Genomic DNA, 410,533 nt, shown 5'->3' with positions numbered 1-410,533 from the left:
GCAGTCTGTCCCACTGGTATCTCCTGTTCCCATCTCTTTACCCTTGTGGGTTTATACATTTGATTATGATCTCACAATTATTTTAGTGGAGCCTTGAGAAGGAGGAAAGGTAAAAACGGTCAATCTGGCATCTTTAACCAAAAAGTTGCTTATCTTTTAGCTTCGCCAAAATTTTTTTGATGTAAGTTGAATTTGTCAATTTAATGTAAAATATTTCTCCCAGAAGATTCACCAATTATCCCAACAGTATTTACTGGTAGCCTTATCATTTCCCTGTATATTTTAAGTATTGATTGTATCCTGTACTAAAGTCCTGTATGTATACTGATCTCCTCTTCAACTTTCTATTATATTATTTTTCTGTATTAACACCATAGTAATTAGTCTGTCTTCCTAATATGTTTTTTTTTTAAGATTTTATTTATTTATTTATTTAAGAGAGAGAATGAGAGAGAGAGAGCACATGAGAGGGGGGAGGGTCAGAGGGAGAAGCAGACTCCCCGCTGAGCAGGGAGCCCGATGCGGGGACTCGATCCCGGGACTCCAGGATCATGACCTGAACCGAAGGCGGTTGCTTAACCAACTGAGCCACCCAGGCGCCCCCTAATATGTTTTGATATCTGGTAAGGCATATCTCCTCTTTGTTCTTCTTGTACAGAATTAGCTTTACTATTCTTTTTTTTAAAAGATTTATTGATTTATTTGGGGGGGGCACATGCACAGGGAGGGGCAAAGGAAGAGGGAGAGAAAGTCTTTTTTTTTTTAAAGATTTTATTTATTTATTTGACAGCGACACAGCGAGAGAGGGAACACAAGCAGGGGGAGTGGGAGAGGGAGAAGCAGGCTTCCCGCTGAGCAGGGAGCCCAATGCGGGGCTCAATCCCAGGACCCTGGGATCATGACCTAAGCCAAAGGCAGACGCCTAACGACTGAGCCACCCAGGCACCCCGGGAGAGAAGTCCTTTTTTTTTAAGATTTTTATTTATTTATTTGAGAGAGAGAGAATGAGAGATAGAGAGCACAAGAGGGAAGAGGGTCAGAGGGAAAAGCAGACTCCCTGCCGAGCAGGGAGCCCGACGTGGGACTCGATCCCGGGACTCCAGGACCATAACCCGAGCTGAAGGCAGGTGCTCAACCAACTGAGCCTCCCAGGCGCCCCCCCGGGAGAGAAAGTCTTAAGCAGACTCTGTGCCGAGCGCAGAACCCAATGCGGGACTTGACCTTATGACCCTGAGATCGTGACCTGAGCCGAAACCAAGAGCTCAACTCACTGTGCCATCCAGGCGCCCCATCTTTACTCTTCTTGAAGGCTCTTCTTAAATATTAATTTCAGAATTTAAAGCTTGCCACATTGCAAGCTTGCAACACAAAAATTGTGTTGGCCTTTTGATTGTGATTAACTTGTATATTACATCATGGAGAATTTTTCACCCATGAATGTTTTCATTCACCAACCCAGTATATCTGTCCCTTCATTCAGATCTTCTTTTATGTCTCTCAGTAATATGTTACAATTTTCTTCATAGGCTTCATGTATTTGTAATGGTTTCGTCAAGTGGAGCCATCTAGCCACCCATTCCAATTTTCTAACAGCTATTTTGACTCTGAAGGTAGTCTGTGTGATATAACCGCTTGCCATTATTTTAGACCATGTCTTATATTGTTGACTAGTGGGGTGTATATTCTAGATGGGGAAACTCTAGGCTTGAGATCCTAGTTGATGAAGCTTTGCCCTTGTATAGTGCTAGCTGCCAAAGCCTCTGGAATAAGGAACACAAATTCTAAATCCAAAGAGGTATCAACTTCCTTCACTACACAGCAGGCCCCTCTCGCCCTGTGGACAAGGCTCTGATATAGTCCATCTGCCAGCAGTGGGTGGTTTGTACACATTTGAGCTTGTGCCTGGTGATATTCACTTGTTCCCACTCTGCAGCAATATTTTGGTTTTCAGAGAGACAATGAGACCTACCCGAGCAAGCAGCCTACCATGCCCTGATACTCTGTGAGCCCACTTGGTGTTCTGCAGGTTAATAAAACTCTCATCTCTATGTACCATTCAAATTTGACCTCGATGGACCCAATTTTTCAGCATCTGTTGAGCCCAAACATGGACTGTCTTACACGACCCAACTCTCCACTGTCCACTTGGCCTTAGTGGAGTTTTGGCAGTTGTTCAGGAACTGGTATGAATATGTACCAGGTGGCCAGCAATGATGCCAGCCAAACTTTGGCCTAACAGACAGACTGATTATTCTCTGTTCTTGCCACTCACATACTTCGAATGTTGGCCATAGTCTGGCAGTTTACCACCAGTAGGCATCAACTAATACTGTTGGTGAACCAAACTGTGGCTTATAATTATTTGGAAAGGATCTCAAAAGTAGAGCCCATTGAGCCACAGATGGAGACTGTTCGTCCAAAGATACTAAGGACTCATTAGTCTTTGTGCTCTGCTGGCCTTGTTCAAGAACCCGGCTCTCCACCTGGATCTTTCCAGTTGGCATATTCCTGACTACTGCCTTCCATTCGATGGAGACACTCTGCAGCTCCTTTTTATGAGATGATTGCTCTGACATACCTGAGACATAGTTGCACACTCCCTGAGGAGAGTAATAAAATTGCCCATTGATAGTTAGGGTGAGCTCCAGTGAAGCTCTGTAGTAACCACAATAAATGATGAAGATGATAATAAAAATGTTGAGGGCTTACTCTCTGCCAGGTACTATTCTACGTGTTATACATGTGTTAACTCATGTAACCCTCACAACTATCCTATGAGGTTGGTTTGATCATTAGTCCCACTTTACAGATCATAAAACTGAGGCACAGGGAGGTTTAGAAATTTGCCAAAGGTAATGCAGCAAATAAGTACCAAAGACAGCACTTAAGCTCAGGCCCGCTACTCCTGGGGCTCTGAGACCAAACACTTTACTGCCTCCAGGTGTGTGCCTTCGGATTGTGAATATCAGATATCAGTTCCAGGAAAACACTGAGTCCAGAAGGCAGTGTTAGAAAGCCACCGTCAGCCTTGCGTAGCTGCAGCCGAGACACCAGAGTCCAACGGACCTCACACGTGCAGCTCATGTCATTGCCTTTTAGTAATAACTCAGCGGAGCGTGTGCTTGGTTCCCTACACCGTCGGTCCGTCTTCTTCCGGGTTACCCGAGATGTAGGACCCAATAGGATCCACAAGTGTGGGGTAGGATTTTGCCCAAATCCTAATAGTTCTGCCAAGGGTTAGACTTCTCCCTTGGATTTGAGGACTGTCGGGGCTAGTCACTTATTCTTCAGGTTTCGGTATGGTTCCATGACTGCGTGTCCCTCTCATGCTGTTCCCACGGGTAGGACTGACAACCGTTCGGCTCAGAGGGCACAGTGTCTGGGGCCCATGGTACTTGAGGGCCTCCAAAAATGTCTTCAATTCTTTAAAAATCAGAAGAGAATTTGTAATGTTTACAGAGGAAGACACCTACAAAGGCCAAAGTGGGGCCCACAGAAGCCAGAATGCAGCCCTGTCTGTGTGTCTTAGTTATTTTTTCTGTATCACACCATCCAATTTAGCAGCTTCAAATAGCAAACCTTTATTATTATCTCGTGCAGTTTCTGAGGGCCAGGGGTCAGGGAGCAGCTTAGCTGGGTTGTTCGGGCTGCAGGTTCCTCTTGAGGTTGCCATCATTTGAAGGCTTTGCGGCAGAAGGTCTGTCTCTGGGCTCAGACCTGTGTCTGGTGACAGCTCGCTCTTCCACATTGGCTGTGGGCCAAATACTTCTGTTCCTCACCGCTGTGCCTCTTCATAAGTTTCCGGATGTGTCTTCACAAAGTGGCAGGTGGCTTCCCTCAGAATGAGTGATCAGAGGGAGGGAGAGAGAGAGAGAGAGAGAGAGAGAGAGAGGCACCATGACAAAAGCCACAATCTGTTTGTATTTTTGTTTTTTTTGTTATTGTTTTTGCTTAACCCAGCAAAGCATATTTCGCACATATGCTCCCCATCTACCGTGGGTGGGCAAGGAGGTCTGCTCATCCCAGTTACCCAGAGACCCGGGCTGATGAAAGTTCCATGTGGACACAACGTTTCCAGAATTGCAGAGCCAAGGGATAGAAAATAGAAAATATGTCAAACCGCATGCCGACTTTTAAACAATTATTGTTTTTTATGAATTGAAATAATTACAGACTCACAGGAAGTTGCAAAAACAGTACTGAATTTTTAATTGTCCACTTAGAAAACAAGCATTTCCTCCAAAGAAAAGAAGTGCTTCTGAGACCCTGAACTCGGAACTCTGTTTGGAAATCCTCTGTTAGCTTCACCACCCCATCTAGTTCCAAGGACTCTGCTCTTCTTTCTGAACCTAGAGGTTCTAATCTGAAAAGAGCAGGATGATTGCCTCACAAACATTAAAACAGAAACTCTACTTAAAAGTGATCATGTAACACATATGTAGATGCACTAAAAAAGATGGGGCAGACACCGTTGACTCGAGATCCCCCCTGGGAGTTGATGTGCGTGGGTGGGAGGGGGGAGGGGACAGGAATTAAGAGGAACTTTAAGATTTGACTTTCTGTAGGTCTATATAGTTTGTTTTGTGAGGATGTATTCATGTATATATAATGATAATCGTCAGGAAGTCTTTTATTTTTTTCTTTGTAATCTACTTCCCTCTTTTTTTAATCAGCCACGCAGGTAGAGTTACATCCAGTAAACATTTCTCAGGTTCATTCTCGCTCCTTCCCCCTCTCACCCCCACAAAAGTCAGCTATGACCCAATTTCTGCCTGCAGGTCTCCAATCACGAGTCCGCTGGGGGTGTAAGGGGCTTTCAGTGCCTCACCTCAACCTTTCCTACTTTACTACTATTGGGGCTCCAGGTGTCAGAGATTGGTCCATGACCCAAACTTTAGGCGCCCCCACTTCAGGGATTCTCTGTTCCCCAGCCCACCTTGGCTGTGTGGTTCTGAGAAACCAGGCAACCATGTCTGAGGGCACCCTGCCCTCCCCTCAGGTTTAAGTAACTGCTGGGCAAAGCCAATTGGTAGTCATGGGAAAACTGGGTAAATTCTACAAACACACTCCTTCAGGGGCACAAAGCCTATCCTGTCTGCCCCACCAGAGTGCCTGGGATATTCTTCATCATGTTCTCCCTCCAGCTTCCCGAGCCTCAGCAAAGGCCATTTCCTTGCATTTGTCCTTTCTGTGTCCCGTGTGTATGGATGCCATGTCTCTCTTTTCGCCATCAGCAGTCTTGTCAGATGCCTATGTAAGTTGTCTTTTCCAAGAATCAGCTTGGTTTTTCTATGTTGCCATCATTGTTCATTTTCTTCATTGTTATTTCTATCGTTATTATTTTCTTCTTTTTTCTTTGAGTTCAGTGTACCCTTTTTCTTTTTTGAACTTTCAGCTGAATGCTTAGCTCATTCATGTGCAATATGTCTTACATTCTAGTGCATTTTAATTTAAGGCTATACATTTCCCCCCAGTTTTTATCTGTATCCTCATGTTGTGATTGGAAGCACTTTGAATATTTCTTGGTACTATTTCGTATTGTATTTTAGTTCCTTTGAACCCACAAGTTACTCAGAAGTAAATTTGATTTCTGTCTGTTTTGAGTTTCTTTTTCTTTCTGTTTTTGATTTCTAATTTATTTCGCACTGAGATTAAAGAACATGACAGGTGTGATTTTAACTCTGCAAATATCTAATATGGTCTTATTGCCTGCTCATAGTACATTTTTTAATGTGTTTTAGGATTTATGAATCCCATAAATTGTACATGTGTGTGTTCTATATCCTTCCTAATATTTGGTAAACTGCATAAAAAATTTGCCAGGAGATAGATATGTTTAAAGTCTCTCACATTAGTGTTAGTGTTATGGATTTGTCAATTTCTCCTTGTAATTCTTTAAATTTTTTTTATATTTGAGATTATTTTGGCAGGTATGCAAAAACACACAATTATTATACATTCTTAAGGGATTATTCTATTTATTATTATATAATTTCTCTTAATCCCTAAAGTGCTTGTTATGGACTGAACTCTGAGCACCCCCCCTGCCCCAAAATTCATATATTAAAATCCTAACCCCATCCTAGTACCTCAAAATGTAGCTGTATTTGGAGATAGGCCCTATAAAGAGGTAATTAAAGTAAAATGAGGTCACGTGGGTGGGCCCTAATCTGACATGGCAGGTGTCCTTATGGAAAGAAGAGATTAGGGCACAGACATTTACATATACAAAGGAAAGACACGTGAAGACTTAGTGGTAAGATAGCCATCTGCAAACCAAAGAGAGAGGACTCAGAAAAAAGCCAATTTGCCAAAAACTTGATTTTGGACTTGTAATCTCCAGAACTATGAGAAAATAAATATCTGTTGAGTCACCCAGTCCGTGGTATTTGGTTATGGAAGCCCTAGCTGACTAATACAGTGCTTTTTATCTTTTATTAATAATGCTATGCCAGTTTCCTTTGTTATTATTTGTCAGGTACATCATAAAGATTGGTAAAAAGGAACAAATGTATGGTTATTTATAGACGCCATGATTTTCCTGATAGAAAATCCTATGGAATCTTACAAAAATTCCTAGGATAAGTGAATTTAGCAAGATCTCAGGAAACAGAGTCAATATATAAAATTCAATTGTAGTTGTATATACTAGCAACAAACAATTGGAAAATGAAATTTGAAAAAAAAAATCCAACTGGAGATGAAAAAACAGACCACTGAATATTTAAATCAGGAGTCATGGGACGAGACTGATTAGAGAAAGAGTTGAAATAGAGAGGGAAGTGGTCCCAGGATCTAGCTCTGGGCATTGCAACATTTACACGTGAAACTGAAGAGGGGATCAGCAAAGGAGACTGAGCAGGAGTTGCCAGTCGGATAGAGGAACCAGAAGACATGGTGTCTCAGAAACTGAGAGACGTTACGTGGCCGGCTGAATCCATTGCTGTTGAGCGGTCATGAGTGATAAAGACAAGAGAAATGACCGTCATTATTGGCAACACGGATGTCTTTGTTAATGCCGACTGAAGCCCAATTAATTTGGTTTCTGAGAGAACAGGACATAAGGAAATAAAGATAGCTACCGTAGGCAACTCTTTCAGAATGTTTTGTTGTCAACTGGAGGACAGATTCGGATTAGTAGCTGAAAGGAGATTGTGAAATCAGGGGAGGTTTTTTTCTTTTTTTTCTCTTCTCTTTGTCTCTCCTCCTCACTTTTTATTTCTTTCTTTCAAGTTTTGAGGCTTTTCATAGGCCATAGGGAATAATCCAATGGAGAGGGAGAAACTGATGACAGGAAGTGAGGGGATGATAGTTGCGGAAGTGAAGTCTTTGGGAAGAAGAGAGGAGATGAAAGCCAGGACCCAAACAGGGGGGCTGATCTTTCATAGAAAAAGAGTCATGTCACCCATTCTGCGAGAAGGAAAGCAAAAAGTCTAGGCTCAGATACAGTTAGCTTGGTCTATCTGGTGACAGGAAGTTGAGGGAGCCTAGGTTTCTGTTTTTGCCATAATTAGCTGGCAGTGATGGGGAGAGGGGTAGAGTGAATGAGACTAGAGGAGAAAGAGAAGTTGTAAAATGTGAAATAGTATTTGGGAAGGGAGAGAAGTAAACACACCAGGAAGATACGGTCAAATTGTTGAGGAATATTGAGGATCTGTTTGAAATGTATGATCATGGAGTTAAAGTGAGAGCAGTCAACGGTCAGCTGCTTCGCTGCGGGCATAAAGTGGTTGGATCATTTGGGCTTAACTAGAGATGGCATTCTGATGGGCAAGTTGGACACAAGGAGAGAAAATCCAGGGAGTTAACAGTAAGGACGTGCCTATCATGACAGGGAACCCAAGCTGTGTAAGGAGGCAAGTATAGTTAGAAAAAGAGGGATGGTGACTGTCTGTTGAGCATCAATGGATTGGACCTTTTAATGAGGTCAAAGTGATGCCAAAATAGGAGTATTAGAGCGGGGAAACCTTAGGTATGGGAGTAGTCATCAGAGAGTGAGATGCTGGAGGTTATTATTTCAGAGGTGACACAGATACTGGTGGTGACAAGCTCAACTGCATGATCATGGGAAAGACCGACGAAGGTCAGGGCGCCTGGGTGGCTCAGTCGGTTGAGCGTCTGCCTTCGGCTCGGGTCGTGGTCCCGGGTCCTGGGATCGAGTCCCGCATTGGGCTCCCTCCTTGGTGGGGAGCCTACTTCTCCCTCTGCCTCTTTCTCTCTGTCTCTCATGAATAAATAAATAAAATCTTTAAAAAAAAAAAAAAAAGACTGACGAAGGTGAGGTGGGAGAAAATGTCACAAGAGATGTACCCACTGTTAAGCCCTTGTCTCTTTGCTCCAAACTCACCTTGTATACTTCCCCTTCTGATACTAGGGCTGGAACTTTGCAGCTCACTCGTGCTTTGCCAGTTGGCTCCCTGTTACACTTTGCCGGTGATGGAGTGCAGAGCGAGACGGCAGGGCTGGAGGAGAAAGAAGGGGCTTGCTCCTTCCTGTTTCCCATTTCTATCACTGTTACCCAGCAGGGTTTCTTCACCCAGGCAGCAGTTCCTTCCTATAGCAGCCAAGGAGTCCAGTTTGTGTTTTCCCACCACTTGCAGACCCGGCTTTATGGAGCCCATCTCAGAGACCCCAGCACCAGCCGAGCACGCTACCCTTCAGAGGTGTATGTTTCAGCTCTGAGGGCTCTCTTCTTAGTGTCTGATTTTTGATAATCCTGGCCTCCTCCCTGCCCTCCACCCAGCCCTAGGGATAGTAGCTGCCTACTGCAGCAGTACCTTAGTGCTCTCTACTTAACCCTTTCAGTGACCTTGTTAAGAATTTTATACCTAGCTAACAAGTCTTCACATTCAATTCTCTCTGTGCAAATAGCTGACATGGTTCTTGTTTCCAGACTGGACTCTGACTGACACAGAATGTGAGGAAGTCAAGAAGCAGGACACCTAGATGTCAAAGTCAACAAGAATGATGCTAGGAGTAAGGGTGAAAAGCAAGACAGTGATTCAAAGGGGAAAGTTACCATGAATGTGACAAATGGAGCACTGTGAGAAGGGGGATATTAGGTGCTAAAGTCTGATGGATTTTGTGTATTTAAATATTTAACTTGTCATCTTCCCATCCACAATTTAGGCTTGAAAGTGACCACACTTAAAATCCACCAGGTTCTTTTCATAGGCATACTTAATTTCATCTTGTCCTTCCCCCTGGTAGGAATTGCAAGTTAATATCAACTCTCCAGGTTGGCATTTCTCAAAATACAGTCTGAAGATTATCCACACACAAATGTACTAGAATGCTTGTTAAATGGGCAGATTCCAGCAGATAGACCCAGAACTGAGGGGTTTCCCAAGTAGCATGATTTTCGTAAAACCAGGACAGTTCCGGGCAAATTGGGATAGTTGGTCATCCTAATGCTGGACCTACTGAATCCACATCTTAAAGGGTAGCACAGATATCTGCAATTTGAACAAGCATCTCAGGTAGTTCTTGGGCATACTAACATGAGAACCACTACTCTAGGTATCCCTGGGCTTGACGTATGCCTGGACCTCTTTCTGTCTAGGCTTCATGCTGCTTCCAAATTGGGAAGCATTCCTTGATTGAGGTAGTTTCATTGACTTGTCCTGGAACATTGTGGAAATCCTAGCAATTTCTCCTGCTGCTGATAATGAGATCTTAGCGTAAAAAGTGAATCACACTTCCTTTTCTTTCTTCCCTTGGTCCTTAGGACAAGATGCACAACCAGTGCTTTCTCATGGTAGTGTGGGCTGGCCAAGCATAGCTGGGGGCTTCTGTGCCAGGGTATCACTGGCACAAATCCAAAGTATCAGGTAGCTCGGCTTGCCACAACAAAATACCGTAGACTGGGTGGCTTAAGCAACAGAAATTTATTTTCTCAGAATTTTAGAGGTTGGGAAGTATAAGATCAAAGCGCCAGCTGATTCAGGGTCTGGTGAGAGCTCTCCTTCTGGTTTATAGACAGTTGCCTTTTTCCCCCCGTGTGCGCACACATAGCAGGGAGAAGGAGAGGAAAAGATGTCTTCTTCTTTTTATAAAGCCCGTAGTCCTATGGGATTAGGGCCCCACTTTTATGACCTCATTCAACCTTAATTACCTGCTAAAGACCTTATCTTCAGATATAGTCACCTTGGAGGTTAGGGCTTCAACATATAAATATGGGGAGGGGGAGACAAGTCCAACACATCCAACAAAAAAATGTATCATTTTGCAGCTGCCCCACATGATGCTGCCATGGTGAAAAAATATAAAGTGCTTTATCATTAATCCCCACGAGAAATGCTGAACTTTTCCTCTTTTTTTTTTTTTAACAACCACATCTGTTGACTACTATCTGACATTTTGAATAATGTGCATGGGCCAAATGTTCTAGTCATGAAGAAGAGGGAGAGGGTACAAAGAAAGGGCTGCAGAGGAATTTTGCTATTTGCCAGAACCTATAGCTAAAGCAACAAAAACTTAGAAAATCCAAACATTTATAATGATTCTTTTACTTGTATTCAATATCGTACTGGGAGATCTAGCCACTGCAGTAAGGCAAGAAAAAGAAATAGAAGGCATATCATTTAGAAAGAAGGCAAGAAAAGTGTCCCTATTTGCAGGTGACATGATTGTCTTTATAGAAAATCTCTGAGAATTTCCCCATACCTCCTAGGAGTAATAAGCAAGTTCAGCAGGGTCACAGGATAAATGAACAATGTACAAAAATCGACTACATTTCTGTATAGTAACAGTGAACATATAGAAGCTGAAATTAAAAACCATTTGCAACAGCATTGTAAAAATACTATTTACAGTTGCTCCATAGAAAATGAATACTTAGGCATGCACTTAAAAACATGTATAGCATCTATATGCTGAAAATTACAAAATGCTGATGGAAGAAATCAAAAGAGACATAAATAATGGAGACATATAACTTGATCATGGATCGGAAGAATCAGTATAGTAAAGACATCAGTTCTCCCCCAATTAATCTAAAGGCTTAATGTATTTCCTATTAAGATTCTAGCAATCTTTATGTAGCTCTAGGCAAGCTTATTCTTAAATTTACATGGAAAAGCACAGACCTGAGAGTAGCTAAAATAATCTTTACAAAGATGAATAAAGTGGGAAGAATTAACCCATCTGATACTTAACTATCCAGTTACAGTAATGAAGATGGTGTGATATTGGCTGAGAGCTATCAATGGAACAGAATAGAGAACCCAATCATAGACCCACACAAACATGCTCAAGTGACTTTGAACAAAGGTGAACAAGTTATTGAATGCAGAAGGGATAGCCTTTTCATCAAATGGTGCTGAAAGCAACTGGATATAGGGGGAAAATATGAACCTTGACCTAAATCTCATACCTTCTAAAAAAAGGAACACAAAATGGATCATAGACTTAAAATATAAAATGTAGGGGCGCCTGGGTGGCTCAGTCGTTAAGCGTCTGCCTTGGGCTCAGGTCATGATCCCAGGGTCCTGGGATCGAGCCCCACATTGGGCTCCCTGCTCCGCGGGAAGCCTGCCCCTCACTCTCCCACCTCCCCTGCTTATGTTCCCTCTCTCGCTGTGTCTCTTTCTGTCGAATAAATAAATAAAATCTTTAAAAAAAAATAAAAATCTTTAAAAAAATAAAATAAAATATAAAATGTAAAACTATGACTGTTTCTGGGGAAAAAAGTGGCAAAATGAATTGCATCAAAACTAAAAACTTTTGCTCTGTGAGACCCCCTCCCCGTGAAGAGGATGAAAGGACAAACTACACACTGGCAGGAAATATTTGCAAACCACATATCTGACAGAGGACTCCTATGGAGAACATAAAAAAGAATTCTCAAAATTCAACAGTAAAGAAACAGCCCAATTAGAAAATGGGCAAAAAGAAAAAAGACAGACATTTTATCAAAGAGGATATACGCATGGTAAATAAGCACATGAAAAGACGTTCTACATTATTAGCCATCAGGGAAATGCAAATTAAAAGCACACTGAGCTATCACTACACACCGCTCAGAATGGTTAAAATAAAAAGTAGTAACACTGAATACAGGAGAGATGCATCTGGAGCAGGATCCTGGATCCAGGAGAGGAGATTGGATCACTCACAATTTGCTGGTGGGAATGTGAAATGGTACAGTCTGGGAAAAGTCGGCAGTTTCATCTGGAACTAACTTACAACTACCGTATAACCCAGCAGGTGCACTCTTGGGCATTTATTCCAGAGACATGAACACTGTCTTCACACAAACGTTCATAGCAGCCTTATCTGTAACACTCCCAAACTGGAATCAACCCGTGTCCTCCCATAGGTGATGGTTAAAACCTGTGGTACAGACATATCATGGGCTACTGCGCAGCAATAAACAGGAGCAATACAACTATTTGATAGATACAACTATTTGGATGACTGTCCAGAGAATGATGCTGACTTTAAAAAGCCAATTCCAAAAAGTCACATAGTGTTCTCTAAGAGGTTATAATAACATTTTTTAAGAAGTAGACTCCACACCCAACACGGGGTTCACACAACCCCAAGATCAAGAGTTGCACGCTCCACTGACTGAGCCAGCCAGGCACCCCTCACATTTTTGAAGTTATAAAATGTTATAAATGGAGAACACACCTCTGGTTACCAGGGGTTAATTTAAGGAGGGGAGTGGGTCATTAGGAGGGAAGTGGGCATTGTTATAAAAGAGCAACAGGAAGGATCCTTGTGAGGTTGGAATGTTCAGTATCTTGACTGCTGAGGTGTAAGCACAAAGTTACATATGTGATAAATTTGGAACTAGATACACACATGCACACACACATGCAGGTCAAATGGGGGATATCTAAATTGGATGGTAAATTGTATCAGTGTCAATATCCTGGATGAGACTGTACTGTAGTTTCCCAAAATGTCACTATTAGGGAAAACCGGGCAAAATACAGAATTTTGTCCTATTTCTTATAACTGCCTGTGAATCTACCATGATCTCAAAAAAAGTTGCAACTAAAAATGACACTTTTAGAGGTGTATTTCATCTCTTTGTGGGTCCTTGGGGAGAAAGAAACAATCTACTTTTTAAAAAATGAAGAAACAGTCTGCTTAAAGATGGGCTGTTGGCCACAAGACCACAATTAGCCACAAGGCCACAATTATGTCTTTATTTGCAGCTCTCAGGGATGCAGGGGAACTTCTAAAGCGTAGAGGTCTACAATGAGGATCAAATACCAGCTGAAATGTGAAACAGTGAGGTTGCACAGCAGTTCTATTGCTGGAGGGAATTGAGATCAAGATGCTGAAGCAGAAGCTGTCAGCCCAACCAACCACTTTTGCTCATCTCCAAGGTTTTGGGTAAACGATTTTGTGAGGATTAAAGATACTTAAACACTTTTAAGCAGTTACAGTTTTGCCCAGAAGTTAAAAAACTTCAGAAACCGCTGATTTTAGTATGTGACTTTTGCCTAATCTATTTCAATAGTTTAGTTTGCCTTTTTTTTTTTTAAAGGAAGAGCGGAAGGCAAATGTTACATTTATGAGGTCAAATAAATGGTTTGCTTGCCTTGCTTTTTCTTTCAACCTTGTGGGTGAATTCCCTTTTGGTTGTAATATAGGCACTGCTTTACCTTCTCTCAGAGCATATTTTTTAGGCTATGACTATTATCCCAGGCACTAATCATCAATAGAACATGAGCAGTTTCTGAAAAAGTACACCTCCATATATTACTATTATTATTGTCTTGGTTTCTGTTTGATTGTTTTGCTTACTTTCCTATTTTGAGAAGCATGTTTCAATTTTCAAGTATAATAGATTCTGTCTGGGCCATCACATACCCCGGCTTTTCTAAACAATTTGCAGAAACTTCTTGCATAAGAAATCCTTTCAGCTTTTCCTGAGCCCTGTAGAGAACTGCAAGCTCTGGGATATAAAATGCTTTGACAGTTTCAGAGTGTTTGGAAAGAAAGTGGCAAGGAAAAATGGAGTGGGAGCAATTCTAGGAAGGAGGCAGGGGAGCTGGTATTAAAGAACAAAAAGACTGAAACAACATTTCAGTTTACTTGGTCAGTGTCTGAAACAGTCCACCTGTTTGTAAGCGGAGGGTGGTAGGGCTGTGTGTGCAAAATGACATTCTGTAACAAGCCATGTTTAATATGCTTTCTGAGTGTGGGACTTCGAGTCCATATTTCATATACAGATATGATTTGCTTTGGAAATAACAGTCAGAAATGCCCAAGTCCTGTTGTATTTCATTTCCTGAGCCTACCTTGGAATTTACGGTTATCGGTTCCATTACATAGTCTTAAAATGAGACCTCGAATTTTATGCTACCAGAAATTTCCTGGTACTGGGCTACAGTTAGCAAGGTCAGGAGCTCATCTGGACTCAAAAGCTGTAAACAAATCCAGACATGATAAGCAGGTCAGAGCCAAAAGCTGTAGAAGGCATGGTGATCAGATTATCAGCTGAGAGTTTGTCTTATCTGGGACAGTTGAGCCACATGAGAGTCCAGAATGTGTAGATTTTGGAAAAGAGAGACGGTATGTGTGGTCGGGGGAAGACTTGAAAAGAATGCAGAGACACCTGCTAAAGGTGCTCTGTAGATGGAGAAATCATTACTTTCAGAAACAAGGAAGGAGAAGATACCCGAATTCTAAGTACAGTGTAGGTTGGAATGATAGTACATAAAGAACCTCATTCTCGTTTTTTAAATTAAAGGTTAAATTTCTGCCCCCACCCTCAAGCTACCTGAATCAAGGCAAAAATCGAGAGTACCCCTTTGTGGTAGGATCGATCTGGATTCTCTCTTGGCTCTGCTGGGTCACCATGAGCAAGTTTCTTAAACCCTCAGAACATCAGTTTCCTCATCTGAGAAATGAGGATTCTGTTATGTACATCCCATGTCAGTGGTGGTGACTGAATGTAATAATGCATTTGCGGTTCCTGGAATGTGGTCAATGTTCAATAAATGGAAAGGTTATTACTGTTAATACCACTTTACAAGTGTCCACACTCTAGCCTTCTCAAAATACAATCACATCTGATATGACATGTTCATCTTTGTAGAATACTGTTGGCAGGGATTCTGCAGGTATGCGGTCTCTCCATTTTTCAGATGAGAAAAATGAAGCTCAGTGATTAGTCCCAAGGTCACCCAGCTGGTGAACAGTAGACCTCGGAGGACAACGACAGTGGTTCTTAAATTTAAGCAAAAATCAGAATCGCCTGGATGGTGATTAAAAAAACCCAGATTGCTAAGCTCCCCTTCCACAGTTTCTAATTCAGTAGGTTTCCGGTGGGACCCAAGAATCTGAACTTTTTTTTTTATCAGCTGATGCTGATATTGCTGGGCTGAGGATCCTACTTTGCAAAGCGCTGAGCTAGACTAGGGCAATGGTTTTCAAACACCCGTGCTCATAAAATCACCTGGAGGCTTAAGGGAATAAATGAACAATAAATGAACCCATAATCGCCCAAGTCTGTGGATTTTCTATCACAAATATGATTTCCTCTTATTACTAGTATAAATACTTGATTATTCCAAGTAAAAAAAGAATAAATCTGTAATAACTTCAGAAATTCTACAAAGTCTGGAAAGTTGTTATATGTAGAATTAATACAAAATATTCGTAGCGCCAACTATTTAGAGAAATTTTACATTTTTTTTATCTTTAAAGATTTTATTTATTTATTTGACAGACAGAGACACAGCGAGAGAGGGAGAAGCAGACTTCCCGCCGAGCAGGGAGCTTGATGTGGGGCTCAATCCCAGGACCCTGGGATCATGACCTGAGCCGAAGGCAGATGCTTAACAACTGAGCCACCCAGGTGCCCCTATAGGTTACTTTAAAATAATGCTGCATAGGGGCACCTGGGTGGTTTAGTAGGTTCAATAGCCAACTCGGGTTTTGGCTCAGGTCCTGATCTCACAGTGGTGAGATTGAGCCCTGCATCAGGCTCTGTGCTCAGCACGGAATCTGCTTCAGATTCTGTCTCCCTCCCTCCCTGGCTCTCTGTCTGTCTGTCTGTCTCAAATAAATAAATAAAATCTTTAATAAAAAAGGCTTCATATATAATTCATTGTGAAAAAACTTAGTTTTTTAAAAACCTCATACCACAGTACCTTTGTCGAAATAGATCATTATTACCCTTTCCTTTTATAATACATTAGGTTCTTAGAAAGGTAAGAGCTTTGAATAATGTTTTCATTTTCATCCCTTTATTGTCAGTGCCTAGTTATAATTACATTTTATGTTCACAGACTAAATTATTAAGACTATTATTTTCTAAAAACCCTACAAAATATGGATTGCATTAATCATGTTTCGAGTTTATTAAGAAATCTCAAATGCTTTGAAAATACTCTTTCATTTATTTTCCCAGCACTATTTTTGAGTAGCAGATGGGTCACTGTCAGAGTTGAGAGATGAGATGAGAGAATGCTTGCAAAGATGAACTCAGCACAGGGTTTGGTGCCCAGCCAGTGCTCATTTAGCTAGCTGCTGTTACTGATACCACTACCACTCTTGGCTTTTTGGTGGAACCATGCATTGGCATTACAGTTTCATCGTGATGTGTACTCTTCTGCACCCAATATATGAAGGCATCAGTTATTGGTCGTTCACGTCTTGTTCTCCATAGCCGTTCAAGTGGTTATTATCAGAACGTATTTAAATTGGCTGTGACAGCAGTATCTTGGCAAGCCAAGTCAGGAAGATAGAATACCAGCTTGTAATTAAAGAAAACTTCCCAGATAGGCACCCAGTCACTGTTAGATGATGACTTTGCTCTAAGAGACTTGATTTTAGATCTTTTATTCTGCAACAACTTGGAAATGTTATCTCTGAGGTCTCAAATGTAGTGATGTCTCCCCTTCTAGGTGGGGTGTTATCTAAACTCAACGAGATGGGAGTTTGAAGATACCGAGATAGAGAACAAGTAGGGATGTTATCTTGTGTGACTGTCACTTCGCTTATTCACGATCAAATATAATGCTAAGCGGTATTCAGATATTACCCACATTGCTTCCAGTCCTCTGCCAAAGGTGGATTCTTTGCTGGGTGTCCAGAATACCAAACTGGCATGCTTCTCTGTTATAAAGGGTGCACTGAGGATTTGCCCACAGCTGAGCTCCGTGGGGAGAGCAGAGCTACTACTTCAGAGCAGAGGAGAAATGTTTGGACTCCTTTTACGGAGGAAAAAGTTGTGGGCCAGGGCTGATAAACAATCGCAATTCTTTCATGTCATTTGAGGCATGTGTGGTGGCATTTAATCCCAAATTTCTTATCTTGTTGAAGGTACTATGGACCAAGTTTTTAATCGCATAGACACATTAAAAAAACAGGCATAGATTTCTAGACGGATTCTTAAAGAAATTTTGCAAACACGACATCTCATTTTCCTCTGTTGCAGTATGTATGCTATTGCTTCTGGGAAGGGACACTCATTCTTACAGTGCCATGCTGAAACCCAACGCTCACAAGGCATGAATCCCAGACCCTCGAACAGCATGGGTTTGAACTGCAGGTCTACTTACACGTGGATTTTTCTAGATAAATACAACACAGCACTGTAAGTATATTTTCTCTTCGTATGATTTTCTTAACATTTTCTTTTCTATAGCTTACTTTATTCTAAGAATACAGCATATAATACCTGTAGCAAATATGTGTTAACAGGCTATTAGTGTATAAGTGTTGGGGGAGTCAAAAGTTCTGCATGGGTTTTTGACTGTGCTGGGGTTTGGCCATCCTCACCCCCAGGTTGTTCAAGGGTCAAATGTAGACAGAAGGGAACCAAAATCTGACAACAAAACACACCACTATAGAATCAATTACTAAGTACTATTCAAGTGCATGGGCTTTGCCTGACAAAGGAGGAAAGTTTCCACGTTGGCGTTTGAAAACTTAATACTAAATTTCTAAAGCAAGATGGCTCAGCTACATTCAGGTTTCCAAATAAGGACTAGGTTACTGCAAGGGCTTTGCAAAGTCTGACCTATTTCAAATTTATACTCCCTTTTGCAAAAGGGATTTGATGCATCCTACAATGAAAGGAAATAAGTGAAAACAAAACCACTGGTTCATGGGAAAGCAAGTACACCAAAAAAGAAAAAAGTTCCAATGGAACAAATTTCACTCTTGAGTTTCCTAGCAGCCAAAAGGAAAAGGTAAAGAAGAATGGAGACAATGTTGAATTTGGAGGCATAAGGAATGTTTTCCACTTTGGCAGTCTGCAATTGTCATTTACTAGCAGGGGGACGGGGATCTTTTTCTCTTAATGCATCTTCTTAGATTCTGTCTCCACATTTAAAAAATGTGGATAATAAGAATCTGGAAGAATGTGGGGAAGATTCAAGAAGATACTCTATATGAAGGAAAACTCTAAAGCATAATAAAAATGAAAGTGGCTCGAATGAATAGTTTGTTACCCAATAAAGAGAAAACATTTAAAAAAAATCATACTATGTTTTATTGGTCTTTCTTCCTCCCCCCAGTCTGGAACATGGAGAGCACATAACACATGTCTGCTGAACCAGTGAAAGTAGGAAGGAGGACAGTTTGCAGATGTTCTCTCCTCAAGTTTGAGCAAATGTTTGGCCAATTTCATTCACTGCTTCAACAAAAAAAAGATGAGTGTCAGATCCCAAGCAGCCAAGAAGGGCTGCAGAAGGTCTCATGCACTCAGTGATCCACTCTGAACGCATGACCACAATGCTAAAAGGCTTTCCATACTGCCCTGCAAACTTGCTCTGATTTCAGGACAACTTCATCTACCACCCTTCCCCAATACCCACTTCAAGCCTTCCACAGTCTCCACCCACTGGATTCTTCACTCTTCCTACCTGAACTTTTAAGAAGTTGTCCCTGACCTGTGCCAAAAGTCTCCCTATTTTAAACCACCATAGTACCATTTACCTTTTCCCTCGTGGCATCTATCATGGCTCCAAATTTACATTTATTTGCATCATTATAATTGAACTTATCACATTAATGGTATTTGAATCGTTAAATTATGAATCAAATTATTGTTACATTATTATTACACTTACTTGCATCATTATTACATTTATATCATCTTGCTGGTGGCTGGCTCCCTGACCATAAGCTCCAACAGAGCAGGGACCTGTTTTATTGTTGTTCAATCTCGTGTTCCCAGGTCTAACACACAGTGAGTGTCTGACGCATAGAAGCTACTCAGCTAGTATTTGTTAATTAGCGTTTCTAACCTCTAGAACTCTCTGTCTAGTGGGGCTGTAGGCCTACGTGTATAATGGTAGAGCAAAGACTGCCGCAAGTTCGAGGGGATTTTTCAGCTCCCCAGCCTCAGGGCCTCGGTAAAGAAACCCGGGTTGCTAGTTTTGCAAAGTGAACCCTGTAGCAAACGTTCTGGGAGGCGGCAGAACCCCGCCCCTTTACAACAACTGAACAAAACGAGCCCCGAAGTTTCAAGCTCTAAAATGCTCTCCTGGAGCAGAGACGGATTGCCGCGGAGGCATGTGCTTCAGGGCAGGACCTGGAATAAGCCCTGCAAATATCCGGCGCGCGTAGCCGGGCGTGCCAGCTGGAGGCTGCGCCGGGACTGCCCCCTCATTTCTCCCGCGCGAAACCCGGCCGGACGGCTCCACTCCCTCCCTCCGCTGCAGGGGGGAGCCCGGCGCCCCCGCATCGGCAACCGCCGCCGGCCGCGCCCCATCTGCAACCCCCTCTCGCGCCGCGGGCGAAGCGAAGTTCCCCAGTCGCGAAGTTTGGTCCGAGATCCGAGGCTCGCAGCCGGGCGCGGGGGCGCCGAGTGGGCGGCGCGGCGCGCTCCCCCTGTCCCGGGCGCCGAGTGCGCCCCTCCCCCGGCCCGCCGGAGCTCCGGGCGCAGCGCGCGGGCTGCGCGGCCGCGGGTGTTCTGCGTGCGCCGGCCCGTGGCGAGCCAGGTTCTCGTGGCCGCGTGCTAGGAGGAGGCCGGAGCCCGGGTGGGAAGAATGGAGTTGGCGTCTCGCTCCCAGGTGAGGGTCCCGCCGCAGCCCGGCCGGCATGCCTTTGCGCCCGGCCCTCCTCCCCGCCTTGGGCTGGAAACGTGGCCCTTGGCCACCGCGTTGTGGACCTGGCCAGCCTCGCCCCGGGAACGCCGGAGCGGCGCGCCCTGCAGGTGTGCGCGGTGGCTCACCGCTGCGCCGGCCCGGACTGGAGAGGTTGGGCGTCCCCCCGCGCGGCGGTCGCCTCGGTCCCGGGGGGGTAGCCCGGGGGTCGCAGGCCGGGCCGCGAGCCCCAGGAGTGGACGTGTTTCGAGGGAAGTGCGGGCGGGAGGCAGCAGGGGCGTAGCGCCTGCGTTTGCAGCGCTGGTGGATCCGGCCCGGGGGGGGCGGGGGGCCGTGTGCGGGGAGCTTTTCTGGTGCGCGCCCCCCACTTTCTCCGGGAATTGACACAGAGATGAGGAAGTTTCAGAAAAGTATAATTTTTCTAAAAAAATTGCCGGGAGTCCGGTTCAGCTTGGATGAGGGAGTGTAATTTGCAAGGAATTGCTCTTGTATTTGTTCTAGAACTTTTGTGTTTTTAAGGAATTTCAAACCACTTGGAGGGGGAAATGGCAACGTCATGAGGCCAAGTTAAAAAACAAAAAGCCCCGAGATCACAAACCGTAAACACAGCAGGACCCCAAACTGGGTTTTAAAAATCTCATTTACAAACATTTGAGAGTAGCCCCCCCCAATGTTTCAGTGGGTGGTGGGAATGTGAACGTGACCTCAGTTTCTATTTTATTTCTTAAAAGAGCTTTTCCTTACTTTCTAGTAACGAATATACCTAGTATTTTCAGAGGTAAGCAGTACCCACTTTTTTCAAATGAACTAAAAATAAAACTATTAGAAAGGGAAGGAAGCAGCATGTGGGAGCCCCGAGAGAGGCTTTGTGACGGTTGGATTTTTTTCTTGCTTTTTTGAGTGCCTTTGACTCGCCGCTTCCACTTTACCTTGGACTGGTAATGTTTTACTACTTCTCCACCTGGGTGCTGGGCCTTGGAGAGAGAGGAGGGGCTCCGGGCGTATCCTTGGAAGACCGAAGCGACCCAGCAAGTTCAGTGGTGCCTGAGCCCAGGCCGCTGTCACCTGCCTCGGTTCTGGTGCCAATTAAAGGCAGAGCCACTAATGATTGGTCGCTTTGGCCATTTAGTGATGCCCGAAGGGCTTCCTGAAACTAGACATTTGAGAAAGAATTGTTGTGGATGTTGATGAGAAGTACTGTTTTTAACTTTACCCAATGAGGGGGAGGTATTAAAAGCAAGGAAAAGAAACAAGAGTAAGGACTGAGACAGGGTTAGTTTGTTTTTATTTTCCACTGATCTTTACCATATAGTCAGTATCCTCTGCTTCTAGGAGGCTTGGATTTCTCTAGGACTTAACCCTTTCTGCAAGGAGCCTCGAGCCACGTGTGAATTTCATCAGTGTATCTTGATAACATAGGACTCTAGAAACCTGTTGTTTGCTCAAACTGTACTTCCACCACTTAAATACACAGTTCATGTTTAGATTTAAAATGTCCCCAGAATGTGTGGTCGGGAGTGAACCTTTTACCATCAAATAACAAGGCTAATTTTTGGTACCTCTAAAACGTTAAACAATTTACCATGTGGGGGTAATCCACAAATTATATCTGACCCATTATGCACCAATTAGGGCAAATTACTATATGTAAGATAACCAGTTTTTTCCCCCCTTTTCCAGAGACTTAATTGGCAGCATAAATTAAGATGCATGACGATTTTTTCCAGTGGAAATGTTCCTGTTCATCATAATTTAAATGTGAGCAGATTATAGACTCTTTAAATTAGTGGAGAGGTTCAGTGGGGTGGGCAGGTGACTGCAGATAAGAGCCCTTAATGAACATTTCAGGCACAGCAAGATCTTAAATCCGTGCGGTTCTACCCTGTACCCCCAGCCTTATGAATAAAGCAGTGTGATGAACCGCCTGAGGCGGCATTAGTGCACAGTGGTTTTTACTCTCACACGTACAGTAAATAGAATTTCCATCCCTTGGAGGGGGCAGAGCGGGAAGGGCTTCCAGCGAAGCAGCTTAGGCCCGATGTTATGAGAAGACCGTGATTTGAACCAGCGTCCTTTCTAGCTTCTGCTTTTTTGCAACCTCACCTGTGTGTCAGATTTGATGCCCGCTGACTGGGACCACAGCTCCCAAGGGTGTAGTCCTTGTTGGGCTGACCACCGTGTCTTTGTGTCTTTACGTCGAACGACAGGAGTAATACTCAAGGCAAGGGTCTGGTCCCTTTCTGAGAGCTCTCAGCAGTGCAGCTCAGAATTTCTGGAGGATGAGACTACCTCCGCCTCCTAGCAGAGGACCCAGCAGGTCCTGGATGTCACTGTTGCCCTGTTACTCTCTTCTTGCTCTAGGGTGCAGGTTGGACTCGCACAGGAAGAAATGCAGCTAACTGGTCTCAGGAGTAGTATGGAGCATGCTGTTGGAGTGGTAAAGAGGCATTTCTCTGGTGCTGACTTCATAGCTACAAAGTGTTGTCTTCTCATTCTCTGACTTAATGTGTATGCCCAGAGCCTCAGAAGCTGTTCACAGAGGGGGATGGTTTGTGACTTCTCGGAAGGACAAGCACAGTGATTTGCCCTGAAGAACTAAATTCTCAGTAATGAGGAGGAATTTCGGAGATCACAGCAATTCTGATCTGGTCGGGCACACGGGACAGTAATCCATGAGATAATTATGTGACTTAAAACCGTTTATGAATATTACAATAAATTAAAAATATCAATAAAGCCGTTCAAATAGAATAGGCATGTTCATTTTAAACTGTTCTTGAGAGTTCTGCTTTACCCATCAGCACTTTCTCTGAGCTACAGTTTACAGTTTTTACCTCCAAGATATGATTTTGTTTCATAAAAGACATAGCTTCATTCACCAAAGTGGGATTGATAGAGGCTCATGGAGAAGCCTTACCTAATAGAGTTAAGACAATATTAGTAGGACTGTTTTATTTTCTTTTTGGAAAGCAGTGGTTTCTGAATGTTTTATTTTTATTTCTAAGTTTTTAATTTTAATTCCAGTATAGTTATTAAACAGTGTTGTATTAATTTCAGGTGTACAATAGAGGGAACCAGCAATTGTGTACGTTACTCAGGGCTCATCATGAGAAGTGCACTCTGAATCCCCGTTACCTCTTTCACCCATTCCTCATCCAGCTCCCCTCTGGTAACCATCAGGTTGTTCTCTCTCTGAATCTCTTTAAATAGGACCAGGCAGAGGCATATTTGGTAAATACAGCTGAAGATAACATGCGGGAGACTTTGTTTTCCACAGTGGTAAATGCTACCATCTGTATGCAGTGCAAAAATACGCTGTAGTCTCAAAGTTAAAGGGGCCAGAGTTTGAGTTCAGATAGCGGATGGCTTCCTGCCTGTTCTTAATCATCAACTGATGACAGAGGGCTCCCTGACTGGGTTAGTCCATTTGTCAGATATTCTTTGAGCACTGACGTGCTGGGTACTAAGGTCACTCTGGAACTCCTTGCCTCTTCTGCCTTTGCCGGAACTCAGCTGGCTCCTGCCGTGCTTTGGGGGGGATCTACAAGGCCTTGGGTTTTGGGAATGGGAAAAGACCTGAAGAACCATCCCGCCCCCCCCCGAAAATGTCATTTCCTTTTATCAGATTTAATCCTCACTGTAGTACCGAAATGGCTTGTATTATCTCTATTTTAAAGATAAGGGGAAGTAGAGCCATTTGCTCTGGGCAGCCCAGCTAGGAAGGGGCTGAGCCAGGATTCTGTCCTCAGAGCCAGTGCCTGACTGGCCAATAGACTCACGGGATCTCGGCAAGTCACACAACTTTCATGGAAATAACATTGGGAGGATAGACATCTTTGTCCAACTTACAGTGCCATTGAGTTGATCAAGGACATGCTAAGTATAATGTAGAATTTAAATACAAGGGGTTGTCAGCGCTTTGGGGTTTTCTCCTAATACCTTTACTCTTCCCTTTAACTAGAAGGGCTGGGGCATTAACAACAGCTGGTCTGGTTCTTTTTTAGAAACTGGCCAGTTGAGGCTTTGGACAGAGTTCCTTGGATACTGACTGTAAAAGTCAGCATGGGAGTATGAATCAGATCCAGAAGGCTTTTACACAGTAATGGTATTTAGATGAGTTTTGTATTGTACAAGTAATACTGTACAAGTGTTCATAGCAGCTGAAATAAAAACAAAGTTGGAACTACTCTACCTCCCCTGCTCCCTGGGTGTCATTTTCTAGATCTTTCCCATCCAGTGTTTGCCCGTGTTTAGTCACCATTTCTGCAGTATGATTGCAGTTTGAATTCTGTCTTTAGCACCGTCAGTGCTATTTCTTAGTAGCTCGGAGGTCTTCACGGTTTTCATTTTTAATTACTGCAGCCTTTCCCTGAGGTGTGTATTTTATGTACTTTTCTGTTTAAAATTTTTTTCTTTATTAGAAGGAACTTTGCAATAAATGTCTTGGGGTGGTACATGCCTTGTGCCTTGTGTTGGGAGTCCACGTTTCTTTATCATGTACTTTCTCCCAAAAAGAATGTGCCTGCTTTGCAGTGGATCACAGTCTCTGACACAATGTTTTTTCCCCTTTATTGTGCTGTGTTAGCCAAGAGAAAGCAGTGTTTACTCAGGTTAGAACCAGGGCTCTTGGTAACTGGACTGAAACAGTGTTTTCTTCCTGAACCTAGAACACCTAGCAGTGTGTTTCTAGTTTGGGGGGAAGATGGGGAGTCGTCTTAGAGGTATGTTCTTTACCACCTAGGAAACCAAGAAGATCCAAGCACGTGCTCATGGACGCATAGTGGCAGTGCCTGTGGATTGGGCTGTCCTGGCATTTTGCAAGTTGGTCACGTGGATGCGGGAGGGCGGGGATCCCCTGCTCTGAGCTCCTCTCCCGTGTGGCACTGAATCACTTTGTTTTGCCTTCTTTTGTATTGCTTATTTCAATTGTAAATCATCTCCTAGATGTCTGAAAATAGGTGTTCATTGAAGGTTGGCTGTCTAAAGGTAAAACTGTAGGTTCCTAATAAGCGGTTTCTAAGAGCTGAGAAGACTGTATTTCTGGATCTGGGTGCTGGTTATCATGAGTTGGTGCAGTTTGTAAAACTTGACCAGACTGTGCGCGTAAGCTATATGCACTTCCCGTTGCACTTAAAATGTTTAAAAAAATAGCATTTAGAATCCCTACGAATCAGGCCCAAAGCCTGTGCTTTCAGACCGCCCAGCCTGCCCAGGGGTGTGGGTGATGACTGCCCAGGCGTCTTGTGCCCTTCCGGTTGTAGGGATACCCCCTGCACTGGGCATGGTCCAGGGATCCCTTCCCACAGACCCCCTCTGATGTTCCCCCCAAGCCCTGCAGAGTGGCGGCACGGCTGTTGGGGCAGCCCACCATCGCTAAACCTCTGCTGCGGGAGGGTCCTACGTACCTGGAGAGTCCCTTGCGTTTGTGTTTGCGCTCTGGCATCTGGGTCTTCTGGCACAGAGCCTGGTCTGGCCCCCCCCTCGGCTGCCTGCTGGTAGACCTCATCCTCTGTTAGAAGGGCCCTAGGATTTACCCCAAGGTGGTGACCCTCAATCATGTGGCAGGCCAAAATGATAATTATCCTGAGTGTGCAGGGCCTGCCATATAGCAGGTGCTAAATATTTGTTGAATTGAAAAAAAAAAAAAGGTTTCTTGCTGTCATCGTGTAGTGAGAGGAAGTATGAGTTATGACAGGCTGCAGCATCCTTCGGGGGAGCTTCTCAGATTCTTCTGTCAGACTGATAGCGGAGGCCAGTCCGAGCCTGCCCCAGAGCCCGGAGGTGCAGCAGCCCCACCCTGTCTGTGCAGGGGATTTTTTTCATCTATCTCCAGTTTTATCTTTTAAAGTTAGGCCTATTTTGCATTCTATTCCGTAATATATGTTTGTTTATTTTAACACAAAAAGGGTTTTTAAAATTACTCTCCTGGGAGAAAAAGTCCCCTCCCCTGTCCCACCTGTGGTCTTGAAAGCCTTGCGGCTGTCACTGAGCTCCTCAGTTTGAGAAGCGTGGGACTGCGGGCTGAGTGTACCATGCCGAGAGCATCCCTGTAATAAATCCTAAAACAGAAAAGGTAACCTCCCTGTTTACTCCCCCACCCCATGATATCTTCCTATTGCAAGCTCCACGACTCTGAAGGTAAATGGAAAAACAAAAAACAAACCAAAAGACTTTCGTTGATACTGAAATAAATCCCTAAGCATATTTTTTTTTAAATGCAAGATGTCTAGTGCCTTTATTTTGTTCTCCATAACGCTGGTTTAAAATGGGAAGTTAAGAAAAATAAAAGTGCATTTAAAATTACTGGTTATTCTTAATTCTTCCCCCCCCCCCCACTTGGTCCCAGGCATTTTTTATTGGAGGAGGTTTTTCATTAAAATAACTGAAGGCATTCCCGCGCTCACACGGGCCTCCTACATAAGGCTGCCCCGGCCCGACCTCACCGCACAAAGCCTCCCTCGTTCTGTTTGACCACACTGCCGGCTTCAGCATCCCCGTGAGAGCGCCTCCTCATCAGGAACCTCCTTCGCAACAAGTGTATCGTCCTCCCTGGCTGTGACTGAGGACCTGAGAAAGGCCGCCCTCGGGGAGGGTGCACCTTCACTGCGACACAGTGCCAGGAGCTAGGTGCTATCAGCAGCCTGCACGGCCGCGGTTCAGGGATTGTTCGGCCGTGTCTCCGCCCCCGCCCGTGTTTGTCTCACACGGGGTGGCCGTGTGTCCAGAGGATCCCAGGATCAAGGCTCTCAGGGCAAGGCGGCGGGATGAAGATCCCTCCCCCACACTCCTGTCCCTGTGAGGGTCTGTTCGGTGCTTGCTGGGAGCGAGCACAGGGACCCTTGCCTCCCCCTGCCTGCCTGTTCTCCACCTTTTTTTTTTTTAAGAATTTATTTGGCAGAGAAGGAGAGAGCGCATGCGCACACAAGCTGGGGGCTGCGGGTAGAGGGAGAAGCAGACTCCCCGCTGAGCAGGGAGCCACCCGCCCCCCCCCCCCCATGCAGGGCTCGATCCCAGGACCCTGGGATCCTGACCTGAGCCAAGGACTTAACCGACTGAGCCCCCCAGGCGCCCCCGTTCTCCACGTTCTTGCTTCCACCTGTCCGTCTGCTTCAAGTCCTCCTTGAGGCTGACTCCGCCCTGCGGCTGGGAGTCAGCCAACCTGGAGGCTGCCAGCCGACTTTGTGAGCGGTACCCCTCACTGCTGGGTCAGTTGCCCTGCTACACTTGCTGCCGTGATGATCCTATGCCTCACACCGCATTGAAATTGTGTAAAAATTGCTTCCCCCGCCCGTGGCTCATCCCTCATGGGGCTCCTTAGCCTGGCGCCAGTGGTAGTACCCTCTCCAGGCCTACACTAAGCCGTAACATGCTCTTCAGTTACTTTCAGTGATGGACGTGGGCCTAGCATCCTCACAGAATGCTTTTAAGTCATAGCTGGGAAGCGGTCAGGGCTCTGTACAAATGATCTCTGGTTCTTTTCCTTCTGGGTAAATGGGAGGAATGCATTTTCCTGGCCCTTGTAATAGGCAAGACCATTTGATCTGCTTTGGCCAATAAAATGTAAGAAGTGTTGTGTGTCACTTCTAGGTGGAATTTTTATTTTATAAGAAAGACTTTTTTTTTTTTTTTTTTAAAGAGAAGGAGAGAGAGACGGGTGGGGGGAGAGGGAGAATCTTAAAGCAAGCTCCATGCCCAGTGGAGAGCCCAACACAGGGCTGGATCTCGTGACCCTGAGATCACAACCTGAGCCAAAATAAAGAGTCGAATGCTTAACTGACTGAGCCACCCAGGTGTCCCCCAGGTGGAATTTTTAAATGCCAGTACATCATTTGCCATGTCTCCTTCCCTCTTTGTCAGCCCAGGTCCTGTGTGAGGACAGTGTGGAAGAGTGTGGAATGTTCCACCTGGCTGGCCCGGAGGAACAGGTCATGAACAAGAGAAACCTTGTTTTGTTTCAGCCCTTTAAGACTTAGAATTGTTTGTTACTGCTTTATAACTTGACACATCCTGACACACACAGGCTATCATATTTCAGTTGTTGGATTCACTCTGTGATGTTCATCTGAGTGAGCTGGGGTTGTGGTGGTAATAGAAATCTGTAGGCTACTTCTCGATTGTTAGTGTAATGGGGTGAGGAGAGTGCTCCTATATTAAAGGGTTTGGAGTTCAGGGATAGTAAGTGCCCTGTGGTGAGCAGGAGAGTCCCACTGGAAGCAATAGTCATTCTTGTCCAGAATGCCGATAGCCCCTTGTTGAAAAACACGGAGAGCAGACTTGTCCAGTTTGATAATCAGTCTGTTAGGGTCCAGTGAAATCTTGACATTGGCTTCATATTTCCTGTCTGCTCACCTTTTTGGAAAAGGAAATCACCCAGCGTTTCCCAAGTGGTTTGGCTCACTTCCCTCCTAGGACCTCTGCCAAAACTCTAGTTCCTCTGTTGTTACTCACCTGGATAGCTCTTCGAAGCCCTCTGCACATACGTGTCTGTAAGTTTACATGATCTCTTTTTGAAATAACATTGGTCATTTGTTTTGCCTTTTCTTTTATTATAGTAAAATACGCATAGCATAAAATTTACTGGCATGAAGTATAGTCACATTGTTGTGCAACCATCCGCTCTGTCCATCTCCAGAACTTCTTCATGATCCTCAACCGGAGCTCTGTACCCACTAAACACTAACTCCCCATTCCCCACCCTCCCCCTCATTCCACCACCAATGGTCACCACCATTCTCCTTTTCTGTTTCTATGAAGTTGACTAGGCTAGGTAAGACATGGAAGTGGAATCATAGAATATTTATCCTGTTGGGTCTTATTTAGTTTGCTCAGCATGTTTTCAAGGTTCATCCATGTTTCTATATATCAGAATTTCATTCCTTCTTAAGGCTGAATAATAATGCATTGCATGTATATACCACATTTCGTTTATCCATTTGTCCATCCATGCCAGTTGGGCTGTTCCCACCGTTTGGATATTATGAATAATGCTTCTGTGAATGTTGGTATAAAATAACTGAATCTCTGATTTCAATATTTTTGTTATATACCTAAACTGGAATTAATGAATTACGTGGTAATTCTGTCTGTGAGTTTTTGAGGAGCTACCATATTTTTGTCGTAGCAGCTGCCTTGTTTCACCTTCCTTCCAACACTGCACGAAAGTTCCAGTTTCTCCACATATTCACCACCACTTAATTTGTTTTTTTGGTTGTTTTTTTTTTTAATTTTATTATGTTAATCACCATACATTACATCATTAGTTTTTGCTTGTTTTTTTAAATTTTTTTTTAATAGTAGCCACCCAGTGGATGTGAAGTGGTATCTCATTGTGGTTTTGATTTGCATTTCCCTAGTGATTAGTGTTGTTGAGCATCTTTTCACATGCTTAACTGGCCATCTTTTTATTTTTGGAGAAATGTCTATTTAAGTCTCTTGCTCTTCTAAGTTGGGTTTTGCTGTTGGTGTTGAGCTCTAGGAGTTCTCTATATTCTGGATGTTAAACCCTTAGCAGATGTATGATATGCAAATACTTTCTCCCATTCTGTAGGTTGCCCTTTTCAATCTCTTGATAGTGTCCTTTGATATCTAACAGTTTTTGATTTTGCCAAGTCCAATTTATCTATTCTTTTCTATTGTTGCCTGTGCCTTTGATGCCATATACAAGAAATCATTGCCAAGTCCAGTGTCAGGAACTTTTTCCTTTATGTTTTCTTCTGAGAGTTATGTAGTTTTAGGTCTTGGATACATTTTGGGTTTTTTGTAGGTTGTTGTGTTAAGGTAAGGATCCAGCTTCATTCTTTTCAGTGTGGATATCCAGTTTTCCCAGCATCATTTCTTGAAAAGACCATCCTTTCCCCATTGAATAGTCTTGGCACTTGGTCAAAAATCAGTTGACCTGCATGTACGTGAAGGTTGATTTCTGAGCTCATTGTTGTATTGCACTGGTCTTTCTGTTTTTTTTTCTAAGATTTTATTTATTTAAGAGAGAGGGAGAGGGACAGCACAGGGGAGAGGGAGAAGCAGATTCCCCACTGAGCAGGGAGCCCGATGCGGGACTTGATCCCAGGACCCTGAGATCATATGACCTGAGCCAAAGGCAGATGGCTTAACTGACTGAGCCACCCAAGCGCCCCTGTATGGCTTTCTTTATGCTAGGACTACTCTGTTTGGATTACTGTAGCTTTGTAATAAACATTGAAATTAGTAAGTGTGAGCCCTCCGTCATGGTTCTTCTTTTTATTATTTGTTTGTTTATTTATTTTTTCAAAGATTTTATGTTTAAATAATCTCTGCACCCAATGTGGGGCTTGAACTCACAACCCCTGAGATCGAGTCACATGCTCCACTGACTGAGCCAGCTGGGGGGCCACAAGTTCTTCTTTTTACAGATTTTTTTTTTTTTTTTTTTTTGGTTATTCTGAGTCCCTTTAGATTCCACATGAGTTTTGGGAACGGCCTTTCTGCAAAAAAAATGTTGCCAGGATTTTGATAGAATTGCATTGGATCCATAGATAACTTTGGGTAGTATTGTCATGTTCATAGTGTTCAGTGTTCTGATCCATGAATGTGTGATGCTTTTTCATCTGTTTCTGTCTTTACTTTCTTTCAGTGATGTTTTGTAGTTTTCAGTGTGGTTTTACTGCTTGTTGCTTCAGTTAATTCCTAAGTGTTTTATTCTTTTTGATGCTATGGCAAATGGAATTGTTTCCTTAATTTCCTTAGCCAATGGCTCATTGTTAGCCTGTAGAAATGCAACTGATTTTTTATGTGTTGATTTTGTACCTTTTAACATTATTGACTTAGCTAATTAGTGCTCACAGGTTCTGTGGAATCTTTAGGCTTTTCTATATAAATGATCATGTCACCTGCAAACATAATTTTACTGCTTCCTTTCCAATTTGGATGCCTTTTATTTCTTGTATAATAGTTCTGGCTAGATCTTCAAATACTGTGTTGAATGTAAGTAGTGAAAGTGGAATCCTTGTCTTGTTGCTGATTTTAAGGGAAAGCATTCAGTCTTTCACCGTGGAGTATGGGGTTACCTGTTTTTTTTTTTTTTTAAGATTTTATTTATTTTTTGACAGAGAGAGAGACAGAGAGGGAACACAAGCAGGGGGAGTGGGAGAGGAAGAAGCAGGCTTCCCGCTGAGCAGGGAGCCAGATGTGGGGCTCGATCCCAGGACCCTGGGATCATGACCTGAGCTGAAGGCAGATGCTTAACTACTGAGCCACCCAGGCGCCCTGGGGTTACCTGTTTTCCATATGTGACCTTTATTATGTTGAAGTTTCCTTCCATTCTTTGTTGATTGTTTTTTGGATTGGTTTGGTTTGGTTTTATCATGAAAGGGTGTTGGATTTTGTCGCATGCTTTTTCTGCATCTGTGGAGACGATCGTGTGTTTTGTTTTCTATGTTATTGTGTGTGCTGCCGAAACGAGCACATTTGTTTTCTATGTTGAACCATCTTGCATACCAGAAATGTATCTCGCTTGGACATCTTGTGTAATCCTTTTACTATGCAACTGAATTTGGCTTGCTAGCATTTTGTTGAGGAATTTTTCGTTGCTATTCACAAGGGATATTGCTCTGTACTTTTCTTGTCTTTGTTTGGCTCCAGTATCAGGGGAATACTGGCCACATGGGATGAGTTAAACTCTTCATTTTTTGGAAGAGTTTGAGAAGGCTTGATGTTAATTCTTCTTTAAAAGTTAAATCGAATTCACTAGTGAAGCCATCTGGGTCATGGGATATACTTTGGGGGGAGGGCTTTTGATTACTGATTCAAATCCTTAGTAGTTAGAAGTCTATCAGGTTTTCTATTCATGAGTCAGTCTTGGAAGGTTATGTGTTTCTAGGAGTCTATCCATTTCATCTAGCTAACCCAATTTGTTGGCATTCAGTTGTTCATAGTACTCTTTGATTATCCTTTTTATTTCTGTCAGATTGGTAGTGATGACTTCACTTTATTTCAGTAATTTGTACCTTTTTTCATAGTCTAGCAAAAAGTTGGTCAATTTTGATATTTTCAGAGAATCAGCTTTTGGTTTTGTTGATATTTCTCTGTTGTTTTTCTGTTCTCTATTTATATCTGCTGTAATCTTTATTATTTCCTGCCTTCTGTTATCTTTGTGTTTAATTTGCTGTACTTTCTCTAGTTTCTTTTATGGAGTAAAATTTGATGGTTTGAGATCTTTTTTTAATATAAGTGTTTACAGCTTTAAATTTCCCTTTTAGCATTGCTTTCTCTGCATAGCGTAAGTCTTGGTGCAATTTTTTAATTTCTGTTGTGATTATTTCTTCTTTGGAGTAACCCCTTGGTTATTTGACAGTGTGGTGTTTCATTTTCAGCGTATTTGTGAATTTGTTAGTCTTCCTTCTGTTACTGATTTCTAGTTCCATTCTGATCAGAAAAGATAATTTGTATGATTTTAACTTTTAAATTTATTTTGACTTATTTTGTGGCCTACATATGGTCTGTTCTGGGGAGTTTTCCATGCGACCTTGAGGAAAATGTATCCTACTGTGTTGGTTGGAGTGTTCTATATATGTCTGTTAGTTCGAATTGGTTTATGGTATTGCTCACTTCCTCTGTTTCCTTATTGATCTTTTGTTGTAGTCTGTCCATTATTGAAAGTGGGGTATTGAAGTCTCCAACTATTATTGTAGAACTATTTCCCTTTCATTTCTGTCAGCATTTGTTTTATATGTTTTGGAGCTCTGAAGTTTCCTGCAAATGCATATTTTTAATTGTTATAGCTTCTTGGTGAATTGACCCTTTTATCCATATGCAGTGTCCTTGTAATATTTTTTGACTTAATATCTACTCTGTCTGACGTTAGTACAGTCATTACATTTCTCTTTGGATTACTATTTTCATTTGCATATCTTTTCCGTCCTTTCACTTTTCAGCCTTAGTGTCTTTTTTAGGTATGAAGTGAATCTTCTGTAGGCAGTGTATAGTTGGGTCCCATTTTTTTTTTTTTTAATTCTTTCTGCCGATCTGTGTCTTTTGATTGCAGAGTCTAATCTATTTGCATTTAAAGTGGTTACTGTTAGGAAAGGACTTTTGCCATTTTGTTTTGTTTTCTGTATTCTTAAAAGCTTTTTTGACCCTCATTTCCTCCATTACTGCCTACCTTTGTGTTTTGTTGATAAATGGCATGTTTTGATACTCTCATTTCCTTTTCTATGTATTCTATAGATTTTTTTCTCTGTGGTTAGCATGGGGGTTACATAAAACATTCTACGATTGAAGTAATCTATTTGAATAATACCAGTTTGTCAGTGGCATATAAAAACTCTATTGCTATACAGCTCTTCCCCTCCTTTTGTTATCAGTGCCACCAATTCTATCTTTATGTGTCGTGCACCACAAAATATAGAATCATAGGTGCATTTTTATATTGGAGAAAACAAAGTGAAATTATAGACTGAATTTACATTAATACCAGTATTTATATTTTACTTAAAAACTTTGTATTTCATATGTCTTTGAGTTACTCTCTAGTGCCCTTTCATTTCCTCTTGAAGAACTCCCTTTAGGATTTCTTGTTAAGCAGGTCTGGTGCTAATGAACTCTCTCAGCTTTTGTTTATCTGGTAATGTCTTAATTTCTCCCTCATTTTTGAAGGACAGTTTGCCAGATAGAGAGTTCTTGGTTGACGGTTTTTTTCTTTCAGTGCTTTAAATGTCATTCCACTGCTTTCTGACCTCCAAGGTTTTTTTCTGAGCAATCAGCTGATAATCCTTTTGAGGATTTCTTGTGTGTGATGAGTAGCTTTTTTTCTGGCTGCTTTCAGTATTCTCTTTTTCTTTGTCTTTCACTGGCTTGATTAAAATGTGTCTCAGTGTGGGTCTCTTGGGTTTATCCTACTTGGGGTTTATTGAGCTTCAAGTCTTCCATCAAACTTGGGAAGTTTTCGGTCGTTATTTTGTCAAATAGTCTCTCTGATTCTTTGTTCTGCCTCTTCAATTTGATTTTGAACTTCTCTAATAAAATTGCAATTTGGGTATTGTATTTTTTCACCTCCAGAATTCCTGTTCCTTTTTATAATTTCTCCTTGTAGATATCATTTTGCTTATACAGTTGACCCTGAATAACACAAATTGGAACTGTGTGGGTCTACTTATACATGGATTTTGTTTTTTATAGTCCAGTACTGTAAATGTATTGTCCTTATGATTTTCTTAATATTTTGTTTTTTCTAGCTTAGTTTATTGTAAGAATATAACATATAAGACATATATCAAACCTGTTAATGGACTGTTTGTGTTACTGGTAAGGCTTCCAGTCAACAGTAGGCTATTAAGTTTTTGGGGAGTCAAAAGTTGCGTGTGGATTTTCAACTGTATGGGGGCAGTCAGTGCCCCAACCCATGGTGTTTAAGGATTAACTGTGTATCATTTTCCCAATTTATCTTAGTTTGTGTTTTCCTTTTGTTCTTTGCGCATACTTAAGGCAGTTGTCTTTTGTCTAGTAAGTCCACTTAGGTCTGTGCTACCTCAGGGACAGTCTCTATCACTTTGTTTTGTTCCTTTGAATGGACGAGTTTTTTCTATTTCTTTGTGTTTGATCTGTTGAAAAGTGGGTGTTTGAGGAAACAGCCACCTCTTCTAGTCTTTGCAGATTGGCTCTGTGCCAGGGAAATCATTCATTGATTAGTTGGGCATGTTCTGACCCTGTAAGCTTAAATTCTTGTCAGATCTTTGCTGAGCATGTGTCTGGCCTGGCCCGGCCCTGTGTGAGGCTTTTCCAATTCCCCGATGTACACAGCTGCTTTGCAATGCCTTGGTTTCCCAAGGAGTCTTACCCAAGCTTTCCCCTGGGGCTTTGGGTGGTCTGTTGTATTTCTTCTGCATAAACTCTTCATCTCAGTCGTTTGTAGGTCTGTAGTCCCCTGCAATTTTCATGAGCAATGGCTGGTGCTCTTCCTTGTAGGAGACTGAGTTAGGTGAGAGAGGGACCAGTCCCTTCAGGCAGTCCCCCTTTTGGTCAGAATGTCGCAGTCATTGTCCTAAGGAGCTGCATTCTGCATACGATTTGCAGTGTTGAGTAAACCACTTGCCTACTTTTACATAATTATAGGTAAATTTGAATAGTAAGATGATAAGTCTTTCAATTCTTATAAGTTTAGGTTTTTAAAAAAAATTAGGTGAAATTCATATAACATCAAATTAACCATTTTAAAGTGAACAATTTATGGGACCTTTTGGGTTTGGCTTCTCATTACTTAGTATAACATTTTGCAGGTTGACCTACGTCGTAGCATGGATCGGTACTTCATCCTTTTTATAGCTGAATAATAGCCCACTGTATATTGTGTATACTACAGTTTCTTATCCATTCATTTGTGATGGACCTTTTGGCTACTGTAAGTAGTCCTGCTATTAACATGCATGTATATGTATCTGAAACAGCTGTTTGCAGTTCTTTTAATTATATATCTAAGAATGAAAGTGCTGGGTCAGATAGGAATTCTGTGTTTGACTTTTTGAAGAATCCTCAAACTGTTTTCCATAATGGCTGAACCATTACATTCCCACTAGCTATGTATAAGTGTTCTGGCTTCACTATATCTTCTCCAACACTTTTTCCTTATGATTTCTGGACTCTAGAGGATGTGAAGTGGTATCTTGTATTTTTGATTCGCATTTCCCTAATGACTAATGATGTTGAACATCTTTTCATTTGTATATATATATATTTTTGGGGGGGAGAAGTATATGTCAAGTCCTTTATGCATTTTTTGATTGGATGGTGTTTGTTGTTGCATTGTAGGAGATCTTCATATATTTTGAATGCTGGGTCCTTACCACTTACATGTTTCGCCGCTCTTTCTTCCACTCCATGGGTTGCCTTTCACTTTCTTTTTTTTTTTTTTTTAAGATTTTATTTATTTATTTGAGAGAGAGAATGAGATAGAGCATGAGACGGGGGAGGGCCAGAGGGAGAAGCAGATTCCCTGCCTGAGAAGGGAGCCCGATGCGGGACTCGATCCCAAGACTCCAGGATCATGACCTGAGCCGAAGGCAGTCACTTAACCAACTGAGCCACCCAGGCGCCTGCCTTTCACTTTCTTGATAATGTCCTTTGATGAAAAGATGTTTTCAGTTTTGATGAGGTCCAGTTGAATCAGTTTTTTTCTTTTGTTGCTCATGCTTTTGGCCTCCTATCAAGTTCAGGCTTTTTGATTGAATTAAACACTAAATACTAATTAGTAGGTAGTTATTTTATTGAAAAATAGCATTTGCCTGGAATGTCATTTGTAGGGGTATGACAAGCGGTGTGCCCTTGAGTAAGTAGTAGGCTAAGGTTTGCTCCTTTCTGAGAGGAGGCGCTCCAGCTGATGGATGAGATCTTGTCACACTCTGCTCATCCTTGACTTAGGATCCTCTTAGGTATAAATAAATACTTCATATGCTCCATCACTGAGTTGAACCATATTTTCTGGAGGTTTTCAAATCTCACCGCATATACTTGTAAAAAACTAACTACCCTGCTTTAGATGTACATGACCACGTTGGTGTTTTGAAACCTCAGGCCCTCTTGTCCTACCACCAGTTGTGTACCAGGGTGCTTGTCTCGTCACATCCACCCCGTCCTTGAGCGTGCCCTTAAGGGAAAGAGAGCATGGCTAAGTTGCTAGTTGAGAGGGGAACTTGTCCTAATTTCTCTTGCTTTCATTACTTAGGGTGGTTGAAGGCTTTATGTTCCCTTTATAGTGAATTTTCTTTCGTTTACTTATTTTATCTGTGTGACTCTTGGAACATTTCATTTTGTAAGCGCTTTTCATTAACAGTAATTTATCTATTTATGGCAGATGTTTTCTCCCAAGTTTGTTTTTTTTTTTTTCCCCTGGATTTGTTTTCTTTTAAGGCGACTAGAACTCTTAAGTGGTCCATGATACTACTCCTTTCCATTTTGATCTCCTTTATGTGGGGGCTTAAAGTCTTCCTCATTCACGGGCCAGCTGCATATTCACATAAATTCTCCTCTGTGGTTTGTTTACCTAATTTTAACTCTCTGATCTTCTGATTCGTAGGTAGTATTGGAGAGAAGCAAAGTGGACTGTTGAATTCACCTCAAATAAGCAGTTTTGCCAGCATCCTTTATTGACTTACTGACATCTCTTTCCCATTAATTTGTGGTGGTTTTCCTATCAAATTTTAATGATATATGCTAGGATCCATTTCTAGGCAATCTGTATGCCCCACTGTTTCTACATCATTTTCTTTCTTTCTTTTTGACTAAGGCTTAATTTATATACAGTAATTTCATCCTTTTTAGTTTTCAGTCCTATGAGCTTTTTGTGTAATCACTATCACCATTGATTTTATCACCGCTCAAAAATTCCCTCTGACCTCTCTTGTCAGGCAACCGTTGATGTGTGTTCTGTTTCTCTAGTTTTGCCTTTTCTAGCATGTCTGTTAAGTGGAATCAGACAGTATGTAGCCTTTTTCACTAGGCCTAATGCATTTGAGATTTATCCGTGTAATTGTGTCTATCAGTAACTTACTCTTTTTTATTGCTAGCTTTAGTCCATGGCATGGATGTCCCCCGTTCTGTTAATCCATTCCCTTGCTGATTTGGATTGTTTCTGGGTTTGGAAATAAAATTGCTGATGAGAAGTTTGTTGTGAACCTAATTTTTCGTTTCATTTGGGTAAACACCTCGGAGCAGAATTGCTGGATCATGTGGTAAGAATATGTTTAACTTGATGAGAAGCTGCCAAATTGTTTTCCAAAGTGGTCCTACCATTTTGCGTTTCCACCAGTCGTTTAGGAGAGTGCCAGTTACTCCAAATCCTTGTCAGTCAGCACTTGGTATTGTCGTATTTTTTTAAGCCATTCTAGTAGGAAGATGATCGAGTCTCATTGTGGTTTTAATTTGCATTTCCCTAATGGCTGTGGATGTAAGACATTTTTCATGTGCTTATCTGCCATCCTGTATCTTTGGCAAAGTGCTCACATCTTTTGCCCATGTTTAAATTGGGTTCTTTTCTTTTTGAGTTTTGAGGGTTCTTTATATATTTTGGGTACAGGTCCTTTATCAGGCGTATGGTTTGTAGGTATTTTCTCCCAGTTAGTTGGTTTTTCTTGTCATTCTATTTAAAGTGTTTTTTGAAGGGCGGAAGCTTTTAATTTCGATTGTCTAGTTTATAAATTTTTAAAATCTGTATTCTGCTTCTGGCGTCATATCAAATAATTCTAACCTAAGGTCACAAAGATTTTCTCCTGTTCTAGAAGTTTCAGAGTTTTAGGTTTTATATTCAGGTCTTCTCTATTTTGAGTTAGTTTTTGTAAATGGTGTAAGGTATTGTATATATCTTAGGGATCGACCAATTTAATCGTAAGAGATTTAAAGAAATGACAGTGTTTGTGATAGAAAATGTTGCAAAACAACCCTATTTGTGGAGGATTGAAGGAATGCTTTCCTCTGTGTAAAAGGTTCTTTCGCAGATGCAGGGTAGTACACCCTGCAAATTCTGCTTTCCTTGCTATCAAAATTGCTTTGAAAACACTTAATAAGGAAAATGCAGTAGTGTGCGCAGATTTCTTCTGTGCTCTTCCTTAGGGCTACAAATGGAATTTGTTTCCAGGTGAAATATATGCAGTGTTCCTGGAATAAGAAACATTTCCTGAAGCTTTATCAAAATCAGCTCTGGAATCAATTGGCCTTTAAGAAGAATCTATTTCTTTCCTTCAAAAACTAGTAGATGATAAGTATGTGCCTTCCAGCTAGGAGGTGGTATTTCTTAATCTAGGAAGAATACATTCATATATCATTGAGATCTAGAAAAGCCTTAATTAAAAAATTATACTTAATTTTAAAAGTACAAAATTTTAGATTAATGATAGACTCATTTCTTTTCAAGGGTGAATCCTTGATTGAAAAGCAGCTGGTGGTTTGAGGCATCTTTTTATGGCTTACTAGTTTTCTCTTTTTAATTGAATTTTAATTGAGGGTTAGGCTGAGGTGGTTAAAGAGATACGGAGAGCCCCCAAGCATTGCTTTGTGTTCCTCAAGAAATGCTGGAAGGGCACCTGCTAAATAGGAAGCAAGCAGCAATTTGGCAGGATTGATTTTTATTAGTATAGCTTAGTTGGGAGAGAACAAAGCCAGATTTTAAACCAAGTGCAGTTCTGCAGACGGCTCGATCTCCCAGACTTGCTGTTAACTTCAGGGTTTCGGAGCCCAGGTACTTGGGTTCAGGGTGTGGTGCTGCCAGGCATGCAAGCTGAAGCCTGGACTCAGGAGCTGATGTTTCTGAACCTGCCTTAGGGTGAAGCACTGGGTTCTTAAACCACATGCCCCTCAAGTGCTGGTAGCACGAGAAGTGGAAGGAGGTCTAGACTTGCTCTGGGAGTTTGGGAACAGATTGCATTCATTTAAGGAGGGAAGATTTTCTTTGTTAGTGTATACAAATGCAGCAGACTTTTGTGCGTTGACTTTATATCCTGCAACTTTGCTGAATTCCTACATGAGTTCTAGCAGTTTTTTGGTGGAATCTTTTGGGTTTTCCACACAGAGTATCATGTCATCTGCGAAGAGTGAAAGTTTGACTTCGTTTTTGCCTATTTGGATGCCTTTCATTTCTTTTTGTTGTCTGACTGCTGAGGCTAGGACTTTCAGTACTATGTTGAACAGCAGTGGTGAGAGTGGACATCCCTGCCGTGTTCCTGATCTTAGGGGAAAAGCTGTCAGTTTTTCCCCATTGAGAATGATATTTGCTGTGAGCTTTTCGTATGTAACCTTTATGATACTGAGATATGTACCCTCTATCCCTACACTGTGAAGAATTTTAATTAGGAAAGGATGCTGTACTTGGTCAGATGCTTTTTCTGCATCTTTTGAGAGGATCATACGGTTCTTGTCCTTTTATTAATGTAGTGTATCACATTGATTTGCGGATATTGAACCACCTGTATCCCAGGAATAAATCCCATTTGTTTATAGCAGCAATGTCCACAACAGCCAAAATATGGAAAGAGCCCAGAAGTCCATCAACAGATGAATGGATAAAAATGTGTTATATACATACAATGGAATATTACTCAAGTATCGAAAAGAATGAAGTCTTATCATTTGCAACGACATGGATGAACTAGAGGGTATTATGCTAAGCGAAATAAGGCCATCAGAGAAAGACAAATACTGTATGATTTCACTCATACGTGGAATTTAAGAAACAAAACCGATGAACATAGGGGAAGGGAAGGAAAAATAAGACAAAAACAGGGAGGGAGGCAAACCGTAAGAGACACTTCACTCTAGAGAACAAACTGAGGGCTGCTGGAGAGGAGGTGGGTGGGGGGATGGGGTAACTGTTAGGGTGATGGACATTAAGGAAGGCCCTTGATGATTGTAATGAGCACTGGGTATCATATACAATTGATGAATCACTGAATTCTACCCCTGAAGCTAATAATACACTGTGTTAACTAACTTGAATTTAAATAAAAAATTTTTAAAAAGGATGATTTTCTCTGCAGTTTTAAATTTTTTAAGATTTTATTTATTTATTTGACAGAAAGAGACAGTGAGAGAGGGAACACAAGCAGGGGGAGTGGGAGAGGGAGAAGCAGGCTTCCCGCTGAGCGGGGAGCCCTATGCGGGGCTCGATCCCAGGACCCTGGGATCACGACCTGAGCCGAAGGCAGATGCTTAACCAACTGAACCACCCAGGTGCCCCAAATTATCTTCTAAAGTTGGTCTTTTATTGCGGAATTTTAAAAAATTGTGGTTAAGGTACACATAAAATTTATCCTTTTAATAATTTTTAAGTAGCATTAAACACATTTAAATTGTTGTCAACCAGAAAATATTGGGCAAGCAATCTCCAGAAGGTTTTCATTTTGTAAAACTGAAACTCTCTACCCATTAAACAACCACTCCCCTCCCCCACCCCCGGCAGCCTCCCTTCTACTTCCTGTGTCTGTCACTTCGAGTGCTCACATGAGGTATCTCATATGAGTAGAATCATAGTATTTGTCTTTTTGTGACTGGCTTATTTCACCTAGCATAACGTCCTCAAGATTCATTCATGTTATGGCATGTGACAATTTCCTACCTTTTCTTTTTGAATTAGTTGATGCTGCTCATCAGTTAATCAGATGTTAGTTAATTAAATACCTCTAAGTACACAAGACTCTGTTCTTGGTGCTGGAGGGGGGCAGTCTGGTGAGAAAGATGGCAGGGAACTCAAGAGTCCACTATGAGAGTTGACTGTCTGTTTGGGAGGTTAGGATAGGCATGTGGATAGCTGGCATGGCGTGGAAAAGGCCACAGCCCACGAGACAGGAACAGAAAATGGGCCCACACCTTTGTGCTCTGAGTGAGCGAGTATTCTCTGTGTCACCAGGGAACTTGCTACAACTGTGCAGTCTCAGGCTCTGCCCCCACCACCCGACAGACTGTTAATTTTGTGGAGGTATAATTGACCTGTAACATACTAGCATCAGGATTTGATAGTTTTAGAATTTCCTTCCTAAGGCTGAATAATACTTCATCATACGTGGCTCTGAATTTTGTCTGTTCTTCCACTGATGGATCACACTTGGGCGGCTTCCCCTTTGTGGCTGTTGGAAATTGTGCTGTTGTGAACAAGGGAAGGGCAGTTTTTTAATTAGTTAATTGATTTTTCTGCTCCAGTCGGTGAAAGGGAGACTTGATTGAGGTGCCAGGGCCTTGAGGCAAAGTCAGAGCCAGTGGCGGGGCCTCGTGTGACCTTGGGGCACAGTTGTTGGCGTGGAGCACTTCCTGCAGGGGTGCAGGCGAGCAGAGCACTCGGCGGCGGATCATCTTGGGGCAGTTGGTTTCTGGGCCAGCTGGCTGAGGGGAGGCTCAGTGATGCCGAGCGCGGCTCAGTGATGCCGAGTGCAGGGTGCACTCTTTCTGGATCCTGTGGGCTGAGAGAGTGCGGGCATCCTCCAGCTGTTCAGCTGCCGAAATCGGACGCTGCTGATCATGCGGATGCCCTCCTTGTCTTGGATCTTGGCTCTGACGTTCTCAGCGGTGTCCCTGGGCTCGACCTCGAGGGTGCTGGTCTCGCCCGTCAGGGTCTTCACAGGGATCTGCCTCGCTGTGTCCACAAGGCCGCCACCACCACCCCACCGCTCAGCCGCCTTGTAGAGGAAGAGGGTGGCCACACTCTTTTTAATGTGAAGTTTTTCTTTTTACTTCGTTTTTTTAGCACTCCAGTGTCCACTGCTATTTGTACCAGACGCTGGTAGATAGACTGTTGGTAATATTTGAAAGTTTGCATTTAAAATGCCCTTGGTGTTCTACGAAGCACCATGAGCGCTGCTGAGCTCTTTCCCTGAACGAGTGTGAGGTCCAGCCGGTGGACGTTTGCTTCTTACCTTAGAGGCTGATGTTACACGCCTGGGAGATTTCTCAGCAAGACCAGGATTCCTGGCTTCCCTGGGGGGGGGGGGGGCGGGGCGGGAAGGGGGTTGAAGGTGGAGCACACGGGACCCCCGTTTCTGCATGGCAGAAATGAGCTGCTGCCTTACCACCCTCCTGTTCAGCCCCCAGAACTGCTGAGCCTGCATCTTTGTTTGCGATGAGCTCTGAGGTCATGTTTAGGGCTTGCACGTGATCTGCAGTCCTTTCCGAAGGAGGAGCTGTGAATGGGACTACTTTGTACGTAGATGGTCTGGGTGAAAATCTTCAATTCCTCTTTTATAGGAATGGCATAGAGTGCACCTTTTCACCCTGTGCCCCTTCCCTAGGAAACGGACGACAAGGGCAGATGTGTGTCGATACCGTCAGTGTGGATTATTGATAACCTGCTTTAGGCCAGGCCCTGTGTGAGGTGCTGGGGACTCCGTCCTCGTCGCTGTACCCTTGTAGGGGGTTTGGCTCGCAGCCGCCACCTGACTCTTGGTGATACATTGTTATCCCAGCAAGGACCGAGGGCATGGATGTGGCGAGTATATAGGATGTGGCGAGTGTATAGGAAAGGAATAGAACAAATGTATGTACTTCAAAAAATTATGAATCATTAAACAATCTTTTCACTTTCAGAAGGGAATTTTCTTGATTTCTTTTTGGTTAGCTGGATTGCAGTTATCTTAATGTGCAAGTTTGACTACGTAAATGTATCGGTTGGCAGTTTTTAATATTTTCTTTTCAGTTACTTTATTATTAGTAGTATTTTGTGAGTGTTATGATTGGGGTTGCAATCAAATGGAGCATAGGCTTCAGAGAAAAAAGTCTGTTGCACTCTCTGTCTACACGATGCGGTGACCCAGTGGATCCCTGGTGATCTGCACAGGGAAATGACAACACCTTGGGCCTAACGTATTATGATATTGCTGAACTGCTCACACATTAGAAGGGTGTTCCCGTGAATCTTTTAACAGGTGCCTTGCATAGAAATCCTGATTTCTTTGTCAACTCTGTTAAACAGTGTCTTGCAATGAAGACACTTGAATATCTTACGGAGATTTTTGCTAAATCTTGGAGCTTGTGACCGAAACTCTTCTCTTAACACCTTGTGAAGTTAGGCAGCCAGAAACCCAGCCCTGCGTGCCCCAAGAATGCGTACTGGTTTTTGCTTTTTTCAGAGTGTGTCCTTTCCTTTTGTTCCTAATTGGTAATTCCAGCCCCCCTCGTGGCACCTGTGGAGCAGACTCTGGAGCAGACGCAGAAGTCCTAGATGAGTAGGGAGGATTGGGGGGTGTGGGGGGACGACACAGGCTTCGCTGCAGCCGTACCCAGGCTGATGCAGATGCCGCGGGAAGCAGTTCCTTCACATTACCAGCCTTCCAGGTGCTTCCATTAAGTCATGACAGGGCATGCTGCTCCTCCTTTAACCTTTTTAGGGTAAACAAGCTTCTGGGCCAGTGGAGCTTTCTGGTTCGTAGAATGGGGTAAGTCAAAAAGGCGACGACGGAAGCCAGTCCCGGCCGGTGTGTCTCACTGCCCCAGTAGGGACGGACCTCGGGGCTGTTACGTAAAGTGTAACACACTTACACTGTGATAAGTATCATTTATGTTTCTCCTGTTACCAGTGTTATCTTGGCGTGTTGGTTTCATGACGAAACAAAAAAGTATCTTTGAAAAGATAAGAGGTGCCAAATACTGTTTAAATTTACCTCCTTATGAAAAGTTTAATTTTTCTCCCAAGAACCGTTTCAGGGTTTGTTAGGAGCTTCTCAGCATAAATGGGGCGGGTTTTTTTTTGTTGTTGTTGTTGTTACTGTTACTGGAACTCTACTTCTGTGTCTGCCCCATCGTCCCAAGCGGTGATTTCGTTAGATGGTGGGAAAGTGTGTTAACCCGCTGACACCATTAAACTTGGCATATTCAATTTCTGGATTTGTGTTCTCTATAAACCAAATGTTAGACTTCCTTTGATTGAACCATTGACTTTCTAATCATTTTTTAAACAAGCATTAAAATCATGATAAAAATATTAGAGATTAGTGATCTCTTAAATGAACCTAACTGTAAAATTAATTCAATGCACAGAAAAAAATTCAAAGAATTAAAGTAACTTAAATGTTACTGTGTGTGCTAGTGCCCCACGATGTGGTCTAGGGAACCCCGAGGGTTGTACAAGGACAGAGTTATTGTGAGGGGTAATAATTCTAAATGCTTGTTTCACATAAAAATGTCTTGTTGTAGTCGAGGCGCCTGGGTGGCTTAGTCAGTTCACCATTCATCTCTTCATTTCGGCTCAGGTCATGATCTCAGGGTCGTGAGATCAAGCCTGCTTAAGATTCTCTCTCTCCCTCTACCCCTCCCCTTCCTCTCTCTAAAAAAGAAAAAAAAAGTATAGCAGTAAAAATTATTATATTAAAATTTCAACCCTTGAGGGCATCTCTTTATTATTCACATGATGAAATGTGAAGTATTAAGTACCTTTGCATCCCCACGAACAGTGATTGTCAGGTTATCTCAGGGCAAAGATCTAGGAAATAACGGGACTATATCCCAAGGATAGAAAGAACTACAAAGAAATCTTATACTTGATTGTTGTTGACGGTTATTGTTGGTAGTGGTGGTGGTGGTATAAGTTTGAAACTGTTTTGTACGTATTGTAGATGAAGCAAATGGGTAAGCGTATGAGAAATACTGAGAGTTGGAGCTCTCATTGTGGGGGAAGGGAAATAATGTGGGATTGAGGGAGGTGAGGAAGAAACCTGCCGTTTTGGATTTGAATTCAAGGTGTCACCGTGAATGTGTGATTTAAGACATTTAAAAGATCCTTACTCTGTCCAAAGAGCCGAGAAGTAATGATACTTAACTAGCAAGGAGCATACCGAGTCCTCACATCTGATTTCGGAATGCCTGTGCACCTTGGGGAAGTGGCTGATCCCAGGGCTGGGGCAGGTCAAGTATAAGGCTAGCTTGGTATCCTTGTGCCGGAAAGCAGAGGTGCTCAAAGACCATTAGGGTTGTGTCAAAAGGACACAGAAACTGGCTTGAAGGAGCTCCCAGTGGCCAAATTTAGGACCATTCGAGCATCAGAAAGAAAGGTGACAATGGATCATAGCACGTGGAATAAAAAAAATTCCGTGAATCTACATGGGAGCGAGAGATGCAGAGAAAGGGAGAGACAGCAAGAGAGAGAGAATATTGTGTTATAGAAGAATGCCAGCAAATATATGTAGAATGGATAGAATTTGAAAATGACCATTTTGCAACCTCTAACGTGTAATCATTGGTTCAGGTAAGAGCTCTCAGTGGATGCCAAAACCAGAGTGAAGTGTTATCAGTCGGGGGGAAGGATAGTCATAGAATATCACATATCACCGTGCATACTTCTCACTAAGTACAAAGGGGAAAAGGGATTTTTGCTAAGGAGAAATATGGTACATCCCACCTTAATGTAATCAAAGAGCATTACCACTAAAAACGAGAGACAGCAAGACATTTGCTTTCTAAGAATGTAGTACTACCTGTGAAGTAGTCATCGTTTTGTCAAAGGAAAAAGAGGACCTGTGAAAAAAGACTTTAGAGACCTGTTGACCAACATATGGACCTTATTCAAATCATGATACGAGTAGACTGTGTATGTGCTGATGATACAGGGTGAAATGATACTGTATCTTCATTTGCTTCAAAATAATGTGGAAGGGGGGCAGTTGGGTCGGGATACGGACAGAACAAGATTAGCCATGGCACAGAAGTGCTCCGACGTCCGTGTGTGTGTTCATTATACTGTCCTGTGTAGGATTGTTTGAAAAATTACATAATTATGTTAAAAAACACTAATAGGGGATAATCTGATATTTTGTGCCTCTTTATGCATTGCATTGAGAAGTGCATGTCATCTGTATAGAATTGTTGCCGAAAATATTTCGCTTAAATGTATTAGGAACCAATCAGATAAGTTCAGAACGTATGACATTTGATAAGGCGGTTGTCTTGGGCTATTTAAATGATGTCAGTGTTATGAAAAGCAACAAAAAATAGTGTCATTAAAAAACAATGCATGGTCTTTGCTTGAATGGATCCCCTTTGTCCCCCAAAAGTTATTAAAGACATTTTGGGGACAGTTGCAGACATTTAAATATGAACTTGTAGTAAATGATACTATTGAATTATTTTAGGTATGATTGTAGTTTTATGGCTCTAGGAGAGTGTTTTTATTTTCAGGAGGTATGTGCTAAGGTATTTTAGGGTGAATTAGTATGATGTCTGCCGTTTCCTTTAAATATACACAGGTTGGGGCGTCTGGGTGGCTCAGTTGGTTAAGTGTCTGCCTTCGGCTCAGGTTCATGATCTCAGGGTCCTTGGATCGAGCCCCGGACGGGGCTCCCTGCTCAAGGGGGAGTCTGCTTTTCCCTCTCCCCTTTGCCCCTCCCCCTGCTTGTGCTCTCTCCCTCTCTCAAATAAATAAAATCTTTAAAAAAAATAAATACACGTGGATTAAGTTGACTCATACCAAGTGACTGTCTAGGTCAGAAACTGAAATACTAACAAATGCCTATGGTTCCACTTGATGTTTGTTGAAAGAGACAGAAAGCAAACGTGGTGACACATGGGGGCTCCCCCTTGAAGAATATCTAGATGTTTGTACCATTCCTTCACCTTACTCTGGGTTTGAACTTTTTCAAAAGAAAGAGTTAGGAACAAATAGTCAACATATGAAAGTGAACTGAACAGATACATACTTGTTAGATGAAGTGTGCTGACAACATTCTCAGAATACCTGCCTATAATGTATGTGTTTAAATTCTCTTGGAATTCTGAAACTACTCGATTGAGAATATAGATAAGGAACAAAAAAGCTACTTATTTCATTTTATGAATTTCCATGTCTGAATCAGCAGATGACAACAGAAAAATTAAAGAGCTGTAGGTGGAAAGGAAGAAAAGAGGAGCTTAGTAATACTGTATTTTGACATAGTTGACAATTTAAAGACAAATCCACTTGTAGGAGAAAAATAGATCATTGGTTTCTCAGAAACCGAAGACTGTTTATTTTTTGTGAAGAGATCACACATGGCTTCTGTCTAGGTATGGCCTTGACATTGTTTGTAAGATAGGATAGATCTCTAGAGTTTGAGAACAGTCTTGTCCTGCCCTCCCCCACCTTCAAGCTGAAGCACATTTTGCTCGGGGGGGTTGCTGGGCTCTCCGGGCGACCACAGCAGATCGATAGAGCTAGGAGATGCTAATTCCTCCTGCTCTCTAGAAAATATCCCTAAGTGATGATAACAGCCCCTGGTTTGATCCTTCTTCTTTTCTGAATCCAAAACAGATCCCTAAAGAAGTGGCTGACATCTTTAACGCCCCCAGTGATGATGAAGAGTTTGTCGGTTTCCGAGATGATGTTCCCATGGAAACCCTCTCATCAGAGGAGAGCTGTGATAGTTTCGACTCACTGGAGTCAGGGAAACAGGTACGGATGCTTCCTTTCATGGAAGGCACGGTCTTCTGGAAGCCTGGGTCTTGGTTCGGATATTCTTTTATTTGAATTTGGTCTGAGATTGGTGATAGTGCTTAACTGTCGAGTATTTATTTTATAAGCGTTTTGCCTTCATGTTTCAAGAACCAGTGAGAGTACCTAGATCACTTTGTTTAAGCCCTTTCTGTGTACGATAATTTTTTTTTTTTTTTTAATGGGGCCTCCCATGATCAGATCCATTTTCTTTGCAACCTCAGGGCTGCAGACTGCCGAGGCTGCATTCATAGTGTTCCTGCTCAGCCGGCAGGGAAGGGCTGGGCCCACACAGCAGTGGGCCACCCCACAGTGCTGTGCAGGACCGTGTGGTTGCCATGAGCCAGTCGTGCCCCCGTGCTCCTGGAGCATGATTCTCTGGGCATCTCACTCTTGGAATTGCCAGGGAGGGCGTTATTCTTTCTTGAATTACTTGGATCTCTGGCAAACACAAGTTATATTTCTCTGAGAGCTGGTTTCCTGGAGGTTTTTGTTGTGCCTTAGCGGGGAGCATGGCCAGTCAAAATTGCTAGCCTTCGGTGGCATTTTCTTCTGCGTTCATCGTGGCTCTTAAAATTCTTCATTTTCCCTGGACTGTAGCCTCTCTTAAAAGACTGTAAATTAAACCCTACCTTGCTTCGACTGGGCAGGTGCAGGAGAGGCAATAAATTATATAGGGAAGTACCTGCTTGATCGCGTGGCTGCCTGCGCGTGTTCTGGCCTCTGTGCGGGCGGGTCTTGCCCCCCGGGTTCAGGGGCCTCCCTGGTCTCTGTGGTCCACACTCTACATGCTGTCTCATTTGACCCGCCAGCCACCTGCTTCCACTCCCCCTGGTCTCTTCCTCTCTCTGGAAACAAAGCAGCTTCCATATCTTGGCTGTTGTAAATGTAATGCTGCAGTAAACATACGGGGGTCAAATTACGGGTTTTTTTTTTGGGGGGGGGTAATACCCAGTAGTGACATTACTGCATCATAGGGTAGTTCTATTTTTATTTTTTTGAGGAACCTCCCTGCTGTTTTCCACAGTGGCCGCACCAACTGTATTCCCACCAGTAGCGCGTGAGCACCTTTTTCTCCCACTTTTTTCTCCACATCTTCACCAACACTTGATTTTAGCCATTCTGACAGGTGTAAGGTGATACCTCATTGTGGTTTTGATTTGCATTTCCTGATGATTAGAGAGGGGAGCAACCTAAGTGTCCATCAGTAGAAGAATGGATAAGGAATCGCTGAGGATGTGTACATTGGAATATTATGCAGCCATAAAAAGGATGAGGTTTTTGCCACTTGCGGCAACGCGGATGGACCTAGAGGATAGTATGCTCAGTGAAATAAGTCAGACTGAGAACGACAAATACCACAGGATTTCACTCACGTGGAATCTAAAAAATACAATAAATGAGCAAAAAGCAGATTCAGACTTATACAGAGAACAAGCTGATGGTTGCCAGCAGGGAGGGGGGAGGGAGATGGGCAAGATGGGGGAGGAGAGTGGGGGGTAGGCTTCCAGTGACTGAGCAAACAAGGCACAGCACAGGGGATATAGGCGACGATCCTGTAGCCGAGTTGGATGGCAGCGGACGGCAGCTACACTAGTGAGCGCAGCATGAGGCCTAGAGAAGGTGAAACGCTGTGTTGTGCCCCTGAAACTAACGTAGCACTGTGTGTTGACTGTACTCAGATACCAAAATCTAAAAAAAAAGCCAAAGCAGCTGCTTTTGCTGCTCTGAGCACTGCTCATTCCGCGCAGTCAGGCCTGCCCTGCTCCCCCTGCCGAGGTGGGGATGCCAGTGTGCCCGAGATGGCCCGTGACCGTGTGCTTTTTATACAGCTCCCCCGGACCTCACGCACCTCCCAGGGACAGTTTCACAGGGGATGGAACTGACGCTCAGGGCAGCAAGGCGACTCGTCCAAGCCCCCACGTCTGAGAAGTGTCCAGGCCGGAATGTTTGAAATCTGGGAGCATGACTTGGCAGCCTCGTCCCTCTCACTGCTCCCCTGTGCTGCAGGGGACCGGAAGCCGCACGGACACCCTCCTTGTACACCGTTCCGCTTGCTGTAGGCACTGGTCCATGCTGTGCGTTCTGCTTGTGTGTCCTCTCCTCATTTTTCTAGTCTGCCCCGGTTCAGATCCAGTTCAGATGCTGGTGCTGCCTGAATTTTTACCGGATTTCCTTCCTTCCTCCCTCCCTCCCTCCGTCTCCCTTATGACACTGATCCTCACCTCTGTCGCACTGCCCCACTTAAACCCTTACCTCCTCAGTGGGAGGAGGCGTCTCGTACGTGAATGATGCTTTCCAGCTTTCCTGGGTTGGACTGCTTACTCGTGTTTGCCTTTCATGTTCCATGCGTTCAGCACCCATTAGTGAATGAGTCCCCGCAGGGTGGAATTGAGATGGGAATGCCGGTCTAACTGGTTCAGCTCACCATCATTTTCTAGTCGGTTTCTTCATGTCCCATGAGCTTCAAAATAAAAAGTGTAACCACTCTGTTAGCTCCACTTCTCATCTATTATTTGCTTACGTTCTCGATCATGGGAGGTAGATACAGGGAACCCCGGGCCAGAGCATACTGCCTGCTACTGACTTTAAAGGGTCACAAATTCTGGAGAGCAAACTGCTACGTGAGAATTGTAACCAAGACTGCAGTGAGACCATGGAGTGGATATTTTGTTTTATACAGACTCACATTAAGAACAATTTTTTGTTTTTGTTTTTTAAGTCAGCTCCATGCACAGTGTGGAGCCCCAAGTGGGCTTGAACTCACGATCCTGAGATTAAGACCTGAGATCGAGAGTCGGACATTTAACTGACTCTGCCACCCAAGTGCCCCCAAAAGAGTTTTTATATCTTGTGGAATGAGGAGAAGAAAAGCAGGGGTTTAGGACTGTGGCTAAGTTGTTTTTGGGTTCAATCTGGTCACCAAAGATCCTGATTTCTCCCAGGCTGACCACTTCCTTGTGAGGCCAGCTCAACGGGTAAAGCGAGCCAAAGGACTGGAAGGTTGGAACTTGCTGCTTTAAGATGTGACTTGTTCTTTCTGGGTCCTAGGCAGGGACAACAGGTGTATGATGAAATGTACACATAGACCCACATGTGCCCTAGAGCCACCTGCAGGGGCCAGCTCAGGGCTCCATGAGCCAGATGTTTCCTGCCCTTGGAGGTGGCAGGTTTGTGGTGGGTTTTCGTGGCAACCAGCTATGCACCAGTTTTCCTTAAAAATCAGCCCGGGCCTATTGCTTCTTCACCCTGAGCCCACACATTCATGAGCCGTGTTAACTGGCCAAGAGAAGCTGCATGAACTTGCACATAGTATGCAGCAGTGTTGACTTTGGTCTTCCTTAGATGCCATTTGAATTTCACTTTAAAGAAATTTCCCTCTTGTGGTTTTTTTTTTTCCCCCCAAGCAGCTGCACCACAGCTATCAACAAAGGAACAAAGTAATTTAGCTCCAAGCACACTCACTCCAATTACCCATAATAATTCATAGGAGACATTTAAGCTTAAAAAAAATGCTGGATATAGACATTTCTTTCTCTATCCCCCTGTAAATTTTCCTACTCATCTATTACATCTATTTTTCTCCAGAAATGATCTGAGCTTGAAGAAGTATATAATTAAAGTCAGGGAGAGGCAGTGGGGGAGATAAAGATTCTCTAACCACATGTGCTGTGATGAGGGTCATTGCTCTATCGGGTGCGGGGGGAAGAGACATCAGAGGCAACTGGGGACACAGACTCCAGCCCTGGCTGCCAGCTTGGAGGAGGCCAGTCTGCGGGTCTCCTTTCTGTACTGCAGGTCTGTCTGTTCCCTCCTTTCTTTCAAGAGAACCATTTAGAGAGCCTGGTTTCTTGCCTTTTATTGGTTCAAAAGACAGAAAACGTCATTTGAAAATGTCTTTCCTTTTTAGGTGTCCTAGAGCATCTTTCCTTCTGCTCACTTGCCACCTGTCGGTGGTTGCTGGCCTCCCACCTCCTGCAGGAGAGGCTCTCCTGGAGGCTGGGGGAGGAGGGGGTTGGTGCTCCTGTCCACCCCTGCCATGGGAGGCACCCTCCTCAGCAGTGGGCAGGAAGGGGTGGGAAGGACTCTGGCCCTTTCCTGCACAGAAACTTGCTGTGTCTGGGAGGGAGGCGGGAGGTATGCTCACGGACTTGGAGGAGACGGCTTTGGGTAGCTGCTAGGAAGGAGGGCCAGCCTGTGGCAGGGAGCCAGGCTTTCTCCTCCTGGCTCCTTCCCGTGTGTGTTCGCTTGTGTGTGAGAGCAGACCTTCCTGATGGCCAGCCCTGGCAGGAGGAACTGAATTCCATCGGTGTGCACCAATCACAAAAGCAGCTGAGCCTGTGGCTCTGCTGACTTCTAGAAATGGTGCAGTTGTTTGATGCTTTCAAATTGTTCAGTTCTGTTTCTGTGATATATAGAAAGATGCATTTATGTGTGTGTTTTTGGTTATTGTGGTAAAATATACGTAGCAGAAAACTTATCATTTTACTGTCTTTTAAGTGTAGAAACTCCCCATTAAACAACTCTTAGTCCCCTTAGCCCCCGGTCACCTCTGTTGTTCTTTCTTTATGATATTTTGTGTTTTTAATTTAGCAAGATGTACGTTTCCATTCCAAATACTTCACGGAAGAGCTAAGAAGAATTTTTATAGAGGACACTGACTCAGAGACCGAAGAATTTGAAGGATTTACACAGAATGACCTGAATGGAAATAGTAACTCAGAAGTCATGGTAATAATTATCAAGACGGTAGAGTGTGGGTTGTCATATTTTCAGTCCTGTTTCTGAATTGTATTTTCTCATAAGAAGTCACTTCACAAATGAATGACTTTTTCTTACGTGTTTATCTTCTAAGCCAGTTAACACAATATAGAAATGGCTGTTCTAAAGCTAATCGCTCCAGTTGTCTTTCCTTGGTACCTTAGGGGTTTGGGAGGACATGTTTCAGGTGTCCCTTACTGTCCTTCTGAAAGAATTTATTTCAGACTTTCTGGAACATCTTTTATCTGGAAAGAGGACCGTCTGCCTAGGAATAGCAAGTTCCTTAAAGTCATTTCTTGTTGTGTGTAAAGTCATGTTCTTAAGTTTGGAGTTAATTTGGCCAAAATTTAGCTGTGGTACAAACCTCAAGAGTTTTCCCTGTGTATTCTTGATTTGGATGCTGAAATGCTGTTTCAATGATAAAGATGACCTGGACTTGTCTGACTCCTGAGGGAAGTCTGCTCTTAGCACTTGACCTTTAGGAGACTTGATGATTTCTTCCTTCGCTCCCCTATATTGAGGCCAGTGAACTGCCAATTAGTATTTGAATCTCAGGGTACCTCTAAAGAACAGCCTTCGGGTTTTTTCCAGGCATGAAGGTGTTTTCTGCTAACTGAAAAATAGCATACGTTTATCCCCCCCAAATCGGTCCACCGTTTCTCCTTCTTTGGTATCAAGATAAAGGATAGAGGTTAAACCTTTTCACATTCAGAAGCTCCTAAGGAACCACGGCTGGCGTGGAACTTGTGTAGAAATTTAAATAAGCTGTAACTAGTAGGTTTGCTTTGTTCCTCACCTTTTCCTGGGGGCATCTTAAGGCCTGAAAGCCCTAATGGTAGGCTGCCTCGTTTGATGTTGATCCCCCACCCTGCCCTTCCCAGCGAGTAGCAGCACGGAGCCCCTGCCAGCCTGCAGTCACCAGCCCTCCTTTGGCTTTCTTTACAGAAGCTGCTTGTGAGGCAGTTGATTTGTTCTGGCCAGCAAGCCTCCAGTTCTCTGCCAGCAAGACACTAAAATTCTTCCCAAACCCTAATGGCTATCATCTCCTCTCAGTAACTTCTAATTTTTAGCTAAGTGATGACAGGTTATTCAGAGAATCTGTGTTTCTAGCACTGGGAAGACTACTCCAAAACTTTGTTGGTTCCCCCCCCCTTCCCCGTTCCTAGTCTATACATTTGGGGTATGAATTCTGACGTGTTGACTGATGTAACTCATAGCTTAGGGCAGGTCCAGCTGCAAATTTTATTTTACAATTCAGTGAGCCAACAAGCATTCTGGCCTCCCTCCCCAACCTCCTGCCCACCTAGTGGGGACTGGTGAGACCCTGTTTTCCGATAGTAGGATGTTACTGCCTCTTGGTGCCTCGTGGTCTTCTAGCCATACGTGAAGAGGCCCTGTGTGCTTTGCCTCTGGCCTCCACTGGTGGTTACAGTTTGCTCTTGTCTACTTTAGTCCTTCGCAGAGTCCTTAGCAAAGAGATATGGTTTAGAGGATGATGAAGATAAATAAAGCCAATCTGAGAGATAGTTCCTCTGAAGTTCCCCAACACTGTCTTCCTAAAATTGGATCCTCCATTCCCACCAATTTGGATTCCAGATTTTTTCCCCTCCCTTTTCCTTTTTTATTTTATTTTATTATTAAGTAGGCTCCAGCCCAGTGTGGAGCCTGACACAGGGCTTGAACTTACAACACAGAGATCAAGACCTGAGCTGAGATCAAGAGTCACTTAACCGACTGAGGCACCCAAGCGCCCCAATACATTTAAAAATTTTTTTAAGTAGGCTCCATGCCCAGTGTGGGGCTTGAGCGCACCCTAAGAGTCACGTGCTCTACCGGCTGAGCCAGCCAGGTGCCGTCCTCTGCCTTATCTTTGAGTCCAGCTAGAATTTGGGGGGGATGGTCACCGAGGAGGAAGCAGGGTCATTTACCTCAGTCCTGGGCCCATTGGGATGCTGGCTACCTGCTCTCCTCACAGCAGCCCCGTTGTCCAGAGTCCCTGACAGAGGGTCTCAGCGTGTGGCAAAGGAAGGAGGTGGCCTTGATCTCCATAGTCAAGCCTAGCTCTGCCATTGCTAAGAGTCCCCTGGCATCTGAGATGTCACCCCCTGCCGCCTGGGTAATGTCACCCTGCCATTGCCTTCTGTTCTGTGTTCTCATGTGTAAGACTGAGTTCCACTTTAATGCCAGAAACCTGTATGCCAAGCGGAATCAGAAAATTGGGGGCAAGAGTTTCTTGAGCTGACAGAATGGGTGCTTCGCAACACCCCAAGGGCTCTCTGCCTTGATTTCACCCTGTGGCTCTACAGGTTGCAGAAAAGGGAGGGGACGTTCCTGGGAGTGAAGACCCATCCTGTGCTGGGGATAAGGCTCCCCTGCTGACCCCGCTGGCTGGTCATCTGCTTGCAGCTCTCCTGTCCCTTCTACCCGAGTGCTGTTCCCTCTCTTCACAGAATAGTATTCTTCTTCCCCTTAGCACTCCGTTGTTACCTGAAGACGACCCTTAACGCCATGCCCACCCTTTTCTTTGGCCAGTCCTCATAATACTTGGCTGTTCCACAGTGGGGGAGCCCTCCTTTGTCAGTGTCCCGCTTGCAGCCCATGCAGTGAAGGCAGAAGTCTGCCGGGGCCGGGCCAGAGGGCAGCAGTAGAATGCCTGCTCTTCCACCAGATGCCTCAACAGAGCACTTAACTGAAGAGTTCAGCGGGAGCTCGCAGTAGGAAGGGGAAGCTTTCTTCTCATTTTTCTCTCTGCAATAATGTCAGAGTGCTTTTAGATAATGTGTTTGGGGAGGTCTGTTGGGAAACGTGGTCTCTTTTCTCTCCTTTTGTTTAGCTTGTGGAGTCAGATTTGAGTGATGCTGGTGAGGCGTCTTCAGTGAGTGAGGAAGAGGAGGATGAAGGAGGAAAGGCCACACCTAGAAGAAGCAGGCCTAGGAGGAGCAGTATTGGTCTTCGAGTAGCCTTTCAGTTCCCCACCAAGAAACTGGCAAAAAAATCAGATGACAGTTCTTCGGAGCCACTGTTTTCTAGCACACGCTTACAGGACAGTAAAAAAGCAATTCTTGGAAGAAAGAGAAGCTGCAGACAGGGGAAGGAAAGGGAAGATTCGGTCTCGGAGTCTGAGGATGACTCCAGGGATGAGGGCCAGGAGGGCTCGGATGCGCTGCTGAAGAGGACCATGAACATCAAGGAGAACAAAGCCATGGTAAGGCCCTGCGGCAGGCGGGCCGGGAGCTGGCACCGGGCGCCGAGGCTCCAGGGACTGCCCTTAGAACTGCTGCTCTGGCTTCTGTCAGGATACGTGATCTGGGTGTTGGGCGTCCTTCCTCTGTTCCCGAACCCCAGCCAGTTATTACCTGATCAGCTCTGGTTTGGGAACAGAAAGCGACTCCCCTGGACCGTTTTAGCTCTACTTCCTGGTACGATGACCTCCTGCTGCTTACTGTCCATTACAGAGTTCTAAATAGGAAGTGGTATTGGAGAGGGGAGGGCTGAACAGCTAGCTGGTTGCCAGCAGAAAGGAGCAGAGTGTGGAGAGTGTCGAGGAGCCCACGTAAGGTTTGCAGTGTGCAGGATAGTCAGGCAGCTTGCAACGAGAAACCCTTCTTTGATGACCCACTGGGGCTTGAAGACCTCAGGTGAGGGAATGCAGGTAGGCCTAGGTATTCAACTGAACAGTTTTGAATCGCGTGAACACATCTTCGCTGGAATGAATGATGGCACACGGGGAAGTTTTTATGTGTATTTGGTTTTTCTGTATTCGGTCAGTAGCTTGTTTGCTTCATAATTTTGTATATACAGAATTAAAAGAATTCTACCATTCAACCACTTTTAGCATTTTGGTGTATTTTTAATATTTTCTTTTTAAAAAGCATAATGTACTGTATATGCAGTCTTAGATGTCTAGTAAGAAAATAAAAAGCCTACTTTTGAGTGAAACTTATCCTAAGACATATTTATGCTCATTAGCTAAGGGAAATTTTTAGCACTCTATCTGCATCTCATTAAAATAACTATGTTCATGATTTTTTAGTGACACCTACACATTTGTATAAATCTAAAATTAAAAATCTGAATGACTGGAATATTAATGCCTGTCATTTGGTATTCTTAGGTGTTTATTTGGGAATATTTTCATAAATTATTAATGAGAAATCAACTTAGAGTTTTTTTGGAGCTCTAAATAACTGTCCGAACAATCTAGTTGAGCCTTTCGTTTTGAACCTGATGAAACCTGACTTAGGTGTGCATGATGATCTGTTCCAGGGTCACACTTCTCATCAGTGGCCCCGTCATTCCAGGGACCCGTCCATCGTATATGATATGATGGTCTTTATATATAGAGAATGGGCATAGACTTTATTCCTATGAATGACGATCCCAGCATCTCACCTCTGGAGATAAAAATCTTTACCTTTGAGGCTAAAAATATAGCAGTTCTTGAGAATCGTACCTGAGCTACTTGAGTCAGTTTCTCATGTTGGCAAAACTGAGGACTTGGGGATAAGGTGTTAGATGAACGAGGCGTGGCAGTACTGATGTGAGGTCCTTTCTTCTGTTCTGAACCCCAGCTCGCTCAGTTACTGGCAGAACTGAACTCTATGCCCGATTTCTTCCCAGTACGAACCCCGAACTCCGCTTCTGTAAGTAGGACTCCTTTATAATTACTGATTCCAGTACCGATGGATAGAGTCTGTTGCCACAGGGCCTTTGTCCAAGGAAGCACCTGGTCGCATGCGTCTGTGCTCTTGTTTTCAGAAGAAGAGAACAGCAAGGCGGGCTTTCTCAGAGGGACAGATCACCCGGCGCACGAACCCGACCCGGAGCGCACGGCCTCCCGAGAAGTTTGCCCTGGAGAACTTCACCGTCTCAGCTGCCAAATTTGCCGAAGAGTTTTACGGTTTCAGGAGAAGGAAGACAATTAGTGGGGTATTTTCTGACCACAATAACCAGATGATTCTTGGTCTGAGCCAGTGCTGAGGCTCTGACCCAGTAGGTGTGCAGCAGCTGAGCATTGGCATTTCTGCCAAGTTCCCCGGGTGGTGCTGGTGTTCCCGGGACCACACTCAGAGAAGAAGCCCCCCCACCTAAGCTGAAGGCTGGAGTGAGCCCTTTACCTCAGCCGAGCAGAAGAGCTGCTCAGGGTTAGGAGCCTCAGCCTAATCTGCAGGGGAGGTGGTAAAGGCCCGTCAGTGTCGCCAGGCTGCCTTGTGGTTTTGCTTGTGGGAAAGGGCAGTGATTTCTCCATGCCTTTCAGTTTTAGGAATGGGGCATTTTAAGTGCTTTCCAAGTCTGGAGTGAGAAACTGGGTCCTTTCCATTTGCAGGTGTGGCTGTTCATTGTGGTTCACTTCCCTGTCCTCACAGAGTTTACAGCTGCTTACTACGTACTGGTCGGGGAGAACCTGGGCTGCTCATTTACTGTTGTATCACCTTGCCACGGAGGCCGCCGACGCCGTGTCTGGCAGGAGCTCCATAAATGATGGGTTCCAGGGAGATTGAAGAGAGGGACATAGTTAACATTACTGGTGTTAGAGCTCTGAGAGAAATGATTTTTTTTTTAAGATTGTATTTGAGAGAGCATGAGCAGGGAGAGGGAGAAGCAGACTCCCCATGGCGCAGGGAGCCCGATGCGGGGCTCGATCCCAGGATCGTGACCTGAGCCGAAGGCAGACGCTTAACTGCCTGAGCCACCCAGGCGTCCCTGAGAGTGTGAAATTTTTATGTGTGTGTTTTAACCATTCAAAACAGCTTATACCAGGTTTCGCTTTGGCTCATTTTGCAGGGGAAATGCCAGGGGTATAGACGGCGTCACCGAATATCTTCTTTTCGGCCAGTGGAGGATATCACTGAAGAGGACTTAGAAAATGTTGCCATAACTGTTCGAGATAAAATCTATGATAAAGTTCTGGTAAATTATGTATAATAATTTGCATGATTGTGATTCTCATGGGGAGCCCAAGGCACTGGTAGTAGAAATCTTGCGCTGTTTCTAAACTGTAGCTGGGCTTGTCCCCTTAGGTCTTCTCCCGTCTGACGGGGTCACCTGTGACTGGGAAGGGGAAGTCGGCCAGTGCGGGAATTCTCCTCGGGAAAGGTCTTTCCAGGGGATGCATACGCTCTGTGGGAAGGCAGGTGTATAGTTTGGAAAAGCATATTTATAATAGTCTTTTTTTTTTTAGGGTGTCTGAAAAAACATACTGTGGGGTTTTTGTGTGTGTGCTTTTTGGTGCATATAACCATAGGAACTTAGTATTTTTTAGTAAACAGTGATTTGGAGGGAAGCTGTGTGGTGTTATGCATCATTTTTTAGATGAGGCAGTGTCCTATTACTTAAATTTTAACACCAGGAAATTGTATCCTGAAAAGACCCAGATCCCCGGAAGCTAGGCCAGAGCCCAGTGCTGCTGCCTGGGGCTCAGGGCCCGTCACCCTCTGCGGGCTCTTCCTCCCCTGCCTCAAGGCTTTCTGCTGGTCTCTCTGGTCACGTCCTTCCTTCCAGACTCCTCACTTGTCTTACCTGCCCTAATAGGTTTCTCTGGCCCCAGAAGGAAAAGTGCTTACAGGCTTCCCGAGGGTGCTGTGGTTTGTACCAGAGAGGCAGTGCTGCTTCCCTCTGGAAGACAGGCCGTGCTGCTTCGTGCGGGACCAGCGTACGCCGCAGCACGTGGCCTTGCGGCTGTCACCCTCTAAATCCCCGCCTTCCTGCCTCAGGGCAACACCTGCCACCAGTGCAGGCAGAAGACCATCGACACCAAGACCGTGTGTCGGAACCAGAGCTGCGGGGGGGTGCGAGGACAGTTTTGTGGGCCGTGCCTGCGGAATCGCTACGGGGAGGATGTGAGATCTGCGCTGCTGGACCCGGTAGGAACAGTGTTCACCTTTGTCATGAATTGTACGGGCAGAGGGAAGCAGGTTGAAGGTGGGGCTCCCTGGGCCCTTTATCGGGTCCTGTAGCTGCAGAGCTCAGTCTACCCCTCAGCACTCTAGAGGAAATGAAAACTCTGGCTTCCTTCTGGAGAGAGAGCAAGCTAACCAGTAGGACAGAAGAGATGAGGGTGTTTTCCAGGGTCCAAGCCACGGTGGTTTGTAAGGTGGACCGGTGTGCCTGGCCCTGGTCTAAAGTTTTTTCTCTGTTAATGCAGTTGACTGTTTCAGGTGTTCCTAATTCGTTTAACCTAGTAAAGTAGGTATATACCCTCCCCGTTCCCTCTATAAAATGCGATAATAGTATGGTTAGTACACATGCCAGGGATTGAACCTGGGCGTTCTGGCTCCAGAGCCTGTGCCCTTAGTTAGCCCCTGCCCTATGTACGGCCTCTTTCACCGTACGGGGTAAATACATACTGTCCGCAGTTGGCAGACGAATCTGTACTACTACTCAGGTGAAGTAGACGAGCTAGAATTCACACCTAGGTCTCACTGCTCTTTGGTACTCCTAAAATTCACAATTTTTGATTGTCTTAAGTTTTTGGGTTTCTGCACATGTGGGACGCTGGGGTGGTCAACCAGTCTGGGCCTTTGAAACCTGCGAAGGAAGGAGACATGTTGAGGAGCCTGGGCCTCAGGGTGGGAGGGGAGGCCGCGTGAGCCGGGCCGGAGCGTGTGACGGGTGGGGGCTGCTGCTCTTCCAGGGTTGGATGTGTCCCCCCTGCCGCGGGATCTGCAACTGCAGTTACTGCCGGAAGCGTGACGGCCGCTGCGCCACGGGAATCCTCATTCACCTGGCCAAGTTCTACGGTTACGATAACGTTAAGGAATACCTGGAGAGGTAGGTCTCCCAAAGCAGAACAGAGGCTGTGATCCCCAGAAACCCTCGTGCGAGGGCCATCCATTCCATGTCTGCTCGCGTGGGAGAAGCTCAGGACTCCCAGTCCCCCCTCATTGTGTAGAACAGATGGGAAGCGGCAGAGAGGTGTGGGCAGTGTGCTCTTGGGATGCTGTGATCACCTGTGGGGCCAAGGAAATAGCGTTGACCTCCAGAGCTCAGTTTTGGAGTGAGGCACGGGGGCTCCTGCGCCCTGGTTGCAGGGTGTACTCATGGAAGCAGGACGAGGTAGGGACCAACCTTGCAGCAGAAGCTCCGGCGCCGGGCTCCGTACTCTCAGTGGGGGGGTTGAGCCTAGAACGCAGCTCCCGGTTTGCCTCCGTGCCTCGCGCACTAACGCCTCCGTGCCCTCTTGCTCTCAGCTTACAGAAGCAGCTGGTAGAAGACAACTGAGGAGAACTGGCCGGCGCGCCGTGGAGCACGCCAGCCGGACCTGCCCTGCCACTTGTGCCTGAGAGTTCTTACAGTTGTGTGTTTATGCAGAAATTCTTTGTAGATCTAAATACTATTTTTTTTTAAGATTGTTTATATGCTTAAAAAGATTTCTCAGGAACCCGGCACAGCAGAGGAATCTCTATGCATGTATCCATAGGCCCCTACGTGTATTGAATTGTTTTAAAGCATCTGCATACGATGAAAAAAAAAAGCAGTTTAAACGGGGTGGAGTTAAAAGTCCAGCTAAGTAAGTTCCAGAGAAAACCTAGTATAAGCAGCTCTTGCCTTTGACACTGTTTATTCGGGTGGCCTTGATCTTTACCTCCGGTCCAGGACCACATAGTTAATCCTTCTCGGGGGCATTGGAATTTGCTAAAATTACAAAGTGCAATTAATCGTAGATCTTGAGAGTACTAGAGTTTTATTTTTATGAAAACTTGAATGAACAGGAAGTAGACTGGCACGTTACTGCTTGGAGGCCGTGGAGCACTGCTGGCTGGCGGGAGCGGCTGCCCCTTCCTTCAGGGTTCACTGGCTGCCTGCAGTGTAAGCGTGTCAGGGCTAATTCTTAATTTAAAAAGATTTTGTTTAAAGTCTGCAAGAGCTAAAATCCCCCTTCACGGATGGGGAGACTTTATTAAGGAGAGTGTTTGTTTAAACAAAATCAAGGCACCTGTAAGTTACTTGGAAGTGGGAGGAGGGTGTGTAGCTCTCAGTAGAATGACTTAATGTGCACGGACGCCAGTGGCTCGACCCCCTCCCCCTCACGCTTCGAGCAGCAGAGCCACGCCTGCCAGGACCCACTTGGTGGTCTTGTCTGGGCTCCTCAGCCGGAAGGTCCACACATAGTTGGAGCCCCTCATTTTGGTTCTATACACCGGGCATTCATATGTGTGTTTGGTTTCTTGTCTGTCCGTGGGGATGGCTTTGGCGAAGATGACTGGCATCACCGATGTGACCTCTTTGAGGCAGGCTTCTGCAATGGTTCCTGACTGTGTGTCCCATCTGGCACCTACCGCAAAAGCACAAGGGTTGTAATAGTGTGGCATGTTGGTACCGCTCCTCTCCCTGTTGGAGGCAATAAATGTTTGGTTTTTGGCACGTTACCGCTTGTCAGGGGCTTTCTTACCGCGGGGGGAGAGTGGGCTAGCTGCTCCCCAGCTGCCCCACACACCCTGGAGGCAGAAGGCACGGCTCCACACCTCCGCTTTCCTTTGAAAAATCAACTAGTTTAAATTCAAAAGGTCTAAAACTTGCATAAAAACAGATTCTATAGGAATCCAGGCCCAATAAAGCCAATGAGTTCATCCTCCCTTAAAAAAAAAAAAAAGGAATGGGGAGGTTTTTCAGACAGAAGTCTCTAGTTCAGTACATTCCTTTATCACCCACCCACACCCCTTAGAGATTCACACATGTGCACTGGCATCTTCACGGCTTAAAGTCTTGTAGTAAAGGAGCAATTAAGTTGTTTTTAAATTAAGATTTTGAATTAAAAGATTTTGAATTAAATCTGCATCTGTATCTAGTGTTACCACCATAGGGTAATTTCAGGCCTACACTGAATTGACAGCCATCACCCTAAATGCCTTAAAATTTGGCTCACCTTGAACACAGAACCTGGTATAAAATTTTGTGAAAGTGGGAAACAAGGTAAATCAGCACTAGATACAAGTGACTGTGAGCAGAGAGGTGTGGGCAGTGGGGTAAACAGGGCAAATCAGGGCAAATACCAATCCGAACTTAGGTCCTTCATGTAGTAACCATACAGGTGCTCCTCCCAGTGTAGCTTACCTTCCATGATGAGCCCGTGGAGATAGGCACCTTCCCGTGGAGGATGGCCGTAATCTTCCTTCGTTTTTTTGGTGACATCAACAGTCAAGCACGTTTTATCCAGTGGCCACCCGTTTCTTCGAGCCATGGTCTGCATGACTGCTGTGGGAGGAGAAGGAACAGGCAGGTTCGCAGGAGCCGGCAGCAAGCTGCCCATGGACCCGCGGCATGCTTCCGGCCCATGGGGGGCGGCGGGGGGCAGCGGGCTGCACTAGACCAAGGGCCAGCCAAGGCCTGCAGGACATCCTCCCTGCTCTGGCGGAACAGCCATGCCCAGTGGGTTACGTGTCATCGGGGTTTTGCACTGTCGTGGCAGAGTGGAGCCGTTGGGAAAGGGACCACGTGGCCCTTGACAGAAAATGGTTCCTAGAGTGAACCACATCCCACCTCACAGGGCTGTTCCGCTGGGACTCTTCCTTCCTCCCCCTTCTGTACTGGCCCCTCGTGAGCACTGGGGAGCAGGGCAAGAGGGGCCAGCAGCCCTTACCAGTTAAGAAGGACTGAGGGTTGAAGAAGCCAGAAAGCCACACCACAGCCGGGAGGGCAAGATCGTGGGTCCAGGTCTCGAGTTCCTGGCATCGCAAAAGGAGGTCACTAAACCTGGTAAATGCAAGGGAGCAAGAAACAAACTCGCTCTTTAGTAATAGATTTTTCCAATAAGATGAGGTAGATTTGGGGAAAGATGGGATAGGTACACCACTGATACCCAAGAAAATCCTTGCCTAATGAATGATTTGCAGAACACCAGCCCTTTAAAAAGCTAATTTTTTTTATTCTAGGGACAAGAAACATGAGAATGTGGAAAATTCATCTCCACTTACTGAATGATTTTAGGGATGGGTGGTGATCACACAGGCGACAGGCTCCAGTGCAGAGAGTGGACAGGGTGCGCGGGAACGCAGGGGCGCGTGAGGACGGGTGGGGGAAGGCTGCCGGGACAGGCGGGGGGGGGGGGGGGAGACAGGTAATGAAGAGGGACAGCACCTGCCCGCCTCTGCATGCCGGTGGTTTGAGCAAGTGCGGGTTTTACCCAGGTTCTGAACTCATCAGCGCAATTATGCAAGGGCGGAAGCCGACTCCCAGAGGCTATGGGAAAGTGAACCTCTTTGATAAAATCAGACATGTCAAGCCTTGCGGTGTAGAATTGAGGGCTGCCAGAAAGGGTGAGAAGCTAGAGCAGGGTTAGGAGATGGAGGACGGCCCCGAGAGCGAAGCTGGCAGGCACTTCTCCAGGGGGAGGGCCGCACAGGCTAGCTCTGAGGTTCTCCGGGACCTGGTTCGGTTGAGGATTACAAAAGTAGCAGGGCTAACGTTCACAGAGAAACTTGGGTCACCACCAGGAAAATTCCTGCCGTCTCAGAACATGGCCCTTGTCCTGCCCCATTTAAATTCTTTCAAATAGCTGGTTTAGGGAGAACCTACTTGAAGATAGTGAAGGTGAAGAACAGGAGAAGCAAGGATAGGCAAAGATGGTAAAGAAAAGACTTTTATCTAAAAATGTCGCCACAAGAGGACAGGCTTGTAACCGATTTCCAACAGATTTTTAAACGATTGCCTGTGCAAGTAGGACTACGGTTTGGAGGTGATGAGGTAAGAAGACGACATTAAGTAGACAGATCTCAGAGTAAGAAAAAATGAAATGGGATAAAAGTTGAATACAATTCTAGGAAATTTGAGTTTTCCTCAATTACAGATTTGACTCTAAAATCAGGGACATGCCGGGCACCTGGGTGGCTCAGTCGTTAAGCGTCTGCCTTCGGCTCAGGTCATGATCCCAGGGTCCTGGGATCGAGTCCCGCATCAGGCTCCCCGCTCCTTGGGAGCCTGCTTCTCCCTCTGCCTCTCTCTCTGTCTCTCATGAATAAATAAATAAAAAGTTTAAAAAAATAAAATAAAATCAGGGACATGCCATGTGTCAAGAAGATTTGGCCGCAAATAATCAATACTAAGATAAATCTTACTATACACCGAGGACAAAATCCTAGGAAAAAACAGTCTTTTTTTTCCCTTCTTTCTTTCTATAAATTAGCTGCAAACACCACCTCCCCAGTAGCATTTGATCAGAGAATGCCAGACTGCCTACAAAGCCCCCCAACTGGGTTAAATTTATTTTATAACCCACCAGCCTGTCGTTTGAGTATAAAGACAGTTGGTTATATGGCATAAAAAACTGGCACCAAATCCAACGAACAAAAAGGTTGATAACCCAGCAAATAAAAATAAGAGGAATCTGAAAAAAGGTCTCTTAATGTGTTTAAATTCCTAAAAACTAGAGTAATAGTCATAAAAACAGGAATTTATGAAACCAAGTCTGGTACCTCCCCTGCCCCCAATATAAAGAACGTGGAATTGAAAATTGATTTTGGACAAGGAAATTTTAAAAGCCAAGGGGAGACACAGTAAACTGGAAACAAGTTTCCCCCCAGGACCAACGAAATCAACCAGAATACAGCAGAGCAAGACACAGATTGAAAATATAAGATTTCAGACAGGTAAATAAGATGAAGACAACGGGGAAGGCAGCATTCAGAGAAATAAGGGCTAAGAACTTTTCGGAGTGGAAACAATAGGTAAACTTACACATTTATCACTACACAACGGTACCAACGGGGATACATTTAAAAAAGTCCACACCTAAATAAAGTAGTGAAATTGCAAAACATCAAGGGTGAAGAGAAGAATCTTAAGAATGTCCCAGAGAAAACAAGTATATTTAAGAACAGTCTCATCAGCTATAATAAATGCCAGAAACCAATGGAGGTACCAAACCACAGGGCTGAGAAAATCATCGGATCCTAGAATTGTACATGTAGGTAAACTATTGAGCGAGAGTGCAGTGAGGGAAACTCAGATACACAAAGAACCCTATTTACTTCCCACCACATACCCTGAAAGCCCTTTAGTAAAAAGGTAAAGAGGGCCCAGAACAAAGGAGCCCAGAATGAGATATAAAAAGCAACAATGAGCGAAGAAATCAATATATGTTGTTAAAGCAAAAATAATTGACTATAAAAACAAAAATACAATGGTTTAAAATAAGGTTGAATTACAGTTGCAGACCGGAGGAGGCTGGCGTTCAGAGGGAGGTTGAAAATGTTGACTTTACATTGTGTTAGAAAAATCAAGTGTGTAGGTTACAGTAAAGTGTCTCTGCTAAAATAACAGGAACTGTACAGGGATAAACATGGAATAAAGAAAACTATGAGGGGTGCCTGGGTGACTCGGTTGGGCGTCCGACACTTGATACCCACTCCGGTCTTGATCTCAGGGTCATGAGTTCCAGCCCCATGTCGGGCTCCACACTGGGCATGGAGCCTACTTTAAAAAAAGGAAAAGCGGGGGGGGGGGGAACCCAAACTATTAAATGGACAGAAGCCAGAAAAAATTGGAAGAAGAAAAATATAGAAATTAGAAGGCACAAAATAAGATGGTGGAAGTGACTCCAAAGTTACCATTATCATAAAATTTAAGTGTAATATATATATATTTTTTCAAAGATTTTATTTATTTATTTGAGAGTGCGAGAATGAGAGACGGAGAGAGAGCATGAGAGAGGAGAGGGTCAGAGGGAGAAGCAGACTCTCCGCTGAGCAGGGAGCCCGATGCGGGACTCAATCCCAGGACTCCAGGATCATGACCTGAGCTGAAGGCAGTCGCTTAACCAACTGAGCCACCCAGGTGCCCTGTAATATATTTTTGATTGGAAATAGAAAATCTGATTTTGGACATCCACAGCGTTCACAGAAAGCCAGTGAGTAGCTCTGCTCTGCTCTTTCCCGCCATGGTCCTTTGCTGCCATCTGTGTCCCTTCCACATCATACCTTCCCTTTTTATGTTTGCACATGGCCCCACACAGCCAACATCTGGCTGCCTGGTGGTCAGTTCCAAGGTGCAGTCATTTGAAAATGTTTTAGATTTTATTTTTTTAAGTAATCTCTACAGCCAACATGGGGCTCGAGCTCACAATCCAAGAGTCGCAGGCTCTACCAACTGAGCCAGCCAGGTGCCCCTCATCTGGAATTCTGATGGAGCTTTCCAGTTTAAGGCTCAGAGTAGCATTCTGGTTCATGGAAAGAAGACAGGAAAGCAAGGATAAAAAAATTTCGGTACGGAGAAGACAGGAATAGAGAGAATCTTTGAAACTTCCTGTGTTGACTATGAAGGCCAAGGAGCAGTTGGGAGAGAGCACTAGCCGTCAGGGAGCTGTGAATTTCGGCCCCAGCTTTGGAACACCTCTTTGCACTCACACCCACACACTCAAGCAGTCAGATTTACTGTATACTGTAAATTTTTTTTTTTTTTTTTAAGATTTCATTCATTTGCCAGAGAGAGAGCACACAAGCGGGGGCAGTGGCAGAGGGAGAAGCAGGCTCCCCGCGGAGCAAGGAACCCGATGCAGGGCTCGATCCCAGGGCCCTGCGATCATGACCCGAGCCGAAGGCAGACGCTCAACCGACTGAGCCACCCAGGTGCCCTTCTACTATCGTCTTTTAAAAAGTTATCTATGAGATGGCATTGGTAATCACTAACTTTGAAAAAAGCATATGAAGTGACAACGAAAGCAAACTCAAGTTGCCTCCCGTGGCTATTTAAATACTGGTGGAATTTTATTACCTACGTTTTTCAGATGATAAACTGAGAAGTTAGGAAGATCAGGTATTTTGTCCAGGACCAAACAGCTTAATAAGTAAGGCGCAGAATTTGATTCTTGCTTTGACCCTAACTTTTCACTGATTTTTGTCTTTAAAGCAACACACGGAAGAAACTCAAGTGAAACTGGTGGTCCTCTGTTTGCACAATCACAGGCCAGGTATACTCACAAAGTACACTCTTCATAGTTGTTCCAACACAACAGTAACTGAGAACACTGAACCAGCACCCAGGTAGATAATGGCAGGGGGAGCAGCGAGGGGGCCGCTTACCACTGGGCCAGGCTGTACGTAGATGGATAAGCCAGTCTGCTCCAGGTGTCTGGGACCCTGTCAGAACTCAGCTGGGACTGCTGGGCTTCCACCTCAGGAGATAAGGTCAGCTCCCCCTTGCATGGAGAAGAAGGGCCACAGAGTCAGTGTCCCCCCACGTGGTGAAGCCGGTTCTAGTACCACTGTTAAACTTACTTTGTAACCGAGGTCTAATTGTTGGAGTGACACACGGATTTCCCGCAGGAGAACATTCATCCTTTCACACTCTTGGAAGCAAACAAGAACGTAGGGGCTTCTGTTTGAGCTTTTTTGCATTATCTCCACCATGTTGAACTCTTCTGGAAGTTTCTCCAAAAGGTCATCCAAAACATTCTTCACCTTAAATGATCAACACACACAAGCTTGAGCTCGTCTGGGTTTCATTTTTAGTTACAGGGACTATGCCCTTGATTTTTCAAAGTCCCAGAATATATTCTACAACTCCCGAAGATGCTTGCTAATGTTTTAAAAGATACCCACTGCCTCCTGGAGGTGGGCAGACAGGCACTGCCGACTACCTCAACTACCTTTGCATCAGTGCAGCCCTCCCTGCTCTGTAGATCCCAGCAGGAAGGAGCTACTATTTGTCTGCAGTTTATTCACTGTTAGCATTTAGGGAGTAGACCTGTCATCAACGACATTTCACTTGTACGTAAAGATACAATCAGAGGAAGTAGAACCCCAACGTTTAGGTATTACATTTTGTAATCTAATGCTAATTAAAAAAGGAAAAAAAAAAAACATTTGAAAAGTCACATGAACCAAAAATGCCCTTTAGGGTTGAGCTAATTCTGGTTAGTCTATGATGTTGCCCTCCTGACTGACATAGCCTAAAATTTTAAGAGCAGTTTGGATCCACATTTTCAACAGCAAGGGAGCCCCTGTCTTCTTCAGTTATTGCCTTGAAGAAATAAAAGATTTATACATTAAAGATTTGGGTGCTTACTATATGCTAGGCACTAAAGGAAGTGCTACATAAATTTTCACAAGAGTCACCGCTACTATCTGTTTGCCATACTGAAGCATCTAAAGATCATTTGCTTTGCAGTTTCTGGTTTAATGGTCAGCTTCTTTGTTGGAAAGATCAAAGCCCCAAAACTAAATGAAGACTTCATCCATCTCTCTGCTTCTATTAATACTATAGCTTTTCCCAAATGGATGAATGTTTCCTTTTGTATCTTAAAAAAAAAAAAAAAGGTCTAACATTCATACAAGGAAAATGTTAGTATATAGGATAAAACACTCCACAACAAATCCTAAAGCCTCTAAATGACAACCAAGGGTCTCAACAAATGGCCCTATTTCAAGAAATAATACGGAAAATTCCTCAGACTTCACTATAATTAAATCTGATGGTTAGTGTGTTCCAACAACCTGAATCCTTGTCAATCAAATTCTGATTAAATGGGGGAGGGAAATAAGGGCTAATTTATCTAGGGGGGGAATAAACTAAATGTAAAAAATAGCATTTGATGTCTATTTCTCATTCCTGTCATTCTAGGACAATATATACCTTCAAAAGAATAATGTCAGTCTCCCAAGATAATGTAAGAAAGACACCATAACAAAATGACAGAGCCAAAAAACACAGAGTGAAAGGCAAGTCACAGATTTGGAGATGTTTGCAATAGGGCTATCTGAAAAAAGGATGTATGTTTAGAGTCCTTAACAAATCTGTAAGAGAGACATTGACAACTCAATTAAAGAATGGGCAAGCAACTGGAACAGGCACTTCATATAAGATTACATCCAGATGGCCAAGATCATATGAAAAGATGCTCAGCATCACTCCTTGACTAAGGAATGCAAAGTTAAAAACCACAAAGAATTATTACCATTAACACAACCTCAAGGACACAGAACAGGTGAAACTTGCACACTGCTGGTGGAAGTGGAAGTGGTCCAAACACTTCACAACTGCTTGGGAATATCTAATGAAGTTACACATTACACCCCACAATCCAGCAATTCCACTTCTGAGGAAAGGGGTGAGAAGTATGGGGGGACACCTCTGAAAGTTGCCTGTGCCGGTTGACAAAGGACTACAAGAATGTTCATGGCTGTGCTAAGTCAAAATAGTGAAAAACTAGAAATAACCCAAACATCCATCTACTGTAGAATGAATAAAGCATGAACTGTATATTCATGCAACAGAATCTAAACAAAAATGAGTTACTGGTCCATGCAACATGGATGAATCTCATAAATGTAAAAAAGGAGCTGGACATACATCAGTACGTATTGTATGAATGCATCCATTTGACACTGAAACACAGGCAAAGCTACTCTATGGTGATAGAGGTAAGAGTGGTAGTTAACGTTTGGACAGCATGGGGAGGGATATACTGACCCTGAGTGTTGGAAATGCTAAGTATTTTTTATCTGGGTGGTGATTATATGGGCATATGGAAAGGGAGAGAAAGCCACCAAGTTGTACACTTAGATCAGTGCACTTCACTGTTAGAGCTCAACAGAAAAGAAAGACCTTCTACCTTCTCTTCTGTGGACTGCCCCAGCTCCTCACTGATGAGTGCATTCCTGGGCTGCAGCTCCAGCAACGTTCTGAAGAGAGTGTTGGACATCACGGTCAGGAATTCTATTTCAGCATTTGGGTGGAGGCCATACAGTGCTGGGCTTTCTGGAGGAAGCTTCTCCTCTATGTACTGATGGTAGCCTGAATAATCTAGATTAGGTGGGGCTGCAAATCCTGGTGCCAGCATAAATTCATCTTCAATCTTCAACCACAAAGGGAAAAAGTCTGTTATTACAAGTCTAAATGGAAATCAATCTTTGCATCCTAAGACACTTTGAGAACACTCTTGATAAGAATGTCCAGTGCAATGCTGGATGGGTAGCAGGCTCTCTAAAATGTTTCATGATGCTTTTGTAATCGATCATTTTGACCCCGTGTATGGCACCAGGCTGACCTCTGGGGAAGAGTCCAAGAAACACTCGCGAATCCTTGCCCCAAGGAGACAGGAGTCTGCAGTTTGCTTGGGGCAACGTGATACATGCACACAAAGGAATGACTGGGTGCTGAACCATCTACTGCGTACTGGTCACCCTGTCACATGCTCCAAGTCACCGATTCTCCCAAACCTCTGCAAACATTCTGCAGAGAGAAATCGAGACAGAGTAACTTCCCCAGGCAAGAGGTCTGATTTAAATCTTAATTCTGAACTCACTTTAGTATGACTCTATAGGCTTTGCTTTCCTAATGTACATTTTTTCCACAACGCTGCTTCAAATTATTTTATATGATACATACGCATGTTATAAACACAGAGTTATATGTACATATACTGAAAAATAGGACTGTGCATATGTAACATTTTACAGGGCAGTATATACAAAGAGCCGTATCAGTGCTACCTCCTTACCTTTGAGCTACTCAGGGCAGAGTCAGTGTTGCTCACCTCAAGATCCATAGACCCTGGGACAGTTGCTGGCACATACTGGTGCTCAGTGAATGAGGCACAAGTGCCTAATGGACAAATGACTGGAATGATAAGGCATTTATCATGCCCGTCTACTTCATTAAGGCTTGGGTAGAGGGTAGACATTCCATGTAGAGAAAGGTTCTTAACAAAGGCAATGTGAGTAGCAAGACCAAACCTAAATATGTGCATGTAGTTCTTCTAACAAAAGAATTTACGGACCTGGTTCTCTCACCAACCATAAACACAGTCGAGTGCTTATAATTTTCTAGTTCACTCAGCATCATCTCAGATTTTTTCCTAATAGTTTTTAGTTCCCAGGGGCCATAACCACCTGTTTTCATTTTCCCAATCTCTCTTGCTATAAATTCTGTCTAGATATGCTTACATGTACAGAGGGATACTTGAAAAAACACCTAATGTAGCTATTTTATGCCTAGATTTTCTCAATCATTCTCTGAAATTGGGGTTTTCCTCTATAATTGTGTATGTTATGTGTACGTATGTCCCCTCACTCTCACTCAGAGCCAAAGTATTCACAGATTCTTATTCAATACTATGTACTCACCACCTAGTATACCCCAACAGGCCTTGGAAGTGTACAAGGTCCATCTACCCTAGTTCTTAAGAAACTCCCAGTCTGGTGGGGAAAAGGAAGTGATTTTCTACACAACCAAGTCATCCGTGAGTACTGAGAGTTCATTCCTTCTCAGACACGCAGTCACTGGTTTCCAGAGAGCCTGTGTCCTTACGGACGATGCTCAGTGGCTGGCTGTGAATTCCAAAAGGCGTTTTAAATCTTTGAGTTGGCATTTCTTTTTGGCGCTAGGAAGATTTCCAAGTTAATCTAATCTTTCATTTTGGGAGAAACAGAAATCTGGACCAACTAATGGGAGAAGGAGCAACTTGGACCATCCCCCCACTGGTATCTATTAGCGTGGTTTATTGCACTTGTTTATCCACATTTTCTATCATTTCATTCTTATAAATCAAAATAATCCATTTCCTTTTTTTTTTAAAAGATGTCATTTATTTGAGTGGGAGAGAGAGCGTGCGCACACACAAGTGGGGGGAAAGGCAGAGGGAGAAGGAGAGAGTCCAACGTGGGGCTTGATCCCAGGACCCTGGGATCATGACCTGAGCCAAAGACAGACACTTAACTGAATCACCCAGGTGCCCCCAGAATAATCCATTGCAATCTCACCTGTTCAGGGTGACCGAAACAAAACTGAGGGGGAGATTTCAACTCATGTTATTAGTCTATGACATAATTTAGTCAAAATACAGATATGGGCACAAAGTACAAATAATGAAACGAAAAGTTAGAATGCATATATACAAACCACACTTTATTCCCTGCAAACAAGGACTTGGTGTTCCCTGTAAGTGCTCACTAGACTGTTAAGAGGAACGTTAAGAACCAGTTAAATTGTCCTTCAGTTAAAGACAAAGTTAAAAAACAGAGTTTCAAGCAAAGAAACAAACTAAAAAGTGGAACCACTTAAAAATGTTAAAATGCGGGGTGCCTGGGTGGCTCAGTCATTAAGTGCCTGCCTTCGGCTCAGGTCATGATCCCAGGGTCCTGGGATCGAGCCCCGCATCGGGCTCCCTGCTCAGCGGGAAGCCTGCTTCTCCCTCTCCCACTCCCCCTGCTTGTGTTCCTGCTCTCGCTATCTCTGTCTCTGTCAAATAAATAAATAAAATCTTAAAAAAAAACAAAGTTAAAATGCCATGGGGACTGGAAGTGTGTTTGAGTGCCTACTCTTGCAGTGCTGGTGGGAACGCAAATGGTCCATACTTTCTGGAGAGACAGGCAGTCTTTTTACAAACACGTGAAGAGTGCCTTTTATATGTTCGCTAATGAGCAAGACAAAAGAAAATCACAAAGGAAAGGCAAGGGCTTGAGGTTTACAGTCAGCCAGACGTGGTTCAGTTCCCATCCCTGAATACGGGTTGGTGGCTGGTGGCCTTAAGAAATGGCAGTTTATCTGAGTTTCAATCTCGTCAGTGAAATGTCGCTACTAGCGACCTAGTAGTGATTGTGGCTGTGGGAATTTAATGACCACGTATGCAAAGAGCTAGGCATGTAAGTAGGCTTTTATGTTAGTTTGCGCTTTTTCTGTGTCCCAGGAACAGACATGATTATTTCAAGTACATTTTGATTTTCTGGAAGGAAACAGACAACCTGAGGAATGTTCTACTGTACATTCCTACTGTGATGTCAAACAGGCAAAGTCTGAAGTGAGTCTTTGTTTATATAGGTTCTTATGTGTTCTCTTTCTCCTTTAAGAAAACTAAAGATTTCAGTGTACTCAAGGAACTCTGTCAGTCTTAGGTGTGAATCCCTTCCCAGCTGAGGCTTTCATGAAAAGCTGCTGCTTGTTGATGGGGCCTGAAGAGTAGAGCTCTCTGCATACGCACCACCTGTCTGGGCTTTGGAGGAGGATATTTGAGGTTATTGTTACTCCTCCAAGAATCAAGAATCAATAATTCTATAGACATTTCTCCAAAGAAGATAAATGAATTGCCAATAAGCACATGAGAAGATGCTCAACATTGTTAGTGCTCAGGGAAATGCCAATCAAAACCACAAAGTGATACCACTTCACACCTACCAGGATAGCTTAAGGAAAAAGAAAAAAAAAGGTAACAAGAAGTGTTGGCAAAGATGTGGAGAGTGGAGAACCTGATACCCTGCTGGTAGGAATATAAAATGGTGCGTCCATTTTGGAAAAATAATATGGCAGTTCCTCAAAATGTTAAACAGAGTTACCATATGATCCAACAATTTCACTCCTAGGTATATATACCCCAGGGGAATGGAAATGTATGTCCACACAAATACTTGTTCATAAATGTTCATTAGCAGCATTACTGATAATAGCCAAAAAGTAGAAACTGCCCAAATGTCCATCAACTGATGAATGGATAAGGAAAATGTGTCCATACAATGGAATATGATTTGGCCATAAAAAGGAAGCACTGACATAACACTACAGCACGGATGAACCTTGAAAACCTGACGTTAAGTGAAAGGTAGCAAATACGTAAGGCTGCATATCGTATCATTCTATTTACATAAAACGTTCAGAATAGGCAAACCCAGAGACAAAAAGGAGATTAGTAGTTGCCTGGGGCTGGGGAGTGGGAGAGAGGATGGTGAGCGACTTCTAATGGGTACAGGGTTTCTTTGGGGAGTGGTGAGGGGTCTAAAACGGACTGTGGTGATGGCTAAACGGCTGTGAATATGCCTAAAACCTGTGGATCGTCCATGTGGAATTGGGAAACTTCTGTCTGAATTTGTCTCAATAAAGCTATTTGAAAAAATTAATGGCGTTGTGCTCAAAGAGAACGAGACTCCACATCATGAAGAAAAAACCCATCAAGGATCTAAAGTCATTTTTGCAGAAATCAGTGTCAGGCACAATTACTGGGCACGGGGGAAGCTGGCACCCTACCGCTCTGCCGACTGTAGGATTGTGGTCCTTCCTACATTTTGCTTTCTGGTATTTAATAAAAGGCCCACCTCCTCTGCCACCTTTCCAAGTAGTCTTCCCTATGACAAGCTCCCAAGTCAGTGCGAGTCTAAACAAGTCCATGTGCCCTTGGCCTTTTGAGGCAAAAAGGCCATGGCCCCGAAGTGCTGTAAGGGATTTTCAGCAATTACTCAAGGTTAAATTATATCATCATGGTGTCTTCAGAGCTGACAGGTACCGGAGTGATTTTTCTAGATGGTGCCTTCATTTTGCAGATCACTAAACTGATGCACAAGGAGGTCCTGCACAAAGCTGGACAGCAAGGTAGTGGCAGGACCAGAACCCGGAGCTCTGGGCTCCTGGACTGCCCGGTTTTGTTCACGGCAGCACCCGGGCTGCCCACCACGCACAGCACAGACACGAGTCAGTGGTTCGGGGACTCACGCTCCACATACTACAAACGGATCAGCATTCCAACTGCTGCAGACAAAGCCCACGGTCTGTGGAGGCTGACTGCGAGTTCGAATCCTGGTTTAGCTACTTAGCAACTGTTTCACCCCCAGGAATCTGGGTTTCTTTTCTGATTATAGGGAATATTAATACCTACTTGGCAGAATAGTGCACAGAAGAAATAACACACATGAGATGTGTAGTACTGACCCCTGGCACAGAGCAAGTGTTTAATAAATGGTTTCCATTGTTATCATCACAGATTAAATCTAGTCAAGTATGCAAGAGATGTCATGAAAATTTATACTTAACAATAAAAGACCTTCCATTTATTAAGCATGTTGTTCTAACACTGTACCAATGTTTAAACCTAACAACAAACCCACGAAATGGGCCATTCTTGTTCGGTAGATGATGAAACTGAGGCTCAGGGGAGGTGTCTAAAATCAAAGCAAATACAGGGAGAAATGAGTGTGAACCCTAGTATTGTTTTTTATTTCAAAGCCTAGCCTCCTAATGGTTACTCTTTATTACCAGAAGCTTTTTTAATACATGACAACTTTCAGGAGACTTGATACCTTATTTTCCCGAAAGTAATTTTCTGTTACTCGTTTAGCATTGCCAAGTACATGCCTTAGGTCAGAGAATAATAATAATAATAATTCCCTAACTCCGGCCAGAGACCTCGAAGACACACTGCCGTCAGGGAACCCTCTGCCAGTGCAGCCCTCACTTATCCAGCCAAGAAACTCATCCATCCTCCTAACAGGACAACGCCACTGAAGGCATTCCGAGCAGAGCTCTGAATTCCACACCACTGATGAGTTGCTTTTCTGATCATGTTTCAGTGCAACCAGAGATGGCTAATTCCTAAATCAGTTAACCAGCGTGAGAAGTGGTGAAAAGACGTCCTGCAGATGCACAAGGGTTAGATCAAGCTCCTGATATAAACAGCAAGAGTAGGACACATTTGCTAGAGGACAGAATAACTGACTGGGATGGCGGCGGCGTCTGACACCGAGCGAGCAAGTGTTTTAACTTCCGCTGTCGAGTTGCGAAGGTGGCGCTGTCCGGTGAGGATGCAAGATGGCAGAGGAAGCGTTTTGAGCCTGAAAAACGTCAGCGGATCTGCAGGGGAGGGTGGATACCTTCGTTTCTCAAGGGCTCACGCACACTGCAAGGCTGCCCCTCTGCTTTCATCATCTGTATTCAGTGTACCACTATTTGAATGGGAGTTCAGACTTGTGAAGGTTAATGGACTGTCTAGTTTGGCAACAGCCATTCGCTCCTTATCCTCAGGCCAGAGCCAGAGAGGGAACATCAGCATGAGCTGCTCACTCTACCCCGTGACCTCCACTGTCGTTTGGAGAAATCAACCTCTGTAAAGGTCGTGCGCCTGGCACTGTTTATCTTGCCCATCTCCATGGTAACCTGCTCCCAGACCTCTTCTGAGGAGTGACTTCCAATTGTAGAAAATTGAAAGTGTCTTTCTGACCTGTGAAATCCTGCTCATTAGAACTAAGGAAAGACCAGGAGACTCACGGCAAAGGAAACAAATAACGGTCACATGGCAGGTTTTTTTTTTTTTTTTGGCACTGTCCCCAAATTGTTTAACATTATTAAAAGTAAAACAAAATCAAAATTAAAAATCAAAAGTAAAACAAAAACAAAAACAAAATCTGTCCTCAGTTTTCTACATTAGACAACAAATAATACCCCACATTTTCTAATACATGATTATTTACTTCTCAAAATGGACTCAAGGAAGGTGATCAAAACTATGTAATACTTTTTTTTTTTTAATTTTGGGTTTTTTATTTTTTTATTATTTTTTTAAAGATTTTATTTATTTATTTGACAGAGAGAGACACAGCAAGAGAGGGAACACAAGCAGAGGGAGTGGGAGAGGGAGAAGCAGGCTTCCCGCTGAGCAGGGAGCCCGATGTGGGACTCGATCCCAGGACCCTGAGATCATGACCCGAGCCGAAGGCAGACGCTTAACGACTGAGCCACCCAGGCGCCCCAAAACTATGTAATACTTTTATAAGATGAAGTTCTCAGAGAAATTATCAACAGGAGGTTGCTCAAATTATTAAAAAATATGCACTACTTTGTTATTTTTTGCAGTCCTTTGCGTTATTTTTTAACGTTTTTATTTAAATACCAGTTAGTTAACATATCATGTAATACTAGTTTCCAGCGTACAAGACAGTGATTCAGCACCGGCATACATCACCACCCAGGGCATCCTCCTGCATCCTCATCATCCAGTGCCCTCCTCCCCCCAGCCACCTTAATCATTAGTTTGTTCTCTGTAGTGAAGAGGCTCTTTCTTGGTTTGCTTCTTTTTCCCCTTTGCTCATGTGTTTTGTTAAGTTCCACATGAGTGAAATCGTAACAGTGTTTGTCTTTCTCTGACTTACTTCTCTTAGCATTATACTCTCTAGTTCCATCCATGTCCTTGCACGTGGCAAGATCGCATTCTTTTTTATGGCTAATAGTCCATTGTTATATATACGCCACTGCTTCTTTATCCACTCGATGGATACGTGGGCTCTTTCCACAATGTGGCTACTGTAGATAATGCTGCTATGAACATCGGGATACATATATTCCTCTGAATTAGCATTTTTGTATTTTCTGGGTAAATTCCTAGTAATGCAATTGCTTGATCATGGAGTAGTTCCTTTTTTTTTTTTTTTTTTTTAACATTTATTTACGAGAGGGAGAGAGTGAGTGCACGAGCAGGGGGAGGACAGAGGGAGCAGGAGAGGGACAAGCAGACTCCCTGCTGAGCTGGGAGCCTGGTACGGGGCTCAATCCCAAGACCTTGAGATCACAACTAGAGCTGAAGCCGGACGCCTCACAGACTGAGCCACCCAGGCGCCCCTCATGGGGTTGTTCTATTTTTAACTTTTTGAGAAAACTTCCTATTATTTTCCAGAGTGGCTGTGCCAGCTTGCATTCCCACCAACCATCAGGAGGGTTCCCCTTGCTCCCCATCCTCACCAACACCTGTTGTTTCTTGTGTTGCTGATCTTAGCCATTCTGACAGGTGTGAGGTGGTAGCTCATTGTAGTTTTGATTTGTGTTTCCCTGATGAGGAGTAATATTGAGCATCTTTTCCTGGGTCTGTTGGCCATCGGTATGTCTTCTTTGGAAAAATGTCGATTCATGTCTTCTGCCCATTTTTCAATTGGATTGTTTTTTTGAGTGTTGAGTTTTATAAATTCTTTATATATTCTGGCTACTACTAACCCTTAATCAGATGTCATTTGCAGATATCTTCTCCCATTCGATAGGTTGCCTTTTAGTTTTATTGAATGTTTCCTTCCTGTGCAGGAATTTTTTATTTTGATAAAGTCCCAATAGTTTATTTTTGCTTTTGTTTCTCTTGCCTCAGGACACCTACTAGAAAGAAGTTGCTCTGGCCAATGTCAAAGAAGTGACACGGCACACCTTTAAACATAGTTGGTATCTTGTTCAAGTGGGAAAAGAGACTGCATGGTACAGGGTGCCCTGTGTTTCCATGAAAGAGGCAATGGCCATGAAACATGGAGGCCTTTAGAAAGACAGCATGAGGAGAGCGTGGCCACCACTTTTGGCTATTTCAGTAGGGAAAACAGGGACTGAGCACTTTTGCCAGACACACAGCCCTGGTGACAAATGGAGCAGCTGTTTGGTCTTCGCAGACACAGAGTGGTTAAGATGAGAACAGGGAAAAGGAGCTTGGTCTCTCTCAACTGCAGTACAGGGGGTGCTCTGCCCCCTCCTCACAGACGGAAGAACTGAGTTCTCGCATCCCATTTTTCTTGAGCATATATTTAGGAGTTAGTGACCAAAACTGAGGCTACTCCATGGCTTCTGTGGCAGGGAAAAACCTAAGGGTTTCACTTATTTTAGAACCCTCAAATTGAAATCAATACATCTATCTTCTGGCTGGAGCTCTTCTTGCCCAAGGTAACTGATGGAGCAGGGGCACGCCATTCCTCAGTCTGTATAAAATAGGTTAACAGCCTCAGTTCTGCAGACCTCCCAGGGTTATTCCTAGGATCCGGTCAGTTTATGGGAGGGTCCTTTGCCTGGGCGTAGAACATGAGACACACACAAAAATCACCTAGGAGGTCTTACTGAAACAGATTTGGATTTCATAGATAGAAGATGGGGCCCAAGACTCTGTATTTCTGGGGCGCCTGGGTGGCTCAGTGGGTTAAGCATCCAACTCTTGGTTTCAGCTCAGGTCATGATCTCAGGGTCAAGAGATGGTGCTCTATACTGGGATCTGTGTTCAGCAGGGAGTCTGCTTGAAGATTCTCTCTCTGCCCCTCCCCCGACTCGCATGCCGGTGTGTGTGCACACTCGCGCTCTCTCAGATAAATAATAAATCTTAAAAAAAAAAAAGACTCAGCATTTCTAACAAACTTCCAAAGTCTGTGACAGTGGGCAAGAATATATTCACAAAAGTCTAAGATTCGTCAATAATATTTAAGAAGTATTTATATAGTAAAATTAGTTAAAAAAATTCTTACTCGAGGGGCGCCTGGCTGGCTCAGCCGAAGGGGCATGTGACTCTTGATCTTGGGGTTGTGAGTTCAAGCCCCATGTTGGGCGTAGAGATTAAATAAAACCTAAGAAAATTAAAAAAAATTCTTACTAGAATTTTCTCCTCTGTAAAATGAATTATAGTGTCTTACCAGAGACGGATTCAGGAATTCTTCCAAATACGCCCGACAAAGTTTGCGATCCCAGTCATCTGTGATGTGGCCCCCATACATGATCTCACCAAAGAGGTAACGGAGGTCTTCCCATGGGACCTGGGAGGGATATCATGCAAATGTTCATTTCTAGGCCTGGTGCGTCTGCCTCACAGAGGCCAATTAGCAGTACACGCCTCTCTCCAAGCCCCTCTAACACCATGTTCCCCCAAATCCCCATCAACAGGAACATTTAAAAGAGGTTCAGAAATTGTCTGGGCTTCTCCCATAGAGTTTCTTGACAGAATTATATTCAGGGTGTTTTAATACATTCGGTGAAAATTCACTAACACTGAACTTCTCATGCAGATTTTAAAGCAATTATTCCTAGAACATCATGCCACGCAGGAAACTTTATAAATTCAAAATCTCATCCAAAAATCCAGAAAAGGTATTAGTTCACAGGGCCTTTGAGGTATGTCATGTTTTTATGATCTGACTGGCAGCAGGTTTTATGATCTCATTTAGGCAAATAAAGGAAAACTTATATGATCTGAATTTGGGGTATATTTAAGATATCATCCCCCTGCAAAAATCCAGGCAAACCAATCTCCTTGCTGCAGACTGATTTGAGGGCTTGGTTTATGGCACGACTGGCCTATTCCATGACTGTTCTAAGGGTTCTAACTAATGACTGTACCATGTGGTATTCAAGAAATAACGGTATCTCTTCTCTATTTGGCTTAGCAGGATTTGAAGCCTCTCTCTGCTACCCTTTAGCTTCCTCTGGGTTTGCAAAACATGCCAGTCTGTGATGAAGCCTTTCTAGACAGGAACCTTTAAACCCTCAGGGGCAGTAGATTGCCTCCCAGCAGTTCAAGTAAAAACTTAATTATAGCCTTCATTGGTTGCATGATGTGACAGAACAAGTAAAATTGCTTCAACTATTCCAATGTACTGGTTACAAGTTTATTTGAATTTGAATAAATGAACCTCACAGAGGTCTTTCTTTTAAGCCCATCTGAGGTGAGTGAGGAATACGAGAGAAGTGAGTGGACTGAAGGAGGCTCCCTGAACCACCACGTGGTTCAGGCCCCTTCCATGTCGCCCTCATGAAATGGATGGGCAACAGAGACCTCTCCATTTCATTTCTCTGAGTGCGTTCTATTAGTACCTGCTGTACATTCTACCATCGGATATGCATCGCCCTCAAGATTTTCATCAGCTAGGGTTCTATTCTTTTCAATAACTGACTCTTCTTCACCAAAATCCTGATCCTTGTTTTTAACATATACCTTCTTGAAAATTTCAGGGCATTTTGTACCACCAAACTCCGTGAACATAACCTAACCCCCAAATCCTGGTCACTGGCTTCGCCATACTGGTTTCTCCACGTGTGGTGAATGACTTGGGTGTAGACATCTGAGAGAGGAGAGAGCATTCAAAGCCAAGAGCTCTATTGCTCCTGGAGTGCCGGTGTGGGGGTGGGGTAAGCAGCACAACACCATTCACTTGGGCCAGCCGGTTGCCACATCTCGGGATGCGAGGGGCAGGGACCAACAGAAGTCCGCTCCTCTCTTTCTCCCCGTCATTTCTAACTCCACTCTGTACAGGATTCAGCTGAACTGGGATAATATTCCTTGCCTCAGCCTCAGCGGACAGTTACAAAGGACTGGGATCGAGTCCCGCATCGGGCTCCCTGCTCCTTGGGAGCCTGCTTCTCCCTCTGCCTCTCTCTCTCTGTCTCTCATGAATAAATAAATAAAATCTTTAAAAAAAAATAAAAAATTTGATTTAAAAAACAAACAAAAAAAAAAACAAAGGACTTGTATAAAAGGTTAAGCGGTCCATTTCACTTTCTACCTAGAACTATTGTAATAGTTTCACCTGCAACATTTTACATAAAATGTGTTAAGATCAACTCAAAATATTATGTATTACGAAGATCAAAATATGCTCAATTTTTGTATATTTAAAAAATGATAGATATGCGGGCGCCTGGGTGGCTCAGTCGGTCAAGCGTCTGCCTTCGGCTCAGTCATGATCCTGGAGTCCCAGGATCGAGTCCTGCATTGGGCTCCCTGCTCGGTAGGAAGCCTGCCTCTCCCTTTGCCCCTCCCCATGCTCGTGCTCTCTCTCTCTCTCAAATAAATAAAAATTAAGAAAACAAATTTTAAAAAATTGATGGATATGTAATGTTGATCATCACATGCCATATTAAATCCACTTATTTTGGATACAACTTGCTCAAAATAGGTTCCTTAGGAGAACACACCCATGTTATACACTAAGTGTACATACTCTGATAGCAGTCACATCACCTTTGAAGCTTGAGAAGACTTACGTGGCAACAAAAATTGTAACAATTTGGTTACCAAAAGAACATAAAGCAACTCTCTATACACAGAAACACAGATGAGTCATTTTAAAGGCCCTTTACAGAAAGTGTGGCCCAGAGCATAATACCTGGTTTGGATAAATATTATCTCAATTTTAACAGCTTTAACTGAATGGGAAAAGTTTCCTTTATGAGGACTAAGCCAGAAAATTCTTACAAATGGTTCTTCCTTTTTGAAATCCAATCACTGGGTTTCTAAGAGTTTACACAAATGTTCTTGATGAAGCATTCCCATTCCCATCTGTAAAATACATTTTAGCTATGAAATAAAATCATTCATCTACCTTTAACTTCCAATCAAGGGGAACATTACTGAGAAAGTCACAACAAGGTGGCATCCTTAATACATAATAATGACATATGCAGGAAATGCACCATTATTTATACATGTGACGTGCTGTAAATTGCTTCCATCATAAGAACTAATTGTAGTGATTATTAATGCAGTGTTATGAACTGTCAGAATTGCTGTATGTAATTACATTTGTGCAAATGCTTCATTACCTGCCTAATGAATCTGGCATACATGCACATGTAAACCACTGTTTTTGTTAACATAATGAAGGACATTTTTTTTTTTTTTTTTTTTGCACTAAGCTGCTATGTAGAACTGGTTTGACCTATCTTATGAAGTTCGAGCCTCCACTGCTAGAAAACCTTTGATCTGGTGTATTTTCACACTTGGCAGAAGATGCATATACAGTGTCAGCTATTTCAATAATAGCTTCAAAAGAGAAATTATGGTCCATTTGATAGTGGCCAAAGACTGACAGATTCAGTACACTCTTTGGAAGAGGTTATCTGGCCACTGGCACTTACGTGAGGGTTTGCCTCTAAGTAGTTGTAGAGGACATTGGCGCAAATGGTGAGGTCTCCAGGACTGAAGGGGTAGTTGCGGCTCCAGCCCCGGGGGCCAAACCTCAGTCTCCCGGCCACACAAGCATGGAAGTAGCACAGAGCAAAGAGGATGCTTTTAAACTCCTGCTCCTTGGAGCATGCCTCAAGTGTATCCTGGGAGAAAAGGAAAATATTTGATTATCTTTCTGCACCCTTTCCAAGGGCAAGGGTCTGCATATTCAATGACCTTGTGTATAACCTCGAGGGAGATCTAGACAGGGGTACCATGCAGTTTGAAGCACCACTGCTTACCCTATCAACGCATAATAGAAGACTGACCTTTTGGTGCCTGCCAGTCTGTTAATTTAAGAGGAATGCTTTCACTTTGCTTCAGTTATTTTACTGAATGCATCTAAGTTCGCTAGAAAATGACAAAATTCATTCTGAGCAGTGCTGATACTGTTTGACATCATTTCCCCCTGCAAAATTCTTCTTGAAAAATCTAGCTGATCAAAGGACACCATCTTCGTTTCATCAGTGTAGCAGAATACTACTTAACCCCCAGCCCTTCATTTCTTCTAGTTTCAGAGTCATACAGATTACCTGGGCACATGGCCACCCATCAAAAAACCATTTCCCATCTCCTGCTGAAGCCAGATGTGCCATATGACCAAGTCCCTGCCAAAAGAATTTGAGCAGAAGTGATGTGTACAATTTTCATGTCGTTTACTTGAAAGGAAGTTGCTTGCCCTGGGTGTCACTCTTTTCCCTTCTCTGTGGGCTAGACCGGAGGATGACCAGACAGCCATGGAAGCCATGAGTGAGTTCCAGGGGAGACACCTACCAGCTTGGGTGTGCGGCTGAGCTCATGAAAGCTGCCAGTTATACGTGAGAGACGTCATCTTGTTTGGATCACTCTAATTATGTAGTCTACCAGAGCTAATACAATCATCCTGACAAATGGTCTCCTTCCAATGAACTTAAAGTAGAATTCATTGCTGGGTGGAGAGAATGGCATATGGAAGGCGGGAAAACACACCCTGTAGACTAGATCTCCAACATTTTTTTGAAATTGCAGAGGGAAAATTAAATCCTGGCATGCTGGTATGGTTATGGCTCCCCCTGCCATAAATTTAAAAGGTGAACAACAGCCATCCAATCTCTGTCTTAAGTAAGTAGTACTTTATTCTCAGCTTTGGCAGTTCTGTGAGGCAAACAAGGACTACTTCGACTGATGCTGGGCAGTAGAGGAAGATAAGGCCAAAGCTGTACCTTCTTGCCTTGTCCTTTAAAATGGCCCAATTACAGCCAGTCTACATTTAAAATGAATCTGACAATTTGGGCCATCTATAAAGTGTATTTAGCACCTTTCAGATGGGAGTTCAGATCTGGTCTCCCAGGCAACTTCTAGTAAAAGTCTAAACCAAACCAAGACTAGACTTGTTCTCTTGTTCTAAGACTAGAAGAAGCTTTTCAGTTTCTTTCTGTCTCACTTTCATGAGAATCCAAGATTACTACTAAATACAGTTCTAGAACTGGCCAGGCCATCCACAGTGCAGACTCAACTAAATCACTAGGTCATTCTTTTTTTTTTTTTTTTTTAAGATTTTATTTATTTATTTGACAGAGAGAGAGAGAGAGAGAGACAGCGAGAGAGGAGACACAGGCAGGGGGAGTGGGAGAGGGAGAAGCAGGCTCCCCGCTGAGCAGGGAGCCCGATGCAGGGCTCGATCCCAGGACCCTGGGATCATGACCTGAGCTACCCAGGTTCCCTTCCCCTCACTAGGTCATTCTAAAGCACTAGGCCATTTCTAGGTAATTTAGATAGGCTTGAAGATACACAGTCATTAAACATAACATTTCCACAAACATGAAATAAAAGACAAGTTCGTGAAAGAATAGAAACCATATCATTGGAATTAATCTTGAAGAATATAAAAAATGTATTAGTTTTAAATGTAAGAAATTTCTAGGAGATGAAACAGAAATATCAAACTTTTACTTAGGAATTATGATCTAACAAGTGACCTACCAGCTCCCTGAATAACATATAGTCCACAGAAAACCAAGGTACTGTAATAACCAAGTACATTAATTCCATAAATAATTCATATAATGGATTTAGTTTTATCCTCAATGCTAAAAAAAAAAAAAAAACAAAAAACCAAAACTTAAAATTTGGGTACCCGGGTGGCTCAGTTGGTTAAGCGTCCGACTCTTGATTTCAGCCCAGGTCATAATCTCAGGGTAGTGAGATCAAGCCCCACTGTTGGGCTCTGTGCTGGGCGTGAGGGCCTGCTTAAGCTGGGAACCTGCTTAAGATTCTCTCTCTCTCCCTCCCTCCCTCCCTTTCCCTCTGTCCGGCCCCTACCCCACCCCCCTCTCTCAAAAAAATTACAACTTAATGCCCATTTCTTTATGCTCTGATAATATAAATGCCACTGGAAAAAATATGAATCAAGTTTTTCTAATTAGGAAAAAGTATGAGTCTACCTAACATTCTACACTTCAGGTCAGTTGTATTTTTACAAACCAAAAGATGAGCAAATTACTATCAGAAAATACACAACAGCACTGTGAACAGAGAACAGGCATCCACACTCACGCAGATGACAGTTTTACACGTGCAACTACCAGTTATTTGTTTCTGCTGCAAATCTTACAGAAAAAGAAACCTAGGGGCGCCTGGGGGGCTCAGTCGGTTAAGCGTCCAACTTTTGATTTTGGGTGGGGTCATGATCTCAGGGTCTTGGAATTGGGCCCTCTGCACTGAGCACGGGGCCAGCTTGGGATCCTCTCTCTCCCTCTGCCCTTTCCCTGCCTCCCCTAGCATGTGCTGTCTCAAAAAAAGAAAAAGAAAAAAGAAAAAAAAAAGAAATCTATATCTTATTTCAAAAATGTGGTTATTATCTGGGTATGAAAGGAGCCTAAACAGCCTAAACAGTACTCCCTTATGACATCTTCCTTCTTTCTTTCTTTGGTTTTTATTTTTTTTTAATTTTTAAAATTCAAATTCAATTAATTAATATATAATGTATTGGCTTCAGAGGTACAGGTCTGTGACTCATCAGTTTTTGTTTTTTTTTTAAGATTTTATTTATTTGACAGAGAGAGAGAGACAGCGAGAGAGCGACCACAAACAGGGGGAGTGGGAGAGGGAGAAGCAGGCTTCCTGATGAGCAGGGAGCCCAATGCGGGGCTCGATCCCAGGACCCTGGGATCATGACCTGAGCCAAAGGCAGACGCTTAACGGCTGAGCCACCCAGGCGCCCCTTTTTAAATTAACATATAATGCATTATTTGTTTCAGGGGTGCAGGTCTGTGACTCATCAATCTTTTTTTTTTATTAGCATATAATGTATTATTTGTTTCAGGGGTGAAGGTCTGTGACTCATCAGTCTTACACAACACACATCTTCAAGAGGCAGGTGCTACTGTGCTGAAACACACAGGGAGACAGGACCCTCTAAGAAATGCTTCTTTACATCTTCATCACTTAATGATTGCATTTACATAAATAAAGGACTAATATTAAACTTGTTCATTATGAACATACATATCAAAGTTCAAAGGTAAATTCTCACTTGGGGGTAAGATTAAAAATACAAATTTAATTGATTTGAACAGTAAAACATGCAAAACAAAAACACCGCATGAGAACAGTTCATTTGTCCAGATCCCTTGAGTGCTTTTCTCATCTGAGGAGGGCGCCCAGACAATAGAAGTGATGATTTGGACTTGTTTCCCTAACCCAAAGGAGTACGCAAGGTAGACGGCATTCATTACCCTTTGTCCATGTCGCAAGCCTCAGCTACATAAGACTGTGGCAGCCACACAGAGCACCCAGGATGATACAAGCAGCCGTGGCAAAGTGGGAAGCCTGTGATACAGATCACTAACTGCCTGTCCGAAAATATCCTGTTGCTGACTTTTAGCTGGGCATACGGCTGCCCAAGATAAACTGGCTTTTCCTAGCCTCTTGTGCAGGTAGGTAACACAATGTGACTGCGTATAACCAGCAAGAGGCAAGGAGAAGCACTATGTATTCACTTGCAGAAAGCATCTTTAAAAAAAAAAAAAAAGCAACCATGTGCCCATGGTCGTCATCTTTGTTTCTTCTTTCATCCTACTGTCAGGAACATGGATATGGGGGCTGCCACCTGGAACCCTGGCAAGCCCATTCCAGAAACAGCGAACTGTAAAAGAACTAGATTGATGACAACTTCATGTGACACAATGAGCTCTGAATGACCTACCTCCAGAATTCTCAGGTGGCAGATATACTTCTTTAACTTCTTTTTAAGCTACAGTTGTTTCCTACTTCTTTCACAGGTAGCCAAGCATAATTCTAACTGGGAACATACTCACAGATGGCCAGGGAGTACACGTTAATACCCTTGAATCACATCATCTGGATAAAACCCACATTTTATTTTCTAACATAATGACAAGTCAACATTCATAAAACTATCCTAAAATTTTTAGATTTTCTTTAGAATTTTTGTTGGGTAGGTTTGGGCTGTAAGAGGTTTGATAGGAAGTTTATTAAATAACTCTGATTATCTTTGCTTTTGCTACTTCTGATCAAATTTAGTCTTAATATTTCAGAGGATCCTTTCTACTAGATAAATATTTCCCCTTTAGGTACTTAAGAGTCTTTCCAATAGTTGTCATCTTCAGTTAATCTAAGTGGCTTTCCAGGTAATACTCAAAAGAACAGATACTTTCATAAATAAACTAGAACAGGGGAAGGGATTCATGTATAGGCTTTGGGGGGATCTGTTCATCCCTATCATGATATGCAAATTTTTCAATGTGCATTTCCCTGGGGAGAGTATCCATGGTTTTATCAGATTATCAGAGAAGTCCTTACCCGCCCCCCCCAAAAAAAAACCCAAAACAAAAAGCTGACGGGCAATGGGGCTGAGGCATATTTGATCATGATATGCTCACTTTTCACAAATACAGATAATTGTCTTATGGGTTGGATAAATCCCATTTAAATGTATTAAATTCCTGTTTTGTATTTACTTTGGGAAAGAGGTTGAGAATGTCCTAAGTGGTCAGAAATTATCAACCAAGGAATTAAAAAAAAAAAAAAAATACATGCCTGCCATGGCTCACAAAAAAAAAAACATACTGCAACTATGTAATACAGTCAACAAGATTTCTTGAGTGCCTTCTGTATACAGTTGACCATGTTTATATAGGCTATAAATTAATTACTTAATTAGGTAATTAACTGTATTCTTCAAAACTGTAATCTTAGGTGGCCAATTATTATAATTCCTTCATAATGTTGGCTTGTATTGGCCCAGAAGATACTAGTGAAGAATGATAATATTTCTAACAGGAGTCTTAATATACCAAACCATGTGCATTTCCTCTTTAGGGTTCAGTCTACTTCTCCTAATAAGAATACTATTTCCCGGCATGCCTGGGTGACTCAATTGGTGAAACGTACTACTGTCGAATTTGGCTGGGTCATGATCTCAGGGATGTGAGGTGGAGCCCTGCATGGGGCTCTGTGCCGGGCATGGAGCCTGCTTAAGATTCTCTTCCCTCTCCCCCTCCCCTCAACCCCTCGCTTCCACTCTCTCTAAAACGGACAAACAAAATACTGTTTCCCAAGGGTGTCTAAGAAATCAGAGGGAATGGCAACTGAGAAAAACAACAAAGGAAATTTGAAACACTTGATTATGATACAGATGTGATGATACACACAAGGAGAGTAGTGATAATAGGAGTGTTTGTTTGTATTAATTTATTTATTTTGGGAGGAAATCAAAGTATGAATAAGATGGCAACATGGATATACGGGGAAAAGACAATTTACATTTACTAACATCAAAAGCAGATCTAAAACACTGAATATTATACTGGAACTCTCCCCAGGTCATTACTGTTGTTGCCGTCCTCAGTACCAGCAACCAGAATAATGGTGGCTTCTTCTGTTCCCATGCTAAGGGATACTGGTCTGCCATGTTTATCTTCAACAGCAGGTTCTTCAGAAAGGAATGTAATTTATTCTCCTTAAACATGTGGCTGCAGTATTTTTTTTAAAGATTTTACTTATTTGAGAGAGAGAGCACATGTGCAAGTCTGAGTGAGGGGGAGGGAAGGGGAGAGAGAGAATCTTAAGCTGACTCCATGCCCAGCGCAGAACCTGACTTGGGGCTCCATCTCACAACCCTAAGATCATGACCTGACCCTAAACCAGAGTCAGATGCTTAACCGGCTGAGCACGTGGCTGTAGTTTTAAGGCAAAACATAGATTTTCTAGTCCCTGGAATAGGGAATGGCAGGGGGATCCTTTCAAGAGATTAAATCAGACACTCAGATTTCACTTCATCCCTCTGCACGAGATGCATGAGTAGCTAATGGCCCCGTGGTTTTGTGAGAAGACCCTGACTTTGCCCTCAGACCAGGCTTCTGCTTTCTTACCTGATCAAAGTTGTAGAGGGCGGCATGCAAATTGGCCAGCATTCCTGTGGGGGGTTCATTAGTAATTTTAATGGAATTTTCCAGGAGTCCTTGAGGGATGATGTGTTCATGTGGTGTAGCTGCAGATTCAGCACTCATGAAAACCCGGTAATCTCTGTGGCCTCCTTGGCTGAATCTTTCGAGGAGTTTCTCCAAGGTTCCTAGCCACTTGGCTACCAAATGGACATTCTGAAAAAACAGTATGGCTTATAATTCCAGTGAAACTGAAGTAGCTTACTTCAATTATGGGATCACAACATTTTCCTATATGTCAATGCGTAGAAAACTCAGAGAACCAGGATTTAATTTTTCCTGTATCCTCATGTTAGGGAACAAAACAAAGCACCAAAACACGACTGTACAGTGAACACGTGTAGGGTTCCAAATCACCACAGCTTACCTTTGCAAACCCAAATCTCCTTCCAACACACTTAGCCACTTCCAGCACCCATCAATCACCTCTGACATGGAGTTTCTGACACCCTTCTTTGTTACAGTTCAAACTCAATTATGGAGACTTATCTGGTTAATCAAGTATAAAAACTAAAAGCCAGAAATGTACCTCATCACCCATTTCGTTGTTTCTGATACCAACCACCTCTACTCAACGCCTACTCATTAGTATATGAACTCCAAAGGATGTGAGCGGTAAACGGCTCACCAAAAAAGAAATCACTCTTTGTTAAGCTGCTCTGCGGATCCCTGGCAGATTAATTTCCTTAAACCTAGAACTTTCAAAAATTATGAAAGAAACAAATGTCACCACCATCACTTCTTGATTTTCAGTTTTATGATTCACAATCCTCCAGCCCTCCAATTCTAAACACCCACGGAGTACATGGTAGTTGGTGCGGTGAGAACAGCATGAAGGCCCTACCCTCACATGCTCTCTGGCCCTGGAGACGTCCTTATTGTAGTGATTGCAACATCACACCTAGGAATATGTAGTTACTTCCAGCAATATTATAAAAGCTACAAAAAACCTGAAGAATAAAGGCAAATTGGGAATGGAATAGTAATGTAGGTATCTTTCTTTGAAACAGTTCTGTTGTAAGAAGATCTATGCCAATTGAGTTGTTCACATAATGAGGCTTTTTCTTCCTTTGGCAAATACTGAACACTGCTAAGTGTCATAGCTGAACTGTATCCCCCCAAGTTCAAATGTTGGAAGTCCTAACCCTCAGTACCTCAGAAAGTGACTGTATTTGGAATAGGTCTTTAAAAAGGTAATTAAGAGTAAATGCAACAATTAGAGTGGGTCTTAATCCAATATGGCTTACATCTTTATAAGAAGAGCCGATCAGGGGACAGACAGACACACACACACACACACACTCACACACACAGAGGGGAGACCATGTGAAGACACAGGGAGGAGACAACAATCTACACACCAAGGAGAGAGGCTTCAGAAGAAACCAAGCCTACTGACAACTTGATCTCAGACTTTTGGCCTCCAGAACTGTAAGAAATTAAATTTCTGTTGATTAAGCTAATCAATCTGTGATACTTTGGATTGGCAACCCGAGCAACCTTATAGAGTAAGTAAGGGCTGTGAGCTTCCCGCCCTCCATGCTTGCTACTAGATTATAGCCAAAGTACTTCTCACACCTAACTGTGCCACTCGCACAAGCAAGCAAAACAACAACAATAAAACCTACTTTGCAAGCTCAGATATGACCTCTCTATCTTATGGCCTACAAGACCTTACTCCAGAAGTTTACTTGAAACGAACATAAGGATACTCTAGGCAGTGACTTTGGAGTCAAGGAACAGAAAAATCTCCAAGTGAGCCATCCCTGAACACAGGCACATTCTGGAGTCCAGCCTGAGGTTCTTGGTCCTTGAGGATCTTCTTGAGGATCTTGGCTTTGACACTGGCTAGATTCTTGTGCCCGTTTGTCCAAGGGCAGCTATGCCCGTGCAACATTTTTAGACAATCCATCTATCTTGGAAACCACCCATTTTACCCGTGAAAATAGATTTTTAATAAATCCATCATGTCAATTCACAAGCCATCTGGTGTATATCTGAGACAAAGATAGATGCCATCCTGCTATCTATGCGCCAGTTTTCTCTGGCCTATGGGCTTCTGATAGAATGCTAGCTAAACATCCCTTGAAGCGCTCTATCTGATCGCAGTAACTGACCGTGGTAGAGTCTGGTTAAGAGCTCATTAGCATGAGCACACATATCACATGCCTACGCTGATATAATTTAAAGTACATTACAAACAACATAACAAGTTCCCATTATGCTAGTCTCCCCTCTATTCAAAGTCCTGCTTCTCTTTTGAATGGCAAAGAGATACTAGAAACCTCCAGAAACTGGGACAGCCACAGGCCTGGGGCTGAGCCCCGCATCAGGCTCCCTCTCCCTCTGCCTGCTGCTTCCCCTGCTTGTGCTCTCTCTGTCAAATAAATAAATGAAATCTTAAAAAAAAAAAAAAATAAAGCAACTTGCAAATGTGAGGTATTATGACAATGGCGTTGGCAATCTATACAAGCCTGTTTGTCTTCAAGCACTCTTAGAATGTTCCAGCTATCTGTAAGTCAGGAGAATAAGAGGGTGCCCTCTAGTATTTTTAATTTTAAAGCACAATGGCTAGAAAACCCCTCAAAAGATGATGGCTGTCCTTGTCAGCTGAGTCTCCTAACACTTGTGGAGGGGTCACCAGTACTGGGAGAACCCCGAGGACTCTGCCAGTCACCATCTGTCAGGAGGAAGGATCATTCCTATTGGCCTGGACGACTCTGCACCGTCCATCCCTTGGGGTCATTGCCAGTTTTTTCCAAGAAGATGAAATACTCACTTGGAGGATGACCCAGTGTCCTCCTTTGGAAGCTTTCTCCAGGGCCTTTTCTGCCACCATCTCCTGACCTTGTCCTAAAGACACATTGTGGAATTTTCCCGAGTCCATCGTAAACCCCAGTCTTTTGCCTGTGGGATCATACAAGATGGTAAGAGGCGGGGTGAATCAAGGAGAGGTGAGCAGAGTCTGGAATCCTGCGTCTCATGTCCATCTGTGGTTACTGCTGCCACCTGCTAGGTCACTTTCCTGAAGAATCCAAACTAAACTTCCAAACTCAACTTCTGTTGTTTCAACAGGCAGCATTTTGAGCTCTCAGCAATGGCCTCCTCCGGAGCATTAGCAGAGCCTGTGCAAATAAGTTCCTCTGGTTTTATGGTAATGAAGCTTTTGACATTTTGATAGATGGCAAGTATTGTTATTGAGCTTTCTTAACTCTTGCAGGAGTAGCAAAGCATTTCCCTCATAAAAACGAGCAACATGTGGTAGCTATCACATCATTTTTTGAACAAATTGGCTCACTGGGTAAGTGCAGGAGCCTCTCACCTTGTGGCCATGCTTGAATCGAGCACAGGCAGGTCAGAGCTCTGTTAACCTGGCATTCTCGGTGCAGGCTGCGCAGTATAGTAACCCAGAGCATAATGCGACAGTGCCCTGCACAATCGAATAGGCCTGCTCTAATGACCACTACTTAGTCACAGGGGGCACAAGATTACACGAGAATGCAGAAAATTGCCCTCTGGCCCTTATATAGTCAGAAGGCGGAAAACAGTACAAAAGAAACTTGCATTATGCCAACCAGAGGAATGTTCCGCTTGAACATTTCTTCAGACCACAGTGTTATTAGCCTTACATTTTCCATATACTCCATCTCCCACAAATGAAAAAGAAAGGGGAGAGAGGGAGGGAGAGGGGGAGAGGGGGAGAGGGGGAGAGAGAGAGAGAGAGAGAGAGAGAGAGAATGAAAGTAACTAGCTGTGAACTGAGAGCAAGGTTGGGTGGGCATCGGGCGAGAGGGAGGGTGGGAAGGCAAGCCTCTGGGCCCCTCACCAAGGATCTCTAGGTCTTTAAGGGCGTCCACCCCTGGAGACAGGATGAAGAAGATGGGCGTGGCCGGGCTGCTTTCTTCAAATGCTTTAACTAAATCCACTCTGGTCCTCCCCACATACTTGGCACCCAGTTTTTCCTCCACGAAATTCCTATAAAAGAGGATAATGTCAAAGACATGATCAGTGCTCATGACCTTGAAAAGTGCCACAACTTGGATCAGCTTAAATCACAGGCTCAGGAAGGAAGCAAACTACGTTCATTACGTGGGATGTTTTCACAGAACAATACGAATCCAGCTAGATTTATGCATCGGTGTCAGTGAAATCTCTTCCTGGTTTAGAAGCTCTGAAAATCAGAGGCCTACTTTCCATTTTGGGGGCTATTGAGACCCCCCCCCCCGTGTACCACCAGCTGCCTGCGTATGGCTTTGTATCCCCCAAATCTCCTGCCAGATCCCCCATTACTTATTAACAGTTCATTAGATTTGCCACAGTGCAATTTTCCGGCCTGCTGGGTTTCTCATGAATATACAAATGCTTTTTGGGGTGTTTCTAATATAGGGAAGCTCAATTAAGCAGGGATTATTTTCCCGCGGTATCAGATTTAGCAGAAAGTAAGTACTACTAAACAGAATTAACTTGTAAAGTAGGGCACGCAGAGGCATCTGCAAAGGGGAAATTAGTTGGACAGAGTGGAGGAAAAGACCTGAGGTGTGTCACTGCTGTTGAACAAGGAGCAGAAAAGGAAGGAACCCGAGAACTCTTTGGTCGGTGAATTCAAATGAGAACACGACTTGGCGTGAATTAAGCCGCAAGTTACCATTTAGAAGCCAAAAGAGCAAAGAAAAAGGACACAAGGACCAAGACACAGACAGGGGTTCCTGCTTTAAATTGCATTGGTTGTAAAGTTATAGGACTATTAGTGTCTCCATGAAAGGAATTCATTTTTGTTTGATGTGCAAAATCGTCGGAGCCCAAATGCTATGGCTAAATAAAGACAGTGGAAATTGCACTGGGATAATGCATGCTCCTAGCCTCTGAACTCTGCTGACACCCATCTCTCGGGCTAGAATATTTCCAGCAGTTCCCCATCTCCCCTCCTGATGTCAGAAGCAAGGTTTTCAGGAAGGATGGGCTCAGCCTGACGACAGACCTGCACACTGCTTAGCGCTCAGCGAGTTTCAACAAAAGTAACGATGACACTATCCAAGTTTCAAGCAGCATCGTGGCTCATCAACAGGGACCGCACATGCCTCCACCAGATGCTCCTTGCCCCCTAAGACTAAGTCTCCTCTAGGTCAACATGTATTTCCAAAAATGCTGACTGCCCCACCTGAGAGCATATGTCATTCTGTCAGGGCGCACTGCTCTCAAAATAATCAGCTTCTGTATCAAACTTTTCTTCTTCCATTCTTGCGGCAGCTTCTCCTTCTCCGGGCACGCGGATTCCGCCCATTTCCTCCACTGCTTGGCTGATCCTACCACATCTCGGTCTATGCCTCGAAACTCTTCCAGGACGGTGAGTGCCTGTCATACAACGGGGCACAGACAGGACGGGGGCAAACAGCTTAGAGTCTGAGAAAGAGACTAGCGCAAGTATCGAATCCTCTGTGAACACGCTGGCCCAGAGAGTCTTGGTTTCCTCGCTGGAGGTACTCTCACCCTTTCCTGTCCTGCTAAGAGGGTGACCAGTGAGGCTTACTGGAACCCAGCTCCCTGGTTCTCTGGCCTAGTTGGGGATGGCCAAGAGGAGGCACTGGCCAGAGACTGGAGGGCTGGAGGAGAGAGATGCAAGGGTATCCCTCCCTCAGTGCCGTCCCTGTAGTGACGTAGGTTGGCAGTGGCTTTGTTCGTCTACGGGAGGTCACAGCTCCTATAGGTTGGCTCTCTCCCTCAACTTCACTTCTCTACAGCTGCAGTAACTACTCCTTTTCTTCCTTTTCCCATCCCCATTCCTGGCTGACTCCCTTAGTCTTCTTCCCATAAGATGAAAATACACTCTTTCTTAAGCTTTTTTTATCACCCCTTTGAATGGGCCATCTGTTTTCTGCTGAGACCCTGAGTGATCAAGAAGCGGACTTGAATTTATAATTCTACATAACCTAATAAAAAATTCTATTACAAATAAACCTAAATATACTCTAAAAATAAGGGATAATGGTTATTTTCAATGGACAGAAATTTTCCTTCTTAGACAAAGAATGCAGCAAATACCATATGTATATTAGCATACAACAAACATCTTTAAGGAATTCCAAAGTCTAGGGGAATAAACTTTTTTTTTTTATAATGTCAAATTTGCTCTTTTTTTAAAAGATTTTATTTATTTATTTGACAGAGACAGACACAGCAAGAGAGGGAACACAAGCAGGGGGAGTGGGAGAGGGAGCAGCAGGCTCCCCGCTGAGCAGGGAGCCCGATGTGGGGCTCGATCCCAGGACCCTGGGATCACGACCTGAGCCGAAGGCAGCTGCTTAACCAACTGAGCCACCCAGGCGCCTCGGGAATAAACTCTTTTAACAGTAGGATCTTCTGACCAAAAAATGAGGTAAGTATCGGTACCTGGGGTTGACGAATAACTTTTTTCTCTACAACATTCTGTTCTGCTTAAACAAGTTATAATGAGAATAAACTACTGTGTTGTTGTATGATTAACAAAAGTATTTGGAAAAAGTGGACAAATATTATAAAAAAAAAAAAGAAAACAAACCTGATTTAGGTAAATTGACAGCAATGCTCATTTCTGTTCCTTGACTTTTAGCAAAGGTCCTGCAGAATATATCTACTGAAGTAAGTTTTAGAAAGTGAAATACTGTCTTCTTCACCTACCTTGAGAGTACTCCATGACTGAGTAGTGAGGAAGTCAACAGGACTCAAGTAAATGTGTTCAACTGTGAATCGAAGCAGGAAATCCAATTCCAGAGGGTCTATCTCTTTCTTTCTCAATAAAATCTTGAGGATACATAAATTAAAAAGGGTCATTTAGTTTACATCAAAATCAGGACCCAGGAAGCAGTCACGATTTAACAGGATTGAATAGGCAGGACCAAGTCTACTGATAATTCCTATAGATACCTCTCTGTTCTAAAGCTGAAGTAATAAATCTCAGATTATGCTCATGATCTCAAAACCTTGACTGAAAAATCTAGTAACAAATAATTATGAAGACTGCTTTTTTCCCCCAATTTTAACACATGCCTATTAGCAAATTATTTGAAATATACATTCATACTTAGTCTTTTGCTGTTAGGCCAAACTTGTCTTAAAACTTGCTACACAAATTGAGAAAGCCTCAGGTGGTCATGGACCAAATTACTAAACAAAAGGTAGAACTAGTATTGTAATTTAGTCCTGATACAGAAATTACATCTAATAAACTATGAGATATATGAAAGATTTTTTTTAAGAGAGGTGGGGGAGGGGCAGAAAGAGAGGGAGAGAGAGAGAATCTTAAGCAGGCTCCACGTGGAGCCTGATGAGGGGCTCGGGCTTGATATCACAACCCTGAGATCATGACCTGAGCTCAAATCAAGAGTTGGATGCTTAAATGACTGAGCCACCCAGGTGCCCTGAAAGAATTTTCTTAAATGTGAGATTATATTAAGAAAAATAGGAAATTATTGTTTTATAGATACAACTAAACAAACAGTATAAATGGAAATAAACTTTAGATATCTGCATTAAAAAACGGGTAAGTCCACAGAACATTTTGGGGGGTAAGGAGAGGGGGATGAAATATTCCTAACTTTCACATAAAAATTATAATTCCACATAAACAGGTAAAATGTTTGAGTTTTATGCTATTTTAAAACTCTAGGTATTTTCAAAATGTATTATGGGTAGTAACACATTAAAAGGATATTTTATTCTATTGATTTTTTTTCTAAATTCAATTTATTTCAACAAATAATTGCCATATATATATATGTATATGTATATATATATATGATGCTTTGATTTACAAAAATTGTCAGGATTTGAGATGAGCTATAATTTATCTCTGGCTTTCAAGGAAAAAATTTTTTTTTTTTAGAAAGAGAGTGAATGGTGGGGGAGTGGTTGGGGGAGGGAGGAGCAGAGGGAGGGGAAGAGAGAGAGAGACTCTCAAGCAGACTCCCTGCTGAGCACAGAGTCCGACTTGGGGCTCAATCTCACAGCAGGGAGATGATGACCTGAGCCGAAATCTAGAGCTGGATGCCTAACAGGCTGCATCACCCAGGTGCCCCAAGGAGACTGTTTTAAATAGATGATGTGCATACATGTGTGTGCATGTCACATATCCTCAATCCTGGCTTTTTACTGTTAATGAATACTATGTATAAAAACCATTTCATTTTGTAGCACCTTGCTCCGATTTATGACGTACATCGTGAAGCACCTACACCCATGTATTCCTAAATCACCCGAAGGAATCTACAAACACTGAAAGTACTGAGAGTCATAGCCTGTCATTGTTAACAGCAGGTATTTATAAAATGCCTTCTTTGGGTGAGGCACTTTGGAGGGTACAACACACACCAGGCATTGATCTTCCATGTAGATTTGGGTTGACAGAAAAAGTTATACAGCAAACAAACTAATGAAAGGACAACATGCTTATCTCATCTAGGCATTCAGTCCTCAATGTTTTCTTCTTATCACGGGCATCTTTATTTAAAAACAATCTTTTGCTGAGCCACAACCTGGGTGGCTCAGTCGGTTGAACGTCTGACTCTTTGATTTTGATTCAGGGGATGATCAGGGCCGTGAGACTGAGCCCTGCGTCGGGCTTCCTGCTCAGTGGGGGGAGTCGGCTTGGGATTCTCTCTCCCTCTCCTTCTTCCCCTCCCCCAGCTCTCGCTCTGTCTCAAATAAATAAAATCTTAAAATCTTTTGCTGCAGTCCCTATTAAAAGAAGAAAAAAGAATGAAAGGATAGATCTCACTAAAGGTGGCAGCGTGAAACCTGGAGCTCTTTTACGCAGTCACTGGTTTTTAAAGGGAAAGAGAGACTCCTAGGAACATCTAGATCTGGAGTCATAATTCTGGTCTCAAAGAATCTCCCCGGTAGCACCCGGGAGGCCCTGCACAGGACCTGAGTAGTGAGTAGGAGGTCTCACTGATCTGCTTTTCAGGGTGACAGCTAGTGGGGTCAGCTAAAGTGCATACCCACCCAAACCAACACCGCAGGACCTACTCAATGGCGGTCATACGTCCAAGTTTCCCCTGGGAAATTCAAACTTACCTTAGGCTACCAAGGGCTTCGAAGAAAGGTGTCATGTCTCCCTTGGGTGGAAGTAAAGCTTATAATAAACACAGGTATGGGGTTCTGGGGATGCTTTCAAGTGACGGATTTCCTTACCTGAAAAGCCATCTGGGACAGGAAGGTGAGCTTGTCCCTCTCAAACAGCGCCCGGCTGGTATAGAGGAAGACAGCGTAGGTGATGCTCTCCATGAGGACTGAGACACGCCCCTGCGTGGCCTCTACCTTGTCAGCCTGCTCAATTGCTCTGAGGAACAGCATGTTGAAAGCCTGGGGAATTTAAAGTGACTGGTAAAGGCTGGAAACCAAGGCCTGATGTCTAGCTAGTCCCAGACACAAAGTAAACATGTGGAATCCCTTTGTACGCGTTTACGTTTAACTTTATACAAAACTGCCGAACTGTTTTCCAAAATGGTTTCACTGCCTTGTGCTCTCATCAGCAACGTAAAGAGTTGCGGGACGGTGCCTGTGCGGTACTTCTTACCGCTGGTCTTGGACAAGCGTGGCTATTCTTTTTGGTCTATAATAATACTTCATTCTGCTTTTACTTTGCATTTTTCTGATGAACACTGAGCATTTAAAAATGTGCTCATGGGCAGTACACATAACTTAGCATAGGACATGTCTGTTCAAATCTTTCATTGTTTGAGTTGTCTGAGTTGTACAAGTTTTTTATATATTCTGGTATAAGTGCATTATTAGATACATGTATTGGAAGGAAATTTTAATAGTACATGGCTTGTCTTTTCATTTTCTTAATGTCTTCTGAAGACCATAGATTTTTAATTTGATAAGATTCAATTTATCATTTTCTATTGTATCCTAAGAAATCTTTGCCTAACCTGAAGCCCAAAGATTCTCTCCCATTTTTTTTTCCTAGAAATGTTATAGCTTTGCTTACTTATTTTGAGTTAATTTTGCATAAAGTGTGATGTAACGGTTAAGGTTCATTTTTTATTCTTTGTGGATATCCTGTTTTCTCAGCACCATTTGTTGTAAAAACTATCCCTTCTTCATTGTCTTGGTATCACTGCCAAAAATCAATTGATCATACATCTGTGGGACTACCCCTGGACTCTTGTTATCTACGTATTTTTCTTTAGGCCAATTAGCATAGGTTTCTAATAAGTGCTGAAATCACGTGCTGTAAGTTTTCTAAATTACTTATTCTTCTTCAAAATTATTGTTATTTTAAATCCTTTGAATTTCTACACAAATTTTAGAATCACCTTGCCGATTTCTACTAAAACAGCCTTCAGGGATTTGATTGAGATGGAATTGAATCTATAGATCAATTTGGAAAGAATTGGCATCTCAGTAATATTGAGTGTTCTAATCCATAAACACAGTATACCTGTCCATGGTCTATCTCAACAATGTTTTGTAGCTTTTAGCACATGGATCTTGTTTTGTTAAAATTATCCCTAAGAGTTTCGTGATTTTTGGAAGCTACTGTAAATAGATCAAGTTATTAGTTTTATTTTCCAATTGTTTGTACCTCATATATAAAAACAACTGATTTTGTATATTGACTTTATATCCTGCCATCTTGCTGAAAACTCACTTCTTAGTCCTAGTAGGTTTTTGGTAGATTTCTTAAGATTTTCTACATACATTATTAGGTCATTTGTGGAAAAAAAAAAGACACTTTTTCTTCTTCTTTTTAAATGTCTGTGCCTTTTGGGGCGCCTGGGTGGCTCAGTTGGTTAAGCGACTGCCTTCGGCTCAGGTCATGATCCTGGAGTCCCGGGATCGAGTCCCACATCGGGCTCCCTACTCAGCGGGGAGTCTGCTTCTCCCTCTGACCCTCTTCCCTCTCGTGCTCTCTATCTCTCATTCTCTCTCTCTCAAATAAATAAATAAAATCTTTAAAAAAAAATAAATGTCTGTGCCTTTTATTTTATTATTGTACTGGCAATAACCTGCGGGGCAGTTCTGAATAGAAGTGTTGTGAGAAGACATTGTTCTGATCTTAGAGGAAAGCATTCAATTTTTCAACATTAAGTATAATATTAGCTGTAGATTTCTGTAGATGACCTTTTTTACTTTTAGAAGTTACCATCTATTCTTAGTTTGCTCAGTTTTTTTTTTCTTTTTTTGACCAGGTGTTGAAATTTGTCAGATTCTTTGTCTGCATCCAATGAAGTGATCATATGGTTTTTCTCTTTTGTTCTATTCATATGAAGACTTGTGTTATTTTTATTATTTTTTTAATTTTTTATTGTTATGTTAATCACCATATATTACATAATTTGTTTTAAGACTTGTGTTATTTTTAAATGTTTAACCAGCTTGCATTCCTGGCATAAATTCCACTTGGACATAATATATTGTTCTTTTTATATGTGGCTGGATTCAATCTGCCAATCTTTCCTTGAGAAGTTTGGCAACAGTGTTCATGAAGAGGTCTGCTCTGTGGTTTTCTTCTCTTGTAATAGTCTGGTTTTCCTATTTGGGTAATGTTGGGTTGATATTACTGATTTAATTTTATTACTCTTTACACAATGTGGTTGTTCCGAAATCCAACCACTCTGTGCTTCTCAGAATTTCTGCACCTAGCTCCATATTACTAGAAACCTGCTAGTTATTCTTGACTCTTTTCATTATTGTCCATATCTAATCCATTTCCAAGGGCTGATTATTCTAGCTTCAAACCATAGGGCAAGTCTATTCACTTTTGAGTCTTCTGTCATCAGTCATCTGCTTCAAACTGTTCAGTGGCTCCTTTTTGCAGACAAACTATAATCCAATATCCCCCACCAGGCAATGAGGTCTCCCATGATCTACATTTTCCCACCTCTCTAGACTCTTGTCTTGTCATCTTCTCCCTCACTAATTACCCTCCAGCCACATAGATTCATTTACCACCTGGAATCCCAAACTCTTTCATGTCCCACACATCCTTGTTTTCTCCAAACACTCCCTAGGTGACTAAACTCTATAGGAATCAACTATAATGTCACTTCCCCTGAGAGGCCTTCTCTGAGCTAAGAGTGAAACAGTCCCTCCCATCCTTATTATTCTCTCTCATTATACTCATCACTTTTACACACACACACACACACACACACACACACACACACACACCCCTGTGTATCTCCATTCATATCTTTTTTTTTTTCGAAATTGTACACTCAGCACAACGTCTGGCATGATGATTGATCTCAACAGCTATTTGTTTAAAAACTGCCTGACAGAATGAATGAATACTGCCCAGAGGCACAATGATGCAAAGTAAAGAGCATGGCTTTTCGGATCACAACAACCATGAGTTCCAATCCTACCTTTTACCATTATAATGTGAATTCTTCGGCAATTTATTTAAAATCTGAAAATGTTAGCTTTTCTTTTTTTTTAAATAGGGACACAATAATATATTGAGATGTTCCATGCATAAGAATGAACCAAAGTATGAAAATGTCCGGTATGTAATAGAGTGACTTAATGAATAGTTGTTCTCAATCTTTCTCCTGCCCTACCAAAATGATATGAGAAATCTTTATATAAGACACCTACATTTTCACAAAGTAAAGGAATCACAAGGAGACTTCTCTTATATATAATAAACTCAAGACTCGGTTTAAGAACAAAAACAAATGTATTATGATGCCACATAATTTAATTATCTTAGAGCCTTAATGAAAATCATAAATAAAAGTTCCTGAGAAAATGAGGTTTTTTTTTTTTTTTTTTCCCCTCACTAGATCCTCAGGATTCCTTACTGGATATACCGATTGCTTAAAAATAAATTCTAAACTTCCAGAAACAGGTAGAACTCATGAAATTAAAAATTTTTCTTAGTTTATTCAGCATTACCTTCAAAGAGAACTGATAGATGGGGTTAATTTTTCTGAGATCATTAATAACAAAATAAAGAAGAGATGCTCTTGCTGCCACTGGTCTGTAACCTTCTCGGGCCTCATTGATTTTTCTTTCATTTTCTTTAGCTTCAATCACCTATGGTGAGATCAAACAAGGTAAGTAACTCATAACTTACTCTTCATATTCTTTATACTTACCCAATTGATGGAAGGTATGTATCTGAAATGAAAAATTATTTGCATTAAATAGAGAACATATATGGCATCTATGTGCTTCAATTATTCTAAAATGATTAGATTCATATTTTAAACCGTTTTTTTCCATAAATTGAGTTTTCAGCAAGAATGGACATAATCCTAGCTGTTTTACAGTTACAGATTAAACAAACCTGATTGGTTTCGGTTTTTCAGAATTTGTTCTGAGTAATGTCACCTTCCCCTGCCTCCTCTCTCTTTTTCAGGTTTAATAACCCAGCTATATCACCTCCCAGGGATAGCTCTTAAAAGTCTGCTGGGTCAATTCAATGCCGATAACTTTATTAGTCAACAAGGTATACAAAAGCAGTCAAGGGCAATAATATATCCCACAGCCAGGCTTACTAAAAAGTCTTTATATGAAGACTCTCATGACTGTCTGACTTTGTACCAGATGATCCATATGCTCACGTTTTTCCATTTAGTTTCTGTATTAGCCCCTGGTTACATTCAGCGAGATAATTAAAACTACAATAATACCACCACCACCCATCAACCAACATATTCATTTTTACTCAAGGTTCAAATATTTTTTTTTTAAATTTAGGATTATTGCTGGTCCTACAGCTTTTTAAGAAGTTTTTTTTAAAAGAAAGTTGATTCTTCATACTTGTGTATAAAAGGAAATAAAACAGAGCAGAGAGGGGAATCCCTACATAGCAATATACTAAGAAGATAGGAAGAGACATTTTAAGAGACAATTAGAAGCTAACTTCAAAGCTAAGACCTAATTTACTTAATTGCCTCAATCTTTACCATCTTAGGAGCTACCTAGAAGTCACTTAAAAGGATAGAGTAATTTGGGATTCCATTTCTTAGCTTAAATTAAGACAAACATATAGGATGTATGGTGACACAGCCTCAATCGGGGAATTAAGAGATTACTTAGTAATGAGGATATTCCAGAAAGGAAATAAGGTTCCTCTCATTCCGAAACAATGGAATTTTAAAGTTCATGGCCATTTGTGTGAGTCCAAAGTGCACGTCATGCGTAAGGCATACTGGGACATAGGCTGGACATTCAGCAGGAAATCTACTCAATAAAAATTTTTACTGGCATTCAGGAAATGTCATTGTTTCCCAGGGTGAATAATGTATCTGAGCACAGCAAGAGACTGTCCCTTGCTCAGCCTCTGACCACTGAAGGCCTGTAAACAAAACGTCAGCTCTGAATATTTCCCTGAAAGGCACAACAGACTGGGAAGCCTGTGGTGGCACTGTGGGGTGTCAGTCTGCCAGAGCTGGACGCTAAGCCTTTTTAGATTTTAGACCATATAAGCCAGCAGGCTCCAATTTTCTTCCGATTTGGCCACTCAGAAAAAATAACAGCCTGACAGATTCTCATGTGAATGACTGGATCTCTGCTGAATTAGGATAAGCACAAGTTCAACCACCTCCGTCTCCATGCACAGCCCTGCACATTTTAAGGGTAGTTTATTAAAGGACCTGAAATCCGCAACAAGGCAGTGCTCTTAGAGACGCTGTCAAGTTGGATCACATTTTTACACCAACCACTTGATTCAAAAGGAGCACTGTGACCCTCCGGGTGTCCTGGGCGCCTTGTTACCTTGCGTTCTATCTCAGCCACGGTTGCTTTTGTCATCTCTAGTCTCTCCACCAGCTCGGTGTCATCTAGAAAGCTCCCCTCTGCCGCAGAAAGGCGCAGAAGGAGGTCATCCTCCAGATACTTCAGCTCGATCTTAAAGTCATTTTGGTGCTTTGTCAAAACCAACTAACACAAACCAGGAAAAGTGTGAGAAATGGTGATACAATTCATGTTTGAAAGCAGTTTCTTTAATCATCGATTTCATGGAATCATATCACACTTAAAAGTAAAAACATACTAATCATCATCTTTAAAAATTTATTTTAAAACAAGTCAGAAAATAGGTTAAGAACTGGTTGCACTCCAGGGTCCAGAGAGTGAGTGAGTATTTGTCATAATCATTTAACATTGGGAACCTACAGGAAGAATCTACTCTATAGAAAGAAACTTCTGGTTTCTGCTTCATATCTAAAGAGTTGGAAGTCATCATTTCCATCCTCACAACAGGAAAAAAGTGAATCCTCAAACTCCTCTTATATCCATCAAAGAACTGAGGTCATAGGGCAACTGCTACCCTCAAAATCAGAGAGGTAGGTGAATACAGACCATCACAGCTACTGGCAAATTCACAACAGTCACTGGCTAATTGCTGGAGGCAGAGCTTGAGGGTTAAAAACCTCTGGGGGTCCAGTCTTAGGAAGCCCTTCATACTTTTGTGAATTTACCTCCAGGAGACTTACCAGGTTCTCATGGTAAAGATCAGGAAAACAAAACAAAACAAATCTACTCCTGTTTTGTCAGTGGAAGGGGGAAAAGCAACCATTCTGAAATATGGCCAGAGGAAAGCAACCATTTAAAATATGCAAGAGCTTTCCGTTCTCTTAACAAATGCCTGCCCTCAAGGGAAATTACATTATCGCGGAGTCTTACCTGACCTTAGGTGGGAGGATGACTGGACCCCTCAGCCCCCCGAGGTGGCCTTTCTCGCACAAGGAAGACAAAAATAAATGATAAACTCTTCTGAAGTTCAAACCCCAGTGGGCCTATCAGAAAACCCTGAGATTTGATGATAGGATTACAGAAAACTTCCCATCCAAAATACCTTACCATCATACCACATCAGCAGACTCCAGTATAACACTGGATTACAACAGACAGTGCAAGGTACTGACTCTATTTAAAAAGGAGCTTCCAGGGAAGTGCAAGGACACAGATGGAAAAAAACAGGGGTCTGAGAAGGAAAGTGAAGCCGATAGCACTAAAAGCTCCAGCAAACATGACATGTAGCCTAACTCCTAGTCACATAAACAAAACCTAACACTAAAGCTCTACTTACCTCACTTCAAATTATCTGATACATCATATCTGGCTTTCAACAAAAAAGTACAGGACACAATGAAAGACAACACAGTCTGAGGAGATAAAGCAAACCTAAGAACAAGACTCAGGAATGGCAGAGATTTTGAAATTATCAGACTGGGAATTAAAAATAACTATGCTTGGGGCGCCTCGGTGGCTCCGTCATTAAGCGTCTGCCTTCGGCTCAGGTCATGATCGCGGGGTCCTGGGATCGAGCCCCGCGTCGGGCTCCCTGCTCCGCGGGAAGCCTGCTTCTCCCTCCCCCACTCCCCCTGCTTGTGTTCCCTCTCTCGCTGTGTCTCTGTCAAACAAATAAAATCTTTAAAAAAAACAAAAAACAAAAAACTATGCTTAATGTGCTAAGGGGCTCTAATGGATAAAGTGGAAAACATGCAAGACTATATGGACAATGTAAGTAGAGAGACAGAAATTCTAAGAAAGGAAATGCTAGAAATAAACACTATGACAGAAATGAAGGATGTCTTTGATGGACTCCTCAGTAGGCTGGACACAATCAAGGGAATCATCAGCCACCTTGAAGATAACTCAAAAGAAACTTTTCAAAGTGAAAAGGAAAGAGAAAAGGAATGAAAAAAAAAAGGAAAAGAATATCCAATAAATGTATGACAAAAAGTTTAACATACACATCATGGGAAAACCTGAAGGAGAAAAAGGAGAAGAAATATTGGAGGTAATACTGGCTAAGACGTTTCCAAAATTAATGACATTCACCAAACCACAGATCCAGGAAGCGCACAGCATACTAAGCAGAGTAAGAAACCAACAAACGAATCAAATTCAAACTGCAGAAAATCAAATACAAGGAAAAAATCTTAGAAAAAGCTACAAGAAAAAGAGAACAACAACCCACCTAACCCATAGAAGATGACAAGAATTACACAGAACTGTTGAGAAACAATGCAAGCAAAGAAAGAGTAAATATTTTAAAAATTGAAGAAACAAACTATCAGTCTAGAATTCTATATCTTGCCAAATCACTCGTCAAAAATGAAGGAAAAATAAAGACTTTTTCAGACACACAAAACCTAAAGGATTCTGTCACCAGGAGACATGTCTTAAAAGAAATGTTAAAATTTTTTGTCACAGAGAAAAAAATGATATAGGTCAGAAACTCAGATCTCCATAAAGAAAGGAAGAATGTCAGAGAAAGAATAAATGGAGGTAAAAATTTTTTTCTTACTCTTGACAGAACTGTTCAAAATAGTACAGACAACAATGTATTCAGTGATTATAACTTACAGTAAATGAAATGAACGACAACAATGTTATAAGAGACTGGAGGAAATGAAACGGCTTGTAAAAGATAACCTGCATGTCCCAGGAGGCAGTATAATAATGTGATTTGAAAGTGGACTTAGGTTACTTGTTTTTTTAAGATTTTATTTATTTATTTGACAGACAGAGACACAGCGAGAGAGGGAGAAGCAGACTTCCCGCTGAGCAGGGAGCCCGATGTGGGGCTTGATCCCAGGACCCCAGGACCATGACCTGAGCTGAAGGCAGATGCTTAACGCCTGAGCCACCCAGGCGTCCCTGGACTTAGGTTTCCTGTAAATGTATAGAGTAAATGCTAAAGAAACCACTATACGTTTTTAAAAAGAAGTATAACTTATATGCTGGGATAGGACAGGCAATAGAATCCTTTAAAATGCTCAGTTAAAATCAGAGGAGACAGAAAGAAAGAAAAGAAAAAAAAAGGGTAAGGAAGAGTGCAGTAAACAAACAAAAAAAGACAAATATGGTAGATTTTAATCCAACTGCGTCAACAAAAATCTCTTTGTGAATTTTCTAAATACATCAATTAAAAGACAGACACTGACACAGTGGATACAAAAACAGAAACAAAAAACAACAAAAACCAAGACCCAACTGTCTGCTGTGTACAGGAAATCTACTTTGCTCAACGGCAAAGGGATGGAGAAAGATACAGCATGTAACACTAAACAAAAGAAAGCTGAAACAACTATATTAATTTCAGACAAAAAAGACACGAAAACAAGGAAAATTATCAAAAGCAAAAAGGGGACTTACATAATCATAAAGGGGTCAATTCTCTAAGAAAATGTAAGAGTCCATAATGAGCATGTCTCTGACAGCAGAGCGTCAAAATACATGAGGCAGAGACCGATAAAACTGCAAGAAGCAGACAAAGCCACAGTGCTGGAAAATGGAAAACTCCTAGATATTTATAGTTAATACACCTAGTGGGCAGAGATTCAGGAACGACATGGTCGAACCAAACAGGACCATCACTGGATGTAACCGACATTTATAGCATACCTTCTCAACTAACAGCAGAGTATGCCTTTTTTTCAGGCTTAGATAGGATATTCAAAGATAAACCAAACTGTGGGCCAGAAAACACATATAAAAAAGTTTAAAAACCCCCAGAAATACAAAGTATGCTCTCAAACCACAATGAAATTAAAGAAGGAATCACTAATGGAAAGACAGCTGGAAAAATCCCAAAATATTTGGAGGTTTAACAACACACTTCTAAGTAACATATAGGTGAAAGAAGAAATCTCAAGAGAAATGAAAAATACACTGAAATAAATAAAAATGAAGGTACAACTTAACGAAATGTGTGAGAGGTAGCAAAAGCAGTGGTTGGAGGAAAATTTATAGCCCTGAACACATATTAGAAAAGGAGGAAGATTCTAAAATTAATTATCTAAGCTTTTACCCTAAGAAACTAGTGAAAGAAGAGCAACATAAACAAAAAGCAAGGAAATGAAAATAAACAATAAAAATTAGAGCAGAAATCAATAAAATATAAAACAGGAAACCAATGGGAAAAAAAATCATCAACCAAACATTGTTTCTATACAAAAATCAATAAAATTTATAACCCTGTAGCCAGGCCAATCAAAAAAAAAAAAAGTGGGGGAGAAAGCAAAAATTACAATGTTAGTAATTAAAGAAGGCCCATCACTATTGATTCTACGGGTTAAAGGACAATAAAAGATTATGATAAACAATGGTATGCCCATAAATTTGATAATTTAGATGCAGTAGACCAATTCCTTGAAAGACACATCTACCAAAAACTCATACAAGGAAAACTATATAATCTGAATAGGCCTTCGTCTAATTAAAAAATTGAATTGACAATAATCTTCTAAAAAAGAAAGCACCTGGCCCAGATGATTTTTCTGATGAGTTTACCGAAGATTTAAAGAAGAAATGCTATCAATTCTTTACAGTTTCCTTCAGAAAATAGAAGCAAAGGGATTACTTCCTAACCAATTTTATGAGGCCAGCATTAGCCTAATATCAAAACCAGATAAAGCCATTACAGAAAAACCCCAAAACTATATACCTCTATTCTTCATGAGCATAGATATAAAATCCTCAACAAAATATGAGCAAATCAAATCAAACACATGTGTGAAAAGAACTATATACCATACTACGTCGGATTTATTCAATATGCAACATTGAGAAGTAATGTAATTCATCTCATCAAAAGGCTGAAGAAAAAGCATATGATATACCAATAGACGAAGAAAAAACATTTGAAAAATCCAACATTCATTTATGATAAAAACTCTCAGCAAACTAGAAATATAGGACTTCAACTTGATAAAAAACATCTAAAAATGAAACCTCTAGCTAATATCCCACTTAATGGTCAGAAACTATATGCTTTCCCCCCAAAACTGGAAACATGACCACTATTTCCTTTCACCACTTCTATTCAACATTGTACTGAAAGTCTTAATGAACGCTGCAAGACAAGAAAAATAATAAAAGGTATACAGAATGGGAAGGCAGAAATGAAAACAGTCTTTGTTCAATTATGGCATGGTCGTCTTTGTAGAAATTCCTCAAGCATCAACAAAAGGACTCCTAATAAGAGATTATAACAAAGCTGCAAGATACAAGGTTAATATACAACAGTCAATTGCTTTTCTATACACTAGCAATGAACAAATGGAATCTGAAATTTATAATGCAACCCATTTGCATTAACACCAAAAAACTGAAATGCTTACGTATAAATCTAAGAAATTATATTGAAGATATACATGAAGAATTCTACCATATTCTGATAAAAGAAATCAAAGATCTTAAAATGGAGAGAGAATCCATATTCATGATAGGAAAACTCAACATTGTTAAGGTATCATGTCTTCCCTTCTGTGATTCAACATAATATCAATCAAAATTCCAGCACATTATTTTGCAAATATTGACAACCTGATACATGGGAAAGGCTTAAGATCCAGAAGAGCCAATAGTCAGTGTACAGAGGAAGAAGTTGAAAGGTTGACAATACCCAACTTAAAGGCTTGCTATAAAGGTACCACTAATAAGGAAGGTATGGTTTTCACAAAGTAGACAACAGATCCACAGAAATATCAATTGATCTTTGACAAGTAGCAAAGGCAATGGAGAAAGGACAGTCTTTTCAACAAATGGTGCTGGACAACTGGGTATCCACATGCAAAAGAATGAAGCTGGATCCCTACTTTATACTATATAAAAAAATTAACTCAAAATGGATCATAGACCTAAATGTAAGAACTAAAACTATAAAACTCCTAGAAGAAAACATAGGAGTAAGTCTTCATCAATCTGTGTGAGGCAATGGTCTCTTAGATATGACATCAAAAGCACAAGCAAAAAGGAAAAAAAGACTGGATTTCATCATAATTAAAAACTTTTGTACATCAGAACACACCATCAAGAAAGTGAAGACAAACCACAGAATGGGAGAAAATATGTGTATATTATATGTCCAGTAAGAGCATAATACTCAAAATATATAAAGAACTATGACACAACAATAAAAATAACCCAATTTTTAAAATGGGCAAAGGATTTGAAGAGATGTTTCTCCAAAGACGACATATAAAAGGCCAATAAATATATGGAAAGATGTTAACCTCATTAGTTCGTAGGGAAAAGAAAGTCAAAACCAGTGAGATACTGCTTCATATCCACTACTATGGCTATTATCAAGAAGAGAGACAAATATTGGTGAAGATGTGAAGAAATCGGGTCCTTTCTACATAGTTGGTAGAAATGTAAAATGGTGCAGTTGCCTTGAAAACAGTCTGGCAGTTCCTCAAATATTAAACATAGAATTACTATATGACCCAGCAATTCTGCTCCTAGGTACATACCGAAGAGAAGTGAAAAATATATGTCCACACAACTTACAGTGAACATTCACAGAAGCACTGAACATCACTGCCCAACAGTGGGAACAACCTGAATGTCCTTCAAATGATGAGGGCATAAATAAAATATGGTATATAATATCTACAAAAGAATATTATTCAGCCATAAAAAAATGAAGAATTGATAGATATTATAATATGGATGCACCTGAAAAACATTATGCTAAGTGAGAGAAGCCAGGTACAAAGGCCAGATTATTTTAAGATTCGATTTATATGATATGTCCAGAACAGGCAAATCTATAGGGATAGAAAGTAGATTAATGACTGCTAGGAGCTAGGTGGGCGGGGACGCTGGGGTAAGTAACAGCCAAGAAGCATGGATTTTCTTTTTGAGGTGCTGAAAATGTTGTAAAATTGATACTCTGTGAATGACCTAAAAAACCACTGAATTATACAATTAAAAAGGGTACGTGAATGATATCCCAAACTTATAAAACACAGGGAGAAATATTACTATGTCTTAATGAACAGCAATGAATGGATAGGTTTTACTGAAGCTGAACAGTATTTTAAATAAATTTTATTTTTATATTGCAAAAGGAAAGGATAACATTAGGAGAAAGTGAAGTTGGGCTAGTGATGTAGAGGAACTCTGTAGTATCTTGCAACTTTTCTGTAAATAAATCTAAAATTATTCCAGAGTAAGTTAACATTTATTTTAAAATCTTGCTTCTGATTAAAAAAAAAAAATAGGGGAGAGAGGCAAAATGTTGCTAATTACTGAAGCTAAATGATGACCACATGGAAACTTAGAACTGTTTTTTTTTGTTGTTCCTATGTTTGAAATATTTCACTATCAAAAATAAAAGCAAATAAAGAAATTAACCAGACTGTCAAAGCTTTTGGAAAAAAGAAAAACATGTATACATAAATTACCACGACAAGACGATTTTCTTATATGGTCATATGGTGTTTCGAATGCAGACATGTTCCCTGTCCAATTTGGCAGTGATGCACCAAGCAGCCTGTGGTCCTTGAAACCCTGGCCTTGAATCACTCATCGCTAGCAGGTTGCGATTTCACTACATGGGAGCATGCCCGCGAGGAGACCGGAGGGAACTATGCCCACTCACTCAGCCTCCATCCCAGGGCTGTCTCTGCCCTGTTTGTGGACTGGTGCAGAAGTAAATCCAACTGAAATTCGCTTCCAATGGACTCTTGAACATGCGTGAGAGTCCCTTGTAGGGCCTGGTAACACAGACTGCTGATCCTGCCCCCACAAGGTCACTTTTAGTGGGATCTGGTCTGTGGCCCGAGATTTTGCATTTAAGGTTCCCAGCTGATACTGATGTTCTAGGAACCACCATTTGAGAACCACTAATTTATATCAGGAATGGCGAACACATTCCATAAAAGGTGAGAAGGTATTTTTGGTTTTGGAGGCCATATAATCTTTGCTGCAATGACTCACCTCTGCCATTGACTTCCTTCTACATTTTCAGGCTTCCTCTGTTGTTTTGGGGGGTGTGTGTGTGTGTGTGTGTGTGTGTGTGTGTGTGTGTGTGTGTGTGTGTGTGTGTGTGTGTGTGTGTGTGTGTGTGTGTTTTAAATCAATCCTCATTTTTTTTATTAATTTTTCTTAATCACTGTACTTAAAGCCATATATTTTCCTTTAAACGCTAGTCATCATCAGCTATGAGCCCCTGAATTTGTCCAACCTTATTCCATTATGCCTCTTTTTTGTTCTTTTGCCCTGGCTGACTTAGACTATTATCACTGAACCTACCAGGACATGTTCCTGCTTCTCTCCTTTCGTTGTCCATGACTCCTATGTCTCCTTGCTTGTCCTTGTCACCTGCATCAAAACACACCTAGAGCGAGCCCATCTCCTACTGGGGGCACAATGCTAACTACCTGCTTTAACGGGAGTTCCCTTGAATTGTTAACTGTTCAAATACATCCTCATTTTTCTCAATGAGACTGTAAATCCCTGGTGGGCAAGAATCCTATCTTAGACTCCTAGGTCTAAGCACCCTAACTTGGGCAAAGCAGATACTGAGTAAGTGTTGATGATTTTGTAATTTTTACCTTAAGTTTCTCCAGATCTGGTCTTTCAAGACTGACCACCTCTGCCAGGAGCTGGGCTTCTAGACCATCTTCTGTGACTGTGAAATTGAGGAGGGTTGTTTGAGCTTGCAATTCTGGCTTATAGTGAGGATTTGCCAGTTTTGTGTGAAGGATAAGGCGAAAGTTCTTGTTAAATTCACATTCTTTGTCTCCAATCCTGATGTATCTAAAAGGGCACAAGACAAACATTCAGGAGAGTACCACGAACCATAACTGATATTTAGGTGGTATTCCATTTCCTCTATTCTGATAATGTATCTAGGCTGTAAGACCAGGTAATTCAGGACTTTTCAGCTACTCTGTCTCCCTCAAGTACAGAAGAAAAAGGAATTATCCACCGAACTTCTACAAGATTGTTTACATGCAAAATTGTGATAACAGTACTCATCTCGTAACGTCACCATAACAAGAAAATGTAGTACTTCATATGAAGGTCGTATAACAACAAACATTAGCTTCTATTATACTTCTGTGATTAACCTTCTATTAAACATTGTTCTTTTTTCTTTTTAATTTTATTTATTTTTTTGTGAGAGAGACAGAGAGCATGCACAAGCAGTGGGGAGCGGCCGGCAGAGGGAGAAGCAGACCTTTCACTGAGCAAGGAGCCTGATGTGGAACTCAATCCCAGCACCTGGGATCATGACCTGAGCCAAAGGCAGACACTTAACCAATTGAGCCACCCTAGAAGTCCCTAAATATTGCTATTCTGAAAGGATGAGTATGTATTTGCATATATCTGCGTGTATTAAGTGCATAAATATTTAAAATTTATATACATGTTAAAAGTACACATACACTTTAAATTACTATTTCAGTATTTTTAGTACTGGCTCACGAGCAAAATTTAAGCAGCCTCCTGTGTGGAATGCATGGGGATGGGATCTCAACAACCACGCTTCTGTCCCATATCCCGATTCCCTCGGTCACGGGGACCAGAAGCGGGCACTTCAAAAGTACTCCAATCAGAGTGAGCTTTCCTGGGGCTTGGGATTGGAACAAAGAGAAGGGAGCGGTGGAACCTTTAAGCTCATGTTGACGTCACTCTTTCTTCCTGGTAAACCACACAGCAGAGAAAGACATTCCTGGTTTCCCCAGGGATGATTCAACCAATATTCAAGTTGAAGAGTCATACAAAGGGAGCAGGTTCTGGATTCTATGGGCTTCCAGGTTCCATGTTCCTTGAAGCCTGGCTGCCTTTTTACCACAGTTACCATGAGGCCTGCAGCCTTGTGACACGGTCTTTGTTTGGCTTCAGCTAGATGGAGGTGGTTTCTGTAACTGCAAGAAGCTCTGAATGAACGCAGCCTCGCCCTGGGGGGAGGGCCTGATTTCTGTTCTACGTCAGATACTGGGGTCTACCTCGTAAGGACCTCATCCCTCAGGCTCTGTTGCCCTCTGGGTTCTGGAAGGGCTTTGGCCAACGGAAGCAGGAGCAAGACGGCAGTACAGGCGAGGGGGTTCAAGGCAGATTTTCCCTGCCTCAGTGCCGTGGTCTGGTGGGGGCTCCGTCCTCCCATGACCATATTCCAGGTTTGGGATGTTCCCCTTCCCACAGCTCCACTCACAGAACCAAGTCGTACCTTCGGGCCTAGCAGGGGTAATGGCTTCCTGATGTTGTAAACCCCGGGTTGCCTGCACTCTTCTCCTGCGTTCCTTTATGCTGCCCTTAGAACGTTCTTTCTGTCAACAGTCACTCTGTTAATTCTATTAAAAGAATCTCCAGCCTATTTCGTGGTCTTGTTTTTCTGCCAGGCACCTGCTATGGGGATTCCGTAGAGGGGTTTTTAAATTCACACAACAGACAAGTGACAAACACTGAAATTTTTCAAACTCTTCCATCAAAGAGTTCTGAACTGCACAAGAGGAAAAATAGATGTAAAAAGCCTAAGAGTGAGCCTGAAAAGAGTATCTTCTCAGTCTCCTATTTTATATTAAATATAAAACTTCTGCATTCTTCCATAGTCCATGTATAAAGTATTTTAGTTATAGACAGAATGTTATCCAAAGGCCATATTATTTTTACTGTAAATACAGTATTTTGAAAAAGACTACTTATCTCACTGACTTACAGGCAAAATGTTATTTCACTAAATTTATCAATTTGAATAACAAGTTCAGCACTCAGGCAATATTCCTCTTTATTAAAATGTCACAATACTTGCAACAACCTTTTTTAAACTTGAGGAGAGATGCCCCAAATTTGTGATGTGGCAATATTTTAGGTTGCTGCTGGTGGATGTTTCCTAATTTTATCTTGCTCTGAGGTTATTCTCTTGCACCACATGGTGAGGAAAGGGCTTCTGAACCACTGGCCATTTTATCTGAGTAGGAAGAATTTTGTAAAACAGTTGTAGTGTGTAATGATTGTTTAAAAAGTCAGTTTTCTTAAATCACTAAAGCTCATCACAGAATCCCTCTTAATCACTAAAGATTTAGTCTTTACAGCTAAGAATCTCAAAAGACAGGTAAGACTCATTACCTCTTCATCCAACTCTCAAATTTTGTTTGCATTGTAATAATCTTATATTTTCAACAAAAACTTTCACAGGTTTTGATTAAGGGTCTAAGCTTGAAAAAGATCTGTGACACAAACCACTGTTGGAGACATTCTTTATTAAGTTGAATGGTCAATCCATTCATGTTATCTAGCTTTGGGCTGTTTTTACTGTGTCAAGACTTCCTACTCTTTAAAATTTTTTTCCTAGAAGGACAAAGAGCAATTTAGTTAGCAACTTTCTTCTAAGCCAGTATGTATTTGTATAATATGCTTCCCTTTAAAAAAATAAAAAATAGGGGCACCTGAGTGGCTCAGTTGGTTAAGCATCTGCGTTCAGCTCAGGTCATGACCTCAGGGTCCTGGGATGGAGCCCCCTTGTTGGGCTCCCTGCTCAGCAGGGAGTCTGCTTCTCCCTCTCCCTCTGCCCCTCCCTCCGCTCATGCTCTCTCTCTCTCGAATAAAAAAAAAAATCTTAAAAAAAATTAAAAAGAGTATTCACATCACTGTTAAAGAGAAACATTGAGAAAAAAAAAAAAGACAGAGATGAATGAACCACAGGCCATATGTTATAAATGAACCCGAGAGCAGCTGGTGGTGAATCCAATGAGCAAAGGGGCCCTGAGCCCTTGTTTCACAAGTCATGGAAATGACCCCATCTGTTCACATGTTTGCAAATAGTTTCCAGCTGATATCATGCTCATTAAAATCATCATGTACCTTATTGATAATTTCTTCAATTCTTTGTTTTTATAGAAAAACATGTTACAACCAAACATTCATTCACCCAAAAAGCAGTGACTGAACAACTACACCATGCCAGGCTGTTAGAGAGTCTTGTAGGCACTGGGCATATAACAGGCACAGTCTCTGCTCTCACCAACATTATTACCCAACTCTCTCATCATAGGCATTATGACTATAAGATCTTACAACACTGATGCAGCCACTCTTCTGTTTAGTCCGTTCAATAAATGAAAACACCTTAACTACCTACAACATGACAGCCATATCAAGATCAAAGATCTGCCTCTATTAAAAGATAGGCAAAGAATATGAATAGACATCTCTCCAAAGAATATATACAAATGGCCAATAAGCATCTGAAAAGATGTTCGACAACATTACTCATCAGGGAAATGCAAATAAAAGCCCCAGCAAGGTGCCACTTCACCCACTAGATGGCTAGAATGAAACAAACAAAACCCCACAGACTATAGTAACAAGTGTTGACAAGGAGAGAGAGAAATCAGAACCCCCCCATACACTGCTGGTGGGAATGTACAATGGTACCACTACTTTAGAAAGCAATTGGAGTTTCTCACAGTCTTATATACACAGCTATCATTTAACCTAAATATTCTACTCCTAGCTATATACCCCAAAGAAAGATACCCTTGTTGTATAAGACCATCCTATGTCATGGTTAACCCAATTCTTTTTGATGAAGACATATTCAACCACACCTCCATTTGGAGCATGATAAAAAATTTCTCCCACTACTTGAGCTTCTCTTTCCAAGGGTTTCCAAAATTAATTTCAAAGGTAGCTTTGAGAAAGATCTTTCTTTGCTAGCACTATTCACTGACTGGCCTTTAAAGGAACTTTCAAGAGTGAAGGTTTCATTACCGTGCCTGGGGTTCCCACACATAAGCGATACCAAAGCTGATACTCATTTCTATCACCACAGTGATAAAACCCAAACTTAAAATAAACCTCTGGTATGTTTTATGATTTTGTGATACTGCTCCATCTTGGTTTGAATTCTTTCCCTCTCAGAGCAGTATCTCAGAAATGCTAAGTCTGTCACCACCTTTCATGACTTCAGATTTAATTTTCCCTAATTTGCTTATGAATTTTTACTGGATTTGAGTTCATACCTCATAAACTTCCTGTTTTAATCACCAAACTATATCCCCAGATGAAAAGAAAATGTAAATATTTTTACCACTTAGAAATGTGCATTTTAATGAAGAACACTGAATGAACTAACTTCACAATTTTCTTCATTGTTGTCCACTGGGGCAGCTCAGTGTGGCTGGCTGAGGAAGAGGTAAGAAGTTTAATTTCGAGGTCTGCATGTGTGTGTGTGTGTGCACGTGAGAATCAGAACAAGCCCCACAAGACGACTAACTTACTTCTGGAAGTCCTAGCTGTCCAGGCCTCAGGGAGAAATCTCTCTAGAGTGGGGGTTGGAGAACTATTTCTATAAAGGGTCAGAGAATCAATACTTCAGGTTCTGTGGCCGCATAGGTCTTTCCCAAATATTCTTCTTTGTTGACAACCTTTTAAAAACCATTCTTAGCTCACGGTTTGCATTGAGACAGGTTGTTCGCATATCACCACTCTAGAAGATCACGCGGTGAGTGGTATGAATGTAATCTTGCAAGAAAACAGCAGCTAATCACACTCAATCTCCTAGTACCACTAAGCTATAATTTTTCCAAGCAGCTACTACACATAACATTGCTCCCCTCCCTCGGCTTTCAAGGAAAAAAAAGTATGAGACCAACCAACATGAAGCATGAGGTTTGAACAACTTTGCTTCTGGGTGTAGGTGACAAACGCTTTCAATGGGTTAAATAATTAACAAATACCCAAGTTAAGGCAATGCTCCATAAAAGGCCTCAGAAACGACTCTGCAGCTCCCAATTTCCCTTGCACACCTCCCTTTTATACCTACATGTACCCTGAAGTGTTCACATACCCTAGTTTGAGAGTTGGAAATCTATCTGCTTGAGGGACAGGTCTGATTTTCTCGGGAAGAGACAGTTAATCAGAGGAAAAGAGAAGGATGTCTGCCTATAAAACTGGGTTTTACATTTTGCTTGGAAACATTATTTCATAGGTTCAACTCTCCCAGGGATAGTATATTATCCTCAATTGGGGTATTTATGATCTATGAAAGGCAAAAACTGCATAAAGACCCAGTGGATTTTATCATTGCTGCTAGGTTAATTTTTGGTTTATCTCCTATCTGGGAAAATTAAACAGACTCCTAGTGCTCTCTCATGATTTGATGGATCCAAAAAACAACGGAGTTAACCAGAGGGGTGGGAAAATCAATCACTTTGTTGTCTCTGTGAAAGACATGGGTCCAGAGGTTATGACTTCTAGAATACAGCAGGCAGCTACAAGCTCTTGAACTCGAACTCCAATGAGAAGCAATAGCAGGTGTGAAGAACAACATCAAACTTCCAAGTGTGGCTATTATCTTAAAGCCATAGGTCTTAACCCATTTTCCGGCCCTATTCACCCCATGAGCAGGACTGGCCCCTTTCACTGTATCCCAGTGAGAATCAAGTGGCGCAGGAATCTCTGAAGCTAGGGTGGAGTTGCTCCCAGAGGGTTTTTTTCATCTCTCCAAGGGAGTGACCAACTCCTGCCCCTTTTACTCAACGCCTGGTGTGGAGGTTAGAGATGGATTATATGACCTCAGATCAGAAATAAAATTATTTTCCCCAGTACAAACACTGTGGTTTTACTGGATAGGACATAGGATGAATCAAAAACATTGTTTCACCTGGCAGTCCTGCAGCTTTAGAGAGCAAGAAGGGCCCCTAGAGATCATTCAACTGATTCCCTTTCTTGGACCCGAAGAGTTTATGACTTGTCCAAGGTTACAGAGCTCAGTGGCAGAGCTGGGACTAGAACTGGGTCTCTGGACTCCTAGTATAAAGTTCATTTCACCGCATCACGCTGTAGGTTAATTTGCTCTGTTTGATGGTGACAGCTTGAAACCCCAGCCTCCGTCGACCTGACCGTCGATCACAAGAGGGTCCTGAGAGAATATGACTGACTCAGTACAATCCATGGCCACTTGAGAAAATAATAGAGCCCAGAGAACATGCCCTGCTGATCTTCGCTTCGAAATTCTGTCCTTGTTTATGAAGGAGAATAGCACTGATTATCGAGGTGCCCAGGTCTAACCAAAGAGTTGAATTTCTGGTAGATATTTTCATTAAATTAATTAATTTATAAAATCTTAAAAAAAAACAGTCAACGTACAGAAAAATTTTCTGTCTTCTGGCTTTAAGGGGAAAAAAAGTCTTTTAAATATGCCAAAATGCTCACTCGTTAGTTGAATAAATTACTGTATAAAAGAACATCATCTACAAATTAACTATTAATTCAGTTTTCCATAGGTCAGGTTTACATAAAAATCAGGTACATTGGGAATTTCAAAATTCTTTCAGAGTTTATTCAAAATCTAGCTGAAATGTGTTTTGGGATGAAAAGATTCCTAACTTCGTCCAGTCATAGAAGGTCATTACCACTCTATGGACTGATATAAATACATGTGAAATGAATTCGTGGCTAATATTCACAGCACTTCTGGGACAGAACGGGGAAACATTTCTCCCAGCTATCAAATTTACCTGAAAACCAGAATCTCTGTGAGTCGAGGCACCATTATCTCAACATAATCAAGATGAGAATCTCAAGTTGGGGATTATAACCTGGATAGCTTGTATCTAAGATACCTATGTAGAAACTGAGGAAGTATCTTTTACTTTTGTTGGAACTGTTCTCAAGATTAAGTGTAGCTCCTGCTGAAAATGCCATCAGTCCTGGATCATAAAAACCCAAACGACTTTCTGTAGTGATTAGATATTCTGAGTACATGAACCAACACTATCATTAATTTTTATTGCCATCTAAAACAAAGCTTGGAAAAGCAGCATATTCAGTTTAGAACAAGGACCCGCTGCAGGAGGACTGTTTTAAAAAAGATTTGCAAAACCTTTCTCACAATGCCGTGGAGAGAGCAATTTCCTAGGACACCGTGTTGGCACACTGGAGGCCCTTACTCTAAGATGGGCAATTCAGAGAGCTCCCAAGTTCCCTGGACTGGAGGAATTCTCCAGGCCTCTCACCAGGGCCTGCTTGTCAAGGTAAAGAAATGGCAGGTGGGTTTTGAGATAATAATATAGTCACACTCATTGGGGGAAAAAACACACGCAGGAAAAGAAAAGGAAAAAAACAAACTTTTCAATGGACATCTAAAAGCCTTACTGCATGTCCTGCTGCTTAAAATTAAATGCTTCTCCGTGAGGCTTGGGAGCTCCCATGGCTCTGGCTGGGAACATGGTGGCAGGCCCCAGGCCCGCGTGGCGGTGGCCATGTTACTTAGCAACTTAGCAACCCCATCAGGGGGGCCCCCCTGCAGAGTTGGTCACCCCCCCCTTTCCTGGGGAAAGGTCTGGGCTGAAAGCCGCACAGCCGGCAAGATGGGCCCAGGTAAAAGGAGGAAAGAAGTCCTGAATAGAAATGAGTTAACTGTCTTGCTGCTTCATACAGTTAATATAACCAACACGTCCTTCTCAGATAAAAGCAAACTTCAATTAAAAAAAAAAAAAAAAAAGACTGGTGTTGCAGGGATTCCAGGTACCCTTGCACAGAAAGAAAAAAGGAAGCTAAACAAGAAAATCCTAGATTATTTCCCTTCTGACAAACAGAATATGTACACATTTTACATATATTATGTTCAATATGATGACATACATATGTTTCTCGATATCTATTTCATTTTTCAATATATCCATATTAAAATATTATAATGTAGCATGAAAAAGAAATTCTGGTTCTCTTTGCATTTGCTTTTCTAAAGAAAGTAATGTAAAGATTCTTTATCTGTGGTCTGTTTGGAATCACATGAAGACAACTACTACCTAAGAGAAATATGAGTTGTGTATCTACACTATCTACGCACTATCTACAGACCCGCGATGTTATTCTTAAAAAAGAAAAAAAAAAACTTGACTGAATTTAGGAACAGAAATGTCTTTTCCGTAATTAAACTTTATGTTGAATTTAGAAATTAGGAGAGACTAGAATGCTGAATTTTACTACATGAGGACATGAATTAACTTGAAAATAAAGCAATTCCTATTGGCAAGGGTGATAATGAGAGAACTACATACCTCCTGAGTTTATTTAAAAACCAGAAGCTCCCAGCTCAAGAGAACACATTTTATTACAGTGTGGGATTGAATTTGTCATGGTTCTCTATCTTACGTCTGACCAAAGACCTCATATATTTAAACAGATCTAACATCAACTGTAATACAATCATGTAGCATCAACTCCAAGGGTAACAACATAAACATACCGAATAAACTGAAAACTGGCTAACTGTAAGCAATTCCCCCAGTTAATCTTAGTAGCACTTTTAGGAAACACAGTCATGGTATATGTCTGTAAAATATCTTTCATTGTATTATTTCTGTAAAATTTATAATCATACAGTTAATATTTCAGTTTTAAGTTTCTTTATATGACATGCTACTTAAGGACTATAATTAAAAGGACACTTACATGAAAAATATAGGAAAAGTATAAAATGTCTTTTAGAAAATATTTATATGCTTAGAAACAATCTGAAATACATCTTACAGTAAGGTTACTCTAAGATTAAAGTTAAAAAATTACTTCAATAATATCCGGGGGGATTTGAAAGATTAAAGAGATAAAATTTTATGAAGATGCTTCACAGATCAGCAACTTCTCTAATATGTAAGCCAGTAAATTTGCTTTGGAAAAAGTACATGTTGATAAATCTTCCCAGATATGTTTTCTGTCGATTGATATGATAAGATGTATTTTAGTTAAAATTAGGATTGTCTGGAGTTTGGTGGATTTAATTATTTGTAATTACCCAGCTGTTGTCAGCCTGTGGCCATTTTATGACAGTGGTATCTACTATGTGGGTCAGGTTCAACTGTATATCTTCTCAAACACAGACTTAATGTGCTATTGATGAAACCATTACTAGAACCAAATTAAAGTCTGGGCTGATGTATTGGTCCACAGGGACCTGTCAGACATGAAAGGAGTAATTAGTATTCATTACTTCATACTCCACAACATTCCAATTATTAATGAACTTCAACTTTTGGACTATGCTGTATCTATCACAAGCGTCTTCCCAGACATTCGTTATCAGGAAGAATAAACTAATATTGGTTAAAAAAAAAAAAAGGCCTCTAAAACAAACAGAACTAAAATGAACAAAAACGCTATTGACGCTGGAAAATTTTGCAAGGGATGTGACTTTCAAGAGGATGCAAATGTTATCCCACCTGCGTGGGAGGGATGGGATGCGGTGAGGACGCGCTGGGTGAATACTCTGGCATTGCAACCCTTGTGGGTTGTGTCCCCCTCTTTTCCTTGTTTCCAATGCTACTGTGACTTTACAAGAGGAAGGGAATCATTTGCAGGCACAAAGGTAATGGCACGGACAGAACACAGAAGTGTAGAGACAGAAGGGAATAGGAAAAAAGTGAAATGTTCATCGGTGGACATGAGAATAGGATGTCCATTACACAATTTACGACCATGTAGGTCAGTCTGGGATGTGATCAAGGTAAAGTCAAAATTCTTCTGTTCCTGTTCTGATATTGCAAATGGGTATCTCTATTTTTAAAGCCCAATTGACCTTCTTCCATCAGTTTTCTTTCCCATTGTTTTCTTTTTATTTACTTCATCAGAAGAAAAATACTTCTTACATCAACCAATTTATTTTAATTTTGCATATCCCCTTCTGGTTTGCATATGTGTATATTTTTCAAAGTTTTCTTTTTTTTAGAGTTACATGAAGTCACAAGGAAGCATTTGCTTTGTTTAAACAGAAATCTTGTCAGGTGGAAATAATACTCTCACTAAAATATCAAACATTATTCCAAAGTACTTTTAAAGCTCTTGTAAACAAAACTAGTATCAAAATGTAGAGTGTCCTCAACTTTTTCCACTCAAAAATAAGAGGTGGCAAAAAAAAAAAAAAAGGATGTAGAATAGTTCCTCCTAGAAGCAGCAGCTAATAGGACTGAATATATAACTTGTCTGTATTCAAGAAAACACCAGAAGGGCACGAGTCCTGCCTTGGCTCTCCGAAAGCCTCCATAGTTCTTACACACTAGTGGTGAGCATGTGAGTTTGTACTAACACTTTGGAGAACAATTTGGCATTATGTTTTAAAGCTATTTGTGCACACACTCTACAACCTAACTCTTCTACCCCAGAATATAAACTCTGAGCACCTCCTGCTGTGTACACCTGTAGATGCATATATGGATGTTCAGTGTATTAATATGCATAGCAGCATGGCTTGTAATAACCAAAATGTCCTTCAATAACAATATTAAGTAAACTGAGGAACAGTTACACCACTGAATATTATGATGATGAAACAATTAAAGCTAAAAACAAGAATTCGGGTAAGTCTTAGATACGTAACAGTACAAAATTTGAGTCCCTTTATATACACAATGATGACACTTTTGTAAAGGCCCAACTCAAACAAAAATAAAGTATTGTAAATAAGTTTTGAAATGAGAACAAAATTTAGGATACTAGCTTTGGGAGAGAAGGCCCAATGGGGAATGAGAGGGGCACAAATGTGGCTTAAAGAATATCGTTAACCTTTTGATTCATAGTTTGAATGGAATTTATATATCTAATTTATTATTATGCTTTCTAACTTTTATATATTATGTATTTTATATGTACCAGCACTAACTAACACAATTTAAGTGACTAAAAGTCCCTCTTGTTCTTAGGAGTCAACTTAAAACACCAAAAGCTATGACCGATTCCTTGTTCACACATCCTACATCCAAAAAAACAATGTCTTACGTCAGGATCTCTGGCTTAGCATCTGATTCAAGCTCCCAATCACCCACATACTGTACTTATCACTGGTTCAAGATTCAAAGGAAATAATATACTTTGACTCCCTATTTGTGCTATGTTGTATTCTTTTCCTCATCACCAGGTAAGAAAACGTAAAGGCAGAAAAATGGCCTGAACGACTTACCCCAAATCACCAAACTAGAGGGTAGCGGACCAAGATCCGAACCAAATTTCATCTTCCTTCTTCTACCGCAATGCTAATTTCTAACAACCTCATGCTAGCACGTAAGCCCCAACTCAGAGCCTTAAAGTCTCTCTTGAAAATGCGCACACAGCTAGTTCAAGACCATGGATTGATCATGGTATTTACTTTCCCTCCTATGCCAAGTCCTATGGAAAAGATGGAAAAATATATGTTGAAAGAAAGAATAAATTCAAAATCATGTTGGAAAGAGAACGATGAGTGGAAGCAAAAAAAAAATGAATGAAAGAAATTGATGAACATCTCATGGAAAACATTAGCAAAAGTTAACAATAAACAATCCTTGGAAGGTTAATAAACATATCCTCATTAACAATCAAGGAAATATGAAACAAAGCAGCAATGAGATAAGGATTCTGTTATATGATGTAACTATTGGCTCTCGTTCATGATGCCTTATTTCCTATGTTCTGTGATTTTTGCCCGTGAACTCATATACCCTAGAATTATATCCTGTATGTCCTCTGAAGTCTGGGTACATAATTACAGACAGGATTTTTGTTTGTGTCTGCCAAGTACTTCAGGGTGTGACCAATCCAGCACCACTTAAAGTAAGTTATAGGTTTGAGTTTTTTAGGTCATCTAAGTAAAAATTTGTCTTAAACATTTATAAGAGAGACAGTTTCTGAACTCTCAGGGCACATTTTCCCACCTCTTCTCAGTGCCAAGGTACAGAAAAGGAAAGCACTCTTTTCTGCAGGGCTGGGTTTTGTTTAATTTTTGACAAATATACCCTTAAAATGAAGGCATGGCCCCTTGAGTCTCTAGGTTTATACAGCAATCTCTAGGCAGACTTCACACCCTCAACTGGATTGGTCCAGGCTCTAGGCATCCATCAAAACAGAAACCCATGGTCATCAGGTTTTAGCAGGTGCCCTTGAGAAGAAAACCAGCTTTGGTGTTCCTTGTCTAATCCAATTCCCGCTTTTTGGTTGCACTTTGTCAACCAAGTGCCAGAAGGTATGAATATTTTAACATATTTAGTTGTTTTTCAGCATTCACACATCTAATCTGCCCCATAATGCCAGAAATAAAAGTCTATGTTTTGATTATTTTTACTATTTTACTTTGGTTAACCATCTTTTTAAAGACAGATGTTTCTTATCCATCTAAGAGAACCTGCCATCTAATACAGATACAGGACTGAAAAAAAATGAACATATCATAAGAGGGACAGATAAAGGCAGAATGTCACAGTGGCCCAGTAGAGAATGGACTGTGGTTGGAAGGCAAAGAAAGTGGAAACTTAAAATTCCTATTTAATTAGTTAAATGGCAGTTGAATTCTGAATTAAGTGAATATTGGATTTGTAGAAAGACAAGGTAGGCAATATAGCACATCATAGGAGGGGGCAAGTAATCTGTGTGAATGAAGGGAATAAGAAGCATCAAACAGGTAAAGCATTTCATAGGCCTCAGAGCAGAGCTTCATTTCAATTTAATGTAACAGGCAACAGAGAATTCTTAATGGGTTCTTCAACAGGCCAGCAATAGAAGCAGTATTAGGGAAAGATTATTTTAACCACTCTCTGGGTTGGAAAGGAGTGAGCAGAGAGAGAATGTAAAGACATTACTCCATCCAGCAATAAGAAATGAAAGGTCTGAACTCATCGGAAGATATAGATTAAAAAAAAAATGAAACACGGATTCCAAAACATTGATGAGAAAATAAACAAGGTTTAGGGGAAATAAAGAGTAGGGAGAGTTATGATGGCCAAGTAGCATTCATAGGAATTCTACTGAAAGGGGGTAGTGCCTATTTATTTGGAAAGTCTTAAGAAATTATGATTCCACATATGTATGAAACTTCATATGGTCAAAGGGCTTTCAAGAGGACATTTAGTTGCTCGTTTAGTCCCCATTTTTCTCATCTGTGAAGTGATTGTGAAGTGATTGTGACCTCTGATCACATTGTAGAACATGTCCCTAAATAATCACATCTACGGGGGCACCTGGGTGGCTCAGCTGGTTAAGCGTCCAACTCTTGGTTTCAGCTCAGGTCATGATCTCATGGTCTTGGGATCGAGCCCACATAACACCAGGCTCCCCTGGCTCCCAGGCTCAAGGGAGAGTCTGCTTGAAGATTCTCTCCCTTTCCCCCTCCCCCTGTTCACGCAAAGGTGTGTGCGCTCTCTCAAAAATAAATAAATCTTAAAAAAAAAAAAAATCACATCTACCATGCTGGTTTAACTACCTCTTCATGTAGATATTCCCCGATCTACACAGTCAGCCAAGATCTCCTTGTGAAGCTCCATACTCACATGTCCACTGGCTTCTTAGACTTCCTGAGAATCTTAAAGTAGCACCTTCATCTTGGAAAGTCTAATAAGTGAAATCATTACCTCTTTCCTTACACGTACTCCGGTTGCTGTACCACAACTCTCCATAAATCACACCATCATTTAACCTGGCAGAAGAGTGGAAATAACCCTCGAAACTTCCTTTTTTCCCCTACCTACAAAATTCCATTAATGACCATGAACTGATGAAATTAACTCCTTGAGGGGTGCCTGGGTGGCTCAGTCTGTTGAGTGTCTGCCTTCAGCTCAGGTCATGATCCCTGAGTCCTGGGATGGAGTCCCACATTGGGCTCCTTTCTTGGCAGGGAGTCTCCTTCTCCCTCTGCCTGCCGCACCCCCTGCTTGTGCTCTCTCTCACTCTCTCTGGCAAATAAATAAATAAAATCTTAAAAAAAAAAAAAAGAAGTTAACTCCTTGAGAATTCTTTCGTTTGTCCTCTCCTGTCTTTCTAGTATCACTGCCTTAGTTTAGGGTCATAGCATGTCTCAACTGGATGACTCCAACTGTTTGCTAATTAGATCCTGGCCCCATAGCATGTCTCAACTGGATGACTCCAACTGTTTGCTAATTAGATCCTGGCCCCATAGACCATGGTCCATGTCCCTTCAATCAATACTTTACAATGCCAACAGCATGTCCCTTCAGAAACAAATCTGATTACATTACTCCTAGCAGGCTTAAGTGTCTTCACTAGCTTCCCCATTGACATGCTCATGATTCTCAAGTGAAAATACGGAGACTCCAGATTTGTTACTCCAGGAAGGCAAGGTCTTTTGGTGAAGTACCACTGCTGCTATTGTCAACTAATGTTACTGACAGGAACAGGCCCCTTTAGTGTGTTTACTGTGTTTCGTAGTGAAAGGAAAGAGAATTACCAACCTATAGGAAAAAGCCAACTTAGAAGTCATCTATGGGTACCCAGGACATCCACACTTTGGGGTTCCTGCCCATCTCTCAGGTCTCGCCTCACCCAAGCCTTACTGTCCTTTATGCCTTCCAACACAGGACTCTCCATTGATGTGGATCCTATTCACAGTCCTGCCCAAAGCTGTCAGGCTGTTTTCTGTTTTGCTATTTGTTATTAGTTTTCTCATTCCAAAATTCTCTTCTCCCACTTGTCTGTCTGACAAAGGCCCACTCATCTTTCCAGACTCCTATTAAATGTCAATATAACCGTATGTAATTTTTTTCACAATGTCTTTCCAAGTCTCCACTCTGGCAATGATGAATCCCTGCCACGTATACTTCTATCGTCACACCAACGGCACGGTATTTCTTCTGTTTACAGGTGTGCCTTTCCCCTAAGGAAATGGAGCTTCCTTAAAGGCAGGCTCTCTACCTTATCATACTTTGGATCTGCAGCCCCCAGTACAGTGCCTGGTAAACACAGAGCTCAGAGAAGTTTTATTAGTGACTGATACAGTATGTAAGGAGTCCACCAGCACTCAGATTCTCTGGAAAAAGATACTAAAAATATGTGCAAGGGAGAGGGAAGTGGGAAAAACTGGAGATACAGATATGATTTTACACTCATGTAAGTCATTGTTCCCACATGTATGAGTTTAGGAACTAGGATTGGTAACGTAATAACTGCATGTGATAAACACCACTTGTTATGTTCTTACATATCATTTTAAATTCTCTTGGTCGTTAAAAAAAATGCTGGAATGATAAGATCAGTACTATAAAGTCTAATAGAGAGTACCTATTCAGGAAATAATATAATTTGGAATAAGTTGTTTTAGACTGTTTGTGATAAAGCCTTGATGCTCTACATAAAATAATTTGTTTCTGAAGTATAAGACTTCTGGGACTCACAATAATATGTAACTATAGCCATCCTGAAGAAAAATCATGACTCAAATTTATTAGTCTCTGGAAATTTTAAATTTATATATATATATATATGCACATGTATACTTATAATTATTTTATTTATATTCATTATATATTATTCATATTATATATTTAAACATGTAATATAAAATTATGTATTTATTTTATATTTATATTATGTATTACTTATATATTTAAATACATATATAATATATAAAATATAACTATATATAAAATCATTTATAATCATATTTATAATTATATTTATTACATATTTATATATTTTTTGTTTTATTATATATTAGTTATATATCTAAATACATGTATACAAAATATAAAAATAAATAAAATGTTATATGTTTATAATATTTTTAAATGATATAAATAGAGAGAGAAAGAGTGATAGAGAAAGAGAGAGAGAGAGAGAGAATCACCAAATTTCTTACACCTAAATTGTGTTAGTAAAGGTCCAAGTTAAAGCTAGAGAATGTGTATTTCACGGACAAAAAATTTTAGGTCTTTCTAATAGAGTCAAAACCTTAATAACAAAGATTTCACTTCAGTGACATTCACGATTTTACACTATATTTTTAACGCATCAGACACAGCTACAATTATATTCATGTCAGAGTTGCAGTTTGTAAGTAGCTTATTAAATTTTTCTAAATGCATGGCTGGGTAAATTTTGGCTTATTAAACAATTATAAGTTGTCAGTCACTGTAAATGGATTTCCTTGTATAATAAATATTATACTAAGCTGTTAGGGACTCTTTAAAAACCAGAAGTTAGGTATCCTTTTGTAGACCTATTTCCATTAAAAATTGACAAGAATGAACTGGTGGTGAGAAAAGAGACCGTTAGCTCTGAGGCAGAGACTGGGTGTCAAATAAGGGTGCTGGAGAAATTTTGAAATCGTATCTCTTTGAAGGAAAAAACCCACACAAGAGGAGAAGGAAACCCAGTGAATTAAGTCTAGCAAGTGTTGGTTTCGTGAGTGAAGGGGCACAGAGAGTGTACGGCATATGCCACAACCCCTGTGAGCCCGCAGAGGCTTGGTCAGAGACATACTTGCTGCTTGTAACCTTTCACACATTTATAGAAAGGGCTAGGAGGACTCCTTGGAAATGGCTTCTGGGCCTCTGGGAGAATGCCCTGGAGAGTCTGGTGTCCAGGGGAATGGCAGCTATCTGGAACATCACACAGAGCTCACGGGGCCCGTTCTTTCTTGTTGGTGGTACCGCTGCTGGTATGGGAATGATTTTAGGGGTCCGCTAATGAAGTTCTAAAAAATATACTATCTACATATTGCAAGTGTATTAGAAAAAAGAGAACCAGCACAGTAAACCCCTCATTTTGTGTATGCCATTACTCTGGATGAAGCTGAGTTAAACCAAAAACATTAGTGGGCTTAGAAGTGTTCTAAAGAAAAATATGAAGTAAATAAGGATACAAAAGATACACAGTATAGGTAAACACACTAAAGCCATTTTGCGAAGTCTTAAACTTCGTTGGTATGAACTGATAAAGGAGCAGCTACTCGTGCATTTGTGACAATGCATTTTCTGGTTTATAAATCAGGGACTGGATAACATGAGTCTAAATCTACCAAAGAAATAGTCTGTAAGTCTGCATCATGTTGAGGTTGCTTCTCTCTTGGAATGGAGGTGCCACGGAATGGAAACTCAGAAACCTCATCAAGAAGATTCCAATGGACTGCGCTGATTTCAAGGCTAACAGGAGCTGCTGATCACATTCATATGCAGCACAAAATATAGGTGAAAAAATCAAGAATACTTACTTTCCTTTTTTAATTGTGTTTCTGCCAAGCAGTGGATCAAGGACTGGATCTATTGTTTCCCCCAGATTTTCGACTAAGATGACATCTCCAAAGGCCAAAGCAGTTTCAATGGCATTCAAAAACCTTAAAATTCAATCAGAATTAAGATAAATAAGCCCAGCAAAAATGTTCAAAATTATTTATATTAAATTATATTTGATTTAATACATTTTTTTAACGAGACAGACTAACTTAGAGAAAACTGTTTCATAAACTATTCACCTAGATTACACAGAAATTCATGATAAGATTTTGAGATGAATTACACAGTGATATTTTCCAAGTGAAATTCAAGAGTATGAGTAAGTCCATGTGTAAATTAGTTCTTTTGACAATAACCGTGGTTGAGACAAATGTAACTTACCCAAACATCATAAATTTAAATTCATTTAACAGGTCCTTTTTTTGATTAAAAAAAAATTCAAAATACATTAAAAGTCTTGTGGTTTTGTCAAACATTCCTTTTTTTTAAACCTTTAAGTTCAGTCATGACAAGTGGCATATTATCACTATATTTCATTCGCCCTCTCCAAAAATAGGCTCTCCCCCTCAAAAATAATTTTCCCCAAGTATTCAGATAAGCAAGGAGTACATTTATCTGTGCAGTGGCAGAAATTCTTTATTTCGTTTTATATGTGAGAAGATAATGAAAGGATCAAATCAAATACCAGTAAGTCTAAAATTATTCAATATTAACTGAAGACCAGCTACGTCCAAGACAACTTTATTTATCAGACAGTATTGTCATGAGGACCCAATGACACAAAGTCTCAGAAGAGACTGAGTTCTCAAAGGTGATATATAAAACTCAACTAAGAGATTATCTTCAGGCATTCAGCGCTGGGGCTTGCAGCTGTGCTAAAATCCTACAATAGGCCAGGTACATATTCAGGAATAGGATTCTGGTCTGCTGACCATTCTTGGGTTGCCGTATGCCAAATGCCCTAAAGGATTACAGTCCCTCCTATTCCATTTTTGGCCTTAGGAAACCCACCTATTTTTCCACTCAGGGGCAGTGTTTGTTCTCATCTTCAACCTCATTTCATCTTCAGGTCAGTGGATGCCACCTAACAGAAACGCCCTTTCAAAAAATATTTTATGTGAAACCTGAGCAAGCAGATAGACAAGGAGTGCCAGAGCGTCGCATGTAACAGAGAACGCTAGCAAACGCCGGGACCTTGTAAAAATCGGACCCAGTTCACAGCAGCTCAATAGAAAGTCAATCCTTCCGATTTCACATACCCTTTCTGGCCCAAATGTGTGACTTTCAGCTCTGTTCCGTACTTATTCTTGATCCACTTAATTCCCTGCTGTTGGGGATCTATCATCAGGGGCCAGCGCTCACAGTGTGTCAGGATAGTGGCATTTTCGGTGGACATTCTGTCACTGGGCAGCCCCTCGTTATTCCAGGTGGCAATGGTAGCATCATCCGTCAACATGGCAATCGAGTCCAGGCCTTCGGTTATTGGGATGGAAACCTTGAAAATCAGAGTTGAATGCAGTCAGCTGTCAGTGTGGCAAAGCAAAAGACTCCGCATGACAGACCAGAAAACAAGAGACCAAAGCCAAGACAACACATGCCGACTCTCTCCGCGCTCTCAGAAGCCAAAATGAAACTCTCATCGTGAGGTACAATTTGACCCTATAAGCGGGGTATTTACCTCTCCAAATTCTGTCAAATGCAGTATTCAACATCTGGTTTATTATTTTTTTTAAATTTTTTAGATTTTATTTGGGAGAGACAAAGATAGTGAGATAGAGCAAAAGTGGGGAGGAGAGGGAGAAGCAGGCTCCCCGCAGAGCAAGGAGCCCGACGCAGGACTCAATCCCAGGATCCCGGGATCTTGACCTGAGCCAAAGGCAGACGCTTAACTGACTGAGCCACCCAGGAGCCCACATCTGGTTTATTATTGCGTCTCACTTCAAGTGAAAGAGACAGGGCCCTGTGCAGACATCGACGGCTGCTCCCCCAATGGGGGGCGGGGAGGACTTAGACACCAGGAGGGACCACAGGACAACAGAAAGGTACTTGCTGCAGGGGGTCATCACCCCACACGAGCAATGCTCAAGCGCAATACCTTGCTCAGGCGATTCATCCTGTAGCACAGGCCAACACTATGAAGAGAGGACTTTTCTTCTGTGGATAAGTTAATGGAATGTATTCAGCCGGCGGCAACTCCATCAGCTCGCTGGCTGTGCCCAGGAACAGACTGCAGCCTCGTGTGCCCGAGCATGAGCGGGAGTGGGGGTGGGGTGGGGAGGGAGGGGCAGAGAGCAGAGGGAGAGGGAGAGAAGCAAACTCCCCGCTCAGTGCAGAGCCCTATGCGGGGGGCTTGATCTCACAACCCTGAAATCGTGACCTGAGCTGAAATCAGAAGTCAGATGCTCAGAACTGACTGAGCCACCCAGGTGCCCCCAAAACCCGTTTTAAAGAGTAAGGAGCATTCTTTACAAAAGTGGACTTTACAAAAAATACACGAGATTATAGCAAGGAATTTATTAAGGAATTTATTCATTTGGTCATCCATCACCCAATATTTATGGAGCACCTCCTATGTAATAAACACCGTCTGGCAGCTGGGTGGGGGCTGACATGGAAACATGCCTCTATAAGACAGTAAGAGCCCTACTTAGCGTGGGCCAGGGGGATGTAGCAGCAGCTGGAGTCAAGACTTAGGGGTTGGCCAGGGATCTTCAGCAAAGAAAATGCTGGAAGAATTCTTACAGGAGGGCTGCGATGCAATTTGATATCAATAAATCTAGGGAAAATAGCATAACAGTCCCATTGTCTCTGACCACAACGTTATCTTAGAAATACACTCTATCACCTACTGATATGAGCAGCGAGCCTTGGTATTAACACACAATTTTCTTAAAGACACAAGAAAATTGGTATCTTTTAGAATATGCATCCTCCTATTAGCAAGGGATCTGTGGCTTTAACTTCTTACCTTCTACTTAATGCAAACAGCTTGGAACAACCGGAGGCTTGAAATAACTTTAATTTCTGATGCAAAAAGGAGTAAGAGACAGTATACATGTAGATCTTGTGTCCGAATTAGACAGTTTGAATTGTTTGAGCCGCTACCGGGGACACCTCTGACCACCTTTGTCTCCTTCCCTCCCACCTAAGTTCAAAGAGCCTTACTTCTCCTATCTGATGGTCATTCTTCTACCTCTATTCTGGAGCCCATGCCCTTCCCATTTCTGGTGGCTCATCCCTCTTCACCCTTTTATCCTCCACAATTCCTTTTCCTTTTCTTCTCCTCTTGAAGCAAAGAAACATGCTCCTGGTCTCATTCACACTGAAAAACCAACACTGCACGTAGCTCCATGTCTAACTAGGCACACGGCTTACCTCCTTCCCATCACAGGCAAATTCCTCCAAGAATAATCTGCCTTTTCCTTCTACTTCCTCACCTCCCACTTACTGTGTAACTCCGTGCAATCTGGCCTCTGGCTTGTCACAGCTTCGTGGTCACAGAAGACCTTCACATTTCCCTATGTGAGGACACTATCAGTTCTCAGCTCCTCTCTCCAAGTCTCTGGGGCTCTGACCATTCTCATGTTTATACTCTGGTCTCCCATGTCACCACGTTTGCCAGAGGTGGTCTCCAATCTTCGCTCCTTCTTCATCTTTCTCTACTTCCCAGCGCTGAGTCATTTCCCTTTACTCTAAAGTTCCTCTGATGTGATCTCATCCAAGGGCAGTTCTAACAACTCCCTACACATCAGTGACTCCCAAATCTGACTCTCCACCCAGTAACGCTCTTATCCAGCTCCCTACTGGTCACGGACACTTGAATGCTTCCGAGACACTGGGCAGTCATCTTTCTGTTATCTTCATCTTTTCTCCAAAACCAATTTTCATCTCCAGGAATGGCACCTGCACCTACTTACTATCTCCCCATCACTCCCATGTGCAAGCCAAAACTTTGTTTTACCAGTGCTTCCTCCTGGCCTCCTCTGGTATCACTCCCCGGCTGGCCGGGTCCGCTGCCATCACTTTGTTCAGCTCACCGTCTTCCAAACAGCCATCATAACACGTGGCCTCAGTAACAGTGGTCTCTTCCCCGTCAAGTCACTGTTTCTTCTGTGCCCACTGTCAGCTTTCGAATGTGTAATTCTGACCACAGACCTACCTAAAATCCTTCAATGACTCCCGATGCTTATGATAAAATTCAAACTCTGTTTCTCAGTTTATAATATGGGGGCTATAATGCGGCTCCTTGCTAATTCTGTCATGTTCATCTGTATTTTCCAGTCTATAATGATATACCAGAGTATTTACATTTTTTAAAGCTTACTTAACATTCTAATACTTAAATCACTTGGAACTCTTTTTATTTGCTATGAAGCTGAGAAGGAGAGGGCTAACCTGTTGTTTTGTCCAAAAGGTTGGTTAGCAGTTCAATCACCTTTCATTGAAAAATCCATTACTTCCCCCAGTGATGTGCAATGTATATTTAAGCATATATTCCTTTATTTTAGAATATATAGTGATAGTCTGGTAGTTCTTCAAAGGATTAAACATAGAGTTACCATGCAGCCTAAAAAAATAAAACTCACTCCTGTGTATATACCAAAGGGAAATCAAATATGTCCACGCAAAAACCTCTATACAAAAAATTCTAATGTTCACAGCAGTCTTTTTCATAATAACCAAAAAGGAGAAACAACCCAAATGCCCATCAACTGATGAATGTGTAAATAAAATGTGGCACATTCATGTAATAGAATATAATTAAGGCTTAACAAGTAATGAAATCCTGATACAGGTTACGCGTCATGGATGAACCTGGAAAACATGTCAAGTAAAAAGTCAGGCATCAAACGCCGCACATTGTGTGAGTTCATTTGTAGGAAGTGTTCACAACAGGCAAATCTCTAGAGACATAAATTAGACGGTGATTGTCTAAGCCTGAAGAGGATGGGGTGATTGGAGCTAATGGACATGGGGTGATGAAAATGTTCTACAATGGACTGTGATGATGGTTGTACAACTCTCGGAATACACTAAACACTACTGAAATGGATACTTTAAGTGGGTGAATTGCATGGTATGTAACTGACACCTCAATGAAAAGATATACTGAGCATCTACAATGTTCCAGGTGCCATTCCAGGACAGAGTAGTTAACAAAACATACAAAATCCTTGCTCCATGGATCTTACACCATAGCTGAGGGACGGGAAAGCTATTAACCACAGCAAATGAATAAATGAAATAACATATTAGAAAGTGATAAACGTTATGGTGAAAAAAATGGAGTGGGATGAAGCATGCTGAGGGATGGAACTTACAATTCTATCTAGAGATACGAAGGTGTTATTTGAACAAAGACCTGATCGACGGGAATGAGGTACTTTTATGTCCTGAGAGAAGACTTTAAGACAGAGATAACAGCTTGTGCAGAGGGCCTGCGGTCAGAACGTACCTGGTATATTCAAGAAAGGTGGCCCATGTGACTGCAGCAGAGCAGTGAGGAAAGAGTAATAGGAAGTGAGATAAAAAGAGTAAGGGGCAAAATCACAGAGGGTTTTGTAAGACTTTGTAGGATTTCTAGCTTTTGCTTGGAGTGCAGTGGGGAGTCATCAGAGGGATTTTCAAAGAAAATTCACTTTACCTGACCTGCACTTGAGATCAGATTTTGGAGAGAAGCAACAAATGCAGCAACAGGGAAACTGGTTAGGATATTTCTGCAGTTATTTAAGAGAGGGATGATAGCTTGGTCCAGGATGGGAGCAGTGAAGGTGGTGAAAACTGGTCAGATTCTGAATAGATTTTGAAGGTGTAGCCTACAGAATTTCCTAGATGGAGTGGATATGAGTGTCAGAGGGAAGAGTCACATCAAGGTGACTCCAAGGTTTTTGGCCCAACAGAAGGATCGAGCTGCCATTCAACAAGTTGGGAATACCTGGGTAGAAGGAGCTTTGCGGGGAAGGTCAGGATTTCGGTTTGGATGTGCTGTATGTGAGACATCTTTCAGACACAGGAGTGAAGATGCCAGGTCTGAGCCACTGATATACTTTTGCAAATTACTGATGTGCAGGTGACATTTAAAGCCACGAACCTGATGAAAAGCAGCTCAAAGATTAAAGGCCGGGCATTTCACCATTAAGGTTGGGGAGAAGAGGAAAAATGTAACGAAGTCCAAGAAGGATTGGTCAGTGAGGTGGAAGGAAGATGGGGAAAGGGGAGGTCTTAGAATCAAGTAAAGAAGGTACTGATGCAAAGATGGAGTGATCGATTGCATCAGATGCAGCCAAGAGTCAAGCATGATGAGAATGGAAAACAAACCGCTAGACTTAGCAACATGGAAGCAAAATTGCCCCAGAGGGGTCTTGGTGCAGTGGTGGGGACAAAAGCCTGTCCAGAGTGACTCAGAAAATGGAGGGAGGATGTGGTGACAGGGACTACAGATGACTCTTCTGAAGTGTTTGCTGTAGATGAGCAGTGAAATGGAAGAGTAGCTCGAAGGCTGGGAAGGTTCAAGAGAAATTTGTTGGGTGTATTTGGTTTAATGGGAGAAATAACTACATATGTGAATGCTGGTAGCAATGATCTAGTAATGAATCAGTAGGGAGGGAAAAATTGGTGAGAGGGGAGAACTGCTCTGGAATTATCCCCGAGGAAGGGAAAGGGGATGGGAACGAGTATAAACCCAGAAGATCACCCTCAGATACAAGCATCAGCTGTTCCTCTTACAGCATCAGGAGGGAAGACACAGTATGAGCACAGATATTGTAGGGGACGTACGTTTGTGGGAGTTTATACGCTATTACATATTAAATAGATCGAATCTCTCTCGACACCCTCGATGGCTTCTGAACTTGATTCTAGTTTTCTCTTTCCCCTGCAGAACCACCTTGTTGTAATTATTATAGTTTTAGAACACATTTTACTATCTTGAAGGGCAAGTGCTTTCTTAGTGTTCTATTCCAAAATTATCTTGGTGTTCTCAAAAACATACTCTTCCGACAAACTTCAGAATCACTCGGTCAAGTAAAAATATAACTTCTCACTGGAGTTTTGACTTGAACTGAGCTAAATTTATTTACTAAATTGGGGAGAATCAATCATTTAGAATATGAAGTCTTCATTTCTAGGAAGTAGTAAGGATGGCTGACTTGCTTTATAAAAATGTTCCGTCCAAGGTCACCCTACCTATGTCAACAGGTCATTAATAAATGACATGCTTGGTTTGCAGGTTTTAAAAATCACAACAACCATAGTCACTTGCTGACTGGTTAACTCACAAACCATCTGAATCCCCAGGATACCTGAGCCAAACCAACAAGCCAGAGACACTTAGGGCACTTATAGGCAAGTGGAGCTCTAGAAAACACCGTAATATAATGGGGAGAAATAACAACAGAGGCTTCTTGAGAGGACAGGACAAAGAAACATCTCTGGAGGAAAATTAATTTAAAAATTAACACTATTAAGTGATTTTAGCTCCTCTTGGCCCCTGGCACAGGTTTCACACAGATGTGATCATCTTCCCACTTCGCTGTGACTGGATCTAGAAGTAGGCAAGGTTAACTAGCTCAGAAACTGGAACCCTCTTTCCATAAGGACAGGCCTCTGTTAGGTCTTATGGGGTACGTCCTGCCTGGTGTCTTAGAGACCGAGAAGACTCTTCCAAAGGAACGTCATTCATATAACTTGGGACCCTGTTCTTCCTTTAGCATAGGTATGCCCAGACAGAAGCCGAAGAGTAAGCTGCTCCCATCTTAGGGCCTGCTTCTCAGTTTGCACAGTGCCTGTGCGCTCAAGAGGGCGGGAGAGAGACGGGGATTACGGGAAACAGGCATGAGGCTCCCTGAGGACAGCTGCAGGGCCACAGGCATGCCAGGCCCACGGTTAAAATGACTATGTGTTCAGCATATAGCATCAGAGAGGTGCTATTTTGCTCTGGGGATAAGTTTAGCATGTTCAGACGTTTTGGATAAGTCAATCAATTCTATTGTTTTATTTGTACGACTTCTTCAAAACAAGATTTTATTTAATGTTTGGGCTTTTAAGTTAGTGGGAAAATACACATGGGTTGACAGGAAACCTCCTAGAAACACACACACTAAATAATGCTCTATCAGCGATTCAAGACCGATTTTAAAATTAAATTTGAGAAGGCACGATTTAAACTTAAACACTGTAAAATGACTAGTACCTGAAGTTCCCACTGTCAGGACTATGACATGCCCGAAAGTGAAGAGGAACTGTAGCAATGAGAAGACAAGGTGAAGTTCAATAGTTTGGACAGATCAAGAAGAAGGTGAATTTCCCTATAATTTTGGAAACAATGAGAAAGCTTTGTGGATGATGGAGAATGCAGAGGGGACCATGCAAGAGGACAAATGTCAATCTAAAGTAGGCACGGGGTGACCCGGGCAAAGACACCCATACAGAGGACTGAAGTCTGGTGAAGGCAAAACTGAGAAAAAGGGCCTGAGCAGAGTCAGGTAGCTGATACCCTGAAGCTCACGACACAGTCAGAGTTGGATGGTATCAGCAGAATGCTTTATCTTCTTACGTAAAAGCTACATTAGGGCAGAAATACTTAAAGAGAAGCCTTGCACTTTCGGGGAGTAAGAGAGATAACCACCTTTTAAAAATCCTCGATATTACAAATGTTTGATACCAAAGGTATGTTAAATCATTACAAAAGGATTGTTCTTTTAAAATTATCAATTATGGAATGCCTTTAATAGTGAATTTTCCCTCCATCATTTCATTTCATCTGCACGAGCGCACAGACATGTATTTATGTCATGAAAACAACTATTGTGAAAACTGAGGCATTATTACCAACGTAGAACGTTAATATACCCAGAGATGTAACGATATCTTAAGGGCTTCTGTCAACTGAGCTGACACAGTGTCGCAGAGCAAACAGGGGCGTGGAAATCAGGAAGTCAGACTTCCTCTTCTATAGGACCTTAGTCACTTAGACTTCCATGACTCAGTTTTCTCTTTTATACAAGGACGATCATGAACTAGATGATTTTATATCTTCCAAATCTGTGATTTCACTTTGCTCGTGGGTTTGGATTTTTAGATTTAGGAGGAGTTATTTTTATACTTGCATACAAAATGCTCACTTTTTATCTGAAAGTAGGTGTGAAAAAAAAAGTCTTTAACAAATAACCCATGTCAGGAAGAAAACAAAACTTCATGTTATACCATAACAATATAACAATAACTATAACAACCCCAATTTGATTTCAGTTATCAGTTTTGTTAAAAGCAGTTTTGCAATTGTATCACTACAGTGTATACAGTACACTCGTACGGTATACACTGTATATACAGTATACAGTATATACAGTATATATTTACACTACGATTCCTTATACAGTATATAAATATATACACTGAATATACAGTATACTGTATAAGGAATCGTAGTATAAAAAATAATTTATTACTTTTCATCTCTCTGGTGAAACCATCATTTAAACAAGAAACACTGTGACACACAAGAAATGTCTTTGTCCTATGAGAATTTCCAGTCAGAGAGTCATGGTAGAGGTACCAAAGAGCCTGGTATACAGACTGTTTTTTCTACTGAAATGCCAAGATGATGTTTCCAAATGCTGCCAAGGTAAGGAAGTGAGCTTACCTTGTGCTGGAGAAAGGGAACCCACTTGCAGTCTACCAGTTCCTGGCGATACGGTCTTGTAAAGGATCCAACGTAAGACACAAAGGCTGCCGTAAGGAGAACATCTCCACAGAGGGTCTTCTCTTGAGCTTCAAACGATTTAATAGACTGACCCCAGCGAATCTTCTCTGACTGAAAGGCAAAATTACTCAGATGTAATTGCAGGGTGAACACCAGCTAAAGAAATGCTTAATAAATATGACCACCTTACAGCTCCGTCTTAGTGTACATCCTTCTGCAAAGCCTTTAGAAGGAACAGAACTGGACTGCATGGCTATCATCATCTTTCTTACGTTTGAAACCCATCATTAGGAAGTGCAGTTTACTGCAGTATGGCATTAGATCTTTCATGTCTCCTTGTTGGATGCCCTCTTTCTTCAAAAGCTGACAGTCACTTTCCCATCCCTCTGAGAGTGGAGGACCAAGAGCTTCGGCCAAGCCTGAGTGATATTAGAATTTTTAATGGCAGCTTGGCGGCTCTGCCTTCCTCCCACTTTGCAGCAATGGTAACTGTACTGCCCTAGACAAATGTCATTTTAAACATACTGGCTATCAGCTGATTATAGACAAAGGAAAAATGACCACCACCACTCACATCAACTAATTAAAATGCAAAGCTTTAAGAGCTACCTATCCTGGATTCTATTAAAGAATAATGCTGGTAGTTACTAAACTCACTCTATCAGTGGAAGAACTTATAGCCTACGTAAAAAAAAAAAAAAAAAAAAAGATATCAGGAGGGTTTCACTAGGCTTGAAGACAATACACTCAAAGAATGCTGTTGAAGTCCTTCTATCTAGTTGGATGGCCATTTAAAATCTGATTTCCGGGACACCTGGGTGGCTCAGATGGTTGAACGTCTGCCTTCGGCTCAGGTCATGATCCCAGGGTCCTGAGATCGAGCCCCGCATTGGGCTCCTGGCTCAGCGGGGAGTCTGCTTCTCCCTCTCCCTCTGCCTCTCCCCCTGCTCATGCCCTCTGTGTATCTGTGTCTCATATGAATAAGTAAAATCTTTAAAAAAAAAAAAAAAATCTGATTTCCAGGTTAAGTATGTGGAGGCCTTAATATTGGATTTAAATAAAACTGCAATAAATGTCTATGGATTGTCTGAAGGACAACTCACTAACTCACCGTTTGATGCATGCTAAAATTAGTTATCACATTCTAAGAACATGCAAATTAATAGGTACTGAAAAAAATCAGCAATCTGATAGTCCAAGCAAAGAAGAACCCTGTGGAATTTAGCTCTGCTTGTGAAAGAAGAGAGACAGCACAGAAAGCAAAAATAATGTATGTCATAAGAGACTGGAATGCCAGTTCCCTGCAAGCCACCATAATAACCATAATAACCACCAACACGGAGGTTGTGAAATTAGCAAGTGAGAATGGTTATCAAAGCTATTTTAAGATTGTCTCTTTGCTTTGCTTGATAAAGATCACCTCAAGTTAGCCATACAAACACTAAGGAACTTCACAACTCTTTAGCCCTCGTTAGAGAATTCATTACTCTCCCTCCTCAGCTACCAACCATATATCCATTAATTTTGAAGAGAAATTTCTCATTTGCCTTTCCTCCATCTTTGTTGTCTTTGGATAGTAAATGATAAACAATAAAGTGCACCCACCTCATTCTCCAAAACAGCTTTGAAATTTGAAGATTTACTAAACACAGACTTATCAGCTATTGAAATCGTCAATAATTTCACTATACCACCCACGCAACATAAATCATTACTGACATTGGCTAACAAGGGTTTAAGAGTTGGAACATGTCCTGTAATAAATTTCTAGACAGTTAAAAATCACTATAATTTTATTCTAATGCATTATAGATTGCCTGTAATGTCATCCTGGCTGGGGTGACCCATTTCTAATTTTGAACAGCTGTTCAGCTCAGGAGTTAGTTAATGATTAAATATAAATTGCCTGATTTATTAGTCTGAATGGTTGAGACTATAGCTTCCAGGTCAATGCTATATAGACAAAATCATCAGTCTTGATGCTTTTCAGAAGTTAACTGTCTCCTGTTCTAGTCAGAAAGAATTTATTCTCAAAGGAAAAGGTCTGACGTTTTTAATTAATCCTTAAAAACGTGTGTATGTGTATACAAATATATATGTAATTTGTTTTTTGGCTAGTTAACATGCTTTCACCTTCTTTCCTCATCTAAATCATGAGTAAGCAAAGCCTTTGGAAGACATTGCCATGTGACAGACACAGGGTAGAGCCTGCTCTTTACACTTCATGGAAGTTTTGGATATCCCAAACCTACTACAAGGAAACAGTCCATTAAATGGCACTTTTTTTATTTTCGTAGGTACCTCGCAAGTGGTGAACACTTCAAACTACTTAAATCAAATCCCTTTTGATGGGAATGGGTATAAACTCCACTAATGGCTGTGGAATTTCTCAAGTGAGCTAAGAAGAAAGAGTCAGTCTTCAGAGGGCTACAGAAATTTTTTGTTTTTGAACCCAGGAGGCTCCCCAAACTCAACCACTTACTCATTCAACAAGTATCTATGGGTGCCTGTGATGGGCCAAGGATTATCCTCTCTACTTGGGGATCAAGCGGTGCAGACAACAGATGCAGCTCCTGTTCCTGAGGAGCTTATATTCTAGTTAGGGGAGAAGACCTCCCCCAGAGTATACGCATTCACGTACGTACATATGTAAGTATGTCATGTGGTGGTAGATGCTGTGAAGAAAACAAAGCCAACTCAGGGCAAAGAGAGCTACGGCGTGGGGGGGTGTATGGGCAGAGTGAAACCATGTGATAAGGAGAACTTTCAGCAGCCGCCTGAAGAAAGTGAGGGAGCTAGTGATATCATGATTTGGAAATGTGTAAGCCATGTGAAGGAAAGAGGCAGGGGCCACAGGTGTAAGAGTGACTGACAGTACGAGGAAGAGCGTGGAGGCCAGCGAAAGCGGAGCCAGAGGGAAGGTGACAGACGTGGGGACAGAGGCATCTGGGAGCCAGATCATGCAGGCCAGTGAAAGCCTTTGGACTGTATCTTGATTTAGACAATTAATTATTGGAGACTTCTGGGAGAGGGAAGACATGAATGAATGTAATTTTTTAAATTACTCAGGTGCAACAAGGGGGGCAATACTCCAGAGCTGAGGAGTGGGTGGCCTGGACCAGTGTGGGGGAGAAGCCTGGGGTGAGGAATGGACTTCAAAGACAGAGCCAAAACAATATGCTGATGGACCAGGTATGGGTCAAGAAATAGAGCACAAACACTCAAGAGTGAGTCCACAGCTTCTGGCTGTAACCGTTGGAAGAACAGACTTGTACTAACTGAGATGGAATGCAATGAGTGGATTTTGCAGGACGGACCTTGAGTTTATGTACAATGAACCATGAGTGTCAGAGAGGAATTGAGTTCAAATTTGTAGTAAATTTTAACTAGATTTTTTTTTTTTGAAGTCGACTTTCAAAGTGAGGCTGCCGCCCAGCCCAACCCGTCCTACACACATCCTCCCCTCCTCTGTTGCTAAGACAAACCGGATTTTCAAGAGGGGTGATGTGTGCAGCCCCACGAGATGAACTGTTATTGGCTAAGCCAAGGATGATAACCCCATCTGCCATCTTCCTGGCCTTCTCTGAAGCTAGATGGGGTCAATCGAGTTCTGGCTAAAGAAGCGTTAAGTGGCTGTCTGCTAGACAGGTTTCCAGGAAAACTTCAGTTTTTCACATAAAAGGAGAAGAAACCAGGCGCTACAGATTATTTTCTCTCCCCCGGAATCTGGAGGTCTAGCAGCCGTCTGGGAGGAGGCTGCAGAATGCATGAGGGTGAAGGACCACGGGCTAAGTATGGAGAAGCAGAAGGGTACAAAGAGATTCAGTGTCTGACCACCAAGTCCCCGAATCAACAATGATAACTGCCCAAAAAAAAAAAAAATAGCCCAGGTAGACGGTTATTTGAAAAATAAATTCCCATTTCTCCAAGCCACTGTAAATCAACTTTCCTATCACCTTTGGTTAAATGTATTTCGAATAGTTCAGTTATATACTTCTGGTAGCACTTAAAAAAAAATAACAGCTTTACTGAGACTTAATTCACATATAGTGATATTCACCCTGTAAAGTACGTCACTGAGTGTTTTTTAGCATATTCACAGACGTGTATGATCCTTCCCACTAATTTGAGCATGTTTCTATCACACAATGGACAAATTCTATACCTATTAGCAGTTACTCCAGACTCTGCCCCTTTGTCCAGACCCTGGCAACTGCTAATCTGCTGTCTCTGTAGCCTTGCCCATTCTGGACGTTTCGTATACATGGAATCATGCAACATGTGGCATTTTGTGTCTTTTTTCACTGATTTCCATTTATTTTATATTTTCAAGGTTCCTCCATGTTGTAATATGTACCAAGACTTCAATCCTTTTTATGGTCAAATAATAATCTATTGTATGAATATATTATACATTGGAGAGCAAATAAAACCTGGGACTTCCTGAGGACAAAGGCTGTATATTCTTCTAATGCTCGTGTTCAAACAGGAGAAATTTATTAAGAATTGTTTTGAAAGCATTTATTTAATAGGGGCACCTGGGTGGCTCAGTTGGTTGAGTGTCTCTTGATTTTGGCTCAGGTCATGATCTCAGAGTTGTGAGATTGAGCCCCATGTCCTGCATGTACTGGGCACGGAGCCTGCTGGTCTTTCTCCTTCTCCCTCTGCCCCTCCCACCCTGCACCTTCTAAAATAATAAAAATCTTTAAACAAATCTTTATTTAATAGAATAACCATTAACATTAGTATGTCAGTCACTTGTCAAAAGATGTCACAGGAAGAACAAACCAGCCAACCAAGCAGGCTTAGCTTTAAAAAATGTTCTGATGATACAACTCAGTGGCAAATGTATATTAAAAGGATCAGACAACAGTTCAACCCCACAGTTATCCAACACCTGCCCTCGGTTTCTAAGATAGCCTAGAAAGCCCCTGAGTTTGTGGCTCTATACTAAAAAATGCAAAGAATCCATCACTTCTTCCTTTCAGCCAGCTGCAACTACAGTGTGAAGGCTGATTATTTCCTTTCACTATTGATTCCATGTCTATTCAGTTATTATTGACAGCAAATAAAGATAAAATCCAAAAAAAGGGTGATCTGAATATTTTAGTTAGAATTTTGGAAGAAAAGGTCAACTTGCCTCAAGTTCCTTGACAAGCCTGTTGGCTAGTTCAATAGTTTTGTTGGTTTGGTTCACCTCTTCTTGACATTGGACTTTCTTGGCTATTGCTTTTTCAAATGAAGCTGTGAGTCTGCTCAGATGTCGATCCAAAGCCTAGGTAAGAGTGAAAATTAGCTTGTGAGCCACTGTTAGGTAAAATGGAAATACTATAATCATCTTAAATCATCTATTATCTTCAGGTCAATCAAACCAACCTCCCTGCCTCCTTCACCTTTGCCCCTGGTAAGCATACATATTTCACCTGCCTTCTGCACTAAGCAGAGTGTACACAGCCACTGGGTGGGGTGGGGGGGCAGTGGACGAGCCCTCCAGACTCACACACACCCTGGGTACACTGTCCCCTCTCCCTTGTACCTAAGCCTCATCCTCTGGTACCATCTTTATTCATAATAATGGTCATCTTTTGGTTCTCCACCTCCTGACTCTTTTCTTATTTCTCAATGATCAGTAACTCAGGCAATGAAGAGTGGTATTGATGACAGCCCCTCCAGACCTCAGCAACCTGACCCAGCCTGGGCCAGATTGTAGCTTCTGGAAACGGGCAACTGAAACTCAGAGGTATGTCATTGCTTTTAGCATCAAAAGACTGGGAAAGAGGTGTACATTTTGGAGGGCTTCATATGGAGAGGGACCATGTTCAGGGGCACAGGAAAGCAGGGAAAAACCATGCTGGAGAAAGAGAAAGAAAGGGCAGCAATAGGAGACGTCACAAGGCTCTGGAGAGACACTAACAGACATTCACAGCAGCATCCTCTTTTCTGGATCTCTTTCCTCCTGAGACCAATCACACTTCTTTCCCTCAGAGCTCTGTCACTCATCCTCATCTCCTTTTTGGCTTAAGGTTTTCTAAGTAGGTTTCTGTTACTGATAGCCAAAAAAACAAAAAACAAACAAAAACCCCCAACTAAGATAACAGTACTAGGGAGACTCCTCACTACAGCATCTTGCTATCTGTCAAATTCTAACAATCCTAAAGATTTATAACACTGCTTTTGTGAGTGAGTCCCAACTTCTAAGAGACTTTAATAAGCAAACCTGTAAGAACATACACTATTCATCATTTAGAGATTGCTTATATTTCAATGACCCAATTACCACATCACAGTCATTAATGCAGCACCTCTAAAGAAAAAGGTGTACGGGTCCTACTTAAGATTAAGATGCAAAATAAGATCAAATATATGAGAATGGGAGAAGACCATCACACATCATCAGTTCGAAATCAGATTAAAATAAATAATATTTAAGTATTTGTGTTAGGTCATTCAAAGTACTTGTGGTTCCCTAAAATAGAGGAGCATACGTGAACTGTGGCATCCAACACCCACGTTCATACTGAGACTCCGCTACCAGCGAAGGGGCATCAAGGTGGACTGCTTACTTGACCTCTCTGTGCCTCAGTTTCATCATCTGCAAAATGGAAATAACATTACCCAATTCATAGGGCTGAACTAAATATACACAGAACTAAGGCATAAAATGGTTTATATTCATTCCCTGCATAAAGTTGGGAAGGGGAGCTGGATGTTGGGACACCACAGTCTCTTGCACTGGTTTCTGGGTCTCTAGTGAAGAAGCACGGAGAGCTTTTGTTCTGGATGCTCTTTCCTAAGATATCTACATAGCAAATCAGGAAGACAGAGACAGTGTTCTTCTCTGGGCAGAAGACAGAATGGCCTCCTGGCAAGAAGAATAACGACAGGTTTCTTTCCGGGGGAAAGGCTGAACAAGTCTAGTTGCTGTGCTCTCTACACTGGGCTCGTGCGCCTGGCATGTCTCAGCTGAGACACTCACAGGAGAGGACAGCATCAACTCTTCCCCAGTGCATCAGTCCCGTGGGGGCTGGGGGCCCAGAGAAGCAATGCACGACATCCGTGCTGCTGGCTGCCCTATGCATCACGGGGTCCCCTGGCCTCTCTCCCCCAAGGGTCAGGTCTTCCACCCGCCTCCATAAAACTAAGGCAGGCTAATGGTTGAAAGACCTAAACGTGAGACAGGAGTCCATCAAAATCCTAAGGGAGAACACAGGTTGCAACCTCTTCGACCTCAGCTGCAGCAACGTCTTCCTAGAAACATCACCAAAGGCAAGGGAAGCAAGGGCAAAAATGAACTATTGGGATTTCATCAAGATAAAAAGCTTTTGCACAGCAAAAGAAACAGTCCACAAAACCAAAAGACAACCCACAGAATGGGAGAAAATATTTGCAAATGACGTATCAGATAAAGGGCTAGTATCCAAAATCTATAAAGAGCTTATCAAACTCAACACCCAAAGAACAAATAATCCAATCAAGAAATAGGCAGAAGACATGAACAGACATTTTTCCAAAGAAGACATCCAAATGGCCGACAGACACACGAAAAAGTGCTCAACATCGCTCGACATCAGGGAAATCCAAATCAAAACCTCAATGAGATACCACCTCACACCAGTCAGAATGGCTAGAATTAACAAGTCAGGAAACGACAGATGTTGGCGGGGATGTGGAGAAAGGGGAACCCTCCTACACTGTTGGTGGGAATGCAAGCTGGTGCAACCACTCTGGAAAACAGTATGGAGCTTCCTCAAACAGTTGAAAATAGAGCTACCATACGATCCAGCAATTGCACTACTGGGTATTTACCCCAAAGATACAAATGTAGGGATCCGAAGGGGTACGTGCACCCCGATGTTTATAGCAGCAATGTCCACAATAGCCAAACTGTGGAAAGAGCCAAGATGTCCATCGACAGATGAATGGATAAAGAAGAGGTGGTATATATACAAAATGGAATATTATGCAGCCATCAAAAGGAATGAGATCTTGCCATTTGCAATGACATGGATGGAACTGGAGGGTGTTATGTTGAGTGAAATAAGTCAATCAGAGAAAGACATGTATCATATGACCTCGCTGATACGAGGAATTTTTAACCTCAGGAAACAAACTGAGGGTTGCTGGAGTGGTGGGGGGTGGGAGGGATGGGGTGGCTGGGTGACAGACATTGGGGAGGGTATGTGCTATGGTGAGCGCTGTGAATTGTGCAAGACTGTTGAATCACAGATCTGTACTTCTGAAACAAATAATGCAATATATGTTAAGAAAAAAAAAAGAAGACAGCAGGAGGGGAAGAATGAAGGGGAGTAAATCAGAGGAGGAGACGAACCATGAGAGACGATGGACTCTGAAAAACAAACTGAGGGTTCTAGAGGGGAGGGGGGTGGGGGGATGGGTTAGCCTGGTGATGGGTATTAAAGAGGGCACGTTCTGCGTGGAGCATTGGGTGTATGCACAAACAATGAATCATGGAACACTACATCAAAAACTAATGATGTAATGTATGGTGATTAACATAACAATAAAAAATAAAAAAAAATAAAAACTAAGGCAGGCTAACTTGTTAGCTTGCAAGTAGCGTCAAATCTTGGTTCCTTCACAGTTCTTGACAGGCCCTGGCCTCTCAGGTTCCAGAAGTAAATGGAATGAAAAAGGAAGGGACCCAGCCCAAGGGACCCAGCCCATCAACTACCCTAAAACCAGGGCTTCGCACACTTGAGTGTGTATCAGAACCACCTGGGGGGCTTGATAAAACCCAGATCCAGGGGTATGCCACCACAATGTCTCATTCTGTCGGTCTGGGGTGGGGTCTGAGAATCTGTACTTCTAATGAGTCCCCCGGGGGCCCTGCTGCTGCTGCTGGTCTAGGGAACACACCTGGAGAACCAGGGCCCCCAAGAGAATGACTTCAGGTTTTCTTTATGCCCACCCTTAGCTCCTGTAGATTTGAGAGACACGCAACCTTTCTTCCACTCCAACTCAGCCAGTTCTTTTCCGTTCTACCGTCACTAAAAGGCCACTTTTTAGTCTTAAACTAGAGATCAAGAGTGAAAGGAACAAAAACATACAGACTGGCGCTGGCATGAATGAAGTGCCATCACGGCGCCAATGCCGGTATCAGACACACCCGTCCTGCACGAGGCAGGAAAGCAACAGGAGATGTAAAATCAGGAGGAAAACCCAGGAGGGAGGAAAACTCAGAGGTGGCAGGAAACGAAGGCAAAGCTAGCAAAAACTGTAATTTCACTTGGGCTCCAACATTCATCTAACCTGTGCCAACACACAGCAACAACTCAGAGGTACTTTGTCCTCGCCGCCACCAGCATGGTGTCTTCACAGCGAACAGAACCCTGGTGGGACGGCAGCGACATTAGTAACTACTCTTCGGAAATCTATTTGTGGTAGGGGTATAGAGGGAACCCATTCTTCATCAAGACATTTCAATTATTACTCTGTCTTCTTTTCTGTGTCTGCAAACTTAGCTCTGAGGCTTACTGATAACGTGAACCTCTGCTTACATTGTGAGTCTCTGAAAACAACCGGCATGAACAATTCTATTCAGCTAGTTGCAGGCTGTGTCCAAAGGATTACTAATTCTACAACCACAGAAATTCTTATGTTTAGGGTCACATGTGGCTGGCACCCTCATCCCTCTTTCTATAAACATTAAATTGCTTACAATGGAGATGAAGCCATTCACAGTAGATGGCAACTTTTTTAAAAGGCTCTGGTCAAGGTGACAGAGTTTTGACCAATGAAGGTAATTTTTCTAAAATGAGTATGCTTGCTCTACGTTTATCTAAATCAACAGTTTGCCTGTTTTTCTTGTGATAGTCACCAGGTATTTATTGAAGAGCATGTATGGTGCTATAATAGGAAATGTGTGTGAATGCTGAAATGTTCCACATCTTAAGAAAACTTTTGGGGTTATTAACCACCTTATCAAAATAGCTATCAGAAAGAAGGCATCTCTTCATGATTGAAGAGTAAAACGGACCCTGTCTCTAGAATGCAGGAACTCTTGTCAGTCGTCTTTATTTTTGTGCTCATGGTTCAAATTCTAGAGGATGAGGCCCAAAGTGGCAAAGCATGGATCGTATACCCAGCCCTCAGCTGGAGAAGGCCAGGGCATCTCTGGGAAAAGCCCTACCTGAGTGTATCCAATGAGGAGGGATCATTTCCCCAAGATACATCAGGCTGTTATCACCCCGAGAAGGTAGACTGGATCCTTGGGAGCCACAAATCACAAACGCCCACCTTGAAAGGCAGCTGGTACAATCACTGTGTTACAGAAGCAGAACCAAAGCTCACTTAGGCATTCCCTAAGTTGCCAGTGACGGACAGCCTCAGCACTCTGACTGCGCTCCTCCAGGCCAGGCACAGTGGGCTCAATATCCTTCTTCTGGTTCGCGCCCCCTCCCCACCTGCCATCAGCCAGCCTGGCCCCCACTTCGCTCTCTCCATCAGAGCTGCTCCTTAGTGGAGGCCCTACAGGGACCCACCACAAGGCCTCGGACGTGTCTGCCTGCATCGGGACACTTTCCTCCCTCCTGCCTCTACTCAAGTTGTTTAAAAGTTAGTTTAATCACTCCATCAGCCTATTAAAATCTTTCAAAATTTCTAATTACACTCGTCAGATAAAATTTAAATTCTGTAGCATAAAAGTCAAGGAAGGCCTTTGCTCACCTTTGCCAGTTCATTCCTCGTCACTCTGTACTACTCCCGACCCTCCCCCGAATGCTCATCTTCCTTAGGGCTCTGGCCCGTTGAGTTTCCTCAAGTGCACCAATTGCTTCTTCCTTCTTTGTCTTTAGTCTTTGCTAGGAATACCTTTTCCAACCTACTTATCCTCGGGATTCCTAGGAAACTTGGGAAGCCCATGTCAAGTACAGCTTCCTTATGAAATGTTCTCTAATTTCTCCAGGAAGAATCCTGTTTTGTTGCCCCCTCACAGATACACATAGTCACAAATGTACTTATAACCCTGGGCTGGAACGACTGGATAGATACATAGTTGTAAAAATAGTAACAATGACAGTATTTGTAGCTGATATTCTCTAAGCACTTACCATGTGCCCGGTTCCATGCTAAATTCTTTTTTTTTTAAGATTTTATTTATTTATTTGACAGATTGAGAGAGACAGAGAGAGCACAAGCAGAGGGAGCAGCAGAGGGAGAGGGAGAAGCAGGCTCCCGGCTGAGCAGGGAGCCCGATGAGGGGCTTGATCCCAGGACCCTGAGACCATCACCTCAGCTGAAAGCAGATGCTTAACCGACTGAGCCACCCAAGCACCCCTCCCTGCTAAATTCTTAATATTAATTACTCTCATTTAATCCTTATAACCCTATCTAAGAAGTGCACGCTATTATAATGCCTATTACACAGATGAGCAAACAGAGGCTCAGAGAGGGGAACTAACTCATGCAGGGTGAGATAGTACACGATGCAGCCAGGATATCAACCCAGGCAGTCTGGCTCCAGAATCCTTGCCTTTAACCACCATGTGCTATGCTCCTCTTTCTACTACCAGACCAGGAAAGACTTTTAAGTGCAGAAACCATCAACATTTCTACTTTTTCAGGTCAGGGTCTAGCATACAGCAGACAAAAGACATCTACTGAATGAGTACGTAAATGAGTGTATCGATGAAAGCTCAAGCTCCTTTGTGCTTGCTTGGACTCAGACGTGACCCTGTCTAAGGGGGGAGGTACCATTTTTAGTGTTACATTTTGCACTCACCTCAAGCTTCTTCCTGATAGCCTCGAGTTTTTCAGTAGCTGCAGCCAATTCGAAGTTGGCTTGGGCTAACGCTTGCCGTTTGGGCTCCACGTCACAGTACACCTGAAAATCCATATGGAGTTTAACTCATGGGGTAATGAGAGGCAAAGAGGACACATAATCATTCAATCCTACATTTGAGGGAAGCTTTGTCATTAAGATTTCTATCTCGGGACGCCTGGGTGGCTCAGATGGTTAAGCGTCTGCCTTCGGCTCAGGTCATGATCCCAGAGTCCTGGGATCGAGTCCCGCATCGGGCTCCTGGCTCAGTGAGGAGCCTGCTTCTCCCTCTCCCTCTGCCTCTCTCCCTGCTCATGCTCTCTCTCTCTCTGTCAGATGAAATAAAATCTTTAAAAAAAAAAAAAAAGATTTCTATCTCACCCAGCAACTTGGGTTTTATTTCTTAGCAATGGCACTACCCAATGGCAGAGCCAAAATCTACACAGCCTTCCAAGTTCTGTTTGGTTGTTCACGATTGAGTCATTGATTCCGGACAGGAGAGTTATAAATCCTTGCTTAAAGTGCTATAAACATCAAACAACATTAAGATGCTACAGTAAGTCTGTCCTAAAACTTGGAGATAATCTTCCTGTCATTAGAAACTGCAGTGGGCAGGAACTATACAGCTCAAGTCGGGACCAAGTCTTGACTTTAAAGCAAAACTAAGTGTGGAGAAATTCTCTGAACCCAGAAAGGACCGTAAGAGATAGCCTCACAGTATTAACCGTGTTTGCACTTTCCAAACTCCTGCCAGCTTTCAGGGTATGTTATCTGAACGGGTGGTTTGAGAATGTGGGGCACCCACTTTCTTCCCTGTTGGCGAGAGAGGAAGGAAATGACGTTTTCTCTTTTACAGCAAAACCACACAGAACATAGCCACCATCTAGCTCCATGCTTATCTACCTATGGTGCAAAGAGCGCACAGGGGTCAGACATGTTCTTAGGGAGAGAGGCCATACATCAACTACCACCTGTCCAAACGCTTGCTCTATACAGGCTTCCACTGAAGAGATAGATCCATAGGGTCCCACTCCCGTGGGGGCCCCAATATAAAGTCTACAACCTGGTTTTACAAAAATCACTTTGGGACTGCCAGTGATTATACTTGGTATTTCCTCAGTAATTCTGTTTTTGAATATAACATAACCTTCCAAGAAAAAAAAAATGAGATGGTTCTTCCAAGTTAAGGGCCATCCATTGTTCCCTTTTTACATCCAGCCATCTGCAAAGTGCTGGCAAGACAGGTGTCAGGCAGTGAGTACCTGATAAATAAATGACTAAACGAAATAATCATCTCTCCCTATGCTGCTTGAAAATACAAACTTTAGATTAGACCGTAATACGGTCAGAACGGTATTTGTTGTTAAAATACTAAAGCAAAAAAAAAGGGGGGGGGTGGGACTATTTCCTCATCTCATTAAGTCTACAATACATGGTGTCAATTTCTGCATTGACAGCAGGGATTGAGTTGAAACATGAATTGAGACCTGCAGTTGCTTTGAGCCAATGCAAAATTAATATTTACTAAAATTTTAAAAAGATTTTATTTATTTGAGAGAGAGAGAGTGTGAGAGCGCACAGAGGGAGAGAGGGAGAAGCAGACTCCCCGCTGAGCAGGGAGCCCGATGAGGGGCTCGATCCCAGGACCTGGAGATCATGACCCGAGCCTAAGGCACACGCTTGACTGAGCCACCCAGGCGCCCCACAAAATTAGTATTTTAACGTAAAAGAAATATAATTAATCTACCAGCAAGTTTTTTATCTAATCAAATCAAATTAACTGCTATTTGATCTATAGTAGCTGGTCACTCTACCCTAAAAGATAGTTTCAAACATTTCAAATATCCTCCTGTGTAGAACTCTGTTTAGTCTGACACTTTCGGATCTCATTCTTAGAACTTCATCTTATTCAGGTAATTAAACTTCAAAGTATTTTATTTTATTTTTTGCCACTACAGAAATTAGTATCTTGATGGTCCTTGCGAGTAACAGCTATACCCAGTGGATTAAGACTGATACCTCATAGAACTTCATGATGTTGATGACCCAGGCACACAGACCAGCTGCTGCAAAGGATTTGGTCCGAATCAGGCTTGGATTGAACTCTGGGTCTTTCAAATACTGCTCATTTACTACTTTTAGACAGTTCTCTGGAATGTGCTCTTTGTCATAGTTAATTAACGCTTGCAAAAAATCATCAACCTGTAAAGCAAAAAGGCTGATTGCAATGAACCCATTTTGGCTGCAGAGAAAATTCCAAGATCAAAAGTTAAAAACCAGCTTTTAGGACTCACATTACAAAGGCAAAATTGGCAAGCCACATTTATCCTACTGTTTGACTTGTTCAGTCTTTACCGTATGAAGTAAGAATTAGCAATGGACACTTTTAAAACCTCTTCTATCCCAGGGTAAAATATTCAGTCCCCACACAGGAAGCATTCACATTTTGAAGAAAAGACAGAAAAGAAAAACACCTACCAAAAAGCCCCTCTGCCTCACCTTCTTGTGCATTAGTAACATTTTTCCAGCATAAGAAATCTATGTAATTTTCTGCCTCCTACACTTAAACGCTTTCATAATTTTGCAAATAATTAGCAACCTTCTGAGTGCTGCTAGTGTTGACTTAGGTATGCTATAACACCAAGCTAACCTCCAACTTGGCAAACAAAAATTCTGTCTAGAGCACACGTGGCAGATTATACTCGATGGATGCAAAGATGATTTCCTTTGGTTTGAACACCTTTTGCTGTCGAGTAGGGCCACGGTACGAGGAAGAGCAACTGTGGGGATTTTCATCCTGCCAGGCTGTCTGATACCTTTCCCATGAAGACTCTAGCTGCTTTCCAACTCCGGTCTTTGGGCACTCTGCCCCGGGGAGCCAGGAGGACCATCACGGCCGCAGTAACATTGGTAACGGCATTCGGTGGGTTGGGAAAGGCTTTCAGCTCAGTGAGATTGACCTGAAGGAAAGCACAGCCACACTGAAGGGCAGGGTAGGTCTGGAGAAGAGCTGTGAAGTTGGCAAGCTGGTCGTCAGGGGCCTCCTCCCTCTCCCTGTCCCCCCAGTCTCGGTTTGGCAGTTTTTCCTCCCCCGCCAGTGACTCCATCTTGGGACCCCAGGAGGTTCAGTTCTCACCGGACACTTTCCTGATACTCTGGAAGCAGCACTGGTCTTTTTCGCTTCCCCAAAATTCTCCATCTGATATACCAGTCCTGTGGAGCCTGGCTCACCGAGCCCAGGGAATTTTATATACCAAGTCTTTAACGTGTTCATGGGTTCTACCCTATCTTTGTAGTGGATCTGCATTTTAACCAGGCCCTCCCAGAAACATCATCCCTTGGTGGAGAGTCTCTTGGTTTTTTCTGCACAAGAAACCTCTTCGATTACTCTACGATGACTCTCAACTGGGAACATGCTCGTATAGGCTGAACCTATTCTCTGCACAACTCCCTAATCTCCTCTGGTCAAAATCTTGATTTACCCCACAGATGGTATTAATGTTTGTATGACCTACAAGTATTAAGGCAAATACTTTGAGGCAGGAATTACTGTCTATGAGCAGTATATGTAAGTTCATGATATAGGATTTACAAAACTAAGGACTTCCTGTGACTATTTCATGACAATTCATATAAAACCCTATCACATGTTCAACCTGGGCGCTTCTCCCCCTGTCCCTCACCCTCTGCTCATGCTCTGTTTCTCGCTTTCTCTGTCTCTCAAATAAAATCTTTAAAAAATAAGAAAAAGAAAAAGAAAAAGGACGTGAATTATTTCTTCGAAGGGCAGTTGAAGTCTGGATCAACCTTCGAGGTTGAATCTTAAGAACCTCAGGCCTGGTTATTTCCCGGGATTCTCCCCAGAGGCCTAGTGGAACCCGAGTACAAAACTAGCTGCAGACTCCTCAAATACAGTGCCCACAATTCCTTTTTTCCTTACAACACCCTTCTGACTATCACACATTATTTTCTCTTAGGGGAATCTGAATGGTCAATGAGGTTTTGCTAATAAGCTGAAGCTAGGGAAAATGATGTGGGCCAAACCTAGGTACCCGTGTTCCTAGCACATTGTTCTTTTCATGAGGATCTCTCATTAATGCCTTTTTATATCCAGAGGAAATAAAGAGTCCGCATTTAGTTCCTAAAGCAACACATAATACGAACAACTGGATTTGGGCCAAATCCAGCAGCTAACGACAGAGCTGCCTCTCAAGAAAGTATAAATCCCACGGTATTGGAAGTATTCAAAAGGAGACTGCTTGTTGGGGTGTGGAAGGACAGACTCCCAGATGGGAAAGGAAGTCACATGATTAATGATGACCTCAAATGCTTGTTCCCACTTTAGTATTTCCTGTCTCTATGGTTGCATGGAATCCACTCTGAGTTCACTTACTCAAACTCTGAGAACCTTTAAATACTATGTGGAGGAATCCCACGAGCCAGGTAATCGTCTTTACCCTGTTGAGCGTGTTGAGCGCAGCTGTTGCGGCCACGAGCGCAGGCTCAGCCTTGAGTACGTCAACCTCACACTCTCTCTGTTTCTGGGACACTTCAGTCTGAATGGCTGTCACCTAATGAGAGAGGAAAGCGCACAAACCCGCAAATGCACACCGTCACCTTGGATATCGCTACTGAACGATACGGGCTGACTCAGATGCACTGCTCAATCATTCCTTCATCTCTACTTTCAAAAGGTGAGGAGTCTGTCCTGAGGATGAATTTCTCTCAGGCACCGTGTACACACAAAGCTTCGTATATGCACAAAATACACTCACAAATCCCAACTCAAACGGACTCAAATATTGAAGTGCCCCAAGAAGGGCTTTGACTAATTCAATTATGAGGTGCTAATAATAAATTCAAGACTGAGCGATTCCTGTGTTCTTCCATTTTCTTTTTTTTTTTTTTTTGTTAGTCATTTTTGGCTTTATTTTTGTGTTTTTAAAGTTTCTTTTTTTTTTTTCATTAGTCACCATACAGTACTTCATTAGTTTTTGATGTAGTGTTCCATGGTTCACTGTTTGCGTATAACACCCAGTGCTCCATGCAGTACGTGCCCTAATACCCGTCACCAGGCTAACCCGTCCCCCCACCCCCGTCCCCTCGGAAACCTTCAGTACAATGGAGTATTACTCAGCCATCAGAAAGGATGAATACCCATTTGCATCAACATGGAAGGAATTGGAGGGGATTATGCTAAGTGAAATAAGTTCCGTTTTCTTTTTGAGAGTGTCCAGGCTGGCTCAGTAACATAGACAGAAAATATTCTTGTTAGAAATCCCTATCTAATTTTTGTTTACATTTGCCCAAAAGCCACGTTGGCTATTCTTTAAGAATCAATGGGAAACTTTTTTTATTCAACAGAATAGAAGATACTGCGGTTTCTGTGTATGCTTAACCACCAATCTAATTTTTATAAAGACTAATAACAGGTTTCTCTAAGGACCTGGTAAGAAACTAGCTAGGATAGCCCAGTTCTGTCTTCGGCAAAGCACCAATCACATGGATGTGCACCCTACTGTCAAGGCCCAGTGGCTCCCTTCACATGCCAGACGGTGCGCTGCATCCGCCTCCTGACGTGAGCACGGATGTTATGCCTATAGTAAAGCCAGGCTGGTAAACCCGAACCAAGACCAAATGAGAAGCTTTGGAGTTTTTACCCTCCTGTTCCTCGTAAGACACATATAAAATTCAAACGGCCAGGAAGAGTCGATTTTGATCCTCAGCAGAAAGTGGAGGTCCAAAGCTGTGGCACTGGGCACCAGGACCCAGTCACCAGGGGGCATGGCTTTCAGGGATGGTGACTGGGGCATGTAACGTGTGAACAAAAGTGCATTTCTTCAGATGTGTCTGGAATGAACAGGTTTAACTCTACCATAAATTTAACGGTGCTTACAACAAATTATGTTGTCTAGTGCCGCTTTATTAGTGGTAACTACCATTCTTCTGATTAACCATTATTTTGCTGTATACTGTAGCTTTTACGAACATAATTGGTTCAGGGTAGAGATGTGATCTCCTGCCAATCCGTACACAGCCACCGTTAATGGAAATAACCCTGCATGCTTACTGAGAACTGCTCCAACCCCCTCGGAACTGCCAAGAATGGACCATGAAAATTCTAAGACTAGGGCACTGTCGGTGTGCTAGACAGCACCCCTGCAGATGAAAGGGAGCGGAGAGGTAAGGGAGTGAGTTCGTACCTCAGGGGTATGTACCTTCCATAAGGATACACTCAATCTAAAAATGCTGTTTGCTACCATTTATAACAGCATCATTTTAAATTGGTTTCAAGATCACAGAGTTTTAGTACTAGAACAGTATTTCTTTTGAATGCTGTTTCGATGAGACTGGGTGTTGCTATTCTTCTCCATCTGACTCCCTTACCATTCACGGAGTATTATTCTTTTGGGTAATCTTTATAACCAGAGCAATCCTGAACATTAACAAAAACCGACAAATGAAAATGAAAAAAATACCCTAGGTTGGTCAACTTACTTCTCATTCCCAATTCCCTCTGCGCACTTTTGTTCACAGGTCCTATGCCGCAATCACCGTGGGGACTGCGCCCAGCGCCACAGGCAGGACGCTCGGAAGTTCTGCGGAGGACGAAAACTCACCTCTTCCCGCCCTCTTCAAATTCTAAGCTACAATACTCTACATATTTCAGGCGCAATGATACTTGAGTGGGGAAAACGCTTTGTATCTTAGTGACCTGATAAACCTCAGTGTGCAATTTCCTCTGCCCCATGGCTCCTGGGTAGTAGTCAGCAAGGTTCAACTTGGGGAAGGAGGGAAGAGGTACACACATCACTTGGAATGTGTGCTTTTTCTTGACAGCTGTCTGTTAAAGCAGAGTTTTGGAGATACTCCCATTCTTGGATGCACAGAACTTTTCTGCTCTCTATTTGGTCAAAAGCTCCTTGCAAATGCTTCATGAAATTTAGTGACGCTCACACAGAGAGAATTAAGTAGCAATAATGGCTTATTATGAGCTGAAGTTATGTCCACCTAAAAATATATATGGTAAAGCCCTAACCTTAGTACATCAGAATATGACTGTATTTGGACACAGCCCTTTAAAGAGGTGATTAAGTTAAAATGAGCCTGTTAGAATGGGCCCTAATCCAGTCTAACGGATGTCCTTTTAAGAGGAGAAAGTCTGGACAGGCACAAGGGACACCAGGGAGGTGTGCACAGAGAAAAGACCATGTGAAGACAGAGTGAGAAGGTGACCATCTGCAAGTCAGGAGAGAGGCCTGTCTTGAGAGGTTCCTCCAAGGGGAGAGCGAGAAACCAAACCTGCCGGCATCCTGATCGTGGACTTGCAGCCTCCAGAACTGTGAGAAAAGAAGTTTCTGCTGTTGAAGCCATGCAGTCTGTGGTATTTTGTTCTGGAAGCCCAAGCAAGCTAATACACTGCTCTTGTCTGCCTTCAGCCCATAGGAAATCCCAGACGATCCTTCAAAATCCAGCCATTCCGACATTTAGAAAAGAAACACACAAAAAACTGAAGACCACTCCAAATCAAGGAGGATGTCCAACTTCTGAAGAGATTATATTAGCCCCGCAATGTGGAAGGTACGTTAACTCATGAGGATTATACTCAACAAAGAAAGCAGTGTGAAAGGGATCAGAGGATCCTTAGAATTTGGAACTGGTAAGTCAAACGAAGATGCAAGAACTAATTTTCATAGGCTTCATGGTGCCTGTGTGGCTTGGTCCCTGCTGGTCATGTCAGTGGCTTGAAAGGCTCTTGACTATTTCAGGAATCTGAAGGAACAATTCCAACCTGCTGTGCCACAAGGGTTGTCAAGATGCATGGGAAGGCAGTCAACATCTGCTTAGTCATATTAAATATGGCAATGTACTTTTTAATAACTTCTCGCGTAGTAAGCCTTGAGATCCCAACTTCATAGGATCACAGCGCCCACATATACCCATTTAATAACTGCATACAATCTAGTATATTGCTGAACCTATGATAAATGTGAACCCATAGCACATACTCGATATTGATTAGTTCCTTGACTCGATATACTCGATATACTCCTTCCATGACCAATTTAAAATAATTCATTCCACCATCACCTCGATTTGATTTTTAACTTAGCCCTAATCACTAACTCACAGTATCTTGTCCCTTGTCTCCTGCCAGTCTTTTCCCTTATAATGTAAGCTATGTGAGGGTGCCATGTATGTCATATATGCTCAAGAGCCTAGAATAGTGCCAGGCCAAAAAGAAAAAAAAAATTGCTTAGTATCTGTTACTGATAATTAAATTAAGCATCATGGGTAAAGTGAAAATATCTTTATTTCTTCGTACAGGTTAGATATAAAAACAGTATGTGTCAGGGCGCCTGGATGGCTCGGTCGGTTAAGTGTCCGCCTTTGGCTCAGATCATGATCCCAGGGTCCTGGGATCAAGCCCCTCATCGGGCTCCCTGCTCAGTGGGGAGCCTGCTTCTCCCTCTCCCTCTGCCTGTCGCTCCCCTTGCTTGTACTCTCCCTCTCTGTCAAATAAATAAACAAAATAATTAAAAAAATAGTATGTGTCTTTTTCACGTTTGAAGAACTTTATAAAACAAGTCAGATGAGTTCTCATTTGCTAGAACATTTTTTTTCTTCTTTGCAAGGATGACTTTGCCTTAGGAATTCACGTGCAAAATGTGAAAATACTTCTGGCATATTTTAAGATCTCTAAAAGGTATTTGTAGAGTTAGGTTATAATAGAACAATTACCAGAACATCACTTATTTATGTAATGCTTGAAAAATATCCCTTGAGTGGAAATGGTTCATGATAGTCACATCATATGTGATACCTAATCGCTTAACATAATACACTTTTAAGGACATCCTCTGCTTATCTGAAACTCAATAGAAACAGTTATTGCCAGAATTAGGAATTATATGCCCATCAGCCATGCCAAATGTAGCTTAACTTCAACTTTAGAAACAAGTTTTTTTTTTTTTTTTTAAACTATTCAGCATTTTGATTTTCAACATACATTTCAATCCTTTAGTTGTGCAAGCAACACATAAACATGCTCAATACCTATTAGAAAAAAGGGAAAAACAACTCAATTGTCTATGGATGAATGGCAACCCCAGTGGAAAGCTCAAGTCTTTCTGGCATCATAAAAACAGAAGAATAATGGCATAAAAGCTACTGATTCAATGGCTATAAGTGTGGTCATAATTTATAATTTTTCATCAACTAAGCCCTGATTATAATCTTTTGTCTAAAATGAAAGAATTTGTCTCAAAAAACATATTCAATTTTTAAACAAATAAGATGCCTAAAAATGGAATACCTTCAATTTGTGGCCAAAGTTCTGGTAAAAGAAGAGGACAAAGAAGTTATATTTATTTCAGAATTGCCAGTAACCCAGGTACAAAGAAAGCAGAACCTATATAATCTTAAAAGTAATTGTTTCTAACAGTAAAACAAAATACAAAATGCCAGGGCCCTCAATCGAATCAAAAAGAACAAATTTGGCTTAGGATTTAATAATCAACTCAAGTTGTATTATTAAAATGAAAAATCTGAAAAACCATCTTGCATAGTGATGGAATGGGCTTTGTTAACAATTGAGTTGTTCAATTTGCCTAAAAACTGAAAACCTTTAGAAACCTCAGAGGTGACTTCGTGACCTTTACTGTATTACAAATCGGCCTGATGTTCAAGATCCACATCCATTATATGCTTGAATGAGCTCAGTATTTATTGTTCTTGCGTATCATTAAAAGAGCTAAAAGGGTGGGAAAATGCATAATGTAAAGAAAGGTCAAGTGGTAATCATGGTGTGAAATGCTGTTCCATGTGTAACTATAATAATTCTTTAGCTTTTATGCTCCCTGGAGAGAAAGTTGTTCAAAATTGTTCACCTACAAAGGTTTATTTTGTGCTCAATATAGCTCAGCGCTCTAACTGGTGGAATGAGCCTGACCTTTCGCTCCTCAGCGTCGGCAATGGCCTTTTCCCGGCTCGCTTTCTCCGTCTGGAGTCCAATCTTTGTGATCAGAGCTTCGGCATCATCATTTCTCAGTCGCAGCTCGGCTTCTTGAGAGGCCAGTCTGGCTTTTAGATCTGCAACCTGAAGGCAAAGTCGGTATGTGGAAGCAGCCTCCGTCCATAAACAACAAACAGCAGGCATGGCTTAGTGTTTGTTAAATGAGCTCACAGATGCCTACCAGTCTGCATCTTTTCCTTCTTTCTACCCTGTCCCGACTTCAGGCCCGTGTGCAAAAATACAGCCCCATTCCCCCCACCCCCCTGCAGAGAGGAACACACAGAGTCCTGGTTTCCAGCGGTTTTCTGAAAACGGTCATTTATGCCAGCACCAACTAGACATGTATCTTCTCCACCCAGTCTGTGTAGTCAGGGCCGTGCCAACAGCCACCCCAGCCAGAGCACATGTCCCCTGAGCACGTGCCACTCACAGCCCTGGGTTTTCTGGTCCTGCGAAGCCCAGGCTCAAGACAGCAGGGGCCAGAGGGAGACTTGCTTAGAAAGACAGGCTGGAGAAACTAAGGCCTGCACTCTCCCCCAGAACCTCACTAAAGGCTCAGACAAGCTGAAGGCATCGGGATGCCCTGGCTGTTAACTCTCAGTTTATTTAATCCATTACTTACTTTGATGGAAATGCCCACAGACAGGGCTCATCTCTTCACACAAAATAAGAAATGGTCCTCTTAGCTTCTTCCACCACATACAACACTCAGCTTAGTACCTACTACAGAAAGACACACCACAAGCGCCCCGTGGGCATCGGTTGGGGTGTGCAAAGCCTGGTGAGTATCCTAGGTGGGCACTCCTCCTCTCGGCTCCCCAACTCAATAGCCTTACTCAGCTCTTGAGGAGCTCAACTCTTTCTGAGGCATCAACAAATTAATCTGCTCTAAAGAATGATCCTGCCCTTTTAGGATTCAGAAGGTATCACTAGGTTCCCAAGTGTGAGGATTGTGTAAAGAAAAGCAGAAGTGCTGGAAAACAAGATCTCACTACTGCGGCCGAGGACTCCTGTAACCCCCACCTCAACACAGTCAACTTGCCCTTTGCCCAAATGACACAAGTACTATTACTGCTACCTGCACGATTTATTACAGTTCAAGCTAAGATGGATTTTTTTTTTTAGCCTCTCTGTGAACTCAGGGTAATAATGCACAGTGACATTTGCTTGTCTGTTCCCTTTAGTCATGTGAAACTTGCCCTATATTAGACTATAACCGAAAGAATCATCCAAGAGACCACGAGGAAACGGTTATTTCAAGCCCTGACTTCAGTTTCTAAGGAAGCCGTTAGGTCTGAAGTATCTAGTGACTCAATCCCTGGAAGCGAAGCCTTATCTATGAAGAAAAGGTCACGAGGACATCTATGATGACCCAAGCTGACATCTAGAGAGGAGATATGTGGCTTTAACAGGAATTTATGGCTTTAATGCAGTGAATAAACACGGCTGAGGTTTAGACACATATTTCAAATGGCATGGGTATTCTCCTCTGAGCAATTACTTAAGGCAGGTCCGTAGAGGACGCATGCTCCAATATGAAGGCATTCTGTTCCACACACAACCTGATCTTTTTTTTTTTTTTTGGATCTTTTTTTTTAATTTTAAATTTTTTTATTGTTATGTTAATCACCATATATTACATCATTAGTTTTTGGTGCAGTGTTCCATGATTCATTGTTTGTTCATAACACCCAGTGCTCCATGCAGAACGTGCCCTCTTTAATACCCATCACCAGGCTAACCCATCCCCCTACCCCCCTCCCCTCTAGAACCCTCCGTTTGTTTTTCAGAGTCCATCATCTCTCCTGGTTCGTCTCCCCCTCTGACATACTCCCCTTTTCTTCCTCTCCTGTTATCTTCTTCTTTTTCTTTTTTCTTAAAATATGTTGCATTATTTGTTTCAGAAGTACAGATCTGTGATTCAACAGTCTTGCACAATTCACAGCGCTCACCATAGCACATACCCTCCCCAATGTCTATCACCCAGCCACCCCATCCCACCCACCCCCAACCACTCCAGTAACACTCAGTTTGTTTCCTGAGATTAAGAATTCCTCATATCAGTGAGGTCATGTGATACATGTCTTTCTCTGATTGACTTATTTCACTCAGCATAACACCCTCCAGTTCCATCCACGTCGTTGCAAATGGCAAGATCTCATTCCTTTTGATGGCTGCATAATATTCCATTGTGTATATATACCACTTCTTCTTTATCCATTCATCTGTCGATGGGCATCTTGGCTCTTTCCACAGTTTGGCTATCACACACAACCTGATCTTATAAGGCTTTCCAACTGCCCACACAGGAAACTATGCTTCCTTTCCATAATCAATAGAAATTTTTAAAACTCTTAGGGACATATTAAATATTCCAATCACTCTTCTGATATTAAGAGCATTCCATGCGCTAATACCTAACGAAAAGAAATCACCAGTAGTCCTTCAATTAAGACTTCACGTATCTTCTTCTTAGACTTTCTGCCTGTTGTTTCTAGCCAAGGGGAAATAAGGAGACCCAAGCAGCTCTGAACTTGGCAGACACCCTGAATAGCCAGTCCCTCTCTTTCTTCCTCTCCATCACCTCTTCTTTTTCCCTATGGTTGAGAGGCTGCCACCAAGGGTGCTACTCTGTTTTTATACTCTGAGCTCTGTTATTTGGGAAGGGAACATTAAGTGTGGCACAGGCCATTTTTTTCCTTGCCAAGGGCTGCCCCACCAGTACGACAGTTCAGTTTAGTCAATGCTATCATTTCCTGGGGCAAAGTCAATGGGTCCAGTTTGGGACATTATTCAAAGGGACATTAATGCTCTGGGACATAGATCTCTTGCACTCAATGTCTTCTAGCTCAACAGGACTCCTAGGCAAGTCTTCACTAGGAAAAAGAGTCATGATTTAAGTGAGATGGAAGTGGAGAGATTGGTAGAGAGAAGAAAAAGGAAAGAGAAAGAAGGCAGAGAGTCAAAGAGTAAGGTAACACGTACGCAAAAAGTAAAAATAAAAATTTTTTTTTTTTTTTTTAAAGAAAAGGGAAAGATGCACAAATATGGATATACTCTTTGGGTGCGTCCCAACAACTATTCTTTGCATCATTAGATTCTGGAAATTGTCCTGGAAACCTCCTCACTCTGGTTCCTCTTTCCCAATCGTGGTCCATCTACCCACTATTCAGCACACGTGAGTGGTTCACCAAGAGACAGTCCTGGTTTTCGAAATGAAGGGCACAGGGGGCAGGAGGTGCTTTGGCTGACAGAATGCGTGGAGGACGTGGCCAGAGAGGCCTTCAGGGTCAAAGGCACCCCCGTGTGCTCCCCTTACCAGGTTGTAGCTTATATCCAACCTGGGCACAGATAGGCCATGTGACATGCTTGGGGAGAAAACTGGCCCAATCTCTTGAAAAGCAAAGGACTATGACCTAATGACAATCCTCTGAAGAAGCCCGCTGCAATTCCTGGCCTTGAAGGGACCACCAGGGAGAATTGTTCCCTTTCCAACCCTAGAGCCCAGATGGCTCAGAGCAAGCTGAGCGAGTCTCCAAGGTCTCCCTATCTTCTTATTCTCATTTTTTTCTCCCCTGGTCACAGAGGCAGCATGGGACTATGGACAATAGCTTTTAGAATCATACAACTCTGGGTTCAAACTCCAACCTCACAGGTTCTGTGGCCTTTAATGCTCTAAGTTTCATCTATAAAATTATAGTAGCAACATTTGACTTCATAAAAATGGTTAGTTTTTACCAATGAAATGAGATGACAGATGTAGAGACCCACACATGGTTAACATCGGGAGTGTGCGAATTCTCTCCCGACTTACTCCTGGAGGTTAACAGTACTGTCCTTCAAGGCAGCAGGGGCCTTATGACTGAGGATGAAGACTACCCTGGACACTCTGTTCAAAGAGAGATTATGGCTAAAAGGAGATGAGACGCCAAGGTGGGAGGAAACAGCTACACTTTGGGACCTCACACAGAGCAAACCGTGTCATGTCATCAGACTAGAAATAATGCTCTCACTTGGGGGTTGAGAATTTGAGACCAAAAGGGATCCTACTCCCATTACTGTGTGACAAAATTCCTAACAATAAATGCAGGGCACCAAAGCAGGTGGACAGAAGATGGGAGTGAGCTGTGCACTGAGTCAGGCCAACAAGTGAAGGGCTCTCTCCAAACCAGCATGAGAGAGTACTTGGCCAATCCCTTTCTGGACTTACAAAAGCATAAATAGTGTTGTTTTGGTGTCATTAAACTGTACATTTTAGGATGGAGCATCTTATATGAATGGGTTGAAACGCTGCTTTCTAAATAACTACATATTTTTTTAATTTTAAGAGCATACGTTTTACTCAGTAATAACACATCCTGATCATACCTGAGAGGCAGTGGTCTTTAGCTTTTGGATGCCATTCACCAAGTGCTCTTTCTTCTCAGATACCTCTTTTTGTTTCTTCTTCAACAGATTCTTAAACAGTGATATTTGTTCTAGAAAACTCTTCGGGGTGGTATAGTTGTATCTTCTCTCATTCTGGTAATACCTGGTACTCATTTCATTCACGCTAGTGTGAACGTGGGCCATGAAGAGGCTAATAGAATCTTTGTCCAGTGGCTGAAAATATAAACACTGTAATTCATATGCAATTCTCTCAAGTTAAAACAAAAATGTAATTTAAAAAACGAACAATCAGCAAAATTATGCAGTATTCTTTTGTCTAAAAGCCAGAACAAATTACAGGAGGATCTGGGAAGACTTATTAGTCTTTAAGAGATAGCCACAGGATTAGAGAGATAACAATAAAGCATTCAGCTTTGCCAAGTAGAGCAAAGGATTTTTATGCGCTCCACATACCAAACCCACAAGCCAACATATAACACAAACACAGCTTTTCACAACCTGATTTTAATCTATCAAGTGTGTGAAAGAAAAAAATGGAGAAACTGAGACACAGTACTCTGACAAGTATTTCTGGTGTTGCTTTCAAACTAAACTGCAGCAGTCTCTCTCTCTCACTGACTCTCTCTCTCTCTCTCACACACACACACAGCTGAAACTGAGAAATACAGTTTTGTAAGAACCCAGGTGGAAACAAACAGGATGGTAAGGTATAAAAGTCACTGCTTCTGGGAGAAAAATACCATTTCTAATCCTCATTTGGAAAAAAAACAACAGGAAACAAAACAAAACAAAAATTGAGTAACTTCCCTTAGAAGATTTACTAGAGAACCCCCCACTATACCATTCTTTCTGTTTTGTCCTCTATGACTTCTGAAGTAGTTAACTTTTTAATTTGTGGAGTCACATCTCCCTCATTTTAATGATTATTTATTGCATTCTGTACAAGATGAACCAGGTTCAATTAATCAAGGGAAGCCTAAAAATCAATTAATATGAATTAAATGAGCTACACCAACTCTTAGGAAAGTCACACATAATTTACCAAAGTGTTGTCAATAATGCTCAGACATCTTTGGGAAAATTGCACACAAGTGGCTGGTGAGGCAGTTGAACGTTTCAAACCTGCACCATTAATATTACAACCAGGGTGCGAAAAGAGACAGGCCAATTCTTGTTGATGAAAAACAACTGCTCCCAAGCAACTAGGTCTAAACACTTAGCTTTCCAACCTCATGAAAAATCTGTGAGTGGGTTTCCAATATGCATATATAGGATCGTCCTGCATATCAAAAACCCACCTCACTAGTAACTGAAATAATGTTTTTAAAGCCAGAGTTAAATATAGAATGATGCAAAACCTGAAAAGTCTTTATTCTCTAGATCTGAGACATATGAGTATGTTACCCAATAGTGGACTCAGAGTCTACACTTCCAAGGAAGTTCTAGAACTCCATATAAATGAGATCCCCTGAGGGATTTTTAAGAGCTTCACTGCAACATAAACAGGGATAGAAATTCATTCCTGTCCTATCTTGTTTTAATGAACCAAAAGCGAGCACATGTCTTTCTACAACATAAATACTTGCCCGGCCAAGAACGACCTCCTTGCGTGGGGCGGAGGTCGGTGGGGGGAGGACCTGGCCTCTGCCCAACCATGATCCTTATGAGGAGGTTCCTAGGCTGCCCTGAAAAGCTCTCTCCAACAACGGTTTCATTTGTAAATCTGGGATGGAAGAAGTGGCTTCCGGGAGAGCTGGAAGTGGCCCGAGACAACTTGTCTCAATGGGGCAAAATCACTATTGTTATCGGGCTTAACAAAATGGCACAGCATGGGAGACTTGCAGGGCCAGGGAGCAGCTGGTTGTAATTCACACTGTTTTTCAGAAAACTCTAATCGTTCCAGAACAGACCTCTTTGATGACTGGTCTTCCCTGCATTCTCAATTTGTCACTTTCTCCTATGATAAGGTCAGTAGTGACAGCACTTCTTGACATTAACAGCTGTGGCTTTTAAAAGGGTCATTGTAGAACCACTAATTGCAGTAATTTCATTAGCATAAATTATTTATTCTGCCATTCATTTACCTCCAGTTTTCTTTTTTTGGGGGGGTGTGTGGGGAGGATATGGCTGCTGCCGCTGCTGCTGTAGAGAAGGAAAGGCAAGGCTGTATTTTTCGTTTTTAGAGATGCAAGTGGAGAACGCCGTTCCCGCTACATTCGGCCCTGTAATGACTACCAGGGGATCCGATTCTGTCGTCATTTAGCAGCCAATCGTGGTGAAAGCAAAAATATAAACAAGCAAAGTGCTAGTATCACACAGTTATAAATCCAAGATTTCTCCATTACGATGCCCTGGAAAACACTGCTGTAGCCAAGCCAGCAACAGATATACACGGGAACGGCTTTTTGTCCTCCCAGTTAGAAAGAGGTTTCGTTTTCACTCTCTCGCTGGGCTCACTGTAAATGCAAAGACAAGTCGGCTATTTGGGGTGGCGGTTCTCAAGCGGTGGCAGTCGCTGCCACACCAAGTCCCCCGGCCACCTGACTGTTTAAGCAAGTGCCCAGTATGGCCCGGTTGTTGAAAAGGACGGACAGCACAATTCAAATGAAAACCAATACCGGAGGCCAACACCAAATATCCTGGGTTATACAGGATTTTACACCTGCCCTCGGCCAGCTGGTGTCAGGATTATACTGGTCTGTACTTTTACATTCGGAATCTCAAGAGCACTGTCTTCAAGGAGAGGGAGAAGGAGGGACAACAAAAGAGAATGGAGATGAAAGGAAAACTATTTCTTAAGTTTAACTTGGGATCATGTTGTAACGTGTGATGTCCTACACCTAACAGTTGGCCTTGAAAGTTGGTCTCAGAAATTATTTCTATGTTTATTTTTTTACAGTTTTTGAAGCACTGGTGATATAGAAAAAAACTGCCCGTATTTATTATCTGTTCTTTTATAGTAATCCCAAACTGCTGGGTTTCAAAATCTATTATTTGTACTTTTTAGCTCCTTTGGGGGTGCTCAATAATAGAGACTAATTAGATACTGTGGTTGTAAAATTGGCTTATTAAATAGAGAAAATGTAACGATACACGAAATGAGCACGCTGCACTTGAGCACTTCTCCTACGTTCCTCAGAGTGCAGACTCCCTCTGAGGAAACGTGATCCTGGAGGGCGCCAGGGAGGCTGGGTTTGAATCTGGAGACGTGGGGTAGACTCCCGGTTCTGTATTGTCGGGCAAATGATTGCACTGCTTCCTGCCCACAGAATCCAAGGTTAGACTTTTGGCACTCCTTTTAGTCTGTCTCTTCTTCTTTTCCTTGTCTTCCTTTTTCAGAACAAACTCCTCTGCACGGGTCCCGAGCAGGATTTAAGACTGTGGATTCTGGCGTCAAAGGGCTGAGGGGGCCCTTACCTGCTAAGTGATCTTGTGCCTGGCCCCCACCCCTCACCTGGAAGCCCAGGGATCCCTCCTTAGAAGGTCTGTGAGCAGAGGCTGTGGGCACCGCTGCCATCAGCAATGGGAACAGCACACCAGTGTTGGTCCTAGGGAGAGGACTTCTGCCACACACAGCAGCATGGGAGTTGGAATGCAGCGCCCAACAGGTTCCTGTATCACATACTGGTGTCTTGTTCTTGCCTTTTCTGTTTGTGTGTTTTTACTTGGTCTGGTGAATGCATTTTGTTAGTTTGCTTGAGTTTTTAAAGTTTTGTCTCTAATTTTAGAGGCTACTTTCCAAGGCCAAAAGTAAGATCCAATCCAGCATAAGCCAGCCGTCTTCAAGAAGAGTTTCCAGTCGCTGAAAAGGTAGCCTCACTGGTTCTCTGATACAACGTTCGAACAAAGAAGTAACGGAGGATGGTGGGGGCGAGGAGGTGAAACGCAAACCAGCTACACCTCCCAGAGCCAGCAGGACAAGGCAGGTGTTGTAGCTGGTGCTGGTGAGGCCAGGAAAGTCACAAAGCTAGGATTTGGAGGGACCGATGCCTTCATTTGATTGACTTCGACTTTGGGCTTAACAGCGAGTCCAGGTTTACGGGCAGCTATACTAAGTGGACCCTACTTTCAAGGTAGAGGGGATTCCTAAAGTTTATCTAACTGCAAAAACCCTGGAAAGCGGCATTTTACAGCTTTTTTGCAATTCTGCTCTTAATTTGATTACTATGCACAGAGAAAGAAATGCATGATGAACAGTGTATTGGTGTGCATGCACAGGAGAGGCGGGCTGAAGAAGAGGGAAGGATGTTAACAACCACATGGGCCTTCCCTCATCTCTTTGAATACAGGCTTAAGCCAGTTAGAGATGTAGGCAGATTCAGGATAAATTTGATTGCATTTGCTTCTGCTTTGATCTCTTAAAATGACTTCAGTACTCCTCAGGACGAGGAGATTTTCCTCAAATTCACAGAATTTCTAATGCACAAGGCTTTCTACTTATAAATTCATACTGAACAATCCTCATTTGTATTTCAAAGAAAAAAACTGCACTAAAAGTAAGAAAAACACTGCTAACATACTTATCACTGACAAAGCATTGTTTACTGTTCTTCATGCTGTCCCTACCATTTTAAAAAGGAACCACTGAAGAGATCGGTCTTTACGTACAGCAGTAAAGTAACTTTCCTCTTTGAGGGGACGCTTTCCGTGATTGGACCGGCAAATGCTTGTAAAATATGCCATTCATTTGTTACCAGACCTTGCAACAAGTTCTGGATTGGAGAGGTGGAGGTATGTGGAAATTAATGAATTTCACTGAAAAAGCTGATGATATTGAACTTACGGAATTATTCAGTTGTATCGCAACCAAAGGAGGGAGAACTTTAACTTGTCAGGTGGCCAATATGCTCGGAAAGGACGGGTCCTCCACCTTGCTCAGATCTTAATGAGAACAGAGACTCCTCCCAATGCAAATGTCACTCCTCAGTCAGAGTGCTTACCTTTTCATTTCCAGTCAGTAATTTCTGCTTTCCTCAAGTCCAGCTCTCCAGTATGTCTATTACTCACTTTGAGTCAAAAACTAACAACACTACTTATCTTTTAACACCTGTTTCTCCTGCCTTTTTTCCCTGTGTGTTCCTGTCTGGGACCCACACACCTCTTGGGAAGGGCTCCTCCCAGTTACCTCCTCACAGCGTGTGCAACCCCGCTCCCGGGGATGCCCAGGGCGCCTTTCCTTCTCTCCCTCCCCACACCACATGCCCCCATCTGCACTTCCAAACCCGAGGAGTGAGGAGTGTATGTTGACACAAAGCCTTCATATTAATACCTGGTGACACTTAAGGGTCAAACTATTTCGGTCATCTGCCAGCTCTCATTTAGTTCAATACCAGGTAGCAGAAAAGTAGCATAAACCTTTCCTTAGACACAGGCGGCCCACACCCCTGGGTGCTAAGTGCGTCCTGCTAAAAGAGTCTATGTCAACACACACAAAACCGCTTGCCTTGCGCGAATCCTTTCTCGGTGGCTAATGGGGGTCACCTTGGATAACTACCTTACACTCAGCAAATAAGGTCAATAACTAAGAAGTGCCTAAATTATGCAGATACCATTCAGTCTTAATGATGAAAATTCAAACTAAGAAAATGATCGAATTAGTGCCCATTCAAAAAATTTAAAAGCTATTTTTGACCTCTGCAGAAAAGGCACCATGCATTTTTAGAAGATAGACACTTTGCCCTCTGAATGATAATTACTGCTCCTAAGCAACAAATTGGGAAGGCGGGAAAGTTAAATAAGCACACTGCACTGAAATGAAATCATCTGGCTGAGCTCTTTGCAGGCATCATTCAGCTCAGCAGAAATAGTTCAGCCCGCTTTTAAAATTCCTATTTGACAATAAGCATCCTATAGGAGGCGTCACGACACCACAAGATAGAGCTTAGCACCTGCCAGGAGGTCTCTGGACTGAAAATGATGCAAGTCCTGCCTCATCCAGCAGATGTCAATGGTCACTGGCGTATCAAAGCTCCTGCACTTTTTGAAGTGGCACCTAACTTTGCAGGACCAAGTCGGCATCAAAGAAGTAAAGGCAAGAAACTTAAAAAAGCACCGAGCCAAGCACTAAGTCAAAGCATGCTACTAGCTTTGGGTTCCTCTCATTTGAGAAATTAATATTAATATATGAAGTGCACTGGTCTTTAGCAAACCTGTGTGATCACATGAATGGTATAAAACAGAATTATGAAAGATACATACTGATTCTCTAATCAACTGGTATTTTGAACCCTTTTTATAATGATCAGGAGACAAAACAAGGCCCTATATATAATTCCAATAATGCAGTGATCCTAGCAAGAGTTTGAGAAGTGTGTGGGCTTAATAACTGTCACTATTATTTGTCATATTTCATGTGTTTTCAGATTTTATTTATTTATTTATTTGACAGAGAGAGAGACACACAGCAAGAGAGGGAACACAAACAGGGGGAGTGGGAGAGGGAGAAGCAGGCTTCCTGCTGAGCAGGGAGCCCGATGTGGGGCTCGATCCCAGGACCCTGGGATCATGACCTGAGCCGAAGGCAGACGCTCAATGACTGAGCCACTCAGGTGTCCCTGTTTTCAGATTTTAAAGTATAAAATATTTCTGGCAGACTTTACCTAATGCTAGTGTTAGTCTCCATTAAAATGCGGCTCCTTGGGCTCTTCAGAAAAACACAGTGAATGGTGAAAGCCGGGGCTCAGAAAGAAATTAACCACTTCTGGGACTATCTCTTATTCCACTTACCTATCATGAGAACAAATTTACATAGATTTCCCCAAAGGTGAAGTGCTATGCAGTGCCTCCTGACCAGTGGAAAAAAGTGAAAATCAATTATAAAAAAAATCCAGCTATACATTCCTATTATTCACTCTTCAGCCAGAAAGTCCTTTGCCACTGTCCCCAAGGTCCAGGTAAGAGCATCCGACGTGGAGTACAGAGAAAGGCAAAAGAAGAGCTTTCCGGATGTAGAAAAAACAGCCAGAAACAGAAGGAATCATTGTTTTTTCACTTCTTTAAAAGATTTTATTTATTTACTTGACAGAGAGAGAGAAAGAGAGCATAAGCAGGGGGAGCAGCAGAAGGAGAGGGACTCGATCTCAGGACCCTCAACTGACTGAGCCACCCAGGTGTCTTTTTTTTTTTTTTTTTTCATTTCTTTACAGAAATGTTTTTAAGTGTGTGAGAAAAGGAGAGAGGAAAGTAAGCATCCAAGTAGATTAACGGACATTCCAAAAGGCAATAAACCATATTATAATAAAGCTACCCATAAAAATAAGCAATAAGCAATAAAGCTAGTTGCATACAAATCATACAAATAATTAGGTAAATATGCAAATATGCCCAGATTACTAACCACCTGGCCACCAAGAGATACAATAGTCAACAACATGTGAAAGGATTCTCGGGAGAAGTGACAGGCTCTTGGGATGAAGGGAGGCCAGAGGGGGCTGTCTCTGCATGCAGACACTTTCAAGTGGAAGCAGACATCATTCCTTACACAGCCCTGACTCTATTTTTGGCTCCGAGAATCACTTTCAATGTCTAGCCTTATCGCTCAGTGGACTCAGAAGACAAACCTCCCTGGGCAATGTTCACAACTACCACATTTCCAAGCTATTTAGTCATGAAGGTGCAAGATACCAATAAAGCTTCATTTCCAGGAAGCCTAAATGATGCTTTCGTATTTACATTCCTTTTTCCCCTCTAAGTGGGGAAGTGTACTGGAAGTGCTTTTCTAAACTCTATGCAAACATTTTAAAATGTAATTGGATCTGCAAATTTCATTACAGTCAAACGACAAACCTAATTTATAAAACATAAACCCATACAACAAAGAAGCAGATACATTATTTGACTTAGCGGCTGAATTCATGGGGCTGATTTTTCACCCCTCCATACTAAAAGGAGAAAAATCACAATTAATTGCTTTACTTTGTTAAGATCAAGAATTGCATGACTATGAATGGCTACTTTTTTGTTTGTGGATTTGAAGGATTCATATTCAGCAAATCCTATCATGACTCAAGGAAGTAATGATCCTGGCTTTCTGGTGAGTCAGGCTACGTAACACGCTTGTATGCTGTGTGTGCTCATGTGTGCACAGACATTCAACCTGGTACAAAGAGGTCAACTACCATATTCCATAGAATGTAAACACAGATGATCTTATCTCTAATAAAAGGGATAACTTTTCTATAGGAGATGTATTTTGGAAGTTACTTCTTTACTGAGGACTTTTGGTCAGAGTGATTGAGTATGCGTGTATGTGTTTGTGTGTGAGAGAGAGACAGAGAGACAGAGAGATTCAGAGGCTGACACAGCATACCTCAATTCCCTTGGTTTCTTCAATGAACCTCCTGCTGACTGAGACCAGAGCCTCCTGTGGCCACGCATGAAACCAGTCAATAGCTGTGCAGTTAACTATGGCAGGGAACTTCCGAGCTCTCCCTCTCAACGTTTGACCAACGGGAGAGAAACACAGAATGATCTGTGGAGACATGGGGGCAGGGCAGAAAGGGGAGGGTGATGAGTGAGCCAAGAATTACACTGCAATCCTAGACAATGAAAGCAAGGAGCGCAGCCAAGCAAGACATGAAACTATCCTAAAGCACGACGGAGGAGAAAGCAACATTAACCTCCGTGCTAACCAAAGGATAAACCTCCCCCAGGTGGCTGCCCCATGGAACATTCAGAAACACTGCTGTGTACCTTCCTTCAAATTGGTCCCTCTCCTTTTAAACATTTTTGATGATTATCATTAATAATGAGAAATGTATTCTTTTCTATTACACAAGTAACAGTATAGCAATAGAAAATAAATATCCGAACCCAATCACCATGATAAAATAACACCAGTACTTTCACCTTCTGTCTCCTTCCATTCTGTAATTCTTCAGGTCCAGTAAAACTTTGTAAATCGCTTAAAAACAATTTGTATCATATCGAATGTTTACTTTGTTTTCATTTAAAATAAACCCGCTTGCATTCTTCACCTTTTTAAAGGAATAAAAAATTCAGTTTATACATGCTCCTGGTGAGAAAATGTTAAGTTTCTGGTTTAAATCCGAAGATCTGTGTATTTGATGATTTAAGAGTTAATTTATATCTGATTATGTTTCCATGCTCTCTGTAGTGACACAGGGATTTGATCTGGAAGGAGCACCTGAGCTTGGCTGTGGTGGGGTCCACAAGCTGAGTGAGGGGAGACAAAGGAGGTTGGCTCTGAGTGTCCCTTCTGGGCATCTCTGAGTGTCACATGGCTCTCAGATGAGACGCCCTATGTGAAGTGCCAGCACAAAGGAGGTGTTCAGGAAGCACTCCTTTCATGCTCTCCCTTCTCTCCTAGGTTCCTGTGGACTTGAGGGCACTGGGGATAATAGTGACGCCCACTGGGGTAAGGTCTGGGAATTTACCCATCCCGGTTTCCTCTTCTCTAGGAATGGCATGGACTTGAGAGAAAACAAAGCCTGGAACTCTCTCACCTCAGTCTCTAACCCTTTGAGATCAGGCAACCAATGAAATCACTTTTCAAAAGGTATGATATTTTTTCTTAGAACATTTAAAAAAATTCACATCCTAAAAATCTCCAGCGTATAGGAAGCCATATAATATCTTATTTAACATGTGGGTTCACTATGTTTAAATAGTATGGCTCTTGAAAAACTTGATAAATCCTAATATTTAAAATGTTTAACAGTACATAAGCTGACTGATCATGTATTCCTTATATGTGAGAGTCTAGTTACAAATTGAATAACTGCTCTAAGAGTGCATGTACTGGGTTAACGAACTTCAGTTAGAACGCAGAATTTTCACTTTCCCTCATAGTTCTTAGGTTTCTCCCACCAGCCTTCCTTTCTCCCCCTACCTGAATATTTCTTTCTGTCCTAGAAGTTCGGTTTCCACACCCAGTTTCTCTCTCATTCCTGGCAAATTTAGAAGCTTCATTTATAAATAATTGTAGCCAAGGCAAAGGAGGGAAAAAAGGATCCTTTTGAGATCTTAAATATTCCCATCACTTCTACACTTACTGCATTTCCCTTTTTGGTACTGGCACATTACTAGGTCTATGGAAAATATTAGAAAACAAAGTACCGGAACCATGTGTGTTTAAGCCTAAAGGAAAAATACTTTGAGTTAATATAATGATATAATGATATAAATTCATTATTTATTGAAATACAGATTTCTCATGGAAAGAATTATTTTTCTTTTCTACAATTTTACAGCTGAATTTTACACAGTTCTCTATGTTATTTATTACGGCTTAAATAAGGATCCTCATAATGCCAGCTTCATTTTACATGGAGGGCGGTTGGCAGGCCATCAGTGATTCTCAAAGGATTATTAGGCGCTGGTTAGAAAAGCAAATTCTTGGACCCAATCTAGACCTAAGGAATCAGAAACTCTGGATGGGGCTTGGCAATCAGTTTTCAACAAGCCCTCCAGGTGACTCCGACACCCGCTGCTATAACCTTCCAGTTTAAAATTTTCTATGGGAATACTTAAAACAAACACAACATTTTCAATGCTTCTGCAGTTGGTGAAATACTCATAGAATGTAAGTCTCCTTCTATATAGAAAGTGAAAATGAAAAATTTAGAGGATTCTAAATAAATTAGATAATCATGAATAACCTAAATTCTATCATCTAAAACTGACCTTGGGAACGAATTTACAGAAAGATGCTTGGTTATTAGTACCTCCTAAGAAAGAAAAGGCCAGTATCACACCAAACTTGAGTTGTGCAATTATTGACCCAATGTGTTACTCAGTAATTTTTAGTTTTGCTAGAAGTCTAGCACAGAATTTCTCCTCCCATCCAGCTTTCCTTGATAGTAGTCCTATGTGAGATTTTTCTGAGAGCCCATGCTAATGTCTGGAAATAGGTGGTTGTTCTTTTCTAACATGGTCTCCACATTTTTTGATTATGAGCATGGAATGGAATGTCAGCTCTGCCACCGGTTCCTAGATGATGTGAGAACAGCCACGTTTCTTAATTGTCCTGTACTGTCCTCGTCTCCAAAAAGGAGAGATCACAGTCACATCCCAGGGTCACCAGGAACAGATACAATGTATGTGGTAAGACCTCCTCACAGTTGCTGAAGCATGAATGGTGCTCCGTCAACTCCATGCTCTGTTACTTAAAAAAAGAAAAAAAGTTTCAACAACTTTACAGGTAAAGTTGTTGTTGCCTCAAAGCACATTACTATGGGGAAAAATCATCCTGGATAATTTCCCTATTGTATTTCCCTTAATTTTAGGAGATTAAAATAGCAGAGGATTTTTAAGTAATAAAAACACAAAGATTTTAAAAAGGGTGTTAGGTTATCTAACATTTACTTTTTTAGGTTTAAAAAAGTAAACCTAAAACCGTGTGAGGTGAAAAATAGCATCTTTCACAGAGCTAGAACAAACAATCCTAAAATTTGTATGAAACCACAAAAGACCCTGAATAGCCAAAGCAATCTAGAAAAAGAAAAGCAAAGCTGGAGGCATCACAATTCTGGACTTCAAGTTATATTACAAAGCTGTAATGATCACAACCACATGTTACTGGTATAAAAATAGACTCACAGATCAATGGAACAGAACAGAAAATCCAGACATGACTCCACAATGATACGGTCAACTAATCCTCAACAAAACAGGAATGAATATCCAATAGGAAAAGGACATTCTCTTCAACAAATGGTGTTGGGAAAACTGGACAGCCACAAGCAGAAGAATGAAACTGGACCACTTTCTCACACCATACACAAAAGTAAGTTCAAAACGGATTAAAAACCTAAATGGGAGACCTGAAACCATAAAAATCCTACAAGAAAACACAGGCAGTAAATTCTCTGACACTGGCTGTAGCAACTTCCTTCTAGATATGTCTCCTGAGGCAAGGGGAAGAAAAGCAAAAATAAACTACTGGGATTTCATCAAAATAAAAAGCTTCTGCACAGCAAAGGAAACAATCAACACAACTAAAAAAAAAAAAAAGATAAGCTACAAAATGGGAGAAGGTATCTTCAAATGATATATCCAATAAAGGGTTAGTATCCAAAATATATAAAGAACTGATCAACACAGCACCGCAAAAAACAAATAATCCAATTAAAAAATGGGCAGAAGACATGAATGGACATTTTTCCAAGGACATCCAAATGGCCAACAGACACATGAAAACTCATCATCAGGGATATACACATCAATACTAAAATGAGATACCACCTCACACCTGTCAGATGGCTAAAATCAACAACACAAGGAACAGGTGTTGGCGAGGATGTGGAGAAAGGGGAACCCTCTTACACAGTTGGTGGGAATACAAACTGGTACAGCCACTCTGGAAAACAGTATGGAGGCTCCCCAAAAAGTTAAAAATAGAACTACCCTATGACCCAGCAATCGCACTACTGGGTATTTACCCAAAGGATACCAGTATACTAATTCAAAGGGATATCTACACCCTGATGTTTATAGCAGAATTATCTACAATAGCCAAATTATGGAAACAGCTCAAGTGTCCATTAACTGATGAACGGGTAAAGAAAATGTCACACACACACACACAGGAATATTATTCAGCCATAAAAAAGAATGAAATCCTTGCATTTGCAATGACATGGATGGAGCTAGACTGTATAATGCTAAGTGAAATTAAGTCCATCAGAGAAAGACAAATACCATATGATTTCACTCATAAGTGGAATTTAAGAAACAAAACAAATGAACGAAGGAGAAGATAAAAAAGAGAGGCAAAGCAAGAAACAGACTCTTTACTATAGAGACGTGATGGTTACCCAAGGGGAGGTGGGTGGGGGGATGGGTTAAATAGGTGATGGGGATTAAGGAGTGCACTTGTTATGAACACCAGGTGTTGTATGGAAGTGTTGGATTACTATATTGTACACCTGAAACTCATATTACACTGATGTTAACTGGAATTTAAATAAAAACTTTAAAAACAGAAAACAACAAAAGGTGTGAGGTGTTATCTCATTGTGGTTTGGATTTGCATCTCCTGATTATGAGTAATGTTGAATACCTTTTCATGTACATGTTGGCCATTTGTGTTCCTTCTTTGAAAAAAGGAGCGTTCAGGTCCTTTGCCCATTTTTCAATTGGGTTCTGAGTTTGTTGAGTTTGTTGTCTGAGGTATAGTCTCAGTTTGGTGAGTTTTCATTATATATGAATGTTCTATTTTTTCAAATGCTTTTTTTACATCTATTGAGATCATCATGATTTTTATCCTTCATTTTGTTAATATGGTGTGTCATGTGGATTGACTTGTGGATGTTGAACCATCCCCGCATCCCTGGAATAAATCCCACTTCATCAAGGGGTAGGGTTGCTTTAATGTACTATTAAATTCAGTTTGCTCCTAGTTTGTTGAGGATTTTCGTACCTTTCTATCAGGGATACTGGCCTCTAAGTTCTTTTCTGGTGACATCCTTGTCTGCTTTGGTATTAGGGTGATGCTGGCCTTGTAAAATAAGTGTTTCCACCTCTTCAATTGTTTGGAGGAATTTGAGGAGGATTAGTATACATTCTGATATTAAGTATTTGATAGAATTCACCAGTGAGAGCTATCTGGTCCTGTATAACCTACCTCTGAAGTAACTTCACTCTCATATGATCTGCATGGAAATACTCATTTTCTATCTTAGGGGCCATTGGCTCGTATCTGAAGTACTTCAAGAGAAACTGCAGAGGCCAGGGATGCTTAACCAGCATTTCCCATTTCTAACAGAAACTCACAATGCAAAATCGGCTACCTGTGCTCTTTGCTAACTTCTTTCATCAACATAAATGGTTGATTAGTTAGCATCATGCACACCGGATCTGATTTTTTTACTGATGAAAGGAAGAGTGTCCAAGGTATCTGAGGAAAACGGAAATATTAGACTTCTACCTCCACCACTGAAGGAACCAAAGAGGAAAGTCTAGATATCGAAGTATCCCAACAAATATACCCTTTGGCTTTTTAGACTTTGATTTTGACCAGTCCTGTGGTAAACAGCTTACAGAAAAATTGTTTTTATGCGATTCCAGTGAAAACACCAGCTGAATCGTACCATGAGAATAACTACTACAACTGCCCCAGAAGGTCCTTCTGGTAAGAGCTCTTCCATTTCCCAAAAGAACAGAGCTGAGACCGCAGTAAGCTTACAGAGCTGGTTTTGGAAACTTTAAGACCCACAAACTCTATGCGTACCCGAGTTCAGTTTGAGACTTCCTCTACTTGAAACACACCCGAACTGGGATACTGGGGGACAAGAGCTCCCCCATCCCGGAACAGGTGCCATCTACCTGTAAGGACTAAATGTCACTGAAATATACACCTCCTCCCAAACAGTCCCTGACAACTGCAAATGACCAAATTGGCTTCAGTTAGTTCCCAGCAGTGGACTGAAAGAAAAGTCTGCTAAGGGAATAAAGTTAAAAATGCCTCAGATAGCTGTGTTCTTTTCTAAAAGCAAATTCTCACAAGTAAGAAGCAAACCCTGAAATCACCATCTATGTACTTCCTACAGCTCTAACATTTGGACGTCAGAATCTTGCTTTTGGAAACCATACCATAGAATTTTCTATTCCTTTTTTCCCCCTGCCATAGGTGTTAGGACTCATTCGCAATAACCCATTTTTCATTGTGCTTTGTAATACGTTTCAATTTCTTTTGGGTAAGATTCCATCATAAGTACACATTTATTTGTATATCACTAACAGGACTCAGTCCATTTCCTCTTGTAATGGAAATGTGAATTGCTGCCGTCACTCTGTATTTTTTTCTAGTCAATATATTCTCAGATAGAAGTAACCCTCCCACATATTTACTTCAGAAGCTTCTATCTGTAACTTAGGTTTGCATTTATTCTCAAAAGTCTAAGTATTTTTCAAGAGTGATAAGATCTGAATCTTACTGAGAGAATCCTCTTAGGAAGTTTAGCAGATGAACTCTTCCCTTGTTTGACTGTTTTAATATCATTTAATCATTCTTATATTTTCCCTTATCAACCACCATCCAATAACCTTTTAATTTCAATTATTTTCATGAACTCCAATAGCATCTTCAACATATACACATGCAATACATTTTTATATTTCATTCTTTTTAGGTAACATATAATGAAATAATTCACACAACCTTTTATTTATGAATATTGGTCAGTGCCAATTTTTAGAAGAGGTAATATTTTACACTGGGGAGTTTTTGTTTGTTTGTTTTTTTTTGGGTGGGGGGAGAGGCAGAGGCAGATGGAGGGAGAGAATCTTAAGCAGGCTCCATGCCCCATGTGGACCCAATCTCACAACCCTGAGACTGTGACAGGAGCCGAAATCAAGAATTGGATGCTTAACCAACTGAGCACCCAGGCGCCCCTACATTGGGGAGTTTTCTTTCTTTTTTAAAAAAACAAAACTCAATTCATCAAGAAATTGTATGTGGAATCCCAAAAGAGAGCAAGAAGCAAATCCATTCCTGGGGAGTAAAGACATTAGGAGTTATACTCCCCACTCTGTTCTCCCTGCTCTATATTCCTATCTACAGGAGGAATGTGTTCCCTCATCTCAGCTGCCCTGCTTGATGCCAGGGACTCACGTGCCCACATACTACTTTCGAGGCCAGTCTGCAGCTCCGTACATTGTATAACAGTGTTTTGTTTTTATTTTTTCAAATAGACGATAGGTGCCTAATGATCTACAGAATAGGCCCATATTAAACCACGTCATGCCAAGTTTTTGGCTTGTGATCTGTGCTGCTCTGCTCGTGGTCGGCATTTCTGCCAACACCACGTGCTAACTCCACACACACGGGCATTTGCAAGCACAAGCCCCATACTGTGCTGCAAACCCTGTATCCAAATGTAAGCAGAATGTGAAAAACATGAACCATGCTTTCCAAAATGCAAAGTTTATTCAATTTGTTTCCTTCCTCCCTCCCTCCCTTCCTTCCTTCAGATTTTATTTATTTGCCAGAGAGAGAGAGAGAGAGAGAGAGAGAGAGAGAGAGAGAGAGCGCGCACAAGCAGAGGGAGTAGGAGAGGGAGAAGCAGGCTCCCCGCTGAGCAAGGAGCCCGATGCGGGGCTCGATCCCAGGATCCTGGGATCCTGACCTGAGCTGAAGGCAGACGCTTAACACTGAGCCACCCAGGCGCCCCAAGTTTATTCAATTTAAATGGATAAATCCTTTAGTCTTTGATTAAGCCCTTCACTTCTGGTATTAAAAATTTCTTTTATAATATAAAATACGGGAGATGATATCTACTAGAATAGACACCTTGGAGATACTTCCCAGTCCTTTCCGCCCCCCTCAGTGAAACCTTCCTTGTTCCGTCTTTTGTTATCCTATATACCCCTTACCTCTCATACACAGAGGTGTAATTGTATACTCAGTTTGTGTGATTTGGAGGTTCAGGTTTGTCTTTCCAACAATGAGGTGGGCAGGGGCTGGCTCTTGCTCACTACCCTAGATTCAGGGACCAGCACATCACAGGCACTCAGCAAATACTTGCTGAGGCCCGGTGGAAAAATCAAAGAGTCAACAGATGGCGATGTGAAATATTCTTTAGAGCAAGATGAAATTTTGTTATTTGCATCCTAATTTGTTTTGAACCAGCCCTTGGACCTCTTGTCTTTGCACAGGTCGTAACTTCCTCATCTAACCCCATGGGTGGCTTTAAACTCCATCTCTAGCCCCACCCGCCTCTCCAGACTCCAATGGCTACGTTCAACTGTATCCTGTTCGTCTCTCTTTGAATGTTTCATGGGCATCTTAACTTTAGGTAGAACTTTTTATTTACCCTCATCCACCAAACAAATACAAGGCATACCTCTTCCCATGTTCCCTATTTCAATAAATGGTATGTCCTTTATCCCGTTTAGTCAGGCCAAAGTCCCTGAAATCATCCTTGACTCTCTTCTTCGACCCTACCTCCAAAAAACAAAAATGTTTGGCTGTTTTATGAAATTTCAAGAACAGTGAACCTCAGATACAAAATACAAGGTCACACCTTTCATCTCTCTCTGATGTTCTTCCCATTCCTCTTATGTAAATAATACCCAAAAATGCAAGGCAGGAGTTAGCATACTATATTCAGAGAGGTGTGGTCCTGGTCAGCAAAGCACTACTGGCAGGGCAGAGCCTGACAGGGCCTGGGATTGGCCCTGGACAAGCTGTCCATGAGAGTGGGTGCTGTCTTCCACCAACTCGAGGATCAGGATGAGGGGCAGGAGGGATAGAAGACAGCACTCCTCACTGATAAAGCAAGCCGTCCTGGGTGGGCATACACACGAACGAAAGGAAGCTGGGTGCTCTGCCTGTTAACCCATGAAGATCTGAGGCGATAAGACTTGACCATCATGCCAGGGTAAGGTTTTGCAACATCTGATTTTCAATGATTTTCTACTGGACAGGTTAAGTATTTGAGCGTTTTATACAAGGTCACAGACATACCATGAAAATTACTTGTGTGGGTGCTAAGTCTTGTGGTTTCTGCTATGTGCTTCTGTGTTAAACTGTTGCTTCAATGGCAGTGTTGCTCAACGTCTCCGCTCAGACTCTCAGGCTCCCTAGATGAGCTGCAGTGGGAGCCAGGAGCCCGTCACCCACCCTGGCTGTTGTCAAACCCCACACAGGAATTGCTCTCTATTCTGTCCAAGAAGGAAGAAGGGGGAGAAGGAAGAGGGAGAAAGAACAACAAAACCCAGAAGAATAAGGAAAGCTCAGCTGGGGCCTGAGGAAAAATATTATGAAAACAAGAAATATTTGAAAAACATCCAGCAGATTTTCAGGGAAGGTAATTCCACTGAGGTATCTAAGAACCTAAAAAAGAAAACTTGCTTCATACTCTCAAAAGGCTAGAAGGAATGTTGTAAAAACCACATGATAATAAAACAGTCCAAGATTAAAAAAAAAAAAAAGGATAAAACAAGAGGATTTATGAAAGGACATATATGATAAAATACCTCTTCCTAAAAATATTAAAAATATCTTAAGCCTATATTTAATCAATATAATGATAGAAAGCTTAATGATGGAAAGCTAAAGGCATTCCCATTAAAATAAAAAATAAGACAAAGATGCTACTATGATCACTTAAAAGTTTTAAATGGTACGCAAAAATTATGGTTATTATAATACACAGAAAAGAGGTAATTATTAAAAAGGAAGAGTAAAAATTCAAAGGTTATGTAACTACCTACTCAGCAAACTCAAGTATAAAATGCAAAACTTACTGGAGTGTTCAATGGACTGGCTGGTCAAACAAACAAACAAACAAACAAATAGGCATCTGTCCATCCAACCCTCCCTCCAGTCAATGGCGCTCTTATACGCCCATCATGACCTGTGGGAAAATTTGGCAAGAGCAAAAAATAATATAAAATATTGAGAAAGAACTTAAGAAATGTGTAAAACATATGAAGATAGCTAGATGCTTTACTGAAGGTCAGTGAAGACATTTTGACCAAATGGCAAGATGTGCCACATTCCTGGAGAAGATCATCTCTTATAAAGGTATTTATTCCTCTTACGTTCATTAATAAATTTTAGGCAAGTCTCGTAAATTCCCAAAAAGATGAGCGGAGCCTGACAAAGTGATTCTAAAGCTCATATGGAATAAAAAAGGCTAAGGACATCAAAGGACATTTGTAAAAAGAGAATATTCACAATTCACACTGTCGAGGAACAAAACTTAAGTTATAAGTTATCAATAAAGCAGTATGGAAACATTTGATACTGTAGATGTATCCATCACCCTCAATTTAGTCTCTACATTCTCATAGGATTTTTAAAAAATTTTTTTATTGTGAGAGAGAGTGGGAGACAGCCTGTGTGCGAGCATGAGCAGAGGGGTCAGGCAGACAGAGAGGGAGGATCTCAAGCACACTCCACACTCAGCTTGGGGCTCGATCTCATGACCTGAGCCAAAATCAAGATGCTTAACCTACTGAGCCACCCCAGGTGCCCCTCACAGGATTTATTTTAAATGTTAAGCTGATTCCATAGTTCATCTAGTAAAGGTACAAATAGCTCAGTAAATGTAGAAAAGGAAGAAGGTATTATTCTACTGGATTCCAGAATATACTATAAAGCTAATAAGCAAAGCAGTGTGGTATTGATGCAGGCTGAGATGAACAGAGTTATAGAACATAAGAGTAAAAACTAGAATACCATGTATTTAGACATTTAGTTTATGATTATGAGACAGGGAGCATTTCAAATCAGTGGTAAAATATTATATAATAAATGGTGTTTGGAGAATCTAGGGGTGGGGAGAGTAGAAAAGCCACCTTGTAGTAGACACATCCAGAGCTAACCGTTCAGAGTATTTTACATTAATTTAAATAGAATTAAGAATAATATTTTCATAACCATGAAGTATGGAAATGCTTCCTAAAAAAAGCTTTAACACATAAAATCCATGTAAGAAAAATTAGGTATGTTTTGATAATATAAAAGAGAAGTCATTGTAAACAAAGTTAGGATTGTGATGAACTTTGACAAACAATGGCAACATGTAAAATGGACAAGAACATTACAGACACAGGAATATTATCCAGATGTAAAAAAGAGTTCCTATAAATCAAAGAAAACAGTAACAAACCAGTAGGAAATTTGGTAAAGGGTATATATGAATAAAGGTGTTCTACAAGTAGAGAACTAGAATAAAGTACATGTGAGTGAAATATTTCACTCCATACACCAAATTCTTGGAATCATTTCATTTTTTTTTCCTGTGAGAGGCTTCTAGTAAAAAAGGCAAAGAGGAGTATGAAGAAAATTGTGACAGATGTGGAAAAACATTTCAGTTTGGAATATGCACTTTGCATGCATTTATATACATATAGAAAACTAGAAGGAGATATACCAATGTTTTCAGTAGTTACCTCCAGGCAATATAATTAAAGCCCAATTTCTTTTCCTTCATATGGTTCTGTATTTTTTAATTCTCTACAATGAACACATATATCTTATATCATCAGAAAGGATGCTTTCATTCTCTAAAAATACAGAATCACATGAGTATGTATGTGTATACACATGCGCACACACACACACACACCCTCTATAGACAGATACATAACAAGACAGATGAGTATCTAAAGTCTTGGGAAACAATCAAGGGCTGTTATATTCATTAAGCATTCCTTTCCCTATGGCATCAGACGGCCAAGAAGGAAGGCAAGAAAGAAAAGTTCTTGGGTTAACTAAAATCAACAGAAGAGAAGATGAAAGTACTACGTTCTAGTTGCAAAGTGAGTATTACGTAGGAAAAGATGCACGTGTGCAAACGTGAAGGAGAGAAGGCATTTGGAATTTATTCACTGGTTTATTTCAGGCAATCCAAGGGCTCACATCTGATCATCATTAATGGGAACTGCCCTGTGGGATTCGGAGGTCACATTTTGCATGCCAACAGGTTCTTACTGCCCTGGCATTCCAAATGGGAACTGGCTTTGGGTGGTGAGCATGGGTAATGGGGTGGTAACTTCACATCATTGAGTTCGACCTGCCAGGTGTGCTCACCAACCCTGTAACACATTTAGCTTCCCATGTTGCCCAGCTAGGAACATATGCAAGGGAAGGATCTGCTCATCGGGAATTCGGAGTCGTTAGTATACGATGGTGAATATCACAGCATATGAAACTAACACAGAGCAAGCCAGAATTCTTTAAAAATCCAAAGATGCCAGGGTAGTATTTATGTATTGAAGAGAAAGATGTTACCATTTCCTAGCTAAAGGGTGACCCACTTTCAAGCCATGTTATTTCTCTTTCACGGTAAGGTGCTGATCACTACTCCTTCTCATGATGCAGCAACCTGAGTGACAAGGCCAAGAAGGTTTGGGAGCGTTTGAGGGAAATATCCTATTCCCCCTTAGCAGGAAATAAACCAAAACAGTACAAAGCCCCCCAAAACCCTGCTATTCATTTTAGTAGAAAAGAGACTATCCAATCAGAAACCCTGTGACAAGGTGGGGAAAATGATCCATACTGAACTCCAAAATAAATTCTAGCTTGTAATGAGGTAAATGCTGAAAAGGGGCCTCGGAAAAGAGAGGGACATAAAACTGGTCCCAGCTTTGGGAAGGCTTCCTGAAGTGGAGTCAAAGGAAACAGGTGATGGGAAAGACTGATGGGTTTATTTTTTACTGTTTAAAGATCTGAGAGAGAGAGAGAGAGAGAGAGAGAGAAAGAGAAAGAACGCAAGTGGGGGGAGGGGCAGAGGGAATGTCAAACAGACTCCCCGCTCTGTGCAGAGCTCCATCCCAGAACACTGAGAGCCAAAACCAAGAGTCGGATGCTTAACCGACTGAGCCACCCAGGCGCCCCAAGACTGGTGGATTTAAAACAGTATAAAATGTAAAACTTCTGTACATCCATCTGTACTGCATGAATATTAGTAAGTTCAAGGAGCAAAACCATATAATTATCTCAACAGATGCTGAAAAGGAATTTAATAGAAACTTCCTTGACAAGATAGAGCCAACGTAAGACCTAGAGGAAAGCCGATAAATAGAATATTAAAAAAGACAAAATATTACCTGCATGCTATGTGATAGCAACCCACTAATAGAAACTATCAGAGAGGCTGGTTATAAACACAATGGGTTATAAAATTAAAAATCAATAGCTCTCTATATACAAACAATACACCATCAGAAAACCTTATGAAAGAAATATTCCTTCCATAAAAAACTTTATATAAGATTAAATTCTCCCAAATATAAAATAAGCCATCAGTACAATTTCAATCAAAATTAAAACAGAATGTATTTAGAATTTGAAAAAATGATTCTGATATTTTTCTAGATCTGTAGGCATGTGAGAACAAAGAAAAACTAGACAAGAACACTGAGATATTTGATATAAAAATGTGTAACAAAACCTTAATAATTTATACAGTACAAGGCTGGGATCAGTAGTACCGAGACTTACCAAGAAAAGAAAATAGAGGATCTAGAAACAGACCCAATATGACATATAATAGATGTATTACTCTAAATCAGTAAGGAAGGAATACACGGTTTTAAGATAAAAGGATACCGTTTTGGAAAAAAAATAACTTGAAACCTCTCAGCTCACTCTCTACCATGTATGGTAATATATTCCAGATGTAGTCAAGTTTTAAATACAAAACATAAAGATACTGGAATGATGGATTCTGTTGCTATTCCAAAATCCCATTTCTAATTTTATTCATAAAGGCCATGTGACAAGATAAAAAATTCACTTCCTTCGACTCCCTGGTAGGTGGAGGTGGCAGGTGATACACACGGCCTCAAAGACGTCAGCTTAGGGTCTTGGGGGAAGCCTTGGTTTCCTACCCAGAGTGCCCTGAGGTTGCCTGCCCCCTCCTTCCTGCGAATGCACACCCCACTGCCCTCGCATGGTGCTCACGAGGCAGGAGGCACCAGGAAGGGCGCTGGCAGGAGGGAAAGACAAGAAAGCATGGGTCTTTCAATTTTTCGATATTTTCTACTTTACTGCCCAGTTGAGTTCTAAATGCTTCTAGCCACTAAGTTTTATCATCTTGGAGAGAAAAACTATGCTATGAAGTCAAAAGCATCTCCAAATCTAAAAAGAAAACACTTCAAGTTATAAACAAGTACGTACTGTATGAACATTTAAAAGACAAATGCTATTAGGAAAAATAGACGCAACACATATGCAAGACGAACTGCTCAGTATACAGAGAACTCCGATAAACAAAATCACATGCAAGTCAGTGGAAAAGCAGGCCCTTTGGAGCTGAGCCTCCCAAGTTCCTCAGAGTCCTGTCTGGGGTCCTACGCTTGCAAGCCCACCCTGATTCAACAAGGGAGGACTGAGACCCTACCTGTGAGTAAGAAGCACGGCAAAGAACTGGCAGGCGTATTTTAAGCTGCAACTATTGAACCCAGCAATACCCCTTCCAGGAATTTATCCCACGGAAGCAAGCGAAGGTGTGTATAAAAGACATATGTAAAGGGCACTTACTTCAGCCTTCCCCCCACCCGCCCCCCCAAGAGAGAGAGTGTGTGAGAAGGAGCAGGTGGGAAGGGGCAGAGGGAGAGAGAGAGAGAATCTCAAGCAGGCTCCACACCCAGCACGGGGCCCACATGGGGCTTAACCTCACAACTCTGAGGTCATGACCCGAGCTGGAATCAAGAGTCGATGCTTAACTGATTAAGCCACCCAGGCAGCCTTGCATTATTTTAAACAATGGTTCTCAAAATTTCAGCGTGCCTCAGCATTACCTGGAGAACTTATTACAACTTACATTGTGCATCCCGTGCAGAGTTTCTGATTCCAGAGGTCTGGGCTGGGACCAGGGGAGAACCCACATTTTTAAAACGTTTCTAGGTGATGTTGATTCTGTTGCTCTGAGGAACAGACCTCGATAGTCAGTGATTTATAACATTACCATCTCATATCCTATTATTGTACTTGTTTTTCCATTTCATAAAGAAAATGTGATCCAAATGTACCGCCATGGAACAGGGAGAAATCTCTGGCCTTGTTACATATGACCTAGCAAAAATATTCTTAGTAACATTTTGATAGGGACAAAAACTCTTTGGGCCACTGAACCGTAAATCCTGATCTAACAGCAGCCCAGAATTGCTCAGTAAGATTCATGTGGAATTTAACAGAGTAGGGCGGACGAGAAGCTTACAAACACTCCACACCTCCAAGGAGAGGTATATTCCCGGCTAATGCAATGCCCCTATCCCCTTTCCCTGGGGGCTCCAGGCTCTTTTGCCGCCTGGACCCTGTTACTAGCTTGACAAACCAGGAATACTAGAAGCAGCAGCCAAGTGGAAACTTGTCTAGGTTACTAACCATTTCTACACCAGGAAGCCAGATTTTGCCTTAAATTGGGCTTCCTGCCATGAGTTCAGAGGCATTTCTTACAGTACTTGATCTTCACTGCTGCTAGTATTTGGTTACATTATATCTCTAGGAGCCACACTGAAGCAGAGTCATCTGTGGTGGGGGGGAACCTCCCGGGGGAGCCTCAGGGCATCTGGTTAATACACCTAAATGGCTTGCCTCGAAGTTCTGACATAATTCAGTTCTGTAATTCAAACCTCGCCCACCTCTCCCTTCATGATTTTCAGCCCCCTACCTCGTCCTAACTTACTTCCCAGCCTGATCCACCTCCTTCTCCCAAAAGGAAGCCTGTGTTCCAGTCGTTCAGAGCCATCTTGGGTTTCTCTGAAGGGGTCCTGTCCAGTCCAACCTTCCTCTTACATAAATGCTATTTCCTCTCCCTGAAGGCTCCTCCCCACTCATTGCTTCTCCATGGATTCCAACCCATGCCCGACCCACGGCACAGCGCTTCCTCTAGCGAGCCCAGTGCAGTGAAGGATGCTGCTCTCATCTGTAACCCGTGGCACTACCCACATCAGTCCTGTACTATCATTACTTGTGAGGGTCCTTCTCTCCTGGAGCAGTGTCAGCCCCTCCGGGACAGAGACCACGTCCAGTTCAATCGAGCACCGCACTGTCTGCTCAGCGCCATGTTTTGTAGATGCTCAGCATCACGGGCAACTTCAGGAAGGTTTACTCCAGACATGGGCACATGTAAAAATGCAAATGTCCTTTCAAAACGAATGGCTGCAATTCAAAGTCATGGTATGAATCCTGACAGAACTGTGTCATAGTTCCAAGAGCAGGTTTTAAATATTATGCAAGTAAACAAGGGTTCCTTACTTTGAGCTGTAGCTGCACCCTGGCCAGAAAGAATTTCCAACAATTTTCTCTGGAGTCCGCCATGCCTAGACCACGAACTTCACTACGAATTCCAGAAATTATGTTGTCTACATCTTCATCACTGAACAGATCCAGGATTTCTCCTGCCCGCAAAGGAATGAGAAGAATTACTAAAAGACAGTCACAATTTAAATTTTAGATAGCAATGCTCTATCATACAAAGTTCAGTTTAAAGGATGAAGAGTTTGAAATCAGAAATGTCTTTTTTTTTTTTTTTTTTTTGCATTTACAGGACACGCCACACACTGAGGACAAGCTCTGACAGACACACCCACTAAGCAAGTATGTGTAGGAATAACATTTACTTCACTGAAGGCTTCTCCAAGGCACCTCACTCACATCCATAAACAGGCTAAGAAAGTGATACCCCTCAAATTAGTTAGGTTTATAGGTTTCTCCCCAAAGACTGCCCCAGCAAACATCTCAAAGACAAATTATCTCTCTTTAAAGTTCACTGCAACTACAGATAATTTGTCATTGGGGAAGATCTTTCAAGGAATGTGTTGGTTTAATCACCTGATGCCAGCAAGTCATTAATCAGCACGAGAAAGCTCTCATCTAGAACCTGGGCATCTGTCAGGAGGAACACAGTGGGCATGTTCTTGGCTCCAGTTCTGATGTACAAATTGGCAAGATCTACCTGTAAGGAAAGGAGGCCATCATTCATGCACTGTTAAAATGCTGATGTGACGTGGGGAGTATGTGTGTGAGGGCTGGGAAGAACTCAGGAACTATAATTTGAGAGCTTTCCCCATTCACACCTTCTTCCCTCTCAGTGATCCCGCCTGGGGGCAAAGAGCATGACATCACCTCCTTTTCTGGCATTTAATGATGAGCGCCATGTTCCTGGCTTAATGGACCATAGGGATGACAACCGGCGGCTGGTGGACAACTCCCTCCGAATAGACTGAAAATGAATTTGGTGACGCCTTTGCCAAGCAACGCATTAAAAGGAAGAGTCTGCTCATTTCAACAACTATTTCACTGAAAATAGTTTTTGTTTGGTTATTTACTTAGCTTTGTTTAATAATAATATTGAATGCATGGGATTTGTTTTCTTTTTTGGGTTGAAAATGGCCGCATTTCACCCACATTTCACTTGCCACAAACTCTGAATATTATTTTTAAGTACTGTTGTGATGAAAAAGCCAACTTTTAAAAGCACACGGGGGTTTCCTGAATGTATTCTCTCACCACATTTTATTTTCACGATTCATCCAAAGTGGACTTGTAAAGGCAGTATCTTTTTCTCCCCCTCCAACGTACAGGAGTATTAACTGTGTCGAACAGCAGGTGTGGTCAATACAAAGGAAAAGCCACTTTGTTGTAATCAAGTATGTAAACTATTTTTCAAAAGATTTATTTGAGAGAGCGAGCGTGCGCACAGGGAGGTGGGGCAGAGGGAGGAGGAGAGAGAAACCCAAGCAGATCCCAGGCTGAGCACAGAGCCCAGTGTGGGGCTCGATCCCACAACCCTGAGATCATAGCCTGAGCTGAAACCAAGAGTCAGATGCCCAACTGACTGCACCACCTAGGTGCCCCCTGTTATAAGTATTTAATAAAATATTTTCTGAGTTGGGTCTATAGGCTTATAGGTTTATATACCTATAAACACTTACAAATTTTATGATTACTAAACTTACCATGAAGGAGAAACAGACAAATATAACTAAATCCCCACAAAGACTTCCCCCTCTTGGTTGGGGAAGCCTTGGTCAAATCTAGGAGTCAGAGCGGATGTGGGCACGCTACCGGCTCAGGCTTTATTCGCCGGGCAGGACGGGAGACGGGCTGCCTCCCACTCTTACTCACCCGAAGTTCTTGGATTCCGAAGCCTTCGGTCAGAGTGATCTGGAAGACCTCAAGGCTGCAAATGTACGCTGCCAGCCGGGACAGGCTCTGCTTGCCACTGCCGCCCACGCCAATCAAGAGCGCGTGACCCTGGGGGGTCTGAAGGATTCGGCTGATGCGACACCTGCTGAGACAGCACACCCATGGAGGAAGACTGCAGGGCCTAGGGACTCTGTCTGTTTCATTTTTGGGAAAAGTTTCTAGACACGCAATCTGAATTTTTATTTTACACCTTTAGCCTTTGTTCATCTGCTTCCCCATCAAAAAAAGAGGCCCCTCACACTGGATGCCAACTAAGTGTCCCTGTGGAGATCACATCCGGGGCTCTAACTTCTTCCTTACTGTCCATATACAAGGCCTTTCTGCAAGGCTTCAAGTTTTTTTGACTAGCAAGAAAGACCCCAATTTTACACCAGCAGCCATGTGCAGCAAACATCAAAGGGAGAATGTCTTCATGCCAGAAACTTATGCTATAGAATTATTTTGGAAAGACTGGATTTGTTTAGGCCAACAAACATCTCACATGTGATTTACTTCATGCAGATTCAACACTTGCCTCTAGGATTCTTACTTCCTTTGCAACAAAGCTTTGTCTGTCCTCGAGCACTCTAGAAAATTTATATGAAATTTTCAGGAGATTTGCTGAAACCTTCAGAATCCAGCAAGGCCAACTAATCCCTTGTTCTATATTGTGGAAGAGATTCTGAATGATTGAGCTACTGATATTATTGCTACATTTTACAGTTCGGAATAAGTTGGCCTTATCATCTTAGAGGATGAAATAGGTCATAATTATGTTATAAATACTGAGAAAAGAAAGAAACTGAAATATAAGGATACAGATACCCAAATGCAACAAATGAGACACCATCATGTTAGTTCTAGGTTGCTTTTCTCAAATGAATGTAAGCTTCTGGCCTTGACTGATGCACCTAGATGACTTTTTTACCAAAGCACTTCGTGGAAAAGCAAGGTTGGGGTCACTTGTACCAGGACAAGCACATCTCAGCTGCAAACCATCAACAACTGAAGAGACGGGTCATCGTGAGAGGCTCAGGCAGGTCCATGAGGTTGACTTCACAGGACCACACAACAAAACCACCTTGGGAAAGCTGTGAAATTACTCTGAGGCAAATGAAACCCCAAGTTATAAAGCAGAGTTTTCCTTTTATTTTAATGTATGCTTTGAGGTTTGGACCTTACCAGATTCTCGAAGCAATAAAGTTCCTTCCTAGGAGCTCTTGAGGACACATTTTCAGATCATCTCTAACCCTGAGTAAATCAGCTGTGAGCTCACAATCCTGGATCAAAGCAACAGCCTTCCTCTTGAAGGCCACCGAGAAGCCCCCGATGAAGGATCAGGGGAGAAGTCTCTCGCCCTTGGTGGCAATGGGCCGTCGCTCTCACCTGCCCCGTGACTCCCATTCACAGTCAGTGTCCTAAGCCAAGCAGGAACAGCGACACTAATACTTCAATTAGCAGTGCAGTCATAGACTCTACCTACCACCAGTGTGTATCATCAGAGGACTGAAGCTGTGAAGGGATCGATGAATCAATCAATACTTCCCATGCTTATAATAACTCATGATGGGAAGGTCTCCCAAGTTTTTCCTTGCCACTCGTGAAAACTGAACTCTCTGCCTTTTTGGGATGTCTCTTTGAATTTCCTTCTTCCCATACTTCCTTCTTTCCTGACTCATTTTTTAACCATGATTTCCTTATTTTAATCTTTGCCCAAATATCCCTTGTTGGAAAGGCCAGTGTTACTTACTGAATGGCATCCCCCCCCAATTCACATATGAAAGTCCTAACCCCGAGTACCTCTGAATAAAAGCTTATCTGGAAATAGGGTCGCTGAGGAAGTAATTGGTTAAGACAAGACAGTATCATTCTGGAGTAAGGTGGGCCCCTTATCCACTATAACCAGTGTCCTTCTAAAAAGGAGAAATTTGGACGCAGGCACACACAGCAGGGGAAAGCCATGTGAGGGCTGGAGGTAAGCCGCCACAAGCCAAGGAACGACCAGAAGCTCGCAGAGAATTCTGGAACAGATCCTTCCCAGCATCTGCAGAGGGAGCATGGCTCTCTGTCACCTCTCTTTCAGATTTCTTGCCTCTACTGTGCAACCATAGTACCTGTTTTTCTAAACCACCCATATGCGGTATTTCAGTACAATGCTAGCAAACTAACAGAGCCAGTGACAAATCGTGGTGATGAGGGGAGCAGTGCCGGATGTGACGGTATACCCAACTGCCCACACAGAGGCAGCAAGGGCCAGCTGCTTGGACTCTTCCACAAATGACGTCATTCCCATGCTAAAATGTGTTGAAAAACTTCTCACTGCACTTAGAGTAAAATGGAAACTCCTTTCTCTGGTTACAGGGAAATACCCTGTGTCAGTAAGACCCGTTCTGGCGTCTCCATGCTTGTCGAATATTGCTCTCTCCACTTTTTCTCCATTCCGCAGCCATAATGACCCCTTTTCTGTTTTTGAACATTCAGCCTTGGGGCTGCATGAAATATGCCCCTGCCTAGAATGGTCTTCCTCTAGATCTTTCCAGGCTTCACTCCTGCTTACCATTTGATCTTACCTTAAATGTCACCTCCTCATAGAGATACCCAGGCTTTTTATGGGAATGCACATATTTATTTCTCAGAATCGATCTATTTCTCAGCATGACACATCACTTCCTGCCATCTTGCTTATGTCTTTATAAAAGTTCATCAGCATCACTAAAATGTAAGCTCAACTAGAGTAAGGACTAGAGTATCTTGTTTGCTGCTGTATCCTCAGTACCTAGAACAATGTCTGACAGCAAGGGAGCAATGGATGGTTGCATGATCTGTGCACTGCACAAGGCACCCAGTCTAGGAGGTGAGCCAGAGCCTTGTCAGCCAAGCTCTACATCAGGACAGCGGCATCTGTCATTATCTGCCAAGAAAACATGCTCCCTTCCTTTCCTAACTTGTACCAGAGTAGTAAATCGGCTGCCAACTGTTCCTGTTTAGCACTCAGTAGGCACTCAATAAACATGCTTCATCAATGACCAGCAGTTTCCATTCATCTTGTTTCTGTCAGTTAAGAACCTTACGGCTTTGAATGAGTCCCATGCCTTTCTCTTTCTCAACCTTCTTACCTATTAGGGCTACAGTGAAATAAAATGAAATTATGGCTGTGACAATGCTTCAGAAAGTAGTGTACTGACCTCAGACATGATTAAGATTAGGATGTAACTTAGAGAGACACTTGCAGTTTTATACTGTATGGCAAACAAGAGACAGGAGCTGCTAGCTCGGAGTACCGAGTATGATGCACAGAAGTACGATGACTGTGGAGACCTCGCCATTTCTACTCTGAGAGAAAGCATCATGACTTGTCAACTCACACATGCTGCATGGCGTCTTCAAATAAGACCAGGTGCATGGCAGCATTCAGTTCATTATAGTTGGCTAAGGCTTCCGTGAGGACGGTCTTCAGCACTTCCCAGTCCCTCACTGGCAGGTAGCATGGATCTTGGCCACCGTGAGCAAAGTGGCAATAGATGAGGGGCTGCTGAAACAGCACGTGACTGTCTACACCCTGCAGGAGGAGGGAGAGAAGATCTGCTCACGTCAGCCATCCAGAATGAGCCATCTGGAAGCAGAGTGGCCCACCAAAGGCAGAACCTGCAGGTCAGTCTGTGAGTCGCTGGGCAGAATGTTCCCCAGGACAGACCCAAGTATATTCTGGAATCATGGCTGTTCCAGCAAGGTAACCATGTGCCCAATTCGTTCACATCCTTAGCTGATTCTGCCCCAACACTGATTAGTGCCAGAGCAAAGGGTGACCTCGGACACCCCACACACTTACTTCAAAATATTTACAGGCAGTTTCCAGCATTTTTTTCTGAAACAAATCACAATCCTTTGGGTCTACCAGTTTGTCTCCATAAACACGAGAAGACTCATGAAGCCACAGGCGGATTAAATCATTTGGACATTTTAAACATTCAGGAGAAGTAAATAAAATGCCCTACAAGGCAAGAACGGGAACAATTAAAAATTTGGAAACTGGTGACATTCCACAACAGTATTTTCCTTTAACATTTTAACTGTATACTAAATTCAGTTTATTAAGTTAGAAGAATTACTATAAGTAGAATTATTATAATAGTAGTTTTACTCTCTGAGAAGTAACATCTTAAAAACTGACGATCATTATACCCAGTTTCAGAATATAGGTAAGACTGTATTTCACAAGCCAGCCCAGGAAATAAATAGCTCATCTGAGGACTTGTGTTTATCAAGTCTCCCAACAGATGAAGTTTCCCAAAGTACAAAGAGCTAACATGAATGTCACAGGATCAACATTTCTTTTAATCCTAAAATCCTTTGATATATCTGTTAATCTAGCCCTTCCATTTAGCAGATGAGGAATATGAGACCAAAAGTAAATTGTCTGAAATCACACTTTGTGGGTAGATCCGGAACTAGCCCCAAAACATTTTGACTACCACCCCCCCCGCCTGCCTTCAATACTACCCTTCAGTATCTTGGATTCATAGACCCACTCCTTTGGGAAAGAGTCAGCTGTCTCTGGACTTCGAAGAGACACAGACAGTTGGCGGCAAGTAGTTACAAAGCCTCAACAACTGTTTGGTGGTGTGAGGGGTAGCTGACAGACTGGACATAGCGGTGAGCAAGCCCCTCATCCCGTGTCACCTACGGCTTCCCTTCCCGTTTTTCCCTAAGATTAAAAATCAGCTTTGATGCAACTGGGTGGCTCAGTTGGTTAAGCATCTGACTCTTGATTTCGGCTCAGGTCACGATCTCAGGGCCATGAGATCAAGTCCCATGTCGGCCTCTGTGCTCAACATGCCATCTACTTAAGATTTTCTCTCACCCTCTCCCTCTGCCCCTCCCCCGCCTTCTCTCTCATGCTCTCTAATAAATAAATAATTTTTTTAAAAATCAGCTTTTAAACAACACCGTAGTGAGCACAGTCGTTCTAGCAGGTGCTAGAAATACAGCAATGAGAACGAGTGGAAGCTCGGTCTCAGGAATCTGTTGTCTGACACAGTGTTATGGTTGTAAGGTATTTGCAGAGTGATTGAGAAAAGAGGATTATAAAAATATAAAGAAACAAAAATCACCAAATATAAAGAAGTCTCCTGAAATTCTCCACTAGCCCTCTCACAAAAGAACTTCATGCCATAAATAACCCTCTAACTGCTTTTCCTGTGGAGGGTAGATCACACCAGTTGATTTTTTTTTTGTTTTGTTTTTAATTCTGGTTTCAATACCCTCTGTAGAATTTCCTTTCTAAACCAAATACAGAAACACTGCCCTTTTACCAGGTAAGCCAATAAGTGTCAAGGTCAAGTAAAAATAATCCAATGGTGTAAGAAATTGTGATGTTTCTCTTGGTGTATGTTTAAAAATCATACCGTATAAATATGAATAAATAACAAATGATCCTCCTCACTTGGCCCAAAAGGAGGCACTCGGATATTTATATAGAACACACAGAACAGGGAGTGAGACTTCTAGCCTTGTTTCTGCAGCTAAGTCTCTGCGCTTGAGGGAATCCATGAGTCCCATCGGTAAAATGAGAATAAACCTGCCATCCAGACTTTACAGAGAAGTTTATGGTGTAACATCCAAGAATACATACAACAGTACACAGCTTCACCTTGAACTAAGTTCCATAACTGAATGCCATTAATCTTACCAAAATCATTCCTCCACCCAAGATGGATAACCCAGAGCCACCAAGGTACCTGGAAGATGTTTGATAAGTCTCTCAGATTAAAGAGGTAGTGGAATTTAACAGCTGTGGGTAAAAAGTTATGTGTCATCATCTGATGGAACGTGATTGTTGCCTGTATCAAAGAGGGGCCACTCCTGAGAAGTGATGGACAAAAGGCTTGCTGCTGAAAATGGAAGTTAAGAATTTGGCTATAGATGGTTTGCAGCGTATCCAAGGATGGAAAGTTGAACGCAAACACAGTGAAATGTCTCTGAAAAACAAAAGAAATATAAGAATTACATATAATAGGAATTATAATGGAACCATTAGATTGCAAAAAAAGGCTTTTTTTTTTTTTTAACCCTTCCTGTATTCCGTGCCCCCTGCCATGTCACTGTGGTACTTTTCTCTCTGACTCTGTGCCTGGCTATAGGACTCGACTGAGCTAACAGAGTGAGGCAGAAATGACACTGTGCCAGTCACTGTCAGAAGCCTGTGTGTTTCCACTTGCTCTCTTAAGGCCCTACCTTTGCCATGAACTGTACAAGCCTATTAACGGATGAAAGATACATGAAACTGAGCCACCCTGTTCCTATCACTTTAGTCAAAGCCACCATAGATTCGCTGATAGAGTCACCCAGCCGACCCCCAGTTGATTCCAGATAAGGGAGTAACCAACACTTACTGTTGTATACTGTTGTTTTTTGTGTGTTACAGTTGGTGGGGGTTATTGTTATTAAAAGCTTATATGTACACACAAAACATGCACATTAATATTTTTATCAGCTTTATTCATAATTCCAAGATGTGGAAATTACCAAGGCATCCTTCAATAGGTGAATGGATAAACAAACTGGTACATCAATACAATGAATATTACATAGTGGTAAAAAAAAAAAAAAGAGCTATCAAGCCATGAAAAGACATGGCAAAACCTTAAATGTGTATTTAAGCTAAGTCCAAGAAGCCAATCTGAAAAGGCCACATACTGTGGGATTTCAACTGTGTGACATTCTGGAAAAGGTGAAACTATGGAGACAATAAAAGGATCAACTGGTTGACAGGGATTCAGGAGTTGGGGGATGGATGATTAGGTGGAGCACAAGAGATTTTTAGTACAGTGAAACTATTCTGTATGGTATTTTCACGGTGGATACCTGGCATTATGTATTTGCCAAAATCCACAGAATACACAACACAAAGAATGAGCTCTAATGTAAACTTTGGACTTTGGTTAATAATAATGAATTGATACTGGTTCATCAACTGTAATAAATGCAGGACACTAAGGCAATAATGCTCCTAATAGGGTAAAATGAAGTGGGCGGAGGGTGAGAGGGTATTAAGGGAACACTTTGCAGTCCTTTCAACTAAAACTGCTGAAAGAGTTTGTAAACCTGTACCTGCTCTCAAAAAATTAATTAAAAAAAAAAAAGCTTCCAACAAAAGTCCAGTAGGAGCCCTAGGTTGTATGAAAAGCATCAAGAATCACAATCTACAATGTTTGAGGTTTTACTCAGGGCCTATTTGGGCGAAAGCAGGACTCTACATCCTACCTGCAGTCGAGGATTGATCGTGGAACTGCCCACTACTGGATTCATGCAGGTGATATACTGACAGCTGTGGATTTCTTTAAGCATCACCTTCTGTCTATCATACCTGAAAAACAGAAACTGAAGTCCAAAACCTGAAGGTGACAACACAACAAAATCCCTCAGTTTATGAAGGACTTCGTCACAAACTGTCTCCTTTGGGGTTTATAATCTCTCTGTGATGTTGGGCGTGTTAGCCTCAACTCAGAGACACAAAAACTAAAGCTTAGAAAAACGGAAGGCTACATAGCTCTTCTGATGCCTGAATCAACATAAGGAACTGAATCAATACCTGCTGTTCCTGCTTACTGATTCCCACGTGACTCTATTTCCGGTGAGCAACAACCACAGTGAGGCTGGGGCTCTCCCTCTAGTTAACGGCAGGGATGGACACACTGCAAGGCCCAGAAATGACCCAACAGCTACATCCCACAGAATAAGGTTAGGTGTCTAAGTAATTTAGTGTGAGTTAACGTATCTGAGAGTTTAATGCTTCAACTAGACAGTAACATATCTAAGACACTTTTCAATCCAATTCTTACAAAGATACAAAGGGAACCTACAGCATTTACGATGATGAAAGGGGGATGTAAAACGAAACCTAAAAGTTATCCCAGAAAATGCTCCTCCTCAGAAGAAGAAATTGGGGTAATTTCATTCGTCGGCATTCATCCATAATAACAATAATTAGATTTCAGTAGACAATAAGACACAGAGAATCGCTTACCAGTGTCCGTAATCGATGTGCTGCCGAATCAGAGTGTGGGGCTGCACTGTGCCATAGGGGTCCACTTCGGGCATATTCAGGTCGTCGATGAAATAAACTAATTTTTTATTTCCTCCTGGACCATAGATACGACCAGCCTTTTTCTCTAGAGGTTTCTCAAGAATTCCTGAAACAAATGCATCATTTTGCCCACCAATCAGATAAAATGTCACTTTCTGTCCTTCGTCTTTTTTTTCCTGGTTTTTCCTCATCTTCTGTCCGTTTCATCCCCTCCTAAGTCTTCAAGTATTAACTCTGTGCAGTTCAGTATCAGCGATGACCCTCTGGTCACCTCCTCTGTGTCATGCTTTCCTGCCAACCTCCCTCCTATTGGCAGCTCACCTCGCCTCTCCTTTCCTGGAGAGTCAACATCTGACACACGACATCACACTGGCCAGCAATCTGAGGCAACGCCGCTGCTGGTCTGAACAGTTTGCCGCCCGAACACACTCTAACCCACGGCCCGCTCCCTCTGTCCTTCCCCATCACCCCTGCAGGAGAGGTATCTACGCACAACAGAGAGAGTCCCCATACCTCTCTTCTTCTTGGGTCATCCAAGGGCACAAGTGTAAGGGAAGGCTGTACATAGACTCTATCCTGTGCACACATGAACCTACATTTCTTCATGTGCCTCAGTGACTGTGTTGGGGGTAGGAAATCCTGAATTGAGTGTGTAAGACATAGTGTCTAATAGTTGCTGACTCTCCAAATAGACTATGAGTAGCCTGAGGACAACGAACTGCATTGTGTTCATGACTGTATTCCTGATGACAACCACAATAAGCCATTTGTTAAATGAATGAAAGAACAAAGAAGTATATCAGGAATAAATTAACAAAGCCCTCCTCCAAGCAGTGGCTTGGCACTTCCAAATGCGTGCGTCCTACCAGCCACTGGTGCCTGGATGTTTGGCCCACACCAAACAAGCCTCTTGCCCACTCCCAACCCAGCTCTTCCTTTATCCCTTCTGTGCTCCTCTTTGTGTGATGAACACTCTCTTAGGCAGGTGCCAAGATTTAGTATCATCTTTCTCTCCTGGTCCCAGATCTGCCGGACTACAGCCTATAAATGCTACCTCATATCTCTTCCCTTTCACCATTCTTTCTACCATTTTAGTCAGAGCAACGTTACATTCAGCTGGTACACTACCCAGGGGAACTGGTCTCCCCTCTCAGACATCTCCTCCCAAAGGACAGCCTGCATCCTTGCTCCCCATCAATGGCTCACCATTTCCTACCAAATGAAATACATTCTCTTCAGCTTGCATCTTAGCTTTTTCTACAGTTATAGTGACCATTCCACATTGCCTGGGACTATCCTGGTTTGTCTGTTTGTTTTCTGAGAGAGAGAGAGAGAGTGCGCACACATGTGAGTTGGAATGGTGGTGGGGTGGCAGTGGGAAGGCAGAGGGGAGAGGAGAGAGAGAATCTCCAACAGGCTCCACACCCAGTGCAGAGCCCAACTAGGGCCTCAGTCTCATGACAACAAGATCATGACCTGAGCCAAAACCAAGAGTCAGATGCTTAGCCACTGAGCCACCCAGACCCCCTGAACTATCCTGATTTTAACAATAAAAATCTCATGTCCCAGAAATCCCCTCACTCCATGGCAAACCTAAGAGTTGGGCCTTCTATCTACAATCTAGCTCCAACGTACCACTGTAGCCTTTTCCCTATGTTCTACCCCATCTCTGTGCTTCAGCCAACTTAGAGATTCAATTAATTGCATGTCTTCTGTAATTTTCTCTTTCCTCTGTTTGCTTACACTCATTTTTCTATCTCAAATCCTATATTTGCCTGCATACCACCCCAACCTGAAGGTCTGAAACCCAAATCTTCTTTCAAGTACACTGGTCTATTTGTTGTGCTAACAGGCAATGTCTAAATCTTACACCATGCCTGTACCCTTTCAGGAATTAGCAAGATGAACTCATAGTACAGTCAAGTACTTTGTTCGATTATTGAATTGTAGCCCTAATCTTCCATTTACAAGTGATAAAGTGATCCCTCCTTCTTTGTCTGTGCATGAAAAACATGCACTGGACACAATGCCTTGGGAAAAATAGATAAGTAATATAAATTTGCTAAAGAATTAAATAAAACATCGTCAAGTTGGATTTTTTTAACTGTTCCATTCACGAGATCAAGAAAGACAAACCTCATTAAGAGATTACAAAAAATCACTCTTGGCTGAGTTAATGATGTCAGTCAGTAAGAAAATTTATTATTAACCTCTACTGATAAAGCTAGGAAAACAGTAACAACATATACTGATGTGCATGAGCGCGCGCGTGCGCACACACACACACACACACACACACACACACACACACACAGAAACCACAATCAGGGCAACTCAATAGGTTTAATCAACTACTAGATAATAGGGAGTTTCACTGCCCCCACCACCAACATAACCCTGACACTTTCCTGGATAATGACAGATCTACCAATAGCAGCTCTTCCTACACTATCTCCTTCACTTCCCATGTCTACTTAGCTTGCCCTTCCTAAGTCAGAATGCCCCAAATCTGGTTCTTTTGTTTACACCGATATATTTATTCAAAGGCTAAAATTATTCTTACAATTTTCCTAAGATTTAATTAACAGCTCATGGCCTGGCATTTCATCAATACAGTTTTAATGAAGTTCTCCTAAATCAATCCGTTACTTGAAAAGGTAACCAGGACACTCTTCCTTGTGGACACCCTTATGTTGCTAGGGCTCCATAAAATTGACTAAAGGTGACCAAACTGTGTTGAGGCAAAGCAATGAACACTGCTGATGTCGATTCTTGCTGTTCTGAACAGTAATAAGCGAAATAAAGCCACTAGTGATATAAAAAGCCAAAATCACAATACTGAAACAAAATATATTTTACCCAGATTGGTGGTAAGTAAAAATTCATCTGAAGCCAAAGCGAAATGGTCTAAAGCCTAGAGAAAGTAGTTGTCCCCTCCAGCTACATGCCCCAGCCTTGACAGTTTTTGATGCCTTGTTTCTAAAATATAAGCAGGAGGAATACTTACTTTGCAGAACTGCAGATGTTGTATAGTAGTTGAAAGGCACACAGGACACAAAGTAATCCTCAGAGAGACTTGCCAGTGTATCGCCTACAAAGGCTGTCTTTCCCACCCCAGCATTTCCTACCAGCATTAGGGGTTGTCCTTTCTCAAGCAGCAACTCTATGAAATATCTGAGACGAGTTGTCTCTGATGTATGAACCACAACTCTCTGTGGGGGGGGGGGGGTTGGGGAGGGGGGGAAGGATAGAATGAGAGAAAAGTCAGAAAGAGAGGCATTCCAAAATTTTCTATCTTAAGCAACACAGTCACTTGAGAATTGAGATCCAAAAAATTCTTAACTCAAGTTCACACTCGGTAGGAGAGATCTTACCTGATTTTCGGTTTTGAATTGTCAGAGTTCAGACATCATAACTTGAGAAGAGCAACTGGGTAGTACCATCAAAATGCAGTAGCATAAGCAACGGATTTATCTTTTCCAACTTAAGTACCAGCCAAAGCCCCCTATCACAGAGTACCTACACTCTGTCCAGCCTCATGTTAGGCATACCAGGGAATCCAATAAAAGTTTAAGAAACCGTCCACCACTCTCTAGGAGCTGACAAAACATGTGAAAATCAAGCCAAACATAAATCAAAGCTGGGAGCAGTGCCTTGGCTGGGTAAGATTAAGTGGTCAAATGATTAGGGCAGAATTTAGACTAAAGGAGTTCTGCATGGGGAGAGACCCAATGGCAGGAAACGGTGATTTTAAGTGAAATATTCCTAAGTCCAAAGTACTGTCAAACATATCATGCATTGTTTTGTTAAAAAAAAATCTTTATAGCAATGCTTCTGCTTTGAAAATTAGCGACTTATTTATATACTTTATTGTTTCACAACAAATTTGAGGTGGCTTAGGGGAATAAAATAAAATGAACAGAGGAGGAGGGGAAAAGATGGCAGAGGAGTAGGGGACCCTATTCTGACCGGTCCCCGGAATTGAGCTGGATATCTACCAGACCACTCTGAACACCCATAAAACCAGCCTGAGATGTAAGAAAGCAGATCTGGATCTCTACAAACAGAATCTCGCAGGTGGTTGGTTTTGAGGTATGAAGCGGAGAGCCCTGATTCTGCGGGCAGATATCGGGGGATAAACGGCTGCGGGAGGGAGCCTAGCCATGAGGATCCTACACCACCAGTGAGCGATACCCTCCCACGCTGGGGACAGGGCACAGACTCGCAGACCGGTAGGTAGCGGTGGGGAAAGGACGTTAGATGGAGACCGGAGCGGTGCGGCCATGTGTGTGAACTGGCGGCGGCTGGAGGTTTTAGAAGCACAAAGGGCAGAGACGTGCCCCGACCTGGAGGCACGATTGGGAGCACTGCGGAAGGGGGCACAACTCAGGACACTGCAATTTAATTATTTTTTTTATTTTAAAGATTATATTTATTTATTTGACAGAGAGAGACACAGCGACAGAGGGAACACAAGCAGGGGGCGTGGGAGAGGGAGAAGCAGGTTTCTTGCAGAGCAGAGAGCCCGATGTGGGGCTCGATCCCAGGATCTTGGGATCATGATCTGAGTTTAAGGCAGACGCTTAACGACTGAGCCACCCAGGCGCCCCGAGGACACTGCAGTTTATAGCAACACAGATACAAAAAGATATAGTGTGGCCTGGAGAGCTCACTGAAGAAGAGGCTGCGATCTCTCCACTCTGAGGCAGAGAGGTGGAAATGGTCTCTTCTGCTCTGACTCTCAGAAGAGATGCGGAAAGCCGCCAGAGAACAAAAGCCGCAAAAAACCGGTTTTCACTGAGCCCATCCCCTACCACAGGGGGGCAGGGCAACAGGGTTGCCTGAGTAAGAGCACGGCAGACCCCTCCCCCAGGAGACAGGCTGGGAGAACAAGAGGCCAGCAACCCTAAGGTCCCTATAAAACAGGTGCATCTTGCTTGGGATGTGGTCAATAATTTGGACTCTGTACATTCCCTCAACCACCCCTCAACAGAATGACTAGGAGGAGGAAACCCCAAAAGAGAAAAGACTCAGAGACAGTGACTACTTCTGCCACAGATTTACAAATGGATACAGATATAACCAAGATGTCCGAGATGGAATTCAGAGTAGCAATTTTGAAGACAATAGCTAGAACGGAGAAATCGATTAATGGCAACATAGAGTCCCTAAGGGCCAGAACTGAAAGTTGAACGGGCAGGACTTAAAAATGCTATCAGTGAGATCCAATCTAATCTAGATAATCTAACAGCTAGGGTAAGTGAGGGAGAAGAATGAATAAGCGACCTGGAAGACAATATAATAGATAAAAAGGGAAAAGAGGAGGCCAGGCAAGAACAACTCAAAATCCATGAAAATAGAATCAGAGAAATAGGTGACACCATGAAACGTTCCAGTGTCAGAATTATTGGGATCCCTGAGAGGGTGGAGAGCGAGAGAGGACTAGAAGATATATTCGAGCAAATCGTAGCTGAGAACTTCCCTAATCTGGGGAATGAAACAAACATTCGTGTCCTAGAGGCAGAGAGGACCCCTCCCAAGATCAAGGAAAATAGGCCAACGCCCCAGCATGTAATAGTAAAACTCAGGAATCTCAGAACCACGGAAACCATCTTAAGGGCAGTTAGGGGGAAGAGATTCCTTATGTACAGAGGGAGGAACATCAGAATAACGTCAGACCTATCCACAGAGACCTGGCAAGCCACAAAGGCCTGGCAAGACATATTCAGGGTACTAAACGAGAAGAACATGCAGCCAAGAATACTTTATCTGGCAAGGCTGTCATTTAGAATGAATTGAGAGATGCAGAGCTTCCAAGACCTGCAGAAACTGAAAGAATATGTGACCACTAAGCGGGCCCTGCAAGAAATATTAAGGGGGGGGTTCTATAAAAGGAGAAAGACCCCAAGAGTGATATACAACAGAAATTTACAGGGACAATCTATAAAAACAAGGTCCTCACAGGCAACATGATGACAATAAATTCGTATCTTTCAATAACCACTCTCAACATGAATGGCCTAAATACTCCCATAAACTGGCACAGGGTTGCAGATTGGACAAAAAGACAGGACCCATCCATATGCTATCTACAAGAGACTCATTTTGAACCTAAAGATACATCCAGACTGAAGATGAAGGGATGGAGTTCCATCTTCCATGCCAGCGGACCGCAAAAGAAAGCTGGGGTAGCAATTCTTATAACAGAGAAATTAGATTTTAAGCTAAAGATGGTAGTTAGAGACAGAGAAGGACACTATATCATTCTTAAAGGGTCTAGCCAACAAGAAGATCTAACAATGGTAAATATCTACACCCCCATAATGGGAACAGCCATCTACATAAGCCAACTGTTAACCAAAATAAAGAGTCATACTGATAACAATATGTTAATTGCAGAAGACCTCAATACTCCACTCTTAGCAACAGACAGATCATCTAAGCAGAAAATCAACAAAGAAACAAGAGCTTTGAATGACACACTGGACCAGATGGACCTCATAGATATATACAGAACATTGCACCCTAAAACAACAGAATACTCGTTCTTCTCGAGGGCACATGGAAATTTCTCCAGAATAGACCACATACTGGGTCACAAATCAGGTCTCAACCGATACCAAAAGATTGAGATTATTCCCTGCATATTCTCAGTCCATAATACTTTTTAAAACTGGAACTCAATCACAAGAAAAAATTTGGAAGAAATTCAAACACTTGGAAACTAAAGACCACTCTGCTCAAGAATGTTTGGGTCAGCCAGGAAATCAAAGAAGAACTTAAACAATTCATGGAAATCAAGGAGAATGAAAACACATCAGTCCAAAACCTTTGGGATACTGCAAAGGCGGTCCTAAGGGGGAAATACATAGTCATCCAAGCCTCACTCAAAAAAATAGAAAAATCCCAAATTCAGCAACTAACTTTACACCTTAAAGAACTAGAGAAAAAGCAACAAATGATGCCTCAGGCACTCATTAGAAGAGAAATAATTAAGATTAGAGCAGACATCACTGAATGAAAAAGCAGAAACACAGTAGATCAGATCAACAAAACTAGTAGCTGGTTCTTTGAAAGAATTAATAAGATCGATAAACCACTGGCCAGACTTATCCAAAAGAAAAGAGAAAGGACCCAAATTAATAAAATTATGAATGAAAGGGGAGAGATCACGACTAACACCGAGGAAATAGAAACAATTACTAGAAATTATTATCAACAACTATATGCCAATAAATTGAGCAACCTGGAAGAAATGGATGCCTTTCTGGAAATCTATAAGCTCCCAAGACTGAAATAGGAAGAAATTGACAACGTGAATAGATTTCGACAATAACCAGTAACGAGATTGAAGCAGTGATCAAAAACCTCCCAAAAAACAAGAGTCTGGGGCCTGATGGATTCCCTGGGGAATTCTACCAAACACTCAAAGAAGAAATAATACCTATCCTCCTAGACTTATTCTATGAGGCCAGCATTACCTTAATCCCCAAACCAGGCAAAGACCCCATCAAAAAGGAGAATTTCAGACTGATATCCCTGATGAATATGGATTCCAAAATCCTCAACAAAATCCTAGGTAATAGGATCCAACAATACATTAAAAGGATCATCCACCACGAACAAGTGGGATTTATCCCAGGGATGCAAGGGTGGTTCAACATTTGCAAATCAATCAATGTGATACATTAGTAAGAGGAGAGAGAAGAAGCATATGGTCCTCTCAATTGATGCAGAAAAAGCATTTTACAAAATACAGCATCCTTTCCTGGTTAAAACTCTTCAGAATACAGGGATAGAGCGAACATTCCTCAAGTTCATAAACTCCATCTATGAAAAACCCACAGTGAATATCATCCTCAATGGGGAAAAGCTGAGAGCCTTTCCCTCAAGATCAGGAACATGACAAGGATGCCCACTCTCGCCACTATTGTTCAACATAGTACTAGAAGTCCTAGCAACAGCAATCAAACAAAAAGAAATAAAAGGTATTCAAATTGGCAAAGAAGAAGTCAAACTCTCTCTCTTTGCAGATGACATGATACTTTATGTGGAAAATCCAAAAGACTCCACCCCCAAATTACTAGAACTCATACAGCAATTCAGTAATGTGGCAGGATACAAAATCAATGCACAGAAATCAGTTGCTTTCTTATACACTAACAATGCAACTGTAGAAAGAGAAATTAGAGAAATGATTCCATTTACAATAGCCCCCAAAACCATAAGACACCTTGGAATAAACTAACCAAAGAGGTAAAGGATCTATACTCTAGGAACCACAGAACACTCGTGAAAGAAATTGAAGAAGACACAAGATGGAAAAACATTCCATGCTCATGGATTGGAAGAATAAACATTGTTAAAATGTCTATGCTACCCAGAGCAATCTATACCTTCAACGCCATCCCGATCAAAATTCCAATGACATTTTTCAAAGTGCTGGAACAAACAATCCTAAAATCTGTATGGAATCAGAAGAGACCCCAAATCGCCAAGGAAATGCTGAAAAAGAAAAACAAAGCTGGGGGCATCATGTTGCCTGATTTCAAACTATATTACAAAGCAGTGATCACCAAGACAGCATGGTACTGGCACAAAAACAGACATATAGACCAATGGAACAGAATAGAGAACCCAGATATGGATCCTCAACTCTATAGTCAAACAATCTTCAACAAAGCAGGAAAAAATATGCAATGGAAAAAAGGCAGTCTCTTCAACAAATGGTGCTGGGAAAATTAGACAGCTATATACAGAAGAATGAAACTCGACCATTCTCTAACACCATACACAAAGATAAACTCAAAATGGATGAAAGTTCTCAATGTGAGACAGGAACCCATCAAAAACCTAAAGGAGAACATAGGCAGTAACCTCTTTGACATCGGCCACAGCAACTTCTTTCAAGATACATCTCCAAAGACTAGTGAAAGAAAAGCAAAAATGAACTTTTGGGACTTCGTCAAGATAAAAAGCTTCTGCACAGCAAAGGAAACAGTCAACAAAACAAAGAAGCAACCCACAGAATGGGAGAAGATATTTGCAAATTGATACTACAGATAAAGGGCTGGTATCCAAGATCTATAAGGAACTTCTCAAAGTCAACACCCAAAAAACAAATAATCAAGTCAAAAAGTGGGCAGAAGATATGAAAAGACACTTCTCTGAAGAAGACATACAAATGGCTAACAGACATATGAAAAAATGTTCATCATTAGCCATCAGGGAAATTCAAATCAAAACCACACTGAGATACCACCTTACACCAGTTAGAATGGCAAAAATGGACAGGGCAAGAAACAACAAATGTTGGAGAGGTTGTGGAGAAAGGGGAACCCTCTTACACTGTTGGTGGGAATGCAAGTTGGTATAGCCACTTTGGAAAACAGTGTGGAGGTGCCTCAAAAATTTAAAAATAGAGCTACCCTATGACCCAGCAATTGCACTACTGGGTATTTACCCCAAAGACACAGATGTAGTGAAAAGAAGGGCCATATGCACCCCAATGTTCATAGCAGCAATGTCCACAATAGCCAAACTGTGGAAAGAGCTGAGATGCCCTTCAACAGATGAATGGATAGATATGGTCCATATAGACAATGCAATATTACTCAGCCATCAGAAAGGATGAACACCCGACTTTTACATCGACATGGATGGGACTGGAGAGGTTATGCTAAGTGAAACAAGTCAAGCAGAGAAAGTCAAGTGTCATATGGTTTCACTTATTTGTGGAACATAAGGAATAGCAGGGAGGACATTAGGAGAAGGAAGGGAAAAATGAAGGGGGCGGGGAATCAGGGAGAGATGAACCATGAGAGACTACAGCCTCTCAGAAACAAGCTGAGGGTTCTGGAGGGGAGGGGGGTGGGGGGATGGGTTAGCCCTGTGATGGGTATTAAAGAGGGCACGTACTGCGTGGAGCACTGGGTGTTATATGAAAACAATGAATCATGGATCACTATATCAAAAACTAATGATGTATGGTGACTAACATAACATGATAAAATAAAAAAAAAAATGAAGAACAGAAATAAACCCCAGATTCAGGGAACACGGACTAATATATAAAGTCAGGGAAAGAGGTAGCAGGTGCAGACATGCAAGAAATAGAATCCTGCACAGTGATTAAAACAGAGTTGACATTTCTTGCATTTTTAGTGGCCAAATTAAAAAGGGGATTAAAAAAAAACCACCTGCAAGATTCAAACTGGTTCTTAAAAAAAAAATTAACACCTAAATTCTGCAATATATTCTCCCGTTTGGTTAGCTTATACTGAATACAACTGAGTATTTTATAGATCATTCAGGATCATTTTCATGATTATGAATATTTACACTAGAATTCTGTTTTAATTTGGTGAGACTCTCAGGGCCTACTGAAAGGCAGACTGTTCTATGCTACATCAAACAGTCCCAGATGACTGTTTTTCATCAGAGTTACATTTTACAGTATTTTTTTCTCCTCTTTGTCTGCTCATTGTCATCATGTGCTTTTTAATTGGGCTATTAGCTCTGTTTTCTACACAGTAATTCACACTTCCTGAGAGTTCAGTATGTGACAGGTACGATGTTAAGCACCTTCATACACTAGGTCATCTGATACTCATAATTTATGAGGGGAGCTGTGTGATGATTTTCATTGCAGAGACGATGAATCTAAAGCTTAGAGAACAATGGTAACTTGACCAAGGTCACAGCAAAGTAGTAAGTGGTGGTACTTGGATTAAAACTCAAGCCCGTCCAGAGCCCAAGCCCTGTCTGCCCTACCACACAGAAGGCGTGTCAGGACATGGACCGGACACACGTTATGTCATCTCTTGGCTCTCCCGTTTTCCATATGTAAAAGGTTATTAATAGGCTATGCCTTAGAAAGTTGTTTTAAGGATTAATCTATGTAAAGCAATTAGAAAAGAGTCTGAGATAGACTTATGTAATATTAGCATTGACTAGGATTGCTGACTCTGTATGGTTCCCTTCCAGTATGTTAAGACGCTGTTAGTGGAATAACCACCCTTGGTACAACTGTGTGTAGAGTAAGACTATAAAGTCCTAATAGGTTCCCTGTTGAATAAAAGATATCATTGGTCAGATCCATCAACCTTGCTGTACCAGTTTTGGTCTTTGGTTAATTATGAATTCTCACCTTTCAGCCAGTTAGGTAATACTCCCAGGTAGGTGAAGTCCGGGTAGGTTGAGCAAAAGCAGATTTCAAAATATATCAAGCAGATGGAACAAACATGGTTGGTTGCCTCCCAGCACCCATGTCTTCACTTCCCTTCCTGTCAGAGCTCCCACTTTGTCTAAGTCTCCATGCTTCTTCCACACACTCATGTGTTCAACCTGGCTCCTATGGTACTGTGATGCTCTGTCAAATCCAGTTAGGGTAAGCCAGTACCTGGCCTGAGACAGGTTAGGGGTGGCTTGTGAGCCCTGGAGTATTAGGTGCTCAAGAGACGGTCTGCTCTGGGGCTTCTGAGAAGTTTCCTCACTCTTAATAAAAATATGTGACAAAGTGTCCTTTCCCTCTGAAGGTAACTCCTGGCACACTGGAGCCAGACCAGGAAGGATACTAGTCTTAAAAATGATGCCAGTGTTAAGAAGAGTAGAGCAGAGAGATGGAAAGACCCAAATCCTTGGTGATATCACCAAGTCACAGAATTAATCAGTCTTGGGGCCATCCTACTTCTGATTGCTTGTTCGTGAAGTTTCCTCATGGTTAGGTTTATGGGTTGAACTGTGTCTTCCCCAAATCCGTATGGTAAAGTCCAAATCCCTACTACCTCAGAATGTGACTATATTTGAAAACAGGATCTTTCAAGAGATGATTAAGTTAAAATGAGGCCGTTAGGGTAGACCCTACCCCCATCTGACTGGTGTCCTTGTGAGAAGAGGAAATTTCGGCAGACCTGGAGACGTGCTCAGGGAGGCACACACACAGAAAGGCCATGTGCGGACACAGCAAGAAGGCAGCCATCTGCAAGCCAGCGAGAGAGCGCTCAGGAGAAACAAACCTCCCAACACCTCAATCCTGGATTTCTTGCCTCGGGAAAGAACTGTGAGAAAATGAATTTCTGACACTTAAGCCACCCAGTGTGTGGTATTGTGTTAGGGCAGCCCCAGGACAGTTAACACGAGTAGGCCCCTAGCGCGATGACCGGTGTCCTTATACAAAGGGGACTTTGCACACAGAGACACACATGGGGAAAATGCCACATGAAGATTGGAGCTATGCTGCCATGAGCCAAGGAACATTGAGATCACCAGTGAACTCCAGACGGAGGCCTGGAGCGGACTCTCCCTGACAGCCTCAGAAGGAACCATTCCTGCTGACACTTGGTCTTTCAACGTCTAGCCTCCAGAACCATGAGACAAGAATTGTCTGTTGTTTAAGCCACCTACCTTGTGGCGCTTTGCTCCAACAGCTCCAGGAAGCAAATACACTGGGTTTTCTCTTATTTCACACCAGCTGCCTAGTTAATACCATAGAAACCCCCTAGTCACACAGTGCCATTGGAAGCACTAAGCTCCCAAGTGAATCAGAATGTCGTGATTTTAAGAAGTCTAATGAAAAGGAAGAGAGATTGGGGCAGAAGAAGAAGATGACTGAAGAATAAGTCAACATTAGAGAAATGTAAAACAACAATCTATGAAGAAAAATAATTAAAAAACAAAAAAGATTCATTTAGATTTCTCAGCGGCCATGAGAATTGGAAACCTCTGAGTTGAGGAGCTTGAACACATTTATTTTATGGCTTAGGGGGCTAAAGGAAAGACGTTGTATGTGAAAAGTGCTGTCTAATAAATTCACAATATGGTCAGATACAAGAATCACTGGAACTAACAAATATGTCTTTGATTTTTAATAAAACTCACAAAATGTCTGAGATATTAAGAAAGCAGTTATTTTAGACTTAAGCTGAAATTTTTTAATAAAAAAGTTTGCATGAAACTTAAGAGCCATCTCACTAGTTGTTCTTATAACTAAGATTCTTCTCTCCCAGGCAATATGCTATATATGCTTGATCATATCAACAAAAATTTTTCCATCAGGCAGGAAAAGGACGGCTCAAACATGAAACAAAAAGGCTCAAAGCAGCACAGTGTGGCTGGAAAGTTACTACGTTCCATCCACCTACCTGCAGAGGTACCTCTTGATCCATAGTAAATTTGGGGACTTTATCAGCCCAAGGCAAGAATTTCTTAGTTTTGTGGTCCAGATAATAATCGAAGATTGTCCCCTGGGATGGAAACTTTACTGCTTTCATCTCTTTATGCCACCACCGACTGAATTCAGCTTGAGAGCCAGAAAGCTAAGGAGAACAAGAGAAATCCTTACTGCAGACTTAGAGGTAATTTTAACACATACAAAAAGCCCCTCCAAATCCTGTTCAACACAGTATTTGCCATGTAAAGAGTTATAATTACAAATGGGATTGAGTAACTGACCCAAGAAAAATAAGTAACTAGAAGGAACTTAGAATGAGTGATAATATCAAAGAGGCAGAAAGCTATAATTGCCATATATCCATCAGGTACAAATTTTCTGGAATAATTATTAACTTAAAAAGCAAAGTAAGTTTAGGTGAACTTCAGATTACCTACCCCTGGGTTATTCAATTTAACAATGAGCTCTCATGCAAATTACTATGCTAGGTTCAGCGAGACAGTGGTTCTCAAACACTGGTGTTGATTTCTACCAATATTATATCAATTCGTGATAAAATAAAAAAGATAAGAACAAAGGAATACTTTTTTAAAAACTGGTAAGATTATTTGATTTCAATACTGCCCTCTATTTGAGCTTATAGGCTTCTTGGACCTTTTGGTGTTGAAATAGCTTTCCTTTTATAAAATTATGGTATTCATTATGGTCCTTGTTTATAAATGTCCTTATTTAGAAAAGTAAACATTTGGTAACCCTATTTCATTCCTTCAAGTCATTAACTGTTTATCTTTTGAAATTCGAAATCTGGAAACCCCCACCATGAGGGATGAGGAAAGGCATGTTCTTGGTTTTCTAGCAGGGCACAGGTGAGCGGTCCAGTTGAAAACTCTCAAGAGACAAACTGCTGCCCTACAGAGAGGACTGAGAGTGGTAGGGAACAGGCTCTCCTTGCTAGAAGGTGCTCCTTTTTATACAAGCCCTTTGCTACTAGATTAGGGTTTGGAAAACAAAGAAGGGGAAATGGCAATTGTGTATCAGCAGCTTATAAAACCCTTCTGTATCTATACGAAGACCTGGCCTACTGTCTCCAACATCCACTGGACGACCTGGCCCGCTAACTCCCTCCATCCACAGCACAACCTGGCATAATGACTTCTGTATCTGCAGGATCATCTACCACAGTGAGCTTCGGTGAACTCTAAGAACAGTGTGTTTGAGTGGCCATGGCATTCAGCAGTCTCCTACTTTCTAAGATCTTAACTCCCATTTTTCTCCAGTGACATTCTCTTTTGTTTTTTAAAGATTTTATTTATTTATTTGACAAGAGAGAGACAAAGCCAGTGAGAGAGAACACAAACAGGGGGAGTGGGAGAGGGAGAGGGAGAAGCAGGCCTCCCCTGAGCAGGGAGCCCGATGTGGGACTCGATCCCAGGACTCTGGGACCATGACCTGAGCCGAAGGCAGATGCTTAACGACTGAGCCCCCCAGGCGCCCGGGGGTGAACCTATTTTAATTGGATGTCCAGGTGAGCCATCTTTGAAAACCAGCACAGATTAAGGAGAAGACGGCTCCAAGAAGCAGGAAGAGGTCATCACGGGCCAAGATCCTGTGGTATGACAGACCCTGTGTTCCAGAAGTGGCCACTGCAGCTGGCAGACGGGGGTGGGAGGTGGGGGGAGCGGTAGGGGTAGGCAGAAGAAGCAGGGAAGGACTGGCAGGACCAGCTCCAGGGGCTGTGTAAATAGTATTACATTTTTCACTTTATCCGAAAGGCAAACAGAATCCATTAAAGTGTTTTAAACTCTCAAGTGTGTCAGGTAATTCAATTTACATTTTAAAAAATTGCTCTGGCTGCTGAGAGGATAATGGATTATGGGGGAGGTACAGAAGCAGACCAGTGAGGCTGTTACCTTAGAAGCCAAGGGAGAAGTACTAAGAGCGGTTTATGGGAGCTCAGGGAGAGTTGATCCAAGACGTGTTTTGGAAGCTGCCTGCAATGGCCTGGCTTTAGAACACCGGACCTGAGTCAGTGTGCTGTGGTCGGAACGTGGCTCAGACAGTACCTGGGCATCCTCAGGCGGGCTATCTAAGTTTCGGCTCCTTTTTTTGTTAAAAGGGGAGGAGGATAGTTGTACCTATACATAGGGGTTTTATTTTTTTGAAGATTCAGTAAAATAGCTAAGAGGCCTAAGCACCTTCTTGGACATCCGGCAGGCGCTCCGATTTGTTCAATTAAGAAATGGCTATCTTAAGAGCATTTCTTCCGTCTTTTTCATTCCTGTTTCCAACTATCTAGCTTCTGTTTTGACTGTTTCGTAGTTAGAGCCCTTTTGAAGATGTGAAGGTGATGAGGAGGAGGAGGAGGAGGAGGAAGATGAAGCTTATTTAGGGAGAAAGTGTCTGGAGAAGTGAGGTGACCACTGTGGCGGCCCAGGGCCCGGCTTGACGGACTGCTAGGAAGGCCACCACGTTTGAAAACTGAGAAGATGAAAAGGCAATCAGCTGGGAGGGAGGTGGTCAGGAATAGAGGGATCTCTGCTGTCCACGTCCTACTCACAAAATTTTACCTGGTTTACATCCTAGCGAAGGAAAAAACCTTGTGGAGAACCCCAGGAGGACATAAAAGAAAACATGGGGGAGGGGGAAGGTGGGGAGAGGGGAGATTCTGCCTGGGGCCTCCATGAAGGAGAAGTCCACGCATGCTGTAAATTGTGCCTGAGAAAAACCACATGAAGTCACCCAACACCAACTCTTGATTTTCACTCAAAGTAAATGGGCTGCTTTTCTTTAGAAAGCCCCTGGATATTAGAGAAGGAAATGTGGCTTCTGAGAAGGATCAAAATCAGATCTAGCAGGCCAAGTGAATTCCACACCTATTTATAGACACGGTTTATGGTAACCTAGTGACAAGAAGCAGAAATGGGCAACGGGTTTTAGTAACCATGTATCTGAGGACCTACACCAAGTCAACCAATGGAAATATGGGGCCCTCTTGGCTGTGATGCCTTCCAATTTAAATTCCCTGTTTACATCCGGAAATATTTGGCAAAGTCTAGAAGATGAGTGCCATCTATTTTTAAGGCAAAGATTCAGGGGTACCTGTAGGATCAGTCATGACCGTGGGAGATCCTGAGGTACCCTGGAACAGGTTGCCTTTGGAGATGTACATGGGTGTGAATCCTGGTACTGTCATTTCCTATCAGTGTAACCTTGGTCAAGCTCCTTGCCCCTCTGAGCTTTATGAGCACCATGAAGATAGCCTGAACAACTACTGGAAACATTACATGACAGAATCTACATGCAGAGGAGCATGGTGGAGATGTGCCCTCCTGTAATGTTGAAACACTTCCACTTGGCACCTGAGCAAGTCTAAGCCGTGTGTACACATGTGTGTATGTGTATGTACGCACTCGAGCAAGCTCGTCTCAAGTGTTTGCCCAAAAGAAATCAGCCACAGATGAGCTATGCTAGGAATGCTGGGCAGGCATAGTAGCCTGTTAGGCTGAAGGCAAGACCCTTGGAAAGGATCTGGCCTGAGTTGAGTCTGGTTCCCCAGTAATTACCCCAGGAATCATGTAAGAGACTGATTGCAGGTAAGAGGCCAGAGACAGGGAAACCGATTTCAAGGTTCTTACGTGCTGCATACTGCATGTGTCCGCTCCTCTCACCCCACATCCCTACATTGAAGCTCTAACCCCCAATGTGATGGTATTTGGAGACAGGGCTTTGGGAGGTAACTTGGTTTAGATGACATCATTAGGGTTGGGCCTTCATTATGGGATTAGTGCCTTTATAAAAAAGACATCAGAAACCTTTTTATTGTTCTCTGTCATGTGAGGACACAGCAAAAAAGCACCTGTCTGTAAGCCAGGAAGAGGGTCCCAGCCACAACCTGACCATGCTGGCACCCTGACCTTGGACTTGAACCTCCAGAACTGAAAGTACATTTCTGTCAGTTACGCCATCCAAGGCACGGTATTTTGTGACGGCAGCCTGAGCTAAGATACTGTGACAGCCCAGGACAAGCTAAAGATGATACATTCCTGAATGAAGGCTGGAGGGACTTGGAGGTGGGGACTGACCTGACAGCTGTTGTGTGACTGAAAGAGTCTGATAATCACGAGATTCAGAAGTAAAGAAGAATGGGGTCTCCCAGGTTTTTAGCTCGAGCAACTGGAAGGAATGAGAGCATCCTCGAGGATAAGAAAGGGAGGAGAGGAGGAGCCGTCGGGGGCTGGGGCAGATGAAGAGCTCTGTCTTTGGCCAGAGAGCCGAGCGGCGTCCGAAGAGCACGCCGCCGGCCCTGCTCCCGAGGCAGGCAGGAGCACCGACCCCTGAGCTCCGAAGAGAGACCGGGGCAAGGCTATGGGTTTGGCAGCATCTGCCAGAGTTAGAGCTACCAGCCTGGATGAGCTGGCCTAAACACACCGGCTTACAAGAGAACAGGGCAAATGGCAGAGATTTATGATGATATTAAAAAAAAACAAAACAAAACACAACAACAAAACACAGGGATCACATCACAACCTGCCCACCAAGTAAAACTGGTGCTATAAATTATTTCTGTGAACTATCTCAAAACATACCTGATCTTGCAGCAGAGTGCCTCCAAATGCCCAGATACAAGCAAAGACAAAGTAGACTTCATAAACCTCTTTTGGGCTGTCCGAAGGTACGTTGTCAGGAGTCAACAAGCATTCTAGAAGGGTACAAATAGTCTAAAGAAAAATAAATAGCTATTTACTTAGGGCGACAACTCCTTAATAGCAGAGTAAGGTCAAAGGACATACTAACAAATCCACTTACTCCTTATGAGATTATAGAATTTTCCCCAATCTGGGACTTGCTACATTGAGACAGACAAAAATTACTGCCTTGGTTTTCTAAGGCAATACAGGAAAACCTTTGCCACTTTTAATGAAACCGATCTTCTAAGTAATCAAGCCTTTTTAAAAAAGGACTATCTTATCCAGTTCGTACTCACTATAATGAACACGAATACATATAGGCACAAAGGAAAGATAATGCGGAATATATCTAAGCTCTCTTTTTTTTTTTTTTTTTTTTTAACAGGGAGTCACCGGACAGAGTCGTCTACAGCTCACATTCTCACTCAGTAGCAAACTAAAGATATCTTGCCTTCCCAGTGAGCGTTGCCCTACGGTGTCAGTGGGAATGAGTGCCTAAGATTCCACTTGACAGAGAGGTATTTATTCATTTCCCTCTTGCTGGACATTTAGATAACCCACTTTCCCTTAGTGCTTTGGCAGCGGCTTTTCCCACCTGTTGTATAAACTTAGTCGGACCGGCAGCCTTCGCCCATGACTTTTTTTTTTTAAACACCAAACTAAATTCAACCTTGGAAGAAATGCTCTTCAGGAACTTGTCCTTCACTCCTTCCATGTCAGACAGCAATGTGCTGTTGGTCAGAAACACCGTCTGAGTGTTCTGACCTTAGTTCAGGACAATCAGGTCAGTGATGAGGGGGACATGGCTGCTTGCAAAGGCCTTTCCAAAGGTAACAATAACCAGTCATGAACATGTTTTCCAGCTACTTCTTTGACCTGAACAAAACAGGTCAGGATTGCCTGTGGGTCTTTCTTTCCCAGTCATGAAAGCTGGGGAAAACCCATGGTAACCTGGAAAATAGCTCCTGGAAATAATTTGCAAAGGTTTTCAATTTGAAAAGTTGACCGCCTATTATGTTTTTCAATCTTCTCTCTTGATTTCTATTATGTTATATAGTTCCGTATCTGCCAATTTAAAATAAGCCTCCAAAAGAAATAAAAATCACCCATTTGTTATCAAGAAAAGCCCTGGTGCTCTAAGGGACTGTGAAAACCAAAACCAAAACAGGGACTGGAAGATTTCAATGTGACGTTATCCGCTGATCTGGAGACTCTACTAATTCATCGCTTCTGTTTTCTCCCAAACACATTACTTGGAAAACACTTAGAGCAGTTCTATGTCAGCAATTAGTAACATCAGACTCTGGTGTATATTATGGAGTCAATATACCTAACCAAACTTAAAGCAAATACATGTCATTTATTGGAAAATGGAGCACATTAATTTCTTAAAGTAGTCATTTGAAGGTATTCCCTTTTGTACTCACGTTCATCTCGAATTTTGTCCTTACAAGTAATCACAGAAAAGACACTACTCTATAAAACAACAGCTGAAAAGGAGCTGAGAATAAAATGCCATTTCTGAATACTACAAAAGAAGGAAGTGAGAGGGAAAGTCATATTAATTCCCACTGACCTATTTTCACACTACTCTTGAATGAAAAAATTCACACTACAGAGAATCACACCAATACATAAGTCAACTTGAGAAAGAACACAATCATGCTTTTGCAAGTACTACACCAGAGGAAGTCTAATTAGGGTAACCACATAATTAATTCATTATGAATAAATTCAGACCTGCTTTCAGAAATAAATTATACCTCAGATAATTACTGTTGAAGACTATCGTTTACTTAATTGGTGTGTGAATTATCCAAAAACCTGAACTTTCTCTTATTATGCTTGTGACTATTTCTAATTTAGCTTCAAACAAATCTGGTAACATAGGAACTTAATGGTAACAAAGTACTCTGAAACCAATTTTGTTCCTAGAGGAAAAAAAAAAAGGATTTCTAATTGTAACCCTTTTATGAAGTTTTATACTTGTAAAGGCTGGGGACTGTTTTTCTTCATGCTGAGATTAAGATCACAACCTTCATTTCTGTGTGCTGTGAATTATTTTCATTTGCTTCCATGACAACCTATCACATATACCCTTCAGTCTTACCAGCTGTCTCAGAAGGAGAATCAGAACAGACTAGTAACTGGAGTATTATGAACTCTCCATTGGGAGTGACCTGACTTTATGAGCATCTGGGGGAGGTGGGAGAACAGAAAGGAAGAAGAGCATGGGAGGGCCGTGGGTGATCAAGCTCAGAAGCTTTCTTTTACTAGCCAGCATCTTTAGTTGCTGGATTTACTGTAGTCAAAAAACATACTGAGCCCCTTCTCTAGGCCAGTTTCTTAGAAGACAGAAAAATAAATACGGTTGTTACTACTTTGTTCTTCTTATTCTATTCCAATATACTTGGAGGAACACAGTGATTAAGTAAACACATACTTGGCCCCCGCTATGTGCGCTATGTGCAAGGAACTCTGTAAATTTCTGGGGATATCAAAATAAATACAAGGTAGCTTCTGCCCTCTAGATGACAGTCTCATGAAAAAAAAACCAAAAAACAAAAACCAAAAAAAAAACCAACAGACTACAACCCATAGTGGTAACAGACTGTGACAGGTGTGTAGGTTTGCAAAAACACTGGGGGACATGGAGCTGGGGAAAGGGAAAGACAGATGGAGCAACCTGACGATGCCAGCGATCTTTGCCTCTTCTTTTTTTATGTTTCATTTTTTCAAGTAGGCTCCACACCCAGCATGGAGCCCAGGACGGGGCCAGAACTCACGACCCTGAGATCAAGACCCGAGCTGAGATCAAGAGTCGGATGCCCAACCGACTGGGTCACCCAGGCACTCCTCTGCATATCCATCGAGCAAACGAAACCTCCTGCTGCCTCAGTCAGGCCACACACTACCGCATCAGGACTAGAGCGTGGATGGTGTGCCCAAAGCCGCACCTGTACCAGGCTGTTCTCTAGAATTGAAGTGATGGTTTTAAAGCTTGTTCTCAGCTTATCCAAGCATGCAGGAACATATTTATCAAAAAGAATAGTTAAATTGGCCTTTTCTGATTGATGCCGCCTTCTGTCTATCCAACTGGCCACATACCTGAAAAAGAACACAGAAAATCTTTTATTGAACACAAGGCTTGAAAAGCCAAATTCCACCAACTCAAAAGCTTCCCCCCGACTCAACACAGCTTGGTGCCACCCTTCGGGGACATGTTAGTGAGTTCATTCTATTTCTCAAATGGAAAATATTTTTAAATGACCCCTTAAAAACTTGTTCTAATGGCCATTTTTACCTTAATGAAAAAAATTAACAGAAACTCCTAATAGCACTTAGAAGGCAAACATAATAGAGTCTAAGTAGGCCATTACTGAGCATTTATAAGGAGGTACCACGTGTCATTTCCTAAGGGACTGAAACTGGTTTCATAGGGCAGGCTTTATTTATGAAAACAGCTTGGGATTTTTCTTGATTAATCTTGGGATCAATTATTTAGTAATGACAAATCAGTTACATATAAAAAGGTGAAAATTCCACAGCGGCTATTTCAGAGTCCCTCCTTTTGCATTGGATTGGAGGTAACTCCAACCTAATAAGCAGATAATGTGTTTCTAATAAGTAGCTCTGAAATGGTTATCTCACGCCTGGGTACATGTGTATTAATCTGGAGCTTATAGAAGGTTATCAATTCTGATACATTAGTATTCTTAACATATTAATAAAATCATACTTATCAATAAAATGAAACATAGCCTAGAAGCTCCAATAGTCGTCTCTGCAGAGAAACTGTGTGATGTTAAATGAAAAATAACTGCTCGAAAAGTTCTCATCAAAGAGAAGGCAGTGATAATAAATACATTTAGCCACCAGCAGGGCAGCCATACGATTACCACTATACCTTGCTATAGGCAAATCAGATTTCACATTTCTACTATCAGAAGAAATTAAGGCAAGATAATTATCCTATAAAAGGCTCCCTCTGATTTTTACAAAGTGCCACAACAAGGGCTCTATTAACCGTTCAATTACATTTACACTATAGTGAGACTTATACAGCATCAACTGTCAAAACCTCTTCAGGGCCAAGAGAAATGGTTTTCATGTGAAGTCCAGGTGCAAGACGGTAACTTGAGAGAGCATCTCTGCGTGGTGGGGACAGTGGGCACCAGGGAACAATGGCAACCAAGTGTGAGTTACTGGAAATGAAGACACGAAGGCCTCACCTACCTCTGCGCTACTTGTTCAGCCGCACAGCAGCTGCTGGAAGCAGAATGTTAGTGTCCGGAGCTTTACTAGGGTAATGGGGGTGGTAAGGGGACTGCTCTCCTGAGTTCTCAAGTCAGACTGCCTGGGTCCGTATCCCAGCTCCACCATTTTTTAACCGTTACCTAGGCTGAGTTGCTTTAAGTTTCTCACAAACTTCTTAGGATCGTTGAGGATGAGACGATTTCTTGTGCAGAAAGTGTTTGGATTACTATCTGACATAGAACAAGTTCTCAGGAAGTGCCATCCAGCACAGAGTTGGTTCAAGTCTGAGAACTGGGGTCATACCCTGGCTCGGCAAATCTGAGCATCTCTTAAAGGCAGCAGAGTCCTACAGGGCCCAAGAGTTGGTGGCCAGTGCTCTGCTGCATCACAACAAATTCTACCGCCACCCCTCTTCGGTGTCGGTAGGAGTAAAAGCCTATGAGGGGATGACTAGAGGCTGAAGCCTCAAGAGAGCCAGAGAAGGGGAAAAGGGCTTTGCATGACTTCAGTTCAATCAAACCAGGAGACATGGCAAAAGGTGATCTTGCATGCCCTCCTAAAAAGGCCCCAAACGACCTCTGCTGGGGGGTCAAGCACACCATATGGCTTAGGGAGTAAAAAAAGTCTGTATTGTCAAATATCAACAGTTTAAAATTTCACATATAAATTACAGATAAATTTTCATAGTTTGGAATAAAAATAGACATTAAAACACAGTGAATTCAGAAGAAGACACTATTACCTTCAGCAATGGCAAAAACTGAAGATACAGATCTTTGTTGGCAATTCTTTCCACCTTACTTCATAAAAAAGTCCCTTATGGTTTCCAAGAAATGATATACATTTGAACACAATCAAATGAAACAGTGCTATTATATGACATACAGTGGAAGATGACATGCTAAAAGGTTGTATTTATTTCTTACCTACGTGAGAGATGGTTGGTGCCCCTATCTCAGGAAGGAGCCACATAGTGATGCCTTAATGCATCATCATCATGCCAATATCCAGGTCACTAACAGAGCATCTTCAGCTCTTCAGCGTTTGCAAATGTGTTCCATATATTCAGCTGTGTTGCCCTGCCCTTCTTCAGAAGTGCTATTCACATGATCACACGACTCTAAGACCCTAGAGTTTGGAAACTACCTAGGTAGCCAAAGTTTTCAGGCTCCTGAAAACTTTTCAATGTATTACTCACGAGTCTGGGATTGGAATAGTGTCCTGGAGGAGACCAGGAACTCATGAGAACTCTGGTTATACACGTGCCCCCCACAGTAAGCTGCAGGTTCTCCATCATTCACGGTGACGCGGAAAAATGGCAGAAGTTAGACATACTGACTGGCAGCATTATGTTGATGATTTCTAAATCTATTTTTGCAAATATATACAGGAGGCCAAGATGGAAGGATGGGATTGCGGGGGTAAAAGCCAACAAGCTTGGGGTGCCTGGGTGGCTAGGTCGGTTAAGCACCTGCCTTCAGGTTAGGTTGTGATCCCAGGGTTCAGGGATTGAGCCCCACATCGGGCTCCCTGCTCGACGGAGAGCCTGCTTCTCCCTCTGCCTCTGCCCCTCCACCCCGCTCATGCTTTCTCTCTCTTGCTCTATCTCAAATAAAATCTAAAAAAAAAAAAAAAAAAGACAACCAGCTCATCTAATGCAGATCAGAGGATGAGAGAGACAAAATCAAAAGGATATCATACAGTAATAAAGGAGTAAGTATGATTTAAAGGTGGGGCTCCCAAAACTTATCTTCCAGGAATCTCTTAGAATCAGACTAAATTCCAGAGATATTCCACCTTTTCCCATCATTATCTAGAAGTTGAGTAATACACCATTTGGAACATCTCATTTTCAATTGTGTTTGCTTTAAATAATTTTAAGTTAAGGGACTTAATTTTAAGTGAATTAAATAATTTAATTCTGAATGAATTTAAATAATTCATTACCTGTATGCTTTTCCTTTTCTATCCATTTAATCCCTTTTTATGCATTTCATCCCTTTCTAATGGGAATAAAAAATCTTGCTAATTTTTTAGAAATTTTCTTCTAATTCCCGTTCTTTCTCAATTTCTCAAGATCTCAACAGACATATATGAACTATCCAGCATTCACCTAGTAAACTCACTTAGGACCGAGCAGTAGAACAGTATTTGATTTCGATAGCCAGTCACGTACTCATGTGATTTTTAAGGATGTTTGCTGTCTGACATGATATGCTCTGTGTCTGTTAAGTGCGTATATAACATTATTTTTTAGAATAGCTCAGTGAATTTAAAAAATGTCTAAGAAGCGGGCGCCTGGGTGGCTCAGTTGGTTAAGCGACTGCCTTTGGCTCAGGTCATGATCCTGGAGTCCTGGGATTGAGTCCCGCATCGGGCTCCCTGCTCAGCAGGGAGTCTGCTTCTCCCTCTGACCCTCCCCCCTCTCATGCTCTCTCTCTCTCATTCTCTCTCTCAAATAAATAAAATCTTAAAAAAAAAAGTCTAAGAAGCTTACATGATGATACTACTTTCATTCCTTAAATGGAATCACAGATACCATAAACAAACTATGTTGTCATCTCTTCTATCCATGGTAACTTAGGGTTTCCCACAGTATGAATTAAGAAAATATATTTCCTAATTCCATTCACTGAAAGAGCCTAAAAGCAATGACCTATCAGTAGCAATGAGCACACTTAACATCGTTCTCTGGGATTCTAAATACCATTCCTTATACAAAAAGTCGTTTCTTCTGGCTTCTTGGAGAAATGACGGAATTGGGCGAGGGGAAGGAAGAATGAAAGGAGCCAGAATCATGTTGGCTAGCCAGAAAGCCACGTGCTCCAAGACTGGGGAGGAAAAAGTGAAAAAGAACAGGTAAGGGGCTGGTTGGAAGGGGCTCTTGTTGGCAAACTTGGGACCAAGCAAGCATTCAATAGGATCATGTTGGTAATGAATTCTAACCCACTGAACCGAAAGAAAAGAAACCATGAATAGAAAATGATGCCCATGGAGAGGGAGAGGGAGAGGGAGAGGGAGAGAAAAAGTGAGAGAGAAAATGGAAGGGAGAAAGACCGGTGAGGGAAGGAGGGGATTAGGGGGAGAGAGGAGGAGGAATTCTTTTAGGAAAATGTCAGCTCATCTATGTAAATAGAAGGAATGAATTAGAAAGTCACCACCTTGCAGCCACCAATGGGTCACTCTTCTGGGAATCTGGCAGGTTACCCTCAAAACTGTGAATGTCATGAAAGAAAAAGGTAGGCGGACAGTCTATATTAAAGGAGAAAATACAGACAAGTAGATGCAATGCATGATGCATGCAAAACATCCTTGTTTTGACACTGGATTCAAAACAAAAACAAAAACAAAGACAAAACCTACCAAGGAAATTTCTCAGTTAACTGAAAAAATTTGAAAAATTACTGTTTAACACATAATACTGTATCCAGAACAAATATCTTAGCACGTTACTTGTACTGTGTTCATGTAGGACAACATCCTAGTTCTTAGGGAAGAGATGCTCAAGTACACAGTGGTGAAGGGGCTTAATGTCTGCAGATAATTTTGCAAAAATAAGTAAAAGGAGAAAATGTGCCTCTATGCCTGTGTGAGAGTGTGTATACATTCACAGAGAAAGTAAATGTTGGACGATGCTAACAACTGGTACCATGGAAAAAAAGTGGATAGGGTACTACTACCATTTCAGATTTACTGTAATTTTCAACACTTTCAAGTTAAAAAGTTGGGGGAAATTGAGACCTCAGATACAGGTTTGGAAAACTAGGTTGATAATTTTATCTCAGAACGTAATTAAGGATTGAACGAGTCAATACATGCAAAGTTACCCTGTAATTAATATTATGACATTAAAGGTAGCAATGTACCCAATAAATATGGAGTGAAAACATATCCCCCGGTCTGAAAAAGCCACTTTTCTGTAGTATATTTAAAGATTCTGATGGTAGGAAGTAAAAATATAAAAGCATCCTTTAGGGAAGATTCCCATTGTTTTGGTTAATGAGTCTGTGGTCACACACATGAAAATTAAAACTTACCCATTGATCCTGGATCAAAGAAAAACCTCGGTAAAAATAAAGTGTAATGGTGAAGACGGAGTTGTTTAACTTTCATAGGAATGCAAATTGGGTGTTTTTTTCTAATCAAGTTAAGAGTCTTTGACTTACTAGATAAAAGTCCTTCTTGAAATAAGGATTTAAAGATTGATTGATTGATTGATTGACTGATTTGAGAGAGAGAGAATGAGAGACAGAGAGCATGAGAGGGAAGAGGGTCAGAGGGAGAAGCAGACTCCCCGCGGAGCAGGGAGCCCGATGCGGGACTCGATTCCGGGACTCCAGGATCATGACCTGAGCCGAAGGCAGTCGCTTAACCAACTGAGCCACCCAGGCGCCCTTGAAATAAGGATTTAGACAGCTTTTACTAGCACGAATCTCCAGGTGATGTTACTGAGACCCTGGGAATTGTGAGGTTCATGACTGAAGCCAGACCAAACCCAGAGGGGTGAGGGGTCCCCTGAAGGAAAGAGGGTGTGGAGAATGCCTCTGCTTTCTGTCTAGAGGGGGATCAAGGAACACTGGAGATTCTCTGTTAGCCAGCCCCAAACCCCTAGAAGCATCTAGAAGACAGTCTGAATCCTAGCTGGGGAAAGGACCTATTAGCTCAAGAAGAACTCTCCATTTTAGGCTTTTGAAAATCACCCCTTCCCCAGACAGATCCAATAAAACCCTGTTAAAACAGAAGTGTGGGCAGGGCTCTACTTTGCTGTGGTGAGACCTCGAGTGAACAAATCAGTATCCAGAGAAAGGAGCCTGGAGAAGTGCCATCAGTCAAGCATCTGGCAGGGAGCAGAGGTCATCCTCAAAACAGGGTAACAGGGAAGGATCTAGAAGGACTGTTGGCAAAGGTGGACATGGAGCAGGGAAATGAAGGGAGAGAGCTGTGCCACAGGTATCAACTGAGGAACGGGTAGTGTACCTGTGCCTGCAGGGACAAGGGAACGAAGGACTACCATGGTGTGGAAGGGATGGATCGTACAGAGACATTTTAGAGGAGAGTGACCTGCCGTTGAGGGACACAGTCATCCTGATGCAACACTGCGGGGAGGGAGCCAGGGAAATAAAGAGCCTGACCTCACTCTTGTCTCTCTCCCTCTCGTTTCCTGCTAGGGTTCCTCATGGGCCAAACCAACCGGAAGCCAGAGGGCAAGGAGCCCACTGAAGTGGCTCTGGGGTCAGCCTGCGCAGCCTGGACAGCCTCTGGGGTCACAGAGCAGGGTAGAGGGTCAACAGAAGATTCTGACACCAGCAGCACACCAGGCGCAAGCACGTGTCACTTGCGGAGGTCAAGCATTATTTCCGCAGCTCCTAGTGGGAATGCTAGGGGCGGCAACACATGACCTCCAGGATGAATTCTGGAAAGTGCAAGCATCTGAAGAGTAAGCAGGTGGGCACAGTCAATCTGTTCTGAATCAAAGCATTACTGCTATTCATGTATGGCTATTATACATATACGTATGAATATACATGTGTTTATATGACATATTAATATATTTATATAAATGATTCATGTCTCAGTGCTCCATATGAACTATTATTATTACTTATTCACTTATTTAACAAATACCGAGTTCTTAACTTGTACAAGGTGTGAACAGGGTAATGTCCAACTAAAACTGACAAATCATACAGGTGCTAATTTCATTATCTTTAGCCTATTCAATTAGCTTTCAATTTATTTGCTAATACGTTCTTCAAATGATCACATAAAATTTTAGTTTTAAACCTAAGACTGAAAAAAGAAATATCCACAACAATAAAAACAAAACCAAACTAGATTTAAAACCTAGGCAAAAGACTGAAATAAGCATTTCTCCAGGGAAAATACACAAATGGCCAATGAGCACATGAAAAGATGCTCGATATGACTAATCATTAGGGAAATATAAATCAAAACCAGAGTGACATACCATTTCACACCCATCAGGATGGCTGTCATAAAAAATAGAGAAAATTACAAGTGTTGGCGAGAATGTGCAGAAATTGGAACCTTGTACACTGTTGGAGGGAACACAAAATGGGGCAGCCACTATGGAAAACAGTATGGTGGCTCCAATGAAAATTAAAAATAGAATTACCGCATCATCTAGAAAGTCCCCTTGTGGGTATATATCCAAAAAAGTTGGAAGCACTCAAAAATATACCTGTATGCCTATGTTCACAAAAGTATTATTTGCAACCATCAAAAGGTAGAAGCAGCCCAAGTGCCTATCAACAGATGAATGGATAAGCAAAATGTGTTGTACACATACAATGGAACATCATTCAGCCTTAAGAAGGAAGGAAATTCCGGAACATTCTATAACATGGATGAACTCTAAAGGCATTACACTAAGCTGAATAAGCCTGCCACAAAAAGACAATTACCGTATGATTCCAGTTTTAAGAGGTACTTAGCAGAATCAGATTCAGAGAGGCAGAAAGGAGAAAGGGAGGTTACTGTTTAATGGGGATGGGGCTTCCGTTGGGGAGGATGAAGAAAGCTACGAAGACGGATGGGGCTGATGGTTGTTTCACAATGTGAACGTACTTAATGCCACTGAAGTGTACACTTAAACACGGTGAGAGTGTTTTTGGTTATGAATATTTTACCACAATTTAAAAAAAAAAAAAAAAAAGCAGTACTCACGGATTCCAGCCCAGATCTTGTGGGTTCACATACAGAATACCAGCTCTGGAAACAGTAGCCGGGGTTGCGCTCCGCAAGTGATGAATCTCAAAGAGCAGCCTCATGGAGGGGGTGAGTGCTATGCGCTCATTGCTGGCTAAGGTCAGCACCTGGACAGACCAGCACAGCAGAAAAGAGGCGTTGTTGTTGGGGGGCAAAGGCTATGCGTCTAACTCACCAGAACAACACCAAGTACTCCCTCTCCCGAGCCCCCGGTACAAGTGCCAAAAGCAATGAGCTCACTCTCCCGAGTTTGAAGAGTGGTCTGCATAAAGATCTCAGTTAATCCCTGAGGGGAGCTCACTGACCCTTGAGGAACAAACTCCCCAACATGGACTCATTCATGCCAACCTTTAAATGTCTGTGGTAATTACTACTAAATAGGAGACATTTGTTCTAAGAGTTGATTACATGAAAAGGCCTGAATACCACATACACAAAAAAAAAACTTTCTTTAGAATCTGAAATACCACAATTATCAATTGTGCTATAGAATCTCATGCAAGTATAAAGATCTCAGACCTACATTTTATGATGAACAATGTCTTAATGCAGGAAGCGGTAATTACCGCTCATTTAAGGGGGTTAGTAATTCTGTTCTGTAGCAAGGATGATTGCCTATTTCTTTCTCCTGACCCTAACCACAGACCTTGTGTTGCTTTAAGTGGTGTCTCACGGACCTGGACTATCACTTTTTGTCTTTGTTGGGAATGCTGGATCAACCACAGCAAAATGCTTAGAAATGCATGTACACTCATTCTGTAGCCATAGGAATTACTTAATTTTAATAGCTATATTTCATCAATTTACATAGGGCACAAACTCATCCTTTTACTGTCCAAGTACTGCAGACTTAACCGAAGACATAATAATTTATGCCTGGCTCTTAGAAAATGGTGAGGCGTGTATGAACTAAATTCTCAGATGTATATCTCTCTTTAAAGGTGGTTAAATTTATGCAGACAAGAAAAATGTATTTCCCTTCAAATCTTGACCAATGAAATTAAGAGAACTATCAGGATAGTGCCACTTACCAAAACAGCAATTACATAAAGAACATTAGGTTAATGATTAAAAACTAGCATTCAAATCAACAAGTGAAAAGATCTTCCTACACTCCCAGTGTGATATTTGTTTAGCTAAAAGGTATTATTCACCTTGTTGTCATCCATGACAGTATTTAGTGACTCAATCCACATGGGATCAATATCTCCATCCAGGATGATCCATTTTGGTCCATCATGCTTAAGATTCGCTTGTTCTCGCAAAATGGATGAGAAGAGACCTATACATTAAGAGTAAATGATCCACAAGAAAAAATGCTCCAACACTTGCCATCAGGGAAATACAAATCAAAACCACAGTGAGATACTACCTCACACCAGTAAAAATGGCTAAAATTAACAGGACAGGAAACAACAAATGTTGGCGAGGATGTGGAGAAAGGAGCACCCTCTTACACTGTTGGTGGGAATGCAAGCTGGTGCAGCCACTCTGGAAAACAGCATGGAGTTTCCTCAAGACGTTAAAAATAGAGCTACCCTACGACCCAGCAATTGCACTACAGGTATTTACCCCAAAGATACAGATGTAGTAAAAAGAAGGGCCATATGCACCCCGATGTTCATAGCAGCATGTCCATGAGAGCCAAACTGTGGAAGGAAATGAGATGCCCTTCAACAGATGAATGGACAAAGAAGATGTGGTTCATATATACAATGGAATATTACTCAGCCACCAGAAAGGATGAATACCTACCATTTACATGGACATAGATGGAACTGGAGGGGATTATGCTAAGTGAAATAAGCCAATCAGAGAAAGACAATTATCATATGGTTTAACTCATATGTGGAACATAAGGAATAGAACAGAGGATCATAGGGGAAGGGAGGGAAAACTAAATGGGAAAAAATCAGAGAGGGAGACAAACCATGAGACTCTTGACTCTGGGAAACAAACTCAGGGTTTCAGAAGGGAGGTGCATGGCGGAATGGGGTAACTGGGTGATGGGCATTAAGGAGGGCACGGGATGTGATGAGCACTGGGTGTTATACACAACTAATGAATCACTGAACACTATATCAAAAACTAATGATGTACTCTATGTTGGCTAACTGAATTTAAAAAAAAAAAGAGTAAATCATTCTAATATAGAATAGAGTTGTGTGCTGTTTATTTCTAAAATAAACTGCTATTATTTCTATAGGAAGCTCTTTTATTAAGTAAATAAATTTGCTGTACATTTGCTGCCTCTTTCTGATGGGCAATGTGGGATACCTTTTGAGCTACATCTGGACTGCAGACCAATGGGCAGGTTTCACTTCCAGGAGGATGCACCTTACCTTCTCTGAGGCTTTCCCACAGTTCCATGAAGATGATAGTAGCTTTCTTGAAGAACATGTGTGGGGATTTATAGAGGGTAACATACATGCAGCTCAAAACTTACACCAAATGAAGACATTATCCTTTTCCATGTACATATATTCAGTATCTATTTTAGGCCAAATACTAGTTTATTTAACCTTTCTCCGTTTTTCTATAACCAATATTTATGGGATAGAATTCTGAAGCTAATTCAGGTGTTTTACATTTCTTTGAGAAATTTGGTCATTGGCTTAGTACCTTACAAGATGAGAAGATAAAAACATTTATTTTTTAAAGATTTATTTATCTTGGGGGGAAGGGCAAAGAGAGAGAGAGAGAATCCTTAAGCAGACTCACTACTGACTACAGAGCTGGATGTGGGGCTTGATCCCAAGACCCTGAGATCATGTCCTGAGCCGAAACCAAGAGTTGGACGGTCAACCGACTGAACCACCCAGGTGCCCCAATAAAAATATTTTAAACCCACAGTCCTTTTTGCTGTCACTACTTTTCTAGACATTGTATTACATGATGTATTTAATAATCATTGCTTTTTCAAAACTCAAGTATATAATGAGAAAAACTGTTCTGATGCATGTAGGTGGAAGGTTTCCTGTGAAATATTTTGTGCAAAAATCAACAACAGTATGCAAAACCTACTACCACGACTCATAAAAAAAAAAAAAAGCCAGCAACGTTTTCTAATGATCACTGATCTGAACGGCTTCCACAGGTTTTCAGCATAAACTGGTATTAGTCCTTTCCTGCCAAAGTCCTTTAAAAAAAGATGATATAAAGATGATTAAAAAGGATGATATAAAAAAGAGTAAATTTTGATTGTCCCCAAATTAATTGGATACACATGGTAAGCAAACAGAATGGGGAGGCATGCTCCTATAGACAGGATGCTCAGCGAAGCCTTCTCTGATGTGGCATTTGACCAGACGCTTCCATAACTTAAGGCTGCAAATGGTGGGTACATCAAGTGCAGGGGCCCTCGATGGGAAGATGCTTGGCATGTTCAAGGAAGAGCAAGGAGGCCCGAGTGTATGGATTATGGTAAGTGAGGAGTAGAGCACGGGAAATGAGATCGGAGCTGGGGGATGAGGGCCCTAATCCCATAGAACCTTGTAAGCCTGGGATAAAGTTTGGATTCTAAGGGAGATGGAACCCAAAGGAAACTGTAAGCAGGGAACTCGTATTTTGAAGAGCGCCCTCTGTCTGTTGTGTGGAAAATGAACTGCAGGGAGACCAGACAGAGAAGGCAAAGGGTACTAGAAGACAAGGTAAAGCCTAAAGGATTTGCTGTGAGGTTGGATGTAAGGTGTGAAAAGGGAGAAAGGACTCAAAGATGATGCCAACGTTAGTGCATTTACTGAAATGGGAAGTAACAGATTTGAACAAAAGGATCTGCTTGTCTGCAAATACTTTCAGGACAAGAAACTTGTCCCCTTAACTTTTGTCCCTGGTGCCTAGAATAGTGTCTGCCTGAAACTCAGTCTGTGTCTTGCATCAGATACTTTACAAATTCTCCTGAGGCATTCAAGTTCACTTCTTGCCTGGTTTACAGGGAGCCCCGACATAATTAACGTGGGATAAAATACACAGCTCCGAGCGTAAACTTGCTGAATGCAAATTGACCACTTAATCAGATTTGGTTTTAATTTACTCATTATAAATGCTGTTGTGAGCTACTCCATTTCCAATAATGCCAACACATAAACAATAAATCTACCACTATGACTGAAATTGGCCTGAACTGAGAAATAGTTTTCTGGATAAAAAAATTTTTGCACTTGTAACAGGGAAATACTACTTGCCATCTTTCCATTCTCGAGTAGCGTGATGTATGAAACCGAAGAGTTCATCTGTTGTCACAGCTTTGGGGTTTAAGTCATTCCAAGTAGGTTTTTGTTTCATGTTAACATATGTTCGGTTCAGTGTTCTCAAAATCTGAAGGGAAGAAGGAAAAAGCTAAGAAAATTAATACTCCTGTAAGGCAAATGGAAAGCAAATGATTTCTAAAGGATTTTCCTTCCCTAGATATTCTGAGTATATTAAGTATGGGGAAAAACTGACATGTGCACATTTTCATTACCATCTTGAAAAATGTACTCCTACCATCTCTTATGATCTCTTCACTGGATTCTTTGAACCGTGTAGGCTAGAGGAGCTCACTCTATCATTTAAGATTTTAAACCCTGTGTGCAAATAAGTCAACAAGTGTTCCTGTTCAAGTTATGAACAGTTCAAGTTATGAACACTACCTGTAGGTAGGCGCATCAGAACTGCTTAGAGGGTGTTAAGACACAGATGGCGGGGCCTAATCCCAGAGTTTCTAAGGCAGGTCTAGGGTGGGACTGAGGATCGGCATTGCTAATAACGTCCCAGGTGACACGTGTGATGCTAGTTTGGACGTGTTCTAACACCCAGTGACCTAGAGCAACAGTTCTTAGCAGGAGATGCTCTGCACTTGAAGAAGAGGGCACGCTACTGAACAGAGGCCACGGATGCTGCTCAATAGCCTACAATGAATGCACGGGACAGCCTCCACGACAAAGAGTAATCAGACCCAGCATGGCAACCGTGAATGCAGCCGAGAAACTCTCATCTAGATAATTGAGCAAAAGCAGCCTTGAGGATAAGAATTTACCGGATAGATGCTTTATCTATGTCTGTTTAATTAACTGACACCCTACGCCAAATATCTGTCCCAACTATCCTTTTGGCTTTCTCTGAAAAGCCATGACTTTTATTTTAGATATTTATCATTTCCTAATCGACTCATAGGCGTTCAAAGGACTGACAAACAATTGCTAAATACTTTGGAAGAGTAAGTTGCTAAGTAACATGGCCATGAGCTCCAGTGTTCTAATTCTATCAGCTTAAGTAAAGGTTGGATAGAACAGAATCAGTGAAGACTAGATGAAAGAAATTGAATGCTTTAGGAATATTAAGCTTGTATTTTTAGAAACCATTAATCTACTGGAAATTATAGAATTTAATTTTATCCTTCCCTGAACCATGGCCCACATCTGAAACTTACTCTAACAAAATAATTACAGGTCTATCAGTTATCTACTTCAATATTTCAATTCTTACATTTTTCACTAGAAAATTCCGATACTAGGCCTCCCTTTGCAATTGTCCCACTTCGGGTTCGGATCTAAATACTGGCAAGTTCTATACACACCCATGCTCTAAAGTCTTCTATGCCCAGTCTGATGATTTTTAGTCTTTGGCTACTCAGTATGTTTATACCCAAGCACTCTGAATTAAAATGCATGCAGTTCTGCATATACCGTCTGCCAACCAAGAAAATAAGTATGTTGCCAGGATTGTCAGTGAGATCAAACAAAATCAAGCAGGGAGGTAAAAAAAAAAAAGGGATAATACCCAGAGCACATCATTGCTGTGCACAATAAATTACACATAATGCACCCAGCAAAGCATATAACAGGTATCCCTAAAATATGGGTTTTGCTGTCTCCCTTGCTTTTCAAGTTTCCTTTTGCCCCTACAGAGCGCTCTGTTTCTGAGAAAGTACTGAAGGAAAATATTTGGGTTTTTCTTAGTGATATGGGAAGGAGAATCTAAAATAACTTGGGAGAGATAAAAAAAGTAGTTTTGATAAATATGGAAAGCCCAATCTTCTCTCAGCTTGCTTTTCCTATTTGAACACAAGGTTCTATGCGCTACATTCTCCCTGCCACTAATATGAAAAAAAAATAGTGTCCATGGATCAAAAAGCAGTATTAGAGACTCGGATTCCAACTCAAAATTATGGGGGACTTTGACAAAACGAACTCCTCAGCAGAAATGAAAATACACCCGATCAAAATGTGTTCCTCCCATGGCTGAAAACGAACAGGCAATTTACCATACCTTACTCTTTCCCGTGCCTGCATTTCCAACCACAAAGACAGAGTGCTGCACTGCCAACAGCTCCTCAAGCTGGACAACCTGCCAACCAAACAGTCAGTCACTGGTTCCTTTAATGAATTGGTCATTTAAAAACAAAGCAAAAAAACAAAAACAAGAACCTGGCTCCCCCCACCCCCTGAAAAAAATCCCTACTCATTTTTTGCTTAATTCTTGGCTGACAACTCAAGCCAGCTCCCACTGACAAAATTATGTTCCAGGAAAGTTAAAATAGATGACAAGTGCAAACTACAGTTTCTCCTCAATTTCCCCAAGTACGACATGGGAGTAAGAATGAAGACAAACCATTACTCAGTGAGTCACAGCCACAGGCAGAGTGAGGTACATTAGTACTTGGTACGTGGCAGGAATTAATTACAAAACCAATGACTCTTCACGAAGTGCTGAACAAAAACAGTACAAGGCTAATTATCCACACCTGAGTAATGACTTACATCCTTGACAATATCTAAAAGAGATACTAAGTGTATTTTTTTTTAAAGATTTTATTTATTTATTTGACAGAGAGATAGCACAAGTAGGCAGAGTGGCAGGCAGAGGGAGAGGGAGAAGCAGGCTCTCTGCTGAGCAGGGAGCCGGACATGGGGCTCGATCCCAGGACCCTGGGATCATGACCTGAGCCGAAGGCAGCCGCTTAACCGACTGAGCCAGCCAGGCGCCCCAAGAGATACCAAGTGTATTTTAACGTCCGTGTATTCACTACACCCAAATTGAGCATGTATATGCACAAGTGAGAAGTCAGATGTCACACATGTTGACATTTCTTTCCCCACTAAAAGCATGTACTAAGGATTTACTTCCAAGTTTCTCTAAGATGGAGAGAAGAGAGCAAAATTAATTTCTGATGCATGTCACCAAGAACAACGAAGAAATTTTATCAACTGAACAAAAGTACGCTTACACTTAAAACCATGACTTATTTGTATGTTCCTTCTCACATCGAACTACAAAATAATTATTTCTGTTTACTGTAGTAAAGCCTGTTGGGTTAGAACGCTTTAAAGAACATACTAAGATGGCATGAAGGTCCGTGGAATATGTAAGTTAATGTTTTGGTTAAAGATCACTTAAATAGAGTAATTCTCACTGCAAATCCCAAGAGCTGCCATGGAAAAGTACATGCTCCTTTTACTTTAAGAAGGAAGCTCTCCTCAGGCTGCAGGTGGAGCTCCAGGGCGGACTGCCTGACCATCTGTTCAAAGTGTGGCGCTCTCCTCCGGGGTACATCCAGGGCTGGAAAGAGGTCACCAACCAGGCCCAGAAACACGGGAATGTCATCGGTCACTATTTTAGGCAAATTGAAGTCCCTCAGTGCTCTCATGAGTACCTAGAAAGAAAACACTTTATTGAAGAAGCCGATACAGGGTGTAACGAACAGCTTGACAACTGAAGATGTTATTTTTAAACCTTAAATCTAAAGCATGGGATATTGATACTGGTCCTCCATGAGGATGGCACTGTATCTATAGAAAGGGTAAATGCTTCCAGGTTCACATATCAGAACACGAGAAGGCTCTGCTGATATCACAAACCTCAAACTCAAGTCAGGAAGGAGGTTCTGTTCCAGCAACTCTCTGTTTTGATCTTGACAGAGAGTCTGAGGCCCTTCCCTCCTTGATCCTCAGACTCCAGGATATAAATTAACCAGGCCCATCGGATCATTTTGTTCAAAGAGAATCTCTGAGAATCTCAGAATGATAAACTGAACCATTTTTAGTTTGGGTATTTGTTCTGTATTGGCTGAAAACTAAAGAGGGCTTTAGATTTTAAAAGCAGTAACTTGAACATCAGCATGACTTTTCCAGAAAGAAGATAAGCAATCCAACAACAATAATAACACAGCAAAGAAATGCAAGAAAATCCCTACCCAGTGGTTAATTATGACTGAGAGGAAGAGAAGGAAGTATTACGGAAGTAGAAAATTATGTAAGTATCCTTTAACGTGAAAAGAAACTCATAGGAATAGAGTTTTTTAGCTTCTCAAGCCGTACAGAATATATACAGTGTTGCATATCCACTATTCTCACTCTTTAATAAAGGAAAAACGCTTCCAAAAAAAAATTAGAGAAGGCTGTTACTGTTTCTCCCCAGCAGGGACAGAACATTGCCCCAGCAGCTGTGACTAGCCACCTGAGCATTTCACTGGTGTCAGGCGACCATTCTTCCTGTTCCATTCCTCACGCTCATCGTACAGCCCATGAGAGGAACACACTTTGCTCCGTGAGATCATGTGTTCACTGACTTTTCAGGATTAATTTCCCAAATCAATTAATCAGATTCTCTAAATGTTCCTCAGAGGAAATCAACCAGTGATTGCTGAATTATTTGATTATGACCGCCAAGGTATTTTTTGTAGCTGATATTTCAAAAGCACCTAGAAAATCCCCTTTTCTTTCCTGTATTTATATCCTCATACTCAAGAATAGTTATCTTTTATAACATAAGAAATGCCAGTCTTCAGGATATTCTACGTGAAACAGAGATTCTATTTGTTCAAAGTTGCACTACGCAAGGCCCACCATCCGGGTATATACTCTCATTTCTGTGAAGCTGTTGAGCTACCCATGCCACAAAACCAAGTTAGTACTGCGGTACCTGATCTTCGGGTCTATTTTTATCTTCTCGTTTCAGGGAGCCAGCTACAACCAAGACAGATTTAATAGCGCGAAGTCCCCAGTCATAATGATCCTAAAAATCAAAACATAGTTATATTTTCTCAAACATTTTATGAGGGAGTAAGTTTCTCATTCCAGAGGTAGAAGCCAAAAGCTCTAAGGAAAGAGTTCAGACAAATCCATGCTCTAAGGATGTGAAGTAGTGTTTTCCTCTTCTCTTTCCAACTATGAAAACCATGTCCCTTCAGTCTCCTCCTGCCTCTTCCCATGGCTCTTTGCCTCTGTCAGCAGACCTCTGCCCAAAGCACTGAGCTGCAGTGTGTGCCCGAGGCTCCAGTCATCTCCCCGGCTCTTCTCCCCCAGAAACCTGATAACTCAGGAGTTGAACGACCTGCACGTTTTCACCTCCAAACACGGCCCCGTGAGTCCGTCCCTCCCAGCCCCAGATCTCTATTCGTCCTAAGGACTCTACGTCTTCATCACTTGGGCGCTTCAGCACCGATGTTGGTGTTGAATACAGTCCAAGCTCTAGTATTAAAATTCAGTGATAAAATAGTACCACTCTGCTTTGAGACTTTTACATAATTCCAATGGAAGATGCCTTTCACGGGCTCCGGGCTCCTGGAGGACAGAGCCCAGATCTGTTCCCTTTTGTCTCAGCACGGGGCACTGCCCAGGGCAGGTGCTCAGTAAAGGGACAATGAATTAACGGACTGATCACATACAACAGGCCTACTGTCTTTTGCCTTTCATCTACAACCCACAGAGTGACAACCCTTCTCCCAACTATGCCTCTGGGAAAATCACCACCCTCTCCAAGTAGCGTCATCTATAAAAAGGCACATAAAAGAATCTAACCACTCTACAGGGCTGTCGTAGGAATAAAATGAGTTAATGCTTTGTGGGCAGTGAAACAATACATCCATGTATAAATATGTCCTTCAATCCATTAGTGCACTAGTAAATTCAATTTTAGTAGGTCTTGACCATCATTTCTGCTGACAATAAAAGAGAACAGAATAGAATGAAACATACCAGAATGCACTGCAAACAGGAAGGGTAAGAAGTGTCGGGTGAAAATTGTTTCACAGCTGTGCATATGACACACACAGGTGTGTCCGGAGTCTCAACAGAAGAAGTAGTTTTTATGCTGGCTCATGGAGAGCCACTGATGCAGAAGTAGACTAGGGCTTGTGGAGAAGTGGAAAGGGTGAAGGACTGGAGTGTGAAAGCCAGAGAGATTGGGAAGAGGGCTTAGTCAGTGCAGTGAGAACATTAAAGGAGAGGAGGTAGTAGGAGAAATTCTGGACACAGGTTTAAGAGAAGTTGGTGACCCTCCTAAACATGTCAAGGCATGGAGTACTACAGTAACCTTCACCATTTTCATTATGTCACTCCGTTAGTCAAAAATGTTCACTGGTTTAACTACAGGAAACAAACTGAGGGCTGCTGGAGGGGAGGAGGGTGGGAGGACGGGGTAACTGGGGGATGGGCATGAAGGAGGGCACGGGATGTGATGGGCACTGGGTGTTGCACACAACTGATGAATTACTGAACTCTACTTCGGAAACTAATGATGTACTGTATGTTGGCCAAGTGAATTTAAATAAAAATTAAATTAAATTTAAAAAAATGTCCACTGGTGGGGCACCTGGGTGGCTCCGTGGTTTAGGCATCCGACTCTTGATTTCAGCTCAGGTCATGATCTCAGGGTCGTGAGAGCGCCCCCCACATCGGGCCCCATGCTCAGCTGGGAGTCTCCTTGAGATTCTCGGTCCCCCTCTCCCTCTGGTCCCTTCCCCCTCAACACGTGCGTTCATAAGTAAATAAACAAATAAGTAAATTTATTTATTTGTTTTTTTAAAAATGTCCACTGGTTCTTCTTAAATCTATTCCTACAGCTTGGAAACGTATCAGTGACTGTTCCTAACTCAGCCCTCCTGTCCTGGTCTCCCTGCCTCCCCTCATCTCATCCATGACACTCGTCTAGTTGGAGAGCACTTCCCTTGACTGTTCTAACTTTGCTCCCAACACCTCCCTCTTAAAACCATGATCATCGTCTCATCCTTCATTTTCTTCTCATTTTTATTTCACGTAAACTGAATCTCCTAAATTCTCTGAACTCAGAAATCTGAGTGCACTTGCTTCATTTGCTCTTGTTTACCTTCTTCATCATCACCGGCAACAAACATAATACCTGGATATAGGAAATGCTCACTAAATGTTTAAATATGACCACTGGGAATGGATGTGGTTGCAACTCTGTGTTGCCTGGGTTCAAATGACATTCTTTTCTTCTGACTTCTGACCATTATAAAATTAAAATGAACTCCTTGCAAAAATAAAAAGGGTATTACAAACAGGGAGAAAAATAAAAAATACTCAGTCTTACTACCCAGAGACACTGATTAATAATCACAATGTATCTTCCAGGCACATACGTACATACTTAAATATATAAAATGCACAGAGTCTAAAATAAAAAAATACATGCAAGTTGTACATCACATCTAGTTTGGTATGCTGTTTTCTGCATGTAACACTGTCATCAACATTTTTTCCGTATCATTAAATTTGCTATGATTTCCCCCCAGCATGTAGATTTACAGTTATTAAAATGACAACATGAATTTCTCTCTCAGATCCCAGTTCCACCTCAACAACAGGTAATTTACAATGAGTACATCTGTCAGTACAAGTAACTATGTGGTTCTGACGGTGGCATTTTAATACTTTCATGCTGGAAAAGCTGCAAAATAATGTCACCAGGAATTAATGAAAGGTCATCAAAAGACCAAAGTCAAAGGTGACCACAAAGCTGAATTTAAAAATTGTGAGGCTGATACCTATGGTATTTTTGTAGCACATCAGCAACTCGGGTGAAACAGCAAGCAGCTAGTGACTGGACAGGAATAAAAGGCACAGCACAGGGAACAGAGTCATTGGTACTGGAATAGTCTCGTAGGGTGACAGATGGGAGCTACACCTGTGGTGAGCGTGACCAAAGGGACAGAGATACCGAGTCACTCTGCTGTGGACTTAAAACGAATGTAGTATCATTTTCAACTATACTTAAAAAACAAAAAAAAAAATCAAGGTCGTGAGGAGAGTAAAGAGTATGTTTGACCCACTTCAGAGACTAGGGACTTGTAGAGCAAAAGTAAAAACAAAAAACAAAAAAGCCAACCCCACCTTCAAATAAAACATTACCACCAAAGTGAGAGAAATTTTAATTTAAAATTTCTTGAGGGGTTCTTCAGAGCATCAGCTTTCACTTCTTTTGATTCTTAGGAACACTCCTGCCATCTCTTACTAGAAAATAATGTTCTCACCAAGAAAGGGAGACATCATAAAATTCCATGTATAATTATAGCATTGCTAAAGGTTAAAGAAAATCACAGAGCCCATTGATAAAAAATTATATGAAGTACCAAAAAAAAATAGTCAACTTAAGGGGCACCTGGGTGGCTGTCTGGTAAGCATCTGCCTGCAGCTCAGGTCATGATACTGGGGTCCTGGGAATCAGCCGGCTAGTGGGTCGGGCTCTGGCTCCCTGCTCAGTAGGGAGTCTGCTTCTCTCTGCCCCTCCTCTGCCCCCCACCCACTTATACTCTCTCAAATAAATAAAATCTTTTAAAAAAGGTCAACTTAAAATGTCTCAAGTTTCATTTTAGAAAAAAAATTTAAAACTGTAAAATATTTTCAAAATTTTCTAGAAAATTTTTAAAAAATGACTCCAAGATGTCTAACCGTCATGTGAGTGATAAATTACCCAGCATCTATATTTCCAAAGCAGTTTTAATGGGATATAAAAACCAAGCCAAAGGAACAAAAAGCCCCTCACCTGCTTGGAGAGAAGCCCCCTGCAGAGCGTGTACAATGTAAGGAACTTGCGGGCTAATGAGCGAGCATCTGCAAACCCTTCAGCTACTAACATGATTTCACAGATTAGCTCAATGTCAGGGGCCACCATGGCACAGGGCCTAAAAAGTAAGAAATTTAGCTTTATTATATTATAAGGTACTAAGTACACATTGCCGAAATCAAGTGATTAATTTATATCCACATTCTCACCATTCCCAAGCAGCTCACAATTACCTTTGTTCGTCACGGTTAACAAGACCCTTCACTTCAACTAAAAAATGTCCCGTTTGTTTCTAGATATGTAGAAAACTATGGAATGTGTGAAAAAGGCAGAAGCACGGGTGTAGGAGTTTAAGGGAAATCTGTAGTATATCCAGTAAACTCCTACAAGTTGTCACTGCAGAAAGAGGAGTGATATTTGGGGCTAGAGGCCACCTTTACCCATGGCCAGAGCTAGGATGGTCAATGTTTAATGACCAGCTCTCCAAAATAGAGCATCTGCTGGTTTCCATGGAATAAACACCTCCACCATGGCTAACTTCCATCTATCAACTCATCACTTAGCATGGGCGGGGAAAGAGATGCCCAGTAGCACATCACCAAACCGACAAAACAGAAAGGACCTAAGAGCATCACTATTAACGAGATAGAGAAATTCAATTAGGCAGTGATGTGTTTTGAGTACTCATCGCCTTTGTTTTAAATATAACCATATGTCCATATAATTTAGTTTCTATCGGTGGCTGTGCTTAACAACAAACTCAAAAATTTCATGAAAATTTAACCATTGGCTCTTTCAAGGTGGTACAGGCCAGTTCTGGAATACCACTGCCTCAAGCCAGTTTGGTTAGACTTTTAAGATTTTGCCAAAACATAACATTCAAATCCCCTTTTTGGAGGGGTAGCTCCAGAAAGTCTTCCCCAAAGACCATTGCCATTTAAAGCAACATCTGAAAAAGTTTCACTCAACTGAACTGCAAAGAAGGAACCAAGTAAGTAAGCCTGTGATTTTAGACTTCATAAAGCACACAGTCCGGTAATATTTATCCACCTGCTCTTGTAAATATAATTACAGTCCACTTCATGCATATCTAATTTTCACAGTGAACATGCCTAAATTTCTTTGGATCTGTGCCATAAGTACTCCTCCTATTTAAACTAAGCCCACATTTTCCCCACATTCTGTATTCTATCATACAATAGAAGCAGTAAAGACCAACAGGAAATAGGGGACAGAAAAGGTAGCGAACTGACTTGCTTGGTCTATACATTAATATTGAGAACTTGTGTCTACTGAGTACTTTCTTGACGCTGTACAGGGTGTTAAAAGCTTTTCATGCACTCTCTCCCTTAATTCTCACAACTCCAGGAAGTGGCTACTCTTCTCACCTGTATTTTGCAGAGATGCAGGCCAAGGTTCTGAGCAAGGTGAGCACACGCCCCAGGACCCATGGCAGGTCAGGGGTAGAATCATGATGCTCTTAAGGCTCAGGCATACTGCTGCCTCCACTCATGAATGCTACCTGCATCATCCAAATTGTCCTTCAAACTTTGCCGATGCAAGTACTAGCACCCCAACAGCAATGATGCTGTCCTTAATTAAACCAAATTTATGGAAACGTTACCAAATAATTTCAAATTTTAAGACCTAAGTGAAAACAGGTAGGAGATGAACTGGGACGCAAATGTAAAAATACCTCATAAGGGTTCAAATTTCAAATGAAAGTATTCTATAATCCTGACAATGTTAGGATATTATTCTCTAAAATTATTTTTCAAGAAAAACAGACATTATAGAGCTGCTATGCTAGACAAAGCTGGTCTAGGAGGAAAGGAAAACATTTGGTAAATGGCGTTAGAGTAGTTGACTGGGAAAAGAATTCAGTTTAAATACTCCTGTTATCTGCCAAAACAAGTTCTCAAAAAATAAAGTACATTTAAAAAGTATAAAAATGAGAAGAAAATACAAATAAAACATGGTTTAACAGATGGATGGACAAGAAAATTTTAACCTTAAAAGAGTCAAGAGAAATCATGTTAAAAACCAGAGGTTCTTACATTATATGTTAAGTAGTGTATCCTTTTGAAGGCAGACAGTGAATAACAATACAGACTGTGAACACCAGAGACCTGGTTAAAAATGTAACGGATAAGCCTCTAGCTCAACAAAGCAAGAAAAGGAGAGAAGACACAAATGACCCAGGACATACACGGACTGCAGGACCTCATTACTGATAATAAGGGAATATCACGAACAAATTAATGTCAATGCATTCAATAATCTAGATAATGTGGAGAGATTTCTTAAAAGATGCAAATTATCAAAACTAATTCGAGAAGGAGAAAAAATCTGAATGACTCTGTATCTATAAAAGAAATTGAGTTTAGCAATGAAAAAACTGCCACAAAGAAAAATCTAGGCCCAGATGGCTTCATTGATTAATTCTATCATATATTTAAGGGGTAAATAATACCAATCCCACACAAACTCGGAAGAAAACAGACAAGAAAACTGCCAATTCATTATACAAGGTCAGCATGACCCTAATGCCAAAACCAGATAAAGATATTACAAGAAAGGACACTACAGACCAGTATCCCCCCTGGCATAGATTTAAAAGTCCTTAACAAAGTAGTAGCACATTGAACCCAGCAACAAATATAAAACTAGTAACTCCTGACCAAGTGGAGTTTATCCCAGGAATGCAACATTGAAGAATTGTTTAGCATTTGAAAAATCAATCGATATCATCCAGCACATTAACACAAAGAAGGAGAAAACCACAGGAAAATTATAAAACAAAACTTCTGGAAGAAAACATACTCGAAAACTTTTGCAATGTGGGACTAGTCAAACATTCTTTACTAGCCTATTTTAAAAAGCAAATTGATAATCAGCATTTCATCAAATTTAAAGATTTTACCTTTGATGGACACCATTAAGAAAAATTAAAAAATTTAAAAAAAATCATAAATATATGAATTTAACAAAGGAAACACACACAGTACAGCACTTCACAGAAGTAAAGTGTGGGAATGGCCAGCACGCTACGTGAGAAAATGTTCAACCTCATTAGCCATCATGGAAATGCAGCAAACTAAACCCACAATGACATACCACTATATATCTACGAGATGGGCTAAAACTAACAACACTAAATATGCTAAGTTTTGATAAGAACGCAGAGCACGTGGACTTCTTACACGCTGATGGTGAAACTGTAACACAGCCCAACCACCTTAGAAACCAGATGGGCCGATTCTGATGACGTCAAACACACATTTGCCATGAGACTGTCATTCATAAATATTTAACCACAAGAAAAGGTATGTTCACACAAAGATCACAGATGAATGTTCAAGGCAGCTTTATTCCTAAGAGCCCCCAACTGGAAACAACCCAAATGTCCATCAACTGGTGAATGGATACACCAATTGTAGTATGTCTCCACAACAGAATACTAACCAGCTGCAGAAAGGAACTACTGCGATACTCAACTTGGAGGAATCCCCACAACTTAATGTTCAAGGAAAGAGGCTACACAAACAAGTACACACTGTATGGTTTCACTTGACATGAACTCTGAGAAAGGCAAGTTTAATCTCAGCGCCCAGAAGGCAGATCCTGGGGTATGTGGGGGATTCACTTCAAAGAGGCACAAGACAACTTCCAGTTGCGTCAGAAATATTCTGTATCTAGATTGTGGTGATGTTTTCATAGTTTGTACCCCTAGATACATGCATTTTCTTATAGGAAATTACAGCCGAACAACGTTGATTTACAATAGGAGTTAAACCTAACTGGTTCAGATACAGCACAGCTTCTCTGACAGACTGTTAATGAGTATATATATTGGTGAAATACTTTTGGAAAACAGGTCATCAAGAGATATTTTAATCTTTCACCAGGTAGTTCCACAGGTAGGTATCTGTTCTGGGCAATAATCTGAAATAGGTAACTCTTCATGCGAAGAGATGTTTATAGCCTGAGGAAAAACTGAAAAGAAAAACACAAACCCTTCATGTCAGACAATAGGAAATGGTTAAGAAAATTATGGATAATCCATGAGAGAGACTATTTTGAAGCTACATAGAAGAGCATTTCCAAGGAATTTCCAATAATACAATCAACTGCTTATGTCAAAATATTAAATCAGAAATAAATAAAAATCATACCTAACTTCATATCTTAACTCCATAAAATCTAAATTATAAAAGAGACCAGAAAAAAATACAACAATCATCATTTCTTGGTGGTAAAACTGTCACTTTTTCTTTATTCTTTTCTATATTTTCCAAATATTGCATAACTGGTAAAAACTTTAATAATATTATATATAATATAATAATAAAAATATTATCACAAAAGAGCTGGTAATAAGTGTTCAAACGTACCATGTAACTTTTAAGTAATGATTTTTAAGTTCTGGCTTTGTATTTCAAAAGAGTTAATTTATCATGATAAAAGTTCTCCCTATCAGGGAATCCCAAAGAAATAATAAGGGTTTTCCATAGGAATTCTCAAGGAAAAACAAATCATTTAACAGTGCAAACCAGCAACGTTAGGTGGCATGAGTGTTCCAGATGCTAAACCACAAAGCTTAACACTTGCCTGAAAAGAGCTTTGAGATTTTCCGGTAATTCGGTTCGACCAGCATATCCTGGGTTCATAGTAATAAATATTCCAACTGATGGCTTCAGTGTGATGGCTTCCCCAAGAAATACAAATCTACCGCAAGAAGAATGTTGACGGAATTAAATGGGGTCCCTGAATGTGAATACACATTGACAAATGCAAACCACTGCAAAATGCAAATTATTAGGGAGCTGTTGATTCCCAGTGATTTTCTTTAAAACTCATATGCATGCATATTCTGAAGAGGTTTTGAAGCATGTTTATTAAAAAATGCACTCCCTTCCCTGCCAAGAGTTACAAATATGGCAAGTACTCTTTTCTATTTTAGCACAGCCATATAGGCTGGAATATAAAAATGAGGACTTGACTACTTTAACAGTTATTGAAAGGTGATGTCATTTCTGCCTTTATTGTGGGCTGCGATTCCTTGAATGAGATACTGCAAAGATAGCAAATACTCACGTTAAGAGGAGACAGTGGCTTCTTTGTTCAGTCTTGATTTCGCCTATTTGCTAACCCTCCCCCCTTCACTCCCTCCCACCTGTCCTCCCTTTTATTCAGCACGTAACTGCCGACTACCACGGAGAGACAGAATAGCGTGGTGGTTAGGACAGCGAGCTCCGGGGCCAGACGGTGAGTGTTCAGAGACCAGCTCTATCACTTTAGACATGTGCCAATTCCCTCAGCTCATAAGAAGGTAAGGGGGGTGGATAAGAATATTACCCACATTATGGGATTATAGGAGGATTAAAAGAGATTATGCATATAAATGGCTAAAAGGACAATGCCTAGAATATGGCAAATACTCAAAAGGTGTTAGCTATGACTGCACAGGGGAAGCAGTGGAAGAGTTGTAGGAAGATCACTGAGGCAAGGTCCCACCGATTAAATCCTCAGATATAAAGAGCACGTAATAAAATGCATGAAATCATGAAGAATCCTAGCCATCTGTCCATGGGCTAGCATGAGATGAACAGGTTCAATTCACATATACACAGACATGGACAAAGACGGAAACTATCGATGAGCATGGTTGGGAGTGTCCAGAAATCCTTGCAGGGATCAGTTATATAAGTCTCCATTAGAAAGGATGGTCTCAAATAACACCTGGATTACATCAAATGATAAGTTTTTTACTAAAAACTAAAAATATGCTGGGGGGGGGTGTCAAAGAGGAAAGAATCTACCTTCTCTAACGTGGCCTTAGAGTAGGGGCAGGTAAGGCAGCAGACATGTGGTCACAGACAACTGATATCCCAGAGCCATGCAGAAGAACTGAGAGGTTTTCTAGGAGGTGGAAAATCCAGATGTTATCTACAATAATGGGAAACCACTATAATAGAGTCATAGTTTCAAGGGGCTAGATAATCCTTCCCTCACTGGGAGACTGCAATGTTCCTGTGGACAAGACAGCTGGCTGAGCAAAATACCCTAAGAAGGGGGGTAAGTGAGTAGGCCAGAAAAACGTGATTGCCTTGTATACAAAAATGTTACAAGGAAAAACACAATTGAATACTATAATACTTGTATTTTTTAAGATTAAAAATTTTTTTTTTACAGAGATAGAGCCATCACAGGAAGGAAGAGAGGGGGAGGGAGAGGGACAAGCAGACGCCCCACCGAGCACGGAGCCTGATGCAGGGCTCAACCTCATGACCGTGAGATCATGACCTGAGCCAAAACCAAGAGTCGGATGCTTAACCAACTGAGATACCCAGACGCCTCTATAATACTTATTTCTCAAATTAAGCCATCAGACCCCAAGTGCCAGTCATGTTTTATCTTTTAGAGTATGGCATCATGTTGAGAAGTTCTTAGGCTCTGGAGATACTGGGAAGTTTCTTAAGTAACTGAGGAACTAGTAGAGTGCGTGGGTGTAACCCACTGTGAGGGAACAATGAGCAAACAGGTGTTGCTGGAGAGACCAGGATTTTGATTTTGGATCTATTAAATCTAACAGGCCCACACGACATCAAGTGGAGTCTTGAGATGCCCCTACAGGCACAGTCTTCGGAGATGTAGGTATCAGGGAAACAAAGTCTGGGCATCTGGCAGCCAGCAGCAAACAGGTGATTCTCAAAGCCACATGGTGGGGTGAAATCACGAAGGGAATGAGACCCAAAGACTGAGGCCTGTGGCATCTAGTATCAATAAGGTCAGGAAATACTAACAAGAAAAAATAACAACAAACCCTGACACAGTGCTTGCTATGTGTCAGATACTTGTCCAAGTGCTCTGTATTTAGTTATCATCGTCATCCGTATGGTAGCCACTGTTTGCCAAATTTGTAAAGGAGAAGAAATGAGCCCAGGAGCATCCCTGAGGGTGGGAGAAAACCAGGAGGACGGTGGTGTCCTGGAACCTCCGTGAAGAAGTGTGCCCTGCAGAAGGGAGGGACCAGGTGTGTCCAATGTCACCAGAAGGTCAAGTCAGATCACGACTGAGAACTGGTAGCTGGATTCAGCACTGTCAAGGGTGTTTATTTTTGCAGTATTAATGTAGTATGCTCTTGTTTATTCAACAATTAAAAAACACTAATAAAAAAATGGGAGGTTATTCAAACTCATTCTTCAAAATAAACCAGTATCTCTTCTTTTATCCATTTCCTGAGACAGCGAGAGGCATCAATAAAAGGGCAGGGTGAGGATGACTGCCTGACCTCGTGTTCCTCTTTCTATTGGCAACAACAGAAAGAAGCCATGCGCTACTCACCTCTCTCTCCTGTTTCTGATGGCATTGTGTATCAGTTTCACCTGCACGGCCACCACGGAGAGGACTTCCACAGAAATTCGATTGAATTCATCAAAGCAGCCCCAAGTCCCTGTCTGCACCAATCCCTTATAGATATTTCCTATGGACTAAATCATAGAGCAAGGCATTAACAATTTCACAGAAGAGGGTTTTGAGCTCTTAGTTTCAATCATTCCAAATCGGGGATAATATTGTTAGAAGGTAACATTTTCTAACTCACTCACTTTGTAGTCCATTTGCTCTGAGCAGTTGAATACATAAACCATCATGCCAAGGGCACGTCCAAGATCTTTTGTGGTTTCTGTTTTCCCTGTACCGGCTGGGCCAGCTGGAGCTCCACTCATGGTTAAATGAAGTGATTGAGTTAAAGTGATGTAACACCTTTAAACCATTGACAGCACAAATATTACAGTCTGATATGAGATTTTTAGAGAACACTACAGGCAATCTAACTTTTTCTTTAGTTTAAGATAATCAGGCTCTAGAATGTGTTACTAACACACAATACTGATTGATATACCCACAATTTGTTCACGGCAATAACAAGAGTCAGAATATTTTATATCAAATTTAATTTTAGGTTGGCTATTTAAAAATATAAAGCATGTACTGCTTTGTCTCATTTCCTAAGAACTATGCATCAATACAAGTAACACTTGATTCCCAATGCTACTGAATTTCTGATGTGTCTAGGCAGAGATATTATTAATATGGCAGATGACATTCCAAACTATTGTTTATAAAAGAAAAACAGAAGAGAAATCTTGGATGGTGAATGAATTAAACATCAACTTCATTAAACTGCTATTTAATGAATACATTAAGAGATATGTAAATACACATGCAGAGTATGCAAATATATACATATTTCAATGCATAAAGCAAATACACAAATGACAATTTGCTACATTAAAATATATGTCAGGAACTCATTTTGAATGTGTTGCCACATGAATTTAGATTTTGAAAATACCTATTTTTGCAGGAAAGATTCAGAGGTTCTCAGACTGAGGAGAATTATGCAAAGACAGAATTTGATACTTGTATATCATATGATCTCACAGATATGAGGAATTTGAGAAACAAGGCAGAGGATCATAAGGGAAGGGAGGGAAAAATGAAACAAAACGAAACCAGAGAGGGAGACAAACTATAAGAGGCTCTTAATCTCAGGAAACAAACAGGGTTGCTGGAGTGGAGGGGGGGTGGGAGGGATGGGATGGCTGGGTGATAGACATCGGGGAGGGTATGTGCTATGGTGAGTGCTGGTTATTGTGTAAGACTGATGAATCACAGACCTGTAGCCCTGAAACAAATATTATATGTTAATTAAAAAAAAAAGAGTAGGAAGGGAAAAAAGAAGGGGGGAAATTGGAGGGGGGGATGAACCATGAGAGACTATGGACTCTGAGAAACAAACTGAGGGTTTTAGAGGGGAGAGGGGTGGGGAGATGGGTTAGCCCGGTGATGGGTATTAAGGAGGGCACGTATTGCATGGAGCACTGGGTGTTATATGCAAACAATGAACCATGGAACACTACATCAAAACCTAATGATGTAGAAGAATGAAACTGGACTATTTCCTTACAACACACACAAAAATAGACTCAAAATGGAGGAAAGACCTAAATGTGAGACAGGACTCCATCAAAATCCTAAAGGAGAACATAGGCAGCAACCTCTTTGACCTAAGGCACAGCAACTTCTTCCTAGACACATCGCCAAAGGCAAGGGAAGCAAGGGCAAAAATGAACTACTGGGACTTCATCAAGATAAAAAGCTTTTGCACAGCAAAGGAACCAGTCAACAAAACCAAAAGACAACCGAGAGAATGGGAGAAGATATTTGCAAATGACATATCAGATAAAGGGCTAGTACCCAAAATCCATAAAGAACTCATCAAACTCAACACCCAAAGAACAAATGATCGAATCAAGAAATGGGCAGAAGACATGAACAGACATTTTTCCGAAGAAGACATCCAAATGGCCGACAGACACGTGAAAAAGTACTCAACATCGCTTGGCATCAGAGAAATACAAATCAAAACCATAATGAGATATCACCTCACACCAGTCAGAATGGTTAAAATTAACAAGTCAGGAAATGACAGATATTGGCGGGGATGCGGAGAAAGGGGAACCTTCCTACACTGTTGGTGGGAATGCAAGCTGGGGCAGCCACGCTGGAAAAGAGTAGGGAGGTTCCTAAAAAAGTTGAAAATAGAGTTACCATACGACCCAGCAATTGCCCTATTGGGTATTTACTCCAAAGATACAAAAGTAGGGATCCAAAGGGGTACGTGCACCCCAATGTTTATAGCAGCAATGTCCACAATAGCCAACTATGGAAAGAGCCGAGATGTCCATCGACAGATGAAGGGATAAAAACGATGATACACACACACACTGGAATATTATGCAGCCATCAAAAGGAATGAAATCTTGCCATTTGCAACAACGACGTGGATGGAACTGGAGGGTATTATGCTGAGCGAAATAAGTCAATCAGAGAAACACATGTATCATATGATCTTACTAATATGAGGAATTCTTAATCTCAGGAAACAAACTGAGGGTTGCTGGAATGGTGGGGGATGGGAGGGAAGGGGTGGCTGGGCGATAGACATTGGGGAGGGTATGTGCTATGGTGAGCGCTGTGAGATGTGTGGGACTGTTGAATCACAGACCTGTACCTCTGAAACAAGTAACACATTACATGTTAAAAAACATTTTTAACATTACATGTTAAAAAAAAGAAGATAGCTGGAAGGGAAAAATGAAGGGGGAAATTGGAGGGGGAGACCAACCATGAGAGACTATGGACTCTGAGAAACAAATTGAGGGTTCTAGAGGGGAGGGGGTGAGGGGATGGGTTAGCCTGGTGATGGGTATTAAAGAGGGCACTACTGAATGGAGCACTGGGTGTTACACGCAAACAATGAATCATGGAACATTACATCAAAAACTAATGATGTAATGTATGGTGACATAACATAATAAAAAAAATTTAAAAAACAAAGAATTTGATATTTTTTTTAAAGATTTATTTATTTATTTATTTGACAGAGAGAGAGAGACAGCGAGAGAGGGAACACAAGCAGGGGGAGTGGGAGAGGGAGAAGCAGGCTTCCCGCGGAGCAGAGAGCCCGATGCGGGGCTCGATCCCAGGACCCTGGGATCATGACCTGAGCTGAAGGCAGACGCTTAACAACTGAGCCACCCAGGCACCCGAAGAATTTGATACTTGTAAAAGAAAAAAAACTAACAAACGTCAAGGATCTACTATGAGGTTTCCATAAATTAATTTTGTCTTAGTACAGACAGTGGATCTAATAAAAAGACATTCGCATCAGGTCTGAAGACCAGGGACCAGGGTCTACTTTGCCAATCATCAGATGATGTTAATTTTAAATAAGTCTTTTGACATCAGCATGCCTCAGATTTCTCCTGAATATGAGGTTTATTGTAGGTCTATATTAAGAATGCCCAAGGCAAATGCCTTAAGAAATTCAGAGTGCAATGCAAACAGAAGCAGTTCCTTAGGAAAATGTACATCGTTTCTGTATTTTATGGCTGGCACATGTTTAATTGCTCCTTACAATGCATCTGGAATGGAAAGACCCCTGAACTAGGAATTACAGCGTTTTTTATAGTGCAGACTATCCCCTCAGCATCTTTTCTCATAGTTCCAAGTTTTGGCTGGACGCGTGGCTGTCTTCTGCTGCAGATGACCTTTCGTACCACCTTCCAGTCAGGAGCTGCCCAGTGACCAAGCTCCAAGCAACATATTCTGTGCTGAGATGCCATGTACAAATCCCACAACAACCCTGTCTAGATGTTTTGCCCTTGTTCCCTGGCTGACACGAAGGTGGAAGTCACATGTGGCATGTTGGCCACGTGCCGGGCTATACTGTGGAACCGCTCTCCTCTGGACTGTGACCCAAGTGTCACACCAGCCTCTGTGGAACTGCAGCCGTTCTATCTTGGGTCTCTTGGTAACAGCTCAGCCTTCTGTGCTCCTAACCAGTCCACCTGTGCTCCTGCTCCTAACTCTCTCAGTTACATGCTGTTGACCTCCGTCTCTCAACCTGCCCACACAGGCAAGCAGCCCGCCTACCCCACAGAGGGAAGGTCAACATCAAGTGAGATGTGATCAGCACGTCTGAAAGGCATTACTGTGTGAAGGTAAAGAACTAGTAAACAACCCAAAAAGTGAAATGGAAAAGAAATGTATGCAAAGTGAACATTTGCAGCACCACTCACTCCATCAAAAGGAACATTCAGCTTCCTTTTAACTGGCAAACAAACCACATAGTGATTTTTTTTAAATCAAAAAGCCAATAAGCTATTAGTCCTCACATATTGGCACACTTTCAAGTGTCTCTTCCTCCTACAGCCCATGCCTCCCTTCTTCTCAGCTTTATTTATCATGGCGCGGACGCGGTAGACTCTTAGCGTCTGCAGTTTTGACGATTCTCAAGTGATTTTGTCAAGGTACAAGTTTTAATGTCTCACACTGGAAGATGTACATAAATTAACCAATTAAGATAGTGAACACTGAGTTTCAGTTAGAGACAAGTTAAAGAGAAGTGAATTAGAAAAACAGAATTACAGGAGCGCCTGGATGGCTCAGTTGGTTAAACGTCCGACTCCTGGTTTCGGCTCAGGTCATGATCCCAGGGTCATGGGATCGAGCCCCACATCAAGCTCTGGGCTCAGCAGGGAATCTGCTAGAGATTCTCTTTCTCCCTCTCCCTCTGACCCTCCCCCTGCATTTGCATGCTCAGGCATGCTCTCTATCTTAAAACAAACAAAAACAAAACAACAACAAAACCCAGAATTACAATTTATCAGTGATGAACTCATGAGCAGATTAATACAAACAAGAACAATCACAAAGCTTGTGGCAGAATCTCACGGACTTCCCAGGAACATCAACAGAAGCCAGCTTTACTGACATATTTAAAACTGTCTACACTTTCACTCCCAGATAAATTGTATGGTACGGTTATATACTGCATAACTGGGAACACTCCTGTGATTTTGAGATGTTTTTTCCTTTCAGGAATGCCAATGAGTCAATAGGCTTCCCCACCACCAAGTAATTCAGCAGAGGCTGAAATACTGATAGGGAACTCCTTATTAATGTGACAGATCCTTATCTCTACAGCATTCTGACTCTGTGTGTATACTGACTTAGAGTCAAGTGGCAATGAACTTCTAGTAATGGTAACCCCCTCTCCCTTGACATGCTTGAGCCACACTGGCTCTCTATTTTTTTTTTAATTAACAGATAATGTATTATTTGTTTCAGGAGTACAGGTCTGTGATTCATCAGTCTTAACACAATTCACAGCGCTCACCATAGCACATACCCTCCTCAATGTCTATCACCCAGCCACCCCATCCCTCCCACCCCCCACCACTCCAGCAACCCTCAGTTTGTTTCCTGAGATTAAGAATTCCTCATATCAGTGAGGTCATATGATACATGTCTTTCTCTGATTAACTTATTTCACTCAGCATAATACCCTCCAGTTCCATCCACGTTGTTGCAAATGGCAAGATTTCATTCCTTTTGATGGCTGCATAATATTCCAGTGTGTGTGTGTGTGTGTGTGTGTGTGTGTGTGTGTGTGTATACACACACCACATCTTTTTTATCCATTCATCTGTTGATGGACATCTTGGCTCTTTCCACAGTTTGGCTATTGTGGACATTGCTGCTATAAACACCGGGGTGCACGTACCCCTCCGGAACCCTACATTTGTATCTTTGGAGTAAATACCCAATAGTGCAATTGCTGGGTTGTATGGTAACTATTTTCAACCTTTTTAGGAACCTCCCTACTGTTTTCCAGAGTGGCTGCACCAGCTTGCATTCCCAACAGTGTAGGAAGTTTCCCCTTTCTCCGCATCCCCGCCAGCATCTGTCGTTTCCTGACTTGTTTATTTTAACCATTCTGACAGGTGTGAGGTGGTATCTCATTGAGGTTTTGATTTGTATTTCCCTGATGCCAAGCGATGTTGAGTACTTTTTCACGTGTCTGTCGGCCATTTGGATGTCTTCTTCGGAAAAATGTCTGTTCATGTCTTCTGCCCATTTCTTGATTCGATCATTTGTTCTTTGGGTGTTGAGTTTGATGAGTTCTTTATAGATTTTGGGTACTAGCCCTTTCTCTGATAGGTCATTTGCAAGTATCTTCTCCCGTTCTCTCGGTTGTCTTTTGGTTTTGTTGACTGGTTCCTTTGCTGTGCAAAAGCTTTTTATCTTTATCTTGATGAAGTCCCAATAGTTCATTTTTGCCCTTGCTTCCCTTGCCTTTGGCGATGTGTCTAGGAAGAAGTTGCTGTGCCTTAGGTCAAAGAGGTTGCTGCCTATGTTCTCCTAAAGGATTTTGATGGAGTCCTGCCTCACATTTAGGTCTTTTCTCCATTTTGAGTCTATTTTTGTGTGTGGTGTAAGGAAATGGTCCAGTTTCATTCTTCTGCATGTGGCTGTCCAATTTTCCCAACACCATTTGTTGAAGAGACTTTTTTCCATTGGACATTCTTTCCTGCTTTGTTGAAGACTAGCTGACCATAGAGTTGAGGGTCCATATCTGGGCTCTCTCTTCTGTTCCACTGATCTATGTGTCTGTTTTTGTGCCAGTACCATACTGTCTTGATGATGACAGCTTTGTAATACAGCTTGAAGTGCGGAATTGTGATGCCACCAGCTTTGCTTTTCTTTTTCAACATTCCTCTGGCTATTTGGGGTCTTTTCTGGTTCCATACAAATTTTAGGATTATTTGCTCCATTTCTTTGAAAAAAGTTGATGGTATTTTGATAGGGATTGCCCTGAATGTGTAGATTGCTCTAGATAGCGTTGACATGTTCCATGCTCTGGCTCTGTATCCATCTCTTGAACTGGCCAATCTCCTTCCCATCTAAGCAACTTTGCACTTGTCTCTGCCTGTCACTTTCTGCCCCAGGATGTTTGCAAAGCTTCCCTGGTATCATTTAGGTCCCAACTCACACAATCTATAGTGGACTCTCCATTCAAGATACTGTGTGATGTATCACCCTGTTTTATTTTAGTCATAGCATACATAATCATCTAAAATAACTTGGTTAACTTGTTTATTATTCCTCTTCATTCCCAGACACTCACATGCCACAGTCAACTAGAAAGCGCATTCTATGAGATCAGGAACCCTGCCTGTTTAATTCTGGAGGAGTACTCAGCACCATGCTTCCTAAGTGTTGGTTAAATCATTTAACAGATGTTCCTGCTCTTTTCTTCCTTTCACTGTAGGTAACTCTTCAAAAATGAATCACCATGTAGGCAATTCCTATGTTACACTTTTGATAAAGGGATTCGGGCGTGGGAGGTGGTTATAAACCCTGGTATCAGGATGTTAGCCATAGATAATCAGAGAGAATGGACTCAGTGATCAAGAGTGTTGCCCTCCGCCATATTAATCTGCTCATGATTTCATGATTTATATACCATCTAGTATACTTCTGCTTCTCTAATTTGGTTCTCTTTAACTTATCTCTAACTAAAGTCAACGTTTACTGTGTCGCTTCATTAGTTCATTTACACATAGCTTTCATACCTTTCTAGTTTGTTCATCATTTTCTCTTACTTATTTCAGTTCCAACTCACTCACACACCTTTACCCAGACTAGGGGACTTTTCCAGCTCGCTTTTTCCCATCGGACTCCAACTTCTCACTCTTACCTATCAGTTAGAGGAGTGATCACTAGCCGAGGACTGTTTCCTAAATATTCATAGAAGTACTGGAACTGGGCATCACAAATATTAACAAAGCAGTGTTTCTGGACGTCCTCCCACTGGTGACGAAGTTGGGACAGCCAGGCAAAGGCTTGGGGACTGACAACCTGAAAACATCACATGATCATTACACACAGGACACTGATCATTTTGAGGCAACAAATTATTAATCCAACCAATCCTGCTGATTTGCATCTCTAAGACTTTCACAAAAGGGCCATGTCTTGTATGCTATTGCATGTTGTAGTTGCATGTAAATGGTTCAATACTCAATCAGAAATACATGTCGTAAGTCTTCATTTTAAGAAGGCTTTTACTGTAAAACAACATCAATTTGTTCAAGCAAGGCTTTTCCCCCCCTTTTATGAATCAGTCTAGGGGATCTGATCACTTTTCTAACTTTATACTCGTATCAGTGAAATCAGATGGAAAAATACACTCCATAGTCAAACACATAATCCGTCATTTCTGCGTGTCAGAGATAGCAACAAACTGTACCTTCAACAAAGTCCATTCTAAACCCAGTTTTACTTTTAGGACAGACGTTTCCCACTTTGTTTTTCAGTCAATCAAATTACAGTATTTTTTTCATTGTTATTTTTTTATCTTACTCAAGCCTATCCATTCTTTTTCCACTTTGAAAAAATAATTTCAGTCTCATACATTTGTGACCCTAGGATTTCTCAGGGACCATTTAAGTTATCAAAGTTATTATCTACTACATGTTCTGACAGCTACATAAATGTCAACACTGTACATTTGTGCATATTAAATGATCAGAAATTAGGCAAAATCTTTACCTCTTTGAATACAAAGGACATGTTTTAAATCATAATTAATCCTACTGCAAGTAATCACCACTGATAAAACATAATATGTAAGAAGGTACAAGGTCATATTTAGAGTAGTTATCAATGGTTCATTATCAAAATGAGAATACACAGTAAGTGGCATTTTGCAAGGATCAGTTTTGGATTAGCAATTAAACATTATTCACTAAAGGTCCAGAACTTGGATGAAGAATTTTTTTTATGTTTATGGCTTACGCCAAGTACTGCTTGCACTCTCTGGAGAGAATTAAAATTCACTTTGATTTTAGTAAATTGAAAAACAACTAGCAAAACAACAAGAAGCATCTCAAAACACATACATGCATTCAAAATTGAGAAAGAAACAGTCTTGCTTTAGAGTACCACCCCCCTGAGACAAAAAAAAAAGGGGGTGTGGAGAAAGCAGCTGATAGGCATGATAAGCCAACGTTGTTCAGGAGACAAACACACTTGTGACATTTCTAAGTAGGAACGTATTTTAGAAGAAAGCTGAGAAAATTCTTTCACGTTAAACACTGCCGGTATTTAAGAGACACAAAGGCTTTGTAAAGAGATAAGAATGATATTAATGCCCTGGATGGATTAGAAAATGACTTCTCTAAAATCTGTCATTAGGCTTAAAAAGACAAGGGGTGACCAATATTTGTCTTTCTTCAAAGCAAAGGCACACAGAGATGGTTCAAATGACAATCTTTATGCTATAGGCTGGAAGCCGCATGGGTCATAATCACAGGCCAAAGGACCAAGATGATGACATGCAGCAAAGTGTGAAGGCAGGGGAATGAACACGGTGACTTGACGAGGTTCTCCTACCCTGGGCTAATCATTTGGATGATGTGCGTTAGAAGTTCCTGACTTGGAGGAAGTCTGTGGGGTACCACGTGGGCTAACTCTCATGAGGATAACTAGGTAACTCCAATCAAAGTCACTCTTAGTAAGTACAACTCACCTCACAGGACGCATTAAAAATACACAACATAAAAAAATGACTTCCTCAGAAGTACTCTTAATAATAAAAACCACCTTTAGGAAACAACAAAAAAAGACATGGCATTTCTATGAAGAACTTGCCTTCTGAGAAATAAGTTTGGCCACCACATCTCTGGCATGGACGTCAATGGTACAAATGGTCATGATCTTCTGACGGTCTCCAGGTAGGAGTTCTCCCAGTAAAAGTGCAATCAGGGTATTCAACTGAGAAATCTAGAAGAAATTGTGTAAAAAGATAAAGATTACAAATATAGAGTCTAACAGCCCAACAGTCTTATTTGTGAAGACCCCTCTAGTTTACAAAACCTTTTCAAATATGTACCTCAGCTAGCCCTCAAACAACCCGGGGGGAGGAGAGGGAGGAAGGGATGTTACTAAATTAATTACTTAAATACAATAAATATTATAACCCCCACCCCCATCCCCTTGAGCTGACACTCAAGAAGGCAGGCAACTGCGTGACGACAAAGCCAGAGGTTAGCAGCAGGGTTTCCCGGCTGCACGGGACTGACTCTTCATCCTCATGACGTTGAGTCCCCAACTTTGCTGGGATAGACAAGATGACAAATTGTAAAAGGTCAAACTGAGCTCACCTCTAAAAGTACATGAAGAACTAAATATCAAGTCGTCTTTTTGTTTGGTTTTTGTTATTTGGGTTTGTTTTTTTTTTTAAGATTTATTTATTCATTTGAGAGAGAAAGAGAGAGAGTGCACGATGGATGGGCAGAGAGAGGGAGAGAAAGAATCCTTAAACAGACCCTGGCTGAGTGTGGAGTCTGATGCGGGGCTCGATCCCACGACCCTGAGATCATGAACTGAGCTGAAACCAAGAGTTGGATGCTTAACCGACTGAGCCGTCCAGGTACCCCATTATTTGGGGGTATTTTTTGTTTGTGTTTGCATAGCAGATAGGTTAGTAGGAAAATATTTACAATGTATAGCTGAAGACTATTGCTCTAATTCTTCTTACACCCCTATTCTTAGGTTCATTGATTTCTTATATCAATATTTTTCAAACTACAGGTCTCTTTTCACAGAATGCAAGGGAACGAAATGGAATGACAGGGAATAGAAAATGGTGCATTACAGAAGAATATGTATTGTTTTGTGAAATTTTCAGTTTCAGACTGTTGAGTATGTATACATAATGTGTGTAAACTAGATCTGATACAAAGTATTTCTTACTGTTAATTGTGTCAGGAAGCTTTTAAAGATACTCCCTTAGGTGGTCATTTTGCTAGCATGGTTATTTATTCAGAGCACGCCTGCTTTATTCAAGGCTTCTTAGCCAACCCCACCCACCCCAGTTCTGCCCTATTTCAGGGTAACACAGAATAAAACAGTACTGCCTTCTTCCTTTTTTACTCTGCAAAGGACAGTCCATTGCAAACTGTTAGCTCCTGAGAGAATTGGTAATGAGTGAATATGACACATCAGCAGAGGCTCTCAAACCTTTGTGGCCTACTGTCAAAAACACACTCCCCACAGCACTATTATCACATCCCAGAAAACAGCCAGCACTGCAGACTTCCCTGAGCCTGCTGGGCAGCTGAACTGGAGAAGGTTATGTAACTCCAGTGAGGATGCAGAAGGAAGGCAGAAAGACAGTAACCAGAACATGCACAGTTCACATTCAATCAGAATATGCAAGGTGCCAGGCACTAACCAGGCTGCCTGTATCATTCCATTCAATCTTCACAAAAACCAATTACTATCCTAACTCTGCAGATGAGGAAACTGAGTCACAGGCATATTAGCGTGAGAGGGCTAGTTCAAATCCAGATAGTCTGCCTTCAGAGCCTGAGCTCTTACTGGTCCCATCCCCTAAAGAGCCACCTACCACCTGTGAGGTAGAGAAATCCATGTCCAAGAGGCATTCAAGAGAGACTTAAACCCAATGGAAGGTTGGTTTCAAAGGAATAAAAAGTATGTACTTTAGACATTCAGAATATACAACATCCTTATAAGTATTTATCTGCTTTTAATACTTTACATCTATAAAAGGTAGCCACATGATAAAAAAAACAAGAGGTGATCATTATTTCACATATGCCATATTCAGTGTACCTGAGATTTTAGGTTCCACGGAGGCACATCTGCAACTGTCTAGTACACTACCTGGTCCCCGGGACCTCTAAGGAGCTGGCTGTCCAATAGCATGTACTCAGTGTTTGCTGAGTACATTAACGAATGTAATTAGCTTATGCACATCGAAGTTTACCAACAAAGTTCATACGCATGTTGGTTAGAAAAGAGGTATTTTGGCATTGGCTATTTTCTCATCTGGGTCAAGATATCCAGGCTTTATGGTCTCAAATCTTACACCAGTTCTGGTATTCGGTTAACAAGAATGGGCTATAGCGACAGTAATAAGATCTTATGCCTTGTATGAACATTTATAATTCCAAGTGCTTTCACATGCATTGTCTTGTCTGAGGCTCCTACACCCTGTGATTTCTCCTTTATTGATTCATTTGTCACCCAAGTTCAGTCAAGTGAAAGAGGATTAAAAATATAACTCGTCAACATTATCCGCTCAGCTTCCTATGTTGGGGATCTGATGTTGTCTCTCAGGATTCCACGTTCCTGGCAATGCTCTCTTGTAAGCAATAAAATTCTGTGCCCACAAAAATAAAGTGATAAAATGTCTATCACTGGGGCAGCAGCCTCAGGCACTCTCACCATCTGGTCACACTATAAATGCATACCTGTTTATGGCCTGTGACATATAAAACATACCTGGGCAGCTCTAAAAAATACATACCGTCTCATGTAATCAGCACTTACTCTTGCCCTCGATCAAAGCAGTGTTAGGTGATGTTCTGGGAGGACCATGGATGTCTGCCTCAAGTCAACAGCCTAGCCCCACCTTGAAACACAAGTGGCTCTTTTTCTTGTACACCTTGCCTTTGGCTGGAGCCTAAGCACAGCATATACCCGGAGCCAGAAAGAAGCCTACCCTCAAATACGATCCAAACTCCCCTTCATGAGCACAAAGCCCTCCATGACCTCCCACCCCTCCTCTCCTACCTCACATCACTCCACCTGTACTGGCCTTGGTGTCCTTCCACCATGGCTGTGTCAAGGCCAGAGAAACGGTTTCATCTTCCTGGAGGTGTTTCCCCTCTTATCTTTATACAGTTGGCTTTCCCTCATCATTCATCTTAGTTCAAAATCACCTCCTCAGATCGGCCTTCCCATTTACTATGACCCCCACCCCATTATTCTACAGGCTCCTATTTTATTTTCCTCATGGTACTTACTAGTATCCTATCATTCACTTACTTATTTCCTTATTTACTATTTGTCTCCTCCACCTGATTCTAAGCTCTAAAGGAACAAGGCCCTTACCTGTCTTTTCCAGTCCTACAATCCCGAGTACAGCGGCCAGCATAAGGCATGATCTCACCACACACTCATCATATGAATGCAGGAAGGAAGGAAGGAAGGAAGGAAGGAAGGGAGGGAGGGCGGGCGGGCAGCAACAATCCATACCACATTAACATTTTTTCTCTCAGTGACACGGTAACACAAATGTGATGACTATTTCCAGAGGTTACAAGTCAAAGCAGAACTCAGATACATAATTAGAATCCTTTTGCTAGTATAAAAAGAAAGTGCTATGATAGTACACATCAAGGGCTTGGAAAGACATTTTGGAGGAAAGGGTATTTATGCTAAGACTTAAAGGATGAGTATAAACTAGGATGTAAAAAAAACTAAGAGGCTGGCCCCCCAGAAAAGCAGGGTGGAAGCCACCAGAGGCAGCATGTGTGAACAGCCAGGAGACAGCAGGGTGAGCTCATCAGGGAACTGATACAAGTCTCACACGGGAGAGGGGAGGGGCCAGGTCGACCATACGCTCGAGGACGTGCAGGGCTTGGCCGGCTTATTAAGGAGTCTGAACTTCAAGGGCAATGAGATGTTGCTGAAGAGTTTTAAGAAGTGTGATAGTTAGATTTGTGTTTTTACAAGACTTCTCTACCCGTAGGATGATGAATTGGAGGGAAACCAGACTAGAGAAGAAAGATCTGAGAGCAGAATGCTATTGTCATCCAGGTGAGAAAAAAGTGTGTCTGGGACCAGGATATTAACAAAGTAGTGGAGGAAACTGTGAGAACAGATATATTTAGGATAACTGAAGAGATGTGGTGGCTGATTGGACAGCAGGCAAAAGAAAAGTCAAATGGGCTTCTAGGTGAGCAACTAATGAAGGACGATGGGTATGTTTTTCTGAACTTGGGAACACTGGAGAAGCAGGTTTGAGAAGAAGAGCGAATATTCTTTTCCATGTTCTAGGTTGGAGATGCCTGTCAGACATCCAATGGAAGCCTTTTGCATGACTTTTGGTCATGCTTCAGGAGAGAGGTTCGAGCTGAAGGTCACAGTCATGAGCATCTTACGAAAGAAATGATGCAGCCGTAAAAGCAGATGCGATGAGCAGGGAGGTGTGGTGTGGTGAGAAGACACAGGCACCTAAGTCAGAGACACAAGGGACAGACACAAAGAGGAGCAAGGAAAGAAAACTGAAGAGCCCAGGACATTGATGATGAAGTAGATTTCAAACAGACATGAAATAAGGACAGAGTATTAAAATAGGAGGAAGCATTTCTAACAACAACACAGAAAGGGACTCAGTCAAGTGGTAGAACTGGGTCATTGAGAGGAATGAGAATGAGAAGATAAAACAGTCAAGTATCGGTATTTAGGTCAAACAGCTTGATTATAAATAAAAGTCACAGGGTAAGAGCAGAAATGGGAGAGGCGACACCTAGGAAGAGTTTTCGCTGGTTATTTTGTTTGTAGGCAATGGGAGACTTGGCAATGTTTAAACGCTGACAGCAAGGAGACAGAATGGGAATAGGAAGACACAGTAGAAAAGGCAGCCAGGGAATCCCAAGAGTCCATTTCAGAAGAGACCTGAGCACAGGTGGAGAAATGGCTCCCAACAGAGGCTTCACTTCCGTTCCAACAAGATAGTGGTGCAGAGGGCTGCACACCAGCTCATCATGGTTGATCTACTTCCTCTCTGATGGCAGCATCAGATAACAAGAGCTGATATTTAATGAGCTCTTACTATCTAATAAGCATTGTGTGTGTGCATATGTATGTGTATACATAAAGCATATATGTATATGATTCTATTTTAATCATCACAATAACACCATGAGGAAAGTACGACCATGATTCCAACTTTATATAAGAGAATTTGCTCAAGATCACACAGTTCTAAACAGTGGAACCAGGATTTAGGACCTGATTCTAGGATTTTATTGCACATTTTATAAACACAAAACTTTCCCATGTGGACAACCTATTATTCACTACCAGGTCTTTTTGGCCAGCCAATAGCTGACCTATAATGATTCTGGCAATGAAGGGAAATAACTAGGTATCCACCACCTATGAATTCTCTTGTTTGGATACAAATGGAAACATTTGCCCAAAAACCCACATGAATCATGACCACCACTGACGTTTGTATGTTAGAGACGTCTAAGACAATAAGGTGTTCACAAAGAGGGCCACCTGCTTGGTGGGATGATGGTGAACTCACCAAGAAGGAAGGTCTCAGGCACAGACTCAAGGTCAGAGAAAAGGGCTGGTTCTTGATCCACGATGGTGGCTGATTCTCAATTCTGTCCTGACCCACCCAGCTCTTGTGGTGTTGTGGTATGAAAAGACCATATAATGTGAACCTAAACAACTATGCCACTAAATGCTCGAGGCTTAAATAACACAACACAAGAAGAATATCTTCCCTGCAGCAGAAGCATGCAATTTCCCCAGCATCTAGCAAGGCATTTTCCCAACTGAGGCACACCTGAGCCACAGTGGCCGAGAAGCTGGAAGTGCCCCTCCGTTGCAGTGGTAAGATCTGAGCTTATGGTCGTCAGCGAACTTTGCTGTGTAATTACTATAGCACTTGAGGGGTCAGCTACCAAAACCTTTGATCCCTTTCCAACTGGACATAACACAGAAGTAATGTTCTTTTCGTTTTATAACAACAGCAACAAGGATCTCGAATCCTGAAAACCACCCATGTTTCCACTTTAGCAGAATCAGAAGCAATGGATTTTCTCTTCAACTGGAACAAAGCAAAGTGCCGAAGAAACCCAGGTCCCATACTCTCTTGACACCATCACGGCATGTGCTGTGGAGCCCCCGTTTGTGGCCTTCCTTTTCACTGTTCATTTCCTATTTCTCCATTAATCATATTGCTAAACCCAGCACAATATTGAGCAATGAACGTCAGTGACAGTGCATAGAACTACCTCATTCTTGACACTAATGGAAAGGATTCCAAAGTTTCACCATTAAGCATGATTTTCTCTGCAGGTTTCTAGTGAATATTATTCATCAAGTTGTAAAGTTTCCTTCAAATGCTTGTATTAAGAAAGAAAAAAGATGTATAATCAATAAACCACCACCTTAGAAACTTGAAAAAGAGCAAATTAAAGTAAGTAGACAGAAGTCATCAAGAGAAAGCAGAAATCAGTGAAATATGAGACAGAAATCAACAAAGTCAAAGGTTAGTTCTTTGAAAATGTAAATAAAAATGATAAACACAGAGAAAGCCTGATTTCAGAGAGAGAGAGAGAGAGAGAATACAAATCACTAACACCAGGAATGCAAGTGGGACATGATAGGAGATCCTCCAGATGTGCTAAGGATAATGTTAAGAAATGAAGACCAATTCACACCAATACATTTGAAAACTTAGATCAAGGCTGAAAGTAAATGTCCTGTAAAGGTCCAGACGAGGTCTCTATCGAAACGACTCCATGTAGCCATGGTGGTGTTAAAGCATCCACAGACACAGGCACTGGACCAGATGTGGCCAGAGGGCTGTAATGTGCCCGTCCCTGACTTCGATAAAATGGATAAATACCTTGAAAAACACTAATTTTCAAAAGTGATGCAAGAAAAAAAAGAAAAAAAGCTAGAGAGCAGTGTGTATTTACATATATATATAAAAGAAATTGATTTATAATTAAAAAATGATCCACAAAGAAAACTCCAGGCCCAGATGGTATCTCCAGTGATTTCTATTGTAAACTCTTTCACAAAATACATGAGAATACAATATTTTCCAATTCCTTTTAAAGAGCATAATGCTGATGCCCAAACTGGCAGAGGTGTTATAAGGAAACAACATATAAACATCCCTTATGAACATATGTAGAGAATTCCTGGACAGAGTATTTGCAAATGAAACCCAGCAAAAATACAATATACATATATAAATGATAATACATCATTAGCCAAGTGGAGTTTATTTCAGAAATGCAAAGTTGGCTTCATATTCAAAAATTCACCACAGTAACAATAGAAGAGGCAGACATATGAATAATCTCAACAGATTTGAAAAAGTTCTGTCTCTTCATGATAAAAATTCTCAGTATAGAGCAATAGAAGGGCTCTCCCTCAAATTCAGAAAGGGCATCTCCAAAAACCTGTAGCAATTATCACACTTAATGGTGAAAATTTAAATTATGCTTCCCTGAGACTGGAAATAAGCCGGGATGTCTGCTCTACTTCCATTCAACCTGGCACCGGAGGTCCTAGCTGAGTCAGTAACTCAAGAAAAGGGAATAAAGAGCAAAGAAGAATGGGAGACCAGAAATAAAACTGTTATTATTGACAGATGATATATTCATGGACACAGCAAGCCCTATGAAACTATAAAAAAACTTACTAAAACTATTAAGCAAATTTGGCAGTCCTAAGACACAAGGTGAATATTAAAAAATCCACCTATTTTATATGCCAGCCACAAACATTGGGAAACAAATTTTTAAGCAACAAAACATAGCAACTATTTAAAATTAGGTCTAGCAAGAAATGTGCAAGACCCTGACATGAAAACCACAGAAAATATTTTGAGAGGACGTTAAAGATAATGTATGTCAAGACATATACCATGTTCTTAGACAAGATGCATCATGGTTGAGACATCCACCCTCCCAACATTCCTATTTATATTTGATGTCATCCTAGTTAAAATTAATTAGGCCAAAAGATTAGGTTTCTAAAAATGAACAATATGATAATTATGTAGAAATGAACAGAACCTAGACTGGCCCATGGCCCAAACAATTTTGGAAAAAAATCTAAAAATAGAACTAAGTTGGAGGCTATATATATATATATATATATGATTTCAAGGCTTACTATAATAATTAATAGTTGGATTTGGCATAAAAACATAAAAACAGATGAATACAACAGAAGAGTCTGGAAATAGACCCCTATATAGGACTTTGATCAAGGTGCCAAGTTAATAAAATGGAAAAGAAAAAAAAATTACATATGGATCACAAATCTAAATGAAAAACCCAGAACCATAAAGCACCTAGAAGGAAACAGGAGAATCTTTTCAAGACATTGAGATAAGAATTTCTTATGCATGACACAATACTTACCAATCACAGAAGAAATATTTGATACACTATACATCAGAATGAAAACATTCCACTCACAAATATACCATTAATAAAATGAGCAGTCTGTTCATTTCCTTCAAAGGAACTGTAACCAAATAAAGAAATCCTCTAACCAACAATAAAAAGACAAACATCCCAATTAAAAACAAACAAAAAAACTGGGCGAGTTATTTGAACAGACACTTCACAATAAAAGATATATGAATACCAATAAACATGTTAAAAGTTACTCAACATCTCTAGACATTAGAGATAAGCCAGTTAAGACCACAATGAGATACTCTTTCACACCCATTAGAATGTCTGCGGTTGCAGAGACTGATGACACTCAATATTGGCCAGTGTACAAAGCAACTAGAATTGTCACCTTGTTAATGGGAATGTAACAATGGAGATCTGTCTGGCAGTTTTTTAAATGGGTAAACATATACCTTCTCTATGATTCAGCAATTTCAATTTTTGTTATTTTACCCAGGAAAGGAAAATCTTTGTCTATCAAAAGACTTGGACAAGAATGTTCCAAGCAGCTTTAGAAACAGTAGCCTCAAACTGGAAACCCCAGGGTCAGTCAACAGAATGGATACACAAAGTGTGGTATAGTTATACAATGGAATACTAAGCAACAAAGAAGAATGAACTTCTAACACATGCAACAACATGCTTGTTAAGAAATGAGAACAGTCTGAGATGTTACCCTACTTGTATGCTCAAGTCAGCCTGGCTCAGATTAAGGCACAAGACACAGAGCCTCTGGGTCACGGATAAAGGACAGGTCATTAGTCACACCAATAGCATTGAGTAAGTATCAAGTATCAACACTTGCACCCGTCCCTGATCCCCAACTTTTAAAGGATAACCCCAAAAGAGCCACATAATCCTTGTACATGCAATGAGTTGTGTTATAGGACAGGAAACTTGAGTTTAGGGAACCCAAATATTAGTTTCTAAAGGAAAATCATGTCTGAACTTAGCCCTGGAAGGAGATTTTTTTTCTTTATTTTACTGGACAGTAAGCCAATCTACCATTTGCTCTGGAGAGAAACGCTATAGAGACTATCTTGCAAGAATGTTTGTGTAGTAAACATCCTTGGAAGATAGCCTAGAACAAAGGCATTAAGTTCCTCTGCTCAAAAAATGTACAAAACTTGAGACCCACAGAAGATGGTCTCCAAACAGTGTTAAGTGAAAAATTCATGAGATTGGCTGACAGAATTTTCTTTTGTACTTTGTCAATGCCTGCATTTTCTATCAAGTTTATTAGAACTTTATAAAATGAATTAAAAAAATTCCATCTTTCTACACTCTAGAACAGGTGATATAACATGGCATGTATTTTTTTTTAATGTCTGATAAAAACCACTGGAGCAGGGCTCAACTTAGGGGGTAGGTATGCAAATTCAACTGCCTTGATTACCATTTCAATTATTTCTGTGGTTACGTAGTCTACTCAAATTTCGACCTCATTTTGAATCTATTTCAGAAACAGTGTTCATGAAAAATCATCCATTTATTTTAAATTTTTACGCTAAACATTAAGTCACACGTAGTATTATACGATCTTTTTAAAATCTCATAGGAAGTTATGGTTCCTTTCCGTGATTTTTTCCTTCTCCTTCCCCACCCCGCCAATGTTTTTTTTTTTTTTTTTCTCCTCTTAACTACAAAAATTTGTTGTTATGGGGACACCTCGGTGGCTCAGTCAGTCAAGCAACTGCCTTTGGCTCAGGTCATGATCCCAGTATCCTGGGATGGAGTCCCACATCAGGCTCCCTGCTCCGCAGAGAGCCTGCTTCTCCCTTGACCTGCCGCACCCCCTGCTTGTGCGCTCTTTGACCAATAAATAAAATCTTTTTTTAAAAAAAGTGATGTTATGGTCTATTTAAAGACACAATTCTTGGGCTTATGGATTAGACTGGACTCACATGGCATATGTGGATAATAAATCTCCTTCTCTTACATCTGTCACTGTGGAGATCTTGAATTACTTCAGGATCAGTTCTGCTGCTTTCTCTAGAACAGGGATTGGCAAACCACAGGCCATCAGACAAATCTGGCTCACTACTGGTTTTTATAAATGAAGTTTTATTGGAACCTCACCATGCCTATTTATTTAAAAATTGCCATGGCTTCTTCCCTACTGCAACAGCAGAAATGAGTAGATGTGAAAGAAACTACACGGTCCAAAGAAACAAAAATATTTCCACCCCATCCTTCAAAGAAAAAGCTGCCCAACTAGAGCTCTAGGGTCAAGATGGAGTCATGGCAAAAGTCCTCAACAGATATCCCACAATATTTATGACGCAATTCTCAGGGCTTTATCCTGGGAGCAACCACGCCCACTGATAATCTCTTGGGACGTACAGGAGACAGAACTGTCCATCTCTTCTACATTTACTCCTTAACACTGACCATGGACCCGACTTTTTTGTTATTGAATCTGTTTGTCATTTCCCTGGAATTTCACTGGATCAAACAGGCTTATCTCTATAATAGTCTCTTCTTGTTTCACCTGTGGTTTTCTCTGCTCTTAATGACCCATCGCAACTACTGTCAACTTCTAGGCATTCCTCAAAGTATCTGGTTCAGTGTATCCAGATACAATATCATTTTTTTTTTATTGCTTATCATTCAGTAAAATTTTGGCTGTGTTAAAGTAACCAGATGAAGCCCAAGATGAAGTCACTCATGCTAAACGCCCTGTGTCAGCAAACTGAAACTTACGTTTCTATGCTCAGCTTTCCCAGAAAGGCAGGCCTAGGTCAACCTGTCAGCATCTGCCTGCTGCATACAAGTGACCTGACCCAGCTCCAAGACTTCCCTTTGCTCCGTATGAGGAAGGTAAAGCTGATTTAACCAATCAGCAAATGTCCAGTATAATTTCCTTGTTCCTGCTCACTTGGACTATAAAAATCCCTTGCTTTATCAGCATTTTGGTGCTCCTTTCTGTTAAGACTGGATGATGCCTGATTCATGAATCATTGAATAAAAGCCTAATAAATTGGTAAATTATGGGAAATTTTTCTTTTAATAGATGAGAGGGGAGGTAAAGAGTATGTGCTCCACTCATATGGGTTCCTGCTACATTATGAAGCACGAGGTTATGTGATTACACTTTTCTAGAGAGACAAAAATAAAAATGTGGTGTCCAGTATACATTGGATAGCTTCAGGCTTCATAAGCTTTCCTATTCATGTAATAAAGTTGGAATAAGGAACACTATCAACATTGTATCCAACTGGTTTTGAAAGAATCTCTCAACGGCTAAAAGTGAGGCCAAACACTGGCCCTAAGAAGCAAAATTAGAGTCTCTTTCTTATATGTATTTCTTAGTCCTTGTGATGGGGGAGTGACGAATGATCTTATATTGCTCATCTTGAGTCTTACTGAAAGCGCTCTGGGTCATGTCCCAGCACAGCAGCAATTAGCTTTTCAAGTCCAAAATGTTTACATCTCTTCTTTGATGATTTTCACACAGCTTAATAATAAAGGAAGAGCAGAAAATCCTTCTTACCAGATCCCAAGCCTCCAGAACACAATACTTTTGCCAAGGACCTGTCAAATCCGAGCAAGTGAATTTACTAGATCTGTAATATTTTCTAAGACTCTGGCAAGGAAGGGATATATATCCAAAATGCAGTATTTTTGCCTTTAATCCCAACATTACCTCACATAAAATCACATAAGAGGGAAAACAGAATTTAAAATAATTACTTAATTTATCTCACTACAATTTGGACATGAGGACTAAGCAAAGAAATTATTTGTGCAGGTAGATCAATTATAGCCAACTCTGATCTCAGTTTAAAATGGAGTGATTTTAAAGGACTAATAATGTTCATTTTAAAAACTGCTCACAGTATTAGGAGTAATGTTAATTAAAAACAAACTCCAGCAGATGGTTACATCCATTTTTGAAGAGAGGATGCTAATGGGGTTTCAATTTAGATGCACCCACTTCTCATGAACCTCACTAAGGCTTTAACAGTATTCAAATGTTAGCTTCTCTAATATGCATATTAGTATCAGTTACAAAATTGAAACACTGTATTGAAGGCATCTGTTGGCTGGTCTGTCAAACATTTCAATTTGTGCTAGAAGTGTTTCATAATTAAGCAGATAAATGCTTTCTTCATAAACCTTCCTCTAGCCTGCTTCTCATCCAACATGAAAAGGAAGCATTACATAACTCTTGAACAGAATGGAAAACTTTATTTGAAGGGGGAAAAAAAAAACCCTATAAATTCTGTTAATTAGTGGAATATGCTGAAGCACCTGGGATATGAAGAACTTTAGCTATTAGAATAAAAAGAATCAACCCTGTGCTGCCAACAGGGGAAAGAGTGGACACCTCTCACACACTCATAGTGGGAAGGTAAATTTGCACAATGTTCCAAAGGCTTAAAAGAGGTATATCTTTAACCTAGCACTCTTACTTCTGGAAGTTTGTCCTGAAAAAATAAAGAAAAATATGAACAACATGTATGTATGTATATACAAGGCTGTTTACTGCAGTATTATTAACGATAGTCAAAAAACAGAAAACCAACCTAGTCACCAGTATTAAGTACAGTAATAAAAGACACTCTGCAATGTACTGGATTAAGCCAAATGGGCAACTCCTTTATTAAAACACACACACACACACAGAGCAAAAATACACCCATGTGCAAAGTCCACAGCAGAACACAAGAGAGGTGGAAGGAGACGGGACAGGGGGAGGAGGGGTGGGTGGGAGGGAGTAATAGTCCCTGATGCCAGGAATGCACCTCAAAGCCAGGACAGTAGCAAATGTCATGGAAGCCTAATGTAGGATTTGGGTACAGATTCAAACATCTGGAAATTGAGATTTAAACTGCCACACAGGAACACATTTCTGTCTCCTGCCTCTCACACTCCCTGAGCAAGGCCGTGAGTTGGAATTGAGATGCTGACATGTAGCTGAGATTCTCAGAGTCTTACATAGTCTAATAAAGAACTCTAGAAAAATTCTACCGACTAGCTCAGAGAAGATGAAAGCCTTTGGAGAGGAAAAAAGTCCCTTTAGAGATATCAAAACCTCAAGCCCGTGCCATGTGATCTGGAAATCCTCAACTGAGTAACCAACCACAAAATTAACCCAGCAACCACAAAACCTAGAAGAAGCAAGGAAGAGAAACACACTATGGGGATGCATACTCTCTCCAGGGCACACGGAATTCCTACAGAGAAAACCAACCTAGATCAAGTTTAAAAATGAATGCACGGGGTACCTGGGTGGCTCAGATGGTTAAGCGTCTGCCTTCGGCTCAGGTCATGATCCCAGAGTCCTGGGATCGAGTCCCGCATCGGGCTCCCTGCTCCTCGGGAGCCTGCTTCTCCCTCTGCCTCTCTCTCTCTCTCTCTGTCTCTCATGAATAAATAAAAATCTTTAAAAAAAAAAAAATGAATGCACGAAAAACAAATTCAGTTTAACAGAAGAACCAGCCTGAAAAGAACAAGCATTAGAACAGTCTAAATGAGACTATTAAAAATGTCTTTCAAAGAATTCAGATAAAAAATAAAAATGATAATGAAGAGATAAGTCATCATAAAAATATGAGAGAGAGAGAGAGAGAGATAGGTAAGTCATAGGCAAGTCATTTTTAAAGAACCAAAAAGAACTTTGGGAAACTGAGATACAATAATCAAAACTGATGAAATGAGTTTTTAGACTGAAATATTTACAGGTAAAGATTACTGGCATCTGCAATTTCCTTTGAAATGAGTTGTAAATATAAGGCGGACTGAGGGATCTATAGAGCCATAGATAAAGCACAGATAATGTGATAAAGAAAATAAAATGTTAATTGTAGAATCCTGGTGTTAGGTTTACACATTATTATACATTTCAATTTTTGTCTATTTTAAAATTTTATGATAAATTATGGGGTGATAAATTAATTATGCATCACATTAGACACCAATGTTACTGTTATTTTTATAAGAGCAACAATGACTAACACAAAGTCAAGAGTTGGACACTTAACCAATGGAGCCACCCAGGTGCCCCTGGGTCAAGCACTCTAAAATCGTGTTTTAAATCTATTAACTAATTTAATCCTAACAATACTGTGATAAAGGCACTATTATTACTACTGCTTTACAGATTGTAACACTGAGGCACAAAGTTGTTAAGTAAGGTGCCCAAGACAGCACAGCTAATAAAACCAGTGGCAGAGTTGACATTTGAACCTACATAATATGGACCTTGATACTGTTTTTTAATCACTACCCTCTAAGAAAAACAAGTTAGTGATGTGGAAGAGGTATTCAACAAGCCTCCTAAGGGCCCCTGACTGGCTCAGTCAGTAGAGCATGCAACTCTTGGTCTTGGGCTTGTGGTGTTCGATCCCCACATTGGCTGTAGAGATTATTTAATAATAATTAAATGATTCAAAAAATTACCTAAGTTACAGCACAAAAAAATGGAGAGTTTGAGAATATGATACAGAGCTTAAAAGACAGAGGGCATGAGAAGGTCCAACATATAGCAGAAAAAATTCTAAATGAAGAAAATCGAGCAAATGGAAGAAAGGCATCAATCAAAGAAAAAAGGGAGGGGAATTTTCCAAAGTTGAAGACAGACATGTAACTGAAGATTCAAGAAGTTCACAGAGTACTTAGCAGGCTAAATTTTAAAAGCAACAGAAAAAAAATCTACAAGTAGATACAGTAGAAGAAAACATCACAACCACAAAAAGAAAAAAAATCATAAATCAGCCAAAGACCAAAGATCAAATGTTCCACAATTAACATGAAGGAAAAATAATTTGACCTGAAAGTTTACAGCAACAATGAAGGCCATAAGATAACAGAATATTTTTTAAAGTTCTGAAAGAAAATAATTCTCAACTTAGAATTTTAGGCCTTAACTATCAAGAAAGAAGTCAAAAGAAAGACAAGGGATCAGAAAATGTCCTACTTATTATCCATCACGGCATAAACCACTAAAACATACACTACAGGAGGAAGGGAACTGGATTTTAAAATAAGAAATGGGGTAAAAAAAAAAATAATGAGCAAAGTCACTGCTTAATATGTTGGTAAATCTAAGACTTAAAGTAACACAAGAAATGATTGATTTAAAAAAAATTAAATTAGGGATGCCTGGGTGTTTCAGTCGCTTAAGTGTCTGACTCTTGGTTTCGGCTCAGGTTGTGATCTCAGGGTGGTGAGATCGAGCCCCACGTCGAGCCCCGCGCTCAGCACAGAGTATGCTTGAGATTCTCTCCCTCCGCCCCTTCCCCTGCTGATGGTTTCTCTCTAAAAGTAAATAAAATCTTTTTAAAAAATTCAACAGCAGCATGTAAAATAGGAAGTGGGTATCAGAATAAAGATTTTGTCCCTGTGAGGAAGAGGTAAGATCTATTAACAGTTAGCCAGAACATAAGCACCGTGAAATCAAGAACTTCACTGCTGGAACCACAGAACCTACATCAGTGCTTGATGAGCTCTCAGACTATCAGAGTAGATCTAGAGAAGGGAGGAAATAAATTCTGGAATACCCAGATAAAGGGATACTATTTGGCCATATTTATTGTCAATTTGATATATATTTACAGCAACAAAAAAGGCAGACAATACATTGAGTGAAAATACAAAGTAACAAAATGTATTAAATGTAAAAAAAGATTTTTTTCTATGTATGTTTAGATAATTGACACATAGCAGCACAAATACACATTTATGTAAATAGCTACAAACGGACATATTTATAGAGAGACAGACAGATGTCTACACATTCACAAAGAAAGAGGAAAAATTTTTGACATCTATATGCCAAAATGTCATCAATGGTCACCTGTGGGAAGAGAAGCTATGAGGGCTATGGGTGTTTTCTAAAACTTATTTTCCTTTTGTTCTTTCTCAACCTGTACTTTCTTCTTCTAAATCTTTAATAACACACGTTAATAAAGAAATCATGACATTGAAAATAAAGTTGACAGAAGAAATATCCATAACATATAATTTATTGTTTTAAGCAATTAAAGATTTAATTATCACACAAAATGATATCTTGTAAGCAAAGAGAGAATTAAATGAAGCAAGGGAAAAATAAAGTAGCAATACGTATGAAGAGTTTAAGTTTGAGCAATGATTGATAATACCTGAAATTTGAGAGGATGTTAGAATTTTTTTAAAATCCTTTCTTCAATAATGAAAGTACTTTTAATAAATGCAAAGATATCAACAAATTAACCAGAAACTTATTTTTATAAAACCATAATATAATTGCAATTTAATTAACTATTAATGTTCATAAAAAAAATTACCTACTTAGCTTCCTCATCTAAGTGGCATTGACTTGAACTGTAGAGCTATTGCCCTAGGAGGAAACCAGTCACTTTTGAAAATCCAATCTTGTAACCTAAAGCCTGGTCAATATAAACCAATGCCCTCTTTTCCTAAATATGTACATCAAGAATATACTTCTCTCCAAAGGAAACAATACAAAGACTTCTTTAATAACATCAATAAAGTCAGGTGATCTCTACTCAAGATTCAAGCAAAATTAAAAGAAATAATCAAAACACTCTAAAACCTAAAATTCCTGAATATGTTAACAATACAAGTATCCTTCACCCTCTGCATCTATTTGATTTTTCAGGGACTGAATTAAAAGTACTGCTAAGAGGACAAGCAATAGAAAGCAGTGGAAAGCATTCTGAATTCTGCTGGTCCTGCCAGTGTTACTTACAAATTGTACAACATTGGGAAAATCATTTAATGTCTCTGGATTCACACTTCATCCACTGAAAATAAGAAAGATAAACACACTAATATTTAAATACTTTCCAGCCTAATATCCTCTTAATCTAAAAGCCAATAAAAAAGGCCAAATCTCTGAACTGTTCCACAACTAGGAGCACACCTTAAGTGGGCAGGCTCACGTAGAGGTCACAGAGTAAGCGGGGTGAATAAAATGGAATTCGAAATAGATCATTTTCCACAATTGCTCATCTGTGATCTGTAATTAACCAAAACCCAAAATACATGAAAACATCTGTCTTTGTCGAAGAGCTCTCCATCTCTGAGTCATGCAAATCGTCTACATATTTTGTAATAAATACTCCATTACCTAGATGGAGAGTCTTACCCAGAATGACAGAAATAGGCACAGTGTCTAAGTACACGTGATATACTAGAGACTTGGGGGATGAGTGATGCGATTTTTTTTTTTTTTTTTTAACCCATGTAGCAAACCAGAAAGATAACACAAAGCTAGAGAAAGAAAAGTCAAATCATTGATTGCTGAAATAGTCCGAGCATAGCGCCTGGCACACAGAAGACACTCCCCTAAATGATGGAGGGATGAATGCTAACCTCTTCAAGTCCCTTCAAGCCTTGAAATCATGCCATCTATAAAATACCTGCTTTTTATGGAAGTCCTTTAGGGCCGTTTCACAGCCTTCCTCCAGTCTGCTGAAGGCTATCACTACATCTGTCGTCCACCAGATCTGTGAGCCTGTGAGCGCAACCTGGGCCGGGAACTCCAAGATCCACAGTTCCCTAGGTTTCTCTTCATAGGCAGCTATGGCTTCTGTGATGGAATGTCGCACTGTTTCCTGCATCGTCTTTTCAAGTCCCAGGAGCCACGTTTCCACCTTTTGACGCAAATTGAAATGACTTAGCACAGGCTTAACTCTGGAAGAGAGATAATTCCACCCTCCCATGGACTTAAAAGCCATGCAGAGAGGCCTCAGGTGTGTTTGTGTTTATAGTCGAGATTTATTTATTTTGAGACAGAGCACAGAGGAGCATGAGTGGGGGGAGAGGGTGAGGGAGGGAATCTTAAGCTGGATGTGGGGCTGGATCTCACCACCCTGAAATCACGACCTGAGCCGAAATCAAGAGTCAGATGCTTAACCGACTGAGCCACCCAGGCGCCCCGGATTTATTTCAAATCCAGGTAGAAAACTAGAGGAGGCATATAACTCCAAGGATAAGGTGAACAACAATGGATGAATTCCATTGAATCTGTCTTCTCCCAGGATAGTGCTCAACTTATTTCACCTACTGGATGGCTAATAACTTTCTACAGCCTCAAAAGAGGAGGGGTTCTCGATTATTGATTTTTCACATCTGAAGACAAGGGGGTTCTGGACCGAGATCCCCTGTGGTAATGCACAGTGTTCTGAGAAACCAAACATCACAGCCCCCTACCAGATAGAGTAATATGGCAGAGTAATATTCTAGAGCTTTGGGGATAAGAGTAGATTGATTTTTTTTTAAATGGTTTTTTTTTAATAATTTTTAAATATACTGAAAATTCTTCTCTAAAATCTTCCTAGTTCTTAGTCTTAAGACAAAGTGCTTCCAGCAAGTGTCTTAATTATATTCCCTACTGGTTCTCATCTTTACACTTGTCAAAAATTAGACTGCGGGAGAGTATAAGAAATAAGAGTGTAAGAAATAAGAGTGTAAGAGATAGGACAACTGCTGACTTGTGAAAGGTAATCTTTTTTTTTTAAATGCAAGTGTATTTTGCCCCCACAAATTTATCTTAACCCATTTTCTAACCTATTCAAATATGCTTTGTTGTATTTATCCACATATCTGTTTCCATGGGATATTATCTAATGAAAAGGATATGTACACTATCCACAAATAGTTGACCTCAACAATAAAAAATGATAATAAATTAATTCCAAGGACCATATGAGATCGTGAAGATGTTAAAACTGTTTTCTGGGGGGCGCCTGGGTGGCTCCGTCAGCTGAGCGTCCAACTCTTGGTTGCAGGTTAGGTCATGGTCTCAGGGATGGTGAGATCGAGTCCCTCATCCAGCTCTGCTCTCAGCACGGGGTCTGCTTGAGATTCTTTCCTCCCCCCTTCTCCTCACCCCCACTCATGTTCGTTCTTATTCTCTCTCTCTCAAATAAATAAATAAAATCTTAAAAAAACACAAAAAACCCTTTTCCCCCCCTGCGTCTGCGAAAATGGCAGAAACATTCATTCCTAGAATCTTTCTCTGGAGACCTGGGAAGGAGTACTGTGTAGTTAATGAGCTGACAGCCTTCCCTACTGGAAGAAAAAGGTGGCACTGCCCTGGCAATGGACCCCATCATCCCAACAGCCTTCCCCTCTGACTTTGTAACTGGGTTTTGTTTCACGTGCCCAAGTTCAAGGTCTCTGATCCCGTCACTACTTTAGTCACTAAGCACAACACTTGATGTCACCCAGCAACTAGTTCCTTCAGGAAATCAGACATCATTTGAGCATTTCCCAAACACTCTGGGATCCCTGTCCTCAATATGGCCACCTCCTCATAAGAACTTTCCAGTCCATCTGGGAAGACCCAACACACATATAAGTTGATGGATCATCTCCTGTTCAAATGACTATGCCAACAATGGCTACTTAGCTCAGCGTGATCTGAGAACTAAGCTCTGATGAGATGTTGTTTGATTCTGGTGTTTCTTCAGCTTCTGCCCTACCCTCTATAACAACAATTACCACTTCCCATTATTGCCAACTATCCATTTCTTCAAGGAGCCGAAGAGCTCCTCCAAGACAGGGACCATGTCTTATTCACTTCTGGATCCCCAGAAGCTTAACCCAGCATCTGGTACATAGTAGGTATTCAATCAACACTAATCAAACAAAATACAAATAGTCTACATTGGGAGGAACTAATCATCACGGTGCCGGGGGGGAGTAAAGACCTAAAGGAAAAGCATCTTTTTGTCAAACAAAGGCAATTAGAGGATCAATGTGGCGTACGCTCGAGTCTCTGGCCTAAATTGTTTACACAGAACAAATGAGAGCACTGTGAAAATGCTCAGTACCAAGGGTTCCCGCGAGCGACAACCACATCCGTCAAGTGGACTGTCCTCCTTCTGGGCACCATGCCAGTCGGCTTGCAGTCTGCCAGGGAGGGAGCAGACAGCAACACACTTTTGTCAAGATAGTTTATGGTGACTTTTCTAATCACTGTAATAATATCCTAAAGAGCCCAAGAGATCAAAAAATACACTTTAATCAAAGTATTCCACCATCTGCTTCCCCTTCATTTGGCAGGATTTCTTGGTACAATATTAAAAAGCAGCAGAGAGAAATAAAGAAAATCCCTGTTTAAAAAAAAAAAAAAAAGCCTGCCATCACATTTCTGCAAGGGACATTTTAAGGAACCCTGCCTCAACCCAAACAGCTCTGGAATGGAGGCTACTGTCTCAGTGACTCTGTGGATTAACTCGAGCTGCACAAGCATCATAAAAAGATGCATTTCCTCCACATCATGTGGAAACACCAAGAGCTCTTTCAGAAATCATAATGAGCCATTCTCACCATTAACCATTAAGAATATTTTTGAGGTATTTGGCTGTGCGAGGAGAGAATATACTAACTTACCTGTCCGTGCATATTAGGGAACTTGACATCAGAGTGGTAGACTCCATCAACTTTATTTATGAGCAGCGGCCGTTTAGAACATTCACATCACAATCCTGAACCACAAGCCTCTTTTAAGACATGCTTTCCTACAAGGTGCTGCTTCACCCCAACTCTCAGTGGTGAAACCAGTAAGAGGTTTGCAGGAGATTCTGTCACTGGGCTGGCACCTGCTTCTCCTTCTGGGTTCCACTCACTCAACCTGCGACAATCCTTCCTGACAAGCTCAACTGCTAGCATTTCTGAGACTCTGCAGGGTGCTGGAGCCACATGAGCACAGAGGGGGAAACATGGTGGACCTCGGCGTGACATGGGAGGTCAGACTGGACATGGCTAAACAGGAAGCCCGGATCTCCAAACCAACCAGGGCCTGATTTGACAGCAGTTTTTTTTTTCTTGTTCAAGTCAACCTTTAAAAATTATCCCCAAAATACTCCCATAGCACAGAAGACCTCATCACCAAATCTTACATGGCCTATGCATTCACATTCGGCTTGGAACGGGACGTATTCTTTCTCTCTGCTGTACATTCCAATTGCTCTGTGGACGGACACATCCTGACCTTCTTTGAAGTGCAGATCTGCAATGCTGTCAAAGAGCTTGGTAAGGTGACGCGTCACCTAAGATCATTTGAAAAGACAAGAGCATTTTTTACTGGAGATATATTCAGGTTATCTAGTGATGATGCCATGTGAATTCACAAAACATTCTTTATATAATTACAGAGCTGTCTCAAAATGTTTTTCTTCAAAGTAACCATCACTTCTTAAATTCCAGAGTTTAAAATGACCTTGATGGGGGCACCTGGGTGGCTCAGTCAGTTGGGCAACTTACTCTTGATTTTGGCTCAGGTCAACCACCTTGGGGTTGGGAGATCAAGCCTCATGTGGGGTTCCGTGCTCAGCACGGAGTCTGCTTGAGATTCTCTCCCTCTGCCCCTCGCCCCCCACAACCTCGGGTCAGTCACACACTAAATAAATTAATCTCTAAGAATAAATAGGGGCGTCTGGGTGGCTCAGTTGTTAAGCGTCTGCCTTCGGCTCAGGTCATGATCCCAGGGTCCTGGGATCGAGCCCCGCATCGGGCTCCCTGCTCGGCGGGATGCCTGCTTCTACCTCTCCCACTCCCCCTGCTTGTGTTCCCTCTCTGTCTCTCTGTCAAATAAATAAATAAAATCTTTTAAATAAATAAATAAATAGGCCTTTACGGAGAAGTAGCCAGGCACTCTGGCCGTATCATCAGGTGTCAGGTGTTGAATGCTCACCATAAAAAGTCACCTCTCTTTTACTTGGCGATTAGACACCAACTTCCCTGTCTGCACCATATACCTGTAGCTGTCACCCTGCTGGGAACTTTATGGTCAAGTTTGTTTTTTTTGTTTTTTTTTAAGATTTTATTTATTTATTTGACAGAGACACAGCAAGAGAGGGAACACGAGCAGGGGGAGTGGGAGAGGGAGAAGCAGGCCTCCCACCGAGCAGGGAGCCCGATGCGGGGCTCAATCCCAGGACCCTGGGACCATGACCTGAGCCGAAGGCAAGATGCCCAATGACTGAGCCACCCAGGAGCCCCTATGGTCAAGTTTTTAAAATTCAGATATATTCTTATACTATAAAAAAATCACTTACTACAAGAAAAGTGTGTTCAAATATTTGAAAGGGAAATTTAAGTTACATACAACCTTACTGCTGTGTTGGGTGTTATGTTAGTGTGCGCTTGCTTTGATACTTAAGTGTACTCTATGGCATATTTATTATACAAAGAAAGTGAATAAGATTCCCCCATTTTTATTGACAAGGAAATTGAAGCTGAAATACTAGATGACTTTGTCAAGTTGACAATGCTAACACTAAGTGGCTTTTAGATGTTAAGTCCCCAAATCTAGAATGTATCTATGAAGTTCAAATTCTTCTGGCTTAACTGTGATACTCCAAATTGTGGCATCTCCAAAGGAACCCCCAATAACATACTGAACTCTACTGTAGGTACCAGACTATTTGAAAAATAAAACAAACCAAATTAAAAGACACAGATCAACATTTGTTCAGCCAGAGGCCAATTCAGAGACTAAAGCCTAACTGGAATACAGAATACTGGAAGAGCCATACTTGTCCATGGAGTCCCGTCAGCACAGACCAGGACAGGGCTCTCCATCTAGAGGTGCTGGCACAGAAGAAAGGAGAGGAAGACATGCATTCTGAAGGCAGACTCACAAGGAGAACAATCAGGTGAGCCACACTACCTCTTTTGGGGTAGACTGAGTGGCAGAGAGTAAACCCGAGGCAGTATCAAGAATGGGAAGAAGTTCCTCCTTACACATGGTACAAACAAACACTGCTGAGTGGAAAACGGTTTGGTGTTCCTCGAAAAGTTAAATATACAATGAAGACCCAGCAATTCCACTCCTAGGTATATACTCAAAATATTTTAAAACAGGTACTTGTACACAAACGTTCACATCCTTGTACACAAGCATTTACAGCAGTCTTATTCCCAAGAGCCAAGAGGTGGAACCAACCCCAATGTCCAATGATGGATGACTGGACACAATGCAGCACATACATATAATGGGATGTTGTTCAGACACAAAAAGGAATGAAGTGTTCATACATAGGACACGGATGAACCTGGGAAACATGATGCTAAATGAAAGAAGCTAGTCACAAAAGACCATATATTGTATGATTCCATTTAGATGAAATGTCCAGGACAGGGAAATCCCTAGAGACAGAAAGCATTGGTGGTTGCTAGGGGCTGGAGGGAGGAGGGAATGCTGAGTGACTGTTGATGGGCATAGGGTTTTATTTTGGGGTGATGGAAATATTTTGGAACTAGATAGAGATGATGTTTGCACAACACCACGAGTGTACAAAATGCCGCTGAGTTGTATATTTTTTAAGCATTATCATCTCCATTACTTCATAAATGAATGGCACACAATGATTTTTTTCTGTCAACAAATACTGAAATACCTAGATGAGCAATCAAACCTAATCAATAAATGGGCAGAAGACATGAACAGACACTTCTCAAAGAAGGCATACAAATGGCCAACAGATACATGAAAAAATTTTCAACATCACTAACCATCAGGGAAATACAAATCAAAACCACAATGAGATACCACCTCACACCAGTTAGAATGGCAAAAATTAACAAGACAGGAAACAAGTGTTGGCAAGGATGCAGAGAAAGGGGAACCCTCCCACACTGTTGGTGGGAATGCAAGCTGGTGCAGCCCCTCTGGAAAACAGTATGGAGGGTCCTCAAGAAGTTAAAAATAGAGCTACCCTATGATCCAGCAATTGCACTACTTGGGATTTACCCCAGAGATACAGATGTAGTGAAACAAAGGGGCACCTGCACCCCAATGCTCAAAGCAGCCGTGTCCACAATAGCCAAACTGTGGAAGGAGCTGAGACGTCCTTCAACAGATGAATGGATAAAGATGTGGTTTATATATACAATGAACTGTATACTTTAAAATGGTTAATTCTATGTTATGTAAACTGTGTGCCTCAATAGAAATGAAAGGTGCTGATAACCAGAAGGTGGTTTAAAGCTATATAGCATTTACCAGCAACATATAGATGCCATCTCTATAATGAGTTTTTCTTGAAATACAGTTTAACTGGACTTCAAAACAATCCCAATAGCAACTTCACCAACCTGCCTCAATTTCCTGCATGACAAGACCAACACCAATATCGGTCAGGAACTCCTTAAGGGTGATTTAATCTTTGAAGCTTTTGGCCTTAACATTTGTGCTGTATTCGCAGTTTTAGTACTAAAGAAAATCACAGCTAGAAATCTGAGTTTAAAATAGATGAGTTTTTGAGACTTTCACTTACTTGCAAGAGCCGATGATCACTGCTTGGGTTATCATATTCTCCTCCATCCCTGTACATCACCCAGAGGACGTTTATACACAGAAAGTATCTCCAATAATCTAACAATTCACCGTCACAACTGAAGTGGCCAGGAAGTGCACAGATGTTTAATGGCTTCTGCCATGTAAGGGGCCTAAATAATGTTCAGGTGAAAAGCTGCAGGATAAATGAGACCTCAACTATTAGACACTCTGAGACATTACTGCTTTGGTGAGAAAACAGTTTCAAAACAACTTCTAGTCTTGTAGTCTCTCAATCAGTGACCAGGAAATGCAAACCCTGTGGCTTGCCGTGCTCATGTTACCTACCCCTGGCATGTTTGAAGCCGGGCGTGTTCACACCCTGTCTTCCATTTAAAGCTTCTGAGACAACAGAGCTGGGTTTTTTCTTATTTTTTGTTTGTTTGTTTTTTAACTAATGTGGACCCCAGTGTCCTCAAATTTGTTCTATTTTTTTTTTTAAGATTTTATTTTTTATTTATTTGACAGAGAGAGACACAGCGAGAGAGGGAACACAAGCAGGGGGAGTGGGAGAGGGAGAAACAGACTTCCCACTGAGCAGGGAGCCTGATACAGGGCTCGATCCCAGGACCCTGGGATCATGACCTGAGCCAAAGGCAGACGCTTAACCATCTGAGCCACCCAGGCATCCAAATTTGTTCTATTTCTATGAAGATCTCTGTAGTTTTTAACACTAAAATAAAATTCTTTACTAGTTTGATGTTCAGAATAACTTTTTATGATTAAAAAGACAAATGAGTGCCTTAGAGGCCCCCGTTTTTATCTCACTAAATAGAAAGGATTTGAACACTTTAAATCATAAACAAGTCATAACATCATTATATATTACGTAGGTTTCTAACAGTGAATTGTTAGATCATTGGAGATACTTTCTGTGTATAAATGTCCTCTGGGTAATGTACAGGGATGGAGGAGAATATGATAACCCAAGCAGCGATCATCAGCTCTTTAAAGTGAGTGAGAATCTCAAAAACTCATAACCTAGGCCATAACAAAGGCCAATCATAGCAACAAAAGAAAGGTTATTCCCTCAGTTTACAGTTTATAGCAAATCAGGTACATCCACCCACTAGTGAGTAGATACACAAGCAATCCTTGCTTCACACAGTAGTGTGGGATCATAACAATGACCATGCAATCTTAATAATCGATGGGAAACTTATGATTGTCCTTGGACTTCTAAAAATCTTTATTAAAACGTTAAAATCCCTCTCACTCTTGGTTACAGAAGTACAAGGATATAAAATAAAAACTTTATTTAGTACACTATAATTTAAAATAGTAAAAATATTGATAATTTTTATTTCTTTATAGAAAACTTATCAGGAGTAGTTTGATTAGCATTTGCCTTCTTATCTTAGAACTTAAGATACAGAACGAGCATCTTTTCTATGCCTTCAAGAACTGTCATGTTCCTTTCAAAATCCGGATCAGCTGCCAGCATTTTATCCCTTGAGTTTTCAATGTCATCGAATTTCTTTCAGAGTTTCTTTAATGTGAAGCTATCTTTGGGGGGCTGGTATTTCCCTCATTTCCCGTGGGACATTTTCATCCATTTTGGCACAATAACTGTTTTCATTTGTATCAGTAAGTTCATTTTCACTAAAATCCTCCGGCTGCAAATTTAGAATTTTCAAAATGGTACAGAGCCATCATTCCCAGTGAGCATTCTCTCTGTAACTACATCTATGTTTCATTCAAATTAAACATTTGGCATGATCAATTTTCATTTCTTCGCTAGGCTTCCAATTGTATTACCAATTCCCTCCTTCAGTTATGTGTGTCTGTAAAATGTTACATGGTTCATCACCGGGGATAAGGAGATAACACACTACACGCTTTGCTGTCTGTGTGTAAAGAGATGCGTGATGGCCAGTCATGGACAGACTTGTCTAAACTGTCCATGAGGCAGGAGGCACCTCTGTTATTCACCCAGGGATTTCTGTGAAGAACTAGCAGTGAAGTCTGTGCATTTTGCACTTACTCGCATTTAACATCCTATAGTATCTTAACTTTGGACCGCATTGGGGGGGGACTGGTGCTATTTACCCAATCCTTGGTAACTGAAATTCCTACACGTGGGAACTGTGCACAGGAAGAGCTACTTATTTAAGAGCATGTATTTATCTACCTGTAAATAAAGTAAAAAATATTAACTCATTTGTGTAATTTTAGAATGTAACATGTGAACCAATACAGCCATCACATCAGCTGGTCCACTCTATGCTCACCTAGAAAACAAAGGCAAAGAGAAATGAAATTACTGTAGCTTCTTACTATATTCTCAAAGCTTACCACTTGCCTTTTGCCCGTATCTAATTTCATATTTGCTCCATCTATGAAAGATGCCTCGACGGGATAACATAAAAGCCTACTATCACTCCTGGCATGGAGAGCACAAGATTTATTCCTCTTTGGTCAACTCATTTATTCATAACAATGGTAACAGTCATGATGATGAAATTTATATGGATGTAAGTAATGTCCAAAACGTAGGCAGTCCTGCCTATTGTGGATATTGTCCTCTGGAGTAAGATGAAAATGAGTTATTGGTACATGAGCAAAAATTTAAGCCAATCTGTCAAAATGTTACTTTAATTAATATTACTTAGTATTGGGGATAGTACAAGGAAATGGACATGCAACATTGCTGAAAATCTAAATCTGCAAAAACTTTCTAGAAGTTGGTTAAATTATCGCATATTCATGTAATGAAAACTTTTATAGACATGGAACATATTGTAAAAGAACATTCCAATTTTGATTAAGTATATATGCTATGACACAGACACATTAAAAACTATAATCACTCAAAAACAGTTTCTAGCAGTGTATTATTCTGATCTTTTACCTGTTTATTTCCATATTTTTCAAATTTGCAATAATGAAGATGCAATTACTTACATAACCCAAAAAGACTAAATTAGCTTGTTATAAATTTTGTAAATCATTATAGCCAATACTAGGTAACAGGCAGTGCTTAGTTTATTTTTACTAAAAATAAAATATATAATATTTTGCAATTTGACTTTCTATTTATGAATAACTGGACATACAGACCAGTGCTGATTGTTTAACATCTTTAGCATGCATACATAAATTTATATAAATATAGTCACAACACAAATGCTGAATTTTTAAATAACCTTTTGAAAATTGAGAGAAGTAAAAAAAATCATGTGTGTACATCTTAAATTTTAGCAAAGTGAACACAACTCTTATAAACACCAAGAAGAAACAGAATACACCTGCACTAGGAAAAGCCCTAATATCCCATGACAGTCACTAGACCCTCCTCTCAAAAATGGACATTATCTCTAGATAATGTAGATTCATACAATCTGTACTTTTGTGTCTGCCTTCCGTAATTCAAAATTATGTCTGTGAGGCTTATTTTTGGTATTAGGTACAGCACTAGTTTTTTTCCATTGCTAGGTGGTATTCCATTGTAGGAACATAACACAATGTTTTTATCCATTCTACTGTTAAGGGACATTTGGATTGTTTGCAGTTGGGCCTATGACAAATAATAATGACGTAGCTATGAAAATTCTTGTCTACATTTTTTGGTCCACACATGTATATACTTCTTCTGAGCATACACTGAGAAAGGAAAACGCTGGAAAATCATGTATTCTTAATTCATATTTATAAGACACTTAAATAGACTTCTTGAGAGGCCATATCAATTTATGATCCCACTGGCTAGAGAAGAACATGTCCCTGTTCCACATTCTTACCATTATTTACTATTGTCTCTTTAATCTTAGCCTTCTGGTGGGTTCGATCGTGGTATCTCATGGTGTGAGACATGTGTTCAGGTCAAAGCCTGAGAAACTCAATGCACAAACTGACAAGAGAGGGAAATAGGCCAATTCACGATATCCTCACCAGTCCTCCCACTCAGTGACGTCACTCAGTGATGTCAAACCAATGCCACAACTCTTATCAAGGTATCTTCAGTTGGGGGGGAAAAAAGAAAAGGAAAGAAACCAGACAAGACTAGTTCCATGGGCCACTATTTGATATTGTTTTGTTTCTAAATTTCAAGTAAAATCTTTTACTTCAAAAATCAGTAGCACATAAAAGTCCTCGAGACTGGTGAATATATATTCCAGTATTTAGGCATATATACGTAAAGACCTAACTAAACTGTTTGAATTTGCTTCTGCAGTGTAACTACCCCAAAGTTCAGGGGCTTGAAATGGCAATACTTTCTTTGCTTCCAACTCTGTGGGTCAGCCTTTGGGTTTCCTCAGCTGGTCCCCTGGTGATCAGTGGCTTTGCCTCTGGAGGTACTGGCTACCCAGCTGGTAGCTTGGGCACGGGCGTGTGCGTTCCCTTCAGCCGGCTAGCTGTGGCCCCCTCACGATGAGGTAGTCCGAGGTTTCTGAAAAGCAGCAAGAGGGTACCCCCTAGCTGTGCGTGAGCTCAGCAAACCTCTTGCTAATGATACGCTGGACCAAAATAAGTCACATCACAATCTCAACAGAGATACAAGCTCGAGCCTGGATGAAAATTGCACCATCACACTAATAAAATGGCATGGATGCATGGAGGGGAAGAATTTGGGCCGTTTTTGCATTATTATAAGTACTTTTCATATTTCTTTACATATTTTGTTTCCCTTCTTGCTCAGAAACCAAAGAGATAGTACCTACTGTTTTCCCCGCTTGGTATACAAGGACACTGATGTTCGGGAAAGTAAAGTAGTAACCTAGCCACTAACCAACAGAACCAGGGTCTGAGCTCATGTAGCATTTCAAGGTCTGTGTTCTTTCTTATCCTTCTGATGGATGGCTGATGTGCCTGTCTTGTCTCGTTCCATACAGTTAACATTTCAATGCTGACAATTTTTTGTGTAGATCCAGATTTCCATCTGGTACCATCTTCCTTCTGCCTGAAGCACTTCCTTTAACATTTCTCATATTGCCAGTCTGCTGGTGATGAAATCTTTCAACTTTTGAATGTCTGGAAACATCTTTATTTTGACTTTACTTTTAAGAGACAATTTCCCAGGATAAAGAATTGTAGATGGATTTTTTTTTTTCTTTCAGTTCTTTAGAGCTGTTGGTCCACTATTTTCTCATTTGCATTGGGAAGCCTTTCACCATGCTTACATTCACTCCTTTGTACATACTGTGACTTTATGGATGATCTTTGGGTCTCTTTATCACTGGTTATGACCAATATGAGTGATCTGATAGAGGTTTCTTTGTAGCTTGTGCTTTGGTTCACTGAGCTTAAATCTATCGATGTCTACTTTTCATCAACTGAGAAATCTTTTGGCTGTTACTCCCCAAGTATCTTTTCTGTCTCCCTTCCTCCACTTGAGGATACCCAATATACACACATGGAGCTTCCTTATCTTTCCATATCTCCACTTTGTTTTTTGAACATACAAATACAGCTAAAATTTTTGATGTTTTGGTCTGTTAATCCTAACATTTGTATCTGTTTTGATATTTTTCCTCATTATGAGAGTTGAATATTCCTTTTTTTTTTTTTGAGAGTTGAATATTCCTGACTCTTTACATGCCCTGTCATCTTTAATGGTATGTCACACATCACAAAGTTACCCTCCTTAGGACTAAATATATTTTTATTCTTATCTTCTTGAGCTTTGTTCTGGGATACAGTTTAATTAGTTGGAAACAGTTTGATCCTTTTGGACCTTGCTCTTAAGACTTGTTTGGCAGAACTGGAATAATGTGTAATCCAGGGCTAATTATTCCTCCTGCTGAAGACTCTAAGAAGGCCCTTTAGAAGTTTCTGCAGTTCTCTCTTTACAGTTCTCTCCTCTTTGGCACTCAGCTCTGCCAACTCTCGCTACCTTGTTCTCCTTGGACTCTCAGCTCTGAACCCTCAACTCCAGGAGGCCGCCACATCCTACCTGGTTCCCCCACCCTGTACCATGCCCAGAAACTCGCTCGAGGAAAACAATTGGGACCATCACAGAGCTCACCTCTGTTGTGCCAAGTCCGTCATGAACTGCTATCCTCTGCTGTCGGATATCCAGTGTCTGAAAAGGTTCAGCACTTCCCGTATTTTGTCAAAGTGTTGTGCTCTCTCAAGCAGGGGATAAATCCACTCCTCTTACTCCATCTTGGCCAGAAGCACAAGTGTATCTTTCTTTGTGGGTTTACTCTGCATTTTTCTGATGACTTAGAGTCAAGCAACTTCTCCTGTTTACTGGTCATTACAATACCTTCTTTTGTGAACAGGCTGCTTATGTATTCTGCCCACTTTTATACCCATTTATCGATCTGTCCTTACTTCTTTGAATGTAGGAGTTCGCTGCATATTCTGCATATGAGTCTTTTGTTTGTTTAAGGCACTGCCAACCTCTTTCCCCACTTTGAGGCTTACACTGTTAGTGCCTTAACAGTAACCTCTGACAAGGAAAAGTTTTCAACTTTAATACAGTCAAATCCATCAACCTTTCCCTTGTACTCAATACTTCCATGTCCAACTTCAGGAATTTTTGCTCAAATATGGTTCTTTCTCGTATTTTATGTATTTCATTGTTGTACCTTTCAAATTTCTAACTATATCCACCTAGAATTGATTTCTTAGATACAGTATGTGTCAGATGCCCCTTTCCCCCCATCCCTGCACATTTGCAGCCAATCTACCCCAGAACCGTTATCACTGTTTGATTCTCTGGATAACCTCTTCCTTGGTGGTGCCTGATCCCAGTTTTTATTTTTTATTTTTTCTCCTCCTTTTAAGTTCCATGATACTGATGAAAGTTCTGATCAGCTTTTCAGACTCTGTCCTATCTTGTAAATAGGCACATGTCGCCAAGGAAACATCAATAGCAAATATCAGGTAAATCTATGGTTCTTTCTTGCTCCTATCTTAGGCCCTGAGCTCTAGACTTTCCTTTGATGCTCTTTAAGAACTCTGTGATGCATTTAAACAGATTGTTAACTATTTTATTCAGCTTCTCTAGTGGTTCCCAGAATGCACAGTACTCTGTGAAAAGCTGATCTCTTGCGTCCAGAAACCCTGAGCCCTGATTTTAAGCTGAAACTGAACAAATTCTGCCAGGACCAGGAGCTCTAGACACCACAGCAAGGCCAAAAACTACTTGGCAGCAGGATCCCACATTTGTAACGCCTAATTTTTGGATCTCCTAACATTAAGGTGATATTTTATTTGAATCCCACATTGTAATACCCCTGATTGTATTATAACTTGGTTGTGGAGAAAATGCCAATAAAGGAGCGGTAACAAAAATCTCAGCAGTGACAGGGCGCCTGTGGGGCTCAGTCGTTAAACGACTGCCTTCAGCTCAGGTCATGATCCCAGGGTCCTGGGATCAAGCCCCGCATCGGGCTCCCTGCTCTGCGGGAAACCTGCTTCTCCCTCTCCCACTCCCTCCGCTTGTGTTCCCTCTCTCGCTGTGTCTCTGTCAAATGACTAAATAAAATCTTTAAAAAAAAAATCTTAGCAGTGGCAACACATTTGCAAAATGAACAAAGAAAGTATATCTACTGTTATACAACTTGTGTTTAACCATATACTAAGTTTCCTGTGAGGATAATCAAGGATAATCCCCAGGCGATATAAAATTTATGACCTATTTAAAACGAGATGGTCTATTTTCTCGTCAAACATGTAAATACCTCAGTCCTTTGAGTATGAGGCTGCCTTCATAGGAAGGCATCCATGTCCAACATGACATATTCCCTGCCTGCGCCCTGTGACTCTGCTCTCACGTGGCCATTTCCAGGACAAACTACACTTAGGTGAGCAGCTTCTATTCCTCACTGCTGACTGGAAGGCCAGTGCGAGATGATCGAAACCGCGACCATCTTCTGTGCTTGTCGCCTTCTCCTGCGTCTTCCTCATTCCATCCGCAGTTCCAGACCAAACTCAAGGGCAACCCCTTCCCCCACTTTACGTACCTAACAGCCCTCCAGCTTTCTAATTCCTCTAAGAAGTCACAATTTTTCACTGTTTCAAGTAGAACTCATTCACTCCTGCGTGCCCTCAAATAACCACTCGAATTCTGGGCCTTTTTCACCGTAGTTGTTGAAGGAAGACTAATCTCTGTGAGGAAAGATGGCGATACACTATGAAATCATCCTGATTTCCGAAATTCATGGCATGAGACACATTCACTTGATGGAGACAACCAAACACTAGCGCTCTACGGGGACACACTGTGCTTGTGGAAATGTGGGGTCTTACCTATGTACCCTGAAGATCCAGCAGGGCTTTTTGTCACCTAATACTAAGCCCACTCCTCACAAGCACCTTTCCAAATGCCCATATTTATAGTCCATTAAGGCTTTCAGTTTAGTGCCATCTGTGCAATCACTGCAAATTTGGGGATTTCTTAATAGACAAGTTGGCAGATTTCCTCTTATGTAGATTTGGGTTGACACTGCTGAAGGACAGTTCTTGATGGAAACTTTTACCATTTCTGAGTATATATATTTCTGAACTTCTCGTTTCATTTTTTTTAAAGATTTTATTTTTAAGTAATCTCTATACCCAATGTGGGGCTTGAACTCACAACCCCAAAATCCAGAGTCACATGCTCTACCAACTGAGCCAGCCAGGCACCCCCTGCCTGATCTTCTCATTTTAGAGAATGCACTGTGGCCTCGATTTCCACAACAGTGGATTCCTAGTTGCCACATTAAAACAAGTAAAAAGAAACAGGCAAAATTAATTTGAATGTATTTTATTTGACCTAGTATATCTGAGATGCTTTCAACATGTAACAAAAAAAAATATTAGACACTTTACATTCTTTTCTTCACAGTTAACCTTTCAAGTCAGGTGTGTATATATTTATAGGATATCTCAATTTGGATTCTTCATCAGATATACTTGATCTGTATTTCAATTTCATAAAATATACTGTTGCAAAAGTAGATTTACATGCTCAAGTTGATTCAAACACACTTTTGTTTTCCAATAACTGAATCAAATATCAGTATTTAAATATAAATCAATTAAAAAATTTTGAGGTTAAAATTCAGTTACTCAGGGGCACCTGGGTGGCTCAGCTGGTTAAGCATCCGACTCTTGATTTGGGCTTAGGTCGTGATCTCAGGGTTGTGCTATCAAGCCCCTGCTTAAGATTCTCTCTCTCCCTCTCCTTTGCCCCTCCACCCCCATGTTCTCACACGCTCTCTCTCTAAAAAATAAATAAAAATAAAAGATAAAAATTTCAGTTCCTCAGTTGCCCCATTTCAAGTGCTCCCTGGCCACGGTTGGCTCATGGCTACCCCACATTAGACAATACAAATGCAGCTCATCCCATTGCAAGTTTCTCTTTCCTTAGTACAGCTCCATCTGGAGAAGCTTTCACTCTTCAGGCAGTGGACAAGGGAAGAAAAAATGTGCAAACTCTTCTAGGACAAAAGGATCTTTCAAATTATTAGGAATCAGTGGCTAAAAAAACATCTTGACTACATGAAAATGTCAGCTATTTGAAGGCACCGCATAACAATGGGACTGTTATTCTGTCTGCCTTTAACCACTACACCAGCCCCTTGAAAAAAAAAAAACACAAAGGGATGTTTTTCTAAAGGGGGGGATAAAAGAATGTTAATAATGAATGTGTAACTTCAAACCCATTGCACATAACTACTGCACAGTTAGGCAGGGCCCATACACGGCCCACACGGCTCCTTTAGAGCCTTCATGCCACTGGGAGAGCAGGGTGAATTCTGGAAGGAGAACATCTTTAAAACTTGATCTTAACCAAGTTCCCAGCAGCTAATCCTCACCGAAGGCACTCTAGACACACTGATTTCATCCCTCTGGCATTCCAACTCACTAGGGAATTTCTGCTTATGGGATGGAGGTTGTAGGGACATCACACCTCCCCGGCTGAGGAGTTTGGGCTGATCAAATTCCATAATTAACTGCAGAAACTCCCATTTTGGTCAGCACTCTTAAATTGAGTGTGGCAGGTGCGGGGGAGGGGGGGCGGTGGCTGAAGAATTCAAGTCATTCACAAGATGTCAACATGAGTTATCTCCCCACAAAGGGTTTCTTTTCTGGCCAAAGTGCATTGTTATTGCACAGGCTGCAGTGGCCATGTCATTTTGGTCACACTGCAGGGAGCACATTCAGGAATCTAAGGACAGAAGGCAAAGGCAGAAAAGCTGTGTCTGGTGGTCCAAATCGGATTCTGACATCGAAAAGAAGGTAAGAGTGTAGCAAGGCCAGGCTCTTTGGTTTAATTGCCAAAACCATTAACTATTCCCTAGTAAGTGACCAAGAATCCTGAAGGCATCTTCACTTGGCAGAACCACATCAGGGAAAGAAGTGGACTGTGGCTCTAGGCGACTCAGACTGCCCTTAGCTCCTTCTAGCTTCCCTGCCCACCTTAGTCACTCCCAAGTAGATATCTGCACCACAGAGGAACCTTTTTAAATAATGCACCTTTACTAACAGTGGGATACCATTTTATGTGAATTTGAATTGTTAGAAGTTTAACACCTCAGTGAAATCACTTTTTGAGCACAATTTAAAATATCAATTTCAAAAATATAAAAAATCTAATCCTTTCAAAATGTTCAACGTCACTGGCATCAGGGAAACACAAACCAAAACCACAATAAGATACCGCCTCACCCTGGTCAGAATGGCTACAATGAACAAGTCAGGAAATGACAGATGTTGGCGAGGATGCGGAGAAAGGGGAGCCCTCCTACACTGTTGGTGGGAATGCAAGCTGGTGCAGCCACTCTGGAAAACAGTAGGGAGGGTCCTCAAAAGGTGGGAAATAGAGCTACCCTACGACCCAGTAATTGCACTGCTGGGTATTTACTCCAAAGATACAGGTGTAGTGAAAAGAAGAGGCACCTGCACCCCAGTGTTCACAGCAGCAATGTCCACAATAGACAAACTATGGGAAGAGCCCAGATGTCCATTGACAGATGAATGGATAAAGAAGATGTGGTTTATATATACAATGGAATATAATTTAACCATCCAAAAAAAATGAAATCTTGCCATTTGCAATGATGTGACTGGAACGAGAGGGTATTATGCTAAGCAAAATAAGTCAGAGAAAGACAAGTATCATATGATCTCACTGATATGTGGAATTTAAGAAACCAAACAGAGGATCATAGGGGAAGGGAGAAAAAAAATGAAACAAGATGAAATCAGAGAGGGAGACAAACCATAAGAGACTCTTAATCATAGGAAACAAACTGAGGGTTGCTGGAGGGGAGCGGGTGGGGAATTGGGAAACTGGGTGATGGACATTAAGGAGAGCATGTCATGTAATGAGCACTGGGTGTTACACAAGACTGATGAATCACTGAACTCTACCTCTGAAACTAATAATATACTATATATTAATTAAATTTAAATTTAAGAAATGCTGAGAATTGAGGGGAAAATCACAGAGTAAAAAAATCTAATCCTTTCAAAAGCTGACAGGTCAGGACCTCTATAAACTGTGTGTACACTGTAGCCACATGGCTGGACACCTTTTTTTTTTTTTTAAGATTTATTTGGCGGGTGTGGGTCGGGGGCAGGCAGAGGGAGATGGAGGGAGTTCCAAGCAGACTCTGTGCTGAGTGTGGAGCCAGATGCAGGGCTTTGATCTGAGCCAAAACCAAGAGTTGGACACTTAACTAATTGCACCCACCAGGCACCATCGCTGAGCCTCCTGCTAGTAAGCAGCAGCACCCACCTCCTTTGCTTAGCACGGGGTAGACAACACTGCCGGGGGCGTTCATCAGCAAGGCTGTGAGCAGTTTTGGAGACCTCTGTGCTGTGATCTTAATATTCGGCTTCATTTTAATTTAAAATCTTTTTAATGTCTTAGACTACCTAGTCATTCACTAAGGGGGCGGTAGTTGTCCTAGGACTGAGCAATGTACCCGAAGCGGAGATGTCGAACTTCTGATTACAAAGCCCGGAAGGAAGGGTGAGAGGGCTTCCACGGGGCATCCCAGGGATGTTAGAGAACACTCCAATATGGACGGGGTACTGCAAACATACAAAGAATGACCTAAAAGGTACACCTTTGAAGTTTATATATATATAAACAAACAACTCATCCTATGACTTAGAAAGGATAATGAAAAAAAAAAATTGGCATCGGGGATGCATGTACTGGCAAGCCAGCATGTCGTCTGGCTAAGGTGTGAAGCACTGCTTGATTCTTTGAAAGGAGGTAAAGTGACAAGTGTGGTAGTGAGCTGTCCCCTCAGCAGCAGCCTAGGGCTTCCAGTAAGGACCAAGATGCACTGGGTATGCACATGTTCTGAGGACAGCAAATGGGTCAGGACCACTTGGTCCCTCCAGGGCCTGTCAGACACAGCTCGACCCCTTACCATCTTCTACTGCCATCCCCCCTTTCTATAGCCAGTTCTGCAGGGCAGAGGGGATTAGAGGTGGCCATCTCACGCCTGCAAGCTATCGGCCCACGATGGGTGCTGTGGCTTTTCCTCACTCCTTATGGGGCAGGTGAAAGACTGTTTCACCCAAACCCAACCCTTAAGTCATCAAGTGAGAGAGGTGTGGGACAATCACTCAAAGAAGCTACAGGTGCCCGTAGGAAGTCCATCTTTGACATGACCCTTGCTAGCCATCTGCTGACGAGGAAAAGGAAAAAGATGTAACCCCCAATGGCTGATTTCACTGCCCAGAGCAAGAACTGGAAGCGCCAAGACAGAGCTGACTCTGCCGTATACACCCCATAGGAGGTTCCCCTCTGTCCCCATTTCCCACCAGAGTCAACACGCTGATGCTTGCTGTTGAGGACAGAGAACAGTCAGTCAGTGCTGGTCAAAGAATCAAGAACAAGTAGTAAGAAATGCCAACGACTGACAGATGGTGGTCCCACCTCCTCTCCATGACAAATGGGTGGGAAGGGCATATGGAATAAAATTATCAGTGTCTCCCTGCCAATTCCAAATTTATTATGTGAAAGCCTGGCCTCAACACAGAGGTAAGACTGGGTTTGTAACGAGACCTTGCTGAGCTGCTTTTTTTTTTTTTTTTTTAAAGTAAGAAAAAGAGACCGGGATGTAAGATGCCTACCCAGAGTGTTATTAAGGCGTCTGCTACTCAGTTCACGGAGATTCAGCAGGGCACATTTGCAATTAGTAGTCATAGAAAATACAACTTCATCTCTGTCCTCTCTGTAATTAACGCTGTTCAATAAACAGGTCATACAAATATTTATTATGTTTAAAGAATGTAATTAAAAGAAAAACAATTATCCTAGGTATAGATTTATGCACCTCTTCTAATTTACGTATTGAGAATTCAGAATTTTAAGTATTTTGGATTTCAAGGTCCTCGGGAATGTATACCTGTAATGGAATATGATACCTTCTACCTCACAATCACGCGCGAGGGCCCAGCTTCTGGTCATGAGAATGTTCCCAGGAGGCTACTGAAGTTTACGTGTGGTTATGACTGCTCTCTGAGACTAATTAAAAAAACTAACAAAAAAAAAAAAAACAACCCAACACTCCAAACATCCAATTGTGTGATACGCAAATGAGAGATGGATATACCGGATTGCTAGTCAATGTAATCAGAGGGATTTTATTTACAAAGCCATCTGGAAAGTAGCATGGATATAAATAACCATAACTGAGGGCTGACCCCAGAAATGTTGCCCAAGTCCGACTAACAAGTCTGTCATTAATAGCAGACTGCACACGTATTGTCGACAGCAATCCCACCAAATTTAGGTTCAAAGAGAAATGAAGGCGAGAGAAACGATGACTAACTTCTTGCAGGTCACTAAACCTTGCACACTTTCACTTGAGGACCTAGTTTTTTTTTTTTTTTTTTTTTTTTAAAGTATGCTCCACGCCCAATGTGGAGCCCGATGGGGGGTTTGATCTCACGACCCTGAGATCAAGACCTGAGCTGATATCAAGAGTCAGATGCTTAACCGACTGAGCCACCCAGGTGCCCCATGGATTTGGGTTCCTTTAGCACCAGCTCTGACATCCTTCTGTTGTTGCAAAATCTTTATTGCCGATTTTCTAGTTCCTGACACACGTGACAAGGTAGATGGCACCTGACAATGACATTCCTTAGCAAACGTAGTAGAATATGAGACTTTCAAAAAATATCCATTACCTGCTTAGGCTGAGCTCCCTTTGAGAGAACGTCAAGTAAGTCTGCAGAAGAGATGAAATAGAACCGCGGGAAAGCCACACGCTTGGTCTCCAGGTAGTCAGCGAGAGCTTTTTCACAAAGAGAAAGCCTATGGGAATGAAAACTCTTTTTAAGCCTGTCTTGCCCATTCAGTTATTACAACACCAACAAAAGTAAACCCAGCTCCTGTCATCTGTCCACTCACAATAAGCTTTACTGTCTCACACGTAGCCTGACTCCTCCTTGACACCATCATCTTGCTTGTGACTGATCTACAAGTCATGCCAAGTAGGAGACAGGTACACACATACCATGGGCTGAGGCTAAGTACAGATCAGACGTAGGTTGATGTCACTCCTCACTTTTTTTTTTTTTTTTTTAATATTTATGTGGCGAGAGAGACAGAAAACGAGCGAGCACAGAAGGGGCAGAGGGAGAGGGAAAGGATCTCAAACACTCTCAGCAGAGCACAAAGTCTCATGTGGGACTTGATCTCACAACCTTGAGACCACAACCTGAGGTGAAATCAAGAGCCGGATGCTTAACTGACTGAGCCACCCGGGTGCCCCACTCCTCACTTTTCTTAATGACGTTCTTACTCAGCAACTAGGTTCAGCATCACTCATCCTGAGCACAAAATGCATTCGTTAAGATGTATTCGGTTCAAGGTCTTCCTTTACCCACTGAATGCCTACAGAACACACATGGCTTCAGCTCCCTCTGGTATTCAGAGGAGTCCTAGGAGTCAGAATCATTTCTGCTTTATCCTTCTTAGCAGAGATGACCCAGAGGCAGAACTCCCAAGTCCCCAAGATCACTAAGAAATAATCAACTTCTGGGGCGCCAGGCCGGCTCAGTCAGAAGAGCATGTGAATCTTGATCTTAGGGTCATGGGTTCAAGACCTGCCCTGGGTATACAGATTACTTAAACTTCTTTAAAAAAGAAGAAATAGTTAACTTTTGTGGAAATCCACTCTTTTAAAATAATGGCTGACTTCATCTCTAGAAAATTTACAGATTATGAAATGATTTTGCTTATGTAATATTCTTTTATCTAAAGCTCTTTTCTACCTTGCAATAAAAAGTAATCAAAATTCTGCACAAACCTCTTCACTCAGTAGCTATCTGCCCCTTTTTAATCAAAAGCCAGAATATCCTAACCACCATTAGCTGTGTAGAATTCTATGTGAAATTACAAAAGGCCCCTAAGGATTTCTTAAGTACTAACTGGCTTCCTAAGAGTAATTTCTACTATAAACTATATACAAAATAAATGATATGAAATTACTAAGTGCAATCCAAGTTCTTGGAATAGAGTAGATGCTTAGTAAGTGATCAATCAAACTTATCAATACTCTATATACACACCATCTATATGTCCAAGGCAACTAGGCAACTCTAAGCAAAACTGTGAAGTAATTTGATACAGGTCTATCTACAATAAGACGATGTTAGATACCATAAGATACGTGAAAACAATCTCATAAAATTATTACAAATTGATCAGTTCATAGTTTTATTCTTACCTGTACTGTAAATCTTTAAGTTTTTCATAGAGATTAGGTCTGCATGTTGCTTCTAGAACATTCTTTATTTTAGCTGTCTTCAACATTAACTCCTGTATGAAAGTATAAGATAGATCCACTGATATTAGAAACTACTTTTCTAAATTTTTCATCCATTTGGGGCATTTAAAAATGAGGAACAAACTCTAAGCAAGTAAGGTTAAAGAGACTTCTAACACCATGCCTACTCACTTTTGCTTTTAAACTTAGAAGTTTAAAAGAAGATCAAAAACAAAGTATAATCACAGAGTTTTTATCAAAACAAATTGGATGGGCATTACCACCATTCTGGGTCCAAACAAACAAAAAGAATGGAGAGACAGAGAACACAGAATCTTAAAGAGGACATTCACATATGAAAATGAGATGAGTACCGAACAGTCTATTCTTTCTTCCTTAAAAGTTAAAATAGTATTCCTCCCGATGTTCTTCTTTAATAATAAAGTTATTCTTCAATTCTATATGAAAAACTATAGGCAGTATTCTTTGCTGAAAGTCTTTCAAATCATTCATCATTATCATATGTACATTTCTGTGTGTTTTCTTTGGGTTCTTATAAAATCAACAAACAAGTAACTAATAGTATTGTTACTGGTATCCCCTCCGCAGCATTTACTTCACGAAGATTAATGTTATCACACCTTACTGCAGGGCTTAAGGGAAGTATCAGGCTTGCTGTTGCTTTTTGTATGGCCAGAAGCTCAAAATGGGTCTTACATTTTTAACTGGTGGAAAAAAGTCAAAAGCAGCTTGATATTCTGTCTCACATGAAAATTCTAAGAAACTCAAATTTCAGTGTCGATAAAGTCTTACTGGTGCATAGCCACGCCCGTTTGTTTACCTAGTGTCTGTTTTCTTTCACACTACAATGGAGGCACCGAGCAATGGTGACAGAAACCATACACAACCGCGAAGCCTAGAATACTTCACAAGAGCGAGCGTCCTGCTCCGCTCCCTAAAATGCAACACTGTGCTTTTATAAATACGATACCCCAAATCATGGTTCTTCACAAGATTTTCTTGTTTGGAAAACTCTGCTAGGATAGAAAACAGTATCTTCTATGAACCTTAAATTCAGCATCCACTCCGTCGAATCTTCTAGCATCTTCCACAAGCTGGATTTGAATGTCTTCTGAACAAACAAAGATGCTTTCCAGGTGAGACCAAGTTCGCTGGACTTCCATCCAAGTGAAGATGACCAAGTCTGCTATGTTTAATTTATTTTGCCAGCTTAACATTTGTTCAATAAAATATTCTACATACTTGCCCTGAAGCAGACTCTGCAACTGAACCTAAAAGAAAGACAAAGAATTTTAAATAACAAGTCAGCTGGAAAACTGCAAGTACCATGAGGGAGGGACCATACCTCTCTTCTGTTGATTCCTAGATTCCTAGGATCTAGCATGCAATACCTGAAACAGGCATTCAGTATTGGCTAAATAAATGAACTAATGGCATTAAATAGTCATATCAGCATGTTTTCCAAAAGAAAAAAGATAAATGCAAGAAACTGCATTTTCTGTGTCTTCCACCAGAAGACCATATATCTCTTTGTAGGCAGAAAAAAATACTGTGCTCCAGGGTGCAGCTTTAGGAATTAAATTTTATTCCGTCATCTTCTCTCATTCTTTCCTTGGGGTCCATGCCTATTAACCATTGCAGGGTATAAATATTTTCCCCCAATACTACAAAAATAAAACCAACTTCTCTGTAGCTTCCTAAGCCCTCAGCTTCCATTTTTCCTCCCCTCTCAGATGACTACCCAGCATGGATGCCGAGCAGTCTGGTGAGCACTTCTCACTATTCTCTCATGTTGAGATCTCAAAAAGTCACAGAGTAGAAAGGCTTCTTCTCACTCTCTTTCACCTCTAACTATTTAGTACATTTGACTCTTCTCCCCCAGAACCGATTTAAGCTATTATTGACATGTTACGTGAAGTTTAAAGTGTACCATGTGAGGGGCGCCTGGGTGGCTCAGTCGGTTAAGCGTCTGCCTTCGGCTCGGGTCATGATTCCAGGGTCCTGGGATCGAGCCCTGCATCGGGCTCCCCGCTAAGGGGGGAGCCTGCTTCTCCCTCTCTCTCTCTGCTGCTCCCCCTGCTTGTGCTCTATCCCTCTCTCTCTCTCAAATAAATAAGATCTTAAAAAAATTTTTTAAAAATAAAATAAAGTATACCATGTGATACCGTGATACATATATGTATCGTAAAATGGTAACCACAATAAGGTTCCTTAATACCTCCATTCCTCATGGAATAACCTTTTTTGGGGTGTGGTAATAAGGTCCATTCTCCTAACAACTTCCAAGTGGACAAGACAGTATTGTTACCTATAGTCACCATGACATACTTTAGATCCCCAGGACTTACTCATCTTATACCTGGAAATGTGTGCCCTTTGACCAACATCTCCACATTTCCCCAACTCCCCAGGCCCTGACAACCACTGCTGTCCCCACTGCCCCGAACACCTGTTTCTGATTGCCACTCTTTACTGACTTACCAGCCCATCTCACAAGGCTCTCCCTGAGTCTTTCACCCTCCCGAACACAAAGCCTCTCTGTCACTTCTTAGACCCCTTGGAACCCTACTGTCTGTCTCCCTGCTCAAGTCCAAGTTCATACCTTTTGATCCCAAATGCCCAGAGTCTGGGACAAGGAGATACCCAATGAATGAATAAATATTGAGTACTGGAACTTAGAAAAATTCTGAAATTGCCATTTCAAAGAAAAAAATCTGTAATCAAAACACCCATCTTACTTGGTTGTGCTCTAGAGTCTCAAAAAGTTGTTCATCGGATTTTAGTAATGGAATGCCTGTCCGATAGTGAACTTCGTAAGAGAACTCCATGGATGCCCAGGTCTGGCTGATTCCAGTAATAGCCTAGACATAAACAGTATATTAAGTTATGTGCACAAAAGTTGAATTTATGACAAACATCTAGGCTATCAACTGAAATTAAAAAAAAAAATTCAATTCTCAAAAAAAAAAAATCTATCCAATACTATTGGCCTCATTTTTTTCCTGTAAATAATTCATGGTGATGAGGTTCAGAGAATGAATTCCATCTCCCAAAAACAAGCATCACCCTATTATCAAATTTTTGTTGGATCTGAGTTTTACATCCTTCATGGAAACAGAATGCCGGAGCAGAAAGGGACTTCAAAAGTTATGTGAAGGTTATTTTTAACAGAGATTATGTACACATCAGCCAGCAGGAGCCAGGTAGTGCTTGGAGAGCCTGAATGTGAGCCGGGATGAGTCAGTTACCACACTGTACCTCAGTTTCCTCATCTGTAAAGGCTACGAGTATTACCAACCTCAGACTCAAATGAAATAATACAAAGTGCTTAGAGCAGTGCTTGCAACAAAATAAATGACATGTACGTGTCCTCTGCTATCACCACGACCACCACAAGCACCACCATCCGCCATCACCGCCACCACCTGCCATCACCGCCACCCCCAACACCACCGCCCCCCATCACCACCACCACCCGCCATCACCACCAACTGGGCCCACCCTCCTGTTTTACACATGTACTGTGGCTTAGAAGGATTCAGTTTCCAGCCCAAGTCACACACACACACACTAGCAGTGGAGAAGAAAATGGGCCTCAGGTGTGTGCACACAACCCCGGCACGGGGAACTGCCGAGTCTTAGGGGCTACTGCAGAGAACTAGTTCAGTGTAACAGAGAACAGCCCGAAGACACCACCTTTTCCGTCCCCAGTTCCTTCACAGCTTGGTCCACAATGCTTCGGACATCCTCTTCCACTTGGTGTAACTGCAATGCTAACAAATCTGCCAAAGTTGTGGCTTCGTTGATAGAAAATCTGACCTAATTAGGAAGAGAAAAGGGCAGAATTTACATTACACGTGTATTAATGGTTCTTGTGCCTAATGGCCAGAAGGATGAATCACAGCTAAATATATTCAAGTTAGCTGCCAAGCACACCTCTAGTTCTGGAAGGTGGGGACCATTAAAGACACTGCTTTTTAACTCAGAGTTACTGAGGCATCACCCACCAGAAGCTGGGGCCAAGGTTCAGGCCCACATTCACACTCCGCTACTTTCTTTTGTTTCATATCCTTCCCTTGTCAGTTCATTTCTTAGCTCTTTGCCCACAAAACCCATTTTTAAAGAGAATCACAGTATTCATTTATTTTAATTTGGTTGACATCCCAGGAATCAGCGAGTAGCTCATTTGTCTTTTCTTCCTCAAGTACTCTATTCACTGGACATAATTCCCAGTTGCTTCCGTGATTTAACTTAGTTTTCTCACTAATTTAATCTGAGTTCCTTGGCAAAAAAATATTCTTACTCCTAGTGTCATTATTCATATTTATGATGTGACAAAATAATTCACATTTATTTCCTCACCATCTTGTTGACTGCCACCCCCCCCCCCACACACACACACAACCCCAGTATTTGCTAAGAAGCTCTCGACTCTTCCTAGGTGCTCAAACTCAACTGCACCCCTCACCCCTGAAGAGCCAGCCGACCCTGCCCCGCGGTTACAGGAAAGCCCCTTCCTTTCCTGCGGCTGCTAATACCCAGTCCCTGCTTCTTCGTAGCTGCACCCTCTCTGGCTCTCCCCAGCCTGTGACTACGGTTCTGTGTGGCCACGCTCTGCTCTATACAAGGCCCTCACATCCTCTCACTTGATCCTCACGAGATTCCTCTGCTGTAGGAGAGCACACAGCATCCACTCATTTTATTAATAAAAAACAAAACTCAAACTAGGGACGTTAAGTGTCTTGTTTGAGGTTACATAGTAAAAGAAAAAAGGAGGGCGTCTTAGTTCAAACTGCTGTAAGAGAATGCCGTAGACGGGGTGGGTTAAACAATGAACATTTATTTACTTGCTCACTGTTGTAGAGGCTGGAAGTCCGACCAGGGTGCCAGCATGGGCGGGCTCCTGGTGAAGGCTGTCTTGGTTTACAGATGTCTGTCTTCTTGCTGTACCCTCACATGGCAGAGGCTAGAAATTTCTGCTCTTTTCATCTGGTTCTAATGGCACTAATCCCATTCATGAGAGCTCTACCCTCCTGACCGAATTATCTCCCAAAAGTCCCACCTCCAAATGCCATCACATTAGAGATTTAGGCTTCAATGTATGAATTGGGGTGGGGTGGGGTAACAACATTTAGTCCACAGCAGGGACTGAAGGAGGATCTTTGCATGATCAGTCTGCGGGTTCTACCTTGAGGAGCTTGACTTCCCCCATTTGACTTGAAGTCTTTTCACAAATCCACTTCATCCCAGATGAATAATGTAAACCAAGGAATAACTCTCCACAGTCACAAAAATATTCAATTAACAAGACTCAGGAAACTGACCCCAGTGGCCTTCATCAGCTGGTGCCAATGCCTGTCTCTGAGAGCAGGGCTCTGTAACTCCATGACTGCTCTCAGGGAGGCTGCCATGTCCTTCACCATGCTTTCCAGGCCTGCATAAGCATCCCATACATGGACTTCCTTGTCTAGTGACCAGATTTCCTAAAGTAAAAACAAACAAAAAATAGATCCCCAGATATATTAGTACATTTCCTAATTTGTGTTCCATGAAAGAATAAATCTACCTTTCCCGGGATTATGAAAGAATAGAAGCATTTAAGCCCCTTGGTTAAGGGCTAAAACCAGAGAAACAGAAAAGGATCCACTCATCTGTCTATCACAAGTTCTCTTGTGTATAAGCCACGTGGATACACTGGTTTCTTATTCACAGGCTCTCACTGGGGGTCCCATGAGGAAACCTCATGAGTTGAGGCAAACACGTTCTGAGAAAAAAAGCCAAAAGCCCTGCCACTTTTCAGCTGCATTTTACGTCTGTGCATTTTGGCTTTATCCGAAGAGGTTCTACCCTCTTTAGAGGGCCTATGACTAGGTACCAAAGCACTACATTCAAATCAGCTCCATTCTGTATATATTGAGCCCCCATGGGATATCAGAATAGTCAAGAGGAAGAACAAAGATCACAGTATTCCATATATATTCCCAAGTGGCATACTTCAATTAGTTGCCCCAAATCCCAGATTCAAAATGTATCTTGCAATACAAAATAATGTTTGCCAAGGAAAGAATTCAAAAGCTTTCATAAGCCTAACCTCTCAGCCCTGGTACTTTTAAATTTTTTTTTTTTTAAGATTTTTTATTTATTTGAGAGAGAGAGAATGAGAGAGAGCACGAGAGGGAAGAGGGTCAGAGGGAGAAGCAGACTCCCCGCTGAGCAGGGAGCCCGATGTGGGACTCGATCCCGGGACTCCAGGATCATGACCTGAGCCGAAGGCAGTCGCTTAACCAACTGAGCCACCCAGGCGCCCCAGCCCTGGTACTTTTAATCTTAACATCCTCCATTCTAGATAGCCAAAGGAAGTTCAAGATTATAGCTGCTGCTCATCAATCCATTTGCCCTAACATGTTTTCATCCACTCATTCACAAAAAAGGCAGGCTTGATTAGAAATGCAACTGGCTCAGGGTTTAAAAAAAAAAAAAAGTACTGTCTACTATCATCCTGTTTGAAGTAAACAAGGACATGCAGCCCAACATACCAGATACTCGGTTAGGCAAGATGGAAGGAGGTGGGGCTGAGAAAGAGAAATGGTTGTAATCGACAGTTATGGAACTTGCCTTGGCAAACCTTCTGAGTTCTACATCCATCTGTTCCACATTAATCTGTCTCCACTGGGTTTTAGTCCAATTATCAATGCTTCTCTGAAAACGCACAAGCAGATAAAAGTGTCAACAACATTTGGTGAAAGCAAGTCTCCACAGCAAAATATATAAACTGATGATACACAGTGATTCCATCATCCAGTGAAAAGTCAATTATTTAAATATTAACTGCACTAGTCAAAACTTCCCTATCAGCAAAACAAAAAAGTTGTCAGGACATGTCAAACTTAAGGTGAAAACATTATGATATATTAATTTCTAGTAGCAGTGACAAATTCCATTTACATACTATCATTATCATTTAATCCTGAGTACTCTGAATTGATAAGTATATTACCATTAAATACCAGGTTTCAAAGTTCTGCATGTAATATAAAATGAGCTTCCATAAGAGAGTCTTCACCCATTATCAACAAAATGCTCATTAACTTTCTGACCATATTCTATGTTCCTTAACACTCTATATGGCTTTCAACTAACTTCAAAGCAAATTATGAAGAATACGTGTTGCAATATACCTAGTTCCCCAGAACTTATATTTAAGTTTGGGACTTAATTAACAACATGCAAATTAACTTCAGTCAGGTCTCTTATACATGCACATACACGTAGGTAGAAATATATACATGAATTTGCATTCACAGCTCACCAATACATGTAGAATATACTTAAGTATTATTTTCATTTATATCCTACATAATCCCTGAAAAGAATCTGAAGCAGTCAACTCATTATACAGTTTCATTCAGATCCAAAAGGAAAAACAACTGATAATTCAGAAAAGAATCTTCTCACAGAGATAGACAAATTCTAATTTGGCAGGGAGGGGAATATATTGCCCACAGATTTCAAGACATTATAAAACCCCCACGGAATGATATAGACACTAAAAATTGCCTATTTATACAAAAGAACTACTAAAAAAAAAAAAAAGGCAGTGTCTTACTGTAACGTAAGTAATGACATCCCAGAGGCCCTTGAGCAATTTTATTTCTTTGCGACACCGCTTCATCTGCTTATACTCGGGAAGAGCAACTTCAAAAAGGTGGGTAGCTTCTTGCATCTGTAACATTTCTTCTTCCAATGCCTCAAGCTCTTGATTTGCCTAAGGAGAAAACACACACACACATGCACCCCAACACCCTTCACATCCAATGAACTGCCAAAGAAAGAGAACCTACACGGTTCTGCGAACCTCTGTAAAGGTCAACATTTGCAACCTCTATCTTAAAATGAAAATTAAAAGAAGGCGGCAGTGTAATTACTGGTGAACTGTAGGGTTCTGATGAGCAAACTCATGGTTACTCAGCAAGTGAGAGGAGACTAGTCATCAATACAATCATGTCACCAATACTGCCCCCACCCATACTTCAGCAAAATTTGCTCTATGAAAACCATCTTCCCAATTTTCATTGTACAGCTGGGGACTCGGCTAGGGAAGCCAAAGGTGAGCCTCTAGAGCTTCCCCTGCAGCAGCAACCACTTCTTTAAAAAAAAAAAAGTTTTGGATTTAAAAAAATATCCCAGAGATTATCAGTAGTACAAAATGTACTTTAGAGAATTCATGAAATAAAACCCTGGAGCTAAAGACAGCACAGTAGGAGAAATTTCACTGTACGATGGTCTTTCCTACAACTGGTCTACCATCCCATCTATGTAGGCTAGTCTGTGTTATGCCAAATGTAAGCGGAGTTATTTTACTTTCTTGATAAGCCAACTTTTAGTTTTTATGAACATAGTAGCGCGTTCACATGGTAAAAGTTAGAGGATGGAGGAGCCTGTCGTGCAGAAGCAGCTGGTTCTCTCTCCTGTTCTCCTGGGTGCTATTTCTCTAACTTGATTCTGTGCGCAGGCCGCTCCTTCTTCATTTATCAAGTTGAGACATTACACTGGGTTACCGGCTTTGCAAAAAAAAAAAAAAAAAGGGACTTGACTTCGTTTTTCCACCTTATATTTTCTCCCACCCTCCTCTCAATAACTATTACTTTAATTCTTCTGATTTTTTTTATTTAAATACTCATACTTAGTCCTTTTTGCTTCATCCGTTTTCAACTTTACTGACTTCCTACTATGTCAAGAAGAGCATCAGCGCTTTGATCTTTCATTACACAAGTTATGGGTTTCAGTTTTATAAGTTATACCTTTATAAATGAGAACCACAGTTCTCTTAGTTTTATCCATTTTCTATTATGAAAAATTCCATACACATCAAAAGGAGGTGTGTGTGCACACCATCCAGCTTAGGACTATGTTATCAGTAACTTTTAATGGACTTCTCAGTTTTATTCCCCTCCTTCCCACTACAGAATTAACCACCTAATTTTTATTGAATATTCCCGATTTTTTTTTACTACCTATGTATGCACTGCTAAATGCTAAAATGTTAAAGTTTGTTCCTGAAGTTTATGTAATTTTATCCTCTATATTAAGACATTTTAATTCCTATTTATTTTGGAGGCTTACTTATATATATTCATGAGGCTGTGCGAAATTCATTGATTCCTACTATTGTGTAAGCACTGCCTTGCATGAATACATTTATTACCTTGTATGAATACTGCAATTAATGTTTTCTGCTTCTGATGGTCATTTAGGCTCCCTGGATAACCAGTACTCATGCTCCCAAGCATCTCCATGTCCCCTGGTAGCAACGTTTCATTTGCCCCCACAAGGAGCACAGGCTTCTATGTTTGCCTCTGGTTTTTCACCCTAGATTCAGCGCCTCCATTTTCCCCCCTGCCCTTTAGGAGATTCCTCTTCTTATCCGGGGAGCGCAGCAATTCATTTCAAGTTGCACATCTGTGAACATGTTTCGGCATCTGTTTTTCCAAAGGATTTTTCAAATTGTCTACAGTACCGTGCTCCCCAAAGTCAACAGCCCTTCTAGTTGCCATTTTTCCTATTATTGATACTAAATCATTCCTAAATATATAACCGAGTTATGTTAACTCAAGTGTTTTCTGCGTCTTTGCCTATGAAGAAACAAAAGCTCATAATGTAAGTTTACTGACGAATCCATTAGAATACAATATACAGTATGATATACCATACCACTTCCTTTGATTCTGGAGGGTCACAGGTTTCTGCCTTGTGGAATGAGATGCCTTGAGTACCAAGGTCTACCATACCCACCCAGAACAAGCATATATGTGCCTCTGGATGAATCCACTGAGGTATTAGATGTGCATGCACCTACACACACACACACACAAATGACTTCAAAATATAGGTAACCCAGCCCCACTGTATTCAAAACATCCCTCAACACATTCTGTAGGTACAAAGATAAACATCTCTGACTTTTAAATATTTAACTCCGTGCTGTTATATTACAGCACGCAAATGGTAGCATTCAATAAATAACTGTAGTAAATGTTTATATACAGCACATTGGTTAGTCAAGTAAAAATGTCTCCCCTTCCACAATCTGTTCAGACCACCTGCAATTTAGATAGAATCTTTGAAAACCCCACGACTCTATTAGCATATTCTAATCCACAATGAATACATTAACCGGTTTTCTGCAGCCAAGTGCAAGAGAAGATATTCTGCTAGAGAATGGTGCTTTCTGAAAGGGTGAAAAGCAGTTAAAACTAAATTCAACCCAGAATTTGGACAGAGAGGTACAAGCTGTGTCCACTCTAAGTTTTCTACCAGTCTAAGGACTCAAGCCTGTCTCTAGTATGGAGTAAAAAGAGGATGGCAGCCTCCATGAAGATTTCAGGAAGATTCATTGCTCCTGAATCTAAACTTCACCATCACTGCTCATTTTGGCCGCTAGGTTAAGAATTCCTCAAGAAATCAAAGTGTTAATTTTCTAATAAACTTTTAAAACATCTTTTTCAAGCCTCATGTGAGCCACTCACCACTTTGGGTTATCTGCCCATTATGTTCATTCTTATAGTCAGCTACAATAAAGCAGTTCACTAGAAACTAGGACTGTATGATTCCATAATATCTGTATCCCAAGTTAAGCGTAAGTTATGGACTCTCTTTACCATGGTTAAAAGTCGCTAGCCAAGTATCACAGGGCAAACAATAATAGTGGGTAAAATTCCTGATTAAAAAAATTTGGACAGCTAGAATTTTAATACTAATCTGTCACTATGTAATCCCCAACGTTACTCAATTACACATGATGGTTTCTCTATCTGAAAAGAGAAGCTATATTGTAGGGATATTATAAGAACCAGAACAAATAACATAAGCAATATGCTTAAAGCTTTTGACACATTTACATAGTAAGTGCTTAAAAAATAGTAGCTGTTACTTTCACTAGCATAATCGCTTTGATAATGATGGTGGTTTTGGGAGACATGATTTAAAACCCTATTGGGGTGAACGGTTCATAACCCGGTTTGTAATAGTTAATTCTCAACTGCACTAACTGCCAAACTAAGGCAAAATATCTCAGTACATCAGTGTCTAATTTGACTTTCTACAAGGGCTATTGTAGCAAAAACACAATTGACTTCAGCGTTACCTTATCAAGCACTGTGTACGGATTTTCTGCATTAAAACCAAGAGGAGCATAGAGTCTGAATCTCTCTCTGAACTCGGCCTGCTTCCGCTGATGAGGGCAGAAAAAAACTGAAGGTGAATCTCAAACAATAGCTTCACTTACCCTTGTAAAAATCCTTTCTCTAAAGCAAAGAAAATGAACATAACACCCACAAAACTTAGCAGCTCGCTTACATCAAATAAAATACACTTTTTCCTTATGAGGGTGACTTCTGCGTTTTGGAGAGGTGAGACAGCATGTCTGACAGTTCCTGCAATCTTTTTGGTAGTTTCCCATCTTTCAGGTAATTCCTACGAAAACAAAGGTGCAGATGGGAAAATATTTCAGTGCCTGAATTAAATGAACTCCACAGGATTCGATTATTCCAACCTCTATACATTAACCTATAACGTCTTCTCATTCTTCTCGAACAGAAGGAGTTTATCCTCAGAAAGATGCAAGTGGCTAAAGGCTCCGAGCCAGGGTGATCCACTGGCACCACTGGATTTGTATCTTCCAAGCATAAACCAGAGTTGTCCTCTGGTGTAAGATTTATCTCAGAATATAGGAAATCTTTTCCAAATACACACCAATTTCCAAATTGTTTTGCTGTTAAGGGAATAAAATTCAAGTGCTCTGGAAAGGACTTCCCTGCTGTCTAACAAGTGGAAATGGGAGGCAGGTTTAGCAATTTAGCAAGTGAAGAAAGATGCTTTGAATCTGGTGGGGCACAGAGGAAAATGTGAATCAATCTCATCTGCCTTGTCCTCTAGCTTCCAGAGCTCTGTGTGTGTACTCTGTGTGTACTCTGTCCTGATGGAGAGTTCGCGCATTTAGGTCAGGTTCATTGTAACTAACCGGGATTTCTGAAGTAAAGAGAGGCCAAGGGAAGGGAAGGTTAATTTCTACTTGATGTAGGACAAAAAACAGCAATAAAGAGTTCAGGTAGCGACTCACTCTGCACTGCCTGACTACAATGCAAATAGGACAACAGCAAATTCTTTTCTTTGAAGAGCCGTTGTGCGTAAATGCTGTCGAAAAGCATTCCTTGTGCCCAGACTAACAAAGCATTGTTTCTCTGGGTGATCTCCTAGGACACTGAAATTGTTTTTGTCATACAAAACCACCCATGGTGAGGGGACTCTACTTGTGTAGCTCCAGTGCAAAAACAAAGGTTCTAAAGACTATTTTGCAAGCCTCAATAAATATTTGATGAATGATTGAGTAGCTGCCAATTATGAAGAGTACGCTGTGCTAAGTGTCAACTGTATCCGTGTGGGGGAGGGGTCCTGGAAACGTAAAATACGTTCTTCCACTTCAATTGTTTTGCAATCTGTCAGAGTCAATGAGAGGCGCTCAAGAACTCTTCTGTGGGACAGAATGCTTGGAAGGCAACACTCCTGACAGGAATCACCGAAGCAGACCAGAGACCAAGAGACCTGGGCTTTACACCCCTTTGTCCTTCGTCTCCTCCTTCCACCCTTCTCATCAGAACTCCGCACCCTCCTCTGTGCAGCTCCCTTCGCACTTCCTATCGATCCTATGGAACCTAACCATCACCTGGAGTCCCTTCAGGAGTAAGGGCTGCAAAGGTCACATCCCTGGGCTCAGGCCCCTTAACCCTTATTGACTAAGTAAGCCTGCCATTACCTGCTTCTTTTTTAGGGATTCCAAATAAGATTCCACTTGATACAAATAGATGTTCCTTGAAAACTAAAAGATCAGATGATCTCCAAAGTTTCAATGACAGGATTCCCCTAAAGAGGGAGCATTGAATCTGTGCCTCAAAGTAAGGACCGGGTTCCAACAGGCAGAAATTTGGGTGTGATCCCTTAAGATCCTGCAAGGTGAGAAGACCAGTGCAGGCTGGGGGTAGAAGAGCACTTGTAGGGCAACTAGACAGTATTCAGAGGCTAGAGGCAGTCAGTGAAGGCTTCTTTTTTTTTTTAAAGATTTTATTTATTTATTTGAGAGAGAGAGAGAGAGAGAGAATGAGAGATAGCACGAGAGGGAAGAGGGTCAGAGGGAGAAGCAGACTCCCCGCTGAGCAGGGAGCCCAATGCGGGACTCCAGGATCATGACCTGAGCCGAAGGCAGTCACTTAACCAACTGAGCCACCCAGGCGCCCTCAGTGAAGGCTTCTTAACAAGGAAGGGACTTGATAAAAATCTATATGTTAAGTTTAGTCCTGCTTCAAACCGTATTATAGAGAGGGAGTGAGGACGCAGACACACAGAGGGCTTTCTTAGCACAGAACCAAGCACAGGCAAGTATTTGGAAAATGTTATAACTGCTAACTGCTAATGATTGTAAGGAAGAAACAGTAACTCTCACATACTGCTTTAATTAAAATAAAATTGGGGCACTGTTACCCTCTACGTGAAATGTTTTGCCTATGAGTCTTGTTTTTTCTCCTGAGCAGCCTGAATTACTGACAGAGGCAGACAGATAGCTAGAACTGTGGCCCACTTTCAAAATATTAGAAAGCCTAGCACTTTCAATAATTCATTAACCGTAAGTAAGGAGCCAAATTCTTATAGTGCAAATTCTAGAAGCCATAGCTAAAATCCCCAATATCCATGACCTGGGTTATGACTGGTTTCTCTATTTTAAGGTCCAAGATCTAGCTCAAAGACTATCCAAAACTTTCTAAAAACAAATATTTACCTTGTGCCCCATACTATTTCATCTCTGACTCTTGTTATGTATCTATGTATCCACATCTGTGTGTCTAAGTGGATTTCAGTTATAAGGACAGTTTTATAGATAAAGAGAATTTAGTAATTCATCTGTATTAATTCTTTATAGTCAAAAGAGAGCACCTGTAAATACACTGCTGCATTTAATCCTCACAAAACAAAATCAGAGATATAAAAGGCCACAGCTGCCGTGAAAAGTTTGGCGTTTTCTCAGAAAGTTAAAGTTAGAATCACTCTGAAACTCAGCCATTTCACTCCTGTGTTACAAAAGAAATTGAAAACAGGTACTGGAGGGAGGGAGGGAGGGAGGGAAGGGTACTCAAATACTTGTGCACCCACGTACATAGCAGCATTATTCACAATCGCCAGAAGATGCAAACAACCCAAATGTCCCAATGTCCATCAACAGATGAAAGGCTTAACAGGTTGTACCCACAATGAATCGGTGGGTGTTCAGACACAAGAAGAATGCGGCACTCACATGCCACAATGCCAATGAACCTCAAAAATACCATGCCAAGTGAAAGAAGCTGGACACAAAATACCCCAGATTGGACCATTGCATTTACATGCAGTATCTAGAGTAAGTCAGCCCACAGACCCAGGCAAAAACTGGCAGCAGCAAGGACTGGTGGCAGGGTGGTAGGGAGGAGGGACGGGGAAGGACGGCTCATGGGTGCAGAGGTTCTCTTCGGAGTGATGCAAGTATTTTGAGATTAGAGGCGGTGGTTACACAACATTACATACGTACTAAATGCCAAGCACTTTGAAAGGATTACTTTTATGGTGTGTGGACTGTGACTTTCACTGCAACAAAGAAGTGGGAAACTGGAGACTCTACCAATTTTAGAAGTGAGGAATCTGGAGAGAGATTTTACTCAAGAGGAAGCACGTTCTGAGGCAAACAGATGAGATGGCCTCACACAGTACTTGAGTTCCAGGTTTGAATCACTGAACTAGAATTTAATACAAGTTTTTTAAGTTCATGTGTCCACTAGTCCCACTTGCAAGGTCAAACGTAAGCCCATCCTGGAAGCTGGTGGATAATGGAAACATATGATCTATAGATCTTCAACACAGGCATGGGAAGAGAAGCTTGGCCTTGAGACTGTGATTCGTGGTTTCAGTTCTAACTAAAAAGACTTTGCTTGTCACTGGGCAGAGAGCAGCCACCAACTCTCTCTAGATCATAGAAACAGGAGGAAGACACAGAACTCCTTTTTAGAAAACAGTGATTTCTCCACCCAAACTGGGCTTTCCTTATTCTTTATTAAAATGTCCATGCTGTTTCCAAAGACTAGGACACTGCTCAACTGAGAGGCAGCTTTCAATGAAAGAGAACAGGGGTATGTTTCACGTTCAAGGGGAACTCCACGGAGCAGCTTAGGGGCTGCTCGCTAATTACCTCCTAATAAGAAGGCAGTGGGCACAGCGGTTGACATGGAATATCTTGGCATGAAACAGACCTAGATTCATACGGACCGGAGTGACAACTTGTGCGACCTTGAAAAATGTATTACATCTCTCTAAGTTTCAAATTCCTAACCTGCAGAATGCCAACAGTTGTCCCCAGTACAGGTTGTTATAGCATGTCCTCAGAGAGGGCATGTGAAGAACTTGGCTAAAGGGGGTGCCCAGTTTATGTTAATCATGGGTGTTTTACTATGACACTTACCTCTAGCTGAATATAGACTTGCTCAGGCATCTTCTGGCCGTAGTTTTCCAGGAGTATGATGGTTTGTTTTAAGGGTTCAAATAGTTCATCCGTAGTTCTCTGTCGGCTTCTTACTGCCAGAAGATGCCCCATGATATCTACTAAACCATCGTGATCACCCTCACTTAAATCTCTCTGAAGTCCAGCATCTGTCTCCTTTATAAATTCCTGTAGCTCATTCAGACTATTAAATACATATATACATACATACACAGACACATATACATACATGAACACACACAAATCCAAATTAAGCTCATTAAAACCTTGAGAAGTAGAAGACATCTGATAGGTCAACAATGAAAGTAAGATTCTATTTAAACATCACATCTCTGCTAAGAAACTGGCAGTTTTAATGTTCTTAAAATTTATGTCTCAACTTTAAAAAGCAGTCAGGTGTTAAAAGTTGTAATTCCAAATACCAAAAGCATAGACTACCTGTCTATGACAAATCTCAAAAGATGCTCCTGAAACATCCAGCTCCATTTCTTAATAATGTTCAGCAAGCTCACTTTGAAAGGCTTCATGTCCACCTTGAACCAACCATCGAATACTCTGAAGTCATCAAACTTGCTCATTTGAACATACAAAGCTTCATAAATGTCAATCTACAATTAGAAAAAAAAATTCCTTGAACAGTTCAATCAAACAGGAATAACTACATTGAACACTAAGGGTTTTCCTTGCCTGCTCTTTGAATTGTTCGAGAGTTGGTGGTTGTTCGGGGACTTCTTCATTTGCATGAGCATCCATTCCATCAGATGACCCAGTCTGGCCGTACAGGAGAAAATGCTCCATGAACTCAGCTCGGTCATCAACCCAGAGGTAGGCGTATGTGTCCAGGGTATTTCTGAAGTCCAAGACTTTGCTGATAACATCTGCCACTCTCTTCATTATCTCCTGCCTGACCTCTACCAGGCCCAGCATATTCTCCATGTCATTCTAAATGAGAGGAAAAGCGAGCGTTCATTAAAACCCACCCTGTCCTGTCAATCACGTGCAACGTAACATCACCCAAGGCCATGCTTCAAAGGGAGAGTAGTTGGCAAAATCAGAAACTGTGTTGTTTTTTTTCTCTAGCTTCTCCTTTCCGTGTACTCCCCATTACCTCCATTTATTTTTCCATCATTAATACCAAAGGTCATAGTCTTTTTCAAAGATAGTACCTGATAAGTTGCTATTTCCAGATGTGAGGCCACTCGCTCCATCTGGGCAGACATTTTACAGCTGCTGCCAAGCATTTCTTCTACCAGATCGTAGAAGCCATGCCCAGCCTCTCTTTCTAAAGAAGGTTTGAAAAGAATCTCAGGGGGCATTAAAATCATCTGTGCTTGAAAAAATGGCACAGGTTTCAGTTGTTTTTCCGTATTCATCAGAAAGAAGTCTAAGTCATGCATGATAGCTTGAAAAAAGCCTTCTACCACCATGTCATCGATGAATTCCACATAAATCTTCCAGGTATCCAGAGAAGGATTGGCTTTGAAGAGCTTCCTATTTTCCTAGAAACATAAATATTAATAGACGGGCACAAACAACAGTGAGTACAAAAATGAAAGCTTTCCACTGAAATGTTTTGTTAAAGAAGGGGCTGCGTTTTTGTGCATGAGATAGGAACATTTAAATGCCAGGTCATAGAGCCTTAAGCTGAACAGTAAATATCTAAGCAGGATTTTGTAACACTTAGATCATTTACACCATACATTCAAAAGTCACCTTTTAAAAGAAAAATCATTATGAAAATTGCTGTCTTCAAATAAAAACAAGAGATACAGGAGTTTTTAAGCATTCTCTATGTCCTGGATGTAGGTCCCAGCCCTTGCTCTGTGCCAAACTCTATGTGGTCCTGGGCTTTGTCTTCCAGGGCCTCATATGTCAATGAGGTTTCCCAAACTGGTCTTTCAGAGAACACTGTTCTGTAATATCCAAGATCACTGAGACAGCCAAGTGCTATGTACTCTAGGCCTTTCTTGGAGATTCACCTTGCTACTATTAAAAGTCGACTGAACTTGGTTGAATGAAAACAAGCAACCAAACAACAAATACTTTGTGCAAGCCACCCATAAGCAGCCTATGGAATAGTAACTCAACTTGAGGAAAACCAGCCTGGTGAAGTCAAAGCTCCCTTTGTGCTTCAACAGTATTAAGTTCTTCTACCTTGACATCTCCTCCCAAGAGTCTGGGTAATGAACAGGTCAATAGGGCATGACAAGGTCAGACAGGACTACGGTTTAGGACTGCTAGAGGTTGAGCAAACGGCGTGGCAGGACTAGGAACACAGATTTGAAAAGGTCAAATGGGCAGCAAGGGTTGATTCCAGAGATACCTGAGTGGTAAAGGTTACACAGTCCATATAATCCAGAGGGCAGATGCCCAAGGCAGAAACCAGATCAGAGAGAAAAGGAGACAATGGAATGAGAGCTGATTATAAGGTAGACAATACTCTGCCCTTTCTTTGATCATTTGCCACTGCGGATATATGATCCACAATTCAAACGTACGTGTTACATGCAAGAACCACAACTACAGAGGTGATAAAATAGGGCCAAGACTGGAAAGCTCTTTGAGGGATTTCTTGCCCTCAACAAATTTAAGGACCTCTCCTTTCAAGGATGCTGTCTTGCCCATCCAGGTGGAACCATTCACATCTGTATATATCTGTAGTATATGTGGCCCACACCCCTGGAGTTGTGTGATGTGCAGTAGATATCCTGGGCAGCTGTACACAGCAGTCCTGGCTCCTTTGTAGGGACTAGAAAGGAGAAGTATAGATCTTAGAGCTGGAAAAAAAATCCTTAAAGACCATCTTGTTCAGTATATTCATTTGAAAGATATAAAAACAAAGACCTAAAACACATCAAACATCACATTGGTAGGAAGTTAGCACCCAAGCTAGGACTACAAACAGGACCTTTTGACTCCTTTGGATCCCCAGGGTAGGGCTCTTCCAAACACATCACACAGTACAGTACCTGTGATTGCCTCATTGTTTATACTTTTTCATCCCAAGATATCCAGTTTATATACTGCAGTGCCACTCATAATAGTTTTACTTTCAACAATATAAAGAGGAAAAGGGAAGAAGAGCTTTGGGTCACTCAGGGATGGCTTAGGTCCCTTCCAGATCCAATCTTCCATAGTTCCAGCCCTCTCTCTTCATCTTAGACTCTGCCGGCAAACTATCCCTTGGAATCCCCCAGCCACACAGGGTGCAGCATAAAAAGGCAGAAATGACCTACCCTCTGCAGTATTTCCACAGCTTTCCCCTAAACTATACTCCTCAGAGGTAGTCTGAGAGCCAGGCTCAAAACCATGGGCTGATGCCGGGGGGGGGGGGGGGGGGCGGGGCGGGGAGAATCACTGAAAAGATACAACTTCTAGAAACAATCATTTCATCCCTGTTTGGAAGTTGACTTCCCTCAAGTTGGAACCTCTCCTCTCTTCGCATACTGAGAACAAGGACTCCAGAGTTGTTTAGTTTTTGACTTGAGGAAAAAAGAAGAGAGTCAATTTATTAGTAGAAAAACTCCAACCTTATTCTCTGAGGGGAACAAATTCTTAGAATAATCCTCAATGCCTTCTCCTACAAAGCTCCACATCCAGCCTGGTAGAGGATTCTGTTCGTTCTACTTAAAATATACCCAGAATCCAACCACTCCTAATCACCTCCAGCGTCATGGCCCCAGTCCAGGCACCACGCATCTCTCACCTAGGTTACTGCCACGGTAACCGCCCCCCCCCCCCGGCCCTGTGCTCCACCTGGGCTCCACTTTCAACACGACAGCCAGACTCTCCTCCAAATCCAAGTTAGATCATGTTTACTCTCCTGTCTTCCAAGTCCTGCAATGAGCTCCCCACACGGCCCAGAGTAAAAGCTGAAGTCTGTACAAAGGCCCGTGAGGACCTCGTTGATGTGCCTGGCCCCTCCATCCTCTCCTCACAGCCCGGGACCATCTGACCCGAGCTCACTGTCCCCTGCGCCCCGCTACTCCCCTAGCAGCGCTGCCATCAGCTCCCGGCTTCGCACCAGATGCCAGCACCTTCCTCCCCGATGCCTGGAATACTCCTTCCCCCACCGGCCCGCTGTGCGGACGCTGTAACTCGGCTCTCATCTTACCTTCTCCTTGAGGCCTCTCCTGATCACCCCCAGCCCAGTACTCGGAAACTCCTGCATATCCTGCTCCAATTTCATCTTGGTTCTGTAGCACTCAACCAATTCTACCATCCCTGCCTTCCATCTGCTGTTGCTGACGTCTCTCCCCTCACTACGATGGGAGCGCCACAGAAGCAAGGGTCTTCCTTCTGTTCACTCAAGTATCTCCAGAAGCTAAAAGGCTACTGGGCCCATAGGAGGCTCACCTTAAATATTTCCTAAAGAAGTGAATGATAATAGAATACTAAACTACATAGTTGGTTATAGTCAATTTCAGTAGAAAAACCATAGTCTGTTGCTCGTTCTCCCACTGAGAATGAGCCCAGAGACAAGTGTCTTCACTTTACGCATGAGGAAATTCAGGCCTGGTTTCTGGAAGGCACAAGACTAAAAACCCTGGTTTCTGACCTCCTCCAGGGCAAACCCCAGGCCATAGTGCTTTGTGATGGTGGGGAGTAGGTATGTGTGTGGGGGGGGGGGGGTGTGGGGGTGTGTGATGGGTGTGTTGCCCTGCCCAAAGGAGAGTGTCATAGTCTGAGGACTGCATCCATCTATAGAGATAATTCCATATAACAAACACACTCAGAAGGAAATACAGAGTATTATGCTCTTTAAAAAATGAACTTCCCCACATCTCCCTCACTGGAGTCGCCCCCTTGTGAGCACCACATTCCTGTGCTCTGCCCCCCTCCCTCCTGTTACTACGGATGAACTCTCCAAGTTCCTATCTACAGCCGACTTCCACATGTATTTACACAATCCCTTTCCTTCCAGGACTTTCCTCCAACAATTATTTCCCCTCTACTAGATCATTCCAATCAACATACCACCCCTCAGAAACACCTACCAACATTAAAAATAAAATCCTCCCCATCCCTCACATGCCCCAGGCACTGCGGAGTTTTAGGTCCCCGCCACCTCAGAGCTCCTCAGGAGCTGAGTGGCCTTCTGGCCCCATTTCTCCCGTTCTTGTCAGCCACTCCATTCTGGCTTCCATTGTATCAAGTTAGCTCTGTCACAGTCACCAACGGCTTCCATGGGGCAACATCTGGCTGCTAACGTTGGCCCTCACTTTCAGGTCCTGAATCAGGATGGGACAAAGTCAAATGCTTCCTCCTCCTTGGAATGTCTTCTTGACTTGCTTTCTAGGACAGCATCTCTCTGGATTTTCCTTCTGCTTCACTGGCCTCCTTTTCAGCATCCCGTGCTGGACCCTCCCCTTCTCCCTGGCCTCAGAGAGGACTTCAAGGTCAGGCCTTGGACCTCTTGTCTACCTACGATTAAACCCTACACAAACTCGTCAAAGTCCATGGCTTCACATATGACCTACATACTCCTGACTCTCACTTCTATGTCACTGGCCTGGACTTCTTACCCCAAACTCCAGCCTTGACTGCAGTGCCAGCCTACTTGAAATAATCCCTTGGGCATGCATCTCTAACCAACATGGCCTAAACCAAAGCCTCTCTTTTCCATTCAAAATCCGCTCTATCACAGTTCTCCCCATATCAGTAAAGGCAAACTCCAATTTTCCAGTTGCTCAGACCAAAAATTTGAACCCATCTTTGACTTCTCTCCGACTCATCACAGCAAATCCTGTTGGCTCTACTTTCAAAATATACCCAGAGCATGACGGCTTCTATCCCTACCATTCTGACCCAAGCCATTATCACCTGAATTACTAAAATAATTTCTCAAAGGTCTACCTCCTACCACCCCCTTGCTCCCCTCTGATTTACACTCAACAGAGCTAACCTTTGAGTAGAGAGTGTCTGGCTGCTATTTCACCTTACAGTAAAAACCCAAGTTCTCAGAACGGCCTGTCAATCCCACGTATGTGTCCTCAGTCCCTTCCAAGTTTCATCAACTACTACTATTCCCCTTGCAAATTCTGCTTCTGGCATGCTGGCTCTCTGACTGATCCTTGGACAGACCAACCGTGTTCCTTCCTCAAACCTCCGTACTTTTCACTACCTAGAACATTCTTCTCCTGATATCCACATGGCTCATTCTCTTTCCCTTTCAGTTCTCTGGAGAACTACTATCTTAGCACAGAAGCGTTTCAAACCACCTCATATAAAATACACCCCATACCAATGATTCCCTATCCTATCTGCTGTATTTTTCACCATTTCTCCCATTCTGTGTATGTTATTTTTCTCTACCTTTGCCAACCAGAATGTAAGGTCCAAGAGAAAGGGACTTTTTTGTTTGGTTGAGTTTTCTTTTTCTGCCTTGTTTCATTTTGTCTTCTCTGCAATTGACAACTCTAGAATAGTGCCTGTTACTGTTTTTAAAACTCAAATATTTGTTAAAAGGAGAGTGACTACTGTCCACCCTCAGGAGAAGGTTGGGAGGGTAACCGCACAAGGTGATGCGGACAAGATGGCTGGCACCTACGGGCACTTCACAAACCGTGCCAGCTATCAACAGCATCCGAAAGAGCATGTAGCTAGGACCAAGGCAAGGATCCCATCTCTAGGCTTTCCGTTTCACCAATATATCTCACATTCCAATCTCTTCCCTCAGGAATGAAAAGAAGCAAGGGCTGCAGAAGTTACATGCGAGCCATGCAAAGTCGTCCATTTTAAATGCTGAACAAAACCATACATAAAGCTCCCTCAGGCGCAATAAAAAAATCCTACATTATTAGGTTGAGTATGTCTGCTCTTTTCTCAATTGAAAAGATCTTCATTTTCCAAACCTCAAAAGCCATTACCTCCACCAAGTTATGTATCCTGCAGCCATCTTCTTGAATTTGCCTGTATTTTTTAGTAAATAAATCGCCCTTGTCCTCCAAAGTCAAGGCAGCCTCTCTTCTGGGCTCCCTCCTGGGAAGGAGTGTACACTCCGCCCAAGCCTTCATGGTTTGCTGGATCACCTTCACGTTGCTCTGCGTGTGCTCCACTCTGCGTGCCAACTCAGACGTGGCCACCTTCACCCTCTCGATGTACCCCCAGCAGTCATCCCGCCACGTGAGCAATGTCGCAGCTGTCTCCAGGTGCTCATCCACGGCCCTCAGCTCATCTTCCACCAGAGGATATTCCACTTCCAGGAGGGTCTGCTTCAACTTATTATATCCTTGCACAACAAGTTCAAGATTTCCAATGTACTGAGCAAAAGGAAATCCCGGAACAGAAAGTGTCAAATGTGTTAGAGCTACATATATTAGAGGCACGAAAGTATTACAGGTCTACGTGTTCATAATTATGAATCGAAATACGTCTGTTCAAAGAATATCTACAAACACTCACCTTTAAAATAGTGTTTCGTTTTTGGAAGATGGCTAACGCTGAATCCGGTATGTCAGATTTCTTCAGCATCAAAAGGTATTTCACCTCTCTCAAAACAGCCATGAGCTATTAAAAGAAAATCAAGGATTATGTATTTTATGAATGACATTCTCTTTTAACACGTGTTAAAATCCAAACACTTAAATTATCATCCAATGATTACAGTATTTTCCAATTGTCAAGATGAAGAGGCTGTTGTTTCATATTGTTTTTAAAAGCAGTCATCATACATTCTTATGATACAGAAGTATAAATAACAATCTTATTTATGGCTATGGCCTACAGTCAGAGAAAGAATTCAGGCAAAAGACAGTAACACGTGCACACCGAGCTGTGAAATGGAAGGTTGTACATGGACCTCCATCTTTTCCCAGGACTGTTCTTTCTGTCACAATGTTTGTTTGGAAACAAACTTGTTTCAGTACAACCGACAGACTAGCAATGTGGACATACAACAAATTTTCTCTGTGCTGATCTGCAATTTCATTAGCAAGAAACTAGGTAAATGCTAAAAACTGCACCTAACTCAACTGAAAGGCTTAGAAATATGCAAAATGCTCATATGCCAGGAGCCACCAAGCACCTCAGTTCACTCAAGTACAATGAGCCATGCCCATTCACGTGTAGGGGTACAACTTTCTGCCAGATATCAGATAACCCTCCTTCCATCACTTCACAGTAATGCACAAATTGTCACCTGTCCAACACCCACTTCCGTGAGCAAACTTCCAGTCTTTGTCAAGGCAAAGTGTCATATTTACTGTAGTATTTATGTACTACTTAGCCACTGAAAATGTATAAAATGCTGTTTTTGTAGGTTCCTGTTTTTCTAATGCACCGCTGACAGCTTTTAAGTATGAGAGCCCTAGCCCCCATTTTCCCCATAAGCTCTGTACTTTTTATTGTGCAATCTTTCATACCACAGTGATTTTTTTAGGCATGGGTGTCATGTTGTAGCAGAAGGGACTATACCTCTAAATCACAGGTTCTGAGGAAAAGACTGCATAACACATTTAGAAGGTAAGCCAGTTGACTTACTTAGGCTGTCACACCACAGGTGAACTAGTACCATACATAAATCACAGGAATTATCCCTGAAACATCTCAGGCATTTAGTTTTTTAAGTTGGTTTTATGAAATCAGAGGTGGAAGAAATCCTAAGTTCTCTCGGTTATATATTTATATATGTGTGCTAAGGTTTGTAAACATAATTAAATGATGCTACTCTGTGTAATATCTTAGAACAGATGAGAATTTGGGTGCAGAATATGACAAACAGATCCAGGGAGGCTTACTTTCTCACTACTTACCCAGACATATATTTGAACTGACGTGAAAGACAGGGCAATCGCTAAAAAAACAGCATATAATCTTCACTGTTTAAAAAAATTAGCCAAATGTTTACTAATTTCTTTGTAATGGCAACTTACCAATAGGTATTTTCATATGTTTGCCCTTTCCTGTAAAGCATATTCTTTTAGGTAGAGAAGAAAGCTTATTTTGTGCCTCCTACCAAGCTCTCAAAGTTGGAGACAGGTTAAAATACATATGTACCTACATAGATATCACTTATCAGATGTATGCACATATAGTACATTATATATATATATACACACACACACACACACACACACACAGATATAATTGCTCTTAAAGTTTCTGCAGTTTCATTATTACATAACATGTAATACAATTTTAAGAAAATAAACTTATTCAGAGAATCTATGAAATTTCTCTGTTAGGTGGCTTATCATAGGGGAAAAAAAAGGATCTTCAATAAAGGTAATTTTCATCCTGAGTATATTTAACTGTTCATATTAGTTGGGGCATTTAGATGTTGTTTTTTTTTTTTTGGAAAACTGTTTTATAAAAATAACCTATTAACCAGCATATTACATACAGTTTACTGACCTTTGAAGGATATTCTCATTCCATACATTTTGTGGACTCCCCAAACCTTACATGATAAAATTCTAATTAACTGAAAACACTGGTATATGTGCTACAAATATAATCCAAGCCAGAAAACTCTTATAAAAGACTAATGACTACATTCAATTGAGTTAACGTTTATTAAGTATTACCAAGTGCCCGACACTACACTAGAAACACAGGACACAAAGATAAAATGAAATGCACCCTACTCTCAGCTCATTGTCCAGTAAAGGTGGAAATGGTGATTACAAGGCCAAAAAAAAAAAAATTAATATAGTATTTGGGAAACAAATCTCTAAAACAAAGACCTATTAGAAGTTTTCAGTTATAATCCTCACAGGACTGACATTCTCCCAAAATTAAATATAAATCACTGGAAATATCAGGAATATACTTGTGGAAAAAATGGCATCTATAAAACAACTTAAAAATATCAAACCCCTACCTGTGGGTCAAAGTTGACAATGAGAAGCCCATTTATGGCACTGAATTTAATCAAGGGTTGATTCAAACTGAATTCACAGATTTCATCCATGTTACTTTTCCATTCATTATAGATACGATTTTCAAATTGCTCTAGCAAAGCAGTCATTTCAATATACTTCTGATAAACTAAGGCATCATCAGGACTTTCCGAGAATCTGTAGGAACAGGATTTTTCTACTTTCCTACACATTAGATTTCAGCTTAACTACTTTACAAGGAAATATACAATAGAAAGTATAATAAAATGCGCTATAAAAAACAGGAATAGAAACAAGAAAAGCCAAATAATGCTTATGAATGGTCTTTGCCTTAAAAGATAGCGTTATGAAATGAATGGAACGCCCAAGAGTTCCACTCAACATCAATAGCAGAAAGTTACCAACTCCTACAAAGACAAGAGGAAGGTACATTAATCTGTAAAATAAAAGGAGTGCTAGTTACTGAAGAAAAGGAACCAAAACTACCAACATACTGTGGGTGCAAAGGAAAAGTGAGAAGAAAACATGTAAGGACCTACAACAGGGAAACATATGGAAACTTTAAGCATCCCAGTGAATGTATTCTAAAACCACGGGGATGAAGTCTTCTCAGTGAACTCAGCCAAGGAAAAGCGTTAAATAGGGCAATGATTCCTCAAGTGCTAAAATGAACAGTCTACTGCCCTCTATAAAAACTGCCTGTCTCATTAAGATCGTTTTACCATGAAATAGGCCTAATAACTTACAAATACCGGAGAGATGCAAAGTTGGACCAGAATGTCTGAAGTCGTTCAAAGACCTCTTTAGCCCATTTGATGTTGCCTGCAGTAAATGGCATATTCCGGTGAAGAACTACATTTCCACGTTCAATCTGCAGAATCATATTTTGGTGAAGAGGAAGGAAGAGAATGTTTAATCAGAGTGCATTCCAACCTTGAAAGCAGTTGTTCATTTCGGTGGTTTCATGGTACAAAGACATAAAATGTACGTGTTAAGTAACCTGATTAGTGGAGTTATGGTCCTAAAGCAGGTTCTTCATCTGCAAAAGGAAACCAATTAAATAAAGGCATAAAAGGTTTACTGTCACAATCTCATCTTTAGGTATCATTAAATAAAGTTCTAGTTGATGGCCATTACCCACAAAAATGATGCTGGGAATGTGCTCAACTTCATGCCCTACTTACCTGTTTCACGTGTTCATCATACAATTGCTTACACATATCCAACTCTGCGTTAAACATGTGCAGTAATGTGCTGTAATGTGGGCTGAAAATTTCCATGACAACTGGTTTCTCTAGAAAATTCCCAAATATGGTCAAAAGCTGTAAAAATGAAAGTTGAAAGGTTAAAAACTGGATTTTTAATGCAGATACTCAGTTATTTTCCCCATTACACCTCCTACATGCTTAGAGTTAAAGGAAAAATCTAGAACCCTACGAGAATCCTGAAATAGCTCCAAATCTAAGACACGTTTCCAATAAAACAAATATTAAATGTAATCTCCCTTTCTCAGCAGAAAATGAGAGGAGTCAGAAATTAACTACGATCTGTCGGCAATCCCTGCTCATAGATAACACTACTCCTTCCTGCTGGGTGCCAGGAAATGTTTGAGAAGATGCTTGCAGATACAAAATCAGAAGCAAAATGTACATCCTGTCTTTCTTTGTTCTCCCCTCCTACACAGGTACTCTTTTGATATAGAATATCCACGTCGAGGACCTCCAGGTCATACCATTAATAGTTACACGGAATGGATCAGTTACTGGGACTGTCCTGGCTTGTGGCAGCCCACATCCCATGCCACACCACCCAGCCACCCCAACACCGTGGCTTGGGGCGGCAGCGGTGACCGGTGGCAAGGACAACCACTCCACAGGCAGACAGTTCCTTTGACAGCAATGTCCTACCTCAAACTAATGCCTTGAACTAATCACATTCTCTCCTCCTCAGGAAGAGAACTAGGGCATGGCAGGCTGAACCTATGGAAGCAAAATTATGAGGGAGCAAGAACTATTAGCAAGCAGAGGAAGGCAGTGAGCAGGGAGACTGGGGGGCGGGGGGGGTGGGTGGGTGGGGACACATGGACTGAAACAGGTACACACACATTATCAGCAAGCCGACAAGTAAAAGTCCTGAAACTCTCCTCGCTCAGTCCATGCCCCCACACTCAGATCCAAACTCACCTTCACCACCAGCTTCCACAAAGCTCAGCTACCTGAGGAGCCTAACCATGGATTTCCATTAGCCTCCTGCCTTATTCTCTACCCCATGTGGGTCCTTCTATGTGCCAGCATGAGACAGCTTTCTTTGCAAGCACAATAATGTAATTAAAATGCTTGTTTCTGTACAAGCAGTGTTTATATAAGGCTGACAAGGTGCCAGGTGGCCTTAAATTGCTGTTATGATAGGTTTCAGGTAAGAGAATGGAGTTGTGGAGAGGGAGGAACCTCCCCAAGTTCACACAGCTAGTGGCAGAACCGGCATCTGACACCGGGCAGTCCGGCACCGGGCTCTGTGCTCCCCTGTGCGGGCTCTCAACAGCCACGGTGCCACTGGAAATGATTCTGTTACTTGCTGACTCTGTGTGGGATTCATACAATATTAGTTGGTAGGCCTGTTATATAGAGATTTCTTTAAAAGAAGATACTTCCTCAGGGCGCCTGCGTGGCTCAGTCGGTTAAGTGTCTGCTTTTGGCTCAGGTCATGACCCCAGAGTCCTGGGATGGAGCCCCGCATCAGGGAGCCTGCTTCTCCCTCTGCCCCCTCCCCCAGCTCATGGTCTCTCAAGCACACACTCTCTCAAATACATAAAATCTTAAAAAAAAAAAAAAGATACCTCCTCAAAGTAAAATATAATCAAGAGGGCAGAAAACCATATACCATGGTCTGTGCTTTGTTAGCAACATGGCCAAAAAGAAAGTTTCGTTACTCCTCTTAGGGAAATAATAGGTGTTCCTCAAAATTTGTTTTCTTTAAATGCCAACTGTTGACAAGGATGTGGAGAAAAAAGGAACCCTCGTGCACTGCTGGTGGGAATGCAAGCTGGTGCAGTCACTGTGGAAAACAGTATGGAGGGTCATCACAAAATTAAGAATAGAACTACTGGGTATTCACCCAAAGAATACGAAAACACGGATTTGAAAATATATGCACCACTAGGTTTACTGTAGTATTATTTACAATAGCCAAATATGGAAGGAGCCCATCAAGAGATGAATGGATAATGAAGCGGTGTATATATATTCAATGGAATATTACTCAGCCCTAAAAAAAGAATGCCATTTGCAACACAGATGGATCTAGAGTGTATAATGCTAAGAGAAACAAATCATGCAGAGAAAGACAAATACCCTACAATTTCACTCATATGTGGAATTTAAGAAACTAAGCAAAGGAAAAAAAGAGAAACAAACAAACAAACAAAAAACAGACTCAACTATAGAGAACTGATGGTTACCGGAGGGATGTGGATGGGGGTAATGGGTGAAAGAGGTGGCAGGGATTAGAGAGAGACACTTATGATGAGCACTGAGTAATGTACAGAACTGCTGACTCACTACATCATACAGCTGAAACTAATGTAACACTGTATATTATACTGCAATTAAAGAAAAATAATGGGGAAAAAACCTGTTTTCTTTAAAAACAGCTTCATCGTTAACATTCTCTAAATATGTACATCAACTAAATTCACTGAAAACACCACAGTGAAAAAACTGTACAATGAAAATGTAAATCAAACCATACCTGAGAGGTCAGTTTAGACACATTTGGCTTCCCCTCCCCCACCCCGGGTAGTATCAATTATAAGAGTAGAGAAACTGCTAAATATTTTAAAACCGCTTGGTTAGCTGCTCCCTAGCAAAATGCTTATTAACTTTCTTCTTTCAACCACTCTTTTGTTGACTTTGGGCTTCATGTTAACAATCAAAAGCAAACACTGACTCACAGATTTAACAAAGAAGTGCAATCCACCAACACCAGGGAAATGTACTTCGCCAATTTGTTCATTCTTTTCAAACACTTAACATATGACCACAACTGAAATACCAGGAGCTCTCCAACTGCATCTCATCTTGCCTACCTGATATGCTTAGTGGGACGTGACTCCAAATACAAAAGGGAAAAAGACAGAGAAAAAATATTCTTTTGGGAGGCTGTAAGGCCAGAAAATAGTAGTAAGGAAACCTTAACCTTTTAGGTAGTACACATTGTCATAATTTTTCAGCATCACAGATAAAGAAAAACTACCCTATGGGAAGAGAACAAGGGTCAGGTGGACCTCCTGCTTCCATGTCCTCACGAAACTGAGAGCTATTTTGTGAAGAGTATAGACATTTTCCTTCCTATCAACCCCCAAAGATTAAAAATGGACTCCTACCACATGCTTCTTTCCCTGACAGTCCCATTTGAGATCTACACGGTCTACCTTTTCTTCTCCTCAGTTGCACTCCATAACATGGCTTTTCATAATGCCCTTGCCACTATTCAAGTAGTACCTATTTATAGTTTTCCTGGGTTTGCCTCTTTCCAAGAGGTTTCAAATGTTGCCACCTGAACAATTTTACACTTCACAATTTTATAGCTTTCAATTTTACTGCCCGAAGACTTTTCTGGATACTTCATCTTAGACATTTCAGTCTACCTTCATGTAGACATGCTGTAAATTTTAGAGGAACATCCACTAGTGTTTTGCTTCGTTTTGTTTTTTATGGAGTGCCAACACTGTAGGCTTTGAACTACAGTTTCCTATTCAAGTAGAATAGCGTCTGGTCCCAGTGCCCTTCCTGGTCATGTCTTTGCCAAGAGCAGGCATGAGTCATGGTCTCCAGAGAACCGTCTGCATATATTTATTCCCTGGCACCCAATGGCACATGGTCAGAGTTCATCATCCAGTACCTATGGTAGACATCATTTTTTCCTCAAGATGCCATTCTGCAATTGTCTTTCTTCCACCACGACTTTTCCCGCAGTTTAAACCTCATCTGTGAGTCACTGCAGTACTTTGACTACCAGTCCATCCCCCCAACCTCAAGCAGTTATTGGACATCTGCTTTATAAGACACTGAAGACGGGGATTTAAATACAAACTGTGACATGATGTCCCACCCCTGCAGAGCTACTGGGCAGGGGCTCATGCTATATGTTTCCATAGACAAGATACAAATAGGTGCAAAGTTAAAGACAAAAAACATGACAAAAAGATAAAGTAGTTTAGAAAAAGTAAGTGGCATGTACTAGAACAGAATCCCTATCAACAGCTGTGCTACGGGAAGGAGAGAGACTTGAATTAGAAAAAGTAGGAGCCTCTGTAAAGGGAACAATCTACATTCTTTCGTCCTGTTATTTATAAAAGCATGAAAGCAAAGTAGCTCCAGCAACAGAGAGTATGATACACTATGGAGCCATTACAAAATAGTGAATTCTGCTATAAAACCAAGAAAATGTTTATGATCCATTCCTAAGTGAAAAAGGTTACCGAAGAGGGTCAGCCTCTGATGTCACTCTTGTCAAACGGATACATATACATATACGTATCCAAAGAAAAATTTCTGAGAGATGGAATCACAGGCAGCTTAATTTTACCCTAATAAGATACATATTTTGGCCAACAGCAACTCAGTTTCATCTACCAGCTCTTACAAAACAAAGAACTATTTGATCCTTACGAATTTTTTTTGTAGGCTCCATGACCAATGTGGAACCAAACATGGGGCTTGAACTCACAACCCTGAGATCGAGACCTGAGCTGAGATCAAGAATCAGACGAGTCACCGACTGAACCACCCAGGCCCCAATCCTTGTGAATTCTTCGTGTTAAAATGCTTGACAGGGGCCAGAAGATACTTGCACGTCCACCACCACCTGACCCATCATGTGAATTTGAAGGTCAAAATCAAACAGTATCCCATACAAAGTCTGGGTCCGTTCTATTGTTTTGCACAGCCATTTTCAATGAATTATACCCATGATCCCCAGTGTATTTCTTTGGAAACAGAAGGCTCCACTCCTCTTTTGGGATGTCATCTGGTTTTATACCTCACTTGCAGTTCTTTTCTTTGACAAGAAAGTTTTGCATGGTGTCCCTCTTCCCCACATCCTAAGTTGTCCATTTGGGAGGTCTAAGAAGATGCATTTTTTTTATTAATGCAACTCGGAATACATAAATACCACTGCATTTCTTTAATTCTCTGTCCAACATTTCTTCATGTCTTAACATCTGAAAGTGGACTATGTTATATAATCGATGGAATAATTTTTTGGGCATTTTATTTATATACAAAATAATGGCGTGCCTGATCACCAACAGTGTCTTATGCCTGATGGAATGTATTATAAAACAACTGCTATTTGTTTCAGTCAGAGTAATGAAGTGGGCAGGTGAACCCAACATATGTAAACAATGGTACAGAGAAAATCTTCCATGAACAGGTATTTTTCACTTTTCATGGTGGCTTAATTTGGAATCAGGATTTCGTTAGCTATGCCAAACTAGCTCTAAAGGTAACGAGAGCTAAAACGCTGAATTTGAGAAAAGATCAATACTGCAAAGTCCTAAAACTGACCTTGTTCCAAGTAAACATCATGCATTAGTGCCTTATGTAAAATTTAATTCAGTGAGGTGAATATAAACAGGATGTGACTAGTTGTTTACCTGGGTCAGAAAGGAACATATTCACTCCTTTCATCTAACAGTCGAAATTATTCATTAGTATTTTTTTAATGATAGCTTCTTCAGAACTAACCTTAAATGCAGCTTCTAAACCGTTGCTGTTAAAGAAACCTTCGCAAAGAATCGTCCCAAGCCTTCTGTCAAAATCCAAAGTTTTGGACTTAAACACAACATAATCACTTTCAAATTCCTGTAAGATTCAAAGTAAAATAGTTTACAGGAAAGTTTCCCACAGCGGAAAATAGCCACCACATGGGCGTGACATGCCTCCTTCCCTCCCCCTCCCTCCCTGTCTCACCCTTCCCCCGCCTCTTCCCTCCCTTCCCCTCCCCTGCCCCATCTCTCCCAATGCATGTTTCATAGCAGGATTCCAGGGACTATCAACAAAGAGCTGCATCTGACTAACTGTTCAAAATGGCAGTCTTAGAGGAAACGGAGCCTTTAGCACTGCCAGCCCGTGTTTCCCCTGTCCTTCTCACTGCCTCAGACCCCAACGTCAGCACTCCGACCCACCAGTGTGCCAGCCCTCTCCCAATCCATTCTGATTATCAATGATTAAGCAAAGCTTTTCCAAAAATCAAAAAGAACCCATTCTCATCACAACTTCACTGTAAGTTTCAATAGGAAAGTTGTCTGTTTTGTTTTTCATGGAGCAGAAAGCCTAGCAAGCAACACTAGTTCTTCAGGTGAGGAGTAAAATCACAGGTCTGTAAGAAAGCACCGTTAGTGATACAGATGAAACTCAATGCTCTTCCATTTGCCCAGTGTGTTAATATGCAGTTAACAACCCCCAGTTTCCTCTTAACACTAACCATCCACTCTCATAATCAGAAAGAACGAAACCAGGGGCGCCTGGGTGGCTCAGTTGGTTAAACGACTGCCTTCGGCTCGGGTCATGATCCTGGAGTCCCGGGATCGAGTCCCGCATCGGGCTCCCTGCTCGGCAGGGAGTCTGCTTCTCCTTCTGACCCTCTTCCCTCTCGTGCTATTTCTCATTCTCTCTCTCTCTCAAATAAATAAATAAATAAATCTTTAAAAAAAAAAAAAAAAGAACGAAACCATCAGACAGTAACTATCATCTGCAGGGCAGGGCAATTCACGGTGAAGATGTCCCAGAAATTCACGCGCACTTTGGGCTTTCCAAACTGCCACACATTTAATGTAATGAAGTCCTCTATTACCTCTGTAAATTAAGCCTGATCTCTATTAATAACGGCCGTAATGACAGCTAACATTCAGTTTTCTGTTCTAAATGCTGTACATTTTTAACTCAATTTGCACAACACATGATGTAGGTAATACTGTTTCCATTTTAGAGATGACAAAACAAACTCGGAGAAAAATCATCTGCCCACAGTCACACCATAGCTAAGTGGTAGAACCAGAATTTAAAACCTGGCAACCATAATGTTTCTATGTTTCTATGAAGGACTGCCCCCTTGTGTGGACTCTAACATGCCCTGAGTAGAGAGAGTAATGGCAACGTCCTAGGGCACTGTGTGTCATACACAATGTTATATTTAGCATCAAGAGGAAGTCTCCAGGTCTGAATGAGACAGTCTCTTCATCCAAGCATCATTTTTTAAAAGTAAACACAACCTCCCAACAAGTCGTAACAAGCCTAACTTATCCCTCCTCTCAGTATGGCAACAAGAAACTTCCAACTTAAGATGCTCAAATATTATTTAAACAATTAGTACTTAACATCTCAGCGAGGGGAAAATGCAAATTTCTATCCCAACTATCTCTCCCTCTCTCCCAAACTCTGTTTTACTCATTCAAGCCAAATTCAGAATGGCCAAAGGCACCGCTCCCCATCAAGTCCCACAGATAATTCAAACTCATCTTGCACAAATCTCAATTCACCATCTACTCTATAAAGCAGCTCTTTTAAAAGACACCCAAACAAATTTTGGCCATCTCCTTTGCTCTCCTAACCACCTCTTGAGCACGTCCACTATGCTTCCTCTCTCCAGGTGTCACTCTGGTCTAAATCACCATCACCACTCACCTGGATTTCTGCTAATCACTTTCCAACTACTTTCTCGGCCTCTATTACTGTCTCTCTGAATAATTCCTCAAAGTGCTATTGGAATAAGCTTTCTAAAATAGAGGTCTGGTCCCTCTAATTTTTTTTTTAAAGATTTTATTTGAGAGAGAGATAGCGAGAGATAGAGCACAATCAGGGGACGGGAGAAGCAGGCTCCCTGCTAAGCAGTGAGCCTGACTTGACTCAGGGCTCGATCCCAGGACCCCCCCAGATCATGACCTGAGCTAAAGGCAGACACTTAACCAACCGAGCCACCCAGGCGCCCCTGTCACTCTAATTTTTAATCCTCCAATTCATAAGCCTTATTTTTTAAGATAACGTCTCAAAGTCTTACCATACTCTACAAAACCCCATGTGATCTGGACCGCATGTATTACTCTGAACTATTCCAGGAACTTCTCTCCCTTTACACAATAGGATCCTGTCACACCTGCCTTGTCACATCCTCTCTCTGCAGGATACAATTTCCCACTAATCCCTTTCTTTTTACCTAGTCTTCACCTGCTTAATTTCTACTTATTTTTCAGTTCTATTTATCTTTCAGTTACCTTCTCAATTTCCTTCCACCTCCTTTGGCAAGGGGCCCTTCACAAATGCTCTCAGAGCTCTCTGTACGTTAGATATCCTAGCACTGAGCACCGCGGGTAACTGCCTACCTGTATTAGTCCCTGGATTCAAAGCTCCGGGAGTATAATGAATAGGTTTAGTTTTCAGAGTTACAGTACCAGTATTTAATGGGGTTCTTATAGCACATAGCTGTTTCTCAACAAATACTTATTAAAGCATAAACGATATGCCAGTATTACTCAAGGGTCACTATAGACTTTTTTTTTCCTTCATCCTGACAACTGCAAAATTGTCCTCATTAGTGACGTGGGAAAGAGTTTTAGCCAGAGACATGCACTGGTTTGACTTAGCTCCAAAAAGGCATTCATGCTGCTGGGGGAAACACAGACCCTGAGGGAGCCTGAAAGGGGCTGAGGAAGCAGTTTCAGGGCAAATGCAGTAATTCGGGTCAGAGAGGAGATCTGGATATATTTTCAGGGTTTATCTGACAGAACCTGATGTTTATCATGAGAAAAAGAACAAGGTCATGAATGACTCCAAGGTTATGCACCATGTAGCCCAGTAGGTGGAGAAGACCGGGAAGAGCAGGTTTGAGTACAGGTAGAGGTTCAGTTTTGCAAGTTCATTTTGAGACGTCTATCAAATATTTAAGCACAGACATGGAGTGGGCAGCTGAAGATACGCTATGGGTTTACCATTATGTAGCTTTCGGGTGATGTTCTTCATGCAAATTGAGGCACTTACCCTCTTTCTATTTCTGAGAGTTCTTATCAGAAATGGACATTGAATTTGGTAAAATGTTTTTCATGCATCAGTTAACACAATAATGTTTTTCTTCTTCAGCCTGTTAATATGCGCATTTTCAAATACTAAACCAGCCTTGCATCCCTAGAAAAAACCTCACTTGCACATGGGGTGTGCCCTTTCTCTGTACTGCTGAATTCTGTTTACTAATACTTTAAGAATTCTTATGTCTGCCTTTATGAGGAAAAATAGTATTTTTTTTTTTTTTTGCATTATCTTCTCTGGTCTGAGTATTGGGGTAGTAACTACTAGCATCATAGGACAAATTAGCAAGTGTTCCCTCCTCTTGTATTTCTGGAAGACACTGTGTAGAACTGATGTTAATTCTTAAATATTTGGAGAAATTCTCCAGTGAAATAGTCTGGGCCTGGACATTTCCTTTTGGAGAGTGTTTTTAAAATCACAAATCCAATTTCCTTAATAGTTATAGTATTATTCAAATTTTCTGTTTCATTCATTACAAGAAAAAAATGTCAACTATGTGTGGGGGTGGATGTTACCTAAAATTGTGATAATCATTTCTCCATCTATGCCTATGTCAACTCACTATGCTGCACAACTAAAACTAATACAGTATTATGCATCAGTTCGAAAAGTTATTTCTTATTGGATGATTTGTTAATAGTTCTGGTTTTTGAGGAATTGGTCCAGTTCTTCTAGGTGCCAAATTTATGCGTGTAGAGGTTGCTTCTTGTTTTGATATTGCCTATTATTCTTTTAATGTCTGCAGAGGATGTAGTGGTAGCCCATTTTATTCCTGATAATGGTAACGTGCCTTCTCACTTTTTTCTTTATCTTTCAAGAATTAACTTAGTTTCAGTGATTTTTCTCCATTTTTTAAATTTCATAGACTTTGCTCTTTATTATTTCTTTCTGGTTGCTTTGTACCTTTTTTGCTCTTCTTTTCTTTAGATTCTTAAAGTGGAAACCTAGATTACCAATTTGACACTTTGCTTTTTTTAATGCATGCATTTTCAGGGCTATCAATTTCCCTCTGAGAACTGCTTTGGCTGTTCCCACAGATTTTGGTATGTTTTATTTTCATTTTCATTAAGTTCTCTATTTTTTTTTTTCCCTTGAGACTACTTCTTTGACCCATGGGATATTTAAAGATGTGCTTTCCAGTTTCGGAGTGCTGAAATTTTCCTATTATGTTTCCATTATTGATTTCTTTTTGATTCCACTTTCAAAAAAGAACATACTCTGTACCATTTCACATCTCTTGTATTTGTTAAGGTTGTCTATGGCCCAGGATATGGTATATCATGGTCTACGTTTCATGAGCATTTGAAAAGAATGTGAGTTCTGGTGTTGTTGCATGGAGTGTTCTATAAGTGTTGACTAGATCCTCCTGGTTGATGGTATTGAATCCTTCCATATCCTTGCTAATTTCCTATCTGCTTGTTCTTTCAATTTCTCAGGAGGGAGCAATGAGGTCTCCAACTTGAACTGTGAATTTGTCTATTTTTCTTTTTGGTTCCATCAGTTTTTGAATCACATGTTTTATTACTATCTTCTTTGGTGCATACACATTTAGGATTGCTAGATCTCTTAGGTGGATTGACCCTTTTATCATTATATAATGTCCCGGTCCAGTAATTTTATTTTTTGCTATGAAATCTACTTTATCTGATATTTATATAGCCATCACTGCTTTCTTTTGATTCACATTTCCATGATATGCCTTCTTCTGTCCTTTTAGTTTTAATCTACATATATGGTTAGATTTAGAGTTTCTGAAAGAAAGCATACAGTAGGGTCTTATTTTTTTAATCCACTCGGGCAAGCTCTTTTTGTATTTTGACCATTTACATTTAAGGTAATTATTGCTACATTAAGGTTTAATTCTGCCACTTTCTTTTTTTCTTTTCAGTTGGTTTTCTCCATTTCTAGCTTTTTTCTGTAGCTCTCTAGGAATTTTTTTTAGAATTACATTTGATGTATCCATAGTGTTTTAAATGTATCTCTTTGTATTTCTCTAGATGTTACGTATCTAGATACATATATACATTTTTACATTATATGTACATTAGTTATCACTGTCTAATGTTATCATCTTTCACCAGTTCAAGTAAAATATAAAATCTTAGCTCCCACAACCAATGAGTCAAGGAAGAAATCAAAAAGGAAATGAAAACTATGTTGACACAAGAGTTCTAGGAAGATGGCAGAGTAGAAGGATCCTGAGCTCACCTCTACCCATGACACACTGAGGCAACAGATACATATAAGGCAAGTCCTTCTGAAAATGGCCTGAAGAATAACAGAACAGATCATCCATAGCTAAAGACAAAAAAGGAGCCACACCGAGAAGGTAAGAAGCTAGCAGAGATAGAGTTTGTGAACCGAACCCCTGGTGCAGGGACCTACAAGTGGAAAGGATATCCCAAGTGTGAAGGTCCTCCCTGAGGAAGAAAGAGATCAAGCCACACATTAAGCACCCCAGGCCTTGGGAACCTCTACCTAAAGACGAGCCCCCATAACACAAGGCTCTGAACAGGGCTTAACTCCAGGAAAGCCAGGGTGTTATAGGAAACTGAGACTTCTCCTAAAGGGCCAGAATGCTGTACCACTCTGTCCAAGGCCCAGCACAGAGAAGTTTGTAAAGTACTTGGGTTATAAGTGAAGATTTACTGACTAGTTTTAGGACATGTAAAGGGGCAGGGATCTATAAGGGCTTTCTCAAAGAATGTAAGTGCTAGTGGGTGCCATTTTTCTTGCCCTCCTTCCGCCCAGCTGGCTGGCTGCTTGCTAGAGCCCATTCTGACACTCGCCATCTGCAATGCTAGCATTGTTCACCTCACCCAAGCATTCCCCTGCAGACCCACCTGCCCAGGCATGCATCGCTCCAAAGCAGCTCCTACCCCTGACACACCTGGCAGGCAGTCCTAGCCAGGACTGGCACCCCCACAAGAGGCTCCTGGAAGGGGGTGCAGAGAGGGAGCTACACCCACAGCAGCTACACCCTGGCCTCTCAGCCAGCTGTGCCAGAAGCTAATCCTACCCACCAGGCAAGCCTGCAGCAGGTATAGCCAGGCCTCTCAGCCAGCCACAGCTGGGGCCAGCCATGTCCACCAAGGTCCAGGCTGTACTCAGGGCCAGTAAATGCAGACAGTTAGGCTGGGGGCCAGCAGCAATCACCAGCACAACTCCAGCAGGTGCAGCCCAGTCACAACAGGAGGGGGCATACAGCCCACAGAGGGGACACCCCTGGACCACCTGGTGCTGGTGATGAGGGGGCACTGTACTACTGGGCCCCACAGGATGCCTTCTAAATAGCACCATTACCTTCAAGACCAGGAGACATAGCTGACCTTACTAATACATAGAAACAAAGAGATTGAGACAAAATGAGGAGACAGAGGAATATGTTCCAAACAAAGTAAAAAAAATAAAACCTCAAAAAAATACCTAAGTGAAATGGAGATATATGATCAATTACATAAAGAGTTCAAAATAATGGTCATAAAGTTTCTCACTGAATTTGAGAAGAGTGGATGAACTCAGTGACAACTACAACAAAGAAATAGAAAATATAAGAAAAAGAACCAATCAGAGCTAAAGAATATTATAAAGGAAAAATACAGTAGAAGGAATCAACAGCAGATTAGAGGATGCAGAAGAATGGATCAATGATCTGAAAGACAGTGTACTGGAAAGTACTCAAACTGAAGAGCAAAAAGAAAAAAAATGAGCATATATTAAGGTACCTCTGAGACAAAATCAGGCATACCAACATTTACATTATAGGAGTACCAGAAGGACAGAGAGAGATAGGGGCAGAACGCTTATCTGAAGAAGTAATAGTTAAAAATTTCCCTAAACTGGGGAAGGAAACAGACATCCAGGAAACACAACCCCAAACAAGATGAACCCAAGGAGATCCACACCAAGACACAACAATTAAAATGTCACAAATTAAAGAAAAAGGAATCTTAAGAGCAGCAGGAGAAAACAAATTACTATGTACAAGGGAAACCTTATAAGGCTATCAGCTAATTTTTCAGCAGAGACTTTGTACCAGAACAAAGTGGCAAGATACATTCAAGGTGAAAGGCAAAAACCTACAACCAAGAATATTCAACCCAGCAAGGTTATCACTCAACACTGAAGGAGAAAGCTTCCCAGAGAAACAAAAGCAGTTCATCACCACTAAACCAGCCTTATATGAAATGTTAACAGGACTTCTTTAATCAGAAAAGGCAAAGCCATAAATAGAAGAAAATTATGAAAAGAAAAAATTTCACCAGTAAAAGCAACAGAAGTAAAAGTAGATCAATCACTTATAAAGCTAGCATGAAGATTAAAAGCAAAATCAATCATACCTACAAAAATTAGTTAAGGGATACATAGAATAAAAAGATGAAAAATAGAACATCTGTAGCTTTATATACATAAAACACACAGTAGGAAATAAAATGTAGTGTTTTCAGAATGTGTTTGAACTTAACTGACCATCAACTTAATAAAGGCTGCTATAAACACAAGACATTAAATATGAACTTCATGGTAACCACAGACCAAATAAGTATGATACACAAAGAACTTACAGAAAGGAACCCAAGCATAACATTAAACAAAGCCATCAAGTAACTAGGGAAAAGAGCAAAAGAATAAACAAGAACTATAAAAACCACCAAAGAACAACTAAAATGGCACTAAATGCATACCTATCAGTAGCTGCTCTAAATGTAAATGGTCCAAATACTCCCATCAAAAGACATAGGATACTGAATGGAAAATAAAAGGGGATTCATCTATATGCTGCTTACAAGAGACTCACTTCAGATCTAAAGACACATACAAACTGCAAGTGAAGGGCTGGAAAAGACATTCAGTGCAAATGGGAGTGGGGAAAAAAAAAAAGCTGGATGGCAATACTTATAGCAGACAAAACAGCATTTACAGCAATGACTGTTAACAAGAGACAAAGGCATTACATAATGATAAAGGAATCAATCCAGCAAGAGCATACAACAATTGTAAATATCTATGCACCTAAATGTTTAATATATAAACAGAAATATATAAAGCAAATATTGACATAAATGGAGAAACTGACAGTAATACATTAGATTTTAACACCCTGCTTACATCATTGGATAGAGCATCCAGACAAAAAATCAGTAAAAACACACACACACACACACACACACACACACACACACACACACCAAACAACAGTGGCTTTGAACAACACATTTGGCCAGATGGACCTAACAGATACGTACAGAACATTCCATCTAAATATAGCCAAATACACATCCTTTTCAAGTGCACACAGAACATTCTCCAGGGTAGATTATATATATTAGGCCACAAAACTAGTCTTGATAAATTTAAGAGGATGGAAATCCTATCAAGCATCTTTACTGACCACAACAGTATTAAACTAGAAAGTACAAGAAAAACTGCAAAATACAAACACATGGAGACTAACACATGCTACTCAACAACCAATGGGTCAATAAAGAAAAAGAGGAAATAAAAAAATACCTGAAGACAAATAAAATGGAAACACAATGGTTCAAGATCTTTGAGACAATGCAAAAGCAGTTCTAAGAGGGAAATTTATAGTAATACAGGCTTACCTCAAGAAAAACCAGAGAAATCTCAAACAATCTACCCTCACACCTAAAGGAACTAGGAAAAAAAGAAAACCCAAAGTTCGTAGCAGGAAATCAAGATCAGAGAAGAAATAAAAACTAAAAAAATGAAAATAAGATCAGATCAATGAATCTATGAGCTGGTTCTGTGAAACAATGAACAAAAATGATAAATCTTTAGCCAGGCTCATCAAGGAAAGAAGAAAACTCAAACATAATCAGAAGTAAAAGAGGAAAAATAACCAATGTCACAGAGATACAAAGGATTAAAAGAGACCACTATGAAAAACAACACACCAATGAAGTGGACAACCTGGAAGAAATCAAAAGATTCCTAGAAACATGCTATCTTCTAAGACTAGGTGTGAAAGAAATACAAAATCTGAACAGACCAATTACTAGTAACAAAAATGCATCAGTAACTAAAAAACCCCCAAACAAAAGTCCAGGACCAGGTAGCTTCACAGGTGAATTCTACCACTTATTTTTTTTCCACCACACAGTTAAAGAAGAGTTAATAACTGTCCTTTTCTAACTATTCCAAAAAAAATCTACGAGGAAGAAATGCTTCCCAGTTCTTTCTATGAGGTCAGCATACTGATACCAAAAACATTACAAAGAGAATAATAACAGGCCAATATCCTTGATGAATATAATTGCAAAAATTCTCAACAAAATATTAACAAACCAAAATCAACAACACGACTCATTCACCATAACCAAGGATACATCAACAAAAGGAAAGATAAAAATCCTATTATCATCATCTCAATATATACAGAAAAAGCATCTAACAAATTCCAACATCCATTCATGACAAAACTCTCAACAAAGTAGTTTTAGAGGGAACATAACCTCACCCTTTTAGAAGGAACACACCTCACCTTAATAAAGACTATATGACAAACCTGCGGATAATATCATTCTCAAAGGTAAAAAGGTGAAAGCTTTTCTTTTAAGATCAGGAACAAAACAAGTACGTCCTCTCTCACCACTTTTATTCAACATATTACTGGAAGTCCTCGCCACAGCAATCAGGTAAGAAAAATAAATAAAAGGCATCCAAATTGGTAAGGAAGAAGTAAAACTGTCACTATTTGCAGATGACATGGTACTATATATATAAAACCCTTCGGATGCCATCAAAAAAACAAAACAAACAAAAAAACTATTAGAATAAATGAATTCAGTGAAGTTCCAGGATACCAAGTTAATATACAGAAATCTGTTGCATTTCTATAGTAATAAACCAGCAGGAGAAAAATTAAGAAAACAATCCCATTTAAAACTGCCTAAGAATAAATTTAACCAAGGACATCAAAGACCTTTACGCTGGACCTTTACCTAACAAAGAAAATTCCAAAACTGGATGGCTTTCCTGGTGAACACTACCAAACATTTAAAGAAGAATTAACACCAATCCTTCTTAAAATCTTCCAAAAGATTGTAGAAGAGAAAATACTCCTAACTCATTCTATGAGGGAAACATCACCCTGATAACAAAGCCAAATAAAAATATTACAAGAAGGGAAAACTATAGACTGGTATTCCTCTTAAGTATTGATGCAAAAACACTCAACAAAAACTAGCAAGTAGAATCCATCATATTAAAGGAATTATACACCATGACCAAGTAGATTTATTCCTGGAATGCAAGGATGGCAAGCGAAAATCAATGTAGTTCATCACATTAATAAACTGAAGGGAAAAAAACCTCAATCATCACAATTGATGCAAAAAAACATAACAAAATTCAACACCCTTTTATGACACAATCACTCAACAAAGTAAAGAATGGAAGAAAACTTCCTCAACATGATAAAGGCCACCTATCAAAATGAACAGGAAATATTTTCAGTGTTTAAAGGCTAAAATCTTTTCCCCTAAGGTCAGGAACAGGACAGGATGCCCACTTTTACCACTTTCATTCGACATAACGTTAAAAGTGCTAGCCAGAACAATCAGGTAAAAAAAAAGCAACAAAAACAAAAAGAAAGAAATTAAAAGTATCCAAAGTGGAAATTAAGACATGAAATGATCTCTTGACAGACTGAAGGATTTTATATGCAGAAAAACCTGACGATTCTGTGCCCCCCCTCCAAAAAAACTATTAGTGGTAATATATTCATCGAAGTCACAGGAGACAAAATCAAAATGCAAGCATCAGTTGCATTTCCATACATTACTGATGAACAATAAAAGTGATTCTTCCAAGATATCCAAAAATTTAATATTTTGTTTGAGAGAGAGAGAGCACAAGCAGGGAAGAGAGTGATAAAAAGGGTTCCTGCAAGCACGGAGCCTGATGTGGGACTCGATCCCAGGATCCTGAGATCATGACTTGAGCCAAAGGTAGTGGCTTAATCGAATGAGCCACCCAGATGTCCCAAGACATACAAAAATTAACTCAAAGTAGATCAAGACCTAAATATAAGAGTTAAAGCATGAAATTCTTATAAGAAAATACTGGAGAAAATCTTCACAACATTGGATTTGGCAATCATTTCTTGGATATGACATCAAAAGGAAAAGACAACAAAAGAAAAAACGGCTAAATCTGACTTCAAAGTTAAAAACTATTTTGCATCAAAAAACACTATCAGGAAAGTGTAAAGATAATGCAAAGAAAGGGAGAAACTATTTGCAAATCTTCTATCTAATGAGGAATTAATGTCCAGAATATAGGAAAAACTATAAGAATCCAATTAAAAAAAAAACAAAAACGGGCACAAGACTTGAACAGACATTTCTTCACAGATATAAAAATGGGGTGCCTGGGTGGCTCAGTGGTTAAACATCTGCCTTTAGCTCAGGTCATGATCCCAGGGTCCTGGGATCGAGCCCCACATCAGGCTCCCTGCTCTGCAGGAAGCCTGCTTCTCCCTCTCCCACTCCACCTGCCTGTGTTCCTTCTCTTGCTGTGTCTCTGTCAAATGACTAAATAATAAAAAAAATGGCCAATAGTTACTTTAAAAAAAGGCCAACATCACTAGTTATTAGGGAAATGTAAATCAAACCACAATGAGTTATAACTTCACAGCCATTAGGATGGCTAAGAGAAAGAAAGAGAGAGAGAGAGAAAGAAAAATAGAAAAAAGAAAGAAAATTAGTAAGTGTTGGTGAGGACATGGTGAGAGAAGGGAAAAGGGAAGGGGGAAAGGGAAAAGGGAAAGGGAAAAAGGGAAAAGAGAAAGGGGAAAGGGAAAGAAAGGGAAAGGGGAAGAAAAGGAAAAGAAAAGAAAAAAGAAAGAGAAAATTAGTAAGTGTTGGTGAGGACATGGCAACCTTGGAATCCTTCTCCACTGCTGGTGGCAAAGCAAAATTGTTCAACCACTATGGAAAAGTTTAGAAATTCCTCAAAAAGTTAAAAAGCGGAGCACTTGCATGGCTCAGTTGGTTAAGCGCCTGCCTCTGGCTCAGGTAACGATCCTATGGGACAGAGCCCCATGCTGGGCTCCATACTCAGTGGGGAGTGTACCTCTCCCTCTCCCTCTGCTACTCCCCTTGCTTATGCGCTCACTCTGTGTCAAATAAACAAAATCTTTAAGGAAAAAAATTTAAGTATAAAATTACCACACGATCAAACTTTTTTTTTTTTTTTAAGATTTACTTATTTGAGAGAGAGAGTGTGAGTGAGAGTGAGTGCATAGGGGCGGAGGGTAGGGACAGAAGGAGAGGAAGAAAGAATCTCCTGCTGACTCCCAAAGAGCATGTGAGCCCAATGTGGGGCTCAATCCAAGGACCTGAGATCATGACCTGAACCAAAATCAAGAGTTGGACACTTAACCAACTGAGCCACCCAGGAGCCCCACAATCAAGCATTTCTAATACCAGGTATATACCGCAAAGAAGAGAAATGACTCAAACAAATACATACATACTATTGTTCATAGCACCATTATTCACAAGAGTAAAAGGTAGAAACAACCCAAGTATTCATCAATAAATGAATTTCAGGGGGAGAAGATGGCAGAGGAGTAGGAGACCTAAACTTCGTCTGGTCCCAGGAATTCAGCTAAATAGGTATCAAACCATTCTGAACACCTACGAACTCAACAGGAGATGGAAGAAAAGAATAGCAGCAACTCTCTGAACAGAAAAACGACCACTTTCTGGAAGGTAGGACGTGCAGAGAAGTGAATCCGAGGTGATATTTGGGAAGACAGACCGCGGGGGAGGGAGCCATCAGCCGCAACCAGCAAGTGATAGAGCCACGGAGCACAAAATTTTAACTTTTAGAAGTCGGCTCCGCTGAGGGACATCGCTCCAGTGGCTAAGTGGGGGGTGGAACCCTTGCTGGGACAGTGTGGTCTCAGGACCCTCGGGGTCACAGAAAAACTGGGGGTACCTGAGTGCGGCAGAGCTCCCAGGTATCACAGCGGGGAAGCCGGCTGCAGAGACGGAGCCGAGGAGCAGGCTCTCAGCTCGGGGTTGCCATAAACTGTGATCAGTGACAGTCGGGCCACTGCTCCTCCAGCAGGGACCCAACAAGCGGCAGAGCCAGGGAGACTCCCCTTCCTCCCCTGGCAGGAGCGGCGCAGGAGCGCACCGCAGGGATCTGCTGGGTTTGGAGACTCCACATGGGGTCGTGTGCCAGGGACAGAAATGCTCCGTCACAGGCCGGGTGAGCACAGAGTGCGGCCGGAGACTGGGGAGACAGGAGTGACTGCTTTTCTCTAGGGGCACACTGAGGAGCAGGGCCCCGAGTTCTCGGCTCCACCAGGGCAGAGATTGGGAGGATGCCATTTTCACTCTCGTCCTCCAAAGCTGTACAGAAAGCTTGCAGGGAACAAAAGCTACCCAGAGCAAATGGAGCAGATGACTTAGCCAGGACCAGCAAGGGCGGGGCAATTCCGCCTCCGGCAAAGACATTTGGGAACCACGGCAACAGGCCCCTCCCCGAGAAGATCAGCAAGAACAACCAGCCAAGACCAAGTTTACCGATCAATGAAAACGGCAGAACTCCAGAGCTAGAGGAACACTGCACATAGAATTAGTGGCTTTTTTCCCAAGATTCCTTAGTCTTTCAAAGTTAATTTAACTTTTTTTTTTCTTTTTCCCTTTTTCAACCATCTTATCAATCCCTTTTTTAAAAAATCTTTTATAATTTTCATCTTTACAGTCATATTCCATACCTTCATCATATTTACCCTTATTTTTGTACATATATGTTTTTCTTTCTTTAAAATGTTGGGAGGCACTTTCTTCTAACAGACCAAAATACACCCAAAATCTAGTGTGGGGCACTGATCTATGCACCAGCCTGATATTTGATCATATTCTGTTTTCTTTTGGTTTGTTTGTTTTTATCATTTCGTTTTTTTTTTTTTCTTTTTTCTTTCTTTCCCTTTCTTTTCCCCCAGTTTCAGGTCCCTTCTGATTTGTTTGGTGTATATTTTTCTGGGGTTGTTCTTACACTGTTAGCATTTTGTTCTCTCATTCATCTAGTCTCCTCTGGACAAAATGACAAGATGGAAAAAATCACCTCAACAAAAAGAACAAGAGGCAGTACCGACTGCCAGTGACCTAATCAATACAGACATTAGTATGATGTCAGAACTAGAGTTCAGAATGATGATTTTAAAGATACTAGCTGGGCTTGAAAAAAGCATGGAAGATATTAGAGAAACCCTTTCTGGAAAAATAAAAGAACTAAAATCTAAACAAGTCAAAATCAAAACGGCTATTAATGAGGTGCAATAAAAAATGGAGTCTCTAACTGCAAGGATAAATGAGGCAGAAGAGAGAATTAGCGATATAGAAGACCAAATGATGGAAAATAAAGAAGCTGAGACAAAGAGAGACAAACAACTACTGGATCACGAGGGGAGAATTCGAGAGATAAGCGATACCATAAGAGAAAACAATATTAGAATATTTGGAATTCCAGAAAAACAAGAAAGAAAGAGAGGGGCAGAAGGTATATTGGAGCAAATATAGCAGAGAACTTCCCTAATGTGGGGAAGGAAACAGGCATCAAAACCCAGAAGGCAGAGAACCCCCCTCAAAAATCAATAAAAATAGGTCAACACCCTGACATCTAATAATAAAATTCTGAATCTCAGAGACAAAGAGAAAATCCTGAAAGCAGCTCAGGAGAAGAGATCTGTAACCTACAATGGTAGAAACATTAGATTGGCAACAGACCTATCCACAGAGACCTGGCAGGCCAGAAAGGGTTGGCATGATATATTCAAAGCACTAAATGAGAAAAATATGCAGCCAAGAATACTATATCCAGCTAGGCTGCCATTGAAGGAGACAGAAGGAAAGATAAAAAGCTTCCAGGACAAACAAAAACTAAAAGAATTTGCAAACATGAAACCAGTTCTACAAGAAATATTGAAAGGGGTCCTCTAAGCAAAGAGAGAGCCTAAAAGTAACAGAGACCAGAAAGGAACACAGACAATATACAGTAACAGCCACCTTACAGGCAATACAATGGCACTAAATTAATATCTTTCAATAGTTACCCTGAATGTAAATGGGCTAAATGCCCCAATCAAAACACACAGGGTATCAGACTGGATAAAAAAAACAAGACCGATCGATATGCTGTCTATAGAAGACTCATTTTAGACCCAAAGACACCCCCAGATTGAGAGTGAGGGGGTGGAAAACCATTTACCATGCTAATGGACACCAAAAGAAAGCTGGGGTGGCAATTCTTATATCAGACAACTTAGATTTTATAAACCAAAGATTATAATAAGAGAGGGAGGAAGGACACTATATCCTACTTAAAGGGTCTATCCAACAAGAAGATATGACAATTGTAAATATCTATGCCCTTAACATGGGAGCAGCCAATGATATAAGCCAATTAATAACAAAAGCAAAGAAACACATCGACAACAATATAATAATAGTGGGGGACTTTAACACCCCCCTCATTGAAATGCACAGATCATCTAAGCAAAAGATCAACAAGGAAATAAAGACTTTAAATAACACACTGGACCAAATGGACTTCACGGATATATTCAGAACATTCCATCCCAAAGCAAGAGAATACACATTCTTCTCTAGTGCCCATGGAACATTCTCCAGAATAGATCACATCCTAGGTCACAAATCAGGTCTCAACCGGTACCAAAAGATTGGGATCATTCCCTGCATATTTTCAGACCACAATGCTCTGAAACTAGAGCTCAGTCATAAGAGGAAAGTCAGAAAGAACTCAAACACATGGAGGCTAAACAGCATCCTACTAAAGAATGAATGGGTCAACCAGGAAATTAAAGAAGAATTAAAAAAATTCATGGAAACCAATGAAAATGAAAACACTACTGTTCAAAATCTTTGGGATACAGCAAAGGCAGTACTAAGAGGAAAGTAGCAATATAGCAATATAAGCCTTTTTCAAGACACAAGAAAGGTCTCAAATACACAACCTAACCCTACACCTAAAGGAGCCGGAGAAAGCACAGCAAATAAAGCCTAAACCCAGCAGGAGAAGAGAAATAATAAAGATCAGAGCAGAAATCAATGAAACAGAAACCAAAAGAACAGGAGAACAGATCAATGAAACTAGGAGCTGGTTCTTTGAAAGAATTAACAAGATTGATAAAGCCCTGGCCAGACTTATCCGAAAGAAAAGAGAAATGACCCAAATCAACAGAATTGTGAATGAAAGAGGAGAGATCACAACCAACACCAAAGAAATACAAACAATTATAAGAACATATTATGAGCAACTCTATGCCAGCACATTAGATAACCTGGAAGAAATGGGTGCATTCCTAGAGATGTATCAACTACCAAAACTGAACCAGGAAGAAAGAGAAAACCAGAAAAGACCTATAACCACTAAGGAAATTGAAGCAGTCATCAAAAATCTCCCAAGAAACAAAAGCCCAGGGCCAGATGGCTTCCCAGGGGAAATCTACTGAACATTTCAAGAAGAATTAATACCTATTCTTTGGAAACTGTTCCAAAAAATAGAAATGGAAGGAAAACTTCCAAACTCGTTTTATGAGGCCACCATTACCTTGATCCCAAAACCAAAGACCCCATCAAAAAGGAGAATTACAGACCAATATCCTTGATGAACATGGATGCAAAAATTCTCACCAAAATACCACCCAACAGGATCCAACAGTACATTAAAAGGATTATTCACCACGACCAAGTGGGATTTATCCCTGGGCTGCAAGATTGGTTCAACATCCACAAATCAATCAACGTGATATATTACATTAATAAAAGAAAGAACAAGAATCATATGATCCTCTCAATAGATGCAGAAAAAGCATCTGGCAAAGTACAGCACCCTTTCCTGATCAAAACTCTTCAGAGTACACGGATAGAGGGTACATATCTCAATATCATAAAAGCAATCCATGAAAAACCCACAGCAAATATCATACTCAATGGGGAAAACCTGAGAGCTTTCCCCGTAAGGTCAGGAACATGGCAGGGATGCCCGCTATCACCACTGCTATTCAACATAGTATTAGAAGTCCTAGCCACAGCAATCAGACAACAAAAAGAAATCAAAGGCATCCAAATTGGCAAAGAAGAAGTCAAACTCTTACTGTTTGCAGATGATATGATACTTTATGTGGAAAACCCAAAAGACTCCACCCCAAAGCTGCCAGAACTCATACAGGAATTCAGTAAAGTGGCAGGATATAAAATCAATGCACAGAAATCAGTGGCATTCCTATACACCAACAACAAGACAGAAGAAAGAGAAATTAACGAGTCGATCCCATTTACAATTGCACCCAAAACCGTAAGATACCTAGGAATAAATCTAACCAAAGAGGCAAAGAATCTGTATTCAGAAAACTATAAAATACTCATGAAAGGAATTGAGGAAGACACCAAGAAATGGAAAAACGTTCCATGCTCATGGATTGGAAGAACAAATATTGTGAAGATGTCAAGGCTACCTAGAGCAATCTACACATTCAAAGCAATCCCTATCAAAATACCATCAACTTTTGTCAAAGAAATGGAGCAAATCATCCTAAAATTTGTATGGAACCAGAAAAGACCCCGGATAGCCAGAGTAATGTTGAAAAAGAAAAGCAAAGCTGGTGGCATCACAATTCTGGACTTCAAGCTCTATTACAAAGCTGTAATCATCAAGACAGTATGGTACTGGCACAAAAACAGACACATAGATCAATGGAACAGAATCGAGAGCCCAGAAATGGACCCTCAACTCTATGGTCAACTAATTTTTGACAAAGCAGGAAAGAATGTCCAATGGAAAAAAGACAGTGCTTCAACAAATGGTGCTGGGAAAATTGGACAGCCACTGGCAGAAGAATGAAACTGGACCATTTCTTTACACCACACACAAAAATAGACTCCAAATGGTTGAAAGACCTAAATGTGAGACAGGACTCCATCAAAATCCTAAAGGAGAACACAGGCAGCAACTCTTTGACCTAAGTTGCAGCAACTTCTTCCTAGAAACATCACCAAAGGCAAGGGAAGCAAGGGCAAAAATGAACTATTGGGATTTCATCAAGATAAAAAGCTTTTGCACAGCAAAAGAAACACTCAACAAAACCAAAAGACAACTGACAGAATGGGAGAAGATATTTGCAAATAACATTATCAGATGAAGGCTAGTATCCAAAATCTATAAAGAACTTCTTAAACTCAACACCCAAAGAACAAATGATCCAATCAAGAAATGGGCAGAAGACACGAACAGACATTTTTCCAAAGAAGACATCCAAATGGCCGACAGACACATGAAAAAGTGCTCAACATCACTTGGCATCAGGGAAATACAAATCAAAACCTCAATGAGATATCACCTCACACCAGTCAGAATGGCTAAAATTAACAAGTCAGGAAACAACAGATGCTGGCGGGGATGCGGAGAAAGGGGAACACTTCCACACGGATGGTGGGAATGCAAGCTGGGGCAGCCACTCCGGAAAACAATAGGGAGGTTCCTCAAAAAGTTGAAAATAGAGCTACCATACGACCCAGCAATTGCACTACTGGGTATTTACCACAAAGATACAAACTTAGGGATCCGAAGGGGTACGTGCACCCCGATGTTTATAGCAGCAATGTCCACAATAGCCAAACTACGGAAGAAGCCAAGATGTCCATCGACAGATGAATGGATAAAGAAGATGTGGGGTGTGTGTGTGTGTGTGTGTGTGTGTGTGTATATATATAATGCAATATTATGCAGCCATCAAAAGGAATGAAACCTTGCAATTTGCAATTTTGTGGATGGAACTGGAGGGTATTATGCTGAGCGAAATAAATCAATCAGAGAAAGACATGTATCATATGATCTCACTGATATGAGGAATTCTTAATCTCAGGAAACAAACTGAGGGTTACTGGTGAGGGATGGGCTGGCTGGGTGACAGACACTGGGGAAGGTATGTGCTATGGTGAGTGCTGTGAATTGCAATAAGACTTGTGTCACAGACCTGTACCTCTGAAACAAATAATACATTATAGGTTAAAAAGAAAAAAAAAAGAAGATAGTAGGAAGGGAAAAATGAAGGGGGGCAAATCAGAGGGGTAGACAAACCATGAGACTATGGACTCTGAGAAACAAACTGAGGGTTCTATGGGGGGTGGTGGGTTAGCCTGGTGATGGGTATTGAAGAGGGCACGTACTGCACGGAGCACTGGGTGATATACGCAAACAATGAATCATGGAACACTACATCAAAAACTAATGATGTAATATGTAATTAACATAAAAAAATTAATAAATGAATTTCAGCATTTACATATATCTAGCCTTGAAAAAAAATGAAATCTCGACACATGCTATAATATGGATGAACCTTGAAGACATTACACTAAGTGAAATAAGCCAGACACAAAGGACATTGTATCAGTCCACTAAACATGAGATATGTAAAAGAAATATGTTCAGGGACAGAAAGCAGAATAGAGATCACCAGAGACTGAGGGGAGGAGGCAAGGGAGAGTTGTCATTTAATGGGTACAGAGTTTTCAGGTGAGATGATAAAAAGTGTTCTGGAAGTGGATAATGATTGTACAATACTATGAATATACTTAATGCCATTTCACTGTTTAGTTAAAATTGGACACAAAAGTAAAACGTAAAACACATCTTACCACAATTTTTAAATAGGCAAAAACAGAAAAGCCTTACCTCCATTTCGATCCCTTTATGCTCTTCCATTTAATTATTAAATGGCCTTAAATATTTTCAGCACATACACTTAAAACCAGGGTTCTGATTTCTGCTTTCACTGTCAAACAATTTAGACAACTCAAGAGTACAAGGCAAGGCTCTTACTTTGACACACATTTTTCCTTACCATATTCTTCCTGGCACCCCAAGGCTCCCTGTTTTATCGTTTCTTCTCTGTCCTGAGAACTTCCTTCAGCTGTTCTCTTAGGGTCAGTCTACTGGTGACAAATTCTCTTAGTTTTTGTTCTTCTGAGAATTCGATCTCTCCTTAATTCCTGAAGGGTATTTTTCACTGGGTAGAGAATTCTGAATTAACAGATTTTTTTCTTTCAGGGCTTGAAAAATATTTTGCCATTTCCTTCTGGCCCCTATGGTTTCCAATTAGAAATTCCCTGTCATTCAAATTATCTTTCCCCTTAGGCAAGTTTTTCCTTGTTGCTTTGAAGATTTTTTGTCTTCAGTTTTCTCAAGTTTAATTAAGTCTCTTAGCATAGAATTCTCTGGGTTTATTCTTGGATTTACCTGAGTTCTTATTTCCTCTTGAATCTGAAGGTTTGTATCTCACCAAATTCAGGAAGTTTTCAGCCATTATTTCTTTGAGACCTTCAGCCTCATGATCTTTCTCCATGTCCAATGACACAAACGCTAGGTCTGGTACACTCTCACAAGCCCCGGAGGCTCCGCTCATTCTATTTCAGTCTATGCCCTCCCTACTGTTCAGACTGAGTGGTTTCTCTTGCTCTACCTTGCAGTTCATGAATTCTTTATCCCTCCATTCTGCCACTGAACCCCATCCCTGTGCTTCGTATTTTGTTCTGTTTTTCAGTTCTAAAATTCCCATTCGTTCTTTATATCATCTATTTGCTGAAAACGGTATTTCTTTACTGAGGCTGTTTTTTCATTTCTTTCAAGTATGTTTCATAATTACTTATTGAAGCATTGTTAGCATAGCTCTTTAAAATCCGTGAGAGAACTCTAACATCGCTGTCAGCTCAATGTTGCCATCTATTAGTTGACTTTCTCATTCAGAGGAGATCTTCCTGGCTCCTGGTATAGTAAGTCATTTTCAATTGACTCTGGACATTTTCATATTATCTTAAGAGACAGTGGATCTTAAAACTTGTTTTCGCTGACTTTCTCTGATACTGTTCCAGCCTCCTTATTGCAGGTAGAGATAGAAGTCCAGGTTCTCACTTGGCATCCATTAATACCTAAGTGTGGGGAGCTCTTTACTATAGCTGGGCATTCAAGTTCCCCATGTGGTCTTCACAGATGCCACAGTGTAGGTGACTTGGTTACCACTTGGCCATGGTCAAAGTCCTGACTCTCCGACAGCTTCCTGTGACACTACCCCAGTGGGGTAAGGATGTTGCTGGATGAGGAAGAAAGTCCAGGATTCCCATGCAGTCTCCACTGACTCCATCAAGAGTGAGCTCTTTAGTGGCCAGCCAAGATGACAATCACAGCTAACTGGCCAATCTCTGGCACCATCCCAGTGGGGTGGGGGGCTGAGGCACCTATTATAGACTGCCTTTTCCTTTTTTTAAAGATTTTATTTGTGAGAGAGAGAGAGAGAGAGAGAGAACAAGCAAGGGGAACAGCAGGCAGAGGGAGAAGCAGGCTTCCTGCTGAGCTGGGTGCCCGATGTGGAACTTGATCCCAGGACCCTGGGATCATGACCTGAGCCAAAGGCAGACACTTAACTGACTGAGCCACCCAGGCGTCCCCAGACTGGTTTTAAATCTAGGCTCCCCACTCAGTCTTTGCTGGCATGAATGGGAATAAGATACATTTTCTTCCGTGGTGTTTGGCTGAACTAGAGAAATTATGTTTGCAAGTTTTCTTACTATGCTGCCCCCTTCTTGAGAGAGAACAGTCTTTTACTGGGGCATTTTATGTCTCTGCCCATTGGTGTTTCCAGGTTGCCAGTGTATCCAGTCCCATGTCTAGGTAAATTTCAGGTAACAAGAAAGGTCCCTAGCCAACTGGCCTTCTTTTAATCCTACAATCTTATGTTTTTTTATATAAAGTAATCAGTGCTTTAGTCCTACTTACTAAAAGGTATAGGGAAAAGTACATCTATTTCATCTTCCCAAAAGCAGAAGTTCCTAAATGTATCTTTAAAGAATGTTATCTACTACTTTAACATTTAAAAATAAATAGTACATAAATACAATGGGATAATACGCAATTGTTTCACAAAAGTAGGCAATGCTTTTGTAGTGACACAAAAGGACTGCCAAAATATACTAAGTGACAAAAGCAAGGTGTAAGTGATGTGTAGAGAAGGCTATCTGTGCAAAAGCAGAACACAAAAGAATCCATACATGGATTTGCTAGTGCATGAACCAAGTATCTTTGGAATATTATACAAGAAACTCATAATGGTAGGTGCCTTTTGGGAAGAAAAAAATGGAAGATTAAGGAAAAAGAAAGCAGGGTAAGAAGAAGGAGACTACACTTTTGCACATGTTACGCTTCCAAAAGAATGTCATGCTTTTAAAGAACAAATTTTATCTTGAAAAATAAGCAGGTGAGACATATGAAAATCCTGTAGAAGGCTAACTTCTACAGATCTAAAGTTTTTACCACTAAAATTAGAAAATGCTACATATAGTAATAGAAGAATTAATCATTCAGTAGACTAAAACAGAACAGAGGACTAACTGTAGGAATTGGAATACAACCCAGTATAGATTAACTAAATAACAACTTTGAAAATGTATTTTAGGGGACGCCTGGGTGGCTCAGTCGTTAAGCATCTGCCTTCAGCTCAGGTCATGATCCCAGGGTCCTGGGATCGTGCCCCGCATCGGGCTCCCCACTCCGCGGGAAGCCTGCTTCTCCCTCTTACACTCCCTCTGCTTGTGTTCCCTCTCTCGCTGTGTCTCTCTCTGTCAAATAAATAAAATCTTTAAAAAAAGAAAATGTATTTTAGATTCTAGTATAATGACAGACTAGAAGGAAAAGACGCAGTGTATCCTGGATCAGTCCACCTCAGGGCACAGGTACTCAGGTCAATTCCTCCAACTGCAGCCACTGCCCACAGATGAACTTATTCCTTTCATTTCAATGAGGAGACAACAAGGGAGGCAAATACTGAAGAGTCAGAGTGGCACAGTGGGGAGAGTGCTGGACATGGCCTTCAGAGTTCGGGGCTGGAATCAGTTCCACTCCCGGGGGACAGTGTCATCTCAGGTAATTTGCTTGTTATCATCCACCTGGGCATCACTCTCGGGGTTATAGTGAGAATGAAGCAGGAATGTGTGAAGATTCTGCACAATTCCTGGTACCCAGCAATTATTCAGTAAATATTAATGGACTCTGATTAACAGAGACTAAGTGGAGCCAAGACATTACTCTCACCAATAGCCACCACCCTTGATTAAATAAAATTCTCCAGATCACTAAGCAAGTAACACCTCAAAATGACAGCAAAGCAAAGCTGCTGAGCCTAAAGTCATTTGACTAGCTATTAAATACAAACAATAAGGCAAATATCTTAGGAAGTTTGTTATTTTAATACAATACTGTTGTGTGTACATTCATTTAATATGAAGCTTGCTAAGAGACTAGAACATAATGATTCCAACCACTAAAAAGAAAGCATAATTGTGTAGTGTGATGGAGGTGTTAATTATCATTACAATGACAATAATGTAATATATAAATGTATGAAATTAACAAGTTGTACACCTTAAATATACACAATGCTATATATCAAATCAATTTCAACAAAAAATAAATAATTCAAGTCTCTCCCCCACAATTGTCTAAATCTCAAAGGTTCCATAGGAAGAAGTCAAAGAAAATGCTTGAAGTGATCTTTCTATTGAAAAATAATTGAGAAAACCAAAAATATTTTTATGGATATGCCTGAGAAAATCCCTATGTTCTGTAGGGACCACAGTGGCACACCTCTTTTGGCTGATTATAGGCTTGAGATTGATTGAAAAAAATACTAGCATATCCAAAAGCAAATTAGCAATTATTTATTTAATTTACTGAAACATATTTAAACCATTATTATACCGAAGTTATGATATACTCAACAGTTATGTCAGCACTAGCGTATATTCACCAGGAACCAGGGAACATGCAGAAGTACATGCAGTGCGTGGAGAAGGGTACGGGGTGGGCATGTGGATATACCTGTATGAATATACTAGGTTGGAAGTATTTTGAGAAAATGTCTCAAAAATTACCAACTGAATTCATCATAAAAATCAAATACAATGAATTCAGCTAAAAAGCACCAAATAAAAAATTTATTAAGCTAAAAATACATAATCATTGCAACATTCTGAGGCAACAATGATAACCAGGACACACACACAAAAAAGCAAAGCTCGGGACACCCGGGTGGCTCAGTCAGTTAAGCATATGCCTTCAGCTCAGGTCATGATCCTGGGGTCCTGGGATCAAGCCCTGAGTTGGGCTCCCTACTCAGTGGGGAGAGTCTGCTTCTCCCTCTCCCTCCATTCGTGCTCCAATAAATGAATAAAATCTTTAAAAAAAAAAAACAAAAAAACCCAAAAAGCAAAACAAAAAGCAAAGCTCTTCAACATAAGTAAAGCCATTAAATGAACTTTTAGTTAATGAGTATTTTAAGGAAGGACCAAAGTCAAGGAACTTCCAGGTTCTCTTCTAAAGTGAAATAACCAGATAGGACGATGAAGGAGAACTTCAAGGGCAGGTTACTGATGTCTCAACCCAGACACGGACATCAGAAGTAAGCCTAGGGGCGCCTGGGGGGCGCCTGGGGGGCACAGTCGGTTGAGTGTCTCACTCTTTATTTCGGCGTGGGGCATGATCTTACCGTTGTGAGACCAGAGGCCCATGTTGGGCTCCACACTCAGCGGGGAGTCTGCTTGAGATTCTCTCTCTCTCTCTCTCCCTCCCCTGCCCCTCTCCCTGCTTGTGTGTGCACTCTCTAAATAAATCTTAAAAAAAAAAAAAAAGAAAAGAAAAGAAAAGGAAAAAGGAGTAAGCCTTGCCCATTTTACTTGCAAACTAAATGGGGCTTCAAAACACTCAATACCAAAATACAAATACCAAGCAAATATGTAGGTCAAAAGCAAATGAGTATTGTATTCCTCCTTGTTGCTGACTGTGCCAGGCTTTGGGCAGACAGAAGGATAAATTCGGGACCTTTGGTGTTGCCAAGGTGGTGACATCAGCTAAAGTTCGCCTCGTTCTCCAACCCAGGCACTGTGAAAACCTGCCAGGCGTTCTCATCATGAAGAAATCCAGACTTTGCTACTCAAACGCACCTGAGGATCCTACGCCCGGTGGGTCTCACGCTCCTCTGCCACGTTGCTTAGGAGAGCTAAGCCAAGGCCCTGCCAGAGTTCTGTTCCATCCAGATTCATGGAATGCCTGCCAAGTGTGTGAGACATCATACCAGGCTCTGGAGATGAGCTCAGGCTCTCAGTTACCAGGGTCCTAGGCTCCTCCTACTTTTGCACAAAGTAGCAGGACACACAATGGCTGCATCCTCTTGCCATTACCTCCACTTCCCAAAAGCTGACTACAGTTCAAAAGGATTAAGTTTGCTGACCTTGTCTTCAACAAGGCTAACTCACTGCACTTGTGCATTACAATTATTTGACCAAATATAAAAACAACAGTGAAGAAATTCACATTCTATAAAAAACAATGAAGACGAGAACGAAATCTTTTTTTTTTTTTTTTTTTGTACCTGGACTTCACCGTTCTTGGCCAACAACTGAAATGAAGCTATTCTTATCCTAGAGCTGCAGGGATGCTCACAGTAACTCCCCAGCTACTAATGTGCTGGGAGTGGCAGAAAACAGAAAGCACCTAAGTCTGAAAGCTTCCCCTTATTTCCTTGAGCCTGAAATTATGAAACTACAGATAACACTAAAGAAGAACAGTAAAAATATATGAGACAATATACATCTTAATAATATATGTAGTAAATAGACTGAAATTAAATGTTCGAATAGACCAAAAAATTATTGAGTGATTCAGGAAAAGGATAAAATAAAACACACGAGTTACAGAGACATCAGATAGTCACATGGAAATGAGTTAAAGTGAAAAGTTCCTTTTCAATACACATAAGCCAGAAACAAATCCAGACTGAGTCCACTGTTCCATTAGAAACAGTCGTCAATGTTCTCAACTTCTAAATGCAAAGGCCTAAGTTCCAGTCCCTGATCTACCACTAAGTAGATAAGAGACTTCGGGCAAGTCATTTAATCTCTTTCATCCTAGAGAGATTGTACCAGATGGTACCTATTACCACTGTGACCTTTCACCCTTTCTAGCTTTAAAATTACAGGGTTCTATGAAATGAAAATGCAAAGGTACAGTATTACCGTATTATTGTAATCAGATGGGTCATAAGTGCTCTGTTTAAAAACTTCACACAGTTCCATAAAGTCTTCTGTCATCTCGTGGATTTGTCCATTTAAAATCGCTCCTTTGGTACCACCAAATTCAAGTCTTTCCAGCTTTTCAAATTCCAATATTGTGACAAATATATCCTTTGTAAAAACACAGTACAATAAAGATCTTTCCACCATCTTGGACAGGACAGGAGCATTTTAACATTGCAAAGAAAAAACACTTCCAGGCATTCAAAAAAATCAGTGAGTTAATGGACATTTACATGACAGAAAATCATTAATGATTTAAATGAACAAAGTTACTGTTTTCAAAATCCTATTCCCATTTCCTAAGAATTTTCTAGCAGTACAGGCAAGACCTACTTTGCCATAGCTAAACCTATGCTTCCCTAACTTTACATCCTTCCAGTCCTAAGTCAGATCCCCAGGTAAGATCTAAAATCCTATCTTTAGCTGCCCCCGCTTGGCAGTGAATCACCTCTCTTACTGAAAGGGGGTGTAAGTCTGTTAAGGAAGGGGGGCCAGTCACCCAGAGTTAGGCATTTAGCAGTCAGGCTTTGAGAGGCATTCAGGCTGATGAAGGGATGGGAATTTTCAAAACATAAAGCTCGCATTTTGGATGAAATACAACAAATTTTATGATAACAAGAAAGTCCAAACTTGAAAGAGCTTTAACGGAGAGTCTAAAAGGCACTACCACTAGATTCCCTTGTTTAAAAAAGCCCTTAGCCAGTTGGCTCCAACTACATGTGCGAATGCTTGTCCATATGTGTTTTCATTCAGTGCTGTTTTTGAAGTACCTGAAACACATTTACACACAGCACGTATTTCCATATTTTTTATGAAGGGCTTTAATATTTTTTATAGTCTGTATGTTTATCTACTAAAAGAGAGTGTGGTATTTTAGATAATCAAACGGGTTTTCCAAGTATAGAATCCCAATGTCAAACAGAGAGGAAAAAAAGGACAGTTTAGAGATTCCTGGTTTACAACGGTCTTCCAAGAGCTTAAATTAGAAGTCAGAGGTCACTAATACATAACAGAGTCTCACTTATACTCAGTATTCTAAAAGAATTAAAAATTCGTTAAAAAAAAAAAAAAAAAGTAAAGCCTATAAAATCACCCAAACAGCACTGGCCTTGTCAGCACTTCATAGTAACTGAGAAAGATCTCCCACTCTCCCATCCAAATAGAATAAACTATCTCCTGAATGATACAGAAAACTACAAGATTTTTTTTAACCCACCCACCATATGAATAAATCACAAGTCAAAAAATGAATACCTCTATTTTCATGAAACGGTCCAGAAATTTGTCAAATCTACAAAACACCAGTTGAGACTGGAAATCCCATGGTTTTGGCTCCTTATTTCCCTTAAAATAGCTTGCCAATTCTTTTCTATAGTTGAAAAAAGACGTTTTGAAAGTCTTTAAGATGTTAACGGCCACCTGAACCTTTTCCAAAGAGTCTTCAACTTCTCCTTTCAAAAGGTCTTCAGGTGAAAGGTAAGCTATTGCCTAGGATTTAATAAAAGGAAACTCTGATCAAAAATGTTTTAAAAAAGTTTACTTTTAGTGAAAACACCTGTTTCAATGAATCATTTTATTTTTTTAATGAATCATTTTTTTAAAAAGATTTTATTTATTTAAGAGAGCATGGTGGGGCGGCTCAGAGGGAGAGGGAGAAGCAGGGAGCCTAACATGGGGCTCGATCCCAGGACCCCAGGATCATGACCTGGGCTGAAGGCGTATACTTAACCAACTGAGCCACCCAGGCGCCTCTCAAATAATCTTTTTTTAAGATTTTATTGGAGAGAGAGAGAGAGAGAGAGATAGAGATAGATAGATAAGCACCCGGGGGAGGTAGAGGGACAGAGGGAGAGGGAAAGGGACAAGAAAACTCCACCCTGAGCCCAGAGCCTGACTTGGGGCTCAATCTCATGATCCTGAGATTATGACCTGAGCCCAAACCAAGAGTCAGACACTTAATGGACTGAGCCACTCAGGCGCCCCCTCAATGAATCAGCTTTAAATGATACAGGTCTAGAATTGGACTAGCAATGCTGGGAGACAAAAAGTAAATTCTGGAAATTCATACACTTGGATTTCAACACATACTTGTATACATTAGAAAAATCTACAGGAGACTACAATTTCTGAATATACTTTCCAGGAATCACTACGTTTTTGCCAAGCTCTGCAGGTATGACAAGTGTATAATGAGAATTTGCATGGGTATATTCACTACAAATATTCTGCATAATTTTTCCTTCATATAAAGAAATACACAAGCCAGAAGGGGAACTCTTGAAGACCATGGACTTTAAAAATATGGTTACCTTACCTGGTAGCACTGGGTCATTTGTAAAGGTGAGAAAGAGCTAATATAGTGAAGGGTATCACTGGCAATTCTTTTAGGTTAGCAAGCATCTCTTCTGCGAACATTATAGCACATGAAGTCTAGTGGAAATAATGCCATATAAACTAGTTTTAAGTAGAGGAAATGGGAAGGTGAGGAGGGTTTTTAAAAGAAAGACTCATGTAGGGGCACCTGGCTGGCTCAGTAGTACAGCATGTGACTGTTGATCTCAGAGGCAAGAGTTCAAGCCCCATGTTGGGCATGGAGACTACTTTAAAACAAAAACAAAAAACTGACGTAGCAGATTCATGTAGCACTGGCCAAATTCTCATAGGTCAGTCATCTAGGTACCTCCTAGTCCTTCCTTATCCATATCTGTTAGGAATACTCAGAACTTCCCTCATTAAGGACAAGAAAATATGAATTCTAAAGGTTCTTTTATATTCTATTTCTTCCCAAAGCATCTTCAACTCATATAAATCACAGGCTTAAATTGTGTGCCTTGAATGTTGTGGTTGCTTAGAAAGTTGTTACATATCTGAGTATGTAAGGAAAGCCACTGAGTTCAACCGACCGGATGGAAGGATTTTTTTTCTAAATGTAGACATTCTCCTTCTCCCATTAATGGCTACAGTTTACACGTAATATAGACTGTGCCATAAATTTGTAAGTAAGAAAATCACGTTTAGTTTCTAAAACCCCTACTGATTAGAATCCTTTGAGTTCGAGCTGTAGTTTGCCAATCTATGGTCTTACTTCCCACTCCGACTGCATGGAAAAGTAACTTTTGCGTGTGAGCTGCTAACACCGCACAGAGAACCCTGAAGAGAACCACCAGTAATCCCTTAGCAATGTGTGTTATAAAGGAGTTCACATTTTGGTATGGGCTAGGGATTCCAGAGACATTTATCTTTATGTACTCTTTATAATAATGTGTCCTATATCCCTTTAGGAAGCTAAAAAAAAAAAAAATCTACGAAGATGGCTCAATTGCCTTCTCTCTTTCAGGAGCCCCCTGTGACTTAATTACCTAGATCTAATTTAACTTCCAGGCAAGCCGTTCTTATTTTCATTCTTACTCTTCCTGACAGACCTTCACACAAATGAGACAATCACAGCAATTAACCTCCTCAAGACAAGGGTACAGTAATAATAGCGCTAATTATCCTGGATCAGAAAATCCAGTCTATACCCTTTCAGTGGGCAGTAGGGTGTGTGAGGGAAAAACCATCAACAGGAGGCAGGAGACCTGGCTACGATCCAGTTAGGGCCCACTAATTGCTTTTGTGATATTAACTAAATTATCTCAGAGGATCTCAGTTTCCTCATCTATGAAAGGAGAGGGACGAATTAAGTGAACCTCAAAATCCCTTTTAGCTCAGCTCTGAATTCTTTTCTGCTCCCTAGAGCAACTCTCTGGAGCATACCCAGCTATGTGTATTCTCCCATACTCAATGGTATCAGCACACAACAAAAAAACCCATGGGATTTAGGATGAACTGGTCCCCACTTCAGAGGTCTTATACACCAAAATACTGCTAACCAATTTATCAATAAGCCCATTAATCAATTATTAATTAAGCAATTTATCAGTGATACTATGTTAACTCGATGCCTGTCTCCCTGCTGCTGTTCTTTTTTATGTGCTTTTACGCATTCTTACTTTTACTCAAACCTGACATCTCTTTTCCGAGCTCATCTCTCAGACTTAAACTTTTCTACACCTAGTAGCTTTTTTTAAATGAAGATTTTAATCATTTATTTGACAGAGAGAGAGAGCGCGCACAAGCAGGGGGAGTGGCAGGCAGAAGCAGAGGGAGAAGCAGGCTTCCTGCTGAGCAGGGAGCCTGATGTGGGGCTTGATCCCAGGACCCTGGGATCGTGACCTGAGCCGAAGGCAGATGCTTAACCATCTGAGCCACCCAGGTGCTCCTCATCACCTAGGATCTTGAAGGGCAATATCCATAAAAGAGATACCAAGCTATGGAATAGACAGAGTGGTGGGCCTAGAGTGGTAATGAGGTACAACAAACAGTGAGTAAAGTCAGGTTACCAGAGAAAAGTCATAAAAAAAAAAAAAGACCCCATTATCAAAACTCCAGTATGCCATCACGTGAGGTGGCCAGGTGATGAGATGATGCCTTTTTAAAGTCTGGCCTAAATGACTATGTTAATGGCCACCGTTAGAAAACAAGTGAAGAGAAACATATTTACTTCCTTTTTTTTTTTAAAGCCATTTATTGAAACATATTTACTTCTAAAATAAAAAGGATCTGAAACTGGAATGCCTAGAAGGATCAGCCGTATAATGAAAATGAATGGAACCAACCAGGAACAACAGCAAATGGTGGAGACCATGGTCACCTAGACAGCACATGACCTTTCCAAAGCGGTACCTGAAGCTCTCACAAACGTTTTGCTGTAATTCACCAGCTTTGAGCAATTATTTATTTTTTTTTTAAAGACTGTATTTATTTGAGAGAGAGAAAGCAAGAGCAGGTTAAGGGGAAGAGGGAGAAGCAAGATTCCTGCTGAGCAGAGACCCTCAGATCACGACCTGAGCCAAAGGCAGACCTTAACAACTGAGCCACCCAGGCACCCCTGACATAACCTTTTTTTTTTTTTTAAAGATTTTATTTATTTATTTGAGAGAGAGAGAGAGAGAGAAACAGCATGAGAGGGGAGAAGGTCAGAGGGAGAAGCAGGCTCCCCGCTAAGCCGGGAGCCCGATGCGGGACTCGATCCCGGGACTCCGGGATCATGACCTGAGCCGAAGGCAGTCGCTTAACCAACTGAGCCACCCAGGCACCCCCCTGACATAACCTTTTAAAAAAGAATTTGTAAATATCAAAAATTGTTCAAGAATCATGAAAAGATTATACCCTTTGATCAATGTCAAGAATTTATATTAAACCAATTATCAAGTTAAGGAAAAAGGACTCTCATATAAAGTTGTTTATTGCTTTAATAGAGGGGACTGGAAGCAACCTAAATATCCAATAATAAAACAACTTTCCAAGGAGCTAGTAAAAAAATAATTATATGTATGATAAAATGCATAAAAATGTGTAAGTTCTCAAAATGAAATATAAAAAAAGGTGAATTTTATGGTGATAGATGTGGAGTATTTCTATTATGATAAATTTTACGCAATGAAAATATTTTACAATCATTAGTACACCACATATTACATTCTAATTAAAAAAAATCAAAACCGTTGGGGGATGGATGAAATAGGTGATGGGGATTAAGGAGTGCACTTGTGATGAGCACTGGGTGATGTACAGAAGTGTCAAATCACTATATTAAACACCTGAAACTAATATAACACTGTTAACTACTGGAATTAAAACAAAACCTTAATAAAAATAAATGAATAAATAAAAATCACAACTGTCGTTTTAAAATATGGAGCTAGTATAATGGTTAAGAAACTCTGCTACTTAAAAACTGGGTAACCTTAGGAAAGCTACTTATCTTGACTTCAAGGGATTTTTTTAAATTATAGAATGGATTACTCATAGTACCTATAGGTCACAGTATTGCTAGGGAATTCCAATTGTAATTTTTGTATAGGCTTAGAAAAGTTCCTAGCAAATAAAAGGCACTATACAGTGCTTGTTAATTATAAGAAATAAACTAGACAGCAAATCACTGGGGAAGACTTGGGGAGAGTTCAGCTCTCCAGAGAACCCAGGTATGAAAGTTGGCCCATTACTGATTTGTGATTCCTAACATGTTGAGACACATTACAACAAAGTCCACTTGACAATAAAGAAAATCATCGGAACATTTGGACAGAAGCCAGAAACACTAAGCAACAAGGGAAGCTACATTATTTCCTTGGGAGCTTGGCAAACTGGCCACTGACATAGACTAGAGGCCAGAGATAATAGGTTTACAGGCTTACAGGACTTCTTATAAGCCACCTACTATAATTAATTAAGTAATAAAACCACCTCTGAAGTTGACACATTAGCAGGGCTTTGTAGTAAAAGTTTTAATAAATCTCAAAATGAGATGAAGATCCTTTAAAAGGGGTATAGCAGGAGCTGTTTTGAGTCTAATTGTTGACTCTTCAATAGGGATTATGGTCTTTAACATTGAGATCAAAAGCCCTTAGGACCCAGCACACTTTAACAACAAAGAAAGAAACAGAACAAAGCCAGAGGAGAGAATAAAATATAGCAAGGAACAGACCTGTTATCTCCCATCAATAGCTGCAACTAGTTTGGAGGTCAATAGCTTAGAACTAGCCTTGACTGAGCCTCTATTAAATGCCACACAAGGCACTCAACTTAGTTACCTCTTGATTCTCAAAACAGCCCATGAACTGGGCATTATCCTCATTTACAGATATGGAAAACTGAGGTTTGAAGAACCAATTTAACTGCCCCTTCAGTGTTTCCATTAGAATTGAATTGAGGTTGGTCTGAGTCCACAGTTCTTTTCCATATACTCCACCTCTTTAAAAGCAGAGAGAAACACACACATTACTAACAATCTCACAATCCAGAAACTCTAAACGGTCAAGTTAGAAGACCCGTTCTTTAATCTGGATTTCACCCTCCATTCTCAGGGAAATTCAGCAAATGATGTCATTTTTCAAGTCTCAGGTAATTCATCTAATAAAAATATCAGGGACTGGATTGAAACACAGTTCCCAAACCACTGCTGTTTATCCTACAACAATGTTCTCTTTACTGCTTCTAACAGCAAGGTTCTGGGGCCTGGGTCAGCAAGAGTTACAAGCTATTCACCTTGTCTATGAGCACACTTTCAGGGTTCCAAATGCCCTCCAACTTACCCAAATGTAAAGTATTTTTATTTTCTATGTAAGTCACAGTGTCAACACCACTGGGAGGCATTCGTCTCGATCTGAGATTTAGGTCAATCACAGTCATCCCCCTCCTCTGAGCAAGTGACCCAGAACTGTCCCAAGCAGCCCATCTCCTCTGCCACAACGATTGCTCCCAGAATGGAATTAGAACCCACCGGACCAGAACTAAGAAAGGACACCCTCTTTCCAGGGAAGTTCCTCTACGAGAAGGATATACATCTGGAGCTACTAAAAGCCATCTTAACAAGTGATGAGAAAAGTCAAACACAATGACCAAAACGGAGGCTGGCTGGGAGCTTTGAACTTATTATCTGAGACCTCTGAAACAAGCTGTTCCAGAAGCCACTGCATTCTTAGACTTGCTAGTTCACACAAATTTTTTTTTGTTTGTTTTTGCTTCAGGTTGTCAGTTGCAGCTGGAGGCGCTCCACTTCTCAGGGAAAGCATTCCTAACAACTCAAAGTCTAAGCTATAGACAGAGATTCTGCTTCTCGGGCATTTGTTTTACCAAAACTCCTTAGTGGTTCAGATGCACACCCTGCTTACAGAGCTTGCTATGGTGAGAATGTGTCTCCCCCAAAATTCATATGCTGAAGCCCTCATCACCAATGTGACTCTAGAAATAGGTCTTTAGGAGGTCATTAAGGTCAAATGAAGCATAAGAGCAGGACCCTAATGTGATAGGACTGTGACTTTGTAAGATCTCTCTCTCCACCATGTGAGGACACAGAGAAAAGGCAGCTACGGAAAGCCAGGGAAAAGAAACCTCTCACCAGAACACAACCATACTGGCACCTTCACCTGAGCCCCCGTCTCTGAAATTGTGAGAAAACAACTTCTGAAAATAAAGCCACCCAGCCTGTGGTATTTCATTACGCAGCTCAAACAGACTCAGACACACCCCCAACTGAGAACCACTGGGTTATGTGCCCTCCAAGAATCTTTTAGCTCTCAAATTATATAATATTCTGATTTTGTGGACCCATGAAGAATTAAAGTTCATACAGAATATCTAAGAAGTTGGACTAAGAAATCCAATTTTCTTAAACATTTTCTAAGTGAAGAATAGAGAAATACAAACCAGAGATTTTTAAAGATCAACTATGAATCAATTTTTTAATACAATTGCATTACTATTTTTTCGGCATTTTTTTACAGCCAGGTTCTCTTACTTTACTTTCCAAAAGTCTTCCATCAGTGTTCCTGTGGAAACCAAAGGGAAAGCTACGAAGAAAGGACTATGCCTATCTGCCTTTTATTATTTATTTTTTGTGTGTGTGGGGGGTGGAGTGGGAGAGGAGCAGATGGAGAGGGAGAATCTCAAGCAAGCTCCATGCCCAGCGCTGGAGCCCGACACAGGGCTCAGTCCCACAACCCTGAGATCATGACCAGAGCCAAAATCAAGAGTCAGATATTTAGCCAACGGAGCCACCCAGGAGCCCTACCTATCTGCCTTTTATTAAAAGCTGCCTTCAATCTCTTTGAAGAAAGGTAGGGTATTAAATCCAGTAACAGACTGCCCTTTTAATGCACTGGACTGATTTCCAGAGCTTCTCAGCCACTGAGAATAAAAAAAAATCACCTGGTCTTTGTTACCATAAAAGTCCTTTCTGAAAAAAGGAAAATGGTGTTCTTACTGTAGATTAGATTTATTTGCTCTCCATTGGTTTATTAAAACCTACCACACGGCAATGATTGTTCTTCCTTTTTTTTAATACTACATACCTGGTCAATGAAGAGATTACAAAACTTTTGCAATAAAACTATAATCCGAGCAGGAGTATTGTAAAACTTGGAATGACTCCAGATGAGGCAGATGGTATGAAATAATGGGGTGATGAGTACCCGGATCTGCGGGAATTCTGTCTCCTGGAGACACTGAACATGTCTTCTCAGGGGTCTCAGGTAAAGCTCTACATCCTGGGCTTCCAGAAGCGCTGAAAGGAAAGAAAACCACCATTAATGTGATGCAGTCTCTTTTTCTCAATTCACAAGTTCAACAAAACAATGCAAAAGAACATGGCTATACTTATGCAGTCATCCTTTCTTTTTATATGGCTTATCCCACAACTGAGCTACTATGGGTTTGCAAGGCTTTATACAGTGTCCGTGTGTAGCAGCCATTCAAGAGAGACCTGGTGGAGTTACCTACACAGCCCAAGTAAATCATGATGCAAGACTCAGTGGGAAAACATACCTTTAAGATCTAAGGAACCTTACTCAACTCCATGAAACCGCAGGGATAAAACAGGTCTGCAAAGTTGTTGTGACTTTATGGTTGGGGTTACAAGCTCATCCCTAGAATGTTAATTCCTCTTAGGTACTTGGTACCAGCACAATTTTAGCGTCTCATCCCAGTGTCCTATGAGAGTAACTCAGGCAATGACTGTGGAATTTTAGATTATTCAAAATATAACTACTAAAATTGTTAAGTACAGGTGATAAAAAATGTTTTGGAACTAGAGGTGAAGGTTGTAAGACATTGTGAATGTAATGAATAAAAAAAAATTCAACTCTACAATTCAAAATAGTTATCTTTATGTGAAATGAATTTTATCTTCATATTAAAAATCATTAAGCAGGGGCGCCTTGGTGGCTCAGTTGTTAAGCGTCTGCCTTCGGCTCAGATCATGATCCCAGGGTCCCGGGATCAAGTCCCGCATCGGGTTCCTTGCTCTGCAGGGAGCCTGCTTCTCCCTCTCCCACTCCCCCTGCTTGTGTTCCCTCTCTCGCTGTCTCTCTCTCTGTCAAATAAATAAATAAAATCTTTAAAAATAAAAAAAATCATTAAGCAGGGTGAATAAGGAATATTTCCCCAAAACGCTACATATATATATACACACACACACATATATATATGAAGAAAAATATTATTACTGCTTAATGTAATCCAAATTTTCTCTTCATTAAAATCAGTCCTTTTAGGGACTCCTGGCTGGCTCAGTCAGTAGAGCATTCAACTCGATCTCAGGATGGTGAGTTCAAACTCTACACTGGGTGCAGAGCTTACTTAAGAAAATTGGGGCGCGTGGGTGGCTCAGTCCGTTAAGCACCTGACTCTGTTTCGGCTCAGGTCATGATCTCAGGCTGTGAGACCGAGCCCCCCGTCAGGCTCTGTGCAGGGCATCGAGGCTGCTTGAGATCCTCTCTCCCCCTCTTCCTGCCCCCTCCACCCCCAACCTGCACTCTCAAAAAAAAAAAGTCATTTTAATGTACCCTAAATCAAACTGCATTTTGTTCCTGAGACTGCAAATACTTTTGACTAACTGAAAAGATGATTTACTTATGAAGGTAGGGAATGAAGTAAATTCTTATTTTCTGGTGTTATCCCAAAAGACTCCTGTCCAGAGGAGGGGGGTGGAGGAAAAAGGCAAAGCAACACAAACAAACCTGCCAACTTTTTTTGGCTGTCAGAGTCAGGAATGCACACACTCCTATTACTCCACTTAACATATAACCCATTTATCTGTCCACCTAAACAATAAAGGCCTCGGAAGAAAGAGAGCATCCAGGGAATATTTTCTTCCCTGGTTGTATTCCTGTTTTCAAATTAGTGTGTTTTTAGTCATGTCTATTTCAAAATTAAATAATCACATCTGCTAAGTGCCTTTAAAATACAATAAGCACATGTAATTTCACAAGTCCTCAAGGACATCCTTGAGAGGGGCCTTCCACCTCTAACTGACAATGGCTTTGGGCCACTCGTTCTACTGATGTCTGAATCTCGAAGTCCATGTGCTCTGAAGGCCCTGAGTACCCCTGGGATTTGTTCCTGCAGTAGCTTTATCCACAGAAAATGTTCATCTTATACTAACACAAAAAAATTCAAGCAGCTTCTACTTACTGAGGACATGCTCACTGTGTGTCTAGTACTATGTACCCTGTATATTTTATCTTCAATCCAATGGTTCTCAGCCAGGAAAGGTTTTGCCCCCAGGGGTCAACTGGCAAGGTCTGGTGACACTTTTGATGGTCACAACTGCAACAGGGGGAGCGGGTGGGGGCCAGGGACGCTGCTCAACATCCAGCAATGCACGGAGTAGCTCCCTACAACAATCATCCTGCCCAAAATGTCAATGGTGATAAACACTGACAAGATTGAAAAAAAAAAAATGACAATGTTTTGAAATATTACTCTAATCTTCAGAACAACTCTGCAAGGAAGGTGTTAATATGCCAATCTGGCCGATGAAAACCAGAGGCTCAGCAAATTTAGGATATACTGAGTGGATCTGGGACAGGAATCCTGATCTGACAGACCTTCAAACCCAAATATTCATGCTCATGATCCCTTTCCCAACAGAGCTCCTGGGGAAAACCCTGAAGAGATAACAACGAAGTGTATTTTAAGTATTTCCTAACCTCACATAGTTATATTAGAAAGAAATTAAGAACTCATTTTCTAATGTTAGAAACCAAAAAAGCTATGCACCCAAATAGCTTACATTTTCAACATTTAAAACTTCAGTCTCATATGTATGCCTTTTTGCTTAAATGTGCCTCAAGAAACATGAAGAGAAACAAGAAACAAGAGGGCTGTCAGCCCTGGGTGGAGCGGACACTGCACAGTGAGGAGACAAGGAGACTTTGCACTGGAAATTCTCGTTTTTAACCATATGCATGCACTTATTCAAAATTCAGCAAACAAACCTCCTCTATGTTTAATCCTCACCAAAACTTCGATGAAGACTTTGAGCTCTTTTAAGCTAAGTAAGCAGTGGATGCCAGGCACGAGAGACTCTATCAGAGAGCTATGGGATTAAATGTAGCCACACTGTTGACTAGGAAACCCCCATGGTGGGCTTCCACTCACCCCCTGCAAAGGCCTTGCCCCTACACACACACACACACACACACACACACACACACACACACACACACACACACACTCACACACTCCCGTTAGAACTTCTATCTGGAGCCCATTTGTTAGGTCCCCACAATCTATTCTAAAAATAGTTCAATATAACTGGAGAATGAAGTACTGATGAAGACGAATTTATCCTCAGAAGAGTCAAGGGCCATCACTTCAGAACCATGCTTAATGGCAAAAGGGTGGAAGAGTCTGAGCGGGCAGGCAGGGGTCAGATCAGGCAGGACACCAACACCAGGCCAAAAAACAAGAATCTTACCATTTTTGACAGCCGTGAAAATGTCCTTCAAAGTTGGAAAATAGCTGCTTTGTTTAATTTTCAGGATCCTAACCATGCTGAGGACAACAGGAGTGCGAAGCTAAATTGAAAAAGAAAATGTAGTAGAAGCTGGATTAATGACTAAATAGATGCATTTGGTAATAAAATACTTCAGTTCTATTCCACTCATGCACAACACACACAGCATTTCATACACAAAGACTTATCTGGTTTCAGGTTGAAATTTTTTTAACAGCATTTCTTCCTTAAGTTTGAATTTTATTTTACATTTATAGCTCTTGAGTTTTCAAAAAGTGTGTTAATTTACACTTCATGTGTAAAATGTTAAATTTTCCACATAAAATTTCTTGCTATGTTTCAGAAAATCTGAGACATGTGAACATGCAAATGAACGTCTTAGTTTTCAGAACATTAAATCAATACGTAAGGCAAACACAAGAGGAAGCAAAGTTAGCTCTTCCAAAGCTGTATCTCTCCACCAAGCAAGACTCTACTCCTTCCTAAATCAATTCAATCAACTAGATTAATTAAATTTTACCATCTTCAACATTTCCCTGGGGAACCACTCTATGCCACAGTGTTTCCAATTATCAAACGCTGTCAAAATATTCTCAAAAAGGCAAAATTACTTTTAATCCCCATTTTTACTTTTTTTTTTTTTTTTTTTGAGAGAGAGAGAGAGCACGCACAAGTTGGGGGTAAGGGGCCAAGGGAGAGGAGAGAGAGAATCCCCAGCAAGTTCTATGCCCAGCTCCAAGCCTGATGCTGGGCTCCATCTCATGCCCCTGAAGGTCATGACCTAAGCAGAAATCAAGAGTCAGAGGCTTAATCAACTGAGCCACCCAGGTACCCCAATCCCCATTCATTTTTTTTTTTTAGAGAGAATTTTTTAAAGATTTTATTTATTTATTCATAAGAGACACAGAGAGAGAGAGAGAGAGAGAGGCAGAGGGAGAAGCAGGCTCCCCACTGAGCAGCGAGCCCGATGCGGGACTCGATCCCAGGACCCTGGGATCATGACCTGAGCCGAAGGCAGATGCTTAACCATCTGAGCCACCCAGGCACCCAACCCCCATTCTTTTTTTTTTTTTTTTTTTTTTAAGATTTTATTTACTTATTTGACAGAGAGACACAGCGAGAGAGGGAACACAAGCAGGGGGAGTGGGAGAGGGAGAAGCAGGCTTCCCGCTGAGCAGGGAGCCCGACGCGGGGCTCGATCCCAGGACCCTGGGACCATGACCTGAGCTGAAAGCAGACACTTAATGACTGAGCCACCCAGGTGCCCCTCCCCATTCATTTTCAAAGTGCACACCATATAGAATTTTGGAATGAGAACTATTAAGTCATCAAAGACAGTATGTTGAACCTTTCAAGTAATTAGAAATCACTGCTCCAGAAGCCAAATTCTACAACTGACTTTGCTAATTTAGCTTACAAGCAATTTGTAAGGCTATCTACTTACTTGGTCATAAACGCATGATAGATTTTCTCTCCTCATCATCCAGAAATCCAGTTCAGTTTGAGGATTCGAGTGAAGACCATTCAGCAAAGGCTGCCCTGAATCTTTCTCTACAATCTCTTGGATTTGATGTGACCATTTAATAACCACAGACTCAATCGCATGGAGTAGTGTCCTTTCATTTACCTCTAGCGTACAAACACTGAAATGATCAATAAAATAATTCAAAAACCAATTACCTCATCCAAAGGAAGATAGGACTTGGATGGTAAGCGTTATTTTTTCCATGAACTAGTTTTTCAAATATAAATATTTCAAAGTCAGATCCTTTATTTTTATAGCCTCAATTTCAATTGTGGCATAAACATTATAAAACAAATGATCATATCCTCAAACCATTATTGCCAAAATAATTTTGTTGACATCATGGCAATTGTTACAGCTTGTTTTTTGGGCAGTCTGCTTATAAGAAGGATATTTTGTAAGGGAATAATATACAGGTGCTCTGCACAACTTTTTAAAAAATAATATAGTTCTAATAAATCTCTATCTTACTAATAGTTTTCTGGGGATATGATACTAATTGGGTATGTGGGCTCTCCATTTTTATATCCTATATAAACCATAACATTACATACTTGGTCTCAGAGTATTTCTGATCCGGGTCCATTTTCCCTGCTATCGTGGGAATTGGTAGAAGAGTTCTTCTCAACATTTTGCCCCGAAAGACATGCATTTTACTTTTCATGACTTCTACGTGGCGTTCCATGTCTTGTGAAGTGAAACAGGACCAGGATTTATGGTTGTTCCTATTAGAAAGAATTGGCACTAAAATCTACAGAAAGAGAAACATTTTCAAAAGAAGTTAATTTACAGACAATGTACTCCTTCAAAGATGTTCTTGTCACACAAAATCAGCCACAAAAGCCATTCAATTTCTTAAGTATCTTCCTAGGATATCAAATTTACAAAGAGAGGACAAAAATCAGTATCCCGTTTAGACTTCATCAATTAGACAAAATCTTTCAAAGTGGAAATACAATGCGGCTTGTTCATTCATTTATCCATTCATCAAGCATTTGAGGAGGTTCCCAATGACTCAAACGCTGCATAAACTAAGCACAACCATGTCAGGTAAATAAACAGCTTTCTTCATGCAAACTGAGCACAAAGGCAGGTACATAAATGAAAAAAATCTTTTTGAATCACATTGAGGCAAAAGTAAATTAATCTTCTCAAGCCCTGAGTAGCACACCAGTGGATTCAAGTTTCACAGTCAAAAACATTTTTATTAATCATATGGTCCTTTTTTGGAACTCCCTCTACCATTAAATTGGGAGCATCATGTATGTGACACCATGTATGTGAAAGCCTTCAACAATTATTTTTGTATTCCCAAGGCCCAGCATATGTTAACAAGAATTTTTTGAGTGAATGAAGTTATTAGCCTCTTCTTGCTTTCCCACCCCTTTTCTAATATCTCCTAATTCTCAACACTTTTCATTTTTCTGATAATCCGCCAGGTATACTGGCATTTTTCCATAAAATTGCCATTAGCTAAAATGCTCAGAATATAGTTACTCCACCTTTTCAAAGTCTATTTCGACAATACAATCACTTTTGTTTTCTGACGGTGTTGAAACAAATCTCTCCAAATTTTATTACATTTTCCTGCGTAGCACCCACTATGTGTCAAGCTAGGAAAACAGCAGAGTAAGGAATAGTCTCTGCCTATGACAAGCTCAGTGGGTTAGGTCCTTTGCTCTAAGAACGGCCATCATTCGAGGCATATTCAGGATGCCAAGTGGAGACACAAGATAAACACACCGATATATAAAAATCATTCAGGGCTCTAGAAGTAGAAGGCTTCTGGAAAACTGCCAGTCTGGCCGGCCCGGAATTAGCTTTGGGAAAGGCAGGGTAGTTCACGAAGAGTCTGGGAAACTACACGGAAGAGTTAAAGCTTTTTGGGCTTGGAACATGGCACTGACCCACTGGAAAACTTCCTTCTTGACTAAATCCCAGATCTCAAAAACTATTTCTGAACATCAGGCGTGAGGAAAATTCTGGTTATTCGGCATAGCTAATTCACTGGGTACGCTTTCAAACTTTCACTCCATTTATGATTCTATGATGAAGCCAACTTCTTTTAAAGTATTTCTGTCACATGCTGTAGATAAAACTGTGAAATTCTGAGCCATGTGCTTTGCAGAGCGATTAGTCAAAGAGCTAGAGCATCATTGTAAACCCCATTTAAAACAAATAGACCTGGGATGTGCTATTTAATTACAGAACAATTTGTTAAACTATATACAAAGTAATTCAATTACTTGGGGGTTTTGTTTTGTTTCTGTTGGAAAGATTTTTTTGCCTACTTTTTGTGGTTTAGAGGAAAAATTCCAAACTTTTTCTGAGAACTAAAATAACTTGAATGTTTACATATTCAACTGATGTACAATGTGTAACTACAAATTAAAGAACTATGGAGCCTTGGCTATGGTTTTCTCTACTTACCTTCTTTGATCTTTTTTTAAGATTTTATCTTATTCAAGCGAGCGAGCGAGCGAAAGAGAACATGAGTGGAGGGAGGAGCAGAAGGAGAGTGACAAGCAGACTCCAAACAAACTGCAGAGCCCAACCAAGGGCTCTATCCCACAACCCGGAGACCACCACCTGAGCTGAAATCCAGAGTCAAAAGCCCAACTGACTGAGCCACCCAGGTGCCCCCCTCTTTAATCCTTTTTTAAACTGGGGATTTTCTTTTTACAATGGTTCTTAAGTAGAGACTAATACCTGGTCAATACTTTCAAAAGGTAGGAGCCAGGGCCTCTCCCAGACTTCTTAAATTGTAATGCCCAAGGATGGGACCCAGACACTAACTATGGAAACCAAATCAGACTTCCATATGGGCTCAATAAGCCAAATGAGTAATAATGATAATTCACAATTACTGTTTCTTTAAGGATTAGGGTCAATATAATAAATAGCTATACAACATTTTAAACAGTTTGGCTAAATACAATACAGCTACAAACCATACCGTATGGGAACACATAATAATGTAAGAAGATTGGGAGTTCAACTTTGGATAGGTTAGGTTTGAGACATTACACACTAAGTGGCCATGTCCACAAGGAAGGTGGACATCTGAGCTTGGAATTTAGAAGAGAGATCCAGGCTGGAGAGAGAAGTTTGGGAGGCCCCAAGCACATCAGCGTCAATTCCCATTATTCTGTGGAGTGCAGTTAAACTCCAAAAACTGTTCAACATTGAATATAAGTGAGAGTATCATTTAAATGAGAAAAAAGTAAATATGAAGGCGCAAATGACCTTCCCCACCTTCAGTTCAAACACTTGGTCCATCCCTTCCTTACTCTATCCCCATTTAAGAAGCCAAACACTAGGGGGGGCATCTGGGTGGCTCAGTCATTAAGCGTCTGCCTTCGGCTCAGGTCATGATCCCAGGGTCCTGGGGATCAAGCCCCACATCGGGCTCCCTGCTCAGCGGAGAGCCTGCTTCTCCCTCTCCCACTCCCCCTGCTTGTGTTCCCTCTCTCGCTGTGTCTCTATCAAATAAATAAATAAAATCTTTAAAAAAAAGAAAGAAGCCCAACACTGGAAAACTCCTTCAGTACCTTTCAGGGCAATCACTGTTATCAGTCTCTCCTTCATTCAACAGAATCACCAATCTACCAGTGCTTGTATGTAGTGTTTCTTGTTAATGTACAAATCAGAAAGTTACAAGTTGATTAGCTTGGAATGCAAGTCATGAGGGACCACTGACATTCCATTTGACTCTACAACTTCCTAATTAAGCCTGCTCTGATAAAAACTTTCCTAGAATGTGCATTACCACAACCATCTTCCAATCAACACATGAATTTGGGCTTGGCCACCACCTTTGCTGGCAACCATCTGAAATACATGGCTCTTTTGTCTATTTGTTCGTTTTTGGTTTTTTGTTTTTTTTTTTTTTCCTAATCAGCCTCTCCGGCCTTGTTTCTCACCACCTTCCAGCTCTGGTTCCCCAATCCAGCTACTTTAATTGATTCCTTTTTAAAAAATGAACCTTCATTTCCTCACCTCTGTGCCTTCACATTGTTTCTCCCTCTGCTCAGAATGCCCTTCCTCCTCCTCCATCTAGCTCTCTCCTCCTTGTCCTTCAACACTGTGGGGAGCAAGTAATTTACCATACAACTGTGGCTGCTTTTGAGAGTACAGACACTAAAAACTATTAGCAGACATTAACTGATCTGTAACAGGTGGAAACCAAAAGTGCACCAGGCAAAGGGAGACCTTTGCTCGTCCTGTTCCAAAGTCCTCACACTCCTGCCAGCCCTCTAGGAGTGGGGAGCGCCCCGAGGCTCCCACAGCACGACTACTGTGACCTCCCCCCGCAGACTCAGCAACTGGCCTCCCTGAACAGACTGCGTCCTTTCTGAGGGTGCAAACTACATCCGTAATTGCCACGTCTGTCCAGTCACCAGCACCAAGTAGGTCTTCAATACACATGGATTAATAACTGAGATTAGCATGAAATTTCCAAGTGTCTTTTCCACGTGTCCAAAAAGATTCAAACGGAAATATCAGAGATGATGTACCAAATGCTTCTTCTCTAAAGAAATACCTTGAAGCCTCAGTGTTTTGTCCCTTATGAGAACAGGGTGTCAATTAGCCCCTAACTGACTTTCATTCGTTCAACAAGTACTGAGCTCCTACCGCATGTCAGGCAAGGTCCTTAGGTGGTTTGGGCCACAACACAGAGCAAAACAAAGATTCAGAGCAGGGACAAGGGTAAGGCAAGTGAGGCATTCATGCTGGAACTGAATTATCAAAGGGCACCAAAAACCTCAGGAATCAAGATGAGTAATATTTTAAGTTTTTTTTTTTTTTTTTTTAAGATTTACCTTACAGAGAGAGCAAATGAGTGCACATTATCACATGTGAGTGCAGGGGGGTGGGGGGCAGAGGGAGAGGATCTCAAGCACACTCCCCTTTGACCACAAAGATCAACCCTAGGCTCAATCTTATGACCCATAAGATTATGACCTGAGATAAAACCAAGAGTCAACCAACTGAGCCACACGGGCACCCCTTAAGAGATTTTTTTAAATCAAAATTAATGCAAAAAAAATTCATGATAAACAAATTATCAACATTTTAAAATAAAAACAGCACCGATACTACTTACTTTTGCCTCAGGCTCCAATATGATCTAGTATGGCACTGTTAGCGATCAGTTTTTATTTAAAGTGATTTTTTTCATTGTTTTTTTAAATACTGCACTAAAACTTCATCTTGATTACTGAGTTTTTTTGTCCCCCCTCCTTGCCTACCTGTAAATTTTGCTCTTGAAGTGGGTGCCTCATTTGCTAACCCTAGTCTCTACCCTGCCAAGGTTTCTGCCCTCCCAAAGGGTGGCTTTATTAAAAGGAGTTATTTGAGCAAAAAGACATGAAGGACATAAAGGGGCTGAGTGAATTCTGGGGAAGATAAAGAAATAGCCAGGGCAAAAGTGTATCTGAGACAAGTAACAGCAAAAAGGTCATGGAGAGGTCCGATCACAGATTCTGGACTAGGGCTTCCATCCTATAAATAAGAACCACCCAATGGTCCTGATTCAGGAGCTCTCAAGAAGGTCCTGAGATTCTACAGCTGTAACACGTTTCTAGGTAACACTGAGAACTCTGGTCTACAGAGAACGTGCCAAGTCTGAATGACTACAAGCACTTGGGCCCTGATTCGGAGTGAAAGGGAGCCCAGGGCAGGGTCTGAGCAGAGAAGTGACATGTTCTGACTCCTGCTGCAACAGAATGCAACAGAATCCCTCAAGCAGCTGTTCTGCACGTAGGTTCTAGATGGGAACCATGCAAAAGCACAGAAATCAATTATAAGACTAATGAGAGACCATGGTGAACCAGCCCTGAGCGGCAGCGGTGGAGGAGAGTATGGAGGATGATTCTGAAGGTATTTTGAAGGTAGAAGTTATATGATTTCCTGCCAGAATGGATACAAAGGTTGACACAAAGAAAGGAGTGAAGGCTGACTCCCAAGTCTTCCGGCTTGGATAACTGGAAGGATGGAGTTCACATCCACTATGCTGGAGGTAACCACAAGTAATGCAGGTTGGGGAAGATCAGTTCAACGTTTATTACCCAACAAGCATGAATTTCAGGAAAACAAGTGGATCTCCAAGTTTGAAATTTGGGAGAGCGCTCTTAGCTAGAGAGAGAAGTTTGGGAGTACCTTGCTCATCATCATAAACCACTGTCAATCAGCCAATTTTGTGAGCTATACTGGATACCAAGCAAAGACAATCCTTGTAAAATCCTTTTAAAAAAGATTTTAAAGAGAGTGAGCATGCACAGGGAGGGGCAGAGGGAGAGAGAGAATCTCAAGCGGACTCCCCACTGAGCACGGAGCCTGACATGAGGCTCCATCCCATGACCCTGAGATCTCAACCCAAGCTGAAATCCAGAGTTGAAATCAAGAGTCAGATGCCCAACCTACTGAGCCACTAGCAGCCCTCCTTATAAATGCGTTTAACCTAATATATAGCTATGCCTTACCGCCTTGTTCATACTGAATTTAAGTCTTATTCATAAATAAACCCAAGTGACTTCCTAAGTGTCATCTTACTTTTTTTCTTTAATACTCAGATTCTCAAGCATAACAGCATAAATCTTCTAAATCACTTAAACTCTGGGGTTCTGAACGGTTTATACCTATGCTAAATGAACTTGTTGACAGCTTACTTTTTTTTTTTTTTTTACTCTTTCATTTAACGTTTTCCTGAGCAGAAGGCAGACCCTGGGACTGACACAAATCCAGAGAAAGGTCAGAGGAACTTCGAAGAGCTGTGTATCTTCTGTTGCGAGACACTGATGGTAGTGTAAGAATTCCAATGAAGAGTGCATCCTTGCCCTTCCAAGCCCCAGTGGGTGGCAATCTAGATTCAAATGACCAAAAGCCATTCACATTTCATGTGAAATCCTTTCATCAGGTTCAGATCAATAAAAATTTCTTGAGCTCCTGCTACAGACCACAAAGTGCCCCAGGGGCTTGGGGGGATTGAAAGCTCTTAGTGTTTCCCTGAAATCATCTAAAACCAAGTCAATTCAAGAGGAGGAGAGGGAAACCAAGGTAGGGTACTGAAGTTGGGAGTGAAAGACCTTGGGTGGTCCCAGGAAGCAGAATAGGTGTGAAACAGGGAGAAGGGCAAATCATTAGTAATAAATATGCTGGTAATTATTCCTACCTTAAGCATTGGCCTTGGCAGGCCTGAACTGATGACGGAGATCTGATTTCTAATCCAGCATTTCCCCAAGTTTGGGACACATGAGAATCACTTGGGGATCTTTAACTTCCACCAGGCTCCAACTCCATTCTCACTTAATTGGTATTAGGAGTGACCGGGGCAAGGGTCGGTTAGAAAAGCTCCCCAGGTGATTCTCATGTTTAGCAAAGTCTGAGAACCACTGCTCTAGTTCTATAGAACCTGATCATTTGGTACATCTTTCCTCAAAGCTGGTCTGTGAACAAACACCAGAAGTAGGAGGTTAGAGGAAGAAGATAGGCCCCACCCCAGGCCTCCTGGAGGAGCCTGCCTTTAATAAAATCCCCCCGCATCCCACATTAAAAAACCCTACATTAAAAGCTTAAGTAACCTGGGTTTAGAGAGCTTTTCTCTGATTTAAGGGGAGAGGAAAGAGGAATTTTAATGCAATCATTTCAAGAATTTTGTTTCCATTACCTTTTCCCCATTATCTGACCTGAGTGACACAGAAACTAAGGGAAATCTGAAAAACTTATAATACTCATTTCCCAAGTGTCGGTTTGTCTCTAATCAACGTGAAATCTAAAACTACAGCTAATTACAAAAGCCTATTCAAGCTGCTTTTTACTTTCGTTATTTAGAAACAGAAAAAGGATGATCCTACAAATTACCATCCGTTGAATATCAGCACCAGTATCATCTCATTTCAGAAACAGTCTGTTACAACATTCCATCTACCTGGCTAAAGAGATTATTGGCTTCTACAGTTTTTTAATAGCCAGAGTTTTTCTGAATAATTCCAAGCGTCAGAGAGATAAATTAAAGATTCAAATATTAAAGACTAGTACCTCGTCTAGGAAAGCAGTTACATGTCCAAATGATGACGCAGTTAACTCTCCAAATAAAACTGTCTGAGAAAAATCATTTACTCCAATGTTTTCGGTAATCTTCTTGGCAATATAAACAAGTTTATGTTTTGCATCTCTTGGAATCTGAAACAAGAGCAAGATAATTAGTTTAAGTTCCCAGTATAATTTCCATGTTAACAAACAGGATTTGCTGTATCTAACTTGTAGCTGGATCGCTAGAAAAAGAAAAAACCCTGGCATCTTGCCTACCTTTATAAATAAGGTAGTTCTGCTGCCCTTCCCCCCTTTCTACAAAATGTATACAGTTTTCTTTGTTCTTTTATAATGCTAATTTAATGGCATTACTGGTGTGGAAGTATTGCCTTTAAAGGGCATGTCAATTACCCAAGATCATTACCTCCCATAACATCTCGTAACTAAAAACAAATTCAAGGAGAATTTAGAAGTTTTCTATCTCAGGAAAGGTTTATTCCTTTTTATAATCTTTTTGTTGTTTGGAAATTAGCCAAACTGAAATGAAGATCAGGCACAGGAGGTTAATTTTTATTTCTATTCTCAAGATAAAGTGCTTAATGAAGATATTCTACCATTTCCACAACTACTGCGTTATTTCTTCAGATATAATCATTTAACTTGGGTAATGTTGGAGTTAAGTGTCCTACTTCCTTCTCTGACAAATTTTTTTAATTAGTTATAACTGCAAAAGTAGGAGAACAAAAACTCAAAATCCTAAGGCAGACTCCTGTTCTTCTCTAGGATTCCATTTCCCAACTATTAAAGTGACCACATCTAGTGATGATAAAAAACACTTTTATAACATTACACTGAGGCACGGTACAACACTGAAGACTGTAAATCATGTTCCAAACTTTTCACTTAAAAAAAAAAATCTGAATACAAATGCTGTACTTGTGATACCTTAACCTTCGAGCGGAGGAGCAGTCTAAATTTTCAAAAAATTAAAAAAAAAGGGGGGGGAAGGGAGGAGAGCAAAGAAAAAGGTAAAAAGATGGAAAGAAAGAAAAAATTTACCACGGTTGCTAAATACCATGTGTGCGCAGACTGCCCGGGGAACTCCTTCTTTAAGGACTAAGTATTTTATTCGAGATGAAATGTGACAAAGCAGTCAGAATGAGCACAGAACAAATTATTCAGACTCTACTAAACATTTTTTAAAAGGCAGGCCCCCAGACTGACCCAAGAGCGACTGAAACGGAAGTTATCGGGAACCGAGAACCCACCTTGCACCTAAGGCCCACGCAGCTAAAGAAAGCGCAGCTTTTCCTGCTTTATGCCGGTCGAACAAGCCGACCTTCTAAAAAAACTAAACTACAGCCGCTTAACTGCAGAGTGGGCGCACGTGGGGGATTTTGCAGACTCCGGGGTAAGAGCTCCAAAGAAAGTGTTTTAAAGCGCCCGAGTGCGTGCCCCACGGGAATCCAAGGAGACACGACGGGTCTGTCCCCGCTATGCAGGGCAGGCGGTAAGACCAGGTCCCTTTGCCTGTCGCCCCTTACCTCCCGGGAGACCGCGAGCGGCCCCGCGGTGGCGACTCTGAACACAAGGCAGGCGGGGCTAGGGCTCTCCAGGAACTCCCCCAGCACCTGCCGGTGGTCCTCGCTCTCCAAATACTGGCTCCATTTCTCCGCCGGGAGCCCCAGCATCAGCTCCAGGCGGCCGCCGAGAAAGCGCACTCGCGCGTCTCGGGCGAAACTCCGCGCTCTTCTGGCCGCCGCCGCCTCCTCCTCTTCCTCCTCTTCCTCCTCTTCCCCTTCTTCCTCCTCTTCCTCCTCCAGCTCCATCACGCCCGCCACCTCCAAGCCAGCGACCGGGGTTAGGCGAAGGCCCAGGACTTCTGGGAAGCGGCGCGCCTCCGGGGCAGCCATCCCGCACTTCCGACAGGACGCGGGACCGGTCGGCTCCACGCGCTCGCCCCTGACCAGCCTGGGGTGGGCGAGGACGCCTCTTCCCTCCCACACGCGTCGCGAGAGGCGCCCACCTCCTCCGGCGATTGCAAGTAGCTGACCCCTCGTCCCCACCTGCTGCTAGTTGGCTTGAGGGCGTTGCTCGCAGTGCGAGACTGGCCGGCGGAGGCGCTGGCCCGAGAGGAGCTGCGCGTCCCGTTTCCCGGGAGACGGCGTCCCCGCCCCAGCCCGCTGAGGGCGGGGTCAGCGCCGGGGGTGGGGCCTTCGGGCTCCGGGCTCCGGGCTCTGAACCCCGCGGGAGAAAGGGCCTGTCCTCTGCGGGTCTGAGCCTCTGGGTGGGCCGCCGCTTCTGTCCTCCGGCTGCTTGGCCTACTGGATGTTCCGAGAGGCTCCCAGCGAGCGAGAGTTAACAGCCCAGCACTGATTAATCTTGGCTTAAGCTGTGCTTTCTGGTGCCGAGCTCCATGCTAAATCCTTCACCTTGATTATTTCATATAATCCCTAAAAAGTCAGGGCTCCAACTGATCAGCTTGTTTTATGGGCAAGGGAACTGAGTGACAAAGTGGCTGCCTAACGAGGAGAAAGTGAAACGAATTCAGGCCCAGTGCTGCGGGCTTTTATTCACCTTGCTGAAGGTTGTCCAAATATTACCAGAAAAGAGCTAACCTGGCAATGCAACTTTCCCAGTTGTGGAAATAGAAGATATAGGTATTCGAAGTCCTGATTCTGATCCTCACCGGCCACTTACTAGAATGTTAATACGCCCAATAAGAAAATGCATACCGCTCTTTGTACACTACAGCGTAGTACTTAGAATTATCACGCAATCCAAGAGTAAAAGGTTTGGGGAGAAAAGTTCCAGATTAAAGACAGTCTCTGTGATATTGCAATGGGATTTCAGTATGGCCTATTAAGGACATTTGTTGAGACTATTAAGGAAACTCCGAATACTGAAGTAGCCAGAATTTTGAGGGGGGTTCCTCGAACTAAACTTTTTTTAATGGGTCCCCTTTACTTGTTCATTTCAAAATAAAATCTTAAAACCCCAATTCTCTCATTGTAGCTCTGAAGGAGGGTTGCCCTCAGTAATCCATTATAATAACTGATGACTGATAAATAGTTATTTCTAGCAAGATTTGGAGCCTCAATAATTTCTCTTTTTGGGGATCTGAGTCTGATGACAATCTGTAAGATTTTCTAGTGACATGATCAGATTCTTGAATTAACACAGGCTCCTGGAAAGCCTTTATAACAACTTCAGGCCATCAAGGGTGCTGGATATGGGCCACAGCAATCCTTGATCCTCCAGTGGCTAGGGTGCAAGTCTGGGAATCACTGCAAACACCTTACAATGGGCTTCTTCATCTCTACTCTCACCCCTGCATTCCAGCTTTGCATCCCTTACCCCAGAGAAACAGAAATTCTGTAAATAAGAGTTGACTTAAATTAAAAGTGAAAACCCACTTTCAGATTCAGGGAAAAAAACAAAACTCGATTACAGTGCTAATATTAAAGTACAATTTTTAAGAAGTTAAATATGTAACTCAATATAGAGAATGAAGACATGTCAAAGATATATTCAATTCATTATTGAGGAAACAAAATGGTGAAGTTGTTCCACAGGGAATTAGAGAAAAAGATTTCTTGTCCGTGGAGGAAGACTGTTAGATTACTAGGTTAGATACAGTACTCCTTAATGTCCTTCAGAACACTATAACATTAACTTTTGTTTGGGGGCTTTTCAAAAAATCATTTGATTTTAGAAATATTTAAATCCGTAATGAACAAAAATCTGTAAATAAAAATATAACTTCATAGAGTTCAGATATGTAATCAGTAGTAAATAGTGAGTCAATGATCTCAGGGTCCTTAGATCAAGCCCCACTGGGTTCCAAGGAGTCTGCTTAAGATTCCCTCTCCCTCTTCCTCGGCCCCCACCCCTCAAATAAACAAATAAATCTAAAAAAAAAAAAAAAAATGAGTCAAAAGAGGTACATTTCCCTAGATAATTAAGTAATCTTTTGGTTAAATGATGTTCCAACGTGACACTGAAAAGGCTGCCTTTCCTTTACCTTCTTCCCAAGTTTTGAATAATTTTTCTTAATAATAGCTAACATTTATCAAGTACCAACCAATCAAGGGCTATGTACTGTGCTGAGTTCATTTATTTGCTCCACAAATATTTACTGAATGCCTTCTAAGTGCTAAACACTGTTCTAGGTGCAGAGAATACAACAGACTAAGTTCTTGCTCTCATATCACTGGTATAAACTAGAGTTATATTGGCTAGACGAGAACTATACCAACTGGATGTGCCTTCACTTCCACCCGTATTGAGTATGTGACCTTGATCAGCTACCTACCTTCCTAGGGGCCTCAGTTTGTCATCTAAAATAGGAATAATAAAATGGCAGATTTGATGATTTTTCAGTAAACATCCCCTTCCCCCACCTTCATGATTGAGTATACTTTTCTGTTAACACTTTCAAGTTGTATTTGGTCATATGACTTACTTTGGTCAATGGGATGTTAGCAGACATGACACAAAGGCTTGAAATGAGTTTGCATGGTGGGGCTCGCCCCCTTGTGCCCCTGCCATTGTCATGAGCAGAAAATCCTCGGCTAGTTCTCTGGTGCAAGGAACCAACCTGGACCCAACTTGAGCTCAGAGGCAAGTCCAGCTAAACCTGCTCTCAATCAATCTACCCTCGGTCAACTTACAGATACAGGAACAATAATAAATGATAATTGTTTTAAGCCTCATAATTGTGATAGGTTTGTTATGTAGCAATAGCACGGCAAGAGCCAATGGAGAGCGTTGTCCTGAGAATTAACTCAGTTTAAATATACAGAAAGCATGAGCACTTAGGTCAGTGCCTGGTACACTTAAACATTACAAAGAGTTTATCATTAATTAGGGAGTGCAAAACATGAGAAACTGAACAAGCAAAGGTGAAATATGTTTATTACGTCAGATAATGATAGGTTCTAAGAAGAAAAGCAAAGGGGAGGCAAGAGTTGGGAAGGACAAGGCTAATCAGTATCAGTGCTCAAGAAAGCAGAAATTTAAGTGAGGAAGTGAGCCATGGATTCTGGGAGAAGACTATTCCAGGTAGAGGAAAAAGAAATAGACTCATAGAGATGATGCTTGGTTTTTAGAGAAACAGCAAGACCAGTTAAGAAGGAAAAGAGTAGGAGATGCAGATAAAGAAGAAACATGTTGGGGCGCCTGGGTGGCTCAGTCGGTTGTGTCCAACTCTTGATTTCGGCTCAGGTCATGATCTCCGGGTTGTGAGATTGAGCCCCTTGGTGGTCCCACATCCGGCTCCACATGGGCACGGAGTCTGCTTAAGATTCTCTCTCTCTCCCTCTGCCCTTCTACCTCTGCCCCTGCTCTCTCTCTAAAAAAAAAAATTAAAAAGAAGGAGAAGGAGAAGAAACATGTGACCAAATCATGTAGGGCAATGGTGATGGCTGGGTTTTTCTTAAAATGAGATGGTGTGGCAGAACTGTCCCCACTGTCCACTCACCCTTTATTCCTTCACGTAATAGAACACTTACACCATTCCAGGTTTCAACGGAACTCATGGTCACCCAACTGGAAATTTCACTTCCTAGTTTCTCTTGTAACTAATAGAAAGTGAAAGTTACGAGGTACAACTCATGTGTCATGTTCTTAAAAAGAATCTGCCAACCCTCCATTTCTTTTGTCTCTCCAGCTTGCTCGCTAGTATCTGAACATGGTATACTGAGTCATATTCATTCCCACAAATGATCCTTAAGCATATGGAAAGATGCTCAACCTCCCTCACAAAAGAAAAATACAAATTCAAACTATAGTACAATACTATTTTTTTTGGTTACTAGCTTTAAGACTGACATATTCTTGGTATGAGTAGGGAAACAGGCACTCACATCACTGCTGGGAATTCAAAATGATACAATCCCGGAGAATTAGTCAATTTCTAGAAAAATTACCTATGCATTTGCCCTTTGACCCAGCAGTCTTTCCTCCAGGAATCTATGAACAAAGCTAGTTATCACAGCACTATATTTTAAGTAGAAAAGACTAGAAGCTACCTAAATGCCCAGGAATAGCTGACTGGTTAAATAAACTACAGAACATCCAAATAATGGAGTAATATGCAGCTACAAAAAGAATGAGTATACCTCTATATGCTTTAGTGGAATGATTTCCAAGACATATTTTCTTTCTTTTTTTTTTTAAGATTTATTTATTTATTTGAGAGAGACAGCAAGAGATCACGAGTGGGAGGAGCTTAGGGAAAGGGAAAGAGAGAATCTCAAGCAGACTCCCCAGTGAGCATGGAGCCGGACTCGGGGCTTGATCTCACAACCCTGAGATCACGACCTGAGGCTTAACTGACTGAGCCACCCAGGAGCCCTTCCAAGATATATTTTCAAGTGAAATATGAAAGGGAGAGAAAAATGTGTATGTTTTGCTACAATTCATCTATGAAAGTGGAGATGGTACACCCCTGCCCTCCCCATAGTATTTGTTTATGTGAAAATATAATTACCACAGGGGCGCCTGGGTGGCTCAGGTGTTAAGCGTCTGCCTTCAGCTCAGGTCACGATCCCAGGGTCCTGGGATCGAGCCCCGCATTGGGCTCCCTGCTCCGCGGGAAGCCTGCGTCTCCCTCTCCCACTCCCCCTGCTTGTGTTCCCTCTCTGGCTGTGTCTCTCTCTGTCAAATAAATACAGAAAATCTTAAAAAAAAATAAAAAGAAAAAAAAAGAAAGAAAATAGAATTACCACAATGGGAGAATAAGCCAAAAAACTTTTTAAAGGTTTACACATGAGAAAGGGTGGAAAAAACAGGGACAGAAGCTAGACTTCTGAAAATATACACCATTTTCTATAGTTGATGGGAATCATGTAAATATTTTGCATAATTAAAAAATAAGTTTAAACTTAAACCTTGAAAATAAAAAAAAATGAACCAAATGAACTTACCTAATTATTGAGTTGTTGTCATAACCATACAGAGAGGAACTATTTCAAGTGATTTTAAAATAGTAATTAGCATATCCCTAAAAAGATAAAACCTAAGAACAAAAAGAAGTACACAAGATAAAATAAAAATGATATAAACAAATCATTTTAAATTGTTTTCAGTAAGTATGTTGCTAGTAACAGTATGGGTAATATTACTGTAAAAATGACAGTGCATTGTGAGTACAAAGCTGCCATAGATTGGATTCTTAGATAAATAGATTCTAAGGCTCTGTGGAACTTGCATGCAGATCATTTACTAGGGCGTGTGCTCAGGAAAAAAAAATATCTGTAAGGGAATAGAAGCAGCAGGACTGGGCAGAGGGAGCAGTTGAATTGTCAGGCAGTTGCAAGAGAAACTTTGGTTGATCCCATGGGGAGCTTTCTTTTTTTTAGATTTATTTATTTATTTATTTGAGAGAGAGAGAGAGAGAGAGAGAGAGAGAGAGCAAGCAGGGGGTCGGGGGTCAGAGAGAGAGGGAGAGAAGCAGACTTCCTGCTGAGCGCAGAGCTCAATGCACAGCTTAGTCCCATGAGCCTAAGATCATGACCTGAGCCAAAATCAAGAGTTGGACACCTAACCAACTGAGCTACCCAGGCACCCACTGTGGGGAGCTCTTTTTTTTTTTTTTTTAATTTTATTTATTTGAGAGAAAGAGAGACAGAACATAAGTGGGGGGGAGGGGCAGAGGGAGAGGGAGAAGCAGGCTCCCCACTGAGCAGGGAGCCCAACACAGGGCTCTATCCCAGGACCCCGGGATCATGACTTGAACTGAAGGCAGATGCTTAACCAACTGAGCCACCCAGGCACTGCCCCCGCCGCCCCACCACGGAGAGCTCTTAAACTGTGATGGCTCTTTAGAGATGTCCCAGATTGAGGCAAGAGAACCACACCTTTGTAGCCCCATATTGTACCAGGGAGGAGGTATAATCTTAGCCAAGTCAATGCCCTCTGGCTGAGGGGCAATTCCTGGGGAAAGTCTCAGCATGATGTCTCCACAGGCAATATTTCCAGCAGATGGGGCAATGAGTTCCTTACTCCTGAAGGGAAAGATCTAGGCAGCATGCACTATAAAAGCAAATGAATGATTACACTGGTGTCCTTGGAAACCAGGAATCGGACATAGTGAAAAAGAGAAACAGACATAAGATAGATGAGGTTAAGTAAAATGTTAAGAAAGGCAAGAAAACACTTAGTTGGGGCACCTGGGTGGTTCAATCAGTTGAGCATCCAACTTGTGATTTCGGCTCAGGTCATGATCTCATGGGTCATGAGATTGAGCCCCAGGTTGGGCTCCATGCTCAGTGGGGAGTCTGCTTGAGATTCTCTCCTTCTGCCCTCCCTCCAGTCACAAACACGTGTACACTCTCTCTCTCTCTAAAATAAATAAATCTTAAAAAAAAAAAGAAACACTTAGCTTATTTCACAAATTACTATTAATAGCGTGTGTGGTCTATTTAGAGAATATAGAGACTGTCGGAGCCACAGATACAAGGGGAATGTGTACCCACCCACTCATAGGCTTTTTTCCATGCACATGGCAGAATTCTTACTAAAAACATTCGGTGAGAGTCCTGAGAGAAGCTCCTTTGCAGTTCAGGCCTGGAGAAGGGGAGCAAGACCCCACTTGTACCCTTCTCCCCTGTCTCGTCTATGGTAGTTTCCACCAGCACTCCTCCTCCAGAAGAAGATCATATTACAATATATAAATGTAAGATATCAATACATCATACACTTAAAACTTACACACTCTTATATGTCAATTATTATTAATGGAATATATAAGTAATTTTGATTATTATTGATAGAACAAATAAGTAAATAAATAAGTACCCTCTCTTGACCCTCCACAACTAATTAATTAAGTGACCAATCAACACCCCTTCTGTCCAGAACATGTAGCCTAATTCCCCTCTCCTTGAAGGTAAGCCTGGATTTAGTCACTCTTCTATTGAATGGAACATGGCAGAAAGACCTAACGGTGAAGCAGACATTGAAAACTACTTTCTGGCAAATCAGCTCCATCCTAAATACAAACTAATGTTATAGGAATTTGAAGCTTGGGGTGCCCTAAGCATAACCATAGCAACAATAAATCTCAAACCAGGTCAATCACACACACCATAACAGAGATGAAGAATGCTTATAAGTGCATCAGAAGACTCAACACATCTGAGCAAAGAAGCAGTGAACGTGAAGATAGGTCAGTATAAATTACCCAAAATGAAACACGAAGAGAAAGGAGCATAAAAAGGAGGACTGGGCGCCTGGGTGGCTTAGTTGATTAAGCATCCAGCTCTTGATTTTGGCTCAGGTCATAATCTCAGGATCCTGGGATGGAGCCCCACATTGGGCCCCACACTCATTGGGAGTCCGCTTAAGGATTCTCTCCCTCTGCCTCGCTCTTAAATAAATAAATAAATTTTAACCCCCTCCCCCCCAAAAGAGAGGACAGATCATCCAAAAGCTGTGGGCCATTATCAAAGAGTCTCAAACATGTAGTGGGAATCTCAGAAAAAGAGAGAGAATGAGGCCAGATATATATGTTTTAAATCATGGCTGAGACATATTTTTCAAAATTAATGAACAATACCAACCACACTGGTAGGAAACTCAGAGAACACCAAGCAGGATAGATACCAAACAAAGCAAAACAAAACCAACAAAATCCCACGTACACACCTAGGTGTATACTATTCAAACTGTTTTAAACAAAAGATAAAAAGAAAAATCTTAGAGGCAACCAGAGGGGGAAAATACACACGTGGTACAAAGGAAAGAAGTACAACAGATTTGTTTTCAAGCCATAAGATAGTGGAGTGACATCTTAAAGGACAGGAGAGAAAAAAGAGTTAAATCAGAGTTCTATAGCTGGCAACAATATCTTTCTAAAATGAAGGAGAAATAAAAAACTTTCTCCGATAAACAAAAACCAAGAGGATTCATTGTCAGCAGACCTGCACTACAGGAAGGTGGCAGAACAAGATAGACGAAACCTGGCTTTCAGGATCAATTGATGGAGCAGTGCTGCTCATCCTTCTGGACTTCCTTCCCTCATGGCTTTGAACTTCTACAAAAAAGAGAAATAACTTTTTCTTTTTAACTGTATTTTGGGTCTCTGTTAAAGCATTTTAGCCTATATTCTAATTTGTACAGATGAGAGCCAGCTAGGGGGTTCTTTAAGCAAAAGAGTGACATGATCTCAGGGACGCCTGGGTGGCTCAGTCATTAAGCATCTGCCTTCGGCTCAGGTCATGATCCCAGGGTCCTGGGATCGAGTCCTACATTGGGCTCCCCGCTCAGTGGGGAGCCTGCTTCTCCCTCTGCCTCCCTTTCTCTGTCTCTGATGAATAAATACATAAAATCTTTTTTAAAAAATTAAAAGGATGATTCTAGCTGTTTGCTGTGACGATACAATAAAGAACCAAGGATTATAGCAATAACCCAGATGAGGGATATTGGTGGTGATATTTAGTAGTGGAAGTGGTGAGAAGTTATGAGAAGTGGTCAGATTTTTGAGTATCAAGGTGAAGCCAACAGTATTTCTTGAAAGTTTGGATGTGGAATATATGAAAAGAAATAATTATGGATTAATAGAATTTTGTTTTGTCTGAGAAGATGAGAGATGGATTTGAGATGTGCTGAGATAAAGGAGCCTGGAGATAAAACACATTTGAGGAAGGAAACCAGGAGACTGGCTTTGGACATGTTAAATGTGGGATGTCTAATAAATGTCCCACTGGAGATAATGAAATGTCAGTTGGATATATAGTCTAGGTTCAGGGGGGAGATGAAGCTAGAGAAATAAACTTTAGAATTATCAGCATAGAGATAATATTTAAGGTGATGAGACTGGGCAACCTGGGTAGCTCAGTCGGTTGAGCATCTGACTCTTGGTTTCGGCTTAGGTCATGATCTCAGGGTCATGGGATCGAACCCTGGGTCAAGCCCCATGTCCGGCAGGGAGTCTACTTCAGATTCTCTCCCTCTGCCCCGCCTCACACTCGCTCTCGTGCTTTCTCTCTCTCTCTAAAATAAATAAATAAATCATCGACAAATAAATAAATAAAGTTATGCGACTACAGGAGATCATCTGGGGTTATCTGAGGAACAAACCCTGGGACTGAGGAGGAACCAGCAAAGGAGACTGAGGAGAATCTAACAATGTAAGAGGAAAATCTACAGAAAGCAGAGTTTTAGGAGCCAAGACAGAAAAAATATGTTTCCAGGAAAAGGGAGTAGCCAACTGTACAAAATGTTTCTGAGAGGTTGAGGTAAAGACTGACAATCAGCTGTTGGACTTAGTCAGACAAAGGGGTCATTAAAGACCTTGAAAAGAGGTTTGTCAAAAGAGTGGTAAAGTCAAAAACCTGGTTGGAATGAGTTTAAAAGAGAATGGAAGAAGAAAATTTGGAGACAGTGAGTATGGAAAACTCTGTTTAGGAGGAGCAGAAAAATGGAGTAGGAAGTAGGTGTGGGAAGAATTTTCTTTTTCTAGATGTTTTCTTGTTTTCTAAATATATCAATGCATTTTTTTTTTTTCTGATGAGAATGGTGTAATAGAAAGGGAAAAGTTGCTGATGCTGGAGAGAAAGGGAAAGGATTGCTGTCTTTGAGCAGGTAAGTAGAGGCTGGATTCTAGCTTTAAACAGGGGTTTGCCCTAAATAGGAACACAGAGATTTCATCCACAGAAGCAGAATAAAAGGCAGAAGTAGCTTGATACATGTAGGGACAGGAATTTATAGAGGTTGTCTTCTGATGAAGTAGGAGCAAAGTCATTATTGGAGAATGCCAAATAGGGAGGTTCAAGGTTTGAGATCAGTGAAGGTGTGAAAGAGCGGCTCAGGAGACTGGAAAAGTGAATAAACTATCCAAGTATAGAGGGTTTGCAGAACAGCACTAAAGGCCTACTTGAGTTTAACTGGTATCAGTTTGGGGGTTTTTCTTCAGCCATATTCAGCTGCCTGGTTTTTGAAACTAAGTTGGCTGGATTTAATCTTAATTGGTTGGTTTTTGCCAGGATAGTTTGATGAAGGGAGTTTGGGGCAGGAGAGTTGAGGGTGTATGGAAATTAGTGATTAATATTTTACTACGAATGCAATATCACCTTACACCTGTTAGAAAGTCTTGTAAAAAAGACAAGATAACAAGTATTTGGGAGAACGTGCAGGAGAGAGAATCCTTGGGCACTGTTGGTGGGAATGTAAGTTGATGCAGACACTATGGAAAACAGTATGGAAGTTCCTCAGAAAATTAAAACTAGAACCACCATATGATCCTGAAATCCTACTTCTGGGTATATATCTGAAGGAAATGCAACCACCGTCTCACTATCTTGAAGAGATATCTGCACCCCCATGTTCACTGCAGCATTATTCACAGTAGCCAAGACATGGAAACAACCTAAATGTCCATCTATGGATGAATGGAAAAAAAATCTCAGATGTATATATATATTTATAAACACACACACACACACACACACACACACACACACACACACACACAGAAGGAAATCCTGCCTTTTGAGACAACATGAATAGACCATGAGGGCATTATGCTGAGTGAAATAAGTCAGACAGAGAAAGATAAATACTGTATAATACCACTTGAATGTAGAATCTAAAAAAGCTGAACGCATAGAAATGGAGAGTAGAATAGTGATTTTACCAGAGCTGGGGGTTACCAGATATGACGAGATGTGGTCAAAGGGTATGAATTTCCACTTATAAGATGAATCAGTTCTGAGGATCGGGCATGATGAGCGTTAACAATACTGTATTGTAATCCTGAAAGTGGCTAAGAGAGTAGATCTTAAATGTTCTCACTACACTTAAAACAACAACAACAAAAAAGGTAATTATGTGAGGTGCTGGAGGTGTTAACTAACCTTGTGGTGGTAATCATTTCACAATATATACGTGTATCGAACCATGACATTGTATCTTAAACTTACACGATGTTACCTGTCAATAAAGGTGGAAAAACTATTTTATTATGGTACCTAAGCTGAGTAAGGCGAGAAATGAGGGGTGATGGGGCAGTAAAAAGGTAACAGAACCAATGGATTCTGATGGGGAGAAAGGTGAATAACTTGCCTAGAGCGTGTAAATATTCAGTTTCTCCTCTGGGAAAGTAGGATTTCTGCTAAATACGTCCAAGGATGAATTCAGATTTAGCCTTCAGAACCAGCCTCATAAGTAATAGTATGTGACTATTTTCAGTGTCTTAAAAAGTTCTCCTCTACTGTTTGCTAATGCCCCAAATCCCCTCAACCCATTTTGCTTCAATCACACAATTATTCTGTGAGGGTAAGTGATCCAATTTCACAACATTTTTCCAAGCATGATGAATAGAGTATTTAAAAGAGCAGGAGGATACCCAACAAATGAAGGAGAAAAGAGTGTCCTGAGGAGAAGAGTAGAGGAGAATGACAGTGAAAATGAAAAACAATTTAACGATCCCATCACAAGCGATATGTCAGGGAGGATGCCTCACTTCTAACCACAGTTAACCAAAACCCCGACTGATAGTGGCACATAACAAGGACATTTATAACCTCACAGAAGTCTCATTGTAGTGAAGTCGTTGATTGGTTAATTCAGTGACTCAGGGATGAGACTTTGTCACTCTTTTCTGTGGTCTCCAATAGGTCAGTGATTCTCCTAGCACACTGCTAGGTGGCAACTGTGCTTTTTAGCACTCCGTGTAGGTGACAATATCCAAAGGGAAGAAAAGGGAACATCTTCATTTCTGAGTGGAGAAAACTTTGCAAAGTCTCCCAGAAGACTTCCCTTTACATCAAATCAGCTAGAATTACATCTCATACCCACGTCTCAACCTTGCACTTCTCAAGGGAAAATGAGAACTCCTCAGTTAGTTTAGCTAATTAAGATCCAACTCCAGCCTCCCCTTAAGGATATGGCCACTAGGAGGAGCCTGAGCAAAATCTGGGTTCTGTTCGCGAGGTAAAAGGGAAAAGTAAGTGTCCGTTTGGTAGTTAACCAAGAGAGGTATTGAAGGTGTTTTTTTTCCTCAGAAGCCACTAATAACGTAAAACATCATGGGAAATACCACCTTACGCTAACACAGTTTCTGATGAATTACAGAGACGTTATCACCTTTTTTTTTTTTAAGTGCAGCTAAACATTTTTTTTTTTTTAAAGATTTTATTTTATTTGACAGAGAGATAGAGAGCACAAGTAAGCAGAGAGGCAGGCAGAGAGGGAGAAGCAGGCTCTCCGCTGAGCAGGGAGCCCGACGCGAGGCTTGATCCCAGGACCCCAGGATCATGACCTGAGCCGAAGGCAGCCGCTTAACCGACTGAGCCACCCAGGCGCCCCGCAGCTAAACATTTAATGAAATTAATTCTTCTAGAATTCCTTGACTGAGGCCATCTTAAGATTTTGGAAGGAGAAAAAGAAAAACAGGGTAAAACTGAGAAAACCATGCAATTTGAGGAATTTTATTACCTGGATTTTCAGAGATATCGCGACATTAAAACAAGTTGATGAGAGAAAACTCTAACAGGGAGTCGCTGTCTCAGCCCTAATATGTGTAACACAGGCATAGAGAATGGGTGACTCACGGGTGAAGAGACATGCAAATCAGACAGGAATGGAAACTCATAGGGTCAAGATCATTCAAAGCAGATCTAAACCAACAGTTTAGTTATATTTTCTTACCACTGTTGGGTTTGATTTAAAAAACAAAACAAAACAAAACAAAACAAAACAAAACCACTTAAGGCATCTTTCCAGAATATAAGCCTGAATTTAAGAGCTAAAGGCAGAAATACAGTAGAAAACGAAAGGATTTACAGAAAGAATAATTTCATAATACTTAGAAAATACTGAGTTGTACTGGAAATGACAAAAGCAAGCGAGGAAGCAAACAAGAACCACAACACTCTCAGGAGAGGAAATCCTCACCCAGTACTTGGTGTAATCTCTTCCTGTACCATTGGTCATGCGCTCCACTTGACATTATAGTTATCTGTGGACGTTTCTTATTTTTTTCTTATTAGCAACTAAGCCCTTTGAGGGCAGGAACTATCAGGGATGGGGCCATTTATTAATTTACTTTATCCCTTACAGCATCTAGCATAAACCTTTTAGCAATACTATTGTTCAAATATTTGTTGACTTGAAACAAGCCCTTCAAAAAAAAAAAAAAAATGCCAGCAAAGGAAGGACTTCTGTTCCCTAAGAAATTTTAGTCAGAGAAAATGTTAGTCTTTGAAGAAAAAAATAAATCTGTAAAAAGAGATTAATTCAATTACAGGTGATCAGAACAAGAAAGCAGCTTTATGTTAGGAGCACTAGTTCCAGAGGAGGAAGAAGATTTAGAGATTACATAAACTCATCAAAAGAATATGAAAGGCAGTGAAGTTGCAGGGGGTATAAACACAATTATTTCTGAATATCTTCTAAATCACATTAAACATTATTATTTCTATTCCTGTTTGTTAAACCTTTCCTTGAAAACAGAATAAGGAGAAAGCCCAGAGAAAGTGCTCAGCTTAGGGCGCAGGTGGGAATTAAATGAAGATTGGTGATCCCTCCCAGCGTGGAGGCAGCAGACATGTATTAATTAAGCCTTACGCTCAAGTTTAGCGCTCAGCAGTTTACAAAGCCCTCTCATGTAAGATATTCTATTTAGTGGAGAGGGATTTAAGGAGGAGAGCAATGTGCTTAGGTCAGATAAATCTTTTTCTTTTCATATTTACATTGCTGATGTACCTAAGGTTTGTAATGTTGCTAAGGTTTCTCTCTGAACCGGTAAGCAATTGTTTGCTTTTCTCCCTAAATATATATTTATATTCCTAATAGGTTAGTAGTGAATTGTTCCAGGATACAGAATTCCTCGTAAAACTAGAATATTCCCGAATCTCCAAGGATGATCATGCCCTCTTATAATGCCCAAATTTTGCCAGCACCAAAAAGCCCCTACCACTTTCCCAGCAATTCCTGCCTCTTACAGAAAGGGCATCCTCTGTGACTCTCCAAGGGTTGCTCGGGCTGGGACAGCTTAGAGTTCATAAAGTGTTCTTTCAGGTCACACCAGCAGCCCCTTTCTCAGCCGCCCAAGCCCTTGGTTTCCCATATAAACAATCGTGCAAATACAGCAACCCCACACCATGAAGCTCAGTACTTTTGCCCTGAAATGGTCAATAAAACTGCCATTGGCAAGATCAAGGTCTTCGAGAAGAAAGGGGGTGGATGAGAGCAGAAGGGAAATCACAAACATAGCTTAAAGTGTATTTCATCAATTGTGTGGTGCACATGTTTTCACGTCTCTGAAATTGGGGTGTGTCTTACATTTGTGGACTGCCGAGAACCGTGTCTGTTGTTATTAGTGCCCCTACCATCCATCTGCAGCAAAGCTTGCAGAGAAATTCCTGGAGATAAAAGTGAAGCCTTCTTTTATGAAATGCTGCATCATTAATGCTGTTAATGTCACAGAAAATGATATTGGTTGAAAATTCATGATTCTTGGTGTATTAGTTATCTACTGCTGCAAAACAACTCCCCAATGTAGCAGCTTGAAAGGACAAACATTTGTTAGCTCATGCAGTTCCTGTTGGTCAAGAATCTGAAAGGACTTTAGCTGGGTGCTGCGGCTCAGAGTCTCTCATGAGGTGTAGTCAAGATGGTGTCGGGGGCGGTAGTCATCTGAATGCTTGACTGGGCTGGAAGATCCACTTCAAGGTCACTTACATGGCAGTTGTCCATAGGTCTCAGTTCCTTACAGTGTGGGCCCCTCCCTAGGGCTGCATACAATATGGCAGCTGGTTTCCTCTGAAGTGAATAATCCAAGAGAAGAACTAAGAAGGAAGCCACAGTGACTTTCTACGTCCCAGTCTTGGAAGCCCCACACTGTCACATCCACTTTATTTCTGTTCATTAGAAGCAAGTCACAAAGTCCAAACCACACTCAAAGGGAGGGAAGTAGGCTCCACTTATTGAAGGAAGGAATATCAAAGAATTTATGGACATAGTTTTAAAACTACCACTCTTGTGCACAAACGTGATTGAAAAGTGAGTCACTGCATATGAAGAAACTTTCATTTAGATTATTTCATTTAGATTATTTAATTTTTTAAAGTAATTTCTACACCAAATGTGGGACTCGAACTCACAACCCTGAGAACGAGAGTCACATGCTGCCCAGACAGAGCCAGCCAGGAGCCCCTAATTGAGATTCTTAAAGTATGTACAGGAGTGATATATGAGAAAATATCTAAATAGTCTAATAGAGCTCTTTCATAAGTGTAAAATAAAACTTCTAAGTAATATTAAAGCATGGTGTTGTAGTGTTATTAGCAGGGATTCTTTTGTGATATATAAATTAATATATATAGAATAACCGATTGTGTCTCAGATTCAAGAGAGTTAACAGGCTTTTAAAAACGAGTGAAAATAAAGTTTAGGAAGCAATCACCTTTGTTGCTGTAACAAACCCTTTCTCTGACTTGCCTTTTAAAATTATTTAAGTCATTGTAACCCCCAGAAACTCTATCTTACACAAATATCACAGCAAGTTTTTCAATCAGTCTTGTCTTTAAGTGAAATGACTCTTCCAATTGCATTCTTCTTTGATTTTCGTGTGTCTTAGTAAAATGCTTATGTAACTGCTCGAGCTTTTTCGTGAATTCAGCAATTAAAAGGATAATTTGGGGGCTGGGTTTTCTATCCATACATTTGAAGTTCGGAGGATAAATGCACTGTCCAGGGCTCACATTCAGTGGTATAGCCGCAGTGGTTATTAAGAAATTGAGATAATTCCATACCAAGAAGTATATAGGCACTGTGGTTCCTCATCCCCCTCTTACCACCCCATGACCGCCCTAGGATCCAGCAACTGCAAGAGTGTTGCCTGGCACCAAGGGGTTGGGTAGGGTGTGTGAGAATGGACGGACAGGAGGGACTCTGGGACCTTCCTCCATTACTATGTCTAGCATCTCTTCTGACTGATGCATGCTGTGTTGTGACTGTTATAAATACCTGGACTATCAAACCGGTATCTATGGTAATGAGAACCAATAATTGCTTTTGTATTTTTGTTTAAGAGGAATGCACTGAACTTGGAACAGAGTAATTCTCAGTTTGACATCGAAATATGTCTGAATTTTGATTCCATGTTGTAGATTCCTGAAAACAAAGCACTGTCCTCTGGATTCACTAGCTGGATGTACTTTAGGTCAAATTATAGCTCAGCTACAAAAAATAAAATTAAGCAGGGGGGTTACTTGATGTTTTTACAGATCATAATTATTTTGGAAGTATTCTGAACAAAGACAGAGTTTAAAAACATCTTATACTTTTCTAAGTAAGAGATTTAAGTACTTAAAGCAGAAATCTGACAAGCATTTCTATTAGAATGCAATGTATAAACTGAAGACGCATATTTTATTTGAATATATTCTTTGGTGATTCTCAGCTCTTTTCTCATACCAATAATTCCTTAGAGAATTTTTTAAGATCATGGATTCAAATAAGGATAATATTTAAAAGAAATATTTTAAAAACTTTTTATAAACAAAGTAACACTTCTCCTAAAAATACAGAAAATGTATTTTATATCTGCAAAATGGCCAATTTAATAAAAATTCTTTAGGTAGGTTTGCCCTTCCCCCCGTTTTTTAATAGATTTTATCCCTAGGAAATCTCTACATCTAATGTGGGGCTTGAAGCCACAATGGTAAGATGAAGAGTTGCACATTTCACTGACTGAGCCAGCCAGATGCCCCCTTTTCCTTTTTTTATGTCAAAGTCTATATTTACAATATGATGCAAGGATAAAAGTAAAATAAAAGGACTTGGTGGACATACTTACAAAGACTTTTAATACAAATTGGCATCCCCACTGTTCTGAAAGACAAAACAAACAAGAAAACATATGAAGAACTGAGGCTCTTTCATAGGTCCCCAAACCCCTTTCTAGTCATGATTTATTCAATAAAAGTGAGGATTAAAATAAGCTTATATATTATCATCAGAAGAGGGCTTATTTTTTCTCACAGTCTTTTTGTCCACATAATTATAGAAAGTGAGAGTAAGCAGCTATAATACAAAACCACAGTAACTTATAAATTTACTTCTGACTTCTGACTGTATTTAGAAAGAGACATGATGCTTCACCAAACATGCATGCACACACACACATTTCGTATATACATATATAAATTCGACAAAGAATAAGCTGATATAAAGAGAGCTTCAAAGATCTCAAACAGTTAAGTTAAAGTTGTAACCATTTACAATATTCCTGAACTGAGGTGGAATCTTTTTTCCAGTTAGCTTATTGTTTGCCTTTATTTTCCTCAACATGTTTTCCAAACTTGTTAGGGTGCCCAAACTCTTGGAAGCCATGATGCCCTTTGCATAGCACCATTAATTACTGATGTACTTAATTCTAGCATAAAATTATACAAGCTAGGAAAGATTTTACCAGCAGAAGATATAACCTTTATTATGGCTTTCACATCTCAAAAATAATACTACTATCAATAAAATATCTATTAAACCACATTTCATAGCAAGATAATAAATAACACAATTTGAGCCAAGCCAACCATCTAGAAATGCATGATTCAAAGACAGATGGGTGATTGAGACAACTGCTTATGCTTAATTTCTTCCTCTTCCCTATAATTTGCTTTTTGTCTGATCTTTGCTTCCAGGGTCTGATTTCTTGGCTGACTCTGACTTGAAACCTTTTCATCTTAACTTGGCCCAACATGATCTGAACCTTGGCACCTCCCTGAAGATGCAGGCTATTTTAATACACTCCCATCTCTGCAAGTGCTGGCCAGCAGGTCCCTAGGATTGTGGCAAAAGGATCTTGAGGTGCTCTAGAAATCTAGCTGAGATACGGATCCAAGGAGACAGGGTTAGTGCAGAAAAGATGGATAGCATCCCTTGTGCCTGAACGTGGCATACAATAGGTGCTCAGTAAAGTACTGGCTGATTGGAAAAAGCATCTCCAAAAGTCAGCTTGGGAATGGAAGGGGCAAGTCAGAATTAAGAACAGGATCTGAGGTCAAGGTAAGACAGTGAAAGAACAAGGCAGGGGAATTGGAGAGCAGCAACTAGCCCCCTGAGCCTGGCAGGACACTAAGCCAGTTTGGACAATTTATTTATCTATATCCTATCTTATTCCACAAATAATCTGAACAACTAAGTGAAAGTAGCTTGGAGCTCAGAAATGTAGAGCATCCTGTTATTCTTTTTCTGAATCAAGTCTGAAAGGCAGTTGTCCAGGATAAGAAAACCTTTGGACACCAAATTGCACATTTTCTTTTTGTGGCTGTAATTTGGTAGGGAGCTGAAAACACAGGAGTACTTTTGCCCTGTAAGCTTGGATTCATTTTATCTATTTAATAAACATAGGGAATGATTTTAAATATAGAGCATTTTCCATACATGTCTACAAAATGGTTACTGAATACATGGGCAGCTGTTTTTGTTTTTCACTAATTGGTTTGCTTCTGTTCACTTGTTTGGTTGTCTGCTATCACTTTGGAGGTAGGCAAATTGTAGTTGGAATTAACATTTTAAAATTAGGAAAAAACTAGGGGTGTCCGACTCTTAGTTTCGGTTCAGGACACGGTCTCAGGGTTGTGGGATCGAGCCCCACATCAGGCTCTGTGCTCAGCAGGGAGTCTGCTTCTCTCTCTCTGCCCCTCTCCCCACTCGCTCTTTTTATCTCAAATAAATTAATAAATCTTAAAATTAGGAAAAAATGACTTGAAACTTTAATTTTGTTTACATTGGGAAAACATGACTAGCCTCTAATTTTGAGATAGAGCATCCCAAACTAGCTCATAAGCAGACAGTTTGAGAAAAATATACAATTGAATCAAGAAATTCCCACTGAGGGGCACCTGGGTGGCTCAGTCATCAAGTGTCTGCCTTCGGCCCAGGTCATGACGCTGGGGTCCTGAGATAGAGCCCCGCATCGCGCTCCCTGCTCGGCGGGAAGCCTGCTTCTCCCTCTCCCACTCCCCCTGCTTGTGTTCCGTCTCTCGCTGTCTCTCTCTGTGTCAAATAAATAAAATCTTAAAAAAAAAAAATTCCCACTGAAGTTCTTCCCTCTCTTTCCTTTGTGGGATATTGAGAATTAACTTTATAACATATTATTGTTGACTTCCAAAGCTTTTCAGTATTGGTCTGAGACATATTCCATGTCCCTTCCCCCACCTTTTGAATTAATTTATAATGAACGATAACTTCTACTGAACACTATCATCTCAGGGGCTTGGTAGAATTACCTTCCTTGATCCTTTAACAGATCTGTGAGGTATTATCCCCCTTGTGCAAAGGAGGAAAAGAGCATGCAGAAAGGTTAGTTTGCCCAAGGTGGTGTGGTGAGTAAGCGGCCAAAGCGGGAATGAAGCCCACAACCCTCGGGCTCCCAGTTGGTCATCTCTGGAGCACAGGGCTTTGCTAGGACCAGGGACATCAACCCACTTGATTGTCAACAGGCCTTTACACTTGGGCCCTGCAGGATGCTGCTGTACTGATGCGTCTTCTCTCTCTCCTACTGCCTTTTGGCCCCTCTGGACTGCCGTGCTTTTGCCACAGTCCAATCTTAGGGCTCATCCCTCCGGCTGGAGTCCTCTTCCCCCAACTTCTCCTCAGATGCTCATTTGCAAGGCTCGCTTCCTCACTCAGTTTTGCTCTGACATCACTTCAGGAAGGCTTTGCCGCCTACCCTAGTTACAACTGCAGCCTTAGCACTCCTCACCTTTATTCTGCTGGTCCTCCCTCGCCCTTACCACTCTGCAATACGTGTGGTCTCCAGGAGGGCGGCGATAGGGCTTCTGGCTGCTCTTGGTCTCTCTCTGCCGCCAGCATTAGTGCCTGGCACAAAGTAGACAATATGGGTTCAATGAGTGGAGACTCAAAAACTGAACCTCTTAGCCTTTACTATTGTTAAGTCCTATAGCAAATTAATGTTCAGAAATACGGGGACTAGATAAAAAGGTAGTTTCATGGAAACTGTTGGTGCAAATCTTCATATAGCGTTCATTTTAGGCCATGTGTGTACGTTTAGTCCTAACTGTAATTTCTTATGGTCTTTCCTAAAGGATCTTTAAAAACAAAGTTTTATTCTGAAGCTTTAACTTTTTTAAAAAAAGATTTCATTTATTAGTCAGAGAGAGCACGTGCACACAAGCAGGGGAGCAGCAGGCAGAGGGAGAAGCAGGCTCCGATGTGGGACTCGATCCCAGGATCCTGGGATCATGACCTGAGCTGAAGGCGGACGCCTAACCATCTGAGCCACCCAGGCATTCCTGAAGTTTTAACTTCTTAATCCAACCCAAATGTTATGATATATATCTACAATGTTACACATAGCATAATCTATATACATGTACTTTTTATTAGAATATAGGGAACATCGGGGATCAGGAAGCAGGTACAGCAGGTTAGGAGGTGCCCAGCATGGACAAGCAGAAGCCCACGTGCACTGTGCTGAAAGAGCTATAGCACCCCACTGTAAAACTGAAATCTTTTGGGAATTAAAAAAAAACAAAATGGGGGGGCAGAGCAAGATGGCGGAGGAGTAGGAGACCTGGTTTTCGTCTGGTCTCAGAAATTCAGCTGGATAGGGATCAAAGCATTCTGAACACCTACGAACTCAACAGGAGATCGAAGAAAAGAATAGCAACAACTCTCTGAACAGAGAAGCGACCACTTACTGGAAGGTAGGACGTGCGGAGAAGTGAATCCGAGGCGATATTCGGGAGGATAGACAGCGGGGGAGGGGGCCTCTGGTGGCTGCTTCCGGCAAGTGATAGACCCGCGGAGCACAAAATCAGACCTTTTAGAAGTCGGCTCCGCTGAGGGACGTCGCTCCAGTGGCTAAGCGGGGGGTGGAACCCTCGCGGGACAGTGTGGTCTCAGGACCCTCGGGGTCACAGAAAGACCGGGGGTGCCTGAGTGCGGCAGAGCTCCCAGGTATTGGAGCGGGGAAGCCGGCTGCAGAGATGGAGCCGAGGCGCGGGCTCTCAGCTCGGGGTTGCCATAAACTGTGATCGGTGACAGTTGGGCCACTGCTCCTCCAGCAGGGACCCAACACGCGGCATAGCCAGGGAGACTCCCCTTCCTCCTCTGGGAGGAGCGGTGTGGGAGCGCACCGCGGGGATCTGCTGGGTTTGGAGACTCCACACGGGGTTGGGTGCCAGAGATAGAAACACTCGGTCACAGGCCGGGTGAGCACGGAGTGCGGCTGGAGACCGGGGAGACGGGAGTGATTGACTGCTTTTCTCTGGGGGCACACTGAGGAGTGGGGCCCCGAGTTCTCGGCTCCTCCGGGGCGGAAATTGGAGGCCGCCATTTTCACTCTTGTCCTCCAAAGCTGTACCGAGAGCTTGGAGGGAACAAAAGCTCCGGAGAGCAAACCCAAGCAGATGACTTAGCCAGGACCAGCAAGGGCGGGGCAATTCCGCCTCCGGCACAGACATTTGGGAACCATGGCAACAGGCCCCTCCCCCAGAAGATCAACACGAACAGCCAGCAAGCCAAGACCAAGTTTACCGATCAATGAGAACGGGAGAACTCCAGCGCTAGGGGAATACTGCACATAGAATTCATAGCTTTTTTTTTTTACCATGATTCATTAGTCTTTCAAAGTTAATTTTTTTAACTTTTTTTTTGAATTTTTCTTTTTCCCTTTTTCAACCAACATCTTATCAATCCCTTTTAAAAAAATTTTTATTTTTCATTTTTAGTCATATTCTATCCCTTCATAGTAGTTACCCTTATTTTTGGCATATATATATGTTGTTCTCTCTTTAAAATTTTGAGATACAGTTTCTTCTAACAGATCAAAATATACCCTAAATCACCAGTGTACGGCTTTGTTCTAGTCTCCTGCCTGATCACATTCTCTCCCTTTTTTTAAAAAATCTTCTTTCTTTTTTCCAACAACTTATCTTATCAATTCCTTTTATAAAATCTTTTATAATTTTCATCTTTACAGTCATATTCCATCCCTTCATTGTATCAACCCTTATTTTGTACATATATGTCTTTCTTCCTTTAAAATTTCAGGAGGCACTTTCTTCTAACAGACCAAAATACACCCCAAATCTAATGTGTGGCACTGATCTATGCACTAGCCTGATCATATTTGATCCTATTCTGTTTTTTTTTGTTTTGTTCTGTTATCTTTATCTTTTTCTTTTTTTTTCTCTCTTTCTTTTTTCTTTCTTTCCCTTTCTTCTCCCCTGGTTTCAGGTCTTTTCTGATTTGTTTAGAGTATATTTGCTGGGGACGTTGTTAACCTGTTAGCATTTTGTTCTCTCATTCATCTATTCTCCTCTGGACAAAATGACAAGATGAAATATATCACATCAACAAAAAGAACAAGAGGTAGTACTGTCTGCCAGGGACCTACTCAATACAGACATTAGCACGATGTCGGACCTAGAGTTCAGAATCATGATTTTAAAGATACTAGCTGGGCTTGAAAAAAGCATGGAGGTTATTAGAGAAACCCTTCCTGGAGAAATAAAAGAACTAAAATCTAACCAAGTCAAAATCAAAAAGGCTATTAATGAGGTGCAATCAAAAATGGGGGCACTAGCTGCTAGGATAAATGAGGCAGAAGAGAGAATTAGCGATATAGAAGACCAAATGACGGAAAATAAAGAAGCTGAGAAAAAGAGAGATAAACAACTACTGGATCAGGAGGGCAGAATTTGAGAGATAAGTGATATGATAAGATGAAACAACATCAGAATAATTGGGATCCCAGAAGAAGAAGAAAGAGAGAGAGGGGCAGAAGGTATATTGGAGCAAATTATAGCAGAGAACTTCCCTAATGTGGGGAAAGAAACAGGCATCAAAATCCAGGAGGCACAGAGAACCCCTCTCAAAATCAATAAAAATAGGTCAACACCCCGACATCTAATAGTAAAACTTACGAGTCTCAGAGACAAAGAGAAAATCTTGAAAGCAGCTCAGGAGAAGAGATATGTAACCTATAATGGTAGAAACATTAGAATGGCAACAGACCTATCCACAGAGACCTGGCAGGCCGGAAAGGACTGGCATGATATCTTCAGAGCACTAAACGAGAAAAATATGCAGCCAAGAATACTATATCCAGCTAGGCTGTCATTGAAAATAGAAGGAGAGATAAAAAGCTTCCAGGACAAACAAAAACTAAAGGAATTTGCAAACACGAAACCAGCCCTACAAGAAATATTGAAAGGGGTCCTCTAAGCAAAGAGAGAGCCTAAAAGCAGCATAGACCAGAAAGGAACACAGACAATATAGAGTAACAGTCACCTTACAGGCAATACAATGGCACTAAATTCATATCTTTCAATAGTTACCCTGAATGTAAATGGGCTAAATGCCCCAATCAAAACACACAGGCTATCAGATTGGATTAAAAAACAAGACCCATCAATATGCTGTCTGCAAGAGACTCATTTTAGACCCAAAGGCACCCCCACATTGAGAGTGAGGGAGTGGAAAACCATTTACCATGCTAATGGACACCAAAAGAAAGCTGGGGTGGCAATCCTTATATCAGACAAATTAGATTTTAAAACAAAGACTGTAATAGGAGATGAGGAAGGACACTATATCCTACTTAAAGGGTCTATCCAACAAGAAGATCTAACAATTGTAAATATTATGCCCCTAACATGGGAGCAGCCAATTATATAAGGCAATTAAAAACAAAAGCAAAGAAACACATTGACAACAATACAATAATAGTGGGGGACTTTAACACCCCCCTGACTGAAATGGACAGATCATCTAAGCAAAAGATCAACAAGGAAATAAAGACTTTAAATGACACACTGGATCAAATGGACTTCACAGACATATTCAGAACATTCCATCCCAAAGCAACAGAATACACATTCTTCTCTAGTGCCCATGAAACATTCTCCAGAATAGATCACATCGTAGGTCACAAATCAGGTCTCAACCGGTACCAAAAGATTGGGATCATTCCCTGCATATTTTCAGACCACAGTGCTTTGAAACTAGAACTCAATCACAAGAGGAAAGTCGGAAAGAACTCAAATACATGGAGGCTAAAGAGCATCCTACTAAAGAATGAATGGGTCAACCAGGAAATTAAAGAAGAATTTAAGAAATTCATGGAAATCAATGAAAATGAAAACACAACTGTTCAAAATCTTTGGGATACAGCAAAGGCATATCTCAATATCATAAAAGCCATCTATGAAAAACCTACAACGAATATCATTCTCAATGGGGAAAAGCTGAGAGCTTTCCCCCTAAGGTCAGGAACGCGGCAGGGATGTCCGCTATCAGCACTGCTATTCAACATAGTATTAGAAGTCCTAGTCACAGCAATCAGACAACAAAAAGAAATCAAAGACATCCAAATTGGCAAAGAGGAAGTCAAACTCTCACTCTTTGCAGATGATATGATACTGTATGTGGAAAAACCCAAAAGACTCCACCCCAAGACTGCTAGAACTCATACAGAATTCAGTCAAGTGGCAGAATATAAAATCAATGCACAGAAATCAGTGGCATTCCTATACACCAACAAGAGAGAGAGAGAAATTAAGGAGTTGATCCCATTTACAATTGCACCCAAAATCATAAGATACCTAGGAATAAATGTAACCAAAGAGGCAAAGGATCTGTATTCAGAAAACTATAAAATACTCATGAAAGAAATTGAGGAAGGCACAAAGAAATGGAAAAACGTTCCATGCTCATGGATTGAAAGAACAAACATTGTGAAGATGTCAATGCTACCTAGAGCAATCTACACATTCAATGCAATCCCCATCAAAATACCATCCACTTTTTTCAAAGAAATGGAATAAATAATCCTAAAATTTGTATGGAACCAGAAGAGACCCCAAATAGCCAGAGGAATGTTGAAAAAGAAAAGCAAAGCTGGCGGCGTCACAATTCCGGATTTCCAGCTCTATTAGAAAGCTGTCATCATCAAGACAGTATGGTACTGGCACAAAAACAGACACATAGATCAATGGAACAGAATCGAGAGCCCAGAAATTGACCCTCAACTCTATGGTCAACTCATCTTTGACAAAGCAGGAAAGAATGTCCAATGGAAAAAAGACAGTCTCTTCAACAAATGGTGTTGGGAAAACTGGACAGTCACATGCAGAAGAATGAAATTGGACCATTTCTTTACACCACACACAAAAATAGACTCCAAATGGTTGAAAGATCTAAATGTGAGACAGGAGTCCATCAAAATCCTAAAGGAGAACACAGGCAGAACTCTTTGACCTAAGTTGCAGCAACTTCTTCCTAGAAACATCGCCAAAGGCAAGGGAAGCAAGGGCAAAAATGAACTATTGGGATTTCATCAAGATAAAAAGCTTTTGCACAGCGAAAGAAACAATCCACAAAACCAAAAGACAACCGACAGAATGGGAGAAAATATTTGCAAATAACACATTAGATAAAAGGCTAGTATCCAAAATCTATAAAGAACTTATCAAACTCAACACCCAAAAATAATCCAATCAAGAAATGGGCAATGGCCGACAGACTCATGAAAAAGTGCTCAACATCGCTCGGCATCAGGGAAATCCAAATCAAAACCTCAATGAGATACCACCTCACACCAGTCAGAATGGCTAAAATTAACAAGTCAGGAAATGACAGATGTTGGCGGGGATGCGGAGAAAGGGGAGCCCTCCCACACTGTTGGTGGGAATGCAAGCTGGTGCAACCACTCTGGAAAACACTATGGAGGTTCCTCAAAAAGTTGAAAATAGAGCTACCATACAATCCAGCAATTGCACTACTGGGTATTCACCACAAAGATACAATGTAGGGACCTGAAGGGGTACATGCACACCGATGTTTATAGCAGCAATGTCCACAACAGACAAACTGTGGAAAGAGCCAAGATGGCCATCGACAGATGAATGGATAAAGAAGATGTGCTATATATACACAATGGAATATTATGCAGTCATCAAAAGGAATGAGATCTTGCCATTTGCAACGATGTGGTTGGAACTGGAGGGCGTTATGCTGAGTGAAATAAGTCAATCAGAGAAAGACATGTATCATATGACCTCACTGATATGAGGAATTCTTAATCTCAGGAAACAAACTGAAGTTTGCTGGAGTGGTGGGGGTGTGGGAGGGATGGGATGGCTCCGTGATAGACCTTGGGGAGGGTATGTGCTCTGGTGAGTGCTGTGAATTGTGCAAGACTGTTGAATCACAGATCTGTACCTCTGAAACAAATAATGCAATATATGTTAAGAAAGAAAAAAGATAGCAGGAGGGGAAGAATGAAGGGGAATAAATCGGAGGGGGAGACGAACCATGAGACGGTGGACTCTGAAAAACAAACTGAGGGTTCTAGAGGGGAGGGGGGTGGGGGAATGGGTTAGCTTGTTGATGGGTATTAAAGAGGGCACATTCTGCGTGGAGCACTGGGTGTTATGCACAAACAATGAATCATGGAACACTACATCAAAAATTAATGATGTAATGTATGGTGATTAACATAACAATAAAAAATTTAAAAGTAAAATATAGGGAACATCAGGACACCTGGGTGGGGCAGTTGGCTCAGGTCATGACCTCAGTGTTGTGGGATTCAGCCCCATGTCGGGCTCCACGCTCATCACGGAGTCTGCTTAAGTTTCTCTCTCCCTCTCCCTCTGCCCCTGCTCTTTAATAAATAAACCTTTTAAAGTATATATAGAGAACAAAAAACCCCTATGAATTATGTTTACATTGAACAAAAATTTGAGACAGTGCCAGCTATGCAAGGGGAGTATTTTTAATTGGGGGAAATCCAGCTACTGTTTCCCTGAATAAAATTTTTTATTATGGTATTTTGTTTTTATGGAATATTTCACATATAAGTTTACATGGAAATTTTGCTTGACTGTCACCCAATTTTCCTGGTTGACTTCACTAAGCAACGTACAATGTACTTAAGGCTTCAGTATCTGCACTTGATTGTGGGCAGAATAGTGATACATGATTTATCATAAAACTACCTTTTCTGTTTAAAGAGAACAGATTTTTATGTCTGTATGGTCTAATACATGCACTGCTAATTCAAATCCTTATTGTAAATAGTTGCACTGTATGTACATACATACTTAAATTCCTTTTCTGGGCCAAAGTATTACAAGCAGCATATGTATTTTTTTAATACATGAAAACTTGGGAGTATTATTAAGATTCTGAAATCTAGTAACCTAAACTTAATTGGAACATTTTTTCTTCCAGGAGAAATTATCCAAACTATTACGTTAGACAAAAATAGAGGTTTACAAGATCTATCTTCTTTCCTCTCTTCCCCTCTCCTTTTATTTGTACTTGAGATTACTCGCAGGTATCCAAAAATAAATTATTTCATTGCCACCTGCTATTAGGAGGAACACAGCCAAAGATGCTTATTAGCAAATCTGAAAAGAATGAAAATACATACCTTAAAAATCCTGCTACACAATTACAAATTGGTTGTGTGTATATCAAACATATTATTGCTTGGGTAATAAATACAGTTAACACGATTCAGATGTATTTAAGAATAATTTCGCATTTCTTGCACACACGTTGAATCTCTGCACCCCTTAAGCATGTGAACTTTTAAATACTAAACAAATGATACTATCTCTTTCCCTGCCTTGCGGTTATCCTCACCACCAGCACTGTGAACCACACCGTATTATAGTGCGGTCTTGCTCTCAGCATTGCTTCAACTTTCCCAGCTTATTATACCCATGTCCACAATCTAGGAGAAAGTAAAAAGCATTACTTTCGTGGTCTTTTCTTTCACTCATTTTTGTTCATAGTTATGTGGCTGAAGTTCCTAGAAATCCCAAGAATCCATCTGGTACTATCATATTAATAAACAAAATTTTAATTCTCTAATTTCATTATCACCTCTTTTATGTAGTATCCTGAAGCTTCCAAATGTGAATTTTTCTAATAATTTTATCATCTTTCGTTTTGATATCAATTTTTTGAAAAATTTCTTAGTGGTCTTGTTTGGCAGAATAGCATAATTTAACTGTTTCTCAATTCAGGCATTGTTATGAACACATATTACATGACACGGAGTTGTGACATAAACATACCTTTACCT

General features: G+C 41.4%; 2 protein-coding genes across 3 annotated transcripts; one reads left to right on the top strand and one right to left on the bottom strand.

The window, feature by feature from the left end:
• The first annotated feature begins 19,831 nt into the window (after positions 1 to 19,831).
• CDCA7L (cell division cycle associated 7 like) lies at positions 19,832 to 62,048 on the top strand. Of its 2 annotated transcripts, none has more exons than XM_028119302.2 (10): positions 19,832 to 19,988; positions 47,740 to 47,880; positions 52,513 to 52,650; positions 55,514 to 55,885; positions 57,252 to 57,323; positions 57,442 to 57,609; positions 58,465 to 58,590; positions 59,394 to 59,543; positions 60,314 to 60,450; positions 60,870 to 62,048. In XM_028119302.2, exons 1-10 carry the CDS (start codon positions 19,965 to 19,967, stop codon positions 60,898 to 60,900), a joined length of 1,359 nt encoding a protein of 452 aa, XP_027975103.1. In that variant the 5' UTR covers positions 19,832 to 19,964; the 3' UTR covers positions 60,901 to 62,048. The 2 variants fall into 2 exon arrangements, with proteins under 2 accessions (XP_027975103.1, XP_027975102.1); XM_028119301.2 differs by having other exon boundaries at positions 19,833 to 19,988; positions 57,439 to 57,609.
• Positions 61,362 to 382,364, bottom strand: DNAH11 (dynein axonemal heavy chain 11). Its single transcript, XM_088018617.1, has 82 exons — positions 381,996 to 382,364; positions 380,458 to 380,601; positions 372,972 to 373,168; positions 372,337 to 372,535; positions 370,854 to 370,953; positions 367,447 to 367,658; positions 359,807 to 360,040; positions 358,493 to 358,660; positions 332,037 to 332,153; positions 326,475 to 326,612; positions 326,037 to 326,161; positions 325,272 to 325,467; positions 322,853 to 322,957; positions 322,318 to 322,710; positions 316,615 to 316,947; positions 316,136 to 316,390; positions 315,887 to 316,056; positions 315,410 to 315,632; positions 311,230 to 311,346; positions 311,018 to 311,104; positions 307,481 to 307,639; positions 306,490 to 306,573; positions 305,199 to 305,357; positions 303,571 to 303,693; positions 302,613 to 302,735; positions 300,921 to 301,145; positions 299,815 to 299,906; positions 298,271 to 298,397; positions 280,740 to 280,889; positions 277,251 to 277,484; positions 259,496 to 259,627; positions 257,541 to 257,701; positions 250,036 to 250,192; positions 249,773 to 249,918; positions 247,037 to 247,153; positions 242,405 to 242,543; positions 238,541 to 238,633; positions 237,078 to 237,272; positions 235,889 to 235,966; positions 233,824 to 233,956; positions 230,794 to 230,921; positions 229,598 to 229,746; positions 221,611 to 221,761; positions 218,552 to 218,683; positions 213,937 to 214,110; positions 203,802 to 204,006; positions 200,735 to 200,900; positions 199,972 to 200,074; positions 198,447 to 198,686; positions 196,538 to 196,699; positions 196,074 to 196,267; positions 192,649 to 192,811; positions 191,353 to 191,476; positions 190,777 to 190,919; positions 174,409 to 174,570; positions 166,080 to 166,313; positions 161,649 to 161,795; positions 156,154 to 156,267; positions 154,513 to 154,656; positions 153,716 to 153,898; positions 151,658 to 151,759; positions 145,058 to 145,192; positions 139,858 to 140,028; positions 131,474 to 131,709; positions 130,193 to 130,315; positions 112,830 to 113,034; positions 104,251 to 104,415; positions 102,424 to 102,564; positions 98,707 to 98,877; positions 96,196 to 96,318; positions 94,700 to 94,893; positions 93,368 to 93,516; positions 92,321 to 92,448; positions 89,470 to 89,697; positions 83,008 to 83,199; positions 79,791 to 79,910; positions 70,226 to 70,468; positions 67,890 to 68,072; positions 67,695 to 67,810; positions 63,260 to 63,372; positions 62,734 to 62,874; positions 61,362 to 61,954 (listed from the first exon to the last, which is right to left on the bottom strand). The coding sequence occupies exons 1-82, from the start codon at positions 382,362 to 382,364 to the stop codon at positions 61,707 to 61,709; spliced, it is 13,554 nt and encodes a 4,517-aa protein (XP_087874743.1). The 3' UTR covers positions 61,362 to 61,706.
• Between the last annotated feature and the right edge of the window lie 28,169 nt (positions 382,365 to 410,533).

Source organism: Eumetopias jubatus, unplaced genomic scaffold (assembly GCF_037043125.1).
Source record: "Eumetopias jubatus isolate StellerSeaLion01/CBP00866 unplaced genomic scaffold, mEumJub1_p1.0 scaffold_14, whole genome shotgun sequence".
Taxonomy (NCBI): domain Eukaryota; kingdom Metazoa; phylum Chordata; class Mammalia; order Carnivora; family Otariidae; genus Eumetopias; species Eumetopias jubatus.
This window is presented reverse-complemented; position numbering and strand designations above follow the sequence as displayed.

What these genes read in the sequence shown, in the direction of transcription:
- DNAH11 (XM_088018617.1), bottom strand. Translation starts at nt 382,364, where the DNA reads ATGGCTGCCCCGGAGGCGCGCCGCTTCCCAGAAGTCCTGGGCCTTCGC. An exon ending in TAACTGCTTTCCTAGACGAG is followed by an intron (nt 373,169 to 380,457) that starts GTACTAGTCTTT and finishes CTCTTTCTGTAG; the next exon opens with ATTTTAGTGCCAATTCTTTC. An exon ending in CAGAAATACTCTGAGACCAA is followed by an intron (nt 372,536 to 372,971) that starts GTATGTAATGTT and finishes TGATCATTTCAG; the next exon opens with TGTTTGTACGCTAGAGGTAA.
- CDCA7L (XM_028119301.2), top strand. Translation starts at nt 19,965, where the DNA reads ATGGAGTTGGCGTCTCGCTCCCAG. An exon ending in ATAGTAACTCAGAAGTCATG is followed by an intron (nt 52,651 to 55,513) that starts GTAATAATTATC and finishes CCTTTTGTTTAG; the next exon opens with CTTGTGGAGTCAGATTTGAG. An exon ending in GAAGGAAGACAATTAGTGGG is followed by an intron (nt 57,610 to 58,464) that starts GTATTTTCTGAC and finishes CTCATTTTGCAG; the next exon opens with GGGAAATGCCAGGGGTATAG.